The sequence below is a fragment of the Myotis daubentonii genome, chromosome 20 (assembly GCF_963259705.1).
Source record: "Myotis daubentonii chromosome 20, mMyoDau2.1, whole genome shotgun sequence".
In the NCBI taxonomy this organism is placed as follows: Eukaryota; Metazoa; Chordata; class Mammalia; order Chiroptera; family Vespertilionidae; genus Myotis; species Myotis daubentonii.
In genome coordinates this window covers 2,718,946-3,194,389 of record NC_081859.1, presented here as the reverse complement: position 1 = coordinate 3,194,389, position 475,444 = coordinate 2,718,946, and the positions used below count along the sequence as shown (strand labels likewise).

Here is a 475,444-nt window from a genome sequence, read left to right as displayed (position 1 = left end):
TGGGAGGAGGAGGCAGAGAGAGGATGCTCATGGCGACAGGCCTCAGAGAAAGCCAGCGGAGTCTGCTTTTTCGAGGTGAGGTCTCACCCTTAGGTCCTGTCATAAAATCCTGTATTTGCAATAATGGGCCTGGACACACCAATTGCTATTAGAAGCTTCCCTGTATGTAGTTTACTTAAAACACACACACACACACACACACACACACACACACACACACACACAAAACAGAGGAGGCCTGAGTGGTAAATCAGACAGGCAAAAATCAGATTGTCAGAAAGGCATCTACCAATAAAACAAGGGTGAGGCCTGGCCGACGTGGCTCATTGGTTGAGAGTTGACCTATGAACTGAGAGGTCACGGTTCGATTACCAGTCAGGACACATGCCCGGGCTGTGGGCTCGATCCCCAGTGGGGGGTGTGCAGGAGGCAGCCAGTCAACGATTCTCTCTCATCATGGATGTTTTTCTCTCTCTCCCTCTCCCTTCCTCTCTAAAATCAGTAAAAAAAAAATATTTTTTTAAATCAATCATCCAACTTCAGAAACAAGTGAATTGGAATGCCTTAGTCTCCTTTAAGTGGAGTGTTGGGTCCCATTTAATGAACTAAATTGAATTCTTTATTATGAAGTCAAATGAACTCCCTTGTAAATCCAACAGTAAACCAACTGTATGCAGTTTCATTCAAGTTTTCTTTTTTTTTTATTGGTAGTTAAGTCTCTTGAATGGCAGATAAGTCAATTCAGAGAGAAAGTGAGATGCTGTGAAACGAAAGGATTTAAATTAAAGGCCGAGACGCGTGACAAGTGGATGTGAAAATATACAAAACTCAGGACAAGTAATGGCTCGGGGAAGACACAAGTTCTGGCTCGTGTGTGCCCGGGCTGCTGACGGGAAGGCGGGGTTGACAGCAGACTTCTATTTGCAGCAGCTTCTCCAGGCTTCCTGGTTCAGTCTTTCTTATTCAGAGAACACAGAACAGCTTAAGAATTCTCTCTTCATACCCGGTTTGGCTCAGTGGATAGAGCATTGGCCTGCGGACTGAAGGGTCCCAGGTTTGATTCCGGTCAAGGGCACATGCCCAGGTTGTGGGCTCGATCCCCTGTAGGCAGCATGCAGGAGGCAGCCGATCCATGATTCCCTCTCATCATTGATGTTTCTCTCTCCCCCCCCCTCTTCTTTCCTCTCTGAAATCAATAAAAATATATTTAAAAGAAAGAAAGAAAGAAAGAAAGAAAGAAAGAAAGAAAGAAAGAAAGAAAGAAAGAAAGAAAGAAAGAAAGGAGGAAGGGAGGGAGGGAGGGAGGGAGGGAGGGAGGGAGGAAGGAAGGAAGGAAGGAAGGAAGGAAGGGTTCTCTCTCCAGCTTGGTAACTCCCCAAGACCAGGGCTGAGAGCCACCCCCAGCACTTCCGCTCTTGGATGCCTGGTTCTGATTCTCTTTGAAGATGCCGGGCCCCAAGGGCGGGCGATCATGTGACCTGGGCTAGGGGTTCGACTCACCATGGCCGGACAGAAGCCCTCCTAACGCTCAGCGCCCCTAGGCTGCCCACGGAGCCCAGCTCAGACTTTCTCTTTCATGGCGCGTCACACCGAGAGCCCATAGAATCCTAGAGTCTCTTTATTTGTTCTATAATTTAATAGTACACCTATAAAATAATTACATTATACTTATAGCTTTTCTTCATTTATAAACAAAAACACACACAATTAAATACGATTTGAGCCATTAGAAGGTAAACTTTGTACATACAAGACCCCCCTTTGCAGCATATCGTATTGCTTCCATTGCTCTGCCCACAGTCGGGCTCGCCGAGTGAGCTAGTGTTTGCACTCTGCGAGCTCATGGCTTCATCCTTCCCCTATCGCCCCGGTTCTGTGCTCATACGATGACAGGGGTTGGCTTTGCAGTGTGGCCAGAGGCTGCCCTGCCCTCCCCTCCAATCCCCTCCTCTCCCCCTCCTCTCCATCCGCCTCCGTTCCTTCCCTCCCAGCGTTTCTGCTGCGTGTTCTGCCTGAGTCTGACTTGAGGTTTCCCACTACATGCAAATGCCCATTTCTGAACCCAAGAGCTTCTTTACAAACTGCACATTCTGCTCAGGTCCAAGGGCGTTTCAGAAGTAACGGAAATGAAACTGACCGGGCAGGGGGGGTGGAAATGGATTCCCGGACATGTCACGCCCACCAAATCCTTGCTCTCCAGGGGGATGTGTAGACCCTCCATCACCTTCTGATGTCAGGAAGCCTCAGTTTCCCTTTCTCCTGTATCCAGGTAACTCACAGGCCTTCCTGAGTTCCCCGGCAGAGCGCATAGGACCCCGTGCTTGGGCATTGCCAGGGAGAACCTTTCTGCGCATGCTCACTCCCACCCATCAGATTGGCATCTCATTCACATTTATCAGATTCTATAGACATCACTCACAGGGAACCTTTCGGTGGGGCAGTTGAGCAAAGGGAAAATAATTTTTCTTTCAGGAAATTAAATTATGTCCACTGCCTTACATCAAGAGACCACAACATGAGAACCTCAAGAATTCATTAGAAAAATGCAAGCTGGCCTCAGGCTGCCCATCTTTTATTGGTGAGTCCGTTCTTTGAAAAGGAAGCTGGTTGCTTCCTGCCAGGAGAGAGTTTCTGGATTTCCATTTGACATGTTGTAGCCTTGACTTCCTCCTAAACCACAACACGACCCGACTCCTTCTCTTCTTACTAGTTCTCTCTTTTCAAATAGTGTTGCTTAGTGCCATGGCAGTGAAGTAGGATACCTTCTCACCCCACCTACGCCTGGTACATATTCTCGGGGCTTCTGGGTCTCCCATGAACAATTTCCCAATGTAGCCGCCTCCCCACCCCGCCACCCCAACCTGGTGCCTACATTGTGGTGCAATGACTGCCTTCCATTCAAGGGGAAACAACCCCTCCTCCCTCACCCCCCTTCCCAATCTAGAACAGGCACCTGCCAGGCGTTGTTTCTGGGTCACCCTCCTGCTCTGGTCCCGACTCGACTCAGAACCTGCTGCAAAGCCGGGGTCCAAACCCGTGAGACAATACCAGGCGGGGTCTGGAATACGTGTGAACAGCTCTTTACAATACGGGCCAGGGAGGCCGCCATGCGGGGCGCCGCTGTGCAGGCTGTGCGTGTGAGAACAGGCGAATGGCAGCGAGAACAGCATGCGCTCCAGAGTTCATCTTGAGTCCGTTGTTGGCGGTGGGGGGAGTGAGGATGGTGGCGGCGGCTGGGGGCGTGGGGAGAGCGTGGCCTGCTGTGAGCAAGGCCCCCAGGGAGGCCCATGTGGCCACCCAAGTCGGCTTCTTGGCATCAGGGGACTAGGAACTCCCCGCCCACAGGCAGCTGCTCCGAATCCGCAGCTCAGCAGCGAGAGGGCAGCCCCAGCCACGGGGACCAGGGGGCCCGGGGGCACCAGGGGGCCAGGAGGACGGGGACCAGCAGCAGGGGGTTGAGGGGCTGCTCTGAAGAGGGGCACATCCTTCACTTCGGGAGGCAGAGGGCGAGCTGGAGCGCAGGCGAGGCCAGGGAAACGCTCCCCTTTCCACACGGTGGAAACATCCACGCCTCTCCCACCGCTGGGGGCCGGTCCAGCATCTTCCTCCGGGTTCGGGAGGCCCAGGGTGGGCCACCCACCCACCAGCCAAGCTCCCCTCGTGGCCACGATCCGCCCCCAGGGCACGTGCTGGCTGCGTGAGCGGGTTCGAGGATGGGGACCGGGACCAGTGCGCGCGGAGCGGGGCGGGGCGGCGTGCGCCCAGGGCGCGCGCTCACTGCTTGTCCGAGTCGCTTAGGTTCACGGACATGCACCGGCACTGCTTGACCTTCTGGATCTTTTTGAGTCGGAAGGGCGGGTCCAGGCCGGGACAGTCGAGCTCCACGAGGACCGAGGCGACGCGCTGCGGCTTGCAGAAGGCGCAGGACTGGAAGGACGCCTCCTCCTTGCGCACGTGGCGCGGGATGTAGAAGGAGTTGCACTGGCCGTAGCAGAAGCGGTTGAGCACCGTGCGGCTGCGGCAGCCCTCCTCGCCCACCGTCTGCCGCAGCGGCTGCGTCTTGCACCAGTCGCTCTTCAGGTACTTGCGCTCCGTGACCACCAGCGCCTCCTGGCTGGACGCCAGCACCTCCTTGACCTGGTGCTGCCAGCGCTCCGAGTTGTTGTTGCTGCCACCGCCGCCACCACCGCCGTCCTTGTAGGGCGAGGGGATGGCGCCCGCCGGCCGGTTCTTCCTACCATGGGCCGCCCTCGCCAGCGCGGCCGCCAGGATCAAGGAGAGCCAAAGCTTCCAGAACATCCCTGCAGCGAGAGAAGCATGAGAGAGAGAGAGAGAGAGAGAGAGAGAGAGAGAGAGAGAGAGAGAGAGAGAGAGATGATGAGAGAGAATCATGGATCACCCGCCTCCTGCACGCCCCACCCTGGGGATGGAGCCCAGGACCTGGGCCTGGGCCCTGACCGGGAATGGAACCCTGACCTCCTGGTTCACAGGTCCATTCGCAACTACTGAGCCAGCCGGCTGGGGTCATGGTTATATTGTCATTGATACCTGAAGGGTCAGCAATACCCCTCAATAGAGACGATTTTTTTCTCCTTTTACACCTTCACCCTTGTCATCGTCATCACCATCATGTTTACATGTAGTCATTCCCTCTCTGTGTATGTTACCACTCAGTGAACTGCATGGGATTCTTTTTTTTTTTTTTTTTTTTTACAGAGAGGAAGGGAGAGGGATAGAGAGTTAGAAACATCGATGAGAGACGCATCGATCAGCTGACTCCTGCACGCCCTCTATTGGGGATGTGCCCGCAACCAACGTACATGCCCTTGACCGTATTGTCTGTGTCACCGTGGACACAGACAATAGGGGGGTGAAGGCCTGGGGTGACGGGTGGCGGTGGGCTGGAATTCAATGGTGAAAAGGGGGACATATGTAATACTTGCAATAATAAAGATTAAAAAAATAATTATCTTAAAATATCTAAGCTAGAGCGATCGCTTGATAGATGGTCAACAGCTAGGAACTTCCGGTTGTAAGATAACTAAGTCCCGGGGATGTAACGTGCAGCATAAAGACATCTAAGCTCGGTGTCACTATTAGTCTAAGACACAAGAGGCTTCTGCATGTCACCAGCCGGGGATGCCTTCACCGAGAATTTGTTGAGTGTTTAATCTAGAGCAAGCGCTGTGATAAGCCGCGTAAATTCCAGTAACGCCCTGAGTCAAAGTGTTTCCAGGGGCAGATGAGCCCTTACAGAAGCTGCCCTCCCATCCTGATCTCACGGGGCCTCACCGACTCCTCTTTGCTCACCCTGCCTTTCTTTCATTCTTTCCTTTTTTAAAAAAAAATATTTTTATTGATTTCAGAGAGGAAGGGAGAGGGAGAGAGAGAGAGAAACATCAATGATGTGAGAGAATCAATGATTGGCTGCCTCCCGCTAGGAATTGAGCCCACAACCCGGGCATGTGCCCTTGGCCGGAATCGAACCTGGGACCCTTTAGTCTGCAGGCCGACGCTCTATCCACTGAACCAAACCAGTAAGGGCTCACCCTACCTTTCTGTTCTGGAGTGAACTCAGCATTCTGCTCTAGAGCCTTCCGCTGCCTCCCCCTCCCAGGGTTGTATGGCCCCAGGGGACAGTGGGGGGACAGAGAGAGAGCATCAGTTCTTCCTGGAGGGGGAGCAGGAGATGTCTACAAAGCAACTCTTAAAAGTCCGATTAGGATTCCTCCAGGTGTTGGCATGGCCGGAAGTGCAAGAGTTAGGACCTAGAGTTAACTGTTAGGGAAATGGAGGTGACATGGGAAGGGAAGTCAAACCGTGGAGGGCAGAAGGGGGAAAAAGAGCAGCTTTTCTCTTCTTGTCCAACGCAATGATTGCAATTCTAAGGCCCAGTTTTTCCAGGGCCGTTCTCCTGCCTGCTTAGTTCCACACATGAAGGGTCACGTGACCATGGCCATGCTCCCAGCAGGCTCATGGCAAGCATCGGGGATTGGACCCGCCCGGCCTACATAGCTTATTATGTTTGCAGAATGATGTGTGATCTCAACAGTCTCTTAAAAAGAAAGTAGGTTGGTTCCATTTGAGCAATTTCCGACATTATTAACGTGCTGCGTCCACACAACCCCAAGTGGGCAAGTGCCCGCCAGGAAAGACTGACAGGGTCGGCCTGCTGCTCAGCCCCTGGTTCCAGCCACAGCTTCACAGGAGGCTGCGATGGGCTCAGAGATGCCTGCTTTCGCTCGGCAGGTCCGAGGTGTTGTCGGGGAGAACGGGGCTAACTCGTGTTCAGATCAAAAAGTCTTAGAATCAAGAGGATTCGATGTGGGATTGACAGCAAGCATTCTCTGGAGGCTTCACCTCAGTTTCCAAACATCTGGCGATCACCTTAGCAGTCGCGTCCCACAAGAGTCTAAGAGGAAAAGCACACTGCCATCTTCAGGACCTGGAAGGGGGCGATGGAAGCTAGATGAGGGGGGTCAAAGGAGGCTCTTCTCTCTTTCCTACCCCACATCTTTATTAAAAAATATTTTCATTGGTTTCAGAGAGGAAGGGAGAGATGTAATAGACCCTATGGACCCACCACCCAGATGAAAATAATATTAGTATTTCCTGTCTTCCTTTTGCAATCTCCTTCTATTTTTTAAGACTATATCTGCATTGATTTCAGAGAGGAAGGGCAAGGGAGGGTGAGATAGAAACATCAACGATGAGAGAGAATCATGGATCGGCTGCCTCCTGCACGCCCCCTACTGGGGATCGAGCCCGCAACCCGGGCGTGTGCCCTGACCGGGAATCGAATCGTGACCTCCTGGTTCATAGGAGGCCAAGCCTCATAGGTCGAGGTTCAACCATGGAGCCACACCGGCCAGGCAATTTCTTCATAGTGTCCTCTACAAACCACGGAGTAGGAAGTTGATTGGCCCAAGACAATGGTTATTCTACTCTCCTTGCAAATGGCTGATTGAGACACGGGCAAGGATGCCCTGGGCCCATAAGATGTGAGGAACAGACTTCTGGGAAAGAGACGTGCCAGGAGAAATGATTGTTCTGGTTTTGGGTTGAGGTTTTGCAATGATCTGATGACTAATGAGAGGGACGTCCCATCTTTGCAGTAGAGAGCACACAATGGAAAGCAATGGAAAGCTCGGTTGTGTTGGTAAGACATTGAATTAACCATATACTAAAAAAATGCCTTCACAGAAACAGAATGTAATAAAAATGTGGCTTTTAATAGCAACAAATGTCTCCATTAAAAAAAAAATTTCCAGACTTACTAGTGTAAACAATCACATAGTGATCATCATACAAAGTTATTTTGGGTGACATATCAGTCGACAGTTTCATGAGAGCCTCCGTCCGTTTTGATTTAAAGCAAATTATTGGAAACAATCTAACTTGAAAAGGGACTTATTTATGAGTCATTTACTTTCCAGTGAGAACACCAATATTTAGAATTGTCCTTTGGCGTGGTGCTCGGGAGCCTTTACTATGCCCCAGGCAATACACACAAGTAAGAGTAGGATGGATGGGAGGATCCTTTCTCCTGTCAAGAGGAAGAAGGGAGCCCTAGCCAGTTTGGCTCAGTGGATAGAGCATTGGCCTGCGGACTGAAGGGTCCCTGGTTCGATTCCGGCCAAGGGCACATACCTGGGTTGTGGGCTCGATCCCCAGTAGGGGACGTGCAGGAGGCAGCCAATCCATGATTCTCTCTCATCATTGATGTTTCTATCTCTCCCTCCCTCTTCCTTCCTCTCTGAAGTCAATAAAGAAATATAAATTAAAAAAAAAAAGAGGAAGAAGGGAATACTGAAAGTGTCAGGAAATGAGACCTGCCTGTCCCCTTGTGGACACCTTCTCAGGCAGATCTCTTAGAAGAAAAGGAACAACCCAGCTGGTGTGCTCAGTGGTTGAGTGTCAACCTATGAATCAGGAGGTCACAGTTCAATTCCTAGTCAGGGATTGCAGGAGGAAGCCAGTCAATGATACTATTTCATCATTGATGTTTCTCTTGCTCTCCTTCTCCCTTCCTCTCTAAAATCAATAAAAAAAAAAATTTTTTTTTTTTTTTGAAAAATTAAAGAAAGAAGAACAGGGACAAGTGTAAGCTGAGGATTTGATTATTGATGCCTCTGAACCTGGCTAGGGCAACCTTGAATTCTTTTATGCCTGAAATTTTATGACCATGAGTAAACCTTATGAAGAACCACCCCAGGCTTTCTTTCTCTCCTACCCATGCCCTCGTGTCTCTTGAATTCCACAGCCTTCCTCTCCGGACAGTTTTTGAGAGCACTCTGCTGGCTAAGGGGCCCTCGGAGATCCGGGAAGCCCCGCGTTAAGTAATGTCATTGAGACAAGAAGTCTGGTTCCACTGGTGTTAAGTCCTATGTCAGGTTCGCTCCTATCAACAACTGAGGCTGAATTCAGACAAATCAGAGGGCAAACTCAAGGCTCTTGACCAAACCAAACAAACATAACCAGAGACAACAAGGGACTTAGAACATGCCAATGGACATGGAGTCATGGCAAAAGCTTTTTGAACAGTGTTGAAAACCATTATTAAAAATGAACACCAACACACACAACAGTCTCCATTCCTGAGCCCATGAGAGGCAGCACTTTTACTAATAATGAACGTGAGCATTAACCGATGGATTCATTCATGCTGCATGTTCCACGCACTTTCCTGGGGGTTGGGGTGCACAGGTGAGTCAGACATTGCTTGGTGCCAGGAATGAGATAAATAAACAAAAAGCGACCTTAGTCCTGGAGGTAGACTAGTCAATCGGTTATTTGAACGATCCATGAAATAAAGGACATGGGCCTGAACGAAGGGGCAGTAGAATAGAAGGAAAGATTTTGGGTATTTGGACTTTAACACATCAAGGTGACTGAATGGATATGAGGAGGAGGAGGAAGAGGGGGAAATCGTGTATCTTCTGGGGATGGGGCAATACTGGCATTGACTCTGATAGAGAACATTTGAGGAAGAGCTGACCCGGAGCGGGGGGTTTCTATGGCATGAGAACAGATACACTGTCGGGTAGAAGATGAGTCTTAGAGGGTGGATCTGAAGTGATTTCCCATATGTGGGAGTTAATAAGATGAAGCCGATAGGAACCAGATCATGTGTGGCCTTATGAACTATGATGAAGTGTTTGGACTTGACTGTAAGTTCAGGGAGAAGTCAGCACATGGTTTAAAGTAGCGAAATGATATGAACTAATTTTATGTCTTAAAAACTTAGAATTCTTACTCTTCTGTGAACAAGCGGGGGGGAGATGTTGGTGAGAAAGCAACTGGAAGATTATACAGGAGGCTATGGGTATAATCTAGATGAGAAATGATGGCCATCTGAGCTAGTGTGGTAGTGGTGGAGAAGAGAAGGAGATGGCTTTCAGACGTGTTTGGGGGATTAAAACAATGACATATATCCCATTAGATGTGGGAGTGAAGCAAAGTTTTTGAAATAAGAATGACTGGAGCAAGTTTGGGGCAGAAATCAAGGATTTGATTTGGGCCATGATAGGTGAGATGCCTATTAGATATCCAATTTGGAAAATTGATGGAAAAGAGAAGTTGTTAATATGAGTCTAATGGTGAGAGTGAAATGTAGACATGGGAGAGATGATGATTAAAGCCAGGGACACAGACTTAGACAGACACCAGAGAAGAGTCAAACCTGAGGGGAGGGTGGAGGGAAGGGGGAGAGATCAACCCAAGGACTTGCATGCATGCATATAAGCATAGCCAATGGACACAGACACCAGGGGGGTGAAGGCATGAGTGGGGGGGGGGTAGGGGGGCAATGGGGGGATAAGGACACATACGTAATACCTTAATCAATAAAGAAAAAAAAGTTTAAACAGAACTAGAAAAACAGCTCTGGGGCCCTGCAATGTTAAAATGCGATGCAGAGAAGGTTGAGAAGAGACAGCCAGAGGTGAGTAAGGTAACTGGGGAAGGACTGGTGGGTGTCACACAAGTCAAGAGATGCAGGTGTTTCAAAGAAGGAGTGATCAACACTTTGGGATGCGATTGACATCAAGCAGGTGATGAGCAAAACAGGGGAGGGCCCATGGATTTGGGACTAGGGAAGTCATTGCCAACTCAACCAGCGCTGTTTCAATGGAGATGTGTACCAAGGAAGCCACATTCAACAGCGATGAAGGGAGAATGAGAGGTGAGGAAGTCGAACATTCTTGGAGACTGTGGTGCGTGAGTGTATAGGAAGCAGATGGGAGCTAGAAGGGGGGGGGGGCATGCAGATTGTGGGTCTACGGGGTTGTGGGTAATTTTAATGTAATTGGTGTGCAATTGTGCTTGTTCTTCAATGAAACAACACATGATTCTAGTGAATCCTATAACTACTGGACACATATACTCTCATGAGTCCAATCGTTTGAATTTTAACTTTTTCTCCACTCAGGTCCGATGATTTATTAAATGCTTTTTTTTTATGAAAGGGACCTATCAGTCCAACTTCTTTTTGCCTCACTTTCCCCCTCCATAACTTCCAATATTAATCTCTGTTACTTTCCCCCACTGATGAGGTCAAAATACATTAGAACAGAGGTTCTCAACCTGTGGGTCGCGACCCCTTTGGGGGTCGAACGACCCTTTCACAGGGGTCGCCTAAGACCATCTGAAAAACACATATATAATTACATAGTTTTTGTGATTAATCACTATGCTTTAATTATGTTCAATTTGTAACAATGACATTGGGGGTGACCACAACATGAGGAACTGTATTAAAGGGTCGAGGTATTAGGAAGGCTGAGAACCACTGCATTAGAATTTGATAAGATCTCAGAAGCGCTTTAAGTTTCTTGGAGGTATTCTATATCAGCAAGGATTCTATTATTTTTCCTCATTTACTCATTTCCTTTCTCTCTCTGGGAGGGCACTTCTGAGATTATAGGAGGTCGGAATTTAGGAGCTAAACAACACAAATACTTAACAGCACTAGTACAAGCACTTAAAGAGAAAAGGATAGGGGTCATTGCAAAATGTTGTAAATGTTGGGAAGAACCGTTTTGTTCTGTGGGTTTTCTTCCCGAGGCTGTGTTCCAGGGAGGGCCATAAAGGGGAACACTCATTAGGGCATCATTATCTTTTGTCTCAAGGAAACAATGTGTGGTTTCCAGGCGGCCCACTTGGTGTTTGCATTGGTTCTGGATGCGTTTCAAACCGACGATATTGTTTGAACAATTCCTTCCCCTCCAACATGAAAAGAACCACCACCAAACCACAAAGTTGATGCTAAATTACTAGGTGATGACTCTGCTGGCTCCCAAAGATTTCTAGATCTCAGGCACTGGAATCATGGACCTTTCTTTTAAGAAGAAAGATCTGAGCCTTTCTGGTAGACCTCCCATGCAGCCTGCCCCTCTCCTGCCCCCAGGATGCTCCATGGACTTCTGAGAAGTTCGGTTTGGGGTCAAGGCCATTGGGTTCTCTCCAGCCCTGAATCTTCATAGCGATCCTTTAGAAGGGAAAAAGTATTCCCAGGTCAAATCTGCGATTATCAGCAACTGCATCATCAATGAATATGTGTGATGATGAAAATCCAGTCTGTTGGCTCGATCCCCAGTAGGGGGCGGGCAGGAGGCAGCTGATTGATGATGTTTCTCTCTCTCTCTCTCTCTCTATCCCACACATTTCCTCTCTCTCTCTCTAAAAACCAATAAAGGTAAAAAATATAAAAATAAAAGAGAAAGTACAGCACACATAGACTCTTGAACGCCTCTGCAGGGAAAGCCAGGAATAAGACTGGCCAGAGCCTTGCCTTGATCACAATGAACTTGGCTTCATCCCATGCTCTGTTGAGTGCTTTACCTTGGTGAAGTCTCTTTGGAACTGTGGTAATCAAGAAGGTAGGTAGAGGTTTAGTGGTCGATACCGTCATATTACCTTTCTGTCAACATCTAGTGGCGACATGGAACAGGAGTCGCGAATGGCGAAAAGTTACGGTAGACTTAAGAAATGATTCCAGAGAAATCTCTAGAGGTCCTTCGACTTCTAAAGTCACCGCTGTCAGAAGTCCTAATCAAAAGGCACCTCTGTGCTATCAGTCACCTTTCACGGCCGTGTTTGTCCTTGCACCTGAGAAAACACTGGCTCCCATTCTTTGTAACTCCTAGTAATGTAGGGGGCAGTTTTCGCTGGTGTTGGCTAAGACCAAAGCCTGTTTAGTCACATACGGTACACATTGCGACTTCATTCTTCTCTTTTACTCCATTGTTTGGCATTCCTTTCCCGGAGGGAACACTCCACGTACACTAAAACAGTCAATATCTATGTCCTTGAGCTTTTCAAAGGGTCCAGGGGCCACCAGGAAAGAAACGGAAGGAACAGGTAAACATCCAAGATGTCTCCTCGAACTCCCGAAAGACATGTTTTGAAGATGAAGCAATGACTCTTCTTTAAAGAAAGTGCTATTTATTTTTTAGTTACTTACTAGAGGCCTGATGCACGAAATTCGTGCAAGAGTAGGCCTTCGCAGCCCCGGCTGCCCCGGCTGCCCTCACAGCCCTGGCTTCATCCAGAAGGTCATCCGGGCAGTAGTTCTGCTATTTGGTCATTTGGTTGATTTGCATATTATGATTTTATTATTATAGATTGTTTAAAATATATGTTTATTGATTTCAGAGAGGAAGGAAGAGGGAGAGGGAGAGAAACATCAATGATGAGAGAGAATCATTGATCAGCTGCCTCCTGCATGCCTCACACTGGGGATCGAGCCCACAACCTGGGCATGTGCCCTGACTGGGAATTGAACTGTGACCTTTTAGTCCATAGGTTGACAGTCAACCACTGAGCTGGCCAGGTGCAATTACTTTTTTTTATCCAGTTCATTGTCTTTTGATTTGTTTCTGGGACAATATAGGAGGTTTGGAAAGAAGACTCAGGTGCATATAGGATAGTTAGGGAGAATTATGGTGGCATTTTGAATAAGTGAGGAATAATGGGCTAACAATAAATGGTGCTAAAACAACTGAAAATCCATCTGGATCCAAGATTTAACTAAAAGGGTAAAGTATCAGGAAAAGTCACAGAGGAATTCTTTTTTAATAATCTAGGTTTGGAGAAGGCCTTCCCAAGTATGACACAAAACAAAAAAACCATGCTAGGTTGAACTATGTTTACTTTTTGATGACCTTTCTTTGCACTCTTTTTTTCCTACCGTGATTTTCTGAACTAGTTCCAAGATCAAAATAGACATATCAGCAGGGCCACAGCCCCTCGAGCACAAGCCCAAAGTGACCTTATGATAATGGTGTTGAAGCAGTGGGGGTGAACACTATGTCAGGAGCAGCTCAGAGGTGTGGAGAGCCCATGGGTTGGGGGTCAGGCAGGCCTGGGTCTCCCCTGGTGTTCCAGCTCCTGAGAGAGATAGTGTGACCTTGGGAATTCCCATGGCTTCTGAGAGTCTTCTCTTTCTCCATTTCTCAGGAATCTCAGTTACATTAGATGTGAAGAAGCTAGCTGGCGGGGGCTCTAACTGGTCCTCCTTTTCCTACTCACCCTTCTCCCTGTAATGTTGGATTCTGTACAAGCCACATAATTTCCCACATCAGCATCAAGTCCATGCCAGAAATGTCACGACTTCCTACCTTCAGATTGCTTAGCTGACCCTCCTGCTGAGGTGGGTGTGGTGTTGCTGGTAGAACTATGGCTCCTTGCCTTCTCTCTGGAGCCCTTCTTGGAGAGAGGAGCAGCAAGTCCCCAGTGTGGTTCTTAAGGCTCTCAGCCTGGGACCAGGAGGGACTTTTCTAGAACGAAGGGCTAGGCTGAGGGTTCTGGCTGAAGCCTGGAATCCTCCTGTACTCATTTTCCATTGCTGTTATAGCAAATCACCACCAATGTCGTGGCTTCCATCAACACAGATGCGTTATCTTACAGACTCATTATCTTACAGTTCTCTAAAGTCTCACATGGGCCTCCCTGGGCTGAAACCGAGGTGTCCCCAGGAATGTGCTCTCAGGAGAGTCCATTTCCTTGCTCTTTCTGGCTTCTACAGGCTACTCATGGTCATGGGCGAGGGGCCCCTTTTCTCCACCTTGCCATCTTAAAAGCCAGCAATGTTGCACCTCTCTGACATTTTTGTCCTCACCTCTCCCTCTGACCCCAGCTAGGAAAGGTTCTCCTTTAAGAACTCCTGTATCTGCCTAGCCAGCATGGCTCAATGGTTGAGTGTCAACCTATAAACCAGGAGGTCATGGTTTGATTCCCAGTCAGGGCACATGCCCAGGTTTCGGGCTCGGTCCCCAGTAGGGGGCATGCAGGAGGCAGCTGATCGATGATTGTCTCTCATCAATCATTGATGTTTCTCTCTCCCTTTCCTTTCCTCTCTGAAATCAATAAAACTATATATATATATATATATACATATATATATATATATATATATATGTATATATATATATATATATATATAGAGAGAGAGAGAGAGAGAGAGAGAGAGAGAGAGAGAGAGATAGAGAGAGAGAGAGAGAGAGAGAGAGAGAGAGAGATACATAGATATATAGATTTTTTTTAAAGGACTCTTGTATTTATATTGGGCCCACTGAATTATCCAGGGTAATCTCAGATCCTTAATCACCATTAGGTAAGCATACATGTGAGGTCCGAGGATGAGGGTGAGACACCCCCGGGAGGACTTGATTGTGGCCACCGCTCCTTCTAACAACGACTCCAGGGCCCAGGTGCAGGGCAGATCATCTCGAGGCAGCCGGAGTCGTGGTTTTCAATAGCGTCATCACAGTGACTACGTAGGATAGGTGGTTTGGGGTGACTCTCTTTAACGCCCTCCTTACCACCAGTGCATGAGTGTAACCTGCTGGTTTCTGCAGAAATCAAAGCCACTCAATCTGCCCTCTGCCCTCATCACTAATCCAGGTGGCATTTAAGCCCGTGTCCTCCCTGGCCCGCTGGGCCCCCCGGGCAGGCCACGCTCAGGGCCCTGGCGCAGCTGCTCCAGCTCCCATCAATGCCAGGGCCTGGCTCAGGTTACCCGGGCCTTCTTCCCCAACTTGGCTCCCTCCCAAGAAGTGCTCTGATTGAAATATTCTATTACAGATCCACCAGGCACTCTCTGACCCCTATCTGTCTTTGAGGCCATTCCAAATCGCTGTGCCTACACGGAAGCACTGTTCTCCCAATGCTTCCCCAAAAAATCTGAGCACCAGGGAAAATCTCTCCATACGGACACGCGGTGAAAAGGGGGGTGTGGGCGCTGCCAGGTTAAAAATTGCGCTTCTGCACTGCTCCTCTGGGCATCCGAAGAGGTGGCCTAAGCACGCGGGCTGGAGAGAAACCTGAGCCCCCACGATGGGTCAGTTATCTTGTTACCTTTTAACCCTCTTCGCCAATGTTCCACTAGCTAAGCAGTACTCACGAATAGCAATCCCCAAAGCCCGGGCTAGCGGGATGGGGGCGCGGTTGGGAAGTCAAGGAAGGGAAACAGAAAAGGGGAATTAAGTCCACTTTGCGGGGAGAGGACATCTTCCAAGTTACGCATCTGTGTCCAAGTCATGTTGATTCATCTTGTTCTAAGTCTGTCAGCATTTTCTTTAATATATATATATTGATTTCAGAGAAGGGAGAGGGAGTGAGAGATAGGAACATCCATGATGAGAATCATTGATAGGCTGCCTCCTGCACGCCCCACACTGGGGATGGAGCCCACAACCCGGGCATGTGCCCTTGACCAGAATTGAACCCAGGACCCTTCAGTCCGCAGGCCAACGCTCTATCCCAGCCGTGGGCAAACTACGGCCCGCGGGCCGGATCCGGCCCGTTCGAAATGAATAAAACTATTGAAAAAAAAGACCATACCCTTTTATGTAATGATGTTTACTTTGAATTTATATTAGTTCACACAAACACTCCATCCATGCTTTTGTTCCGGCCTCCGGTCCAGTTTAAGAACCCATTGTGGCCCTCGAGTCACAAAGTTTGCCCACCCCTGCTCTATCCACTGAGCAACACCAGCTAGGGCTGTCGGCATTTTCTTCTGCTCCTCTCAGTAGCCCAGATAGGAACTGCCATTAATTTTTATTAAAGAATGGGAAATTTCATCTCTGTTGGTTCACCAAGATGCACAGTTGCTTATCTCCATATATCACTGTATTTGTAACTCGAAGCCATGTATAAGGCTCACTGAGAGCCTTTAAAATAATGCCGCATACAGACAATTAGGGCAATTTTATATCATTAAAGGAGATTAGTCCTGATTTACTGTCTCTGCTTTTGGACCAACTTCTTAGGGTCTACTCAGATTTTACAGAAAATATCCTTGTTTAGGACAACCACAGAGAGCAAGGGGGGAGGGGCGGGGGGGGGGAATAAAAATGTTTTGCACTGCCATTTCCCCTGTTCATAGTACACAGTGTTTTGCATGTGTGTGTTGGTGGGTTTATGAGGTTATGAGGTCTGGTTAGAAGGAGAGAGGAAAGGGAGGGAGGTAGACAGTGAGGACGAGAGGGAGAAATGGAGGTGGACAAATGGTCGTTTATTTAAATGCCCGTTGCATAGCTTGAGTCTCTCATCCTGACCACACTCATGTCATACTGTTCTCCCTGCCCCACAGGTGGGCAAACTCAGCTTTCATCACTTGTCCAAGGTTACACAGCCACTAAGAGGAGGAGACAAAAAAGTCAAGTCCAAAGGTGTCTGAATTCTCAGTCTTCGCTTATTCCACCAGGCCACGTGTAAGATTACCAAAATCACCCACTGATGCTTTCTGGTTTCTTAGCACCAGAAGAATATGAAACTACAGGCAGAAAAAAAATTAATGTAGAAAGATCCCCAAAATAGTTTGCAGACACACAGAAAATTTAGATACTAATATAGCACTAATAATAGCAAATTTTCAATGTTATGTGCCTGGGACAGTGCTAACATCTTTTTTGTTGTTGTTGTTTTAATCCTCATCTGAGAATATTTTCCCATGGATTTTTAGAGAGAGGGAAAGACGGAGAGAAACATCGATGTGAGAGAGAGAGACACATCCAGGTTGACAAGAACAATTTAAAAGCAAACACAGAGTCACCCCTTACATTCACTACTCAAGGACTTTGACGCAGTATTCTTGGGGCCCAGGGAACCCTAAAGACTGGTTCATGTTTCAATGCCAAGGTTCTAGGTTTAGATACTAATTGACCATTTGGCGTCCTCATTGGGCCCCACGTTTCTCAAAAAAGGGAGCAGCTCAATGTTTTCTAAAACAGAAATATCTGGCCCGGCCGGCATGGCTCAGTGGTTGAGCATCGACCTATGAACCAGGAGGTTATGGTGCAATTCCTGGTCAGGTCACATACCTGGGTTGCGGGATTGATTCCCAGTCGGGGGCGTGCAGGAGGCAGCCGATCAATGATGCACTCTCATTGATGTTTCTCTCTCTCTCTCTCTCTCTCTCTCTCTCTCTCTCCTCTCCCTTTCACTCTGAAATCAACTAAAAATAAAATAAAACATAAATATCTGAACACAATTCCACGGAATAACCGAGTTCTATGACCAAATGAATTGCAGTGAGCAGGGTTAACATGCTATACAGCCTTTTTCACTGAAGGGCTTCTATGTGACTGATGTGATGTGTGTGGCTCTAAAAGAGAGTTATAGGGTGCAGGATGTCCTGACTTCTGGGTGATGGAAACTTTGGAGAAGTATCTGGCTGGACTGGTATACAACCAAGAGGCCTGCATTGGGACCGTTCCGACAAGATGATTTCTAAGACTCTTTCTTGCCCCGAATTCTCTGGTAATATTTGGTTCAGACAGAAGAGCAAGCTATTCTCCAGATACTTCCTGTACACCTAGCGGTCGACATTCCTTTGTAAGATATACAGCTCCTTTCTGAGTGTGAGGATCAGAAGGATCACATGTGGCTTCCGGGGGAGTGGGGGGAGGAATGTATCTTCAAACTGTAGTGCATAAAAGGAACATACAATTCTAGGGGGTGTTACACACAGTTTTAAATAAGGACTATCATCGCTAATAGCCCTGGCGGGGAACACTACCAGATGAAATCACAGAAGACATTGCCATGGGCGCTCTACGGGAAGACGCTACCACCAAAAAGCCTAGAGATTCCTTCTCCCGTGGTCATGTAGAAAGGACCCCAAGCCCAGCCGGTGTGGCTCAGTGGTTGAGCTTCAACCTATGAACCAGGAGGTCACGGTTCGATTCCCGATCAGGGCACAGGCCCGGGTTGCAGGCTCCATCCCCAGTGTGGGGCATGCAGGAGGCAGCCGGTCCATGATTTTCTCTCTCTCTCATCATTGATGTTTCTCTCTCTCTCTCCCTCTCCCTTCCTCTCCGAAATCCATAAAAATATATTTAAAAAATGAAAGACTCCAAGTCGAATGCTGTTCTTTCTGTCCTGTGTTTCCTTGAACGGAACCAACAAAAATGGGGCCTCACAGTTTGGGAGAATCGTTCACTCTGTCTAGCAATCAAACACTGTGAACAGCAATGAACAAATGAACGGAAAGAGTCAACGCAATGCTTTCTAGGGCTAACTTCTGCTCTTTTACAGAAATGCCAGGGCAAACCCAGACAGTCCTTTGAAACAATGACAGACATCTAGGAGCCTGTGTGACTAAGGCCTTTATTTCATTCTATTAAGTCTTCATTGGGATTTGGCGACAAATAATTGGGATAATTGAACTTATTACCAAGAAATTCATGCAATAAGGAAACTCCCTTAACCAAGGAAGGCTCATTTAGAAGCTCCCTGTTGGATTCCAGTAAGAAGAAGAAATCTTCTCAGCCCTACAGCATTTTTTCCCCTTTCCTGATACAAACAGACATTTTTCTTTCGCGTTCTCTCAGCTATGTCCATGTCTATCTATAGAGAGTTTCTTTCTTTGCCTTACCCTACTGGAGTGCCTCAAACTAATTAGGAATATAATTAAAAATTTGATGCCTGGCCAGCGTGGCCCAGTGGTTGAGCGTCGACCTAGGAACCAGGAGGTCAGGGTTCGATTCCCGGTCAGGGCACAGGCCCGGGTTGCGGGCTCGATCCCCAGTGTGGGGCGTGCAGGAGGCAGCCGATCCGTGATTCTTCTCTCGTCATTGGTGTTTCTATCTCTCTCTCCCTCTACCTTCTTCTCTAAAATCAATTAAAAAAATAATTTTTTTCAAAGAAGGGAAAGCAAAAATAATCACACCTTGAGTAGGGAAGTTAAAAGGAAGGCAGCCCTCATGGGAGTAACATTACTTATCCATTCATTTATCTGAAGGGGATATATGTGCATGCATATTTTTTAAGCCGAGTGGTGAAGCTAGTAGAAGGCATGAGGCTGAAATCATGTAAGTAAGAGAACAGAATGAATCCTGGGGCAAGGTCTGTATTACAGTGGGAAGGAGGGGGCAGAGAGCCAAGTGCACGCAGGTGGGTGTGCTGACCGGGACTGGTCCATGGTGAATTTGACTTTGACCTAGAGAAAGTGGTTAAGGGTGGGAAAATAAGTTGGTACATTGGTATGAAGAGGGGGCAGAAGTTGATGCTCGTGCCTGAGCAACTCAATATTCTCAATCTACTCAGGACGATGGTAATTTTCCCAGGATAAGGGAGAGGACATGCTGAAAGCGCGGGTTTGGAGCTGAAGAGGAAGTTCCGGCGGGGCTAGATCTGGAAGCCATCTGTAGCTCCGTGCGTGCGTGAGGACAAGATCCCCCGGGGGGTCATGCGGGGTTCAAAAGAGGCAAGCCTGGAACCCTCGAGAAAACTGACATTTGGGTGAGCAGCAAATAAAATTTCCTCAAAGGATACAGGGACGTTGGAGAGGAGGGTCACCCAGGATCCAAGAGAAGCAGAAGGGCCAAGGATCTGAGTGCCAAACGGAGTACACAGCCAGGCGTTAGAGCAGCGGTTCTCAACCTTTGGGTCGCGACCCCTTTGGCGGTCGAACGACCCTTCCACAGAGGTCGCCTAAGACCATCCTGCATATCAGATATTTACATGACGATCATAACAGTAGCAATATGACAGTGATGAAGTAGCAACGGAAATAATGTTATGGTTGGGCCACAACATGAGGAACTGTATTGAAAGGGCCAGAAGGTTGAGAACCAGTGCGTTAGAGAGATGGGATTGAAATGACCAATCAGTTCCTAACGAATTAGATACCTTAGTTGAAGCAGCTTTGGTTATGCTGTGGGAGAAGAAACAAATGCAGATTTCCCCTCCAACCCCAGGAAGCTAGCCCAGGTCTTAGAAATTACAGCCAGCCTCCTTATCGCCTCCTGCCTTCCTTTACCTCTTTTAAGTGGTACATTTAAAATGGAAGCTATGTGGCCCTGGCATGTGTGGCTCAGTTGGTTGGGTGTCGTCCTGTGCACCCAAAGGTTGCTGGTTCGATTCCTGGCCAGGGCACATGCAAGGGTTGTGGGCTCGATCCCCAGTCAGGGGCGTGCAGGAGGCAGCAGCCGATCCATGGTTCACTTTCACATCAATGTTTCTCTCTCTCTCCCCCTCTTCCTTCATCTCTCTCTAAAAATAAATTTTAAATGTTTTTAAAGATTTGAATAGATTTTAAATTGAGAGCAAAAGAGGCTGAGAAAATAGAGGAAAGAAAGAAAATGTTGGACAAAGTACTGAACAAGATGTCTTATTTCTGAGCTGGGAACTAAGGAGAAAAGAAGTGTTAGTTGTGGGAGGAGATGAATTTTAAGGATGAGGGAACTCATGCTTTGTCGCTTCTCTGTTCTCGGAAGCTGCCTGAGGGAACACGGGTATGGATGAGAGTTTAAGAAGAATGGTGGTGAGGAACCAGTATGGTAGGGAAGGAGAATAACAGAGTTCAGTAACCTCTTCAAAAAGTGAGAGTGTATACTCGGTTATCAAAATGGAAAGACATCAATTCTGCCCGTTCTGTAGAATCCCATGATTTATGCAATAACTTCCATAATGTTTCTCTACAGAACTTGGCTTTAGGCATTGAGACCTGAGATGATTGACAGATGCAGCACCCCCAAAAAAAGACTGAGCTCTGCTCCATTTATTTTTTAAATATATTTTTTATTGATTTCAGAGAGGAAGGGAGAGGGAGTGGGAGAGAGAAACATCAGTGATGAGAGAGAACCATTGATCGGCTGCCTCTTCCATGCCAGCCACTGGGGATGGAGCCCGCATCCCGGGCACGTGCCCTGACCGGGAATCAAACCATGACCTCCTGGTTCCTAGGTTGACGCTCAACCCATCGAGCCACACCAGCCAGGGTGAGCTCTACTCTATTAAACTAAAGGAACAGGAAACCTCAACAGATTTCATGTGTTTGAGACAATGGAATTCAAAATTCAATAAGTAGAGACAGGAACAAGTTGCCGCAGAATTGTCTAGAAAATAACATTTCCTGGCCACACTGACCTGAAATGTAGTGACTCTTATTACTAACCTAAAGCGTTCAGGAGTTCAGATGGAGCCTGCCTCCAGTGGCTAAGGACTGTCTGACTCTCAGTTTTATTCTCCCAAGAATGCTTCTTCTTAGTCGTTCCTTGATGGATTATTCCCTAACAGTGTCAACCTGTATAAGTAAAACTCAGAATAGGCGCCTTCTTTAGGCTTATTGACCCGGAAAACGTTTAAAATACCATGGAATCACCCTTCCCCACCCCACACTTGTATTAAGGGCATGTAAAGGCCTTTTAGGTTGAAGTTTGGTGGACAGCATGTACTCAATAGTACCTTTTAGACAACACTACATCGAGTAAAATACTATGCGTATGCGTCCCTCCAAAAATGAATCTGAAACTTGGCACGTGGACTAAAAATGCTTTGAAACATCTCTCGAATGAACAGTTTTTAGATATTGCATTTGAGAAATGAAATAACAGTATCAGATCGTTGGCAGCAAAGCCATTTTCCCAAGTGCCGATGCCAAGCGCATGGCAGACGTCCATTCGGGGTTGATGGAGATCAAAAGGGGCTGAGACACCATCTCATGCTTATAGAATTTCAGAACTAGAGACACTTGGACGGGAAAGTCAGCATCACTGGCCATGTGAACGCCAAGCCATGTGCACGGAGCTGCCTCTCCGCGCTGGCCAGACCCCAGTCATTCCATCCTCACTCACCCCTCCCTCTGGATTTCTTTAAAATATATAGAGATTTCAGAGAGGAAGGGAGAAGAAGAGAGAGATAGAAACATCAGTGATGAGAGAGAATCATTGATCGGCTGCCCCCTGCACACCCCACACTGGGGATGAAGCCTGCAACCCGGGCATGGGCCCTGACCAGGAATCAAACCATGACCTCCTGGTTCATAGGTCAATGCTCAACCACTGAGTCATGCCGGTCAGGCCCACTCCCTCTGGATTTCTTAGAATGCCCTGCTTCCTGCCAAATTGATCAAAACTAACTGCCTCAGTCCAGTTACCAAGGCTGGCGTGGGGTCTTCCTGTTGGTGACACATCTCCTGTGTCTGTGCCTGACCAACCAGGATCTTTTCCTCTTCTCCAGATCCATCCTCTGAACTGGCCTGGGTGAACCATCCAAAATTGCCTAGGCCCTGGCTGGTGTTTCTCAGTGGTTGGAGCATTGGCCCATGCACTGAAGGGTCCTGGGTTCGATTCTGGCCAAGGGCACGTGCCTCATTTGCGAGCTCAATTCTCAGCTCTGGTTGGGGCGTGTGCAGGAGGCAAACAATTGATGTGTCTCTCACATTGATTTTTTTTCTCTCTCTCTCTCCTTTCCACTCTCTCAAAAATCAATGAAAAAATATCCTTGGGTGAGGACTAACATACATACATAAATAAATAAATCCTATCTAATAAAAGGCTAATATGCAAATTGACCAAACGGCAGAATGACCAGCTGCTATGGCATGCACTGACCACCAGGGGGCAGACGCTCAATGCAGGAGCTGCCCCCTGGTGGTCAGTGCGCTCCCATAGGGGGAGTGCTGTTCAGCCAGAAGTCGGGCTCACAGCTGGCAAGTGCAGCGGTGGTAGTGGGAGCCTCTCCCGCCTCCATGGCAGTGCTAAGCCATCTGTTGGTCATCCTCCCCAAGGACTCCCAGACTGCAAGAGGGTGCAGGCCAGGCTGAGGGACCCCCCCACCCTCCCGAGTGCATGAATTTCGTGCACCAGGCCTCTGGTGAATTAATAAATAACTTAGGGGAAAAGATAAATAGATCCACCTACTGCTTTGGAGGAGAGACTTGCCAAATACCCCTTTCCTTTTCTGGACCCCCACCCCCCCGACCCTCGTAAGGCCCACCCTGTTTTCTGTTGTTAGATTTTACCTCAATCTCTGATCATCCAGAACGCAGGCTCTGAAGCCAAGTGGATTATGAATTGATATTTGGTTTTAAAATATGCGTGAGCACTTCTAGGACTTTGGAAGACCTTCCCAAAATAAGATAGCCAGACTCTCCGGAGCACAAAACTCGTTTCCACGCGGCGAAGAAATGGCTGGGAGCTCAGAGCAGGCTCTGAGGGCGGATGGAGGAAGAGGGCAAGTGACTGGTCCCGTTGAACGCCGTGTAACGTGAATGAAGCGGGGGCTTTCCTGGGGTGGTGTTATTGTCAATTTCCCAGGAATCCAGATCTCCGAATTGCAATACTGGAAGCGCACTGTGTCTTCCGGCTTCGCACTGACACAGAAGCTCTGCTGGCCCACATCTGAGGTCCTGTGGCTTTTGATTCCTTCTGCTGTTGATTCCTCCTCTTTTGTTTTCTCAGAATGTAAATATTTGCTCTGTCTGCATTCTAATTGCTGGTCTTGGGTGTCTCAGGGAGGACGGAGGCTGCGGTGAGTCGGCTCCTCAGGGTCCCCCCGGCTGTGCGCTGGGATTTCGTGTCTTGTGACATGAGCTTGGCAGAGCTGCCAGCTCGCCTGCTCTATGCCCCTGACTACACTGCAGCGAGGTCTCTCATGGAAGCCCAGTGTTCTTCTAGTCCTCTCTGCTCTGTGCACACACCAAACCACAGGAGTCGGGTGAGGGTCTGTGATGACAGAGCCTCCTACACAGCGCGTTTGCAAGCTTTCGACTAATGACGTTAATTGTCTTTGTCTAGACTGACTTATGGCATCGAAGCGCCCCTTTGCGGGAAGCGGGGAGGGGTGGAGGGCATGGCATGGCGAGGCCTTCCGTTCATGCCAAGTGCAGAGGAGAGAAAAACAAGAGGAGAATCAAGAAAACACACACACACACACACACACACAGCCAGGAGATGTGCCCTGGCCTGGGCTGTTTCCCAGAAAGCGGGTCCGGAAGTCGGTGTGTTAGTGGGACTGCAGATCGCTGCCATGGGCAGCAGAGAACACGCCGAACAGCACCGGAACCTAACGAAGGAAGAAACGTCTTAGGACAGCGGTTCTCAACCTGTGGGTCGCGACCCCTTTGGCGGTGGAACGACCCTTTCACAGGGGTTGCCTCAGACCATCCTGCATATCAGATATTTCCATGACGATTCATCACAGTAGCCACATGACAGTGATGAAGTAGGAACGAAAATAATTGTATGGTTGTTGGGTCACAACATGAGGAGCTGTATTGAAAGGGCCAGAAGGTTGAGAACCGCTGTCTTAGGAGAAGACAGGCGCTAAGGAGGACAACGGCCAGTTCATTTCCCACGTGAACAGCAAGAAGGAGAATGCTCCTGTTTGGTGCCTCTGTTTTCAGAGCATCTTCCCAGCTTGTCTTTTCAGATGGAGAGAAACTGGACTATGCCGTGTGGAATATCCCGGCTTCCCCGTGGCTCATGCTGGTCATTGATTTTTTTTTTTTTTTTTTACAGAGAGGAAGGGAGAGAGATAGAGAGTTAGAAACATCGATGAGAGAGAAACATCGATCAGCTGCCTCCTGCACATCTCCTACTGGGGATGTGCCTGCAACCCAGGTACATGCCCTTGACCGGAATCGAACCTGGGACCCTTCAGTCCGCAGGCCGACGCTCTATCCACTGAGCCAACCCGGTTTCGGCTCATGCTGGTCATTGAAGAACCCCGAGAGAAACAGAATATCCAGGCCACACCCGCTCCTGAACGCTGTCCTCGGATAAGAGGGTGGCATCAGCTCGAACCTCAGCAGGCTGCCTTTTCACCCTCTTAAAAGCCTGAGATGGGCGTGAATGTGGGGATTTCCCGAGGGTATGGCCTGAAGGCCAAGGACAGGAACCCCAAAGGGGTTGCCGCAGTGGGTTCAAAGGCCAAGGGCAAGGCTGGCACCTCCTGGGCTGGCACGGCGCCTGCGGTGGCCAACAAGCAAGGCCTGGGAACCTCGGTCCTGGCCAGGAGTCCTGGCGGCTCTTCTCCTGCAGCATTTCTCCCCAGCCGAGTCCTAAGTCCCTGCTGATAGCTCACTCCCCGCTTCCCTGTCTAGTCCCCTTGCATTTCTCTCCCACTCGCCAGGTTCAAAGACTGACTGGCTTCCTAGGATATGCGGCTGGAATTTACTGTCCTGCTGCCTTTTGTCTCCATCCTGTTGCCCTTGATGGATCTAACTGGGAGTTCGGTCCAGTGAAGGTCAGTGGGCCCTGGCTGGGTTTAGGGACCAGGTGCATCTTTCATAAAAAATATCTGACATAGCCCTAGCCAGTGTGGCTCAGTGGATAGAGCATCGGCCTGCGGACCAAAGGGTCTTGGGTTCGATTCCAGTCAAGGGCACATGCCCGGGTTGCCAGCTCGATTCCCAGTAGGGGGCGTGCAGGAGGCAGCCGATTCATGATTCTCTCATCATTGATGTTTCTCTCTCTCCCTCTCCCTTCCTCTCTGAGATCAATAAAATATATATATATATATATATATATATTTAAAGATCTCAAGCAGATAACACATGCCATTGGTATTGCCCCCACTCCTCAGGAGTTAAGTAATAGGATTTTTCTTTGATGTCCTCATGAGGGCCCACTACATATCTGCCAACCCATCACGTGTATAAAAATCTCCCAAAGTCAACATGAAAAATAGATGTTGACACAATCCGACAGGCCCCCGGATTTAATTAGGCACAACTTCCCATTTAGCAATCTGACGCGTGCTCACACACTCTCGCCCATTAGTACTTCATGTTTAATGCAGTGTGAGGGCTCAGGCTTGCCACTGTTTATTTATACAACGAACATTCCCCAGACCTTCTGAATGCTGACATCACTCATATTTTGGATGCCGATGCTATATATTCAGAGGCAATCTATCAATGGGTCAAGAAGTAAGTGTACAACGGCCCTGCGATGATTTGAGAGTTTTAAAAACTTGTACTGGGAAGATATTTGAAGTATTTCATTCATTAGCTACTCACTCCTGCTATCTTTGGAGAAGAACGTGATTTAAAACAGATGCAAAAACTGCAGTTAATTCATAATTCCCACAGAGTAGATTTTAATTGCCAGGAGACACTTTCAATTTAATAGCTCTTGGTTCCTCTTTCCCTATCAGATTTGTTTTTCGAAGGTATGATAAAAATGTGTGATACCTCCTTGCAATTTCTGACTTTCTATTAGAACATATCCCAACTAGAGGCCCAGTGCACGATATTTGTGCACTGGGGCACAGGGGGGAGGGTCCCTCAGCCTGGCCTGTGCCCTCTCACAGTCTTGGACCCCTCAGGGGATGTCTGACTACCAGCTTAGGCTCACTTCCCATTGTTCGGAGGAGGGAGAGGCTCTGGTCACCACCGCTGTGCTTCCCAGCTGTGAGCCCAGCTTCTGGCTGAGCAGTGCTTCCCCCTGTGGGAGCACACTGACCACCAGGGGGCAGCTTCTGCATTGAGCGTCTTCCCCCTGGTGGTCAGTGCACGTCATAGCAACCAGTTGTTCCCCCATTTGGTTGATTTGGGTATTAGCCTCTTATTATATAGGATAGTGTAAAGTCAATAAAATCTTATCACAAATACTGAGAGATGGACTTTAGCCACGATTTCTTAATGAACTCCATTTTTCTCTGCAGTTAGATTCCAATATTCATATGTGGCTTTTATATAATACATTCCTTGAAGTTATGTCTGATGCTTGAAAATTAAACATCCAGCTAAAATCCAAACATTTCCATCATGTATTTCCTGGTGACCTGACCCTAGTGATATATACCATCCCTGGCCAACTATTTACAAAGGGTTTGGTCACATGAACTTAACATTCTATAGGTCGGTGATCATCAATTGCTTGCTCATTGATTCATGTGTTGTAATTTGATTTCCCTAAATAAGAAGTTCTTGGAGTATGGAAATCATCTCTTTCAAGGTAAGACCAAAGAAGAAGGAGACACGCTCCATGTGTGGCTTGTGAACCAATAATTACGATATAATTTGTCATCGTTGATTTTCCTTACAGACCATACTGTTTACTATGGTACAGGCTCACTGTGGGTCTTCAGTAAACACTGTGGATTAATCGAATGCAGAAAGCAAGGACTGTTATTTGGGAGAAAGGTCAACCACAAGGGAGTTGAAAGATTTGAAAGATTGTATGTGGCGAAACTGAACACAGCAGAGCCAAGTACAATTTGCACAATTCCAATTTTCCAATTGATTTTCATTACGTTTGTCACCATCGCTGGCCCAGGCAGGAATGGAAATGGGGAATGCAGCTACAAAAAGAATAAGGCCTTTGGTTCCATAAATAACCATTTCACATGAAGTAGCTCTTTGAATAATAATAGAACAAAAATTTCTCCAACTCAGTCGTTTTTGAAGCCCTGATAAAAAGTTTTCCCTAAAAGATTTCTTTGAGACGCTTGCTGAATACGGAGAGGATTTTCTCGTCACTCACACAAAATAATTCTGCACTGAAAGAGAATGGCTACCGGCCCAGCTGGTGTGGCTCAGTGGTTGAGCATCGACTATGAACCAGGAGGTCACGGTTCAATTCCCGGTCAGGGCACAGGCCCGGGTGATGGGCTCGATACCCAGTGTGGGGCGTGCAGGAGGCAGCCGATCCATGATTCTCTCTCATCATGGATGTTTCTATCTCTCCCTCCCTCTCCCTTCCTCTCTGAAATCAATTAAAATATATTTTTTTTAAAAAAATGCAGAACGATGCTGAGTAAGCATAAACGGATGGTCCCCAAGGCCCCATTTGTGTGTGTGAACTACAGGGTCCCAGCTCAACACACTCACCCTGTGGCATCAGATGCCCTTTTACTACTGCCCTTTACCTTGTCCACCTAATGAAATGGCTGGAATTGAAAAATGATGGGCCCTTGGCCAGTGTGCGCCCGGGATCAGGGTTCCTACTCCGACAGGTGGTGTCAGAAAGCAAGCCCTGATCCCCCAGGGCCGCCCTGGTGTTGCGTTTCGCCTTTCACTGTAGGTGTAATCCCGCCATTAGTTTCCGATTTCTCTGTGGGAAAGACGCCAAGGGACAAGACACCGGAGAATGTCCTGGGATTTCCAACATCTCCAGAGGAAGTTATTTATATCGGATGGAGGGCTTTCCCGTTAGCGTTTACTATGTAGACATTTGGGGGACTCTAGGGTCGTCGTGTGTGTGTGTGTGTGTGTGTGTGTGTGTGTGAGAGAGAGAGAGAGAGAGAGAGAGAGAGAGAGAGAGAGAGAGAAACATTGATATGAAAGAGACACATCTATTGGTTGCTTCTCACTCACACCCCAACCAGGGCTTAAGCCAACAAATGAGATCAAATGAATTAATAAAAAATTTTCAGCCAAACCGGTTTGGCTCAGTGGATAGAGCATCGGCCTGCGGACTGAAGGGTCCCAGGTTCGATTCCGGTCAAGGGCATGTATCTTGGTTGCAGGCACATCCCCACTGGGGGGCATGCAGGAGGCAGCTGATCAATCTCTCTCATTGATGTTTCTGACTCTCTATCCCTCTCCCTTCTTCACTGTAAAAAATCAATAAAATATATTTTAAAAAAATTTTTTCAATCCCAAGGAAGGCAGGAAATGGAGGAAAGGGGAACGCAGAAGAGACGGTAAATACAAAACAAATTGTGGGATGATGGACTTAACCTAACCATCAATACATCAATAACTGAATTTTATGTAAATGATTTAAACAATGCATTCAAAGAAATATATTGCCAGACTGGATGAAAACCCAGCTATGTGCCGTCCACAATAAGGAAACTTTAAATATCCTATATAATAAAAGCCTAATATGCAAATTGACCGAAAGGCAGAACTACAGAACAACTGGTCGACCAGTCGCTATGACGCGCACTGACCACCAGGGGCAGACGCTCAATGCAGGAGCTGCCCCCTGGTGGTCAGGGCGCTCCCACAGGGGGAGCACCGCTCAGCCAGAAGCCAGGTTCATGGCTGGTGAGTGCAGCAGCAGTGGTGGGAACCTCTCCCGCCTCGGCTGCAATGCTAAGAAGCAGTGAGCCAAGTGGGTAAGGAGCGAGGAGTCCCAGACTGTGAGAAGGTGCAGGCCGGGCTGAGGGACCTCCCCTCCCCCCCCCCCCAGTGCATGAATTTCGTGCACTGGGCCTCTCGTAAAGACATAAATAGGTTAAAAGTAAACAGATGAAAAATGATATGCCATGTTAAGACTAATTAAAAGAAAGCTAGAGAGACATCCAGATTGAAAGAAAGAAGTACCTGTGATTCAGGCAGGAGAGAATTGTCATCTCCAGGTTAAACACCGACATATTACCAATATGAACCATATCCTATGTCAACTTTTGGAACCTTTTAGAATTAATAAGGGTGATTTTGATATAGAACCAGCATGTTGAAGACAGAAATATTCAGACTCCTTTTACCTAAAATTTATGCAAATATGTCTTCTACTTTGTGTGAAAAAAATTCCGCGATATTCTTACCCTATTCAGCTTAGTAAAGAGCATTCCCAAGCCGTAGGCAGAAGTAAGTAGTAGGAAGAACACTGGAGAAAGTGGTGTGAGTGTCTGGGTTCTGTTTTAAAAGACTGGTTGGGCGAACTCGAGCAAGTTTCATTATCTGTAAAACGAGCGCTGTTTGAATCAGCCGATTTCTAAGAGTCCTCCCAAGGCTACAATGTCAGATTCAAACTAACCTATAGAGAAAGAATCAGGTCAACTTCTTATCCGGCAAGTCCACAGTCCTTCCTGCCCTGAGATAATCTTTTTTTGGGGGGGGGAGGGGGGGGGAGCCTCAAACGGCACTGCCAATCACTTCTCAGAATTCAAATGGAAGAATTTCAACGATCGATTTGGTTTGAGCACCGAGGAAATACTGAAGCCAAGTGCCAGTGATGAGTTCGCCATCAATTCTCTGGTTCCCCAGACATTCTGACTGCCAGGACCAGGCACCTACGTCAGCATCGCCACTCAGAGCTGGCTCTTCCAGGAGGGAGTCTGGTTACGTTCTCAGGGCCCCCTGAGGATTTTGGCACCTTCAGATCCAAGTTGTAATTGACCCTGAACTAATGAGAAATGAGCTTATTCCTCCCTTTCTCTTGTTGTCTTCCCGAGATTTAATTATAGCTGGAATATTTCAATAGATTTATTAGGAGGCAAGAAAACCCGGCAGCAATTTTTAACATTGAAAAGGAGACCTGTCTGTGTGCTGGTGTATGCAGACAAATCCTTTGCACTGCACGTCCTTTGTAGCAGAATGTCGAGCAGGAGCTAATGAGGGAATCGAGTTTATGTGCGTGCCGTGCTCCCCTCATTTTAGCTGTCTGTAAAGGGAGACAGCCCTGGAATGGTAATGAAAGCTCCCCGCTCTCATTCTTGTTCGTACTACTTGACAGAGAAGAGGTGGAGAGACTTTCCTAAGTCTCCTTTGCCTGCTACGGAATGAGACACACACACTGGCAACTCGAATTACCTTGCAGGGCACCACGGCTTCCCCAGGAGTTGGCAACGTGTCTCCATGTCAACAAAGGAGAAACATGGCCAGGATCTCGTCCATTTGCTGTCCTGCTGGACTCGATGGCTGAACGAATGATCAGACGGGGTTAAAAATAAAATGATTTTCTCCCAGAGGTGAAGGAGTCATCCCTCCTGATTCTTGCTCCTCACAGAGGAGGCCCTGGCTTTCTTCGCAGATGGATTGGATGGGAAACCATCAGTTCAAGAATGTTGACGGAGCCCTAGCTGGTTTGGCTCAGTGGATAGAGCGTCGGCCTGCGGACTCAAGGGTCCCAGGTTCGATTCCGGTCAAGGGCATGTACCTTGGTTGCGAGCACATCCCCAGTGGGGGGTGTGCAGGAGGCAGTTGATCAACGTTTCTAACTCTCTATCCCCTCTCTTCCTCTCTGTACAAAATCAATAAAAAAACATTTAAAAAAATAAAAAAGAAAGATGAATCAAATCACTAAGGGTGCAATGGAAGTGACCTTTTATAACATTTCTTTCAACGTCTCCCTATGGCAAACCACCACACACCTTTTAGAAAGGAATTATCTGGAAAATGCAGGCAATGAAGAAAACCCATGAGCTCTCTGATGTCCAGCAGCAAATTCATGGAATTTCTGCTTAACCAGAAATTCGAATTCCTAGGGTGAAGGAGTTTGATTTCCTGGGGACAATGACAGAATGGGCTAGGTTCTCTTTGCATCTTAGTTTGTCCTTGTACTTCCTTCCTCCCACGTGTAGGCTCTTCCTACTCTTGTAAATGCCTTCCCTTTCTTGACTGTACTTCCTGGTTTCATTTGGCGGACTCAGTGCTGCCTCTGTGACAGCTGGTCACGTTACCGGCCTCGCCAGTCCAGTCCACATTTCCTGTTCAGATTTCAGGCAGGCCACAGACCCTGGAGGATCATCGTTTTGATTTGGTTTGGTCACAAAAGTTTTTTTAAAGAAACCATGACCGCACAGTGAGTCCATAGCCCCAAAGGCTGCCACGCATCCCCTGTTGACCTAGTTAGTATTGTAGTAGAAACAGGAGAGGGGAGAAGTCAAAGAATACCACCCTAATTAAAATACTCAGAAGACTTTAACGTTTTTTAAATTTAACTCTTCGTTTAGAGTAAAAACAACTAAATATTTGGACCCAAGAGCGAATATACCAAAAATTATAACAATTTCTTCTTTCAATTTCAGTTACCTCTATCGGAACTAAATTAGATGCAATAAGTTTACATCCCAAATTTAAACTTCATGAATTGAGGTTATGAAGCTCTGCCTGTTACGTTTACATTAGTTCAAAATATATGTTTTTTATTTTTAAAACATCTATATATATAAAAGGCTAAGCAACCAGCTGACTGGCCAGTAGGTATGATGCTCACTGACCACCAGGGGGCAGACGCTTAACGCAGGAGCTGCCGAGCTGTGGTGACTTGGCAGTGGCAGTTCTCAGGTGACACACCCTGGAACCAGAGAGGAGGGAGCCCGATTCCTCGCAGGGCCGTGCGATTCCACCTTTGGCCGTGGGTTATGTTGTTGCTGGGGCACTGTCCGCCCTGAATCTGGTTTACTGCCAAGCTGTGGTGACCACAGATGCCCTTCGAGCCGTGGCGCTGCCCCAGGTGCGGCAGGCCAGGGACAGACCTCAGCAGGTTGGCTGCGGGGCATGTCTGGCTGGTCTGGCCCAGTCCCGCCCCACCGGCCACCTTCTAATTAATTTCCTTTCAATGTGCACAAATCCGTGCACCAGGCCACTAGTATTATATAATATTGCATAATATAATAAGCATGTACATGGAAAGACTTTTTTATGATTGTTTCTAATGTATATTTCTTTTTTAAAAACATTTTTATTGATTTCAGAGAGGAAGAGAGAGGGAGAGAGAGAGAGAAACAGCAATGATGAGAGAGAATCATGGATCGGCTGCCTCCTGCATGCCCCACACTGGGGATTGAGCCTGCAACTCGGGCATGTGCCCTGACCGGGAATCGAACCTTAACCTCCTGGTTCATAGGTAGATGCTCAACCACTGAGCCACACCAGCCGAGCTGATGTATATTTCTTAGTGAAATGCTGCATGGTTTCCTTTGCTCAGTTTCAGTACTTAACTAATAAGTAGACCAACGAGATTCATATTTGAAACGTTTACACAAATTTTCCAAATAAATTATTCTTTTTTCCGCATTTGAAGTAGGCCCCAAACTAAGCCTTTGGTTTAGAGTGGATCTTTCTTATTTTCCTTTCCAAAGTATGCAAAGCCGGGATCTCGTCCCTAATGGCACTTTGAAGACATTCCTGGCAGCGTCCACATCAAAACAAATACAAGTTCCATTCCTGAAAACGAACATGGAATCGAGTCGGCTCTGAAAGTGATGTTGTCGCCGCTCACTTCAACAAAGAGAAGTTCTGGAATTAAAAACACGTTTCATGTGTCATGTAGGGAAACAACGGAAAAAAGGAAATCTTAGTGTGTTCCTAATTTAGATTCCTCTTCTTGACTGTAAACATAACTTTCTCCAGCGATGACACACACAAGTATGTCGTGCTTTCCTTGAGTATTGAAGCCTTATTTTTTTTTTTTTCCAATTTCAGATCGCGCCATTTGGACAGTGTGTTTAAAAATGAAGTTTAGGGTAGGGGAGGCTGGGGGAAGGTCAATGGGGGGAAAAAAGGAGATATATGTACTACTCTGTGTAATACTTTAAACAATAAAATAAAAATTTTAAAAAATGAAGTTTATATGCTTATATACAAGAGATGATGGGAGTGGGCCTACTATTTCACAAATGTTTCTCAAAGAGGCTTTTGGTCCTAATTTGAAAACCAAAGCATCGTGAAACATATTTCTTTGAGAAATTACAGTTTGGAATATTAGTCTTCCTTTTTAAATACATTTTTATTGATTTCAGAGAGGAAGGGAGAGGGAGAGAGAGATAGAAACACCAATGACGAGAGAGAATCATTGATCGGCTGCCTCCTGCACACCCCCTACTGGGAACGGCGGCTGCAACCTGGGCATGTGCCCTTGACCGGAATCAAACCCCAGACCCCTCAGTCTGCAGGACGACACTCTATCCACTGAACAACACCAGCCATGGTGGAATATTAGTCTTAATGTCAAGTCTGATCAATTCACAAACTATTAAACTGCCTACTTAACAATATTAGCACTTTAACATCATAAACTTATGGTTACCTCTGTGTCTTTTCGGTATAACGTTTTGTAACTTTGGCAGATTTCTGAAAATTCACAATGAAAAGGAGTCAGGCACCGATGAAATACATGTGAACAAATTTACATTTTTAGAATAACCCAACCAAGTGAATAAATTACTCTCTAAAGAAAAAGTGCTCAAGAACTCAAGGTCAATATTTCTTGAGAGCAGTTCATGAATCTTTTTAGTTGCGTGGCATTCATGCAGAGTAGGAAGCTAGGGGTGTTGTCTGAGGACTTGGGGGGTGCGGGGGTGGAGGAAATGGGGTTATTCTTTTCTTTAAGGCCTCCTCACTCCATGCCTTTGGCAAGGAAATTCTCTTTCCTTAGTTTGCTCATCTAAAACGTGGGTATAGAAGCCTTGCTACTCCACTTCTATGTTCCGCCTCCTAAAGGCCTTCTGAACACGGCTTCTGATTAATATATCATTTCCCACTCAATTATGTTGTTTTGACTTGTTCCCAACCTGCCTCCATCCAAACCTCAATTTCACTGATGATGAAATAAATGAAACTGGAATTCTTAACAGATGCTACACCATAAAATCTCATGGGCTCCAGCCAAACGCATGGCAGACTTTAAGGCTGTTCATGAGCGTTAATGAGATAATCATCTATGCGAGGATCTTGAGGGGGAAACAGCATCACACACACAGTCCACATGCCAGGCTCCCAGGGGCTCACTCTCCCTCTTTTTTGTTCAAATTGTGATCTAGTCGTCGTTTTTATGAGCATCACCTGTGAACTTATTTAAGATGCCGATTTCAAGACTCTTCTACAGACCTTAGAACCAGAATCTAGATTACAGTCCCCAGTTGAAATACCCAAGTAAAAGGATTTTAATGGGATGACAGGCAATGGATGATTAGGGTGATGTTGGCCAGACCATAAAAAATTACATACGTAGTCCCATGAGAGGGGATGGGATTGGAAGAGGACATTTTTTCCAGTCAGGTAGGAATTTATCTGCTATTTGGCACTTTCAAGACTAGAAGATTCTTCTCCTTTCCCTTCGGACACTTACTGTCGGATGGATGTTGCTCTTAAACTTTCAGGGGCGGGGAGAGGAGTCGCCCAGGCCACAGCCGTGAGATTCCCCAGGACAGTGGCAAGCCCATACGCATCCTCCCTGTCACCACCGCTGTCTGTGGGGGAAGCTCGGAGATGTGTAGAGAAGTCTAGAAAGTTGTGGAGAAGCAATGGTAGGCTGAAATGCCAACTTGGCAGTAGGGTCTCTGATGGCCTTGGGAATGGGTTAATTCGTTTTTCAATGTGTCTGTTAATGCGACAAAAATGTCGAAGACAGCTGTCCATTGGGAGGAGTAGAGATTTGGAGTCAGAAGACCCAGAGTGACCTTAAGCAAAAACACTTCCTCAGTCTCGCTCTCGAGTTCTTCGTGGATGGCAAGGGAATCAGAACTACACCCACTTCGCAGGGCAGCCGTGAGAATGCCATGAGATGTGCAGGGAAAGCATGTTGTCATCTGAGACGGTTGAACAGATTTTCTTCTTTTCATGTACAAGACCCTGGGACAGCACTTCTGAGAACGCAAAAATAGCAAAGACAGGGTTTCTTCCCGCAAAGAAACCAAAGTGTCAGAAAATGCGGCTGACATCCACGTGAGTAACTATAATATGAATATCATGTGAGTGAAGGACATGCTAAGGGAGTTTCAAATCATTTCGTGTGGGTCAGCAGGCAAGGCTTGTCGCAGAGCGCGATGGCATATCATTTGGGCTTTAAAATGTGCTTAGGGCGGGCCGGTGTGGCTCAGTGGTTGAGCATCGACCTAAGAACCAGGAGGTTACGGTTCGATTCCCGGTCAGGGCACATGCCCGGTTTGGGGGGCTCGATCCCCAGTGTGGGGCGTGCAGAAGGCACCAGACAATGATTCTCCCTCCACATTGATGTTTCTATCTCTCTCTCCCTCTCCCATCCACTCAGAAATTAACAAAAATATATTTTTTTAAAAGAAAATTTAAAAAAACGTTCCTGTTAAAATATTTCACAGTGATATCTATACAAGAATGGATCATGAATAGATAAGTTACGATTTTGTTATGTTTCTGTTCTGAGCCCCTTGAGAATAAAAGTGGTTTGAATCTTCACAAACTTTTCTCAGGACTGGGGCGAAGCAGGTGTGTTGCCCGGGTGCCAGGTTCAAGGAGGTTCTCGCCCTCGGCGTCATGCCATGCAGCTTTTTGCCCTTAAACGTCGCTGTCATCTGCAACTCAGCTGTGAGCAAAGGGTTGAAAGCTTAGGGAAATGTACTTCACGGAGACTGAAGTTTGGGGGTTAAAGAAAAAGACGTGAAATGTCCCAGCTGGCGGAGGACCCCTCAAACATGTGCCATGGAGACATGGCTAAGGCCCACCAATAAGGCCAGTCCTTGGTTTGAAGAACAATGACCTGGGAGTATGAGGGGGGAGGACGCTTGTAATTTTACAAAGAAATGCATAGGCTGGATATAAAACTGAAAGCAACAAATGAACACACAAGAAAAACAAACAGAAACTCCCAGCCACAGACAGCAGCACGGTGGTCAGCAGCGGGAAGGCGGGCAGAAGGGTAGCAAAAGGCCAAAGGGGTCAAGTGCATAGTGACGTGGGGCGGTCAACGCACAATGCACTCTACAGATGCTGGATCGCACAATTGTAGGCTTGAAACCTACGTTTATGAACCGATGTTATTAACCAATGTCCCCTCCGTAAATTTAATTTCAAAAGCATTTGCAGCTAATGAGCTCTTTCTCAGAACAATTTTCCCACTTGGGCCCTAAAAATAAGTTTTTAAAGAGTTGTACGATGTTTAATTCAGAACGCACAGTAAAGACAAAGAAACAAACAAAACAGAACAGAAACCGCACAGAATTAGCGGAGGAATGCCTACGCTGTGACTTACCCCGGACACGGTTACACTGCATGAGCAGAATTTAGGGGGATTTCTGCCCCCTCAGCATGGCATCCAGGCAAAGGTTACCCCCCCGTGACAAAGCTAACCCCTCTCAGGACCAGAGTGCCTTGCTCACTACTGATTACCATCTGCCAGGAACTAGGATGCTATTAATACTCGGAGAGCTCTCTGGACTAGAAATCCCTTGCTAGCAGGAGTCCAAGTCCATTTTTGTTTTAGGCAGTTAATCTAATTTGACTTTCTCCTGAGCCCTGCTTAACAGAAATGGCCCTGCCTGGTTTGGCTCAGTGGATAGAGCATCGGCCTGTGGACTGAAGGGTCCCGGGTTCAATTCCAGTCAAGGGCACATGCCCGGGTTGTGAGCTCGATCCCCAGTAGGGGGTGTGCAGGAGGCAGCCGATCCACAATTACCTCTCATCATTGATGCTTCTATCTCTCTCTCTCCCTCTCCTTGCTTTTTATAGTGGTAAGCGCTCTAAGGGAGGCGGGAAGTCCTGTGGAGGGCAGAGGAAGGAAAGATGAGTTCTGGCAGAGGGTGGAGGGAAGGTCTGATGGGACAGGTGGCCTGGAAGCTGGGTCTGGAAGGATGGGTAGGATTTCAACAGGCGGATGTCGGGGTGGGAGTCCGAGGAGGAGGAGGAAGGAGCAGAAGAGCAAAGGAAAATGCAATCCGTGTTCAGGGACTGTCGCGTGGCGAGGGGTGACTGGCTCCCGGAACACATGGGGGGAGACAGAACGGATGTGTTTAACGTTACACGATGGGAGCACCCTCCCTCGGCGCCTGGCAGTGTCCATGCTGTTTCCGACCTAGTGGACCTGTGAGCAGGCCTGTGCCATAATTACGTCAGGGTTTTAAGAACACTCATCTGAAGCTACTTTCCTTTGTTATTAGATACTCTTCATTGTGGTGTCCTCTGCCACTCTTTTTTTTAAATATATTTTATTGATTTTTTACAGAGAGGAAGGGAGAGAGAGATAGAGAGTTAGAAACATCGATGAGAGAGAAACATCGATTAGCTGCCTCTTGCACATCTCCTACTGGGGATGTGCCCGCAACCCAGGTACATGCCCTTGACCGGAATCGAACCTGGGACCTTTCAGTCTGCAGGCCGACGCTCTATCCACTGAGCCAAACCGGTTTTGGCCTCTGCCACTCTTTTAATAGAGAATAAAATTCACAGCCCGGCCGGCATGGCTCAGTGGTTGAGCCAGGAGGTCAAGGTTCGATTCCAGGTCAGTCGGGGCATGTGGTTGCGGGCTCGATCCCTAGTGTGGGGAGGCAGGAGGCAGCTGACCCATGATTCTCTCTCATCGTTGATGTCTCTCTCTCTCTCTCTCTCTGAACTCAATAAAAAAATATATATTTTTAAAAAAATTCACACAGAGTAGCATCAGAGCTGTTCACTACAGCTCCGGCAATATATAGTATCTAGCCCTTCTGCCCCTTAAACTGTGCCCCTGTCATGTGCATACTAAACTCTGAGCACAACTGCGTCTAGAAGTTCCTGGAAATGACTGGTCTTGGGAGTTTGTCTTTCTCCCAGCCTCCATACACCCAGCTGCTTCTTAACTCGCCCCTGGCAGCCAATCTAAAGCAACACTCATGCTATTTCCTACCTAGAAACCACACTTATTTATTATTTATCTGGTTCGTTTTCACTCTCCGCCAGTCAATGCGGGCACAGCTCAGAGAGTTGTGGAACCTCAGGGCACCCCCGGAGCTTGGCCGAGTGACTGACACATGTGAGAAGCACAAAAATACTTATTGAATAAGTTCACTGAAGTCCGATTAATGTTACTAGAAAACTGGAACGATAAATACACCGGTTAGAGAGACACCTAAGTAAGTCACTTATGCCTGGCTGGTGTGGCTCAGTGGTTGAGCATCGAGCTAGGAACCAGGAGGTCACGGTTCGATTCCCGGTCAAGGGCCCATGCCCAGGTTGTGGGCTCGATCCCCAGTGTGGGGCGTGAAGGAGGCAGCCGATCCCTGACTCTCTCTCATCATGGATGTTTCTCTCTCTCCCTCTCTCTTCCTCTCTGAAATCAATAACAATCTATTAAAATAATAAAAAAAAGTCATTCAGCATCTGATTGTGGAGGTTTTATACCGAGGACTTGGGAACCACGGGTTCAAGGTTGCAGAGCGTCTGCCGGCTTTGGCGTTCCTGCCGGACTCGCGTTGGGAGGTGCATTGCTTCTCGGGGGAATGTCCTCTCGGGACTTTTGCTCCTGCGCCCCCACCTCCCCCGCCTCCAGCATTTTCCGGCCACGACTTCAGCTACGTGTGAGGCTTGGTGATTTTCCTAATGATCTGGACATGGACCGCTCCCTCCCAGATGGCCGTGGAGGGAGCTGCCCACGACCTGGTCATAAGGCCTGACTTGCTGAAAAGAGGGGGGTGGGGAGGGGTGGGAGTGGAGGGGTCCCTGGGGCGTCACCCAGCGGCTTTGGGAGAGGCCCCAGCTGCCGGGCTCGCAGGCCAGCACCTTGCCTGGCCGTTCTGGCTTCCTGACTTACTCCGAGATACGGAGCTGTTTACGATGCTTTCGGTAGAAAATAAATGGCCCTTCATTCGACCGTCCGGGAAGGTTCATATGGAACATGTTTGAAAAGCCTTTTCAGACGGTGGTTGTCCCATTGGCTATAAAATGTTACAGTCTTGTTCTCAGGATAGAAAGGTCTGTGATTGGAGCCTCTGCTTGAGGCTAAAGGTGGAATTCTTTTTTTTTTTTTAATATATTTTATTTATTTTTTACAGAGAGGAAGGGAGAGAGATAGAGAGTTAGAAACATCGATGAGAGAGAAACATCGATCAGCTGCCTCCTGCACATCTCCTACTGGGGATGTGCCCGCAACCCAGGTACATGCCCTTGACCGGAATCGAACCAGGGACCCTTCAGTCTGCAGGCCGACGCTCTATCCACTGAGCCAAACCGGTTTCGGCTAAAGGTGGAATTCTTATAAAGCCCGAGGCTACAGCGAAGAGCTACTCCTTTCTGGCTTTGGAACCAAAAATACATCGAACCACACACTCTGTGTATAAGACAGGTAGGTTTGATTTGAGACTGCTTCTAAAACTACGTTTCACCTGGAAGGTGAGTAAAATTATACTTATTAACACATCTCAGGGTTTTGAGAGTAAAACATAATTAGGACTATAACATACAGTTCATTCTTTTTTTAAAAAATATATATTTTTATTGATTTCAGAGAGGAAGGGAGAGGGGGAGAGAGAGATAGAAACATCCACGATGAGAGAGAATCATGGATGGGCTGCCTCCTGCATGCTCCCCACTGGGGATGGAGCCCACAACCCGGGCATGTGGCCTGACCGGGAATCGAACCATGACCTCCTGGTTCACAGGTCGACGCTCAACCACTGTGCCACGCTGGCCGGGCCCACATCTAGTTTTAATGTCCTCTCCGCTGTGGAGAGCAGTTTGCACTCCAGGTTACCCTCTGTTAGGAAACAGGTATTCCAGTCTAGCTGCCTGTGGTCACCTAGATGTCCCCAGACTTATGCTTGGATAGAAAAACCAGTATTTGGTGTTCTCCTTGTGCGTTCCTAGGGGAGCAGAAAGAAAAAGAAAGGAAAAATAGCTGTCCTTTTGCTACTCCCTGCTCCACCCTGCCTGCTGGCCAGCGCACAGGGAAATAAAAGACTGGGAACTCCGAACAGTCAACCCGCGGCAGATATGAAACCAGAAGCAAAGAGCGTTACTGCTCCCGCGAGGCCCTTCGCCTTCCAAAGAGCTACACCTGGATGCGCCTGCGGGATTCCGGGAATCCCTTTTTACGGTTACGATCCTTTCGGAAGAGGCCAGGAATGAGACCCCTCTCTGGTGAGCAGCAAAACCAGAAGCCAGAGCCCGCGAGGGCGGCGAGCCAGCAGAGACGCCTGAGCCTCGGGCTGGATGCTTTCCTTATTTTCTAAAATATATTTTTATTGATTTCAGAGAGGAAGGGGGAGGGAGAGAGAAACATCCACGATGAGAGCGAATCAGGGATCGGCTGCCTCCTGCACGCCCCACACCGGGGATGGAGCCCGCAACCCGGGCATGTGCCCTGACCGGGACTCGAACTCAGGACCCCCCCCAAGCAGAAACAGCGATCCGAGTCGCCAGGGCCCCCCTGTTCCCACCCGGTCCTGCGCAGGGGTACCCCTCACTGGGGCATGCTGGTTCCTTGTTCAGTGCCTGCTTCTCCTCGTGGGCTGGGAGCCACTGCGGGAAGACAGGGCCAAAGCCTAGACTTTTTTTCATGTCTCCAACGGCTGGCACGTTGGAAACACTTCGCAAGTGTCTGTTGATTATAGAGAAGTCACATTTCTGACAAAATAAAGCGCAAGTTCTGAGCTGATGGCCCATGTGTCAGCATTATCTGTGACGCTGTCATCTTTAAACAATTACAGCCAGGCCGGCTTGGCTCCTCAACCTGTGAGTATCACCCTATGGACCAGGAGGTCATAGTTTGATTCCTGGTCAGGGCACATGCCCTGGTTTTGGGCTCGATACCTAGTGTGAGCATGCAATGATTCTCTCTCATCATTGATGTTCTTTTCTCTCTCTCTCTCTCTCTCTCTCTCTCTCTCTCTCTCTCTCTCTCTCTCTCTCTCTCTCTGTCTCTCTCTCTCCTCTTTCTCTCCCTTCCTCTCTGAAATCAATAAAAATACTTTAATGAAAAACAATTACAGATCCTTCCTTTCAAATCCCCATGCTCTACATGATTCTGTTTTTACACCCTGCCAAAACAGTTTAAATGCACCTGCCCTGTGCCAGCTACTGAGGGTTTACGCAGATGGAAAAAAATAAAATCTCCTCCTTCAGGGAGGTTATTGAGTCCTTGTAATGAACCCCAGTCTATATATTCGGAAGCCGCCCTAATAAATATTTTTGGGTTTATTGGGTAGTTCTGGCTGTCATTTGAAACAGAAAATCGGTTAAACACCATCGCAGTTCATATTGACTCAACAGCTCCAGACCTCAGCTGGCCAATGTGTGAATCATATGGAGACAATCTGAATCTGACTGCCATCGGGAAACGGCGGGGACAGCGACGCACGCGTGAGGAATGCGTGTCCGTGTTCACAGTGCAGCTTGGCAGTGAGGAAAGGACCCTTTCTCGTTGCCATGAGAGGGGCTTTCGGGTAGCCCGACTATTGCTCTCGTGCGTGGGGAGTCTGAGGACCCCGCGGGCCTCTCTGCCTTTGACCTTGGCGAGCCTGAGGTGGTGGGATTTTGCCTGCTGCACTGATCATCCCGGAAAGTGCACTGTCGCTCTACAAGGAAAAGTTTCTATTAGTTCAAGAACAGTGGTGGGTTTTTTAAAAATATATTTTATTGATTTTTTACAGAGAGGAAGGAAGAGAGATAGAGAGTTATAAACATCGATGAGAGAGAAACATCGATCAGCTGCCTCCTGCACACCTCCCACTGGGGATGTGCCCGCAACCCAGATACATGCCCTTGACCGGAATCGAACCTGGGACCTTTCAGTCCGCAGGCCGACGCTCCATCCACTGAGCCAAACCGAAGAACAGTGGTTTATGGCAAAACCACCTGACGGGAGCACATCACCCTTCCGAAGACCAGAGGTATTTTTACAACAGAGAATTCTTTTCCTCCCTTTGTACGGACCCTGCTGAGGCCTCTTCAGACATCGGGCGTCGGCCACGCTGTCTCATTCCACCCCGACGACAGAGTTCACGACGTTTGCTCCAAGTTTGGGTGGAAAGAACTTTTTATGAGGAGTTAGTTGTTTTATCTTCCACAGTTCAGTTACCCCAGGTCGATGGCATGTACACTCCACGGGAGCAGGATGGCGAGCATAAATGAAAGAGGCGGGGGCCCTGGCCGGTTTGGCTCAATGGATAGAGCGTCGGCCTGCGGACTGAAGGGTCCCGGGTTCGATTCCGGCCAAGGGCATGTACCTGGGTTGCGGGCACATCCCCAGTCGGGGGTATGCAAGAGGCAGCTGATCGATGTTTCTAACTCTCTATCCCTCACCCTTCCTCACTGTAAAAAATCAATAACATATATTTAAAAAAAAAATGAAAGAGGCGGGGATATGGCTCTTCTGCTTGGTCATGCCCTGTGGGGTCTCTGTGCTGCCCCCTGCTGCTCTCGCTCCTGGAGTCAACCGTCTGCTCGACACTGCAAGGGACAGTACCTCCCCCACGACAACAGTCCAACTGTTGCGGGCCCTTATTGTTGTATGGAAGCATTGTGGGTAGGAACTGCTGCGCCTCATTCATTCATTCATTCATTCATTCATTCATTCATTCATTCCTCCATTCATTCATTCAATAGAGAGTAAATGAGGGAGGTGCCTACTATTTACTTTGGAGTCTGTCTCAGGTGGGTGCCTGGTTGTTTGCATGCCTGGTTCCAGAAATAAAAGGAGAGTGTGGGCAGAGGAGCCCCGGGCAACAGGAACTGGCTAAAGAATAGCAGGCGGGCCCAGCTGGTGTGGCTCAGTGGTTGAGTGTCAACCAATGAACCAGGAGGTCAGGGTTCAATTGCCAGTCAGGGCACACGCCTGGGTTGTGGACTTGATCCCCAGTGTGGGGCGTGCAGGAGGCAGCCGATGCATGATTCTCTCTCATCATGGATGTTTCTGTCTCTCTCTCTCCCTCTCCTTTCCTGTCTGAAATCAATAAAAAATATATGTTAAAAAAATAAAGAGTGAAGCTGATGAAAAGAAAGGGAAACCGAGTTATCTGTTAAATACGCTGCAGTCCGTCTTTGCCAGGCGCGTCCACGTCTGGCGTAAAAATAAGAACAAGCCTTTCTGAGCGGTGCATCCGTGACCAAGACCCCGGCCCCTTCTTCCGGAGGGAGTGGGGTGCGTACAGTCAGGGGCGCATTTTCTCAGCCATGTGGAGGGTGCAGGCTCCCCCTGGTCAAGGGGAGGCCTGGCTTTTCCCCGTTTGCATATTGCCCTCTCCTGGACTGTAAGGACAGGAGAGTTAAGAGCTCATCAGATGCCTGTGTTTCCACCCACCTCTGCATGGGAGACCTGTGTGTGCATGAGAAATCGTTTAAAATATTCAGAAAATCGCCCTGGCCGGTTTGGCTCAGTGGATAGAGCGTCAGCCTGTGGACTTAAGGGTCCCGGGTTTGATTCCGGTCAAGGGCACATGCCCAGGTTGCGGCTGGATCCCCAATAGGGGGCGTGCAGGAGGCGGCCGATTGAGGTTTTGCTCTTACATACATGTTTCTCTCTCTCTGCCTCTCCTTCCTCTCTCTCTAAAAATAAATAAAAGAAAAAAATCTTTAAAAATAAAGAACACTGTGGTAGTAAGAGAAATAGCGAAGCAAACAGAAGTAGATGGCATCAGAGGCCTACCTTATAAGTGTACACTCTCCTCTTCAAAACAGGATGTCTCATTTATTGCTTCTTTTTTTTTAATATATTTTTTTATTGATTTTTTACAGAGAGGAAGGGAGAGGGATAGAGAGCTAGAAACATTGATGAGAGAGAAACATCGATCAGCTGCCTCCTGCACACCCCCCACTGGGGATGTGCCCGCAACCAAGGCACATGCCCTTGACCGGAATCGAACGTGGGACCCTTCAGTCCACAGGCTGACGCTCTATCCACCGAGCCAAACCGGTTTTAGCACATTTATTGCTTCTTATTGTGACTCGTTTCAAGCCCCATACTCCACACATTTATCCATTTGGAACCTTTTTTTTTTTTTTTTCCCCCACTTTTCTCCTAAATCAGTGGTTCTCAACCTTGGCTGCACATTAGAATCCCCTGGGAATCTTTCTAAAATCCTGATTTCTGGGCCTCACCTTCTGGAAATTCTGTTTCTTTGTGATGGGGTGGGGCCACCACATGAGTAACAGAGAAACAGAATTTCCGGAGGAGGAGGCCCAGACATCAGGATTTTAAAAAGATTCCCAGGGGATTCTAATGTGCAGCCAAGGTTGAGACCCGCTGTCCTAAATCCTTAAAGGTCCCCGACACTGAGCAAAGGCCTGCGACCTGGCCTGCCGGCTGCAGCCACACCTGAGTGCCAACGGGGCTGGTCCGATCCGTGCGCTCCAGCCCCTGCGGGCTCTCGGTGCTTGTCCTTGACCCAGGCTGGCCGGCCCTCTCCATATCAATGAGAACCTGGCACCCGGACGCAGAGTCTAATTCCATTCCTGTGCTTTCGCAGAAGAGGGCTGAGGGAGAGGCGTCTGCTTTAAAGAGACTGAAGGCATGTACCTCGTTCAGACTGCACCTAACGTTTCAACTGGAGGGTGTCTCAAGCTCCGGCTGGCTGGACAGAGGAGATCCCCAGAGAAGGGCAGTTTGATCTCCTCTCTCAGGGAAAAATTACAGGACTACACAAGGAGTAGCCAGACACTGTTTATATTTATCTTTAAAATCCCACCAGCGTCTCTCAGGCCATACACAGCCTATATATTCAGTCTCTCATTCACTCAGTTTACCACCAACAGGCCCAATATTTTTAAGACTTTGAATGGTAAGCCATGGGTGGTTTGGCGCAGTGGACAGAGCACTGGCCTGCTGACTGAAGGGTCCCGGGTTCGATTCCCGGTCAGGGCACATGCCCGGGTTGTGGGCTTGATTCCCAGTAGGGGGCGCAGCCGATCCATGATTCTCATTATTGATGTTTCTATCTCTCTCCTTTCCTCTCTGAAATCAATAAAAATACTTTTAAAAAGAGTTTGAAAGTAAGAGGGAAATGAGTCTCCATTTATTTCAGATATGATATGGATAGGAAATTGACAAATACTTCCAGCACTACAAAGCCACCCCATTTTAACCACAAATTCAATTGAGTTGGGTCAATTAATTTGTATTTATTCAAAGAGGTAAATTCTCTTACCATCAAGTTCCTTGTGATGTAAAAAGAGAAAAATATTCATCTGTAAAATCAAAACGCTCACTCCTAAATATAATATTGACTCGCCACATCCATCCTTTGACGTGCTTTCAAACGCACCTGGTTAACTCATTCAAATCTGGGGACGGGCAAAAATACAGGCAGTTTTCATGACTCGAAGGCAGTGGTTCTCAACCTCCTGGCCCTTTAAATACAGTTCCTCATGTTGTGACCCAACCATACAATTATTTTCGTGGCTACGTCATCACGGTCATGTTGCTACTGTGATGAATCGTCATGTAAACATCTGAGATGCAGGATGGTCTGAGGCGACCCCTGTGAAAGGGTCGTTCGACCGCCAAAGGGGTCGCGACCCACAGGTTGAGAACCGCTTCTCTGAGGTATAGCTACGTGTGGAGAGCGGCTACGGTGTTTGGCCAGGTTCAAGCCTCGGACTGAGGAGAGGGCACTGTCCTCTCATGGCCACGTGCAAGTCCCCGCCTGGAGGGCAGGCCCTCCCAGGGCAATTACAGCCAACAGCTCTGGTTGTGGGCTTGAACCTATGGTCCGACCACATGGCCCCACATGCCTGAGTGATAGAGTTCAGGTGCATATAGTTGAGTGGGACTGAAACCCACGAGAATGCTGTAAACAACGTGATCACGCCCCTGCTTTGCCTCGTGGCACCTGCTCTAAAATAAAGACACGGCGTGTGGGCGCGGGCGCGGTCCATCAGAGGGGCAGCGTCCCCCCGAGACTCAGCTTTCATTCTCTCGTCTGTCTTTTTTTCTTTTTTTTCTTTTAAAATATATGTTTATTGATTTCAGAGAGGGAGGGAGAGGGAGAGAGAGACAGAAGTATCAATGATGAGAGGTAATTGTGGATCAGCTGCCTCCCGCACGCCCCCCACTGGGGACCGAGCCCGCAACCCAGGCATGTGCCTTTGACCGGAATCGAACCTGGGACCCTTCAGTCCACAGCCTGACGCTCCATCCACTGGGCCAAACCAACCAGGGCTTGTCTGTCTTTTCTTAATCCTTTCATCGCCCCCCACTCGGGGTCACTGAACCAGGCTGAGCTGGCATGAGCATGCCATGGGCGCGCCGGCTCCCCACAGCTACGCGTGAATTTCCCTTCGTGACAAGAGAACACGTTCATCGGATGAAACACGGGGCCATGTGAACTCTCCACGGTGATACGCAAAACCAATGCCTGTCTCGTAACTCCCTTATCTTTCTTGGGGCGGCACGTGTCTCGGGCTGAGCCACCCTGTAAACCAGGCGGGACTGGATGTGGGGCTGGATGTGGGGCTGACTGTGCGCGATCAGGGGGTGGCTGGGGGATGATCTGTGAAGAATCCACGCACAGGAGGGCCATTTAGACCTAACACCACATGGCCCGCCGCTCCTGCACCTGCTGCAGGGTCCTGTTCTTACTGAACTACAGCCCCAACCGGAGTAAGCTCCTCACTGCAGGAGCGCTCTTCACGGACATTCAGAGCAGGGACCTCCACACCAGTCTCTGAGGGTGCCCCCCCGCCCCCCCCAGCACAATGCATCCCATAGCTGAGCCTCCATTCAGTCCTCTCTGGTTTCTCCAAGGGAAGCCCTGACCTCCTGAAGCAGGGCTAATGAACCACAAGTCAGCCACAGGAAGCCACGTTCTATAACCATCGTCAGCATTCAAACTCGAGCGTGGCAAAATTTCAGGAAAAATTGGATTTTTTTTTTTCCCACATAAAACCCGTCTCTCAAAATAAAGAGAGAAAGGAAACGAAGGACATGGCCAGAAGTCTACCCATGCAAGGATCTATATATAAAAAAAAAACATTTGAACCCCAAAAGGACATTTCCTCGCAGGTGTATTTAGGGCAGCGCTCCCGTCCAGGACTTTTCGATGTAAGAACAGGTTGAGGGCCTGGTACTGAGCCTGCCTGCGGGTGCAGAATCACAACCACAATTTCAACTCAGAAGGCAAAACTGTACACAGAAACCAGGTAACACCGCAGGGGTCCCCGACACTTCACATTTCTAAAGAATCTCTCTGCCTTCTCCCTTGCCTCCTTCCACCCTGGCACCGTGATCCTGTGACATTTCACTGCTGAGCCCAGTCCGGCTCGGCCAGATGCCTCAGCCATGCCAACCCTGCCCAGGTCCCCAGTGGCTCCCGGTCTCGGGGGGCCCTCCATTCACCTGGCAGGTAGGTGGAGGGGGTGCAAAGCCGCCTCCTCACAGCACACGGTGTGTGACCTGCTCTGGGTCACAGCTATCAAGGAGGTCAGCCTCCAGGAGGTATGCATGGCTAGCCTGACAGCATGCAGGTACTGAGCTTATGAGAGAGAGAGAGAGAGAGAGAGAGAGAGAGAGAGAGAGAGAGAGAGCGCACGGTCAAGTTTGAAGGTCCCTTGCTTCCCACCCACGGATCATTCAATCGGTGAGCAAACCCCGTGGCCCCCCAAAACGCGCGCCAACCGCTCGGAAGCGCAGGGGTGACCCGGGCCCCACGGGCACTCCGATCGCGCCCGGCGATCGATGGAACCGCGTCCACGACTTGTCAGCGTCTCGGGGCGACGGGAGAAACGCAGAACCCGCCGCCAGCTCCTACCTGCAGCGACGCGGTGCGAGCCTCCTCCTCCTCCTCCTTCTCCTCCTCCGGGCCCTCCTCTGGCTCTCCCTGCCCCTCGCTTTCTCGGGGAGCTCCTGTCCGCCGCGGGGGACCCCGGCCGGAGCGCAGCAGCGCCGCGTGCCCGAGGAGGGAGCAGCCCCAGGCGGTCGGTCGGCGGCGGCGCCCGCAGCGGGATCCGAGGCTCCGAGCTGCCGGCTCAGCTCTGACTCCTCCGTCGGCGGCGCTGCCTGGGATATTAGCGCAGCCCGGGGTTTCTATTGGCTCCGAACACCAAACAGATCGCACCAGCCTCCCCCCTCCCCCTCCCCCTCCCCCTCCCCCCTCCCTCCACCCCCCACCCCCGCGTCCACCCCCCTCCCCGCCGCTTCACTCTCCGCATGGAACCCACAGACATCGCAGCCACACACACACTTTCTCCTCGCCTCCGTCCAGCCTGTGGCTTCACAACCTTGTGGGCGAGCGGTAACATTTTTATTTTTTATTTTTAAAAAAAGCAGACTTGCCATCCAGAGCTGCTTGTTTATGTAGAGACATTCTCATCCCCCCCCCCTGAATCCGCAGAAACCACTCGTTCGCCTCAGATCTTCTCCCTTCTTTTGTTGATGGGTTTGCAATGTGGAGAATGTCCGAAGTCTGTGTATACGCCCGCCTCCTCTCTCTCTCTCTCTCTCTCTCTCTCTCTCTCTCTCTCTCTCTCTCTCTCTCTCTCTCTCTCTCTCTCTCTCCCTCCCTCTCCTATTGTTTTGAATAACTGAGGCCAGTGCAATTAGAAGCACGCTGAGCCTTATAACCTGAGTGAGAGCTCAAGGAATGAACTCTTGAATGAATGCCGTGGGGGGAAAAACACTCCTGGTCAGAGTTTGTTTTCTGCTCCAAAGAGCGCTTTGGTGGCCACCATCATCATCATCATCATCCTATTTTCTGTGTATGGAATGCAGAGGTCCCTAATGCAAATCAGACTCTGCCGCATCCCGGAGCGTGGAGCAAGGACGCCCTGAGCTCCGTGGGCTCCGTGGGCTCCGTGGGCCTCGTGGGCTCCATCAGGAGGCTCCAGCGATGCCTACCAGCTCCCACTCTTCATGACTTTGTGGTCTCCTCCGCACAGAATCGTCTCAAGAGGGCGACTCTTAGTGTGGCTCACTAGCCAGAGAAGACTGATAAAGTTTCCTGGATTAAAAAATTTAATCAGTGGCCCTAGCTGGTGTGGCCCAGTGGATAGAGCGTGGGCCTGCGGACTGAAGGGTTTTGGATTCGATTCTGGTCAAGGGCACAGGCCCGGGTTGCAGCCCAGTTCCCAGTAGCGGGGCGTGCAGGAGGCAGCCAATCCATGATTCTCTCTCATCATGGATGTTTCTCTCTCTCTCTCTCCCTCTCCCTTCCTCTCTGAAATCAATATCTATATCTATAGATCTGTATCTATCCATCTATATATATACTAGTATATATACATATATATGTAAACTCAATATATATGGTAAATCCATTAAAAAATTTAATCAGCATGATCTCACTCATTCATGGACAATAGAGACCATTATAAACTTTTGAACAATAATAGATACAGAGGCAGAGCTGCCTCAAACAGATTGTCAAACTGCAGCGGGAAGGCCGGGGAGGGTGGGGGTGCAGGAGGTAGGGGGGTAAGAGATCAACCAAAGGACTTGTATGCATGCATATAAGCATAACCAATGGACATAAGACACCGGGGGATAGGGGAGGCTAGGGGACTGTCTAGGGCGGGGGGGAAAAATGGACACATATGCAAGCAATACCCTTTGTAATACTTTAAGCAATAAAAAAAAAATTTAATCAGTATACAAAGCTATGGCCCCCCCAGCAGAGAAAAAAGCCAAGAAAAAATCTTCGATCATGCAAACGTGACTGGGAAAATTAGGACTAAAATAACATTTCACCGTGTTTGATTGAACGGATCCTTCTTTAGTCTTGGCCCCAGATCATTCTCACTGGTGCCTCTGGGAATTCAAATGACAGTTATTCTTGACAAGAAGCCATTGCCTCTGAAACCATTCTATTTTGATTTGACTTGAAAACAAAGTCTTCCCCAGTATTATCCCTTTTGTATGTTATTTGGTATTTGATATTCTGGTTCCATCCTAAGTCATCGCCCATTTTGTTGCAAAAATCACAGGGGGGGAAAAACACACATTTCGTTTTTTGGAAATGTCTTATGATCACCAGACTGACTACCTGCCTGCTTCTCTCTTCCTTGGGCGCATTCCAGGAATTCTGCCATGAAACTACTTTCAAAATGGGCCAACCTGCAATTGACAAAAAGAAATACAAAACAAAACCACGTCTGGCCGGGGTGTCTGCCCATCCCAATCCCACCTCACGGGGCATGTCCTTCTGATTTGAACAAACTCCAATCCATTCCCTGGCTTTAGGTCGGCAGTTAAAGACACCACCCGGCCATAAATCCCGGAGTGTGTAGAGCGCCTGTCCTCTGAGGTCCCCAACAGCCTTGGAAAGAAAGGAGACTTTCCAGGTAGAGAGACTGAGTTGGAGAATGATAAAGGGGCTTGCCTCAGGTGATGAAGGCAGATAGCAGACACAGCCTTTTCCTCCTTATCTCCTGGAGATTATCTTTCTGCACAAGCTACTCAACTGCCAAAAACGCGGTGCTAATAGAGCAGGTTCTGATTTCTGCCTGTGCATAGTCAGCTGACAGTTCATGAAGTCATCTGAGCGACTCGGTGAACATTCATGTTCCACGTGATTCCAGGACAGATTCCGGCAGGTTCTGTTCAGTTGCCAATAATTGGCACTTTCTTGGAATTATCTTTCTAGAAAAAAAAGGGGGGGGGGACTGATGAAAACAAGCAAGGGGTTATATTTTCTGCTTGTTATTTTTTTTGGGGGGGGGGGGGAGGCGGGGGCTCATTCTAGCTCTTGATTTCACTGGAGAGGCCGTGTAAATAAAACCCTGAGTAACGTCAAGCCACCGATAAATTTGAAACTTGCCTAGAAGGCAAGAATTCAAGCCCTCTTTCCTTCAATTAATGAAAAGCAAAACTGGATGAGTAAGGAGTTAACCCTGACGCCCAGTCATCAGGTGATGAGGGAATATGCTAGTGGAGGAGAAGTCACCCTGGGGGGGTGCGGGGAGGGGGGAGGTCTCACCCTACAATTACAGACTGTGGGCCAGGTACACAAGGTCATCAGGGTGGAAAGCCCTGGGTGCCTAGCGAGGGGCAATCGTCTGTGGTGGGACCTCATTCCCAGGGTGAGTCTTCCTCCCTGGCATATGGCTGGTCGTGCCGGGTGGACCCCCTGACTTTTCCTCCCGAGAGATAACATCTGGGCCTCAGTTGTGTTTCAGCTCCAGGCCCAGAGACGCAAGGAAACCGGCCACAGCGGACATCAGGGCCAGAGGCATTGGATGATGACCCGCTGCCCTGGTGCCGCCAGTCCATCCGTGGAGCCCACAGCCCTAGATGGATGGACACCCTGGGAAGCTGCTGACTGTTCTATTGAGATCTTCCCCTGGGGCCTCCCCAAAAGTCTCCGCCCTTAGAACCCTTAGGAGAGAGGACCCAGTGCCTCTCCCTCCAGGGAGCAAGTTCTTGCCTTCCCTTCTCCCTCTCAGCCCCAGGCACATTACCATCCGCTTCCTCACTCCCAAGCTCCCAGAGCCCTTTCCTGTACCTGCATGACTCATTTCCTAAGCCCTTCTTCTAGGAATTACTCTTTCTCCCTCTGTGAGTTACCCAGTAAATGTTCTCTTACAGTTTAGGTCTTGGCTGTGAATTCTTTCCTAGCCGGAACCCAAGGGCCGAGGTTGCTGAACCCAGGTTTGGTCTGGCCCCGAGGGTCAGACACCGGTGCCGTTCCTGCTGCCTACAGCGCGTCCACCAACATCTCCAAGTGATGTTTCCATGATCCACGGATACATAGGAATCTATCATCTTACCACCCGCAAATGCCTAGTCTTTCCATGTATGAAATAGCATGCACCTCTCTTGTTTTACAATGTTCCTGCCTAACAATGCATAACAGTGATTTGTAAACGTTTTGTAGCAAAAGAATATGGCCCTTCCTGTGCGGCAGAATAAATTCTCTGGGCAGGCGAGTGCCATCTGTCATGTCGGTGCCATCCCAGCGGAGCAGAGAGCACAGCCCACGGAGGAGCTGGGGAAATTAATCGGAAAGGGAATTCCCACAGATTCTGCTCAAGCCCTATATTCTCCCCGAAGACCTCAGGATCAGGTGGCGTGGGCTTTTTGATTCATTAGTTCTTGCTTGTTAGCTCTGAGTTCTGAGATAGGAATGGGAAGAGGTGATGAGGGCAGCACCAGCGGCAAGGGAAGACAGAACCACCTTTGACCCAAAAAACGTGCTTATGATCTGGGATAGGCAGCGAATACAAGAAATGGCTAAGGTAAGATTCAATAATGCCAGACACAGCTGAGGTGATGGCCAGGGACGTCCATTATGGTGTCTGCCCCTCCCTCAGCTCTCTCCCCACCCAACCGGCTAAAGGCGCAATCTAGATTGTTCCATAGGTGGGTACCGATGCATCAGACTCATCTACCCCCATGGCAGCAGATGTCAGATTACACTGGGCTCAGAGGCACCCCATCTTCCACCAATGCAGAGATAATGATGGTGGGTTGTCAATTGGATTTCTTCCTTTTTTTTAAAAAAAAATACATTTTTATTGATTTCAGAGAGGAAGGGAGAGGGAGAAATAGAAACATCAATGATGAGAGTCATTGATTGGCTTCCTCCAGCACGCCCACTCCTGGAGATCCAGCCCGAAATCTGGCATGTGCCCTGACTGGGACTCGAACTCCTGGATCTTAGATCAACGCTCAACCACTGATCCACACTGGCCCGGCCACAAATAGTTCTTAATCTTATGGGCAGCCATGGACCACTTTGAGAATTGATGGAAATGTGTAGACCTGTGCTCTCCAATATGGCAGCCACTGGCCATAGGTGTTTATAGAGCATTTGAATTGTGCCTACTCCAAATTGAGATGTGCTGTCAGTGTAAGATATGGACCTGATTTCAAAGACTTCATCTGAAAAAAAGATGTAAATAATATCATTATTTTTTATATTGATTATGTGTTGAAATGATAATGCCTTGGATATATTGGGTTAAATACATTCTTAAATTTTTATTAACATGTATTTCACCTGTTTTCTTTTTTTATATATGGCTACTAGAAAATTAAAATGACACGTGTAGCTCACATTACATTTTCCCGGGCAATGTTCGTATAGACACTTTCTTTAGAAAAAGGCGTTTAGTCACAGATGCAATTTAAATTTCTATTTAACTGTTGGCATCCAGGCCCCTGGTTAGAATTGGTGGAGTCCAGGTAGAGAAACACAGGTCCAGTCTACTCTTTGGAATACTTCTCTGATGGAATTTTCACAAAGAACAAGTAGAGAAATGTCATGGCTGTGGCTTAACATATCGCATGAATCTCTTCTTGCCTGCAACACGCACTATGAATTTCTGTCATGTTATACGTCAAGGTTCTTCTCAGTATGACCCTAGTTGACTTTCCCAGCTTCCTTTCCTGACCCCTGCTGACCACACATGTGTATTCTGTCCTCCACGCCTCCAAACAATCTCACGTCCTCACAATAGGCATGCACGTGGCTTCTGCCTTCTCACCCTCCTCTTCCCTTCGCCTAGCTGTGCCTTCCTTCAATGCCCCCCGTCTAAATCCTCCTCACTCAGCGAGGCCCGTGCAAGCATCATTTCCGCCGTTCATCCCTTTCTGTCCTCAAAGTCTGAGTTGGTGACAGCTCTGTCGTCCGTCTCCCTGTGGCAGACTCACATCACCGTGACGTCAACCGACGTCATGTTGCAGCTCAACATACCGCGCATTTTAAAAAGATCGCAAGTCCTCGAGGCTGATGAACTTGGATTCAAATCCCGGATCTCCAATGAACTGTCTCTGATTCCCAGCCAACGGGGGAACTTCTCACAGGTGTACGTCAGCCTGATTCTCCCTGGGAGCAGTGAGAGTATTTTCTCTCTGGTCCTGAAGGTGCTTTGCTAAGGGGCGCCTGGTGCTCCGGTCACCATGACAACACCCCATGATGCTGTAAGAAGGAAAGAATGCATAGCGAGGCTAGCGCGATGCCTGGCCTGCGTTACGTGTTTAGGAGCTGCTACCCACTGTCTTTCCTGATATGTTTATAACTCGGTTGGTTGGCAATGAACTGCTCACATAGGTCCCTGTCCCTTCAGGCGGTGATGAAGTTCGGCCAGCGGTCCTGCCTCATTCCTCTTCATTTCCCTGCGCATCTGTCAATAGGGGCTCGGTGACTGTGTGCCCAACGAACAGATCGATGAGTCAGCAATGGCTTTGACGTGTTCCTGTTGGAAACTGTGTTTGGCTGCTTTAAAAAAAAAAAAAAGAAAAGAAATGGAAAGTATGCAACGGGTTTGGGGTCAGGCCAGAGGTTTGTCCTTAACCAGCGTCTTCGTGAACTTGGAGAGAGAACTGGATGGTATATCGTCCAGACATATCACATTCAGTGACAAAAGGCCAGCGACCCAGCAGCCTTATCCCCGGAGGCTTTTTAAATTTTTAATTGACCAGCTGTGGCAGCTGCTCTCTCCAATAATGCTCGCCTTCCCTCTGCCCACAGTCTGTTTCCTTAATTTGGCCCCCGCCATCAAAGCAAGAAAACTCCCAAACGCGGGGCCGTGCGGACACAGGAGGTGTGAGAACCGCGTGGATGCACTTGGATATCGCGAACGCCAGCCGACTCCCGCCGGGTTCCAGAAATGGCTCTGGGGAGCACATTTTTTAAATCCCCAAATGGCTGTGCCTGGTGTGAACAAAGCCCGCAAGCGTGGCTGTCCGTCTTCAGAGTCACAGTCTCTCCCTCAACCGCATGCTTGTGGGTCTGCTGTTTCCAAGTGTCTGGAAGGTTCCTGACACTGTCTGATCGCCAGCACGGACATCTCTATATTTAATCGCAGTTTTCTACTAGAAATATGCCACACTTCCCCTTCGAAATACCGCAGTTTTCCTAAACTCATTCTCCTCAAAAAGGAGTTATATTTGGGTCCCTGTGTGTGTAGGCCCACGTGCATGTATGTAAGGTGGGAAGGTAGTCCCATGGTTGAATTTTCAAAATTTTTCCCTGACTTCTTTTTTTTTCAATTCTAAGAAGTGGGCCATCTTTCACATGTAGGTTCATGTTGGCAAAATTCATCTGGCTGGAGGAAAACCAACCACTGATGACTGCAGGGTACTTTTTTAAAAAATACATTTTATTGATTTTTTACAGAGAGGAAGGGAGAGGGACAGAGAGTTAGAAACATGATGAGAGAGAAACATCGATCGGCTGCCTCCTGCACACCTCCCACTGGGGATGTGCCCACAACCAAGGTACATGCCCTTGACCGGAATTGAACCTGGGACCTTTCAGTCTGCAGGCCGACGCTCTATCCACTGAGCCAAACCAGTTAGGGCCTGCAGCGTATTTTTTTATTCAACAAGTGCTGGGGTGGGGAGGAAGGGAGGGGGGAATTGAGCTCAGTAGTCACCCTGTGGTCATCTGAATAAAGATGCAGGTTGGCATTCTGGGAGGGGACTAAACTTCCCTGGCCTCCTTTTTATCTGGGAACGCCTCATGCATGTGGGGTCTCTGACTCTCTCATGTATGCGGGGTTGGCAGAATGGAAAGATTTATCTTCATTTTTTAAATATCTTTTTATTGATTTCAGAGAGGAAGGCAGAGAGAGAGAGAGAAACATCCATGATGAGAGACAATCATGGATCGGCCGCCTCCTGCACGCCCCACACTGGGGATGGAGCCTGCAACCCGGGCATGGGCCCTGACCGGGAATCGAACCATGACCCCCTGGTTCATAGGTCGACGCTCAATCACCAAGCCAAGGGGAGGTGGGGAGGGATGTGGAGCAAAATGTAAAGATTTTTACTCAGTTAGGACACCCTCCAGACCTCTGTTTGAAAATTCCAGTGGAAGCAAACGCGGAGAGAATCTTTCTCTCGTCTACATTTTGATGGCAGGAGAAAGCATTTGTGAGTGAGTGTCTTGGGCTGGCGACTCAGTTACTTGATATGAGCACTCGTGGATTTTTTTTTCCTGTCTCTGCCTGGGTTCTTTCCTTGCATCTTGTTCTGTGGCCTGAGAGTGTGGCCTGTGAGCAGGGAGAATATTTTCTCTCGGGGCCTGAAGGTGGGTGCATTTGCTAAGGTGCCCCTAGTTCTCTACCTGCCATGACAAGTTCTCTGCGTCCACCCTGACCTTCCTAGCGATGGTCTGTGATCCCCACCAGCCCGCGGAGGCCCATGTACCTGGTGGACCACCACAGGGGCTGTGGGTCCACGCCTAGGCAATAGGACGTCTCCTCCCTCTGTTCCAGGGAGAAACGCCCATGATTCCCTGGGTTTGGGGACAGCTGTGTTTTTCCCTTAAATTTTCATTTATTTTTTAATTTTTTTCAATGACAGTTTATAGTCTATATTATTTTATATCGGTTGCAAGTGTGCAGTATCATGGTTAGATGACCATGGACTTTACAAAGTGTCCCCCCCCCCCCATATTTCCAGCGCCCCAATGGCCCTGCTCACAGCTACTATGGGGGAGGCAGTAAGACAGACAGGAGCCGGGCCTGGGCTGGGTGCAGGCCATCCGGGCGGACACCCCCAGGGGCCTAGCAATGGACAATCCATTGTAGGGAGGGACTCGCCCCAGGTGACTGCTCCTCCATTAGCATATCGCTGCTCAGGAAGTTTGGACCCCCCCCCCCCCACCTTTCGTCCTGAGAGATAACATCTGGGCCTCAGTTGTACTTCAGCTCCAGGCCCAGAGAAGCAGCCGAACCGGCCACAGCTGACGTCAGGACCAGCTGCACGGAAGGATGGCCCCTGCCCTGGTGCCACCATCCGTCCCTGGAGCCCACAGCCCTGAATGGACGCCCTGGGAAGCTGCTGGGCGTCCTCCTGAGATGTTCTCCGAGGATAACCCTTCCCCCTTCAAACCCTTAGGATGGAGGGCCCGGTAGCTCTCCCTCCTGGGAGCACGCCCAGCCCTGCCTTTTCCTTCCCCCATCCCGTCCCCCATCCCCCTCCCTCTCCAGGCCTCAGGCACTTGACCATTCGCTTCCTCACTCCCAAGCTCCAAGGGCCTCCCTTTACCTCTGTAACTGGTTTCCTAAGCCCATTTCTCTGCAGCGGTTCTCAACCTGTGGGTCGCGATCCCCTTTGGGGGTCGAGCGACCCTTTCACAGGGGTCTCTCTCCTAAGACCATCGGAAAACACACCTATAATGACATATTGTTTTTGTGATTCATCACTCTGCTTTCATTATGTTCAATTTGTAACCATGAAATTGGGGGTCCCCACAACATGAGGAACTGTAGTAAAGGGTCGCAGCATGAGGAAGGTTGAGAACCACTGCTCTAAAGAGTTACTTTTTCTACCTCCGTGATTTACCAAGGAAATGTTGGGGTCTTGGCTCTGAATTCTTCCCCAGCCAACACCCAATGATGGAGGTTGCTGAAGGAAGCCAGGTTTGGGCTGACCCCAGCGGTCAGATATGAAAAAGACAGCTGTGCCCTAGCTGGTTTGGCTCAGTGGATAGAGCGTCAGCCTGTGGACTGAAGGGTCCCGGGTTCGATCCCGGTCAAGGGCACCTGCCCGGGTTGCAGGCACGATCCCCAGTGGAGAACGTGCAGGAGGCAGCCGATCCATGACTCTGTCTCATCGATGTTTCTCTCTCCCTTCCTCTCTGAAGTCAATTTAAAAAAAAGATCACATACTTTGTGCAGAGGTTTTTTGTTTTTTTTATAAATATATTTTATTGATTTATTACAGAGAGGAAGGGAGAGGGATAGAGAGTTAGAAACATCCATGAGAGAGAAACATCGATCAGCTGCCTCCTACACACTCCCTACTGGGGATGTGCCCGCAACCAAGGTACACGCCCTTGACCGGAATCGAACGTGGGACCCTTCAGTCCGCAGACCGACGCTCTATCCACTGGGCCACACCGGCTAGGGCTCCAGTTGATTTTTAAAAATAGGTCTCCGTGATGCAATCAATGATGGCGAAGGCCCCGAAAATGTCAGCCGTGTGGCCCCAGCGCCCGTCCGATGCCGTGAGGAATGTTCCGTCACTGGTCCGGTGGCTGAGCCAGGGAGATAGTAAATATTTATGGGCTGATCCGAGGGCGCTGGCGAAAGAGCGCCGGGCCGGCTCCTCAGAGCAAATAAACAAGAACCCCCGCGGTACTTGAACTTGCTCCCTGTTTCTCAGCCAGCTCCTCTCTGCCCTCTTCGCAGCCGTCATCTCCCACTCACTCCCGACCGCAGCTCCGTGGTCCTGCCGCCGCCTCAGCACGAGGATTCTACAGGAGATGGAATTGTTTTTCTTATTCCTTGACCGCATATTTAGATTATCGGAGCGCTCGTGTTTATCCAAGTTTTTTTTCATCCCTAGTGTGCTTACCCTGTCTCAAAAGGCGACAACGATGTTTGCTTTTGCTCAGGAAACTGTTTGAGCATCACACAGGGTATTACAACAGCGAAGTATTTAAACAGTGGGACGTAGAAACGCATCAAATCATGTCGTCTGCAATCAGAGGCCTGGCTTCCCGGAGCCCTGAGATTGGGAGGTTGAGAAACAAGTGATTTTGGGAGACTGGGAGACGTCACAGACTTTCATGGCTTGTTTAAATATTTAATGGACTATTATCAGATTTGTTGCAAGGATTTTTTTTGACCAATTGGCTTGTTTATTGAAATATATATGTATATTTTTAATATATTTTATTGATTTTTTACAGAGAGGAAGGGAGAGGGATAGAGAGCCAGAAACATCGATGAGAGAGAAACATCGATCAGCTGCCTCCTGCACACCTCCCACTGGGGATGTGCCCGCAACCAAGGCACACGCCCTTGACCGGGATCGAACCTGGAACCCTTCAGTCTGTAGGCTGACGCTCTATCCACTGAGCCACACTTGGCTGGGCAAGTTAAATTAGTTTTGAAGGGAAAAAAACCACAATCAAAGGACTCATACCAATGAACATGAAGAATTATTTTAAAGCTATAGTAATTTAAATAGTGTGGTATTGGTAGAAATATTGATAAGGAGACCAAAAACAGGTCTACAGTGGGGCCCTGACTTACCAGTTTAATTCGTTCCGAGACAGAGCTCGTTAAGCAGCTCGTTAAGAAGCTCGTTAACTCAAATCACTCTGTCAACTCAATGCAAAAAATCCCGGAGAGACAGCTGGTATCTCAAAAAACTCGTTAGTCGGGACACTGGTAAGTCAAGGCCTCACTGTATTCCTATACAATTAGCTAATTTGCATAAAGTGCTATAATGTTATAGGGAAAAATAGTCTTTTAAATATTTGCTGCTGAATAAATCATATATATATGTCTTTTAAATTCTGATTTCCCATAATGTAAAGCTATTCTTATAAGGAGCCACCAGCCACATTTTCTCTCTTATTCTACTTCAAATGGTGTGATTTTTTATTGCCTCACATGACAGTATTGCTAATTAAGAGCCAGTGCCTTAATTAAAAACACAATTCCATCTTTAATCATTACATAACATGATGAATACCATGCCTTTAGAGGGACAAATATTCTCGAGAAATATTTCTTAAGGATAGCCTGGGCGTCACAATTTGATCTTTATTCCTAGAGACAACGGAAATTAGCAAGGCCCGTGAGTGTCATTTGCTCCCCACGTAAACGATCCCGCCTGCAGATCGGCCCAGGTGTCGGCAATGACTGTGGTGTGGACACGAGTCCTCGCGATGGTGCCAGGAACAAGTCTTGCCTGGACGGTACCCAGAAAACAAGCTGTTCACCCTGGAGGCTTCACTAGAGAAAGAATGACAGGAAGTGTCTTTTATCATGAAACACATCACTCCCCTTGGCAATCAAGGCCACCATTGGTTGATAATATAAAAAAGCAACGCAGGTCATAGTTTCATTGTCGTTTTTAAATTTGTATATATATTTCAGAGCGGAAGGGAGAGGGAGAGAGAGAGATAGAAACATCCATGATGAGAGAGAATCATGGATCGGCTGCCTCCCGCACACCCCGCACTGGGGATCGAGTCCACAACCCGGGCCTGTGCCCTGACCGGGAATCGAACCGTGACCTCCTGGCTCATAGGTCGACGCTCAACCCCTGAGCTATGCTGGCTGGGCTATTCTGGCTTTAAGGAAACCGCATGCTCCAGCAGAAACACAGAAAAGCGATGGCAAGTAGCAGGGTTCCCGTCCGTGATGAGCATCCCTCCCTGTTTCTCAGAATGAGAGCCGTCAGTCCTGGTGCTCTTTGCCCTCAGATCATAATCTCACAGTGACCGGAACTCACTGGCTTCAAGTGGGCTCCACCCCCCACCCCCCATCACCCCCTCCTGCCCCTGGAATGTGCTCAGACTCCTAGACCACTCCCACCGCAAAGGATGATTAAGAAAATAATGTTTTAGCCAAAACCGGTTTGGCTCAGTGGGTAGAGCGTCGGCCTGCGGACTGAGGGGTCCCAGGTTCGATTCCGGTCAAGGGCATGTACCTGGGTTGCGGGCACATCCCCAGTGGGGGATGTGCAGGAGGCGGCTAATCGATGTTTCTCTCCCATCGATGTTTCTAACTCTCTATCTCTCTCCCTTCCTCTCTGTAAAAAATCAATAAAATATATTTTTTTTAAAAAAGAGAATAATGTTTTAAAAATATTTGTATAGATTTCAGAGAGGAAGGGAGAGGGAGAGAGAGAAAGAAGCATCCATGATGAGAGAGAATCATGGATCGACTGCCTCGTGCACGCCCTACACTGGGGATGGAGCCTGCAACCTGGGCCTGTGCCCTGACCGGGAATCGAACCGTGACCTCCTGGTTCCTAGGTCGACGCTCAACCACTGAGCCACACCGGCCGGTCCATGCAGGAGTCATGAAGCTGCATGGGCAGGAGGGTTATACTGTGGGTGAAATGTCATGAAGCCAATGCAGCCGGCACCGATGCACACGTGTGGATGCCTGTGAGCATGCGAGCTGTCTTCAGATTCTCAAAGCGGCCCCCTGCTCCCACCAGACCCAGGGCCTCTGCAACGGGCACTGCGTCCTTCTCCACACACACCGGCCTCTGGGTTTCCCATCAAGTGTTGACGCTTTAGGCCCCTCCTGCTGCCGGCACCGCCATCATCTCCTTTTAGCATCTAAAGTTTAGACTCTAAACCAGGGGTCCTCAAACTTTTTAAACAAGGCCAGTTCACTGTCCCTCAGACCGTTGGAGGGCTGGACTATAGTTTAAAAAAAAACTATGAACAAATTCCTATGCACACTGCACATATCTTATTTTGAAATAAAAAAACGGGAACAAATACAATATTTGTATTTGCATGTGGCCCGCGGGCCGTAGTTTGAGGACCCCTGATCTAAACTATTCAGAGGAAGCGGACCCTGTTGTTTTACGTGTCATGTTTTCCCTTTTATTCTTGTCTCTGTCTGGGTGCCTTCCCAAGGGCAGAAATCCGAGTTTGGCCTCGCATCTTACTCTTCTGCCCACCCTCGTCGTTCCAGGATTTGGCGGTGGTTGTTATTGTTAATCTTATCTGTTTCTGGGAAGCTTTTGAAATAGTCAGATTCTTTTGCCTTTTTTTTCCCCCTGAAACATTCTTCACAGGAATTCATGTAAATTGTATGTTCTCTGGGGATTTTATGCCGACGGATTCTAGAACGTTCTCCTCTGCTGTTATCCTCCCGTTCTCATCTACAATGCTAGTTTCAGGCTTACCTCAAGGGGTATTTTGCTCCCATAATTCACTTCAACGAGACTTCCAAATCTAGAGAGAATTTGCTCGCCAGCTCCTGAGAGGTCTTAACACAGTGGTTCTCAACCTTGGCTGCACATTAGAATCCCCTGGGAATCTTTTTAAAATCCTGATGTCTGGGCCTCCTCCTCCGGAAATTCTGTTTCTTTGTTACTCATGTTGTGGCCTCACCCCATCACAAAGAAACAGAATTTCCGCAGGATGAGGCCCAGAAATCAGGATTTTAAAAAGATTCCCAGGGGATTCTAATGTGCAGCCAAGGTTGAGAACCACTGTCTTAAGAGGTCAGAGAGTACAATTGCTATATTCCATTCAGTAAAGAAAGATTTCATGTCGTGGCTTCATTCACAGGCCACCATGCCTACCACCTGGCAACATTCATGAAGTTCATGCTTTTTCTAAAATATTAAATATATTTTCATTGATTTCAGAGAGGAAGGGAGATGGAGAGGGAGAGAGAGAGAGACACATCCATGATGAGAGAGAATCATTGATCTGCTGCCTCCTGCACGCCCCACACTGGGGATCAAGCCCGCAACCCAGGCATGTGTCCTGACCGGGAATTGAACCCTGACCTTCTGGTTCATAGGTTGTTGCTCAATCACTGAGCCACGCCTGGCCAGACAGCTCATGCTTGATTCAGACAAAGATACCAGCCTAGGGCCACCCATAGATTTCCCTCCAGATCCCTGGGGGGGAGATGATGTGTCAATAGCTGGGGGAGAGGACAGTGGACTGGGATAAAACCCAAAGTCTGAAAATCAGATTTTTCGGAGTGCTTTGATAACATTTTGAAAGACTAATGGGGAATATCTCTTGTCAACTTGGACATTTTGTTTTTCTTCTTGGTTAATAGGTTCACATTTTGAAGTGGCAAAAATAGCTAGGAATATTATTTCATAATTCGTATATCATGGTAGATGAAAGTTGATCATTTAGCTAAGACTCCTCACCTTGCTAATCAGTCAACCTTTCCTCGGAGGACACTCAGACACTTCGCCACATGCCCAGCTAAGGAGGCTGGGCAGAAGTGGCTTCCGGTGTGGCCCTGTGGTTGAGCTTTGGACCTATGAACAAGGAGGTCAGGGTTCGATTCCCGGTCAGGGTGGGTCGCAGGCTCGATCCCCAGTAGGGGGCCTGCAGGAGGCAGCTGATCAATGATTCTCTCTCATCATTGATGTTTCTGTCTCCCCTCTCTCCTCTCTGAAATCAACAACAACAAAAAATAGTTTTTAAAAACCCAATTTCTCTCTCTTCATTCTCTGAACCCAATATTCAGAAATTCATTGACTGAGTTTTTGACAAAATGGTTGCCCTGTTTCTGAGAGTAGATGGCCAAGGAGAGTTAGAGCTAATTTCACATGAAAGTCTGAACTCCAAGTGAATGGCCCGGCTAGAAGCATGTCGGGGTTACCAATCCTGCTCAGCAATGAAGTTATGACAATGATCTTGAACCCAAGACATTCGAGAGTCGGATCCATAACCCCACTTTCTTACAGAGCTGACTGCGGAAGAATTCTAACCGTGGGCAACTGTAATCTTAACTGTAATATCCCGATCACAAAACGGAATGATCAGGGCAAGTACATACTGGCTGGCTATAAAAATAAACGGGGCTATCATTCTGTGAAAGGATGAACAACACAAAAGAACAAATCCACTTCTGCACTTTAGCAAGAAGAAGGGTACAAATCACCTACTAAATCCCCAGAGATAAAGAGCAACTGCCTCATCTCGCGCCCCTCAGCCAGTCCCCAAATCCCAACCTCCCTGCTAGTGCGTGTGGCTTACTGACTCCAGCCCAGATAAATGGCTCCATTAATGTCAGGGCAGTTCTGCCGGCCCGTCTGAAGCATATCCATGGCTATTTCAAGCGGCGTTATCCAGTTTATCCAGGGGAATAAGGCTTGTTTACCTTCACAAATTCCAGGCTTCTGAGCCGCACCCAACAGGCCAAGTTGAAAGGCAGGCGTTTCGGGCAGGTCCTCGCCTTGAGACGGCCCTGCTGCGGTCGGCCAAGGCCGCGCTGGGGAGACCCAAGTTCATCTCTTGGCTCCTGGGCTGAGAGAGGCCTGGGCGCTCAGGTCCTTTCTGCCACCTGAGCCCCCCCTTGAACGCATTGCCAAGCTGGTGGTTGCCAAGGTGACGAAATGATGCTTCCGAGTGTTGTTGGGCGTGGGGTGAGCATCCACAGATGTGGGCCCAAGGAGTTGCTCAACAGCCCATCCGAGCCAAGGGAGATCTCCACCAGGACACCAGGGCCGCGCCTGGCGAGGCCAGCTCAGACTCGGGTGCAGTTCATGCTCTTGCTTCCAGTCTGTGTGCTGCTTCTGCCAAGTGAGGGGTTTCCTCGTCACTTCAGAGAGGGCCAGAAAGGTGGAGGCAGAAGGTGAGACGGGTCTGTAAGAAATCAGGGCCTCCCTTCAGCCCGGCGTGGAAATGAGCTGCGGGCCAAGGTTTGGGACGTGCAGCAGCGACTTGCTGCCATCTGCTGTACTCACTGTTGCTAGCAAGCCCCCGGCCAGGCTCACAGCGAAGGAGAAGGAATGGGAGAAAGGATGGAGTCGGGGCAAAGGACAGAGAGGGTCCTCCATGCCCGGGAAACGCCCACAATCATGTAGCCACGAATCCATGTCACAAAAGCAGCCACCTTTTCCACTGCAAATTTTCAGGCCTTAGAATATGCCTTTCTTAACACTAAAACGTGATTATTTCTTCCATATTATCATGCTGGAGGGAGAAAGAAAGGGCATATGCAAATATAGGTTAGGTCCAATAAAATGTAAGGTGTCTTATAGATTTAAAAACACAGTCCATCAATCATTATTAAAAGTCTTCCCATTTGGCTCTAGCTCAGTGGTTCTCAACCGTGGCTGCACATTAGAATCCCCTGGGAATCTTTTTAAAAAATCCTGATTTCTGGGCCTCCTCCTCCGGAAATTCTGTTTCTCTGTTACTAATGTTGTGGCCCCACCCCATCACAAAGAAACAGAATTTCCGGAGGAGGAGGCCCAGAAATCAGGATTTTTAAAAGATTCTTATGTGCAGCCAAGGTTGAGAACCACTGCTCTAGCTGTTTCGGCTCCGTGGATAGAGCCTCGGGCTCTGCACGGAGGGGTCCCAGGTTCGATTTTGGTCAAGGGCACGTACCTCGGCTGCAGGCTCCATCTCTGGCCCTGGTCGGGGCATGTGTGGGAGGCAACCAATCGAAGTGTCTTTCTCACATCGAGGTTTCTCTCTCTGTCTCTCCCCCTCCCTTCCGCTCTCTCCAAAAATCAATGGGAAAATATCCTTGGGTGAGGATTAATTACTACAAAAGTCTTCCGATTGGAACTCCTCAGTAGACATTGAATTGAAATACAGGGTAAAGGATCACTGGTGAGTGAAAGTCTAGGGAGTAACTCTAAGAGACACACACCTAGAGATGATCAACACTTTTGGTTCTGAAAAGTAATTGTATGACATCATTCTCCCTCCTTTCCAACAGCCCCCTTGCTTAACTGTCTTTGTAAATCAGACTCCTTCAGTGGTTCTCATGTTGTGGCCCAGCCATACAATCATTTTCGTTGCTACTTCATCACTGTCATGTTGCCACTGTGATGAATCGTCATGTCAATATCTGATATGCAGGATGGTCTTAGGCGACCCCTGTGAAAGGGTCTTTCAACCGCCAAAGGGGTCGCGACCCACAGGTTGAGAACCGCTGCCTTAAATGATCCCATTCATTTCTGTCGGGTGAACTAGCTTCCAGCTGCCCGCTCTCATGTGCCTTCGGGACAACTCCCAAGTGGAAGAGATAACATTTGATCGGAATCCTCCGAAGGTCTGCTTTGTACTCGATGTGGAACACGCCCTCCTTCGCTGGCTCCGAATCCAGTTTCCTAGACACAGTCTGAGCTGGTCTCCGGAACACGGACCTCTCCCTGTGTCCTGTGATGGCCTTTCCACTAATATTGGAGGACTCCACGCTGTTTCCTCTCACCGTAGGCAACAGGCATGTAGCTGAGCTTGGACGTGAAGAGGTTGGTTTTCCAACTCTTTTTTTAATCCTCACCAGAGGATATTTTTCCATTCATTTTTAAAGAATATATGTTTTTATTGATTTCAGAGAGGAAGGGAGAGGGGAGAGAGAGATAGAAACATCAATGATGAGAGAGAATCATTGGATGGCTGCCTCCTGCAGGCCCCTCACTGGGGATCGAGCCCGCAAACCAGGCATGTGCCCTTGACTGGAATCAAACCCAGGACTCTTTGGTCTGCAGGCTGATGCTCTATCCACTGAGCCAAACCAGCAGGGGCTCCATTGATTTTTAGAGCCAGTGAAAGAGAGAGGGAAAGACACAGAGAAACATTGATGTGAGAGAAACATAAAATCAGTAATTTTTTTTTTAACCTCTAGAATATTTATTATAACTATTTTACTAAGTGAGCATAGTTAGAATTGTGGAGCTGAAATATACAGGGTGGGAGGAAAGTAGGTTTACAGTTGTTCATACAGAAAAGACTACAACAATTAATAAATAATAACCCTGACTGGTTTGGCTCAGTGGATAGAGTGTTGGCCTACAGACTGAAGGGTCCTGGGTTCGATTCCAGTCAAGGGGACATGCCCAGGTTTCAGGCTCCATCCCCAGTAGGGGGTGTGCAGGAGGCAGCCAATCAGTGATCCTCTCTCATCATTGATGTTTCTCTCTCTCTCTCTCCCTCTCCCTTCCTCTCTGAAATAAATAAAAATATATTTTAAAATAAATAAATAACACAAGAAGAAACTCTGTGTTTCGAGTATTTACAACTGTGCGCCTCCTTGGCCCCACCCTGTATTGTAACATTGGAGAGTTGAGCCATCACAGCAGAAGACACATCTGTGCCTTATTTGTCCGACTGGGGAATAAAGCTAATTGACTACATATTCTCTCTTCTATGAAAATTACCTCCAAAAAGTATTCTTGTATGAACTGAAAATATCACTTTTCAAATGGCATGTTTTGACACTTATGCAAGTCAAATACTGGACGGACTGATGTTCTGACAAAGCTTTCTCTGCCAAGTTCGAATCCAAAGAATCTTTCTCTTCAATTGTCCTGTGATGACCCTTGGAAATGAGCGCTGTTAATGAAAGCCCAAGTGACCACTCTGTTGAGACACATGGTTGACCAGGGCGCTCTCCACATTTCAGTCGGTTAAGCAAAAAAACGCAGGTTTGTGGCTTCCTGATACTCTCTCTAGGAGTCAAATACCCATGTGCATTTTTCTCTTTTAATCCTCACCCCAGGATATTTTTCCATTGACTTTTATAGAGAGAGGGAAAGACAGAGAGAAACATCGATGGGCTGCCTCCACGTGTGTCCTGACCAGGGCCCGGGCCAGGGAGGAGCCTGCAACCGAGGTACGTGCCCTTGACCGGAATCGAACCTGGAACCCTTCGGTCCGCAGGCCGACGCTCTATCCACTGAGCCAAACAGGCGAGGGCCAGCCTAGCCCTTCCAAGCACTCTGCACTCTGATCGCACAAGGTCCATGTGATATGCCCTTTTCCATTCTGGGTTTTTGCAAGAGCTCATCATTCTTCCTAGAAGTTTCTCCTTGCAGCCCTCTGTTGTCAATAGTGTGATCAGGCTGCAGTACAGACTATAACAGACTGGGTGGCGCAACCAAATAGAAATCTACTTTCTTCCAGTTCTGGAGACTGGAAGTCTCAGCTGCGGGTGCCTTTAAGCTCAGTTCCGGGTGCTACCTCTCTTCTCATCTTGTAGAAGGCGCCTTCTCTCTGGGTCTTCACAGAGCTCTCTCTGAGCACGTGCAGGGAGAGAGCGACCTCCGGCTGCCCGCCCTCCTCTTCTGGGAACGCTGTTCCTATAGTTAGCTCTCTACCATCTGACCTTCTTTAACCTTAATTACCTCCTTGAAGACACTCACAGTGGTCGGCAAACTCATTAGTCAACGGAGCCAAATATCAACAGTACTTCTTCAAAATAGACTCGTCCAGGCCGAAAACCGACTTCTGCGCACGGGCCACGAAGTCTCAATCGCACTGTATGTGCGCCCGCACGTGGTTGGCGAGCAGCAGTTTGTTAACCACGACTCTAGCAAAACAGAGTCACCCTGAGGGTTAGTTCTTCAAAATTTGAATTTTGGGAAGAACACAGTTTAGTTCATAACAACTGTTCTCCAGACAAACTCTTACTCCTCCTGGAAGACAGACCCTGAATATTTAGGTACCAAAGAAATGGCCAGTCTAGGATTATAGGAAAGGGGACATGTTAAGCTGGCTTATAAAGCCATGAGTGTGAAGGAAAGGGGGTAGCAGTTGAGTGAATGGTCAACGAAAGGCACGCTTTGTCTTAATGGCCAGCCGTCTTGACTGACCGAATGAGAAAGACTAAACCACCAGGGAATAACACGCCCTAGATATAGATCTTCCCTCGCCTTTTGAACATTGGTTGGTAACATCTTTTTTTTTTAATACATTTTATTGATTTTTTTATAGAGAGGAAGGGAGAGGGATAGAGAGTTAGAAACATCAATGAGAGAGAAACATCCATCAGCTGCCTCCTGCACACCCCCTACTGGGGATGTGCCCACAACCAAGGTACATGCCCTTGATCAGAATCGAACCCGGGACCCCTGAGTCCGCAGGCTGATGCTCTATCCACTGAGCCAAACCGGTTAGGGCTGGTTGGTAACATCTTGAGAAACCCAGGACAGCAACAGAGCCGCCGGGGATTTGTTGAAAAAAAATTCCTGACTTCATGCCCTGGAAAGTCACTGCAACTTTCTAGGGTGGAGATAATGACTAAGGACACTGAACCGCCACGCACGCCCTCATTGGTGGATTTACATCTAAGGATGCTCGATCACCCCTTAGAAACCCATAGCAACAGGTTCTGAGATCAGATGTGTGAACAGGTGCGATGCCCTCACACCCTCATGCCCTCTCCCTGGCCAGTTACACAGAAATCCTGTCTCCTGCCCTTCGTGGATTTGGGTGGCCCAGTCAAGGGTCAAGTCTCTGGGCTGAAAGCCTGATGAGAGCAGCTGACACTGGCACGGACCGCTCACTGTCATTTACGAAAGCAGCAGAGGCCTCATGTCCAAGGCTAACGGTGATGTGCCCAGCAGTCGGAAGCCCCCTGAGGGCACCAGAGAAGCCGTTTCCAGAAGGAAGAAGATGTCTGGGCGAAGGTGTTTCTCCTTTCCTTTGGAAGGTTTTCTAACCTTAGAACACACGTCCCAGAAAAGCTTCCCTTGCAGGCGTCCTGAATAAAGTGAACTAAGAGCAGAGGTGACTTTCAAAGGACAGAATTTCCATCCCGTTTCCTTCCAGGCAGGCTTTTTACGAACACCGTGGATCATGAGGGCAGCGGCCCGAGTCTTCTAAACGGGCAGCGTTTGAAATAAACAGCGACCAGGGTCTCGTCTCTCGCTCTCCCCTTCCTACTGTGGAAGCTGAAATAGCTCATTCCTTCCCACGAAAGCAGAAGCAACAGGATCCAGAGATTTTCCTGACCGTTTTGAGATGAATGACTGGAGAGGGAAAAAGAGCAAAAACAGTCCCCCAGCTTAGCCAACCAATGGGTTCCTTTCCATGTATACAATACAGGCACCGCCAAACCCCAGACTTACAAGAAATAGTATTTAGATGCGATTGGAAGGTCCGTTTTGTAAAGTCAAGCAGTGGGCTCGCCGTTGTCCTCTGAGGTTTTTTTCTCCAGCGAGGGCCGCCGATCCGTGCAAGGTCTGGCTCTCATCGTTTCATGCCTAGCTCATTGCCTTTGCATTCCATTCTGGTGTCTTGGTCTCAACCTTCCTTCACTTCCATTCTTTCTTATTTTTTATTCATTTTGGAGAGGAAGGAAGAAAGAGAGAGAGAGAGAGAGAGAGAGAGAGAGAGAGAGAGAGAGAGAGAGAAACATCAATGATGAGAGAGAATCATGGATCGGCTGCCTCCTGCACGCCCCACACTGGGGATCAAGCCCACAACCTGGGCAAGTGTCCTGACCGGGAATCGAACCGGGACCTCCTGGCTCATAGGTCAAGGCTCAACCACTGAGCCACACTGGCCCCACTATACTCTTTACTCCATGAGCAGGAGACTGGAGGGAGATGAACAGGCAATAGGCCTCATCTCACAGGGGCTGGCACCCGCAGAGCCCTTTGCCTTGTGGATCAAAGTTAACAGAGAAAGCCCTAGCTGGTGTGGCTCAGTGGATAGAGCATCGGCCTGCGGACTGAAGGGTCCTGGGTTTCATTCTGGTCAAGGGCACATGCCTGGGTTTCGGGCTCAATCCCCAGTGTGGGGCATGCAGGAGGCAGCCGATCCATGATTCTCACTCATCATTGATGTTTCTATCTCCCTCTCCCTCTATCCTTCCTCTCTGTAATCAATAAATAAATGTATATATTTTAAAGTTAACAGAGAGAGAGCTTCCCCCTGAGCCTTCCTAAACAGTTATTGATTTTTTTTTTTTTTAACCTTTCAGCACGTCTGCCTTCCCCTGCCTCTGCCCCCTCCTCCACGGCCCTACTCACTTCCTTCTCGAACGTTGCCCATAAAAGACTGCAACTCGGTTCTGGGTTGGAGTCACATCAATTGCAATCGTGGCAGGCGGGCTCCAGGCTTGTCCATTTCCAAGGGAGGCTGTCAGAGCAAGGCTGCCTGTGCGGAGGAGAGCAGTGTGGGGAGGGGGGAGCCACGCGTTTCAGACGCGGAGTGGGGAGAGTCTGGCTCCACTGTGACACGTGACGAGATTCCAAAGCCTCTAAGCAACTCGAGCTGCTGAACCGGCACCCTGCTGCCGGGAGAGGCTCTCTGCGCTTTTAAAAAATATATTTGTATTGATGTCAGAGAGGAAAGGGAGAGGGAGAGAGAGAGACATCCATGAGGAGAGAGACTCATGCATCGGCTGCCTCCTGCACACCCCACACGGGATGGAGCCCACAACCCAGGCATGTGCCCTTGACCAGGAATCGAACTGTGACCTCCTGGCTCATAGGTCGATGCTCAACCACTGAGCCCCGCCGGCTAGAAGTGGGATTCTTTAAATGGATGTTATGTTCCCTGAAATCCTCCCCTCCAGCCAGGGAGAGAGGAGGCCCTGGGAAAATCGTTGGAAAGGCTCAATTCCTGACTCTACTGAGGGTTTCATTCTGTCTTCCTGGGGTGAAAAGAAGGCGAGAGCCTTCCCTAAGCGCGCACCTGCTGGGGGACCAGGAATGTACTCTTCTTCTTTGCCGTCTCTGCATATTATTAAAAAGACTAGAGGCTCAGTGCACGAAATTCGTGCAAGAGTAGGCCTTCCTTCCCCGGCTGCCGACACCGGCTTCCCTCACAACCCTGGCTTCATCTGGAAGGACGTCCGGTCCAATTAGCATATTGTGCTTTTATTATTCTAGATGCCAAATTCAACTTGGCATTTCAGAGAGTTTCAGAAACGGGAGGCGACTTTGGGAGGTCGGACTTTCACTCAAGTACAAAACAGAGGTGCGTTTCAAAGCTGTGAGAGCTGCCGTTTCCCGGTGAGAAAGGAGCTTATGTTTAGGTGCTCAGTTCAGTATCCACTAACGATTTATATCCACTAACGATTTAGTGGCGATGAGGCAGGTTCTTTAACCCCGCCTCCCCTTCTGGGGAACAGAAGAAAGCAAGGTACTGGGTCTAAAATAGTCTTCTTGTGATGCTGAGGAGCCCAGAAAGTGACCTTGCACCGAATGGCCCGCAGGCAGAAGTAAGGAGGGGACGTGGAAGGTGAGGCCCCTCAGATCTGTGGGACTGCCTGTTCCCATGGCAACCACAGAGCGTCTTCTTTGCTTTTTCTTCCCCATCAGCTCTATGGAATAGCCTTTTGATATATGTCACCCAACGAAACCCCAGAAATGCTACATGGCTTGATTTGAAATGGATGTGACATCATGCACTACTTATAAAAATAAAAGAGCGTGATATATTTTTTAAGAAAAATAAAATTAAATAAAATACTCATGATGACTTCCTTTCTCCCCATTCAAGCCCTCCATCCCAAGCAGCTACCATCTGGCTCTCCTGGCCAAGTAAGCATCTGAAATAGAACTTCTCATCCAAACCTGCGAGGTTGTGGCATTATCTTCATTTTACAAGTGAAAAAAAAAATGTACGGTGCCCCATCGTTCACCAACAGGTGGTGTTGCCGGCTGTCCCCATCCCAAACCCACTCTCTGCCCCCCCCCCCCCCCCCCCCGCCCCACGCCACCCGGGCAGTCCCGCTGGGGTCCTCGTGATGCGTACGCCAAATTATTGTTCCCAATGGCCTCTGTGCCTTTTGAGTCTTGCTGTTTTCTCTATCCCTACACTGGTCCAGGAGCTGTCAATCCAACAACCTTGTTCTCCAAGCACTGCTTGATGAATCGGGGACAGAAAACGCGTCATCCTGCTTCCAGAACACACCTAGCAGGAGATGTACCCGCACAGGAATGACTGTGTTATAAAGATGTTTTTTATTCTTTCTCCTTTACCTGTTCCTCTTCCCTGAGACAGGAAGGGGCGCTCTGGGACAGGAGGGATTCACGTTCTTTCCCCCCCAACACTCTGCTCCCGCCCTCCCTCCCCCAGGGCTCCCCAACCTTCCCGGGTGACCCTCATGAATGGCTCTGACCTCCCAGCAGCCTCACTTGTCCCCTAGAGGGTCCCCGTCGATCTGCACATCCCTCTGATGACTCCCACATCTGGGACTCGTCACACGTTTGCCTTAACCATGAGCATGTGCCGAGTCACCCAGCAGGACTTGAGGACACACTCGGTCAGAAAACTCATGCCCGCGGACAACAACATCTGGAAGCAATTAAGAGGGGATAGTTCCCATCGCGAAGCCTCGGGCAAGATATTTATGATGTAGAGACAGGCAGACACGCGCACACAGGCGGGCACTTCTCTCTCTCTCTCTCTCTCTCTCTCTCTCTCTCTCTCTCTCTCTCTCTCTCTCTCTCTCTCTCTCTCTCTCTCTCCTGAGGGCTGAGGAAGAGGACTATGTCTTCAGAAGATTCCCGAATTAATGATGCACCATCAATGCAAATGCGTGGTACGCTCACCAATAAACGAGGGATTTTCTCCCAAAGTCCAGTTTAGAATCAGGCGTTGTCGCCAATAGAAATGTCTCGTGGGTTTTTTGGTGCCACGTGTGTGAACAAATAAAGGTTTTTATAAAAGGGGGAAGGGCCTGGGCCACGTTTTCCGGAGTGGGATCATCGAACATCTCCGACTCTTTTCCCCACGCTTTGGGATTGGCAAAAGCCAAAATTGCCTTGGCCAAGCATTTTCCCCTTAATTTTAAAATCCATGTGCATTAAAGGAAATTTAATTCGTATGTTTTTGATTCATTTACAGTTAACGCATCAAAACATTGTTTCGTAAGAGTCGTTGGGCCCTCAACAGGACTTAGGAGCCCTCTTAGCAGCACACAAACATGCACTCACACATGTGGGCGCACAAGAGTACCCGGACATGTGTCCTTGGTTGCTTAGAATTAAGAGTCACTGTGGCCTGCACAGCATAGCTCAGTGGTTGAGTGTCGACCTATGAACCAGGAGGTCATGGTTCGATTCCTGGTCAACGGGCTTGATCCCCAGTGTGGGGCATGCAGGAGGCAGCTGATCAATGATTCTCTCTCATCATTGATGTTTTTCTCTCCCCCTCTCCCTTCCACTCTGAAATCAATAAAATATATATCCTATATAATAAAAGGGTAATATGCAAATTGACCAAACAGCAGAATGACTGGTCGCTATGATGCACACTGACCACCAGGGGGCAGATGCTGAATGCAGGAGCTGCTCCCTGGTGGTCAGTGTGCTCCCACAGGGGGAGCAGGCCTAAGCCATCAGTCGGACATCCCCCAAGGGCTCCTGGACTGCTAAAGGGTGCAGGCTGGGCTGAGGGGGACCCCCCCCACACCCCCTGAGTGCACAGATGTCGTGCACTGTGCCTCCTTGAATGAATGGCTTTGTTTTGGTAAATCACGAGCATGTAGTTGTATCTCAGGGGGGAGAAAGACCTACTCGTCACCCTTCTGAGTGTATGTGGAATGAATTATTCCGGGTGCCGCTGCCTCAGGTGCTCATCCTGGCTCCGCATGAGTGGCTACTTAAAGGAGCTAATGCTCAGCAGCTTGGACTTTCCTATGTTCCTTAAGTGCAAATCGTAATTGAAAATTGCATTCATTTGTAAAAAGTGGCTGACAATGAGGAGATCGGTGATGATGATGATGATGATGAAGATTTGGGGAGAGGTAGACTATGGGCACCTGCATGGAGATGGGGTTGAGGACAGCCAAAGTGAAGACTTTGGGAGGCTGTGTGAAGGTCTTGTTTCTATTGTCTCAGAGCCTCAGCATGAGGAGATGATGTGCTTGCAGCCCCAGTTTCCGATAGACATTTTAGAAGTGGCGTTGACGTTAAGAGTTGGAAACTATTAGTATGTATTCCTTTTGAAAACATATAGTTTTATTGATTACAGAGAGGAAGGGAGAGGGAGAGAGACAGAAAGATCCGTAACTGTATTTTTCTAGTTTGATGGCCTGTGGTCTTTCTTCCTAGAGCTGCCATCTTACTGGGAACAATTTTGTAAGATTTAAACAAGATTTTACTTTTTTTGAATATTCGTACATTTTTCTAAGTATTTCCAAATGAAATTATGCTTGTTTAATTCTGTGTGGGATTAAATACTATTTATAATCCCCTTCCAAAGCTATGACACATAATGGGTTTTACGAAAGAAATACATTTAATAGCCAATTAGATTAACTATCAAATCTGTTTCAGGAAAAAAAAAAAATGAAGAATCTGGTAATGGTTTGATTTTTACCAAACTATGTTGTATATTTTTATTTTTGAAAAAAATATATCCTATTTCCTGAAGCTGAAGCTCTTCAAGTGTGTTTCCCTCATTTAATTGAAACCACTATTTCCAAGCAAAATGGAATCAAAGAAAGATGACATTTTCTCACTCAATAGAAACTTGTGTCATATGAACAACACTCTCCACTGACATAATTTCATCTTTATTTTTGTGTGAATTAAAAACAAAACAACAAAAAAACTATAGCAGTCCAGAAACCCTACTTTTTTCTTAAAGCAAAGACAAGAAAAAAATCCCAAATTCTATTTTCTGATCTCCCACTCGCACTCTCAAACCTGGGCCGCTATCATCCCTATGTCTGCCTAGGTGACATCTGAAGGCCGTATGGCTAGGAGCCCTGAGCCACAGTGCCTTCCCCTCCTTTTCCACCAGCAAGTCTCTGCTTAGCCCATGAAGACTGGCTCCAAGGTCACATGAGGTGCTCTTTATATATCTACTGACTAGAGGCCTGGTGCACGACATTGGTGCACTCAGGGGTGGGGTCCCTCAGCCTAGCCTGTGCCCTTTCGCAGTCCGGGAGCCCTCGGGGGATGTCTGACTGCTGGCTTAGGCCTGCTCCTGCACTGAGTGTCGGCCACTGTGGAACAGTGCACGTCATAGCAACCAGTCATTCTGCCATTCGGTCAATTTGCATATTACCCTTTTATTAGATAGGATTTCAGAAAGGAAGGGAGAGGGACAGAGAGAGAGAAACATCAATGCTGAGAGAGAATCACAGATCAGCTGCCTCCTGCACGCCCCCTATTGGGGATGGAGCCTGCAACCCAGGCATGTGCCCTGACCTGGAATCAAACCGTGGCCTCCTGGTTCATAGGTTGATGCTCAACCACTGAGCCACACCGGCCGGGCTGCACTCAGAGCTTTTAGCCGCAGGCCTCTCTGAGCCTCAAGGCTTCACGGTCAAGTCTGAGAGGCACCCTCCCAGGAGGCAGGCGGCTGGCCCGGGCTCACTCAGCCGCTCGTGTGAAGCCACATCCTGGCCCGAGACAAAAGGGAAAGTCCCTCCCTGCCCTGTCCCAGGCGGCTCATTTCCTGCCCTGGCCTGGCCCGCGTCTCCAGGGCCAGGCCCGTCATGAAACACCCAGGGCTAATGTAAGCAGGGCCAGGGCCGGGGTGCGGTGGCTTAATGAGTTTCTGGCCCCCACCCCGGGCCCCTCCCGCACATCACCACCCACTCCTCCTTGTCCTCACACTTAGGGACACGCTCTGGGCCATCTCATCGGAGTCTTCTTGGATCACGTTGCCCCTGGAAGCCGCCCTCGAGCCAATTGACCAGGGATTTCTGACTCAGGGAGGGATCTGCGAGGCCCCTCGGGGACATTCTTAGATATCCCGGGATTAGGTTTTTCCAGAAATGATGAGCTACAGAAGGAACAGTGTCATAGGTCTTTTCCGGTGACTCAGACTCAGCCCGCAAAGCATTTACGGTCCAGCCGTGCCTAAGGTCTGGCCCCCAGGACACCCCCGCCCCCCAGCTCTCTGCTTGTTTTTTTCTTTTTGGATGTATTGGGGTGACATTGGTTAGTGAAGTTATGTAGGTTTCAGGTGTACAATTCCATAGCACGTCTTCTGTGTATCTATATATTTTTAAAATATACTTTATTGATTTTTTTACAGAGAGGAAGGGAAAGGGAGAGAGTTAGAAACATTGATGATGAGAGAGAAACATCGATCAGCTGCCTCCTGCACACCCCCTACTGGGGATGTGCCTGCAACCAAGGTATATGCCCTTGACTGGAATGGAACCTGGGACCCTTTAGTCCGCAGGCCGACGCTCTAACCACTGAGCCAAACCGGTTAGGGCTGTATATTTCATTGGGTTCACCACCCCAAGTGTCCTTCTATCACTATTTAGCCCCTTCACCCTCTTCTACCTGCCCACCCCCGCCTTCCCTCTGGGTTGTGGGCTCAATCCCAATAGGGGGGCGTGCAGGAGGCAGCTGATCAATGATTCTCTCTCACCAGACTGTTGTCTGTGTCTATGATTTTTTTCTTTGTTTGTTTTTGCTTCATTCTTTCACCGTTTTCACCCAGCCCCCTCCCCTCTGACGGCTGCCAGGCTGGTCTCTGTACCTGAGTCTGTCTCTGTTTTGTTTAGTCATTTAACATCTCAGAGGGCTGGGCTTGGGGGAGAAGAATGCCTAGAGCGCCCTCCTACTGGGCAACCTTGGGACATGAAAGGGGCCACCAAAGGCCACTGAGACAGCAACGGACAAGTGATCTGTGTCCTGAAATTCGCACTCCGGTCAGAAAAATGGGGGTAGGGAGGGAGGGAGGGAGGGTTTCTTTGATTGTCTTTCTATTCTCATACAGGCTCTAGGTCAGTGATGGCGAACCTTTTGAGCTCGGCGTGTCAGCATTTTGAAAAACCCTGACTTCACTCTGGTGCCGTGTCACATATAGAAATTTTTTGATCTTTGCAACCATAGTAAAACAAAGATGTATATTTTTGATATTTATTTTATATATTTAAATGCCATTTAACAAAGAAAAATCAACCAAAAAAATGAGTTCGTGTCACCTCTGACACGCGTGTCATAGGTTCGCCATCACTGCTCTAGGTGGACATTATAATGTCCTAAAGGAAAAACGACAGGTGGGATCAGAGAGAGATTCTCAGATCATTCATAATGGATGTTAATGCGACTTGTTGTAGTAATCGTTTCGCAATCTATCAAAAACATCATGCTGCACACCTAAAACGAATCCAGTGGCCTATGTCAATTATGTCTCAGTAAAACTGGGGGATAAATGTTCAAATTAAAAATTAAAAACAACAACTCATACACATCCATGTCAATTGAATAGCAAATAAAATCAAGAACTCTGTATTAAGGCAGAGATTTTTATAATTGTCTTCTTCCACTCATGGATAATAATTTATGATTTATTTGTATAATATTAACGAATAATATTAATATCTAATAATGCAATTATTGCTTATTGTTGCCCCAGCATAATGCCATACGCAGAGAGGAAAGATTTTTCATACCCTCTCCCTCTGCCTGCTACAATGTGCTGGGTGACTCACAAGAAAGCACAGGATTTAGGAGAGAAATTTGAACCTATTAACTTTTGTTATAAGAACTTGGGCAACTCAGCAAGTCATTTACCTATTTTGTCAGCGTTCAATAGCCTTATTTTTCAAGGTGGCCGAGAGGACACTGATGGTGGAAGCCTTTAGTATAGTACCTGACACCCGGTATCCTGTAGAATCCTTATTATTGAGGTTATTGCTAAGAAACATGCACATTCCCCTTTGCTCTGTCTCCCTCTTCCTTGTGAAGTGACCGCCTGGAACTCATGTCTTTGAGTCCATGTTGCTTAAGGTGGAACAAACATCCAAATGACTTTCCTGATTTCCCCCAGTCGCACTGACTCCACCAGTCAGGGCTCTGCTCCCATCACAGCCAAGGTGACCAGATGTACTTTTAGGCGCCTGAGAAATACCAACTGACCGCTAGGTGTCAGACTTGCTAAATAGTTAGAAATAACCTCCATTTCCCCATCCCTAGGACTCAGAAACCACATGGATTTTTTTCTCCTTTTGAAGGAGTTTTCAGTGACTTTGACACCTCTCTCATGGGGGTCACATTTCTACTGGTGTAGAGTGTTTCTACATGTAGGTGAATATGGTGTGAGTTTGTGCCAGCATCAGTGGTTTTATTCAAAGATAAAAAGTCAAGGGTAGATTCTACCGTCCTTGTACCTTCTGTGATACACGCTCACCCATCGACCCAAGTTCATGGAAGGATAAAGAAAACGAAGGAAATCAAATGGTGACGCAAGACCGGCTCAGAGAGTGGCCTGGTGACTGTGATGAGCAGAAGCTGCCTCTAGCAAACGTCGCCCTTCCTGGTGTGGCTCAGTGGATAGAGCACTGGCTCCGGGTGTGGAGAGCGGCTACGGTGTTTGGACAGGTTCAAGCCGCAGACTAATTAATGAGAGGGCACAGTCCTCTCATGGCCACGTGCAAGTCCCAGCTTGGAGGGCAGGGCCCTCCCAGCATAGTTATAGCCAACAGCTGTCGTTGTAAGCTTGAACCTGTGGTCCGAACACGTGGCCTCACGTGTCTGAGTGATGTGGGCTTGGTGGAGTTCAGGTGCATGTAGTTGAGTAGGATCGAAACCCATGGGAATGTTGTAAACATCTTGACCACGCCCTTACTTTGCCTCGTGGCATCTGCTATAAAATAAAGACACAGCTTGTGGGCGTGGGCGCTGTCCATCAGAGGGGCAGCGTCCCCCCTGAGACCCAGCCTTCATTCTCTCGTCTGTTGTTTCTCAATCCTTCACCACCCCCACTCAGGTTCACCCTTGGCCATGCTGGCGTGGCACACCCGGGGACTGAAAGGTCCTGGGTTCGATTCGGGTCAAGGGCATGTACTTTGGTTGCAGGCTCGAGGTTCCCGGAACAGTAGGGACATGTGTGGAAGGCAACCAATCGATGAGTCTCTCTCACATCGATGCTTCTCTCTGTCCCTCCCTCTCCCTTCCACTATCTCTAAAAATCAATGGAAAAAGATCCTTGGGTGAGGATTAACAATAAAATAAATAAATAAATAAAAGCAAACATCAATATGATTCAAAAAACACAAAGTAATCAATCTCACTATCGCCTGTCTCGGCTGTCACTCTCTGCGTGGGCAGCCCTGGGTTGCAACTGCCTGTGCAGGAATGGACCACGGCAGCCTTACTTGTGTTTACTAACAGACCATCTGAGGAAGGAATGAGAGACTCAATCGTCTGAAAAACTTCCCAGCGACACCTTCTGGTCAGATCCACAAAAACAGACACATAGACCAACCGGACAGAATCAAGAGTCCAGATACCAACCCACACATATGCAATCAACTCATGTTTGACCAGGGGGCCAGGGATACTCAATGGAGAAAAATCTCTTTAATAGATGGTCCTGGAAACATTGGATATTCACATGTGAAAGAATAAAAGTAGACCCCTCTCTGACACCACTCACAAACTCGATATGCATGAAAGGCTTAAATGGGCCCGGCTGGCATCGACCTGTGAACCAGGAGGTGGTCATGGTTCAATTCCAGGTCAGGGCACATGCCTGGGTTGTGGACTCGATCCCCAGTGAGGGGCCTGCATGATTCTCTCTCATCATCGATGTTTCTCTCTCTCTCTCTCCCTTTCCCTTCCTCTCTGAAATCAATAAAAATATACTTAAAAAATTAATAAATGAAATCAGCCCTGGAGTTGGGAAGTCACACTCAAACCTAATTCTAATAAAATTTTCATCAGCGAAACATAGAGATGCATATTCATAATGAGGCAGGAAGACCTATAAATAGCTCTGAAAATGTCGAAGTTCCATTGTTGTTGATTTTTCATGGGAGAAAAAGGATCGAACACGTTCAATCTGTCCCGGTTACTGTACCACCCAAGCTTGTCTTGAAACCCTGAAATGAAACTTCCAGGGCGATCGTTTATTTTTAATTTTTAAAAATTATTTATTTATTTCTTTAATCCTCACCTGAGGATATTTTCCCATTGATTTTTTTTTTAGAGAGAGTGGAATGGAGGGGGAGAGACAAAGAAACATCGATGTGACACATCGATTGGTTGCCTCCCCCATGGGCCCTGACCAGGGCTCAGATTCAAACCCGGGACCCTTCAGTCCCCAGGCCGATGCTCAATCCACTGAGCCAAACCGGCTAGGGCCAGGGCGCCTGTTTAAATTGCTCCTCTACTTTTGTGGGTGCTCTCTGAGCATTCTCTGTTTCTCAGCTGTCACGAAAGTCAAACGTTACAGAAGCCACAAGATTCTGCATCTTTTAATGAAAGATAAAACGACGATATAAACATACACAAATTTACAGGGCAGGAATCCGCCTGAATCCATTGGGAGTTAAGAGGTGTTTCGTATTTAAATACGGTATAAAAATAAATGCAGAAACGGGAACCGAGAACGTACAGACGGCGGACAGAAATGGGAGCTTGTTTCTGCGACTACCTCGGTGAAATGAGCCTTCCCGGGCTAAATGGTAAGGAATGGGAAGCCGTAGGCATACTGATCGATAGATGCGGCTCTTCTTGGACAGTTCTTCCGGTTTGTGACGGATTCCATTGCCAGTGAACTGTGTGTCTAGCTGAAGCTTTACGGGAAAGAAAAAGAAAGGTGGTGGTGGTGGGGGGGGGAGGGGGCAGGGCGTAAAAGGTGTACGTCACTTGAACTTGATTCAAAAGGAAAAGACACAGATCCAGCTTGGTACGTGGAGGAAGTAGGCTGACAACGTTTGGACATGGAGGCATGGAGATGGCGGAGTCCCGTGGAGATGGCACACGAAGGAAGGACGACGCGGGTCCTTTGCTCATGCAACATCTCGGCTCCAGGTCACAACAGAGAGCGACAACGTATAGGCAACCACTCGGTCTGCTTCCATGCTACAGGGTGGTCCTATCAGTTAGACTGCACGAGGCTCGTTAGCCTCTTTGACGTGAGCGATTTCCCCTGAGGAAAAGAACAGAAAGCAACACGGCATGATCACTGAAAACCTGCTCACAGGTTAACACCTACTCCTCACAGCTTATTTGTGTGCAAGGGTGAACACGGGACCCTTTGGGTACATCGTAGTTCAAACGCCAGGGCCGGCTTCCCTCCCAGCAACACATGGGACAAGATGACCCTCCCTCCTCCCGCCCCTCCCGCCCGCCTCCGCCCCATTGCAAACAGACTGATGGGTTCACAGCACAGAGCAGCAACTCAGAAAACATGTCCATCCACGACCCATCCAGGCTTAGCGATGACGCAACACCTAGGTTAGCCGCTGGGGGTAAACACGGTACAAGGAAACGCAGTAAGCTGCCCCGGAAGATAGCCACGTGCATGCATTCTCGCTCAGCTGCTGGGGTTGGTGCCGCACTGATAAATATCGAGAGATGCCCAGAGGGTGATTTCATTAAGTGAAATGTATTTCTGATGGTGTGACTGGTGGAACCCTCCAGATCGAGTCTGTCCCTCATCCTACAGAGTGACGGAGAGAAAGGTGCCAATTATACATCCGAGGAAAAGGCCTCTTTGCTCCTTACTTCAAACCTAAGGCATCGCCCTGTCTTTTCCTAGCTGATTTCCTCCAACCCCAAGCCCAGAGAAATCCCATATATTCTGATTCCACATAGTGTGTGAAGGCCTAGAATACATCTTCATGTTGGGGGGGCGATCTTGCAAGCTAAAGTGGCCCTGTTAGTCACAAGTACTCTGGAGTGGCAAACATTTCAGATTGGAATTATTTTAGCAAAACTGTATAGAGTGTGAGTTCCTAGAACGTTAAAGATAAACTGAAATTGTTGAGACCTGGTGTATTTAATGTTGAACACTGAAAAAATCCGGTCATGACGGACTAAAAAGAGATGGTTTAGGAGCCCATTTACCTTTAACTACTGATTACTAGCTTCTGTGTGGACTGAGAAAGAACAAGACAAATACTTTAAGTCCCTTAGCTAAAACTATTTTCCTGAAATAAAAGTTGAGTGGGTCCATTAGAGAAAAATGAGAAAAGCACAGAAAAACATTACAAGAAATAAACATTATATGAAATACAGTTTTTTACATACTAATATAGCACCTACTTTTTATACAAAGATATGGTTTGTTAAAACTGGAATTACACTGTGCATAATATTATGCCTTATTATGAGTAACATGTATATTAAAATAATTATATTTTGATCAATTATCCATGCTACACATATTTCTTCTAATATAATGTTTTGTTCACATTCATTGCGTTAGTGGGTAGGAAAATCAATTTAGAAAGATGCAGATAACATTTAAGAAAATAATTGAATATTATAGAATAGGTCGGAATACCTCAGACTGTGTTGCACATAATAAGGATAATTTTAGTTCTAAACACAGATAGTTTATATATTAGAGTTTAGTTCTATACAGTACCATTTATGTAGTAACACACACAAACACGTATGCATTACTATGTCAAATGTGGGTGGCAAAACATAAAGATGAAAAACCACTACTCTAAAATCTAATTTTTAATCACTGCGTAATATTCTACCAGGTAGATATACCCTGATGCATTTAAGAAATTCACAACTGTGCATTCAGACTGTGTCTTCTGTTTGGCATTTATAAGATGCAACAGATACTCTTGCTTGGGTGTGAACCCCTGGGTTTCTTAAAATAATTTATTAAAAGTTGAATGACTGATTGAAAGTGAGAGATTTTTTTTGAAGGTTTGACACATTCTGTAAAGTTTCGTTTGGGAAAAGTGAGTAGCAATTACACTCCTATGAACTGTGTAGGAAATCACTTTCATGAGAAGAATGACCCGACGTAGGTGCCGCTGGTAGTGCCAGCCCCAGATGAGTTATTCCTGTTGACATCGACCCTCTTATACACCTCGAGCTTCCTAAAGGAGTGGCCATGTCTCTCGATGTGTGTGTCCTCTGATAGGAGGCAAAGTGCCTGTTGTCATTTTGTTGGATGGAAATGCAGTGGGGCCTTGACTTACGAGTGTCCCAACTAACGAGTTTTTCAAGATACGAGCCATCTCTCGGCCGATTTTTTGCTTTGAGTTGCAAGCTAAAATCCAGGTTATGAGCCAGCTTCAGATACCCCACTGCTAGCTGGCGCAGCAAACGTCACAGTGAACGCCACAACATCAGTCTAGCATCACGTGTCTCACTCGTTCACTTCTTGATTTGACATACGAGTAATTTGAGTTACGAGCTCCGTCACGGAATGAATTAAACTCGTAAGTCAAGGCCCCACAGTATGGGGTAGTGCTTGGGTACATGGGAGCGACTAGGTTACACGCTCATTACACAGAGGCCCCTGGGATGTCTCCATCGACACAGGTAGCTGGGGCCTCAGAGCCACGGCCATCAACCCAAGGTCAAGTAGATCAGAACAGGACTTGGGGAAATGCTATTGAAACTTGCGTTTCCGGGAGAAGTTTCTCACTGGGGGCTGTCTATTCAGCAGCCTCAAAACATTCCTTAGGAACCCCTGGGATGCTCTCTGACCAAAAACCACTGTGCCATTCACAGCTTATGGAACGTGAGTGGCAATTTCAGAACGGATGATGCTACTAGGGGGAAATGAAGATCTATTGTCCAAACCAAACAGGCTACAGAGTCGGGTACATTTCATAGCAATCGATGTTCCTAAAATTGCTTTCTCAGGCAAGTGATCACCACAAGCCGCTTGAGTTTCAATAAAACAAGGTGGGTAACCATAGATGCCAACAAAAATATGATAAATGAAGTGAGTTTCAGGTCCCCGAGAGGAGAAAGAGGAGAAAAGAGTTCATCCCTCTCCAGACTCACTTTATGTGTTTGTTGGTGATATCTCTGGTAGGGAGCCCAGTGACAAGTTTATACATTATATTTACTCAAGGTGCTCTAGGAATTTTCTCAGTTTCATCAGTATCTCAAGTAATAAAATCTACAGCACTAAACCCGAAAAAAAATATATACCCAAAGTTCTAAAGTTGCACGGATACAAGTCAAAACCTTCCTTCACTCAGTTCCTGATCTGCTTGTGTATCATTTTTTAAAAATATATTTTTACTGATTTCAGAGAGGAAGGGAGAGGGAGGGAGAGAGAAACATCAGTGATGAGAATTATTGATCGGCTGCCTCCTGCACACCCCCTACTGGGGATCGAGCCCGCAAGCTGGGCATGTGCCCTTGACTGGAATTGAACCTGGGACCCTTCAGTCTACAGGCTGATGCTCTATCCACTGAACCAAACCAGCTAGGGCTTGTGATGCTATTTCTAGAACCAGGTTATTACAATATGCAGGACCAGGACACTAAACTTCTACAAATAAACACGAATTGAAAATGGGCTCACCCTCCAGAGAAGGGTGTCAGCCGGTGGCAGCATTTATCAAGGAGTAAGGTGATCAGTGGGAGGGAAAGAATTTGGGAACTAAATAAATTTTGGGTCAGTGCCAGCTGGGCAAATTATGTCCCTCCCGGGCAACTAGGTGTGATTCTGGGCCAATTATGTCCCTCCTCTGACCCTTCAGTTTTCTCACTTGTGAAATAATGACTATGATCATACCTAATGTGCAGGGTCAGATTAAACAAAAATAGATAACAGTAGGATGGTGAAGGCCTAGGGCAGGGATGGGGGGGGGGCGGGCTAGAAGAGGTTAATGGGGGGACAAAAGGGGTACATATAATACTTTCAACAATAAAAGTTAACAAAAAAACAAAAGAAAAATAGAATGAAGTATAGTTGACATACAATAGTACAGTATACTTGTTTTTAAAAAATATATATTTTATTGATTTTTTACAGAGAGGAGGGAGATGGATAGAGAGTTAGAAACATCGATGAGAGAGAAACATCTATCAGCTGCCTCCTCCACACCCCCCACTGGGGCTGTGCCCACAACCAAGGTACATGCCCTTGACCGGAATCGAACCTGGGACCCTTCAGTCCACAGGCAGACACCCTATCCACTAAGCCAAACCAGTCAGGGCTACAGTATATTGTTTTAATTGTTCAATGGAGTCACTCTGCCTTTATATCCCTTACAATGCGATCATCACAATAAACCGAGTAATCATCTGTCACCATACGACGTTGTTGTGACGTTACTGACCGTATCCCCCGTGCTGTACATTCTATCCCAGGGACTGATTGATTTCATAACAGGAAGTGTGCCCTTCTCCTCCCCCTTCACCTTTTCCACCCATCCCCTGAAAATGAAAACACTAATTGGAAAACATATCTGCAGCCCTATGTGTACTGCAGCATGATTTACGAGGGCCAAGATACGGAAGCAACCTTGGTGTCCCGTGATAGCTAAATGAATAAAGAAGAGATGGGAGATACCTATTTATATATATAAGCCGACCGGCCAGTAGCTATGGCATGCAATGACCCCCAGGGGGCAGATGCTCAATGCAGGAGCTGCCAAGCGACAGCAACTTTGCGGAGTGCACTCTCACACTCTGGGACCGCTTGGGGGATGTCGGACTGCTGGTTTCGGCCAGATTCCCGCAGGCCAGGTCATGGGATCCCACTGATGCACGAATCCATGCACCAGACCTCTAGTATCTCTATCTATCTATCTATCTATCTATCTATCTATCTATCTATCTATCTATATCTAATACATGTAATATATATAATAAAATAATATTCATCAAAAAATAATAAGATCTTGTCATTTATGACAACATGGGTGGACCTAGACGGTATTGCGCTAAGCGAAGTAAGTCAGACAGAGAAACACAAAGACCATATGCTTTTACTTATATGTGGAATCTGAAAACATCAAAACAACAAGTAAATGTGGTGCTGTTTTAAGAGCTGGGGAACTTGGTCAGAATCAGGGATGGGGTTGGAGGAAAGACATCCATTTGGCTTCCCCTTCCCATCTTCCTTAAGTTGCAGTATTATTTTTAATTCTATCACAGAAACGTCCACTCTAGCCTCACGAACAATATTCTGTCGGCATTACATTCGGAAAGGACGAATCGGAAACGATTCTTACACAATATACCGAGCACGGTGCAACTTTCTCCGCCAAAACCTTGAGGCGTTTCTTTTCCCTTCCCTTCCCGTGGCGACATCTTATATTAAAGGTCAGAGACGGCAACAGATCCCGCCAAAATGGTGGGACGTTTCTAATGTGATCCATTCCCGGGGCCCGGCGTGTCCCAGCCCTTTACTTTGTACCACCCCGTGGAATGTTCGAAGTGGACACTGCTCTTTACCGTCTTTCAAAATCCCTGCACACGGTCGCCACGTGCCATTTGTAAACACAGCCGACGGACATTCCCCACCGCAAAGATCTTTGGAAGGAAACTAAAAGCAAACACCACCTCTTCGTTGAATCCAATTTGCTGACGTTTCAACACACACAACTCCACTGAACGAGCCATCACAGCAGAAGCCACAACACAGCACACCACACACACACACACACACACACACACACACACACACACACACAGCAGCATGGAGCTATAACCAGACAACTCCACAGACAATGCGGACGAACTGGAGTAGAAACCAAGAGTGGTCTACCTCTTTTCATAACAGGTTAGTGCTGGCTCTCAGTGTTGGAGTACAGTTTTTATGGCATGGGAAAATGGGGAGGTTCCTGCCCTATAAAAATAAATGCGGTCAAGGCTTTAGTTGGAGCTCGCACGAGGCCGGAAAGTCCCCAAGGCACTGGCACAATACAAAGAAAAAAAGAAGAGGAGGAACAACCCCACACACAAATATATCACCCAAACACATGGCTAGAGGCTAAGAAAACGAATGAGGTATGCAACAACTTTCAACAGCTTTCCTGAACAGGAAAGGAGAAGGGCGGCCTGGTGGCGGGCCAGTGAGGGGCATAGCTTGTCACCGGCCACCATTCGGACCAAATAGGTCATTTTCTCCCCACAGACGTAGAAAGCACAGGCCCCCTCATTGTTCTTCATCTTTTAAGCGTTACAGAAAGCCAAGGGGGAGATCATAGGAACCCATGCACTCTCTTTAATAAAGGGATATAGTGAATAAAAAGAAAAACGGAAGAAAATAATGATTTCTTCATTTTACGTATTATAATATGGGGGTCTCTGCAAACCTTAGTTTGATTGGGACTTGTAGTTTTTCATAGGAGACTTCTTTTTCTACCCTGGAAAGGGCTGAGACCCAAGGGTAGATAGAAACCAAGTTCTGGATTTGAATCGAGGCAGCACCTTGGCTGTTGCACCCGAGTGGGAGACGGGGTGAGAAACTGGGGACATTGCTTGATTGGACTTAAGGATGCGTCATTCCTCCCCAAAGAAGACTTACCACATTCTGTGCAAATTTCTCAAAAGATGTTCTGCGATCCATGGAGGGTTCCGACTTAACACGTGCGGGGTGGGGCAAGGCAAAGGGAAACAGGGAACATAAAAAAAAGAAAAGAAAAGAAAAGAAAGCAAGAAAACAGAGCAGAAAGACACAGGAGAGGAAATGATAAAACACCAAATCATGTCCTAACCCACGGGGACCGGGAGGGGGCCGAGCTGCCAAGGACGGCCTCCTTTTATTAAAGACTTTATTTTATTTTCTTGTTATTTTTTAAAAATCTTTTTATTGATTTCAGAGAAGAAGGGAGAGGGAGAGAGAAACATCAGTGATGAGAGAGAATCATGGATCGGCTGCCTCCTGCACGCCCCCTACTGGGGATCGAGCCCGCAACCCGGGCATGTGCCCTGACAGGGAATCGAACCGTGACCTCCTGGTTCATAGGTTGATGCTCAACCACTGAGCCACAACGCCGGGCTATTGCAATTTTTTATTTCCTTGAACTAGGCATATCGAAGACTAACATGAAACATGAAAAACTGCTTAAAAAAATTTGTAAAGCAAGAACATCTACAGAAACAAACAAAAAAGAAAATAAGCGATCAACAAAGAGAAGCAAAGAGAACTTAAATGGCTCTTATAAAATGCACAGGTGTGGGGAGGGTCTCAGGGTGTGTTCACTTACCCTTTGTCCACTTCCCCGGGGCCCCAGGGAGGTCACCACTCCAAAGAATTTAAAAAGAACCCGATTTAAAAAGGTCACAAGGAACCGGTACCTTTTTCTTTGCCTGTAGAAGCTCCTGGTAGGCACTGGATCGTATAAAACGTGGGTATGAATCACTTTTCATCAGTTTGTAAATGTGCTCCTGGAAAGAAATAATGGTTAGGGCGCGGCTCCGTCATCTCTCAGGGGCAACCAACCACCGCGATCAGAAGACAACAGACAGCTGGAAAACCAATCTGGAAGCAGCTAGCAATAAAGGCTGATTCTGCTGCCGCCGAGAACACCTTATGTTGACAGATGTTATTCATAAATCAATTTAAAACTGGCTGAGGAGCGACACAGAACGCCAATGGAATTTCGTTAACAGAATGTCATAAAGGGATTCTACGTCAAGCTGTCGATTGCTATGGATTATTTGGGAAGATAAATCAATCTGCTAGCGCTTCAAACTACTCCAGGTCACTGTCGAGTTTCGAACCCTCTGAGCGTGTCTGGATGTCCCAGTCTCTTCGTATTTGGAGAAAATATATAATTTTAGAAATGACTCCGTTTTCCTTGTCTCAAACACACCAGCAATAACGTGGAGTTGCTCTGAATGCACTTCCATACGTCAGGATGGAGCCTCGCTCTAGCCCAGCGGGTCTCAACCTGTGGGTCGCGACCCCTTTGGGGGTCGAACGACCCTTTCACAGGGGTCGCCTAAGACCATCGGAAAACACATAGATAATTACATATTGTTTTTGCGATTCATCACGATGCTTTAATGATGTTCAATTTGTAACAAAGAAATTGGGGGTCACCACGACATGAGGAACCCTATGAAAGGGTCGCGGCATGAGGAAGGTTGAGAACCACTGCTCTAGCCCAAGGTTCCTCTCCAAGCGTCCGGGACACTGAAAACCGTATCGGTTTGTAGCTGTTAAGAGTGAAATCATGTCTTTGTTCTGGAGTCGGGCATTCTGGGAATCAGACACTCTCTTGCTAAAGATCTCAGTCACACAGTACAAATTTGGGCCAATTTACCCATCTCCCTCCGCTTTCATTTCTAATGCAGAATATAGAGTTCTCGTGAGAATGAAAGGGATGGTAAGTGCTGAGCAGGGCATGGAGCTGTGCGCAACAAGCACTCAGATCTACTCGAGTCTATGCCAGGTTCGCGTCTGAGTGCCCGCCTGTATTGGTTAATGTCGTCCTCGCAGGACCTCAGCAAGACTGGTAACCATTTCACATCCATTTTATAAAACGGATGGAGGACAAGCTTCGAGAGAGGAAGGGGTAGAGACGGAGCGTGGGAGAGAGGGAGAGAGAAAAACATCGCCGTGAGGAAGACATATTGATTGGTTGCCTCCCGCATGTGCTCTGACAGGGGCCAGGATCGAACCAGCAACCCAGGTACACGCCCTCGACCGCGAATCCAACCAGAGACCCTTCAGTGTGCAGGCCAGCGCTCTAACCATTGAGCAACACAGGCCAGGGCTAAATAATTCCTTTTACCACGTCAGGAAGGTTCTGCCAAACAGTTTACGCCTTGTGGGCGCCAGAGAAAAAAATGTTGGGAATTTTATCTTGAACTGAAATACAAAATAAATAAGCAGAGAAGCAAGCAAGGCCAGGGTTTTTATCCTGGTCCCTGTCGCGTGTCTCCGTAGGACAGAATCATTTCCACATGGAAGAGCTTAGCACAGAGGGAGGATGGAAGTTCGGTTAGCTGGGTTCGTTTCCTACTCGGTAGTTTGTTTCCTTAAACCAAAACCAAGGGGGAAATATTTTCAACTGGGAGTAAAATCAAGGAAGGGCATTTGTGTAGCCCGCTGTTCATGTTCTAGACTGTATTTTATTTAGTAACACTGTTAGGTAACATACGACATGCGTTCTAGAGTTAATATCCTTCTCTAAAGGTGGCGTAAGAAATCAGGAAGGATACGTGCTCTGATTTAAAGGCCAGCGGCAACACATCGTTAGGAAATAATATCCTCTCGTTACAAGTAGTTTATTTTTCTTCTTGAGAATAATGTTTTCTTAGAGAAAGTGGAAATTCAAATTGTTCTGAAGGGGGAGATTCTGTCCAATTTGAGGGGGGGAAAAAAAACTGGAATTTTGACTTAGGAAGTTAATATCTTCATATAAATTTCCTTTCGTTTCTTTTCGCAGACTGAAAAAATTAACTTGGAAAATTAACAAGTGCCTGGATCTAGCATTCCACTTTCTCATCAAACGAAACGGGTTTGAGTCTGGCATATCTTACGCTACTTTAATTTAGTTCCGACGATACGTAATAGTAAATCATTTAGAAATATCGGTGTCTTAGAATCTCTATATTGAAAGACACCTGAAGGGGGTCCAATGTGTTGCTGAGGTTGGGACACTTTGTTGTTTTTCATTTCCAAAATAATTATTTTTATATATTTTTTCAACCTCTTGTTGATTTTACATATGTCCCTCTATTGTCTGTGTCCATGGGTTACGCATAGCTACATACAAGGTCTTTGGCTCATCTCTTCCTCCTCCCTCCCTCCCCTCCTCCACGGCCACTTTGGATAAATACTTGCTCACCTACTGGGTGACCGAGTAGAAAATGAAAGTAAAAGGTTTTCAAATATTTCAAATGTTCACATCAAACCAAATGTTCACAGAAAACCATATACATTTACAAACATTCCCAGGCTTTTCAAAACAGGTCACTCTAGAGCAGCGGTTCTCAACCTTCCTCACGCCGCGACCCTTTCATACGGCTCCTCATGTGGTGGGGACCCCCAGCCATAGAATCATTTCCGTGGCGACTTCATCGCCGTCATGTTGCTGCTGTTACGAACCGTCATGGAAATATCTGATAGGCAGGATGCATTTTCAGGGGTCCTGACCTGTACTCGCCCAGATCGATCGGAGTTTATGTGACCTGAACTGGAATATTAGACACGGCTGCCCATGACCAGAAAAGCAAAGTACAAGTCTCTCCGCCCACCAGCTCCGTGGGAGCACGTGCGTGACCCAACGCGAGGCCCACGTGTACCCACCTGAGCGTCTTCGAACGTGTACCGTCCTGGCTCCTTCACGTTCTGCGTGGTTTTGTCGTAGCTCTTGGAGTCCAAGTTGATGGCACTGGGGGCTCCCGGAGCCAGGAATTCTTGCCATATTTCCTGCACCCGAGAGGGGACTTCCCTGATGGGCCTTTTCTTCAAGTCCTCCACCGCCAGCCAGAACCTGCGTGGGGCGACACCGAGCATTCACTCCAGTGGATGGGGCGGAGACAGGCTGTTGGGGACCAGCGAGGACGGTAAGGACAGGCACCATGCTCTGTTGGCCGCGATGGTGGTGTTCTGATTGGAGGAGGCACAGCCTAACCTGGCTGGGAGCAGCCTGTGGGCCTGGGCGCTCACCCGGACACGCGGCCCCTCCTCCCCACCCGGGCGCTGCCTGTGATCATGACACTATTAACGATTTGGCAGCAGAAACTGCCCATTAGCCCTTTTACCTACTTTCCCAACTGATCTTTGTCCTTCTCCCCAATATAGGCAGCTGGCTGATGGGGGGGGGCAGGGCAGATGTTTGTGGGTGCCCTGCCGCTCTCCACGCTGCCGGCAGGACTGGGATCAACGCTCATCTAGGACTCACCCCTGTCTCTGCTGAATTGGCTCACGTCGTGACCGGCAGCTTGGACCCATGGATTGTCTGGTTACACAATGTCTCATAATCTGTAAATCTTTATAAAATCGATCCACAGCGAGGCCTAAGGATGAATTCACTTTCTCTGAGGGCTTCCTACATTGAGCCTTTACCGATTGTTTTTTTTTATTAGTTGTATTCAAAGGTGTGAAATGTTTCATAAGGAAATACTGAAAATAATTTAAGTGTTTGCTGTTAAAAGTGGATCGGCCATGCCCGGCCGGCGTGGCTCAGTGGTTGAGCGTCGGCCTATGAACCAGGAGGTCAGGGTTCGATTCCCGGTCAGGGCACAGGCCCGGGTTGTGGGCTCCATCCCCAGTATGGGGTGTGCAGGAGGCAGCCGATCCATGATTCTCTCTCATCATTGATGTTTCCTTCTCTCCCTCTCCCTTCCTCTTTGAAATCAATAAAAGTATAATTTTTAAGAAAGTGGATCGACCAGAGCCCCCATTCTGTGCAACCTCCATTTTATTGAAGCTGGGAAGACCCATTTATTAGAGAGGAACTAGGGTTTGGAGGGCCCCAGGGTGAGTGACATACAGCATATGGTGGGGGGATAGAGCCGTGCACTGTCCTGTAGTCTCTGGGCCTTGTGTCCATTTGAGCGCTGAGGGTCAGCACAGAGAGGATTTTGTGCTCTGCCTGGCAAGGGGATTACACCCAACCTTTCCTGGAGTTAAAAGGGCTCTGGGCTCAGCTCAGAACGGCCCTCGCTGGAGAAATCAGGGCAAGTAGCTAATTTGGGGCCATTTAATGCAGAGAGTGATGGGATGGCAGAAGCAGGAAGCTCTCCCAGGCAACAACCCAAAAGGCTTACATTTGCAGGGGCATCGAAACCCTTCACATATATGTGATAGATGGAATGTTTCATACGCAACTCCTTAGCAGGGAAACCAGTGGGCATTGAATTACTGAGATAAGAAATGGTTAGCCCTGGCCGGTTTGGCTCTGTGGATAGAGTTTTGGTCTGCGGACTGAAGGGTCCTGGGTTCCATTCTGGTCAAGGGCACAGGCCTGGGTTGCGGGCTCGATCCCCAGTGTGGGGCGTGCAGCAGGCAGCCGATCAATGAGTCTCTCTCATCACTGATGTTTCTATCTCTCTCTCCCTCTTCCTTCCTCTCTGAAATCAATAAAAATATATTTTTGTGGGTAAAGACAGGGTAAAAATAAACCCCCTGGTGGTCAGTGCACGTCATTGAGAGCAGTTGAGCGGCCTTGGCGTAGCATATTACGCTTTGATTGGTTGAACGGCCAACCGGTCGACCGGACTCTTAGCATAGTAGGCTTTTATTATATAGGATTGTATAAAAAAAAATACATGATGATGCAACCTGAACAGAGAAAATGTTCCTCGGTAGGCTCAAGGAAATCCTTAGCAACTGTAGCTCTCATAACCTTGAGAAGCTTCCCGTGACCTTGAAGGAGGAGAGGAAGCTGCAACCCAACAACCCATGGCGGGCACACGTCTTACCTCAAGTTTTCTGAGCTGAATTCGGACTCTAGGAATTTAAGGAACTGCTCTCTCCCAACGGGGTCTTTCAACGCTTCATCCATTCCAAACCCCCACCGTTTGACCCGCTGCTGGCTTGGTTCTTTGCTTGAGGAGACAAAAGCAAACCAGACACATTCCGTTCAGTGCAAGCCCTGTTTGCTGCCATTACAGTTCCTCTCAGAACCATGTATGTCTTGACATTCCCGTCTTTAACTGAACTCTCGGGGGGGAAAAAAAAATCTCAGATTGATGACTCTGAATGCAATGGTAGCGAGGGGTAAGCCAGGCATTGATAATGAAGTCTACGGGTCTACGGTCAGTTGAGCATCGGTTGGATCTATTAGTTTTTTTCACCATATGGATCCTCTTAGTGTCTTTCAACAACTTTATGAGATAGGTACTATTTTAATTCTCCTCTTGTAGACGATGAAATCGCAGCACAGAGAGGGTTACCACTTGCCAACGACAGGCAGGAGATCAGGGGCAAAAAGCAGACACTCTGACCCCACAGCCCAAGTTCGTGGCCACACCCCCATGCAGTCACATGGTAGCATGTTGTCCTGGGAGGAAATGCATAGGGAACCGAAAGGCCTACGTCCTCGTTGATGATTCCGCTGTCAATTAAACGTGTGACCTATCCCTGGGGGAACATCGGCCCTTGGGAATTCTAGTTCCCCATCTGTGAAATCCAGAACCTACGCATCAAGAGCTCTGTGCTCCTCAAGCCATTTCAGAAGCCCTGCGTGGAGGCAAAAGAAAGAGAAGGTCCCCACATCCAAGCTGGAAAAGTGCTACAGGATACAGTAGGCTCCCTCTATGAAGTGACATGCAGTGGTCTTTTCATCACGCGGTCAAGACTGGTAATAGGATTCTTTCCTGGCTCGTGCAAGAAACCAGGGAGTCCTTAATGGTGCTTTTGGTTTTCTTAAGAAGCCAGTCTTGCCGGAACCGGTTTGGCTCAGTGGATAGAGCGTCGGCCTGCGGGCTGAAAGGTCCCAGGTTCGATTCCGGTCAAGGGCATGTACCTGGGTTGCGGGCACATCCCCAGTAGGAGATGTGCAGGAGGCAGCTGATCGATGTTTCTCGCTCTCTATCTCTCTCCCTTCCTCTCTGTAAAAAATCAATAAAATATATTAAAAAAAAAAAAAGAAGCCAGTCTCTTGCCAATTTCTCTTAGAGTAAGTTCCTTTTGTTTTAAAATTGAATGTATAAAGGCATATAGTTTACTTAGGTATGGAGTTAGGATTCAGTTTTACTCAAACATATGGGCCCTTGTGCCTACGTGGGTTTTTAAGGAAGCTAAGACAATAAGCTAAATTTAAAGAACCGAAGATCCCAACTCTGACTGGTCTACCTTAACCTTTACACCTCTTTTCTGCACTTGTCTTTTTGGAAATGCAAATTCAAATATCCAAGGTTCAAATTCATTGCCTTTATAGTAAGAACGTTATATCACGGGCTAACGTAGACACCGAGTAAAATGACGGGGACCACGACTCAGCTATAGAATCCTTCCTGTTGAACCCAAACCCTGAAATCAGGGAAATATTTCGAGGGACGGGAACACGGCACTCACCTCGCTTCCAGTTCCCAGAAAGTAGTGTCATCAGACAGCCATGGGTTGGAAGGGTCAGGCAGCACAAAAAATGGGTCGTAGTCTAAATACTGTTCCGTGTAGCTTAGCAGACTGGAGAGAAGAAACATGCTCATGTCCCTCAGCTGTCTGGCTGAGGTTACAACCAGCCCAAAGTAAGGGACACTGAAAATGTCTGGCCAAGGAATCCGTGCTGGTTTCCAGCATGAAATCCAATGCCGTCTTCACATTTCAATAATTTACATGCATTCACTTATTGTGCTTCTCAGAAGACGAATGTGGCCAAGGATTCCATCCTCACCACTCCCCCACCCCCCGCCATGCCTACGCCGTGTGAGCCAATATCCCTCCATTTACAATAAACAGAACAGAAGAGGTCAGTGTGTGAGGGGCAGGGCTAAGGGCCAGCTCCGATCCTTGGTCGACCAGTCGCCCGCAGCTGAAGCGATTTGAGCCAACTTGGAAAAGAGCTTAAAAAGTCATTTTTTTCTAAAGTATTTATAGAAATTAGGTAAAAGGGGAGTGACTCGCTGAGCAAAAAAATTTTTAAATCATATTTAAAAGTAAAAATAAGAGGAGGAGAGGAACAAAGTTGAAGAGGTAGGATCTGACAATGCCTCAAAGTGCAGAACACAAGTGATATTTAGAACAGATTTAAATAAAGAAATGGGAAAAATATAAAATCTGAGTTTAATTCCAATTTTGAGGTTCTGCAATAACTCAGTGTGAATTTAAAGAAAGGCCAACTTCAGGAGTTGAAAGGGCCATTTCTGCCAGCAGGAGGGAGAAGATTCAGGGCCCTGGAATTATCTCCTGTATCAGATTCTGGCTGCACAAGGATTGGACCTCTAGGGATGTAAGACAATAAGGATCATTCTGTAATTAATTTAAACTGCAACAGGACAGCCCAGCTGGTGTGGCTCAGTGACTGAGCGTCGACCTATGAACCAGGAGGTCACGGTTTGATTCCCAGTCAGGGCACATGCCCAGGTTGCAGGCTCTGCCCTAAGTAGGGGGCGTGCAGGGGGCAATCAATGATTCTCTCACATCATTGATGTTTCTCTCTCCCTCTCCCTTCCTCTCTGAAGTGCATAAAAATATTTAAAAAGAAATGAGGACAAACAAAATAACATTTATTACAGGGTTCCACTTATCTCAGCCCCCTTCCAACAGTTCTTTTACCATTTTTATCAGATTTCATTATCAGATAGAAAGTGTAAGTGCATATGGGCATCTCCAAATACTTACCTATCAGCAACTTTTGACATTTTTAACCGATGTCTATCTAACTGTATTTGCCAATAGTTTATCTGAAAACAGAGTTAAAGAAATAGTTACATAAGTAGTGAGAGTCTCACAATTTTCAGCTCTAATTTCTGATAAACTGGGAAATTCCAAACAAGAACATGTTCTACATCAGTAAAATTCCAAAGTCTGTTAAAAAAAATCAAATGAGAGAGATCTGAAAGAGCTAAAGAATTAAAATCTTCTTCAATGTAAATATAACCAATAGCTTTAGAACAGCAATGAATTTAAATATTCTGCCTGCTTTAACAAAATGTAACTTTCTTTTAAAGTGTTATAAAGATTTTATGTTTTTTAAATATTTTTTTTATTGAAGAAAGGAGAGGGAGAGAAACATCCGTGATGAGAGAGAATCATTGATCAGCTGCCTCCAGCACGCCCCACACTGGGGATCTAACCCACAACCTGGGCATGTGCCCTGACCAGGAATCAAACCGTGACCTCCTCGTTCAGAGGTCAACGCTCAACCACTGAGCCACACCGGTCAGGCGAAAGTGTTATAAAGATTTTAAACATGTATTCATGGTGAATAACCACATCAGAATCACATTTACTTCCTAACTATTGAATTCAGAGTATAAATGCATTTGTTATGTTATTATAATTTCAAAATATAACCTACTTCCTAATACCATCCCATGAAAGCATCAGTAATGTGTTTTGAGAATAATTTTACCAACAGTTCAAACACCCACAGGGACATAATCACACTTGGGAAACTTTCATTTAAAATTCTCTGAATTTCCCGGCCTCTGTAGCTCAGTGGTTGAGCGTCAATTTATGAACCAGGAGGCCATGGTTCGATTCCTGGTCAGGGCACATGCCCGGGTAGCGGGCTCAGTTCCCAGTACGGGGGTGTACAGGAGGCAGCCGATCAAAGATTCTCTCTCATCCCCTATGTTTCTCTCTCTCCCTCTGCCTTCCTCTCTCTGAAATCAATAAAAACCTATAAAAATTTTATCTGAATTACTTTTCCTTCTTGAGGCCTGTAAGTATACAAGAAAAATGTATTATATTATTGATAAATCATATTACAATCAGATATAAGAAAAAAAAGAATAAAAAAGGTGAAAAGTCCCATGACTGACTCAACCGAGAGGTTAATTATTATTTGACTAGAAGCCTGATGCACAAAATTCGTGCAAGGGGCTCGGCCCTCATAGCAGCAGGGGCTTGCCTCGGCCCTCCCATCCCCAGCTTCGTCCGGAAGGTCGTCCGGCAGGATGACCAGAAGGTCGTCCGGCTGTCTGGTCTAATGAGCATATTACACTTTTATTATTATAGATAGGAGACACTGGTGATTGCACTGCACTATTACTCGGAGACAAAATGATTGATCAATTGGTAAAACAAGATGTGATGTATACCATGACCTTACACCAGCGCCGGTAAGGGAAAACTTCAAGAGGCGTATAGAGTTAAAGACCAGACTGTAGAAACAAGAATCATCACTCATTTGTGAAAATCATGTCACCTGATTGGACATGGAGAAGCCATGGCGATGCAGACAACATGCTGTCTTCTCATCCTATAAGATCCCGTGTCGGGGTACAAAATAAACTAGTGCGTGTGACTTTTAAAAATGGGGTAGAGATAAAGGACTTGGGGAGTTACATACTGAGGAGTTTTGACTACCTACCTTACAATGAGCCAATTTCATTACTTTTTAACTGAAAATTCTTCCCTATGAAACGGTCAACCCTACGAGTAAGCTTTTAAAACACCTGCTACTACACATTCGCCGCCTGGTTTTCATAGCTGCGACTCTGCAAACCGTTCACAGGCCATGGTACAGGTCGACCCACCTGCTCCTGTAACTCATCTTCTGTGGGAGGTTTCGTTTCTGGCGTGGGTGTGTGGGTGGGACTGTGACTTCGAATGTCGTTTTGTAAACCATAGACAGACTATATGAAATGGAAAAAAAAAAAAAAAAGAAACAGGTTAGGACAAAACAGCATGGGCAGTCGCGGAGTTGCGGGCAGGTAATTTTGTGTGATATATTCAGAAGGGTAACCTCGAGGCAGATCTGTTTAAGCTTCTGATCAAAATTCAAAAGGCATAGCCGTAACCGGTTTGGCTCAGTGGCTAGAGCGTCGGCCTGCGGACTGAAGGGTCCCAGGTTCGATTCCGGTCAAGGGCATGTGCCTTGGTTGTGGGCACATCCCCAGTAGGGGGTGTGCAGGAGGCAGCTGATGGATGTTTCTCTCTCATCGATGTTTCTGACTCCCTATCCCTCTCCCTTCCTCTCTGTAAAAAATCAATAAAATATTTTTTTTTTTTAAAAAGGCACCGCTATCCTAAATGTCTTAGGGGTGTAAAATAGAAGCACAGCTCTGAAACAAAGACGTGGTTAGGTTATGAACTTGGTGCTTCTCTCTCTCTCTCTCCCCTCCCCTCCCTTCCTCTCTAACATCAATAAAAACATATTAAAAAAACTAAAATGCCTTTCTCTCATGAGCACCATTTTTCTCAGCTAGTCCTTGTCTCCATTTCCTGTCGCCTGGTCTCTGAAAGAGAGGCCTCCCATTGCTGATGGTCACTCTCCCCGGTGGAGGGTTGGGGGGGCCCTCGGCAGCCTTGCCCCCTCCCTGGCACAGACACCTGCTGCCCCAGGATGGGGCTGGGTCCCCAGGAGAGGGGACCGGAGGACACGGGGGCTTGAGGGCCAAGCTTTTCCTCTGGCCAAGCGACAGGGACGAGCAGGGGAGACACTCGAAGGCTCTGGATGAAGGGGGGGCAGAGGTGTTCATGCGAAGGTCATTCCTGAGGTCAGCACGATGCCCGGGGGGGCGGGGGGGTGGTCTTACCTTCCGGGTTTTGTGCGGGTTTCTCATTCGGGACGACTTCTTGATGTCCACTTCCGTGGTGTTCACGCACCCGGGCTGCAGGTGGGAGCAGAGAGAAAGAGGAACCTTTGACCGTCAAGTTTTTGATCCTGAGTGGATGACTTGCCCGCCTGAACCCGAGCAAAGGCCCAGATGACAGGCCCTGATGGCCACTCCTTCTAAAAGGCCACAGCCACGTCCATCAGCTGTGGTCGGTGACAAAATCAGTTACATTCTTTTTGAAAAATACATATATTTTTATTGATTTCAGAGAGGAAGGAAGAGGGAGAGAGAGAGAGAAACATCCATGATGAGCGAGAATCACTGATCGGCTGCCTCCTGCACGCCCCCCACTGGGAATCGAGCCCACAACCCGGGCCTGTGCCCTGATCGGGAATCTAACCGTGACCTCCTGGTTCATAGGCGGATGCTCAACCACTGAGCCACGCCGGCCGGCTTGATTTGTTTCCTACCTAAATTATATACGAAATACATATGCTCCACACACTGCACTACACATGAACTAACTCGGGAAGCGGCTGGCATGCCTACTGAGGAACGGGAAACGCTGGCCGGGCACAGAGGGGCGCTGGGCAGTGCAGGCGGAAGGCAGGGCACCACGGAGGGGGACGCACTGATTAAGCGACACTGAGCCATTTACTTAACACCCCCCCCCCCAGCCCCCCAGCCTTGGGCTGATCGATGGCCGACGCTCTGATTTCATTTGTCTGTGGCGGCCTGGCATCCGTACTTTGTACAAGACCTTCAGCAGTTTTTAATAACCAGCCGGGATGCACGCCCATGGAGCTAGATGTAACAGGGATAATGCCCTGGACATATGACAGCAACATGCTTTCATTTCCTACTCAGTAGCACTTCCTTGCAGCCTTCCGCCCCTGGGTCCGAGTCCCTCAGGTAAGGGCAGGGACGGCACTGAGATCCTTCAGGCTTCTGTCCACACACCCCGAGCCAAGCAAGGCAAGATGGGTCACAGAGATCTCCTCCCAGAGGCCACGGGGTGGGAACAGTGGGGGTGCAACACACAGGAAAGGGAAGGCCTGTCCTCCCAGAACCTGGAGAAAAGGAGGAATAAAGGTGAGAGGCGGAGATCAACAGGCCTCCCGTTCTTCTCCTGGGAGGCAGAAACCCAGGCGGGTGGAGGGAGGGAGAGAAGTGCCCAGACAAGGAAGAGGGAGCCTGTGAATGTGGGGGTGGGAGAGCTGGTTCCCTTCACCTCGAGTCGGGGTGGGGAACCTGTTTTTCTGCCTAGGGCCCTGTGGCTATTTAGAACATGCTCAGACCCCCGTGGGGGGCGTGCAGGAGGCAGCCGGTCCATGACTCTCTCTCATCATTGGTGTTTCCATCTCTCCCTCGCCCTTCCTCTCTGAAATCAATACAAATATCTTTAAAAAAACACCCAAGCCTTCTCTCACCAAATTTCTATCCCTAGGGAATCTTGCAAAGTGGGACTAAATCTGAGGGTCTGATCGTTTACCTAAAAGTGGCTCAGTTACCTAACCCGTGGTTTACATGACTGCAACATGCTAAGCGCACACATTGAAACCTACCCTTTACATGGGTCTGAGGAAAATAGAGCAATGACAGAAAATGCAGAAAATGAATTTTCTTTATACATCTGAGGAGTACGAACTACTTTTTGTTTTTAAGCACTTTTCAAAAAAATACATTTTTTTTTTTTTATTTCAGAGAGGAAGGGAGAGGGAGAGGGAGAGGGGGAGAGAGAGAGAGAGAGAGAGAGAACCATCAATGATGAGACAGAATCATGGATCAGCTGCCTCCTGCATTCATGCCCCCTATTGGGGATGGAGCCCACAACCTGGGCACGTGCCCTTGATCGGAATCAAACCCAGAACCCTTCAGTCTGCAGGCCGACGCTCTATCAACTGAGCCAAACCGGCTAGGGTTGTTTTTAAGCACTTTGATTTTAATAAAATCATGTTGTTATTTTAAAAAGGCAGTTACTATATTTTTTTAAAAATACATTTTTATTGATTTCAGAGAGGCAGGGAGAGGGAGAGAGAGAGAGAGAAACATCAGTGATGAGAGAGAATCACTGATCGGTCGCCTCCTGCACGCCCCACATGGGGATTGAGTCTGCAACCCTTGGCATGTGCCCTGACCGGGAATCAAACCGGTGACCTCCTGGTTCATAGGTCGATGCTCAGCTGCTGAGCCACACCGGCCGGGCACAGAAAGGCAGGTATCTTTTTGAAGCATATATATGATGTACCAGGAGCTGGCACCAACTCATGTGAAACGTTATACATACGCTGGTGACCTACACTGCTAAACATATCTTCCCAGTAAGATAGAGATAACATTTCCATGACCCAGTAGGCACTTAATAAAAATGTTCAACTATGTATACTATTTGCCAGATATAATATTTAAGTACATAATATTGGATGTAAGGAATAATATGTGGTGTTTACATTGGCCTAGAAAAGAATCGTAAGTTATTCCCAGCGATTTAAAGCCGCATTTATTTTCAACAGAATGAAGCTGTGCCGTCACGCTACTTTCATACTATTTATTAAAAGGCAGAATTGAACGCCTCGGAATCCATTCCCGAAGGAGCAAAAAGGTGCCTGTTACTGAGAAATATGACTGCCACCGTGTTCGTGGAAATGCCTTCATGGGCTGTGAAACAGACGCTGGAATTTTTTGGTTTTATTGTTGATATTTTATTTAAAGGAATGTCAATGCCATTTAATTCCTTTCTGGGCATAATGCGTTTTTGTTCATCGCAGCGGGAGGCACATGCGTTTGAGTAACTTGGGATAACAGGACTCTTCAGAAGGGCAGAGCTCTGAGTCGGCAATGGAGAACACGTCTCTCAAATCAATCATCATATTGATGTTTCTCTCCCTCTCTCCCTCGCCCTTCCTCCCTCCCCTCCACTCTCTGAGAAATCAATGGGAAACATATCCTTGGGTGAGGATTAAAAAAATCATAATAAAATAAAATCAATCACTGTAGCTGATGTGTGACTGAGCACAGTGATGCCCCACACGAGAAAGGAAGGGAGATTGCAGAATGAGGTGGCAAACAGAGTTGACAGTAAGATATACGCGTATTCCTGGAAATCCTTCAGAAAGACGGGATTCTGGAAACTTCAGGTTTGTAACAGACCTACTTATGGGTTCACATACAATTAAATGATGGGAAAAGATTTTTCCTTTTGTGACACAGTACATGTTTTTTTTTAAAAAAAAATACTTTTTTTATTGAGTTCAGAGAGGAAGGGAGTGGCTGAGCATCGACCTATGAACCAGGAGATCATGGTTCCATTCCCAGTTAGGGCACATGCCGGGTTGTGGGTTCGATCCCCAGTAGGGGGCGTGCAAGAGGCAGCCGATCGATGATTCTCTCTCATCACTGATGTTTCTATCTCTCCCTCTCCCTTCCTCTGTGAAATAAATAAAAAATATATATTAAGAACAATGAAAAGAATTTTATCTAAGCTTTTTTTTAAAAAAAATACTAGTTCTGAGCAGTTTGAGGCTTACAGAAAAATTGAGCAATAAAAGTGCCGGGGAGCGGGCATGGGGAGTCCTCCGGGCTCCCAGGAGCATCCGAGTCCAGGGGCCTAAAGTGGACACACACGGAGACAGAGCGATGACCTGCCTCTAGAGATGGCTTCAAATGAACCAACAAATAAGCAAAACCCTACTTCACAGCCTTGCAGTACTTATGCCTGGGAACTCATAATCCTTTTCCACTGTTTGCACTAAAACTCAGGCTGAATTTTGAGTAGGAAAGGCAGTTAAGTCCCAGTTCCAATCTTCTGTGAATTCGAAAGAGAAAAAAAAAAAACTCAACAGGGAATTTAACAACGGCACTGCTATCTGAAATTGACATTGATGCGTCTGAAACAAATTTTTGGAAGGCAGACCTATTCTGGTCCGAACCAGAAGATAATCGAGAGGACAATTTCAAGGGATCCTCATCAATCTTGATTCCTGTGATGCCGGGAACCTGTTATTTATTCTACTAACTAGAGGCCCAGTGCACGAAAATCATGCACTGGGGAGGGGGGGGGATTGTCCCTCAGCCCAGCCTGCGCCCTCTCGCAGTCCAGGAGCCCTCGGGGGATGTCCGACTGACGGCGTAGGCCTGCTCCCTGTGTGTGTTTCCTTCCTTCCAGTGTTTGAAAGGATCAAGCAACTCCAATGCCGACAGTAAGTAAGCAAGTGATATCACGGTGGAAAAAATGCAGTTTTATAAATTAAACTAGAGGCCCTCACACCGGTGCACGATCAGGGCCGGGGAGGGTTCTTGGGAGGGCTCCAGAGCATGTCCAGCCCATCTCGCTCAGTCCCGTCTGGCCGGAACCCAGCAGCAAGCTAACCTACCGGTTGGAGCATCTGCCCCCTGGTGGTCAGTGCGTGTCATAGCTACCAGGCGACCGGTCGAACGGTTGCTTAGGCTTTTATGTATATAGATTCTGCATCACTAAACCCTGGTCATCTTACACAAAAGTGGCAATCTTTAAGTAACTTTCCAAGACTTTGGGGAAACTATGGGGTTACAATCGTCTTCTCTCGCTTTCCCGGGGCAACCCTCACTTTCCGAAGGCGGGGGTGATGCATGGAGGCCGTGGGGGCACGATGGCTTACCACAGGGCGGTGCACGTCCCAGAAGGCCCTCTCCTGGCTGTCGAGGATCTTCCTTTCAATCTTGTCCCTCTTCTTGTCCACTCTGCCAACAGCGGAACAAAGAGCCGTCAGTGGCGCTAACCGCGGTGCCTCCCTGAACAAAGGGCCGTGCCCAGCCCGTCTCGCTCAGGCCCAACAGGCTAAAATTCCCTGGCAACCGGAACGAAGCTTCCAGGAGACTCACAAGGACTCACTTTGCCTGTGCCTCTGCTTGCATGAAGATGAACTCCCATTTGCGGGCGAATGCTCTCTGCAGCCGGGCCAGGCTCTCCTGAAAAGTACAGCACCGGTGAAGACGTTCCGCTGTTCATCTTCCCTCTCCCCTTCTGGTTTACCCGCCATATGTATTCATCAAGAAGAGAAATATAGCCCGGCCGGTGTGGCTCAGTGGTTCAGCATCGACCCATGACCCAGGAGGTCACGGTTCGATTCCCGGTCAGGGCACATGCCCGGGTTGCGGGCTTGATCCCCAGTAGGGGGCATGCAGGGGGCAGCCAATCCATGATTCTCTCTCATCATTGATGTTTCCATATCTCCCTCTCCCTCCCTCTCTCTTTAAAAATCAATAAAAACGTATCTTTTAAAAAAATAAAGAAAACAAATAGAGACTTTCTAAAGTAGAAAATGCACTCTGGTGTGAATGATAAGTCACGTTTCCTGAATACAGCCAAGCCTGTCATTACCAGCCATAGAGAAACACAGGGAGACCTGTCACAAATATTAATTTTTATGAGTAACTGCCTTCAGAGAACACAGCTAAAAGTCCAAAAGGCTAAAATTCCCTTGCATAAAAAAAAGTGCTCCATCAGCATCTAGAATAGATAGAGCATGTACCCAATTTCATGAGACTTAAGAATCATATAGTAGAATCTGTGCCCACTTTGCAGATTCTACTGCTGATTCCATCAGTCACCCAGGTCTCGACAACAGTGAAAATGCTTGCCAGCCTGCTACCCTTTCCAGACAGTGTTTCAAGCCCAGTAAATCGCAACACAGCAGTTACCTGAACAGATGACCTCAGAGTAATTGAATCTGCTGATGGTGACCAACCGGAAAGTTTTGTATAATCTATTTTCCTGGTGTAAATGCTCTTTAATTCTCTAAATTTGGATAGCTTCACTATCATAAATAAGTATCTAAAGTGTTTACACTTAAGCCCATTTAAAAATATATATATATTTATTGATTTCAGAGAGGGGCGTGAGAGGGAGAGAGAGAAACATCAATGATGAGAGAGAATCATGGATTGGCTGCCTCCTGCATACCTCACACTGAGGATGGAGCCTACAACCCGGGCCTGTGCCCTGACCTGGAATCGAACTGTAACCTCCTGGTTCATAGGTTGACACCCACCACTGAGTCACGCCGGCCAGGCTGAAGCCCATTTTTGCAAATAAGTTATGCTCCCCCTTCTACTCTTGAGTTTGTGCACTTAGAATGTCATTGTCTTCATGCCAAAACCAGTCTGGCTCAGTGGATAGAGCATCGGCCTGCGGACTGAAGGGTCCCAGGTTCGGTTCCGGTCAAGGGCATGTACCTGGGTTGCGGGCACATCCCCAGTGGGAGATGTGCAGGAGGCAGCTGATCGATGTTTCTAACTCTCTATCTCTCTCCCTTCCTCTCTGTAAAAAATCAATAAGATATATTAAAAAAGAAAAAGAAAAAGAATGTCATTGTCTTCCATGAGAATGAGAGAAAGCAAGCAAGTCAGAGATTTATTAAGTCTTACGCTACCTGATCCCTTGAAAATCTGACCCTTACAACCCACGAATGGAGGAAGCTGATGGAGGCCTGAAATGACTGTGAGCCTTATTCCTGTTCATTCTGTGACTTTCTTGGGTAGCATGTCCTTAGTACTCACAGCTTCATAGTCGGCGAGCTCCAGCCGGGCCTTGTTCTGCATCGTTCTCTTGCAGAGGTAAACCGCTGGAAGGAAACGAATCAAAAATCAGTCACCTCCTGCCTGCCTATTCACTCCGAGGCACCGACGACAAAAACACAGCCTTACGCGGCAAGACGTATTGGTCTTCGCCACTTTTTAAAAAGTTGGTTGTAATTTCCTTATTTTTAAATTTTAAAAAAATATTTTTTTATTGATTTCAGAGAGGAAGGAAGTGGGAGAGAGAGAGAGAAACATCAATGATGAGAGAGAATCATGGATCGGCTGCCTCCTGCACGCCCCCTACTGGGGATCAAGCCCACAACCCGGGCATGTGCCCCGACTGGGAATGGAACCATTGGGACTGGTTCATAGGTTGACGCTCAAGCACTGAGCCACGCCAGCTGGACTCCTCGTCTTTTTTGGATAAAGGATTTGTACCATTATCACTGAAAGTCAAATGGTGGTGTTTATAAGAAATTAAACATGTTTAGAAACTTGGTAACCATGTCTTTATTTTTATTCATTTAGTTGCCACGATTTTAGCTTCCTCCAAAAATAAGGGGAAAAGATAAAGCTTTTAAATAAGACATCAAAAGAACTTAAACATCTAGATGTACAATCAGCACCATTTTGTAGAAGGCATCACTATTGCACATTCAATCGTTTCTGTATTCCACTCTCAACTGGAAAAAATCTACTCATCTAAACGGAAGGCTCCTTGCATCTTCTTTACATCATTTCTTAATCGTCCACCATCAACCAATTGCTTTGTCACCAGAGAAGAGAGTCTGACATCGTACCTCGCGACAATGCAACTACCTGTTCATTCCATTTCCCGGGGGGGAAGGCGTCTCCTTACTTGCCAGAGACAGTCCATCTGGGATGACAGATGGAGAAAGGACGGTGACACCGGCCTGGCCATCGAGCATTTATTCCAGGACTACCAGCGACTCTCCATAATATCAGGCCATTCCGAGCCCTCTGGGACAGTCCCGGTGACCAGATACGTTTCTCATTCTTCCATAATCTATGCTACTCGAGTCTCATGAAATTCGACCTATGCCTGTCTATTCTAGATGCTGATTAAGCCACTGGAGGAGGACTATCCCCCTTTTTTTTTTAAATATATTTTATTGATTTTTTACAGAGAGGAAGGGAGAGAGATAGAGAGTTAGAAACATCGATGAGAGAGAAACATCGATCAGCTGCCTCCTGCACATCTCCCACTGGGGATGTGCCCGCAACCCAGGTACATGCCCTTGACCGGAATCGAACCTGGGACCCTTCAGTCTGCAGGCCGACGCTCTATCCACTGAGTCAAACCGGTTTCGGTGACTATCCACTTTTTGTAAGGCTAGCTCTGGGGTGCCTTAGGAACCCTGTCTTTGTACCGAGCTGCACCCCCCGCTGGCTTTGATAATGAGGTCTCGCTGGCATCACCGAGGAAACAGCTGGGAAACACAGAAAATCTGAGGCCATTGCAAACATGGGTGCTCTCTCTTCATTGTCTGCCTCCGAAGGTTTCCTGTATGAAGGTCAAGGCGAAGGACAGCCAACCAGGGAATGACGCTAACGTGACTGCAAACGCTGGGAACCGAAGCGAGGATTTTAGCACACATCTTTCTACAGCAGCGATGGCGAACCTTTTGAGCTCGGCGTGTCAGCATTTTGAAAAACCCTAACTTAACTCTGGTGCCGTGTCACCTATAGAAATTTTTTTTAAAATATATTTTATTGATTTTTTACAGAGAGGAAGGGAGAGAGATAGAGAGTCAGAAACATCGATGAGAGAGAAACATCGATCAGCCGCCTCCTGCACATCTTCTACTGGGGATGTGCCCGCAACCCAGGCACATGCCCTTGACCGGAATCGAACCTGGGACCCTTGAGTCCGCAGGCCGACGCTCTATCCACTGAGCCAAACCGGTTTCGGCACATATAGAAATTTTTTGATCTTTGCAACCATAGTAAAACAAAGACTTCTATTTTTGATATGTATTTTATAGATTTAAATGCCACTTAACAAAGAAAAATCAACCAAAAAAATGAGTTCGCGTGTCAGAGGTTCGCCATCACTGTTCCAGGCTGTGATTTCAGTGAGGGAAGTACAGCTGTAAACAAAACAGATGCGAGCTCTGTCCGCCATGAGAAAGCCAAAGCAAGGATGGCCTGGAGAAGGCAGGGAACACTGCTTCCAATTTCCCCTGCACGGGGGTGGGGGGTGGGGGTGATGGCTTGGAGTGGGGAGGTGGGGCACTGTAATCCCACCCTCTACCTCAAGGGGGCGCCATCGTATCAGTTCCTCTTTCAGTCTGTCCTGGTAAAACGAAAGGATGGTAGCTTTACCATCTTTTAAGAATAAAAGTGTTCATCATCTTAAGGGGATGCGAGGGCCTATGTCAAGTAACTGCTCGAAGCTTCAAAGTATCCGAATTCCCGTAAAAGGGCCGAGTATCTGCTTTCAAGGGGAGAAAATAGAAGAAGAAACAGCGAGAGGGGTGTGTGTGGATGGAGAGGGCTGCATTCGTTTGTTCAGTGAATGGCCCCTGAGTGCCCACCCGGTGCCAAGCTTGCCCTAAGCCCCAGGGACACCGCGATGAGCCCAGGGGGCCATGGCTGCTCTCAGCTGGCATCGTATCGGTCTATAGACTCTCGCGCGTGACAGACAACGGGCAGCGCTAAACATAGTGTAGCAACGACGTCGATATTTACCGAACGCTCTGCGTGTGCCAAGAACTACTTAAGTGTTCCCTATACGTTGCACGGTTTAAACTGCGCGGTGCTATTACGAGCAGGCGCTATTAATTTCGCCATCTTGCAGATGAGGCCGGGTGGGTTGGATGAGATTAAGTGATTCTTGGTGGAGGCAAGAGTTGAAGTCGGGCCTTGGACAATAAAACCCACACCACTGAAGCACGAGGCTGAGAGAGAGAGACGGGGGGCAGGGATAGACAGAGATGGGGGTGGAGGGACCAAGTTAACTCCACGGGGTAGGATCCTAAAAGGCCTCTCTGTAGAGGTAGCATCTGAGTGGAGACCTCAACGGGGAGAACCAACCAGCCCGAGAAAGAGCTGAGGGCAGAGCGTTCCCATCAGAGCACAGCAAGGACTGCCCTGTGCAGGGGACCAGCCGGGCTGCCAGAACCGGGAGAGCAGGGTGGGTCCTGGGGGGGTTGGAGGCTCAGGCAATGGGCTGGGGTGTGGTCTTCGTGTCATGGGCACCTCTGAGGGGTGTGAGCAGTGTGATAGGATGTGACTGACATTTAAAAAAATGACTCAAGTTGAGTCCTAACCGGTGTGGCTCAGTGGATAGATTGTCGGCCCCTCGGACCGAAGGGTCTCAGGTTGGATTCTGGTCAAGGGCATGTACCTTGATTGATCAATGTTTCTATCGCTCTCACCCAGCGGTTCTCAACCTGTGGGTCGCGACCCCTTTGGCGGTCGGACGACCCTTTCACAGGGGTCGCCTAAGACCATCCTGCATATCAGATATTTACATGACGATTCGTAACAGTAGCAACATGACAGTGATGAAGTAGCCACGACAATAATTGTATGGTTGGGTCACCACATGAGGAACTGTATTTAAAGGGCCAGAAGGTTGAGAACCACTGAGTCTAACCCTCTCCCTTCCTCTCTCTAAAATCAATACACATATATTTTTAAAAAATCACTCAAGCTTACATGAGGCAAATGGATTGTAAAAGAAAGGGGTGAGCAGCATAATTTTAAAAAAATAATAATACCATAGAAAAGAGCACAACACAGTCGCTCTCTTGCTGATGGTTGAAATGCATTCTGTTTTGCTCCAAATTAACGCACCTGTTCCTGTTATGATCTAAACGGAATGCAAGCTGATATGACTCACGTGGTGATTTTGAAAGTTGAGCACAGAACCTCCCAGGCGACGGCAAATCTGAAAACAGCTCTGGGTCTGCCGGTGGTGACCCCAATACCTAATCTACACCGGAGGTGACAGCGGCGCCCAGGGAAGCAGGCGGTAGAGTGGGGAAAAAAACCCTGATTTCACTTACTTATATTTTTAATATATATTTTTATTGATGTCAGAGAGGAAGGGAGAGGGAGAGATAGAAACAGCAATGATGAGAGAGAATCACCGACCAGCTGCCTCCTGCACGCCCCACACTGGGGATCGAGCCCGCAACCGGGAATCAAACCCCAACCTCCCGGTTCGTAGGTTGATGCTCAACCACTGAGCCACGCCGGCCGGGTGGAAAGGCTGATTTTAAATAAAAGACGTGGCTAACGTGTGGGTATGTCCCTCTTCTCCAAGTTTCCATCGCTCGTGTCTTCACCCCTCCTGTTTCCCACAAGAAAAGCTGGTTTGCAGAATCTTGGTGCCCTGCCCTCCCCGCCTCCACCCTGCACTCCTGTCCTGAGCTCTGCCATCAAGCGGACTTAATCAAATAAAAGCCTGTCTCCTGGCTGACGGAGGGCCTCCGAGGGCTCTTCTTTTTGGAAGATAATGACACTATGAATAATAGCTTGAAAATAAGAATAAGTTAATGATTATCTAGCACTTGCTGGAGGTCAGGCACTGTTGATACATTAGCCAGTTAACCCTCCACAGAGGCTACTGTCTGTCTTACAGATGGGGGAACGGAGGCACTGAGTGTTTATACAACTTTTAAAAAATATATTTTTATTGATTTCAGAGAGGAAGGAAGAGGGAGAGAGAGAAACATCAGTGAGGAGGGAGAATCATGGATCGGCTGCCTCCAGCACGCCCCCCTACTGGGGATTGAGCCGGCAACCCAGGCATGTGCCCTTGACCGGGAATGGAACCGTGACCTCCTGGTTCCTAGGTCGACCCTCTGGCTAACGTGTGTAATTCCCTCCCCTCAAAGTCTGGGCTGGGCTGAGGATACACGTTGTCAAGGACACAGCTAGTCAGCAGCGGAGTTGAAATCTGAACCCAGTTAGAGAAATATTCAGACTGAATCCAGGGTGGGTCCTAAAAGGAAGGCAACCTTGGGAGCAGTTTCCTACATCTTCCTGCTGAAATAAGGCGCCTAGGGACACTCCGGACGTACAAGGAGAGAGGATTAAAATAGCCTAATTGATGCAGAAAGAAAAAGGGCTGGGGTGAGCCAGAACTTTGCCAACACAGTGAAGGACCTGTTTCGCTGACCTCTAAAAAGCTGACCTTTAATGTTTAAGCCTTAAACTTGACCTGATTATTGTATCCCTTCCTTCCCTTTGGATCTTCTCCAGAGGTTCCCAGCCTGGTTTCCGGATTCCTTAAAGGATGAGAGGGGAAGTGATGGGTGACCGAGCAGCACTTGAGGGCTGTGAATGGGCTTAGAACTCACCTCCTTAAGATTATCCTATCCTATATCATAAAAGCCTAATATGCAAACTGACCGAACGGCGGAATGACGGGTGGAACGACCGGCCACTATGATGCGCACTGACCACCAGCGGGCAGACGCTCAAGGCAGGAGCTCCCCCCAGGCCAGCCAAGGCATGTACCAGCTGGGGGGTGGGGGGGAGGGCCAACTGCCCCGCTGGTCACCCCACAGGTTGGCCCTGATTGCCAGCCAGGCCTAGGGACCCTCTAAAATCAATACAAGGAATAAGTGGGCCAAATTTTCCCACCAACCCAAGAAAAACATGCAACGGGTAAAAGCCAGAGTTCCCGCAGACGAACAGTAGAGGAATCATTCTCAAATCAGTAAGCGGATGCCTGGTCCTAGTTACGTGAGTTAAAATGAGAATTTTAACGTCCTTTTTTTTTTTTTTTTCAGATTTCATGGCTGTGAACAGTGAAGGAAACCCTCAACTTAAAGCCTGTTGGAAACATAACGCATCATGCAAATGGAGGTGCAGGGGGCCGATGATCAGCTCCTTTGTCAGGACTGATTATAAAACGGTCACTTCAGAACCCAAAGGACATGTGACTGCAGGGAGGGACCTGGACAGCGTCATGCTGAGCGCAATAAGCCAGTCAGAGGAAGTCAGAGGAAGATAAGTGTCGCATGATCTCACTCAGGTGGAAGCTAATGAACAAAATGAACCGATGAACGAAATAGAACCAGAGACACAGGCGCACGGAACAGACTGACTTATTTCAGGGGGAAGGAGGGGGGTGGGGGGCAGACCATAGGGTGGGGAAGGCCTGGGAGGGGCGGGTGCAGGGTGGAGGGGGTCACTGGGGGAAAACATACACATCAACCAAGGAGACATCTGTAATATGTTCAACAATTAGGGGGAAAAAATGAATCAATAAATAGAAAGTGAAGAATTAGAAAAACCAAAAAACACAAATAAAAGAACATGTGATTTTAAGACATTGGTATTTGGCTTGATAACCTTAGCAATAACTTCACTTCTTTTTTTTTTTTAATATATTTTTTTGATTTTTTACAGAGAGGAAGGGAGAGGGATAGAGAGTTAGAAACATCGACGAGAGAGAAACATCGATCCGCTGCCTCCTGCACACCCCCTACTGGGGATGTGCCCGCAACCGAGGTACATGCCCTTGGCGGGAATCGAACCTGGGACCCTTCAGTCCGCAGGCCGACGCTCTATCCACTGAGCCAAACCGGTCAGGGCAATAACTTCACTTCTTATGTTCTGAATGGCAGTTTCCATTCAGAGCCTCTCGGTAATGCACACCTTCCTCTAAGCGTTGGTTAGCCACAATACACTAAGAAGTTAAAGTGGATGCAGTTTTTCAACTGTAGGATGTGACTTCAATTAAATGTGCTTATTTGTTCATGAATTTAGTCAAGGCTAAAACAGTGTCCTGGTGATTCCAATTCCCACAAGTCACTCTTGGCATATGCTAGCGACCAGGTATTGCATCCGGTGGTTTGAACTGAGAATTGAGAGAGTCGGTTGGGCCGAGAAATCCTACATTCTCCTGCAACCTAAGCAGAGGCACTGTTGTCCAGCTGGTAAAATACATTTAAAACAGAAATACGGCCCGGCCGGCGTGGCTCAGTGGTTGAGCGTCGACGTGGGAACCAGGAGGTCAGGGTTCCATTCCCGCTCAGGGCACAGGCCCGGGTTGCGGGCTCCATCCCCAGTGTGGGGCGTGCAGGAGGCAGCCGATCCGTGATTCTCTCTCATCATGGATGTTTCCAGTTCTCTCTCCCTCTCCCTCCCTCCCTGAAATCAGTAAGAATGTCTATTTTAAAACCGAAGTATGTTTGGGAAGGCTTTGCCAGCTCCAGGCATCAGCTGGAGGTACAATACTGGAACTTGACAAATAGCACAGCGACCTGTGAGTACCATGTGTGATCACGGTCACTTTTATTATAACAGCTGGGAGCGGGCCAAAGCTTTCCCGAGAAACCAGAGAGCAACAGCAGGGGACTCCGCAGGCTCAGAAAAGCATCTGTTGGCCTGACCAGAAGCTTCTGTAACGAGAACCCAACACCTCACACTTTAACACAAAAGCACAGCCCAGGCCGTCACAGAATGTACAGGCTGCCAGAATGTGTCCCGTGACAATGACGGAAATACAGTGGCATAGCACATTCGGGATCCTTAACAGCTGGAGAAACAGTGCCATCAGCCTGGCTGGTGTGGCTCAGTGGTGATGAGCATCAACCTATGAACCAGGAGGTCATGGTTCGATTCCCGGTCAGGGCACAGGCCCGGGTGGCGGGCTCCATCCCCAGTGTGGGGCGTGCAGGAGGCGGCCGATCCATGATTCTCTTGCATCATGGATGTTTCTCTCTCTCTCTCTCCCTCTCCCTTCCTCTCTGAAATCAATAAAAATGTATGTATTTTTTAAAAATAGTGAGAAAAATTAAGCCTCAGAGAGTCAATGGGCTTACCACAATTCTCACAGCCTGGAGGGAGAGGGGAGCTAGAACTCTGGCCCTCTGAGCGAGCCCCTTTGTAATAACTCTTTCTAGCAGACCAACGTGCGATGGAAAAATACTAAGAGCCTTTCTTTAAAGCTTGCGTATCGGCCTTTAACCTCTTCAGAAGAAAATCTATTTTCCTTCCACAGCCTTAGCGGACACTAGTCCATGGGAAGAGCTGCCACGGGGTTTGGTATAACTTTCCAAAAACCGCAGCCATTCGTAAATTCCGTGTTAGAAACATGAGCCCCATCCTGAGAAGGGTCGGTTCTTTCCTCCATCACAGGAGCAGTAACATGCGAGCACATGTTCACGCAGCCACGCGGCTGCCCCACATAAAAGGAGACATTGCACTGACCGTAGTCCGTGTTTTCCGGCTCCCAGCAATTGGACGGCCAGAAGTAGGGCGTCTGAGGGATGAAAAGAAGTGGGACCCGGGTTAGACACGGAAGTAATGACCAGAGTTACTGGTTTATGAGCGGCGTTTATCGTTAGCAGTCCTCTAGATTCTAGAATAGTCCAGTGAAGATCTGTTTATAAACCAGAGAGGCGATGGGAGGTTTTTCTCCTACATTTCCTTTGCTGAGCAATGATTCAGCCCCCAAAATATCCCACATTTGCTGCCTTCTTATGTCAACCGACATAAAACGTTTGCATCCACAAAGACTGACAGCAGAGGATGACTTGGGATAAAATGCGTTTAAATAACATAAATGGTTTTCTATGACTCATGTACCTCAACATGGCCACTAGCAGATCCCAAGCTCCACCCTGAGTCACACTCTCTCCCTGCAGTCTGGCCGTCATTGGCCTGGGTTTTATTAATTATATGCTACAGCTCTTAACTTTACCCAACCGGATGAAAAAAACCCTCCCACCTCCCTAAAAAACATTTCTTAATACAGACATGTATTGCTCTAAACTGCACCCACCAGAGATCATGTTTTTAACGTATAATATCTTAGTTGATTGATATGATTGACAACAGACAAAAGTCTGATTCTGTGAAATTCTAGAAACAAACTGAAACAAACTACAAAAACAATGTCTGATCAGAAGGACCCTTTGTCATGGTCAACACTATATTTTCTAAAAGGGCTTTTCTAGCTCTGCTAGCTGGACATGCTTGGCTCCAGACCATGAGGAAAATCAATGACCACCTGTCTATCAAATTCTGTTTTCTCAGATGATGGTGATACCAGGACCCAACAGAACAGTGACTGCGGACATCAGCCTGTGGTCTTATTTATTGGTCAACTAGAGGCCTGGGGCAAAGATTTGTGCACCGGTGGGGTCCCCTGGCCTGGCCTGCAGGGATCAGGCCAAAACCAGCTCTCCGACAGCCTCCAAGGGGGTCCCAGATTGCAAGAGGGCACAAGCCAGGCCGAGGGACCCCACGGGTGCACGGCCAGGGCCGGGGAGGGACCGTGGGAGGGCTCCAGGGCATGTCTGGCTCATCTCGCCCAGTCTTAATTGGCCGGACCCCAGCAGCAAGCTAACCTACCAGTAGGAGCGTCTGCCACCTGGTGGTCAGTGTGCGTCACAGCGACTGGTCGGAGGGTAGAACACTTAGCATATTAGGCTTTTATGATAGAGGATTACATTAACTACCCATGTGTAACCAGCACATGTGTGCCATCTCTGATTGCCTCTCTGATAATTCCGCCTTTCATAGAATTATCATAACATGTAGAGGCGTCTCCAGGAGGTGAGTGTTGGGGAGAACTGTTTGTTTTGGGGGAGAGCATCCCAAACTGTTCAGGAATCCCCGGGGTTTTCTGATTTCCTCTCCGCTCCTTGGCAATTGCTGCGGTATTATGGAGAACGCTACTGATAAAGAGTTTTTTGTACACGTGAGAACAAAGGGGCCGCGGAAATTTCGGGGGAACAGGTTGAACCATGAGACACAGAGGACAGGAAGGCTTTCCACGGGCCCCGCCTCATCGAAATCCCACTTGACTCAGCGGGGGATGCATTTTGAGGATTTAATTTCTTAGAAATGCAACTGGGTAAAGACTCTGGGGACACCGTTGGGGAACAAAGTGATGAAAATCTTGCTTTCATGTGGGTTTTGAGTCACTTCTCTTAGAGTTCATTATTCCCTTCGGATTGTTTCTTTATTTTGGGAGGGGTGTGTGTGTGCGTGCGTGCGTGTGTGTGTGTGTGTGTACGCACACAATATCTATTCAACTTTTAAAGTACCTATTTTAGCTAGATTGGCCAGATTATATTCTTTTATTTTTTGCAAACCACAAGGTCTTCTTGCTGCATTCTTCCAATTTTTCTTTATTCTTTTATCATTAAAAACTTCCTGAATATAAAAATGAAAGAATGAAACTATTCTATTCTCTAATATTATGTGGAAATGTCATAAAAGCAGCCTTCTTCACTAATATTGTAAGATTTTTTTCCTAGGAAATTTTTTTTTATTTATAGTAAAAGGCAATTGAATAACTAGCAAACCCTTGTAGTTTGCTAGAATTTAAAAAATATGCTTTTACAGTCTGCACAGACGTTAGGACATTTTTATGTGTGAGTGTTGGCTTCTTTAGCTATGATAAAAGCGATGCAAAACTGTCCAGCCATTTCTCAATAATCTTTGGCACATTTTTAATGAGGCCGGGAAAATCATGTCAGACCTCAATTCCAATTAGCGACGAGATGAAAATTAGACAACTGCAAGTTTACATTAATACAAAATGACATGATTAAAAATGTACTAAAAATTGAGACAGATTTACATATTGTTGCATGCCAATAAAATGAAGGGTTCTGTTTGCCTCAAACTCATGCCCTGAAGCTTTTTTTCGGATTTGTAATGATGGCTAGAATCTCAATCATTCCGTGGAACAATAGTAAACATGATATTACAAGTTTTCCATTTTAATTCATGATTTTTAAAATCCTTCCACGGAGCTGAGTTTCAGTTCAATGTAATACAGAGCCTTCTGCTTCCTGGAGCCGTCCCCTGACATGGAAGTGAACACCTGGACCGCAATGTCTTGGTAGATACCATAGTAGGGATTCAGTTTTTCCTGGTTTTTCTGTCGTTTTTGTCTTTTAAAATCTGGGTTTTAAGATTCGATGATTATTAGATTTACAAATACTTAGATCCTATTTCAAATGTGGATGGACATTAAATTTGTTACCATTTAATATTCAATACTAAAGGCCCGGTGCACGAATTCATGCATGGGTGGCGTCTGGCCGGCCCTGCCCCCAATCCGGGTGGGGGTGGGGTCGATTGGGGGAGGGGTCGCAGGTGGTTGGCGGGCCGGACCCACAACCTGGTCAAACTCCTGGTGGAGGGCACCCATATGTAGAGGGTTTGAATAATTAGCTAGGTTATACTCTGGAACTACACCCATTCCATGAAAGTTTGCTTGGACTGGAGATGATTCTGGGTCACAGGTGGGGGCCAGAGTATCCTAAATTTGGAAGCTAAAGTGTAACTCACGGATAAAGAGCTCTCCTATCTTCCTGAATCCCATCATGTTCCTCTCTGGGTATCTCTCAAGCCTTTGATATAAAATATAACTTTCGTCACCACAGAATTCAGCTTTCACAAATCATCTAAACTAAGCACAAGCCATCTCTCTTTAATACTCTTACGTCTTAAATTTAACAGGCTGTTACCAACTAGCCTAAGTTAAATAAGTTATACTTTTCAAATTTCCTGTCAGAACAATTAACAAACAAAATAAGATGTCTGCTTTATTGTGAAAGAATATCTTCCTTAAACTTACTTGAAACCGGTAAAAGGTGCCATCATCCTTGAGGGTGAGGACGTGATCTGAGATTGGGAAGAAGTAGCCGTGGGCAGCCATCAACGTTCCCAAATGGAGGGCCTCCACTGTTGCACGGAAACAAACAAAACGGCGTGAAAACCTTTTAAAATGACTGATGTACAGAAGTAGGGCTCTGTCATGTTTCCTTTTGTTGTTGTTGTTAATCCTCACCCGCGGTCATTTTTCCACTGATTTTCAGAGAGAGTGGAAGGGTGTGGGGGCGGGGGAGGGGAGACAGAGAGAGAAACATCGATGTGAGAGAGACACTTCGTCATGTTTCCTTTTGAGCACATTCTCGCACCCAGAAAACCTCGCTCTGTACCTTTTCGTCTTCGTTCAGCTCTTTCCCAGGAGGAGCGAAGACAGCTCTGGTTGCTGGCAGTGACCGTGCAGGGGCAAACCCCACCCCGTGATGACAAGAACACAACACAAAGGTATGGAATACTGAAACGCAGAGAGATTTCCGAAATCTCAGAATCTGACTCCTTCGTTTTATAGATGGGGCGTGTTTTGCTCTATGTTCATGTTGATCCACACACCCACAAACAATTCTATTTGCATGCATATAGCACTTTACACTTTTCTTTCTTTTTTTCTTTGTTTTTTTAAATATATTTTTACTGATTTCAGAGAGGAAGAGGGAGAGAGAGAAACATCAATGATGAGAGAGAACCATTGATCAGCTGCCTCCTGCACGCCCCCTACTGGGGATTAAGCCCGCAACTGGGGCATGTGCCCTGATCAGGAATCGAACTGTGACCTTCTGGTTCCTAGGTTGATGCTCAACCACTGAGCCACACCAGCTGGGCAGCACTTTAAGCTTTTAAAAGTGTTCCCACTTGCATCCCCGCCTGGCTTATATCATAAATATCAAATACTATCAGTGATCGTTCTAATGCAGGGGTGGGCAAACTTTTTGACTCGAGGGCCACAGTGGGTTCTTAAACTGGACCGGAGGGCCGGAACAAAAGCATGGATGGAGTGTTTGTGTGAACTAATATAAATTCAAAGTAAACATCATGACATAAAAGGGTACGGTCTTTTTTTTTTTTTTAAGTTTTATTCATTTCAAAAGGGCCAGATCCGGCCTGCAGGCCATAGTTTGCCCACGACTGTTCTACTGGATCGCTAACAGTGATTTTAGCAGGGAATGTTAAACTGCTTATGCTGCACTAAGTGAGCCTACAGTCCTGTGAGTGTTCAAACTGCTCTCGCCTTTACTATATACGGTATTTTATTTACACAGTATTCTAGACATGGACGAGGACGAGGCTTATCTGACAATGAAAACACTGCATTTTCCCAACAGGCTGGAAAACAGAACATAATACTGTAACTGTCATACTCAGTCTACAGCAGCCAACAACTGCTTCCAACAGAGGATTAATCCAATTTGGTTAGGAGAGCTGTCGCTGTATTTGTGCAGGGATCACATAAGTTTGCCAACTTGACGTCTGGGCAATATGAAACTGTGCAGAATAAATTGTTTATTCTAACAAGTGCATATGTATACAGAAAACACAAAAGAGTGAGATTCCTTTATGCTTGTGTATATTTATATGCAATTCATTTATGGATTTATTTATGTTTCTTCGACAAGTAGCTAATATGGTTCTTTAGCTCAAGGATTCTCACAGTAGTTCCAGAAATGTGAAATCAAGAAAAATATTTAAAAAAAAAAAAAAAAAGCAAGTGAGGTTAACGGATTAAAAAGTCTTTCATGTTTTCAGTGGTTTATTCCTGTTTATGGTACTGACTCAGTGACCAAAAATTTATTGGGCTGCCACTGCACATCTGCTGGCAAATTAGGCATATGTATCAAATTTGGGGGCGCCATGGAGAGCTGGGAAGCAATGAATAGTACTGAGGGTGCACGTTTATAAAAACGCAAGGCCAGGTGAGTGTACCTACTGTGGAAGGACGAGACATTCTCCTTCCGTCGCACGCCTGGCTGAGTCGAAATAGCTCAGAAGAGGTGTGACCCAAACCTCCACCATCTTTGTCTTCTCCAGCGGTTCTCAACCTTCTGGCCCTTTCAATACAGCTCCTCATGTGGTGACCCAACCATAAAATTATTTTTGTTGCGACTTCATCACTGTCATGTTGCTCCTGTGATGAATCGTCATGGAAATACCTGATCTGCAGGATGGTCTGAGGCGACCCCTGTGAAAGGGTCGTTCGACCGCCAAAGGGGTCGCGACCCACAGGATGAGAACCACTGGTCTTATCTCCTACTATTCGCCATCAGACACCTGTGATTCCCAAAAAGCTGGCCTACTCAGTTTGCCTGAACTTCCAGAAAATAAGTGTCTGCACCTGCTACTTTTCTAAGCTGGAAGCCAGCGCTCTGCCCTTGAAGCCTGTTCAATAAGAGAGGGTATCAGCAGGGTGTCCGGATGCCTGTTAATGGCTTGAAAATGTTTGGAACTCTCCCAGAAAGAAAAGAGCATCACCGACAGGTGTTATTTCACTTAATATGCTATTATTTTAGGCCTCGAGATAACATTTCCAGCCGATGAATTTATCTTTCTGTGAGACTCGGGCTATGTCCTGGCTGTGCTTGGCTGCGTTTCCAGGGTGAGCTTATTTCAACCGATGTATCACAGTTTGTCTCTAACAGGAGCTTCTATTTGCTTATAAACTCTTTTTTCCCCCCAGAATAAAAGCAACCTTCTTAGGCTGTTGCAGAACGCCGAGAGCATTTCCCTGCAGCTGATTAGCATCCACCGTGGCCTTTACTTAGAGAAAAACGAATGACCTGGAACCTATGGGTGGGTAACCCTGGGAAGTTTCATCTTCTCTTCGACAGCGAAGCCCCTTCTGTGCCAGGAGGGTCCTGGGAAACTAGGAAGGATTTTTCCCAGAGCAAAGCCCACAATAAAGTCCCTCTATTTTCTTTAAAAAAAAATATTTTTATTGATTTCAGAGAGGAAGGGAGAGGGAGAGAGAAAGAGACAGAAACATCAGTGATGAGAGAAAATCATGGATCGGCTGCCTCCTGCGCGCCCCACGCTGGGGATCGAGCCTGCAACGCGGCCACGTGCTGTGACGGGGAATCAAACCGTGACCTTCTGGTTCCTAGGTCGATGCTCAACCACTGAGCCACGCTGGCCCGGCTCCTCTCTTATTTTTAAATATTTTCAGAGAATTGACAGGGTTCAAATTAGACCCGGCCTTCAAATAATGGTTTAATCTCTCTTTAGGAACAGTTCCAAATGGTATGGTTGGTTTCACCCCTGCCACCGTGAGAGGAACTTTCAGAATGTCACCTGTGTTCTTGGCCCCATTTCATGAGAACCATGCTGCCAGACGGATTCATTTTCTATGCGCAAAGTCTCTTCTATCTTCAGAACAATCATCAGTGCGTCTTGCTTTTCTCAAAAATCTAGCCTAGAACTCTTCACTCAGGAGAGGGTAAATTAGCTCATTAAAAAGTAAAACAACCAGACAAAGAAAAATTAATTTTGCAGCCTGTCATACGTATGACTAAAGGATAGTGTGCCCCCCAGACATGACGGATTGTCTTTTTATGTATCTTCAAATGGAGCTCTAACGCATCCGTAAACCGCCAAACAAGCAAATAAAATCAGTTTTATACTCATTATAGCTATAATGATATCTCATGGATAAATTATAAGCAATAATTGTCTCTTACTCGCTTATTGTATCTGTATATTTTCCCTGCTTCTCATACTGTCACTGAAGTACACTTTCAATCTTAACTTACAAAAAAAAATATGCTTTTGAATCATCTTCATTCTTTGAGCAATAATATTCCTTGAAAATCAGTCGCCTGGTTATCAGTGATTGTGCCTGTTTAGTTTGGTTTCAGTTGTGTGTGTGTGTGTGTGTGTATGAATGTGTGTGTGCTGGGGTCTTCCGTCTGGTGCTATATTTTATTTTTATTTTTAAAAATATATTTTTATTAATTTCAGAGGGGAAAGGAGAGGGAGAAATAGAAACATCAACGATGACAGAGAATCACTGATTGGCTGCCTCCTGCATGCCCCCTACTGGGGATTGAGCCCACACCTCAGGCATGTGCCCCTGGCTGGAATCAAACCTGGAACCCTTCAGTCAGCAGGCCACCGCTCTACCCACTGAGCCAAACCGGCTACGGCTGGTGCCACAGCTTATAATAAAGTCAGGCATGCTACTAAACTGAGGCCACAGTGTGATCTTGGTACGGCTGTGGCTTCCTTTCCCAATCATTATCACCTCTTTTCACCTCGTAATAATATGATGCTGGCAAGGGCCGCTTCATCTTGACTTAATTGTTTTAATTCCACTTAACCTGCTAGGATAAGTACAGTATTTTCAAAGCTCATGCACCAAAGGAACAGGGGATGCATATAGGCGTTTAGAATGAGAGCTACACTTTATGATAACATGGCTTTTATAAAGTCAGCTCAAAACGAAGAAAAATGAAATGTCTGCATCTCCATGTGCTGTTATTTCCAGAGCGTTCTAAGGTGGAATAAGAGGTAGGAGCAAAGCCAAGCAGAATTCTGTTCTAATCAAGGGGAAGATGTGTTGAGTAGTTAGTGTATTTCCATCTTTCTCTGCCACGACAATCTCAGTCACGATAATCCCAATTTTTTGTTGTTTTTGTTTGTTTGTTATCTCAGCAGCTTTTGTAAACAAATACATCTTATTTTCATTTCAGCGATGTGAGAGCTGTTGGCCACCTGTGAAGGCTCTTACAAGATACTATTTAAAAGGCATTAAGGATTCCTCACATACGTAGGAATTTGTCCCAGGCGATGCAGAGCTGTTCCCATGCCCTGGAAATCAGATTAGAACTGCAGAATAGACTGTCCACCACAGGGAAGGGATCCGCGATTTAAATAAGAGCATTAAAAAGAATCACATGGGCATGATGGAAACTAACAACATTCTCAGACCTCATGCGAAAATGGAGCTAAGGCCATTATAAATTAATTTACTTTTATGTGTTTTACGAAGAGAAATCTCATTACCTCCTGATCATTGGCTATAAATTCCATGTTCAATAGTACACGACTGTGGTCGGCAAACTGCGGCTCTTTGGCCCCTTGAGTGTGGCTCTTCCTAAGCCTTAGGAGGACCCTAATTAAGTTAATAACAATGTGCCTACCTATATAGTTTCAGTTTAAAAAAATTTGGCTCTCAGAAGAAATTTCAGTCGTCGTACTGTTGATATTCGGCTCTGTTGACTAGTGAGTTTGCCGACCACTGGTACATGAACAGGTACACAATCCCTCCATTCCAGCAATCGCCACGCCACCCAAGTCAAGTTTTATAAAATGGAATATCAAATACGTAAAAAATGGTCAACACAGACTAAATACATTTTAGACGGATATATGTTGACTACCATTAAATCTGCATAAATGCTACCATCATAGTAATTATAACTTTTTCAGGTTTGTTTGCTTGTCAGAGTAGAAACATATTTCTTAAAAAAACCACAAAAATAATCAACGGGAAAATGATTTATTTACCTGGATCTTCTATCGTTAAGTTCTTTATTAACCACTGAACAATGTCTGACCCTAGAAGAAAAAAGAAAAACACAAATATATGTAAACATTTGTCTATATATATTCATTTCAAGAATTCTTCACTTTTGGCACTCATACGAGTATACAGGAGAGATGACGAAGAATCTGCAGAAAATGTTAGGTTGGAGGTAAATTTTTAAATATGAACAAGGCAGATATTTAGTTGCTGAAGGGGCATGTGTCAGTTCAAACGCGGAGAGCAGTCCATCAAAACCACCCGCTGCACGCTTTCTGTACACTGCGCGCTGGGAGTAACAGGAACATGGAGCTGGTAAGTGTCCATACTGCAGGCCTTGAATTCTAGGCTAAAGAATTTGGGTTATTTTTCTATAAATCAGTCAGAGAAAGAGACACATTGTTTCTGAGCAGAAGGTGACCTTGTCAAAGCAAGTTCAAGGAACTTGACTGGCCGTGCATGGGGAGAGCCTCAGACCAGAGAGAAAGAAAGCAGGGTGTCAACATTCCTACGGGCTGCAGTCCAGGGTGGAAAGAATAAGGCTCCGGACCAGTTCAGTGTGCAAGTGAATTAACACTAAGTCGGAGACCTGCTTCAGGCCTTTGGTGAGTTGGAGAATTAACTAAATGAGGACTCGAGGTTTCCCAGGCCAGTGGCATAGTGAATCGAATGAATGGTGAAAATATGAGCAGAGCCCGGCCGGCGTGGCTCAGCAGTTGAGCATCGACCTAGGAACCAGGAGGTCACGGTCCGATTCCTGGTCAGGACACATGCCCGGGTTGCGGGCTCGATCCCCAGTGTGGGGCGTGCAGGAGGCAGCCGATCCATGATTCTCTTCTCATCACTGACGTTCCTGCCTCTCTCTCCCTCTCCCTTCCTCTCTGAAATCAATAAAAATATATTTTTAGAAAAAGAAAACATGCGCAGAAATGGGAATTAAAGTAAGAGGAGTGATGTACCTGGGATTTTCATTCCTATTAAATTTGGTTTTCTCATTGCCACACAAAAATGCCAAAAATATGAATGGAAATAGTTGCGCATCCATGATGGGCTGCATCAGGGCGGCGTGAATGAAATTTCGTGGGAACCGAAATCCCATGTCAGCCTCTCCTAGAGCCTGCCCACCTGAAATCTGACAAGTGAGTCACATACATTAACCAGGGCTGCGTAATTCTAGCTGCAAAGGAGCTCAAAACGAATTTCAAAACTAACTGGCTGATCCAACGTGGCGATAATGTCCTAAAAGTTTCGAGTGCACTCATACCCACCATCAAAGTCGACAGGCATGCATTTTAAAAATAACTGCAAGTGTTGAGAGTTCTTCTTTTTCCATTGTTCCTTTCACAGCTGCCCTTGATTTAAATGCATTTTGATATTTTTAGTGATTTCAGACAGGGAGGGAGAGGAAAGGAGAGATAGAAACATCAATGACGAGAGAGGATCATGGATCGGCTGCCTCCTGCACGCCCCACACTGAGGATCAAGACCGCAACCCCGGCCTGTGCCCTGATCTGGAATCAAACCTGGGACCCGTCAGTCCACAGGCCGGTACTCTATCCACTGAGCCAAACTGGCGAGGGCTGAGTGGGATATTTTTAAAAAATATATATATATTTTTATTGATTTCAGAGAGGAAGGGAGAGGGAGAGAGAGAAACATCAATGATGAGAGACAATCGCTGATCGGCTGCCTCCTGCAGGCCCCCTACTGGGGATGGAGCCCACAACCCGGGCATGTGCCCTTGACCGGAATTGAACCGGGCCAGGGCTAAATGCATTTTGAGAAGATGGATTTACTTAGCTCCTCAGGAAGCTCTGAGGAAAGGAAGGAAAACCACAGGGATTGCCAAGTGTTGTGTGCAACCTCATAGCCTAAGGTGTTCCGCTGAAGAAAGAGAAGGGGAACTAGGTTTTCACATATGTATGAGGTGACCCTGACGAAGGTAGACTTCTCGGTACCCCAACCTTATGCACGATCCAGGCACCCCGCTCCATGTCCTCATTTGCACATCTATTTGGGGAGCCCATGTGAGCAGCCCCCGGAAGGTGTCCACGCTTCTGAAGAAAGCCGACCGTTCCAAACAGGACTACTTTTTTTGTCATGGTGTGAAAAGGGATTTAAAAATGCTTTTAGGGAAAGTTTTTTTTTAAGTTTTCTCTTCTTTTTTCTTTTCTTTTCTTTTTTTTTTTCTTTTTTGCTGAGAAACAAGTCTGTCCGTCTGGGCTCTCACGGATCAAGATGCCGAGGCCATAGACATTTCTGTGCAGATTTTGGGGGTCGGATCTTTATGACGCTGGGATAATGCCAGCAGGTGCAATCGCTGTGATAGAATTGCTTTTGCACAAAAAGAAATGACCAAACTATTTCCTACAGTGGCGACGCCATTTTACATTCCCACCAGCAAATACATGAGACTCAGGTTCCCGGCGGTGAATGATACTGAACATGTTTGCATATGCTAATCTGATGTACGTCTATGCTCTTTGGTGAATAACTTTTGATCGTTTTCTAATTGGACTTTATTTCTTAAATGAATTTATTGGGGTGACATTGGTTTATAAAATAACAGAGGCTTCCGCCCTAGTCGGTGTGGCTCAGTGGATAGATGCTGGCCTGCGAACTGAAGGGTCCCAGGTTTGATTCCGGTCAAGGGCATGTACCTGGGTTGCAGGCTCCTCCCCAGCCCGGGCCCTGGTCTGGGCGCAAGCGGGAGGCAACCCATCGATGTGTTTCTCTCACATCGATGTTTCTCTCTGTCTCTCCCTCTCTCTCCCTCCACTCTCTCTAAAATCAATGGGAAAATATCCTTGGGTGAGAATTAAAAAAAAAAAAAATTACATGGGTCTCAGGTATACAATCCTATAATACATCAACCGTCTACTGTATTGCGTGTTCACCAGCTCAAGTCTCCCTCCGTCACGATGCTGAGTGGCGATGGTTAATGTTAAAAAGCTGCAGGGGAACCTGAAAGGAACCTTCCTCTGCATTTCACAGCTCGGATGGACGGCGGCCTCCTCCCTGCTCATGGGAAAATGCAGCTCAAAAGACAAGCCGCTTCCCACTGGGGCTGAGCCAAAGGAAATGACCTTGTCCATGGGTCTCAGAAGCTGTCCCCTTAGAATGGAAGCATCGAGACGTCACTTACAGTATGACAGTTCCTCAGCGTCGCGACATAACGGACCTGTCTCTGCCGTATCGTATTAGTAAAAGGCATGCTGGCAGGAGGGCACAATGCAAGGGAATGTCACTTGGGACAGCTGGCATATTCGCGGGACTTTTCGGCCTGATAACGGAAGTCCTACTCTCGGGAAAATTCCAAGGAGGGGACAGAAAGAGAACCTCCTTGCAGGCCACCTCCCTGGTGTCGGGACATGAACCTGGGAAATGGCGGCGATGGCCGGCTCTAGATAAAAGACAGTCAAACGCTGTTTCTACAAAAGTCTTCGCTGCCAGATGCCAGATTCACACCAAGCCTGCGTTTTCTTCTTCTCTGCTTTGCGAAATAATTGCTCTTTTCTTCCACACGCTTACATTTCCAATGGTTATTGAGTTGTAGGTCTTAAAATGCAAAGTCTAGACCACACGATAGCACCAAATATAGAAAGCCAAAATTATCTCCGTCAGCGCATGCGCTCTCTGTCTACATCCACCCCTCAATCGATGAAACTCGAGACTGTCCAACCATCAGATAGCGTTGTCTAGATAGAATCCGAATGTACTTACGATGTTAGCCTTGAATGCAATGCTATCTAAATATCAAATTTTAAACATCAACGGGCCACAGCACTCTATCGATTTTAAATTCATCAGGCTCTCTTAATAAATACACTCTCTATTATTTGCCTATAGGTTTCTACAGAATTAAGGTTTGGTAGGCTGTCTCCAGTCCTTTTGGCTGTGGCCCAAATGTTGTCACAGGAATAGGCAAGCGAAAATTCCTCGTCCAACCATGTGACTATGCAGTCACTTCCTAAATAGGGAAACTAGTCAATTGATTTGTTTATTCATTAAATCCTTTGAATATTTATGATGTTCCCAGAAGCACTGTGATATTAAGAGGCCACAATCGAGTGAAGGCAGAAAGACATTTCCATAAGTAACTAGAGTAGGAAAGTGTTACGAATGTGGATGTGGGTGGGAGACAGGACGATGCAAATCTTGGGAAGAAAGAAATCGTTCCTGCCTCTGGCAACTGGGAAAGGCACTTCAACTGGCCTTGAAGGGGGAGTAGGTTCTCACTGGAATGAAAGCTGAGGCTCCCACGTGGAGGAAAGCAGGCTCCATAGCTCACACAAGGCAAGCTCTGCAATGAAAATGACATGCAATCCAGTCCCATACGCGTGTTGCACTGAGCCCACCTATCTGTTTGGACCAAGGATTCATCTTTTTCTTTTTAATATGTTTTTTATTGATTTTAAAGAGAGAGGAAGTGAGCGGGAGAGAGAGAGAGAAACATCGATGTGAGAGAAAAACATCTATCGGTTGCCTCTTGCATGCACCCCGACCAGGGACCAAACCCACAGCCTAAGCGTGTGCCATGACCGGGAGGCAAACCGGCGAGCTTTCAGCTCACCTCCTGAGCCACACCAGCCAAGGCCAAAGGATGAACTTTTTAAAATATATTTTTATTGATTTCAGAGAGGAAGGGAGAGAGAGATTGAAACATCAATGACGAGAGAATCATGGATGGGATGCCTCCTGCGCGCCCCCTACTGGGGATCAAGCCCGCAACTCGGTCATGTGCCCTTGACCGGAATCAAACCCGGGACCCTTCAGTCCGCAGGCCGACGCTCTATCCACTGAGTCACACCAGCCAGGGCAAGATAGGACACATTCTTAACAAGAGCTATCATAAAATGGGCATTACAGTCAAGTGCCATCCAACCATGACCCAGAATGCACTGGGACAGCCACAGAGAGCTTCAAAGGGTACAGGACTTGATCTGTCTTGTGAAGAAACTGGGGATTAGATCCACGGAGAGAGGGAGAAAGTAGGAATTAGACCCGCAGAGAGAGGGAAGGACTGTCCCAGGCAAGGGGGCTAACCAACGTGGGCAGGTGGGAGAAATCTGTTGCTCTGCTGGAGGACGAGGTGGAAGAGGTAGCCCTGGCTGGTATGGTTCAGTGGCTAGAGTGTCAGCCTGCGGACTGAAGGGTCCCGGGTTTGATTCCGGTCAAGGACACGTGCCAGGGTTGCTGGCTTGATCCCCAGCAGGGGGCGTGGAGGAGGCAGCCGATCCATGATTCTCTCTCATCATGGATGTTTCTCTCTCTCTCCCTCTCCCTTCCTCTCTGAAATCAATAAAAGTATATAGTTTTAAGAAGACAGAGAGAGGGGTAGAGGGAGGTCGAAGGGCTAAGATTTCTGGAGGTGGCTCAGTCGGGCTGAGGGGACATAAAAGCAGAAACCAGAGCAGGATGGACTACGAGGCGGCTCCAATCCACGTTTGCTCGCCGACACCAAGTCCCCAGGCAGCAAAGAACAGCCACCCAGCCAAACAGCTCGCGCCCAGTCCTTCCCCCTCCGGGCACAGGTGCTGGTGCCGGTGCCCGTGTTCAGTGCAACGTTTCAAAAACCCACGTCATTATTCCCATTCCCTTCACACAGAGCCCCTTAAGCTGCCTTATTCATTCCTTTAAAAAACAAAACCAAAAAGGGCTACGCTGGGGTTTGGAATTGTGCTTGAGGGCCATTTCGGTGGCAAGTCTAACAGGTTGGCAAGGCGTTTGCACAGCCTGCCAGAGCCTGGGGGGCCCCCGGAGCAGGCCAGGCCGGAGCAGCGGTGGGTACGAAGCAAGAAACGTCCTACTTAAGCCTCCGAGACGAAGGCTGCCGCGTCTGCAGGAGAATCAGCCCCGTGACTATTCAATTACCTCGCATCCCAGGCTCTTGCTCACCGCCAGGTTCCCCAGCGCGCGGATCTATTTGCCGCGACACTGGGTAATTCCACCCAAAGGGGATGACGTGCTCCTGTGACAGGGTGTCCCCACCCTCCCCGATGTGACAGCGTCGAGGGGCAGAGAGACCTCCAGCGCCAGCTGCGCACGGGCATCGGGTCGGATGGAAACAGCAGCTGCCAGCAAACACTGCCTTGGCCTCATCTCCTTTCATTTCTCCTGGGGTGGGGGGTGGGGTGGGGTGGGGTTCAGCTTGGAAAGGTGATGGCTGTGGCCCGAGGAGAAAGCGAGAGGCACAATGCCCCAGCCTTCTGTTGGGCCGGGTCTGTGACTTTGTCCCGAAGGCTTCCTCAGGCGCCATGTGACACCAGACTCAGCTGCCTCGTTTGCCCAAGAGCATCTGATCCAACCGGGACGCTGAGAGGAAAGATCATGCTTCTTGGGTTGTCCCTGCCTCCCTGATGTGTGGCGATTTTTTTAAGAGAATGAGCTGGCCCGGCCGGTGTGGCTCAGTGGATTGAGCGTCCACCTATGAACCAGGAGGTCACGGTTCGATTCCCGGTCAGGGCCCATGCCCGGGTTGTGGGCTTGATCCCCAGTGTGGGGCGTGCAGGAGGCAGCCGATCCATGATTCTCTCCCGTCATTGATGTTTCTCTCTCTCTCCCTCTCCCTTCCTCTCTGGCACCAATAAGTGTATATTTAAAAAAAGAGAGAGTGAGCCAGTTGTGGTGTTTCACCGGCTCCTCTCTCAGGACAATGGTGAGACTGGACTGCCCGTGAGGCTTCGAGGGGTTTCTTTTCTCTTTGACATCAGCCATGGTCGGCTGAGTCAGCAGGTGCGTGAGATGCTATCGGTAGGTGACTGTTGCTCCTCTCCCCGTGAGCATTGGAAGACATTTATTTTAAGTTGGCCTAGTTTTCCAAAAGCTATAGATAATGTATTAAAAATGGACACACGCATGGACACACACACGCACACGCACGCGCGCACACACACACACAGCTCAGCAGACTCCACACCTTCCATCCTGTTGTGAAAATGCAAATGTAGGGTCTCCCCGATCGCCCTCTTTCCCTCCGTCCCCATCATCACGCCCTATTGGCTCTGTCAGCAGAATCTCAAAACCTGACTCATTCTCGTCGCTTCTGCACGAACCTCATCTCAGCATCTCTCCCCTGGAACGAACCCTGAGCCTCTTCCTCGGCCTCCTTGCGCCCACTCTTTCTCCTAAAGCCGCGGTCCGCACAGCAGCCACTGCCTGCCTGCCTTCCTTCCTTCCTTCCTTCCTTCCTTCCTCCCTTCCTTTCTTTTATTAGTCATCTTCTGTTTACTTAAAAAAATATTTTTCTTGATTTCAGAGAGGATGGGAGAGGGAGAGAGGGATAGAAACGTCAACGATGAGAGAGAATCATAGATCGGCTGCCTCCTGCACGCTCCCTACTGGGGATCGAGCCCACAACAGGGCCTGGGCCCTGACAGGGAATCGAACCGTGACCTCCTGGTTCCTAGGTTGATGCTCAACCCCTGAGCCACGCTGGCCGGGCAGCCACAGTGTCTTTCAAAACTGCTCCTCTTTAAAAAAAAAAAAAAAATCCTCTCCACACAGAACTAAAGGTGGAAGCTGACATCCGAAGGCTGTGATCAGGGGATGGTGGGCTCAGCTGGGTCAGCCCTAGCCACACCCCCACCCCTTCGACCAGGGAGCACAGGGAGCCCCCACAGCACCCCAAACAAACCACATTGGATGAATTCTCCTTCTAGAAAAGTGGGGGTTCTGATACCTAACAGAAGAGGAAAGAATGTTCCACAGGCAACATCAGTGCCTAGCATCATATGTTCCTGACAAAATCCTCATCAGTTCAAAATGGAGCAAGAAAAAGAAAAAAGATACGTTGACATTTTTTTATGAAGCTAAATACATCTACTTTTTCCAAAGTTTATTTTGCATTGCCTCTTCTAAATTTTTTTCGGTAATAAAATGTCCTTCCTTTTAATGAATTAGAGCAATATCAGATTACAGTATTTTCTATGTCTTTATTTGGCAAAATAAAGTTAGCGACTCTATGACAGTCCCCTAATATACTATTTAATTTTACTTGCTCATTAAATCCAAACCTCTGGGAATTCTTAATCTAGAGCACGCATCTCCATAGCGCATTCTAAGCTGCTGCAATTGAGGTGGCCTGCAAAAAAATTAAAATTAAAAAAAAAAAAGGATGGGGAGCTTATAGTCAGATATGCTCACAAGTGTTGGGTTAAGAAATATTAAAAAAAAGTTATTCCTGCGCTGGCCAGGAGGCTCAGTTAGTTGGAGTGTTGCAGGTTCAATCCCAGTCATGGCACACACAGGAACCAACCAATGACTGCATAAATGAGTGGAATAGCAAATCGATGTTTCTCTCTCTCTCCCTCAAAAAAAAAACCCACAAAACTATTCAGAACTTCTCAGAACCTTAAGAATACTAATGCATTTTTTGTGTGAACTCCAAAAAAGAAGATACAGCATACATTATATCCCACAATTATTCAACCAAAGAATTCTCTCATGAAGAATCATAATAACAGATCTGTCCTGGGAACCGTTCATCTAGAGCAGTGGTTCTCAACCTTCTGGCCCTTTAAATACAGTTCATGTTGTGACCCCCAACCATACAATTATTTTTGTTGCTACGTCATCACTGTCATGTTGCTACTGTGATGAATCGTCATGGAAATATTTGACATGCAGGATGGTCTTAGGTGACCCCTGTGAAAGGGCCGTTCGACCGCCAAAGGGGGCGCGACCCACAGGTTGAGAACCGCTGGCCTAGAGACTCATCAAGCTTGCCCCTTTACCTGATGTTTGCTGGTAAGGATAAACACACCATCACACTTTTCACGGATCGAGAAAACCAAAGACCGCAAATGAAAGAGAGATGTAAACTCGAATACTGTCAGGTCGCCCTCGGTTACCATTTCGGCATCTTCAACATATTCTTTTCTTCGCTTAGCTGGCACACGTGTGGAAAAATGATCCCGACTCACACGCTTGTATTTCCCCCAAAGGACTTCAAAATGTCAACCCATTGTGTGAGTTTGAAAAGCATCTTGAGATCTGTATTGGAGCCATGTGACTGTTGCCAGAGGAACTATCCAGTATCACGGGCAGGGATGGGCAGAAAAAAAAAATCTCTCTTCAGGTACCAAGCGCTGAAGAAAGCAGAAGGCGGGGAGACGTGCGAAGGGACAGGCTGTGACCAAGCTATTGTCCCTGTGCCTGTAAATTACAGCTCACAAGGTCCCTTGGACGACAGTCAGGAGACAGTCATGTAGCTCCCCTCAGTACACAACATCAACAACAACACACAATAAACAGCTTTAAAAATACCAACACTATACTCCCTGCTGTCAAAGTGTGCCAGTTACGTAACAGAACACAAGTCGTTTTGTAATTAGCACTTGTTTGTAACATCATGTCCCGAGTGGCAAAATGAGTTCTGTCTTTTTTTATTATTATTATTCAGGTAGAATCTATTGAGGCCATACGGAGAAGCGAGGAAGCCAGGAGAGTAATGTTAAATAGACCGAACAAGGGGCAATATAATTACAACCAGCACAATGAGGGATCAATTCACAAGCATCTATGTTATTGATCGAAAATGATTCAGAGAGCATGGAGCAGTGCTCATTTAAGAGGTGAGGGGCACCCATCCCATTCCCTTCTTTTAACCTCCAGTTTTTCTTGAGCTTAATATTAACAGACTAGAGGCCCGGTGCACGAATTCGTGGCCTGCAGGATCGGGCCGAAACCGGGTCTCCGACATCCCCAAGGGGTCCCGGATTGCAAGAGGGCGCAGGCCAGGCCAAGGGACCCCACTGGTGCACAATCAGGGCCAGGGAGGGACCTGGGAGGTTGGCCAGCCAGGTAGGGACCGCGGGAGGGCTCCAGGGCGTGTCTGGCCCATCTTGCTCAGTCCCGATCTGCCAGACCCCAGCAGCAAGCTAACCTGCCGGTCAGACCGTCTGCCCCCTGGTGGTCAGTGCATGTCATCGCGAGCGGTTGAGCGGCCTTAGCATATCATTAGCATATTACGCTTTGATTGGTTGAATGGACGACCGGACACTTAGCATATTAGGCTTTTGTTATATAGGATAATCCCTTTAGGATGAAACAGATACTGGTGGGGGAAGGTCATGGCTCTGGACTCAGTGGCTTTCTCCAGAAGCAAAGGCCCTCAGGTCTCCGCCAGGAAGTGTGCAGGTGACTGTCAGGGCCCTGGAATTAGGCTGGGAAAGGTGGACAAGGTCCCCAAGTTCAATAATATAGCCTTGCACTTAGTGGCCTTTTCTGCCTGGAATTCTCCAACCAGGAGCTTCCCAGGGTTTCCAGAGAATAAACTCAGTGACTCCACTAGGAGTTGCATGGATTGGCGAGGGACCTGGGGACTCGCCTGCTCTAGAGCCGTTGTTTCAATGACTCCAGCCCTCTTGCTAGCAGGCCACCGGATCAGAAAGGTTCAGAGAAATATCCTATCACCGCTGGAAACCGGGTAGAATACTTATTTTTAGCTTCCTGGTGTTTGATCAGAAATGCTTTCAGCCAGGAATGACTTCAATAAGATTTGTGCTTCCGGATGCTGCCAAACACAGAAGCGGAGAAAAGTCAAATATTAAAGGAAACCTCCTTGCTCTCATCCAAAGAAGGATGGTTCTTTAAGTTTTTAAAGAAAATCTTAGTTCTATTTTTACTTCCCTTTTGGATTCTCGAGGGCTTAGGCGAAGAGGAACATAAGGTCTGGTATCAAAAAGCTTTAAAAACCAAAAAATGTCGTACCTATAACTCATTAATCATTTATTTTAAAAATATATATTTTTATTGATTTCAGAGAGGAAGGGAGATAGAAACATCCATGATGAGAGAGAATCATGGATCGGCTGCCTCCTGCACACCCCGAACTGGGGATGGAGCCAGCAATCAGGGCCTGTGCCCTTGACCTGAAATCCAACCGTGACCTCCTGGTTCATAGGTTGATGCTCAACCACTGAGCCACACAAGCCGGGCTGGGCCGAGCATCTTAAATCAACTCTCTTCCTTTCTCTGTAGAGTACTATTTACAGGAGGGAAATGGGGCAGGCTCAGAAAAAAAAAACCAAAAACCAATTTTGTGCATGATTCCCATAAGAAAATGTCTCAAAGAAGAAATTGAAAAACAACAACTAAATTATTTTCTTTGTGCCAAAATGTGACAAAGGGGAGTTAGGACAAAATCTTATATTTACACAGAAAGCTCAACTGTTTCCATGGAAACCGGCCAAGCAGTTATGCAGATGATCCGAGTTCATAGAAATCCGAACCAAAGAATAAATGAAAAGGGGGGTGGGGGGGATGGCTAATTGGGATACAGATCTGCCCTGTGGTGATCAGAAATGGAGGGGTGTCCAGCACACTCGGTGCGGCAGACCCCCCTCTACTGCGCTCCACTCCACGATGCCTCGCAGATGTTGCTTTTTCCACAAAGTGAAGGTCAGACCCTCTTCCAGCAAACACATCACAACGCGCTGCCTGGCGGAGCTGCACCCGAGATCGCCCCAGTTCTGCCTGCACAGTTCTTTCTCTGAGCCTTTCAGCCATTGTTCTGTCCACGTTCATCCGGATTGTTCTGTTCCCTTCCAGTGCACCGGTGCCCTTCAGGGCAGCTCAGCCTGCTGTTCTCTTCTCCTCCTCGTCTGCAAGTATCGCCTCAATAAACGCGGCCTTTCCCACTGGATATGCACCGGTGTGCTCTGGTGAATGAACCCCGAGGCTTATAAAGTAACCAAGTCCCACCCTAGTTGGTGTGGCTCAGCGGATAGAGTGTTGGCCTGCGGACCCAAGGGTCCCAGGTTCGATTCCGGTCAAGGGCACTGACCTCGGCTGCAGGCTCCTCCTTGGCCAGGACCCGGGTTGGGGTGCGTGCAGGAGGCAACCAAATGATGGGTTTCTCCCACATCGATGTTTCTCCCTGTCTCTCCCTCTCTCTTCCACTCTCTCTAAAAAAAAAATCAATGGAAAATATCCTCGGGTGAAAATTAAAATAATAATAATAAAAATAAAAAAGTAACCAAGTCCCTAAAACAAAAATAGACACTTGGTTCCTACCCATGTCACCTTGAGAAGATTCTTACTAGACTGATTTCTCTGTAAAGAAAGGGGCATTGTTCATGCCAAATGCAGAATGAAACAAGGAAGGATGATTTTATGGGATCATAGTATGATAGTTATATCATACAATAGGCATCTATGTGATATATAATATATTCATAAGTGTATTTCAGTGACCTGTGCTGCTTTGTGATTTTATAAAATCAGATTGAATTAGATTACGGAATCTAGATTTACCTAGATTCAAATGTCGCCTCTACTGCTTACTAACAGTATCACCTGGCTCTTTAGCTTTTCTGAATTGTACTTATCTTTGTAGGAACACTAACATGTAAAATAATATATCTGAAGAACTAGTATTTGTTGAATGCCAAGCACATTGTAAGCGTTCAATAAATGTCAGTAGTTGTTAGACCCAAACACATTCATGTTCATTTATACTCCAGAGCCCGAGCTGTTATTTAACCTTAGAGGTCCAGTGCACGAATTCGTGCATGGGTGGGGGGGTCCCTCCGCCTGGCCAGCGATCGGGGCCAATCAGGGCCAACCGGCCAGGGAAGGACTGGGGGAGGTTCCAGGGCGTGTCCAGCCCATCTCTCCCAGTCCCGATTGGCCGGACCCCAGCAGCAAGCTAACCTACCGGTCAGAGTGTCTGCGCCCTGGAGGTCAGTGCACATCATAGAGCCTGGTCGACCAGTCAACCAAACGGTTGACCTATCGGTCAGACACTTAGCGTATTAGGCTTTTATATAGATAGATTTCCTGTTTTCCTTTGCATCATGAGAAGTAAAACTGAAATCCAGGTTTCTTTCCAACCTGTATATACCCTCTTCACTATTTCAGATAGACTTTGAAAAATATTTACATTCATTTTGGGGATGTCCAGTGTTCTAAAAAAAATCAACTTTTTAAAATTCAATTCAAATCATCTTCCATCACCCATATATTTGGCCCCCTTTACCTCTTACTACCCTCCCCCATCCCCTCTTCCCTCTGGTAACCACCACACTACTGCCTGTGTCTATGAGTTTCAGTTTTATATCCCACATATAAGTGAGGTCATATGGCTCTTAGCTTGTTCTGTCTGACTCTTTTCGCTTAGCATGATATTCTCAAGATCCATCCAGGTTTTTGCAGATGGCAGCATTGCATCTTCTCTTGCGAGTGAGGAGCAGTTCCTAGTGCATATGTACCCCCGCTTCTTTGTCCAGTCCTCTATCGAAGGGCACTTTGGTTGTTGCCACGGCCCCCACAAACAGTGCTGCAGGGCACACAAGGGGTGAGTCTATCTTTGCGAGCCGACGCGTAAACCAGATAACAAAACTTAAACGGAGAGTGTGTTTGGACTCTGGAGAAATTGGAAAATTGCGTTCAATTTCCTGGTGCTCCACTCCGCGGCCCATCGAAGCTAGTAATCGCCAACGGAGCAGAGCTGCCATCTTTTCAGTGCTCCCCGCAGAGATAAAAGCATCGTGCAGCGCCGGGTGCCGACAGAGCAAATAATGAGATGTGTGCTCTTTCCACTGCCGAGATGCTGAGAAGTGAGATGTGCCGTGGGTGTAATCGAATGTCCGCGCCATCAGCTGTCCTAAGAGAAGTCGTTAACACTGGCTGAGTGTCTGTATGTGCCGGACACTGCACGCACCACAGGGGCTACACACTGAAACGCGCCATTTCTTTTCTCCTCCAGATGTGCACGGCCTTTGGTAAGAATCGTGTCACGTGTCCACTGAGGGCAAACGGCCAGGTGAAATAAATCCCATGAAGAACACAGAGCTGGGAAGCACAAAGACAGGAATGGCCCGGCCGGTGTGGCTCAGGGGTTGAGCATCGATTGACCCATGAACCAGGAGGTCATTCATTTGATTCCCTGTCAGGACACATTCCCAGGTTGCAGGCTCGATCTCCCACCCCCAGTAGGGGCGGTGCAGGAGGCAGCCAATCAATGATTCTCTTTCACCACTGATGTTTCTATCTCTCTCTCCTTCCCCCTTCCTCTCTGAAATAAAAAAAAATAAAAATAAAAAATAGCCCTAACCAGTTTGGCTCAGTGGATAGAGCGTCGGCCTGCAGACTGAAGGGTCCCAGGTTCGATTCTTGTCAAGAGCATGTAACTTGGTTGCAGGCGCATCCCCAGTAGGGGGTGTGCAGGAGGCAGCTGATCGATGTTTCTCTCTCATCGATGTTTCGAACTCTCTATCCCTCTCTGTAAAAAAATCAATAAAATATATTTTTTAAAAATAAATAAGAAATAAATAAAGTAGCAAATTTAGATGCTAAGAAAGCATTGCACCGAGCAGACCAGCATCTACAGTTCCCATGAAAGAGAAAAGAGTTTCTGGGCCCAGTCCACATGGCGGTAAAGAAAGCTAACGCTAAAAATAAAATCCCTGAAATCTTGCCGTTTCGCCTAGCATTCTGGTGGCCGCAAAATGAGTAAGAGCTTGGTCAGATCAAACGGATTCGGCCGCGTTTGAAAGTGAATCATTTCTCGACAAATGCAGCGAGAGCCCACGAAACAGCTAAGCGTCTCATCTCTCAGCAGCATTTAGCCATTAGTAAGGTCATGACCTAGGACCGGTGCCTGGGAGTTCCTTGCTGCTTCTAATCATGCGTGTTGCTATTTTACAAAAAAAAGAAAGGATGACAACGGAGAGGGGTGGAGACTGTCACAGCAGAGACAAATTAAATGATCTATTTGATTACGTGGCGGCTCAGCCTCTCGTGTTCCCAGCTGGGTGGACTGTGCCGTTACTCGACGCCAGTCGCCCTGTCATTTTACCAGAGAGGTGGAACAGATGACCAAAACTATAATAAGACTTTTTTTTCTTTCTTTGTGGCAAATGTTCACGTCTCTTGCCGATCTAGTTAACATTTCTTGTTTTGCCCCTGAATTTATTTGTTTCAGAACTGGACTTGAAGAACTGCCAGTATAGTCAAGGCACTTTTTTCTCCTAGGAGCTGTTCATACATTTTTCCCTTCTGCATTCTTGAGTTTTCTTTGGGATGGCACACAAACAACATATTCTAAGCACCATTTCTGCCCAGAGATTTGAGAATTGTTTTTAAAAAGCAATCTGTCTCTCTCTGAATTTCTGTCAGATCCAGGATAGCCATCCTAAGGGTAGACAGCAAATATTTCCCAGTAAAAAGGAGTGTCTTAGATTCTTAAAGCATCTCAGAAGTACCTAGTCTTAGAGTCTCCCAAGGAAATCTATTCCACCTTCCTTATTCTTACTGTCTCAACACTGACTCCAAAAATAATCAGTTTTAAGTCATATAGGGCATCTTGAAAGCGTTCTCAAAAACATTTAGATGCAAACTACGTAGCTATTAAAACTTGCGTTGGCCCAGCTCACGTCACCAAGCTTGCTCTGTTCCCTCCTTACCTGAGCCGTGACCCACAAGATAAGGTTAAATCTACATAGATCATCTCACCATGACATTGAGAAATATCTATACGACCCTTAGAGAAATAAAGGACACGCTTAAATTATTACATTTAAAGGCAACTTGATTTTTTTGTTTTGTTTTGGTAATCCTGGAGAGAGTGGAAGGGAGGGGAAGAGATAGAGAGAGAAACATCGATGTGAGAAAGACACATTGATTGGTTGCCTCCCTCACGTGCCCCGACCAGGGCAGGGATGGAGCCTGCAGCTGAGGCACATGCTCTTGACCCAGAATCGAACCCAAGACCCTTTAGTCTGAGGCCCAATGCTCTAACCACTGAGAAAACCGGCCAGGACTCAAGGCAATTTGATTTTTTTAAAAATATATTTTATTGATTTTTTACAGAGAGGAAGGGAAAGGGATAGGGAGTTAGAAACATCGATGAGAGAGAAACATCGATCAGCTGCCTCCTGCACACTCCCCACTGCGGATGTGCCCACAACCAAGGTACATGCCCTTGACAAGAATCGAACCTGGGACCTTTGAGTCTGCAGGCTGATGCTCTATCCACTGAGCCAAACCGGTTAGGGCAAGGCAACTTGATTTTTTAAGTTCATATATACCCCTCAGGTTTCATGGCTGAGAACAACCCTGCATCACAGAGACCACAAATTCTGCTCCTCCTAATTGAGGACCAAGTCAGTGAGGAATCGTTTGAAGTTGCAAAAGAAAAGGAGCAAAGAGATTCAACTCCATAATCACCTACATTCTTGGAACGGAGCACCGTTTCAAACTAATCATAAAAAACCAGAAAAGAGCTCTGTGTGAACTAGAGGAACGGCCGGCCAGACTCCCTCCTCATTTCTGACCATTTCCCCATTGACGGTGCTGAGCGATTTGGAGCGCGCACCAGCCTCTCTGGCTCCGGAGAATTCATGCCCTAAAAGTTCAATCTTCAGAAACGCTAATCAGCCCGTTTTCTTTGATAGCTGCCACCGGCAGTCCTGTCTGATCTCCGTGGCATATTCAATTTTAATGAAAACCTACACCATTCACAGGGAACCGAAGAGAGAATTCCGGCTTACTGCCTGCTGTGGCTACATGGGGAACACAGCCAGCTCCCGGTCAATCCACTGAAAGACATGAAATGCATCCAACAGGGGAAGGCTTGCTTCACCAGGATCTAGAATCATCCCAATCTTGACTGTCCGGGATAGGAGACACCCACACGTCCTGAACAGTCATGGGGCGGCATGCCAATACACGTGTCTCGTTTTCGGTGAATCTGCAGGGCGTGAGGTGGTGGCGGTGGGTATTTCTGGAGGTACTACCTGAGGCTGGATGAGTGTATTTAAGGAAGGAAACTGGGGGAGCCCTGAGATGAGTAGGTCTAAGTTGAGCAAAGGGAATGGAGGAACCCCGCCCCCAGCCAAGGGGAGGAGGCATCCCAGCTCTGTGGTGGCAGGTGGCCATGGCAACGGAGAGCGGAGTGAAGTATCAGAAATGAACAGTGGCCTCTGTGGCGAGGACCGAGAAAGCAAGAGGGAACATACCATGAGGCTAGTGTGACCGTCGGGTAGGGCGTCTTGTTAAAGATGTTGTTTTTGTTTTAAATATATTTTCATTGATTTCAGAGATGAAGGGAGAAAGAGAAATAGAGATAGAAACATCAATGATGAGAAAGCATCATTGCTCAGCTGCCTCCTGCACATCCCCTACTGGGGATGGAGCCCATAACCCCGGGCATGTGCCCTGACTGGGAATCGAACCGGGACCTCCTGGTTCATAAGTTGATGCTCAACCCCTGAGCCACACCGGCCGGGCTCATTTTTGAAACTCAGCTCATCCCTGATCTTCACAAACATTCTACTGACTCCCCCGCAATTGATGTTTTTTCACTCTCCTAACTCCTATATACAGTTGACATCACGTATGCCCCGACATCTTTATTTTGAGATTGTTTTCCGTCCTTGCGCCTTTGTTCACCATGTCTTTGCAACTAAGCATAGGGTATGATTTTTGCTTCTTTGTTTTGTTTTATCATCATCTCAAGTGTCCAACATGATGTGAAATACGGCGTTAGCATTTTGTCAGGAGCGATACGTCATGAGTTTGAGAGTTTCCAGAGTGAAAAGCTAGACGAGATTGTAAGTAGTTCTGGGGAAGACCCGGACGACACAGAGCCATGCGGAGGCAAACTTACCAGAGAAGACGCTAGGGATCTTGGAAAGGAAGCTTTTGACAGTGCGAATGGGAATTCCGTTTTTTTCATCTTGCATGCGTGCTATGACGTCCTCCATCTAAATGACAATGACAAAACAATTAAAACCTTTCAGAAGTTGAATTTTTCATAAAAACCAGTTTTTTCTTAACAATGTTGTACATCCGTCGTGCTCAACTAAGAATACTGGGATACCCCTACCTTGCCAGACTCTGAAACATTAATATTTTAAGTTTGGTTAAAAACGATGGAGAAAACAGCAGGGAGAGTGGCCGTTTCAGGCTCCATTAACCTACTAAGAGGCGTTGTGGATAATGCCACTCTCCTAGCTGTACACGCTCTGCTTGGAAAGGCGGAGATAAAAGTGCTTATTTCTGTAACTGTCAGAGACCACTGTCATAGCAAAATGCACACTTCATTAATGTTATTATCTCTCCTGAACTCATTGAGAAGGAAAACAGAAGTCCTGAAAGCCACCGTTAGGGTGTCCTCTGGAGGCAAAGACAGACGGAAAAAATCTAGTTCCTAAAAGCTAAAATCAGCCCCAAGGGCTACGTGTAAAAATGCATCTCCTGCATTTACTGACATTCCCTTACGACGTTCCTCTCAAGCGTGGTTTTTACTCACGGGGTTACCTGCTTTCTCACTATTAGCAATAGCCACTTGGATGAGGAGAATGTTCAAAGCAGACCAGCTCACAGAGCAAGCTGGGCAGCAACGGGGATGCGGGGCTATAAAAAGTAACTCTAATCAATGATCAAATTCTTTGGGACAATTTATTTATTTTTTTAAATAAGCATTTTTTAAATGTATTTCTTTATTCATTTCAGAGAGGAAGAGAGAAGGAGAGAGATAGAAACATCGATGAGAGAGAATCGTTGATCGGCTACCTCCTGCACACCCCCCACTGGGGATCGAGCCCGCAACCCGGGCATGTGCCCTTGGCCGGAATCGAACCTGGGACCCTTCAGTCCGCAGGCTGACGCTCTATCCACTGAGCCAAGCTGGCTAGGGCTCTTTGGGACAATTTAAGTCCAAAAGATTCCAGTATCTCAAAAGAGGATGTATATTACCCATTACCTAGATACGAGCAATAGATCTATCTATCTATCTATCATCTACCTATCATTTATCTATCTATCTACCATCTACCTACCTATCTATCATCTATCTATCTATCTATCTATCTATCTATCTATATCATCTATCAATCTATCTATCTATATCATCTATCATCTATCTCTCTATCATCTATCTATCTATCTATCTACCTATCATCTATCTACCTATCTATCATCTATCTATCTATCTATCTATCTATCTATCTATCTATCTATCTATCATCTATCTATCTATTTACCTACCTACCTACCTACCTACCTATCTCCCAACCAGAGACAGAGAGATGAGTGGATAAAACTGAACAGGGCCTTTTACTAATCTATCTGTTTGCAACTGTCAGCGCGCTGTAACATCAGTGCAAACAGAATGAAATGGGTCAGTTACGCTATTGCTCTAAGACTCCGTTTCTTCCATCTGTAACAGAGGGTTAATAATAATACTGTGCATCTTATTACAGGTGATAATTAATGGAACAATGCTCATTAAATATTTGCCATAATGCTGTCATCATCATCACTGCCGTCATATCATCATCATCATCGTCAGAGTCTTCCCTCATCACTATACTAGAATGCCACAGACGCTTTCCTTTATAATCCAGTTGGCAAAGACAGCTGGGGTCAAATGCCAGGCATTTATTGGAGGAATACATTGCCCATCGCAGAGCAAAGATGGCCACGGAAGAGCTTGGATTTCCTGCAGAAGACGGAGTGTGTGCTGGCCTCTGAAAGAGAGGGGGTTCGACTAGAAGACACGCCAGGAAGAATAATTTCTGCATCTAAGCAAGGACTATGAAAACAATGAAAAAAATAATAATATTTAGAAGAAAGGGGAAATGAGATTGCATCCGTTTTTGACAAAATGAAAATGTGTCTGCTCTCATATTTGCTTGATGAATTTGCCTCTTGAAGTTCATTAGTGGATCCCAATATTGAATTGAATTGAGATGAAATCCTCTTTGCCAAAGCAATCCTTTATCTAGGCAAGCTAATGAGCTATTCTCTGAAAAGGGTATGTAAAAACAACGGTTTCTTGCAAAGTAATTTGGAGAATGTCTGCAGCTCAATTTGTTTAAAATGTTTTATACCTCTATTATGGAACTCTTCACATTGCCGTTATTGTCACTATCTGTCTTCCCTTGGACTTGAACTTCTGGAGGAGAGAAGCCTCACCTTGCCCATTTTTGTCTTGCTAATACAGAAAGTGCTGGCCCACAGGGAGGCTCAAGAATAAAGGAAGAGACATGACATTTTAATTGATGGCACACGTTTTATTTTTCTGAGTGATCCAGAGCAAAAATCCAAGTTAAGTTGATTTAAGATTTTTGTCTTCAGATGTTGGAAATACTTTAAAAAAAAAAAAATCTAACATTTGGTGAAAAAATAGGCCGAGTCAAAAACGGTGGCACAGGAGAGCTTCCTGTGCTATAAGCTAAAACATTCTGATGATTTTCTTCACTTAATAGAGAGACTCCTCTGCTTGCTTCTCAGAGGAACTGTTTCTTTCAAACCCTGAGCGTCAAGCAGTGGCTGCTTATGAGCCCGTCTTCCCACTGGTAGATGTGACGCTCAAGCTCACGGTCATGTGTCAGCTCCCAAGATGAAAGACAGGCTACCGAACTCCAACACACGGCTCTTTTCCCAGGAATTCATCATTAGCCTTTTCGCTCAAACAGCTTAGCTGTCACTTGGGCGCTTGTGATGTATTTCCAACGCGGCTCAGGGGAAAGGGTCTCCCCCCCCCCCCCGCCCCCCCCCCGCGCACTCAGAGAAATGAAAGAGACGCATCCTGCACAGCTACACCTCTGAGGAGAGGAACTAATGATTCGAGAGGGAACCCCGGACAGGGAACGCCCAACTACTGATGAAATAAAAATCCACCGCCTTGAAACCTAGCTAAGTCCCTAATGTTCTTAAGAATAATGAACGACATAAACTGATGAACAAAAATGAAACCAGAGCCATAGAAGCATCGAACAGACTGTCCAACCTATGAGGGAAGGTGGAGGGTGAGGGGTAAGAGATCAACCAAAGGACTTGTATGCACGCATATGAGCATGACCAATGGACACAGACAGGGTGTGGGGGGGTGGGCGGGGAGAGGTCAATGGTGGGGGAAAGGAGACTTTATGTAATACTTTAAGCAACAAAGAATTTAAAATTTTTTTTTTTAAAAAAAGGATGATGAGAAGCTAATTACATTTACTTGTAGCCATACTTGCCAGAACTGTGTCATACTAGGAAGCCAATAACTTTACGGACACCCTGACCGTAAGCGAAACATTTGTATGAAATAAAGTTAATGGTTTTGTGCTCTGTGGGTCTGAAAGAGAAATGAATCAACCAAAAGTTCAAAGGAAGTTTTTCCAACTTCGTATGGTAATCTGCCCTTAAGCACAGGCATTGAGAAACAGAAATGAGAGACTGTATGCGTGGTGCATGCTTTCAGGTTATTGTGTGTAATCATCATGTTAAGGGTGAGCTAAAAAGAAAAAAAAAAGTGGGAGAAATGAAAAAAATAAATTAAACATGAGAGAAAGGGGTCACTGAAGTGCCTCTTGAATACCTCAGACAATTCGGTGGCGGCATTTATCACGTAACTTAAAACCTGCCTGTAATTCTTTTTTCTTCAAGAAGCCATTCTAAAGATGTGATTGGCGCTTCTGAGCTCGGCGGTGAAAACAGGCAAAGTAGAATAGTTTTCTAAAAAAGGTTAAATAAGAATAGCAATGAGCTTAAAATTTGCAACCACAACTGTTTTCTGCTTGCCATGATTTAATTAAAGCTGCTTTAATTGGTGTAATTTCCCCCCATGTTATAGTTGGCAATAGTATCGTAACCCAGAATTACTCTTTTCATGTGAAAAACCTCGTGTTTACATGACTAATTATGAGTACAAAACATACACTTGTAGAACCTAGTTGCATTCCAATCTGACCTTGTTCATCTTGAATGAACTAGAAGATGTACCTTCTCAAAAGCAGTAACTAATTTGGCGACACTGAGATTTTATGCTCTGGCAATTTTAGAGAAGGTAGAAGACGCATTTTTTTTTCTGATTGATGGATGTTGGTTTTATTTGTTTTTAAATACAGCATCTCCCATCCATCTCAAGCAATATAACCTCTACTTTAGTATTTTTTTAAATATATTTTTATTGATTTCAGAGAGGAAGGGAGAGGGAGAAAGAGAAACATCAGTGATGAAAGGGAATCATTGATGGGCTGCCTCCTGCCTGGCTCCTATTGGGGATCGAGCCCACAACCCAGGCATCTGCCCTGACCAGGAATCGAACTGTGATCTCCTGGTTCATAGGTCAACACTCAACCACTGAGCACCACCGGCTAGGCACACACATGTTTTTAATTATGTGATACCCAGATGTATGACTTAACTAATCTACTGTAGGATAGCTTCCTTTGTAAATGGAGGCTCAGACTCATCCCTGAGATGATGTTAGTATTGTTTTATCAGGACTGGTCCCAAGGCCGACCTTCAGTCACCACCTCGATTAGTGCTAATCCTCCGTGCATCCAGCCTGCTTAGTGTAAGAATTAATACCATGCCCGACCCTCATTTAAAATGTGGATAGAAAGGATTACAACATGAAGGTAAGGCCAAAGCACTTTAAAAGGACAAACGCATCCTCACACCGATGATGAAGGCTTATCTGTTTCGGATACACACACTCAGAGTCAGTACACGTGTGATGAGGTGGCTATTTGCCTTGTGTTTCATGCTTTTCCCAAGTTTTAAATTGGTTTCCGCTGCTGCGGAGCCTGACCTTTCTTCCTCGGCGTGACGTTCTCTGGTTTCCGTATTTCAAAGATTGACTTTTAAATTTCAATTTCCTAGGATTTTTTCCGAGACCGATGAGTAAATTTTAGAAAGGCGAAAGGAAAAGAATTTCCCCTGTTACTGTGCCTTTGCTGGGGCTGCCCGTCCGAGGCCCCTACAATGTGAAAATGGATTTTACTTTCAGGAGCCTTTGAACAGCTCTATTGATCTTTCCAACCCACTGAACAGCTAACTGTAAAGAAAGGGAAATGCAACGTGACTTTTCTGATTCGCCCTTCACGTACGGGAGACTAGAGTCGGGGATGTGCAAAACCGCCTGCCACCTTCCTGCTGATCATCTCTGAAAGCAAGCTCTCCGCAGAGGGCTTTGTGCAACCAGCCACTCCTTCTGCTCAGCTCCCGGGAGAAAAAGTTAGAACTCACGGTGGGCTAGTTCACAGAAAATCCCTACGCAGAGGAGGCCCAAGCCCAGACATGCAAATGTGTAACTTCCAGCCCAGTAACAGTTTCTTTTTTATATCTCCCACTAGAGGCCCAGTGCACGAAATTCGTGCACGGGGGGAGGGAGGGGGTCCCTCAGCCTGGCCTGCAACGATGCCAGTGTCCCTTGCCCCAGCCTCCGGTCCGAGGCCCCTCCCCTCTGGATGCTGAGCTCACGTTGCCGGGGCGATGCCGCCAGCGTCCCGCCCCAGCCACTATGGGCGCCTCCATCTTTGTCTCGGAATGACGGTTAATTTACATATTACTCTTTTGTTAGATAGGATGATTTTGTTTTTCTTAGGAAAACAAGATTCCCCTGCCAAGGGAATCAGAACTGGCTGCTGTCCTCCTGACAATACTTTTCAGCAATCTCATGAGAAAATGAGCAGGATGTGCCTTCCTTACTGCTAGAGAGCTTGTGTCTACTCTCTTACAACCGAAACATGGATGCCAGGTCTGGCCAGCGTGGCTCAGTGGTTGAGCGTCGACCTATGAACCAGGAGGTCACAGTTTGCTTCCCGGACAGAGCACATCTGAAGAAGCTTTCATTGGGTTTCTACTCCAAAACATTAGATGTGATGACTCCCTATTTAGCAGAAGACAATTGCTGAAGATGGGGTGCAAGGCATATAATGGAAGGAGAATAAGGCATTTAGAACAGAAGGTCTGGGATCAAGCTATGAGCTAAGGGGGGTGGGGAGTAATTCATCTACAAAATAGAGCAAATAATAATTGCCAGCTTATCTATCTAATGCATTTTGCAAATACCCAACAGGATAATGCACATGGAAGGACGCTGTGAGCTCGCAAAGGCGAAGGGATGAGAAGTGGTACTATGATCCTACTCACGCCCTTTGTGCATCTTATTAGTTAGAAGTCCTGCAGTGACTTATTCTGAGAATCCACCAACTTGGTGTGATATTATGGCTGCTGTTTTTTGAAGAGGAATATTATCCCTTAACATAAGCCTACAGAGAACATCGTCCAGCTTGCCTCTCACAATGAAAGCTGTGGCATAAGCCTTATTATTATTTTTTTTAAGAAAATATTTTATTGATTTTTTACAGAGAGAAAGGGAGAGGGAGAGAGAGTTAGAAACATTGATGAGAGAGAAACATCGATCAGCTGCCTCCTGCACACCCCCTACTGGGGATGTGCCCGCAACCAAGGTACATGCCCTTGACTGGAATCGAACCTGGGACCCTTGAGTCTGCAGGCTGACGCTCTATCCACTGAGCCAAACCGGTCAGGACAGCATTATTATTATTATTATTATTATTATTATTATTATTATTATTTTGTAAATGAATAAAAACATACAATGAAGTAAAACCCACAGAGCTGGAGAGAGAATGTGGTTCCGACTGAGATTTATGTCACACTACAACTACATTAATGACACTGCGCACCCACCTGAAGCCACAGAAAATATGACATTTCCACGTGAAAGCTGAAGGCCTTGGCCCCCCTTCTTTCTCGGACGGGGCAGGTGACTGGGGGTTTGGTGAGAGCGGTCACGCGCTCCTCCTGGGTGGAGATGGGCTCTATGAATGATAGATGAAGGGCCACGGTTCCCCCCTTCCCAAGGAGAGAGCTGCATCTGCTCACATGCTGGAACAAGTGCTCAGATAAAGCCCTTTGAGATTTTCGAAGCCCTAATTTATCTATTTATCTCCTCATTAGCTCTCCTCTCTCTCTCTCTCTCTCCCTCTCTCTCTCTCTCTCTCTCACACACACACACACACACTATTTCTGTCTCATGGTTTGGTTCATCAAATTCCTATCGGACAAACGGCGAGATCCTTAATGGGAATTATAACGAAGGGCAGTCCAACAAAAGCAGCACACGTACAGTAGACGCAGAAGCAGCCCTGAGGTTGTTGAGAGCCCCAGAGACTAAGAATTCTCAACTCGTCACTCGCAGGGCCATCGGCAAGGAACGCAGCCCCGGTGAGAGAACGCGACCGCCTCCGCACCGTGGATCTGTCCTGTGTGGCTTAGTCTGGCTTCTTTGCTTCTCGCCAGACCCAGTCCCTTGTTCTGGGTTGGGTTCCTTTGGGAGGATAAACGCCCTTTACCCGCCTTCTAAAGGGCCAGCCTGCGACGTTCTAGTTGGTGTTAGGCGCTGACTAACATGGAAGACAATGAATGAACTTGGCCTGTCTAGGAAATGGGTGAGCAAGTGGCATCATATGAAACCAGATGTTACGTGATCTGTTTTAAAACTCGTCTAAAACGGGCATGACACAGGGAATTCTCTAAATGTTTACTGTAGAGAAATTGAAACAGACACACAGCTCAACGGAATCCACTGGGCCCCATGAGCTCATCAGCGGGCTGTGGAGATCATGAAGTGGTTATGCCAACTCATCTTTCCAAAGGAACGAAGACACGCTTCCTCTACAGAAGACACTACTTGGAAAAACAGATACTGAGTTTTAAACTAACGTGAATTCCCCACCTAAGAAGCTACTGGGCGCATTTCGCAGGCGCCGGCTGCTGTCCTCCTAGTGTGTGGATACTCTGGGCACCAGATCCGACCTTCTTTAATGAGCAAAAAAGAATGGCTCATAGGCCGCTAACAAAAATTTACATTCTACTTTTACATGCATTCTTTTTTTTTTAAATATATTTTATTGATTTTTTTACAGAGAGGAAGAGAGAGGGATAGAGAGTCAGAAACATCGATGAGAGATAAACATCGATCAGCTGCCTCCTGCACACCTCCCTACTGGGGATGTGCCCGCAACCAAGGTACATGCCCTCGACCGGAATCGAACCCGGGACCTTTCAGTGCGAAGGCCGGCACTCTATCCACTGAGCCAAACCGGTTAGGGCTACATGCATTCTTTAGTTTGCTCTTATCCGCCATGTGACAGAGATGATGGAATTCATAGCCACTCCCTTTTAGAGATGACAGAACTAAGGACCGGAAAACTGAAGTGACGGACTCAAGCTGACACAGATGTTAAGAAGCAAACCCTCTATTTGGGTTTGCATGGCAATGGAAAATGATATTTGAAAGAAACATCCTGCTAAGGGAAAGCAACGTCCATTTCCCCTATAAATAAAATGTAAATGCCCCAGGAATATAGTGTTCTCTCAGGGGATGAGAATTAGGCCATGCTGAAAATTTTCCATTTGACGGCATGCAATGAGAACAATCTTTTGCATTTCAACCACGACTTTATTTATTTTTTTAAAGTATATTTTTATTGATTTCAGAGAGGGAGAAAGAGGGAGAGAGAGATAGAAACATCAATGATGAGAGAGGATCATGGATCAGCTGCCGCCTGCACGCCCCACACTGGGAATGGAGCCTGCAATCAGGGCCTGTCTGTGCCCTGACCGGGAATGGAACCGTGACCTCCTGGTTCATAGGTTGACGCTCAACCACGAATTTAAATGCCCTCACATCTGTTTCGGCTGTCCTCACGCATTTGCTGGGAATTGCTACTAGAATTTCTAGAATTTTTGAAACTGTACAGGACCCACGTCTTTCTATCCATATGGCAGCTGTTGAAACAAATGTTAAGTGATTCTCTCTCACTGCCTCATTAATGTAGTTGATATTTCTTGTGACTCCACATGTCAGCACGCTAAATGCCTACTGCGGTCTGTGGTTTGTGACAGGAACGAAGGTGAGGGATGACTTAACCCGGGAAGGGATCCTCCGAGTTGCGCTTCCAACACCGATTACAAACCAGAGAAGCTGAGAGGAGGGATGCAAGCAGAAGCAGAGCCGTGGGAAAGCTTCGGTTAGCTGGACCAGAACAGGTGGAATGTGGAGTGGTAATCTGTGGGGTCAAGTTCGAGAGTGTTATATGCAGGCTGCAGTGGAAATAGGGCAGGGGTCACGGAGGTGAAGCCGCCACAGGGAGAGGAAAAGCTGCGATATAATTCCAATCAGGTTGATCTAAGGTCGCTACGGAGAGACTGACAAAGGTGAAAAGGACCTTGGGTAAGAACTCCGGGAGTGTCCAGGGAGTAATAGCCAGTGCTGGGAAGAATCAAGAGAGCGTGAGGTCCGATCCAGGCAGAGGATGGGCTAGTACAACCTTTTACCGCTTGGGAGAGTAACAGAAGATTCTCTCCTGAAAGGGTTTGCCAATGTTTTTACCGCAATCCACAGTAAGGTAAACATTTTTCATTACGCCCCGGGACAAATCAGCGTATTCCTACATGTGAAGATTTAATTGAAGCAAATGTTTTATGAAACAACACTCATCCATACGATGGGTAATGAAGTCTGGCATTTTCCATTCCTATTCCATTATCTCTCTATATAAAAGCTTAATATGCAAAGTGTCCCCGCGGGAGTTCGACCGACCAGGAGTTCAATCGCTTGCTATGACGTGCGATGACCACCAGGGGGTGGCGCGGAATGAAGGAAGGTCCCAGCAGGCAGCCAGCAGCCGCTACCTGTGCACTGGGCCTATAAAAATAAAAGTACTAGCTACAAACTTCTCAATGGCTTACACAAGCTACTACTGGAATGCAACTTAACTGGCAACTTGTAAAATACTATTCTATTGGATGCATTCCATGAGGAAATAAATATAATCAAGTAGTTTTTATCCTTAAGATCTACCCAATCAAATAATTAAACAAACAAAAAAAACTCCCTGTCTTCCTCTACCCACCATCTTATTTCATTGCATTTTAGACCAAATATCTTGTCTTCTAGAAAGAGTTGCCTAATCCAGCAGTCTTTAAATTTTTTGATCTCACACTTTTCAAAATTATTGAGAACACAAAAGTTTTTGATCCAATGGGTTGTATCTATTAGTATTTACCATTTTTGAAATTAACACTGAGCCATCTACAATATATATGTGCGTACATACGTTTATTTCATTAAAATTATAATAATGAATCTGTTACATGTTAACAGAAATGTTGCACCTAAAAATAACTACATTTCTCCAAATGTTTTCAGTGAAAGGAGTGGCTTAGTTTACAGTTTTGAAAATCTCTTCAATGCTTGACTTAAAAGAAAACAGCTAGATTCTCCTATCGATTCTGCATTCAATCTGTTGTAACATGTCTTGTGGCTGAAGACCATCTGGCCTCACACAGAAAATCCTTTGAAGAGGAAGACGTAGTTGAATAGCTTTTCAGACAATTGAGGGTACTCTTCTTTGATTCTACAGGTGGTCGTTTCTAATGGTTACCTGAGCTGAGGAATCTAAAACCTTACCAATCAACCTTTCATCCCCTATGACATTCACACCCATTGGTCTATCTTGAACTTCGAATTTAATATAGCAGACTGGTCATTTGGAAAACATTGCTTCACGGAGTGACACAGATCTCTCAAATGCTGACCCGTTTCATTATCCACTGTCAAACATGACATCCGCTAACATCACCATCAACCCAACGCGAAAAGTCTTTCACTATTGGGAGGTCACCATGTCCACAACCATACGTTTTACAAAATTCTAACTTTCACTCAAAAGCCTGAGCTGTGTTACTGGCATGAATACGGCCAGTTGCTTTCCTTGAATCAACAGGCTCGTTGTGCTCATTTGGGGAACAGGGACACGGAGGGTTTAGCATGGAGGTGCAGAAGTGAGGCACACGTTAAACAGAGTAAATAATCGTGGGAAAACGACTGGAGGCAGGGATTCTACCTACATGCTTCGGTCCCAGAAGAAGGCTTGGATCCCAGGAGAATGCATGCTCATGAACGCTGCTGTCTCGATCGTCATCCCATGACACGGCGTTTCTTATTTCATTAAATATCCTCGCCTAGGCTCTAAAGGATGCCCGGGGAGCAGAACAGTAGTCATTTGGACAGTTCACAGATGGTGTCAGGAAAAGGGATCCAGTGGCCATATCTATCTATATAAAAGGCTAAGTGTCCATCCATCCGACCGGTCGCTATGGCACGCGCTGACCACCAGGGTGCAGACGCTCAACGCAGGAGCTGCCATGATTCGCACCGGCCATTTAAAAGTAAACGGCACCACGGACCTGGCGCCGACAAACCAATACTCGGCTTCCCCCAGGTGGGACACAGGCCCGGCCACCACCCCAGAGCGATACCCCACCAAATCGCAGCCAAAGCTGCCAAGACCCCATGGCGCAAAATGCGGCCCACAGCCCAGACCAGCCTGGAAACGGTCGCTGTGGGCACCGGGTAATGACGTTATGTAGCAACGCCTCTCTTCCTCTCCCTATTGATTAGTCTCCTTGGAGTTTCTTCAGCCCAGGGACCCAACTTGCTTTATAGCCAGGTGCAAACATTTTACAGTTCAACCAAATGTTTGTGAAGCGTTTTCCCGTGCCTCATCTCATTTGATCCTCACAGAAGTCCTGGAGTAGGTAGAGAGGAGACTCGGTAGAATCCTATTTTCTTTTCATTAGCAAGACACGAACAGCGGTATTAAAATATTTCTTCTAATTAATTTCCTTTCAATGTGCACGAATCCGTGCACCAGGACACCAGTTGTGAAATATCAGGTGAAAAGGAATTTTGAACAGTTGTCTCCAAAGGAAGGCTTCTGGTGTCTTACTTTTCTAACTTGCACCAAAGATCTCCAAGAAAGGGCACTGGTATGTGGAGCTCTAGCCCCTTCTTTTGTAGGAGGATTTCAAGGGCGAGTGCTCAATAGAAGACACTAGGAGGGACCCTGAGGTATGTATGGGTCGCAGTTAGGGTAAGAAAAGAAGAAAGGGGAACTAAAAAAAAGTCCCTCAGAAGGAACAATAATAACACTATCATTTGAAAATCTATCTCTGAAAATAAACCCTGTCATTGGTCCGGCCATCCATAGAGTGTGACAAACTATGGTTTGACTTTCCAGCATAAAAATCTGGGGTGAACAACTTTTTTTGGAAGCTTCTAGAAGACTATGCTACTATACCTTTCTAGTCATGGTCAACTTGCAACGTTGAGGTGTAGCGAAGAAAGATTAGGTGCCAGTTCCCCCGTGCTGTAACTGCTAATTATTTTTCCAAGGGTAATTATAGAGTTCTGTTCCAGGACTTTTTATTACTTTTTAAAAACCACTCATGGCATCGCGTTTGGCAAATTCCGCGGTAGGCAAACACAGCTGCCGCCTTCAAGGAAGCTGTTCCGTGGATTCACACGAAAGTAATTCAACCACTTGGCACTCCATTCATCTTGTTGGCAAGTTGAATGAATAAAGAGTGAAAAAATGAAATGAATAGCCCGGCCGGCGGGGCTCCGTGGTTGAATGTCAATCTATGAACCAGGAGGTCATGGTTCGATTCCCGGTCAGGACCCATGCCCGGGTTGCAGACTCGATCCCCAGTGTGGGGCTCATTGTTGATGTTTCTGTCTCTCTCTCCCTCTCTGAAGTCAATAAAAACATATCATTTTTAAAAATGGAATGAATATATGATCTTTAGTTGGTACTTGTATCTCTTATTTAGCATGTAGGTTGCTCTCTGCCATCCAAATGCCTAGTGTCTAGCTTGATAAATGATTGTTGAATGAATGAATAAAAAAATAATCCTTACTTTTGAGTCATCAGAGGTGTCTTGGCACCCAGGACGGCTACTCCCATGAGTACCCGGGAACCCTTGAAGACATAAAAAAAGGTGGCCTCCATCCGGGAAAAGAGGCTCTAGAACAAGGCTTCGTGGGTAAAAATCGCAGCTCTGCTAGTCTAGCTTCTGAACTTGGGAGAGCTAGCCAACGCTGGAGTGCCCCCATCTCAGCATCTGGAACCTCAAGACGATAAATAATAGTATCCGCCTCACAGGGCTATTTGAGGATTAAATGAGTTTACACCTTCCTACCCCAGCCGCCCCGTACACCCACTACAGAGCTTGGGCCAGTGCCTGGAACAGAGAAACACCGCCTAAGTGTGAGCTATAATTATTTCTTCTTTTCGCATTGTACCTTCCTTATTTAGCAACCGCGGGCTGATTTTTGTCGGGGTGACAGCATTGTCTAACTACAGAAACAAACACTGCAGGTTCCGAAGCGTATGATTAAGTGCAATATTACCGTTCTATTATTCCCTCCCTCCCTCCTTCCCTCCTTTCCTTCCTTCCTTCCTTCTTTCTGTCCTTTCTTCCTTCCTTCCTTCCTTCCATCCTTCCTTCGTCCCTCCCTTCCTTCCCCTTTTCTGAATGCCTTCTAGATGACATGATTCAGTATGAGATCAGGTAGAGCAGTAAAGAAAAATTACAAGATAATTTTGACCTTAGGATCTTACAATCTCAGAGGGATATGCCCATAAATGCATACATTTCAATCCAAAGTAATATTATATACAGGGGGACCCAAAACGCCCAGCTCTTGGAGGAGGAAGTAGGGAATTTTGTAGAAAGGGGTGGTAACACTTGTATGATTTTTCTGCTTTCACGGTGCCAGAAAGAAGGCCGATTAAACAACAGGTGAGCCAACCAATAATTATACCTACGTTCCTCCCCAGAAATGTTCACAGAAGAGCAGCTACTGTGTCGAAGCCAGTTAGCACTGTGGGGAGGGGGTAGACCTAACTTTTAAAGAACTTCTCAAACAATTTTTTTCCCAAACAGGAGTGGTTTCACCCTCCATCCCTCCTCTTAAACAACGCCCGAATGGACCGTGAGTTGTACTTGCCAAGTGCTCCTACGTGACTCTGTGGGTTCAAGTCCAGCTTAGGAGCTCCTCACCGTCAGACACAAACCAGCAGATCAACCCAAAGCGGAACGCGGGAAGCTTTAGGCCAGCGGTCCTCAACCTTCCTCACGCCGCGACCCTTCCATGCAGTTCCTCATGTTGTGGGGACCCCCGATGTCATGGTGACAAATGGAACATCATGAAAGCATAGCGACGAATCACAAAAACAACATGTCATTATAGATGCGTTTTCCGATGGTCTGAGGGGACCCCTGCGAAAGGGTCGTTCGGCCCCCAAAGCAGCCGCGACCCACAGGTTGAGAACCGCTGCTTTAGGCAGGGGTAGGGTTTCTGTTGGTGGTAAAAAGCCCCTAGAATGAGAAGTCTCCTTGAAACAGATCTCTATGCTACGCCATCAGGGTGTGGCCTGCACAGTCCCCAGGTGGCTTCAGCAGTTCCAGGCACGACATGTACACTGTTTTCTTCAAAGACCAAAATAAATAAATAAATAAATAGCCCTAACCGGTGTGGCTCAGTGGATAGAGCGTCGGCCTGCGGACTCAAGGGTCCCGGGTTCGATTCTGGTCAAGGGCATGGACCTGGGTTGCGGACACATCCCGAGTAGAGGGTGTGCAGGAGGCAGCCGATCGATGTTTCTCTCTCATCGATGTTTCTAACTCCCTATCCCTCTCCCTTCCTCTCTGTAAAAATATCAATAAAATATATTTTTAAAAATATAAATAAATAAATAAAAGTGGGGGGAGGGGGTCCATGTGTCACCTTTGCTTCTTTAAATAGAAAAAAGAAACACAAAAAAAACACAGGGTTCCTAGCAGCTGCACGGAAGAACTCCCTTTAGGTCAAATCAGCAAGCACTGAGCTCCTCCTGCTGGGTGCTGCAGAGGCCAATCAGTGGCAGAGAGACCGGAGCAGAGACAATCAACCCCCAACGCAGCAGTGTTCTCAGACTTGAGTGCCCACCAGAGAGGCCGAGAGCTTATGAAACACCGATTTCTGGGCTCCACCCAGACGCCAGTGGGTCTGGGGTGGGTGGGGCTGGTGTGGCCCCGGTGAGGCTGGTCCTTTCTAAGCACGCCTGGCACTGCCCCAGAGCACGGGGAAGTGGGAATGCTACATCCCATCAGGGGGGAGGGGAGGTGTCAGCAAAGGGGCAGAGAGAAGAACGCTACCAACGTTTCCCTAGAGCTTTCCACCTTTTTTATAGACCTACTGGAGGGCTGGTGCATGAAATTCGTGCACTCAGGGGTTCCCTCGGGCCGGCCTGCGCCCTCTCGCAGTCCGGGAGCCCTGGGGGATGTCTGAGTGCCATGGAGGCGGGAGAGGTTCCTGCCACCACTGCTGCGCTCGCCAGCCATGGGGCCAGGGAGGGACTCGGGAGGTTGGCCAGCCGGGGAGGGACCGCGGGAGGGCTTCAGGGCATGCCCAGCCCGTCTCCTCGGTCCCGATTGGCCGGATCCCAGCAGCAAGCTAACCTAACCTACCTGTCGGAGCGTCTGCCCCCTGGTGGTCAGTGCACGTCATAGCGAGCGGTTGAGCGGCCTTAGCATATCATTGGCATATTACGCTTTGATTGGTTGAATGGCCGACTGGATGACCGGACACTTAGAAACATCCATGAGGAGAGAGAATCATGGATCGGGTGCCTCCTGCATGTCCCCCACTGGGGATCGAGCCCACAACCCAGGCCTGTGACCTGACTGGGAGTGGAACTGTGACCTCCTGGATCATAGGTCAGCACTCAACCACGGAGCCACGCCAGCCGGGCTCTCTGAATATTAAGACTGCCTCTCAGGAATGATCAGCATTGCAAATTAATGATGGAACCCTGTAGTTTATGACATTTTAGAATTTTGATTTGTATCCTCACGGATCCACATCTGTGGATCTAGGACAGGAATAGAGTCAGAAAGTTGCTACCACTGCTCAGCCACCGTGGCCTTCCAGACTGCCAGTATCACTGTGGACGGAGCTATTAAACTCCTACTTAGAAATGAATATGGTTTGGCTGACTTCAAAAAGAAAAAAATTTAAGGACGTTAAAATTTTTCCAGCCCAGCAAGTACCCACTTGCTAATCATTTTTATATAAAAAGTCCAAAATAATGCACTTCACCAGATGTTCCTTTCCGTTTCCAGGGATTAATCTGAGAGTTAATTATCCATGTTAAGTCATTAACAACAAGGACGACAACAACCACCAAAAAAAAGCTCTGAGTTCGGTACTGATGCTTTTAATTGTACGACGGACCATTGTTCGTTTCCATTTTTAAGAACGACAATCACTCTGACATGCAAAAATAAAAAAAAAAACACAAAAAACAGTCCCAGAATGAATCTTCTATTCTGCTTGGCAACATCTGAGCAGTAATTACTTCTGCAGATCATGCGGGAAGCTTGCAATCGTTCAGGTCTGTTCATAAGAAGGGGGAAGAGGAGAAAAATACAAAGCTGCAATTCAGTAATGATTTATGCCCCCAAAGGTCAATCTCTTAGCAACTCTAAAACCTTTTCTCTAAGTAGGTGAAAGCAACGCTAGCAGCAAAGGGTGGAGAACGGACTCCGCTGAACCACTGCAGAGCGGAAGGTGGTCAGCCATTCACTTCCTTGAGCACTCTTTGGTTCCAATGGGGCGTTTTTGATTTGAATTGTCCCTTCCAGATATAATCAATCTTAAGGTGACAACTACAGTGTCTGTCCCATCCATCTTTGGAGATAGGTGGGAACAGCAGTTAAATGCAAAATAATGGGAGGGGGGAAAAAAAAACAGATTTAATGACAGGGTGGAAGAAAACAGGAGGCCAGGATAATTCTACTCTGGAAGGGGTCCATGTGTCTTAACAGTAGATCCATTGGCTGGACTTGACAATGACGGGGCGATTCAGGAAACAGCATTCAATGGAAGACGATTTATTGAAGAATAAGCCAGGTTGAAGAATGACGTCTTTATGCCAATGACATAATTCACTTTTTTTTTGAAAACTGAGCAACGTGGGATTTCTCTCCTTTAGACCTGACACTCTGTACCTTAAATATAAGAGCACCTTGCCCTGACCAGTGTGGCTCAGTGGATAGAGATATCGGCCTGCAGACTGAAGGGTCACAGGTTTGATTCCGGTCAAGGGCATGTACCTTGGTTGCAGGCACATCTCCAGTGGGAGGTGTGCAGGAGGCAGCTGATTGATGTTTCTCTCTCTCATCGAAGTTTCTAACTCTCTATCCCTCTCCCTTCCTCTCTGTAAAAAATCAATAAAATATATTTTTAAAAAAATAAGAGCACCTTTCCAGGGCCATGCGTGAGTCAGACCGATTCTCAAAGTGCTAGTAAACATGGCACCCAGGGAAAGAGGCCGCGTGGCTATTTGGAAATGTAAAGGCATTTGAATCTCTGCTCGTACACTTGAATCTAATCAACAAAATGAGAATGTGATTTCATTCTTTCGAGAGCAGTAACCCTCCAGCGTAAGGCTGTATCACAGTCCCCCGGAGAACCCGGTCAGCCAGCCGGTGCCACCCCCAGACTTTCCAAGTCAGTACATCTGAAAATTTGCACTTTTAAGAATTTCCCAGGTGGCCCTAGCTGGTGTGGCTCAGTGGAGAGAGCATCGGCCTGCAGGCTGAAGGGTCCCTGGTTCGATTCCGGTCAGGGCACATGCCTGGGTTGTGGGCTCAATCCCCAGTGGGGGGCATGCAGGAGGCAGCCGATCCATGATTCTCTCTCATTGTTGATGTTTCTATCTCTCTCTCCCTCTCCCTCTCCCTTCCTCCCTGAAACCAATAAGAAGAATATATGTTTTAAAAACATTTTTTTTTAATTTAAAATCCCTACCAAGGGTTAGCAGGCTATCGGTCACTAAGCTGTTAGGACTGGGGCTCCCATCAGGGAAAGTTACAGCCCTATGTCCCTGGCAGCTCTTGTAAAAATCAAAAAGGAAAAGACAGCCGACATGGAACCTGCCAACAAGTGGCTCCCTGCTCCCGCGGTGTGGCCCCGTCTGTGGCCCCTGCCGGCCTCCAGGAGCCCCGGCCGGCACCAGCTCCTGAGGGATCGGCTGCTCTGATGTGAGTCAGAGCACAAGGAAGAGGAGTTGAGGCGGGGAGACGCTGAAAGGAGGTGCGGGGACTTTCCACACCGCCTTCCCTCCGTGACTCACAATCTGGCCCTCGGTGCGCTCCATCTGGCCACCACCTGCTGTGAGAAGTGGTGCGGAGCTGGTGTGAGGATCCTCCTCCTCAACGCTCAGGTACAAGCTGGCTTCCGCGGGCTTCACAAGGGATGTTTCTCATCCCTGTGTCTTGGCAGTAGATCCACTGGGCCGATCCAGAGGTCATTCTAGAAGCAGAGACCACCGTCTTTGCGTGGGGTCAGCAAGGCATTGTCCCTGGGCCACATCCTACTTGCCATCTGCTTGCGTATGGCCCCGGCCAGCACTCCGGTCCAGGGGTGAAAATATTTACTTTGCATGTTAGATAAGCCGATGGTACTCTTCACAGGCTGACATTCCTATGTTTTTCCCCCCCTGTTAATCCTATCTCATCCCCGCCCACCCAGAACTAAAGATCAGAAGCAATAGTATCATCTTTTTTTTTTTTTTCGGAGCGTGAGAAGTGACGGTGATAGAAATAACCTGATTAGACTAGCAAAGCACTCGAGAGCCACTTCATGTAGGCGCATCGGTCCCACAGACTCTAATAATCAAGAGAAAATCGCTGCTTTGCAGCTCATTTTGTCATAAGGGCCGTGAGTCATCAAAGCAAGGTTAAATTAGGACCATCACTTTCTATTCAAGGAGGAAACATGCACCGTATTTTAGAAGCATTTCTGTCAAATTAGTTCTTTCTAGTGCCACCTAAATAGGTAAATGCCTTGAGATTTCATTCATCAGACATGGCATAACGTTGGAAAAATCAAATGTTACCAGGCCAATAACGCAACATCCCATTAGAATAGACTTGGTAGAGTTTTTCCCTCATTTCTCACCATTATCCCGGGGGGCAGCCATTATTCTCCTAGTGCCAATGACTCAACTGAGACGCAGCCACTGGTCTTAGTCATGTCAACAACTCAATTCTTGGAACTCTTCTAAGTGTTCTTTCATTTATTCATCCATTTGTTCATTGGACACATCTTTTTTTTAAAATATATTTTATTTATTTTTTACAGAGAGGAAGGGAGAAAGATAGAGAGTTAGAAACATCGATGAGAGAGAAACATCGATCAGCTGCCTCTTGCACACCTCCTACTGGGGATGTGCCTGCAACCCATGTACATGCCCTTGACCGGAATCGAACCTGGGACCTTTCAGTCCGCAGGCCGACACTCTATCCACTGAGCCAAACCAGTCCGGGCAATTGGACACATCTTTACTGAGCATTAATATGACCCACAATTCCATTACATAAACTGTCAGAAGGTTTAAATATGGGTTTCAAGCTATAATCATAGTTATAAGATGATTCAGAAATCCTCTAGCATTCAGTTTTATAGTAATAAGTAAGTTCTAGATGATTCTAAATCACTTTGTGACACCTGCCATTGAGTGACAAGTGGGAATGCCTTGGGTATTTTGAGAAATGGGCTATTTCTATGCCTAATCCCGGAGTGACAGACAAACATGAGCTCACGTTTTCCATCAAAACATAGTAGAGTTTTCCAACATTTTCAATAATCCTAAGACATTAAGATAGGACCCATTCTTTAGATAAAATGGTGAACTCGGGGCATGGCTTGAGGTGCCATGTTAAGAAAACGGAAAACCTAACATTCCACTCCCTTTCACTGCAGGCCACAAACAACAGTTTCTACGTGTCACAATCAGAGTCGGAAAGCAAGAGGTCATTTCGGAATTGACCATCTTTACTCCGCCGAACATGCAAACGTCTCCGAAGCTGATTCTCCTGTAGCCAACACCAGGTAAGAAATGGATTCGTTCCGATCCACAGAGCTAGAACGAGCCTTTCATACTGAGGAGAACTCCATGTTTTGTATGGCCCCCCCAAGGGACACTTTTAATTTTAAGATCTCGGCTAACCACCCTCTTCACGGGGTTCTGGGCCAAGAGCCTCGTATGAAGTATTTCAATGAATCCCTAAAACTCCATTGTGTGGGGCTGGGACTAAACCCCATTTTACACATCGGAAAACATCTAGCTCGTGGTGGATCCAAAGCCAGAACACGTCGCAATCATGAGCAATCTTCAAAAGGTAAGCAAGAGAGTTGTTGGGAGAGAAGGTTATGGAAGGGAGTCATGGTTGAAATCAGGGGCCTTTGAGCATTGTCCTAAGATAGACCATTTAAGCGATAGGAAGCCTTGAAGGCTTGTTTTTTTTGGGGGGGGGGGGACGGACGACGATTGTATCAGCACTGAGCTGTGGAAACACTAAATCTGCCAGGACTCTGTTATAAAACCTGAGTTATTACTTTGTTTACTTCTTTCCACGCTGACTTCAAGGATGGAGGGAAAAGTGCTTGGTTATTCTGAGTTCAGTTCTGTCCCTCCGGTCCAGTCCTCTGTAGATCATCATTGCATCGTCCAAGGGGGCAGTTTTATTTCTTCCTTCTTGGCCGGCGTGCCTTTCATGTCCTTTTCTTGACTTTCTGCATTTGTGAGAACTTCCAACTCTAGGTGGGGAGGCGGTGAGGGCAGGCGTCCTCGCCTCGCTTCTAGTTGCAAGGAAAAGCATTCAGTCTTTAACCATGAAGTACAGTGTTAGCTGTAGGGTTGTTGGCTGGTCGTTGCCTTATTATGGCCGTTTTCCCTTCAGTTCCTTCCATTTTGCCATCCCACTGTATCACCATCCCGAGGGCGTGTCATCAACTTGCTAACGAAGTCACTCCCAGAACACTCTTCTATCAACTTTTCGCGTTACCCCTTCTAAAAATTTACTATTATCATCTAATTTTTAGGGAGAAAACCAGGTGGTTTATTTTTCTTTGAGTCGGTACAATAATCCTTTTTAGTTGTCACAAATATTTTCCAATATTTTAGTGGCAACAAATATTTTCCAATATTTTAGTGGCGGCGGGAAGTGGGAAGTGTGGTGGCTGTTATGTCTGCTTAGCATGACTGAGTTCTTTTCCTCGACAGCATGTGGTTTTTGTGTGTGTAGCATCTCCGCCTTTATTCTCTATCCACACGACTAGACGCGTCTGCCCCAGACCTCACTCAGGCCACACAGCCCCGGTCTGAGTCACTGACCTCCAGATCAATGTCAATTGATTTAGGGATGACCTTGTGGCCCATGTAAACCGAACGAGACACAACCCCTGGGCATCCGCACAAAGCAACTGGGGAGGCGAAGCTTGCTTTGGCCGAGATCGATGGTGGGATCTGAGCTCGGCTATGGTGGCCTTTCTGCTGCCTCGTGGAGACGGGCTGCCTGAGAATGAGAATCAACGCTGAGAACCAGTAAGGACAGCGCCCTGACAGCTTCATTTAAACCCACAGCCAGGAACCCTGACAGATACATCGAGACGCGCAGGTGTTTCAACCTCTTCAATTGCCCTTCAGACGTTTTCCGTTGAGTTGGTGTTATAGACTGAACGTCTGTGTTCCCCTAAATGAAAATGAGGAAGCCCTCACCCCCAGTGTGGCTGTATTTGGAAATGGTGCCTCTAGAGAAGGAATTAAAGTAAAATGAGGTCAGAAAGGTGTAATCCTGATCCATCAGGATCAGTGTTCTTAAAAGAAGAGACATCAACCTGGCTGGTGTGGCTCAGTGGTTGAGCATCAACCTATGAACCGGGAGGTCACAGTTCGATTCCCGATCAGGGCACATGCCTGGGTTGCGGGCTCCATCCCCAGTGTGGGGCGTGCAGGAGGCAGCTGATCAATGATTCTCTCTCATCATTGATGTTTCTCTCTCTCTCTCTCCCTCTCCCTTCCTCTCTGAAATCTATAAAAATATATTAACAAAAGAGAGCAACATCAGAAAACACTCTCTCCCTGGCCATCATCTTTGTCTTCCCACCCCTCCCCACCCTGTGAGCACACACCCAGGCAAGACCGTGTGTGGGCACCGTGAGCAGAAGGCTGTCTGCAAACCAGGCGGTCGCCATTGAAAACTGAATTTGCTGGGACCTTAACCATGGACTTCTAGCCTCAAACTGTGAGAAAATAAATGTTTCATCTTCCCCATGGCAAGCTTTCCCAAACAGGCCTGAGATCATTTTGGGTCCCCCACTGTGCATAGCAGAGTGACTGAAGCATAATATGTTTTCAATAAAAATTTTCGGTTGGGAGTTGACCTAGACCAAAAAATAAAAAGTGGTTTATGGTCCTGCCCTGAGCATAGTGGAGAATTGAGAAAAATGTGCAATTTGGGAAAAATACTTTGTAGACAGGTCTCTATCATTCAGGGGAAAGTAAAAGAATTGGGCTTAAGTTACCCAAATAATTCAGGCAATTCTCCAAAAACGACACAGAGAGAAAATATACCAGCCCAACCCTACATGGCTCAGAGATTGAGCGTCAGCCTATGAACCAGGAGGTCGCGGTTCCATTCCCGGTTGGGGCACATGCCCAGGTTGCAGGTTCCATCCCCAGTAGGGGGTGTGCAGGAGGCAGCCGATCCATGATTCTCTCTCATCACTGATGTTTCTCTCTTTCCTCTCCCTTCCTCTCTGAAATCAATAACAAATATATATTTTTAAAAAAAGAAAATATACCGACTATCTCAAGGCATAGCGGGCCTGACTTCATTGCTGACATCGTCAGACAAACAGATCTTCGAATCCCAGGCTCAGCCTCCTCTCTCATAAGTCAGGCGGGTTCCCCGAGGGCAGGGCGGGTCCCTGGCATTCACTGCTGCCCCCCAGCACCGGGCACTCCGTGTCTGCTCCGCACACACTGGCTGAGTGAGTGAATGAGTGAGTGAGCAGGCGTGGATGGGAGATGTTGGACGCGCCTCTGAGAGAGGTACCACAGGCCCTCGAGGGGCTCTGACATTTCCTCCAAGCTTCTCTCTGAGCGCCTGACTTACTCAGCATCTTAAAGTTCACGCTGGCGGAGGGGGCGGTGAACGTACAGATCCTTTCTTGAGCTCAGCTATTCCTGACGTGTTGGGTGCAGACATCAACAGTGACAACAGTTCAGCCCGAGCGAGAGGCAAACAAGAGCCGGGTGCCAGCTTCCCCGTCGCAGCTTCCCTGCGGAGTCGGGTCTGTTTTGCTGCCGCTGAGAAAAGGGTGCCATTTCCCGGTGGCGAGAGGAAGGAGAGGTTGATGCATTGGGCTAAGTATTCGAAACATCGTCAAGGGGGCTGACATTTGCAACAACGCTTGCAACCTGGTCAGGAGGGCACTGATTGCCCGGCCAGCGTGGCTCAGTGGTTGAGCGTCAACCTATGAACCAGGAGGTCACGGTTCGATTCCCGGTCAGGGCACAGGCCCGGGTTGTGGGCTCCATCTTCAGTATGGGGCGTGCAGGAGGCGGCCGATCAATGATTCTCTCATCATTGATGTTTCTCTCTCTCTCTCCTTCTCCCTTCCTCTCTGAAATCAATAAAAATATATTTTTTTAAAAAAAGTACCCTGCTCTATTTGGTCAAACATTTAATTAACTCAGCCCGAATGCCTTCGCAGGGTCAGACCAAATGACTTCTCAGGCCTTACATGGCCCTCAGACTGGACGTTCCCCACCCCCGACGGGCTGAGAACACGTCCGTTCTTTATTCATACAGTGAAAGTGTCCAGAGCCCTAGTAGTGGCAGGCAGCCCACTGGGCATGAGGAATAGGATGCATTAGCCAACCAACCCCGAGTTATTCCATTACAATTGTGACAAATCCTATATAATAAAGAGCTAATATGCTAATTAGAGCGAACAGCAGAACGACCGTCTGGACGGCTTTCCGGACGAAGCCGGGGCTGTGAGGGCCAGCTGCCAGGGGCTGCGAGGACCGGCCGAGGTAGCCAGGGCTGCAAGGGCTGAGCCCCTTGCATGAATTTCATGCACCGGGCCTCTAGTTCCTTATCAAGGAGAAGAAAAAGACAGCCCACTGTGCCCTGAGTCACAGAAACTGTGTGTGTAATTAAAGTGTAAAGAGAAATAGAAGCCACCAGGCTTAGCGGGGCTGCTGACGAACGCTTTGTTTTGTTTCTATGAGGGTTCTCACTGGCAACAGGCCCCTGGAACAGATGAGACGCCCAAGGTGCAGGGAGGCTGAGCCAATTAGATCATAAATGGAATCATACAATCAGAGCAATCAAATGATCACCCATAGTTCTTTGGGGTGCCCTGAAAGCCACAGAAAAAGGACTTGAATGAAGGTGGGTAGTTACAGGCAGATGCAGGAAAAGAGTTTCGATTTCCTGGAGATTCCCAGAGGCCAGAGCTCATTCCAAAGAGTAGATCGCCCTGGCTGGTTTGGCTCAGTGGATGGAGCATCGGCCTGCGACCAAAGGGTCCCGGGTTCAATTCCGGTCAAGGGCACCTACCTGGGTTGCAGGCCCCTCCCCAGCCCGGGCCCTGGTTGGAGCTCGTGCAAGAGGCAACCCATCGATGTGTTTCTCTCACCTCGATGTTTCTCTTTGTCTTTCCCTCTCTCTTCCACTCTCTCTAAAAACCAATGGAAAAATATCCTCAGGTGAGGAGTAACCAAACAAACAAACAAATAAACAAATAGTAGATCAAGCTTACTGTAGGCAAAAGACCACATGCCGTGGAATCAGACCTGGGCTGACTATATCCTTAGGTAATTTTTTTTTAAATATATTTTCTTGATTTTTTACAGAGAGGAAGGGAGAGGGATAGAGAGTCAGAAACATCGATGAGAGAGAAACATCGATCAGCCGCCTCCTGCACACCCCCCACTGGGGATGTGCCCGCAACCAAGGTACATGCCCTTGACCGGAATCGAACCTGGGACCCTTCAGTCTGCAGGCCGACGCTCTCTCCACTGAGCCACGCCGGTCAGGGCTCCTTAGGTAAATTTACTTCATGCCTCCATGTCCTTATATTTAAAATAGAAAAAATACAGAGAAGGGGCAATAGTGGGAAAAAGCCACTATGATTTGAATGACGCCAAATGGAATTCTACGAATGTTAATTTCCTGGTTTTCATTATTAAGCTATGATTATATATAAGATACTGATATTAAAGGAAACTGTGTCAGGGGTACATGGGAATGTTCTGCACTGCTTTTGCAATTTTCCGTAAGTCTAAAATGGGATCTGAATAACATGTTTAAAAAGATAAGAGGAAAACCAATCCCCACTTAGTGTGGATTTTTTTAAAAAATATATTTTATTGATTTTAGAGAGGAAGGGAGAGGGAGAGAGAGAAACATCAATGATGAGAGAGAATCATTGATTGGCTGCCTCTTGCAAGCCCCCTACTGGGGATCAAGCCCACAACCCAGGCAGGTGCCCTTGGCTGGAAATGAACCCGGGACCTTTCAGTCCGCAGGCCGACGCTCTCTCCATTGAGCCAAAGCAGCCAGGGCAAGTATGGATTTTTAATACACCGCTCGGAACATGCCACGCTTGGTCATTAGGTAGCACCCCAGTACCATGGCCCTTTGCTACCCCCACTTCCACGCGCTGATAAAGCCAGACAGGTGGTCTGCAGACTCCCCGTCCAGGCCTTGCCCTCACAGGCTGTAGCTACAGTCAGGCACATTGCAGCCAGCGCGTGCGGGAGGAAATTAACGTAGGAAGCAGAGGATGGAGAACCTCCCGCAGTAGTGACATTTCCAACCCTCTTCTCTGACCTTGGGATTCCTGGCAGCCACCAGCTGTGTTCTAATCAAGAGGCCTCACGGAGAGGTCAGACGCCCTCTGCATGACGGGCATTCCACGCCATCTGTCCGTGGCCACGCACGAGCTGAAAGCCCTCGGACACGGCCTCCCAGAGATAATTGATCTGCTCTAAATATTTGAAGAGACAGAAATGGGATTCCGCCAGAGATGGTTTCATAAAATATTTAAAGAGCTTTCTTCTCCCGGGGTGGCAGGCCACTTCTCGCCTCCTCCACGGGGAAACAGGCATCGTGTCGGTGTGTTACCAGAATTGAACCTGGCTGGTCTCGGAACCCTGCCATCATCGTGGCAGGGAGAGCGCGGGAGAAAGTTCTGGAAAATCATCCCAACCACTGCCAAGCCAATCCTGCCAAGGCACACCCTCCAATCCTGGGGATAGTCATGAAACGTATCGATGAAGATAAAGGCGATGAACAGAGAGAATAGCAATGGTGTGGCCTCCTCTCTTGAGATGCTAGGAACTCATTGTTTTAGAACAGTGGTCGGCAAACTGCGGCTCGGCAAACCACGGCTCGCGAGCCACATGCGGCTCTTTGGCCCCTTGAGTGTGGCTCTTCCACAAAATACCGGCTCTTCCACAAAATACCGACTTCTGCGCATGGGCCACGAAGTTTCAATCGCACTGTACGTGCGCGCCTGCACGTGGTATTTTGTGGAAGAGCCACACTCAAAGGGCAAAAGAGCCGCATGTGGCTCGCGAGCCGCGGTTTGCCGACCACAGTTCTAGAATATATTGCTGTGGACCAGTTACAGGAAACAGATGACCTCTACAAGTCAGTGGTGGGAAGGGCTGCTGCTCAAGACGTAGAATTTTAGCTCCAAGACAATCAGTCTTCATCACTTGACAAAGCCAATGACTTCCAGCCAGCCACGGTCAAGGTTCTTCTCACTGGACCTACATGTCTCTCTAATATTAGGCTGGCGCTCCACCTGAAGGCCTTGCCTCGTCATTCTTGGAAATTCCCACCAGATGTGAGTCCAGCTAGTGGGAAAACACACCTAATTTGGGGGGCACAAAACCTCACTTTTCTAGAAACAAATTTCTGGGCCTGTCATAGAGCCATCAAACTATGGGCCCACCGTTGACTCGCGGCCTGTCCTCTGAGTGGGCACTTTCTGAATTGTTAGGTCTAATTAAATTATGTTTAATTTAATTAAACACACATGTTATTTGTGTGTTTTTTTTCTGATTCCTTCAAAGTTAGCTGTCCTTGGGTCTGGAAGGAAATCGCTCCATCAGATTCGCACATAATTTGAATTCACTGTTCTCCAACCTCCCTCTATATAAAGTAACTTATTATGCAAACATTATCAATTCTTGCTAATTTTCACTTCTTTATATTCTGGGAGAAACTATTTCTCTCACCGGGCTGGCACGGCTCAGTGATTTAGCATCCACCTATGAACCAGGAGGTCACGGTTTGATTCCCTGTCAGGTTTTGGGCTCGATCCCCAGTGTGGGGCGTGCAGGAGGCAGCTGGTCCATGATTCTCATCATTGCTGTTTCTCTCTCTCTCTCTCTCTCTCTCTCTCTCTCTACCTACCTTCCTCTCTGAAATCAGTAAAAATATATTTTAAACGAAGGAATTATTTCTCCTTTCCATGTTTTTTTCTTCCATCACTTTATTATTTATGAAATTAGATCACATTTGATGATTCCCCTAAGATGTCCACCCCTGGAAGCAGTCCGTCTTGGTCTGCACCACAGTCACCTGATCCAGGTGCTTTGTTTTTTTGTCCCCAACTAGCTCCAAGGTTAGTAGGAAACAAAAGTGTGATTCTTTCGCTGGAATTCTACAAAATCGTTAACAGAAAGACACTTCATATCTATGAAGATATTATGGTAATGAATGAATTTTTTATTAGAACTGAAGGGGGTACTATTAATTTTCACCAAATTGCCTATTATTTTTTATGTCCTCAAATGGGATAAATAAATAGATGCTTTTTATGCTTTACGAAACGCAAACATATTGGCAGAGTCTTCCCTGTCCGGCCTCAAGGGCCAGAAGAATTAATAAACTATTAGAATAATGAATTGCTAGAATAATTAATAAAATAGAAGCCATCTCAGATTGAGTCCCATCAAAGACAACTTGAGAAAGTTTGACCTTTTAGAGGAAAACATAAAAAAATTAAGATGCCATGAAGGGTCCCGGGTTGGACTCCGGTCAAGGGCATGTACCTCAGTTGCAACCTCAACCCTGACCCCGGTCCAGGCGCGTGCAGGAGGCAACCAACGGAGGTGTCTCTCTCACATCAATGTTTCTCTTTCTGTGTCTCTCCTCCCCTCTCTCCCTTCCATTCTCTCTAAAACTCAATGGAAAAATATCCTCCAGTGAGGATTAGAAAAAAGAAAACTTTAAGGAGTAGTGGCTTCTAGACTAGTCACCAAGGGAATCCGGAGAGGATACTAAGAACAAATAAAAGTATGAATGAGCAGAGGGAAAATTTGAAAAGATAGGAAATAAGAATTTATGCTCGCCCATGGTCACGACGGTGCCCCTCTAGGCCCACAAATCTGTTTTCTCCTTCCCAGACCACAGTGCGGTCAACAGACCCAGTGGGGTGAGCCAGAGTACCCGTCTCCGTCACCAGACCCACCTCCTCCCCACCTCCAAGCGCACCTGCCACCCTGGCTACTCTGAATCATTCTGCTGATGGGCACATATTTTTGTGTGGATACATATTTGCAATTCACTTGGGTAAATAGCTCAGTGTAAAGTTGTTTAGTTGGTCCTGGCTGATTTGGCTCAGTGGACAGTGCATTGGTCTGCGGACTGAAGGGTCCCAGGTTCGATTCCGGTCAAGGGCACATACCCGGGTTGCGAGCTCGAGCCCTAGTAGGGGGCGTGCAGAAGGCAGCCAATCAATGATTCTCTCTCATCATTGATGCTTCTCTCTTTCCTTCTCCCTTCCTCTCTGAAATCAATAAAAATATATTTAAAAAACAAACAAAAAAAAACCTCAAAAAATAAAATTGTTTAGCTGCATTGTAGTTCATGGTTAACTTTTCAAGAAAATGCCAAACTTTTCCAAAGTGGTGGAATTATTGGACGTTCCCAGGTTTTCTTTTTCTCATCACTGTCACTAGCACTGGTTCTGTCTCTCTTTTTAAAAATGGCCATCCTGGTGGGTGAGGAATGGTATCCCATTGATGTTTTAATGTTCAATTCCTAATGATCAATGATGTTGAGCATCTTTCCACGGCCTCAGTGGCTATTCATATCATGCCTGGTCTTTCGTAACATTTCTATTCAGCTCTTTTCTCATTTTTTAAATGAAGTGCCTCATTATTTATTTGTACAATTTCTCTATATATTCTGAATCCATGTCTTTATTAGGGAAATGATTTGCACATCTTTTCTCTCAGCCGTGGCTTGTCTTTTCAGTTTTTTAATGATGTCTTTTGATGAAGAAGAGTTGGTTTTGGTTGTTTTTCTTACAAAATCCAATTTATCAATTTTTCTTTCAGGGGTTGTGCTTTTGGTGTCATGTCCAAGAACTCAGTTAAACTTGCCAAACTCAAGATCACAAAGATTTTCAGTTGTATTTTTTAAAGGTTTATAATTTTAGCTCTTATATTTAACTAGAGACCTGGTGCACGAATTCGTGCATGGGTGGGGTCTGGCCGGGCCACCCAGATTGGGGCCAATCGGGTTGGGCCAGCTGCGGGGAGGGGACATGGGAGGTTGGCCAGCTGGCCCCGCCCCTAATCAGGGAGAGGGGCCAATCAGGGGCAGGGCCAGCCAGGGAAGGGGCCATGGGCAGTTGGCTGTCCGGCCCCAACCCCTGGTCGAACTCCTGGTCGAGGGGACAATTTGCATGTTAGCCTTTTATTATATAGGATTATACGATCCATTTTATGTTAATTTTTATATGATGGAAGGCAAAGATCTAATCCTAGGCTGCACCATAGAGTTACCAAGTCCATTCCCAGGGGCACCAAAACCCTAATATTTGAGGTGTTCCATTTGGCCTTCAGAAGCCTCTCAGCTTTTCAGATCTAATTTCTATTCTAATGTATTCATCATGATGCTAATAAGCTGTTTGTTTTTTTTCCCTGTAGCAGAAATAAGCAAATTTATTCAATGATTTCATGGATATTCAAGAGACAGAAGGCCCGTAATTGAATATAATAATAGATCTCAGAAAATCAGAACTGTTGGTGACAATAGCAGGCAAGCTGTCAAACAAGCTGATGCCACAGATGAAAAGCTGGGGTCCGGCGAGGCAGCGGGACCGACTCCGGGTCACACCAACCCCGAGCGGCCGAGCTGGTGGCAGCACCCAGACGCTCCGACCGCAAACTCGGTGTTTTTCTCAATCAGCCGGGGTTCCTTGGGTTGTGAAGTGCAAACTGGCTAACTTAGGCGAAAAAGGGAAAGGACTTTTAAGGCTGGGAATGTGCAAGATCCCAAACTGGGGACAGAGACAGGAAGCAGGCGGCTCCAGAAGGTTCCCATGGCGATAGCAGCTCCGGGCCCCATGGTGGTGTGGCTCATGGAATGAATGAAAACACTCCAGCCATGCTCCCTGCTCTGTAGCCATGCTCGGTGTGGAAGATGGTGTGGATATGCTTTGCCCATCCCTCCCTTCCTTGTGAGGGAAGCTGCTTCCCAGGATTATGGCTGAGAATACCATTGAAACATCAATGATTAGAGAGAGTCATTGATCAGCTGCCTCCTGCACGCCCCACACTGGGGATCCAGCTCTCAACCCAGGCATGTGCCCTGACCGGGAATCGAACTGTGACCTCCTGGTTCCTAGGTCAACGCTCAACCACGGAGCCACGCCAGCGGGGCAGCCTCCAGCTTCTTTAGAATGAAACCAGGAACCTTGATCTGCCTCCGCGTTGAGCTGCTGTGGGAAAGGGGAGAAGGAGACAGAACCCCAAGACAGCGACTGTCCCTGGCTTTTATATTTTATAATGGCTGGCATTTTAGAAACATAACTGGACGCATCCCTGCCACAAAGCGCGCTGGCCGGAGCGGGAACGTAACACATTGAAACCCTCAGAGGGAAGCAGTCACCTTGTCTCTTCCTGTGGAAACTAACAAAGAGTGAAATGTATTCAGAAATATTACATAAGATGCAATTTCACAACTCAAGGCTTTTATTTTCCCTCGGTGTGTAGTTAGCTGTGAAGCAAATTTATGGATTTCGAATGACTCAGTTAAACTTCTCAGCGATGCTGATTTCTCCTGTGAATACCTTGTCATTTGACCGTACGTAAGAACACCCATCACATGCATAGTATATTTCTTTTTTAATATATTTTTATTGATTTCAGAGAGGAAGGGAGAGGTAGAAAGAGACAGATACATCAATGATGACAGAGAACCATGGATCGGCTGCCTCCTGCACGCCCCCCACTGGAGATCGAGCCCACAACCCAGGCACGTGCCCTGACCTGGAATAGAACTATGACCTTCTGGTTCATAGGTTGACTCTCAATCACTGCACCACACAGGCCAGGCTGATGTTTATTTTTATTTTATTTTATATTTCTAGTTTATAAACACATTGGTCATAGACAAGAAAGACCTCCTATCCTATTAAACTGTGAAAGAGAAGGGTGTGATGGAGTCGAGAGCAAGTTCTTTAAACATGGTCACACACAGTACACATATGAAGGGGTGTGTGTGTGTGTGTGTGTGTGTGTGTGAACATTACTTGTGAGGAAACTATGGAAGTTTATTTCTCACAGTTCTAGAGGCTGGAACTGCAAGGCAACAGCAGATTCAGTGTCGGGGTGAGAACCAGGCAGTTCCTCACCTGGCAGAAAAGGCGAGGGAACTCCGTGGGGTCTCCTTTATAAGGGCACTAATACCATCCGTGGGGACTCCACCCTCATGACCTAGTCACCTCCCCTAGGCTCCAACTCCCAACACCATCCCATTGGGGATTAGGATTACGACGTATACATGTGGGGGACACGGGCATTCAGTTCATCACAAACACAGTTCTTTTTCTCTTAAAACTGTGCAGTTAATCCTTGATTTTACGCTTTCTACTTTTGACCTACAAACTGCGAAACACTGTCCTAAATAATTCCTAACTAGTCGCCAAGAGTAAATATTCTAATAATTTTGTACCCCACCTCCTGCAAAGTAACCAAAGCACTGTATTTTTTTAAACGTGTTTTTATTGCTATTTAATTTTGTTAATCCTCCTGTGAGGATATTTTTCCATTGTTTTGTGTGTTGTTGTTGTTGTTTTTTTGAGAGAGAGAAGGGAGGGGGAGAGACAGAGAGAAACATCAATGTGAGAGGGACATATTGACTGGCTGCCTCCTGCATGCGCCCCGACCTGGCCAGGGATCGAGCCTGCAACCAAGGTACGTGCCCTTGATCGGAATCAAACCTGGGACCCTTCACTCCTCTGGCCAACGCTCTACCCACTGAGCCACACCAGTTAGGGCTAAAGCACTTTAAAATGCAAAAAAAGCTGCTGTTTGGGAAAATCTAGGAGGGAAGAGGAAGGAGGCCGGGCCTTCCTCCCCAGCCTCGCCCGCTGGCCCCAGCCTCTCTCCGGCAGGAGCCGCCTCTCCCTGGGAGAGGGCACGGGCCTTGATAGAAACAGTCGTTTTGACAAATGGCTCCTCGTGAGTGTTTGTCCACCTGTCAGATGGTGCCTGTCATGTGTCAGGGAGTAAAAACTCTATTACTCGAGAGGAATGTTCACCCCGAGACATGCTGGCGGCAGGAGGAAGTTCAGCGAGTGAGGAGGCCGAGCCCCCCGGCTACCTCGAAGGCCCTTGGAGGAATGAGCGATTCTGCTGTTTTTGTCACTTTTGTGTGTGTCCCCTCCGCTCATGTCAAAGGCAGGGACTAGCCTAACTCATCTTTGCATCCCTAACACTTACTCCTGGCTCTCAGTGTGTTCCTGATTGAGACTCTCATATCTACGTACCCATCTTTCTTTAAAACAATCATGCTAAAGAAATAAATGACACAAAAGCCGTCTTTTTTTTTTTTTAATTGATTTCAGAGAGGAAGGGAGGGGGAGAGAGAGACAGAAACATCAATGATGAGAGAGGATCATGGATCGGCTGCCTCCTGCACGCCCCACACTGGGGATGGAGCCTGCAACCCGGGCATGTGCCCTGGCTGGGAATCGAACAGTGACCTCCTGGTTCATAGGTCGACGCTCAACCACTGAGCCACACTGGCCAGCCAGACCTTCCTTCTTAATGACTCTGAAAGCAACTGGAACAGATGCTGGCAGCTCATGACGAGCGGGAGAGCCCCGAGTTCCCAATAACTCAGCGTGCCCCTGAGCCAGCACTCTCCTGCCCCATGCACTGAGTTTTCTTTCTCAGAGAACCGTCACTTCGTGTATTTCAGTAACTGGGCATCAGGTCCCACATAGTCCGTTCTTAGTTCGTATAGAAGCTCTTACACAGAAACCTGTAAAGAAATTCAGTGGCCCAGGTGGCGTGGCTCCGGCAGGGGCTACAGGACAGACATGTGTCCGTGGCTAAGGTTCCCGCTGTTCTCATTCTTAAACCATTTAGGATCCCTTTCCAGCTGCTGGAGACCCAGGCATCCCATGGCTGCTGGATGAATAGCTCCAAGAATCATACCGTCACTCAAATAAGTTAATATTGTAGCCTCATAAAAACATGCCCAACACAGTAACCCCTTTCGATGCCAAAGCGGCCCGAAGTCCATGGGCATTGGAAGTAACCTCAGTAGTCCTCAAGAGAGAAGTTTTTATAACCTGTCCCCAATGCACAGCCCCGTGGGAATAGAAAACCCTGGGTAATCTTTGCAGCAAAATATCACGAAACAAAACCACACATGAGCTTAACCTCCGCACCGGCAGCTCAGAACCGCGGCGGGATTGTACACTGTCGCTGTGGTTGTCACAACATAATTACAAGATCCTGGAGTTTAGAATTTGTAGGTCACTTATTCCCACCTGGTACCTCCCTGGATTTTATGGCTCAGTTTCTAAACAGAGATACTACACTTCTTCAAGAGAATCATGACCACAGGCAGCCTCTGCTTTCATTCCCATTTCACGGAGAAAACCAATACATCACAACGTTTATCTCATTCATTCAAAGTGTCGACATCTGCCTGACCGGCGTGGCTCAGTGGTTGAGCGTCGACCTAGGAACCAGGAGGTCACAGTTTTGATTCCTGGTCAGGGCACGTGTCCGGGTTGTGGGCTGGAACCCCAGTGTGGGGCGTGCAGGAGGCAGCCGATCAATAGGTCTCTCTCATCATTGATGTTTCTCTCTCTATCCCTCTCCCTTCCTCTCTGAAATCAATAAAAATATCTATTAAAAAAAATAAAAGAAAATATCAACATCTGATATGGGGTACATGTCCTGCAACTCCTCCAACTGCTTCAGGCCAGCAGCCCTGTGCCTGGGAAGCGGCCACACAGGGAGTTATCGCTCGCCCTGGAATGGCTCCAGAAAACACGGGCAGAGCCGAGCGGGCGAAACCCGCAGCTGGTCCCTGGCACTTCTCTGTCCCTTTTGCGAGAACACACGGTAGAGCATCGCTGGCCATCTGTCGGTGTCTTTCAAGGGCACAGTGGACAGAGGAGACCACATGGATCTGAACTAGTGGTGTGTGCAGGAGGCAGCCAATCAAGGGTTCTCTCTCATCACTGATGCTTCTCTCTCTCTCTCTCCCCCTTCCTCTCTGAAATCAATAAAAGTAATATTTTAACAAAGCTATGGCATTGCCCCGGCTTGTGTAGCTCAGCTGGTTGATGCTGTCCTGGGCACTAAAACGTTACAGGTTTGATTGCTGGTCAGGGTACATGCCCGGGTTGGGGGCTGGATCACTGGTCAGGACATGCAAGAGGCAGCCAATCGATGTTTCCCTCTCACATCGAGGTTCCTCTCTTTCTCTCTCTCTCTCTTTCTCTCTCTCTTCCTCTCTCTCTAAAAATCAATAAACAAATATTTAAAAATAGTATGACATTCATTCTATTTATTGATGGATAAATGTTGAGGCTTGCCAGTCATCCTTTGAGAATACGGCTCCTGGTCATAGCTAACATATATGACCATGATCACAGCAGGCCAAGCTCAGTCCCTCGGCGATGAAAAGAAGTGATTCCAGTAGCCAATCCTGATGTTCCCATCAAGCTATATTACTTCCCAACCCTAAGTAGCTCGATGTGAGTTGCCTTTCTCCCATGATGCCACCAGAGATGGAAAGCTAAATGCCGCGGTTGGGACAGGAAAGGATAGAGGTGATGTAAGCACACAAATGGAAGAAGCACCCTAAAATTAAGGCCTGAAATTAAGGCCCAATATTATGCGTGTCTTGACATTTGGGAAATACAAGGGTCCGGAATGTCCTAATTAAAGGGTGTCCCAAAATTCACTCAAGATTTGAATTTTGCGTGAGCATCAACAACAACAACAAAAAAATAAGAGCCTAATTTTACTTGGTTTATTGAATCAGATTCTAATATCTGTTGCCCTTTGATTTCAATCCCTTCCATTTGATCAGCATGACCAAGTACCAATGATGGCCCAGGAGCAGGGATAATGAAGATCAATGAAGACCACGGCTTTGCGTCTGTGCCAGGAAAGCCATGGAGGCCACTGACCCGATGTGCTATTCTATCCATAACCCTATACTGTATACTTTATGAATCAATAAAAAATTTACAATTTTTAATTATAAACCTGTGTTTTCTATCAAAATTACTTCTTGCGTGAATTTTGGGACACCCTTTACAAGCTCCCCTCCCCATGGCGCTCCCACCAATGAGGTCCCCTAGCTAAAGGGCCCTCCTCACCAAGCAGCTCCTGCTGACCCCCGAGCAGTGGGCTCGGTTCCCTGCGGGCCCGTGAATTATCCCGGCAAGGCGCTCAGCCCCTCCCACAAGAACCAGGGCTCACCCTAAGCTCTTGCTATGACGAGGGCTGCCTCCCACGTGCCCTACTCATTCATGCTGTTCCCACCTGCCGCCTCTGGTGGCTCTGCCTGGCCCGGTGTCTCCCCTGGGCTGGGAGTGAACCTGCTTACTAAACGGCTTTGGGTCTCATCCAGCCAGTGCCAGATGCTGTGTGTTCTGCCACATCCACAATCCTAAGATGGGGGACTCTACCCCTCACCCCTGAGACAAAAAGAAGGCAATCAAAACCGGCCTGTGATGGGCAAAGTGAAAGCACTCGGTGGATTCTGAGCAGCCAGAAGGCAGTGTGGTAGCGGGCGTCCAGGAGAGGGGAAGGCAGCGGAGGTCAAGACGATGCAGGCAGGGTTTCAGTGGGCGGATGGAGAACGGCCATGGGACATGGGCACGGCCATAGGAGGTGGAGCCAGAGGCGGGCCTACGAGATCAGCATCTGGTCTCAGAGGGACACAGTGCGAGAGGGCTGGGGTTGGCAACGAGTTTGCATGAGTTGGACAAGCAAAAGAAAGAATGGACTTGGACCAGCCACAAGGCGAGGACTGGGGCACAGGGAGGCAAGAATAGACCAGTCAGTGGTACCCTCGGGATGGACCCTGAGTCTCAGGGAAACGACAGAACTTCCATTACTTGGATGGAATCATGAGATCAAATAGGAGCATCCAGGCCCTGGTCAGCTTGGCTCAGTGGATAGAGCGTCGGCCTGCGGACTGAAGGGTCCCAGGTTCGATTCCGGTCAAGGACATGTACCTTGGTTGTGGGCACATCCCCAGTAGGGGGTGTGCAGAAGGCGGCTGGTCGATGTTTCTCTCTCATCAATGTTTCTGGCTCTCTATCCCTCTCCCTTCCTCCCTGTAAAAAAAATCAATAAAATATATTAAAAAATATATATATATGCATCCAGGTCATCCTGATCAGAGGCACTGAACTGGAGCAATATATATATTTAGCTCCCTCTTTTTCCGCCCTGCCCGTCAGTGTACGAGAGAGGCTGGTTTCACACACACACACACACACACACAGTTCCCAGAGGCTGACATAGAGCCGATGTGGAGGGGGCTTTGCAGAGAGCTCGCAGGGAATTGTGAGTCAGGACAAACTTCAGAATTCGCGACTTGGGATCTGAGAGGCCCAGGCCATTTGCCATCCTGGTGCCCTTGTCTCGTTTTAATCCTGGTGCTGCTCTGAGGATAACGACCAAACCTGGAAGACTGTTACCCACCTTTTGTAAAAATTATTTTGCAGCGTCAGAGCGCCGGTATCCCGCCAGCTCTCCGTGACTTTCAAAATAATCGGAAGCGCCTTGTTACACCTGCGCGCTAACCCCCGAGGACCGGGGGAGTGGGTGTTGTCGGGACCACACACGGACTCCATGATCTGATTTTTGGAAGCGGCTTTTATCGGCATCACCTTGGCTCGTAATTGGATGTATCTTTCCATCCCTTTTCCTTTCATGTAAACGTTCCATGTAGTACTTCGTCGCTGCTGCCCACTCATTCGTTTCCGGAGCTTTCTCCTATAGAGTCATGGCTGTTTCACCTGCAAGGGATCTTCCCTCAGTACAGAGCATGTGGGCGGTCTTCTGTGCTGTTCCACACGGTGTGCGACTAAGGTTCATGTCTGAAACGCTCATTCATTCATTCGTTCATTCAACTCCTATTTACTTGTGGCGCGCCTAACATTTTCTAAGCACTCGGTAGAAACTTCAGAAACGGGGTGAATACAGTTTTATTTTAAAGCATGTACATATGCCATTTGTGCTTATATATATTCTAGAGACCTGGTGCATGGGATTCGTGCACTGGTGGGGGGGCGTGGCCTGTGGGGATTGGCCCACTGTGGGAGCAGCTGCTCATCCTGGTCAGCCGAGTGGCGCTCCCACTGTGGAAGCACACTGACCATCAGGGGGCAGCTGCTGCAATGAGTGTCTGCCTCCTGGTGGTCAGTGGATGACATAGCGACTGGTTGACCGGTCATCCTGGTCATTTCGTTGTTCGGTCACTGGGTTTTTATTATATAGGACATGGGTGTGTGTACCAATAATTCAAATGGAGACAGTCATTTGAAACTTTTACTGAATCTAGTAAGTACTGCGTGGGTTAAATTATGATGCAAATGCCCCATACTAACTAATGGCCAGGAATCAGTGATGAGGTGGTATATGAGAGACTGAGGGGATCCAATTATACATATGGCCTTCCCCCATTTAGAGCTTTTGTGATGTCCTAACTTCCTGTTGGTAGAAGGAACCCAGAGGTCACAGTGAGACTTGTCCTAAAGAACTCGGAAATGATTAAAGTGCCTTTAAGATCAGCTCAGAAGGGATCAGAGCACAGAAGACTCTGGGGACCTCAAACAGAATCTATAAAAAGCGTTAGCCTAAACACAATTGACTTAGGGTAATACTTGCCAGGGGTACGCACATTTAGCTCTTGATGAAGCCTGCAAGGTTAATATGATTCTATTCGCAGGTACAGATATATCTTTCTGGCCAAAATGACAACTATGGTTCTTACCACAGAGTTAAGAAATGGCCGGGAAGTGCTAATTTTATTTCCAATTCTCAATTCCCTGTTTCATTTGGCTAAATGGGTTTCAGAAGCAATTCTGGCAATTAGGTGAGATTTGCATACTCAAGCAACACTATGAATCATGCCCAGCCTTCTCTTTTGTTGCTTCATGTCTGCTTCGTGAATGTGCGGACAATCAGTGTTTATTGAGCATCTCCTCCGATAAAAAGTGTTTTGAAGAAAAAACAGAGGCATTATAATGGTCCCTTTCTCCCAAGAGACTCACAATTTCCTACCTGGCCTGTGAATATTTGCATCTTTAAAATGGAAGGCACTGAATGAAAATGAATCTCATGGTGAATTTTCAGGCTCCAGCAGGAAAGCCATTTGAATAAACAAGTCTATTTCTCTCTCTCTCTTTTTTTTATTCCTGTTCCTTATGTGTCCTCAGGCAGCCCACACAGCCCCAGAAGGCCCTGTTATGAATCTGACCTCCTCCTCTTCCTCCTCCTCTTCCTCTTCCTGCTGGTCCTTCCACCTGGCCCCTCTGGCCTCCTTGTGGTCCCCTGACCCTGCCAGGCATCTTTTCTCTCCAGAAATTTCCCTCTCGTTGCTCCTTCTGTCTGGACACTTACCCCCTGACAGCACCTTTCTCGCTCCCTTTACATCTGTATTCACAGGTTAGCTTCTCAGTCAGGTCTTCCCCTGGCCACCTGATTTAAAATCTCAACTAGAGGCCCGGTGCATGAATTCATGCATGGGTGGGGTCACTCGACCTGGCCAGCGATTGGGGCTGACTGGAGCCGGCTGGAGGGGGATGGGAGGAGGGGGAACTGTGGGAGGTTGGCTGTGGGAGCACACTGACCACCAGGGGGCAGCTCCTGCATTCAGCGTCTGCCCCCTGGTGGTCAGTGCGCATCATAGCTACCGGTCAACCAGTCATTCGATCTCTTAGGCTTTTATATATATAGATTGGCTGCCCAACACCGCATTTTTTGCTTTTATTTTCTCCTATGGCATTCATCACCAATGAAAATGCTGTCTATTTTACTTATTTCTCTTAGTCACTGTCTCACCCAATTAGAATGTGAATTCCAATAAGAAAGTGATCATTGCATCTTTGATTGGCTGCTGTGTCCTCAGAACCTACTAGTCAGTCAGTGTCTGGCCCATAGAACGCGCTCAGTGGATGCTTATGGGATAAATTTGTAGAAGGAGCGATGGGAAGGACATCTAAACTGTGAGAAATAATCGCAGGAGGAGAGCAGCACCACTGTAGAACTAAGCTAAAATGAGTCCAGTGAAGGGATTAAATTCAGAGATGCTACAAGAATGCCCTACCAAATGGAGTGAGAAGATGTGCATTATTGTAATGAGGTCAAGACATATATAACCAATCAGCTTTCTTTAAGTCTAGCTTTGATTATTCAGCGCTAACTGGGAGAAAAAAAAAACACATCAGTAACAAACTCTGCCATCCTCAAGACCTCTTTTTAGAAATTTAAGAATTCATTAGCCAACAACAGGGACCCTGTCACCAGGGGTATTCCCTCCAGGTGAAATGCCACCAGGGTAACTGGCCAGTCCTGGGAAGAACTACCTCATAAAGCTTGAGCTATTGTGGGTCTATCAACGTTAGGGCTAAATTCTTGACATGGGAACAATTACGGTAGTAAATGATCAATAGCTTGATTTCATAAATCTTCAAGTCCCTCCGTAATCTGGATTTAGGGAGCTGGAGCATTTGAAATGTGTCCCACTCCTACGAGAGAGGGTGACGGCGGTCCTTTTTAATGAACGGTGTCGAAGAAAGTAACATCCAAGTGGCAGAAGTGGCGCCCACCACAGTCTGAAGGTGCCCAAGGAGATGGGGGAGGAAGAACTCTAACGCGTTGCAAAGTTTAATTACCGCTAGACCTGAAGCAAGCACTGAAACACGGGTGTGCTACCACTGTAAATGGCAAAGCAATCTATTAATAGTTTTGGGGAAAGGTCAACCAGAAAAACCACCAAAATCCTGTATTAAAGGGAATGGGAACAGCACCGAAAATTCTTCAAGTCTCTCATTCATTTCCCACTGGGCCTGCCACCAGCCCATTAATTGAAATAAATTCGCTCCCCTCCAAGGAGAAGTTGGTTGGACCACATCCAATGGGACATAGGAGAGTGCTCGCAAAATAATTCAAAGTCATTCAAGTCCAGATGACAAAAAAAAAAAAAAAATGTCACCTCCTGATTGAGGATCGCTAGGGAAGGCCGATATTAAATGTCTAATCACAAAAAGAATTAATTACAAACTCGGAGAGGGTCAGGAGTCCTTGATGAGGGAGTTTACATTATGTCTGAAAAGTTGAAATAAAATCAGTGAGTCCCAGTAGGGTTGGCCTCATCGACACCTATCAGTTCTTTCAGCCGCAGCTTAAACAGCTCACCTCAGACACCTTCCCTAGCTCACTCCTCCCAACGAAATCAGGGTTTTCCATACATTCCCTGACGGAGTCTTCTCTCCCCTTCTCTCTCTCTCTATAGCCAGTAAACACATCCCCAGGTGAGGATAGAAAGAGAGAGAGAGAGAGAGAGAGAGAGAGAGAGAGAGAGAGAGAGAGAGAGAGAAAGAAAGAAATACAAGCCCAGTCGTGTGGCTCAGCAGTTGAGCACTGACCCAGGAACCAAGTGGTCACAGGTTTGATTCCGGTCAAGGGCACATGCCCGGGTTGCGGGCTCGATTTCCAGTAGGGGGCGGGGTGTGCAGGAGGCAGCAGATCAATGATTCGCATCATTGATGTTTCTCTCTCTCTCCCCCGCCCTTCCTCTCTAAAATCAATTTTATATATATATATATATATATATATATATATATATATATATATATATATATCAAAAAATAAAGAAAGAAGGGATAACCCACTGGAGCAAATACAGTTCCAGAGTGTTCCTTTCTAACCTCTGACCCTCCTAGGCCTGTTAACAGTTTCCCTGTTTTCCAGGCAAGTTAAGTGTTTTGAGTTATTCTGCCCAGTTGCCACAATGACCATGCCATGTGTGTTACTTAAATGATGGGTCCATATTTTTAGCTCAGAAAATACCACTATCCCAGCTGCTAGAATAAATGCAGAGGACTTACCAGAAAAAAAAAACAAACAAAAAAAACACGTGAAGGTAAGCGATGAGAAAGCCAACTGTCCAAAGACTTCTTGGCCAACCTCGCTCCTGAGAGCTTTGTATCTAAATTCCATCAGCGGCTCTGGCTGCTATGGCAACAGGAATATTTCGGAAAACGATTTGAAGGGAGTATCACTACAGACCCAGCATCTTTTTGCAGGAAACAGAGAGGATTATGAGACTTAATCCACTCTCAATTTCAAAATACAGCGTCAGTTTCCATCCCTGACATCTACTGATGCTCACATTTGCAAATAACCAATCGATAGCGACCCGAGACGAGGACGTATTAGCGCGACGGAGGAGCCGCTCATTTTTTCCCCCTAACTTTGTGAGGGAGAGAGGCTGTGAAAATAAAATCGCAGCCCTTGGCAGGCAAATCAGGATCTGTTCCCCTGTTGAGTGTGGAGTTTGGCCTGAACGGGTCTTTACTGAAAGAGTCTATTGTGTTTCTCGTGATTTAGATATTGTATTTTTCAGCTTTGTTCCGAGCGTGGCCAGCGAAAGCGTTCTTGTTCCTCTCCGATCTCTATCTGCAATTTCCTGAACGTGTCATTTCGAGAGGGTCGTGAAAAACCTCCCAAACCCCAGGAGTGGGCCGTCACAGTGCACTCGCCCTCCTCTGCCCTAATGAATTGAGAAGTGGGTCAAGGAAAACTTATTCAATTCACTGACCTATTAGTAACGCCACCCGGAGGAAGATTCTAATCTAATGGGAATTCGGTGCAACCAACTGCCAAGGGAGATGAAAACACATACGCACACACGCACACATACACACACACACATGCACACACATGCACACACACACACGGTACAAAAAGAAGCATCCGGTGGTCCGGAGAGCATCAGTTATCCTGGTCCTTCCTACGAGCCACAGCAGACAAGAGGCTTTCAATAGATTCCTATTAACTCACCCAAAGGTCGCCGCGGGTGCTAAGAGAGCTTTCGTTATTCATGCAAACTAACCAACAGACACGGGTGTCCTTTAGGAAATGAAAATCTAAGAACGGAGAAGAGAGGACAGGCCAGCCATCGCCCGTTGTACGGCAAGCCTTCTGCGGGGCCCCGTCCATGACCGCCATCAAGGCGCGAAACGTCTCTGCACTGGAATAGAAATTCCATCGACGTGGGATCCTCGCTTGTGTTGTGTCTCCCAGGACCCGCACTGTCTGCCTCCCTTCAATGGCCAGTCAATATTTCTGAATGAATTACTGATGAATGGGATGCCTTCCAGGATCCAAAGCTCCCCCAGGTGTCCTTGGTGAAAGTCATGTGTTCCCTGGGCCTCAGGGTACAGACAGAGGCAGCAACGGGGAAATGTGTTCCGCTCTCCCCCTCCTTCCAACAACTGAGTTCACGGTGAGGGTGCTAGGCTCCAAGGGTGCGTGTGCGTGGGCACATCCTGACCTGGGGGACCTGAGGAGCAAGTGAGAGCACAGTGAACTGGATTCTCTTTCAAGGGCCCCTTCAGACAGCGATGCCACCAGACACAGTGCTGCTGCGGTTGCCAGGGAGATGAGAGGAAGGGGTGAGGAGGCACCGAGTGCTCTCTGCAGCCTGCAGCCCAGGGCGGAATGACCGGAAGGGAGAAACAAGGCCAGCCCGGCCGCCCGGTCAAACCCCGTCTAGTCCATGGAGGAGAAAAGTAGCTGTGATCCCATTTTGGTATTTAAAATAGAAACCACCCCCCCCCCCCAAAAAATATATATCAGCTTCCAACTCAGCTATATTCTAATGCTTCCGTTTTGTTTAACTTGTCCATTGCTAAGGAATGTGGGGGGAAACAAGCCACCTGGTGTTTTCGCACTAAGGTGTGTAGGGCGCCTGGATGAAGTAGACATCCGCCCTGGGACAGAGCGAGTTGTCTTGCATCAGCTGGTCTATTTCCTGAGAGACCCCGGAAGGACTGTGCTCACCTAGTAAGTACATCCGAGGGCGTGGGCTACGTAGCTAAGTAATCTTTAAGATTCCTGCCACTTTCCTAGCTGATCTGGCTCAGTGGACAGAGCGTCGGCCTGCGGCCCCGGGTTTGATTCCGGTCAAGGCCACAGGCCCGGGTAGCGGGCTTGATCCCCACTGTGGGGCATGCGGGAGGCAGCCGATCCATGATTCTCTCTCATGGTTGATGTTTCTATCTCTCTCTCTCTCCCTCTCCCTTCCTCTCTGAAATCAATAAAAATATATTTTTTAAAAAAAGAAAAGATTCATTTTCTTGGGCCAAACCCTGAATCCAACCCTGGACCCTGAGAACCCACCACACTATGAACCACACTCCCAGCCACCCAGGACTCCGGTGATGGGTTTGGGGTGGGGGAGAAGACCATCAGGGGCTCTCCACAGAACGAAGTATGCACCCTCTATTAAATATCATGGAGCAAACACCTCGGTTGTAGACATCATGGGTGTCCCTTCTTGGATTATCAAGGTTTCAGACTTCTTGCTGCAGTTGTCGGTTATATTTTTAGGACCTGAATGTAACTCACAAGGACAATAAGATCATCATATCCTTTGCCAGATAGTACTTGGCAGGAAACACTGATTCAAAGGCCATCGAGGCCGTGGCTCTCCTACGTGAACTAAATCCCTTTCTGTGAATTCCACGTAGAAAACCACCTTCTGCCTTCTCAATGTCTAACCCATTTCTCCTTCTCAACCGAGAGTTTGAGTGTGATGTTGATTCCTTGTATAACACACGGGTCTGTGTATTACAAGCATATCCCCTACCACCAAGACTTTATAAGCAAAGAGCAATAATTCTGATTGCAAAGGGCCAAAACAATACAAATATGGACAATAGGTTAAAATTACTAAGTCAGTCTTGGAATCCAAACAGCAAACACAAATGGAAGATCTCCGTTTTGACAATCAAATTAAGATAAATTTATACACATCTATAACATTTCGCTTCGTTTAAATCCTCACCTGTGGATATGTCTCCATTGATTTTTAGAGAGAGTGGGAGAGAGAGGAAAAGAAAGAAATAGCAATGTGAGAGAAGCACATCGATGGGTTGCCTCCTGCACCTGCCCCAACCAGGCTAGGGCCACTTTTCTTAAAATATTTTTTTTATTGATTTCGGAGAGGAAGGGAGCGGGAGAGAAAGAGAGAGAAATCTCAACAAATGAGAAAGAATCATGGATCGGCTGCCTCCTGCACGCCCCCTAATGGGGATCGAGCCTGCAACCCGGGCCTGTGCCCTGACCGGGAATCGAACTGTGACCTCCTGGTTCATAGGTCAATGCTCAGCCACTGAGCCACAGCAGCCGGGCTCACTTTTAAGTATAAAATAAGACTTGGATGGAATATATCGGGTGGATGGCCTCCAAACGCTCTCCACCTTAAAGAGTCAGATCTGATAGCATTTTAAAGTATTCTTAGATGCATGAGGCACTTGCCAAGATTTAAGTGCTTCCATATGAACACCTGCAGGATTGGACTGCTGTTTTAAAAACAGAAATAGCCAAAATCTGTGTTATTTTTAAATCGTGATAAAGCAGTAAGTGTTTGGCTGTTCAATGAGCTGCCTAAAAGGCTGCATGGGCTCAACCCTTTAAAAATACATGGCATTTGACTTTCTAACACGGAAGTGAAAAGAGATGATCAGACGAAGGGCAATGAGGCGTACATGACTCCAGTAAGACATCGGGCTCATTAGCGATTCTTTTTTTCTCCAAGTGATTCATCGGATTGTTAAAATGATGAAGTGAAACGCCAAAGCTGCCACAGGAAATCCATGCAGACGGGACAGCACCCACAGGCACCTCCTATCTCCTAGAGATTGGAGTCTGAGTCCCCCTCAGCACCCACAGGCACCTCCTATCTCCTAGAGATTGGAGTCTGAGTCCCCCTGACAACTTGAACGTCATTGGCCGAGAATATTTAATATGAGAAACCTAGTAGGTTTTCCATAAATGTTAAATTCCTCCTCCATTTCTAGAAGAAGAGCCATTTAATGATGATTTATTGTCATATTCTTTCATTTTCTTCATGTTCTGCATTCATCGAATGTAGACATGAAATACATTAAAAAATACAAGAACACATGAAAATATCATTGGTATCAGTTAAATGTTGACATTTTTTTAGATCTATCAGAAAATACACCAAAATAGGAATGTCACTGGTGTATCTAAATGCAGGGATTATAAATAGTGTTTTATTTTATTTTTTCTATGTTGTCCAAGTTTCCATTAAGGTCACGTATTACTGTTGGGATGGAGAAAGACAAGTGCTATTTTTAATTAGGATAAATGAAAAGAAAGAGATCCCAGCTAGCATGGGTCAGTGGTTGAGCATCGACCTATAAACCAGGAGGTCATAGTTCGATTCCCCGTCAGGGCACATGCCCGGGTTGTAGGCTCGGTCCCCGCTGGGGAATGTGCAGGAGGCAGCCGATCCATGATTCTCTCTCATCACTGATGTTTCTATCTCTCTCTCTCCCTCTCCCTTCCTTTCTAAAATCAATAAAAATATATTTGAAAAATTTATCCAGAAGACTCAAGGATTATTTCATTTCTCCACATATCACACCTATCCACTATCATTATTTGATAGTTTTAGATGTTGTAAGATATTGGTTGACTCTGTTCACCCTATAACTGATATCAGAAGTTGTCTGAGTGAATACAGATAGCACTTTATCTGTCACTTGTTTACTTCCCATATAAAAAAGATAATGAAAAAAATTCCAATGCTTGAATATCTTACTCGAATAAATTCAAGTTAAACAGTTTACTATTATCTGCCACTCTGAATTTAATTCTCAGCTGCATGCATTGCCCTTAATGGGTGAATTGAGCCATGATGCTAAGCAACTCCTCGGACATTCTTTAAGATCCGACCACAGAAAATGTTAAGGTCCTTATGGCATTAAATGGTAATGCCGACATGATTACTATTAAAGATGCTAGGCCACTACATGATAGAGTAGCTAACTATCAGTGCCATATGCTCATATTGTCAATAGTTTTCCTTTCCTCGAGCAAAAATATTCTATAAAATGTGAGATAAAGGTATTATAACTCATGAATTCCCACCAGAGGAACAAATACAAATAGAATCACAATTCGTGCGCAGACCTTCAATTGTTATGCTACGGGTCTCAGAATACTCTGAAAAATAGAAATCAATTTGGCAGGGCTGAGAGAGAAAATAATTACTGAATTCATCTGACAGCAAGAACAAGATGTAAATCTTATCGAAGTAGCAAACGAAAGCCACGGCATTTTTTGTTAATGTAGTCATTTAAATACCGGATTTATTCTCATGCAGTGCAACCCTCAAACTACTCTGATATTTTATTTGGAAATAAAAAGAAGTTTAAGAACCGAAGCATCTGATTATGTGATAAAATGTCTTGATAATATGTTTCTGTGGTTATATTAAGTGCCAGTGAATACACCAGGTTTGGGCTAATGCACCATATCCTATATAATAAAAGGGTAATATGCAAATTGTCCACTCGACTGAAAGTTTGACTGGAGTTTGACCAGGGGGCGGGGCTGGCCCATCAGCCGCCCATGGCCCTGGTCTCCCCCTGGTCGGCCACAGCCCTGCCCCCCAATACCCCCCCCCATGGGGTGTCCATGCATTCATGCACCAGGCCTCTAGTTTTAGATACCAACAGATGTTATGATAATTTCTTTCTCTCCACCAGCCATGCATTTGCAAAATACACCTCCCTCCTGTGAACCAGAGAGGTACCTGTCAGACCCTGTGTCCCCCACCCCCTTGCTGAACAGGCCAGCCTGGGGGATCAGGTCTAAAACCACGACCTTCTCCTTCCCCTTCAGTCCCGTTATAAGAATAAAAACTGGGCCCTCACTCAGGGCAGCCAAGGCGCTCAGTAGGCAGTGACAAGCCTCTGCCCAAGCACTGAAAGATAAACCAGGTCATCAGATTCCAATCTCAAACATTTGGAATTAGACCATCAGGGGAGAGGCAGTGTCCTTTAATGTTCTGAGGAGGTACAAAAGGTGAAGTACAAGGTGAAGACAAATTTTTTTTAAAAAAGCAAATGAAAATGCCAAAGACAAGTAGTAGTAGATGCTACTTTACGGAGCTGGCCTGGGAGCTGGCCGAGGTCCTGAAGCCCTGAGCTCAGGATTGCTTACAACTATCCTGAAACAGAACCCAAACGCCAGTACAGCCGTCATAATCTGCCCAGATCCTGTGGGCAGACCCCAGAAGTTCATAATAACGTCACTTAAACTGCTCTCGACAGACCCCTGCAGCAAGGAGGCAGAGGCAAACAAGAGCGCGCTGGCAAGAGGCTCTCTCTCCTTTGCGGTCACTGCCAACCTTCCTACAGAGACCACGGGGCAGGCTCCACAGCATCCCGCACAGATCTTGGGTTTGCTACTCGTGCGTGCGCGTGTCCCTTGTGTTGTAGGACGACATCCCGCTCACAGGCGCCGATCCCTTTACCTCCCTTGAATTAGCAAAAGCATTGAGAGAGGGGAAAGATAGAGAATATATATGTTAGTCATACAGAAAAATGTACTAGTAAATTTTCTCCTCTCTCCATGCAAAATAGGATGATTTGAAAAAGCCATTACTATTTTTTATGGATCTGAGAGACGGTGGAAGAGAAGAGAAAGATATAAATGTAGATAAATGATAGATAGATAGGTAGATAGATAAATGAATAGATAGATAGATAGATAGATAGATAGATAGATAGATAGGAACATCAATCTATTGTTCCACTTATTTATGCATTCACTGTTTGACTCTGGCATGTGCCCTGATAAAACAAAGAAATCCCTTTGCCGCCTCACCCAGCCAAGGGTGGCTTCCCCAAGAGCAATTAGCTACCTCGGAAAAGCCATGACACTGTTCAAAGCCCTGGCAACCTCAGTTTCCCATTAAGATCTGCACCCAGACAGAGGTGCCCCCAGGAGCCTCAGCTCCGGTCTCGCTGCTGCTTGGAAAAGGCTGCGGGGGAGAAGGAATCCCTCGGTGGTGTGAGTACATCAACCGAGTGAGAAGCAAAGCACCTCTTTTCGTTTGCCTTCCTCTTGGGGGCCCCCGGGAAGGCTTGGATAAGGCCGAGCCTGTCTCGGGGCGCATCTGGCTTCTGCCCCATTTGAACATCCGTTGATTAAATGTACGGAACCCTCCAGCTAGTCTCATCCTCTCTCCATGTCACTGTTACAGCCTTGCTCCACGTCTGCCCACAGCGGCTCTACCAAATTCTACGTATATTTATGGTTTATATTTCACCGTGTTATTTAAAATACGCATTTGGAGTTTATTGAAACTATTCATGGCATGGGTTTTTTTTAAAATATATTTTTATTGATTTTAGAGAGGAAGGGTGAGGGAGAGAGAGAGGTAGAAACATCCATGATGAGAGAGAATCATGGATCGGCTGCCTCCTGCACGCCCCACACTGGGGATGGAGCCCGCAACCCGGGCATGTGCCCTGACCGGGAATCGAACCGTGACCTCCTGGTTCATAAGTCGACGCTCAACCACTGCGCCACACCAGCTGGGCTCATGTTTTATTTATTTCTTAAATATACGGCCCGTTACAGAGATGTATTACATTTTAATAATTAGGAATTCCCAGGGAAGCAAAAAAATAACAGTAGAAAAAGTGGCATCAAGCCATAGGTACAGGTAGGTCCTTGTAATCCGTGCCAGGCCACCCTTTACCATCTAAGGCCGACCACAGATATGACCCCTGGACGCCCCAGGCTCAGAGGGGAAATACAACAGCCTGTAGGACATACGAGTCATGAATAAACTTTGTGAGGATCAATCTTCTCGGATGGGGACATTCGTATTATAAGGATGAAGGAGGTGAACAAAACAGGCTGAAACATTTTGCCCTGACCGGTTTGGCTCAGTGGATAGAGCGTCGGCCTGCGGACTGAAGGGTCCCAGGTTTGATTCCGGTCGGGGGCATGTGCCTTGGTTGTGGGCACATCCCCAGTGGGAGGTGTGCAGGAGGCAGCTGATTGATGTTTCTCTCTCATCGATGTTTCTAACTCTCTATCCCTCTCCCTTCCTCTCTGTAAAAAATCAATAAAATATATTTTAAAAAAATAAATAAATAAACAAACATTTTGCTGTTGAATTCCGCCTTCAATAATGCGTAACGGGCCAGAGGAAAACGCTGCAGCATCCCTGTTCACCATGAAACCACGTGGATGGACGCCAACTGTGACATGGGTCCCATCACGGTCACGACGGGACTCGCAGGCTCACAAACCAGATCCCCACAAAACGCTTGTCTGAGAAGCTGCGTCCTTCGGGGGTAAAATGTGACAAGAACAGGAAAGTGACAGTGCCACGGTGGGGAGCATAAAAGGCCACGGACTCCTGAGCAAAAGTCAGGCGTCGTCCCAAATAAATGTGCTCCGATGTGTTTAGGTTCCAAGCCTACACGCTGACAGGTGTTTTGATAGCTGCTATGACTGAAATCGCTACAGGGAAAATAACTCTGAATCCGGGATCTGAGTGTCTTTCAGATCCTCTTCCCACAAGTAATTACTTCCATCATTTCAGGTTTTTTGACGGAAGAGGCTCCTTAAGGTGTAATTATCACATTACAGCACCGACGGGAAAGCTAAAGTGACCGCGTTTTTCAAAGCAGAAATAAGGACATGTGGCTGGAAAAATTCTGTCTGCATTTGGAGACGTGTTTGTGTCATAGACTGCAAGGCGTATGTGTGTTAAATTCCATACTGCACTTAATGGCTCCTTTGATGAAAATGTTTATGAAGTCAGGGCTGCCGCACTCCAAAAATCTAAAGTTCGGTTTGGCTGAAGGTGGGTTCACTTACAGGCTGTTAAAAATAAGTAAAGGAGCCCCCTACTTTTCCACAGCAACGTATTCATGTTAACATCTGATAGGCCGTGGGTTTCTGTGCTCCGAGTCGTGACTCTGCAACTTGCTAGCAACCCTGGTTTAATCACTCAGCATCTAGACCAGGGGTGGGCAAACTTTGTGACTCAAGGGCCACAATGGGTTCTTAAACTGGACCGGAGGGCCGGAACAAAAACATGGGTGGAGTGTTTGTGTGAACGAATATAAATTCAAAGTAAACATCATGACATAAAAGGGTACGGTCTTTTTTTTTTTTTTTAGTTTTATTCATTTCAAACAGGCCGGATCCGGCCCGCGGGCCGTAGTTTGCCCACGGCTGATCTAGAACGTTTTACCTCTTCATATGCAAAAGGAAAGTACTGAACTACGGCCCTCGCTGGTTTGGCTCAGTGGACAGAGTGTCAGCCTGTGGACTGAAGGGTCCTGGGTTCCGTTCCGGTCAAGGGCACATACATATCTTGGTTGGAGGTTCCCCGGCCCTGGTTGGGGTGCGTGCAGAAGGCAACCAATCAATGTGTCTCTCGCACATCGATGTTTCTCTCTGTCTCTCCCTCTCCCTTCCACTCTCTCTAAAAATCAACGGAAACATAATCCCCGAGGGAGGATTAACAACAACAAAATTATTACTCCTCTCCTAATTCTTACGATGACTTATCCACTTTTACATACACGAAGACTGAGTTTTAGATCTGGCAATCCTTTTTGCTGTTTTATTCCTGCATTTACTTATTACTTTTGATTAATCCATCGTCTTTCTAACACAGCGGTTCTCAACCTGTGGGTCGAGACCCCTTTGGGAGTCGAACAGCCCTTTCACAGGGGTCGCCTAAGACCATCGGAAAACACATCTATAATGACATATTGCTTTTGTGATTCATCACTATGCTTTCATGATGTTCAATTTGTAACCATGACATTGGGGGTCGCCACAACATGAGGAACTGTATTACAGGGTCGCGGCATGAGGAAGGTTGAGAACCGCTGTTCTAACAGGAGAAATATAAATAAACAGCCACTCATGGGGGGGGGGCGGGCTCAGGGCGATTTTAGAAGCCAGGCAGAAGTTGGGCCAGTGAGCAATGCTTCACAGAGAAACAGAATGAGCCGTACAGCTTGGAGTCAGGGAGTCAGGGAGTCGTGAAGTGCCTCTCCATTCATTCACACGGCACAGAGATGGATGGGAATGCCCAGAGGAAAAATGATGAGCATCGCGGAGAAGCATCAATAACATGCAGGGAGTGTGGCGGGAAGAGGAGGGATTTTCTGGGCCTGGGAAGGTTAACACGGTCATGGACGGAGAGTACAATCTAGTGTCGCAAACTGTTCTTGGGCGACTTTCTCGCTGATCTTCTCTCCCTCCCACTGCACCCTCAGCCTCCACTCCAGTCCCTACATTTCTGTGGGACTGACTTTTCAACATCTGTAAGAGTATCATGCAGTTTTATTCGTTTTTTAAAATATATTTTTATTGATTTCCGAGAGGAAGTGGGAGAGAGAGAGAGAGAGAAATAGAAACATCCATGATGAGAGAGAACCATGGATCGGCTGCCTCCTGCATGCCCTCAGTGGGGATCGAGCCCCCCAATCCGGGCATGTGTCCTGACCGGGAATCAAACCCGGGACCCTTAAGCTCACAGGCCGAAGCTCTATCCACTGAGCCACACCAGCTAGGGCCCATGCAGTTTTAAAAAGTAATAATATGATGGGTAGTAAAGGAAATTGCAAGCACAGGGCTGGAGTTAAGTGAAGCATCACCCTGTCAGCGTTTCCAGAGAGGGCTGACAGGTAGGAAAATGAGTCTGTCATGTGAGACAGAGTGAAATGAAACAGACGCATTAATCCCGGGAAGAGAAGGCCGGGAAAGCGAGGATTGAGGTGTTCGCCTCGGTGAAGTGTTCGTCCCTGAAAGCAGTGGTTCTCAACCTTCCGGCCCTTTCAATACCGTTCCTCATGCTGTGACCCAACCATACCATTATTTTCGTTGCGACTTCATCACTGTCATGTGGCTACTGTGATGAATCGTCATGGAAATATCTGATATGCAGGATGGTCTGAGGCGACCCCTGTGAAAGGGCCGTTCGACAGCCAAAGGGGTCGCGACCCACAGGTTGAGAACCGCTGCCTAAAAGTCTTTAGACATAGGCCGTGGAAACCCAGGAATATGAATCCGCACCGTGGGAAAGGGCCCCAGAAAACTAGATTTTACATCGATGTAAGAACGAACTTATTGTGCTCTGAGCTGTCTGACCATGACCTCCTCTGAGGATGGGAACTCCTGAGGGAGGTCAGACAGAGGGGAGACCGTTCAGGCTCTAGCTGGGGAGGGAGACGCGAACTGGCCGTTTTCGCAGCCCCTTCCCTCTTCACACTCAGTTTAGGAAGGATCTGAAACAATAGCGCATCTCATGGGTCCTCATCCATAATCTTGACAATGTCTGAGACTGAGGTTTCTCATCTGCCCCCCACAACAAGGATCATCACCCCCACAGGATAACGGTGAGGATTGAAATGAAGAATATTCGTAAAGGCACTTTGTACATTTGCAAACACTGCTTAAATGTTAGACTATGGCAAACCTTTCACTATGCCTAAAAGTCATGAACCTCGATAATTTAACAACTGTATCGAGTCCTTAATTCTCGATAATTTAACAATTATTTAAAGGTATGCACTGTATTTTTTAACATATATTTTTATTGATTTCAGAAAGGAAGGGAGAGGGAGAGAGAGATAGAAACATCGAGGATGAGAATCATTGACTGGCTGCCTCCTGCACGCCCCACACTGGGGATGGAGCCCGCAACCCGGGCATGTGCCCTGACCGGGAATCAAACCGTGACCTCCTGGTTCATAGGTCGACGCTCACCCACTGAGCCACACCGGCCTGGTTCCATACTGTAGTTTTTTAAAAAGCAGTATAAGAAAGCCATGAATTTTCGGTTTCCTTTGAATGCAATGGCCATTCTATATCTTTTATAAAAGCGGAAATGACAATATAAAGGGAGATGTCTTGGCAAAAGGCCCTACCAGTAGTTCTAAAGACATTTCAAGAATCATTGTTCCTCAACGCTTCTGTAATATACACAAACACCAAAGAAAGCAAACACTTATTTCCACAAGCATTATTAAATTACGACGTATTAGGAGTCATTAACAATCAGCAGGCAGGGTGCTGGGTTCTGCCAGCCTGGTGATCCAAACAATCAAAAAGAATATCCATGGGGCAATTAATTTTCAGCGCATTGATTATTCCAATCTCCAAACTAATAAGTAGGGCTAAACCAAGTGAAATTAAAGAGCACAGCAAGCAACTAACGACACTTTTAAAGGACAGTCTCCAAAGTTGAGAGATGAATAACATCTCTCAGGTTACTGGGCAAGAGGGAAAAGTTATTCCCGCACCCAGATCCTATTTGTTTAACATATTTTTATTGATTTCAGAGAGGAAGGGAGAGGGAGAGAGAGAGAAAAACATCAATGATGAGAGAGAATCATTGATCAGATGCCTCTTGCACGCCCCACACTGGGGACCGAGCCTGCAACCGGGCATCGAACCGTGACCTTCTGGTTCACAGGTTGATGCTCAACTACTGAGCCACACCAGCCGGGCCCAGGTCATATCTTAAAAACCTAGCTCTGCTTCGAAGTCAGCTTTCCGTCAACTGTACTGCCTCCTACAGGCATAAACACAGGCACGTTTCACGTTGAGACATTAAGGCTGAGACCGAGTATCCAAGCCAACCGGCTAGTCCTGATGAGCAAAGTCAGAACCGGAGACTCTGGATTAGTCCAAAGGGTACTTTCAGCTCGGGGGGTTGGGGGTGGGGGGGCAGGCACGGCTGTTTAATGCTCCTGGACTTGGAGCAAATATGATTGGTAACAACTCAACAAGTTACACGGCAAAGTGCAAACCTGCCATTTTTGTATTGATTTGCAGAACTACTTAATAATAAAACATTAGTCAACAAAAGTATTGTCTGTTGTTCCCTCTTGCCGAGCCGGTGTGGCTCAGTGGTCGAGTGTCGACCTATGAACCAGGAGGTTCGGTTCAATTCCCGGTCAGGACACATGCCCGGGTTGCAGGCTCCATCCCCAGTGTGGGGCGTGCAGGAGGCAGCCGATCGATGATTCTTTCTCATCATTGATGTGTCTATCTCTCTCTCCCACCCCCTTCCTCTCTGAAATCCATTTAAACACACACACACACACACACACACACACACACTTAAAATATGTATATTTATAGGTTCCTCCTTGATAAAAGTATATCACTCTGCTGAATAATGCTGACAATGGAGGAGCCCATGGGAGAGTAGGGTGTATCTGAGAAATCTCTGTACCTTCCTCTCAATTTCGTTGTAAACCTAAAACTGCTCTAAAAAGTGAAATCTTGAAAAAAGAGTAAGAAAGAAGTTGATTTTCTCTAACACAAAACTCGATGCAGCGAGACCGGGTTGGAAGGCTGACCCGCAATCATCGGGGACCCAGGCCCAGTCCCTGTTGTGGCTCCGCAATCCAGCTTCCCCCTTCTCGCCCCGATGACCGCGTCCCCGGAAGCAAGAGTGTTCCCATCTCTTTATCCAGAATGTACCCCATGGGCGGGCCTGGGAGCCTGGGAGAGTCCATGTTCATTCCAGCGGCCGTGTGTCAGGGTGAAAATGCAGAATGAGATGATCACAGAAGAGGAGGGAAGGGAAGATGGAGGAGGGGGAAGTTTACCGCGGCTTACCAAGTGACAACGAGCGCTGAGTCACACAAATCCAGATGGGCACAAGTAAGTGAGGTCGTTCCTAATACACTTCCAGAGTAAGAGCAGCACACGAGTTTCCAGGCGGTAACACAATGCTGGCTAATGAGGAGAGCTGGGACCCATTCCCAACAGATAAACCGCTTCTGATTGAAGCCATTAAAACTCCCATCCCAAAGGACCCACGCAAATCACTGCGCAAAACCAAGATTTCAGAGGAAAGGGGGGATTCGTTGGAAATTTATCTTTCTACCCTGATCTAAGTGAATAGACACGTTTCTGGTTATATTCAAATAAATCTCTCTTTTTTTTTTAAACCCTTCAGCATACAGCGAACACTCTTATCTTCACGAATATTGTCCAAACTTCAGCGCACTGGGAACAAAAGGGTGAGGGAATGAAATAAAGGTCAAAGACGGACAACGAATGTTCTCATCTTGAGAGTCTGGGGTATTTTTTGAAGCATTTACAAGATTCTTTACAAGATGTGGGGCTGCCTGCCCCACCCCAATACCTCCAAAAGCAGTTATTTCATAAAAATAAAACTGCATGTATTTCTCCATGTGCTATTATTTTATGAATAATAGCTTCGTCGCTGCCCTATATACATACTAAAGAATTTATATCCTAAGTGATATACATATTTTCTGATATTTGCTTCAAAAGAATTACTGGGGAGAGCAGAAGTGGTGCAGTACAAGTGAAACAATATTTAGCCACAGTTCGTAAGTGTTGACATTATGTGATGGGTACATGAGGTCCTTTGTATTATTTTCCTGACTCTGGTATTTGTTTGAACTGCGCCATAATTACACATGTTTAAGGACTACTTATTGTACATTACCACGTGAAACAGTTTTAAACAAAATCACGGAGAACCAACAGATTCTAACGTTTCTGTAAGAAAGAGAAAATGTTTACAGGAAGTGCTCCTCAGATGTTGTCACTTCCCTTTATGGAGAAATCCAGTTCTTTTTCCAGATTTTTATTAATAACTCGAGGCCCGGTGCACGGATTCGTGCACCGGTGGGGTCACTCAGCCTGGCCTGCGCCCTCTCGCAATCCGGGACCCCTCGGGGGTTGCCGGACTGCCGGTTCATTCACTCACTTGTACGTTTATGCAGTCACTACTCAGGGACACCTACTATGTGCCATTTTTCTAGGTTCTGGGAACACAGCAGTGAAAGACAGGTGCCTTCTCCCCTTCATGGAGTCCACCAACTCTGCCACCTCTTAAACAAGCTTGGGCATGAGTCCGCTGGCATGAGTCACGGATTTCAGCTTTCTCATTATAAAACTAGGATACTAATGACCAACATGCAACATTATTTTAAGGAAGACACGCCCCAGACGCCCAGGACCTGACACAAGGTTAGCGCTCAACAAACGGCAACGATTCCAACGAACAATAATCCAAACGTCAAAACACAAAATACTACGTATACAAGTTAGAGCAAGCGACAAGAGGCATTCATTTCCAGAGGAAATGCCTGCAGGAAACGTCAGCAAGAGAAAATATTAGGAATAATGTGTTCTGCGTTCCTCTTCATCTTTCCAATCCCTGGAACCAAAGGCTTAATGTCGTTTACATAATATCCAAGAAGAAACTGTGACAGACTTGAAAGATATAGAAGATAACATCTCAACAGGCTTATTAAAAAGCAGCAGCCAGCTCTACAGGACTAAATAATACCAGACAGAACATTGTTAAGTGTCATAAAAACATGTTACCAACGCCTCCTGCGGAATCTGCTTTCTCCACTACCAGGAAGGCTCCCTTAATGGCGGCGAAGCTGTTCACCTTTTTCTCTTTATTCAATTATCTCCAACATATGGGTCCCCCAGGCACACACAAGGTGTTTAACAATAACAGGGAAATAATGATCATGATTAGACCATGTGTCAATATTAATAGTTATTAGTCGTAGGCATTCATTGAGGCTCTAATATGCATTAGGTTCTACACAGGAAACTTTGCCGAGGCTATCTCATTTTGCCATCAGACAGCTGTACGAAGGAAACATTTTTATGTCCCACCGCTTTTAAAAATATATTCTTACTGATGTCAGAGAGAAAAGAGAGGGAGAGAGAGAGAGAGAAATATCAATGATGAGAGAGAATCACGGATCGGCTGGCTCCTACACACCCCCTACTGGGGATCGGGTCTGAAACCTGGGCACGTGCCCTGACCGGGAATCGAACCATGACCTCCCGGTTCATACGCGTCGATACTCCACCACTGAGCCACGCCGGCTGGGCTATTTTCCATCATGTTATAGGCAGGGAGTCTGAAGTGAAAGAAGTGAGGTGCTAACCCACAGCCACACAGCCAAATAGCAGCAGAAGCAAGGTTTGAAACCAAGATGCCCACGGCAATGCCCACGGCAATGCCCACACTCTCCCCTTGCAGCATACGGAGTCCTAAAAAAAACTTGTACTTGATAATCACCAGAAAAGACCTAAACTAAGAAGACTCCGATTCATATAGATAGATAGATAGATAGATAGATAGATAGATAGATAGATATAGATAGATAGATATACAGATATACACACACACACATACATACATATACATACAGACTAGAGGCCTGGTGCATGAATTTGTGCACAGGTAGGGTCCAGCCGGCCCGCCCCGATGGGGGCCGATGGGGGCCGATGGGGCCGGGCCAGCAGGGTGGGAGGAGGGGACGTGGGAGGTTGGCCAGCCGACCCCGCCCCCAATTGGGGTGAGGGCCAATCGGGGGCCAGGCTGGCTGTGGGGAGGGGTCGAGGGAGTTTGATCCGGCTGGTTGGCCACCGCAGTGCGCGTCATAGTGACCGGTCATTCTGGTCATTCCATCGTTCTGGTCGCTTGGCTTTTATACACATAGATTTTTTTATTTATTTCAGAGAGGGAGGGAGAGAGATAGAAATAGAAACATCAATGATGAGAGAGAATCATTGATCAGTTGCCTCCTGCACATCCCCTTCTGGGGGGGAATTGAGCCCACAACCTGGGCTTGTGCCCTTGGCCAGAATCAAACCTGGGACCCTTTCGTCCACAGGCCGACACGCTATCCACTGAGCCAAACCGGCGAGGGCCTCCACCGACTCTTAAGAACCCAGCCAACACTGCAAAGCTGCCATTGCCCCAGACATTTTTGCAGAAAACAAGGATAACAGCACATCTTTCATATTATTGAAAGAAAGGAATCACCAGCCAAGAATAATATACCCAGAAAAGTTACCCTTTAGCGATGGAGAAACAGAAGCTTGTAGATGGGTCCCGTGGCCACACCTGTCCAGCCCGGGCCAGCTGGCAATTTTAATGGAGCAAGATTCAAGTTCATGGTTGTCTGTTAGAATTCCAATGCCCTGAGCCCCTTGTTAATTGAGTAGGAAACAAGGGGAATTTGAAGGAGATTAAGCTAAATATTTATACTGCTTTGGCTGAATAGCAGAGAAAAGCAGGATTTTTTCCCCCTAAGGATCTGGCTACCCACGTTATCACTTACAATTATCTTATAATTAGATTGATATTTTGCAACACAGAAATCTGTAACCCTGACATTTAAACGCCTGCTCTTCGCTGATGGGAAAGAGGGAGCAGAGACCAATTATTTGTGTCGCTTGTTTGGCAAAATCCTGTTTTCAAGGAGACTTAACATTTATTAAGCCACTAAACTGTCCAAATCTAAAATATTCCCGTCTTCTCGGCAGCGGTCACATCCCATCACCCACGCCGCCTAAAAATACCGTTTCCCATAAGGCAGTGCAACCACAGGGGCGATTAGGAGGCAATGAAGTCCCCGGTAGCCTCTGCTTTGCACGCCCGCACGTCCTTCCCGTCAATCAGATTCGGGAAGGTTGGAGGTGAAAACGAAGGCGATAAAATCCAGGCCGCCCCATCCTCATCTTTCCCACAAATGGCACTCACTGACAGCAGCAACTTGGGGAGGAAGCAGCTCAACCGTGGGAGACTCAAGTTCATGATCACCCCAAGTTCATCACGAACGTATTACTCATGACAGGCCTCTGTGTGCGCTTCTCGGTGGAAATATCTTAGCTGATGCTCCTATTCTACCTCAAAACGCATGTCAGTATGTGTGTCACCGGGGGACAAACAGGTCTGCACTTGACTCAGACTCAGGTTTACAGTATTTACAGTAGACGACACCCCTCAGTCCAGAAAGGTGCTTGTTTTTGTTTGTTTGTTTTTGTTTGCAGTTTCCTTTTGATTTTATTTTTATTTTCTTCCGCGCTGGTTTCTGGTGTACAGCCTAGTGGCTAGACAATCATATACATTGTGCACCGTGTTCCCCCTCGATATTTTCGGCACCCCAGCCGGCACAGAGGGGCGCTTTTAAATAATCTGGTTCAGAGAAGGCATTCCAGTTTAACATCCGTTCAAAAATGGTAAGACATTTCTCCTTCTGCCGGTGCCTGCCTCCCCTCCCAGGCCCTGAATTTAGAAACCTGAAGGCCAATAGCTCAGGCCGTGGAGATGATCTGTTTGCAAACATCCCTTCCTTGTCTCGTGGGACTTCCTCTTGCTATCACCTGTAACTATTGTTCACGTCAACACCCTGAACCCAGACAGATCAACATAACTAAGGTTCAACGTGCCAAAGGTGGCCCTGGCTGGTGTGGCTCAGTGGATAGAGCGTCGGCCTGTGGACTGAAGGGTCCCAGGTTCAATTCCGGTCAAGGGCACAGGCCCAGGTTGCAGGCTCGATCCCCAGTAGGGGGCGTGCAGGAGGCAGCCGGCCCATGATTCTCTCTCATCATTGATGTTTCTATCTTTCTAGCCCTCTCTCTTCCTCTCTGAAATCAATAAAAACATATTTTAAAAACAAAACAAAACAAAAAAAAACACAAAATGCCCAAGGTTACTTTTTATGACGGTGTTTAACGGGGGCGCTACGGACACCCTCACGGTTGACCAGATGGGATAATTCTGACGGAACGAATGCACCGAATTCGTGTAGGAAATGTCAGAGAACGCGTCCCTAAGAGGCCAGTCCTGTCTGCCCCTCAATCTCTTCCAAAGAAACGAGTTACGCCCCTTTCGTACAGGTGTGTCTGTTTTCACAGAACAGGCTTGACCTTGACAATGTCTAGGTCAAGGCAATCCACCCAGATGGTCCTCCTACGAAGGTGAGACCCCCCCGCTGGGCATCCAGGTAAGAAAGGCCGCGGGTCCCATCTTGCTCTTTAAGAACAAAGCAGTGTTAACCCTTAAAGACTAACCTCTGCCAGGAGCTCATATGTACCAACATCCTGGACCCCTTGGCACAGCGGATACCAAGTTTAAAGGCACCTGTCTCAGTGAGTGTCCATCCCAGGTCCTCCAACGAGGTCTCTTCTCCCAAAGGCACCGCGCTCTCTCTTTTCCAGCTAATCTGAGCAGCATCTTAGGCTGGGCCGAGCCAGCACGGCCATGGGTGAACCTGAGAGGGGGCGGTGAAGGATTTAGAAAAGACAGACGAGAGAGTAAAGCTGGGGCTAGGTGGGACACTGCCCTCTCTGATGGAGAGACAGCACCAGGCCTGCAAGCGAGTCTTTATTTTGTAGCCAGATTCCACGAGGCAAAGCAAGGGTGTGGTTACAAAGATCTCGGGGGTTTCGAGCCTACTCAATGACGTGCACCTCCCGCAGCCCATATCACTCAGCCACGTGGGCCCACAGGTTCGGACCACGAGGTCAAGCTCACAACCACAGCCTGTGGCTACCACTGTGCTGGGACTCGCACGTGGCTTTGCCACGAGAGGTTCGTGCCCTCTCCTCAGGCCCAGGCTTGAACCTGTTCACACGCGGTTGCCGCGCTCCCCACAGTATAAATCAACAAATTTGGGAAGGCAGGTATTTGGTCCATATGGATTTTTTAAAAATACCTTTGACGTCCAATATGCTTCACGCTCAGTGAAAAAGCTACGGGCAAACATCTGAGACGGAGCAGGCACCACCCTGACTGGGAGGTGGCATCACCATGCCTGTATCCTTCACTCTGGCGGCTCTCGCTCCCCCTGGACGAACACACAGCTCCACCCGCTGTCTTCCCTAACATCACTACGGAATTCTTCATAAAACAGACAAAAAAAAAAAAAAATCCCTGGAATTCTCCGGCTATTGGGAGGAATTCCTATAATCCATATGATGATGATCCAAACAGAGAGAGACAACCGATGAACAAAATAAACCCACACATCTGAGCTCTTTGCTGTGTATTCCACTTGGGGAACCACTCACTGTTTCCTATCCCTCACAAGGATGTTTTTTAATAGATTTTTATTGATTTCAGAGAGAAAGGGAGAGGGAGAGAGAGAGAGAGAAACATCAATGATGAGAGAGAATCATGGATAGGCTGCCTCCTGCACGCCCCTACTGGGGATGGAGCCTGCAAGCCCGGCATGTGCCCTTGACTGGAACTGAACCGGGGACCCTGCAGTCCGCAGGCCGACACTCTATCCGCTGAGCCACACCAGCCAGGGTGCAAGGATGTTCTTAGGGATCACTCGCAGGCCACCAGGATAAAATGGACACAGTTTACGAAGATCTTCAGTGCGTGGAAGTCATCAGGCACAGTAAACAAGAGGTGGCCTGGCAGGGCAGGGGGAGGCGTAGTTCAGAGCCCACTTGCAAGGACACTGTGAATAGCGGCGCAGAGGTGGGAAACTGGCGAGAATCGATAGAACAGCAAGTTCTCCATGCGTCCTCTCAGCAGTTATTGAGCAATGTTCTGGGGGACCGAAGGTCTTTTCTAAACCTTTGATGGACTTCCTGATTCATAAGCATTTGTAACACAGGGCTTACTCTTTGATTCCGGGGAGCAGATGTACTCTCCTAATACATCTATTTGGCCTACGCCCCTCTCCAGATGAATATTGACAACTGCCTAACCTGAATACCCTTTAAAGTTAAAAATAAAATTTGATGATTCATTAAAAAAAAAAAGAAGAAGAAGAAAACGCGGCCTCTACTGAGAGGATATTCCATGCAAAGACCACAAGTGATACAAAAGTCAGAGGCAACATGGTCACAGGAAATCCATGATGCCATGTGGTATGTGCACACAGACACGGACCATCGGACTTGGTAACTAGCAAATGATAACCAAGGACAATGCGTTTCTTAATATAAATTATCTGGTGGTTATTTGTACCGAACTGGGTTGTTTTTTCCCAATGATGGTTTATCAGGGAAATCTTTTCTAAAAATAAATCATACATGTCATGAAACCTAAGCAAAGAGCTAATAAGAGGAGGTCAACATGAGAAGCACAAGCAGTTCTAAACTTAACCAGCAAAAATAAATAACACTTAAAAGAATGAGGCATTGGATTTCTCGGTGAAGTCATTATAGCCTATTCATTTACAAGTAGCACTGAACACAATTTGGTGCTAGACAATTTATGCAGTAAATTCAAAATTAGCAACCGGAAGCGCAGGTACACGAAATAATCCAGTAACTGTTCCTAAAACACCTAGCCTCCTTTGTTTTCACGATAATTGACTAAATAAGACACATGGATTGATGTCCTGTACGATTTCTTTCTAATCAGGATAACTCAGTCGTCTGATCAATTCAGCCCCAATCTGTTCTGTGAAACACAGAAAAAATGTAGTTTGACCTATCTAGCCACTGTAATTTCACACCCAAAAGTTCAACTCTCCAACCAAAGGACTTGTATGCATGCATATAAGCATAACCAATGGACATAAGACACTGGGGGATAGGGGAGGCTAGGGGACTGTCAAGGGCGGGGGGGAAAAAAAGGACACATATGTAATACCCTTTGTAATACTTTAAGCAATAAAAAAAAAAAAAGTTCAACTCTCCACAAGACACGCACCTATAAGATAGAAGCATTCATGCTCATATCTTGCATAACACAGAATTCAGAATCACACCAAACAATAAAAGTCTTATAAATTATTTTAAAACACACAACTGCCCCCCCAAATAGTTCTTCTCAGAACCAACTCCGCATAGAATGAGCAAATATCCAGTTATCTCAATCAATGTAGGAATACAATAGCAATCATCTAGGCTCAAGTGGATTCTTTTCTTGCTTTATCCATTTGGGATGCTTTAGGGCTAAACCAGGCAATTAATCTCTTCTTGTTTTCTATCATAATACTCCGTCACAGACACATAGAACTGTCTTCCCAGGTACACAGCATAGCGCTGTCCTTGAGGCCAGAGAAAAATCCCAGCTCATCAGGTCGACGTGCCCATGCACTTCCACAGCAAAGCCGTAACAATATTCCCTCCACACATTCATCATCACCTCTGCCTGATCCTGGGCCCCACAGAAGGGAAGTTTGGATTTGTCCTGACCCTCGAACTCAGGGGTGGGGAACGTCGTGCCCGAGGGCCCTGCAAGGCCCACGAAATCATCTGGCCTGGTCCTGCCAAGGCATTAGGGGCGAGTGAATGAAATGTCTGCCCGGATACAGCAAGCTAGTGTTTCAGTTGACCGTTCTCTCTATGGTGATCTTAGGGGACTGTCTAGGGCGGGGGGATAAAATGGATACATATGTAATACCCTTTGTAATACTTTAAGCAATAAAAAAAAAAAATCATAATAACTAAAAAAAAAAAAAAAAAAAAAAAAAAAAGAAATATCCAAATGGCCCTGGGCAGAAAAAAAAAAAGGTCCCCCATCCCCTGCTCTAACTGAACCATCCATGGAAACTCGCCCTGCCTGTTCAAGGAACTCATGCTAATCAAAGTCCTTTAAAACGTTCCTGGTTTCAAAGTATGGTTTCCTTTTAACCATTGCTAAGGTTAACTAAAGAAATCTTGCCCAATAGGCACTACAGATCATACGCTAAAGAAAAAAAAAAATAATAATCCCAGCATAAAAGGCAATAGAAACAAGTAGTACAAACGTTGCATAAAGAACACAGCTTCCTTAACTTTAGTAATAATACTGATTGGCACCAGAGTGAAGTTACCTACGCAATCACTCTGAAGCGTGCACAATATTCAAATATATCTTTGTTGGAGTGGCTCGGTATCTAGAAATGTGTTGCTGATAGCACCGTTGTCAAATGCAGAATGCTTTCAGATTGGTTTGTGGCAAAAACAAAACAAAACAAAAAAAACTCTCTATTATATAAAGATCTATTTATTGGGCATATGGCACGATAACATAAATACCCACAAGCAAAATTATAAAAATAACACCAAATAAAAAAATAATTTAGGCTATGACAAACACCAGCAGAATTGTGTGGTTAGGAGGAAAACCATTAAGCCGTCCATACACTCACAGCCACACTCTTGCCACAGGACAGCACAGCAGGCTTATTTTCATTTCTCACGGTGAGCTTTTATATTATTATAACCCAAATGCCTATAAGGACAGTAGAGAAAACGCTGCTAAACGTTAAGAAGGATGCTGCAAAATCATGTGCGTGACGCCCAAGACTACGGGGGACGCTCGCATGTTCTGCTATGGCTGAATACAGATCCCAGGCTGTGGAATCGCCCAGAAGTGTGAGGACACAGCTGGCTGCATCTGCATCTCTGATGAGGACACCAGCTTGTCCTCCAGCGCAGGCGCTGGGGTTCAGGAAACCCACCCGGGGCCAGAAAGTTGGTCATTACTTTCATCGCCGGGAAAATTCCCAGGAAGCCAGCTCCCCCCCTTTTTCCAAAACAGCCTTACCTTTCTGTACACCAGCATGTTGGGGGACTCGTCCGCCACCCCGTTGCTGGTCTGCCCGTAGTAGTTGTTCCCTTGGGCCATGTCACCCCCACACTGGGTCGGCTCTGGGGTGCAGGAGTCCGCCTGCAAGGGAAGGGTCAGGGGGACTTCAGTGCGCCCCGAAGGGCAGCGCTCCAGGCGGCGATGCTCGATGCGCCCTCAGCACCCACCGCACCCCCCCATCCACCTGGACGGCGCTCACCTGCCGGGGCTCCAGGAGGGGGTGGCCCAGGCCCAGGGACAGTTTGTTGTTTCCTAATTGGATTTCTATCCACAGCACAACCCCCCCCCCCGACCGCCCCCTCCCCCAGGCCCAGGGGACTGACTGTAAGGCGCGACCACCTTTGGGTGAAAGCAGTCCTTGCGCTATAGCTTCACATGCAGTTGGTTTTCTGGAAACTCGTTTTTAAAAGAGTTTGCTGCTCAGCTGAAAAGAATCCCAGGGCTCCCATGGCCACGCCAGGGAGTTTTCTCTCCCAAACCTGCCTGCCCTCTTCCTCCCCCAAAGGGCGAGAGGCGCCACCCGTGCGCACACTCCGTCCCGGGTGTCGGTCTCGTGCCCCCCAGTCCCCCCCACGCGCGGGCGTCGGCGATGCCCTTCCCAGGGCAGGTGTGTACCCCCCCCCCCCGGTCCCCGCGCCTCCCCCACCCGGGGCTCCTGCGCCTTCACCTGCCCGCGCCGCCGGCCACCGCTGCGCCCCGGGGAGCAGGGCGGTCCCGCCCGGCCCCAGAGAAGATCCGAAGACACCCCGGCCCCGGGCACCGGGGGAGCCCAGCCCGCCCGCCCTCGCCTCGCTCGCCGCGGGGAGCCACCCGCCCCGGCGCCCCGAGCCCACAGGAGGGAGCAGCCCCGCGCCGCGGCCGCAGGGACCGGGCACCGCAGGGCGCGGGTGGGTGCGGGGCGGGGGCCGCGGGCTGGGTGGCGCCGCCTCCTCGCTCCGCGCGCCCCCCGTTACCTCTCCGCCAAGGTCACGGCCCCGCGGCGTCTCGCTCCTGGGCGGGCGGCGTCAGCGGGCGGCGAGGCCGGGCCGCTGCATCACACGCGCCCCCGCCGCTCCGGCGACCGCCACCCTCGCCGCCGCCGCGCGCAGGCGGCTCCCAGCCCGGCCGCTGCCTCCTCCGCTCCGGCTGCCGCGCGGGGACCGCCGAGCGCGCGCCCAGCCCAGACGCCCGCCCGTGCGCGCGCCTGCGAGGAGGCGGTCACGTGGCGCCCGGCGGCCGGAGGTGGCGGCCGGTTGGGCTCCGCGCGGCAGGACCACGCCGCCTGGCCGCCCCGCCGCCCCACCTTCCCGCCCCGGGGGAGACCTGCCCGCGTTCTCGCACACCCCGCCCGCCCGGGTGTGCGCGCCGCTCAAGGCCTGGAGATCCAGTGTAAGGCGGAAGGGAGGAAGGGAGGAAGGGCCATGGATGGGAGTGTGGATGGATGGGAGGGTGGGTGGATGGGTGGGTGGATAGATAGGTGGAAGGATGGGTGGGTGGGTGGGTGGATGGATGGATGGATGGATGGATGGATGGATGGATGGATGGATGGATGGATGGATGGATGGATGGATGGATGGATGGATAGGTAGATGGATGGGTGGGTGGGTGGATGGATGGGTGGGTGGGTGGATGGATGGATGGATGGGTGGGTGGGTGGGTGGGTGGATGGATGGATAGGTGGATGGATGGGTGGATGGGTGGGTGGATGGATGGGTGGGTGGATGGGTGGATGGATGGGTGGATGGATGGATGGATGGATGGATGGATGGATAGGTGGATGGATGGATAGGTGGATGGATGGATGGATGGATGGATGGATGGATGGATGGATAGGTGGATGGATGGATGGGTGGATGGATGGGAGGATAAATGGGTAGTCCCTACCTTCTGTTCTAAATACTACTATCTAAATCGACATTACATACACCCTAGTCTGACCCATCTCCCACTCTTCCCCAACTCCCAAAATATTTCCAGTGTGCTCTCCGGTAAGGCCTCTTCGCTCTGCCACCCCAGGGCATTTGCACTGGCTGCTGCTCTGCCTGAGGCCCCTCCCTCAGATTTCACTCCCTTTCCTTCTTCATTTTTTTTACTCCAATGGCACCCTCTCCATGCAGCCCCCTCTGAATACCATTCCTCTTTAACTCCTGTGATGTGTTTGCTCTCAGAGCATTGATCACCTTCTAACATAGTGAACAACTTACTTATTAGCTACGTTTAGTGTCTGTCTCCCCTGGAAGAAATTAAGTTTTATGCGCTCAGGGATTTTTTTTTTTTTTTCTCCTCTGCTCTGCTGTATCCCCAGGGTCTAGAACAGGATCTGACATAGAGTTGGCACCCGCTCGGTATCTGCTGATTTCTTGAGTAAATCAATCCATGAACATGGTTCTGGTGGAAAGACTGGGTGGACTAGAATCACACAGACAACAACGTTGGACAGAACTGAATTAGCATCAGAAAAGGGAACCCTCGTGCACTGCTGGTGGGAATGCAGGCTGGTGCAGCCACTGTGGAGAACAGTTTGGAGTTTCCTTTAAAAATTAAAAATCGAACTGCCATTAGACCCAGTGATCCCACTTCTAGGAATATACCCCAAGAAGTCAGAAACACCAATCAGAAAGGACATATGCACCCCTATGTTCATAGCAGCACAATTTACCATAGCTAAGATCTGGAAACAGCCTAAGGGCCCATCAGCAGAGGAGTGGATAAAAAAGCTGTGGTACATTTACACCATGGAATACTACGCTGCTGTAAAAAAACGAAAGAACTCTTACCCTTTGCAACGGCATGGGTGAACCTGGAGAGCATTATGCTAAGTGAAATAAGCCCGTCAGAGAAAGACAAGTATCACATGATCTCACTCATACGCGGAATCTAATGAACCAAATAAACTGATGATCAGGAATCAGCCCAGAGACAGAGTAGCATGAACAGACTGTTGAACCTCAGAGGGAAGGAATGGGAGGGTGGGCGGGAAGAGATCCGTCCATGAACTTGTGTGCAGATATGCATCAGCCATGGACACAGACAATGGAGTGGTGAGGGCCTGGGGTGGGGGGACAGGAGTGGGCTGGAAGAAGTTAAGGGTGGGGAAAAGGGGACCTATAAAATGCTTTCAACAATAAAGATTGAAAAATAAAAATTTTCAAAATAACACTGAATTAGCATCAAGTTTCACCGGGATGGAACGGATCTGCCCTTCACAGCTGCTTCCTGTCTCTTAAAGGGGAAGAGTGACTTTTTTTCCCCCACCACACGCCCACTTCACAGAGGAATGCTTTGAGAATTAATTAAACAGTAATGTGGAGAGCGCATTTTGAATTTCAAAGAGAAAGCATTTCATTAATTTGAGGCTTTTATTGTGTGAAAGAATTGTGAACCATACAGGGGCAAGTAAAAAGACGAGAACAATGTTAGAGGAATTATACTGTTCACAGTACTACGTTGGCATTTCCTGAGATAATTGATTTGAAATATAAGCAGAGGGAAAAGAAAAAGAAAAAAAGTGGTTTGAGAAATCTTACCCCAAATGACAGATTTTTTTAAAAAAATACCTCCTGCCCTAACCGGTGTTGCTCAGTGGATAGAGCGTCGGCCTGCGGACTCAAGGGTCCCAGGTTCGATTCCGGTCAAGGGCATGTACCTTGGCTGCGGGCACATCCCCAGTAGGGAGTGTGCAGGAGGCAGCTGATTGATGTTTCTCTCTCATCGATGTTTCTAACTCTCTATCCCTCTCCCTTCCTCTCTGTAAAAAACCAATAAAATATATAAAAAAAAATACCTCCTTCTTTGGCGTCAATTCTCAATTAGTGATAGCATAAGGCCCTCCTTGATGAATTATTCTCCACTTCCCCATCCTTTTATCCATTTTATGGCCATTTCCCAGCTCATTGGAACTCCCACATCAATGTCAGAGGGCGGACAAAGAAAAAAAAAGAGAGAAACAAAAATTCTCCTCATTGGGAGCTTATTTCTCTCTCCTTCCTGTTGAAATGTTTAAATTCTGATTTAGATTATTTCCCAATGGACACACTTCTCAAATGTTATGCATTTGCCCGCCTGGCATGGCTCAGTGTTGAGCATTGATTGACCTGTGAACCAGGAGGTCACGGTTCGATTCCCGGTCAGGGCACAGGACCGGGTTGCGGGCTCCATCCCCAGGGTGGGGCGTGCAGGAGGCAGCCGGTCCATGATTCTTACTGCCAGGCACTTAGCTATTCATTGAAGGACCAACTAAATGAATCTGGAGGGAAACGGCCAGGAAGAGGAAGCCGCTCAAGCTACCGTGATGCCTGCGAGAGAGATTTTGACCATGAAAGAGAAAGCTTGGGTGATTTGTGATAATTATCTTAAAATGTTAAATGACTCTCATGTGGGGAAAAAAACCTCACTGATCTTCAAGCTCCAGACAAATTTAAATTTAATAGGTAGAAGTTTCAGGCAGATAGATTTCAGCTCAGCACAAGGATTTGCTTTCCAGCAATTAGGGCTTCTCAGAACAGCTGTCATGAGACGGCGAGTTGCATGTCCCTGGACCCTGGTCTGAAAGGTTGTTAAGGAGATTGTCGTTACACTGAGGAAGGGGGGCAGAGAGAGAGAGAGAGAGAGAAAGAGAGAGAGAGAGAGACATCAACGAGAGAGAATCATGGATCAGCTGCCTCCTGCACACCCCACACTGGGGATGGAGCCCACAATCCGGGCAAGTGCCCTGACCAGGAATTGAATCGTGACCTCCTGGTTCATAGGTGAATGCTCCACCGCTGAGCCACGCTGGTCCGATATCTTCTTAAAGACAAACCAGACCAACACTTCCCACTTCAAGCAATTATCACAAAATCCATTTTAAATGAGGCACATAGAGTTCGAGTCAAGCACAAGGTGACTCAAAGGTCTGTTGCCAGGTAGAACAGAGTAGCTTGCAGCACACCAATAAGTAAGTCCCTAGGAAAATGACTAAAATAATTCAATAATTTTTTTAAAAAAATATCTGTTTAACTGCATGATACAGTTGCCAAAGGAGAAAGGATAAAAGGAGCCAAAATTCTGGAGGGAATTAAAAGCTGCAGAAAGGCCCTGGCTGGCTTGGCTCAGTGGATAGAGCGTCAGCCTGCGGACTGAGGGGTCCCGGGTTCGATTCTGATCAAGGGCACATGCCCGGGTTGTGGGCTCGATCCCCAGTAGGGGATGTGCAGGAGGCAGCCGATTGATAATTCTCTCTCATCATTGATGTTTCTCTCTCTCTCTCTCTCCCTCTCCCTTCCTCTCTGAAATCAATAAAAAAAAAAATTTTAAAAATAAATAAAAGCTGCCGAAAGGTAAGCTGATGTTTGGAACCGACTTTATAACTGAGGGCGTATGTCAATTCCGGTTGCAAACTAAGGGGCTGATCATTTGGGATTTCCCCAGGCAGAGGGCCACAGCTAGAGGACAGAAATCAGAAAAAAAGATAAAAGATGTAAGTCTCACAGGAGTTGAGAGACAACACTGGAAACCTGAAGAGGCAAGTAGCTGCTCTGATATAGCAACTCCTCTCCTTCCACCTGCGCCTTGTCCCAATTAAATGCGTGTGGGAGCTTTAGAATTTACGTTTCTCCAGCCAGAGGGTTTTGCCATCACACTTACCCCAGGTGGGAAAGGACTGTCAAAACCCCATGCTGAGCGTCCGCTTTCCAGACCTGGTTTTGGTAGCCATGGTCACAGCCACGCTCTGCAGGGAAGGGGGGCCTTATTCTGGCGGGAGGCACAACCCGGGGAATCAAAACCCAGGGGGACAGAGACAGAGGGAGAACCAGCACAGAGCGGCACACGGTCAGGTTGCCGCCGGCTCCGAGAAAGCTCTGGTCCGCTGCTTGTTCGCAGGAGGTGTCTGCAGGGAGGATGCTGGGGCCGTTGCCCGTGGAGCAGTCCGTTGAGGGAAAGAGGAAAGAATAAGGTATCTGGGCCCCTTGGCCGGCGGGGCTCAGTGGCTGAGCGTCCATCTAGGAACCAGGAGGTCAGGGTTCGATTCCCGGTCAGGGCTCATGCCCGGGGTTGCAGGCTCCATCCCCAGTGGGGGGCGTGCAGGAGGCAGCTGGTCCATGATTCTCTCTCATCACTGATGTTTCTCTCTCTCTCCCCCTCCTCTTGGAAATCAATAAAAAAGATATATATATTTTTAAAAAGAATAAGGGATCTGCTGGCTCTCCTTATCTTTTCTTGGTGAGATGTCCCACGCGGACGCTGACTCAGGGTCCGTCAGGCGATGGGAAGCTGACGGGAAACCAACCTCCCAGCGAAGCACGTCATCTGCCTCCTGAGTGGGGGGAGGAGCCAGCCTCTCGGGGTCCAGCTGGGCCAGATGTGGAGGCCGGAGCTGCCCTGGGGACAGGGAGGCTGTGGGAGGCGGGTTGCCCCCAGGGGCGCCTATACTGTCAGCAGGACCGGTGGTCACCGTGGCGGCAGCATGAGAGTCCCATGTGCTTGGGCTCAGCCCCGCATGCGACGGGTGGCGAGGGCTCCAGGGACATTAGCTGTCATGAGTCAAAGCCCCTACGGGTGCTGGGGGAGGTGTCCCCTCACCTCCAAAGGGACTCACAGGTCCCTGCACGTGTGTGCCAAGCGCCATCTGGCCGCCCGCTTGTCATTCCCAGCAAGGCCTTTCATCTCCTGACCCCATGGTGGAGCAAGGCCTGACCTCCGATTGCAAATACTTTCAACGGGTGGTTTGTTGACTCCCACCTGATGGTCGCCGGGGCCAGTGCCTGGCTATGGGCGATCCGTGCTGCCGTCTAAATGGCGCCAGATCCCTATCTGGAGGTTCAGCTCCGATCCCTGGAGAAAAGCACAGGGGAGCAGAGCTGTGCCGGGCCCCACGAGGTGGGCCGCTCCTGCACCCGCAGAAGCCACCGCTCTGAGGAACCTCTCCCACGTCATCTCCCAATGAATGGCTGGGTCTCGCCGGGAGGACACGCCTCCTGTCACCTCAGGGAATGACCACCAGGAAAGGCAGCTGGAAGGGGGGCCAGGAAGACAGAGGAACCCGAGGGGGGACCCCAGGGGTGGCAGCTGCCCGGCGTCTTAAGGAAAAGCGTGGGGGGCCTCTGGGAAGAGGAGGTAAGGGGAGAAGCGTTTCCTGAACCAGGGGATTGTGGCTGAACCTAGTCCAGTGGACACGGGGAGACGCCGCCCGGACCCCCCTTCACAGCCGACGCGCTCATTCCAGCCCTTGAGAAGATCAGTTCTCAGAGCATCCGCTTAAGGCAGCGGTTCTCAACCTGTGGGTCGCGATCCCTTTGGGGGTCGAACGACCCTTTCACAGGGGTCGCCTAAGACCATCGGAAAACACATCTATAATGACATATTGTTTTTGTGATTCATCGCTATGCTTTCATGATGTTCAATTTGTAACAATGACATTGGGGGTCACCACAGCATGAGGAACTGTATGAAAGGGTCGCGGCATGAGGAAGGTTGAGAACCACTGGCTTAAGCTAAACAGAGCCACCCAGCCCGGTTCATATACCCTCCCTGGGAACAGCCCAGGTCCGACGGCTGGTCCTTGAGGAGGAGGTTCAAAGGCCAGGCCCTTGGCCTCAAGCAGGACCATCCTGGAGGGTCACCCGGTTCCAGGGTTCCTTCAGGGTCAGCTGAGGTTTCTGTGGCAACTACACAGCAGGGTAGCCCTATTTGGCTTCCTCCACCACCACCATCCCTCCTCCCCCCTCTCCCCCCAGCCCCCCCCAACCCCCAGCGGTTCTTCTGAGAACAGCCCAATAAAACTCTCGCGTGCAAATGAACATTGATCATGTTTGTCAAGGAACCAACTCCAGACACGTACCTTCACAAAAACCCAGAAAAGCAGATCTTTTTAGTCCCATTTTACAGATGAGAACATTAAGCCTGAGAGGCCAAGCAACTTCCCCAAAGTGGCAAAGTCCTGGCAGGCAGCCCAAGGGTGTTCAGCCCCGGAGCCTGTGGTCCTTTCTCTCCGGTCTCTGCCTTCAGCGAGTCACAGTGACAGAGGAGAATGGAAGTTCTCAGGAAGGGCGAATGGGGGCTCCCCATGCTGTTTTAGGGGGAAGAGGCTCTCCCTGGCTTGCCCGGAGTCCTAGGATTACGGCTGCGGTCCCTTTCCTTATCTCATTCAACACCGGTCAGTAAATGTTTGTTCTCCTTTTATTAGCCCCTGAACGCTGGGGAACGAACCGGCTTGAGCTTCCTCGCTGTGTTTGCCGAGCTTCTTATAAGCTCCAGCCATCTGTTCCTCTCGGGGTAAATGGCATGTTTTCCCAGAGATCCCCTACTTTTCATAAGGACAGCCAGACGAGGGGGTTCATGGTCCTCATCCCCATCTCCCTCTTCCTCCTCCTCCTCCTCCTCCTCCTCCTCCTCCTCCTCATCATCATCATCATCATCCATATGAAAACACTGAAGCGTCTCCAGAAACGCCAGGGTGGCCACCGTCAGACACTTTTCGTCGTGTCACATGCTACCTGCCAGCAGCATATGTATCCGCTTTGGATTTAGAACTACAAAGCGAAGCAGTGATCGCAATGAATCAAACATGATTTTCGAACCCAAAAGAGCGGGGATCGCTTTTCCGGTTCAGCATATGTTAGCAGTGTCGTCTTGATTAGCTTGCAACACTGTTGTGTGTAATCTTCTCATCTGTAAAATAGAGCTAATAATGGTAGAGAGAGTGTGTGTGTGTGTGTTTGCTGATATACATACAAAGGGCTTAGCACACTGCTGTAAACATAGCCAATGCACGCTTAGAGTTACCTGTTGATGATTGGAATTTAGAAGTGGTCCTAATGGGTTTGGCTCAGTGGATAGAGCACCAGCCTATGGACTGAAGGGTCCTGAGTTTGATTCCAGTCAAGGGCTGTGCCCAGAGCCAGTAAGCCTCCATCTCGCAGATGGAACTGCCTGGTGTTCCCAGGGAGGGAGGCGGCACAGAGCCCAGTGCCCCTGGCCATGCAGGGGGCCGAGCCCAACAGGCTGCGTCTGGGCCTGTGAGGGGAGAATCGCACGGTTTTCTGCAAAAGAAACACAATCCCGTGGAAGCTCTTAAAAGATGTATGTCCTAAGTTCCCAGAGCCCTTGAAATCGCTGCAGGTGATCTGACCCAGACAATGGCTGCTCCCTCCCATCACGTCATCTAAAATGCAGGCACTTGGCTGCCTTCTACTTCGCTCATTTCTCTACTGCAGCGATTTTCAGCCATGGGACACAGACTTCTTAAAAGCTTGCAATCCCTGACTGTTTAGTCGGGGGCACTGACCTCTTTTCCCTTAGATTGCCAAATTAAAACAATGAGCCCGGCCGGCGTGGCTCAGTGGTTGAGCATCGACCTAGGAACCAGGAGGTCACGGTTCGATTCCTGGTCAGGGCACATGTCTGGGTTGTGGGCTCCATCCCCAGTATGGGGCTTGCAGGAGGCAGCCGATCCATGATTCCCATCATCAATGTTTCTATCTCACCCCCTCCCTTCTGATATCTGAAATCAATAAGAATAGATCTAAAAAATAAATAAATGAGTTACCAAGACACAATGGGCTTTTGTTTCCTCATCCGCACAGTCCCTATAGGGGCTCAGCAAAATTAAGTTTATGAGGTGTACAGGGTCGTCTGCTAGGGCGTGAGGGGAAACTGTAGAACTTCTATTTGGCCCTAGCTGGTTTGGCTCAGTGGATAGAGCGCCGGCCTGCGAACTGAAGGGTCCCAGGTTCGATTCCGGTCAAAGGCACATGATCAGTTGCAGGCTCCTCCCTGGCCCAGGCCCTGGTCAGGGCTCGTGCAGGAGGCAACCAATCCATGTGTTTCATTCACACCAATGTCTCTCTCTGTTCTCTTCCACTCTCTCTAAAAATCAATGGAAAAATATCCTCGGGTGAGGATAAATAAATAAATGAACTTAAAAAAAAAACAAGAAACAAAAAAGAACTTCTATTTGCATTTATTTTTATCATATTCTCTTTCTGAATTTCTTTTTTGCATGTGTTTTCGTGCACATGGGCGTACAACAGTACACAGATAAGTTTAAAAACTGTGTGGCCAACATGACAGGCAGGCCACAGGTTTACAGCGGCATGACTCCGAAGAACACAAAGTCCAAGCCGGGAGTTCAAATCTCCACTCTTCCATTTACTAGTCGCCTGATCCCAGGCAAATTCCTTAATTTTTCCGAGCCTAACGTCCAATCCATGTATTCCCGGTTTAAGAACAGCCCACACGCCATAAGATGGCCGTGAGGATGAAGCGCGCGCTTGGCCTGAGGCCTGGTACGAAATGAGTGTGAAAGAGATAATAGCTCTTATTACTCAACAACAAAATAGACATATCAGTTCTCTCTTGCCAAATTGTTGTGAAATTCAATGAGAGGGTATTTTTAAAAGCACTTTGTAAAGTAGAAATTCCAGGCAAGTGTAAGGCACTCTTTTTTTAACTGCGGTGTTGAAAAAGTAATTCAAGTGCGGAAGGATGAGTCCATTTCAGCTTAACCCTCTGTGGGACCACCTGACTTTCCTCCGTGACGTGGGGCCCTCATGGGGAGGCCGGGAGAAGATGCTCACAGAGCTGGTACCCTGAGATTTTTCTCTATAAACAGAGAATTTGGACATTGCCTGGGGGGCTGGGGGGGGCCTCTCTAAGGCTGTGACCACCCACGTCCATGCTTCAAATATTATTTTCTAATCAAGACCAATATATTCTTAGAACTCCCCGAAGTTCTTTTTTCCTTTAAAAAGTACACCAAGAACTTGAGGTGGCTGGTTCCTATAAAGCAGTGCTTTTAGAAAACACAAGATTTATGTATTTAATAAAGGTACAGCATCACTGGGGTCAGTGCCAAACTAGGTTTAAGCCACAGGGCCGGCTCCCTGAGCAAGCTGTTGGAACGGAAGAAAGCATAACCAAATGAATTCCAACTTTCTTTGGGGGTAGAAAATGATTTATAACTGAAATCTTTGCTGCTTTAGCTCTGGTAGTGTTATTACTAAAATGAGATCAGATATATATTCTGACTTCCCCCATCGATTCACCTTTAATCTCTCTCAATGGCTCAGTGGTTGAGTATTGACCCATGAACCAAAGATCCCGGCTGGATTCCCAGTCAGGGCACAGGCCCGGGTTGCGGGGATCGATCCCCAGTGTGGGGCGTGCAGGAGGCAGCTGATCGATGATTCTCTCGCATCATTGATGGTTCCCTCTCCCTCTCCCTCTCCCTCCCTCTAAAAAAAGTCAATTAAAAAAAAATGCCTTTCCTCATGCCACTATCTTGCTTAAAGGTGTAATACTTTAAACAATATAATAAAATTTAAAAATAATAATCCCATGATGAACAGCACGCGCATACAAGCAAGGAGAAAAGAGGAGCCGTCTCTCTGAGTTTGTTCATTTGCTCACACACAACACGACTACAGGAAACAAAATCGAGGGTTTCATAATGGACTCTGAAGGGGGCCTACTGGCTTGTGATATTTAGCTAAGATGCTTGGAGTATTGTCTGCCTGCTTGCTGGTGTGTGTGTGTGTGTGTGTGTGTGTGTGTGTGTGTGTGTGAAGGGATGGAGTTGAACTTCCCATGTGGCTTGAGGTGGGGAAGGCAGTTTGCAGAGTGTAGACGTGTGTGCAGAAACTGGAGGCCTGGGGAGATGCGTGGAGGAGGGGCCATGGGAACAATGCTCGGTGGCCTGGTGGTAGGAGGAAGGAGGGGTTGGGAAGTGGGGGGGGGGAGTGGAGGTGGGGGAGTGGGGGTCGGGGGTGAGAAGGCAGATGGAGAGTTGGAGGCTGCCTTAAAGACTGAGCTAGCTCCCCCTTATTTCTAAGTATAATTCCGAGGCAAATCAAAGCTGAAACACTTCTTTTCAAAAACTCAGAAGTCTTTCATTTCTATTCACATGAAAGCCCAAGGTGGAGCCGAATCTGTAACACGTGTCATCGCAAACCCCACGGCCTGCGCTTCTGCGCTATCAGGCGGAGCTTGGCCGGGACGCTGCGGGCTTGTCATTACTCAGCAGCCTTTTCTATTTGGGAACAGCCTGGATGCTGCTCAGCCAGAGGAGAGAGAGAAGAGAGAGCGAACGAGAAGAGAGAGCAACGTTATTGTGTGTGGATTACCCTGGCAGCTCCTGGCCCTGCTCCACCGAGTGGCCTAGATTCAAATGTCGAGCTAGCAGGAGCCATTCTACAGGGGATGGAAGCAGGGGTCAGAGATATTCACGGCATGGCCTGGCTGCTTCGGCTCAGTGGTTGAGCGTTGACCTATGAACCAGGAGGTCACGGTTCAATTCTCCATCAGGGCACATGCCCGGGTTGTGGGGCTCGATCCCCAGTAGGGGGTGTGCAGGACGCAGCCGATCGATGATTCTCTCTCATCCTTGATGTTTCTCTCTTTCCCTCTCCCATGCTGTCTCTGAAATCAATAAAAACATATTTCTTTTAAAAAGAAATGTTAATGGCCTGGCTAAGATCAACACCTTTTAATGACAGAGACAAGACCAGAACTCTGGTCTCCTAACCTTGGAATCGTTCTCTGTAAGTTGGGCAAGAAAGTCCTCTTTGTGGATTTTTTGAAAAATATATTGTTATTGATTTCAGAGAGGAAGGGAGAGCACTTCCTGTGGTTTCAGTTACCTGTAGCCAGCTGAGGTCCAAATGACTAAATGGAAAATTTCAGAAGGAAACATTCGTAAGTTTTAAATAATGCAGCATCCTAAGATATTTCTGATATTTTTCAAGCTGTGTTTGTCTCCCACGATGCCCTGAGAAATTCTTATGTTTTAGTTTACGACTGTTTTATCTTACCCTTAGGCTTAATGAAGAGCTAAAGATAGAGTACGTGTTAAATACATCGCTGCAAGGATGTTCGTTAAATAGCATAGCTATTCCTCACTAGCTCCCTTGGGTTTGGATTTGTTTATTCATAAAGGAGACAGGTGGATGGCACTCCGCATTCAGGTCATCTTCCTCGCTCATTATCAAACCCTTAGCCACCCCAGCTCTAAGATGTTGTGCAAAACAAAGTCAGTTCTACTTGAAGTGACCCATTTGTAATTCATTTGCCATTGAGAAACAGAAGTCACAATATTGTGTTATATTTTGATGTGTTATAACATAACTAGGGAAGCTGTATCTTTCATTTTTAATTTGTTAATGTTTTTTTAAAATATGGGTTTTTTAAATTTATTTCAGAGAGGAAGGGAGAGGGAGAGATAGAATCATCAATGATGAGAGAGAATCATTTATCGATTGCCTCCTGCACACCCCACACTAGGGATCGAGCCCGAAACCTGGCTTGTGTCCTGACTGGGAATCGAACTGTGACCTCCTGGTTGATGCTCAATCACTGAGCCATGCCGGCTGAGTGGGAAACTCTGTCTTTTAATTCTCAGAGAACTATTGGAGCTATTTATCTTGTTTGAAAACTAGATCTTCTGTTTAGACTTTTCAACGGTTTGCAATGCTCAACTAATGCAAATGACTGACTAGTCAACCACCGTTTAGTGTCTATCTCCTTCCCAGGAAAGCTTAGTTCCTGTGAGTTTCCTATTTCAATAAGGGACGGCTCCAGGTAAGCTTTCGATGTTTTCCAGCCCTGTGGGTCTGTTGTATAAATGCCTATCAAGGCTTACATTCAATGAGTGGACTTAGCCGTCCTGTAGGATAATCTGCCCGATCCCCATTCATCATGCCGCTGAAAAGAAAATTGAATTGTAAAGCCATACCGTCTAAATGGCAGGCCCCTGACAGCTGAGGTATTTTTATGCATCTGGGGATAGCACGATAACAGGGCAGCTAAGCTTTGCTAGATTTGGAAATCTACTTTAAAATAAATTTGCGTTTAAACTGTGGGTAATAATTCAACGTGAAGATTAAGCCAGCTTCTTCCTAGTGTGTCGATATCTTCCCATTCCCTGCTCCCCGCCCGCCGCCACAGTAAGGTTTTGTGACTAAGACTGGTGCCACCAGAATGTTTTGGGGACAGAATGATAGTCCAATGACTCATCAGGCACCAGAAAAGGAAAATATTCAAGAATTTTGACATCACTGGCATTTGAAGTATTGCCATGCTGTGAATCTCTTCCTAAAAATAAGGACGATAAAATAACTTTGTTCACTCATAAAAGCCACAAATCCAAACAAGTGTGCCATAATACAGAGCAAATGATAATTACCTAAAGGATGATCGGGGTTACTCAGAAAAACCCCAACATTCACCAACCGCGATTTTCTTGTTAAAAGACACAGTTTCTTCTGGGGTCCATACCCTCGATTAACCCAATTATTGTCCACGAATGCCCTTCTTGGTGGCTGGTACACACAACAGTGTTCGGATGAAAGACTTCTCTTAAAAAACATACGAGTGATAAACACACAAAATCAGATCCAACTACAATACACGTCAGTTCACATAAAAGAGTCTATTTTCTTTCATATTTTATACAATTGTTTTATTCGCTTTTTAATTCATTTTGGACTTTGCATGTCCTGGGTTTTATAAACGGTCCAAACTGCTCCGCTGGGGTCAAGTTCAATAGCAGCTTCCGTCCACACTTGCCCAGTTTTGTTTAAAAACATAAGGAGGCTGTTTTGTGTGTACGCGGCAGATTTTATTATAAATTCACTCCGGTCACTTGGGGCCCAGCATGTCCTTGGGCTTCACCCACTCATCGAACTGCTCGGCTGTGAGGTAGCCAAGTTCAATGGCGGTGGCCTTCAGGGTGGACCCATTTTTGTGTGCGGTCTTGGCAATCTTTGCTGCCTTGTCATACCCTGAAGAAAAGCAGAAAGGCGACAGAGAAGGAAGTGAGGGTGGCTTTCTAAAGCAAAAGGCCATCATCACTTACTAGACATTGGTGCTACCGTGCTCTTGAGTAATATTTTTTCATCTTAAGAATATTTAACAGTGATTATCCTAATAGTTGTCATTTCTTATATAGAATAAAATCTTTACTTTTCCTATGTAATGCAGACGTAAGCATACTCACTTTCTACAATATTTTTGTTCCTAACTTGAAATTGCCCACTCCCTCAGATGTTTTACGAAGGGGAAAAACAAAAATGCAATATAGCAGTAAGACATAAAAGTGTACATCTGAGGAGTAGAATGTGGTTTCAAACATGCTTAACCAGAAAAAGTATCTGTAACAGCATCAGCGGGCTCAGTGCTGCAGCACCGCACGGCCAGGCGCTGCAGGGCCCACCAGGCGCTGTGGGCGACCAGCCAGGGCACTGGGGGGGACCAGCTAGGCGCTGGGGGGACCGCACTGTGGTCTCAACAGTGCACCGAAGAGTGGCCATCCGATTGGGCCCAGAGCCACCTGGGCAGGCAGATGGGCTCTAACTCTCTAAGGCTGAAATGAAAGCTGGATGCGACACCAAGATGTCAAACCAGCCCTGGGTGGTCAGGGTTCTAGAAGGGTGTCGGCGAGCAGTGGGCGTACATGCCCGACGGCTGCATCCGAACCTGCTCTGACAGAAACTCAGCGCAGCAGGGGAGGGTGGGACGGGGGCTGACGCGTCATCATGTAATCAGACCCCCAGAGCCCATGGGGCCAGCAGGGGGTTGGATGGGGATCCCTGTGCTCAGCCTGCAACCCAGGTCTACAGCCTGAATCTACATAATGAAGTATTCACAATTCTAGAAAAGGCTTGCAACACCAAAGCCATGGTTCTAGACAAAATAAAGCAACGAATAACCCTGTTCCTTCTACTGGTAACTTCCTCTTTTTTAACCGAACAAAGCCAACGCGCAGGCCAGCAGGTGGAGAAGGTAGAAAAGGGATTCGCTCCCTTTGCTGGTCGCCAGCGCCACCTGGTGGAGAGGCTCCTGCCAGCGCCTAGAACGCAGTGCGCCTGGTTCCACTGAGACGGAACTCCGTTTAACTAACTGCTCCTTCTGAACTGACCACATTTTCAAATAAAAGGAATAATCATCAATCAATTTTTTGAAAGACTGATACCACAGGTCATATCGAGTGTCTTACAACACACACTCAAATATTCTAGAAGATTCGACCTAAACAATGTCCGAAAGGAACCTGCTGTCTCTGAGCATTTTCAATCGTTTTAGCTCTAATTCGGAACTCAAAATGGCCTCTGCCTCCGTCGCCTTACCTATGTGAGGGTTAAGAGCAGTCACCAGCATCAGGGACTCGCTCATCAGCTTGGCGATCCTGTCTTTGTTGGCCTGGATTCCCACCACACAGTTTTCTGTGAAAGACACGGCCGCGTCCCCCAGCAGCCTGGCCGAGTGCAGCACGTTTTTAATCTACGAGAGGGAGAGAGACTTTGTGAGCCTCGCTATGCTCGTCCGACAACATAGCATTATCTACCGGTTCATAAGAGAACACGGAATTCAGTACACAGACGTGAGCACCCCTCCAACCTTTAAGGCACCATCCCCAGGACAATCAATAGGAAAGAAGTAAACATTTGAGGGCACAGAAATCTAGAAGAGGAATAAGTAACAAATGCAAATAACTACAATACAAGCTAGCCTGTGGTATTATGAAGCATGGGTATAGAATGGTAGGGCTCAGAGAAGGGGAATGAATTCCAGTTGCAGGACTGAAGTCTCATTGGGGGAGACCGCACAGAGCCGAGGGGGGGGCGGGGAGGGGGCTCCTCCCTGCAGAGGGAGCAGAGAAGCAGAGGTCAGAGTTCAGCACGTGTTCGAGGAAATCAGGGAAGTCAGGGCATCCAGCTCTTAACGATCACACGTGTTTTTATGGTTAGCGAAACAAATATTCCAGAGTCACTTTCAAATAACCTTTCATACAACATATAAAAACAGTATAAAATCAATTTGTTTGTTTCAGCATTTTCTTTCTTTCTGGTAACATCCCAACATGTATTAGGATATGTATCCAGGTCCTAATTTCTTTTGGTCCTAATTTCCTTTGGTCTAAAACCCCAGGGTCTGAAAATTATGCTCTCAACAATGGACTCCAGTAGAAGTCACAGAACTTCAGGATTCATTCACTTGGCGATAATGAGTATGATAGAGCAAGTGTTGATTTTCTTGACTTATTTTCTACTAGAGACAAAAGGGGTCTTGTTTAAAAGAAAAACAGAGATGAGCATTCATCACTGCCCGGCTGTATCCGCCAGGCCCGGGGGCCTACTGTTTGCAAAGTGACCTGAAAACAAACTATGGGCCGTCTCCTTCCGATTCCCCTGGAACAGCGGTTCTCAACCTGTGGGTCGCAACCCCTTTGGGGGTCGAACGACCCTTTCACAGGGGTCGCCTAAGACCATCGGAAAACACATATATAATTACGTATTGTTTTTGTGATTAATCACTATGCTATCATTATGTTCAACTTGTAACAATAAAATTGGGGTCACCACAACATGAGGAACTGTATGAAAGGGTCGCGGCATGAGGAAGGTTGAGAACCACTGACTTAAGCTAAACAGGCAGGACACAGTAAGTACGTGATGAGCACACGGCATGGGCAAAAGTAATGTTGTCATTTGTGCATTCTTATCAAATTAAAAGCAGACTTTGCACAAGACTGTAGACACAGCATTTTACACAAATAAAGGCCTCAGAGGATGCATTATCTGCAGCCGGGGAATGGAGAGATGATGCCATCCTGTTCCAGCTTCATAAAGAGGAAGAAGTGTTAGGGGACAGGATGATGTTTGCAAAGCATGCGGAAGAGGTGAGGCCAGTGAGAGGGAGACTGAGAGGGGAAGGAAAGGGAGAGGAAATGCTGCAGAGACCAGGGCGAAGGTGGTGCAGGAGGAAGAGTCAGGGAGGTGTGGGCGAAGAGCCGTGGAGGTACAGTGACTGCGAGAACAATCAAGCGCCAGGAGGGAGTGTGGCGGGAGGGGCCTCGAGGGTCCTCGCTCCTTTAAAGACAGAAAGGGAAGAAGGAAGCAGCAGTGCGAGGAGCCAGGACTGAGCAGGGCTGTTTAAACTGAGGAGGCTTCTGATTTCTGGCCGCTAGTCCCTCCCTGGTGAGGGACAAGGAAGAAAACTGTGCCCTACCTTCTAGAGCTTTTCTATTAAAAAGCAAACCATCGAATGCCTTAAGCTAAAAGTCTCCTCACTGAACATCCAGGATCAACCCTCCAATGGGCATACATACTTGACTTCCAACTGCTGATCAGATCATCAGCTACCTGCTGTGAGATCTAGAAAACCTCATGAAAGAAAAACCAAGACAGTTAGCCCTCAGTCCACACCCTAATGCACAGCTCACTTACCATCATTGGCTTGAAAACGTTCAATTCAAAGTGTCCATTGCTGCCCCCAACGGTCACAGCGACGTGATTGCCCATGACCTGGGCGGCCACCATGGTCATGGCTTCGCACTGCGTCGGGTTCACCTTGCCTTCAAGAAAACCGCCGGGGGCTCCGGTCAGACACACGCACGGCTTCGAGCCCGTGAAGGTTAGGGTTAGTCAAATAATCCAAACCGGAAGGGAGTCTAACTTCATTAAATGCAGGACATGTAACACAGCAAGGCCCCACCATCAGTGCCGATTTAAGGAAACCAACCAACCAGAGAAAGGAAGGTGGGTAGCCACACTGAACCATTCAATGGCTAATGAGTAATGAGTTAAACACAGTTGAATACATTTCTCTCCATCTGCATGGCTCCCATTCATTCTAGAACGTTTGCAGATCCAGGCACTGAATACACAATGGTGAGTAAGAAAGGTGCTACGCACCATCACAGAACTGGAGGCTAGGGAGAGCGCGCTGGCTGGTAATGACAAGAGAGACGGAGCAGCGCAGGCTGCCATGGGAACACGTATACAAGCGGGACTTCACCACACGCAGGGGCTGCTCAGAGGATGGTGACACTCACCTGGAATTTTCCTATTCATCACATGACTCTCCAGAACCCTCCTCCTCTGACAAGCTCACGTGTGAACACGGATCCCAGACCCCTCTAATGGATATAAAGCAACGCACTGGGAAGACTTCGCTGTAACTCTGCATTTCTCTTTTTGAGGCAATTGCCTTGAATTGGCAATCAGCTGAACTCATGTCATTTTTCAGCATGAAATACTCTGAAGTCAGATCTCTTCTCACCCTGTGCTTGCAGAGTTAAAAAGAATCTGCAGTTGGGTCTTTCTTGTTCACCATCAAAAGTCACTTTGTCGCCGAAACCGGTTTTGCTCAGTGGATAGAGCATCGGCCTGCAGACTGAAGGGTCCCAGGTTCGATTCCGGTCAAGGGCATGTACCTGGGTTGTGGGCACATCCCCAGTGGGAGATGTGCAGGAGGCAGCTGATCGATGTTTCTCTCTCATTGATGTTTCTAACTCTCTATCTCTCTCCCTTCCTCTCTGTAAAAAATCAATAAAATATATTAAAAAAAAAAAAAAGTCACTTTGTCGGCTTTAGTCCAACCTACAGAGGCCTTTCCGGATCTGATCCTGTCACCTGACGTGGTGCTACCTCAACTCCGTTACCTGCTCCTGGGGTCAGCACACACGCTCTACCTTCACCTCCATTCAGCAGTCAGCTTGCCACCAGCTATTCCTCCAGCCCCAGGTCCGCTCACGAGTCACTCGTAAATGTCCCTGTGCTCCAGCTACGGCCACCTGACGGTCCTGCCGCGCCTCTCCGCTGGTTTCCATGAACAGCGTGTGCTTCTGTCAAATGACTTCCCCAAAGCAAGAAACGGAAGGAGGCGTCTGGCACATCCCTTTTCTCCAACCCATGCGGATCCCTCTCCTGCCTGTGCTAACCCTCCTGGCTCTGGACTGCGGAAGGCAGAACTATGACGCATCCTCCAGTGTGGGAACCAGTATGCATGCTCCTCCCTAAAATGCTTTTCTCCTACACGATGGACTGAGGCCCCTGGAGTCCTGATCACAGGTGGCCCCAACGACCATCTGAAACAAGGGTGCCACCCACACCCCCGTCCATCTGTGAGATCCTGGGATCCCTCACCAGAGGGGACAGGCTCTGAGGACGGGGATGGCCGGTTCTGCGAGGACCAGCGCTGGCGCTCCGGGCGGGGCAGGTACCTGGCATGATGCTGCTGCCCGGCTCGTTCTCCGGCAGGATCAGCTCCCCGAGGCCGGAGCGGGGCCCGGAGCCCAGGAACCGGATGTCGTTGGCGATCTTCATCAGGCTGCACGCGGTCGTGTTCATGGCGCCGCTGAGCTCCACCAGCGCGTCGTGGGCCGCCAGGGCCTCGAACTTGTTCGGGGCTGTGACAAAAGGCAGGCCTGGAGGGAGAGGGGGTGACAGCCCCCGTGAGTCAGCAGGCGAAAGGGCGTGATTTCCTAAGGTCAGCAAGTTGAACAGAACATCCAGCACATGAAAACCAGAAACAACAGAAAAACTTCACTTCGGAAAAATAAACAAGTGTATCTTAAGACTAGAGTTTTGTCTACATATCTTCAAAAGGTCCTGAAGGAGTGGAATCAATGATTCCAGCACATTTAAATGAGGAGAAAACAAGTACGAGAAGCATCATGAAGAGAAAACTCCACCCGCTGCAAACGTGTGATGCCTGACTACTCGAGGGAAGGTGAGAAGGAGGCAAAAGTCACTCTGCTCAGTCCACGCTCCTTTCCTAGGACAGTCTTCCTCCACCTCAGGCTGTTCTGTTCTCTTCTCCCACCAGGGCCCACCGATCCCCGGAGAAACAAGAGAGCCAAAATGAATGGGACCATCTCAGTCGGTCTGTCCTGTGTTCAAAATTTTGAAGATCTATGTATTATAATGCAGTTCTTCTTGGTTAAAAAACAAACGTCTGCTACTAAGCCATCATAAGCATTGTCCAATGATCTCTACCCTACTCCTCTGCTAACACCTGCATCTTAATAAGAATTTTCTGGACATGATAACCTGGCTCCAATACTAGTTACCATTATGGAGAGTATAGTGCTCTACTAAGAGAAGACAGAATTCGAAAGGGCCTTAGTTCAGAGGATTATCACAGCATATGCCACAGGAAAAATCAAGTCTGTCCATCTGTACAACATATTTATCATGCAAATGAATCTCTCCACCAACAGTTGATTCTGCCTGTTTTCAAAATAAGTATTTGAAACACCTCTTAAGAGTAACGAAGCTGGCACTGGTGGATTTTCACTGCGTGCTGGAGTGATGTCACCAAGAGGGACAGGCTGTCCGTGACTCTGCTCACCCTCAGCAGAACAGAGCAGCTAACTGTTCAAGCACAAGACACCCTGGTGGATGCTGGGACGAGGGTGAGGCTGACACACCCCTGCACCAGAGGACAGGCTGCATTAGGGTGAGAGGAGTGGCCACACGGTGATCTCCCATGAGCCTCTGGTTCCTCCAGCAGGAGGACAACTACCCCCCACCCCCCAGCACTGCAGGTTGCTCTGCTGGAGCCTCCACTCTGACCTCCCACCATGGGACTGCAGGGGACTCTGCAGGGCTCAGCCACCAGAAATCTGACTGTGACGGAGGGGGAAGGAGCTGGCGACACCAGCACAGATTTTGGCCGACTGGGTTCATACCTACAGCGCCTGGTAACCGCACCCAGTGGCTGTGCTCATCTGTGGAACCAAAGAAGGGGCGCACTCTGACAGGGAACTAGGGGAGCGCAGATGTTCCCGAACGCACAATGCTGCCAGCCCCAGTCTGGTCTGCCCATGCCCAGGCAAGGAGCGACGTCAGTCACAGCCCCCACCATACAGCACCCCTCCCTGCCTGGGTAGAGTATCTTCCAGGCCATCAGACCAGAAGGCCGGTGACAACTCCTGGAGGCAGTGCGGCCCAGGGCACTGAAGCCGAGAGGTGGCCAAGAGGTGGCCGAGATGGCCGGGCTGAGCTGAGCGCCCGGAGCAGAGCCAGAGGCCGTTTGGTCAGGGGACCTGGCGTGTGGCTGGCTTGAATGAAGACAACAGAGAGAGACCTCACTGGCCTTAGAACACCCGGGACATACACCGACCAGCAGAAGGAAAGGACTAGAAGTCACATCTCCCAACCTGTGAGCGCGGCCACCTTCGCAGCCACCTTCTCGGCAAAGCCAATTCTCGTGTTCAGCCCGGTCCCCACGGCAGTGCCCCCGGCCGCGAGCTCGTAGATCCGGGGCATGGCAGCCTTTATCCTCGTCATGGCGTATTTCAGCTGCTGAACGTAACCACTGAACTCCTGAAAAGAGAAGGACGCTACGGTGAGAATATATAATTTCCTAATGACGTAAACGTTCCTCTAACTGCACGAAATAGAAGTGGGGGAAAAAGGGGCCACGTAATACTTCCAACAATAAAGGTCTTTTTAAAAAAAGAAAACTAAGAACCACTGCTGACCGGTGAATGCAGAACAGCCTGTCTCTGAACCGTTACACACCTGGCCCCTGAGACCAGTGTCACTTGGGGAGGAGTCGCTGGCCATGGGCCCCGCCCCCTAACGTGAATCAAACCTAAGCGCACCCCTCTACCTGCCCAAGCGTGAGCGGGACGGCGTCCTGGGTGTGGGTCCGCCCGATTTTGATGATCTGGGCGAAGTCTTTGGACTTGGCCTCGAGCGCGTCGTGCAGCTTCTGCAGCCCCGGCAGCAGCACCTCGTGGACCTCCACGGCGGCGGCGATGTGCATGGCGGTGGGGAAGGTGTCGTTGGAGCTCTGTGGGCGGTTTTCCAAAGACAGGCCGACGGTTAGAGCAGAGGCAACAGCACCGAACTGGAGTAAAAACCTCCCTAAATGGCTGCTCGAAACTCGGAAAGGGTTAGTGCCCAAGGCCAAGTCTAAGGTCGCTGAGGGTCAAAGGAGCAGCAGCCTGCTTCCCTGCATGGACTGTGCCAATCCCACCTGCAATGGGGACCTCATCCATCAGCACACCTGCCTGTCGATAAAGGTCAGCACGGGATAGAGGCGTCCCGTTCTCAGTGACGTGAGGATGGCGATGATACCTGACGGCCACACGGTGCGTACAGCCTCTCATAAACATTTCGGCATCAGTGAAACCTCAGGAGACTTCTGAGGTAGGGCACCACTTAAAAAACAGGAAAGCCATCGCCCTCGCCAGGCTGGCTCAGTGGATAAAGCATCGGCCAGGGAACGGAAGGGTCCTGGGTTCGATTCCACTCAAGGGCACGTACCTCAGTTGCAGGCTCAATTCCCGGTCCCAGTTGGGGTGCACGCGGGAGGCAACCAATAGATGTGTTTCTCTCACATTGATGTTTCTCTCTGTCTCTCCCTCTCTCTTCCACTCTCTCTAAAAATCAATGGAAAAATATCCTCGGGTGAGGATTAACCAAATAACAAAATAGGAAAGCCAAGCTGTCTAAGAAATCATGTGACTTGACAAAATATTTAGGACTGCAGTTCCCTGGGAGAATGGGTGCTTGCGGGGCTGGGGCAGGGACAATACATGACGAACCAGGAGCATTTCTTAGTGCGAGAAAGTAAATCAGCGGGTGTTTTAAAGGACAAAGTGCCTGCCCACTAACTACTGTGAAAAGTGACAGAAGACATGTGGCTATTAAGTGGAGGAGACTAAGGGGATATGATGAATCCTGCAGACACAAAGGACATCGGCCGAAAACTAGAGCAATCCTAATGCAGTGTGTAGAGAGCAATGTTTATCTTTGAGAGTGGTAAGTGTAGCAGGTTTACACAAAATGCTTAAAAGTAAGGGAAGCTGGGAGAGGGTATACAGAAACTCTTTGAAGGACCTTTGCAATTTTTATAAGTTTAAATTATTTCAAAATAAAGAGTGTAAAATATAAACCAAAATAATAAAAACATACATATATACTAAATTCAGCTGTCCTAAATAATTATTCCCCTAACAGTGATTTTATGAAGTTTAAGACATTTGACCCGAGATTCCTGAAAGCCATAAGAACATCTCAGAAGTCCTTTCCATTAGAGAATGTAAGCAGATGAACCTCCTTGTCCAAAAGCCAGCACCTGCTTGACAGGACGAATCTCAGGTGCCCTTTTCCGTTTCCAACACAGAAAAGACGCGAGGAAATACTGACCTGGCTCTTATTGACGTGGTCATTGGGGTGCACGGGTTTCTTGCTGCCGAGCTCGCCTCCCAGCATCTCGATGGCTCTGTTGCTAATGACCTCATTTACATTCATGTTCGTCTGGGTCCCGGACCCAGTCTGCCACACCACGAGGGGGAAGTGGTCATTCAACTTCCCTTCGGCTACCTGCAGAGCAGAAGGTCACAGAAGGGACTGCTTACAGTGAGAACGGCGATACTCACTGAGCCACTGTGCTCAGCTAGGAGTAAGGTGGCAGCGTGTGCAGTGCTAGAGTAAAGATGCTCACTTGATCCTATGCGAGGTGACTTGCCAATGGGACCACACAGCTCGTGGCTGTCCAACCACGGTTACTTTAAAAAGTGAAAGATGAGCCCTGGCCGGTTTGGCTCAGTGGACAGAACGTCGGCCTGTGGACTGAAGGGTACCAGGTTCCATTCCGGTCAAGGGTGCATGCCCGGGTTTCGGGCTTGATCCCCAGTAGGGGGTGTGCAGGAGGCAGCCAATCTATGATTCTCTCTCATCACTGATGCTTCTATCTCTCTCTCTTCCTCTCCCTTTCTCTCTGAAATCAATAAAAATATATTTTAAAAAATAAAAATAAATAAGTAAATAAAGTGAAAGATGAACTATTGTGAACCAACTAAACTGAAGCAAAGGCTTCTTTCTTCTATGTCTCTAGCTGCCTCCCCAACTAACAGGCAGATGGGCCACCTGCTCAGGCTGCGAAGGGTTCAGTGTTCAGATGCGTTCAGTGCAGGTGCAAGCGGGACGTCCCACAGACGGACGGTGGGGTCAGCACAACGACCTGGTGACTTGGAGTGAGTACACTAATAGCTACGTGAGCGCACAGACGTCCAATGAGTAGCAACTGCCAAGCACAGAGACACAGTCCAGATCTGTCCCTATTTTCGTCATAGTTTTATACCTTCAGTTAATGTGCCAGTTTGGGGCCTGCATGCTTTCTAAGACAGTGGGTGCTTAACCTCATCTTCGGGAATGGTTTTAGCTTGGGGAGGGGGGGGCAGGAGCGAGGTGGGGGAGTCGAAGGGGGAGAAAGGGGACATCTGTAATACTTTCAACAACAAAGATAAATTTTAAAAAAGTCAACATGCACTTTAGAAATCTATTTGACCTTAAACAATTGGTTCACTTTAAAACTTTTTTTCCGAGTTTTTATAAAAATAATAGGAGACCAGGATAGAAAATATTGAGAACTAAGAAACGTATGTTAGCCATCACAGTTCTGGCCCTCAGAAATAATGTTTATTAGCATTGGCATCTCCTTCCAGGTTCCACTCCAAGCCATGGGAGTATGTATGTATGTATATTAAAAAAACACATGTTTTCTGTTCATTTTTTCTAAACAAAATTAGGATCATAAAACACATATACTTTGTTACCTTTCCCCCCACTGCTTCTTATATGGTAGGGTTGTTCTATGATATTCTTTAAAATTTTTTCTACAGCATCACCATATAACTTATTTAATCAGCTGTTATGGTCGGATACTTTCCAATTTGTTATTGTAAGTGGTACTGCAATGAACAACATTATGTATAGTTTTCAAACTGTTATCTTTGCTTCCTTCAGATTATATTATTAGAGGGTTAGTGAAATTACTTTCTCCATACAGATTATCAAATGACAACAAGTTTTAAAATGAACTGTGTATATATAAAATAAGAAATAAAATATATAAATTTAAACAGTGTCTCTTCAAAGTTTCCTTTAAACTATATAAATTAAAGGAAACGTCAAGAGAATCAAAAATGAAGGGATACGATCACGCACAAATTTTGCCACCACAGATTAAGCACCGAATTAATATCCTCCCCAAACGATATGCTGCCACCTGCCCTGAGATGCATTCACTCAGACATTCACAGTGCCCCGTCCTCCCGCCAGAGCTCATCGTCCAGTGGGTGACACGGTTCGGGGCCGCTAGGAAAACACACATCACCTCCTACCTCGTCTGCGGCCTTCATGATTGCACTTGCAATCTTTGGATCGAGACCATAATCCTGGTTTACTTCAGCAGCGGCTCGCTTCAAGATGCCAAAAGCTTTAATAACTGGGATCTAAAATTAATCAGAAAAATATCTCAGATTTGTGACTTTAGTGTGAAAATTTAAGATTATTATTTTATGCAGGTGCAAGCGTTGTACATAAAAACACACATATTCACACACATACACTGTACCATTCATCCTAATCTTTATAATACATTATAACATATAAGTGCTTTATTTCATACTAGAGGCCCGGTGCACGAATACGTGCACTGGTGGGTCCCTTGGCCTGGCCTGCGGGGATCAGGCTGAAACCAGCTCTCCAACATCCCCCGAGGGGTCCAGGATTGCGAGAGGGCACAGGCCAGGCTGAGGGACCCCACTGGTGCACGATCAGGGCCAGGGAGGGACTGCGGGAGGGCTCTAGGGCATGTCTGGCCCCTCTCGCCAGTCCCGATCAGCTGGACCCCAGCAGCAAGCTAACCTACAGGTCGGAGTGTCTGCCCCCAGGTGGTCAGTGCACGTCATAGCAACTGGTCAGACGGTCGGACACTTAGCATATCAGGCTTTAATTATATAGGATATGAAAAAAACAAATGGCGCGCAATCATATCACCAGCAATCACCATGATTTTCCCTTGCTGGATCCCAATCTACCTTATCATTTTTCCTTTCCTCCTCTTAAAAGAAAAAAAAGGGCAAATAAAATAAAGGTAGCAAAATGGTCCTGGGAAAACTGGACAGCCACATGCAAAAGATTACACCATACACAAAAATGAACTCAACGTGGATTCAGATTTGAGTGTAAAGCCTGAAACCATAAAAGTTCTCAATGAAAACACCTCCAAAAGCAAAGGCAACAAGAAGCAAAATAAACAAGTGGAAATACATCAAACTAAAAAGCTTCCTCCCAGGAAAAGTAAATCATCGACAAAATAAAAAGACAAACCACCGAATGGAAAGGAATACGTGCAAATCACCTATCTAGTAAGGGGTTAATACCTAAAATATACAAAAAAGTCCTACAACTCACAATCCTCAGGGGAATGAGTGGAAAAACAACAAAAAACTAAGGAATAAGGCACATTAAACCGAGGCCAAGGAGAATAGACAAGGGGCAAACAGAAAAGGAAACAGAAACAGAATATACTTATTTTGAATCTTAAGAAAATAAAGTAAAACATTAGAAGTGTTTCAGCCAATTGGAAGGGAGACAATGGCACACAGGATTAGAAACTTAAAAGCTGAAAAGATGAAAACAAAGGGGAGTTTAAATTTCTACAGGCGTTTGGTGGGTTAAACCATTGCCCAAGTCGGAAGGGAATGCCAATGGACTCTGGCCATCTGACTGGGGTGATGACCCTGTGTTTGTGGACTCACACAGGGAGGAAGGGTCAGCACAGCGTGCTGCTGCTATTAAAATAAAACGGTGAAATGTGTCACTGCAGAGAGAGGAGAGAAGGCTCTCATTATCCTTAATGTACTCCCATTAGAAGTTCATCATCATTTTAAATTGTTTTCCTTCGGACCTCAGGTACCAAGGGTCAGGTTTAATCATACTGCTCAGCTCAAGTGCACACAGTCTGCTTCATAGTTAATAAGGTTCAGGAAGTTAATCCAGATGAAGGTAAATGTGAAAAAATGGATACCCCAGCGCCCATCGTTCTCAGCCGCGTAATCCGAACAGCTGGCCTGTTCCTGCAGCAGCAGCAGCAGCAGCTGACACCAAGTCCTGCACCTCCAACCCCCAGGCCTCGCTGGCTAGAGCCAGCAAATCAAAACATGAGCCCTGCTTACTCCTGTCAGCACGGGTTAGGACCGACCTCCTTAATCCCAGGAGTTGAACTCTAAGACTGACCTCTTTCATCCCAAGAGCTGACTATCTGAGAATGTTTTAGGATCCGTGCCTGCCCCGTGTCACCCACACACGTCATCTGAGCCTGTGTCTGTCTCCCTCACCACGCTGGCTGCAGGTGGCAATAGCAAAGATTTTCTTCCAGAAGATTTAGATGCCTATTGTCAAGTTGTAGGAACCTGTCAAGATCCAGTCTTGAAGGCTTAGGAATGAGCTAACCTATGGAAGCTAAAAGTGCTGTGAAATAAAAGTATATTTAGAAGATAACTGTTGCCGAAACCGGTTTGGCTCAGTGGATAGAGCGTCGGCCTGCGGACTGAAGGGTCCCAGGTTCGATTCCGGTCAAGAGCATGTACCTGGGTTGCGGGCACATCCCCAGTGGGAGATGTGCTGGAGGCAGCTGATCGATGCTTCTCTCTCATCGATGTTTCTAACTCTCTATCCCTCTCCCTTCCTCTCTGTAAAAAATCAATAAAATATATTTAAAAAAAAAAAAAGAAGATAACTGTTAAACATTATCTCATCGGGTGAGCCCTGGTTACTTCTAAGCTACTAAACCAGTGATGGCGAACCTATGAACTCATTTTTTTGGTTGATTTTTCTTTGTTAAATGGCATTTAAATATATAAAATAAATATCAAAAATATAAGTTTTGTTTTACTATGGTTGCAAATATCAAAAAATTTCTATATGTGACACGGCACCAGAGTTAAGTTAGGGTTTTCCAAAATGCTGGCACGCCGAGCTCAAAAGGTTCGCCATCACTGTTAAACCATCCTGCACTCTGAAGTGACGATTGCTCATACTCCGGTTGGTCTCAGTCGGATATGTGATATATGTAATCAATTCTTTCCACTTTAACATTTCTGAAATCGAGGTGCACCTCACAATCGATGACACGTCCCAACTTTAACTGACAGCCCTTTTCTTAGTGGTACATGTCGGCGCATCTTCTAACTGATGTCACCTTAGCTTTAATGAAACACGACAGAAAGTGTTCTAATCATTAAATCATTCATGTGGCACTGAACAAATACATATATATTATCCATCAGATGTCAGACATGGTAAAAAATAGTTTTAGGTATTTGTGTGGACCAGCAGTTCTCAACTTGTGGCAAAATTACAGTTATGAAGTAGCAACGAAAATAATTTTATGGTTGGGAGTCACCACAACCTGAGGAACTGTATTAAAGGGTTGCGGCATTAGGAAGCTTGAGAACCACTGGTGTAGACTTTTCTGGGAACTGACATCAAGAGACATAGAAAGTATAATATAGAAAACTCAGTCCCTTTTAAATCAGTTTTTTTTAAAACTCAGTGTTAATTAGTAAAATAAATAAATAAAACTTAAGTATTGAAATTAAAAATGCTTAAAAACTATAAAATCCTAGTAAAAATCCAAATAATCTCAGTGGAAATGAAAAGACAAATCACTTAGTTCTATCAAATAAAAATCCAATAATAGTATTTAAAAAGTTCTTTGACAGTTTAATGAAAGAAATACTGTATTGCTCACAAAGGTCTCCAATAATAGCATTTTAACTCTGTAAAATTTTATTCGTGGCATAACGTGACTCGTTTGCACAAAGCCTAGTTCACCCAAAATAATCCAACATCTCCAAGAGTGTACTTACTGGCATGCGCTCCGTCACACCTCCGATCTTAAAGTTCATTGTCGACCTCACAGTCTGGGCGCCATAATACTTATCATTGGGGACCTTGAGTTCACCAAAAGTATCATATTCTACCCGGAAGGAATTCTGGCTCGCCTAAAGTTGGGAGATAAGACACTGTTACAGCTTGAACATAAATCAGGTATCCAAAGCAATAACATCATATCAGCTGTAAGGGGAAAGAAGCCTTCATCAGTACCATAGAGACAAAACATTCCATCGTGACTCTCATTCTACTCCTCTTCAGCTCTTTCCTCGAGAAACTGTTCTCACCCAAATTTATTATTATAGACTAGAGGCCCGATGCACCGAATTCGTGCAGGGGGCTCAGCCCTCGCATCCCAAGCTGCCTTCCAGGCTGTGCCCACTGGTCATTCCAGAAGGTCGTCCTGAAAGGCTGTTCCGGAAGGTCGTTCCGCCATGCAGTGTAATTAGCATATTAGCACTTTATGATATAGGATGTTACAGACATTACAGAATTCACACCCTACACAGATGATAAATACCAAGAAAGCTTTTGAGGGAAAAACAATCTCTTCCAATTCAGCAGCATGCCTATTAGTGGTCAAGCTTTGGCCAATCCAATGTTCTTAGGGTCCTGCTTACTTTACTAGGAACTTTACAAAATGGTCTAAAAGTTACTCAGTTTGTAGCCTTTTAGAATGAAGAAACCCTTTGGGAATATAGAGCTAGGGCAGGCAGCCAGCCTGGGTGCACAGCGTGGCCCCTCCCACGCACAGGCAGGCACTGGAACTATTCATTAGCCCAGGAGTTCCAGGGGGTACACAAAGCACCCTGACTTTGTCCTTTATGGGCCAGAAGATGTCTTGGCCTCGGAAACCCCCCACAAGGAAGCATTTACAGTATTTAACGAGCTCTCGCTCCCGGCCAAACATGGTCCCAGGTCCCAGGTGCACTCGTGCGGAGCAGCTGCAAGGATTACCCTTTCCCCTGCGGACAGGGAGGCACCCTGACACCGGGGCCCAAGTGCGCCCCAACCTGGCGTGGCAGCGCGTGGTTTGCACTCACAGCTCTGGCTGCACACGGGCGGCCCCGTGGACCGTGCAGAACGGCCGCTCCTCCTAGACGGCCCTTGACCACCCAGACGTCTCCTAACGCGTACACGTGTCCAGGGGTGTTTCACGCACGGACGGAAGGGGACCCTCCAAGGAGCAGAGGGGCCTGTGCAAGCCAGCGTCCCACCCCTGGACCCTGGGGCCATTCCGCTCCTGAGTGATCGCTCTGGACAAAAAGGACGGATTGGGCTACAAGTGGGGCGTCGGGGTCCCACAAAAACTCGGTGGGGGAACCACCCGCAGCCTCGCGCACCAAACAGGCCATTTCAGATCAGTGCCCAGCCAGCCAGGCCCCCTAGACGGGCAGGGCCGGGGGCTGCCGGGTCCCCACACCCCGTCCACCCGGCTCAGTCCCGAAGGCGGCATCCCAGGCTGGGGGTGGGGGCATCCGCACCCGCAGGAAGCGGCCGACGCGGGACACCCCAAAACGCAGAGGCCCGGCCCGCCGTGGGGCGTCCAGAGGGGCCAGGAGCTGCCCCCCGGCTCCGGCGCTCACCGGGGTGCAGGCTCCCTCCTCGCCCTGGAGGAGGCGCCCGGAGCAGAGGAGACCGTCCCCCCGATACCCCCGCGCGCGGGCACGCAGCCCAGGGCCGGCCTCCGCGGGGATCCCCCCGGGGAATCCTCCCCACCCGCCCGCGGGCGCCCGGGCCGCCGGCCGAGGGCTGAAGGTCACGGCGGGGAGGCCGGGGCGAGGGAGCCCGCGCTCACCATTCTGGCGGCGACCGGGGGCCGGAACGGGAGGGAGGCCGCGCCGCCGAGGCCGGGAGCCGAGGTGGAGGCCGAGGGGGGGACTCGAGCGAGGCGACGCGAGCGCGCGAGGAGCCGGAGTGCGCGGTACATGGTGTCTGGTCGCCCGGGTAGAGCTTCTGAGCGGCCGTGGCCACGCCCCCCGAGCCGGCTGTCACTCCACGCCCAGCCCCCCGGACTCCGCTCTGAGCCAATCGGAAGCCGGAAACCGATCGCGTGGGGGCGTGGCTAATCCTGAATGGCCATAAAAGAGAAAGAGGGCGGGCTGAACTGCCTCGACGAGCAGATGTTTGAAGCCCTCGGCTTCATGGGAAACCAGCTCGAAGGGGATCATGGGAAATGGAGTTCGGTTTAGTCCTTGAAGCAGGTTGCTTGCTGTGTGTGGCTGCTGCAAGCGAGAGAATTAGCTAATGAGTCATCAGTTAGTGCTTGGTTGGCGGAATATCCTGGAAATAAATGTTTATTGATTCTTTTTTTTTTATCATGTAATCGCTCACTGCATGTTCTTTGTATTGGAGGGTTTTTTTTTTAATTTTTCATTACTTCCAGATTACATCTTACATGTAGAAATTTTGGAAAGCTTTCTGCCTGCCCTAGCTGGTTCGGCTCAGTGGATAGAGTGTGGACTCCCAGACTGAAGGGTCCCGGGTTCGATTTGGGTCAAGGGCGTGCACTTCTGTTGCAGGCTCTATCCCAGGCTCTAGCTCTGGTTCAGGGCCCTGCGGGAGGCAAGCAATCCATGTGTCTCTCTCACATCCATGTTTCTCTCTCTGTCTCTCCCCCTCCATTCCACTCTCTCTAAAAATCAATCGAAAAATATCCTCGGGTGAGGATTTCAATAAAAGCTTTCTGCCTTCGTCCCCCATTTGGTCGTTCTCCAAAAGAAGCTTCTGTGTTCTGTGACGTGTTAGTTAAACGGTTCGTCTGCATTGCCTAGATTGCCTTCATTAATCATGTTTAATAATCATCACTTGGTACTGAAAAGGGAATGGGAATGCTTTTCAATCAGTGGTTGCCACTGGACGTCTTCTTTTGCAGATGCAACCTTGTACCTCTGCGAAATAACATTTGTATTTTGCTTAGAGGCGTGTGGGGGCCTTTCTACCTTGAACTTTGTCTGATGACAGTTATTGACGTTGCTTTTCTCATGTTGATTTTTGGGTGGTTTGTCCATGTGTCCCTTTTACTTTGCTTTCTGTTCAAGTTGTGGGACTTGATGTCCTGCCATGAGGGCCAAAGGAAAAAGGCAATGGTTTTCTCTTCCCTCTCTCTCTTCTAAATTTCATTTCAGAGAGGAAGGGAGAGGGAGAGAGAGATAGAAACATCAATGATGAGAGAGAATCATGGATCGGCTGCCTCCTGCACGCCCCTTACTGGGGATCGAGCCCACAACCTGGGCATGAGCCTTTGACTGGAATCAAACCTGGGACCTTTCTGTCCACAGGCCGATGCTCTATCCACTGAGCCAAACCAGCCAGGGCCATTCATAGTTTTCAATACTATTTCTATGTTGATGTGCTAATGACTTCAAACTTATTTTCCCAGCCCTGACTTCTCCTCTATGTTCCAAATTCATATATCCAACTGTATGTTGAATATTTGTATTTTAATTACCTAATTCAATATTTGTATCTCAAACTTAATATATCCCGGAGGATAAATCTCAATTACCACCTCCATACCATTATTTCACATGCAGTATGTGGTACCACCAGTTACTTAAGCTAGAAACCCGGGCGGGGCGGGGGGGTGTCTTTGATTCCTGAATTCTGCCCCCATTCCCCAATACCTGCATACACTATCCCCAATTCTAAAACAAAGCCTAGCTACTCTACTTCTGGAATCCATCTACTTTTCTCCCCTTCACGTCCACTAATATTTATTTGCTCTTCAAATAAGTAAGTAAATCAGGTTTCATAACAATAGTAAATTTCATATAATGGTGAACGCAATAAAAAGAAATAAACAGGAACCTATTTAGAGAATGAGGGGATAGCATCTTTTTTTGATAGACTTTTATCAGAGTGTTTTTTTAAAATATTTTTTTTATTGATTTCAGAGAGGAAAGGATGGGGAGAGAGAGAGATAGAAACATCGACGATGAAAGAAAACCACTGATTGGCTGCCTCCTGCACGCCCCCTACTGAGGATGGAGCCCGCAACCCCAGCATGTGACCTGACCAGGAATTGAACCATGACCTCCTGGTTCATAGGTTGATTCTCAACCACTGAGCCATGCCAGCTGGGCAGATAGCACTTTTTTGGTAGAGTGATGAGACTAAGGATGTTGTATTTGACTGAGACCTAAACACTGAGAGCAGAGAGAGGAGGCTCTCCAGGCAGAGAGCTGCCAGCGGGAAAGGCCTGATGAAATGAACAAACATTGATTGAGCAAGTGAGTTCATCGAGCGCAGTGAGGCCATATTCTGTCAATGTCAGCAGTAGGAGAATGACGAAAACTACCGAGCAAATACGGTACTCATTAACCTCGGTACTCATTAACCTCGGCCACTAACGCTGACTTGTTAAATTTATAAATACAAGTGGAGAGAAGTGGAAGTATGCAGTGTCTCCTGGAAAGCAAAGTGTACCGTGAAGTATGCTCTTGTTGGACTTTTAAAATACCCACCTGAATGCTGTTTAAAAGGCCACTTTTAAAATAGGTGACATCAAATGGTTGAAAATGATATAATATCTAAATGCTAGCTTAATACAGAAAGGTAATATTGATAGCAGACAATTAAACTTCAAGGCAAAAGTCATTCCTGGAGGCCTCGCCGGTGTGGTTCAGTGGTTGAGCATTGACCCATGAACCAGGAGGTCACAGTTTAATTCCCCATCAGGGCACACACCTGGGGGGTGTGTTTGAGCCCCAGTAGGGGGCGTGCAGGAGGCAGCCGATCCATGATTCTCTCTCATCATTGATGTTTCTCTCTCTGTATCTCCCTCTCCCTTCCTCTCTGAAATCATTAAAAATATATTTTGGCAGGCAGAATTGCTCAAACAATCAAGGGTCATTGTATAGCCAAAGTAATTTGGCTGTGGAATTGGCACTGGTATAGGCAAGTGTAGAATAGACGAAATAAAACAGAAACCTAGAATCAGACCCATAAATATATAAACACTGGACCTATGACAAAGGCAGTCGTGGGAAAAGGAAATTCTTTTTATTCAGAAGTTTGGGGGAAATTGGGTATTCATTTGGAAAATAAAATAAATGTGGGCTATGTCACAGCATGCATAAAAATTAACTCCATGTTGACGATAGACCTAAAAATAAAAATCTTTTAGAAGACAACATAGAAGAACATCTTTATGATCTCACGATTACAAAAACTGATAAAATGATTAAAAAACACTAGTCACAAAGGAAAAACTGGGTAATTCAAATATGTTAAAATTAAGAATATCTTTTCATGTAAAGACACCACTAAGAAAGCAAAAAGGCAACACATATATGAATAAAACGATATCCTTATCAGAATGTAATATATCTGCAACACATATAAAGAATAAAACTCACATTCAATGGCATTTTTAAAAAGTGAGACTATTCAAAGAAATATAAGCACTCGTATACAAAAGAAGAAAAGCAAGTTGCGAATAAACAGGTGAAAGGTGCTCAACTTTGTTAACAAAGAATGCAAATTAAAATGACAATGAGATGTAGGACAAACCTGCAAAAACCAGAAATTCCCTGTGTCCGAGGGAGAGAGAGATGCTTGTAGAAGACTAGGGTAACCAACCCCCAAATAGTGGTTTGCTATGGGCAGGAAAAACAGGTGGCCCAAGAACAGGGTTATAAAAATGACTCTTCACTGTGTGCCCTTTTGTGTCTTTTGAATTTTATACTTTGTGAATGAATGAATGAAATGCCCAACATCAAATCTTCTAACAACTCTATACTCATCCACAAGGGGTCAGTATTGAGTGATACTCAACTCTAGCTCTTAACCAGGGGGAAAGCCATTCTGGATTCTCCCTGCTCTTCCTGGGAAGTGAAGAAGCGTCATCTTTTATGTTCTTTATTTAACACCACCTCATGTTAAATATATATATATGTATATATATATATATTTAAAATAAGATGAGAGAGGGCGAAGAAGTGGCGAGTGATATGACATAAAGCCAGGAATGCGTTTACAAGGAGCATATTATTAATCATCGCCCATAGCGATGATGCACACATTAGATTCTAAAGTTTCCAGCGTCTGATGCAAAAAATAAAAATAAAAGGAAGTATGGTCGCATACGCCGTTGGAAACCTTGCTGGGAGAATATTAAGAGTAGGCAAAACATTTGCCCAGGTAGAGTCTGTTAAAGACAGTCTGCGAGGCGCCTTCAGGTGAAATTCCGACACATATGTAATACCCTTTGTAATACTTTAAGCAATTAAAAAAAATATATCAAAAAAAAATAATTCATGATTAGGTGATGGCATCATACCATCTCACTCTCTAAGAGAGGCTTAAGATGCTTGGGGACCTCAGACGAGGGGAGTTTCATTCCTGGTTAACGATGAACGGAAAACGGAAGTAAGAAAGTAAGAAAATGCATGTGGTAGAAAAAGAAGAAGAGAAGCCCTGAGTTTGTGGTTCAAACTTGTCTGTATCTGCCCTTCAGACAGGGCGTGTCTCCGCTTGGCTGGATTTTCAGTCTTGGTTCACAGTCATGAAGTTTCTTTTTTTTTTTTTTCCCCTTGAAGCAGAGTTGACTGTGATTTGGGCTACGAAGGGGTTAAATGCTACCTCCCAGGCCTGCTCAAACACTGTGGCTGGCTGGGGCAGTATATAAGGACGGGAGGAATCTGTGTGGGGGAGACGGGTGTCCTCTGGCACAGGAGCCACGGTGGGTGATCGGTGATCCTGGAGAGCACTTCAGCAGCCATGGATTCCTCAGACGCTCAGAGGAAAAAAGTAGCTGTCATTGGTGGAGGTCTGGTAAGCATCGATTTCTCTGTTATTCCTGGTGGGGGTGTCACCTGAACGATCTTGATTCGCAATGACTCTTACTCACTTGTACGAATGGTTCGTTTTCTCCTGGAGACTTTTCTGATGTCTACATACCTGTATCTTGAAGGGGGTGTTAGTGTGAAATTGCTTTCTTCTAGGGGGAGGTATTTTATTTCCATTAAGTGCAAATGTCTGTTTTTCCTTGTCATTTTGATTTAGCGCTAAACACACACACACACACACACACACACACACACACATAAAATAAAGATAATTGAATTATGACCAGGTTCACTCATTTAAAAAAATTATATATATATATATATATATATATTACTGTAAATATATATTTTTTTCTCTTTGTAAATATATATATATATAAATATATTTTAAAGTATTACAAAGGGTATTACACATGTCTCCTTCCCCCCCTTGACAATCCCCTGACCTCCCCTACCCCCCAGTGTCTCATGTCCATTGGTTATGCTTATATGCATGCATATGAGTCCTTCAGCTGTGTAAATATATTTTAATGAAAACATTTGCCTCACTTTGGTTAATGTAGTGTTGAAGAAGAACAAGTGTCAAGAAATACGGAGCTAGTGAAAAATGATCACGCTGGGCGTCCGCTCGTTAGTTGAGCCATTGGGAATGATACCTACTCGGTTCCCTGACTTACCCGGCTGATCTAACGGAGCACCTCGGCACTGGAGTGCTCACCCCCTCGCTGAGCAGGTGGGATGGCCTGGAGGGGACATGCGCACATGTAGCCAGATATAGGAGGGGTCTCTGGAGTCAGTTCTGTTTAACATGGGACTGCCTCAAGCAAACTCTCTCTCCCCCCCGCCTCCCCCGCCCCCATTCAACAGAATATCCCCATTAGTTAAAATTTAACGATTTTCTTTTCACCTTTGGGCTAACCATTTGTAGGCAGTCAGCTCACAGATATTCATTCATTTATCTGTTTGCTCAGTGAAAATCTGTCGAGGGCCCAGTCTGTCCCAGACACTGTGCGAGGCAGTGTATGTGATACTACACGTGTGTTTCTACAGTATATGCTAATTTTAGTTCCTAGTTCTGCTCCCCGTATTGTCTTTCCCCCGAAATACTATGACAGTTCCCCTAACATGGCTGGCTCTACATTTCCAAACGCTAAGGAACACGATGACATGCCGTGTGGGTCAATGCATGTGACCGATGTTGTCATTTCTTCATGCTGGGCTTTGGTTCAATTCTTTCCTATCAAAGTTTTGCATATAAAATGAGAATGCACGTGTTAAACAAAATCTTATTGAGTGCCTGCTATGTGCCGGCGCTGTTTTAGACGCTGGGGATTCAGTAGTGAAATAAATTATTTCAGTGTGAGCACTACAAAAGACATGGAAACAGTCTGGCCAGTGTGGCTCAGCGGTTGAGCATCGACCCAGGAACCAAGAGGTCACGGTTCGACTCTTGGGCAGGGCACGTGCCTGGGTTGGGGGCTCCATCCCTAGTGGGGTGCATGCAGGAGGCAGCTGATCCATGATTCTCTCATGATTGATGTTTCTCTCTCTCCCTCTCGCTTCCTCTCTGAAATCAACAAAAGTATTTGTTTAAAAAGATGCTGAAACAATACTTCAAGAATGTTAATCGGAACATTTGGTAAAATCACTGTATTGATTTTTCCTCCTTGTGTGAAATGCAGCTCCCCGACCCCTTCCCCTGCAACGGTATTACCTCCGGGAAGCAGGAGGACCGCCCTGAAAGCGCTCTTCCCTTCTGTAAATGCCCGCAGCGCTGTGCTTGCCTCTATCACAGGTGCCTTCTATGAAAATTACTGATTTGCATAATATGCAAACAGTGGTCAGCAAACTGCAGCTTGGCAAACTGCGGCTCGCGAGCCACATGCGGCTCTTTGGCATCTTGAGTGTGGCTCTTCCACAAAATACCGACTTCTGCGCATGGGCCACGAAGGGCCACGAAGTTTCAATCGCACTGTACGGGCACGCCCGCATGTGGTATTTTGTGGAAGAGCCACACTCAAGGGGCCAAAGAGCCGCATCTGGCTCGCGAGCCGCGGTTTGCCGACCACTGGCATAGTTCATTCCCCATAGAAGGTTTTTAACTTCATGGGGCTCATGACTGTCTTATCTTGGGGACCTGCTCACTTCTCTTTTATTTTTTTTTATTTTTTATTTTAAATATATTTTATTGATTTTTTACAGAGAAGAAGGGAGAGAGAGAGAGAGTTAGAAACATCCATGAGAGAGAAACATCGATCAGCTGCCTCCTGCACATCTACTGGGGATGTGCCCGCAACCCAGGTACATGCCCTTGACCGGAATCAAACCTGGGACCTTTCAGTCCGCAGGCCGACGCTCTATCCACTGAGCTAAACCGGTTTCGGATCACTTCTCTTTTATAAAGGTTACCCCACTGTCCAACTTATGAGGTGGGGGCGGGGCGGTGAGGGGGTAAGAGATCAACCAAAGGACTTGTATGCTTGCATGTGAGCATCACCAATGGACACGGGGGTGGGGGTGGTTGGGGGCAGTCGGGGAGAGGTCAATGGGGAGAAAAGGAGACATGTCATACATTAAACAATAAAGAATTTAAATTAAAAAAAAAAAGAAAAAGGTTACTCCAGTGCCCTTATCCAACCAAACACACCAACATATTCTGCGCGCATGAGTTTGCTTCCAGAACCAGGTCGGGAATCATCTCCTGAGAAGTTATGTGGATCAGAAGCAAGACATGTTTCTCATCTGAACGGTGTCACGTGGGATGTAGTCCTTGGAAGGACCAACTTGAAAAAGGGATTTGAAAAACCACCTCTATTTTTCCGGCTGTGAGGAGTCGGGGTAGCTTTCCGGTTCTAGCACGTCAGCCTCAGCCCCTAGTTGCGCCCTCACTACATGGCTATGTCCAAAGATCCCATTCTTGCGACCAAGCTGTAATTCTATGAGTAGGAGGTAGAAGCAGGCTTTTCAAAAGTCATGTGGTGACCAGCTCAGACGGATTCTAAGGAAGAGTTTTATATGCTTCCTTAAGTCAAGAGTAGTTGACAAGTTGACACCTGTTTTTAGCCTTTATTTTTTTTCCCTTTATTTTAGTTTTGACACCTGTTTGACATGACATTATCAGGTTGATTTCAAACACATTACAATAAAGAGGTATGAAGTGCATAAAACGGTAATGACCTTGATCCCCCTTCCCTTTAGGGTCAGCACTTATAAACTTAAAGTTACGGTTTCCTCATGATCATTGCCCACCTGGCCGGAGAGGTTCCGTGGGAATCAGCAGAAATTTAGCGAATCCTCTTATATCAAACCACACCAGCTGAGCACCTTGAGAGCATACCTCATCATTTCATTAAAAAAAAAAAAAGTTTTCAAACTTTTTTTTTTTTAAAATATATGGTATTATTGATTTTTTTACAGAGAGGAAGGGAGAGGAATAGAGAGTTAGAAGCATCAACGAGCTGCCTCCTGGACACTCCCTACGGGGGATGTGCCCACAACCAAGGTACATGCCCTTGACCGGAATCAAACCTGGGACCCTTCAGTCCATAGGCGGACGCTCTACCCACTGAGCCAAACCAGTTAGGTCTCAAGTGGTTTTCGTTGGTAACTTAGGCCTCAATATCATGCATGGGCAGGGGGGGCGGGGGGCAAAGCACGTGACCTGTAAAGAAGGAAGTAGGGGGAGACAGAAAAAGAAAGTGGGAGAAATGGACTAACAGAAAACTGGGTAAATCCATAATTAAGTAACCAAGGAATCTCCTTAGAGCTCTGCATACGCACCAATAGGCAATGGTCAATAAAACTCTGATTTTTACAAATTATTTTATGATCAAAACAGTTGAGTGCTCTGGACTTTTGGTGCTTTAAAACAAATATAGAGACTTTTCAGCGTTGCCCATGTCCTTCGTAGAACTGTCCTCTCTCTATCAAGGCTTAACCCCAAGAACTTCCTGAAAGCTTTTACTGCTCCCAGGAGTTTAACCCCTCCCCCCAAAGTCTTCACTTCTCTCAACACCTTCTTCCCTCTTTATTCTCAGGAACCAGCTGTGCTTTCAACCAGAGCTTGTGGTGGGTTCAGAGTGGTGTACACACATTTCCCTCTCCATTTATATCTTCACATCTTAGTAGTTTCAGTCATGTTTTTTGGGGTTTTTTTTTTGCTAGTGTAACAACTGAAAATGTAGACAGTTGTTCCCGATTAAGCACATTTTACAGAAAGTGAGCAGAGGAAATGAAGTTAGAGTAAAATGCTCTTTATCAGCCCTATTACCAATCATTCTAGTCGAATGTCAGTAACATCTACCAAATTTTTTTTTTCCTTTTCGTTTTATTTGAACCTCAGTTACACAAAACCGGAGTTATCCTAATCTTTATTTCAGGACACATTATTATGACTCATCTTGGAGAAGACATTTTTATTTACTTTTTTGCTTGTTTGTTGATTAACAATAATAAACAGAAGCTGTAACCTTTGAACTCAACATGAGAATTACAACATTGACAGACTTACATCCACCTCTGTGCTCCTCTCTCACCTGTTATAAGCATTGCCCTGAATCCTGTGTTTATCATTCCCTTGAATATATAAGTATTTAAAAGTGTTATGTGTAGCATATATACACAGGTTATTAATATATATATATATACTTTTAAAATTATGTATATGCATATATTGTGGATTAGTTTTAGTTGTCTTTATGAGAGAATCATGCAGTATGAAATTATTAAGAATACACTTTTAAACATATATGAAGGCCCTGGCCCTGGTAGCTCAGTTGGTTGGAGTATTGTCCTGTATGTACACCAGAGGGCTGCGGGTTCGATTCCTGGTCAGGGTACATACCTCGATTTCGAGTTCAATCCCCAATGAGGATACATAAGGGAGGCAAATGATCAATGTTTCTCTCTCACATTGATGTTTCTCTTTCTCTCTTTCTCCCTTCCTCTCTCTCTAAAAGTCAATAAAAAACAAACATATCCTTGGATAGGAACAATACATATGAAAATTATTAAGGAAATGCGAGGCTTATGGTGATGTCATTTGTCTGTAAAAGGGAGTATTTCAGGACACAGTTTTCCTAGGAGATGGCTCTGTTTACCAGCAAGCCCAGATGAATGTAATCCAGTCAGGACTAGAGAGGACTTTCCTAGATAGGCTTTAGTCCCTTTGATCATTGATTTCTTTCGAGTTTACCCTTCTCCTGAGATGTATCTATTTAGAGTTCCTGACCCAAAGCCTGGAGGTTTAATAAATCCTCCTAATCAGGAAGTCAGGTGGGTGTTCTGAAGCCCAAATGTTGTCCCTATAGCTTCATGAGTCCAATAAAATTCTGCTGAAATTCTCAGGCTGCTCTGCAAACAGTAGACACCCCTAGGCATGGCTCCCAATGCCGGGTTCATCTCTCTGTGTTTTCTTTTCCTGTTGGCAGAAGAGTTAGTTCAAATGATCGATTTCACCATTGCTCCAAATGGCTGTTTGCGGAGAACCAACTGGCAAAGGGCCGGGTGAATGCTGATAGAATAGACAGAGAACTTGGCATCAGTCAAGCCTAATAGTTGTGTTAATAGAAGCAGAATGGTGAACGTGGAAAGAGATGGGTGGATGGAGAAAGATTACGGGGCAGGATTGGCAGAACTTGGGATGGATTCAACATGGAGAATGAGGGGGAGAGAGGTGCCAGGGATGCCTCTTAAGTTTCTGGCATGAGCAACGAGATGGACGAGATACCACTCACTGACATAAGGAATATCGCAGAGAACTGACAAGATGGGGCCAAGGATCACATGTTTCAGTTTGAATCTGTTGATTTCTGAGGTGCGTTGAGACATGCAAGAAGCTACGTTAATTAGACATTTGTATGTGTGAGCTCAAAAAAAAAAAAAAAAAAAGAGTTTAAGAAGAGAGGCTGGTGAGCAGCAGGATGGAATGCTGCTGAAAATGCAGGTGAGATCATTGACTATGGATGATCTTGCCAAACTTCAGTTGCCAGTGATGCGCCAGTAGGTAAATCCCTGCAACCTGCACAAAGCTAGTAGGAGGGCCATACTATAAGGGTTGGTGAAGGCAATAGGCAAAAAACTCTTCATAATCTCAGAGTAGGGAAAGACTTCTTTGAAAGATACCAAATGCATTAACAATAATGTAAGATATTGATAAATCTGATTACACTGAACTAAAGAACTGCCATCCTTATAAGTTACTCTAGAGTTTAAAAAGAAAGCCAGCCTGACCGGTTTGGCTCAGTGGATAGAGCGTCGGCCTGCGGACTGAAAGGTCCCAGGTTCGTTCTGGTCAAGGGCATGTACCTTGGTTGCGGGCACATCCCCAGTGGGAGGTGTGCAGGGGGCAGCTGATCAATGGTTCTTTCTCATCAATATTTCTAACTCTCTATCTCTCTCCCTTCCTCTCTGTAAAAAATCAATAAAATATATTAAAAAAGAAAGAAAGAAAGAAAGAAAGAAAGAAAGAAAGAAAGAAAGAAAGAAAGAAAGAAAGAAAGAAAGAAAGCCACAGCCCAGATGGTCTGGCACAGTGGATAGAGCATCAGCCTGCAGACTGGAGGGTCCCAGGTTTGATTCAAGTCAAGGGCACATGCTCGATCTCCAGTGGAGGACATGCAGGAGGTAGCTGATCAATGATTCCCTCTTATCATTGATGTTTCTATCTGTCTCTCCCTCTCCCTTCCTCTCTCTGAAATCAATAAAAATATATTAAAAATAAATAAATCAAAAGCAAGCCACAGAAGAAGATATTGGCAGCATTTAAAAATGACAAAGAGCCCTAGCTGGTTTGACTCAGTGGATAGAGCGTCAGCCTTCGGACTGAAGGGTCCGAGGTTCGATTCCGGTGAAGGGCACATGCCTGGGTTGCAGGCTCGATCCCCAGTGTGGGGCGTGCAGGAGGCAGCCGATCCATGATTCTCTCCCATCATTGACCTTTCTCTCTCCCTCTCCCTTTCCCTCTGAAATCAATAAAAATATATTTTAAAAATAAATAATAAAAATGACAAAGACTCTCTACTCAAATCTACAAACAACTCAAAGGATCAATAGAAGGAAAATAAAAAGACCTACAACCCAATAGAAAATAGGCAAGAGACTTTGCAGGTGCTTGACGAACGAGGAGCTGCAAGTAGTCAATCAATGTGGGAGAAAGCGTTCCCCCTCTAGTTAATCAGTTATGCACAGACTAAAACACCCTCCTCCCCTCTGACCCTCCAATGGGAATGTCTGAAAGTTTGAGAACATCAAGCGCCAGCAAAAACGAACTCTCAGAAGCTGCTGGTTGGAAAACAGATTAGTACAAAATGGGAAACCACGTGGCATAATAAAGGTGAAGATGAATAAACCTTCTTACAGAGACTGCACTTCTGAGTATAATACTGTAGAGGAAAAGAATGCACATACGGACTAGGAGAATATTCTTCGCAGCATCTATATATATAAAGAGGTAATATGCAAATTTGTCCACGACACCTTTACAGTCACGACCGGCTCCAAGCGGACACACACAGGGGTGGGAACCTGCTCCCAGTGGCTGCAGCGCGGCTTGGAGCACACCCCCAGTGGGTGGCGGTGGTGGCCAGAGCGCAGCAGCCCGGGTCCCGGGTGCCAAAGGGGAGCTGGTGCCGGCAGCCAGGGGTAGGAAGACCTACTCTTGCACGAATCTTTATGCATCGGGCCTCTAGTTGTTAATAATAGTCCCCAACCAGGAAATGCTCGAATGCCCTTTAACAGTAGAACAGCTAAGTCATCTGTGAGATGTCATGCAATGATGACTCACACAGTAATAACAAAAAAAAAGATGCCCGTGCAATGGATGAATCTCATAAGCATATTGTTGTGTAGAAGCCAAGATGCAAAAAAAAAAAAATACACGTGATTCTAATTATGTGATTCAAAAGCAAGCAAAATCAACCCAAATTGCCTAGAGCCATGGTCGCCAAACTGTGGCTCGAGAGCCATATGCAGCTCTTTGGCCCCTTGAGTGTGGCTCTTCCACAAAATACCGACTTCTGCGCATGGGCCATGAAGTTTCAATCGCACTGTACGTGCGAGCCCACACGTGGTATTTTGTGGAAGAGCCACACTCAAGGGGCCAAAGAGCTGCATGTGGCTCGCGAGCCGCAGTTTGCCGACCACTGGCCTAGAGATACATACCTGAGCGGTAAAACTCTAAAGAAGCAAGGATGGGTTATCACAAAAATCAGCATGATGTTTACCTGTTGGTGAAAGGCTGGGGATCATAACTGAGGGGGAGGTGGGGGCAGCTTTAGGAGAGCAGCAATGTTCTACTTTTTAAAAAATATATATATTTTTACTTCAGAGAGGAAGGGAGAAGGAGAGAGAGATACATCACTGATGAGAATCATTGAGCGGCTGCCTCCTGCACGCCCCACACTGGGGATCGAGCCCGCAACCCGGGCCTGTGCCCTGAGCAGGAATGAAAGGTCAACACTCAACCACTGAGCCACGCCAGCCAGGTGGCAATGTTCTACTTTTTTTTTTTTTTTTTTTTTTTTACCAGAATGATGGTTATGTGTGTGTTTGTTTTTGAATTATTCTGTAAACTGTATACATGATCTTTGTATAAAAGTTATACCTCACTCTAAAAAGAATAAAGAAACCTATCTCTAAAATTATAGCATTTAATCTTGAATTATGCCATTATTGTTGCAAATGGTGCGTTCTAGTAGTAACTAAGTAAACTGGTGTGATAACCAAGCCATGCACGACAGTAAAAATTCTTTATACTGGTGGAATCAGATAAAAATGTGAAAAGAAACTTGCTTTGATTCCTAGGTTGGATCGTTAAATGCATGCTTCCTTGCAAAGAGGAATTTCCAAGTTGATGTGTATGAAGCTAGGGAAGGTAAGACAATTCCGAAAACTGAGATGTGGTTCTCATTCTGTGATCTCTTTCAATTTTAAAATATATATATACATACTTTAAATATATTTTTATTGATTTTAGAAAGGGAGAGGGAGAGGGAAACATCAATGATGAGAGAGAATCATTGATCGGCTGCCTCCTGCACACCCCCCACTGGGGATCGAGCCCACAACCCGGGCCTGTGCCCTGACCAGGAATCGAACTGTGTCCTCCAGATTCATGGGTCAATGCTCAACCACTGAGCCACACAAGCTGGGCAGATTTTAAAAGATTTTTTTTTAAAGGGGAACTGTTAGAATTTTTTAAATGTCAACTATCTAAATTCAATTCATACAAATTTACTATTATTAGCATTTTCTCTATAAGAGTTAACAAGGTCTTTTAATTTGGTACTGGTCACGCCAGTCGCACAGGTGTTACATGGCCATCTTGTCCAAGGATATAAGGAGTAGTGTGTGCCCTAGCCGGTGTGGTTCAGTGGATAGAGCGTTTGTTTATATTATCAATAAATAATAAGTATTTAAAAGAACAAAAAAAGGAGACATGTGTAACGTGGACTCTACTTGCGATGTCTTAGATATCCGAGTGGCTCAACTGGCACGTGGAAGAAGCATTAACTTGGCCCTTTCTCACCGAGGACGACAAGCCTTGAAAGCCATTGGCCTAGAAGACCAGGTACCTCGTTCATGCATTTTCCTTAGAGAAGATAACACCTGCTCTTTTGCAGCAATTGCATGGCTTTAGTTCATCCTGGTTCAGGGCGCTATTGAATGCCAAGAACCTCTGCGCGCAGACGCAATCTACAAAGGCTTTCAAGCTTCTGAGTTTGGCAAGAGGGTGAACATGTGACGCCTGAGGCACCTGGGATCCAGGGCAGGACCCACGACCTGGGGCAGGGGTGCAACCCCATCTGGGCTCTCAATATGATGGGAGAGTTCTGCCCCCAGAAAGTGGGATCTGATGTGGCATTAGGATGAGAGGAGCAGGCCAACTCCATTCTTTTCTTTAAAAATATATTTGGTTTTTTTAAAGATATATTTTTATTGATTTCAGAGAGGAAGGGAGAGGGAGAGAGAAATAGAAATATCCATGATGAGAGAGAACCATGGATTGCCTGCCTCCTGCGTGCCCCCGACTGGGGATGGAGCCCACAACCCGGGCCTGGGCCCTGACCGGGAATCGAACCGTGACCTCCTGGTTCATAAGTCAACGCTCAACCACTGAGCCACGTGGGCCAGGCCCATTCTTTTGACTATATAGGTCCATGATCTCTTACCCACAATTCTCTACTCCAGAAAACTCTGAAAATAGAAAGCTTTTCATCACCCACTCAGCAGAAAATGTGACCTGATGGGAGGCTTTTTATGGTCTTATTTTTCTCTCGCTTAATGTGACTCTTTTACTACAGAGATATTTTGTTTGATTATGGGTGGTGCCCCAGATGCTGCTGGGAGCTATGGGATAGCCACATAGGCACTCAACTATTCTCAGAAATTCGAACGTTTCTGAATTCTGAAACCGATGGGCCTTGTGGTTTTGGATAAGGATCGAGGGCCTGTGGTAGATTCTCTTTCCACGGCCTCAGTGTCGCTGAACTCCTCCCTGTCTGCTGTGCAGCTTGAAAATGTGGACAGAAATGATACATTTTTCTTGACAGGACTTCTGTTGACAATGGGTTTCAAAATGATAACATGAGTCAATATAAATTCCAGCTCCATTTCTACCCTTTTCTGAGGTCTGAGTGTAGGAAAAACTGCATTTCAGGAGGCCTGGGTTTTTGAGGCCCCAGGGATGGCTCTCTGTTGAGACCGTGAGAAAAATCATTTCCCCTCTCTGACAGTGAAACACTCCCCTCAAGTGTAATATTTGATTTGGACCCAATGCACTTTAAGTCAATTCCAAAATCTAACGGTTCAAAAAAAAAAAAAAAAAAAGCAAAAACTAAAATTTGCAGGAACACCGTTTTCATTGTTTCCCCCATACTGTGCTTCCATGGTCCTTGACATTATTTTTTAAATGTTTTTGAAAATTCTTACAAATCACACTGTAACACTGATATTGATCTTACTTGCATAATGCCATGTTACAGAGATTGAGATGGGTATTTCTGGTTTTATTTCAGATTGTATCTCAAGGAATTCCCATGAGAGCAAGAATGATTCACTCTTTTTCAGGAAAAAAGTCTGCAATTCCCTATGGGACAAAGTCACAGGTAGGTTGACGCTAGAGATACTTGTTGATTATAGCGGAGTCTAACGTTGATGACCTATGAACCAGGAGATCACGGTTCGATTCCCAGTCGGGGCACATGCCGAGGTTGTGGGCTCCATCCCCAGTGTGGGGTGTGCCAATCAAGGATTCTCTCTCCTCATTGATATTCCTATCTCTCTCTCTCCCTCTCCCTTTCTCTCTGAAATCAATAAAAAATATATTTAAAATAATAAATAAAATGAAGACATTTCATGTACCCCTAAAAGTATGGTGGGCCGACGCATACTGTGCCTGCCATACGTCACAGAACAGTCGGTCCCACTGAATTGTCCTACAAAGTCACAAATAACCAACATGTGCCCCAGGCAGGTGATCCACTCCTACCAACTCCCTTCTGGCCACAGCCACCCCCTCATCCCTGCCCCGTCCCCCCTCCCCCCACACACACACATTTCACATCGTAATGAAGGCCTTCAGAGTAACCTCTTTGAGAAATAGTACATTTATTCTTGTGGTGTTGTCTTTGTAAGCTTTTCTAAATAGCTCAATTTGGAGACCTCAGATAAACGCATGAGATTTCCGATTTGTTGTTAAAGCTATCTTAGTGAAAATATTTTCCTACAAGAGACGGGTTTGGTTTTTATAGCATCAAACTTTGCAAAAGCCTAAATTTAAACGTTAGCGTCGTATTATATATATATTTGGTTAAAGTGCTTATTGTTTTCTTTAAAAAAGGCTACTTAGCTCCATGGTCTTAAAATGGAGCTTGCAACTTTCCGCTAAATAATCAGTTTGTCCTATTTCTGAGTGAGTAACGTAGAATTACATGTGCCCATTCTCCAGAAACAAACAGCATCTACTCTGTTTTTCTTGCAGTATATTCTTTCTATAAGCAGAACAAATCTAAACAAGGATCTGTTAACTGGTAAGTCCAAAGCTTTATCTTCCAGTTGTCATTTTGAACATAGCACATGAGACTAATCTCATCACGTGGTTTATTGGGGCTTGTTTACCATTTATTTTTGTGCGTTACTAACAGCAGGACTATGTGCAATACCAGGCCCTTCTTGAAACGTAGTAGTGAAACATCCCTCTTTCACCTTTTCAATCAACTTAAAATACAGATTATTTTTCCAACGCGTATTGAATTCCTATTGTCTTACGGGCACTGGAATGAGTGAGTGTGATCCCCGAGGAATAATGCAGTCTAGTGGAACAACAGATACGCTGGAATGATTTGCAAAGTGACACAATTCCATCTGCATTTCAGAAAAACAGAAAGCAGTAGTGTGGCCCTAGCTGGTTTGGCTCCGTGGATAGAGCGTTGGCCTGTGGACCGAAGGGTCGCAGGTTTGATTCCGGTCAAGGGCACATGCCCAGATTGTGGGCTCCATCCCCAGTCGGGGGCGTGCAGCGGGCAGCCGATCGATGATTCTCTCTCATCATTGATGTTTCTATGTCTCTCTCCCTCTCCCTTCCTGTCTGAAATCAGTAAAAATATATATTTTTTAAAAAGCAGCAGTGTGGAGGCTAATGGAGGGGGCAAGCTTCAGAGATTTGGGGTGACGCTTGTGTGCAAAAATGAGGCCCTGGACTAAAAGCTACAGCAACAGGGCTGGAGGGCAGGGAGCAGATTGAAGGTATTTGTAGGAGACCCAGAGATAGGGGGCGTGGGAGGTTGAGAAAGAGGAAGGAGGAAAATGTAACCCCGAGGTTTCTAATCTGAGTAACTAAGAAGGCCCACACATTAAGGGGGAAAAGCCTGGGTGGGTCTCTGAATCTGCAGCTTGGCTAACCAATCCGACCACATGCCTTGACCACAGTAGTTCTCTGTCCTCCAGCATGCGTCCCCTGCAGTTCGCCTTCTGTCTGCTGAGTCCGTCCGTCCGTCCGTCCGTCCGTCCGTCTGGATGGAGACCAGCGGTCTCTGTTCTCTGGAGAGCAGCGGTTGCCTGTGATTTATCTGTGTTTCTCCCACAGTTCCCTACCCAATGCCATTTGCAACGTGCCTTTTGAATGGAATTGAATTAAACCGGGAGGAGGAGTGATGGAGAAAGTCCTTCTAGTTAATTCACCAGGGACTTAAGAAATAAGGCTTAGAAAAATGAGAAACAAACAAATAGAGCTTAGTATTTTTTTTTTTTTAATCTCAGAAAGGGAGAGAGAAAGAGAGATAGAAACATCAATGATGAGAGAGAATCATGGATCGGCTGCCTCCTGCACACCCTACCCTGGGGATCAAGCCCACAACCTGGGCATGTGCCCTGACCTGGAATCCAACTGTGACCTCCTGGTTCATAGGTCGACGCTCAACCACTGAGCCAGGGCTTATTATTCTTAATTCAGTTTCTTTGCATACATTTATAAGATTGTCTTTTGGATGGGCAGAAGGGCAGGGTGGGGCTAGGTGGCTAGATAGATTCATGTTGATCTTAAGAAGGTGTAATTTTCAACATGAGCTTTTGAAAACGTAGTATTGGCAACCTCAGACCATCTCTTTCTAGTACCCTCTGAATTTATTAAGGTGAAAATCATAGCAACCATGCATCGAGGCACCAGGCACTATAGTAAGTGCTTTATATGCTGCGATTTGTATAGCCCTCCCCACAACCGGGTGAGGTGGGAATTACCTTCATCTCAGCTGTACAGATGGGGCAGGAGGCTTCGAGGGCCCCACAGGGCAACAGGTAACACTGTTAATAAGTGGCAGAATGTGGATTTGAACTGGAGTCTGTTTATTCCAAAGTCCATGCTTTTAACTGCAACTGTCGCCGCCTCCCATGTTATATATGAAACATCTGCTAACACCAAGGCGCTAACACAGGCAGGGAAGACCCAGCCTCGGTGCCCAGGTCAGAAGCTCCCCTCACTGCATGCCGCTGACATGTGCTGCGCAGCACGCAAGCTCATAAATGCCATGAACACGTCCCAGCCGGTGTGGCTCAGTGGATAGAGCGTCGGCCTGCGGACTGAAGGGTCCCGGGTTCGATTCCGGTCAAGGGCACATGCCCGAGTTGCGGGCTCGATCCCCAGTAGGGGGCGTGCAGGAGGCAGCCGATCCATGCTTCTCTCTCATCATGGATGTTTCTCTCTCTCTCCCTCTCCCTTCCTCTCTGAAATGAATGAAAAACAAAATATAAATAAATGCATGCTATAAATCCGTTAGGAAAATGGCTCCTACACTTTGTTTGGGATGTAACGTGCTCTGTTCCTTTACACAAGTCTGTCTGAGCTGCCCATTCTCCATGGACAGTCCATGGTAAACGCTCATTTCCTCCTGACTGAGAGGCCTTCCCTGAGACATTCTAACTAACGCATTTTCCTGCATCAGCGTCTCGTGAGTGACTGTCATGATTCACTCATCCGTGGGGCGTTAGTAATGGCTAAGCCAGACCAACAGGAAAAGGACACAGGGCCAAGGGAGTTTGCCGAGTCCTGCCTCAAGCAAGTTTTAAGTCTTTCTGGTATTCTTACAGTACTTCTCAGGGCCTTTATTCTACGAGTCTACACTGCAGATCCTCTAGGGCAGCGCTGTCCCAGATGTCGCCGCAAGTGCCAGTCACACGTGTCATTGTGAATGTTGTGTTAACCCTATTAAAAACCTAAAAAGAAACAGGTGACTTGAACAATGTTCTCTCTCATCATTGATGTTTCTATCCCTCCCTTCTCTCCCTTCCTCTCTGAAGTCAATAAAACATACGAGGTGTACCGGTTAATAATGCGGATTTTGTAATCAAAGAAAACAGAACACTAGTAAAAGTTAGCCTTAGTGACTCAGGTAAATGCTGATTTCTCCAAATTTATTTGCCAAGAGATTTCTTATATGTAAATAAGTCTTTGGTTTAAAGTTGCTCAGACTTCAATATTCTAAAACGTCCAATCCCACGTTCAAGAATCTTTAAGTCTTCAAACCCCAAATCAAACTGAAAATGAAACAAAAGGGCCCGGCTGGTGTTGCTCAGTGGTTGAGCATCGACCTGTGAACCAGGAGGTCACAGTTCCATTCCAGGTCAGGGTACAGGCCCGAGTTGTGGGCTCGATCCCCAGTGTGGGGCGTGCAGGAGGCAGCTGATCCATGATTCTCTCTCATCATGGATGTTTCTCTCTCTCTCTCCCTCTCCCTTCCTCTCTGAAATCAATAAAAATACAATTTTTAAAAATATATATATTTTATTGATTTTTCACAGAGAGGAAGGGAGAGAGATAGAGAGCCAGAAACATCGATGAGAGAGAAACATCGATCAGCCGCCTCCTGCACATCTCCCACTGGGGATGTGCCCGCAACCCAGGTACATGCCCTTGACCGGAATCGAACCTGGGACCCTTCAGTCCGCAGGCGGACGCTCCATCCAATGAGCCAAACCGGTTTCGGCAAAAATGCAATTTAAAAATGGGACAAAAGAATCCAAAATTTGAGACAAAAAAGGAGGAAGTAGAGGCGGGAATACCGAGTTGAAAGTCAGAAGCTCTGGCATCGGTTCCCTGGTATTTTGCTTCCTGAGGTCGCAGGCATCTGCCAGCATCATCCTTACTCCATTTATAAGGCGAATGGTTGTGAACTAATCCCCACATCCTGATTGGTAGCTTTAAAACCAACAAATAGCCTGTCATGACAGCTTCCCTATCCTTGAGAACGCATAAGGATAAAAAACATATTTTACGACTATGACAAGAACATAATTAATAGTTCAGAAAATGAAAATGGCTAAATTCCAGAGATGACTAGCAGGAGAAAAAAACAAAACCCAGCACTAAAATAACCTGACTCTATTTACTGAGACATTTCAAATATTTTAATTCTTTTCCCCCCAAGGGTTTCAGTGTGTGATTATAAGAAGCATTAATATCAACAATCAACACTTGTTACAACTTGAATTAGAAGTCTAGAGGGCTTAGAGCAGGCATCGTATGAGAAAGAATTTGGCTGAGTATTTTCAATCACAAATAAAGCCTTCAGTTACTGGCAACTTTTAAAATATGTAATGATTATTTCCTTTCCAGGCTGCTGATAATCATAGCAATGTGAGAATTTGCATAATGGAGTTAGTTGGATCTTTTCTTTTTGAGATGAGAGTGGTTGATTTTTATTCCTGTCTTTTACTATCAAATTACCCTGGAACTTCTACGCAATAAAATGCCACTTCAATCATGTTGCCGTGGACAGGAATAAATTACTCTATCCTGCGGTGGTCAGGATGATCCCTATTTCACTTGGATGAAGTGAGTCAGAATGAGAACTTGACTCGTGTCTGCTTTCTCCCCTGTCCCCCCAGCGGTGGAGAAATACCCCAACACCAAGGTGTACTTTGGCCACCGGCTGTTAACATGCAACCCGGAGGAAGGAACCATCACCGTGCTTGGGTAATGGCCCGCCCCTGTCGGCTCCGGAGGGAGCAGCGAGGGGTCCCAGCGGCCTTTATCTGTAAACTTTGCTCTTTGGCTCTTTGGGAAGAGTTAAATGATGACTGAAAGGGTGATTCAACGAGGCTCTAGAGTCCACCACACGGTGCTTCCATTTCTCTCCTCCCGGGAAACAGATGACTCTCCAGGACCCTGCATCTCACCCCTTTCTGGATGCTGCTAGTCTGATTCTCCTCAGTTCCATTTCCTCTAAAGCTCCGTTTCCTCTAAAGCTCCATTTCCTTTAAAGTTCCATTTCCTCTAAAGGGCCAAGCCTCGTGCCCCACTCTTGCGATGTGTCATGGATTTCCAGTTCATTCGACAACCACTTGTCAACTCACACATCGCTAGCCCAGGCCTGCACCTTCATCCTCGGTCCTTCATTCAATCCTAATCAATGTTAATTTCTCATGAGACACCCTCAAAGGACACCCTAGCCAGTGTGGCTCAGTGGATAGAGCGTCGGTGTGCGGACCAAAGGGTCCTGGGTTCGATTCTGGTCAAGGGCACGTACCTCAGTTGCAGGCTCCTCCCCAGCCCGGGCCCTGGTCAAGGCGTGTGCAGGAGGCAATCAATCCATGTCTTTCTCTCACATCCATGTTTTGCTCTGTCTTTCCCTCTCTCTAAAAATCAATGGGAAAATACTCTTGGGTGAGGATTCAAAAACCAAAACCAAATCCAAAACCATCTTGCCATGACCTCTAACACATCTGAAACCTTGATCATCTGCTTTTCTCCAAGTGTGTCCCATTCCTGACATCCCTCGTACTATCACCCAGATAATTACAATTATTGTCATGTGTCCCTTTCCCTATTTTCTTTTTTAAAAATAAATATATTTTTATTGAGTTCAGAGAGGAAGGGAGAGGGAGAGGGAGATAGAAACATCAATGATGAGAGAGAATCACTGATCAGCTGCCTCCTGCACGCCCCACACTGGGGATCGAGCCCGCAACCCCAGGCATGTGCCCTGACTGGGAATTGAATGATGATCTCCTGGTTCATAGGTTGACGCTCAGCCACTGAGCCACACTGGCCAGGCCCTCTCCCCCATTTTTTTCTAACTTTTCTACTGGCCTCAGAGTCTGTCTATGCCTTCTTCTTCCTGAACACCACAGTGCTTGGCTGTGATACCTGCACAGGCAGCTGCTTCGCTCACCTGGTCCCATTCCCCTTCTCTTCTACATTCTGCCTCCACCTCAACGCGACCCCTGCGAGTGCGATTTTTCCCTTTGGCCAGGATAATGTATTGAAATCTTTTGTCTGAACATTTGAAACTAGAGGCCCAGTGCACAAAATCTGTGCACTGGTAGGGCCCCTAGTGGCTGCCAGCTGCCGGTCGAGTACTCCCTCCCTTCCCCTGGCCAGCCCTGCTCCCTGGTCAAACTCCCAGATGACCTCCCAGTCGAGGGGACAATTTGCCTACTTCGCTTTTATTATATAGGAGTCTCTCCTTGCTTTCCCCCTCCCCACACTGTATTCTTTTCTTAGGCTAATTTTTTTTCTGCTACCCTTTTGTCAAGCTGAATGCATTGCTCCCGAAAAGCCCTGCTCACACCCCTGCCGTGGCTCATACATCCCCTCCCCTTGGAATGCTGTGCCTTCTTTTCGAGATCCTCTCCCTTCATGCAGGGAACTCAACTCTCAGGCCCACTTCCACGGCCTCGAGAGCCTTTCTTCCTCGGTACGGCTGTGTGTTATCCTCGTTCTCAGAGGAAAACCTGTCCTCAGGGTACGTGTTATCGTCTTCATTGCATAGCTATCAACTCAGAGCGGGAGGTCAGGCGTGTACAAGTGAGGAGTAGGCCCACTCACTAGCTGCCTTGTTTGTTTGTTTGTTTTTCGATGGTTCATTTTATGTTTCAGATCTGACCAAGTTCCCAAAGATGTCACCTATGACCTCATTGTAGGCTGTGATGGAGCCTATTCAACGGTCAGAGGTCACCTCATGAAGAAACCCCGCTTCGATTACAGTCAGCAGTACATTCCTCACGGGTACATGGAACTGACCATCCCACCTAGGAATGGGGATGTAAGTCCTTCCCTTTCTCATCCCCCCTTATCCTCCCCCCAGCCCCACACTCCAACTCAGGTCGGCATAGAGGTTGTGCTCAGTTGCATGTCTTGGTCAGTTTTGAGGTTTGACACAAGTATTTTGTCACTAAAACTAAATTGGGGCACAGATATCTCTTTAATACTATCCCTGTCTCTCCCTTCCCTCTATTGAAAATTATCTTTTTGTTTTTAAATATATCATTTGATTGATTTCAGAGAGAAAGGGAGAGGGAGAGAGAGATAGAAACATCAATGGTGAGAGAGAATCATTGATTGGCTGCCTCCTGCGCGCCCCACACTGGGGATTATGATCACATGTGCCCCAACCAGGAATCGAACCGTGACCTCCTGGTTCATACGTTGATACTGCTGTGCCAAGTTGGCTAGGGCTCTTTGCCCATTTTTTAATTGGAGTGTTTGGTGTTAAGTTTTAAAGCTCCTTAGCAATATTGGATATTTACCCCTTGTCAGATGTATCACTGTGAATGTTCTCCAGAGTTTTCTTATTCCCATGTTGAACCGTATGTGTCCTGAGGCAAAATGTGATATGTATATTTTATATTGTCATACGCAAGTAAATGTAGGAACTTATTATGAAAACTAAAGTACTCACAAAAGGAAGAAGGATCTTGGCTTATACGTAAGGACAATAAACAGCGTAGTTAAATACTTGATTTGCATACAAAACATCCATTTTTCAAGGTACTGATTTAATCTGTCTGTCTGAAATGCAGCTATCTGCAATATAGTTATATTTGGGATAGTGGTAGCATATACCAGTTATATACCAAATACTGTCACTATCCCAATACTGTTATATACCAAAATGTATCATCAGTCAGGTCCATATTTTAAGATTTTGTCTTTCTATTTCTTCTTCCTGGTCAAAAAATGTGTTTACTAATTCTTTCTTTTTAAATATATTTTTTATTAACTTCAGAGAGGAAGGGAGAGGGAGAGAGAGAGAAACATCAATGATGAGAGAGAATCATGGATTGGCTGCCTCCTGCATGCCCCCTACTGGGGATCAAGCCTGCAACCTGGGCATGTGCCCTTGACCGGAATCGAACCTGGGACCCTTCAGTCCGCAGGCCGACAATCTAGCCACTGAGACAAACCAGCTAGGGCCAGGAATCCCTTGTTTTAACTTCTCCCGCCCCGCAAATTTCTCACCTGCCCAGCTCTTACTTCCCATACTTCTAATTTAGCTCCAAATCACCTATTGTCTCTCTCCCACTTGAACTGCTGTTAAAGGGAAGTTATTTGGCTTTCTCTATAGATATATGTTGCCTATTCAACTGCACCGTGAGATCTTTGAGATCAAAGAGTTATGCGTTGATTCATTGCTATGTCTATGTACTGGGCTTTCTTTGGGGCTCTGGGGATTAAAAAGCCAGGAAGGAATATTCTCTTCTCCTAACACAGAGTATGCGAATGTTACCTAGGAGACAGTTCTGTGCTTCTGTGTTCTTACTGTGTGCAATCTACACATGGTAAGCGCTTTCTAAACAATTGTAAAAAGCAATGGGAACTCGAAATAATTGGAAAATTGATTGGCTATGCTTGTATATATAAAATATCCCTGGGAGCAATAAGGGTTTGTATTAGTTCTTGGGTCCATTGATCTACCCAATAATCAATACTTACTATTTTGCTGTAAAGGCCAGACCTCTCTACTATTTATGTTGTAGGAAAGAAGTGGTAAAGGGCTAGTTTGTAAAATTTGGCTTTGCCCATGAAATTTAAATTAGGACCCTTCCATTCATACAAGTAAGTCCCCAAATAAGGTGAAAAATAAAATCTAAAAATATTGTATACACATATACAGGGTGCCCCCTCCAAAAATGTATATACACTTTAACAGCTGATAGTTCAATTTTGAAAGTGAAATGTATTTTAATAAACACTGCCTTTAAAATCATTCAAAGTATGAGCAAACATTTTTGGGATACCTTATATATATATGTGTGCATCCATACATATATAGCTTATATGTGTCAATATATATATTTATGTATAATGCTTATGTGTGTTTGTGTATGGAAATAAAGAGAAGAGAGAGAGAACATCTTATAGCCTGTTTTCAAATCTTCAATTATACCTAACACCACCATACTGGGTATTGATAGGGTATTGATTTTAAACTTTTTGAAGTCAAGTGATCAAGTACATTTTTAATAAAAGGCAATGGATATATATATATATATATATATATATATATATATATATATATATGACCTAACGTTGAGTTTATAAAGACAGAGCACAAAGTATTGTCTAAGACTATTTCTACTTTGTAGTAATAGATATCATCATGAATATGACACTGATTTAATTTCCTGTGGGAAAATTATAAAATACTGGTAAGCACAGTCCGTTTTATAGGTGCATTGCATTAACACTAATCAGGTATATACACATTGCTCTGCAGTTTGCCATGGAACCGAATTATCTGCACATCTGGCCTCGAAACACCTTCATGATGATTGCACTTCCTAACAAGGTAGTATGGCATCTCTCAGCTCCTGTAATTTTGCATCTACAATGTTGTTCTTTGTTCACTTTTGCACTGAGCATGTGTATACCTAATTAACCTCAGCATCGTGTAGGCTATAGTGTGTTCACATCTTTGAAACTCGGGGCTGATGGAGGGAAAACTGAAGCCATTCCGATTATTTACATTGGAAAGGAGAGTCAGCATCCATGAATGACTGATGGGGGTTCTGTGTTGTGGAGCCTGTCATCTTTCCCAAGACAGTGAAGAAAGAAGTGGCCCCCCAAAAGCCAAAAAGACTTAGGTTGTGCATTAGGAAGTACTTTCAGTTTTTAAGATTTATATAACACTAGAGGCCCGGTGCACGGATTCATGCACCAGTGGGGTCCCTCGGCCTGGCCTGCGCCCTCTCGCAATCTGGGACCCCTCAGGGGATGTTGGACTGCTGATTTCGGCCTGATCCCTGCAGGCCAGGCCAAGGGACCCCACCAGTGCATGAATCCGTGCACCGGGCCTCTAGTACGCATGTAAGATCTTTGGTTAATCTCTTCCCTCCCTCCCTCCTCCCCGCTTCCCTCTGAGATTCATCAGTCTGTTCCGTGTTTCCAGGCCTGTGCATTGAGTGTCTGCCCCCTGGTGGTCAGTGTGCATCATAGCCACCAACTGAAGGGTAAAACGATGAAACAGTCACTTAGGCTTGTATATATATAAATTGGAATATACATTATCAAAAAAAGAGTAGGGCTGTTCTTTCATTAGACTCTCCACGTTTTTATATATAAAATGTATAGTATTATTGTTATAGCATTGTTGTGGTTGCTGTTATTGTTATTATGCTATGTAGGTCGATATCGGTATCTGTTGGTCTTTTTCTGTTATCTTTTTTTCTCTTGGTATCAATGTTGGGTCCAATGCCTATTCATACTGTCATAAGACGAACGATAGAGGAAAACAGGGAGGCGATATTAAATCCAACCCACCTAGTAGTAATCCAAGGTGTGGTGTTTGCCTGGTGAAATGTCTGAAACTCACAAGGGAGAAATTCCCCTAATGACTGAGAAGCAGAGGAGTAGCTGGAGCCTCAGCAGCGTTTTCCTTTGGGTGTCGGGGAGCGCGAGGCTGCCTCTCCCGTCTGCTTGGACGCTCCTCCCAGGTGCCATCTGCCACAGCCGGAGCCCTGCGATTTGGGGGTTCACATTTATGCCCACATCATGGGCCTCCTAGTCCCTCTCACCCTGTTCCTTTCCTCACAGAACAAAACTTTCACCTGCACTCTGTTCATGCCCTTCGAAGAGTTCGAGAAACTTCCCACCAGCAGAGACGTGCTGGATTTCTTCCACAAGTACTTCCCGGACGCCGTCCCTCTCATGGGCGAGTAAGTCTTGAGATGTGCCATCGTCCCTAGCCAGTCCGGCTCAGTGGATAGAGCGTTGGCTTGCGGATTGAAGGGTCCCCGGTTTGATTCTGGTCAAGGGCACGTACCTTGGTTGCAGGCTCCCCGACCCCGACCAGGGTGCATGCAGGGGGCAACCAGTCGACGTGTCTCTCATCGATGTTTCTCTCTGCCTCTCCCTCTCCCTTCCACTCTCTCTAAAAATCAATGGAAAAATATCCTCGGGTGAGGATTAGCAACAACAAACAAACAAACAAAAAAGATATGCAATCATGACTTTTGCTCCATTGGTCTGAGTTATTCAAAAATCGAATGGAGATTATGCACCTTATCTGTTTTGCTTACACATGCCCAGTTGGGCAGTGACCTAGACAGGAAGCCTGCATTAGCAAAAGCGGACGCTGTGCTGTGAGCAGTGAGTTGAACAACCCCCGGCCACAGCCAGTTTCTCTGGGAAAGACAAGTCACCGGTGTCCCCAGGCCTGTCTATATCCGGTGCGGGCTCTCAGGCCCCTGGTGAACAAGCAGCTCTGAGCCACAGCAGATACCAGCAGCCCCAAGTTCACGCACCAGCTGTGCAAGCTTTCCTTCGTCTCAGCCCCTCAGTAAAACGGCGATAGCAATGGTGCCTGCCCCAGAGGTTTCCTGTGAGGACTGAAGGGCCCTGTGCCCATGAATCATTCATCACAGCGCCTGGCCCATAGAAAGTGATGGTATTGGCTCCTCGGGCCCATGTCAGCATCACCCCTCCCTGTGGGCCTTTGTCCCCTGGCCTCACTCAGTGCCTGTGTCCCACTGTCCCTCCCTCCTGGAGTCCAGCTCACTTTCTCCCCTGATGATGTCTTCACAGAGGCACACAAGGCTGCAGAAAGAGCACGGGTTTAAGACTTCTCTGCCCCTGACTTCCTTGAGTCTCAGGGTTTTCATCTTTAAAATGAACATCAGGCCTGGCCGATGTGGCCCAGTGGTTGAGCACTGACCTACGTATGAACCAGGAGGTCATGGTTTGATTCCTGGTCAGGGCACATGCCCAGTAGGGGGCATGAGAGAGGCAGCTGATCAATGGTTCTCTGTGATCATTGATGTTTCTCTCTCTCTCTCTCCCTCTCTGGAATCAACAAGAATATATCTTTTTAAGAAATGAAATGTGGGGATCAGAAGAAACTTCAGTTTCTCCCTCTCCTGCCATTCTTGTGTAGTTATCTGTCAATAAAGTCCTATGGTAACGAAGCCAATAGACATGAAAGGATGGGGCAGTGGTTAGTGCCTAGTTTACCATCTTTCCGTTCCGTTTCTCTTTCTCCGAAGGCAAGCCCTGACACGGGACTTCTTCCTGTTGCCCGCCCAGCCCATGATCTCTGTGAAGTGCTCCCCTTTTCACTTTAAGTCACGCTGTGTGCTGATGGGAGACGCAGCTCACGCCATTGTGCCCTTTTTTGGGCAAGGAATGAACGCAGTAAGTTCTCCGCGTCCCCCCCACACACACACACCTTCCCTAGGTAATAATATATCAAATAAAACCAAACATGCCCTAGTGGGTTTGGCTCAGGGGACAGAGCATCGGCCCTCAGACTGAAGGGTCCCGGGTTCGATTCTAGTCAAGAGCACATACCTTGGTTGCAGGCTCCAACCCTGGCCCTGGTTGGGAGGCAATCAATCCAAGTGTCTCTCTCACTTCGATGTTTCTCCCTCTCCCTTCCACGCTCTCTAAATATCAATGAAAAAATATCCTTCGGTGAGGATTAACAACAGCAGCAAAAAAAAAAAACAACCCAGAAAAAATAAAACGTAACTAACACTATCCTCACAGAGTCTCTGAGAACACAATCAATGCAACCATCATACCAGCTGTTTAACTAGATTCATCAGTAACTATAGGCAAGTCTTGAATTACTTGATCCAGCAATTTAATGTAGAAAAGGAAGCATGAAGCCTAAGATAGTTATGGGTGCACTTAGAAAATGTGTTGGTAACTTAACATTTGGAGACTTGACTTCCAGCAATACAAAACTTTGTTTTTAAAATTTTCTAGATATCATGCATAAGAATATAAATGTTAGGCGCAAAGAAAGAAAAGATCTCAAATTATCTTTTTTTCCTTTATTTCTCCCCCCCGTCTCCCCAAAGGAATGGAAATCACAATCGATGGGGTTAAATAAAACTGTGAAACAGATTAGGTGTTGAATACTATTGCTTTCAGGGAAATGTTATCATTTTGGCTAGAAAAATATTTCAGAAAAGAAATAGTGTTCAAATATCATGTGTGTGTTTGATAACTAATAGCTTTCTAATCATAGTCTTTTATTGTTTTGGTTACTGGGATACATTCCAAGTATAAATAGGTGGTGAATCCAATCAATTGTATTTTCTACAAAGCAGTGGTAAATATTTTGTTTTATGAAAACCTAAGAACACACCAATTTTAGTGGATAAGTACCCAAGGCTCTGGCATCAAAAGACGTGGGTTCAAACCCTCACTCTACAATTACACTTTGCACAGCTAACTTATCTTTATTTCCTTATCCGTAAAACTGGGATTTTATTAGTAACTACCGCATAGAGATCCTTGGGAAGCAAATGAATTAAGAGTTTAAAAGTGTTATTATCTCAGCCATAGAGGGTTTCTGTCACATTGAAATGAACAGTCTATATAACTGGCAAGTCTATTTGTTTCAGATGTAATTTCTATATTTGATGTGAAAACTTATCTTTTAACTTTTACATATTTTAGATCGCCTCTAAAACTGTAGTCTGAAGTTTTAGAAAGCGGGAAATATAGCTTTTGATTTTCTTCTTTCCCACTGTAGTTAGCATAGCACCTTCCTAATTTTGTGGAGTTCTTCATATTGGAAATTCGCTGTGCTCTTGGCTTATAGGAACTAAATTTATATGAGAGTTCTATCCTGTCATTAAATGTGAATCCTAAAGACCTGGAGAGTTCCAATATAATTCTAATACTCTTGGAAGATTCATATAATGCCGGGCGTGGCTCTTCAGTGTTGTGTGCTGGTTGAGGGTAAATATCCTATGACCTACCCATGGGAGGTCTGTTCAAAATTGCCAAGAAGCGTTGGTGATTTCCAGTTCATTTTTCCCCATTTGTTTCTTATTTTAGGGGTTTGAAGACTGCCTGGTATTTGATGAGCTAATGGAGAAGTTCAATAATGACCTCAGTAAGTACAATTTCTCAGGTGGACGCGGACCAGCCCTGCTGATTGACGGTGGGCCTATTTCTAATGCTGTATGACCACAGGCCCCCTCTGCCCAGTTCCTGTTCAGGATGATAAACGTTTCTGCTCATAGATCCTGCCACTCTCGTTGACCGTATCAGACGAGGAGCAGCCAGAGAGGGAAACCTAGTTTGCTTTAAGATAAGATAAAGTTCTGAGACCAAAATCTGGTGGCGTATGCTCCTTTCTCTCCCGTTCAACCTGGGTACCACCCTGCCTGTGCCCCGACAGCGGCCCCAGAAACACTGTCAGCAGCTCTGGTGTTTTCTCACTTTTTGCCCCATCAAAGGTTTCAATCTGATACTTCCATTTGCCTTTTGATTAAAACTGATTCCACCAATATGCCAATTTTACAAGTAAGGAAGTTTAAACATTTTATACGCAATTCTAAAATGAAATGTACATAATTTTTATCTGTAAAAGAAGTCACCAACAGTCGCCTCTCTGAAATCAATAAAAGTATATTAAAAAATAAAAGGTTAGAGAGAATAAAAGGTCAGAGAATAATTTTATCCATGCAGAGTCCAGCTCATTTTTATAGACTGTCTCAAAAACGATGTATTCTTTAATTTGGCTTCTAGGTATGTGTCTTCCTGAATTCTCAAGATTTAGAATTCCAGATGACCATGCGGTTTCAGACCTGTCCATGTACAATTACGTGGAGGTGAGTGAGAGAGTTTGGCTCTATTCTATGAGGTCATTTGCTGACACTCTAATAAACTTTTATTAAAAATTTGCGGATGAAGAAAATAGGACCAGAGGTATGGGTGCGTGGGACAGAATAACAGACCTCAGTGGGGTGTGGGGTTGGACGGGACAGGAAGAGATTAAACAAAGACATATATGTATAACCCATGGACACAGACAATAGTATGGGGAAGGCCTGGGGTGGGGCAGGGGTTGGGTGGAAGGGGGCGAAATGGGAAAATATGGGAGACATCTGTAATACTGTAAACAATTTAAAAAAAAGGTAACAAAAGAATACACACACACACACAGCTTTCCTTACACATCGGTGGTTTGTGACTATGTAGACGGTGATAATCATCCCTGCACCTCATCTCCATCTATGCTTCAGTGACATTTAGGAGGCGACGAAGACGATAAAGTACCAAACGCCAGTTCAAACTCGGATGATTCACAAACTCAAACCTTAGACGTTTGCTAGAGTCAGTAACATGCTATTTTAATGAACACAGAACGTTGATATGTGTTAATACGTTTGAAAAATCTAAGAAATCGCCTTTCCACTCTTAACCTTATAACCTCCACCCTTAGGGTAGCATTGAATATCCTTGGGGCTATTATGCCCTTCAAAAAAAAAAAAAAGCAACACCAAAACAATTCATGGTCAGAAGATGAATCATCTGAAGGAAAACGTAATTCCATTTTGAGTCAATCACTTGAAAAGCTCACAACCATTTGTTGTGGTTCTGGTTTAAAAATAATCCAATGAAAAAATTTACAAGACAAATGTAAAGAGAGCGTAGCTGTTTTTCCCTGGCTTCATAAGACAGGAAGTAGTCACGTGGCCTCCACCTTGAGCAGAGTGGTTTCATATGCAATGAAGGGAGTTCTACAAAAATACCCAAAGGCTCATGAGTATCTTCCCTGTGTCTTTCAAAACCAGGCAGCTACAACCCAGTATTTGTCCTGAATATAGAGTAGATTTAATCTTATCACTTCCTACCATCAACAATATTCCAAACCAACCAGGAAGCAACAGAAATTAGTCAAATCACCAGGCTCCCGGATTACCCAACAGATGCAGTTGAACAAACTGCACACAGTTCCCATACTGACCCCTGAGCAAACAGAGTTCTCCAACAGGCTCGACCTCTTTTTTTAAAAAATCTCTTTATTGATTAAGTTATTACATATGTGCCCTTATCCCAATGCTTGACCTCTTCAAGGTCATGTCCTCCCTACACTGTTGAGAATGACTAAAAGGGGTTGGGAAACAAGAATTGATTTGACTACTTTGTGTCTGGCTTTGTGATGAAGAGGAAGAGAGTAGTAAGTTGTAGGAAAGGAGTAAGGGTGCATGGTTCAAGGTATTCTTTAGGACTCTTGCGTTATTGCAGATGCGAGCACATGTCAACTCAAGATGGTTCATCTTCCATAAGAACGTGGAGCGATTTCTTCACGCGATCATGCCATCGACCTTCATCCCCCTCTATACCATGGTAAGGTCTGAATGTAAGACTTTGCCTCACTTTAAGCTTCTGTTCAGCCATTAAAGAATTACACAGCCCTACTTGGCGTGGCTCAGTGGAAAGAGCAACGGCCTACGGACTGAAGGGTCCCAGATTTGATTCCGGTCAAGGGCACATGCCCAGGTTGCGGGCTCCAACCCCAGTGGGGGTTGTGCAGGAGACAGCCGATCAGTGAATCGCTCTCATCGTTGATGGTTCTCTTTCACACCCCCTCTCCCTTCGTCTCTGAAATCAATAACAATCTATTTTAAAACAAAAATACACAGAATGCTCTTTAAACTTTCTTACAGGTCACATTTTCCAGAATAAGGTACCATGAGGCGATGTTGCGCTGGCGTTGGCAAAAAAAGGTCGGGACAGACTCACGTTTTTGGTTTGTTCTTAATTGGCTGTGTCCAGATGCGTAGTGTTTTGGTTCTGCATTCTTTAGGCAAGCGCAGAAATGCTGTGCTACATGAAATGTTTGCCTTCCAAATAAAGAAAAAGTGCCCTGGGTACACAGAAGGCAATGTGCCAAAGGTACAGAGAGAGCGAGAGAGCGAGAGAGCGAGCGCACACTTTGGAAGGGAAGATATTAAAAAACAAAAAGAGATTTGGTGCTAACTCTACACTTTTGACTATTTTAGCGAAGTGACTTTTGACTTTTTTTTAAGCAACTGAGTTCTGTTTCATGTAATACTCTTGGGGATTTCATTTGTAAAACTGGGCAAAAATTAATCACCTATAAAACATAGTCTAAGTCCAATGCATGGCTATGCCACACTCATTTTGGGCAATGGACCTAGAGAAGCCAATAAACAGACATTCAGATTCCACATCTTCCACTTTGGAAATCTTACAACTTCATTCACCCAACAAATGGTTTTGTTTAGTGTAGAGACTGAGCTGGGCCTGGTGGTGAACAAGAACTAGCCCCTGCCCTTCACAGAGCTCAGAGACGAGTGGGGGAAATGTTGTGGAAAGACATAAACTGCCCCTGGAGAGAATGGGGGTGGGCCCAGGCACCTGGAAGCTGAAGACCACCGCCCCCCCCCCAAGGCCCAAGTGGAAATGGCAAGGATTTCAGGGGAGCTGGAAGGTAGCAAATCCATGTGCAAGTGGCTAGAGGAGGAGCCAGAATGGTAAGCAGTCTTCAACATCTTTTTTTGAATGAGTAAGGTGTAATCCTATATAATAAAAGGGTAACATGCAAATTGACCCTAACGGCAGAAAGATCAGTCGCTATGACGTGCACTGACCACCAGGGGGAAGACGCTCAATGCAGGAGCTGCCCCCTGGTGGTCAGTGCAGTGGCGGGAGCCTGTCCCGCCTTCTCGGCAGCGCTAAGGCTGTCCAGGCTGCCAGAGGGATGTCTCACTGCCAGCTTAGGCCCAATCCCCCCGGGGAGCAGGCCTAAGCTGGCAGGTGGACATCCCCCGAGGGACTACAAGAGGGCACAGGCTGGGCTGAGGGACCCCCCTGAGTGCACTAATTTTCGTGCACCGGGCCTCTAGTTGACATATAACATTACACTGATTTCAAGTGTACAACATGATTCAATGTTTGTATATACTGCAACGTGATCACCACGCTCTTCTCATGGACACTGTGCAGGGGCTGAGCTGTGAGTCTGACTCTCTCTCATCATAGATGTTTCCCTCTCCCCTCCTGTCTGAAATCTATAAAAATATATTTTAAAAAAAGATTTGAATCTCTGGACGAATAACATGAGAATTCTTGCTGTGTTTACAGGTGATAAACAAAGGGTTCTTCATCTTCGGAACGCTGATAGCCATCGGCAGTACCTACTTCCTTATACGCTCCATGGCCCCGAGGCCCCTGGACTACTTGAGAAGACCATGGGATTGGGTCACTAACCTCCAGAATACAGGACACGTTTCCCTGAAAACTCCCTGGAGTCACTAGAACAAATCTCCACTGTCATCAGCAGGTGACAGAAAGGTCCTGAAGTAACAAATACACTTGATTTCTCTGTAACCAAATCTCAGGACCAAAGCCATGGCTCCCATCATCATATTTAAGTCACTCATGGAAGATGTTTGTCAGCTTAGAATTAAATCCAATGTGGAATTTCCGTGTGTTCACTGAGAATGTTTTTAAGGCCACCACTTCAAGTTGCCATGAGTAAGCTTCCCACAACGCTATGCTCACGTCATGTCCTTCTAAATATAAAAGTGAACTGATACCTCTTTCACTTCTCGAAGAGGAAGGCTGTGGGGTGTCTAGGAAGACACTGAACACACTCTTTCTTTAAAGGGCAGAATAGAGGATTTAGTCAACGCCTGGGACTAAAGATCACCATTTGCCTAACATGTTAAGGGCACTTTTCATCGCTTAGATGCAACTGACCTAAGCACAGGGCTCAGACGCACTTGAAACTAGAACTGTAAATGAGGAATTTAGGGGCTTGCTAGTGGATTTGTGCCTCATCACAATGAATCGATATTCTTTTCCAGTCTTCAAAGGTCCGTATTACCTTCTGAAGACCAGCAAAGTCTATGGATGCCATGCCGAGTGAAGGATGGGAAGGGTTGTGTTTATAAATTAAATATCTGCATGTACAAGAGGATAGAAAGGAAACCAAGGGAGATGGTATTCATATAAACACGAAGCCGTATTTTATTCCATTTCAGACTTTTAGAAGCAATGTACTAACTTATTTTTGAACTGCATGCTGCGGCAGAACCAGAATAAACTGACTTTAAAAAAATTGTTTTAAGTTTATGTATTTCAGAGAGGAAGGGAGAGGGAGGGAGAGATAGAAACATCGGCGATGGGAGAGAATTATTGACTAGCTGCTTCCTGCACGCCTCCCACTGGGGATCGAGCCCACAACCTGTGAGGCTAAGTTCTAACCCAGGACTTGCCTCTGGATTCAGCCCTTAATCACTAGGAGCCTCAGTCCTCTCATCTTTAATATAGTCCATTGACCTGTGTAGTATCGTAGAACCTTTAATGGTGTTTGTTTTCTAATTTACTTAAAGAAGTATAAAATGGATTATTTTACCTAGATCGTCAAATCGCTAAGACAGCCTGAGAGAATCATGATATTGGGACCATTTCTCCAAGATTCTGGAAACTCTTTTATTCAGATTATAACCCTCGGATTCTCAGAGCAGGCAGCAAACATGTGATGTGCAGAGTTCTGCACGGCTAAGCCCACAGCTGCTCTTGAATGAGAACTGATTTCCCAAAGGAACTCTTGCCGGAAACTGCTGTGACTTCCAATTCACAGCTAATGACTGTGAAGTGGGCTTTGATGAGGAATCTGTGATTGGTTTCATTAGGGGCTTGGTTGCCGGTAAGAGCACTTGGTGAAATCTCAGTGGTTCCAGTCCGTTAAAACCAGCGTATCTCACCCGGCCGGCATGGCTCAGTGGTTGAGCATCCACCTATGAACCAGGAGGTCACAGTTCAATTCCAGGGCAGGGCACATGCCTGGGCTGCAGGCTTGATGCCCAGTGTGGGGCGTGCAGGAGACAGCTGATCAGTGATTCTCTCTCATCACTGGTGTTTCTCTCTCTCTCTCTCTCTCTCTCTCTCTCTCTCTCTCTACCCCTTACTCTCTGAAATCAATAAAAATATATTTAAAAAATAAATAAATAAAATCAGCATATTTGCTCCTAGTTTGTTCCCAGTAGAGGTATTAAGGAGTAAGGGCTTACATTTTAAAGTTCTTTGACAAAGTTCCTCAGATAAAATGCTCCTTAGAAGTTCCTCCTATTATTATTATACATGTTTTATTAAGGTGAGGGAAAATATTCCTGTACATCAAAAATATGCTCTTAAATAAACTGGTTATTTCTGACTATACTAAGCTCATTATGCTACAAAAATACAAATGCTTTAAATACTGATTTTTAAAAAGGTACCTGACATACTGTTGATACTTAGTATGTAAGTTTAAACTGGAAAATGTATTGCAGTTCAACAGACTCTAAGGGTTCCTTTTATTTCTAGCATTATTATGAAAATTAAGGAAAAATTTCCAAATAAATTAGAGCATGTGCTTATAGTACTTAAAATATATTTGAACTAACATATCTAAATTACTGATACTATCTAAAGTTATATTCAAGAAACTAGATGCTTATTAAAATCATGTATTCATATGGACAGAGAATAGAAAGTAACATGAATAATTAAAACATTTGATTTTTTTTTTTTTTTTTTTTTTTTTAGAGTAGAGGGACCAGACACGTAGATACAAAAGATAATTTCTCTTCGGGTTTTTTCTTCTCCCTTGAGTTTGTGGAATCTAACAATCTTCTAATCACATAAACAATCATCACCTAAACACTTACACTTGGCACGTTTTCTCACACGTAATTTTCCCGAACATTACACAGATCATGACTCCAACAAGGATACCAACCAAGGGTCTATTGCAGCGGTTCTCAACCTGTGGGTCGCGACCCCTTTGGGGGTCGAACGACCCTTTCACAGGGGTCGCCTCAGACCCTCCTGCATATCAGATATTTACATGACGATTCATAGCAGTAGCAACATGACAGCTATGAAGTAGCAACGAAAATCATGGTATGGTTGGGTCACAACATGAGGAGCTGTATTGAAAGGGCCAGAAGGTTGAGAACCACTGGTCTATTGCCTATTGACCAGAACCTCTCACGACCCAGATAACTCCTCTTAGACTAGGATTAGGAGGTCTCCATGCTCAGATTGGATCTCTGAGGTTTGCAAATACCCTCAGCTTGCCTAAGCGCATGACAATCTCTAGCGCCCCCTAGAGACTTTGAACTTGAACCCACAGAAAACCCAAGCTACCAGACAGCCCCGCTTCCCAGAGTCACCACCTCCCCTTCCTTTGCCCTTGGTTTCTCACTCCAAACAGTTGCTGATCACCTAGTGCCGTGGTCGGCAAACTGCGGCTCGCCAGCCACATGCGGCTCTCTGGCCCCTTGAGTGTGGCTCTTCCTAAGCCTTAGGAGGACCCTAATTAAGTGAATAACAATGTACCTACCTATATAGTTTCAGTTTAAAAAATTTGGCTCTCAAAAGAAATGTCAATCGTTGTACTGCTGGTATTTGGCTCTGTTGACTAATGAGTTTGCCGACCAGTGAACTAGTACTCGCACGTGCTGTTCAGCTGTGGGTGAGAAAATAAGACTGGGTCTCTGCCCTGAGGAATTAATTCACTGTTTGGTGAGGGTGACACGCACACGGACTGCTTCCATGAGGGATTCATGCCACGGGGGAGGGGAGGAGGGAGGGCTACGGGAATCCACAGGATGGGTGATCCGTTCAGACCAGCAGATCCTGAGCTTAGCCTTCCGAGGTGAGTCGCAGGAAAGACAGGAGAATGTTCCAGGGGAAAGAAGAGCATTACGGCAAAGGACACGTGGTGGCAAGATCTAGGAACAAGAAACATTGCAGCTGGCTGAACCCTCAAGTGGCAAGAAAGTGGGCGTGTCAGGAGAGGATGCTGGCGAGGAGGACGGAGGAGGACGAGGGATGGCCGTGCGGGCCCTGGCAGTCACACCCGGGGACCTTGTTTTCAATCATGCAGGCAATGGAACGGCTCCAGGAGTTTAAGCGAGGCAGTGACACGAGAGTGTTTATATTTGAGGACAATTACTCTGGTGGCAGCGTGAAGAAAATGGACCGGAGGAAAACAAGGATCAAGGAAGGAAAACGAAGGTCCTTAGGAATTGTGTCCGTGGCAGGAGGTGAGGGGGGAAACGATACATGGAAACATCTTTGAGGTTGAAGAGAGAAAGACTGATAATTGGATGGGGGGCCGGGTGAAATAAGGATGAAGAACAGTCAGATTACTCTCCAATGGCTGGGGAGCTGGGAATGACCAATCACAGCCTCAGGCAGCACCAGAGGCCAGAGGGAAGTAGGCGGTGCCTCTAGACCAGTGGTTCTCAACCTTCCTAAAGCCGCGACCCTTTAATACAGTTCCTCACGTTGTGGTGACCCCCAATTTCATTGTTACAAATTGAACATAATTAAAACATAGTGATTAATCACAAAAACAATATGTAATTATGTATGTGTTTTCCCGATGGTCTTAGGCGACCCCTGTGAAAGGGTCGTTCGACCACCAAAGGGGTCGCGACCCACAGGTTGAGAACCGCTGCTCTAGAGCCAGGCGATTCAGACACCATAGGGGCACCCACCACCCTGGTCACCCAGGAAGCGATGCCCACGACCACAGGCCCAGAGAATAGACTGACAGTTGACAGAGGTGAGGGAGGCTGGGGGGAGGGGGTTAGGGGAGGGGGATGAAAAAGGGGAAGAATGAGAAGTATCAATTGGTAGCTGCAGACCAGTGACGGAGATGTAGATTACAGCATGGGGAAAGGAGTCAGTGATATTGTGACAACGGTGTGGGGCCAGCTGGGTACTTAAAGGACATACCTGTCTAACCACTATGCTGTCCATCTGAAACGAACACAGAATCATGTTGAGTGTGAACTGTAACTGAACATTGATTTTTGAAAATTATTTAAAGAAAACGAAAACTTGCGTTCTATCACCATCTGCTGGGAAGCAGAAGAAAAACATCTCATCAAAGGGCTGAATTATTAAAACAGAAACAGGACCTAAAGAGGAAGAGTGCTCACTATTTCAAAGGCGCCAACCGAGGAACAGCCCATCAAGCACTAGGAACAACCAAGGTAACATGGTAACACGGAAAGGAAGCGGCGATTCTCCAGAAACCGAGTTCAAAGTCATGGAAGGCTGTGATCTAAAGGACAGAGTTCAGAAGAGCAGTCAGGAAGAAAATCAATGAGACAAGAAAACACAAAAAGGCAGCGCTGTCTGCTCTGCTTCCCACATCCCTGGGTTGGGTTTGGGCCAGACGGGGGATGGGAGATGGTTCTGGAAGGTCTCAGAGGGCTAAGGGGTTCTGGCTGTGCCCTCTCGGAGCAGCACTTACAGTTACTAAACAAGAAGAGGGTGGCAGTGGAAGCTATAACCCTGGTGTCTGGGAAGGATGAATCCAAGGGGAGCAGGAATGTAATACCTTTGTTCTTACTTTTAAGTATGGGGGTGAATAGAGGAACAAATAAAAGTCTCAAGCAGAAATGGGGTGCTCAAGGCCTTTAGTTATGACCTACAAAAAAATTTGGCACAGGCCAGCCAGCGTGGCTCAATAGTTGAGCATCAACCTAAGAACCAGGTGGTCAGGGTTCAATTCCCTGGTCGGGGCACATGCCCGGGTTGTGGGCTCGATCTCCAGTGTGGGGCGTGCAGGAGGCAGCCGATCCATGATTCTCTCTCATCACTGATGTTTCTCTCTCTCTCCCTTCCCCTTTGAAACCAATAAAAATATGTTTTTTAAAACTTTTGGCATAAACCCACTGCACGAATGTCCCCAAGGATGCCTAGCTCTTTAAAACTATAAAATCAATAAAAATGTATTTTTTAAAAAAACACTGCAAAATGCTTAAAGATGCATTTCCTTCCGAGTGAACTTCAAACAGGTATTTACAACAAGAGTTGTAAAACCTGACATCAACATTTTTGGAGATTATCCTTTGAATTTAATATTTAAATATATATATTTTTTCATCTAAACGAGAATTTTAGAACTTTCCAAGGAATCAATAATTTCTCACCAAATCAGTATACCATAATCTTTTATTTTTCATTGCACACATCAGTATTTTACAGAAAATAAAGACCTCTTAATGTTAAATTCCAATTAATCATGTTTTATTCTGATTCTCAATGTACATGAATATAATCAGTAAATATAACTTATGTTCTAACACTTTTGAGTCTCATTTAAACATTTTCCCATACAATTTTACATATATAAATATTATTTAATGTCTACATAACAGTTTTTGATAGCAATAGCAATACACAAAATCTTATTTATACATTTCCCAATTATTGGGTTTTAAAAAAACTCAAATGAATGGAATTACTAGAAATATCTTTAAACAATTAATCCTTTAATTTTATTTTCCTGGATATATGCTTCTCAAAATGAGATCTATCAAAAGATATTGGTTATAGAGCTCTTATTATGTTTTTCTAAATAGTTCTTTTAAAATCTACTAATAGAATACTACTACTGGTATGTGGAACATGCAGTTGAAAACTTTTGCTACTAGCATGAACTAGTAGAAATTAGGTCAAAGTTGTTTCAATTTGCATTTTTAATACCAGGAAATCTGAATATCATCCTTAGAATTTATTTGTATTTTTTCATCTGTACCAATCCTTTCAATGAATTTGCCTGGTAGAGTAGAAAACCTTATGGATTTGCATCTCCCCTTTAAAAAATATTAAGCCCTTGATCCATATATAATGCAAGTAGCTTTTTAAAAACCCATCTTGTCTTCCTCTTCTATTTAGTACATTTTTCATTTACTTAATCTCATCTACCTGTCAATAATGATTTTCATTGCCATCAAGTTTCCTTTGTACCATTATTGGGATGAGAAATGCAGTGTTTTTATTTTTATCTTGATATTTAACATTTTAATTCATCTGATCTAATTTCTTTCCATTCTAGCATCCAGCTAGTCTTTCCACCAGTACTTACTATTTATTTCTTTCCAATTGGCTTATTAATCTTAAACTTTCTACTCAGTACATAGTATATTTAGAAAGGTTGCTTAATAGCACGTTTTAAGAATTTGAAGTATGAGACTCCCATTTTTCCCCCTAAATTAAAAAAAACATATCTTGGCTTGCTTATTTTCCTAAATAATTTATCACAATTCTGTCAAATTATAAGGCATCCACTAGGAGTGTGAAGTGGCAGTATGGTAAAGCTACATATGAAAGCCACCTATTGCCATTCCTATGGACATTTCACATATAATTTAATCCTCAGAATAATGCTGCAAAGTAGCTATTTTATAGATGATGAAATAGAAGCCAGGAGTGATTTCTCCAAGATTATACCACTGGCAAATAGTGAGGGGAGGACTGTAATTTTGGTTTTCGGACGCCCTATTCCTTCTTTTCCACTGCACTAGGGTGCAGTTCCTTCCATCTGCTTCTATATAAGCGTCGGTCTTAATTTATCCCAATATAGTTGTAGAATATTCCTTAAATGGTTCATATATATCAATATTCAAACTTTTTACATTTTAGTTCGTCACTGTTGGAATCTAGAAATGAGATTCGTTTTAAATGAATGCACATCCCGCATCTTCCTGAATTAGTCTTCTATTATCAGTATGTTTTCATAAGTTTCACTAGTTTCAAAGCCATGTTCCAGAAAATATTGTGCTGCTTTCTGTTGTCTCTCATTTTGTGAATGCTCATTACAAGCTCCTTAAATCATAGGTACATAAACACTGTGTCAAGATTGTTTGATTTCTGCTTGAGAAATATTTCCTATAAATTGCCCCAATAGGGAAGATGTTAGTTCTTGATTTTATTTATCACACTATGAGAAACCAACAAAATCATTACCAGAGATAATTAAAGCAAATATGCATGATAAATGTCCAGATTTTTAAAGTTATCTGTAGTTAATAGCTTAAATTTTTTACTAATTTGCTCTGTTATAATCCTGAGTCATAGTAACTAGTTGCAGGCATACCTCAGAGAATGTTGTGGGATTGGTGATAAAGTGTAAATGACAATGAAGTGAAGTCACATGAATTTTTTTGGTTTCCCAGTGCATATAAAAGCTATGTTTACACTATGTTCACACTATTAAGTGTGAACAGCATTATGACTACAAAAATACTTTATTGCTAAAATAATGCAAGTCATAATCTTTTCGCTGGTGGAGGGTCTTACTTTCAATTTGCAAAAAAAAATCGCAACATCCACAAAGTGCCATAAAGCGAAGTACAATAAAATGAGGTATGCCTGTATTTTATTTGTTGTGTATTATTTGACAATATTTCGCATCTGTTCAGAATGAGGCCCTTTTCAAAATGTTTGACTTCTGGTATGGAGGCCATAATTGCCTCAAAATGCAAATATCAGCATATCATCTTTCATGATACAGATATTATTTATTCTTTGAACATTTGAAAAACTACACCAATAAGTCCATTAGAGTAAGATTCCAAGTCATCCAAAAATTATACTGTTATAATATTCCCTAATTTTTTAAGGCTTTGTATTGGTCATAACTTTTCTCATTTCTGATTTATTTTGCATTCCAGTAGAAAGTAATGTATTCATTGTTAGTTTTCAAAACCATCCTTATTTTGGACTAGCTTAACACTTTTCTTCTGTTTCCATTATGTTTGGCTCTACATTTTTTGCAACTTCTCACTGTTCCTTTTCTCAAATTCTTATGAATATTCTTATTGAAATTGAAAATTTTTTTTCAATAGGTCTGGATTACCTTCACCTCCATCTTACTTATCATCTTAAATTCTTTTTCGTTTTAATGAGTAATTTTTAGATCTATTTCAGGCATTTTGGCTGGATTTAAACTTTAGGATCCATCCAATAATATCACTTTGCTATATTCAAAAACCATATAAAACCAATTTATGACTTCTCTACGTTCAGGAAGGCATAAATGACTTCATCTTTCTTGTTTCGTTTTCCGCACATAGAACAGCAACAAAAGACTACTCAGAACATCTTTTGGCTTAGTACATCTGTTTTCTCATGACATGGTGTTCAGATCAAAAGATACATGATTAGAAAGCATTCTTTTGTTAAAACTTAGCCAAATTCTGTCTCAATGAGGTCCACAGCTCTAAGCTATCTTTATTTTTACTCCTACTCTTCCAATTTGTCCAATTCGGTAATGAGTGGAGACCAATTTCTATCTCCTTTCCTTCACCAGCAACAACAGACTGACTTTTCAGGGGCATTTTCCCTCCTCCTCCGGAATCTGCATTCTTCTACGTTAACGTTCATGGAAGGATTCTGAAATCACGAAAGCCTGGATCCCAACGCTGGCTCTTTACCTACCAGACTCGGAGAAATGGATGAACGAAGTCTTGGTTTCTGCTTTGAAAATGTATTCAACACCTGCCTCTCAGGGTTGAGGAGCCGTAATGAGAGAGCACGGTAAGTGGCCAGCACATGGTCAAGGCTCATTTCCGGAACAGAAACTCTCCTGATGGCCTCTCTCCACGGGAAGCTCATTCTCACTGAGGAATGCAAAGGGGACTGGAAGGGAGAGGTTCACCCCTTCTTACAGCTCCACAGCTGGATGCATCACTGGACTAACAGCTTCACGACCCCTGGTGGGTCTGGGAAACTGTGTACTTCTATCCCCTAGATAGATACCAGCCCAGAGGCAGAGCGATGATGAAGGTGGTTCCCTATTTGTGGGGTGGGACACAACCAAAGGGATGTGGGAAGTCCTGCTTGGATTCACTCCTGTCAGCTGCAGTTCATGGTGTGAATTATAATGCTCGAGCCAACGAGGAGGAAGGCTCACCCTCACTGAGAAGGCGGGGCAAGGGAACCCCGGGTTCAAACGGACTCACTAGGTTCCTCCTTGGGGATTTGAAAACCGTCCTTCTTAAGTATCTGGTGCCTAGAGTCATTTGGTTTTTCTTTTTGCCTGAGTTACTGGTTGGAAACTCTTCTTTTCGGTGCCAGGGTTCTGCAGATATTTTCTGAAATATTGAATCAGAACGAATCTTCTCCCCTACATTTTCTCTGACGGAACCTCCCAAGAATGAGCTCTTCAACAAGTAACTGGACTTTCTGGCACTTGTTCTAATGTTAGAAGATTGTGGTGGTGATGTTGCCTTCTGGGTTACAAGGGTGGCTTAGGAGAATTAACAGTGAGACATTTGTAAACATCAGACCTTCACAAATAAAAGATCATGCAAAGCTAGTCTTTTAATTAGACAATTTTATATTGGCACTTGCATTAGTTGCTATTGCTACCATAAATGTTTATATTATATACAAAAGACCCACATAATTTACTGTGTGTGTGTTTTACTCAGAGGTGGTAGCAACTATCTTAGCTGCAAAGTAAAATACCCTTTAGACACTGTCATTGTAGACAAGAATAAAATCTGAAAGTCATTAGCAGATACAATATAATCCTCCTTTAAACACAGTTGCTAATATGGAACCCTCACCTATACACCCAATACTAAAATAAAGCTAACCCTCTTTAAGATTCTGGATCACGGAGTACATTCTGAAACAAACAAAAAACAGTCCAATAACTAATGAATCAGTTACTGACAGGTTAACAGACATCCAGTGACTGACAGCACGCATCACATAACCACTTCAACTTCCTCATATAGGAAACTGTCCTTTAAATGAGAATTTTTGGATGCTAGGATGAAGGCCCACAGTAGCATTTCCAGCCTCCTTTTCTTTTTTCCTAATTTTGAAGATGCTGTCCTGGGCTGTCTAAGTTTTGGCTTCCTTCGGAGGATTCTAGTTTGGCCACGATGAGAGTATTGGTGCCAGGAGCCTCTGGTTGCTTGTCATCCCCATCGAAGATAATGTCTTCTGGATTGGGCGGTGGCGGGCAGAAGTCTTCTCCTGGGAAGATCTGCTGGAAAAGGGTTTCGGCGAGCTTGACTGCGTGCTCGTTTCCTAGTCCACAGTCAGGCCCGGAGCAGACATACACGTTGGAAGGTAAGCCATGGTAAGAGCTTCTGCTGACCCCTGAGGAATCCCTCATGTTAAAATAAAGAGCCCACAAGAGCCCCGGCTTCGGAGGGTCTCCCTCATCTATTTCTGTCTCCGCGTAGGGGGTGAATAATTTCTGCACCACTGGCTCTAAGTCTTCTCTTGCTGTGCTGGCGGATGAGCAGGTGAGATGCACCAGGTAGGTGTCTTTCATGCACGTCATGGTTGAAGAACATAACTCAGCGACCCGAACGGCATGCGTGCCTGGTTCCGCCGGAGGGACCGTCAACATGGAGATCTGCTGGTCGGAATCTGCCTTGAGCACGGACTGGTCCGTGATGAGCACGGCCCTGGAGATCTGCTCATACTGCACGCCTGCGCAGGTGTCCTCGGAAAGGTAGCTGTCCTCCACTATGAAATACTTCGCATTGATTCTCTGACCAAAATGATCTATCACTGCTTCACACCTTCCAGATTCCTTGTCAACCACGAGGCACTGCACTCTGTGGCGAAGACAATAGATTCCACCAAAAACAGCACACATCCTGCAGAAACACTGGGGGATTTCCCCTTGGCCGTACAAGGGGAATAAGAAGGGAGTGTTGCCGTACCGTCCAAGACACTGAAGGAAGTGCTTTGTTGCTTTAAGGCCGTCTACTGCCAAGCAGGATGGCTCTGTCATTGCGATCGAGTGGAGTATAAAGTGCTGGAGGCTGGGGGTTAACTTTTGAGTCTTTAAGTACTCGGAAAAGGGGCGCTGTGTGAAATCCTGGTATTCCCCCGGGTGCTGCTCATAGTCTAAACAAAATGTCAGAAACTTCATCAGCATCCTCTTCTCTACCATGGTGAGCTCTTTGCTGTTAAAGACATCTGCTCGGGAACAAGGCACCTGCTCTACTTTCCCCTCTCGAAATGCGAGAATCCTGGTGACATTTTTAAATTCAGCGTAGCGACTGACATTGGATTTGATCAAAAGATCGATCAGCGAGCCTTGAGAATACAGCAGCTTTGAGACCAAGTCGATATTAAACCTCCTGCCTTCTTTAACTATCTGAGAGTAAGTAATCCTATTTCTCTTTGGTGGACCTGTGCTGTCTTCTACCACAGGTTTATTTTCATCCTTAGCTCCGTCTGAAACTGTGTGTATACAAGTTTTCTCTCCACAATCCTTTTCTTTCACCTCAGTTTCCTCTCTATCGGTGACTTCTGGTAAAATTTCTCCATCGTGTGGTGGAGTGTCTTTGGCAGGCATTTCGGGGCTAGTACTGTCTGAGTGTGTTTCTTCGGACAGGCATGCAGAATCCAGAGGTTTGGTGAGGGTACTAGACGCTACCAAGGAAGGATTTTTCTGCAAAGCATCAATCTCTTCGGCACTGTCACCCGTGTCCTCGCTGGCGTAACAGAACACTTCTACGTGGTGAATGGTGTCATCCTTCCCACGCAGAGCGATGGCTTCTTCTGTGTCCTGGATCAGGTTTTGCCAGGCAGCAGTGCTTTCGTCCCCAGCCTCACTGTCTTGCTCACACTCCTTCAACCAGGAGAGCAATCCCGAAAAGGTGAAACTAGCCCAGTTTCCTCCATAGTAACTTCTCGAATCAACATGTAGCACTCTCTGCCCACTTCTTGAACATGCAGCCGCAAGGATGGATTCAGGCAAACCTGTCCCTATGATAATTACATCAAACTCTGTAGGGAGACTGTCCGCCATCCTGGGAGATAAAGTGGTGACAAGTGCCAATGAAGGAAATGAGTATGAATCCAGGCGAGGGCTCAGATGAGGTGTGAATGGGCTGTGATAAAATCTCTCCTTGTGAAGTCCCAGGTCATCCCAGAAGAATCCAGGTCGCAGGTCCTAGATGTCTGTTACCCTTTTTAATTTTTTTTTCTAGGTCAGTAGCATAAAAACATGATAAAGTACATCTAATCGCATCTGAGAGTACTAACATGGATGTGTGGCTTTCATTTCTGCAGTTCATCTTAGCAGTACGTGTCAAAGTGCATCACACATGCATTTGTGACTGGAACTCTTCTGTGCAAGAAAATTCAAGAAATACAAGTGTAAACAATATTAAGAGGAAAATAATTTCATGCAACAGTAATTACAATCCAGTGGAGCCTGACTTGTTATTAGGACACAAGCCTCTACTAAAGCAAGTCATTAAATGCTTTCTCACATATTTTCTAATTTCTTGGAAATGAACAATAGATATATATTCCCCCAAATCAGAAAATTCAATAATGAAGAATGGGTATAATAATGTCCCACAAAATAAAGAATGAACAGAATACAACTCTATAACTCCTGTTTTTAAGACAACTAGTATTTGAATGAAACTATACGTGACTGTGAGCTTAGACTGTTAAGAAATGTGTGCTCCACTGTGTTTATGGAAACAGACCGGAGAAGATGAGCACATTGCCACAAGGAATATTCCCAGGCCCAATACAGTGTGTGGGTGATTCTAGGACAGCTGGTCAGGGACTTTTCCATACCCACCCTCAAAGTCTCATGGTGGAAACATGAGACTATTTCAACCGAATCAACCAGATTGTTATAAAAGCATTGATTCAGTAAAACACCTGGCATTCTAAAATATTTAAGTGCAAAAAGAATAAGTCTACTGAAGGGAAAATGTATTTATAACAAATCTTTACATGAATGTACACATGCATGTGTGTTTTTTAAGGAATAAGTTAAGAAGGAAAATTTCTGGGCGCATATGTTAAAATGTATTAACATAAATAACACTTCTAACATTGGAATAGGTGCATTTTCAAGGGCCAAGATTCAATGGTGAAAGGACAGCTTTTTCAATAAATGGCGCTGGGAAAACTGGATATCCATGTGCATATATAAATAAATTAATTCAAAGTAGATCAAACCTATGCTACAAACAGCGGATCTGTTTTTATCAAAGTAGACGAATATTTTCCTGGAGTAGTAACCTCTATAAAATTTCTAAGAAATAATTTATACATTTTTAATTGAGCTAAGCAATGTGAAGTCTCCCGCCAAAACCCCCACAAAACTCCTCATATTGTATTCTTACTAAAAGAGCTAGAGAGAGCCTGTATTTCCCCTCATCTTCGCCGGAACAATTTTCCCGGCCTGCGTTCCTACAGCTGTGCGTGAACACTGTTTCAGCCAGAGGCGTGCAGGCAGAACCGTGATGGACGTGGCCCTGGTCAGTGGTGGAAAGGGAAGGAGGAACAGGACAGTCTCGCAGCTGCCAGCGAGGGAGAACCTGCAGACCAGAGGGGTGTCCTAAGGGCACTCCCTGGACCTGGCTGTGCACAGCACCCCGGCCCCGGCCCCGCACCACTCACCTGGATCTGATTCACGGGAGCAGCTGCAGGCTTCCCCCAAGTTGAAGACGTGCTGTTGCCCATCCTACGAGGAATTGTTAAAGGGGCCGGTTCATCAGACAGTAAGGGCAATGCTGCAGGTGAGATTCACTCCGACAACCCTCCAAGCGCCCTCGAGTCACGCCCCGGGCGTGGAGCGCCCAAAGGCGAAATGCCCCAGGGATCCCTGGAGCTGGGAAAACAGCGTCAGGGGCCTCGGGGACCAGTCAGCCATCTAGTTACCGTGTGACCAGCACCTCCTAGCTCCGCACAGAAAGCTCCAGGGCTCCCAGTCTTGCAAAACCGGTAAAAGCTACCAGAGGAAGCGGGTGGGAAGGGATCCCAGGCGGATGGAGGCTGCACAGCGGCCGCACAGATGTGCCAGCGGGCGGGACGGCCAGGACCGCGGGGCGGGCCTCCACGCCAGCCGGTAGCCAGTGGTTATGGGAAGCGGCGCAGGGCAAGCACTGTCCCCGGTGCAGCCCCGATCTCCGAGCCGCGGCCACTGAGCAGGAAGCGCCCCTCCCTCCCTGCAGCGCCAGCAAACAGACAAGCAGACGCACCAGCCAGTAACTCAGCCCGAGGGCGTCCCGTGCAGCGTCTGGGACATACGTAGCGGGACAGCTATCCCCTGTCGGTCTGAAAATGTCTGAAATCCCAACGCAACCACTGGGGGAGGGAGTGTCCAAGCGGACGCGACTGCAGTGAGTTCCAGGACCCGCAGGCGCTCAGGGCCCCATCTTCTCCGCACCTTTAGGGGGCCTGGCTGGATGGGTTCGGGGCCCAGGTGGCGCCACGTCTCCGCGCCTCGCTGAGCCCGCCCTGCCGGCCGCGCCCCGTACCTCGAGGCCTCCCCGCCGAGCCGCTCTCGCTCCGGGAGAGCCGCGTCCCCGCAAGGACCGCGCGGCGCCCGAACACGGTCGGAACAGAGGGGACACAGGCAAACGCGACCCGGGAGAGCCCGCCTCCGCCTGCAGGCCCCGCTTCCGCACGCCCGGCCACGCCCCCTCGCGCACGACACCGCCCATGCACGCTCCGCGACGCCTCCGCCAGCAGGCCCCGCCCCGCACGCTGGACCACGTTCCCCGCTCAAGGCCCCGCCCCCGCACGCTCAGTCACACCTCCCGCTCAAGGCCCCGCCCCCGCCTGCAGGCCCCGCTTCCGTACGCCTCCGCCAGCTGGCCCCGCCCCACACGCTCGACCACGTTCCCCGCCCAAGGCCCCGCCCCCGCACGATCAAGGCCCCGCCTCCCGCTCAAGGCCCCGCCCCAACACCCCTCCTCCACCGGTAGATGGACCCAGAAAAACAAACTCAAACTCTAAATGCTAAGATGCTACAAACAAACCTTAATCCTTTAAAATAAGCGGGACATTACAAATGACCTAATACCACTTCATGAGGCTTCCCTCCCCCCTCATTTCCCGAGATTTTGCAAAAACTATACAATTATTTTGGAAATGTTAAGGCAGAACCCCTGAATGAATTTGAGGATCTTGACAAGTGGGAAGCATCATTCAAAAAGCACAATAAAGCCACATCGAAATGATCAAAGAAAATCAGGGTCAACCACGGAGGGATGGTACCTAAGGATACTGTACCCACAAGTACAAATTTCTCGAGAAGTGATATTCTTACAGAATGTACGCAAAAATGAAAAACTCTACTCTTGTATACCACAGGTTTGGACTGACGTAAGGCAATACCTTCTCTAGAGAATGTCATATAGCCTCAATGTGAACATGCCCAAGGAACAATTAGAAAAAAAAATAAGTTAAGCCGTGAATTAGTTGCATTTAATGTCTGGAAGCGAGGCAGAGGGTGAAATCAAGTTACATCGGAATATACCCACCAAACCTTTGAACATTAGGTTCTCTATTTAGAGACGATAGTCAACAGTTGCATGGAGAAAGGGAGATAAAAAACCACACATTTCTCCATAGGTGAAAAAAAAATGACTTAAAACATTGTAACCATTTTAAACCTTCTGAGGAACCCTTGATTTTAAAAATATTGCTTATCTGGTGTCTTTTATGATATACATTCGTTAGAACACAATAAAACCCAGGTACACTTACACCAAAGACAACTTCTGTCCTCAACAGATTTCGAGCTTCCCAATTAGAAAATTGGAAGTTTAAGTGTAAACTGATTCGTGATACAATGAGAAAACAAATGGCCTATTTTTTAAAAAAATTATTAGTGGGCCTCAGTAGACAGTTTACCTTGTAGATCTTACCATTACACATAAGAGGACTGAGGAAAAAAGTTAACACTTTTCTTAAACTGGTCATTCTTTCTAGCCTAGGGTTCTGAAAAGAAAAAAAAAGGTTCACACCCATTGTTTTCCTTACAGTCTATACTTTCATCAAGCTGGAAGGTGTTACGGACTGAATGTGTCTCCCCAACATTTACTGTTGAAACCCTCACCCCCAATGCGATGGTGTTTGAGGAGAAGGGTTTGGGAGGTAACCGGGCCTTAGCCCTGGTGAGGGGTGGCTGAGAGCTTGCGTTCTCTCTGCCGCGAAGACACAGCAAGACCTTGGCAAGAACCCAATCAGCCGGCACCTCGATCTCGGACTTCCCGGCCGCCAGAAGAGCGGGGAATAAGCATCTGTTGTCTCCCCCGTCCCGTGGACGGTAACGTCTAGCAGCCGTGCAAAGGCACGGGGAGGGAGAAGAAACGGAAGTCGCCCCTACAATGCGAGCTGGGACCTGGGCAAACCCGGGTCGGGTCCACCACCGGGCCCTGGGACAGGCCCACGCTCACCTGCAGCTCCACTTCCCTGCGGCCTCCTCGCATCCGGAAACATTCAATGGAAAAACCCCAGGAAGAACGCAGGCTCCGAGCCACCAGCGCGCTGGTCTGGGGCGTGCGATGAAAGCTCGCATGGTGAACTCTCGCGTGAGGAAGTCTCACGTGGTCAAGTCTCGTTGTGAAGTCTCGCGAGGTCCTCCCCTACGCACGCTCCTGCCCGTGCGTCAAGTCGTGGCCGCGCCGTGGGCAGGTGGACTGTGGCGGAGGCTCGGTGCTGCGGCCGGTCACCCTTGTTTCAGTCACTAGTGGCCCCATGGGCGGTAGCAGTGAAGCTGGGAATGGGGGTGCGCCCGAGAGGAGCCGGGAAGTGCCGCTCGTGCTTGTGTGTGATGAGGTGAGTGAGGGCGGTGAGGCCCCGAGCCTGAGAGCGGGCCCAGCCCCCCATGTTGTTAATACGGGGCTTTGTCATACTTGTTCCTCCCTCCCTGTGCCGATTCCTCAGCGAGCACAGTGCGCATGTGCAGGAGGAAGCCTGGTGCCTCCGGGGTGCACCAGCCAGAAGCTGCACACCCGTCCTTTAGGGTGTTTTGGGGGATTCACCCCACAGGCGTGAGTAAGTCATCCCTGAAGTCCCTCGTCCAGCCCTTCCCCCTCCCTGAAGGTGGGGATGGGGCGCAAAGGTCCAGCCCAATCCCACTTGCTTGGTTCCCCTGGCCGCCCGCCCCATCCTTCCTGGCTTTGCAGAAGTCCCCTCCTCCACACCGTGCAAATGCACAGGGACGGGCCCACGGGAGAGCATCAGAGTTTAATACCCGCGCGCGGGGACTCACGTAGGCATGACCCGCCTTCTCCCCCCCCACCCCCCCCAACAGGCACCGTTCGCTGTGTGTGTCGGACATTTGCACAGAGAAGAATGGGGCCTTAGATTTCAGAAGCGAGGATGGGGGTTTCCAGGAGTTGAGGCAGAGCTGCACACACGTGGCAGGAAAATCCCCGCTTGGCGACTGGGAAACGGTGGGACCTGGGGCATCTGGCTGACAGGCACCCGCAAAGCCCTGTTCTGCGTCCACACTTAATGCAGATTCGGCGAAGGTGGCATCCTCAGGTCTCCCTGAATCTCTTGGGCAGGAAAGGGGGGGGAGAGTCAAAAGTTCTGAGCCTTTTGTTTCCTAATAAGCAACTGAAAATCAATACCCCAAAGGCAGCTCCACGGTGGCCAGACTTTGGTTCCCCTGCGTTGCATTCCAGTGTTAGAACCGACTACGTGAGAATGAAACAGTCCCGGTTCCTGCTTCATCGGGGTCCCCCAGTGGCAATTTCATAAACCCGTGTAGGGAGCCCAAGCTGCCGCCAGCTGTCTCCCGCCGGACTGACCCAAGGTCCCCTGGTCCACGTTGACCCCAGGGCAGAAGCACCCCACTTCTCTTACAATCCGTTTTCCTCCCTCTGGGTAGCTTCTCTCGTCCCAGCATCTGGTCATTGGTCCCTAGGACTGTGGGATCGTCTGGGAACAGGCTTCCTAGGCACCAATAGTAACTCCAGGACGTTTCTGAATTGTTTCACAGGAGGCTGATGTTTCCTCCTCATTTCTGTTGAAGAGCTGCACAAAATGAAAGCCTTCGATGGGCAGAAGGGGTGAGAAAGGAAGCTTACAGCGGAGAGTTGGGGGAGCAGGGTCTCCGGGGGGACCTCCCCATGTGCTGACGGGGAGATTCCAGGCTGACCGGCTACCTTTGCATTCCTGGGAGGGGCCGAAGCTGCAGTTAGTTTAGGTCTTAGGTGTTAGGTTCCGGTTTTGTGATGTGGGCTAGCACATGCGACTCCATTGTGGGCCTGCTTTCTCTTTTTTACACTGCCCACAGCTACAGTTCTGTTCTTTGGAACCACTAAGTCCTCAAATGCATGATTTTGTTTTTCTGGAATAAGTTTCGTTCCATCCTACCAATGTCATATACTTCTCTGACTCCAGGAGTACAAAGTGGGAGGGCCTGTTGTCGGAGTACAGGACAAGGACACGTCCCTGCCACATTCACGGACGTATCAGTGAGAGCCTTACATTTTAAAGAGAAATTACACATTAGTCCTCATCACTAAACCCTGTAAAAGGTGAGGCGTTAACTCCTTCAGAACAGTATACATAATAAGGAACACCAAGTCTGTAGAATTCACATATACATTCCCAACAAAACACATCTTTTCCTTTCCTTTTGCCACAACTCCCTTCCTCCAGTTCTAAACCATCTCTTTTGCTCAAAAAACGGCAAGCAGGAAGATGAGGTTTCCACTGCGATTTATTGTTCATTTTAACAACGTTTTCATGAAGACTGGTCACACAGTAAGACATCCTCAAACACTGTCGCCAACATGCTTGCTGCTTTTTTTCAAGTAACACTGATGAACTAGTGGAAGCAGTTTCCCTTCCTGGTGGAGCCTGTGGGTGTCGGTGGCGCCGCCAATAAAAGTCCCATTGACAAATACCCTTGGCACCTGTCGGACACACAGAAGATCAGGTGTCACCGCGTGTCGGCAGCAGAACAGCACTGCGCGTAATGAGGATGGAGACGCTCACGTCTGGGCGCCGTTATGGGCCGGGCACAACACTACGGAAGCTCTTTAGTGATCAGTACATGACAGAGCTGGGATTTAAATTCAGGGCCATTGGACTCTCCAAGCCCTTCCTCCTAATCACCGGACACATAAAAGTCTCTAGTTATTACTAATGTTTAACTTTCTGACAGTTGTTGACTAAAGGGGAAGAGTACACAGGTTTCTTCCATGCACATAAGAAGGAAAGTGGCAACATTGGGTATTTTTCTGATAATGCATATTATGGAAAAATCCACAAATTTAAAGAATCTGCCCAGCTGGTATTGCTCAGTGGTTGAGCATTGACCAATGAACCAGGTCCTGGTTCGATTCCCAGTCAGGGCACATGTCCGGGTTGTGGGCTCAATCCCCAGTGTGGGGCATGCAGGAGGCAGCCTATCAATGATCCTCTCTCATCATTGATGTTTCTATCTCCCTCTTCCTGTCTCTGAAATAAAGTTAAAAAAAAAAAAAGACTCTAAGCACATGGAGCACTAAAGCACTCCTGCTGAAACAGTCTGTACTGTCCTAACACACACACACACACACACACACACGCGCGCGCGCACACACACGCGCACACACGCACGTGTGCACACGCGTGCACACACACATGCACGCACACACGCGCGCGCGCACGCACGCACGCACGCACCCATGATGAGGGATAAAAATAAAACGAATTAACTCCCCTCCTTCCTAGTTTATGAATCTGGTTCCTGGATCTGCCATTTCTTTATCAATGAAGATTTTCAGAGAATGCCGGGGTCCTCTTTCCTAACACGAGGGTGACCCCCTCGCCCCCCAGGTCAGCACCCACTTTGGGGGGGAAGCACCACAGAGCACGGACTCACGGTTCTCTCGCCAGTCATCTTGGCAAGCGCGTCCTGAAACTGGCTTCCATATTCGAGCAGGTCCAGTTCCACCGCTTTGTAGTTTATGTTCATGTCGTGGAAGAGCTTCTTTGCCATGGTACAGTAGGAACAGGATGTCTTTGAGTAAATCACCACACAGTTATCGGAAATGGTTTCCTGGAGTCAAGCAAACAAATCATCTTAATGCCAGACGTTATCTTTTGGGAAGAAATCATGATACCGCGGAAGGATTTGAATGTTGGCGTCCCAGGATTGACTCAGGGCTGGAACTAAGTCTCCATCGCCTCCCTTCTCATCGGTGCTTGAGGGTAATAGTATTCATTTCCAGGGAACACTCTTAGGAACAAAGGGTGCAACAGATGGGAACTCTTGGCATGGAGTCCTAACAGCGGCAGCCAGTTCATAGACAGCAAACACCTGTGTGCGGGACACAACGCTCAACACGTGACCTTGACCAGCTCCGTGAAGCCTCCCCTCAGTCCTGGGAGAGGTCCTGCCGTCCTCTGCACTCCACGCCGAGGAGAGTGAGGCCGGGGAAGGGAAGTAACTTACTCCTGGCCCTCAGCTACTCAGCGGCAGAGCCGGGATTTGATCCAAGGGAGTCTGGTTCCACCGTCCAGGCACTTCACCCTGTTGTTCTACTTCTCAGACATTCAGTGCATGTTCAGGAGGTAACGCCTCACCTGCCTCAACTGTCAGTGGTGAGGACTGATGCATATTTCTCTTAAACGGAAGGCTTTGGCCTGGCCAGTGTGGCTCAGTGGTTGGCCATCGACCTATGGACCAGGAGGTCACGGTTTGATTCCTAGTCAGGGCACATGTGTGATTGTGGGCTCGATTCCCAGTGTGGGGTGTGCAGCAGGCAGTTGATCAATGATTCTCATCATTGATATTTCTATCTCTACTCCCCCTCTCTGAAATCAATTAAAAAAATTTAAAAAAAAAAAACAACAACACAAACAAATGTGGATGAAGAGATTCCAGGGTGAGAAGAAACAGGACAGGGCCAAACATTGTGGAACTCTCCTCCCCTTTCCTCAAGCCCGTGCTTGCTGAACAGCTGTGACTCTGTCCTTATTTTAGGAGGCAGCTCCCTCCCAGTAGGTTCTGCCACTGCGTTCCTACAGCTGTGCGTGAACACTGTTTCAGCCAGAGGCGTGCAGGCAGAACCGTGATGGACGTGGCCCTGGTCAGTGGTGGACAGGGAAGGAGGAACAGGACTGTCTCGCAGCTGCCAGCGAGGGAGAACCTGCAGACCAGAGGGGTGTCCTAAGGGCACTCCCTGGACCTGGCTGTGCACAGCACCCCGGCCCCGGCCCCGCACCACTCACCTGGATCTGATTCACAGGAGCAGCTGCCGGCTTCCCCCAAGTCGATGAGGTGCTGTTGCCCATCCTACGAGGAATTGTTAAAGGGGCCGGTTCATCAGACAGTAAGGGCAATGCTGCAGGTGAGATTCACTCCGACAATAGCCCTCCAAGCGCCCTCGAGTCACGCCCCGGGCGTGGAGCGCCCAAAGGCGAAATGCCCCAGGGATCCCTGGAGCTGGGAAAACAGCGTCAGGGGCCTCGGGGACCAGCCAGCCACCTAGTTACCGGGTGACCAGCACCTCCTAGCTCCGCACAGAAAGCTCCAGGGCTCCCAGTCTTGCAAAACCGGTAAAAGCCACTGGAGGAAGCGGGTGGGCAGGGATCCCAGGCGGATGGAGGCTGCACAGCGGCCGCACAGATGTGCCAGCGGGCGGGACGGCCAGGACCGCGGGGCGGGCCTCCACGCCAGCCGGTAGCCAGTGGTTATGGGAAGCGGCGCAGGGCAAGCACTGTCCCCGGTGCAGCCCCGATCTCCGAGCCGCGGCCACTGAGCAGGAAGCGCCCCTCCCTCCCTGCAGCGCCAGCAAACAGACAAGCAGACGCACCAGCCAGTAACTCAGCCCGAGGGCGTCCCGTGCAGCGTCTGGGACATACGTAGACGGACAGCTATCCCCTGTCGGTCTGAAAATGTCTGAAATCCCAACGCAACCACTGGGGGAGGGAGTGTCCAAGCGGACGCGACTGCAGTGTTTTCCACCTGAGTTCCAGGACCCGCAGGCCCTCAGGGCCCCACCTCTCCGCACCCTTTGGGGGCCCGGCTGGATGGGACTGTGGCCCAGGTGGCGCCGTAGGGAAGAGGCGCCAGGTCTCCCCTCGCTGAGCCCGCCCTGTCGGCCGCGCTCCGTACCTTGAGGCCGCCCCCCCAAGCCGCCCCGCCGAGCCGCTCCCGCTCCAGGCGAGTCGCGTCCTCGCAAGGACCGCGGGGCGCCAGATCATGGTCGGAGAGCGGGGCCACAGCGCACGGAGGGGACACAGGAAAACGCGACCCGGGAGAGTCCGCCTCCGCACGCCCGGCCCCGCCCCCTCGCGCAAGACACCGCCCATGCACGCTCCGCGACGCCTGCGCTAGCTGGCCCCGCCCCCGCACGCTCGACCAAGTTCCCCGCTCAAGGCCACGCCCCCCCACGCTCCGTCACGCCTCTGCCTGCAGGCCCCGCCCCCGCACGCTCGACCACGTTCCCCGCTCAAGGCCACGCCCCCATACGGTCCGTCACGCTTCTGCCTGCAGGCCCCGCCCCCCGGTCTGACAGCCCCGCCGCAGGTGTGGTGGGCGCCCCAGCGAGGCTTCTCCCTCCCGGGTGGCCCGCGTGAGGCGGCCGGGAGCGTGGACGCCGGGCGAGCCCTCCCACCTGTACGCAGCCGCCTGGTTGCCGGCCAGCTTCTCACCTGTCGGCCTCCATGTGTGGTCCCAGCCCCGATGATCCCAGCCCCGCACCTGGTTCTGTCAGGGTGTGCGCGGCTCTTGAAGGCTCACAGGCAGGTGGGCACAGCGCGTGGGGCTGTGGCCGGCATCCCGGTGAGCAGAGAGGGAGAAGAAGGACTGTCCCACACAGTGTCTGGGTGCCTGCCTAAGGGTGGCAGCGGCGCCACCGCTTCCTGTCGGACAGGTCTCCGAGTCGGTGACATCACAGCCTGCACGCGTCATCTAAAGATAAGGCCCTTCCCGGGGAATCCACCCATCACAGTCATGGGCATGCTGGGCTTTACATTCACAATGAAAAATTGTGGAACGTTCATTCCAAAGGCTTCAAAATAAAAGTCACGAGAAGATAAACCTTAAGAGAGCCCAGCGGCGTGTTGCCATGGCTTTAAAAGTAGGCCAGCGCTCTAATGACAAGCCTGCTGCACGGTCACGGTCATAATGGCCCTGGGTGCGGCTATGTAAGCGAACACGGTGGGCCTTTATTTTAATTGACTGTGGACATGGAAACCTGCTAAATTCAAAGGTCCAATGGCCTGCCTAAATCTCTGACCAATTATTAGAGCATTCCAGGCCTTTTTTGATCCTTCATGCTCCACTAGCTAAGTTTAAGATTCAAGTTACCAAGGTAAAAAAAATTAGAACTTTTGACAGTTCTCTTTCTACTTTTGCAAGTGGGCTATGCATCATGACTTCATAAAAGGGTGGAAGTGAGCTGCAAAAACCATTATCCCCAAAGGCGTGACGTCATCTTCCTAAATCCACAATTACCTTTAAACATGAAGGCATGCTGCTGACAGTGCTGTGGGGTTTGTTTTGTTTTTATAAAAAGGTAGTTGTTTAGGCTGGGCCAGTGTGGCTCAGTGGTTGAGCGTCGATCTATGAACCAGGGGGTCACGGTTCGATTCCCCATCAGGGCACATGCCCGGCTGCGGGCTCATCCCCAGTGAGGGGCCTGCAGGAGGCAGCTGATCAATGATTCTCATCATTGATGCTTCTATCTTCTTTTCTGAAATAAAATATATATATATATTTAAAAATATATCTCTTTAGGAAATTTACTGTTTTCTTAGGTTTTGAAGTCGAATTTCACCTCATTGGCCTCAAACTGTTTTACAAGATAGAGACCATTAGGAGGCAAAACAATCATGTCCTAAGTTTACTCTAGTAGAGATGGCCTATGCAATAGGACCTCCCAGGAGTCACCCTATTAACCTGCACTCATGTGTCCCAGGAAGGGCCTTGTTATGAGCAGCAGAAGACGTCAGCCACCCAGTAAATTCCAAGGCTTTTAAGAGCGCTGTGCCAGGACCCAAACCAGGAGCAAAAACCGAGTCGGGGCGGGAGAGGGGGGCGTGGAGCCGGACAGGGGCATGAGGTACTGCTCTGCGCGTGCGCCCGACGGTGACTTCCCTGTACGCCCACCGTACGTGCGCGCCCGCGCTCCCCGTCTGTGCGTCATACGTGCGCGCCGGCGTCCCCTGCGCCGCGAATATCGCGCTGCGAGTCGGCACCTGGCGGAGCGGAAGTCTGGGAGGGGCGTGTTGCTGGACGACGGGCACGCCCCCTGGCGGCGGCGGCGGAGCGGCGTGGCGCTGGGGGCACGCAGTTAGGCGTTCTCCGCGGGCAGCCGGGGGCGGGGCCTCGCCTCCTAGCGCGGGGTCCTCGGCGGCCTGGGCGGCTCCTGCCCCTTTTACTGGCGACGGCGAGCGCGGCGGCCTCAGTGGGTGCGCGGCGGCGGCGGCGGCGGCGACGGAGGAGGCGGCGGCGGAGGGGGAGCGGCAGCCGAGCGAGGCGACGGGCGCGGCCGGAGGCGGGCGAGGCGAGGGCGGCGGCGGCGCGCGGGGCCGGCGGCGGCGGCGGCGGCGAAGGGGCGGAAGATGGCGGACGTGCTCAGCGTCCTGCGACAGTACAACATCCAGAAGAAGGAGATTGTGGTGAAGGGGGACGAAGTCATCTTCGGCGAGTTCTCCTGGCCCAAGAACGTGAAGACCAACTACGTGGTGTGGGGGTACGTGTGCGGGGGGCCGGGCCGAGTCGGGCGCCCCGGGCACCAGGTGCCGGCCCCTCCCCCCGGGCCCCTGGGGGTGGGGACCCGGGGGGCTGCGGGCGGGGGTGTGTGAAAAGTTTCTTCGGGGCCAAACTTGCACTTTTCGCGGGGGTTGCGAGGGGAAAGGGGGCGCCGTGCACCCCTGTGGGTGCTGGGGCGGCGCGTTCCTGCCCCGCTCCCCGGAGCTCCCTGCACGGAGCGCTGGCGAGGCGCGGGGGTGCTGCGGGGGCGCCTCCGGGACGCCCCTGGTCTGTTCTTGACCTCGGTTCCCTCGCTCCGCGTCGCGAGTGACTGCTGCCCTCGCGGCGCCCGGCTCGGCTCCTGCGCTTTCGGGGTTCCCTGGAGAGAGGAGGGGTCGGGACTGGGGTCGGGACCGGGCCCCTTCGGGGGGGGGCGCCCGCAGGTGGTGCGGCTGCAGGTGGTGCGGCTGCGGGTGGAGGCAGGGGCTTCCGAAGGGAGGGGCGGGGGGCTCCGGGTTGGGGGGCTGGTGGGGGCGATCCACGTGGGGCGTCCTGGTTGAAGCCGTGCGGAAAGCGCGGAGGCCCCGGCCTGGCCGTCGCCCGGGTCTTTTCGGGGGCGTCTCTCGCTCCCGTTGGAGGGTCCACTTGGCGTCCTAGGGGCCCGCGGCCGGAGCTTGCAGGCTCGTGGGGTTCGGGTGGGAGGGAGCCGCGGGCTTTGGGGGGAGTCGCGGAGCAGCGGGGGGGGGGGGGGGGCGGCGGAGGTGACGGGCGTGTGCGGCTGGTTTCTGGTTTTCGCCTTTGTGGCCCCTGGGGCTGTGTGACCTGTGATGGGAGCGGCGTTCTCCCCACCCCCCTGCGCGCGTTTTCTCTTCTCAGAAAGAGAATGAGCGATGATCACGTTTGCTTGAAGTTTTCTTTCTTTTAATCGTTAAAGAGTCCTCGGTTCAACCTGGGAGATAGGGAAGTTCTCAGGGCCCTGGTGCCTGCTGGAGGAGGGTGCCCTCCTCGGTCACCAAGAGCTTGGGGGGCCAGGGGGGGTTTCAGGAGTTCCGTTTGGCCTGTAGACACGCTGGGCTGCAGGCCTTTTCCTGAGTAAACGAACGGACACACGGATACGCTGCAAGGAGCGGGTGGGGGTGGGAGTGCTGAGGGCGAGAGGATGGGGCGGCTCTTCCAGGACCAAGGAGCTGGACGCCGAAAAGGCTGAGAGCCGAGCGGAGCGGAAATGTTTGACAGCAACTCGGGGGGCGGGGGCGGCGGGGGAGTGCCAGGGGGCGCCTCGCACAGCGACTCGCACACTCGCACAGCAGGGACTCGCCCAGTTCCTGCCCATCTCCACGTGCGCGTGTAAACATGCGCGTCTCCATGGCGTTCCCCATCTTGCTGCTGGCGGGCCTTCTGGACTTGGTTTTTCTGTGTCCTGAGCGAGCCTCTGGGGTTACCCACGCCTTAGGTTCAAGCGCAGTAAGTGAGGGTGATGTGTGGCTAGGAAACTGGGTTTGGGCTGATGGTACTGGTGTGCTCAGACCCTGGGTGTGGGTGGGAGAGGCGTAGGAGGCTGCGGTTGGTTGCTGACGTTGGGCAGTAAAGAGCTGCGCCCCCAGCCCTGGAAGGTGGTGGCGATGTTTCATCGCAGGTAGAATTCCTTGGGCTTTTACATCATTGCTTTCCTGTGAGGGCGGTCCTGAGAGCGACACCTCCAGGTTCATTGTGGTGCTTGCTGTAAGCATGTCGCTTAGGACACGTGGAGCCCGTCTCTTGTATTTGGCACCTGGTGACAGTGTGCTGCGAGTCAGTGTCACTCATTCTCCGGGGTCCTCAGTGCGGTACTGACGCGCTTCTCCATTGGCAAAGCCCAGAACCGAACTGGGCCACATCCTACAAGTGCAGGCACCTTAGGGTGCACCTGTGTGCTTCCCTCCGTCTGGCTTTTTGTCATTGCCTGCCTTTGCGTTCCTTTGGCCCAAATGACAGGGCCACTTACCAGGTGCTTCATGCTCTGTCTTCCTTGGCCGTGTGAAATCCATTGTGGGAGAGCTAACGGTCTCGGCGGGTGCACGCAGAGCGAAGCGCACGGAACCGAGTTCGAGCTGAGTAAACTCTTGCTGTCGCTGTTTCAGGACGGGAAAGGAAGGCCAGCCCCGGGAGTACTACACCTTGGATTCCATCTTGTTCCTCCTCAATAATGTGCACCTTTCTCATCCTGTGTATGTCCGACGCGCAGCCGTGAGTAGAATTCGTTTTAAAACGTTTTATTTAATTGGTGGCTACCACTGGGCATGGGTTTCAGATCCAAAGGGCGAACGGCTCCTAGCGTGTCCTCATGACAACATGGTGATTGATGTCGATTTTTTTTACATGTCAAGTGGGGGTGGTGGTTACGACAACAGAAGTTTTGAGGTTATTTGTAGGGATGTTTTTAAAAAACTTAACTTGTCTGTGGAAGAACCCTGGTATTCAGAACTCTAGTTTAATCTTTAGAAAACGTTTTTGACATCAGAAAGAATTAAAAGTAACAGACAACTTTTAAAATGAATGTTTAATCAAACTTTTCACACTTATTGATAAATTAATTTGTTTTCAGTTTTGCCTGATTTCTGCATTTCAGTGTTTGAACACTGGTTTTCTGAACAAGATATACATACCTAGTGTCAATTTCCTTTAAAAATACATTTTTATACCGAAACCGGTTTGCTCAGTGAATAGAGCGTCGGCCTGCGGACTGAAAGGTCCCAGGTTCGATTCCGGTCAGGGACATGTGGGCACATCCCCAGTGGGAGATGTGCAGGAGGCAGCTGATTGGTGTTTCTCTCTCATCGATGTTTCTAATTCTCTATCTCTCTCCCTTCCTCTCTGTAAAAAATCAATATTTTTATTAATTTCAGAGAGGAAGCAAGAGGGAGAGAGAGAGAGAAACATTAATGATGAGAGAGAATCAATGATTGGCTGCCTCCTGCATGCCCCCCACTGGGGATCGAGCCCACAACCCAGGCATGTGCCCTTGATTGGAATCGAACCCGGGATCCTTCAGTCCGCAGCTGACGCTCTATCAACTGAGCCACACCAGCTAGGGCATGACATGTATCTTTACCAAGTTTCTTATCATAGTTACTGATTTGATTTCTAACTTAAACTTTTGATTTCAGACTGAAAACATTCCTGTGGTTAGAAGACCCGACCGAAAAGATCTGCTTGGCTATCTCAATGGTGAAGCATGTGAGTCCTTTTTACATTGCGGTCACTCTTAGGCAGACAGGTGACCTACCTGCACTGAGTGCATCGGCTCCCTTTCCCTCCCGGGAGAGCGAGTGCGTGGTCCCGGCTCCCGAGGCCAGGCACCCACGGGAACGGGCTCCATCACCTTGCACATTCTCACAGGCTCTGCCTTTGAAAATCCTTTATAAAAAATTCTCCTTTTATTTATTTATTTTTCTTTGTTAATCCTCAGCCAAAGATATTTTTCCATTGATTCTTAGAGTGGAAGGGAGGAGGAGAGACAGAGAGAGACATCCATGTGAAAGAGACACATCGATTGGTTGCCTCCTGCACACGCTCCAGCCGGGGCCCGGGATTGAGCCTGCAACTGAGGTTTGTGCCCTTGACTGGAATCGAACCCGTGACCCTTCCGTCAGCGGCTGATGCTATATCCACGGAGCCAAACCGACCAGGGCTGCCTTTGAAAATTCTTGCTTTCCTCTTGTATCATCAGTTTTCTCTTCTGCATCGTTCCCTTTAGAATACAGACAGTAAGGGCTCATGTGAAAGTGAATTTGACCCCTACATTCCTACTCTCTGCTGCTCCATTGGTCTGACCCTTTTTGCTGCAGAGACCTTTGCCAGCATGGTCTGGTAGCCCTGCTGCTGCTGCTCTACCTCTGCTTTGCTCTGAGTCCACTCCAGCCTGGCTTTCCTCCCCGCCACCCCGCCAAAGCCCTCCTGTGAGGGCAGCGCTGACCGAGGGACGGCCAAGCCCCTGGTCTCTTCCCACAGCGCTCACCTCCGCACACCTGATACTGTTGCCCGCTCCCTCTCCGAGAACCCGTGTTCCTCGGCATCGGGGCTGCTGTTGTCTTTCTGCTCATCGTCCACCTCTCTGTGTTTTGCACACTTCCTTCCCGCCAGGGTCCGGGTCACTCTCAGCACCTTCCCTCGGAGATTTCTAGGCAGATGTCTGGGAAATTTTTTTATTTTTATTTTATTTCAGAGAAGAAGGCAGAGGGAGAGGGAGAGAGAGACATCAGTGATGAGATAGCATCATGGATGGGCTGCCTCCTGCATGGCCCCTACTGGGGATCGAGCCCGCCACCCGGGCATGTGCCCTTGACTGGAATCGAACCTCGGACCCTTCAGTCCGCAGACCGACGCTCTATCCACTGAGCCAAGCCAGCCAGGGCCGGCATCTGGAATTCAGTGTATCCTGAAATGCAGTGCCGATCCCTCCTCCGTCTCCTGGAAACAGAACTAATACAGCACCTTCACTCGCAGGGTCCCCCCTGGCCAGGGGTTGCCTGTTCACGTAGTTGCTCCTCCATTCCATCTTGACAGTCTGACAGCCTCTGGCTGGCCTCCTCCCATCCGGTTCCACGCTTTGTCTCCAGACCTCTGCGTGGCCCCCCCACAGGTCCCCACACTTTGTTTTTACCCCCCCCCCCCCCGCCTGCTGTTAGTGACCTGTTTCTGTCACTCCCCTGTTCAAGGCCATCCTGTGGTTTCCCTTCACACCTACCCTGCCCTCCACCATCTTGCTTCCGCCTAAATCTAACCTCATCTTGGCCCAGTGCTGCCGGCTCTGTCAGCTGTTCTAACCTGAGAGCCTTTGCACGTGCTGCCTCTGTGTTCCGTTCTGTTGCTCAGTTGTGACACTTTCTCCCTTTCTCCCATTCTGTTCCGATCTGTGGTCTGTTGGAGCACTCACCCGATTACACTGAATATAGCCCTGCTTTCCCTCATCCCCTCGTCTGTGTACGCACCTCCCTGACTTACTTACAACCCCTTAGGTTGACCTGAAATTATGCCTTTATTTGTTCACTTAGATATTGTCTGTCTCCCCCACGAGAGGGTAAACTCTAGGGGGCAGTCGTTAATACCCAGCATTTAGAACATGCTTAATAGGAAGTGCTCACCTGGAAAAGTGAGTCCGTTTTCATTTGCATCCTGCAGAGCATGAATAAAGTGATTGAGAAACGTTTGGTCTTACCTTTCCCGCGCTGTGGTTTGCTCTTGAAGTCCTTAGTCGGTGTCTTGTCACCCGTCCTGCTCCACGGCCGTGCCAGTGGGTGGCTCTGCACGGTCCCCCGTGTCGTGGAAAGACCATCATCGGGACCGTGGGCCTCCTGGGCTGTCCTCACTGAGCCCGGCGGGCTCTCACCGAGGGCGCCGTCGGATGAACAGGCTCGTTCGGGGCAGTGCTTTCGAGCGAATGGTGGTGTTTTCCAGAACAGAATTGCCCTTTTCCATCCTCGCTTCCTGCCGTTTCTGTGGGAGAGAATTTTGGTCTTCAAGTGTGTTGCTAATTTAAAAAAAAAAGGCTAGTTCTGTGGTTTAATGAAAAAGTTGACCCGATCTTAAGACATTCCATGTTCTCAGAGGACGACATAACAGCTGAAAGATACCAGTTCTTGACATATTTGCATATTTAATGTGATCCCAATAAAAATCCGGAGGGGTGGGTGGAACTAGCAAAGATGATTCTAAAATTCACTTGATAAAATGTCACAAAAATTTGAAAAAGAGCAATAAGAAAATACCTGCCGTTTCAGAGTTTAGAACTTACAATAAAGCCCTAATAAATTCAAACGTGAAAGAATAAGCTGATAGAACAACTTCTTTGTTAGATGTTAAGGTGTGTGAGTTTAATGTGATTAAAAAGACATTTCCAATTAGTGGCAAAAGGTGGGAGTATTCAGTTAGTATGTTGGTAAAAAGTAAAAGTTGTGGCATTATACAAAAATGACCAACTGGGAAAAGGTATTTCAACTCATATTAAAGTAAAAGGGGCAATCTCACTAATGCTATGAAGTGGTCTTAGAACATAACACCAGTGGATTATGTGCGCACAGTTCACAGAAAAGGAAATAAAATAATGTGAAAAATGCTTCATTTCACTCATAATAATAGAATTGCAAACTTAAACTATACAGAGAAGCATTTTTTTAATCGATTAAAATATGGAAGCTTGATAATACACTCTGAAGCTGTGAGGAAATATATTTTCAAACAGTGTTGGTTTTAGTGTGAATTGATACAATCCCCACTGAAGAAATTTTGTAGTAATCATTCGGAAACGACATTGAAATCCTGCATCTGCGGCGTTATCCTGAGCTGTATTTGGAAATGGATGGAGCAGTGTATTTATAAAGTTTTCATTGTGCCCTTGCTTGTATTGGCAAAAGAGAATTGAACTACCCATTGACAGGGAACTTGAAATTACAATTAATCCATACAGTAGAACACTGTGCAGCTATAAAAAAAGTTAAACGCTCCACATAAAACAAGCTCAGAACAATGTGTAGTATGCTATCTTTTGTGTAAAAACAGGGAAAAATAAAAGTATGATTGTGTATTTCTGTGTCTACAGAAAAACTCTAGAAAGCTGCCCAGGAGATTAGCAGTAGTCACATGAGGGGGTGGGACTAGGTGAAGGGACAGGTACACCCCTGGGTTATCCTGCCTTTATTTTGAACCATTCAAAATCAAATGGCTTAGTTTAGTTTAAAATAACTTGTTTACCAATTATGAGTAAACATTGCATTACAAAGTGAATGTTAACAAGTAACGCTTCTCTCATATGTGTATGTATGTGTATTTACTAATGACTGACTGCTGCTACGTGCACGTGCTGTGATACTGGAGTGTGTGCTTTGACCAGTTGATTTTAGTCAGATTATATCAATCATTTGTAAGTTAAATTGTTAACCATAGATGGTCCTACTAATAGGCTTTCTGATACAAATTAATTTTTTAAAAATACGTTTTCATTGATTTCGGAGAGGAGGGGAGAAGGAGAGAGAGAGAAACATCAATGATGAGAGAGAATCACCGATTGCCTGCCTCCTGCACACCCCCTACTGGGGATCGAGCCCACAACCCGGGCATGTGCCCTTGGCCGGACTTGAACCCGAGACCCTTCAGTCCGCAGGCCGATGCTCTATTCATGAACCTGGAGTGTTTTCCTGTACACCAAAAGGTGGCAGGTTTGCTTTCTAGTCGGGGTGCATGCCAGAGGCAACCGATCTATGTTTCTCTCTCTCTCTCTCTCTCTCTCTCTCTCTCTCTCTCTCTCTCTCTCTCTCTCTCTCTCTCCCTCTTCCCCTCCTTCCCTCCCTCCCTCTCTTCCTCCCTGCATCCCTCTAAGATCATAAAAATAAAATAAAATGCATTTACAAGGCTGCTTTAAAACTTATTTTTTTTATATTTTTATTGATTTTTTTACAGAGAGGAAGGGAGAGGGATAGAGAGTTAGAAACATCGATGAGAGAGAAACATCGATCAGCTGCCTCCTGCACACCCCCCACTGGGGATGTGCCCACAACCAAGGTACATGCCCTTGGCCGGAATTGAACCCGGGACCCCTGAATCCGCAGGCCAGCGCTCTATCCACAGAGCCAAACTGGTCAGGGCTAAAACTTACTTTTTACTTAGGAAATCATTGTATATAAAGTAATATAACAAAAAAAAAAACCCCAAAACTCCTTGAGCTTTTCATTTGTAATAACATCCACTATATATGTTCAGATATTGACCTCACACACATCTTTTTAAATCTTCAGCAACGTCGGCAAGTATAGACCGAAGTGCCCCTCTAGAAATCGGTCTTCAGCGATCTACTCAAGGTATGTCTTGTTGAACGTTTATCTTGAACTTTTAAGAGCCTATTCCCAAACTATACATTTATTGCTTCTTTTTCTTACAGTCAAACGAGCTGCAGATGAAGTTTTAGCAGAAGCAAAGAAACCACGAATTGAGGTAGTAGAGTTTTATTGTAAAGACGATTCGTATTGTTAAAGAAATTGGGATTTAGAATAAAGCTACATGATGGACAAATGACTTTATATTCCTTATTGATGAAAGTGTTGGAATAGATCAGGGGTTGGCAAACTTATGAAGACTCAGACAGTAACTATTTTAGCCTTTTTGGGTCATTTAGTCTCTGTTCAGCCACTCCCATAAGTTCTAATACAATTTTACAAAACAGATGGGGGCCACATTGGGCCTTCGGGTTAGGATTTGCCTAACCTGGGTAAGGTGCTATGGCAGTTGGCTTCACTCTCAGGAGCTGTGACTATAAAGCGCTCATTACAGTTATTTCTGGAAATATCGACACTTCAGGTTGGCATGTTACAGCCACTAAGTGGACGGTTAATATTGGTAAATAAGGTAGTTCTTCGCCTGCAACAGAAGCACCTAAGAAAGGTGGTTTCCTTCGGGAAGAGCAGTTGTTGACTAGCTAGTGTACTGCCTACGACTGGGAATTTTATGATACTATTTATTTAAAGTTGTCACAAGCTCCAGATCAGTCACGTGTAAATCCCACTGAAAATGGAGGATTGTACAGCAGGGCTACACTGAAGATCTGAAAAATGACCAAGCTGGTTGTATATCAATGAAAAATACAGGAATGATACCGTAGCCATCACTAGTGTTAGCATCATCAGGAACCCGATATTTTATTTCCCACTTGCCAACTGGTTGTACCTTTTGCCAGCTATATAAATAGCAGAACATCTGTAGTTAAGGATAAGAAAGGTGGCTGTTAAAGGAATAGGGTTGGGTGGTAAGTAAAAACAAAATTATGGGCAATATTTGATGGTAAAACAATGTAATTTTAATTAGCGTACTCTGAGACATGGCTCTGTATTTTAGGACCGATAACAGTGGTCATTAGCTCCTTGTTATGGCTCTGTGGGTACAGATTCATACCTGTACCTCTTCACTGGTTACAGATTTTGTGGCACGAAAACTGAAATTTCCCCAAATTTCTCTGTATGAAAGGAGGCGGTGACACTCTATGCAAAATGAGTGAATTTAAGGATACTACTTATTTAGAAAAACCTTAAAACCACAGTATAAATATCAAAAGAATTGAACAAGTCAGAAATGCTAATTTTCTAGGACTCTGGTAATTTGAAAAATCAGCAGGAAATAGCATAACAAAATTTCTTCCAGAGCATTTATAGAGTTAATATTTACACAGCTACACTGCATATGCAGTTTTCACTGAGCGGCTATAGATTGAGAGCCTGCAAGGCCCTATTCTGGGAGAGAAAAACCTTGAGGTGGGTTCTGGTCTGAGTAAAATTGGGCTGCAGTTGTTTTTAAAATCTGCAAGGAGTCTCCTGTGGAACTTGAGTGATAGTATGTTTATGCCTTTGTTACAAATGGCAAACATTTATTGCGTTTCCTAAAATACTATCCTTGCAGTCATGTCAGCAGCATGTCTGTTTAAGAGTTTCACATGAAAGATTAATATTAGAGCTGAATTGGAGCATGGCATCGTTTTAGACCTCAAATGCATTGATGGTTTTTATGCAGTTTCCTATCCCATTGGTCATAGACACTGACTCTGGTCCTCAGGTTTCTCATTTGTTGAATGAGGAGATTAAATTAGGTCGGAGCTACTCAGTTTTGTTTTTTAACACATTGCGTACCGCATAGAAATCTCTAAGACATACGCCAGGGACCGCACGTTTTTGGGCAAACTGCACGTTACTTAAATCATCATAACTACAGATCATAATGCACTTTAGGTGTTGTTTTTCAGTAATTATAACATTTTTATTTACAAAAACAATTAAACAATTAAAGTTCCTAGTACTTTTTTAACGTATGGTACTGCATAAAACATTTTCTAAAAGCGCCAGGAACTTGAAGACGAAGACTATTCGAATGACCAAAATACAATGTAACTGCAATGCTTTATGGGTTCGTGCAATTACATAGTTTTTCGTAGATTGACCTGCACGGTTTCCACCAATGAGATCGCTTCATTCGATGTGGACAAGACAGTGTGTTGACATCTAAGGTCCTTAACAGATGGCGCGCGAAACACGAGAAAACTCGTGAGCGGTACGAAAGGTGTTTAAGTAACCAAACATTTTCGGACGAAATTTTATCTGAAAATCTAATATGCAAATTAGGTAAAAGGTTGAATTCAGACAAGAAGTGGCCCGAGGGCACCTTGTAGGCAACTCCTGATGTTCGGAGGAACAGGCTACAAAGCCATTAAAGGTTCGCTTCTAGTGTTTTGATCTGTCCTGGTGGAGTCAGGACCTGTGACAACGGATGCAAACAATCTAGATCCAAACTGAGATTTTGACTGTGGTGAAAGTTTTTATGAATGTAGTTATAAACTTTCCCAAAGAATAGGAATTTACCTGTTGTATGCTATCTTTCTGAATGAAGGTAGCTATGATATCTCATGCGAAGACCTCTTAATCATAGAAAAAGGTAACTGAAGGTTTTTGATAAGTGTTTATTCAGTTCTACTCTTATGTGATCCAACATACAGTTATTATTATTGTCCTTATGCAAGTGAAAGTAATCTTGAAGTTGACAGAGGACTAGGGATGCCTGGAACTTCGTAGGCAGAAGTATCTGTGAGGGAAAGTTACGTGTAGTGTTTTTCATTCTAAATATTAAAGCTTTAAAATACTCACTGAGCTGCGACTTTCCAGGATGAAGAGTGTGTGCGCCTTGACAAGGAGAGACTGGCTGCTCGCTTGGAGGGCCACAAAGAAGGGATTGTGCAGACGGAGCAGATTAGGTAAGAATTCCTTTGGCAGAAAGAAGGCAGTTGGGTGTGTAAGTGGATGGGAAAGTCAGTTTAATGCACATTTCATTATAATTTGGCAAAGTATTTGATTTGGCTGAAGGTATGCTGATATGCCTTAGGTTTTTAGGGAAAGTTGCACAGTATTATGGAAAATGAGTCAAGTACTAGAAGCATCTTCAGCATCTTCTGTAAAGCACCTGCATCCTAATAGAAATAAACCAGTTACTGTATCAACTGTTAAGGTACCCAAACACTTTTTAACTTTCCCTCATTTTACATTGTGAAAACGACACCAGGGTTAAGATGGTTATCTTAATGAAATCTGCACTCAGTGTTGTCTTTTTTTTATGGTTCTGAAAGTCTCTACTGTTTTGCCTATTATTTGAAACTCAAGTAAAGAAAAGGAAGCATCAAAATATGGTTTCATCTTCCAGACATGAAAAGGAATGTATATTTATGTGGTACATAAAAGCCCCGTTACAATATATTATGCATGATGACATACAGGTGTGAAACCTTTGAAGTAAATTTCAGGGAAAACCTAAGTTTTGAATTCTTTACAGAATGAATTTTTCACCCCCAGTCCCTTCCAAGTGTGTGTGTGTATGTGTGTGTGTGTGTGTGTGTGTGTGTGTGTGTGTGTGTGTATACACTTTGCATAGGTAGAGGGATGTAAACAAATGAAAGTATCAGGAAAACAAATTAAAGCACCCATAGTAATGCGTTCTATTTTGGGTGGGGAAGACATGAAAAAATGTGAAGATTTCTGTTGCATTGGTCCTTCTAAGATATTAGTAATATTTCTACAGGGGCTCTGTAAAATCTTAGGTGATCATAAAATATGAAGTATGTCATTTTTATAGATAAGAACAAAACCTAATTATTGCCACTTAAAGTATTTTTGTCGTGAACTTACAAATGTAACCCAGTGTATTTTGATGTGCTCAAGAGATCCTTGCTGTGAAAATTTTAAAAATGAATTGCTTTCAGGTCTTTGTCTGAAGCTATGTCGGTGGAAAAAATTGCGGCAATCAAAGCCAAAATTATGGCCAAGAAAAGATCTACCATCAAGACTGACTTAGATGATGACATAACTGCTCTTAAACAGAGGAGTTTTGTGGACGCTGAGGTAGATGTGACCCGGGATATTGTCAGCAGAGAGAGAGTGTGGAGGACTCGGACAACTATCCTGCAGAGCACGGGGAAGGTGAGAGGTTTGACATGTTTGTGCACTGAGTGCGGATTGAACCTGTGATTGCTTATAAAAGTGGTTCAGGTTTGCTCTGGGAGGTTCACGCTTACCTCTGAAGGATCAGGATAAGGTGGGTTTCTAGGTGGCGTATTAGTCATTGTAGTCTGCCCTGGGGTGGGTTGGTGGCCACCAAAGAAGCTGATGAGAAAGTCGTCTTGATTTGCCCTCATTTGTCAATCCCAGTAGGGGTCCACTTTTCCTGTTGACCAGATTTTTGGGTAAACCCAGTGAACAGGGAATATTGATGTCAAGCTCTCTGGTTTATTAATTTTTGTCTCCACAAAGTAGAGAACTTGGGAAAATCAGTCAGTGAACATTTATTGCATGTATTTTATATATTATATTCTGGTTTGGATATACCAATATTTATTTGTTCCTTACTAATGGAGTCATTTTGTTTTTTAATCGTCACCTGAGGATATTTTTTTCTATTGCTTTTTAGAGAGAGTGGAAGGGAGAGGGAGAGACAGAGAGAAACACTGATGTGAGAGAGAGACATCGATTGGTTGCCTCCCATATGCTCCCGACCAGGGCTGGGAGTCTGCAACCCAGGTACGTGCCCTTGACTGGAATTGAACCTGGGACTCTTCAGTCCTCAGACAGATGCTCTATTCATGGAGCCAAACTGGCAAGGGCTATTTTCTTTGGCTTTTTTTTTTGTTTGTTTGCTTTGTTTTTTTTTGCTGCTGGATTGTGGGATTTTCTTTCCTCTCTTCTCCCTTCTTTTCCTCTTTCCTGTTCACGATTACAAATAAATGCATTAAAAAACACCCTTGTACATAAACCTCTGCATTCATGTGCATACAGCACAAGTTTAAACTTCAGAAGCAAATTGCTGGTTGAGGACATGCGTGCTTTAAACTTTGGAAGACGCTGGGTGTGTCCGTATCTTAAGGGGCTCCATAGTTTCAGCTGTCATTTCCTCCCCACCGCCCAGTGTTCTCCTAAAATGTTCGTTCTGCACTGATGCCCAGTTGTTAGTAATCCTGAGTGGTAATAAGGTTTGTAGAAGTGTGAGATTACTGACTTTCATAGGATTTCATTTGCAGATGTTGGGTTCTGGCCTCACTTTCCCTCCACCATTGGAGCAGGAATACAGCTGCTAGAAAAGAGAATGGGAAGGAAGGACTTGTGCTCTGACTTGTGCAGAGCACTTGAACTCAGGACTAGGACTCGTTCCCCAGACCTTGGATTATGGAGAAGCAATCCATAATCCAACGGGCGTAAACTTCTACTTGTGTGTGTACAGTAAATGGTCTGTTTAATACTCCTTCTTACTGCCTAAGGTGGGGCTCATAGTTGAATATTGTGACTTGCATTGTTCTACCAACATTTATTATAACTGCTGAAAAATCTGAATCTTACAGGAATGGAACGAAACATAGGTGACATGCCCCATCTTCCTTTTAGACCAACATTACGTTTTCAGATAACTGAGATGAACAGTTTTTATTGAGCTCTAGGTGGCAGGATTGTACCATCATTTGAAAACTTAGTGTTTTAATTTAGTGTTGGTACCACTGTTACAGTTTGAAAAATAGGTTAATTGAAGAATTGCTTGGTAGCTAGGTTTGCTTCTGTTTAACCATTTTTAAAATAAGAACTATTTTGACTGTTTTTTTCTCTGTATACTGTTTTTTTCCTGCTAAACTCAAAAACTGTCTAGGTACTCATAGCCGTACAAGATCCTAAGATTTTAGACAGACCTTTTTTTCTGGGTTTTTGGAATAAAAGATAGGTTGAAGAGTCCATAGGAAATAGTAAGTATGTACTCTTATGGTCATTTCAGGCCACATAAAGCAACCAGATTTTATAATGCCATTAAAAACACACTTTTAAACGTGTGTAAATTGGTATGTGTTCATTGCTGAAAAATTGACAAAAAGAGATTATTTCCGCCATACAAAAATAGCTGATAACATTTTGATTTTTCCAGACTCTGTGTGTCTCACACAGTACTATGTAATATTTACAGTAGTGAGAATGGATTTTCATCATTGATAATAAGTTTGGATTAAGACTTCATTTGCATTTGTCTCTGTGTTGACCTTTGCACTGTCGGTGTGAATGGGGGACCTGGTGCACTGCTGGCCTCTTGGCATGAACAGGCACTGGCGCCGCTCTGCTCGCGGCCGGCCATGTTTTCTTTGCCACTGATGATGGCTGTGATGAGATCTTTATGTGGTTTGGCGTGGTGTCAGAGAAAATCCAGTCCCTTGAAAAGCTTTTGTAATACTCCTTCTCCAGTTGTCCGTGTGAGGCCAGATTTTCTTTCATATACTTAGACCAAAACCAAACAAGATAAACCAACTATTTTTTTTTTTAATATATTTTATTGATTTTTTTACAGAGAGGAAGGGAGAGAGATAGAGAGTTAGAAACATCGATGAGAGAGAGACATCGATCAGCTGCCTCCTGCACATCTCCCACTGGGGATGTGCCGGCAACCCAGGTACATGCCCTTGACCGGAATCGAACCCGGGACCCCTGAGTCCGCAGGCCGACGCTCTATCCACTGAGCCAAACCGGTTTCGGCGATAAACCAACTATTAACTGTAGAAATACAGCTCTCTTCTATTAAGCCAGACATTGAGCCTTGCAAAAATTTTAAACAGTGCCACTCTTTCTTGTCCTTACTTTTTGTGCATTTTGGAAAATAGTTTTTCAAACAAAGGGCTGCTCCAGAAAGCATTGAGGTTTCAGCCAGGGATCCCCTGGAATGAGTGACGTCAAGCCATTTACTGCGAGTAAGGGATGGTTACACAGTCCAAGAATAGGTTTGGACTGAAAAATATAAAGATTACTGGAGCTTAAAAAAATAATTAAAATTAGGAAAGTAAAAAATAAGAATCAAAGCTATATTTAAGAAAATGGGGGAGGGGCATATGTAATGCTTTCAACAATAAAGTTTTTTTTTTAAAGTCCCGGAGAAGCTGGGCCTGCCAGTGAGGAAGCCGCTGCACGTTTCTGGCGGAGGTGGAGAGATGATTAGGGTTTTTACACCTGCGGTTTCAGGCGTCCACTGGAGTTTGGAACATGTCCCCTGAAGATGAGGGGATTGTTGTAGTAGTTGATTCAGAATGAATCCTCTCTTGACAACACATCTGTCTTGTTTTTTAGAACTTTTCCAAGAATATTTTTGCAATTCTTCAGTCTGTGAAAGCCAGAGAAGAAGGGCGCGCACCTGAGCAGCGACCGGCCCCCAGTGCAGCACCTGTGGTAAGAGGGGTTAACTGCCTACGCTGTAGTTTTATTGAAAATGACGCTTGGTTTCCAGGATTATAATTTTGAAGACATGTAATCAGAGGTTTTCAGGTAGTAGTTTCTAAACTTTATGCAGCTTCAACATATCTAAAGGATGTGAAAATCTTCCTCACCATTAGAAGTTACTTGAGCAGTAATTCTTGCCTGGAGACATACCTGTGTTGACTCTCGTAACAAAGTAATCTTCTTTCTTCCTGGTTGGGCTTTGAAATTGGTTGTTAGTTCAATGAATAATAAACAGTCATGTGCCTACCTGGAAGGAGGCCTCCATTAGAATATCACAGGGATCATCTTTATCCTGGTGAAGAGTGTTCCATAATAATATTTTATTAATTACATAAATGCTTAATGTTACAATATAATAAATATACTTATAGCAATATTTTATTTCCATAACCAGCTATTGAGAGCTATACCAGCTTTTTTGTCACTTAGTCTTCCCAAGAATCCTGTGATGCAAAAATATTATTCCCATTTGATAAGTGAGAAAACTGAGACATAGGTTGAAATTGCCCAAGTCCATAAACAGTGGTTCTCAACCTTCTGGCCCTTTAAATACAGTTCCCCATGTTGTGACCCAACCGTAAAATTATATTCATTGCTACTTCATAGCTGTCACGTTGCTACTGTTATGAATCGTAATGTAAATATCTGATATGCAGGATGGTCTTAAGCGAGCCCTGTGAAAGGGTCGTTCGACCACCAAAGGGGTCGCGACCCACAGGTTGAGAACCGCTGCTATATAATAAAAGGCTAATACGAATCGACTGAACAACAGAATGACCGGTCACTCGATTTGCATATTAGCCTTTTATTATATAGGATTATTGTTACAGTTGTCATTGTCATTATATCATTTAAAAATTAACAATTTGGAGAATAATTCAGTTAAGAGGCTCTAAAATTTCAACTCCATAAACTTCGAATTAAAAGGGTGTGTGGGTTTTTTGTTAAAGACAAAGTTCATAATTGGAGGAAGCTCACTACTTCATAAAGAGACGTAAGGAGTTGGGATGAAAGTCCTAAGCACACGCCATCGTTTCTGCGTCTCTAAGAAGCTTCGCTTTCTGCCCTGGTGCACATTTACTTGGCGTCCTTTGCCCTGACAGGGCGGCGGTTTTCTGGTCGTAAACAGTGTCTTGAAAATAAGCATCGATGATTCATTTTGTCTCCTCCCCACTTTTGTCTTGTTGGCTATGGTAAGAATAAAAGCTTAGAAAACAATATTATTGTGGTTTTTATGATGAGTATTAAGTAACAATAGACTATTAACATGTAAATCATGGTTAATTTTTCTGCAGGACCCCACATTGCGTACCAAACAGCCTATCCCAGCTGCCTACAACAGATACGACCAGGAAAGATTCAAAGGAAAAGAAGGCAAGTGACTTGGTTTTTATCTTTCTTTTCCTGGGTTGTGCTCCACGTGAGAGGCAGGTGGCCTGACGCGGGAGCCGCAGTTGGCAGGCCCCATCTGCAGCGGCCACGCTCCCCCGTTATGTGCTTCTCATGGCTCCCTGGGTGCTGTGGCAGCGGCATTGAGTTGTGACAGGGTTTGCGTGGTCTGCAAAGCCTGGAGACACCATCTGGTTTTTACAGACTGTGTTCGCCTCCCCCTGCTTCAGTGCATGGATTCTGGACCCAGATTGCTTCTGTCACAGTCACTTTGTGTGTGAATTTTGAGAAGTGACTTTAACTGCGTTGTGTCTCGGTTTCCCCCATTGTGACATTGCAGTACTAATAGCAGTGGCAGTGCAGTGCAGTGCCTGCCTCTCAGGGTTAGGGTTAGAGAGAGAGAGAGAAAGAGAGAGAAAGAGGATTGAACTAGGTAATATAAAGTCCATGGAGTCCATGACTGGTATGTAATTAACCATGCTGTATATATTATATTGGCTAGTAGGGCTAGTGCAGCTTCTCAGAAGTTGATTTTAGAGGGAGGTTCTCAATCAGTCATGTTCCCCGGATTATGAATGTGTGCAATGAGCGCTTGGGAGGCGGGGATTGGTCAGCATCTGCGGTTGGGTTTTGTGGCAGCGCACGGGGAGTACTGACTAACTCGGTAGGGTCAGTGCCACGCTAGTGAGGTGGGTAGTAAGTGGGACTAATGTCGGTGTAACTTCTCGTTTATCTTGACTTGATACATGAAAAAACGAGGTAGTAGTACCTGGAAGTTTAACATTTGTCATTTTTTTTCTGCATAATCTGAAACCTCTAAGTTTCATTAAAGGATGTGTTACCTTGATGCAGTGAATTTTGTGTGTTGACTTCCTTTACTGGACAAAGGCATGTACTAAATACAGGGTGTAGACTGGTTCATTCTTGTATTCACTGCGATGCTTTTCTTGTGGAATGAATAATGTGCACTCTAGGGGTTGGCAGATTACCGCCCACAGACCAACTCTGACCCTCGTTTATCTCGCTTCTGCCACCACACTGCAGAAGTCACTGGTGTGACAGCGACTGTTTGGCTTGCAGTGTGTAACATGTGTAGTATGTGGCGCTTTACAGAAAGGCATATTGAGACCCTGCCCTGGAACCCTTATCTGTTTACAGCATTGCTTTTCCACAGTGTACATACCTAATCATTGTCATCTTTGAACATGCCTTTTTCTATATGTTAAGGACTTCTTATGATAGTAGGTGCTTTTAGTGGTGCTGTAATTGAGTGTTAGATGTAAATAACTTGGGTGTTAAATTATGAAGTATTTTATTCAATCTAATTTTTAAAAAATATATTTTTATTGATTTGAGAGAGAGAAAGAGAGAGAAAGAGAGAAACATCAATGATGAGAGAGAATCAATGATTGGTTGCCTCCTGTACACCCCCTACTGAGGATTGAGCTGGTAAACTGGGCATGTGCCCTGACTAGGAATCAAACCATGACCTCCTGGTTCATAGGTTGATGCTCAACCACTGAGCCACGCCAGCGGGCTCAATCTAAATTTTTGATACTTTCAACCAATATGAGTTTGAACACAGTTGTAGACATAGTGTTAACCAGCTTCTGCACACAGGGTGTGTATTGAATATATTTTTGAGATTAATACCCTTATAAATTTTTATCTTCAGAAGTGTGTGATTTAACTTTATGTGTACGGTAGATTCAAGGTTTTATTATACTGTTGACCTGTTAAGATATATTATGGATTATTACTTTAGATTTGTGATTGATCATGAAATACATAAAGCCTAATAGAAAACCCTCTTTCTTTATAGAAACGGAAGGCTTCAAAATTGACACGATGGGCACCTACCACGGGATGACGCTGAAATCCGTGACGGTAAGTGTTCTGACCACAGAGCTTCCCTTGCTCCCGCCGCTCTCCATGAGCAGCCGGTGCTGAGGAAACCTTTACTCTGTGTATTTCCTGTTTCACACATTGTCTGTCATGACCAGTTGTGTGCTAGATGTGTATGCAGGGGATTTGATTCACAGGTGTCCTTGTTACCTTTTTTAACTGAGTTGAGTGTGTGTGAGCCTGTTGTGATTCACTGCAGGTAGGTGGGGTGCTACCTGGTGAGAGGATTTAAAGACAACAAAGGGATCGCAAGGTCAACTGGGAGTTTCTTGCTATGGTGTCTTAGGCTCTTTCAAGTGAAATCCCTTACGCTCAAAAGACATCAAAATTCATTATTATTGACGTTTCCTTGGGAACAGAACTTGCCTACTGGCCACTCCCCAGTCCCATTATTGTGGGACTGACTTTGTTTTCCTTTGGTCGCTGTCAGAGTGAGTCTTTTATGGTTATTGTCCTTTTTACTTTGGTCTCATCTGAAATGCCCTTAAATGGGCTTCATTACTGAGCTTCTGTGCAAATGGGGAAGTCAGTGAGTTACAACTTTGAATAGTTGGGTTGCTAATTAATTTTGACTTAGGCCATGAAATGCATTTCCTGGTAAAGGCTCCAGAGGCCAAAGGCGTGAGTGTTGTAGGTTGTTAGGGTCTTTTTTGAGTTGGGAGCCTTTCCCCAAAGTGTGTTACTTGGGTTCTATAATGTTTAAGAAATACTGGATTAAACAGATTTTGTGGTACAAGAATCTCATCGTTTTTAATAGTTGAATCAGGAGTGTGCACTGTGTCCAAGCTGATCTGTCTGCGTTTGCCTTTCCGCCCTCCTGTGAGAGCACTGGTAGACCTAGTGTGGCACTCGATCCGTTCATGTGACCATCGTAGGGGTTGTGGGTTGAGAGTAGAAACTGTTCAGTACAGGAAAACTTGAATACATTGTCATGGATTCCTTCTGTGAAAGGGGCCACATTAGACTAAGAAAATGCCACTGGGTTATGTTTTTCGATATATAGTGAGTAAGAGGAGGTGATGAAGAGCTTTCTTTGTTAGTTGGGTAGCAGCAAGGAACTTAGCAGGACTAGAGAGAGAGAGAGCGAGAGAGAGAGAGATAAGCTCAGAGTTTCAGGGGTCAAATGCAGTGAATGTTCTGCTATTGCACCACATCGGGCTGAGTCTGCAAGTTCCCCTTGTTTATCACCGACTAGCAGCACTGGCCAGGCCAGTCCTTCATTCTTCTTAACCAGGAAATCTTCAGGCTGCTGATCTCGTTATTATCCAGTGAGTAGAGATTTCCTTCCAAAAACCTCTGACCCTTCAGCACAGTGTTGACGTGATCAGGCAAAACCTGTCCTTGAAGTCCTCTTAGCACTGTCTCCTGGAAGCCTATGTGACTGTCCAGGCATCTCCCGTCTGTTCGCCGCGATGCAGAGGCTTTGGTTTATCTGACATCTCTTCATCCTTATTTTCTTTTCTATCTGACCAAGCGGCAGGGATGTGGAGGATGGGAGACAGTCATGAGACCATTCCCGCCGGGCTCACTAGCAGCATAAGGTGGCCCTGACTTTCCACGAAGAGTATCACACTTAAGAACTTCTTCATAGTTTTATTATCTTTATTTTTCTTACTGAGAGTGGCCCACTCCAAGGAAACAAAGAAACCACTTCCTTTCTTGTCTAATTCTTCTTTCTCTGTTTGAAGAAGTAGGGTAACTGTAGAATGTTCTTCAGCTCTCAGCAGTGAGATACTGTGAATTATGATAAAAGGATTCCCTACCTCTTCATTAAATAATCTCCCATCTTTCAGAAACATTATTTGCACATTCACCTGTCCCAGTGAGAGGTAATCTTCCAGTTCTGTCCGACAGGGTCACCCAGGTGGGAGGTGGGAAGTGGGTAGATAGATGCATAAAGGCTATTGCTGAGTTCTGCCAAGTCTGGGGGAGGTTGGCACACCTCTCATGGCGCTCCTGAGGCGGTGGCCAGCATCACTGTCAGATCCATAATTCCTCCAGGCCACCACTGTGGTAGACACTGTCTTGGTACCAGGAGTCACAGTGCAGGTAATTTGACATTCCAAAAGCATAATGCAGTACAGCTCCTTATTATAATTATACTTACCTTCATCAATACAACTTGAATCCCTTCAATTTTAACACAGTTATTACCAGTATTGAGCATGTTTCTGAATTGTAACTCTTTCTCAGTGTCTTTGTAGACTAACCATCCACCATGTTTTTAACACAGATATGATTTGATTGTGTGTGTGTGTGTGTATATATATATGTATATATATATATATATATATATATATATTATATTTTTATTGATTTCAGAGAGGAAGGGAGAGGGGGAGAGAGATAGAAACATCAACGATGAGAGGGAATCATTGATTGGTTCCCTCATGCATGTCCCACGCTGGGGATCAAGCCCGCAACCTGGGCATGTGCCCTGACCGGGAATTGAACTGTGTGACCTCCTGGTTCATAGGTCGACGCTCAACCTCTGAGCCAAACCTGTAGGGCTTATTTTATACTAGAGGCCTGGTGCACTGTGCCCTCTCACAATCTGGGAATCTTAGGGGGATGTCAGAGAGCTGCTTTCAGCCCGATCCCCGCAGGCCAGGCCGAGGGACCCCACTGGTGCACGAATTCATGCACTGAGCCTCTAGTATGCATATAAGATCTTTGGTTCATCTCTTTCCGCCCTCCCCTCTCCTCCTTTCCTTCTGAGATTCATCAGTCTGTTCCATGTTTCCATGCCTGTGCGTTGAGCATCTGCTGGTGGTCATTATGTGTCATAGCTACCGGCCGGTCGACTGGTGGGCTGGTCGCTGAGGCATATATATTACTTAGAGGGAAAAAGGATTCTATTTCCTTTTACTTGTTGATAAATTACTTGAATTCATTCATATGAAAACCTAGTATATTTAATAACATACTGTAACTGGGTGTTTAGACATTTCCTTGGGTACTTCTCTGCTGGCTCCTGGCAGAGTTTTAGTTTGCTGTGTCAATTCCTAGGTCTTCATAGATTGATTTAAATCTTCAGTGAATTTCCAATCTTTTATATAAATCCAACATTCAGATTTTATTTTCTTAGCTGTCTTAGTGTTTCTATCTTACTCATTGGATTGTCTAGTTAGTTCATCCCTGCCCCTTACCCCACTGTGCCAAACCTCATTTGATCTTTAATTCTAAGTTTTGGTTTTTTTCCAGGTCTTTTTCTTGATGGATGTTTCTTTTGTGTTGTTCTTCTTGTCTTTGCTGCTTCTCATGTTCCTCTGTGAGTGACTGTTCCCACTTTTATTTTGAAAATATCTGTTTTTAAACTCTTAGTGCTTCTGGTCTGGATAAAACTAAGTTCTTATTTAAGATTTTAGAATACTGTTTTACTGTCAAGTTGAAGATATATTTATTTCTAATGTTTAGGAATTAAAGCTTTAAAGATTTTTATTTTTATTGAAGACAAAGGTCATAGCAACCATAGAACTCAGATAATTGTCTATTGAGGTTGTCATAGTTTATGTTGTCATTAAAAGTCTTTACATTTAGGTTTTTGCAGTGGTATATAAGATCTAATATGTAATTATTTTGATATTAAATCAATTACACATTTTACATATTATAATTTAACTCATATTTATTCAGTTTTTTATCTACAAACTGAATGAATTTTGGACACTATCAATCTAGTTATTGAGTTCTCTAAATTTGGTATTTTTAGATAGAAGCTTCAATTTTCTTACAATGTCTTTTTGTCATGTATGTGTTGTCAGAAACATTCTGGAATTGAATTTCATGTATATTTTAATATACTAAACTTGAGAATTAAAATTAATCAGGTCTTTAGCCTTCTATTATGTAGAAGCCTTTTAATTTTCTTTATTAGAAAATCCCAAAATTCAGCTTCTAATATAATTAGAATATTATCATTTATCTTAAAATGCTGTACAAAATACTTCATAGTGTCCTTAGGAACTGTTGAGTTTTAATATAGATAGAGCTATATTATAATAACCAATCATTCTGATAGTAAATTTGTGGGTACATTATAATTTACCAAAAACTGTGGATATATATTATCAGATGTATTTCTCCCTATAAGAGTTGCTTTAATAGAAAAATATTAAAAACTTTACCATTAAATTGATTTGGGGAACATTTTTTTCTTTATCTGGATTAAACATAATAGATATAATTGATCTAATACCTTCTAATTAATAGATATCAATTTTTGGGAGGCATGTGATATACATTTGATTTATTTTTAAACTTTCAGAGTCATTAGTGATTTTAAAAAGCTTGTATACTTTTTTTCTAAAGCTCTAGACACCAGCATAAAGATCATAGGACAGTAGATGTGACATAAACATGCTCGGTGTGGCATACAGGTAGCATTACGTTTATATATTGTATTGGGACCTCCTGTAGCTCCCTGAGCACCAAAGCATAGTCGTACTGCCTGCTTCTAGGTGCCTGCGAGTCCTCAGCACCATCTGTACGGAGCAGGTCAGAGCACACGGCCCTGCTGCTGTGAGCACAGGGCAGGAGGCTGTGGCTCTTGCTCAGTGTGAGGGAGGAGCATTTGAAGGGCTAAATGCCCAGGAGAAGTGTAATTGCCAGAGCCACTGAGCTCATCCTCTGTCTAGCCCAGGGGTGGGCAAACTTTTTGACTCGAGGGCCACAGTGGGTTCTTAAACTGGACCGGAGGGCCGGAACAAAAGCATGGATGGAGTGTTTGTGTGAACTAATATAAATTCAAAGTAAACATCATTACATAAAAGGGTACGGTCTTTTTATTTTTTAGTTTTATTCATTTCAAACGGGCCGGATCCGGCCCGCGGGCCACAGTTTGCCCACGGGTGGTTTAGCACATACGTGTTCCCTGTGTAAAAAAGCTACCTGGGAAATCACGTTATAATGATATAGTTGCAAGGTGAGCCTATGTTACATTATATCCTTCAATTGTTTAATTGGAGTAAGATGGCTTGATACTTGGATCTCTTCAATACAGACAGTCCTGGTGCAAGGCCACGCAGCCTCCCCATGGTCACTGCTTGCACAGGCTTCCTTAAGACTTAGCATTTCTCCTAAGCTGCTGCTACTTCTAATGCCAGGATAGTTTGATCAAAGACTAATTTTTTAGGCCCAGACGGCTGAATAATGAGAAATAGTTTCTTTTCCCTTTGCAATGAGTGCTGTTATTTAGGGAGTGCATACTCAGCAAGATGTGAGTAACACCAGAGCAGGTTTTAATGATGCCCCTGTCTTCCCTGACATGAGGGTGGGAAAGAGGAGACTCCCTGGTGAGCCTTTTAGGTCAGGCGACCTCATCCGCCTGGAGAAGGGGCCGTCTTTCTCCCATCTGTTCCACAGCAAGCAGCCCTCCTGGAATTGACTTTTCTCTGAGGGGCTGCTTTCTGCAAAGCAACTACTGAATGCCTTTTATTCCCCCCTTTTTTTCTTAAATTGCAAAAATTTCAGACATAAACATAATGAGAGAATTATAATTAGTGTAATTTTCTGTCTGTCACACAGATTCTGTCACTTGTTTAAACCACTCTTCATCTGCCTTTTCCCCGACGTATTGTAAAGCAAAACCCAGACACTGGCGTTTTGTGCCTACACATTGGCTTTTCTAAAAATCCTGGGCTTTTTTTAACCCGCCACAGAGGTTCTTGCACAGGACAGCATAGGTCAGGGGTCCTCAAACTACGGCTTGCGGGCCAAATGCAAATACAAATATTGTATTTGTTCCCGTTTTGTTTTTTTACTTCAAAATAAGATATGTGCAGTGTGCATAGGAATTTGTTCATAGTTTTTTTTTAAACTATAGTCCGGGCCTCCAACGGTCTGAGGGACAGTGAACTGGCCCCCTGTTTAAAAAGTTTGAGGACCCCTGGCATAGATAATCACATTTTGGTATCATCTAATACTCTGCTCATTGTCCAGTGTCTTTGATTTTTCTGAAAAGTGTCTGTTGTAGTTCATTTGTTGGAAATAGGATCCAAACAGGCATCAGCAGTTGCGTTCAGTTGTTAGCATTCTTCAGTGTCCTCTGCTGTGGGTAGACGTTCATAATCTCTTCTCAGGTCATGGGTCCTTTGGGAGACTGGTCACTCCCATGGTCCTCTCGCTGAGTGTTTTTAACGCACGAAGTACAAAAGATGGCAAAGAAAACTAACTGATGAAATAATATTACCAAGGTATTTTAAAAATGCCAGTTTATGACACGGTAGTTTATACTTCTTTACTAATGCATTATATAACAACACCCAGTGTCAAATCTAATAATTGCCAGAAATTTACAGCATGAGCACGTACAGTATTTCAAGACCTGTGTAATGTGACATGGAAATAATCTGATTTCTGTTGATGACAAAGTCACCGCCATTGTTACTAGTTCTGTGATTTGTTGCCTATATTCACAAAGGATGGAAATGCTAACTTCTTGGTGAAATTAAATTTCACATCCAAACCAGGGACCCTCTGAACTCTGTCCACAGCGCCCGGCTGTAGGTGAAGGTTTAGGAGAGGCTATTGCCACCGTTCTGTCTCAGTGGCCTTTTCTGTTTCCTACCAGCTTGTCAGGTTCTTCTCAGCCTCCTGGCCTTTGTCTTCGCAGGTCTGTTTGCCTGGATCAGTTCTCTTTTAATAAGACTGGCTCCTCCTCATTCGCATCTCAGTTCAGAGGTCACTTTCTTGGCAAGGCCTCCCAGCTTTTCCTTCTAGTGATCTTTTTGTCTGTTTATTTTTGTTGACGAGTTCCTTTGACTATGAGGATCTGAAGGCAAGAACTCCATCTTTCCCCCACTGTATGCCCAGCGCTGGGGACAGAGTACTTGGCACATTGCTTGAAAAGTGTTTATCAAATGAATGGTCCTTTTTTAAAAAATGTTTTATTTTATTTTTAAAAATATGTTCTTTATTGATTTCAGAGAGGAAGGGAGAGGGAAAGGGAGAGAGAAACATCAATGATGAGAGAGAATCATTGATTGGCTGCCTCTGGCACGCCTCACACTGGGAATCGAGCCTGCAACCTGAGCATGTGCCCTTGACCGGAATCGAACTTGGGACCCTTCAGTCTGCAGGCCAACACTCTATCCACTGAGCCAAACCAGCCAGGGCAAAAAATATGTTTTTATTTATTTCAGAGGAGGAAGAGAGAGGGAGAGAAAGATGGATGTGAGGGAGAAACATCAATCTACTCCTCCTGCATGCCCCCTAGTGGGAATTGAGCCCGCAACCTGGGTATATGCCTTGACTGGGAATCAAACCTGGGACCTCCTGGTGCAGTGATGGTGAACCTTTTGAGCTCGGCGTGCCAGCATTTGAAAAACCCTAACTTAACTCTGATGTTGTGTCACATATAGAAATTTTTTGATATTTGCAACCATAGTAAAACAAAACTTATATTTTTGATATTTATTTTATATATTTAAATGCCATTTAACAAAGAAAAATCAACCAAAAATATGAGTTCGTGTGTCATAGGCTCGCCATCACTGTCCTAGTGCATGGATGTCACTCAACCAACTGAGCCACATTGACCGGGCCAAATGGATGGCTCTTAAGCCCGTATTATATGTTACATTTCCAGTTGCTTGCCATACTTTCATATGTGCAGAGAGTAGTTAAAATTGCTATTGTTACTGGTGCTGTATAATCTATAGGTTCTCAGTGCCACCGGACAGTCCTTTTCTGTGTTTCTGGTGGCTCTTTATTACGTCGCCCCTAGTGAGTCAGGTTCTTCCAGGTTTTCTCTCTTGGTGAATGGTACCACCCTCCCCTCAGTGCCCGGCCAGAGTCCTCGGCGTCATTCCTGCCACTGCTTCCCTCCCCTCCCCCGCACTGTCTGGATGTCACCCTCCCGGTGACCTTCCCACCACCTCTGGAATTCCTTCTCTCTCTGCCACTGCCCCCTTCCTGGCCCAGACTTCTCACATCTTCCCTGGTTGCGCAGCAGTCTCAGAACTCGCCTTCTCACGCCACTCATGTCTCCTCATCTGTTCTGCATGCGGCTTTGCTTCAAACCTAGGGGGATGGAAGCCATAGGCGTGAGCCAGCCTCTGCCTTTTTCTGTTTTCCGAGTCCTTCTGTTTTTTAATGGCTCCCCATTAGTCTTGGGGTTAAAAACCATCGTTCTTACCACGTGCTGCAAGTCTTCATGGGGTTTTACCTGCCCCTCTCTCTTCTTACCTTTTGGCATCAGTTAACACCAGTCTTCCCCTCTGATCTTGTGCTGTGGTTTTCCCACCTCAGGGCTATTGTACCGGTTCCTTCTTCCTGGATTGCTCCCATTTTGCCGATGAGCATCTCCTAGATGTTGGCTTGAGCATTACCCCAGGCAGGGCTTTTCTGACCCCGGGAACACGGTTGGGTGAGATCCCCTGCCCCACGCCTTCACGCAGGCATCCCCGCTGTCCTTTCTGTTCCCGCGAAGACAGGATCTGGGCGCGCTCTGTGGAAGGAGTGTTATCTCCACAGCGTGTGCTTATTCTCGCTCCTGGTTGTGTCTGCAGTTCACACCTCAGGGCTTGGGGAGCTCGGCACATGCTTACGAAGTGAGTGCCTCCGGCTGCTCCCTCAGCTCTGAGCAGGCCCGGCTCAGGGTTCCTGCAGCCTGATGCGAGGCCCTGGAGTGGAACCCGGTGAGCCTGGTCTTTTGGGAAGGGTGCCCGCAGTTTCACCTGCATTGAACTCAGCGAGGAAAGTTAGACCTCCCTGCTTCCTCTTCAGCATCCGCCTGCTTAGACTGCGCTGTGCTAGCAAGGGCCTTACAGCAGAGGTGGCTTTTGGTGAGTTTGCCATCAGCGCTGTGACCGTGGCTTCCCTGTTCATGGTGCAGTTCTCAGAGGTGGTGTGTGAGCCTATGTTCGTACAGTCCAAGATGACGGCGCGGGGTTAGAGTCTGTCCCTGATGGTGGTCATATTTCCATAATACTTCGTCGTTGCTTAGATGTTGATTTACTTACAAGGTGGATGAGCCCATATCCAAATCAGTGGAGTCTCACACCACAAAGAAACGTTACTATTTCTCAGTGTGGTGGATGTTCATGGAAGATCATGCATGTGAAGTGCTTTAACACAGTACCAGGCACATGCTGTATGCTCGGTCAGGAAACAGCTCCTGTTGCTCTGTCCCTGTTTCATATGGGTTTTTGGTAATAGATATTAGTAATATTCCAGTTGAGATTATATATGAGTGTGCTGTATAGTAAGAGGTGACAAGTTTAAATGATTTATTTGAATTAGAATTTCATTACTTACAATCTTGACCAAAATAAACTAGTGTAAATATTGAAGATTTTGGTATTTTATCTTCTAAAGTATTAACACTGAGCATAAAGATTATTTTATAAATTTTTTTTTGGCCTGATGCAGCGTTGTTATTTAAAATTATATTCTCATGTATACTAAAAATTACATAGTGCTGGGCATGAGTAAGACACAGTACTTGGTGAAATGTTTAAATATTTTAAAATATTATAATGTAGAAATTCATATTTTGCTGAGGAAACCAGCTTGCATATTGTTGACAGTGGAAGGTCAAATATAAATGAAGAGTAGGATGTTAACTTTAAAATAAGGATGTGAGCAGCACTCAGAAACCTTATCATGTAGTCCAGCGCTCTGTGCGACCTCAGAGTGTCGTCCAGTTACCATTAGTTTTCAAGATAACATTGATATAGAAATAATTTTAAATTGATGCTTGTGATAAGAATTTAGTTGTCTGTTAAGAATTTAAAGATCCTGCACTTTGACCCTAGAAGACACTAGATAGATGGTGCTGGTGTCTGTTTCTGTACACACTGCATGCGTATACCTGTGTGCATGCACACAACTGCGCGCACGCACGCACGCACATGCACATACACCTTTTTTTAACTTTAGGAGTAGAAAGGAGAGATTTACTCTCAAGGTGGATGAGCCCATATCCAAATCAGTGGAATCATATGTTCATGGAAGGATTCCTTTTGCCTTTCATCAAACTTACCTACTTTGGCATTACTGTCCTATTATGTGTGACTTTTACTTAGGGCTCTGGTAGTCTTTGTGTAACATGGAAATGAAATTAAATTAAAAACAGATTTTGCTAAGAGCCCGTGGTATTAGCTAGCTCAGCATTCAGAATTACTCTGTGTAGAATAGGAACGAGTACTGAATTGAAAATGAGCAGTAAATTGTTTATAAACAGAATTCATCTTAAATACTAAGTACTTAGCATCTTAAATACTAAGTGCAGTTTCTGTGATTCTGAAATTTACAAATGTTACAATTCTGTTTCGATATAATATCTTCAGAATTGAAGGTAAAAATGATCGTTATTAGAATAAGGATAACTAACATCCTGACAAAATTAAGATTGATAAGTTTAATTACTTGTGTGAAATAGAAACACTATTTTAGAGCTAGTAGGTTTAGTATTTCCTGATTTTAAAATGTGTAATGGAACCAACCAAAATCACTGTGAAAAAAATTTGCACCACAACACTCAGTAAAGATGTTTTAACCCTTTTTATTAAAAACCTGATAAAAGTGCATCGTATACATTGTTCATCCTAGAATCAAGTCTTCATCCAACATGGGTAGTTTTCCCCCTCTTCCCCCAGAAGGCTTTTCACAGGTAATGCACACTGTTTGTCATCTAGCGGATTAAAAACTGCAGGTCTGTAAACTTGGCGCTCGGCGAGAAGTAGGTGCCAGGGAGTGATTAAGAGTTGGCGTGTGTACACCTGCTGTCAGGAAGTAAAGTCCCAGATGTTGCCACTTGGCAGGCACGCCTCTTAGAAAAGGATGGAACGGGGCGGCTGTGCGCTCCACCTTTTATCTGCTTCCAGCAGCACATTCTCTTTGTGCCTGTAAGTAATCACCTCTGCCTCAGCGAGAGGGACATGATCTGTTTTTATAGATGTGCGTGCGCGAAGTGCAAGCACTCCTGCGGAGCGCAGTGGCCGGCTGGTGGAGTGGCTCACTCAGGTACCAGCGTGGCCCTCACACCAACCAGAGAACACATCTGTCGACTTTGAAACCTTTACTTTTTATAAAAACTTGAGCCTGAGACACATTGATTTTTCACATTTTATCACGTCATGTCAAAAGACTTTCCCCCGATATATGTGAGTCTTAGTAAAAGAAAATGAGTATCTCCATTGTTGTTGTTTTTTTAAATAAGTACTTAGATGAGAACTGCATTGATGAATCATCTGAACTTTATAAATGTGTTTCTGGAATAACTCAACTGAATCTTATTGCATGGAATACAGTTTTTAGATCCCTAGAGTAGTCAGGTCACAAAATTTGTCGTTTGCACAATTACAAAGTCTTCTTAAAATTAACAGTGATGTTTTATTTACATTTAATTATATGCTGAATCTAAAACGAAGGGTCTTTGGACTGTCTCCATTTCTTAAATTAAAATTCATGAGGAAAATATAGGCAAATACATCTTACTGGCCCCTAACATGAGACTTGAGTCATTGACATATGCATGCTTGTTATTGCATGTTAATACACAGAGTCCCCTTAAACAGTTCTTTATAGATCCCCTCGGGAGACCTTTTTTGTTATATAATGTACTTTTAAGAATTACCATCTTCATAAATTAAAAAAATATTTTTGGAATTCTTGTATGTGATGAGTTTTAACTAAAACTTGTCCTATGGAATCATCCGTTTTAACTATACATGCTTTTAGCACTATTTTACAGATTGCACGTTTGAACAGAAAAGTCTCGTGTTTTCTAGTGTAGTTTACGGTGGCGATACCTGCCTGCCTTTTCCTTGGCCGCGTTGGCACACGCGTTGTGCTTATTTTGTTGTAAATGGTTCCAGTATTTTATCAGCTCACTGGGCTGGAACTGATGAGAGGTAATTAGGTGGCTGTATTTACAGCTGGAATAAGAAACTCGCCAGTGGTTGAACACAAATTCATTGGGCGGGGGCACAGGATCAATCCTCAGCTTGGCAAGACAGATCCCGACATACACATCCTCCAAGTGCAAACGGCGGATGCTGAGAGAGACTTTAAATATCTTCTCGGCCAGGTCTCCCGAGAACACGTAGCCCGTCCCCGAGCAGAAGACGGGGTAGCGCTCGCTCGGGTAGAGGTCTGGCGGCATGTACCACTTGCTGTCTTTGTTTCGATTGGGCGCGTAGCCTCTCATTAGGTAGCCAGTGAAATAGTTATGTCTGGGCGGCAGGTCTGGCTTCAGTAGCTTGTTTATTAAGTATTCAGTGTTGACAAACATGTCACTGTCCGTTTTCATCACATACGAAGCGTGTGGGCAGTATGTGGCAACCCAGTTCATGCCCATTAGCGTTTTAATGGTCAGGTTGTAGTATGTATCTAAATAGTCCTGTTGGATTATGTCGTGATGTTGTCTGCTCTCTTCCAGTATCGCGCGTTGAAAGTAGCCATTTAAATTAGTACTTACTATGCCCAACAGAAAAATCCGTGTGATGTGGATGCCGGGGGCTAGACTCTCGTTGCCCCACGTTTGCCGAATCGCTCTCCTGGCCTCTGTTTGCTCAGGCTCCGCAGCTATTAGCAGGATCAGAAACGGGCTCTTCTCCTGGCACTTGGCAGGCTCGTTGATGAGATACTTGAAGTGGTGAGAATGTGGGTGTCCAGTGCCCTTGTCACTGTAAAGGCTCCCGTTGGCACTGAGGGTGTTCTCCAGCCCCGTCACTCCTTGCGGCGACAGGTCTGTGTCGTTGGGGTTGGTGGCAGCTTGAGGCCTCAGCGTTTGAGGGACCGTTTCTTTCCAGATGTTCCGCAGAGAGCTGTGGTTGGTCTCGCTTTTCGTAGAACGAAATCCTCGGAAAGTGTAGATCACAGGGTTCTCTTTTAATCCAGCTCTGCCTGGCAGCCAGTCGTGGTGGTGGAAGAACAAGAACATGGCAAAGAGGAAGGCCAGGGAGAGCGCCCCGACGAGGGGGGCCCGGAACAGGGAGCGCTTGGCCCAGCAGCAGTGCCGCCGCCGCCACTGGAGCATGTTGGACACCCCGGGGGGAGGCGGCTGGACGCTTCCTCTGGAGTCAGCGCTGTTCCCTGGTCACCATCTTCCGGTTCGGGCTCGGCGTCTCCTTGCAGTCATTCTGTGGAGGGAAAGCACGGGTTTACAACATGCTCACTGTCCCCGAACTGCCTGAAAGGGGCTGAGAGGCTACTGAGACCAGGGCAGCTGGGAGCTGAGGCGCTGGGGAGAGATCGCGCGGAACAGGCTTATGCCTTGTTTTCCCTCAGTAACGTCGCTAGCAGCACACCTTGGTAGCCGTGAGCACCTGAAAGGGGACGGGTCACTTCCACTCACTGTCTCGGGGGCTCTGGCCAGGTGCACTTGGGCCCAAGTGGAAGATTGAACAGTGTGGGCATGCAGGGAAGGCCGAGTCAGAGTGCTGCCAGGCCGTGTGAGCCTCGGGGCAGGTGGGAAGGTGTTGGCGTGCGTTAGCATTGGCTTGACACGCTATTGGGGCTGTGCACTGCCAGCGGCCTTTGGTGTCAAACGGCCAGGCATCATTTTGTGGGACAGACGGCGCGGTTATGGCCGAGTCTGTTAGTCACAGAGCTGCCTGGCATGTGTCCATCGCCCCCACTGTGTTGAGAAACTCAATGAGAAGATGCACCTGTCAGAATCAATTTTCAGGCTCCAGTAACTTCAGTGCAGGATTTTAAGGACTAAATGATGAGCAGTTTCAAGCACTCTTTCCTAATTTTAACCTTGCACTTCAAATATGAGGTATTAGGAGATCATTTTCCTTACTGAGACTTAAGATTGACTTAAAAAAAAGCAGCAACTAGTTGTCTTTAATTATCTGTGGCCTTGGCAGACTATCACATGTCCCAGTCAGTCTCCATGTTAGAATCAAACAACTACTTTGAACAGTCTTTTCAGATTTCTTACAAAATATAGGTACTACTTACTATCTTATCCAAATACTCAAAATTTCAAACATCACAAAATGCATTTTCGAGATCCTCAGGTTACTCTGTGTTCTAAATTTGTATGTTGAGTATTTGTTACATTTTTAGGACTCTTGCTAGCACCACATTTAGAGCCCTAGATTTTTAATACGATTATGGGTGTCACTGTGGGAGGTTCCTGACACCGCATCTTAAGAACTGGCTGTGTTATCTTCAATCAAGGTGTTTCTGTGAAAGCACAGATTAGTTCATGGTTTCAGCTTGCTCTTAGTCTTTCTGGATCAGGGCATGGGGGTGGAGGTAGATAAAGCTGCTGTAGCTTGAATTCTAGTAAAAGAAAAAACTTTCAGTAGAAGACTAATATGTCATTTTAATTTTTTTCAAGTTTTTATTTTGCAAATTACTTCTTTAAGCAAAATAAAACTAATCAATTAAAAATTTAATGTATTAAAAACAGTCTAGTAGGACCATTAGTTTTATTTGAAATGAACACATGTATCTGTATACATAGATACATGTGCGTTCATTAGCCTATGATGTTGAGAGATTCGTGATTAATACCAAGTTTGCTTAGCTCTGACATGAAATGTAATTATTTTGGGGAAAACCAAGTTCTTATATAACTGAATAAGTATAGAGCAGAAGTAGCATATATAATGTGAAGTACTTTGAAAATACTGATTGAAAGTGTTAGGCACACATATATGTGAATGAAAGTATTTCTATTCTAGTAACAACCACTAGAGGGTGCAAGTAGCTGGAAATTTGAATAAAGTGTAATGGGATCTAGTATAGGCACCAGCTTTGGATGAGTTCAGTGATCTGAAATTAGGTGGTACTTTGAGGAGTTACAGTGTTTCTCAAATGTGGAAAATAATCATTTTGTGAGATGGTGATTTTTTTAAAGTTTGGGGTGTGTAAAAACAATCTAGTGTGCTATTTGTTGGAGTTTATTGACATGAATTTGAATGTTACATGGCTACAGTGAAGACCAGGGCTCTTCGTTTTACCTGTAGAACAGTTCTGCGGTGGGCTCAGCTGGAAAGAACAGAGCTGAGTGTTCCGACTTAGAAATCATGCTTCCTTTCCTGCACCCACTGGGGACTCCTCCTAAGCTTTCTTTCCAAGTGGAGTGTTTGATAAGCAGTCACGATTCCTCCTCCATCCCACAGAGAAGCCAGTAGCTAGAAGTGGTGTGGGTTTAAATGTAGAAGAAACAAAAGTTGCCTTTAAAATTTATTTGGTAATGGATTTTAAATATTGCACAGCTAGATGAAACATGTCAGCTTCCTGTTGCCATAACAATGATGGGATTGTGATTGAAGTCCCCATCACAGAGCTCTTTACAAGTTTAGATTTGCTAGCTTAAGAAGCAATAAATACAAGGCCAGCTGTTTGAAGGAATGTTTGAATAAAGGACTGAAGGAGTGACTGAAGGTAGAGTAATAAATTGTGGTGTTTTTATGAAAATACACCTGAAGTGGTATCTCTGAAGTATTTCAACGTTACAGAAAACGCAAAGTATTACATGTTGTAACCCAGCATGAATACGTGGCTTCTGGTTCTCTATGGCTTTGTAGCAGTGGGTGATGGAGGTGCATCTGAATTTAAATTCATGGTGTCTGTATGTTTATTTAAGCTGCTCAGGCTTGAAATCAGACACCCATTTGTTAGTCTCTCATTGATAAAAGTGCATGTGTCTAGTCTTAAAAATCATTTATTAAAAGTTTCTCTGATTAAAATTTTTCCACTAAAAAAAAAAGTAAAATTACACCCTTTTATTACATAGTAAAATTATTCTTGAATTACTGCCTGTTGCATTTTATTTCTTAAAAAGTGGGAACGACACAAGAAAGTTGAAATGGTTCGGCACGTTAATAGCTGTGCGCTTCGATCCCAGCACAGAGACAGCTTTGATTCACCCCCAGTGTGATTGGGATGCTATTGCCGAGCTGTTAATGTGTGTGCGTCTTTTATGGGTTGAAGTTCTTGGAGAGAATGTTACTGTCTAATGTTCAGTTGGCGCGCGCGCACACACATATACACGTACACACACACACACACTGTTCTTATCTGTAGTCTGTTGAAATAGTTCTAGATTTAAGTGGTGCTTGAGTAAAAAATTCTACACTTTTGAGACATCTAGCTTATAAAAATGTTTAGTAGGTGCTTTTAACATTGAGAGATAAAGCCCCTAAGCGAGACTTGAGATTTTCACAACCATATATTTTTTAATACCATCTGATTTTATTCTTAAGTGGAGTAAAAATTAATGGTATGAATGAGAGTTGATGTTGGGATGTAAGAAGAATAGGTCCCAATAAATTGTTAAATCTTAATTTTAGAATGGCATGCTTCCATGTCTTCAAAATCTTTGCCTTTGATGATGATGAAATAATAGGTTATTGACTTTTGCTGTGAAAATGAGCAAAAATTAAGATCTTTGCTAGACCTCTAAAAAATTTTAGAAATATCCTTGAGTTCCTGAGTCATGAGCTGTTATGACCACTAGGATTGTTGCTAAGATCGTCTATTAGATGTATCTCGCCCTGCCCACACCTGCCTGGCAGTAGTTTGTTACCTGTGTATGGTAGCCTGGGGGCACAGTGGCTAGACTTGTATTTAATTTTTGACCTTGTAGTGCTACTTAAGGATATGTTTCTATCAAAGTGTTTTCATATTATGTTTTTGAATTTCACTTTAAAAATGACCACCAAGAGCAGCCTCACATATTTGGTCGCTGAGAACCAGTCTGTTGCCTGAAATTTAAGCTCACTAATTTAGATGGGGGATTTGCAGCCACCATTGCGATTCTTTGTTTCAGAGTTGTTTGCATGGGCACGGGAACATGCAAATCTGCTGTGTGTGCGGTGCACAAACTCGCACGCCCATGTGATCTGTGCGAATGCTCCCCGTAGTCTCCATCGCATGGCGATGCTTAACACCGCCCGTGCTCTCGGCTCATTATCTCTATCTGGGCAGATGGGTTTTGGAGGGAAGGCTGTGCTACTAAAGCTGCTACAGATGAAGGTTTTGCTCTAAAAGGACTTTGGGAAAGCTCTTGGTGTGAAGAGCATCGCCGACACTCTAGAATGTAACTTCCCTGCATTGTCTCCCGATGGCCATTTTAGGGGGAGCCTGTAGTTCCATTTGACCTAATTTGGCAGAGGATTGCCATGTTCTCTTCAGAGGGCGACAGATTTTCTTTGTAAGTTTTAATTTCTCAGAGAATCCTTCAAGCACACCCTGTTCCTGGCTGCCTTTTCTCTCCCGTAACCCGTCCTTACTCCGAGCTACAGCTTCCCGGGAAGAGAGCAGGGACAGTGCCTTCCAAACAATAACACGTAAATCCCCCATTCGGACCCTGCCCCAGCTTCAAGGGCAGTAAGCCGGCTGCACTTGTTTATCAGACAGAGCGGCCCGGGGCCGCGCAGCCCAGGAGAGACATTTAAAGCACATCACACACGAGACACGACATACCTTCCCGGGTCAGGCCATTGGTGTGCAGGGGATCATGCCCACGGAGCAGACTTTCGGCTCCAGCCCTTCAGCAGAAAGGTGCCACGGAACATGCGCACATCCCCCACGGTCTGCCTCCTGCGCCTGCTGTGCACGGGCCCCCGGTGTCCACCTGTCTCCTGCCTCCGGGCACCTCCTCCTTCATGGGGGCCCTGGGCTCCGGGGGCTCTTCCCTGCTGGCATCTCCTCTGCTCCGGAACAAAGGAGCTGTGGCCGCCGCTCTGTGTGCAGCGGGGCCGCCTCGGCCCGGCGGCTGCTGCGTGGAAGCCCTACATCTGCGCTCCCGGCCGGACAATGCAGCGCTGTCCTCCCTGCTCAGGATCCATGTTCCCGGCGCCGAGCTGCAGGGGGAGAGCCTCGCTGGGAGGAGGCCGGGCCTTCGGGAGCCTGGCAGCTGCAGGGAGGCTCCGGCAGCGTCCCGGGGGCGGGCTCGTGTGGAATGTGAGGTCCGCTCCTCCTGCCGCACAGGCAGGCAGCACTGTGAATGTGGGCTTGACAGATGTTCCCTCTGACAGAGCAGAATCGCACGTCACTGCTTGGCTCGAGCCCACGTGATCGTGTGCATTAATTTGGACTAAAAGCCGAAGGTAGGGAGAAGCTTAGCAATTGTGCTTCTGTGTGATACTCAGTCCCAGTGTGGTGACGGGTGAAGAATAAGAAAAGGGATGATTAGGAAATGAAGGGCTATAATTTCATTTTCTTTATCTTACGTCCTTTTTTCTTCTTCTTTTTTTTTTTTTGACTTTATGCTTGAGCACAGGCTTTCTAAATGTTTTCAGGGTTAGATGTTGCTTTTCCTGTGTGTGTGTGAGAGAGGCATGGTTGTATAGGGTACTACAATATAAGCTTTTATATGTAACTTGATCCGATTCCATCCCTTCAATGCACCCCTTCCTTTGAAGTTTTTCTTTTTTTTCTCAAGTTGCCTCCCTTTTACGAACACCTGGTTCAGACTCGAGGGCCCTTTTCTTTGATCTGTAACTTAGACCCCACCCCCCATTTCTGGGGCTTATGTAAGTCAGCTGCCTGGGCTTTACTGACACAGGGTGCTACAGCGCACCTGCTTTGTTCTCTGTGGTGTCTGATGTTCTCGAAGGCAGTAAAACTTTATTTTTAACCACTTTTGCATTTTTATTTATTTTGCCTTTGTTTAAAATTCCGTGTATGATAAAATTCAGCAAAATGATAGAGTACACACAGCACACGTGCAGAGGATCTTGCTGGTGGGCAGTTAGGTTTTCCTGTTCAGACTCACTTGTCCCAGTGTTTCGGGATGGGATGGTAGCTTGCTGTCAAGCGAGCTTTTTAGTAAGCACTAGATGCTTGGCTATTTCTTGGTATATTTAGTCTCCTGGGCACCTTCTTTTTTTCTGCAGAGTATTGGGGCATTGTGTTTTTTTAAAATAGCTTGAATTATCAGTTTCCCCCCCAGACTTTAGGGACACTGACTCCCAGAAATGTATAGTTTTGGGACTTAAGCTATATGTTCACGGTCCTATATCCCCAATAATGTCTGTTATATCAAATATAGCCTTTCATTTCCTGTAATAGTTTTTGATTATCACATGTCAGTTTATGGAGGAAATAGAGATGCTAGAGATTAACTCTAGTCACTTGTTTACTTTCCAGGACCATAGAAGGATCCAAAGTCCGCACACTATTTGTTTACACAATTACTTTCCCATATGTTGTTCATGAACATTAAACTCAAATACAGAGAAATGTCCAAGTGAATCTGAAAACTGTTCTTGTGAATTTCACATCAAAGGGTGGTGATTAATGGTCAGGAAGTGCGGACATGGAGGAAGGACAAAAATGGGACATGAAAAAGCCTGCTTTCGCTACATTTCATTTTCTTCTTTTTTAAAATCCTAACCCAAGGATATGTTTTTATTGATTTTTTTAGATTGGAGGGGGGGCGGGGAGAGAGAGAGACATCCATGTGAGAGAAAAACATTGATCAGTTGCCTCCTTTTCAAACCCCAATAGGGAATCGAACCCAAGACCCTTCCGTGCACAGGATGATGCTCCAACCCACTGAGCCACACCAGCCTGGGTGCAGATTTCATTTTCACAGTTTCAATCTTTCCAACTTGTAACAAGGGCTCCTTCCCCTGAACCTGGGTTAACCAATGTTACTAACATAACCGCACTGGGAAACGTGCTGCTGGGTCCCCCGCCATCCCTGCCCTTCACGCACCGCTGTCCGCATCGGCGGCCTTCGCCCAGGCCAGAGCCCATGGAGTTGGGGCCCAGGAGGCAGCCTGAGGGACAGATTTGGTTTTGTATCCCAAGCCAGCCAGCTGCTCGTGTTAACTTTTAAATTTAGTGCCAGGCCCTCTAACATTTTTTATTTTTGTCCATTAGATTTTTAGTGCATTTCAGGAGCTTATGGCTGTTATGTATCCTGACTGGCAATGAAACCAACCTTTCGGTACATAGGAGGGACGCCCGACCCACTGAGCCACACCGGCCAGGCCCAACCCGTTTTTGGGGGCATTTAGTTCTCTGTCCACCCATACACATGCTCCCTGCTCCGTTTGCTTGTTTAATTTGGAGTAATGCTTCAGCGTCTACTTAAAATCACTCGCTGACAGAAGGAGAAGTTGGATTTAGTAGGTCATATTTATCAGGAGCTCCTTGCTTTGACTGTGTAGCCAGCAGCAGTGGCCACTGCCGAGGGTTAACCCGGTCGGCGTGGATGCTGCCTGAGATGTTCCGTAAAAGGCCTTTTTGCTCATCGGTTTCATTGCAGTGCCCATCGGGAGAGGAGGAGCCATGCTTAGAGTCGTAAAATGATTGTCCCCACTGGTAGCTAAGCTGTGATGAGGGATGAAAGCAAGGTTCTCTCAGTCCTTGCTCTCTGTTCTCGGCCATGGCGTGCGTGGCGCAGCCGGGGAAATGGCGCTCTTTCTGCCCCTGGGGCAGCATACCCAGAAGTCACTCACAGAAGCATGAGTGGCTGTTTATATTTTCACTTTATTCATTTGTCCAGCAAATAGGTATGGACCAACCACTGCGCGCCAGCATCTGCAGGCGGGCGCAGCTTGTTACACGTTAGGGCCCAGAGATCCACCGTTTTTGGCCCGTTCTTTTGGTTGGACTCTCTGATGGGCCCTAGGGTTTAGTTTGGATCTGGATGATGAGGAGCGCTCCAGGAGGGAGCCTTCGGTACTGTCCGCAGCCCCGAAGTTTCCAGAGGCTTGTCCATCCCACGGCAGTGGGGCCCGCGTTTGTACAGCAGAGCCTCCTGCAGACTCCTCACGGGCCTGTGCACATCGTCGGAATTGACTTTCCGCTTTCAGGCCACACCCGCGTTCTGTCCTAAGTTCAAGTGACGCTGGTGGAGAAGACGAGCAGGCAGAGATGAAAGCTCCCCCAGTGGCTCTTTCTAGCACCTTCATGTTCCCAGCCACGGGAATCTGTAGAAATCCTGACAGGCAGGCTTGTAGACACTCTCCCTTTAGTTTCGTGTCTTTTAACGTCTGAATTCGATGCTTAAACTTTCTCAGGAAATGTGACAAGTTTTTTGTCAGACTCAGCAACTGGCAGCTGTTTTGTGAAGTTTTATAGTTCTGCATAACTGTCTGGTAATTTCTACTGAAGCATGGAGCGTAGTATCTTTCATCTTGGGTAAAAACTGCTGTTTGGATTTTAACCCTGCTGTTCTGGCTTCTGTGTGCCCGCTTGCTTACACAATAGGGCAGGGTGCCTCAGTTTCCAGATTAGAGCGGGACCTAGAAACTCCCCCCCCCCCCCCCCCCATTATGTCACCAGCCCATATCACAGAGGCTCTTCTCCTGTGTCCGAGGACCAAACCACAAAATCACTTTCCTTAACTCAGTGGCTCCGGGAACTGAAACTATAGAACCTTTAAAGATTGTTAACTTTGCTCAATTCTGCTTCTGTAAAACTGCTTTCCCAAGATAATTCCACATTCTAGTGTCTAGCACAGCGGTTCTCAACCTGTGGGTCGTGACCTCTTTGGGGGTCGAACGACCCTTTCACAGGGGTCGCCTAAGACCATTGGAAAACACATATCTAATTACATACTGTTTTTGTGATGAATCACGATGCTTTCATGATGTTCAATTTGTAACAATGAAATTGGGGGTCACCACAACATGTATTAAAGTGTCGCGGCGTTAGGAAGGTTGAGAACCACTGGTCTGGCAGGATGTGGTTTTGGCCTTTATAAGATGGCTGCTGCTCTCACTCAGGCACTACGAGATTTGGAGAGCATTTGCCCCCTCGTAGTCCCGGCTTTGAAATAAATGTGGCTCCTAATTCGACTTCTTGAGGCGTCCTTGTGTGATTTGCGGGGTACACTGCAACACTGCTCGCATGGGTCTGCGTTCACATCTGTCACACGCTGAACGGAAGAGCAGAGCTGTCCCGCTGGTTGTCGGGTTTTCCCTGGGCTTGTCTAGAATAGCCCTCCAGGAGTCAGAATCTAAAGCCGGGTTTGCCAGGCCCCTGACAACCTTCAACATGAAGCAGGAGTCATTTCACCAGCAGAAATGGGCGTCTTCGGGAATGGCAGCGGAGTGGCATTTGGGACACGGCAGCTGTGACGAACCACAGGCATGTCCAGAGGACAAGGAGAGGAGCCTTACTTTACCGAGAAAGGGGGGCGGGGGGCTGGGCGGGAGAGCATGTGGGTGGCAGTGGGAGAGGGCCCCTCCCCAGGGCTAAAGGTGAGGGCCTTTAGCGTTTCACACCTCCTAACCTTTAGTTTCTCCTGGTTCAGAAGTAATGGTTTTATTCAGCTTTTGAGTGATCATTATGTGAAGAGTCAGGTGTAACTTTATTTGTTATCTAATAGTAGAGATAAGTCATTTTATGGACTTACTAGTATACTACCTGCTTATCTATGTAGATACATTCAGCTACATGTCCTTGGTAGGAAGAGCGAGGGAGAACGGGGTGCGGGGAGAGCACCTCAGCCCTGGTGGTGGTTTGCACCTGTCGCATGTCCTCGAGTCCCGGGAGGAGGGAGTGGGGTCCGGTCCTCCCTGCGTTGGTCTCCATCCCTCTCTGTGCTTCAGTGTGAGTGGTTGGCCCCGTAAATGCACAGCATTTATTTCCGCTCCTGCTCGCCGAGGGCCAGCTGTCTGTCCCTGTGCTGGAGACACACCCTGCGGTTCTGGATCAGATGTGACTTCCCCCTAGTCTCTGACAGTGCCGTTTGACGGTTCTTTAGAGGCCAGATTCCAGTTTCATTGCTATCCATCAACAATTTTGCTTGTGGTTTATATCTCTGGACTGTTCTGACTTAAAATTAGATGAAATCTTCTTTATTAAATTAAAATATTTGGATGAATGGCATGTGTTTGGTTATTTAAATTCAGTAACTAGTGTTTCCTTTTTGAAGGAAAGTTATTGTTTGCTCAGAATTTAGTTTTCCTTTGAGGACAGCAGGTGATTAGGAGCCCGTTTTACTTTCCTTTGAGCTCCCAAAGCGGGAGTTAGCCCGGCTCGAAGGAGCGATCTCAGAACGAAGGTGCCAGTGCCGCCTGCCTGGCCTTCTCCTTCGCTTTGCCCCACCTTGTGCCGCAAATGAAGTTTCTTGACTTGAAAGCGGAACTCAAATTCAGTGTCTCTTCCAGGACTAATGAATGGCAGACACGTTTATCTGTTTTAGTTCATGGAAGCTACCCATGATCCTAAGGGGAGTTGCCAGCATTTAAAACCAGCAATGTGGCCCCTACTTTGCTAGCAAGCTTGCAGGAGTCTTTGGCTTCCCAGTAGCATGGCCATTTCAGGTGCCAGCACAGCATACCTGTCTGTGGGCACTTGCAATTGACACATCCATGTTGGTTTAAGTGCAGGTGCTGGTAGCTGTTTACCTCATTAGTCTCCTGGAATAATCAGGTCTAAGGCTCAGGTGGAAATACATATTGCTATCATAAATTAAAAAAAATCTTTATTGTTGAAAGTATTACTTATGTCCTCTTCTTCCCCCCACTGACCCTGTGTAGCACCAGGGTGAGGACCACTCCAGGTCCTCACCACCCCATTGCCTGTGTCCATGGGTCATACATATATGCATACAAGTCCTTTGGTTGGTCTCTTTCCCCCTTCCCGCAACAATTTATTTAAAGGAAAATGTTTTAATGAAAAAAAATTTAGCATGAAAATTATCGAAACCAGTGCACTAAAGATAGATAACTTTTAAAGTGTCTTAAGTATTTCAGTGTCATCTAGTTGATAAAATTCAACATTCAGCACATTTTCTTGTATATATCACAAGCTTGGTAATTAGTTGAGATTTGTTATTCAATTTTTAAGATATTTTAATCACTCTTAAATAAAAAAACTCATCTTTGTAAATGGGATTCTTTATTTTCCCTGAATATTTTAAAGGCAATTAATGTCAAGTATTTGTGGTTTTTAATGCAAAGTTATGTTGTTTACATCTTTCTAATCTGAGGTTATGTATTACTCATTTTGAGACTGTTTAAGGGGAAAAAGATTGACTTGATTTAAAAATGATGACATTTCTGAGATGTTAAAATTGTCAGCAATTACACAAATCATTGGATATTTGAGAAATACTACATGCTCATAATAACTGCTGTATGGTAAGAATTTTTAATTCATTTTCCACCTAAGATTTCTATTTCCCACATCATGACCAATAGTATAAAAAATAAGGAAAGGTGTTTTGTTTTTACAGTCTTAGGATTGATCAGAGCATGTTTGGTAGAGTGACTGATTGAAAGACAAATAGATATGAAATTTTTAAAGAAACTTTAATGTCATATATCATTTTTTATTGTTTTAAAGGAGGGTGCGTCGGCCCGTAAGACTCAGACTCCTGCGGCACAACCAGTACCAAGACCAGGTAAAAACAAGATCGTTCCCTCCAAATGATCACAAGAGTGACCATGCTTTCCAGGACCTGAAACTTTACTTCAGATACTTCTAAAGTGATTTTACAGAACATTTACTTGACAGTAGGATAGTTGAGGAGTTAAAGAAAATTTTAAGTAAATGATTTTAAATGTTTCAGAAAAATGTTTTAAAAAGCAGAGTATCTGTAGCACCCTCACCAATTCCTTGTTTGAGTTCCGTGATGGTGCATGTGGATGTGATTTCCCACCCCCCCTAATCATAGAGCAGAAAACCATAATTTTAATAGATTGGTGTATACAGCTTTGATGCTTAGGACTTCGGATGTCTGTGTTATTTAGCACATAAGGTTCTGTAATCATTTTTTAAAAATGTGTTAAGGAAAGGTAGGGACTGTACCTGGCGAGGCCCACGTGTTCCAGTGGACTAAGAGGCACAGGCCTTTGCTCAGCAGAGCTTGCACCCGGCTAGCCCTTCCCTCTTCACCAGGGGAAACTCTCGCACATACCCCTGTCCCTCGCCCTCTTTCTGGTGCACACCGCACTCCAGGCCCCCAGCTGTCCCTCCTGCCTTCACTCCCCGGGTCTCGGAGGTGGGTCGGCCGCCTCTGGCTCGTTTACCTCTCATTGCTCGTGGGAAACTGACAGCCCTCTGTGTGTGTCAGGTTCCCCACGCGGTCCAGGCATCCACTTTATCACCTACTGTGGGTCGCAGTACCTCACCCGTAGTTTTAAGTTGATGTTCTGGTGATTTTCCAGTTTGTGTCTCCGGTTCAGACATCTCTTCCGAGGTCTGGCATCCTACATCCTACATTAACTGGCTAACATTTGGGTTTGCCACAGGCGTCTTAAAACTGATGGAAAACCTTTGTTCCCTGGTATTTTCCCCCGATGGCTGACTTCACCCTTCCTGCTTCGTGCATAAAGGGCACCACCATCAACTCTGTTTCTTAAGCCAGAACCTTCTTAGGAGGTGTTCATTCCTCACATTGGCTGCTCTGCCAAGGGCCATTGGATATTTATTACCTCATTCGCTGGCCACACAGAGTGATCCACTTAAACATTAGCTGCGATATCTGGTCAGACATCTAATGAACTCACCCCTCTAAGCCTTGGCAGGGCCAGACCACATGATTCCTTGGGCCTCCCAGGGCCCCCGGCTGCCTGTCCCCCGCTGCCTCTCAGCAGTGTGCCTCCGGGGTTCGTCCGTGGCTGGGGTTTCTGGTCCCCACAGAGCATGTGCAGGCGGAGCGGGCAGTGCTGCTCAGCCTCCCCGGGCGTGGCTTCGGCATTTACTCAGAGGACCCTGGGCGGGGAATTTCAGAACCAGCCCTCATCCTGCCCGCCCCCCCGCCCCACCCCCCGACTTGAAGTAGCAGCAGTGCAGGCTGGTTAACAGCCGCGACTGAGCTAGTCATCTATAATCACAAATAATTCTCAGGCTTTACTTGCCTTTTAAGCTTGAAAATAATGTGATTTTTATAACATTCAAAAGTTTGCTTTTTATTTTTCTTTCAACAGTTTCTCAAGCAAGACCTCCTCCTAATCAGAAGAAAGGTAAGATTCTGCAAATGATTTTAAATGTATTTTACAAAGTAAATGTGAATAAGCAAGATAACAGAGCTGGGCTGCTATTCTGCCTGTGCACTTGTATCGAATGCGTGTGTTCGGTATCTATTCGGATTAGTAGGTGCATAGGTCATACTGACTGTTAATTTTTTTTATTGATTTCAGAGAGGAGGGGGGGGAGAGAGAGAGAGAGAGAGAGGGAGAGAGAATATGAAAGAATCATGGATCGGCTGCCTCCTGCACGCCCCACACTGGAGATTGAGCCCACGATCCGGGCATGTGCCCTGACCAGGAGTCTAACCATGACCTCCTGGTTCATAGGTTGACGCTCAACCACTGAGCCACGCCGGCCGGCTGATTGTTAAATATTTTGAATACTGCTGCTGACTTAAAGTGACTTTTAGGTCAAAAGAGTGAAAATTATACATTTACAAGCTTTTGATTGGGAAAGCAATTATAATTCCTTTTCATAGTAATAACATGTTTACTACCTTTAAAAATGTTGTCTTTGCAGGTTCTCGCACACCCATTATCATAATCCCTGCCGCTACCACCTCTTTAATAACCATGCTGAACGCAAAGGACCTGCTGCAGGACCTGAAGTAAGGGATTTGTTCAGCTCTCTGTTCACCGAGTGTGCAGACACTGTGAATTAGCAGTTACCATTCTGTAGTTCTTATTTGGAGAATACCAAATTTCAATTTCTGCTATACAGGTAGTCTGAAATATAATTTTCAAAATAGGATATAGTCTTTCATATCTGGATCCTTCCATTCACTGTGAGAATGACAATAATATTTTATAATTTGAATGGTGTTACATTTAAAATTTTTGTTAAATATTTTTCGTTGTAACTAGGAAAATAAATTCACTCAGTCACATATCTATGGGAGGAGTGTGAGTGAATGCTCTATCTTTCTTAGTAAAATAACGATAAATGATAGTTCTTAGAGAAGGAAAAAGAATAACCTCACCTCCAAAACAGAATTCAGACTGCTTCTAATTAAAAGCCAGAAGCAAAATGAGCTGTGATACTTGCTGATTTTAGGTTTTACCAACTGCAGAATTGACTTTTATATGCCTGCGACTTAAATTAGATGTATAACAATCCATGTAACCTGGCATATACAAGTTTATCCATTCATTAAGTATTTTTTCCTTATACCTTTGAATGAAATTTTCAATGATCTTTCCATTAACAGTATGGAATAAAGGAGTTTTTGAATTGAATTTATTGGGGCAACATTGGTTAATAAAATTACAGGTTTTAAGGGTACAGAAGGAACATTTATGTTTTGTATTTTATATTTTATTGGGCTTGTATAGTGAAGTTGGCTGTTCTGACCGTGTGTGGATTACTCTGGTAATCTGCCTTCCCTCACATTATCGACAGTTGGGTGAATAAGAAATAGAATCATTTTCGTCCACCTCTTGACATAGCTCTGATAATATGAGACGGTTAGACCCACGTGAACATGGTTTTGATTAACTACTTTAAAAAAATGTGTTTTTATTTGAGTATGCGCCTGCTTTTCACCTTCTAATCAGTGTGCGAGAATGGGTCGTGCATCGTTTATTCTCTGTGAAATAGGAAACGCCTCTATTTCTTGGTTCTGTTTGGTGCAGGCTCCGTGTCTTGCAGTCCGGCACCCAGTCTTTTCCAGCCATGTTGTGATTTCCTCAGAGAAAGGGACTCGTCTTGTTCTTCTTTGTGTCTCACTGTTTGAAACAGTTGTTGCCTAACCACGGGCGCTGAGTAAGTGTTAAGGAAGGAGGGGAGACGCACCGAGAACATGGGAGAGTGGTAGCCTCTGCATCTAACACTGTGCTCGCTGTGAATTTATTAGCGGACTCATCTCTGGGTTTAAGCTCCTTCTCAATACCTGTCAGTCACGTCTGCACCTGTGACTGGATCAGTTCCCAGCGGGTGTCGTCATAATTGGGGTTGGGCTCTTTGCACTTACTCTATCTGGCTCCTTACAGTCTTTTCTAGCTCTTTCGTTTTTATGATTTGTGAATTTGGTATTTACGGTTCTCATAATTTTTAGTAATTGACAACTGTACTTTTATAAATGTGTCTGCATGATTACAGAAAATTTACAGTAAGTTTTTGAAATGTTACAAAGGAAATTCTGCCTTTAATTTTTCATTTTCTGAGTCTTTGTGGTGCCTCTCTGCATATATTACAGATCTAATACTTACATATTATTTTATAATAGAAGGCAGCGAATAGTGCAAAGAAAACCACACAGTGAATTTTAGTATCTTTCTCCTTCGTCGTGTTGCAAAGAAGCCCACAGTCCAACAGCCACATTCCCAGGGCTGACCAGGCCTAATGGTCCTCCCAAGTTTGGAACACTCCCTTCATTGTTTAACACCTCATTGCAGCTGACATATCCCCTACAGCGTGAGTCAGCTGGAGGCTTGGCTGTGTAATTAATGCATAATTGAAACCTCCTCCACACAATTACAGGACTGGCTGTAACCCATAGCTCATGTTGGCATGGATTCTTCAATTTTTAGCCCTACAGTAAGTAAAAGAGACAAAACAAAGTAAAATTCACCATAACTTTAACACCCTAAATAACAAAATTAATGCTGTAAATGGAAGTAATTAAAAAGCACATTTTACATTGATCAACATGATTTTGAGAAATGCTTGGGTGGGACTGGAACTGTGTTCAAAATAATCTGATTGGAAGGTATTCACGATTCTGGTGGAGATGCAGCTTCTCAGGGCAGAGTTCCAGAGAGGAGCGATGGCTGGGGAGGGGCCCCAGGGGGCTCGCCTGGTTCAGCACGTGGGTTGTGGGGGAAGAAACCAGGCAGAAAGGTGGAGTGGTCCAGGCCCAGCAGCACTGCAGCGTGACTCAGCCGCTGTGGAGCCGGCCGGAGGTGCTGGTTTCTCTTTCCCTGGAAGACATCCCACTGCCTCCAGCTTCCACTGTTGATGACGGCAAGTCAGCTGTTCGTCCTCGAAGGACAGTGGCTTTATCTGGTGGTTTTAAAGATCAGTTTACAGTTGTTCATCTGCTCTCCCTCGCCATAGATTTCTTTATATCCCGCTCTGGGAGTCATTAGACTTAAATCGGAGGCTTGTCATCGGTTCTGGTTCTTCTTAGATACTGCCTTTCCCCTGTTTTGTCCTCTTCCTTCTGGGACTTAAGTGAGCTATACTTCAGACCTCTCATTTACCATGTCTCTTTTTTCAAAAATGTTTTACTCATTTTAGAGAGGAAGGAAGAGGGAGAACTAGAAACATTGATACATTTTTTTTTTTCATTTTTTAAAAATTAAGCAATGATCTTTGGTCAGTGCATCAAAGAAGTCCTTTATTGTCTTTTGACGGTTGTTTCATTCATGACACCTCATTTCCTTGTGTGTGTTTTAGGGTTTATCTAATGTTTTTCATTGTTTTCACTTGCTCATTTCCTGGGAACTGTTTCTCTGGAGATTCTCTGACTGACGAAGGAAGGTGGGCACTCGGGGAAGGTTTGCACCTGGTGTCTGCGAGGCACCACCTTACACTCAGGGTGAGGGCTTAATATCCAGACATTCGTTTATCGCATTTTTTAAATTTCAACTTTTGTTATTTAAGAAAAAGGAAAAATAACCTAGCTTACCTAGTTATATCTCATTTGCATTATATTCTTTATTTTTTTGAGTTTATTGGGGTGACATTGGCTAATGTATTGGTTTCATGCTATAATATATCATGTGTATATTGTATTGTGTGTTCACACCCCAAGTCAAGTCTCCTTCCATCTCTGTTTACCGCCTCCCCCCCTTACCCTCTACCTCCCCTCACCCTCCACCCTCCGGCAGTCCCCATACTGTTGTCTGTGTCCATGAGCCTGTCTTTCTGTTTTTTCTTTAATCCCTTCACCCTCCTCACCCAGCCCCCAACCCCAACCCTGTCCCCTCTGACAGCTGTCAGTCTGTCCACTGTGTGCGTTCAGTTGTTCATTAGCTCCCCCTGTCAGCGGGCTCATATGGCACCAGTCCTTCTCTGCCTGCCGTATCTCGCGGAGCATAATCCTCTGCAGGTGCATTTCATTCTTTGACAATATTACTTGTCGATCCGTGCAGCACGAAATGGGTGAATCCGTGGACATCAAAGTATTTCTCCAAATGATGTGTATCCATCCACCGCCTTGGTTGTGCGGCTCTGGTTGTATTCGTGAGAATGCTTTTAGTTGTAAGTGGTAAAAACCAACTCAAAGTAGCGTTACCAAAGAATAATTCATTGGCGCAACGTCACTGAAAGCGTGGCTCTGGGCACAGCTGGCTCAGCTGGAGCGATGTCATCAGGAGCTGGTCCCTCGTCTCTCAGGCAGCTCTCCCCCTCAGGGACACATAATAGCAGAAGCTTGAGGCCAGCAATCACTGTGCGAAGACAGTGCGTGTCCCAGTAATTCCCCCAAACCCCGGGGTTAGGTCTCGCAGGCGGGGCTGGGAGAACGTTTATTCTGAGCCATCACTGTGCTCGGGCTGTTACTCTTGATTCCGGTCCAAGAGGGGTCTAGTGGGCAATGGTGAGATTGCCTCTCCTGGCAATGGCCATGGTGTTGGTTACGACTGGGGGTGAGGGGCGGGGAAAAGGGCGGGCGGTGGGCTTATTGCTGGTTTACCCTAAAGTCAAACTTCCCTCCTGAGCGCCCTGGCTTTATGGGGGAGAAACTTCTGTGAGGTGCCCTGCCCGCAGAAGCTAGGCTTTGTTCCCTATTCCAGGAACCCGGTGAAGTGCAGTAGAAAGCAGAGCTTGAGTGTAACTATTTACCAGCACCTTCAGTGGAGAGAATCTGCACTGTTTTAACTTCTCTGGGCTCACTGCTTTCCCGCCGGCGCAGTAACCTCACTCCCATATTTGTCTGTACATGAATAAATGTACCCATAGGTGGGAAAATGTAGATTCCTGAAGGAATCCATAGGCCGTCAAGTGATTATCTGGGCGACAGTTTTAGATGACGCGGCATTCTTGACTTTCCCAGCAGATGTGACGTGATGTGGAACAGCCAGCTCACCAGTGCAGCTCAGCACTGTCAGTCACCACGTACCGACAGCCTTCAGGTCACAACAGTAGCATCGCTGGGTGGCGAAGCCAGTGTGTGGGGTTAACATTTTCAGAGGATTCTAGCAAGTGCAAGTTCTCATGTGTCCCCTCCCCCGTGTCTCCCTGAACTGTAGAAGCAGAAGGACCCACACTGAGTGCGCTGATGGCACCACCCCATACAGTGGCAGGGCGCACCAGAGCGAGGAAAATGTGCCAATAGACTTAGGAGATGTGTGTATATTTTTTAAAAGATGGTTGTGAAGCGCTTGGCGATCACTACCAAGCCTAGAGCTGGCAGCAGCGCTGCAGACGCTGCAGTACTTCTGAGCCTAGGGCTGATGGTACAGCAGAGAATTGACCTACACCGATTTGCTCCTTTACTCCAGTAAGTTACAGCAGTATTTACTAAAACAGGCAATGGGCATACACAGATTGAATTTTCTTACTTTAAAATTTGCAAAGCAGCCCTGAAACTGGATGGCAGTTCCCTGATTTTGCGGAGGCATACACCGTGACGGGCGTTTTGTGAAGTTCTTGGCTGGGCTGAGTCACCTGTCCGGGAGGCGGCCTCGCCAGCCACGTCACCTTCAGTTGAAGCCACCTTTCCGTTTACAATTCAGTCTCCCTAATGGCGCTTGGGAAATCAGGATCAGGGCGGTTTTCTGTGTAGCCTGGGAGATGCTGAGTGCGGGTGAACAGACATTGTGTGTGGGAGAGGCACACCCATGCTGACTTACGGCTGAAGCCAGCTTTCGCTCCACTCGACATGCAGGGGGAAGAAAGACCCTTGCTCTTCAAGCATCACCTGGACATGCAGAACAGGTGTATGTTCAAAACCAATGTTTTTGGTTTAAAGCTCAGTATTTAAAAAATCACTTCAAAATAGGACTTCTTTTTTTATTTTTTATTTTTATCACATTGAACCTTTTGGCCTTTTCTCTTCTCTTTGTTTTCAAAGATTTGTCCCATCAGACGAGAAGAAGAAACAGGGCTGCCAGCGAGAAAACGAGACGCTGATACAGAGAAGGAAAGACCAGATGCAGCCGGGGGGCACCGCGCTCAGCGTCACGGTTCCCTACAGAGTCGTAGACCAGCCCCTGAAACTCATGCCTCAGGACTGGTGAGATATCTGTATTTCCTACCTGGCCCGTCATTCCTGGGATCGTGGATTTTATCATGAGGTATAAATAGAACCTGTTTGTGAAGCCGTTGCTAATGCCTAATTTGGTCATCATTAATATAGTCCAGGGCCCGGCTGGTGTGGCTCAGTGGTTGAGTGTTGGCCAGTAAACCAGGAGTTCAGGATTGGATCCCCTGTCAGGGCACATGCCTGGGTTGTGGGCTTGATCACCAGTAAGGGGCGAACAGGAGGCAGCCCATCAATGATTCTCTTTTTTCATTGATGTTTCTATCTCTCTTTCCCTTTCCCTTCTTCTCTGAGATTAATAAAAATATATTTAAAAAATATATAGTCCAGTGATACCTAATCAAACCTATGTTTTAGGTAGCTACACTTTATTTCACTTAAAAGAAGAAACACTAACTTCTGGAAAACTTAGTAAAAATTCTTTCCACTCGTCCATTGGTTCTGGATCAGCTTTTAGAGTAGAACTTTAAGCAGGCTGATGTTGTGAGGGCCTACGTTTTAGATTTTAGATTTGGAAAATTCAGATTTCCTGAATAAGAAACGGTAAGTGAAGGCATTGCTACATTTATTACAAGGGAATAATTTAATAAAAAGAATAACGCGATCACCCTGGTTTAGCTCTTTTATTATGTTGAAGTGTTCTTTAATAAAATACTGAGCTATGTGTAATATAAAGAGACTGTAACTGAAGATACAGGAATTAATCTTAAATTACTTTGTTAATCTAAGCTGGAGTGAAAATACAAAGATCCAAGAGTGCATCTCATCTCTGTGACAGGGAGCACTTACTGCATCGGTGCAGTGGATGAACTCTCCCTTCAGAGTGTCTGCTGGTCTCAGACATAGGAGGTCAAGCTGCTGGCAGTGTCAGTGTGCTCAACAGCTACTAGAGCACAGAGGGTTCCTGTGTGACAGTTCTCCCCATGGCCAGCCAGGCACACCGAGCACACAGGAAGGGGAGGAGAAGAGGTTTCATGTGTATCAAGGCTAAGGCTTGCAGGAAGTAGGAATGTTACATGTTTGCATATATGTGTGGAGCTTTCGCAGGGAGGGAGCCCAGCAGCGTGCACAGGTGCCAGGTCTGCGTCACAGAACGCCTCCCGCGTGTGACTGTTCACTGGGTTCCTCGCCACTGGCGCCGTAGCCTGGGGGTAGCATCCCTTCCCCCTTCCACCTGCCCTTCCAGGAGTTCCCTGGGGCGAGTCTTCCTCTTGTCCTGCTGCCCAGGGGGACCTGGCAGGGTTGGGGGCTCTGGCCAGCAGACTCCCTGAGGTGGCAGGCGCCGGAGCTCCCAGCTGCTGCAGGGGCATGTCACCTGGTCAGAGCAGGGCCCGTGTGTGGTGCTCCGTTAGTGGGTGGGTGTGGCCTATGCAGCTCAGGCCCCTTGAAAGCGGGCATTTTCCATTTAAGATATAATTTCAGTCTTGGAGATTTTGAGCAGGTTAAGAATTGTTAGCTGTGGTTTTTCACAATAACGGATCCTTCTTGTAGGTTTCTTATTTGAATAGAAAGTTTGCTGTTTCCGTGGATGTATAGAGTTATCTGTGGGCCTCAGGGCATTCCCAGGACCCTCTCCAGGAGGCGTGAGGTCACGTGATGACACTGAATGCCGTTCTCATGACTTATCAGTCCTCACACGGGACAGGAGCACACTCAGTACACAAGATTAATCATCTCTCTCCCCCGCTGCTCCTCCCTCTTCCTCCCCCTCTCCCTGCTTCTGGCCTGCCCCCACACTTGTGTTTCCTCCTCCCTAAATGGGCAAGGATGGTGGCACTCGCCTCGGGGGCTGTTCTGAAGATGCAGTGTGTTAACGTAAGTCACGTGTCAGCTGCCGAGACCAGCACTGCACAGGGTAAAGGCACGAGGAAACCTCACCAATGTGAACGTTAGGACTTTGTTCCCGCCTCTTACTGGTGGGCTTAAACGGTTTATGGCAGTTGTATTTATTATAATTTCTCAATTTAATTACATTGTTTTTTATTTTTAAATATATTTTTATTGATTTTAGAGACGAGGGGTGGAGGGAGGGAGATGAAGAGAGAGAGAAAGAAGCATCAGTGATGAGAGAGACTTACTGATCGGCTGCTGGGGCTTGAGCCCACAATCCGGGGCATATTCCCTGACCGGGAATCAAACTGGGACCTCCTAGTTCATAAATCGATGCTTAACCACTGAGCCATGCCAGCTGGGCTAATTACTGTTTAAAGTAATGGAATGTGAGGGCCTAGAAGGAGATTTGTTCTTTTTTTGGGAAAAGAAACTTAAATGGTTGATAAAACAAGTTGCTTTAAGGAAAACTTACAGATGTGTGGTGAGTGAAACAGTTTTAAAACAATTGCAAAGTGTAAGAAAAGTCTAGCTGGTTTCTGTACTGAGGTTACTTTCACATAATCAGAATTTAAAAATAAGGCCTTGGAGCTTTATGAAATGGTTGGTGAATTACTATAATGTCTGGTGTTTTTAATTAAAGTGAATAATGTTTGTTTGAATGTTAAATGTTTTCCTTTTAAAACCAGCTTTTTTGATTAATAGATCAGCTACTGTTTCCTGCTGCATTGGAAAAGTGGCCCTTTCTGTCCTTACTAGAAGGGCCGAGATAAAAGGCTAAAAGATCACCTAAGGTTGTGCATGTAATTAATTATATGTAAGAGACTTGGGTGCAGGCCCCAGGCAGGGTACCAGTAGGGGCGGAAGTATTCCGGTGAAAGGCTGTGGCCGTGTGCTGTGAGCCTCAGATGCACAGCAATGACAGCTCGTGTCCGCCTGTTCTCTGACTCCCCCCCCCCCCCCCCCCCCTTCTGTTTACAGGGACCGGGTCGTGGCCGTTTTCGTGCAGGGTCCTGCGTGGCAGTTCAAAGGGTGGCCATGGCTCTTGCCTGATGGATCACCTGTTGACATATTTGCTAAAAGTAAGATTCTGCTCTGTACTGCGAATCTAGCATAGGAATGCTCTGGCTTTATGTAGGAGGAAGAGCCGTCTGTGTCTCTGCAGATGAGAATTGTCTGTCAAATGATCCTTGTCAAGTCACATACGTAATGTTAATGTTTAAGCACTGGGGAATATTTTTAAAGCCTTTTTTTGAACATCACACATGTCCTCCGACATTAATAATTACTTTCTAGACTGCTTTAAAGTCAGTCGTATTGTTGCTGGTCCATACATTTTAATGAAAACTGAGGGCCAGTTTGTATCTGTGTTGTAAGGCTCCCTGCCTAGAGTGCGCGCTCCCTGGTGGAGGGGCCTCCTCTGCTGGGTCACTGTGGGCCGCACAGGACAGAGCGCGAGGGGGAGGCATTCCGCACGTCAGTTAAATATGGGCTTCTCCCCTCAGAGACCAGTCATGGGCCCTTAAGAAGTAGATGAGTTGAGCTGGCTTTTTTTGCTGGTAGGGATATTTCAGTTATTTAAATCCGAGTACCCAGTGAAGTTAGTGGCGTACTAGAACGACTTTATCAAAAGCATTCTCACGAAACAGATGTTTATTAAAAATGACAACTTTTTCATGAGTGTAGATTGTGCTGCTGTGCAGTCAGCGTATTGTCAGCAGCCTCTGCTTTTGTTGGTGGCTCCACCATTCTTCCAGGCTAAAGTGGCACCCGGGGGAGACGTACTCACGTGATGAATTCTAGCATTTCCACCACGAAGGTCGCTTTCTCTGCTATTCCTGAAACTTGAGTCATGCGCAGAGTTGATAAGTAAAGCTGAAAGGTACAGAGAGAGGGAGAATTTTAGTGAAAGGACGTCAGTGAACAGGAACGCTGTGCTTTGCTTTACGGCTTGCGTGCTCGGGGAATAGTATGTAAAAAGTTATTAGAATGTGTCCAGATGTCAGTGCCCTCTCAATTTCATGAACCCTTTTTGGTCCAACCTCGAGGCTGACTCGACAGACCAGGTGCTAGGAGCAGGTCCAACGTCGAGCAATAAGAACATTAAAAAGTTCAACATTCAATCCCGTCAATTAATTTGGATCAGACTGTTTGAATTCCAAAAATGACATTGGACCGCAAAGGGTTAAAGAATAAGGGTTTCATTGTCATTTTGTTCAGGTTGTTAGTTTCTGAAATTTAGGTGCGAGCTTAGTAATGAGCAATTCCACGAATTGATCTCTTTCTCTTCATCCTTTACTGACTCCTTTCTGTTAGCGTTTGAAGTGAAAGCCTCTTGCCCCTTCTGTCCTAAAACCAACAGAACAAAATAAACCTTCCCTTGACCTTGCCTGTCCTTCTGGCTCCTGCCTTTCAGCTTTTACAGCCAGGCTTCTGAAGGAGTTCTCTCTACTAACTCACTGTCTTCCATCCCATTCTCAGTCTACGGTAGCCTCACTTTTCTTGCCTTCCACGAAACTGTTCCCACCAAACTCACTAGTGACCCAGAGACTGGATACTTTGGACCTCCTTATCAGAATTTGACTCCTTGAGTCAAATGTTCTCTTTTTTAAAATGTTCTTTTTCACCCTGGCTGGGTAGCTCCGTAGGCTGGAGCGCCATCCTGATATCAGGGTGCAGGTTCCATCCCTGGTCATGACACACACAAGAATCCACCAGTGAATGCATACATAAGTGGGACAGCAAATCGATGTCCCTCCTTCCCTCCCTCCCTCTGTCTCATTCTCTCTTTTTCCATCCTTTCCTCCCTCCCTCTCCCTCTCTCTTTTTCCCTTCCTTTCTCTCTCTCTTACTCTCTCAAATCAATAAATTCATTTTTTTAAAAGTCATCTTCCTGTGACCTGTTAGGCTCCCAGGCTCCCAAGCTCCTCTTCCTCTGGCTCTCAGCCCCCTATTTCTGTTCGTATCCCGTCTCCTTTACTGACACACTCTCTCAGGGAGCTGATGGCGCTCCGGAGCCACGCCTCTAGCCTGGTGGCCTGGGCCGCACAGCTCACTGGTGACCAGGTGACTCCAGGGAGGTCCCATTGGGACATCAGGCTCAACCTATTCCGAGCGGAGCCCCAAACGTTTCTTCCTCATTTAGGTTTTTAAGTAATTTGCCTAAAGCCAGAAACTTAAGGACATATTACCTCTTAGCTTTTAATTTGTCTCCTTGCTGATTTTGCTCTTGCTGCTTTTGCCCCCCCCCCCCCCCCCCACACACACACACATACACATTGAAAATGATCATACCTGTGTAGGGTAGGGGGAGGAAACGGGGTATTTGGGAGCATCTGTATGGGCCTTGGCAAAAATTATATTTTCTGTATATTGCATAATAATAAAATACTAAGTTTTGGAGGAGATATTAAATACTGGATTGTATAATAAAACCTTTTCAGAATTATGAGAAATTTGAACTTATAACTGGATATCACTTCTCTAAACTGTTATTTTCTTTATGTTTGAGTTGGCTGCATATGCATACATTTGTAATCAAGATTTTTAAATGAGGATTTCTTCAAATTTTTTCTAGTTAATTTAAAAAATTAATAAATGTTTGTATTATGTTGTCCCTTTGTCACTTGACATGCCATCATGCTACCTACTAAATATTATTCAAGGGCACCTCTTTAATTTTTTTGCTTTGTTCCCACAAAAAACTGTTGACAAGATGCATGCAGTTGCAGAAAGGAGCTGCTCTGCACTGTGTGCAGGGCTTCGCTCTGGTGGTCCTTGTGCCGCCAGGCACCTGGCTCTGTGTAGAGTCTCTTCTTCACTTTTTGCTGAGGCTTAATCCTTTCAGTCTTTTTCGGAATAAGAAAGCTGTTTGTGGTCATGTCTTGGTGTACGTTTTCTCACCACAATTGCTTTGTGCTAATAAAACATTTTGTATGATGAGAGAAACCTTATGTTTCTTCATTGCGGCTTAAACTTTTTGGACTCTGATATTTCAGTATTAATTTACTAAGTTGTCTCTTCTGTTGAAAAAATAAGTATTGTATAAACTAAATCCATTGAAATTATCAAAAGGAACTATATACTGTATGCCTTTGTGGCTTTAGGCAAATCATTTTAAAAAATATAACCTGTATCTTTAAGAATGACTTAAAGCAATCATGCTGAGAAAATTAGAAAGTGAAACATAAGGAGGTCTTGAGATGTTGATTTATTTAATTTTAAAACTTAATAAAATATTTTTTACCCATAAAAACCATTTTGCAAATGGGTTTCCTGAAGCTCCTATAATGAATTGATTCAAATTCATTAACTTGAATTCAATTCAAAATAAGTAATGTGTCCAATGAAAGGTCCTTTATATATAAAAGCAAATAATTTATAAATAGTTTGTTTTTCTGTGGGCTCAAATGATTCACTTGGGATTTCCATAAAAAATTGGGCCTTGAGCAAGCCAATATGGTACAATCCATAAAGTAGCTATCAGAAATTAACAGTTAATCAGATTCTCTCAAGACCCCTCATACTAGACAGTATTGGTGAGAGCAGCAATCACATCCTATGTTAGAAAAACGGAAAGAAAAGCTAAACACCTTCCATGTCACGTGCACCTGTGAAAGGGCAGCCGCAGTGAGGGGGCAGCATTTCATCATCTCCTTCCAGGGAACCTCGACAGGCCTTTGTGTGTGTCTCCTCCTTGCCGTCATTTCTTACAAGTCCCATTAGTTCTCCCTCCTTAATTTTCTGATTCTGTATGTCTTTCTTGCCATACATGCCTTCTCCCCAGCTGACCACGCCTGTCTCCTCTAGATGCGTGTGTGGCGCCATCGCTCTCTGCTCAGCACTTGGCAGGAGTCTGCGTGGGGGAAAGTCCAGACTCCTCCCTGCGGCCTGGGAGCCAGCATCGCTCCAGGCCCCTGTGGTCTTACCGCTTCCTCGCTCCCTCCATGAGCAACTTGGCACGTGTGGGTCCATTCGGTTCTCTTCGGCCCTAGAGTGAACCGTTGTCTCTGTGCGCATGCTCTTACTGCTAACTGGGTCACTTTGATTCTGTGTTAGCCTAATTCTTACTCCACCTTTAGGTCTTAGATTAGACACCACTGCCTATGCAAGCCTTTTCTGAATGCCATGGTTGGGTAAGGTACTCTTTTGTGTTTCTCTGCTGCCCTGCATTTACCGTATTGTATTTAATAGCCTTACTTTCCAGGGGACCATTGCATTGTGCCTCAGTCCTCTTTTCAGTCCCGGGTGGCTGGCATGTATGAACCCTTAGTAAATATTTGTCCATTGAATGTTTTTTGAGGATGCCACAGTTTTAGCATCTATTGCAAAGATCACTTTGGTTATAATAGCTTCGGTTGGTGGAAGAAAAATTGTTTTATGTTTTAGTTTAGGTTTTTTTTGTTGTTTTTTGCTGATGTCTGTGTTGGGTATTTTATTTTCTAAAGTACTTTCATTTGATTGCATTTTGAGTAAAGAATGTTATTTCCCCCAAATAGTTAAAGCCTTCCACCTCAAATACGATGAAGTTCGTCTAGACCCCAACGTGCAGAAGTGGGACGTGACGGTGCTGGAGCTCAGCTACCACAAGCGCCATTTGGACAGGCCGGTTTTCTTACGCTTCTGGGAAACACTGGACAGGTATTTCTGCTCCTCAGAGGCGCTCCTTCTGCTGTACTGTAGGGACTCCTGGCTCGTCAGTCAGAGTCTAAGTTCCTTAGAGTTGTGGGCCGTTTCTCCCCGTGTCCTCTTCTCACTCCTCGTCTGCCGCGATGCGGGTCTCCAGCCGGTAACGTGCAGCTGCCTCTGACGCTGATTCCGGCGGAGAAGGGCCTCTCACGCGCTAGAAAGCGCACCAGCCCCCGAGCCCGAAGACCTGATCTGTCTCGACCCCCTGGTCTGGCTGGGGGGCTGGGTGACCTCTGACCACGCTGTCTGTCCAACTAGGGAGCGCGGACGACCAGAGCCCTGTGTTTTCTGGCAGCGCAGAGGGCTCTGGCTGTGTTCGAGTTGTGGGCAGCCCGGGAAAGGAGCTTAGTTGCTGAATGTGTTTAATTCCGAGGGTAGAGGAGTTAAGGTCCGTTACAGCAATAGGAGTTTTACAGCTGGGAACTGTAAGAACAGCTACAGTCACAGTTAATACCCCTGAACCTGGTATTTTCTTTGAGGCGCCCTTTAGAATCTAACTTCCTTGATCTTAAGTCCCCCACTGATTATTACGGGTTTCCTCAAAGTCAGGTGATTGAAGTCACCCAATGATTATAATTTATAATATAGTGCGGAGAAACATTCAGCATCCTCTCCCTGCGGTCCTACAGACTCAGTACGAGGAACGCTGCTGCTCGCTTCCTCCAGCAGCCCCTCTCCCCAAGGTGACAGCAGCCCCTCTCCCCAAGGTGACAGCAGCCCCTCTCCCCAAGGTGACAGCAGCCCCTCTCCCCAAGGTGACAGCAGCCCCTCTCCCCAAGGTGACAGCAGCCCCTCTCCCCAAGGTGACAGCAGCCCCTCTCCCCAAGGTGACAGCAGCCCTTCTCCCCAAGGTGACAGCAGCCCCTCTCCCCAAGGTGACAGCAGCCCCTCTCCCCAAGGTGACAGCAGCCCTTCTCCCCAAGGTGACAGCAGCCCCTCTCCCCAAGGTGACAGCAGCCCCTCTCCCCAAGGTGACAGCAGCCCTTCTCCCCAAGGTGACAGCAGCCCCTCTCCCCAAGGTGACAGCAGCCCCTCTCCCCAAGGTGACAGCAGCCCCTCTCCCTAAGGTGACAGCAGCCCCTCTCCCCAAGGTGACAGCAGCCCCTCTCACCAAGGTGACAGCAGCCCCTCTCCCCAAGGTGACAGCAGTCCCTCTTCCCCAGGGTGAAGGCAGCAAGCTTCCAGGAGACAGACAGCCTCTCGCTGTTGATTTTAAGTGTCTTTACATGTAACTTCTAAAAGTTCTAACATCCTTAGTCATTATAACGTGTTGTCCTATTATTTTTCAGGTACATGGTAAAGCATAAATCCCACTTGAGGTTCTGAATTGCGTGGTCTCCCGGCTGGACATCTGGGTGAAGAAGCGTGGGTGCACCTTCATCTAAAGACTGGGTGTCTATGAATTCCTCACTCACTCACCAAGAAGGTCACAGGCGAGCGGCCGCTCTCATCCGATGCTTCTGTCTTCAAAGGGATCATATGACGCCTGTCATTCATAGAAGCAAACTTTTTGGCCTACAACTATTTTTTTAATATTAGCCTTCTAGTCTGTAATGGAAATTGTATATTTTGATAGAAGTTTTTTCTCCATTGGTTAAACTAGCATTACTTAAAACGTGTTTCTTTAGAAAACCGAGGTTGTTAATGTGTGTATATTTAGAGGTTCTGAGGCTCCAGGAGCCATCTTCTGATTTTTCATTGCTCTATAATTCCTCTCACTGGAAATGCTGTGTTATGGATGGTATTAAATATTAGTTTCTGGAACTTGCAAAACCAAGCCAAGGGATGTGACTATTTGGAATGACTCAGAATGTCAGCCTGTATGTAGACTGTATCTCTACTTAGTCTTTATTTAAAAAGGAAGAATGAAAAATCAAGAACACTTCTTGAGCTCTGGTTGAACTGCTTAGCCTTTTCGAGACTTCCTTCCTTATATCGCATACATTGAGTGAATGTACGCTCTTCTCACTGACTTTGCTGATTTACAACTTAGGAGGGTCTATTTCTGTCTGGGATACCTTCCCGCTAGGAAAATTCAAAGCCGATGAAAGCCCAGTAGGCTACAGGACTTTCTAGCTGGGAGCCAGAGTGTGACTCGGGGCAGAAGTGCATTCGCCTACTGCAGTGCCATTTCCGCTTCCTTACTGCTCTCCTGCGCCCACTCTGGTTCTCCCCTTAGAGGTGTGGGATTTCGAGTCTTCTGTCCCATTAGCCCTAAATGCCGATAAATTCTCCCGGCACCAAAGAACACAGTTGCTTAAGAAGTGTCTGAACAGAAACAAGATAAAAACACTGGTATTTTTATGTGCGCATTCGATATCGTATGAAATATAAAGCCTATATTTTAACTTAGTAAGTAAGATATTTTACTACTTCTCTACTTCAGACAGTGCTGCATCCGTGTACAATGAACGAGCATTTCCCTTGAGTCTTAACGTCACCGTTTTTGCTACTTAAAGTAACTTGGACCCTTTATTCCCCTAGAGAGTTTTTACCATTAGAATCATTGCCGATCATTTGTATCATCTCCTCACCCCGCCTCTATTCCCCTCCGCCCTCCCCCCCCCCCCCCCGTCATCTCTCTTAGGTTGACATATTTTTTTTTGTAAACATTTAACTCCCCCTCATGTTCAGATGCCATTACCGAACCTCATTTTGAAGTTGGACGCTGTCATAAAAATGAGAAAGCACTTATTTATTCTCTAAATAACCATGAAAATCCATACCTACAGGGAATGGGAACGTACTTATCCATATGGAATTCACTGGGCTTTTCAGGAGAAAAGCGTCCATGTTTAAAATGACTGGATTTTAGGGTTTCGATGAAGTTTGAACAGATTCTCCTCCCCCTTGCTTTTTCTTCTCTGCATCCTCCCTTCTTGGAAATAAAAGAAAACTTAAATTTGTTCACATTAGACTATCAGCGTAGAAGTCTGTTCCCAGACTAAATTATGTATTGCATCAACTTCCTCCATGGTTAAATAGTCAAGGTCTAGAGTCTGTAATATTTTAAGGTTACCTATTGAGACTACTACAAGTGGCCATGAACTACCTTTCTATAAAGATTTTTAGTATTTATACTTATGTGTGAAATTTGCTTGATAAGAGTGTGGTTAAAATTGGGAACATCTCCTTTAAACAGGACTTATTTTTCTATCTTGCATCTGCCTTCTATGTACTGGAAGGCTTCTGGAAATACCGTAAGGAACATTAGGAAAAGCACGAGTGTGCTCTGCCGTGTATTTTAAAATCAGACCCGCAGTATGTACTTACTTCCTTTGTCTTTTTCTTTTTTCCGCAGCTCAGTCCCTTGTTTAGGTCCATATAATTAATTTGTAGCCATTAATTCTAAAAAACAAAACAAAAAACACCACACCCACCTCATAGCCAATCATTACTCATTCTCTCATGACTTCAGTCCAGCAGCACCTGCCACAGTGCCTTGCACGCAGTAGGCATTCAGTCAGCATTCACATACACGAATCAGTGATGTATTTTCAGTGTAACTGATGTATCCAAAAAAGAACTTTGTACTTAGTCGTAGAGTTTAAAAATACAGAATTGCAGGGAAAGAAGAGGCACAGGAAAATATTGTAATGGACATGAAATAGCCCATTAATAAACCTGACTTACCCATAAGCTACCGTTAGCAGGAGCCCCCCTTGTCTTGTCCCACCGGTAAAAGCAAGCTCCGTCTCTATTCGGGGGGCACTTGTAATAGCGAGAAGCATGTAGGGTTCGGCCGGGGCGCTCAGCCCGGACCCCAGGGGGGACTCGGTTGGGGACCTCCTTAGAAACACCGCTGCCTAAGTTCTGGTTCTGATTTAATTAGTCCGGGATGAGACCTGCTCATCAGTATTTCTTAAACATTCTTCAGAAAGGATTGAGAATCACTGGTTTAATTTGTTACTGAAAACGATACCAGTATTAAATGTTTGCTTTTTTTCTTCGTTTTTTGGATTACCCTTTGCACTCTATCCCATCTTGGTGGTATTGGCCTCTGGTTCCCCATGACAAATTCAAGTTTTATTTATTTAATATAGGAGTATTTTGCTGTTTAATATTTAAACAAAACAATGTTTAATATATTTCATGATAAACTAGTATTATAGTTTCTGATTTGTTTCCCATGTGTCCCTATCTTTCACTGGCTTTTTTTTTTTTTTTTTTTTTTTTTACCAGCAGCATGACAACAACCCATGCAGAAATAACAAATTCATGACGAGGAAAGCTTGGTAATTTTTAAGGTAGAAGGAAGTAGAGTGTTAATTTCTTATCTGCCATGCAGAATTAGAGTTTGCTTATGAAAGGAAAGAGGCATACTTTTTGATTGGTCTGCACAGTAAAAAGTAAAAGTAAATTATTTAAATAAAATTCATTATCTAATAAACATTGAAGGAAATATTTTTCCTAAATAAAAACTTTTGTGACTCCTAACAAACGTAAAGCGACGCCATTGTTCTTTTTTGGAGGGCGGGGAGGCGGGGCTTGTATTTCTTACTCTGTGACAATGCCCTCTTGTGCCAGCGGTGGGCACAGCGATGGCAGGACACGCCTGTGTCTCTGGAAAGAAGTGCCACTTTGCCAGGGCCTGTGACCTGAGTCTTAGGTAAAGCTAGTCCGTCTATAAGATTCTTTGTGACCAGCGGGGTGTGTGACAGCATTACAGTGACCACAATTACAGAGGCTGGTCAGTATAAAAACGTGAAGAATAAGTTTAATCCCATTAGCCTTAATGTGATTGGACTGAATTTTTATTATTCACCCAGATTGGATACTCAACTGGTTACTCCAGTTACATTGGCTGTAGAAGTAAAAAGGGGAAATGACCCACTTAAAATCAAGATTTGGGTTACGGATTTTGAAATGCCATGTCCTGACCTGTTCCCTGGCACCTTTGGGTGTCCATGGACCCCAGCGTGGACTTTAGATCAATACACTGCAATAATAATAAGGGAAAATTGAGGCCGTACAACAGGTGTGTAAAGAGGTCTAGCTAGGCCAGCGATTCTCAACCTGTGGGTCGCCTCAGACCATCCTGCATATCAGATATTTCCATGATGATTCATCACAGTAGCAACATGACAGTGATGCAGTAGCAACGAAAATAATGTTATGGTTGGGTCACAGCATGAGGAGCTGTATTAAAGGGCCAGAAGGTTGAGAACCGCTGGGCTAGTAAGTGCCTGATAGGTCACATACTTCCAGGGTTTTCATCTGTGTGGGTTTATATGTATCATTTTAGGTAGTGTTTTTAACTGTATCTTGGGAGTTACAGATATGTGCCATTTAAATGAGTAAAGCGAATGAAAGGAATTACATTTATTACCAAAATTTAAAGTGGGGGTGATTGTCAAATTTAAATGATTTTTGCCATGGAACTCCTTTTTTATCCACTTTAAATTGACTAAAAAGCTACTCAACCTCCATGTTCGATCGAGAGCTTGCAGGGGTGGGCAAACTTTTTGACTCGAGGGCCACAACGGGTTCTTAAACTGGACCGGAGGGCCGGAACAAAAGCATGGATGGAGTGTTTGTGTGAACTCATATAAATTCAAAGTAAACATCATTCCATAAAAGGGTACGGTCTTTTTTTTTTTTTTTTAGTTTTATTCATTTCAAACGGGCCGGATCCGGCCCACGGGCTGTAGTTTGCCCACGGCTGGCTTAGCGTGTACGTGGTTTGGGCACCGTAAGTGACTACTTGGCTTCCAGTCTGTTCTCTTGAGAAATGTCGTTTTTTTCTTTTTAATGCACATGTTTTATTTCAGAGAGCAAGGAAACGGGAGAGAGAGAGAGAAACATAAATGCTGAGAGAGAATCATTGATCGGCTGCCTCCAAACTAGGGATGGAGCCCACAACCCGGGCGCGTGCCCTTGACCGGAATCGAGCCGATGCTCAACCACTGGGCCACCCGGCCGGGCAAGAGCCAAGTGGTTCCTGAGTGGAGGTGAGGTTTGGGCCGTGGGCCTGCTCTGACCCGTGAGTGGCCTTTTACGCTCGGGGCGGAGTTGTTCCTACAGCACTTTGTCCTTCATGAGCCTCGGGCTGTAAGACCCACCTTCAGCCCCAGGACGGGAGCTGTGCTGTGGGCGGGACCTGGGCGATGCGTTCCCCAGGCTCACAAGGCCTCTGCTTGGGAAGCAAGGTTGTTACTGAGCAGCTTGGGGCGGGGCTGGGATGGAGGTGGGCGGGGCGCTCCTAACGGCCCAGGCCGGCCCTCACGCATCCGCACATCCCCCGCGTGCGCTGAGCACGTGGACACCAGCGCTGAGCACGTGGACACCAGTGCTGAGCGGACACGCGCTGAGCAGGTGGGCACGCGCTGAGCACGTGGACATGCACGCTGAGCGGACGCGCGCTGAGCAGGTGGGCACGCGCTGAGCACGTGGACATGCACGCTGAGCGGACGCGCGCTGAGCACGTGGACATGCACGCTGAGCGGACGCGCGCTGAGCACGTGGACGTGCACGCTGAGCGGACGCGCGCTGAGCACGTGGACGTGCACGCTGAGCACGTGGACATGAGCGCTGAGAGGACGCGTGCTGAGCACGTGGACGCAAGTGGACACGCGCGTCCGCCGTTGGGCTGGGCGGTTGGGCGGCGCAGCGGTTCGGGCGGCCGCGGGGCCCCCGGAGCCGGGAAGGTGGGTGCGGGCGCTGCGCGGCCCCCTCCGACGCAGAGGACGTTTTTACCCCGAAACGAGCGAGCTCAGCGCCCTCAGAGCCCGCTCCCTCCGAGGGGAACAGCGGCCTCGGGCCCCCCGCGGGTGCGGCCTAGCCTCGGGTCCTGCAGGCACGTGGCTGCCCAGGTGAGCGGGGGCAGGGGGTGCGGGGGGTGGGGGCGCAGGAGGCAGCCGGTCCAGGATGAGGGGCTGATGGCTGTTTTATCTCCCTCTCCCTTCCTCTGGAAATCAGTAACAACATATATGTGTATGTGTATGCGTATGTGCATGTGTGTGCACATGTACATACATTAGGAGGTGCTAGGATATAAATCACAGCGCGCGGCCGCAGAAGCGTTTCCCTCTTACTTTTCTGGGAGGCTGGGTCTCCATGGTTCAGGGTCCGGGCTGGAGGCCCCTCTGGATTTTAGCGACACCCCCGGAGGCCGCGGAGGCTGCGGGGTGAGGCCGCCCTGGATGCCGTGAGCGCCTCGCCCTCGGCTGGCCGGACAGGACGGGTGTCCGCGTGTCCGCGCGATGGAGGCAGGGCCGCGGCCGCAGGGAACGGGCCGCCCGGGTTCCGTCCATCGCCGGGATCGCCTGCGGGCCGGGCCGCACCTGCCAGGCCGCTCCCCGGTGGGGAGCCCCCTCCCAGGGCCCCTCCCGGCGTGGACAGCTCGACGGGGCAGCTCGTCCCTCGCACCTCGGATGTCTCCCCCCCCCCCCCCCTTCCTCTCCGAAATCTGTAAAAGTATTTTTTAAAGAAAAACAAAACTTGGGTAGAAGGAGAGGGCGGTGCCTGGCGCCGTGCGGTGGTGGCTCCAGAAAAGCGAGGCCCGAGGACACGGGTCCGTGAGGAGCCCCAGGAGGACAGCGAGCGGCCGGGGTCGCCGCTGCCAAGACCAGGGGGACCGCTCCCGCTGCCAGGGGGCTCCCCGGGTCCCGCCCCCCCCGCCCCCCCCCGTCCCAGGGGCTCCTTCTGGGTTCCAGGGGCTCCCCCCCCCTGTCCCAGGGGCTCCCCCCACACCCCCTCCGGGTTCCAGGCGCCGTGCGGGGAGCTGGGCAGCAGGCACGTTGCACCCGCTCTTGCGCGTGGCCTGCGGGTCGGGGACGAGCCGGGCCGGTCGCTGGGGAGCCGGGGGGGACAGGACAGCAGGGCGGCGAGGGTGGACGGCGTTGCCCCGTGGGAGCGGGAGCGGCCCGAGGGCGGCAGCCTCAGCCAGGGGTCCGAGCCGGGCGCTGCTGCTCCAGGTCTCGGAGCCACGATCCAGCCGATCGCCGTGCCCCTTCCTCCTCCAGACGCCGCCCTCCGAGCGGTTCAGTGCCTGCGAGGTGATGTTGAAAGAAATCTTTTCTTTTAAAATGTAGACGCTCTCACCCAGTTTCACACTAACTTCATTGTTGGCATTTAATAAGTGCCTGGCAGTTTAAAATTAAGAACGTTAATACGACTCTAATACGGAATTCAACAGCCTTTTCAAAATAATTAAATTTCCTATCAAGTGAAGAATCAGTTGGAACAACCAAACGCCCGATTCATCTTGATTAATAATATTTAAGAAACCCAGGGAAGACATTCGCGTACCGTGTGCGCCCTGAAGACGCTGCATGAGATCCGCTGTGGCTTCAGGCGGACATTTGGGGGAGAGCCTTTCTGTGCCTCCACGTTCCCCTTGGAACAAAAACCAGCTCTTCAGTCAGATGAGGAACTCAGATTGTTAGAATAATGTGATAAGATTTAAATGAACTGGTTATTTTGCGTATCCACCAACTCTAATTATCATTTCCACAAGTTCTGAGCAAACATCAGATATGCAGAGATGTGTTGGGTTATTTCAGTGCGTGCGGAATTCTGGGTGTTGGAGACATGAATGAAACGGTTTTGCCATTAAGGGATCCATGTGAAATAACCGTGGATCCATTCATTCCGCAGGTCTTGGCCTGTACGTGCGGTGCTTGGCACCGTCTGTGAGCGCGCCCTGCGGCTGCAGCTAGAACCTTGCACACAGTATAATCTTGCTTTCCTAGGTGCCGTGTAGAAAAAGCTGAGTGGAAAAGGCCGTAGGAAATGCTGAGAGATGAAGCAGGAAAATAAAGGAAGGAATTTTGGTTGTTCAGGACAGTAGTTGGGGTAGAAAAACTTCATGGACGATGAGCTCAGTGAATTGCAGCCATAGGGATGGAGGCATCCACCCTCCCGGAAGTGCGAGGGGGATGCAGTCACTGGGCGAGGGCGAGGGCGAGGGCAGACAGGTGTGTGGTTGGTGAAGAGTCCAGTTCGTCTGGAATCCCTTTGACAACCTGCTGGTCAGTTTCTAACAACGATAAACGGATCCCTTCCCCACCCCCACTCAGTGTGTAAGGAAGAAACGCCTGTGTTCGCAAGAAGACGCAAGCACATTCCTGTTGGCTTATTAATCACCGTCCCAACTCGAGGAGGAGAGTCTGTATCGACAGAATCAGAGTAAAGGCGCTGCTGATACCTGGGGAGGTTTATGGGTGAGTCAGACAGGAGAGCGCACGCGGAGTGATGCCGCTCGAATGAAGTTCTAGGCGGGACGGAGCCAGCCTGTCAGGGCAGGAAGGCAGGACTCAGAATGGCCACTGCCCGAGGCCTGGGCGCCAGTTCTCGGGAACGGGGTGGGAGGACGCTGGGCGGTGGCATGGCCCATGTCTTCACCCGGGTGAGGGCTAGTCAAAGTCCATGGGGCGCTTACGCCTTTACCATCTCTGGATTATACTCTGGATTACACTGCGATAAAGTGCTGCTTGTATAAAAAAAATCAGAGTTCAGTATTGGGCCAAGGGCAGCCCAGTGATTTCAATATAATTGTAGCGAAGAGCATGAAGGCGGTTTTTATTGCTACATTCTTCTTTTATAGGAGGTAGAGTCGGAGCGAGGTCATCTTAAAGGGGCAGGGATTGAAGCTGGCAGGGAGAGCTGAATATGGAAGGGAATTAGGAGCTAAGATTATTTCTTGCCTTTTAAAATTACAGTTTACCTGCATTTTTATATTAGTTTCCGGTTTGTAGCACGGTGAGCTGGCATCTGTATACCTAGGGTGTGACGGCCACCAGCAGTCTCTCCACTGTCTGTCGCTGCACAAAGTCATTGCGGTATTGACTGCATTCCCTGCACCGTATGTTACAGCCCCGAGACTGACTTCACAGCCGCACGTCTGTACCTCCTATTCCCTTTCACCTTCTTTACCCGTCCCTCCCCTCCCCCCTCCCTTCCCCTTCCCCCTGCTGCGTAGACCCATGCGATCCACTCAGCGGGTTAGGTCACGGGGAAGATGAGCCCGTCTGCAAAGCTGGACTCAAGGGAGTCAAACGAACAGATGGGTGAGCCAGGGGCTGTCTGGCAGCGGCTCCTCGCGTGTGCTCTTAGGGTCCCACCCAGACACCAGTGAGTGTCATGCTGTGGGCACCGCTCCCTCGGGAATTACGCTGTGGCGTTGTGTCTTCTCTTTGTGGTTCATTCCGCGTCTCCTTTTTCAATGGCTTCACAGGGAAGAGCGGGGCAGAAATGACTTGACTTCTGTCTGTTTTTAACCAGAAGTCCTTTTAAATATATATATTTTTAAGTGCAGGTGCAGAAGCTGGTTGGAGAGAATTGTGGCGTCCGGTCGTGCCCGGCCCTGCTCCCGATGAGCTTTCTGTAAGAGCTGAGGACACTCCGGACGGAAGGCAGCCTTGGGCTGGATGGGCCTGCGTGACCTTCAGTAAGTTCTCTTCCTCAACTTCCTTGTCTGTGAAACGGACACGCCCGGTAGTGGTGGAGGCTGCTGTGGACAGCAGAGGCGATGCCAGGGGTACCTGCAGCATGGTGGGGGCACAGCCAATAGCGACTGTAGTTGTCAGTGGGTGAGTTTACTGACGTCTCTGACAGCTAAAAGCTTGAATATTGCGCCTACACTCGATCGTCCTTCAATTTGACTTGGCTTTCGAGGTCACCACAAAGTGTCTTTATTTTCTGAAGAGCCCTGAAGAGATGGCCTCTTTCTTAGCCAGATCTATGCTGTATTTCCTGAGCAGGGGTCAGCATTTTGTTATTTTCCTGAAAAAGGCCAGATAGTAACGAGTGTTGGCTTTGAGTATCATGCAGTGTCTGTCGAATCTACTCAACTCTGCCCTGGTGGCAGGAAGCAGGTCTCATCAGTACGCGCAGGGAGTGGCTGTGTCCCAGTGAATCAGAGGGCAGCACAGACAGACAGAAACCCAAGGGCAGCCAGGCCGGCCGCGGGCTGCAGCGCTGTCCCGGGTCCTGGCCTTCAGTGTTACCCGACACTCACCTCGTTCGTGATGACCGCCGCCTAGGGTTTCACTGTACAAGGAGGTCGCTGGTGTTTTGGGTGGCATTTCAACATGGAATTTTTTTTAACGATCCTGGAGTTTTCTCTCTTTTGTCCCCTAGATTTATTGAGGTGTAATCGACATTTAGTGAGGTGTAATCGACAAGTACATTGCAATATTTCAAGTATACAATGTGACGATCAAACGTGGAATTATATTGTTCAGAAATGTCTCCCGTTGCCTCCCTTATCAATGATAATTCACCCAAACAACTCAAATACATGCAGGAAAAACTCATTCACGACTGTTGCAGGGGTCGGCTCCTCATTTCCTAACCCAAGAAACAGCAGCGTGTGAAGCGTATCTTCAGAGAGCCGTGTGTCTGTAAAACATTGCTTCGCGGACCTAGGCCTTAGGGTTTTGTCTCTTTGAGGGAAATGACTTTTTTAGTGAACTTTAGATTTCAGTTATATTTGGGATCATCTGAGTCTGAGGAGAGACCCCGGGCCGAGCCCCTCAGCAGCCCTGCCGGCATCTCTCTCTGACAGTGAGGAATTCTGGCAGCACCGGCAGGGCAGACGCAGTCAGCATGTTGCACGTGGGAAAGGCGATCGCCAGCCAACACTGACATCGAGGTGACCGGGAAAGGTGACTGTGCACAGGTGTGACTGGCCATTGCTCCCCAGCTAGTGCCTGTTACCAGGCTACCCCCCGTGGGTGGTGACCACAGTCTGCCCCTAAGGAAAGGCCCTCGTGCGGTCCCTTTCCACGGGAGAGTGGAACTACGCCCACAGGCGCGTGTGGGTGTGTGGGTTGGTCTGTGTAGATGGTCAGCTCTATACAGCTGCCCTGTTACTCTCGTCCTGAGAACCCGTCGCCCAAGATGGTGGTGTGAACCCGGACCTAGCAGGAGGGCAGGCCTCTGGCCTGTCGGGTTTGTTGAACTCAAGTGTCGTTTCTGTGCTGCAGTATAAAATGTACCCTTTCCACAGGTTATCTTTTCTGTGTTGCTGAACTAAGTGCTAAAGTGCCAGGAGATTCCCAGTGGCATTTAACACCCCAGCCTTTAATCTATAGAATTACAAGATTAATATGTATATCCGGCTGACGCGCCAACATGCTCACCCAGTAGACTGATCCTTGTCAGGTGTTCACGTATGTCAGGTGGGACTCAGCGAGTGTACATGGAACGCGCTCATATTTTGGGGGCTTAAACGTATGTGACAACAGCCATAGCAGTGAGCACAGATTCAGCACAGCCACACACACAGCCTCAGTGCTGCTGAGCTCACAGGTGGGTTGCAGTGTGTTTCTGGTCCAATGAGATGACAGTGTCGTCCGTCACTCACAGGGCGAGCAGCGACGGGGAGAACGTGGTTCTGATGGGCGGGAGAACGCACTCGGATGTGTAATGGGGGGGCCTGGGAGCCCCTCCATTAGTGGAGGAGGCAGAGCAGACAGGCACATGTGTTTCCTGCATTGACCAAGTTTTTAAAAACATGCTTTTATTTCAGAGAGAGGAAGGGGGGGGGGAGAGAGAGATCGAAGCATCAATGATGAGAGAGGAACATCGATAGGCTGCCTCCTGCACGCCCCCCCTGGGGACCGAGCCTGCACCCTAGGCACGTGCCCTGACCGGAATCAAACCGTGACCTCCTGGTTCATGGGTCGGCGCCCAACCATTGCACCCCACCAGCCAGGCTCGACCAAGTTTTTTCAGTAAATATTTGCATCCCCTTTTGGTGCTCCGGGAGCTCTCCTAGTCCTGGGGGTCTAGTCCTAAACAGGGAGCTGCTGTCCTGTAGGTGAGACCTACAGACAGACAGACACAGACAGACAACATGATGAAGGCTCCGCCTGCGTGCGGCCTTCGCCTGGGCTCAGGTGGCAGGAGCCTGGCTGCGAGCACAGCGTCAGAGGCCGCTTCCCTCCGCGGGCGGCAGCCTGCGCTTGGCACAGCCCCAGGCTCTGCTGGTCAGACTGACCGACCGACTGCATGTCCCGAGCTGGGAGGGCCTGTGCTGTGCCGACGACTGCTCTCACATAGTTGCTTCTTTTCTCAACTTCCTTTTTTTCTCTGTGGCAATAACCACAAAACACGCAATCTGTTGGTATCGCGTTCCATCGCACTGCAGGTGTAAGTGCTCCCGACTCCCCAGTAAATCAGGGTGCTTTCGTGTGACAGGGACTGTGTGCACTCCCGCCCTCATTCTCCAAGATGGCGCAGCTGACGGCCACAGTGCCGGGCAAAGGGCCGCAGCGATGTGAGAGGGGGACATTGATGGGTTGCCTCCTGCACGTGCCCTGACCAGGACCAGGGCTCAAACCTGCAACCCAGGTATGTGCCAGCGCTCTAACCACTGAGCAGCCGGCCAGGGCAAGATCCTGGCCTTTTCAATGGAAGGAAAGGAGATACAGAAACTAATGACGTTCTCATCTACTTAGTGTCGGCTGATGGTGAACACCCTGGTTTCCAAGTTGGTGAATATCGTGACGCGGCAGATGAATGGCCCTTCAGAATGCCTGTCGCTGCTCCGTTCTCGGTTATCAATTAGGCAGATTGCTGTTCGTGTTCCTGCAGCCGCAGCTGAGGCATGAGTGTGTTCTGGAGCAGCGTGTCCGTGTTCCTCTGAGGCAGCGGTTCTCAGCCTTCCGGCCCTTTCAGTACAGCTCCTCGTGTGGTGACCCAACCATACCATTATTTCCGTGGCTACTTCATCACTGTCATGTGGCTACTGTGATGAACCGTCATGGAAATATCTGATCTGCAGGATGGTCTGAGGTGACCCCTGTGAGAGGGCCATTCAACCGCCGAAGGGGTCGCGACCCACAGGTTGAGAACCGCTGCTCTAAGGCTGGTCCGCTTCGCCCAGAAGCAAACAAAAGAAGACCATCACTTCAGTCGACGAAGCTGAAACATGAGAGCATACGGATTGTTTGCCAAAGGACAGTATTTCGTAGAAGGAAATTTTCTTATTTTCTGATTCTATCTGGGAATATTAAGAAAATGGAGAAATTTGCAAAATATCTTGAGAATGGATCCTGTTGACTTTTAAGTAAATCTAAACTTTACAGTGGACGATGGATACACATCCTCAGGTGTAAATGTTACGTTTCCAAGACACTGATCTTCGTTGGGGGGACATTAGCTTCGTTTCGTTCACTTCCCTTCCAAGCGAGTTGTGAGAACGTCTGTGATAATGACCGAGATCTGGTTCTGACTTAAAGTCCACGTCTCTGTTCCCAAGAGGGATGTGTCTCCGGCCGTTTCAAGAGGGCGAGTTAGTGTGGGATCTGGGGTAGGAGCTGTTCACTACCGTCAACTTGAACTTGTGACCAGAAAGGTCACTTTCGGCGACGGTGGTTTGCGGGTAAATGGTCGTATTTGCGTGGCCCCAGGGGTGGTGCCTGTGTTACCGGAAGGTGGTTTGCCGAGGTTCCCTCAGGTTGGAGGAGTCTCATTTCTGACTTCGTGGCGTGAGGCACGCAGCAGCCCGAGATCAAAGGGCCCTTGTACCCAACCCTGGGGGCGGCTGGGCATCACTCACCTTTTTTAAGTGGAAGTTTTTTATTAGAACAACATGATTTCACAGATGGAATGGGCGTCGCCGTCAGCTTTCTCCATGATGGCTGCGGGACAGCCTTCGGATGGGAAGCTGACAGTGTCCATGCGGCGGGGGTCCTGCTGCAGGCCTGACCTCCGCTGTCCCCGCGGGAGACGGACGGGCAGGGGATGGAATGGGAGCGTCGCTTGTGCGGCAGCCTCCGCGCTACCGGTTTCCTCTTGTTCTTCATTGATTTCGAGACCTTCTGTGGCTCTTCTCACTCACAGACCCGCTGTGTTAGCGTTGACCGTTGTCCTTCTCGCAGGGACAGAGAAAGCTCCACGCTACCCTCTGCTGCGAAGGAACTTGAACAGGAAGGAGCAGGAGGGAAACGAGAGAAGCGATAGCCCAGGGCCCTAAGGCAGGAAGGTGAGGGTGCCCTGCAGGTACCGTCACACAGTCGCTGTGGCAGCAGGAAGAATGTTGCAGGGTGTTGGCTTCTCGGTCTGGAGCCTAAGGCAGAGATGGGGACCGTGAGGCCTTCGCTGAAACGGGTGCTGCCGGCCGCGTTAGGCCGGACCTAGAGCTCCGCAGGTGCCTTTCCTCGTACTTCTACTTGTAAGCGCCCTTCTAAGTGTCTCTGCGTTCGAAGCCCCATGTTTCACCTGACAGTCCACACCAGGTGCCCGAAGAGCTCGCCGCTGCATTTGCTGTGCAGACATCAGGCCTCCCCCCCCCCCCCCGTGTATGTTATCCTTTCGGGCATTCGCACAGAAGGAGCATGCGCATGAGGCATCGTGATGTGGGCTAGCACCACGGCTTATTTTTATCATGACATTTTTCACGGTATGCTCTTGTTTGTTTTTATGTGTCCTCCCATCAAATGATAACTTTTAAAAATAATGTGTGTGTGTTTTTAACTTTTTAGAGAGAGAGAGGAAGGGAGAGAGAGATAGAAACATCAATGATGAGAGAGAATCATGGACCAGCTGCCTCCTGCACGCCCCACACTGGGGATCGAGCCCACAACCTGGGCCTGTGCCCTGACCGGGAATCGAACCCTGACCTCCTGGTTCATAGGTGGACGCTCAACTACTGAGCCACGCCGGCCGGGCAGGAGTCTCAGATTTAACATGTCTCCAACACACCTTCAGTTCCTCAAACCTAATCCGCTCTCAGTCAAACCCTTGTCTTGGGCATCTCATCTCACCTACGTGGTTACTTGATGCCCGTTTTCTTCTTTCCTTCAGTCCTTGTGTGCAGTCCGTCATTAGTCCAAAGAGCTCTACCTCTGAGGAAATCCCTCTGTCTGCCTACTTTTCTTCACCTTCCATTTTCCATTTGCTCAAACTACCCAGGGGCCCAGAAGACAAGAAAGAAGACGGATGGCGTCTTGAGCTCTGGGCGCACTGGGAGCAAGGCCGAGGTGGGGCACCTTCTCTGCGTCCGGGGACTCGAGGAGAAGGGGCGCCAGGTGCGAGGGGTTGTCGTTCCTAAGAACCAGCGAGGCTCCGCGTCCGGCCTTCCTGCCGCTGCTGTTTCTCCCAGACCCGAGACGTCAGGGTATCGGCTTGAAAAGGCCACTTTTCATAACTCTTACTTAGTGGCAACCAGTGCCTTTTCTTTAAAAGAAGTGCAAGTTTCAGTTAAGTTTGAACAAGCAAGGTGATCGCTGAGATGGAAATAATAGCTCCGCACCGCACCCCCGAAAAGCTCAGTGCATTAGCTGGGAATGTGCTGAGCCGCTGTAAGTTGACACCCAGCCTGCAGTCGCCAGAGGGGTTTGTCTTGTCTTTGCTCAGATCAGAAAGTGCAAGGGAGTCTGGGCCCCTGAATGCCGCCGGGCACTGCCCTCTCTATTTCAGGCGCGGAAAACGGGGGGCCGGTGGGGGGCTGGCTGGTTTACTCTGTGAGTAGCTTCTTGCCCAGGGGGCTCAGTTTCAGAATCCTAGAAGCCATACGTGTTGGTTTAATCAGAGTTTGGCCCCCGGGGAGGATTAAGTGCAGGGAGAGCCCCAGTGAGAGGCGTGGAAGGAGAAAGCCCGCTCCCTCCGTGTCCAGCGCTGGAGAGGCAGGAGGGTCGGGGAGGTCACGCTCAGGGCCCACCCCCGGCCATGGCCTGTATTTCCAGATCATTCCAGCGGGAGGGAGGCCGCCCGCCCGGCTTTCTCCCTCCAGGACCAGGGCCCCGCCTGCGTGGTTCTTCCTGCGACTGAGGAAGGGTTTGAATGGAGGCTGGAGCCCAGGCCTGGACACGGCGGCCAGCTGTGAGCTAGGCTAGTGAGCGACGGTCTAGAAGGGAGTTTATTACATCTGCACGGGCACCTCTGCCTCTTCAGGATCGCCCCGCGTGCGCGTTGCCTTCCCACGCCTCCCCCCCCCCCACCCCTCCCCCTCCCCACCCCCTCCCCCTCAGAAAGATGAGAAAGCTCTCCAGTTCACACACGGTTTTGGGTGCACACACTGTGCACCTCAAGATAGTTAAGTAGTCTAGGCAGGTAACTGTCCATGTCAGCAATGTAATTGTCTGCAGCATTTCAGTAGAATGATTTCAGTATGTTCAAGGGGTAGAGAGAGCATGGATGGGGAAAACCCTTGAACCTTGTGAGGTGTTAAAAGGGACGTTCAGATGCATTTGGGAGGAGGGCTGTCGACGCGCTGGCCTGGGCCGATTGATTCTATTTTGGGCCTGGTTTCCTCTGTTTATCAGGGGGCTCGGGAGCCTGCTGAGTCCAGCTCTGTTCTAGTCATTTCTTGGCCAGGCCCCGTAGAGAAAATTCTCACCCAATGCTAATACCGTCGTACCTGCGGAGTTCTGGTAGAGATCGCACTAGGAAAGTCGGTGACATAAAGGGGCTCTTTCTGAGAGAATAAGTAGAAATGGTAGGCCATTGTTTTTATGTGAGTGTGTATTTTATTTTATTTTTTTCCTTGGTTTGTCAGCTTTCATTCTTGTTTGCACTTAAGCCTTCTTTGCTCTGGAACCAGAATGTGTCCTAGAAAAAAAAAAGGCGCCAACATAGGATGAAACTCATTTTATAAATGGACTTGCACCAGGTCTTGGCTCGGCTTAGCTTGTTCACACTAAGCTCCTGTGAACTCCGACTTCTGTGAGGCCTGTTGGCCGCATCGCGGGGTTTATCGGGGGTTTGTGCAGCGAGCCAACGGCTCTCAGATTACCTTCCATCAGAACCGTGTGATAATTCAGGTTGCAGTGAGAAGGACTCAGAGGGAGTTCTTTCTGCTTTTAGTCAGTAATGACTTTGGTTTAAATCATGTTATTCAGAGGCTACGGGAGCTTTTATAAATTATTCATTTGCAAAGACCCAGCCATTTCAAGCCACATCCCCCGAAACGGAATGGGGTGGAGTCCAGTGGCTTCCTGTGGCTGAAGCATTCATGAGTGTCCCTTGGGGGCCTGCTGGCTGAAGGGGCACTTGTCTCCCCGAACTTGGTTATCTCCTCCAGTAGCTGCCCTTTCCAGAACCATCTGGGACAATTCGGGGGCCAACTTTTTTTCATTCTGTCTGTCACACTGACTGCAAAACTGACAGAAAAACTAACTGCATGCCTGGGAACGTCAGCAAGCAGCCTTTCCCTTCACATTCGTGACCGTATTTATTCGTGATCTTCCAGGAGAAGAAATGGGTGTTTTGTTCTAGTTCTATGTATATCGATTTGGTTGTAATCGGCTTTTGCCCGGAGATGCTCTTGTTTGTGTATCTCTGTCCCAGTTAAGGAGGACTCTCCCTTACGGAGGAATATCTCTTAGGAAGGTGTTTTCTGGCTGGATTTCCCTTAGTCTGAAGCAACCCTCTCCATCACAGGATGCAGATGCTCAGCTCGCAGTTAACCCTCCTTGGTTATGCTTTGGAAAAGCCTCATGCAAAGACCTTCAATGAGTAGTCATAACTACAACTAGTAAATAATTCCATGAAATGTGTGTTGTGTAATCTCTTTGAAAGATTAACTCAGTGACCGAAAGATTGCCTCCCTTCCTGAAAGTATTATTTAGTACACGTGGTGCTACTTAGTGCGATATAGTCAGGCGTTACTGGGTTTCAAGCTCGGAGCCATTTATTTATCTTTTCCTGATCCTTCCCTGTCCATGTGCTAAGTCACTTGATGGCAGATTCTACCACCCTTGATTGACTTGTGGTAAATGAGACTTGGAGACAGACGGTGGAGACAGACGGGGGTATAAAATCAGAGCACAGGACAGAATGTCCGTGAGATTGGCCTGAGGGCACCCCACCAGGAAGAGGAAGCAGGCTTAAGAGGTGATGGGAAGCCAGCGAGCAAAGCAAAGGGCGTGAGCAGGTGGTGAGGAGAAGCAGCAGATGCAGATCGCCCAGCTGTGCAAGAAACTGGGTAACGAAGTTGAGAAGACTGAAGAGTGGATTAGAGTGAGGAAAGGTTATTGAAAGCCAGTGCAGATCTGAGCAAGTTGACCGGGAAGAAGCAGCCAGTGAAAATGATGATCCCAAAGAGAAGAACAATTGTTAAAAATGCTTGCAGGCGATAGAAGGGGAGATGAAGAACCCAGGGGGCAGGGAGGCAGAGCACCTCTGGAGAGACTCAGATGAGGTCAGGAAGGACCATGACGCAGACACGCTGATGGTTAGTGTAGGCGTCACCTTGGCTGGACCATTGTCTGGTCCAGCACCGTCTAGGGCAGTGGTTCTCAACCTTCCTCACGCCGCGACCCTTTCATACAGTTCCTCATGTGGTGGGGACCCCCAACCATAACATTATTTTCGTTGTACTTCATCACTGTAACGTTGCTACTGTTATGAATCGTCATGCAAATATCTGATCTGCAGGGTGTATTCTCATTGTTGGCGACCCACAGGGTGAGAACCGCTGGTCTGGAATGTGCTGTGAAGGGGACCCTTTGGACGCGATGAACATTGGACCAGCAGACTCTGAGCAAGGCGGCTTTTCCTCCACAAAGTGGGTGGCCTCATCGAACCTGCTGCAGGCCTCAGAGCAAAGCCTGAGCTTCCCGTGAAGACGGGGTTTCCCTGTTAGACTTGAGCAGCATCAGCTCTTCCCGGGTCTCCTGCCTGCCGGCCTGCCCTGCAGAGTTTGGACTCATCAGCCCCAACATCTTAAAACAAATCCCTTGCTCTTTCTCTACATATTTTCTGGGTCCAGTTTCTCTGGAGAACCCTGACACATGCAGAGAATCCGTACGGGGTGGGAGGGTTTAGAAGATGTTGAGGCTAGTGATGTCAGTATTTTTGGTAAAATGGGACTCAGATAGATAATGGGAGTGAACAGTAGACTCAAACTTGGGAGATTTTCCAAAGACTTTGTCGGTGGGAAAAGGAGACTGTGAATGTTCCAGAACGGGCCTGTCTTACTCATTTTGCATCCTAACCTCACTGCACCATCGCCGGGGCCTAGGCTCCAAGCAGGGTGTCGTGCTAACAGCATGAACTTGGACTTAGATCTGAGTCTAAGCCCAGGCCTTTCTAGTTGCTACACGAGTGAACGTGGGCCATTCATGTAACCTCATTCGACTCCTACCTCACGAGCATGAGTGATGGTGGGATTCAGGACCAGCGTAAGGGTTAGCTGAACGTACTGGGCTCTTGCCACCTGTGAAGTTGGACTCTTAGGTAATGTTCACCAGCATTCATCGGGCACAGTGCTGTCCTTTGAGGAACATCCTACCTGAGAAGATAGGTCCGGCTTCGTTTCGGTGCTTTAGCCTGGTCACTGCGCCCTGCCCATTTGCCCCACCTCTTTCTGGGGCACTGTGACCTCTTCCAGCCTCAGCCCTTTGGGCCACTCCTCCTGGGGCTCTGCATGGCTTCCTCCCGCCCCCACCCCTCACTGCTCAGCGCAAACGTGGTCCATCCTGAGACGGTCTCCTGACCCCCTTTCTGAGCGGCGGGCCGTGTTCCCAGTTGTTCCTTCTCACACACCTTGTTTATTTCCTTCATAGCACGAGTTGGATTATATAACAACCCTATTTGCTTGCTTATTGATCCATCGATCAGTTGTCTCCTCTCATTAGAGAGTATAATCCTTAGGAGAGCCGCCTGCTGGTCTACCCGATTCTCAGATTCTGGCACTTCAGAAGGGCCCAGTCCTGAGCCCAATCACTGCTGAGTGGGCGACTGGATGAATTGGGTGGGTTTCACGTGCTTCTTACAGATAAGCATGTGGGGGCCGGGGGCGGGCGGGGAGATGGGGTGAAAGAGCCTCATGTAGGTCCCCCTCCATTCGCTTCTGACTCGGTATCTGTTGCATCTGAGCCGCGAAGTTCTCAGCCGCAGCTGGTGTTTCGTGGTGTGGCCACCCTCTCCCCAGTGACTCTGTGTCCCAGTGCCTGGACCCGTGAACATGACCGTGTCTGAGGAAGAGTCTTTGCAGATGTCTGTAAGTTCAGGGTCTCGAGAAGAGATCATCCTGGGTGAACTGGGGACCCCTAAGTCCATTAACTAATGTCCCTGGAAGTAGGGAGGGAGACACAGGGGGATGGCGAGTGAAGACAGGCAGGGAGGGGTTGGAGTCCCCGAAGCTGCAGGAGGCAAGGGGGACCGGACCCTCCCCGGGGGCCTTGGAGGGGTGAGGCCCCGTCCTCCCGAATCGTACTTCCAGCCTCTGGAGCTGGGGGAGAATACATTTCTGTTGTGTGAAGCCACCTGAGGACATTGTTAGGATAAGTACCTCCCAGGGATTGCATGGGGCATACTTATCCTAAACAATCATTTGTTGTTCATCTGAGATTCTAATTTAACGGGGCTTCCGATACATCTGGCTGTCGGAACACCAATCCCAAGAAAACTTGGAGATGAAGAATTGGCTGGGAGTGATATATAGACTCTGTCAAGTGAGAACTGCATCACATTTTTAAAAAGTGAAGTAACTAAAAGAAAATGAAGTTGGTGTCAGGGGAGTTTTATATGTGCTACACAATCCTGACATTCTGCCCAGAAAAGTTAAGCAAAATGCTTAGACACAGGAAAGGTTGCTCTTCATGGTTTAAGTCTGAGCTAAAACTACTGTGGAGGTGGCTGCCTTGTTTCTTGTGTCTGTCAACAATGCGAACTACATTTCATCTGATCCTGACTTAACTTTTAAAGAACTCTCTGTGGAGTTGGGATTGAGTTGGAGACTCCTCTTATTTCTACTACTGATGAGAGCGCCGCCTCGCCCAGGGCACTGCCCTGTCACCCGGGGCAGCCTGGCCAAGGCCACCTTTGATGCCGCCTCCAAGACCTACAGCCACCTCATTCCCCATCTGGAAAGTGGCGTGTTCACCACGTCTCCCTCCTGGGAAGTCACTGTCTTACAAAGACCCGCTCCAGCCTGGCTGGCGTGGCTCAGTGGTTGAGTGTCAACTTGGGAACTAGGAGGTCACGGTTCGATTCCAGGTGAGGGCACATGCCCGGGTTGTGGGCTCGATCCCCAGTGTGGGGTGTGCAGGAGGCAGCCGATCCATGATTCTCTCTCATCATGGATATTTCTACCTCTCTCTCCCTCTCCCTTCATCTCTGAAATCAATAAAAATATATACTTAAAAATAAAAAAAGACCCCCATCAGATTCTCCATGGATGAGACCCAGGCTGCACCCGTGGCCACCACGTGGGTGTTACCAGTTCCTAAACATCACCTGCCTCTGGGTTCTACCACAGCGGTCGGCAAACTGCGGCTCACGAGCCACATGCGGCTCTTTGGCCCCTTGAGTGTGGCTCTTCCACAAAATATCGACTTCTGCGCATGGGCCACGAAGTTTCAATCGCACTGTACATGCGCGCCCGCACGTGGTATTTTGTGGAAGAGCCACACTCAAGGGGCCAAAGAGCCGCATGTGGCTCCCGAGCCGCTGTTTGCTGTTTGCCGACCACTGTTCTACCACACTCCTCCCTCCTTGTGCAGATTCTGGGAAAAGAAAGGGCTGGCATCGGGATTGGGCCACAAACATCGTGAGGTCTGGGGGAGAGAGAAAAAACGAGGCGCGGACTCAGGAGCGTTAGGTTGAACTCTGGCCCACCCTTGGAGACTAACCTTGGAATTTTCTGAAACCTGAAATTTCCCATCGCCCTCAGCACAGAGAGCTAATAAACACAGCCCTCTGTCTGAGGCACCCGCTCACGGAGCGTGGACTCGCCTTTACTCACAGGGCTGCGTGGAAGGAGATGAAAGCAAGTCCAACAGTGATCTCACCTGGAAAAATTAAGAGAAAGGATCAAATGCCTTTTGAAGTGCAAATAGGATGTTTCTTTTTGATTCATGTTCTTTGCAAAAACATTGTTTTGCAAGGTTTTCACATCAATTGGACTAAGAACAATTCATGTCTGACTCTGTATTTGTCTTTTTTTCCTTTTGTTGTAAACCCTTGATACCAGCAACTCTCCTCACAGTTCAGTGTTCTACCTGGATCTGCAGGTTTAGGGCAGAAACGGAGGATCTTTGTCACCGAGTGCTGACGGGCAGGAGGTGCCAGAGGGGACTCGGGTAGAGCCTGCTGTGGGTGTGGGCCAGGGTTTGGCCTCATTCCACACTCTGCTTGTCGGCTCCTTCCTGCAGTGTGTGTCTTAGTCCCGGCTTCGCTCTTCATTAGTGTTTTAACTTTAGGGAATTCTCAGCTTCTTGAGTCTCAGTTTTCTTTACCTGGAATTGGCCCCCTTGCTTAGGGAATTTTTGGCACCAAAATCTTTCTGGATAAAGAGTACATCCCCCCCTCCCGCCCCAACTCCTCTCTGCCTCCTGTCTACTGTGTGTGTTTTAATTTTAATTAAAAAAATCATGAACTTCATCAGATCAGATCTAATAAAAAGCTGGCTTGTGGGAAGTCAATACTCTGATTCATTTGGTGTTATTATTCCTACGAAGATGATGATGATGGTTATTCTGGTCACTGAAGCCTGAATGTAGCAGTCCTCTCACATCATTACGATAATGGCGAGTATTGAAGGAGATGATGGGAGTGCTGTGAGCTGGTAACATTTGATGGCCAGAACATGTTTTCATCTTGTTCCCGCTGTTTTCTAAAAAAAAAAAAACAGTTTGTCTAACTATTTGTCGTTCGGTGGTGATGGAATATGAATTTATAACTCACACCTGTTGACTAAAAATACGTGTAAGACACTCTTCCCAAGCCAGGGTCGGACAGGAACCCTGATAACTACAACTATACCTGCATTTAGATCTGCATCCATCATCTATTTGGCTATTAACAAGCTAGATAGATAGTCATATACAACTACACATGTAAAGACCAATAGAATGGACAGACTAGGAACAAAATCTTATAAAACTTTCTGATTATAGTAAGAAAACGTTACTTGAGCTTGAAAGATATTTTTAAATTTTTTTCCCCCTCAGAAAGAACATGCCATTAACAATATTCTTTATTACTTGAACGGCTTACATCCTTTGTATCCAGAACTTGGTCTCCCCACAGCTTCAGACTCCTTCGTAGGGGAGCAGTTTCTAGGCGATTCTTGGGAGACGGGACGAGGCCCTGCTGCTCCGTATGTTTGGGGAGTACTGGGCTGTTCTTCACAGTTTAAAGAAAGATCTGCTCTCTCGAGAATAGCTAAGGCCAAGGAAGAGCAGGCAGCATTGTCAGATGTATCTGCACGTGCAATTCTTTGGTAGCGGAATACCCACTAGTGCCCAAGGAACGCCAGATGGCAAAACATCTCCCCAAATACCAACCCAGCCCAACCCCATCCAACCCCAGTCACCCCAGAGCACGCATCTCAGAGCAGCTCCCAACCAAAGCAAACAGCACCCGACCGCCTCGCCCAGGCAGGCTTTCACTTGTGTGTCCCAGTGGCTCTCAGAGGACAGTGTGGCGTCAGGGGAAGGTAAATCATATTCTCGATTGCTCAACAAGAACACGGTTTGGGAAAGGTAGCTGTGAAGAAATGACTTTAAAAAGCCTGTTTAAAATGTCTGTTTTCCTGGTAAACTTCTGTTCCCTGGAAAATAAATTTCTATAAAGCATCTCTTTCCCTGGTTACGGAGGGGGTGTAGCTGGGATGTGGGGGGACACACCGTGATCAGGACCGCCTATAACTTTGTTACATTGGCTGCAGCTTTTCAATTTTCTGACTCGAGCTTCTCTCAGGTATAAAATAGAGATGGCAGGGTCCGCCTCCCAGGATTATTGCGAAAATAGGAGGGGACCGAACACGCAGAGTCATCTGGCCTCGCTTAGAAAACAGAAGACGGCGGTAAAGCATCTCGACAATAGCTGGCCAGTGCTGTTCGAGCCTGAGAGTCTCTGGATCCTTTAATTTTCTGAGCCTTCATCTGTGATGACCCAGCGGGTCTGAGTTTTCGGGGGAAAAAAGAAATGTAGTTCACAGGGCCCAACCCCAAGGAGGGTGGGAAGGTGCGGGCAGGGAAGGGAAGTGGACTTAGCAGTTATTGGTGATTTTCAGGACAATTTCTCGAGGTTGAGGATGGAGGCCAGATTGTAGGGTGTGACTAGCAACAGGACTGCCTCTCAGACGTGGGCGGAGGAGAGGGAGGAGCTCGCGCAGGGGCTCGTCTTCAGCTCGGGAGAAGGTGACATCCTTATAGGAATATTTTTTAAAAATATATTTTTATTGATTTCAGAGAGGAAGGGAGAGAGAGAGAGAGAAACATCAGTGATGAGAGAGGATCATGGATCGGCTGCCTCCTCCACGCCCCTTACTGGGGATCGAGCCCACAACCCGGGCCTGTGCCCTGACCGGGACTCGAACAGTGACCTCCTGGTTCATAGGTCGACGCTCTAGCCCTGAGCCCCGCCGGCCGGGCCTTCTGTTTGTGGGCGGCAGCAAGAAGATGAGCAGGACAGTGGGAAGAGTCCAGGAGCGGGAGTCAGATCTGCTTCCAGTTCGGATCAGTGGCTGATGGACAGCACGGCTCAGCACGTGGCCAGCAGGGAGTCGCTGCGGGGAGGCGCTCACACCTGCTGTGGCTGCTCTTGGCTTGGAGCCTGGACACGCCCTGGAGTCACAGAGCTCGTCCCCAGAGAACGGGCATCGCTGCCTTTCCAGAAAGTCCCTCCGCGCCCGGATGCTTATCTTTATGGCCGGCGCTGTGAACGTCCTCTCCTGTTTACAAAGGGCAGGGCGCACCCTGGATGTGTTTACTGAACCGAATTGAATTGACAGCGGCACACCCCTCCTCCCCACTCGGAAGACGGGCCCGCGTGGCTCTCCGTCCGGCCGTGTGCCTTGCCTGGCTGCTGTTTGACGGCTCGCCCACTGCTGCGGGCTGCCCTCCTCCCCCGATTAACAGGATCCCCCAGCAGTTTTCTGAGAAAAAAATTGCAGGCTCTCTGTTCTCACGGAGGTAGAATGGCCCCCAGTGAAGGCCCGTTCACACAGGGAGGAAAAGACAAAATGACTGTAGAAAGCTGCTGTGAAATGTGGCTTTTCCAGTCGGTGCTGCGCTTGGAACTCTGGTATCAACAGTCCAAAGTCATTTTAAAAATGTTTTCTTGAGTAGAAGGACTGAGAAGTCTTGAGTCTGAGCTTTAAATACACCCCCTTCAATTCCAACTTAGTTTGTGCTTCAGCTTTTGAGTTTATTTTTTGGGCACAGTTTGCCATTAAAAAAGACATTTTGAGAGCCCTGGGAGCCCCCCAACATGAACGCGGGCACGTTTCAGCCCGAGGAAGCTGCGTGGCGGCTCTGGTTCCACTGTCGTCTGGGCCTCGTCTGTGGTTGTCTGCAAGTCCGCTGGCTCTGGTGGGAAGCTCTTCTGTTCCGGGGTGCCGTTTCCATATTCTGATGAATGCGGGGACTGAATAATTGAGCTGCGAGCTTAAGGGCACACTCTGGATGGAAGATTCTTCTTCGGCTTCTCTGTTTAGGGCGCGCTAATTAAGCACTTAGCCAGCCGGAGGGGAGCTTGGGGTTATCTTGTGGTTTGGCTTATTGGCTTTTCTCATAAAAAGGTTTAGTGGAGGAGGAAGTTGAATAAAAGACAAAACATCCGCTCATTCCAGTGACCCGTGTTAGTGTGGGTCCGTTAACAAAGAAATCGTGTTGATTGGTTTTAAATGTCAACTCTTGTTGGATCAATGCTACTGGCCCAGATGAACTAGAAAGAGAATGACTCTCCAGGGCCAGGATTGACCCTAATGAGACCTGGTTTGTGCTTTGGTAGTTGAGTGTTAGAAATGTTTTTAACCTTATTGCTGCGGACAGTTGGATAAACACGCCCATTAAAGCATGAGTCACATTTACTTCCTTTCCGGGTATTAGCTGGTCTGTTTAGCAAGAAATTGATCCCGATGATCTGGTATTTGCTCAGACTACTTGTAATCAGTCAGGTGTAGCAAGATGTTTTTTTCATCCAGACACGTGTACTTCTGACAAAGCCTGCCTTTGTTTTTTTCTTTTTCCAGAGGTTTCTCCTGGTTTTTGCTTTCAGGTGTGTTCAAGAAATCATTCTTTCCAACATTAAAACATTACCTGCTCTGAGAAATGTGACAGTGATGTAAAAGAATGCTCAATTTCCTTTATATATTTAACTTTAGACTTATCATTCTATTATGAAATCACCATATATATTTCAGACAGGAAGGGAAAGAGAGAAAGGTAGAAGCCTCAGTGATGAGAGGGAATCATGGATCGGCTGCCTCCTGCATGCCCCCGACTGGGGATCAAGCCCACAACCAGGGCATGTGCCCTGATCGGCAATTGAACCGTGACCTCCTAGTTCATAGGTCGGTGCTCAACCACTGAGCCAGGCCTGCTGGGCAAAACCCTATTTTCTTTCAAGAATAAAAAGAGAGTGTTGGCATGCTTTCTGGGTTTGGTCAATGAAAGTGCGCGTAGAAAATAAATCTCTAAGAAGTGTGCACAGGATACCGCATGTCTTTCAACTTTGGAGGGAAAGAAAAACGTGTCTGTGGCCAGGAGGACTGTCTTGAGGTGTCCCCACAGCCTGTCATAGATGGCGGCTTGGAGCAGGAAAAATGCCTTTCATAACTTTGGTGTGAAACTGGCTATAATCTTGTGGATCAGTATCCCTTTATGTATATTAATTTTTATGAAAAATGTATTTGTGATTACAGAGTAATATTTACTTATTATAGAACAGAATAGAAAATTATCTAAGAAATCTATAATTCCGCCCTCAAAGGGTTAACCTCCAATCCTTTGGTTATTTATTACATACCTGATAAATTAGCACGCACATAATTTTTAGCCATGCTGGCATTGAGTGTTACTATTTTACTCTGATTTTAACTTTTTAACGCAGCAATATTTTGCTGACACATTTCTTCTTAATATACATGTCATTATTATTATTGGTTCATTAATATTTCACCATATGGATGTACCATAATTTGTTCAACTAGTTGGCATCTATCCGTTGTCTCCCATATGCACGCTGACCCGTGCTCGAACCCACAATGTAGGTATGTGTCCTGACTTGGAATGAAACTCATAACCTTTTGATGTGCAGGACAAGCTCCAGCTGACTAAGCCACCGGCCAGGGCTCAGCAGGCAGCACCCTGGTGGTCAGACTCCCAGTTCTAGAGTCTGAAGCCAGAGTTTGATTCTTCTCATTTTCTGAGAACATGTTACGTTATAGAAAAGCATTATTAAAGTCTGTATCAGTTGTTAGATTAACCAGAGGATCATGGCTGTAAAATACGAGGTGTCAAATGGGATTTCTTTGGTCATTCGCTTAAAATCGGTCACTGCTTCATGCACTCGTGGATACCCTCACAGGAATTTTAGTTATAATCGCTTTTCTTTGCGTCTGGTTTGACTCTGTCAGAACTTCATGTTGCTAATTATGTAGATGTCTTCTTTTGTTCTTTCTGTAGAGTTTCTCACCCTTTATCACTTTATAATTTTACTAGTGGCCTGGTGCACGAAATTCCTGCATGGGTAGGGTCCCTAGGCCTGGCCGGCGATCAGGGTCGATCAGGGCCGTCCTTCATTCCATGCCGCCCCCTGGTGGTCAGCGCACATCATAGTGAGCGATTGAGCTCCCAGTCTCCCGGTCGAACTCCCAAGGGGACACTTTGCATGTTAGCCTTTTATAGATAGAGATTACTTTAAATAAAGAGGACTTTTGTTTGTTGGGTTTCATGAATGAAATCTCTCAAACGTGTTCCCTTTATTCACTTTAATTACTTTTAACTGTACCGAACTATCCTACTGTATTAGTGACATCATTCTCCAAAGCAATTCAAATGAGAGGAATAAGTTTAATTTGGTTTTGTCCAACACACATTTGAGCAGAGGTGCGATTCTCGGGGGGAAAGGGCAGGACGTTTAATCTGGTTTCCCCGAGGGCGAGGCTGTGTGGTTAATTTTTGTGATCAGCCGACGAAGGGTCAGGGAACGTCAGGCAGAGGGCAGCTGGGCCCGGCGGGGCCGTGACAGAGCCTGTCCAGCCAGGGCCGGACCCGGGAGACAGGAAGTTAGCGCGTCCCTCAGTTGGAGCTGCGCTCGGCCTCTCGCACCAGGCTGGTCAGCATGTGGCTAGTGAAGCTGAAGTGCAAACCAGCAGAGGCCCCAGCAGCCCAGCCGCGTGGCTCCGCGCTGGCGCCTTGACCCAGGAACAGCGGTCACGGGTTTGCTCCCAGGACGGCGGGCGCGTTGCAGGTGAGGCTCCCGCACGGGTGTGATGGACGTGGAGCAGCCCCAGCGGCTGCAGGAGCATGGACAATGAAGAAGCAGGCTTTTTTTTTTTTTGTAAATCACTGCAATTTTGGAGTAATCTGTTACCACAGCATAGCTTAGGCTGCCCTGACTAATCAAGGAACCGAAAAATAATTAGCCCAGTAGTTCCCCATCTTGTGAACTACAAGATGTAGCAGGGAGCATGTTACCCTGAGCAATTTAGAATTTTATTCTCATTCAGGAGGTTTTGGACAGAAAGCAGGAGACTGTGTGTTAGAAGTCTCCCCAGATGGCTCTAATGAGCTCGCTGTTTGCCAAAGCAGACTGGCAACTTGGAAAAGTTGTCTGTTCTTTAAACTCATTTGTAAAAAAAAAAAAATACCATTGTGATATAGGTCAGAGTTTGAGTTATTTATAAAATCTTGTCTCCCAGAGTGCCACAGTGCAAGCTTAATTGTACACCTGAATAAGGGCAAAATCCGGAATAGTTTATCTAAATTAATAAAGTTTAATTGTGTGTCATATATAGGCCACCTGGGTTCAAACCTAATCAGAATTACAAATGCGCCGTGTGACCAAGGCCATTAGTGGCCAGAGAGCCAGGGCGGAGGAGGGCTCTCAGAACAGAGCTGAAATCGGTTGCATAGAGACGCCCAGAACATTGCAGCTCGTCCTTGCTCTTGGAGATTATGGCTCCACGGGGAGAACTCGTTGTGGAGACCGGAGGTCAAGTGAGAGGGGTTCAAGGGCTTCTGGGGAAAGCCGAGCGCCGGCCGGTGGCCTGGTCAGCGCCCACGCTCACCGGTGGAGGTGGCGCCCTCTGTTCCGTCTGACTGTGGCTTTGTGACTGCTCTGCGGAAGGCGTTTTATAGATGTGCTGCTGTCATAATCCCCCGAGTGGGGAACGAGGTGGAGGTAAAAATATGGGGTGCGGGGGGCAAAATAGGTTAATAATCCTCCTCATAATAAATAATGTAGTAATTAATAAATAAATAACAAGCTGTGTGTTCATGTACCCACACCTGTCCGCCTGCCTGCTCTTGCCCCCCTGCCCCCTATAATGGCAGTAGAAGGCGGATGTAACCGTCATAAGACGGGAGGGAGCACCCTCTACAGTCCAGCGGTTCTCAACCTTCTGGCCCTTTAAACACAGTTCCTCATGTGGTGGCCCAACCATACCATTATTTCCGTGGCGACTTCATCACTGTCATGTTGCTACTGTTGTGAATCGTCATGTAAATATCTGATCTGCAGGATGGTCTGAGGCGACCCCTGTGAAAGGGTCGTTCGACTGCCAAAGGGGTCGCGACCCACAGGTTGAGAACCGCTGCTCCACACTAAAGGAAGGGCTCCTCCCTGACCTCCTCGGGGACGTCTGTCTCAGGGCCTCTCGGGGTTCTGCTGGGCTTTCGGGGTCAAGGACATGGTTGCACCGCCTCCCAGCTGCCTGGCCGCTCTGAGCGGGGGCGGCGGGGCGGGGGGCATATTTCCAGCGTCACCGCCTCACGACCATCCTCCCGCTCATTGCCGTCGGGCACCTGACCCCACCCTGTCTCGCAGACAGACCCCTCGAAGCTCACCAGGGAACTGGCGATCCGTCATCCCACCAGGCTCTGACACGCGTGATGAATCTGCTTTCCTTTCCTCTGGGCTCTGCAGGGCTGGGCCGTTCCTCATGTGTCCGTCCCCCGTCCGCCCCGTGATTTCAGGAAACGGTGGTGAGAGCCGTATGCATAACATTTCACTCCATGAATCCATCAGAGACGCCAATAGGATCCCACCTTCCGTATGAGGCACCTGGTGTTTTAAGTTTGGTTCTTAGCCACAGTCACGCGAGTCCGTGTCGGAGCTAAGACTCGTGCTGAGCTGGAGGAGGTGCGGTGGGTGCATTCACTGGCCACAGGAGCGGCTGGCCCAGGGTATGAAAGGGAAATGAAAGAACTGGAAAACCAGAGTTTTTTTTTTATTTATTTTTATTTCAGAGAGGGAGGGAGGGAGAGAGAGAAACATCATTGATGAGAGAGAACCATTGATTGGCTGCCTCCTGCACGCCCCACACTGGGGAATAAGCCAGCAACCCGGGCGTGTGCCCTGACCGGGAATCAAACCATGACCTCCTGGTTCATAGGTTGATGCTCAACCTCTGAGCCACGCTGGCCGGGCTAAACCAGCATTTTTGAGGAGTCGTCATGTGGCCACTGAAGCGCAGGGAACGGACAGTGGCCTGGGGGCGGGGAGGCAGGTGGGAGCTGTACTCCGGGGAGTGAGTACACGCAGGTCCTGTTAATAGGACCATGGAGAGCGGTCAGGAAGGGGGTGGCTTCACCAGATGGCACAGCTTCAAAGGAGCCGTGGGCGGGAAGGATTCTGGAGAAATACTTGGTTTAGCAGCACCAGCGAGGACCCTCCTCCTAAGAAGCTGCAGAGAACAGTTTCCCATGAGCATAGGGGCGAGGCACTTCATGGGAAAGGCGTGCAGAAGGCACAGTGTGTGTGTGTGTGTGGGGGGGGGGGGGCGGCCGGAAGGTGCAGGGTGAGAGGTCGCCCTGCGGAGACTGACTGTCGGGGGAAGGCGTGTTAGGAGGGCAACGGTGCCCCTCGGAGCTGGTGGGGGGATGGGGAGGACACACCTGGGCGGCTCGTCCATCAGACATGGAGGTGACCACAGAGGAGCCTGTGAAAAGCCATGCTGGGACACAGGACGGCACGCGTGTCTGAGGCGTTTGGACTCTCGTGTATCATAGCATGTTTGAATGGGAAGAGTTCTCGTGGGGTCTCCGCCTCTCTCGGGGGCTCAGCGTCAGGTGGGACCTGCCTGGGTTGTCTCTGCCTGACACAGTGGAGTTGGATGGGAACTTGGAGAGTGAAATGCTCAGGTTAGAAGAGGCAACACATTTCCAGTAGCTGGTTACAGGCTTTTCCCCAGATTGCGTTGCAGGAGGCCAGTGTCTCCGCAGCGAACAGCAGACCCTGCGCTTCGTATCTGGTCCTGATGTGGTGGCCGCGAGCTGCCTCAGTGCCCGCGCTCGTGACATTGGCCACGCGCACCCTGGCAGTGGGGAGAGGACAGCACAGGGTCGGAGCGCGATGGACAACAGGAGCGCCAGTGAACAGAGCCAGCGGCTGGGGCTTCGTTAATTCTCAGCGAGGGCATTTCATATTAGATTTCCACTGTGTGTGCTTTCTCCGTGGAATTGCGCTAATGCATATCAGTAACCTCTCATTCTGATTTCATAATGTTGGGCTCAGTTATTCTCCGCCACTCTTGCCTTGTCTTGCCCTTCCCCTAGTCCCAAGAGGAAGAAGGAATCCGGAGACGCTAAGCAGAGCGATCCGACGGCATTGAACTGCGGGCGCAGTGGCGGTCGGATCCTGGAACGCGGCCTGGCAGCGCAGGTAGGCCCTGCGGTCTTTAGAATGTTGTCCTAATAAGGCCGCCTCCTTCCCGTCTGGGTCGGCCCCCACCAGGCTGTGAGCAGAGAGCCATTGCCATGACAACAGGCCTGGCGGCTTGCCCTTGAGCAACGGGAGGACTCGGGACCTTCCGGAAGGTCGCACAGGTTGGCACACGGTTCCCGGGGGGGGGGGGGGGGGGGGGAGGGCACGGGAGGAGGAAAGGCGGCTCAGGGGCAGTTGGCCTCCCGGGAGCCCGCCGCGGAGCCTCAGGCGGGCACATGGGCTCAGCTTCTCTGTCCACTTTTATTTTCATTTTTAATCCTCACTCAAGGATAATTTTCCATTGGTTTTCAGAGAGAGTGGAAGGGAGAGGGATAGAGGGAGAGAAACATCCATGAAAGAGAAACATCACTTGGCTGCCTCCTGCACGCCCCCTACTGGGGACCGAGCCACAGCCCCAGCCTGTGCCCCGACCTGGAATTGAACCGGTAAGTTCTGGGTTCGTGGTCCACAGTCAACCACTGAGCCACACGGCCCGGCTCTCCATCCATTTCACAGGAAGCTGTCGGCCGGACTGCATCGCCTGTGAGGTTGCTTGCAGTTCTCACCTGTGCAGTCCCCTAGGGCTGCGTGTCACGGGCACGCGGAGCGGCCCATCTGTCCGTTCACTCCACGACCCCGTCGCCACTTCGGAGCCTCTGGGCACTCGCTCTGCCTTTACCTTCAGAGCCAACAGCGCGCCCTCTGGATTTTGATTAAAAAAGAACAACTCAGAACTCGGGGGGTAATAACCTGTGAAAAGAAGACGACGCTAAACGGTTTTTGAGCGATTGCGCTTTATTGGGCTGCAAGTCTAATGCTCACGGCGCTGGACTCCAAACGGCTCAGCTCGCTCGAGGCGCGCGCACTGGGGTTTTCTCAGCATCTCGGCTCGCGCTCCCGCGGGGGCGGCTGTGTGGACGATCGGCCGCAGCACCAGCGTGAAGGGGCTCTGCTCCGGGCCTGTCGTTGGTTCCCGCGGCGGTTGGCGTGACCGGCCCCCGTGGGGCTCCCGGTCCTGTGGGAGCTGGCGACGCCTGCCTGCCTGGACGACAGCCGTGTTTTGTGTCCGTTCCCGTGGCAGCGCCTCCTCTGTCACCTGTTGAAAACCTCGCTGTGAGAGTGCGGCTTCCCCCGTCGACGTCCCCTTTGTTCTGAACAGACACTGACCCCCATGGAGATGCTTTCCCGCTCGAGGCCTTGGCGAGAACGTCGCTGCCCCTCCGCCCCAGGTCCACCCAGGCTCCTGGGGCAGTGGAGCCATCACTTGGGGCGAAGGCACACAGACCAGCCCGAGGGGGAGACGCGCTGTGGCCTCGCTTCTGTGGGGCCTTGTCCGATGGGGCTTGCAGGCCGCCCCCCGCCCTCGCAACGTGGGCTCCTGCCCCCAGCGGCCCCCGCCCCGGGGTGTGTGACCTCGCTCATGCAGGGGCCGTGGCCTGGTGAGTGTCAGGGGGAAGACGGCACCTGCTTACCCACCACCAGTGAGGTCACTGGGAATGAGAAGAGCATCCCGGCCCCCTGACTCCGAAGCTGCACGCGCAGAGGGGGGAGGCGGGCGGAGCAGTGCTGATGGGCTGGCATCGCATGGCGCTCGGGGGCCGTCGCACCCCGTGCTCAGGAGGAGCGAGCACGTGCGAACAGTGTCTCTCATCTCCAGGCAACAGGAACGACAGAGACGGGCGGTCCAGACCCTACGCGGGCCGCTCTGCCCGCTCGTCTCCAGGTGCCCGTGCCTCTGGAGCCTCAGGCGGACGCCCTGCCCATTGGGACGTGGGGCCGGGACCACAGCCAGGTCTGGACACGCAGCGCCAACCACCCGCAAGCATGAGGCCAGCGTCAGCCCCTCCACGGTGAGCGGGAGGCCGGGCATCGTCTTCCTTCTGGAACGTTCTGTCCTTTCATTCTGGATTTTAAAAATAGGCTCTCTGCCTGCACTTCCTGCATCTTTTTTGTGTGTGTGCCTTTGTGATCCGAAGGCGATTTTATTAAGACAGTAAATCCTGGTTGACTGAGACGTCAGAAGATGCTTTTCTGGGTAAACCAGAGCCTGACGTGGCTCTTCTGAGGCTCTTAAATATTTTATCAGCCTCGTCTCCCCTCACACCCCCGCCCCCTCCCAGTCCTGGTCTCCAGCTTATGATGGGGAGTGTGGGGGGGGGGCTGTCAAAACTGGGCTCCATTAGAGCGGCCTCTGAGGATCTAGGATTCTAGGCCATCAAAACGGTGGCACGGATCCTCACCTCCCTCCTCAGAGCTCTGCCGCGTTAGGTACGGTGGCGCGGAGAGTCCGCCTGGAATGAGGCGTCACCGCCGGGGCGTCTCGGGTCCTCACAGGCGAGCCGATGGCCCGGACCATCATCGGACGTCACCTGCACCTTTCCAATGGCACAGTCCTGAAAACGGGAATCGTCAGGAGACGGAACTGGCCACGTGTCCATGGATTTAAAAGGGAAAAAGAATACCTTGCACTCACATGGGCATCACTTTGTCGCCGCCTATTGTTTCTGTAGGTGCCCGCTAACGCGAGGCACGGCATTCGTGGCTGTGGAAGCTTTGGGACCCACGTACATTCCCCAAGTAAACATCCCAGTGCACGTAGCAGGTGACGGTGGTGTCGAAGCCTGGGCGTACAGGCAGAGAACGGAGCCGGGAGCCGCCGGTACCGTCCCTCCTGTCACAAGGGAGAACGCTGCTTTGAGGTGGCGCGCACATCAGCTGGGTCACATTTCAGTTCTCTTTCCATTTCCTAAGAAAACCCCCAGCCAGCGCGATTGGGACAGGGTCTCAGCCTCCCAGAATGCCCAATAGGGCCCAGAGCTTCGGTCACTAGAGGCGGTAAAATAGAGAATGGGATCCGCAGTGTCAGGGAGGGTGGCAGAGTAACCTCCTGGCGCAGAGTCCCGGGCCCCAGCCGCTTTCTGTGGGACTGGGAGGGATTCCAGGGAGGGACAGCTTCCTGACGACTGACTGGGACGTACCGGCACCGCCCCCCTCCACCCCCCCCCCCCCCGCCCCGGAACATGAAGGAGCCAAAGCCGTGGCTACAGTCCCATTGGGTCCTGACGCCTCACCCTCTGGAGCTCAGAGTTCCTCCGAGGGCGGCCTCCAGAGCCCTGGCCTCCGCGCAGCCAGTGCTGCTGACCGTGCGAGGGACGGGCCTGAGGACCGGCCTCTACAAGACGCTCCCGGGGATTCTGAGCATAATCTTTTAAAAACATATTTGTATTGATTTCAGAGAGGAAGGGAGAGGGAGGGAGAGAGAAACATCCGTGATGAGAGAGAATCATTGACCGGCCGCCTCCTACACACCCCACACTGGGGATGGAGCCCACAACCCGGGCCTGTGCCCCGACCGGGAATCAAACCCTGACCTCCTGGTTCGTAGGTCGACGCTCACCACTGAGCAACACCAGCCGGGCGGGTGTTTCTCACGGTCATGTTACAGCTGTGCAGGTGCAGGCAGCGCGGTGGGGCTGGAGCTGACCGTGGGCTGGTGTCCTGGCAGGTGAGCGGGATGGAGGCGAGTGAAGGGGGGATGGGTGCCGGGCCTGACTCCAGTGACGAGCTGGGCCCCGGGAGCAGACAGAGGACATAGTGGCGGAGAGCGGCCTCGAGAGGACCCGGGTGGTCGGACACTTCTGAGCAGGACGAGCTGGTCGCCAGGAGCCGGGCCTGACCTGGGGGAGGGGGGGAGGGGCCTGACCTCAGGGAGGTGGAGCCCGGCGGCGGCCCAGCTGGCCCTCCTTCTGCCCAGATTGCCGGTGGGCCTCTATTTAGGGCCGAGGCGGCAGCACTTGGCTTGTTTTCAGGCTCAGACACACACTGAGGCCCTGCCTGCTGCCGCCTCTCCCTGCTGGAGGGGAGCCAGACCCACCACAGCCCCCCCCTCCCCCCCGCCTCTGGTCCAGGTCAGTGTGGAGCCCCCTCCCCCCACGAAGGAGCTGGCACCCCCCCCCCCCCCGAGGACGCCCGCTGGGCCTGGTGGGCGGCGGAGCGGGACCACTGCTTCCAGGTTGTCCTCCTGGTTCTGACTGGCGTTTGCTTTTCTCCACTTTATCTGCAGCTCCCCTTCCAACGGCCGCGCTGGGGATGCCGGGTCCAGCGTCGGACACCAGGACGCAGCCTTCACCCAGTGAGTGACCAGCTGCCCGCTCTCCCTCCCTCCCTCCCTCCCTCCCGGGTTTTCACAACCAGCTCCAGTCTCAGAGCCCACATTCTGAGTCAGCACCTCTTCCCTCTTAGGAATTAAATCATCCTGCAATAACACCCCCACTCAGGCTCCCTGTGGTTCCCACTCCTGCCGGTCTCTTAAAAACAGACTAGGATTTCGTAGCTCCCGCTTCGGGCAAATCTCTTCTTCCTCTTAAACATTTTGTATTTTCCAACCCGAGTGCCCGGGGCAGCGCTGTCGGTGGCTGGACAGTCCCCTGCTTCACCAGGCGCCTCTCTTTCCTCCTCGGCCTCCACGTCCCCTCCGGCTGAGCCCTCCCGAGCCCCGCCACAGCCCTTCCCTGGGGGTGGAAGGGGGACTGGCCCTGGTTCTGGTCCTTTCCTGCCTCCCCTACAGCCGCCTGAGCGGTCCCCCCGCTCTCCACACGCTCGTTCATGTGTTCCCAGCTGCTCTCTGCCATCTTCCCTCCAGACCAGCGGTTCTCAACCTTCTGGCCCTTTAAACACAGCTCCTCATGCTGTGACCCAACCATACAATCATTTCCGTGGCTACTTCATCACTGTCATATTGCTCCTGTGATGAATCGTCATGGAAATATCTGATATGCAGGATGGTCTTAGGCGGCCCCTGTGAAAGGGTCATTCGACCGCCAAAGGGGTCGCAACCCACAGGTTGAGAACCGCTGCTTTAGAGCACTGGGCTCCTTGCTTCTACATCTCACTCCCCGCCTCCCCGACATTGTCCTTTAACCACTGCGTTTACTTAGGGCCGTGCTCAGAGTGCGTGCAATGAGACACGGACACGGGGGAGCCTCGGGTTTTAGGCTTCAAAGCCTGATGCTCTCATTTATCCGAGTCCTCTGGGTCCGAAGACTTGCCATCCCCTGGGGCAGCTCCCTTCGCTCTGGAGAGGTTCAGTGACGGTGCCCAGAGCGGCTGGCTGCCCAGGGAAAGGTCACGGCTCCTGCAGGCCCCGCCCCTTCCAGCAGCTCTTCTAGAACCTCCGGTCTCCCTCTCCCCTGACCCCCAGCTGTGCTGTGCGTGCTGACAGCGCCTGGGCTGTGGGTCAGGCTCTCCATATGCATGTGCCCCGGGAGCACAGTGTGATGTCCTCCTGGTTCGGCCTAATTGCTTCTCTGCCTCGGCTGGAGGCTCGCGTGCGGGGGGGGACACGGCGTGTGGCTGAGCCGCTCTGATGTGGCCTCACCTGGCGTTGTGATTGATCTCAGAGTCTCCGAGCAAAACGCAAGGTGGTGTCAGCGGGGCCAGTGGGGCCGGGGCCTGAGCAGCGAAGGAGCGAAATGAATTCTTCCTGCCTCTGTCGCTTGCTGTTCTCTCCTGTTTGGTGGAAATGGGAAGAGGAGAGACGGGGAAGCAGGAGGGTGGAGGGTGGACAGCTGTCGGTTTCAGCTGCGCAGCTGCAGGCGATGAGTGGGAAGATGGCAGACGGGCGCCTGGCTTTCCCCGATGGCCCCCTCCTCCCTGCAGTTTAGTTCTTGGCCTCACTGCCGCCCTGGTCTTGTGAGGGCTTGTCGGCCCGGAACCTGCCGCTTCATGGGATAAACCTGGTTGGTCTTGTTAACGCCGAAACAGGCACACCTGCAGCGGATCTTGTGTGTTGGTTGGAGCCAAGCTGCCAGTTGCCGGAGGCAGCATCTCCGGGGATGGAGAGGATGCTCCAGACGATGGGCGTGTTTGACCTTCTTTCAGGGGTTGCAGTCCACGCAGGAGATGTCGGGGGTCACATGAAACCGGTTGGTGGTAGATGAGGGGGGCGGGAGAAAGCAAAGGGAACCTCTGGGATTGGAGGGAGAGTGAAGTGACGGACACGTGCTGCTGCTACACAGGTGGGCACAGGGCACACAGGTGTTAGCAGTCAGCCTTTAACACGCTGTCTCCCCCGGGTGCGTTGGCTGGGCCTGGGGGTCCAGGAAAGGGGAAGGGGCCCTGACATTCCACAGGTCTGTTCTCCTAGGCCAGTGATGGCGAACCTGTGACACGCGTGTCAGAGGTGACATGCAAACTCATTTTTTTGGTTGATTTTTCTTTGTTACATGGCATTTAAATCTATAAAATAAATATGAAAAACATAAGTCTTTCTCTTACTATGGTTGCAAAGATCAAAAAATTTCTCTATGTGACACGGCACCAGAGTGAAGTTAGGGTTTTTCAAAATGCTGACACGCCGAACTCAAGAGGTTCGCCATCACTGTCCTAGATGCAGAAAGACCGTGGGCGCAGTTAGGAGCACAGCTGCTCTCTGTCCGGGAAGATACCAGCCTGGGACGTGGGTCCCCACCCCACACTGCTTCCAGTTAAAGCTGCATTTCAGGCGTCTGCGTGGTCGCCTTAGTTCTGAGCTCACACGGCCGCCGCACAGGCCTCCCTGAGCTGACTGGTTAGTGTGTGGCCTCTACCCTCCAGGTGGGATCATGGCTACACTTTAGAGCTTGATTGACTGGTGACATCGATGCAAAGTCGGCTTTAAGGTGTCTGCTTGCCTGGCATGGGCTCTGTGGGTAGCAGGAAACGGCTGGGGCCGCTCCAAGGGCTCTGTACTTTCCTCGCGGCCAGCGAGACCTTGCTCCCGGGGGCCTGGCCGCGGGCTCACCGCGCAGAAGAGGGTGTGTGTGAGTGTGTCAGCTTAGAAAACTGCGGGGCCTTAGAAGGTTTGAGCTGCAGAATTTAAAGGCTCCGGCTTTGACTATCCAATAACAGGATAAGCCAGCACTTGACCGAAATAGGAAGTCTTAAACAGTGTCCAGCTTGAGTTTGGGATGGAGGTCAGCGAGCCTTTTTTGACCGGAGAATGGCCGCGTGGGCTCTGCTGGGACCCCTGACATGAAAGGCGCAGTCACAGAGTTCTTGGAACATAGTAAATTTCAGATGTTATCATTCGTTTCTGGTGTCAGCAGATAAGGTGAAGGCACAGGACTTGGTTTGAAAACGTGAAAGGTCTTCAGTGTGCTGGGAGCACACAGGATGGGCCCGGAGCCGCGGGGACGGAGCGCTTCACAGAACTTGGTGAATAAATGATTCTTTCCCTCTGGCCTGTCAGAATGCTCCTCTGCAATATGCCGATTCCTTTCGTCTCAAGGGCCGGGTCCAGAGGAGTTTGATTCTCATTTCATGTTGGAGGAGAACAATACTGAACAGCAGGGTTGATTATGGCTTTTCATGGAGTCCAGCTGCTGGCTGGGGTCATTGCTGAGGGTGATTTAAAATTCTACTTCAGTGTTTAACTCTCATTTCCGCTCAAGGTTTTGGAAATAACTTAAGGATGGGATTCACAGGTTATGACCCTTAGAATTCCAATCAAACATTTAGTTTTTAAATTATATCTTTATTGATTTCAGACAGGAACGAAGAGGGAGAGAGAGAAGGATACATCAGTGATGAGAGAGAATCATTGATTGGCTGCCTCCTGCATGCCCCACACTGGGGATCGAGCCCACAACCCAGGCATGTGCCCTTGACCGGAATCGGACTTGGGACCCTTCAGTCTGCAGGCCGACGCTCTATCCAATGAGCCAAACCAGCTAGGGCTCTAATCAATCTTATTTAAATAGCATGTTACAGCCTTTGGTTGGGGACTGGGATGTAATCAAGGGAAAGTAACACATTTTGTAATCCGACTGCATTTGTCTACTGTTCAACCTCCTGGTGCAGAACAATGCACAGGACCATGCGTGGCCTCATTTGGTAAGGGAAGGGGAAAACGGAGAAGCTCAAAGTAAAAAATACTTCCGGTCGTGTAACAAAGGTATTGCCTTAAAGACTGCACATGTCCATCTAGCTCTGTAAACTATTACTCCATGCAATATTTTACTGGAAAAAATCTGTAAAATGTGTAGTAAAGTTTAATATCACAGCCTTAGCCGACTTGGCTCAGTGGATAGAGTGTCAGCCTGCGTCTGAAGGGTCTCGGGTTTGATTCCGGTCAAGGGCGCATGCCTGGGTTGTGGGCTCCATCCCCAGTCGGGGGTGTGCAGGAGGCAGCTGGTCGGTGGTTCTCTCTCATCGTTGATGTTTCTGTCTCTGCCTCTCCTTTCCTCTCTGAAATCAATAAAGAAATATATTTTAAAATAAGTTTAATGTCTCAGTACTTTTAAAAAATCCTCACCCAAGGATATGTTTTTATTGATTTTGAAGAGAGAGAGGAAAGGAGTTTGGGGAGAGAGAGGGAGGGAGAAAAACAGATGGGTTGCCTCCCGTAGGTGCTCCAACCAGGGACTGAACTCACAGCCCAGGCATGTGCCCTCCCCGGGAATTGACCCTGTGAACTTGTGGTGCCTGGGGCGGCCCTCAACCAACTGAGCCGGTCGGGCCGGGCAGCGCTTACATTTTTAATGTGCTGCTTTAGTGATGTGACTTTTAATTTACTTTTTCCCAGGGAAAAGCCACCGCTTCATTGCGAATCTCCAAAAGCATCCAAAGGTAAGGGCACTGAGCCACCTCCACCTCCACGTGCCACGCCTGCAGCGGGAGCCGGACCGGTGAGTGCTGCCTGATGTTTCTGCTGGACACTCCCGGCCGCTGCTGTGGGTCTTGGGGTTGTTTCCGTGGATGTGAGTGAGGCCCGCAGGGTTGACCCGAGAGCAGCATTGGCTGTGGCCTCCCTCACTTTTCTTTCAGCTGCTGCTTTCTCCAGGGGTGGGGGGGCTCTCTCCCACCATTATCCGAGCCTGGCACTGCAGGGCCGTCTGTCCAGCAGTGAGGTTTCCAGCTGCTGCCGAGCAGATTCTGGGGGCATTTGAGTCCATGTTCGTCCTGCTACCAGCATAGCGGGCGCGAGTCTGTCTTCTGTGGAGACGGGTGAAAAGTCCGACTCGTATTAAGACTATAGGTCCAGAGCCTTCTGATGGCGTTGTGCTGTGGCTCTCTGATTATTGAGGACAAAGAAGTCATGTATGTTGCTGTACAGCCTCAACTCCCACAGGTGAATGAGGCGAATAAGACAGCCTCACTGATTGAAACCTGGTCTTCTGAAAAGGCCAGGTCTCTATCGATAGATTCCAGGGAGAAAACGGGGTAATGAGCTTTAGAAAAGTATAACGAAGCATCTGCTAACAGAATTTGCTGAATAACTACACTGTCTTACGGTGCGAGGCATGTGTTGTAAAAAGTTTTGACCATAAAATGGGAAGGAAAATGTTGACAGTTGTGTTGTCTTAATGGAGACCCCTTGGAGCAAATTGCTATAATTCACACGTGATTCCAACACTGAAGTGATTTATCAAAAAGTGAGAACGTATTATTTCTCTTAAAGTTCAATTTTAGTATTTGTATTGTAAGCAGCCCCACACTTTCAAGCAACAGATGTGCAAACTGAAGAGAAAGACATTTTAATTTTCTGGGGAAAACCTTAAATGATAAATAAATTCTTAGAGACGCAGGCATGCCTGCACTTACACCTTGTTCATTTCCCTGCATAGTTTTTCTTCTCCCTGGGCCTAAGGATGAGAACGGTGAAAGCTCACCAGGCCTTTTCTCTTAGCACCTAAATACCCAGGGAGACCCGCAGACACTTGTCAGACGATAATGCCAGAAAGACATCATTGCACGGGGGAAAGGAGACCGGGCAGGCAGAGTGCTTGTCCTAAAACGGGGACGGAAGTAACAACACAAGGGAAGTAACACGGCCACAGCTAGAGGCTCCGAGAAGAGGTGTGTGGGCAATTGTGCTTTAGGAGGAACTGGCCAGTGGGGTCTCCAGGCGATGGCTTATCAGCTTAATTCTCGGGGCGGGCCATGCAGATTTGCATGTCAAGGTGAGAATGTTTCTAGAAGGTAAGTTTTGCGTTTTCCTGCGGAGTCTCACGGCGGAGGTTGCATTTTCCTGAGGAGCATTTGGAGGTAAGTTTTGGGTTTTCCTGCGGAGTCTCACGGCGGAGGTTGCATTTTCCTGAGGAGCATTTGGAGGTAAGTTTTGCATTTTCCTGAGGCGTGGGGAGTCTTGCAAAGTAAGATATGCATTTTCCTGTAAAGCACGCGTCTCTCTCTTCTCCTGTGGGCTGAATGCGGCCTCTGTTCTTGGACTTGGCCCTCGGAGGAGCATGGTTTCAGCTGTTAGGACTGTTCATGTTCTGTGATGTCCCGCAATTGTAGGGATCCTAGAATTTCCCCTTTGAACAGCCCGTTAGTGACCCCTCGGCGCCTGTCACGTAGCGACTTGCTCTCGCTTGGGCTTATCCGGCTCGTCCTCCACATTGCGTGGGGCCCTGGCCGCCTGCGTGTTTGGGTGCATCTGGGGAAGAGAGCGTTGAAGGAGGCGGTGAGCAGGGACGGGCGTGGAGGACCGGCTGCTGGGGGTCAGGCTGACCCACGTGGGCACAGTTGTGAGCGGCGGGTGCCCGGCCGGCCCCTCCTCTTGGGGGCCCTGCCTGTTCTGTGCTCCCCACTTCCAACCACGTGCTGAACTAGTAGAGGCCGCACAATAGAGTGAATTGCTGCTGCAGATGCGACCGAAGACCGAGAAACCTCAGTGGAGGCCTCTTGTCCTCCCACGCAGGGAGCAGCCCGCGTCCTCTGTGCCCTGTGGTGGCTGAAGGGAGGCCCTGCTCCCCGGGGCCTGCGTGGGACCCTCTGTGGCGGGAGGACTTGGCAGATGTGAGGTGGGAGGTCCTGGGTTCCAGGGTGGACTCAAGGGCTTGACAAGAGGGACTCGGGGAGGAGTCGGGGCTCGAAGGTAGGTGATGGGAGCAGGGGGTGCAGCGGGGGGAGGGGACCATGAGCCAAGAAGCAGCCGGTCTCACGGTGGGAAAAGGCAGGACCAGGCTCCATGAACCTTCAGAAGAAGCCAGTCCTGCCCACATGTGGTTTCGATCTCCGACTTCCTCCTCATGGGAGGAAACCTGTGTGCCGAGCCCCTGGGCCGTGCGTGGTGACCGGTTGGTTACCTGGGCAGCAGGAATGAGGATCCACAGGTGTTTCTTCTGTGTGTGACCTTCCCAGGAGGGAGGAGTGACCTTCAGGAAGCCAGCTTTTCACCCACTGTGGGAGAGCCCCCCCCCAGGCTTGACTGCCCCCCTGGGGTGCGGGGGGTGGAGGAAGCTTGAGGTCCAGAGCTGGGCAGAGCCCTGGTCCTGCCAGTCCCTGTGGCCGCACTCACCTCCGGCTGTACCTCCTTCCAGCGCCCCAGTGCCCCGGCCGCCAGCTCAGCAGTCTGCTCAGAGCCCCACATCCCAGCCAGCACCTGAGCTGCTCAGCGGGCTTTTTCAGGGTGTGTGTTCTCTGCCGCCAGATAACGTGAGAGAGAATCCTCCCTGTGAGTGGGTTCCCGCCTCCTCCCTGGCCCTGCAGCCTGGCGGGGAGAGTCGGGGTCCTCCGTCCATTCTCATCTAGACGGACGGGAGGACTCGGCACTAACGCTTATTCTGGGCGGTTAGACGCGTTTGCTCAACAGCCATCATCTGCTATTCACAGTGCTTCCTGGGAGGCACTTGAGTAAATGGCTGTTGAGGCTGACCTGTGGGTACCCTTGTGCCGTCATCGCCTGGTGGGTAGTTCTCCAAGCCTCTCTAGTTCCTTCTCTTTATCTCGTAAACGCAAACGCCTGGAGTAGGGACTTGAGCTGCACCTGCTGTTGTATTTCTCTCGGAAGCTTTTATATTCATTCATTCTCTTTCTCTCTCTCTCTCTCTCTCTCTCTCTCTCTCTCTCCCTCCCTCCCTCCCTCCCTCCCTCCCTCCCTCCCTCCCTCCCTCTCAACTGTTTAGGATTTCTCTGCATCTAAGTCTGCCAGAGAAAGAGCCCTGGGAACCATTAAGGGAGCGATGAGCGGGATGGGGTGATGGCGGCCAGTAAGTCTGCTGGATGGCTGTTTCCTCCTCCCTCTTCACATCGTCTCCCTTAACACTAGAAAGACTGAAACTTAGTATATACCTATATTGCCCAAAAGCAGTCAAAATGACTGCATTGTGAAAGAATAATATCGGAGCACTCTTCACTTATGTTCCTTAGCTTTTCCCATAACTCACTTCTATTCGACATTTCTTTCATGAATTTAGGGCGCAAAAGAAATAAAATAAACAACTTATTAGAACAAGTATCACTGCATAAAGATTCGAATAACAAGTACTAGTTTAGCTTATTGAGCAACTGCAACTTATGAAGTATCAACAATTTATCATGTACTTGTATGTTATCATGTGACGGTAATCGAAAAAAAATGGAAACTGTTATTTCAATACAGAGCCGAACTGGTCATATAAGAAATTTACTCAATTCAATAATAAGAGTCATTTGATTATTTAAAATTTCCCAGGCAGTCAAAATGACTGCTTTTGGGCAATATAGGTATAACACATATATATATATACAGGAAATGAAGGAGGGGAAGGTAACTACAATTATTAATAAACACATTTATATGTTGTACAAAAAGTCACAAAATTCTAAGACATTGTGTCCTTATGTACATAATTGTTTTTCTAATTGAAATTAAAAAGCAGTCAAAATGACTTCCTTGGGCAATCTAGTGTTAAGGAGGACGTGCCTTCGCTCCTTATTCTCACACCTGAGAGCAAGCACAGTGCCGCGTCGTAAACATTTTCTTCTTTTTTGGTAATGGCTTAATGAAGAAGTCATGTGAGTCACAGATAATACGTTCTTTAAAAGTGCATTTCTGTAAGACAAGCCATTAAAATGCTCGAGAAATGGGAAGAGGATGAAACCCATGAATACTCAAGTCAGAATGTTCCCACTTTTAATTCAAGTGACAAAAGCCAAATACACACGTGTTGTTGTTAGATTGTAGAGTTTAGTGACGTAAACTGGGGGCACGAGGTGATGTAAGTGAATGGACTTGTGTTTCTGTAAATTGTAAGGGAATTTCTCTGGAAATTCAGGTACTTGGGAGATATGCTACAGTTAAAATGTGTATATGTCAATGAAACTGGGGGGAACACAATTTTGGGGTTATAGTTTGCTTCATGATCATCAGAATAGTGACTGTACTCTCAGCGTATCATGCGTTGGTGAAGCACTTTGAAGAAGTTGTCGCTGTAGCAACTATGCCTGGCTCTTTAAGAACACCATACGGGATAATGACTGGTCTTTAATCTTGTTCCACAGTGAACATAAAAGAGGATTTATGTAAAGATTTTGGTTTTCAAAGGCATCATTTTATGATTTAAGTTCAGCGAGAGAAAACCCGATTGTCTAGTGGAAGAAATTAGTTTTCTCTGTTTTTCTTAAAGCATCACTGTTTCTCTGAATCTGCCTTGTCTTTTTTATTTCTCAGCTGAGTTGCTCTGTTCTCGTATTTTGTGATGCTTTGTCATGTCTGTTGTGATTTATGAGGGAATCAGTACTGAAGCAGCTATCAGAAAAGACTTTAGATCATTTCGGTCTGATGTTTCCACCACTTTGCACCGTCCCTTCTTCGTGCGGTGCTGTTTAATCCTTGAACTTCTTTTGCACAACGAGCAAACGCCTTCGCCTGGAGCCGGCGCGGCCAATTCAGAGCCATAAATGGACTTAACATTAAAATGCCCACTGCGTGTGGTCACACGCTCTGTCCCGTGCACGTCCGATCGTGCTTAGAGCTCCCAGACGATGGTGCTGGTGGCACTCTGGATGTCAGGGGACCCGAGTCACTGGTTACCGGGAGCCCCTGACCCACACTCTGCCTGCCAGGCTTCTGGCTAAACCAGGTCTCCGTCCCTCCTCATGGCACTGCTCCATGCCCTCAGGGGCCAGGCCCGAGGCTGGTGGCGTCTGTACCTGCAGACCCACACCTCGCTGCCCTGTGCCGTTCCACACAGCACAACAGCCCCCTGTCCCAAGCGAGAGCCTGAACTTCCAGGCAAAAGGAAAGGTTACTTCACTCTTCAGAGAGAGCACACACAACACCATTTGCAAAGGGACTGCGGTCAGTCCAGCAGCGCGCTTCGCTTTTTCGTCTACAGCGCGGAGAGTGAGAAGGGAGCGAGATGCCGAGGGAGTGGCCAGGAATGGGAGACTGACCTGCCTGTGAGCTCCCTCCCACCGGGATCAATAGCAACATGTCTGGACGCGCCGGGATTTGGAACATGTTGTTGCGTTGCTGGCGAAGGACCTCTTTTGAGGATCTTTGCATCAGTGCTCCTCAGAAACACTGGCCTGTGCTTTTCTTGTGTGTGATGTCCTTGCCTGGCCTTGGTCGCAAGGTAGTTCTGGCCTCGGAGCGTGAGTGAGGAGGCGTCCCTCCTCCTCACTTTTCTTGGACTAGTTTGAGGATCATAAGTATTGAATCTTCTTTGAATGTTTGATAGAATTCTCCAGTGAAGCCGTCTGATCCTGGACTTCTATTTTGGGGAGGTTTTTATTGCTGTTTCAGTTTTTTTACTAGTGGTTGGTCTGCGCGGGTTTTCCAGCTGCTTATGATGGAGCCTAAGAGGAAACGAGTTTGTCCATTTCTTCCAGGTGGTCCGGTGTAGTGGCTGCAGCCTTCTCTAGTGTGCGTGTGTAATCCTTGTGTCTGGCACGCATTGCAACTTCTTTCATTTCTCATTTCATTTGAGTCTTCTCTCTTTTATTTTCCTTAGTGAGTCTAGCTAAAGGCTTGTCAATTTTGTTTTTTTCAAAGAACCAGCTCTTCGCTTCACTATTTTTCTCTCGCCTTTAGTCTCTATTTCGCTTATGTCTGCTCTTGTTTCTGGGGTTTCCGTCCTTCTAGTAAATTTGGACTTTGCTCTTTTTATTCCTAGTTCTTAAGATGTGCACTTTTAGATTCTTTATTTGAGATTACTCTTGTTTCTTTTTTAAAAATTCATCTTTATTGTTGAAAGGATTACAGTTGTCCCCTCTTTTCCCTCCCATTGAACCCTACTCCCTGCCCGCGCCCTCCCCAGCCTTCACCAGCCTTCACCACACTGTTTATTCTCGATTCTTGAGGGAGGCCTGGTTGCTGTAAACATCCTTCTGAACACTGCTTTTGTGGCATCCCGATGATTTTTTTATTGATTTCAAAGAGGAAGGGAGAGGGAGATAGAAACATCCATAAGAGAGGAACAGCATGGACCGGCTGCCTCCTGCACGCCCCACACGGGGGATGGAGCCCGCCACCCGGGCCTGTGCCCTGACCAGGAATCGAACCCTGACCTCCTGGTTCACAGGTCGACGCTCACCACTGAGCCACGCCGGCCGGGCCCCACTGATTCCCTACGTATCTTTTTGTTTCCTCTTCTATTTTTCATTGGCCCAATAGTTACTCAGCAGCACATTGATTAATCTCCACATATTTCTGACTTTTTCCAAGTTTCTGGGGGAGTGGGTTGTTGGAACCTCCAATCTGTGGCCAGCTGGTCAAAAACACAAGTAACCTGGACTTGCATCTGGCATCTGAAGTGCGTGTGTGTATATGTGTGCATGCATGTGTAGAAGAATTGGTACCTTTGAAATGGGCATTGGGTGAAATGGACGTCTCTCTTTTACCTGATTGTATTATGGGAATAAAAACTGTAACTGCCCGGGGACCATGTCCCCTTCCTCAGATTGTGAAACAGGAGATGTGTAAACCCGTCCTTCCCGCCGTGTAAATTGGCCACGCAAATGGGAGGCAGTGAGAGGCCCGTGTTCCCTGGTGCTGTGGAGGCCGGGGGGCTGGTGGCAGCCCCTGTGGGGCGTAGACTGGGGCGCATGGCAAGAACCTGTGACGGCCGTCCAGCGACGCTGACTGGGCCTGTGGACCAGAGAACTGGAGTGTGAGTGGGGACGGCAGTGCTCAGGAGTGTCCCCCAAATGCAGTGGTTTCTGTGGATCCTGCTGCCTGGCATGCAAGGACGAGGAGAAGAAGATGGCCTGGCCAGTGTGGCTCAGTGCATAGAGCGTCAGCCAGTGGATGGAAGGGTCCCAGTTGGATTCTGGTCAAGGTCACGTACCTCGGTTGCAGGCTCGATCCCGGCCCTGGTCCGGGCATGTGCAGGAGGCAACCGATTGGTGTGTCTCTCATGTCTGTGTTTCTCTCCCCCCCGCCCCCCCCTTCCTTTCACTCTCTCTTAAAATCAATGGAAAAATATTGGTTGAGTAGATTAACAAAAAACAACAGTAACAGAAAACCCCAAACAGGAACAAAAAAGGAGGTAGAGGGGAGGCGAGCCTCTTCCTCGAGGCCTGACTGGGATGCGGTGAGGACGGGCTCGCGTCCCCGGTCAGGGTGAGGTACGCTGTGCCCAGCTCCGGACCCGCCAGCGAAGAGCCGCTTGGTTTGTGGACAGGCCCGCGGTGAGCGGCCAGAGCTGCCGTGTCCGCACCAGCGCACGGAAGACTCTCGTGGAGACGGTGAAGCGGGTCAGCTCCTGGGGGCTGGGCCACTGGCTGCTTTTCGAGCCGCGGCAGAACTGAGCAGTGGAAAAGCCCTGCGTTCGGGTTTTATCGACTCGATGCCAGCGCCTTGGCTGTATGGTCAGACAAGAAGGCAGGCCCTGGCCTGTGGCTCAGTGGGTAGAGCATTGGCTTGCGCACCAAAGGATGGCGGGTTCGATGCCTGGTCAGAGGCATCAGCTGCGGGCTCAATCCTGCTTCTGGCCTGGGTGCATGTAGGAGGCAACCCATCAATGTGTGTCTTGCGTTCTCATCGATGTTTCTCTCTCCGTCCTTTTCCGCCCTCCCTCCACGCCACCCTCTAAAAACCATTGGGAAAAATACCCCGAGTGAGGATTAACCAAAAAAAAAAAAAAAAGAAGAAGAAGAAGAAGGATGCAATGGGAAATGGAAACCTCCTGGCCTCCGGGATGCCTGTCCAGGCCGTGGCCGTGGCCTCTGGGAGGTGCGTTTGGTAGGACGTGGCCATGCCGATGCCCAGCAGAACCCTCCCAGGCCTGCGAGGCGACTGGAGTGGCAAGCAGGTGCCCAATGTGCTCCCTGGAGGGGCCCCTGGGCCCAGGAGTTGAGTGGACGTGGGGGCACCGTGACAGCGCCCCGGTGGGCTGATGGACATGGCTCTCTCGCACCCGCTGAAGCACAGGGTGCCAACGAGAACTCCGTCTGCCGGCAAGAGACACGGAGACGCGGGTGGCCATGGGGCAGACTCCGTGCGGGAAGGGCCCTGAGCCTGGCCCTGGGTTCAGGTCAGACGGATGCTGTGACCCGGGGGCTCCACGTGGGTCTGACAGGGACGGACCCCGGCCCCAGACGTGGCTCTGCAGGTGCTTGGAGCACCACGAAAGGACCCGCACAGAAGGCACTGCCCCGAGTTCGATGTCTAGCGTCATGTCTTCAGACCAAGGACAGACCTCACGCCCCGTCCTCGGCTGTGGGCAGAGCGGCCCCCTGGGCAGCAGCTCAGTGGAGAGGGCGGGCAATCTAAACATTGGCTGTCAAAATGGGGGGAAGATAAAGGCAGGAAGGACTGGCTTACACGTCTTCATGGTGGGTGCGCACTGGGCGTGAACACGGGCGGGGCTGGAGGTAGGTTTCTGCGTTTTGGTGGGTCTGGGAACAGGGGTGGGGGAGACATCACCTATGGTTTTTTCTCACGGGGCTGGGGCGGCGAGTCCAAGGGCTAAAGAAAAGGGACGATTCCTCAGCAGGAACCTGTGACTGTGTTTTCACCCTTAGCCACAATCCCCGGGGCCGGGTAGGGGGAGGGTGCCTGCAGCCTCGGGCAGAGCTGGCTGACAGTCCCCTCTGTCCCTGCGCAGCCTGCTCTGTGGGGCGGGGCCGGGCCGGGAGGGGGCGGGGAGGCCCTGGCTGACGGGCATGGCTGCCAGCGATCGGGGCCAGCACAGCGGCCGGACCTCATGTCCTTCCCAAGGGGGGGTGTTGGGTGTAAGTGGAGAGAAGGGAAAGGGTAATGGTGGGTAAGAGGGTGGATAAAGGCGTGTGGGAGGAGAGAAACCCAACATCACATTAAGATCTCGAAAGAAAGTCACTCCTGCTCTGGAACCTGATGAGATCACGTGGAAACCCGGGTGCCTCGCTCGGGGAGACTCTGTGACATGGTGATGATGATGATGATGATGATGATGATGATGATGATGATGGGCCAGGGCAGCGATCTTCAGCCTTTCTATCGCGTGGCACACACGCTAATTGCTAAAATTCTTCAGCACACCAAATATGGTATCTTTTGCTGATCTGACAGAAAATAGGTATAATTTTGATTCATTCACACCAGACAGCTACTGTTGTGTTGGCTGCTGTCACTTTTCTAAATTTGGCATCTAAGGGGACGGAGGTCAGTGCCCTGACTGATCGTCAGGTGTCGCATGTTTTAGAAATTCTTGTGGCGCACAGTTTGTCTGCTCGCCCCGGCTGAACATCGCTGGACTGGACCACGACTTAGGTGATAGGAACGAGAACATGTGGCGATGTGGGAGCATGGCATGCTGGGAGAGCGCCCACCCCTTCCGCCTAGTGTGTCACAGGGATCTGTGTTCCCTGAGCCATCGCAGCAAAACAGTGGTACCCAAGGGAGGGGGTGACGGGAACGCACAGGTGAAAGCCTGGGCTTGTATTGGCATTCTGAGCTGGAGGGGGTGTTGGGGCTCCCCATCTGTGGCCAGGTGGCAGAAGCACAGGCAGCCTGGCCTTATGTCTGGTGTGTGTGTGTGTGGGGGGGGCAGTCTTGTAGGACTGAATCCTTAACCTGCGGAATCGGATGCATTAGTGTCAGAATCGAACTGAAATGTCAGACACTCTGCTGGTGTCGGAAAATTGTTGGTGGGGCAAACCACCCCCTCCCCCATGGTGTCACCTTAGTCAAAGGTATATATACTCTTGTCTGTTTCAAGTAGGAGAGCTCCTTTAAACATCTTTTTTAAAATTTAAATACATTTTTATTTCAGAGAGGAAGAGAGAGGGATAGAAACATTAATGACAGAGCATCATTGATCAGCTGCCTCCGGCCAGGGACTGAGCTCACAACCTGGGTATGTGCCCACAGACTGGCCTCCTGGTTCACAGATCAAGCTCAACCACTGAGCTACACGGGCCGGGCTAAACATTTCTTGTAATGCAGGTCTTGCGTAGTAAAGTCCCTCAGGTTTGCTTGTCTGGGGAAGCCTTTATTTCTTCTTCACACATAAAGAATAACTTTTGGGTATACTCTTCTTGGCTGATGGTTTCTTCCTTTCAATATTTTGAATATATCATCCCACTCTCCTGGCCTACAGGGTGTCTGCTCAGAAATCTCTGGGTAATCTGAGGGGGTTTCTTTTGTAGGTGAGTCTTTATCTCCCTGGCTACCTGAGGATTTTTTTCCCCTCTCACTTTCGACAGTTTTAATGTAACATTTCTTGGAGAACGTCTTTTTGTGTTGAGCTATTTAGGGGCTGTGTTAGCTTCTTGTACTCGGATGTTCGGCTCTTCCCAGAGTTTGGGAAGTTCTCCTCAATGATGTCTTTGAACAGCCTCTCTGTTCCCTGTGCTTCTCTTTTCCTCTGGAACACGCATTGTTTATATCGCTCTTTCTAATGGAGTCAGTTCTTGGCAGAGTTCTTTGGTGGTTTTGTTTATTTTGAAGCCTTACTTCTCTCTTTTCCCACCGGAGTTATCTCTGGAATTCTGTCTTTGAGCTCGCTTCTCTTCTCTTCCGTATAGGCTGCTCTCTCCTGATGCTTTCTGCATCCTGCATCTCACACATGTTCCTCGCTCCGGCGTGTGTGGGTTCTGTTGGTCTCTACCCTGGGAGGCCGCCTCTGAGCTGCCGCGGGTGCTGCGCGTTCAGAACGGGGAGGGAGGGGAAGGGAGAAAGAGGAGTCAACCCAGTTCTCCCCTCCCCACCAAAGGTAAATACGTTCTCAGCAAAATCTGACAGATGTTAGAAAACGGGAAGAGTACAGGCCAACCCTTCCTACACACACAGGCAGAAATCCCAAGCGAACCACCAGCACTTGAATCCAGTGCTCTTTGAATAGGAAGTATGAGGAGATCATGACCCACGTGGATACGTTCAGGAATTCCATGTGAACTTGATGTTGGAAGGCCAGCGGGGAGGCCAGCTTTGGCAGAGGCAGCCTCTCCCGCACCCCCCGTCCCCCCTTCCCGCACTCCGTGGGAAAGTGAGTGGAGGCAGGTCTGCGTGGGGAGCGCAAGGCGGCAGCCAGCAGTGGAGGTCTTGAGTGGGAAGAACTGAATTGGTACAAAGAGGAAAGAACAGGGACTGTGTCCTCCTGGTGGGAACACTGACCAGGGCCCTGGGGAGCCGCTTGGCCCTGGCGCCATGGTGGTGGCTGTGGCACATCTTCCATCTAGAGCAGCGGTTCTCAACCTCCTGGCCCTTTAAATACAGTTCCTCATGTGGTGACCCAACCATACAATTATTTTCGTTGCTACTTCATCACTGTCATGTTGCTACTGTGATGAATCGTCATGTAAATATCTGATATGCAGGGTGGTCTTAGGCGACCCCTGTGAAAGGGTCATTCGACCGCCAAAGGGGTCGCGACCCACAGGTTGAGAACCGCTGGCCTAGAAGTTCACAGGGAGACTCCTCCCTCCCCCTTGGGCTTGGCCAGTAGAGCGAGCCTCTGTCCTCACAGCGAGCCCCAGGGTCCGCTCCCGCTGGGGTAGCGGCTCCCCAAGGGCCAGCAGAGGCGGGCGGGGGGCGGGGGGGTGGTCTTGGCGGAAACTCTCCCTGCTGATGGGCAGGCAGTCAGGCCAAGTATTAGCACAGGGCGCATGTGAGCCCAGGATTGTGAGCGCATGTGTTTAATGCGTGTTGGTTTCTTATGGCATCTAAGCTGTCGTGCAAATAACTTCTTATAGGCCTACGTTTCCAGCGCCCTTCGCCTCTCACTTCCAGAACGAGAGGGAATATGAGGTTCTAGAATCTTACACCAGCTTTGCCCTCTGACTGCGAGTACCACACAGATCTTCCCTTCTGAACGCCGTCTGGTGCATTCTTAGCTTCTTATCTTGGCGACAGAATCCATCGATGGCATCTTCCTCGATAACGGATTTCAGGCCTGGGGGAGAGGGTCGAGGTGGGGAGGAGTCGGTGGGAGGCGATGTGCGCGGAGACCAGCTGATGCAGGAGACGGCGCGTGAGAGAATAGAGACGCCTCGTGTCATCAGTGTATCTGATGCCGAGTCAGCGGGCTAAACATGTTTAATTTCCTGCTTGTCAGGCTGACAAGCCAGATCCTTGAGGAATCACAGCGTAAGGACGGAGGCACGGGGACATCTCTCTTAGGGCCCAGACAGGAAGGCGGAGAGATGAAGAGGGCGTGTGGTTTGAAGAGTGGCCGTTGAGCGCAATCCTGGGAAGTGAAGTGGGGGGAGGAGGAGAGGACACGGGGCCCAGGGAGGGATGAGCTCCCCGTCTGGGAGGAAGGAGTCGGCAGCAAAGACTCAGAGGAGTAAGAGAGTGGTCGGGGAATGCGTGGTGTCATGGAAGTTAAATGCTGGAAGAAGAGGGTGGCAAAAAATAGCGTATCGAACAGATGGTAACGGGTTTGGTTTGAAGAGAGTGATGATAACGTTGGAAGGAAACTTCTGTGGAAGGTGATGGGAAGGAAGCTGGAGGTGCCGGCGGGAAAGCATGAGGGCGTGGGCGTGCTGAACGTGGAAGCCTCTAACCACGGAGAGTGAGTGGCAGGGACCAAGAGGTGACAAAGGGGAAAGGTTCCAGTGAAGGTTTTTTTTAAGACTTTCTTTTCATTTCGTCTTTAAAATATATTTTTATTGATGTCAGAGAGGAAGGGAGAGAGAGAGAGAGAGAGAAACATCCATGAGGAGAGAGAATCATGGATCGGCTGCCTCCTGCACGCCCCACACTGGGGATCGAGCCCGCCACCCGAGCATGTGCCCTGAGCAGGAATCGAACCTGGGACCTCCGGCTTCATAGGTCGACGCTCAACCACTGAGCATCACTGGCCAGGCCAGCTTTTTTTTTAGTGTGCAGTCAGTTTGAACTTGACGCCACTCTGGGTTTTGAAGAGCTCAAAGCATGCTAGCTCCCGGCAGGCACGTACCTGCAGTTTCTCCGCCCGCTCGCTGCTAATCACAGTTTTCATCGCACACGGGGTGGCTAATAGGTGAGTGAGGAGCCTGTTGGAGGAAAATGGGGCTCAGAGGCCTTCGGCTGAGGATGTCACCGGCGGCCAAGTCAGGAACTATTGCCAGTGACGGAATTTCCTAGAAATCGCTGCTGGTGCTACACCATCAGGGCGCGTGCTCCCAGGTCAGAAATGTCGACGGACGCCGCGGGGAATGGGAGCCCGTGGAAGGCTGCTCAGTTGTAAAAGAAGTCACTCTTCTCGCTCGGTGTCTTTTTTTTTAAACTCTCCTTCCATTCTCAGGTTTTCGTTCATTAATGCGTAGGCCTGTTTTTAGGAAACGAGTCGAGAAATGAACCCCAGGAGGAAGCATTTATAAGTGATGGAGGCTTTTCTGCTTTGCTCCTTTTGACATTCCAGGCATAGCTAAGTGACATCATCGGGATAAGAATCGGATGGAGGCTTTGGCCCTCCTCCGCTGCCTGGCTTTGAGTCGGGCGCTCGCGTGACTCCCCTCCACTCCCATCCCCCCCCCTCGCTCGTCCGCTTCGTTCTTTCGTGGGCGCCCCGGCCCTGATAGGATCCCGCGTCCCCGAGACACGCTTTGCGTTCCTGTCGGTGTCAGGCAGGGCGTGAAGAGGGAGGGAGGTGACAAACCAGCTGTCATGACGGCCGCCTCGTCTGCATCTCATCCGCCGGGAGGTGCTGGGCCCGGGCTCACTCTCAGCGAGTTCCGATGGAACTGGACTGTGGGGCAGGGAGTTCCGTGCTGCGGTCCACCCAGTGCTCCTGGGACGCCCTGTGCGGTGGCTCGGCTCCCAGGCTCCCTCGGGCGGGGCGGGGTGGAGGAGAGGGAGGAGGCGCGTGGTGAGCCCAGGTGCCCACGGGAGGAGTCACGGGCGGGAAATGCACGGTAGCCCGCAGCCTCCTCGCGGGGCACCTGACAGGATGCCGCCACCGGGCCGTGTGGTGCCACGTGGGCACAGTCTCCGAAAACGCTCAGAGCCGGTGTGGCGAGCGCATTGGGCCGCACCTGTAACTCGCAGGGCGCAGGCGGCCGGCGGCCGCTCGGAGGAGGTGCTGGCTCCTGGCCGGATGGGAGCTGCGGGGGCGGCCTCGGGCGAGAAGTGAGAGATGCGGGCGGCTGTGCTCCGCAGGCTGCAGGGTCCCTCGGCCTGGAGGCGGTCACTGGTGTGGCCCTGCGGTGCCGGTGCCGGTGCAGGCAAAGCCCGGAGCTGGTTCTTGTATCATTGCTTGTTAATTATTGTATTGTTTTCCCTGTGAGCAACCACAGGCCCAACCCTGTCTGAGCTCAGACCAGCAAACTCCGCTGCGCAGGCCTGAGAGGGAACCTCTGAGCCGCTGGGCGGTCAGCTCCGAGAGCGGCTCCGAGGCAGCCGGGCCCTGGCGGCCCCCCCGGCCCCCCCCTCCCGCCCAGAAGCAGGCCCTGCCCCCCAGCTCCTGGTGGAGCCCGTCAGTGCGCCGAACAGTGCCCCACACATCGGACACAAAGCCCGTGGGGACCCGCCCTGCCCCCCGGTATCTGAGGCCCCCCTGGGCTGAAGCTCTCCCCCCCCCCCCCCCCCCCCCGCCCCTTCCTGCAAGGCTTCCTGTGCGGCGCTCGGCCTCGTGGCACCGGCCGCGGCGCCTCCCTGCTGGCCTCCAGGGTGTCCTGGCGCCGCCTCCTGTCCCGCCTCAGGCCGTCTCCATGTACAGCCTCGCTGATGTTCCCCTGACACTGCACCCTGGCCTTCGGGCCCGAGGGCCGTGCTCCCGGCGGGCGTGGCTCTGCGCTGGGAGCCTGCACTTGGGGGCCGCCGTCCGCACCCCCCTGACTCCAGGGCCTTGACAGGAAGCTCCTGGGGCTCTGACTGGAGCTTCATTTTGGTTTAAAGGCTTTTAAAGTTGCCCTTTTTTCCCCAAAGGGGAAGTGGGAAGAAAAAAAGAAATGAAGGTTGTGGTTTCAAATGAAAAGGTCCTTTAGGACTATTTACGCTTTTTTTTTAAAATTAAAAAATTGAGCAGAGAATGAGGCTTTCCCATGCTGCTGTGTATCCTGGGTTTCAGGTTCTTTGTGTGTTTTAGTGGCTCAGAGACTTAAATGGAAATGTAATTGCGAAGGTGCTGGTCTGTGATTGGATGGCCCCGCTGACAGTTAGCCAGGCGCCTGTCCCTGTGCCACGGACGTGACAGGAAGGAGGTGCTCGGGGGCAGCGGGCGCGGCGCACACCAGGTGCGTGCTGGGCACACGGCGGGGGGACCGGGCCGAAGGGGGCCAGGGCCTTGCCTCCCGGTGCGGGGAGCGTGGACGGTCAGACGGTCTGCAGTGACCCGCTGGCCCTGCTCGGCTCCCGTGGGGAAATGGATGCGAGAAGGGGCCTGGGAAGCTCCGCGGGCCCCACTGCTGCTCCCGGACGCGGCCTCCCGCGGAGCGTGGCTGCTGGCATCTCCCCTGATGCCCTCTTTCCTCTTAGACGCCGGCGTGGCCAGCACAGCCCCTGGTTAGAGACGGACACTGTCGGGTGGAATAACAGTTGCCTAGAAAGTGAGCACCTGAACTTGGTCAGGTTCGTTCTCTACCCACCGAGTGCTGGGGCCCTTCAGTCGCTCAATTCCGAAACTCGTTTGCGCAAGTTTCTTGTTAAAAACACTTGCTTATCTTGTTGGATGCTGTCCCTGTGCCACCCCGTGAGCTCGCTGTCACAGGCACCTTGCCTGGGTGCGTGGGCGCTGCGTTTCACCCTCGGGGGGCAGACACGGCCCCTCGGACCAGCTCCCACCCCTCGCCATTGCTCTCCGGCGGCTCCGCCTGGCTCCCGGCCTCACCTGAGGTGGGCGAGGCTGGTGTGTGTGACTCTCCTTGGACATGGATTGCGGTGTTGGCACAGCGACGTGGGGGGCCGTGGAGGCGCGTCTCCCCTGAAAAGGGCAGCGCAGCTCCGAGGGCAGGAGGAGGAGGCAGAGCGTGGGGACCCGCACGTGAGAGGGTGGCTGGGCTGGGCCTTTGGACGGGAGCAGCGTCACGGCCGTCGTCGCTCCGGCTGGTGGAGCGGACACGGGAACGTGGGGAGGAAACGTGAGGCGTGTGTTGGATTTTGAAATGCAAAGCAGCATCGAAAGGGGAATTTCGTTTGTGACCTCCTGGCTCCTGGGCTGACACTCGACCACTGAGCCACACTGGCTGGCCGGCCGCTGCGTGACGTTCACGCTCGCCCGTCCTCTCTGTGCTGCTGTGCGATGCCCAGGGGAGGGCGGGTGGAGCTCGGTGGCCTCCTCCTCCAGCCACACTGTTTGCCCTTTGATAGACTTTGGTCCAGGCATTAAAATGAATGGATTCTCCCCTCCCCCTCCCCCCGCTCCTCTCTGGCGGGGATTCAGGAAAGCGTGGATTTCCCAGAGTCCTCGATGTTCGCACTGCTTCCCTTCTGGGCATCGTCATTGCAGCCTCAGGACCTTTTGTCATTTGGGGATTTTGTGAGTCTCTCTTGGGATTTTGTCTCTCGGGATTTTGATCCCACCAAGCTCCTGGGCCCTCTGGGTAGTGAACGCCCTTCTCAGGGAGAAATGCTTTAATTTCTGTTAATAAGGAAGCGAAACGTTTCAAAACGTTTCCTCTTGATAACCGACGTACTTTGTTATGCAGCAGCAGATCTGTGTACTCACTCTCCATTTCAACTAAAAATTCTATAAATTGGCGATGAGTCAGAGCTTTAGCTCTACCGAGGGGTTTCCTGGGGCTGTCTTCTTCCCGTCCCGCACGGAGAAGAGACTTGAACCGGTTCCCGCAATCTAGGAGGCGCTTTCGAGATTGAGAAATAATGAAAGACAGACATAAAGTCGATGTAAAGCTTGGGCTGGGTGTGGCGCCTGCCCTCCTGGAGGGGCAGAGCACAGGGAGAGCGCCAACCCGGGAAGCTGCTTGATTATACACTTGAGTTATAGGAAGTTACATCACATCGGGGAGGGCCTTTGACCTCATGAGATCCATCCCCTTAACACTGGGCCAGAGTCAAAAGGGCGGCGTCCAGTCTTTGGTCCCACCCTCAGGGCGGGGCTTTTGCCCTCACACCGAGTTCAGCTGACTAACGACCTTAACAGGTAGCTGTAATGGAGTTGATAATCTTAGTCACCAATTCCATAACTTTGCAGATTTCTTCTGGAAATGTCTGCGCACAGAGCGCTTCCTGATGAATGATGCAATGGGAAGTAAGTATCTCGTGATTAATTTTTTCTTTCAAAATAGCAGCAAACCCGTTTCTTACGCCGGTCATACTTTTCGCCCCATCTGTTGAAATTGAGACAATTTTATCGAGTGGAATAGTATGTTTTTCAATGCACTCAATTGCAGCATTTGCTACATCCTCTCCGCGTGTTTGACCTCTGAGTGGCAATAATCCCGAAAGTCCTTCTTCAGGACCTGTAGACGAAATAAATCGTACAGAAAGTGAAACTTGCGCCGTATCCTTTATGTCACAGGACTCGTCAACTGCTGTTGATAAAGATGAAACCAATTTAAGATCTTCGACTTGCTGGTTGGTTATATTCGAAGACATTTTGACTGTTCTGTCTTTCACTGTTTTAGCAGACAATGGTGACTCTTTAATTTTTTTTAGAATAACTGCTTTGTTCTTAAAATCCCGAAAAAGCTCTTCAGATGCACTTACAAAACAACTTTTTATGTATTCGCCGTCTGTATATGGTTTTCCTCTCTTAGCAATCTCTTGACTAGCCACAAAACTTGCAATATTAACATTGTTGGGAGATTGCATCCAGTAATTAAATACAGAACTTGATTTTTCTTGACTCTTCTGAAGTTCCTCACTGCTTTCTCCCTTGCATCACCGACAGGATATTTAGCACTAAATGACACGTGTTTAGTTGTGAAGTGTCTCTCCAAATTTGATTTCTTGTTATGCGCCAATGTTTCCTGACAAATAAGACAGGTCGGAAGATCATTTAAGTTTTGAACAAATGCGAAAGTCTCGGTCCCTTCAACTTTAAATTCATGGTTTTCGTCTTCCGTTTTTCTTTGTTTCTTCTTTGTAGCCATGTCAAACAGGGCACCTAAAAAAATCCATAAAGCCACCAACACAAAAGAATTACAATTCTTAAATTGATGACAAAAATACTTGTAGGATTTGCAGCTGGTTGGAAAAATACAGGTAACTTTATGCTTCGAGTAGGTACTTTTTTCACCCGCGCGTGATTTGCGGACGCGACTAGCACTAACCACTGCACATGAGACTGCGGACTGACTGGCTCACTCAACTCGGGCATGAATCGCGCCTCCCCCGCGCTGAGTATGCCGCGGCCGCCTGCGGCGTGTCTCCCGTCGCCCGACCCACCGACACCCCCCACTTCTTCTAACGCCACTTCTTCAAAATAGACTCATCCAGGCCCAAAACCGACTTCTGCGCACGGGCCACGAAGTTTCAATCGCACTGTACGTGCGCGCCCGCACGTGGTATTTTGTGGAAGAGCCACACTCAAGGGGCCAAAGAGCCGCATGTGGCTCGTGAGGGGGACAGTAAGCCAAGTGGAGCCTGTGTCAGGTGGGGGTCGGGGCAGTTGAAGGCCCAGATGTGAGTATTGCCCGTTAGTGGCACTTACAAGGCACAATTAGGACTTTCAATTGGATGTCACATATTCAACTCGTGTGTCTCTTGCAACAACCCACTGTTACATTTATAGGCTGTGGTTGTTAAAATATTTTAAAATCAATTTTCTAGAAACATGCAACTAAAAGACTAGTTTCTGATTCATTGGTATACCATACACGACGTGCATTATCTTTGTTTTGACTGGATTTATTTTTTCTCTTATATAAGCATATTATTTTAAAGATTCATTATGCTTCAGTTTATCTAACTTTCACTAAGAAATATGAAAATATGCATCTCCAAAATTTCATATGTTATCAGGAAGCCACCACGGAACTAGATATCATGCGTTTGTTCACATGTCTCTATATTGACTTGGTGTTTATATCTGCAGTATCTCTATCTCTATCTAGATTTATTAGCAAAATGAGAGGTTATGCTAAAATTTATTTCAACTGGGGGAAAACTCTCTTTGTAATTTTATTCCATAAAAATGATCTGGCTCTGTATTTATGTAAGCATCTCAGTTACAAATGCCCTATGATATTATCTCTATCTTGGCCTGATTTTAGTGGAGGCATTTGTGAGTCTACGTGTGTTAATCTTGCATCTGACTCAGCTGGTTGTGACGGGCTGTCATCCCCTCCTCACTGATGACAGGAGGGGGAGGCGGACCTGCAGGCCTGGCCTTGGGGCGGCTTCACCAGGAAGCTGCAGGTGGCTCCCCCAGGCCAGGTCCCTGCAGAACCCAGGGGAGGGCCCACGAGGGGAGGTGACGCAGCCCAGGGTGCCGGGGGCAGGTGCCCTCCTGTCAGCCTCGCGGGAACACGGGTCAAGGCCGGGATGAGCGTGGCCGCAAGCGCGGACATTGGGGAACGATAACCCTGAACAGAGGCGCTCGCTGGCGGGCTCTTGAGCCTCTTGTTGCTCCTGCTCTGGGCGGGCGCTGGGCCCCCCGCAGGCGCCCGTGTTTCCTCCCGTCGTGAGCGGCTGCTGGGCTGCGGCCAGTGGGAAGCACCAGCGAAGCCAGCCCGACGCGGTGCCCCGTGCGCACACGAGGCCCCGGCTGCACGTGGAGGACGGACACGGGATGGAGCCGTGGGAGCCGAGGCCGATCCCGCAGCGCGGGCTCCTGCAGGGCCGCCTGGTCCGCCGGTCTCAGACACCGACCCGGCAGGAGCTGGTGGTGACGCCACTCGGTGAGGCGGCTCCCGTCGCTGGGGAGGAGCCGCCCCTGGGACAGTGTCTCCAGGAATGCACCTCGGAGTGTCCTCCTGGGGGACAGCCGGTGCAGAGGGCGGGCGGGGACTGGTTCTCACTGGTGCGGGCAGGAGCCCCCTTGGGAGGGAGCGCGGTGCTGGGCATGCGTCCCTGTACCTGCGAGGGGCACGCTCTCCTCTGTTCCCCTTCCACCCAGCGCGAGCGTGATCCCCACGAGACCCAGGCAGCAGGTCAGGCAGCTGCGCGTGGGCAGCCCCACGGCCGCCTCCAGCTCAGCCAGAAACCGCGCTCCCCGCGCCGGCGCCGCACTGAGAACAGCCGGTGTGCTCTTGGGGCTCACGAACACGTGCGCTTGTTACGGACTGGACGTTCGGGGGCCCCCCAAGCCCATGTGCTGAGGCCTAACCCCGCGGAAGGCCTTTGGGAGCTGATGAGGGTTAGATGAGGTCATGAGGGTGCGGCCCTCGGGGAGGGAGCAGCGGCCTTGGGAGGGGGAGGGCAGGGACCCTCTGCCTCTGCCACTTGAAGCCACAGCAGGAAGGTGGCCGTCCCCATGCGGGCCCCCAGGCGCAGCCCCCCCCTCCAGGGTGTGGGAACCACCTCCCCCTGGTGCTTGAGCTCCCAGGCGGCGGGCTTTGTTCTGGCCCAAGTCCCGGACACGCTGAACCCAAGGGTTTCTTGGCGACACTCGGTAAGGACCTGGTTGGAATGCCCGGCGCGGTGCCTGGAGGGACAGACTGACGGGAGCACAGGTCTGACACTGTGTGGGGCTCTGATGCATCTGGCTCAGGGGGTGCCACGTGGTGGGGGCCGTGCTCCCCAGGTCCGGGGTGGCCCCGGCTGCCGGTGGGGCACCCAGCTGTGTCCCCGCGGGGCAGAGCCGTGTGCTTCAGGCCTGAGTTGAGGTCGCATGGGGAAGGTCACCTGGTTGCTCGGTCACTGTGCCCCCCCCCCCCCCCCCCCGCAGGCGGCCGAGGGCTCCATGAGCGACGGGAGCCCTCAGCGCCTCCATGTTCCTGCTGTCACTCACTCAGGGTTATTGCCTGTACGTTCTGGAAAGAGCTTGGCCAGTATCGTCCGGATCACGGCGTTTCCACACGGAGAACTGAGGGGGGAGGCCGGCGTGGGGACCGTGTCGATTTTCTTCTCTGTTTCCCTCTGTGGACCCAGGGTGTCCGGGGACGGCCTGCAGCCACGCCATGTCCCCGATGACCCCGCACAGTCTCACTGCGCAGCCCCCTAGAGCACTGACCGCGTGGCCAGACTCCCTCCGGAACCTGGCGGTTCTGAAGCTAATTAAGTCTGTTCTCAGAAAGAAATACTGGAATAGGACGTAAGTCAGGAAAAGAAAAGCCCTTTCCAGGTGAGTTATACATACGAGGCAGGCGTGTGCCCCCAGCTCCCCTCGGCCCCTCCGCCCTGGATCCTGGGAGCCCGGGCCCCCCCTCCCCCACGCACACTGTCCCCCGAGGGCCCGGGGCGGGAGGACGGGTGGGTGGCGGGCGGGCACAGGGCGCGTGGCCCGCGGGGCTGTGGCTCGGTTCCCTCCTCCTCCTCTTGCAAAGCCTCTTCGTACCCGATGGGAGCCCCAGGCTCGGGTCTCGCTGGTCTCAGCGTATGCTCTCAGGCCCGGCAGGCAGGGACAGGCAGGGACAGGCAGGCTGGGCGCACTCGCTGCCGGGCGCCCGGGGGACTCGGGGCTGGGCTGCCAGCTCTGCAGAGATGTAGTGCTTCTTTCCAGCATGCACCCCGTCACCCTGCGGACTCCCCAGGCTTCCTCGGGGTGGCACCCAGGGTGCTGTGTCACGATGCTGGTCTTGGGCACGCCCCTTCCCATGCAGGGCCCCCCGGCTGAGCCCCGTTGGAAGAGGACAGGGGAGCGGTGGTGGCGGCACCCACCTCCTTCACACCAAGGCCAAGAACCCCTCCTGCACACAGACACTCAGTGACGTGGCCTCCACGCTCCGCTGACCACCTTCCCCGTGTCCGCCGGGGCCGTGGGCTCTCTCATTTGATACTTGAGCAGCAGGAAGTCCGCCAGCGTAGACACGCTTTGTTCCAGAGCATCTCTGGGCACAGTCTTGGCCCCCCTCCTCGGAGATGCTTCCGCCGCCTCTCGGCCACTGGAGGCCTCACCCGATTTGCTTGGGTGGCAGTGGGGGAGGAGCGGAATCTCGGGGGACACCAGCATCGGGGGCCTCCTTGGAAATGCCAGGCATTGGAGGATGGGAGGGGGACAGGCCTCCCCCAGAGCCTCGAATGCCGGTGCCACCTCCAGGCCCGGGTCTCACTGTGGCCTGGGCCGTTGATCAGGTGAGCACTGTGCGTGCTTCTGCCCGGGAGGGTGGGGGCTCCTGACCCCGTGGCATTGGGGCTCTCCCCTCCTCTGACAGGGTCTGCCACTTCCTTCTTTAACAAAGCTCTGCAGTGGAGAACAAACCCTTGGAAAGGGCTGTTCCTTGATTGATGCCTTAGGCTCCTGTTGCCCTTCTAAAGGGTGTCCCAAAATTCATGCAAGAAGTAATTTTGATAGAAAACACAGGTTTATAATTAAAAATTGTAAATTTTTTATTGATTCATAAAGTATACAGTATAGGGTTATGTATGGAATAGCATATCGGGTCAATGGCCTCCACAGCTTTGCTGGCACATGTGCACTCTTTTGTTGAACTTTTCCATGATTTAAAACTGTGCAGCAAAGATCAGACGAGCTGGTGCGTTCAGGGTGGTATGGCCGTAGAACAAATGTTCTGCCACTTCATGTGGAACCAAAGGGCCCTGAGCAGCCTAAGCAATCTTGAGACAGTCGAAGGGATCACAGTGCCTGATACCAAACTAGAATACAAAGCCCCTGTGATCCAAACAGCCTGGTTCTGGCCGAGGAGCAGGCACACAGAGCCATGGAACAGAACAGGGAACCCAGAAACCCACCCACGCCATGACGCTCAGCTCATACTTGGCAAAGGAGGCAAGAGCTACAATGCAGTAAACACGGTCTCTTCAGCAGATGGTGCTGGGCCGGCGGCGAGGCTCTGGGCTGGAGCACTGTCCAGGGCATCCGGAAGGCTGAGGGTTAGGGCCCCCGTCAGGACGGTGCCTAGGTTGCGGGTTGGATCCCGGTCGGAGCAAATGCAAGAGGCAACTGATGTTTCTCTCCCTCTCCCTTTCCCATCTTTCTAAGCATTTCCTCCCGAGAGGATTAAAAAAATCATTACAAGATAAAATGAAGAAGCAGTTCTAACCCGGGGTACCCACTGATGGTGCCGCTCCCCCAGGCCCGGTTCTGCGCCGGCCTCGCTGGAACCGTTTTGCCGGAAGGGCTGGGAGGAGCCGTGCCGCTGTGAGCTCTGCAGGGCCTCTCCCATCGCCCCTCACTCTGAGAAGAAGCCCTGGGTGAGGAGCCCACGGTGTGGCTTTAATGCTCAGTGTAACGAAGACGCTGCCACCGATCGCGTGCTGACCGGGGCCCTGAGCTTTGCAAATCTCACACGATGTCCTAAACCCTGAAGGGTGCTGAGGAGTATTGTCCCAGTTTGACATGGTGTCGTCGCTCATGTCGACGTCAGAGAAGTCCAGACCTGTGAGAATTTTTGTGAGTTTATTGGAGCCAAACTGACGACAGTTGCTGGGAAGCAAAAATCTCAAGGGCTTGAGAAAATGCTCTGGAGAATGGTGGTTTTACTACTTATTTTATACGTTGCAACCCAAGCAGGAGGCGCAGGCGGGGATGGGAAATCACTGGTGGCAGATGAGGGAGGCAGGAGGGAGCGCGGGGATCCCTGGGATTGATCAGAAGGAAAAGGAGACACAGACTCCCTCTGCATTGTGGGTGCGGGACAGTCGATGACAGTCACAGCACCTGGAGCCCGGGGAACAAGTGCCAGTGAGGGTTTTGTGGTCTCTGCTCTGGAGGGAGACGGTGCCTGGAGGGGTCTGGGAAGGGGCTGCTCGGACCTCCCAAAGGTGTGTTATCGTAGAGGCACAAGCACAACAGACAGGCTCAGCCGAGGCAAAGCTGGACCTTCGCCAAGAAGATACCGGCCTAGGACATGGCTGCCTGCAGGCCTCGCTTTTAGCTAGAAAGCTGTCGTTTCGGACCGTCCGGTGTGGCTGCTGTCGGTTTCGGGGTGTGAAGCCCGCCACGCAGGCCTCCCCTGAGCCTCCAGGGTTAGCTTGTGGCTCCTCTGCGTGCACACTAGTAAGTGTGGAGCTGGGCTTGACTGCCAGGTGGGTCTCACCCCACAAGATACGTCAGGTAGTGCATGTTTCAAACATTGTGGTGTAACCACACCCAGATTTGGCTGCCTGTCACCATGAAAGCCAAGCTCATGAGCCAGGTGCCCTTGAGAAGGAAAGAGGTTTATTCAGGTGCTGATTCCATGAGAAGAGGGGGGACTCATCCCCCAAACCCATCTTAGCACCTCAGTGCAGGCAGAGGCTTCTAGAGGGAGGGAGAGGGAGGCAGGACGAAGAGATCGGGAGAAGCTGTGGCTGAGCAGGCAGGCTCCTGCTGGGTGTTCACGGTCAGCGTTCTGGAGGCAGCCTCTTGCATTTGTCAGCGGATTCCTGTGTCTGGGTGGTTGGCATTAGCCAGGGTCTAGAACAGCGATGGCGAACCTTTTGAGCTCGGCGTGTCAAAATTTTGAAAAGCCCTAACTTAACTCTGGTGCCGTGTAACATAGAAATATTCATAATTTTTTTTTTGATATTTGCAACCATAGTACAAAAGATTTATGTTTTTGATATTTATTTTATATATTTAAATGCCATTTAACAAAGGAAAATCAACCAAAAAATATGTATAAAATGAACAGAAACAGAAAAACAATGTACATTTAGGAAAAAATAATAAAAACAATGATAATCAAATGGTACGAAAACTAGAAATTAGTGACGTTTTTGGTGCTGAAGTTTGTCTGCTAATTCTTCGATTGCAGGTTCATACTTGGTGCACTTCAAGGCCAAGCAAGCACCACTAACTTCATCTGTTAGCCGGTTTCTTTTGTTTGTTTTAATATTATTTAATGTTGATGAAAAAATTGTTAGCAAAGCCATCGCTAGATTTTTTATGTCGCTAAAAGTGTCAGGTACTCTGTTCCAAGCACTCAAAATTTCTTGTTCGTAGCTGCACTCTTCTTCATTATTCAAACGATTTCATTCCAGATTTTCAAGTTTCGACCTTAAGTCGACAAACACATGCGTCCAAATGCTATCTTGAAAATCTGCAAGTTGCATCTCTAAATTGTCAATGTGCATCCATTGGAAATCCTTTAATTCCAAAGTACTGTAAACAACTACATCCGGCTACTTAATTATTTTAATGGTCTGTTCTAGGCTTCTAAATTGGTCGAATCTTTTGCTGAACTGTTCAAATAACGAGTTTAGTATATCTGGTACGTAAGTATGGACTCCATTACACTCATTGTAGTGGCCTTCTCGAAATACTTATCTGAGGAAAATACTTATGTTTTAGTTTCAATATCTCGCTTGAAAATTTTAACTTTACTTTCAAAAGATTTGATGTATCCAAACATAACGTCAATACTTTTGCCAAAACCCTGTAATTTTAAGTTCAGTTCATTCATATGAACAGGAGATCTGTAAAAAAACATCAAATTGCTGACCCACTTATGATCATTGATCTGAGGAAAGTTTGCCAGATCCTTCTTCTCAATAAAGACCGTAATTTCTTCAAAGCACTCCACAAATCGCTCAAGTACTTTACCTCGACTCAGCCATCTCACATTATTGAACATCAGTAGTTCACTGTAGGTTGAATCAACTTCCTGTCAAAGTGCAGAAAATTCCCGCTTGTGAAGGGGTCGAGAAGCTATAAAATTCATAATTTTTGTTACAACTGACATTAAATCATTCAATTCTGAGAATCCCGATTTGGCACACAACACCTCCTGGTGGATAATGCAATGAAAAGGTACAAGTGGATGTCTAATAGCTTCCATAAACAATTTCAGGAATCCCACATTTTTTCCCACCATATTTGGTGCCCCATCTGTCGTGACTGACACAAGTTTAGAGATATCAATGTTTAGGTCACTGAATGTTTTTATAACAACCTTACATATTTGATTTCCTGATGTACTTATTGGCACTGATTCTAACTTTTATCAACTCTTCTCTCATTGTGAGACCATCAGAATATCTAGCAATAATGACCAACCGAGCATTTGATGTGACACCAGTAATTTCATCAAGAGAAACTGAAAAATATTTACAACTATTTAAGTCTTTTTTAAATTGATGTTGTACGTTTTGTTAAGATCTATTATTCTGTCTTTGATAGTATTTCTACTGAGTGGTAACTCAAATTCTTTTAATATCATCTTTATTTTTCATATCGTGAAATAGAGCTGGTGCACATCTTAGAAATGTTTCCTTAATACTCCGTCACTGAGGGCTTTTCCATGCTGAGCTATGGAGTGAGCAATACAGTAACTTACTGATGTTAAATTTGTAGAGCATCTTACGAATTTAATGATGGAATTTGATTGACTTTTATAGAGGTGTAGCTGCCTAGAAATGTATTCCTTCCTTTCATCGATACTTTTTTCCAAGAGCTGACAATGATTAGTTCCAAAATGTCTCTTTACATTCCACGTTCTGCTTACTGCCGTTTCATTACACAGTATGCACAGTGATCTGTTGTTTCTGTAGACAATCCTGTACATCTCAGTCCGTATGTCTTGAAAGGGTCGGCTACTGCTACTTCCACTTCCTTTACCATTCAATCTTGCTTTTTTATTTTTTTGATTCTCCATCACAAGGCTGCAAAAATAAATGTAAATCATGGCATTTTTTATAAAAAGCTGGATAGGTTTCTTACCTATTAACTTTCTGCAGTGTTGTTGCGCTGACTTCTGGTTCAAAACAATTCAAAGACAGTATGTATAACCAACAAATATATGGTGCTGTAATCAATTATCCGACACGCAGAATGTCTCGTCGAGCCCTGTTGCACTGTGTATCTTTTTCTTCTAACCCTCCCACTCCTGTCTCCTAACGAACATGGCGATCAAGTGCGTGCGTTTGCTGAGTGCACCGAACGCACGGGAAGCTTCCCGAGGCACACGTTGACTATAACGAGGCCGTTTCCAGAATTGGGCATTTTGTCACTTGAGTAAAAATAAAATGTCATGAGTAAAGATTAATCTCTTTATAGTGCAATTCTTAACCTTTTTATATTAATGTCAATATTGGGACAATGTATCTTGGATGTTTTCACCAGGTATCTTTGCTACCAACACCGATGTACATGTTTACATCCGGTTTTAGAATTGCATCATTGATCATGAGTAACGTGAGTAATGATATTACTCGAGTGATGCCCAACTCTGGCCGTTGTGAGAGACAAATATTTGAATTATGTAATTTTTTGTCTCTGTTGATGCGTGTCACCCAAAATGAGTTCGTGTGTCACCTCTGACACGCGTGTCATAGGTTCGCCATCGCTGAACTACGATGTGATTACAAACTGAACGAGCACTTGAGGGGCGCTGGGAAACAAGGTTGGAGGGAGGGACTCAGTCAGGGAAGGTCTTGGAAAAGAGGCAGCGCGCACAGGACCTGATCTAACGGGAACGAGGAGAGTGAAGTGGCTGCGTCGGGTGGCCCGATTGCAGTATGTGGAGGAGAGTCCGTGGGGAGAGACGGGAGCTGCGAACATCGACAAGGAAGCTGCTGTGATGGAACCCAGGCATGAGGTGGGAAGGTCCAGGTTCAATCCCAGCCACTGGCATCTCTGCAGATGGCGGGAAGCAGCTGCCCCGACTGAAAACCCACTTTGCATTTTAGAGGGAGGACTCTCGGTGTTCACCACACGCACCCGGGAGAAGCAAGACACAGCGACTTCTAGGCATGGGTCGGCTCACGTTCAGTCCTGTTTAGAAATTATTTAAATTAAAACAATAGTCCAGTTATGTGACATCTTAAAACTCATTTAGTGTATACAGTGCCTGTCAGCTAAGCAGATGACTGGAACAGGAGTCTCCCTTCCCTATCCCTGTGCACGAATGGGGAGCCATTTCATTGTGTTTAAAAATTACGTGATCTCTGTATTTACCAATTTGGAACATTTATTGGCAATTTACAGAACATTTTCATATTTTTTAAAGACATTTTTCTTGATTTACTTCGTGGATGTGGCTGTGGATCTTTTTTCCCACATCAGAGGAGAAAACGGCTCACACATTTCAGGCGATACTTTCTCTGTCAGCGGGAAGTGGAATTGTGGAGAGAAAATAAATACCTGGAAAATGCTCTGTGTCACATAACAACTGAGTGGCTTGAAGGAACAGGCGCTAGCAAATCACAGACTGAAGCAACGGACAAGAAACAGGAGAGATGATGACATGCCACCGAGCAGGGGGGACCAAGACCAAACGCAGATGAGGACGAGGTCAAAGACAGAATTGTCACTTAGCACCTCAATTTCAGGAAACAAATCAGACGAGCCCTCGACGTGGTCATGGAAGGCAGCTTCCTGCCCTGCCATCAGGTTGTTTATTGTCTTTTTTGATCGTCTCGGTGTACAAGGCAACAGAAGGAAACCAGGCGAAATGAGTGGCCACGCATTTAAATACAGCACGAGTGATCGCAGCCCTCGGAATGCTGTGCACTAGAAGGTACAGGCTTGTGAGCACATCCGAGTCCCCCCTCCCGTGCCGCTGTAAACAGAGCTTAAAAAGTCACACAGAATTTCAAAAATAACCTCTAGGAAATAGGCACACCCTCTTCCCGTGTCTCTGTCTTCTGTGGGCAGATGTTACATTCTGCCCAGCTCACCCGGCCCCGCGTTAGGCTGAGCCTTTAAACCGCCGGGGGCACGTCCAGGGAGTCGCCGTTCCCAGAGGACTCGATGGTGGCCTTTCGCTTCTGGGCCCTGCGCGCTGCGGGCCCCAGACCTGTGCAGCCACGTCCTGTGTCTGGAGGGCGCTATTGGCGGCACCAAGCAACTCACCAAATTTTCCTAAACTGACGGGGACCCGCGGCGGGCCTCTGCCTGTCATTTCTGCTGGAGAGGACGTGGCCACGGAAATGACGGCGTTTCTTCCCGTTTGTTCAATTATGGCTGCTTTTCCAGAAAAGCCTTCTTCCTGTTAAGGATTTTGAGTATTCACCTGTTTCCTGGAGGAGGCCCCCTGTTGGCCCTGAAGCTGGCCGAGTGAAGGTAGTTAATGGGAAACATGGGTGGATTCTCCTCTCCTCGGTCTCCTGGAGAAAGGAGGTTCACACGCTGCCAGAGCCGCTCCAGTTCGGGCCGGGGGAGCTGGGGCGCTTGCTTGCGGTCCTGTGCTCCTCCCGTCCTGTGCTCCTCCCGTCCTGTCCTCCTCCCGTCCTGTGCTCCTCCCGTCCTGTGCTCCTCCCGTCCTGTCCTCCTCCCGTCCTGTCCTCCTCCCGTCCTGTCCTCCTCCCGTCCTGTGCTCCTCCCGTCCTGTCCTCCTCCCGTCCTGTGCTCCTCCCGTCCTGTGCTCCTCCCGTCCTGTCCTCCTCCCGTCCTGTGCTCCTCCCGTCCTGTGCTCCTCCCGTCCTGTCCTCCTCCCGTCCTGTGCTCCTCCCGTCCTGTGCTCCTCCCGTCCTGTGCTCCTCCCGTCCTGTCCTCCTCCCGTCCTGTCCTCCTCCTGTCCTGTGCTCCTCCCGTCCTGTGCTCCTCCCGTCCTGTCCTCCTCCCATCCTGCTGGAGGTGGAGGCTGATCTTGGTGCCCAAAGGAGGCCACCCCCTTACGTCCCCGTTTTCGTCCCTTTTCGCAGCGAGCCCCATTTCCCAGCAGGTAAGCCCACAGTGAGCTCGGCACCTCGGGAAGGGGAAGGAGTACTTTCAGGCCAGTAACCGCGCGATCCCTGTGATGAAGCAGCCTTCTGCCGAGGGTTATACATGTCACAGCTCCAGACGTGCACCGATGGCTCCCGGAGCGCGAGTTCTGCAGGGAGAGGGGGGACATCTTTGCTCAGAACGACGGGACCAGGCCGTGCTCGGCACTTCACGCACATTCGTGTTCAGAGCCACGCTGTGAGGCAGTGAGTTAGCCTGTTCCCGTCTGAGGAAATGAAGGTTCAGATGGGATTTGAAACTCATGGCCAATAAATCAAAAACCATAATTATAAACATGCCTGTTTGGCTACACAGCTGATTATCTTTCTTCTTAATGCACCGTGATAGATTTTCATCTTATAAAATTCTGTGTTGATCATTATAACAACCACAACTGCATTTATTGAACATTTGCTCTGCGTCAGGCATCGTGCCAAGTACTTTCCATGCAGTATTTTATTTAGTTCTCGTAACAGACGCTTCGTGCTATTACCTTGGTTTGGGGACGAGGACACAGAGCCGGCGAGGAACACGTTCTCTCTCACAGCCTCTCCACGTGGCGGCCAGAGAGGATGCAGAAACCGAGTGAAATCGGGTTGTCACCTCCTGGATGAAGAACTTGCGGTAGGCCCGGCCGGCGGGGCTCAGTGGTTGAGCGTTGACCTGTGAACCAGGGGGTCACGGTTGGCTCCCCGGTCAGGGCACAGGCCCGGGTTGTGGGCTCGATCCCCAGTGTGGGGCGTGCGGAAGGCAGCCGGTCAGTGATTTTCTCCCATCATGGATGCTTCCCTCTCCCTCCCCCTCTGAAAACAAAACAAGCCTTCCGGTAGCTTCCCCGTCTCCACGTCTCAGAGGAGCCACGTGCCGGTGGATTCCAGAGCCAGCCCATCCGCACAGGCGCTCGCCTCGGGCGCCGTCCCAGGAAGACGGCGGGACCCGCATCCTTCACGGGGGAACTGCCCGCGGAGCGGAGAAACGCTGCTCTCCTACCCTTCCCATCCACCTGGGTTATCGCTCTGAAGAAAAACTGTGTCAACCCCCAGCTTGCCAGACCAGAATGCTCTGGGACAAGCCAGCTCTGTCGGGGCCGGATTTAGCCTTTCCATGACTGCAAATTGCTGGCAAATAACAAAAATTGTCTAATGCAGTAATGTTTTCACCTCGCGTTCTGTTCCGAGCTGTAACGGGAAAAGTACGAGACTTTTCTATCCAGTTTGCCGTTTGGAATGTTGTCCATTTTGCTGTTTATCAGTGAGGTTTTTTCAAAAGTTTCTTCAAAACATAAATGACCTTTTAAAGGCCCAGTCTGGGGTTCTGATATCTTGTTAAATGCTCTTTGACCATATCTCTACTCCTTCAAGGAGGAGATGTCTTCAGAGTTTATTTGGAAAAACAGGCATGTCATTTTCCATGTCAGGTAATAATTGCTTGATTTTGCTTCATGTAATTACTCAACAGATTTTGTATAATAAGTGCATATTATTAAAAAACCTACGCCCTCCCTACCCCCCGCCCCCCTCTGGCCACCATCAGCTTGTATTCTGTGTCTGTGAGTCTGTCTCTAGTTTGTGTTATTTCTAAAGAGGGTTTTAGAAGCCAAGGTGCGTTTTTCCCTCAATTCCACGTGTAAGTGAAATCGAATAGTGCTTGTCATTGTCTGATTTTGTTGACATTGGGGACCACGTGGGTGGACCTGCGTGGGTGATGGCAGATGGCGTGATCCCTTTTGCGGCCGAGTCAGATTGCGTTGTGTATACACGCGCTGCACCGTCTCTGTGCACTCTCCTCTCCACGGACACCGAGGCGCGTTCATGGCTCAGCTGTTGTCAGTAAAGTGCGATGAACATAGGCATGCGTGTGTTTTTAAGTGCGTGTTTTCATTTTCTTATAAAAACGCAGCGGAGGAGTTGCTGGGTGCTATGGTGGTTGTAGTCTTATCTTTTGAGGAACCCCACCTTGTTTTCCGAGGAGGGCACAGGGCGCCCCATGTCCTGGGCACTCACAGCTTCAGACTCTCATGTGATGTGTGGGGAGTCACTCGGAGGAATTAGCATGAGGTCATGGCTACCTGGCTGCACTGCATGTGCTTATATTTGTAATAACATCAAGGGAACCTACATCATGTAAACTATTAAAGGAACCTCAAGATGTGAGTCACCTGTGAGTCATGATTATGTTCACAAGTTCTCTTCGCCAGGTTTCTGCATTAGCCCTGATTCAAGTGCAATAGCCGGTGACCCCATTGGCCATCAGGCCAAGTGCCCTCCCACGTTCCATTAAGAGCAGCAGTCGTCCCCCGAGGAGTGCACCGAGGCCTAAGAACAGGATCCCTGGGGAGAGCCCGGGCATCTGGATCTCGGGAAGACACAGATGCAGAAAGTCTGGTCCTCGGTCTGCATACCACTCACTGTATTTCCCCCGGAGCAGGACGCCTGCTGGTGTGTGGGTCGGGAACACGTCCTCTCTAACAACTGCTCGTGTGGTTTCACTGCCTTTTTATTAGGAGTGTGACTTGCAAAGAGAATGCAGCGCCTCTGGGGAAATGTTTGCAGTCCTCACTGTTTGCAGGGCAGGTTTGATCCATTCATTCATGTCCTCAAGGCCTCCGTCAGACAAGACGCGTGCTGCGCGGGGGCTGCCATCAGCGGAATCGGTGCCCGTGTGTGTTTGAAGGTAATTACCGGGTAAACATGGTTGACATTCTGCAGCGTGCCAGCTGCAGGATACGCAGATGCACAGGCGTGTGCGCCTTGGGGACAGCGAGCTGCCCTCCGTGCACTCAGAGGTGTGTAAAGACGAATGCTAGCAATTTGCAAATTGGAAGGAGAATTTTTAAAAAGCTTTTGCATCTTCGTGAAGGCCTTGTGAAGCCTGAATTTGTGGGCACATGTGAACTCTATCTGTCGCTCTCAAAGACTCACCTTTATATGTGGAAGGGACGGGTGAGATAAATCCCCGCGCAGGTGCACGCATGAGTGTGTATGTTCACATCTACCTCTGCGGTGAGCCAGGCTGCGCACATGGTAATTGACGCATGTCCTGCAGGAGCCAGCTCCTGAGCTACTGACCTGTGATTACGCTCTTTCTTCTAAACATCCCCTACCCGGGGCGTTTTCAGCGATGAAGCTGGGACCGCACAGCGCACTGTCCAAGGCGGGCTCCGGGGAATCCCAGGTCCCGTGTGCCCGTCCTTCCCCGGAGGCGAGGGGTGGCCGTCGCCACGCCGGTGCCACGTACTCCAGAGGATTGTTGTGAGGCATAAATGAGGTAATGGCGCCCGCGGGGTGAGGCAGAGAACGCTGCTGCCCTGACTCTCAAGTGCGGGGCGAGACGGCGTTGACCACCGCAGAGAGAAGGCACGGTCACCTGTCCTCTACACTGCTGGTACCTGTGCCAGGGTCCTGGGCACACGCAGCTCCTGTTCCTCGCCCGTGCTTTTCTCTGCGGAAATCCCACCTGATCCCTCTCCTGCCCGCAGGCCGCTCTCCCGCGTGGGCCGGCAGGCAGGGTCCTGTGTCCGCCGTTTTGCGGCTCGGGCGTCGTCCGATGACCTGGCTGTGTCGCCGGTTTCCCTTTACTCGGTCCCATGTCGGTCCACACCCCCGCCCTGTGGGGAGCGGGGCGCCCTTCGTTCTCTGAAGCGCCCGCTCTACCTCCCGCCTGGCTGGCAGTGCCCCGGCCTGCGGGTTATCCGCGCAGACGGTGGAGGGAAGGGAGGACGGCATCCGCTGTGTCTCCGTGCTCCCGCCTCTCGCTCGCATGGACGAGCCGGCGTTTTCCGGGCCCTGTGACGAGGCACCCGGGGAGGAGGGGACCCGCAGCGAGACCTGCAGATCGTGGCCCGCCTCGGGCCGAGAGCCTGGGCCAGACCTGAACCGCCACTGCAGGGCAGGACCTGCGGAGGTCAGAGGGGATGACGGGGCTGCCCGGTCACACTCACAAGGACTGAACCTGATGCAGGAGCCACAGGGTGCCCAGGGCACAGCCGTCCGACCGGACTGCGTTTCTTACTCTTCTCCTTCTCCTTCTCCTTCTTCTTCTCACAGCCAGTCCAGGCGCCACCAGCTGTCAAGCGTCACCCACTGATCTTGTCATTTGACACCAAGAATCGGGGGACGCTGGCCGCTTTCACAGTTAGAAACCGGCCACCGGGCTGCCAGTGGATGCTTTGTGTCAGCTTTGCGCTTAGAATGTTCCTCAGTTAGGCTGCTTTCGCACCTGCTCAGAGAAGGTAGCAGGAACGCGTCCTCTACGGCGGTTTCCTTTGAACCCGGTGAGAGCCTCTGGCGGGCGCCACGCAGCGCGTAGGGCCGCTCACGGGGCGATGCTCTGCCCTCAGCCGCGCTGGGAGAGGGAAGTCCCAGTTGTTCCGGGAAATTCTCTCATTTAAAACTCCTTTTGGTTCCCTGGTTTCCAAAAGGGTCAAGGGGGGCTTGACGGGAACGTGCATGTCCCGGCGTCTGAAAGCTGGTGGTGTGGTCCGGCCGTGTCACCTGCATCCTCCAGGTGGGAGGGGGGTGCCCAGGTTACTCTTCAGCTCTTACCTTTATCAGCCACATTTTAAACACGTCGGGCTGCCGGCCCGGGGCAGTGGCGGGTCCGGGGCCCTGGAGGCCAGGGTGCAGGAGGGCGCAGACCCGGGCCTGTGCGGCCAGTATCGTTACAAATGACTGCGGGCAAGCGAAGGGGACGGTGACGCGGGTGAACAGGCATCGCTGGGAGACAGCCTCCCGCCTCTTCCCCCTCCTGGTCCCAGAGGCACTGCGGCCTGGCTCTGCACCATCTTTTCACTGTTCCGTCAGCAGCGTGGACGGGGGAGACGGCGTCCCTCCTCCGATTGGATCGAGATAACGGGCTGTGGGGGGGGGGGAGCATTCTCCTCGCCCCTCCTGGGGGTCACTGAGCCCCTTTGTGTCGCTGGGTGGGAACCAGAACTCGGGGGGAACCGGGCACACGCTGGTGCAGGGCCCCTCTGTCCTTGAGGCCGCCTCTGTGCTTCCCCTGCCTTTCTCTTGCCCAGTCGCGCACGCACACACACACACACAACTGCTATCGGGCTGTGTTACATGTTGAACACTTTAGTTGTCATGTTTTCTACAGCTCTCACCTTTCCAACACAAGTCATTGGCGTTGCTTCCTCTCTCTTCCTTTTTTTGGAAGGTGGTGCCCTGGTTGAGCTTGTAAGAGGTCAGAGGGAAATGCTCAACAAAGACTAGTGATTTATGGGGTAAAACACATTTTTAAAAAAATATATATTTTTATAGATTTCAGAGAGGAAGGGAGAGGGGGGAGAGAGAGAGAAACATCCATGATGAGAGAGAATCATGCATCGGCTGCCTCTTGCACACCCCACACTGGGGATCAAGCCCGCAACCTGGGCATGTGCCCTGACCGGGAATCGAACCCTGACCGCCTGGTTCATGTGTCGAGGCTCAACCCCTGAGCCACGCGGCCGGGTGTGACCAGCCCTTTGCGGTGAACGGGGCCCTGCTCCGGGGAGGTTTGTGCAGGAGCTGAGCACCTGTGCCCGTACCGACGGGAGTCCTTCCTCCTCACCGACCTGCGGCTCAGACACACCCGCCCCATCTGGCCTGGTCCCCGCCTGACCCGAGGGTGGCTCATTAGGATAGCAGCAGCGGCCTGCTCCCGGCAAGGCTGGCTCATGCGGCTGCGCCCCTTGCCGCTATTCCTTAATGAGACAGTGACATCGCCATAACGCGGTGAGCAGCCTTCTCCCGGGCCAGGATGGATTGACGGCGCAGTTTGTGTTTCTAGACACAAACACCATTTAGCAGCCGGGCCTCTGGGCCGCGAAGGGACACGGTTAATAATGTGGGAGGTGATCAGCGCGGGACGCCCATCGTCCTGGCACAGGCGGCGGGTAGGGAACCTTCCAGAAAGTGCGGATCTCTTCCTGCGGGACATGGGGCTGCTTCTCTCTCCCGAGGTTTGGGGTCATTTTTAAATACGAATTCTCGTGCTGAGTAGGATCCGACAGAAGGAAGAGTCGCCTTTGCTGAGTGGGAAATCCGGGCCGTCTTTCCTCGCCACACTTGGCCCCGCGGTGGCAGCTCGCCGAGGGCGATGGCGTCTGAGCTGAATTCCCTTCCCTCGGAGAACGTTCTCTGCCGCCCGCCCGCCTGCGTGCCGCTGGGGAAAGGGCCGCCCCGGTCACTCGGGGTTTGTGTTCTGCTCACAGCTGCTTATCTTCCTTTTCATTTTTTCAATCCTCACTCGAGGGTATTTTCCCATCACTTGTTGAAAGGCGGGGGTGGGGGGAGAGACAGAGAGAAACATGGACGTGAGAGACATGGACTGCCTCTTGGCAGGTGCCCCGACCAGGGCCAGGGATCAAGCCTGCAACCAAGGCCCGGGCCCTTGACCAGAGTCGAACCCAGAACCCTTCAGTGTGGCCCACGCTCTCCACTGCGCCATGGGGACGGGGACGGGGACGGGGATAGGTCGCGTGCTGGTCGGTCCCAGGCAGGCGCATGGGATGCTGCGAGCTCGGTTCTGTTGGCTCCTGTGGGGCCGGTGAGGCCGTTTGCTGAGGGACTCGGTGCGCTGGTGCCGCTGCTGCGAGGGGGATTCATGGAGACGCTGAGCAGACGCTGCATCTCAGCCGTGGCCGCGCCCTGTCCGGCAGGAACCCCGCGTGTCAATCAGACGTGAACCCCTGCAGGCTCCTTCCCGGTTAAAACCGAAGCCGCGGTTTCGGGGCCTTTCAGGCGCGAAGCCTCGTCTCCCGGTGACTCCGCTAAAAGCTTCCAGCTCAGCGGGCGAGCCGCCTGGGCTCACTGACAGGCCAGGTTCTCTCCCTCCAGCAGCCTCCCCGCCGCGCACAGACCCTCTCCTCCCCGGGCCCTGGCTTCCAATCACCCGGGCTCTGCCCTGTCCGGCGGGTCCTCTCCCTGCGGAAAGCCGTCCCCTCTACTCCCCTCTCTGGGCATATATTGCAGTGGACTGAGCTGAGGATTGCTGCTTTTGGCGAAATGGCAAAAAGTGAAATAGAAAATAGCATCAGGGAGTGCAAAGACACTAAGTGCCGCTCAGCCGGCGTGGCTCAGTGGTTGCGCGTCGACCTATGAACCAAGAGGTTAGAGTTTGATTCCCGGTCAGGGCACAGGCCTGGGTTGTGGGCTCCATCCCCAGTAGGGAACATGCAGGAGGCAGCTGATCCATGATTCTCTCTCATCATTGATGTTTCTATCCCTCACTTCCTCTCCCTTCTTCTCTAAAATCAGTAAAAATATTTTAAAAAAACATTTGCAGCTCACCTGTTGCTGGTCTAGGCGGCCATATAGGGCTGCCCCAGTTCAAGGGGAAGCAGGTAGACCTCTCACTGAATGGATGAGTGTTAGGGACGATGTATGCAGAGCACGGGAGTGGGGGTTTCTGGGGCCGCTGTCTTGGAAATAGTCTTCAGAACCACGGAGGTAGTGAGTAGCAGAGTAGGGATGTGACCCAAGTTTTTTCTAACTCCAATTCCAGCACTTACCGTCACTATTCTAAGATCCATTTCCCAGTGTTAGCAAAAGTCCTGTCGCCGTGTAGAACTGTATTCATTACATGTCAGATAGCATGAAATTACCCTGAATAATATGCATTAGCAAAAAATGTTAGGTTATACAAGGAAAATTCTTCAAAAATCTATTAGAAACTTACTACTTTCCAAATAATAATGGGGAAGACTGTTTCCTTTCAAACACCACATCTCAGTAAAGTCAGTGTAGGGGCTGGCTTACATTTAGCTACTCTGCTACTTTAATTTGAAATGTCAAGTATAATTTAGGGCTTGAACCATGAAGCAAGCCTGGGTTTGGAGCTTGACAGCTGTGTGTGTTCCTATTAAGCCACCTGTTCATAAGGATCAACTATTGAGCATAGAAGGCTGTTAGGAGGCACCGTGGATGCACGTATGTCTGCATGGGCTACTGACTGATAACTAGCATTTACTGAGTGCTTGCTGGGTGCCATGTCTTTCTCTGGTTCATTGTGAGGGCCGTCAACTGCCTGGGGGAGGGGCTGTCAGTCCTGCGCTCTGACAGGTGGAGCAACCTGGACGTGTCGGGATGGATCATCTGTCCACAACCACCTGGCTGGGCAGAGAATGAGTCGTCATTACCCAACTTCACAGGCGAGGAGAGCAAGACGGGACACAGTTTGTGACTTTGATTTCAGTACAGGGAATTGTTCCTTTAAATATGTCACCTCTTGCCCCTTGGTGCCTCTCCCCATAGTGCACACATACATGCACACACATACATGTACACACACTCTGCCCCATAGTGTACACACATACATGTACACACACTGCCCCTTAGCGCCTCTCTTGATAGTGTGCACACCCTCACTCTCTACTGATGAGTGTGAGAGGTGAGAATGAGGTGGAAAGAGTGGACTCATTATTGCTGTAGGTATGCTCTTCAGAGCTGTAACGTGTGCCCCTGGAAGATCTGAAATACAATAGCTTACACTGGCTTCTAGGTTAATCAGACAGTGAATCTCCTGCATGTTATGCAGCCTCTGGCGGATCATGAAGTTAATAGAGGGATGAGCTGAAACCATTCCTTTCTTAGTTTAAAATTTAGAATAAATATCAATTCAGTTATGTAAGCCGTGGTCAATGACAGGGTAAGGAGGCGGCCTGAGGGACATGCTCCTGAAATGTCAACAAGGAGTTGAATTTTCTCTTCTCCCCTTAGTCCCACGGGGACCTCCCCACACATGGAGTTTTCATTTACAAGAAGCCCTGTCTCCTCTGTGTTGGTTCCCAGTGGTCCAACCGTAGAAGGAGCCCTCAGACCATCACCACTGAGGGATGTTAGCGAGTGGTGTTCTCAACATTCTGACTATGAACATTGGGATTCCGGTCACAGCTCACCATTTATGTGTCACTTACAGATCATACTCTGTGGTGTTTTTTTTTTTTAAAATTATTGATTTCAGAGAGGAAGGGAGAGGGAAAGAGAGAGAAATGTCAATGATGAGGATGATTGATTGGCTGCCTCCTGTACGCCCCCCACTGGGGATGGAGCCCACAACCAGGCATGTGCCCTGACCAGGAACCGAACCTCCTGGTTCATAGGTTGATGCTCATTGACTGAGCTACACACACCAGCCAGGCAGTACTCTGGTTATTACAATTCTGAGTTTTTAATTTTCTATCACCTTGTGATGTCCTCTGGGATGCTCGCTGCGGTTCCAGCTGCCATATCCCAGGAAAGACATAACAGCAATGGAGCAGGTCTAGAGCGAGTCACCGGAAAAGGAAGACAGTTCTCTACATGAGCCACCCAAGAGGACCAGGATGGGGTTGGGAATGAGTGTTGAGGCGACGGTGAGCCGGGGGGGATGGCACGTCTTTCCAGAGCAAGAACTTGAACCCACGATAGAGGCTCATCCCAGAATAGTCTATCCATCAGCAGTTAAGAGGAAGCCAGCTGCATTCGGGGCACATCTGTAACATGGTTGGTGTCGCCGTGGCTAAGGGCTGTGTCGTCACAGGTCACTGTTAGCGGCACTGTCAGCGAGAGGAACCTGGGCATGTCGCCCCCGCGTGACCTTGCTCGTGTACCTACCTGTCTGTCTGTTCCTTTGTTCTTTGTGGGAATATTTATAGACTGACTATTGTCTTATTATAGTCCATTCTGTTCTCTTAGTCCTTCTCATAAAGAGATGAATGAGATTGTAACTTAATCCAGCGCATCGAGTCTCTAGATACACCTGCTCTATATGTACCTACACCGTATCTGTCTCCCATTAGCCATGGAGACATGTGAGGCCCGGTCTTGGGCTTACGCAGTCAGTCTTGCTACTCCGTACCGAGGCCTCACGTTCAGGTCCAGGTAGCAGTAGTGTTTGCATCCTTTGTTCGGTTGCCTCCTTGGCTTACCACTTGCCTGGGTTGCATGTGTGCGTCGTGAGGCTGTGGTTCGGGGATATTTGACGTGAGAAGCTGCTGGGCGTGCCAGCCGGGAGCTAAGGACTCGGAAGATGAGTCGTGAACGTGGAGCTAGGCTTCCTGGGGACTGGGCCAGGCCCCCTTCTGCTGTTGACCTTGAGCAAGTTCAGAGTCTTCAGCAGGCAGCTCAGCTCTTACCGCTGCGCCCTCAGTGCCCACCTTGTCATGACCTCTGCGCTGCGGTAAACCGGGCAGATGCTCCCAGTGGTCTGGCATTTGGAAGGTCAAGCTGTAATGTTGAGGAATCGCAACGACAGTACAACTGTGGAGACCTCAGACTGTAATACAGAGCAACGGCGCTGAGCTCACGGGAGGTCCAATTTTACAGACAAGACAAACAATAGGTTTGGGACAAAACCGATCCTGAATGAAAAGCCAGTCCCAGCGGTTCAGCCCGAGCATCCCCGAGTGTCAGGGAAGAGTCGCATGTTGACGATCGAGGAGGACAGAAAGCGGACGCAGTGGAAATGGTGCTTGGATCTCCTGCCCGGATGTTACAGGTGCTGCCCTCCTGCCGGAGACCTAACCGAGTGCTCTTCACTGTGTCTCTCCCCCAGGCAGGTGGCCGAGCTTCTGTGGCAATTCCAGATGAGGGTGAGGCAGCTACAGACTATTTAATTTCCTCTGAGGGTCTCCATGCTCCTGGAGTCTGCCGGCCAAGGATCGACATGGGCTTGCTGAGCCCAAGTCTTTCAGCCTGAAAAACAAAAATATTTGTTTACATAAGTTCTCTGAGCTGATCTCTGGTGAAGGGTGTTAAATGCAAATAAGGATGAATCCAGTTTTACTTCGTTTGTAAAGGCTCAAAAATGTTGCCTCTCATGTTCAATTTAATGCCAGTAAACAGATGTTACTGGGTTGCAACTTCAGGTTAGACCCCCTGGGAGATGCCTTGGTGGATGAAATCCCTCTAATAGAAAAGCAAAAGCCAAAATCGTTCAACCTTCCGTTCAGACCGTAACCTTGGCCTCTCATTTGCTTTTGCAATTAAACTTACCCAAGGACGACAGTGTCCGTCGCTCATCTCTAAACAGCAAGGCGTGTGCAACATCCGAACATGACAGGCAGGGCGGGGCCCGCGCAGTGTTTGGGCGGGGGAGACGTTCACCTTGACGCGTGCGCACTGAACTCACAGCCAGTGAGGAAGCGTCAGATTTGGGCGGAAAAGGGGAAGCTAGGCCCCGCCTTGGTGGGGGAGGCAGGGTGGTGTGGGATTGTGTTTCTAGAACTGCCATATGCCGCACCTGGGAGCTACATGACTCTGGTGGGGGGTGGGTGGGTTTAAAAATGCGGATTCTATTCAGTCAAGACCAAGATGGGCCCGAGGCTTCCGTCTCTGATGAGCTCCTGGTGAGGGGCAGCCTCGGAGCAGGAGCCAGGGGGCCAGGGCCTGTGCTGGGTCCTGGCTTCATGTCCTTGCTCATTTGCTCTGGGCGACTTAACCTCTCTGAGGCCGCCTTGCTTTCCTGTGAAATGGAGTCCACTTAATAGGAAAACTATAAGCATAACAGGAAATGTAGGTAAAGCTTTTAAAAAATTTTTGACATTACCTTTATGGACCAAGTCCATAATCATAAATATCTACTGAAAAGAAAGAAAGTCTCAAGCACCATTATCATTATTTACTATTTTTGGTGAGGGTGTGACCACGTCTTCACTAGTTTGTTGAACTGGTCCAGGCACAGGAGGAAAGAGGAGCAAGTCTCAGCAGGTGGGTGGACACAGGTGGATGGACACAGGAGGGCAGCCGTCCTGGTCCCGCGCAGCAGCCCTGCCATGTGGCCCTGCGCACAGGCCGCCCGGCCCCCTGGTCCCACCCGCTCTCCAGGGGCCTGTGCCGCCCCTGACACGTAGGCATGGCTGACCCAGAGGGAGAGCGCGCCCGCTGGGAGGGTCTGGGTTATAGGTTAGTCATTGCTCCCGAGTGACCTGGTTCCATCTGAGTCCAGCTCTTCTCCTCGATAAACGGTTCTGCTCAGAAAGCGTGAGCTCTGCATTCCTAACGAAACAGCAGGATGTAAGTCACAGGGGCCGGCGGGCGGGACTGGCGGGGAGGGCACAGGGCAGAGACTCGCGGAAACAAAGAAAAACAGGAACATCTGGCGGCGCCCAGGGGTCCGGGAAGCTGATGGAGCAGAATCGGGTCCGTGACCAGCCTCCAGGCTGTTGAAGACAAACAGGCCCAGGACCTGACTCTGTGCTGCACACAGAACGGAAATGGAAACGCTTGCTCTGGAGAAGGAAGCTTTAAAGAAACCGTCACACACGGCACCAGAGTGAAGTTAGGGTTTTTCAAAATGCTGACACGCCGAGCTCAAAAGGTTCGCCATCACTGCTCTAGGCCTTAAAGCATCTATTTGTCTGATGCTTTCTGAATTAATATTTACATTCATTTGCTTTAAATGTAAATCTTTCAATTGTAAAATCTGATAGAAATAATTTTGAGAAACTTTAGGAGAAATGGTAGAACTATCATCAGAGCCAAAAGATTATTTTTTCCCTTCTTAAATTGTTCTCATTTATAAACAAAGATTTGGATGCAAAAAAAAAAAGAAAGAAAAGAAAAAAGAAAACCGACACAATTTTAACACGTTAGCGTGTAGAGGATGATGCGAATTAGTACATCCGTAAATTCTGGGGCCTCCATGCCCCCGGAGTTAGAAAATAAATAATCCTTAAAAGATTGCAGGTGAGCGCAGTGCCTGGGAGCCTCGACGGTCACCAGAAGATGCTGAAATGCAGACGCCACAGACATGGCTCACAGGTGCCTCTCTCTCCGGTTCCTGAGCTCTGTCTGTCACATCCACTCTCAACAGCGTCTGCTTCTGTCTGTCTGTCTCCACCCACAGGCCCCGGCCCCGCACAGAATCGCTCCTGAAGTAGAAAGGGCAGCAGCTCGGGGTGATGGCTTGTCTCCTGCGCTCCTAGCAGAGCGCCTTGCAGCTCAGCGGGGCCCAGAAGCCAGTGGCCGCCACCCAGAGGCAGCCCCGGAGACAGGCCACCGGCCACGCAGCTTGATGCTCTCGTGCGGTGCGTGGGGTCAGGCGAGAAAGCGGGGAGAGGAGGGAGAGTCAGATGACACCGGGTGTCTCCATGAGATGGGCCTCTTCACACCCGGCCTGTTTTGCCAGGGTTCCCTGTCCACGGAGCCACGGCTCAGGTCTGGCCTGAGTGTAGGCCCTGCAAAGAGGAGAGCCCCCCGAAGCAGCAGATGGGGTGACGGGGTGCTGGTCCCGGAGAATCGAGCCAGGACTCTGTTCCCTTCACCCTGTGTTTCCTTGGGAGGAAGGGAAGGGCGGAGGCGCAGAGGCCCCTGCCGCTACCTGCGTCTTACCCTATGGCGGGGGTGCACTCTCCAGGCCTCAGGAAGGGGGGGGGCCTTTCCTCCTTGGCCAGCGCGGACAAGAATCACCCACTTTTTAGTGGGGAGGAGATACCATGAATGAGGCTTTTTCTTCTTCTTGGGGGAGGGGTAATCTTGTTTTTCTGTAGAACAACAGTGTAAGTTAACTCACATACTTCGCGTTTCCCCTCACTCACTGCGCCATTATGTTAATTTTATACCCTGTTAGACAATGAGGTCAGAATTCCGCATGTTTAGTTCCAGCACACTGACGGTTTACTCACCCAACCGGACGAATGAACACTTCGATGAATAATCATTCAGTGTTTCTTTCAGTGGCATTGCAGTGGCAGTGGGTGAAGGGCCTGGTTTTTAAAGCAGCCGTGATGAACGTTGAGAAATGGAAAAGCACGTTATTTGGAGTGAAATGAGTGCATTTTTATTGAACGGATGTGCATTACACCGATTCCATCCATTGTTTCACAGATAAAAAAGCAAAAGGGCTAACTTCCGTTAACCATTTCCTCACAGTTTTGTGTCTAGTTAGCCACTGGCCCTAGAATATATGCTTTTTGTTACAGGACATTTAGACCATTTACAGAAGTAGAGGAGTATAATAAAGCCAGTGTTTCCATCAGCATCTTCTTAACGCAGTATTGCTCACGAATCAAAAATGCTTGATGAGTATCTGCCCCTACCCTCTACTGGCCCCAGATGATTTTCATGAAAACCCCAGCATTCATATCCTTTGTAAACAGTTCAGTATTTAGCTCTAAATAATAGGAAAATGTTCACAGAACCATTTGTCTTCATATCACATCTTAATTCCTTAATATCATTCATGTCCAATGTTCACTTTTCCTTATCTTATACGTTTTTTTTGGACTGGGATTCAAAGAATGGATGCATACTGTGATTATTTTTAAGATACTGGAAAGAGGACTAGTTTCACTGGAGAGAGAGAGACATGGATTCATAGTTCTACTTACTGTGCATCCATTGGTTGCATCCCAGGTCAGAGCACACACAGGACTCCGCCTGCGGCCGGGGGATCGGGCCGGCGCTGCAACCAGCTGAGCTCCCGGGAGGGTGACATCTCTCTTCATCTCTCCGTTCTCCCTCCCCTGTCTCTCTCTCTCTCAGTTGTTTTTTTGTTCATGAAGTTGGGCATTTGTTGTTTCCCTAAGTCTGGGTTTTTTTTTAAAAACTAAATGACCATTTTTATGTTAGAAAACAGAATTCTAGGTAAGGAATAAAATCAACACTCCGGAGTGAAAGATGCACAATGGAAACGGTGTCTTTAAAGTTTGGAAAATGGTGTCATTGTTCCTTCCCTGGGAAAACAATTAGGAAAGAGCATCTCCAGCAAGTTTGTCACCGCCCTAAGTGACCTCACTGATTCTCTCAAGTGTTTGTTTCTCTTCCTTCTCCTCGGCACTTGGATGAAAACCAACTTGCAATTAGAGCAGGAAAAACGCCAATCCCGGCGGGGCGGGGCGGGCGTGCTCCTGTGCCTCCCGCCGAGGCCGTCTCACCCGGTGGCATGTGAAGCGGGCGGCGCTGAGACAGGAAAGCCCGTCACCCAGTGGCCTCTTCCCGGGAGAGGCGCGTCGCTCCGGGACGCCTGGTTCCGTGACCTGCAGGGCGGCCGGCTCTCTGCGGGGAGACCCCGGAGGGCTGGCACGGGTGGCACGTGGCGCGGACGCATTCATTTCCCTTCATTGCGTGAAAACAAAGGGACCGACACCTGTGCGTTAGCGGAGTGCGGGGTGTCAACTGAGGCCGCACGGGACTCGGCTGTGATGATCACTGTAGCGATGCCCCACTTCACATTCCTGAGAAGCCACGTGTCCGTCCTCATGAGAGTTCCCCCCCCCCTCCTCTGAGCGAGGACAGGGAGGGAGAGGGAGGGTACCTAAGCAGCTTGCATTTATGGCTCTCCCTGTATGTTTGCTGCGATCTCCGTGCTTCCTTCTTAAGACTCGAGAGAGTGAGGATCTTCCATTTGTGGCTGCAGCTATTTGCTTCTAAACTGCGTTCCTTCCGTTAAAAAGCGGATTAATTGAAGGCCATGGCTGTTCACTGTCTTCCTTGAATATTGTGATGTCAGGCAGTCACTGTTGAGTTAGCTTCTGGATGAAGCAAATGCTGTCATGTGCTGTGCGCACGCACTTCCCCAGTTCCCTCTAACCTGGTCTGTCTCCGTGCTAAGCACGCAAAACAGCCCCCACCCCAGCCGCGTGCACAGGACGCTGTCACACGTGCAGGTTCCCGCACACGGTGGCTGCTGGCGGCCGCTCGGGCCCGTGTTGGAACTGACGTGCACATTGGTGGTCTCAGAGCTTCTAGATGAGGAAGTGGGTACACGGGAAGCCACCTGTTTGTCTTGAACCCGGGTTTGGGCCATCGTTAGTGCCAACACTGCCCCTGAGTGTTAGGTGTTCCTTAGGCGCGGGAGGGGCTGTGATGGGTGCCTGCTTGTTGCCCAGGTACCACGCTGATGCGCTGGGTGGCCTGTCCGGTGGTGCCATGTCGTTGCTGGGACCGCGGGACTGAACTTCATCCGCCAGCAGCTTCCTCGTCCCAGGCTCTCAGCAGAGCCGGGACTCACACGCCGGGTGCAGGCGGGCAGGGGGTGGGGAGCCATGCACGCGTTTCCTTACTCAGCCGTGGGCGTCACTCTCCCCTCTCCCCCAAATCGGTGCATGTGCAGCTCCTGAGAGCCTCCTGCCGACCCAAAACCAAGCAGCGGAGGCGGAGGCCGCGGCTCATCAGCCCCCCGCGTGGCAGTGCTGGGCCCCAGCTTGTCAGACGCACTCGATCCTGATGAAAAGCCGGCAATGAAGGCTGTCCACCTCGCGGTGGGGAAATCGTGCTCGGTCATCACAGGGTCTCACACCCCACGCAGCGTGGACTGTATGCGCTCCTCGTTAATGTACAGGTGGGCCAGGCACAGGGGACAGGGAAGGTGAGGGACGTATCTTAGTGGCTGTGACTGGGTGGAGAATTGTTTTAAATGACCCATGGCCAAGGGGGCCGGATCGAGTGTTGATGCCCGAAAGCAACGTAGAGTTTAAAATGACTTAACTCATTCTGCACGTACGTTAATTTAGGGAGATTATATCTTTGTGATATTACGTATGTCACCTAGAGATGGAGGTATCACATTGAGTAAAAGTCTATAATGTCAGTAATATCTCCATGCGACCCCAACCAAAGAAGACACCTGCTTGGCCCACGTGCTGACCCACAGGGTGGCGGGCAAATAGAATGGGTGACTGCAGCCTCTCCCCCTGGGCGTTTGGGACAGCCATTGAAGACTGACGCAGTGGTTCAGTAAATCACATAAATATTTCACTCTGTCTATGCTGCTCATCATCAGACAAGACAGGAAAAGGGCTCATGCATTATTGCTACGTTTAAATAATAGAGTCCACTACATTATAGAATAGGGCTTACTGAGGAGCTGGAAAAGGGCCCTTTGATGGGACCTAAAATGAGGCACTTCCCGTATTCAGAATCGCTCCACCTTAAGGATTCAGCTTCTACCCTGGTCATTTGGTTGGTGTTCTGTGGCCATACCCAAACTTAATAATTTATCTAATAAATTTTATATGTGACAAAATTATTCTAAGACCATGGAATACATTTCATATTCACCAGGTAGGATACGTATATCACTTTCCAACTTGTCTCTGGAGGTTTTCAGTCATTTCAAACAGCAAGGTCTTAAACTGATTTCTAGGTAGAATTTCTTTCTATAAAGTTGTGTAGAATCTATGGTGAGTAAAGAATCAAAGAAAATCTTGCCGATCTTTGCCTTGAAGTGCAAGTTCTGAAAAAGGCCAGCCTAGTCTCTAAGATAATTTCTTCCACGTGTTAATTTGATTTAAAATGAGGTGAAGTTTCTTTCTTGTTGAAATACACTGCCCTCACTTTTAGTATCGACTTTGATGACTTTAATGCGCTTTGACAAAGGCATACTCTGTGCGATCATTACTTCCATCGAGATCTAGAATGTGTCAGTCACCCTGAAAAGTTCACCTGTCCCTTCAGGTAATGTCCACCCCAGTCCGTGACCACCGCATCCACGGGCCTGGGTCCCCCCCAGAGGATTGTATTAGAGCCGTATGGTCTTCACGCATCATGTCTGACTTCTCTCACGTGGCGCACTAGGACTGTTCGTACTGTTTCTATTGAAAATGCCCTGGGGTTTTATAGGGATGGCACTGAGTCAGCAGATTGCTCCGGGCAGCAAGGACACTTCGACAGTATTCTCCAGTCCGTCCCCGGCCTTTTGGTCTTCGGTACGGAACCTTACGAGGAAATGCATTGGAAGAAGGGAACATACTTGTTCGCGTTGGCGGCAAAATGGGTGACAGCCACAGAGGAGCAATGACCTGGGTGAGCACAGGCAGGGACCGTGCAGTGGCCCCAAATCGCGAGGTAGATGTTTGCCAAGTCACAAAGCGGAGGGCCAGGGTCCTTGTGTCCTCAAGAGCCGGCCCAGTGCCAGGAAGTCCTGGGTGTACCGTTTTCACTATTTCTATTCGTGCAGCAGTTGCCTTTTCGAACTGAGATAGTCGCGTAGAACGATTTTTAAACCAAGGTAGCATTTTCCTTCCTCTTTTAAAAGTGCAGTTGCGGGTGAGAAAGCCATGCTGATGTGCTTCACGTGGAAGCGCCATTCCACGCGTGGGAGAAAACGTGAGAGCTGTCAGCGACAGTGGTGACGAGCCTTTGCCATCATCCTGGCTCAGATGGATGTTTCACACTCCGATTTGGAACAAGAGACAGAGCCGTGAAACATGGTGTCATCGCTTTCAACGGGACACTCTCCAGTGACTTTTGATCATGTCGGAGTCTGACGAAGTATTTCCATTCAAATACACTTTTTCTCAAATAACACTCCCATTCTCCTGTCGGGGGGCGGGGGTTCAGTTTCGGTGAGTGCTTCCGTTGGACAGAACTGAAAGCTCCGTGTTTGTAGTCAGATGGGGCACATTCCTCACTCAGAGGGAAAGAGCGGGGCTCAGTCTTTGCTCACGCGGATGGAATCAGGCTTCTCCCAGCCCCTTCACCGCGTACCCACAGGCCTGGCGAGGGATTGTGAGGAGTGTGTGGTAAATTAATGAAAGCGTACGCGTTGGCACTGCTTCTGCGGAAATTAAATGTGGGATTTAATAGAGTGAGTCTAAAGGGAACAGAGCACTGCATTAAATGTGTGTGTTCCTTCATTGAAGAAAATAAAGGGTTATTGGTGGAGCATAGAATGTGGATTATTCATGGAACTGGAGCAAATTATTAGTGTTAGACAGAAAACTTAGATTTAACAGGATGCTTCGATGGTTAATATACGCCATCATTTGTGAGCCTAAACGTATAGCAAGAAAAAAATAAAAGCAACAGCACTAAAAATTGCTATCATGCTTTTCATCAAATTCTAAAAGCCGCCAGAGGCGCCCTGGCTGGGGTGGTATCGCAGGTTTGATCCCCGCTGGGGCGCATGCCCATAGATGTCTCTCTCTCTAAAAATCAATGGAAAAAACATCCTCGGGTGAGGATTGACTGGAGGTATATTCTCTATAAAAGAGCCAAAGAAAAGCTGGTGGCTCCCTTTTCAACAGAAGTGACAGAGGTCAGGAAGCAATGGAAAACCATTTCTAAAATTCTGAAATGTAAAGGGAAATAAAGAACAATAAACACTCTTCTAAACAAAAAACGTCATTGAATATTGAGAGTGAACAGGATGTTTTCAGGAAAAAAAGTAAACTGAGTTTTGTTTTGATTCTAACCATCAGAGCCTGTGCCAGAAAAACACCAGAGAGAGTTCCAGACCCAGGAGGGGACCCGGAGAGAAGGTCAGAAACGCAGGACGGACCGGGCACGTTCGCTGCGCGTTAATGGGGCTGACAGGACAGAGGGCGCTGCGGGCACCGACCTCCACCAGGCGACCCAGAAGCCCAAGTGCGCGCCTGCGCTCACGCTGCGGACAGAGATCAGCCTCAGTTGACGACTGGCCGTGTCGTGACACTCGCATCGTTTCTACCTTCTGTTACATTAAACGTCAGGAACCGATCGTGTGTAATGAGAAACGAGGTGGGAAGCGAGTAGGTGAACCAAGTCTCCCTCCTGCCCGTTACCTCACTCACTGTGGCCGCTGACCCGAGGCAGGACCCACCTGTGTCCTTGAGGTCAGTGAGTACACGCCTGCCTGTGAGCTTCGTACGCAAAGTCAAGAACAATGACCAGCACAGTTTGAAACCATGGGAGCTCTTAGAGGTTGTGCCTTGAATCGGTAGGACAAGTGCTGACCCGCAGTCACCTGCAGAGCATGCTGGGAAATTCCACCTTGTATTCGGTACAAGTCTGGGTGGTTTCCATAAGTAACTTTACTGTAAGAAATAAATGCTTATGTTCTTAGTAACACACTTCTGTGCTGGTCGGAGCTATTCCAACCCCAGGACCGAGAGCGCGGGGCGGCCTGCCATGCTCACCGGGGGAGGTGGAGAACGGGGCGGGGCCCAGCAGCGCTGAGTCCTGGCAGCTCTTTCCCCTTTTGCTCTAGACCAGTGGTTCTCAACCTTCCTGACGCCGCGACCCTTTAATAGGGTTCCTCATGTTGTGGTGACCCCCAATGTCATTGTCACAAATTGAACATCATTAAAGCATAGTGATGAATCACAAAAACAGTATGTAGTTACTTACATATGTGTTTTCCAATGGTCTTAGGTGACCCCCAAAGGGGTCGCGACCCACAGGTTGAGAACCGCTGCTCTAGGTCCTCCTGTGGAAATAGGGCCTATGATTTGGGGCCAGAGGGAGTGCCTTGGGCTGCGTGTCGGGCTGCTCGGAGTTGCCTCCGTTAGTGGGACACTCCTCCTCCTCCAGCAGCTTCCTGGTCTTCACCCTGAGTCCCCAGCTCGGCACCCAGAGCCCCGCCCACGAGCGTGAGGTCTGAAATGCTCTCACCCGGCAGAGAGGATCGGCCGCGTCCGTGCGGGAAATGGTTCTCAATGACGGTCTCGCTGTGGGTGTGATGTGCTCGCCTCCCACGTGGGAACATGCAAACCTTCAAGACGGGAAGCCCCACGTCTTTAAAGGACGGGGCACTGACGGGGGTAATGATGGTGACAACCTTATCGACAGGCCATACACAATTACCACCTTACACACCAGCCTGCCATGTTTAGTCCAACTTCTAACTCACTCACCCCTAATGCCTGGGCAGGGCCAGACCAAGTACGGTCCCCACCCCTGACTTGGAGAGATGGATGGAGAGATGTTGGAATTTGTTCATAATGGAGATGACCCTCTTAAGTAGTTTAATGACTAGGAGCGTGGAAGGGAGAGAACAGAATGTACAGACAGGGTAAGAGTCTGAACTCTCCATCCGACTCCTCAGTGGCAAAGACGGGGAAGAAGCAAAATGGATCTTAGCAAATGAACACACAAAGGAACCAAGGAAATTAAAATCCCCCCAAACCCATTAGCAATCTCTAACCTTGATCTCGGCCGACTAGATTCTGACTCTGTGCTTTCACTTTGCTCAACTTAGGTGACTCCCTACTTTTCCTCTAGCAGTTTCCCCCGTCAATGCACCACCCTCCCCCACCCCCACTCACCATTCCCACATGTGACTGCGCATCCCCCCCATTCACCATTCCCACATGTGACTGAGGCTGAAGTTGTGTTTTGATATCGCATCACAAGCCAGACCCACCTTCAATTGTGGGCCATGCATCCCTTCCAATGTAAGTTTAGAAAGAGAAACTTACACACCCCTTTGTATAAAGAGATTTACACACTCCTTTGTAGAAAGAGAAACTTACCCCTTTATAGAAAGAGAAACTTACCACCCCTTTGTATAAATATATTTACAAAACTCAATGCATTTGCCACCTCTCAGCAGCTCTGGGAGTGAAAGCCCTAATATAACTGATATTCCCATCACCAGTTCACACATAGGAACTCAAAGGCTGACTCCCAACTAGTTTGAGGTAATACATAAATATTCAAGAGGAATTTGTATGGGTTAACTAGCGTCAACAAGGCTTACAAGACAAAGATGAAAATCATTACTTTTAATCTAGGTGTGGCCCCACAACAAGGAGAAAATGACAAAGAATATTAAAACCTACTTTTAATAATTGTGCCTATTCTGAAATTATATGTAGTTCATGGAATCAGTACCTCAGATAATGATCCAGGTGGGTGATTTAATTCTAGATTAAAATGTTTATTGCTGTTTGTTAATTGAGTGTTTCAAAGGCACCAGGTGAATAAATGAGTATGAGAACTAAAAAGCAGATGATCTATGCCTCTATTTCAAGCTTACAAAGAGTATAGCACACCACATAGCTCTCCTTATAAAAATTAAGTTGTAACATAATGTTTAATTACCCCATTGATAATATTCTATTAATTCATCCAACAAATAGTAATTGAGCCAGTTAATGACTGAAGTACCAGGAAAGCAACAATGTTGAATGCAGTTACAGACTCTCCATTCACGGAAACATTACACATCAGTGTGGAGGCAGACCAAACAAACGCCAGTAGCTTAATGTTATCGAATGAACAGCAGTGGCTAGTGGTGGTCAGCCATCCGTGCCTGCCTCTCCCAATGGGTAGCATTTAAGGGACGTTGTCAACAGTGGGAGGAAGCTGCCAAGGAGCATTCCAGATCCACAGTACGGCTCGCTCAGGCCATGGACTTGGAAAAACCTTGGGCTGTCCGAGGAGCCAAGACCAGAGCAGCTTAAGGGAAAGAGGGCCCAGAGTTGCTCAGTGAGTTGTCCAATGTCAGTGATAGCCAGGCCACGCCCCTCCAGGGGTTGCAGTAGAAAAAACAGACCTGATAACATGGATTTTTTTTTTCATCTCAAAATGTAAGAAGGGTATCCTGGAATCGTTATTTTCTGGAAGGGAGAACCGTCTAGCTTGGTTTTGGGGAGGTGATAAGTGTGCATGTATTGTAATGCCTGCAAGTTGCCAAGTACATGTTCTGACCAACGTGTAGACGTTTCAGTGCACCTGCTGGGGCCGGGGCGCTCACATTATGGTGCTGTTCAGTGAGAAGCGCGGAAAAGAGCACCTCGGCTATTCGTTAAGTCCCCGGGGCGCGGCAGCTAAGAGCGATGCTGTATTACCCGTGATGCCTTCCTCCAAAGCAAATGTGGGCTCCGCGTTAAGTGAAGGCGGACTGGCTTAAAGGGATGCTGTGGCTCTTAAAATAAATGACTTGGAAATGAGTTTGAAGGCGCTCCATGCAGGCTCGGAGCCTGTTTGCTAAATAGAGGCTTAAGTCTGCTGCCTCTGCTGCAGGCAGGCGTCCCGAGACGGGCAGCGCACGGTTAACACGCAGCTCAGGGCGCCCCCTAAGGTGCGATCTCCCCTGCCTGTGTGTGTGCAGCACAGACACCCAGATCTATATGATGTCACTTGGACTTAAATGTGCTTTTATTGGTTTGGGAGGGAGAGGGAGGGGGAGAGAGACCCCTTACTGGGAATGGAGCCTGCAACCCCGGCCTGTGCCCTGACCGGGAATTGAGCCCGTGGCCTCTTGGTTCCTAGGTCGATAGTAAACCACACTGGCCGGGCTCTTCAACTATTTTTTAATTGGATGAGCCTACACTAAGCCTTGTGTTACGCAAAACCAAAAGAATCTAAAAGTTGAGTAAGGCATGTTTTCTGACTTCACCTGACCTTAAGGAACTCATCAAGTTAGAAGAGCAGAAAAATAGATGTTTAAAAATCTCTCTGCATAGTTTCAGTAAAAGAAAATCACAACAGGCTTAGCACCAACAATCATCACAAATACCCAATCAGGGACGCCCTCAGTCCTAGGAACTCCCTGCTCACAGGGAGAATCTGAAAAAGCTCGGAGCTGATAAGCTATGAGAGGTCACAGGAGGAGAGTCTAACAGAACTTTCAGGCACCGGATTGGTGTCGCCAACTAATGAAACAGACAAAAGTAATAATATGCAGAGATTGTGAGTTCCATTTTGGCCATATTCTATCTGTGCTTTCTCGAAGAATATAGCATCAGATAGCTCTGTGAGGGCTGTGCCCACCACCACCCCCTCCACCAGGCTGGTTACTCTGCCAAATAAGCAGCACCAAGTCCCAGGCATCTTCCTGCTGACCTCTGACCCCCAAAGACTAGCCAGCTCCTAGCAGAGCGTCACCAAGGCCATAGCCAGACGCACAGCCTCCCTGACTGCTGCCCCCTGGGACCCACCTTGTCTTCAGGAGGATTCCTGGCTTCCTGACGTGGCGGACTGGAGGCCATGGAGGCGGGGAGGCCTGAGAACTCACCAGAGGGGGACTGGCGAGGAGAAGGGGAGGAAAAGCACTGGTGGGAATACAGCTCCCGCCCCTTCAAACAGAATCCCGACGCCTTCCCACCAGGAGAGCCGGAGAGGAGAGTGTAGCCCAGTGTAGCCGCGGAAGGTCCGCTCCTTTGTGCCTTCCACCTGCAGCCTTCCCCCCAATGCTCTCCGTCTGCTCCCCTTGAAACATACACTTCAAACAGCATTTTCTGTTTGAAGGAAGCCAGGCAGTTGTTGTCCTGAGGTATTGATTTCAAGTGCGGAGCTTTGATTCAATTTTCAGGAGCTCTGGATTCTTGGCTCGGTAGCGACCTTGAACTCGGGGGTTCTTAGGTTCTCTGACCAAGTTAAGTGTTTGAGAGACCAACTCGATAGTATAAAGGTGATTTGTTCAAGGCGATCTGTCTTTTCTCTCGCAATGAAATAATTTCTCTGGGCACTTACTTTAGAGGATGAGAAGCATTATGCTGTTAGATAATGATAGCATTTTATGTGCCTGCAAATTGTGAATTATACCAAATTTCACAGCACATTTTAGAATAAATTTTCATTAAGTGACACAACTCCATTTTCTCCTAAAACCAATGAGGGCTACGAGTGAATCTTGGTTATGGGATGGAATTATGACGACCAGGAGGTGACAGGGGAATATTTCTTTGTTTGCTCTATTCTGAGAACGTCAAATCATTGTGGACCCATCTGCTGCTCTACGTCCATCATTTTGAAATGCTTCCCAGCTTTAATCGTGTGCAATCCATTTCCGTAAACTTCATTCAGCATCGGTCTAAGTAGGACCCTTTTTCACATGCGCCTGTGAAAAATGACTGTTCTGTCTCCACAGTGACCTCTTACAAGTAGAAATAGAACTTAAATCCTAACCCACCACCCATTCGGCATCTCCTTCCCATCAGTGGAGACCTGATCGCAGAGGCACCTACCTGGTGACTCGCCTGCTGCGGGAACTGCATACACATCTGCATGTGCAGAGAGTGGCGTCTCTGTTAGTAGGACTTCTTTAAATTCCAAGAATGTCAAGAAAACCCAAACTCCACAGATCAAACAACGTGTTGTAGTCATTTTCAAATGTTACAGTTTCAAATGTTAGTTTTGTTACATCCAAGTCTGTATCTTACATTAAGCCATGTATGACATGATATAAGTGATCAACTATAAAGTGAGATAATGACGATGCTATATACCCTTGGACTCAGGCGCTTAAACTTGCTGACTTTCCGTGAACAGCACCAAATATATGCCATCAGCTACGTGTGTCAGAAGTGTTTACAAGGTGAGCAAGATTAATGTGTTTTTTAAAAATGTCTTTTTCTCCCTCTTCCTTCCTCTTCAATAAAAATACAAACATCAAGATGAGTGGATACATATTTAAATAAAACACATAGTTACATACACATGCAAGCTATAAATATAATTCTACCTATTTTGATAAACACAAAATAGTAATTGTTTTATTTTTTCTTGCTATATTCAGATGATAGAAATTATGTCAGTTTATTAAAAATTAACCCACAAAACTCAATAACTTCTTTATATATACGTTACAAAGCTTAGAAAGATACTTAATAAATATGCAGCTCAGTCCTCTATGAGAACACTGTTAAAATGTTTATATCAAGCATGAAAATATAAAAACTATACCTTGTCTTGGAGAGGTTCAATAACGTGGAGATGTGAATTTGACTGAAGTTCCTATATAAATTTAACGCACCTGGAAATAAAAAATACCCATAGTTATTAATTTTGTTTTTTGAATTTCATAAGTTGATCCTGAATTTCATAAGAAAACAACATTAAACATGCCAAAAGATTAGAAAATATCTCTAAAGAGGGAGAGAGAATCAGGGATTGGCTGCCTCCTGCACCCCCACCCCCACCCCACAGGGGGTCGAGCCCACAACCTGAGCATGTGCCCCGACCGGGAATCAAACTGTGGCCCTCCTGGCTCATAGGTAGATGCCCAACCACTGAGCCACACTGGCTGGCTACTTTCAGGATCTTCCATGACTTCTTCAGTGTGGTGACCCAAGGTATCAACTACAGGAGGGTCCTTATACCAACGTGTTCTCGTGAAATCTCTGAACCGGTTCACCGAATCGCCATGAGCTTGAAAGGAGGAGGAGGACTGAGGAAAGAGGTCTGGAGGGAGGCGAATGGGAGGACCCTCACGTGAGGGCCACGTTTCACAGCAACATGAACCTCGGCTTATCCTCCCAAATGGTAGATGCTGTGTCCGGCTCGTCCTCCCTTCACTGCTGAGACAGACCGACTGAGTGTGACCTTCTCCTACGTCAACACCCACAATCCAAGGGGAGGAAGAAAGAGATTCACCAGGTAGACAGGCTGTGGCTAGAAGGTGCCTACGTGAGTGGCTGACGGGAGGGAACAGAAAGTAGACACCATCTTGGACTGAGTTTTCTAAGGATTTTATAACCTCGTCTCCAGTTACCTCCCATTAGAATGTTAATGTTCATCGTCTTACAGACCATCATCCATGTATCACCACGAAAGGCACCCACCAAGGACAGGGTCTCCTGTCTCCTGTGATGCTTTTACCTGCCCGTCCCCCGCTAGGGCCCCTGCATCAGGGACTGGTTTCTTGAATGCTGGAGGGGGTCACTGGGAGCATCGGTGGAAACTGGTGACCTGAACTCCGAGCCAGCGAGTCTGCTCCGTCCACCTCTGCCCGTGAGCGAGTGCAGGAAGGTGGGCAAGGAGACGGGCTTTCTCCTGAGAACGGGTCTGGAGCAGAAGCTGGAAAATATTCCCGTCTAGTAGCAGGTTTAAGCGACTCTGTGTCATGTAATTAATTCAAAGCTGTTCTTCCTTAGGGTTCCATTAAATCCTATAAACTTTTACAGCTTGATCTGAGGAAGAACTACGAGTAATTAAAAGTCTGCTACACGCTTTGGGAAGCAAGGAGCCCTCGCCGGAAAGGACCCATCCCCCACCGGCAGCAGAAACCAGAGCCAGCCAGCGTTCAGAGACCAGGCACAGAAACAGGCAGCTTTCCCCGGGCAAAATGACGGTGACTGTCCAAAACCGCCAGGAGTCCGCGAAGCGCGGAGAACTGAGCCCCCAGCCCTATCAGCAGCCTCAAGAAGCCAAGAACACCAAGTTCACACTAGAAATGGCTGGAAGCAGGATCTTCGTGTAAAAGTTAAAAGATGAGTCAGAATGAATAGTTTTTCTAAAGGACATTTCAGAAGCAGGGTTGCTTTTTAAAAAATAAATCAATTTTGTAATATATAGAAGATGAAAGAATGAGTAACCTAACAATTATAAGAATCTTATTAAAGAATATTAACCCTAATGCAGGTAATTTGAGTACTGGCTTATCATAATTAAAAATATAAGATTATTTCTAAGGAAGGTGAAAAGAAACTATATTTTATATTTTAATGTTTTTATAATGGAAATTTTCAGGGAATCAGAGAGTAGATTATAAATGTCCATCACTCAGCTTCCAAAGTGATCAGCTTTTAAAGAACCTAACTTATATGTCCACCTACAACTTCTCATCGCAGGTATTTTGAAACAAATGCTAGATATTATATGGCCCTTATACATACAAGTCCTTTATATTAGCCATGACCACAATACCTCTTTACTACCAAATTAAAATAATTTCTTAATATCATCTAGCAACTACTTTGTAGTTATATTTTGCCAAATATCCTGAATATATTTTCATTTAAATCAGGTTCCAAAGAAAGTCATCTTAAAAGTTTTATCATAAGCCTCTTTCTTCTAGAATAACCTCCCTTTCTGTTTGTTTGTTTGTTGTTGTTGTTTTTAACGTTATGCGCTTGGTATGCTGGCAGAGCCAGTCCATTTATCCTGTGGAAGCCCATGGAGCAGTTTGGGTGGATTGAGTCTTAGCGGGCTCCGTTTTCACTCTTTCTCTTTACTCTCCTGGGAGACGGTTAAATAGCGCTTGGAGAGCGCGATCCTGTTAATGCGCTGCGGGGTTGGACGTCCTAGACGTGTGTTGAGGACTTTGCACCTGTGTCCCTGCAGGCTGCCATCTTTCATGTTCTCTGTGGTGAGCTGGCATAAGGGAGAGGAAGGGGCAGAGGATGGATGGAGACAGGCACTGAGGGACGAAACGAAGGAAGAACGAGCTAGTGTCCGTTGCTGGAATACGGAGTGGAGAATATTGGGCTAAAACACATTTTGCCTCCTACTCTAAGGATAACGGGTGGAGCTGGGGAGAGCTCGAGGGAGGGTTTTTATTTCTAAAAGATCCTAGAAGCCTTTCTAAATGCTTGCCAGCTTCCCAAAGAGCCTGGAGTACAAATGCAAAGGAAGCGTCACTCACCTGGCAACAAGGACCGGATGTGCTTTGTGCGTGGTGACAGGCCTCCCAAGTCTGCCCCCCTGAAGGACAAACGGTCCCCTCTCCCTGGGTGCCCCGAGGGAGCCCTCGCTGGGCGCCGGGAGAGGAATTATTGCCACGAACACAGAAACAGTAAAAATGACAATACACGACCCTGGGGATTCTATTGATTTTCCTATCATCAGTCAAAACGCAGAAATCTAATCGGAACATAAGAGAAAGGCCAGTGCGGCCCTGAGTTTAGTGTGTTCTCTGCGGGCCTTCTGCAGTTCTCAGTTCCCCAGAAACCCCTTCGAACAAGCCAGAACCACTGAACAATGTGCATGGACTCGGGTAAAGGGAACGACTCCCATTTTTCTCCAAATCCTTACACCTTCAAAGGGACCCCGATGTAAGGAAATTAGTGGGCTTTTCCCGAAAAGCAGGGGTTTCACTCCATCTCCAATATAAAGCGCTCATTTCTCCTTCATTTACAGCCCCCGGATCACAGTGAGTTCCTCATTCTTATTCTTGCCCTCAGGACTCGAGGGGGAAAGACCTGTTTAGGAACTAAAGTCTAATTCTCTCTTCTCCACTCTTTGTCTCTCCCAAGTCTCTGCATTGATGTGTCCTTGGTCTTTACCCTTTAAACGCACAGATCTCCTCCGAGTCAGTGAACCCTCCGCCATTAGCAGGTAGATTTTTTTTAAATTTGAATAAACGTGGTCAAATACATTCCTGCAGCACCTCTTTGGCTTCATGAATCGTGTCACTATGATAATCAGGCCCCGCAGTATTACCTCTGGGCCCTGGCTACTACAGGCCAAGTCCCACGACCACCTCCATGGTTTCTCAGGATTTGCATTGTCATTATCACCTTTGAAAAGACCCCCGTCCCCCTTGAATAGCAACATCAGGCACTATCTGAAATGGCCACCCCTGACTAGTTCTTCTCTGTCTTATCTTCATATTCATCCCTCTGCGGCATAAAACTGTGATTATCAGTTAAAAGCCCAGCTATTTTAATATGCAGTTACAAGCAGTACTTTTAAAAGAAACAAAAAACTGTGTCCAACTCCAGTTTAAGCAACCCTTTTACAAATGTGGTTATTTTATCCTCAAATGTATAGAACTGAGAGCTTCTTCCACTTAAAAAGTGCATTTATCAGGGAAAATATTCATTAATTTGTGAGCTCAAGCAAACAGTTATTTCCACAATGGATTTGGTTTACCTACTTGAAGTAGTTTATTTAGGCATAAACATTTTCTAGATTCATGTTTCTTCAATTAAAAGAATAAATCATATTTAAACAGAATAGTATCCACTGGAAAGAAAGGATATAAGAAAAGCTCCCATCTCCATAATATCTCCCCACAGGCAGTGAGAAATTCGCTAAACAAATGCAGTGTTTAATAAGATGTAGGCGCTCCAATCGGGGAAGAAAAAGAGGGGATATATTTATCCTGTATTCTTATCACCAGTGGAAGTCTTAGAAAATACCACAAAACACTCAAATATTGGTGTGTGATTCCAGTAATATTTTTAAAATAAAAGAGCCTCATCCAAAACCTTAAAGGGAGAATTTAAAATATATGAGCTGGAATTCATGAGTTGTAGGGACTAAGAAATCTATTCTTTTAAAAAACATATTTCCCGGGGCAGTGTCTAAATGTGATTTGTGTATGTGTGTGCACCATCGCATGCAGGTCTCCTTCCATCACCATGTAGCCCCCCCCCCCCCCCCCGTCACCCTCTCTGCTTCCCTCGTGCCCTCCCTCTGGGAGTTCCCCGCGCTGCTGCTTGTGTCTGAGCTGTTTTCTTTGATTAATCCCGTCAGCCCAGCCCCTCCCCGGACAGCTGTCAGTCTGTTCTCTATGAATCTGTTCTATTTTGTTGGTTCATTTCTTTTGTTCCCCTCCCACAGGGTCATGGGTACAGCCAGCTCCCTGGTAGATATTCAACAGTAGGAGAGGGTTCCGGACATGCCACACTCTTCATAGCATTCTGTGAGCAAAATAGCTTAAGACACACCATTTTTTCTGAAAAAATACATAAAGAGGAGCAAATAGGAGAAAGCTCCTGTTTTCACTAGACGAACAGGTGGCGTGAGCCTGACAGTAAGCGGCTTTGCCGGTGGTGTGAGCCTGACAGTTAGCTTCTGACTGATGTTAAGCTTTGATGGCTGAGGCCAGAATGCACATCGCCGGCTGTGTGACAGCTCCTAGCGACACACCTGGGCCAGGCGCCAGCCCCCCGCCCCCCCCCCCCCCGAAGGTTCCCCTTCAGAAAGCCCCGGGGAACTTGGGTAACGGACCCCTTAGCCCTCAGCCCCAGGGACCATGACGGCGGGGCCCCAGGTCTGGTTGCTCGCGCTCTGTCCCCCTGTAGCTGGCCTGGTAGCCGCCAGGACCTGTGACTAAGGATCTCGCCATTCCGGTCCTTGCTGAGATGTGTCTCACACAGTCAGACCACAGGGCCTCTCCCGCCCTGGCCTGGCTCAGGTGGGGAAGTGTCCGCGGGCTCCCGCCGGGGGCTGGCCCGGCAGGTGAAGGCCGCAGGCAGCCTGGCCCGTAGCACCATCTGCACAGTGTGGGGCCAGACCCGGCACCTTCCTCGCCGCCACCCTGAGCTCAGGGCCCCTAGCGCCAGATCTCCGGCAGCACCAGGCGTCACCGTCACCGGGAGGCCGAGGTCAGGATGCCGGGAGGAGCACAGAGGCGCCTTACGGACTAACGTTTCCCATCGGCACCAGCAGCCATTCCCTGCTCGCCACGCTGAGGCTGCCACCGAAATAAAACCCAATTTCACTGTTTTAAGGGGAAAAATAGAGGTTGGACCATGAACAGTGGGCTTCTGGGTTTTCCCAGAAAAGGGGGAAATTTAGTCCAAATCTGCTGAGCTGGGCAGCTGAGGGCAGCCTCGGGCACCGGGGGAGGGTGGGTTACAGTCTGAGCGCGTCCCACAGCGGAGCCAGCGTCTCACCGTGGCTGTGACCTTGACCAGTTGTCCCTGCACCTTCACAGAACCATCACGTGGAGCGACCACTGCTTACGTGGAAGATCAAGTCGCTGTTTATGCTGATATTGTAGCGACAGGAAGCAAAGGGATCCGAGACCTGCCTGAGAGCCCGAGGCCAGGCGTCAGAGTCAGCGCCTTAAGACGATCCTTGCCTGACGCCGGCGGAAGAAGAAAGAAAATAGATGGGAGATGCTGGGGACCGCGTGCCCTGTCATCGCTGCCTGAAGTGACATGGCTGCTTTTCCGAGGCAAAATACCAAGACACTGCATGGTTACCATGGTAACTACAGGGAAAATAAAGACCCAAATGTGGACTGTTTTCAAGTGATAAGTACATTGAAAATGCGCACTAAAGGATCAACTACATCTTGAAGCCGGATATTACGTGACAAGGATGGAAAAGCGTCGTTATAGTAAGGAAAATGTAAGTTCTAACTGCCACCAGTTGGATGTCTTTCACTGAAAATGAACAGAAAAGGGGTCTTCAGGGTGTGAAGGTAACCACAGATCACAATGCGTTTCACTGAGCACATTTTAGACACAATGAGAGGCTTGCAATTTCTTTGGAGAGTTCCATGAGTTGTAGAGTTACACGAGTTTTGACAAGTGTATACCCCTCCCCGCTGAAGATCCCCTCATCAGCTTGCGTCATATTGTGTTTTAATCGGCTCCCAAAGTAGCCCACACATTCCTTACGGGGAGGAAAGACACCTGGCCAGCGAGTGTCCCCTGAGCGGAGTGTCAGACCCACAGGGGGTGGTCCATGGGGGAGGCGGCGGCGGAGGGGTGACTTTTACCCTAAGGCTACAAAATGAGCTGGAACAGACTGTGTGCACACAGAACCCTTCTCTATACCACAACGAAACGCCCTCCAGTCAGGGCCCTATGTGGTTGTAATTGAACTTCCCTTGCAGTATCTTCTCTAGAAGAACCGCGGACACCCTGGAAGGCAGACACGCTGTCCTGTGGGCGATTACACATGTCCGTCTTCAGCAGCTTTGCCACGTGGCTGTTTAGTCATAAGGGTAAGAAACTGGAGTCCGTTACTGCTGCCAAATAGAATGCACATGTGAGGTAGTTTCTGAGGGGCCATGTGATATTTTGACATTTGATGGTAATGGAAGTAACAGCTAAACTTACATGGTACTGTTCAGAGCGCCTCATGTCTGATAAGTTAACCCCGTCACTCACCCTATCGATCAATACTATTACCTCCTCGATTGTAAAGATGAGGAAACCGACAAGGGTCACTTTTCCAGAATCGTGCAGCCAGCTAATGGCAGAGCTGGCCTACAAGCTCCTAACATTTGCCTCTTAATCATTCCACTGTTCAGCTTTTAATAATGGTGATAATCATGTAATAGCATCTTCCCCAAATACCCTTCCTCCGAAAAGCCCTGGATAGCAAGCAATCCTCATTTATTTATTATAACCTAATTTGCATCTCTATTATGCATTTTGTAATTCCATTAAAGCTACTCTCGCATTAAAAGACCAAAGGCCTAATAAGCACAGGTGACTTCTGTTTTGTCTTCTGCAGCATAAATTGTTATTAACGAACTTTTTAATTACCAAATCCGAGTCAGTCATAGAATGCATTCGTTAAATTGGAGTCGTCACCCTGGTAACAATATTTATAAACCCACTATTTAAAACCAGCTCAATCATAGGATGCAATTAGAGGTTTTCCACATTTGATGGAAGAACATATAGTCACTTTATGCAGAATACAGTGTAAATTTATCTCATATAAATACTTAATATTTTTATTTTTTAAAATATGTTTTTATTGATTTCAGAGAGGAAGGAAGTGGGAGATAGAGATAGGAACATCAGTGATGACAGAGAATCACTGTTCGGCTACCTCCTGCACACCCCACACTGGGGATGGAGCCTGCAACCTGGGCATGTGCCCTGACCGGGAATCGAATCATGACCTCTTGGTTCATAGGTCGACACTCAACCACTGAGCCATGCTGGCTGGCTACTACCTTTTATATAAACTAAATATTCTGAAGACAATGATTGATGCTACCTTTGAGTCACTGAAACTTAACAGCCACAAATGAATATACACAATGTATATATACAAACATACATACACAGTGTATACGTACATGCAGACAGTATTGGACTGTCAGTTGGAGTTAAAATAACCAAAACCAATGAACAGCACCAACAAATCATATTTATTTTGGAAGCTCCTTCGCCAGGCACTTCGGATGAATGAGGACACAAGAATTCACAAGGTACTCGGATGATTTCAAATCTATTCCTTCCCTGATGACTGGCTTCTGAAGATGTCATCACAGGGCTCAAACTCATAGTATTTACAAAGCAATCTTGTGAGCAGTTCAGCTGTTCATCGCCAGAAAGTCTATTAGCGAAAATGACCAGGGGCACAGAGCCCTTCGCCCGGGAAAAGCAGACAGGAGCTGGTCTTTAGAAAGCCACATGTACTCCAGTTAATAATAAAAACCCCCTTTTGTTAAACAAAAACAGAACACCTCGCCATGATGTCGCTATTCTAAGATGCTATGTAATACTGAAAGCTATTTCTGATAGTGATTTGCCATCACTACATATGTTTGTCATTGCATTATAAAAGAATCGTTTAAAACTTCAAATGAAGCTATCATGCCACTCCATCTCCATAGCGCTCACACACATCGAAATAAAACCAGTTCCTTTGCTGTGTAAGTTTCCACCTGCGGAGGATAGGTATCCATTTCCATTGTCGAAGATTATGTTCCTTTGTTTCCCCAAATTTCAAAATTAAAATTAAAAATACTGTTACCTCTATCTTAAAAATAGACAGCATTTTGATTCTCTAGAGGCATTTACATCATCCAGACCCTTTCTAATTTTTAGATACAATGCCTGGCTTTTAATAAAAATTGTCCCAAGCAAACTAAGGGAACAACACAAAGGTAACAACAAAAACTAGCAACCGAAGTTTATCTACAGGCGATCCCTATAGTGCAGGACTTCAGAAGTGCTCTAATGAATCAGTTCAAGGAAATAAAAGGTTGACGAAATAGATAAAAACTTAGAGCATTTCTCCAAAGAGTTGTAATCCATAAAAAAGTCTAGAATTGAAAAAGACAGTCACTAAAATTAAGAACGGAGTAGGTGGGTTTTTAAAATTTCATCCTAAAATGCAAATGCTACCTTTGAACAGCTCTACACTAATCCCCTGTAGTGGAAGTTTGTATGTTCGTATTCGTATCACCAAGAATAGGCATTCCCACCCTAACCAGTTTGGCTCAGTGGATAGAGCGTCGGCCTGCGGACCGAAGGGTCCCAGGTTCGATTCTGGTCAAGGGCATGTACCTTGGTTGCGGGCACATCCCCAGAAGGAGGTGTGCAGGAGGCAGCTGATCGATGTTTCTCTCTCTTCGATGTTTCTAACTCTCCATTCCTCTCCCTTCCTCTCTGTAAAAAATCAATAAAATATATTAAAAAAAGAATAGGCATTCCCTATATGTAGTCATTCACTGCACATTCATGATTCATGATACTGCATGATGTACATCCTCTTCAGTGAGTTTCTACATTTTCTCCAAAAGTTCACACAATTTTTATTTTCCTTCTGTAGTGACACATTATCTTCCCAAAGAGAATAAATGAGTTAGACTTCCTTCTGAAAGTTAATAATTTTCTCTAAGGTCTCAATCATTCTTTTCCTAAACTATACCAGATACGAAAATGCTATTACTAGGAAATTCTTCAGTTAAAAAAAAGTTTAAAGGAAATTGCTTTATGAGAACAGTCACCTAAATTAATACTATGGGGTTAGTTTATATATATTCAGAAAGGAAGAAAACAATCACATTTGTGTCCACACTATACTCTGTGTTACAGGAAAGTAATCCAGTTGCTAAGAATTCAACAGGCCTTATGACATTAAAAGGAAATGTTCATGCAATTACTGACTTTATGGTCTTATTTCTTTTCCTGAGGGAAGTCAATAAAGAAAGAAAGGAAATAGACTTTTAACTCTATTGGCTTTAATATGGGCATTTTGTTTATTTTAATTGCTAATACTGTTTAAACATTCATCTCTTTTATCCCAAGACATTGTATCCACATCCTATTCTTGATCAAATAATGGATTGATTCCATTTAATTTACTTAAACAGGCTAAGAAATGAGCAATAAATTAAGTTATTGTTCCTTGAGCATCTCCTGCCTTCTCCACTTTCTCCTGTTAATATGTTTCAATAAAAATATTCGCAGTCATCATTCTCCTTGGTCTCAAGGTAGATTTCCCGCTAGTATATTGATGATGATAAGCCTTTCCCCTACTTTACCTGCACTCACTTGTCCAAAAGCGCGAGGCTAACTACTACCTGCCCAATCTCTTCCTCTCTGGTAACCAATGAGAAGCATCTGGATGCATGCTCTCTGCATTTGCAGAAAAATCCGGGTTGGAGCTAGTGGTTTGGAATTCCTTACCTGCCCACTATGCCTCAGCCCCTGCCCTCTTTCTTTCTTTTTAAAATATCTTTATTGTTGAAAGTACTATAGATGTCCCCTTCTCCTCCCATTGACCCCTGATAGCCCGTTCCCGCCCCCTGCCCCAGGCCTCCATCACCCTAGTGTCTGTGTCCATGGGTTATGCAGGTTATGCATATATGTGTACAAGTTCTTTGGTTGATCTCTTCCCACCCACCCTCCCCTGCCTTCCCTCTGTTATCTAACAGTCTGGGCCATGCTCATATGTCTCTGGATCTATTTTGTTCATCAGTTTATTTTGTTCATTCGATTCCACGTGAGTGCGATCATATGATACTTGTCTTTCTCTGACGGGCTTATTTCGCTTAGCATAACGCTCTCCAGGCCCCTCCAGGTGTCTCACAGTCTACCCTCTTTCCTGATTCTTGCACACCTGGTGAGCTAGAAGTTTGCCCCTCAAAGGACACTGCAGAAGCTGAGAGAGAAGGCCAGGCAAGAGCGACATTTGCAGGCACTGAAGGAGCAAGAGGAGAGGCCTGCAGCCTGGAAGGGGGAGGGCATGTGCTTTGTTCCTGGGGGTCTGACATTTGGAAACGCTGGTGGGAAGGCCACGGGAGCTGAGAGAGAGCGCAGGTCCTCACTGAGCAAAGTAGAAGCACTGGGACCGTCACAGCAAGTTGAAGGAATGTTCCAGAGAGTCACAGCACTTGCCTGTGACGGCGGAGGTACTTGGTAGCATCAAGAGCCACCTACGGGCTCTGACCTGAGGGAGCGCCTTGAAGATGCCTGGGGACGAGGGGTCTGCATTGTCGGGAAGCACAGGGTAGATGTTCTCTTCAGGTTAGAGCTGATGGTAGGAGATCCTAGTACAGATTTGACCACCCAGAGTGCAAAGGTCACGATATTAAGGAGGCAGTAATGATGGTGCCTAACCATCAGAAGCAAATTGTCTGCGATGACTGGAAAGGACAGCAGTAGCTGAGTGGCAGCAGCTGAGTGAACCCTGAGAGGTCTCCGCAGACGGTTGAGAGAACATGGATTTCCTTCACCTGATGCCTCATGACTCTGAGCGCTTGACGGACTCTCATCACTACCCCTAAGGGCAAGTCATTCCTTTTCAGGGGGATGGAAGTTCATGCCTGGCTTTCCAGATACGAACACCATCGCAATGTCCCACAAGGCACTCTGGGAAAGAAAGGGTTATTTACCATTGTTGGGGACCCCCTAGTGGGACTGCTTCCATGCTGTCATTGCAGGGGGTGGAAATATCACCTAGCTATTGGCCTGGACACACAGGACAGCCTGGAATGACTTCCTTCAGGCAGTTCTTCCAAAACAGAATAGAGTCCCCAGTGAACTGGGAACCCTCTGGTCTACCAGCTGGCCGGTGAGGGGTTCACCTTGGAAACACTGTCAGTCTGTATTCCCACAAGTCCGACTCCACAAAAGTTTTTTGTTTTGGTTACTGTAATGGTTCCATTCCCATAGGAGGGTGAAGTATTTTGTTTCTAAAATAATTAGAAATGGTTCATCTTTAGAAACTGGGAGTTCTTAAATATAACTGAGGTGTTAAACATAGGCTTTGTGTCTCTGTCGCACAGAAACTGCAGTGACTACCAACAATTCACATAGGAATTAGTCTGTTTATAAAGTCATATTTTCATATTAACATAAATACTTATTTTCTACATATATTATGCAGTAATTAAAGTGACAGCTTGGGCAATATTAGGGCTCTGATTTAATTGAGGGATGTTTGCCTGATTGCAGAGTAGTCATTTTTTTAAAATGAAGTACTAATTAGCGTTGGCTTCCTGTCAAAATTGGCAATTAAGAAAGTTGTCAAAGTCAATCCTATTATTCATCTTGATAATGAAATTATTTGAACATCAAACAGGAATCTTCTATCAGCTTGAGGATGATGATTGTTGTTAACATTGCTCACAGGGATAATGTCATCAGTGACATTATCTCCCTAAATGCCTTCATGCGGAATTTGTGAAGCTTTGAAAGATTAAGTATGTGAGTGAGATTATTTTACAAATAATGTTTAATTTTCTTGAGTTGGTACATGTGACATATGTGGGAAATACATCATTGAGGTTTCTATCTGTCTCTCCCTCTCTCTTCCTATCTGAAAAAGAAATTGTGTTACTTGATATTAAAATATTTGGAATATTCAAGGTTGATTTTAAATTTGATTCCATCATATTCAGAGAAAATACTTGGCATGATATAACTCGTAAAAAATGTATTCAATGTTTTATTGTCCAGAATACGGAAAGACAATCCTGTTAAATGTTTGATGTGCCCTTAAAAATAGAGTGCGCTGTTCTTCACTTCATTGGAATGCTGTTAGGTCTCCTATATCCTTAGTGATTCTTTAGTCTAGTTGGTCCATCAAATACTGAGAGAATGGTATTAAAATATTTAACTGAATTTGTGGGTTTGTCTGTTTCTCCCTGAATGTCTGTCATTGTTCCTGTAAGTTGCAGCTGTGTTATCAAGTGCATGACAATACCAGGCTGAGGGTCTGTCTTCTTGTCATTATGATATAAACTTTTATGAATAATTATTTTCATCTTAAAATTTTTTTAAAAAATATAGTTTTATTGATTTCAGAGAGAGGAAGGGAAAGATAGAAACATTGAAGACAGAGAAACATCAATTGGCTGCCTCCTGCACACCCCCTACTGGGGATCGAGCCTGCAACCGGGGCCTGTGCCCTGACCAGGAATGGAAACAGTGACCTCCTGGTGCATGGATTGATGCTCAACCACTGAACCACACTGGCTGGGCTGTTTTCATCTTTTTAATATTAAACTATGTGTCTCTTTATATTTTAAAATGAATATCTTAAAGACAGCACATGGTTGGTTCTTGGCTTTTTACCCAATCTGATCATCCTTGCCTTTTAATTAGGACATACTGCTTACTGTTAATGATTATTTATGTCTGTGTACAAATCTTTAATCTTGCTATCTGTTTACATTTGTTCCATTTCTCTCTCTCTCTTGCCTTGTTTGGATTAATAAGTATTCTTATTCAATTTTATATCTTTTGTTGGCTTATTAGCTATAACACTTTAAAATTTTTTAGTGGTTCTTTTAAAGGTAATGGTACACATTATTAGCTACTTTCCATCTATCTCTAAATGATATTCTGCTACTTTACATACTGTAAAAGAATCCTATCAGATTTTCCTTTGTGTTTTGTGGTTTTTAGGTTTTCTTGATGGTAAGAACACTTAATATGAGGTCCACCCTCTTACATTACACGATCCATAATATTAACTACAGAAAAAATGTTGTAGGTTTGACCTTGAGAACTTCCTCTCATCTAGCAAAACGGAAATTTTGTGCTCATGGGGCAATGAGTTGTTCACTGGCTACCACGTCTTATTTGTAAGGTTGCTCAGGCAGGTCTAGGGCAGTTGAGTCTACATCAAGATTGCTCGGTGCTAAGGCAAGGCCTTGCTGTGGACTGGACCCACTGTTCCTAAGTCATGGAGGGAGCAGGCCTGGCTGTGGTTGTGCGGAGACTGTCCCCTTTGATCCTTGCGTGTGGCTCTTTCCCACCCTCCGCGGTGTCTTCCCACGCGCCTGCTCAGCAGGTTCTATCAACACTCCAGGGAGCCCCTGCAGATAACCGGAGTCTTTAGGAACCACTCCCCTTTGCACTTCTCGGCCAAGAACTTAAGGGCCTCGGCTTCCCTAACTCTCAGCTCCGTCACTTCAGCTGGCGGCCAGGCCGCCTGCACCTGCTGCCGGCACCACAGCCGGACCCTCTCCAGCAGGGCGCCGGGGTGGCTCACCCACCTTGCTCATTTCCTGTTTAAGGATCACTCTTGGGTCCTGCCTCACGTTCAACAGCTTGAAAACCATCATGTATAGACTCTGTTTCATTCTTTAGTTATTTCCATCGGATGGCTAAGTCTGGTTTCTATTTGCCTGTCTTGGCTGCGGGGAGAATTCCCCAGAATGCCTTTTATTAATGCTACTGAAAGGTTATGTTATAGCTCAAAATAAACCCTGCAGATTTCTTAGGTGGAGAGAAGAGGAAAGAAAGAAGAAATGTGTTTATGCGGCTTTCTTTAAAGACTAGCGGGCCTTCAGGAGTTGGGGCCCCTCTAATAGACAGTATGTAAGGTACATGACAATGACCTTGTAGCTTGGACTCAGTAGCATACAGGGATGTCTTTGTTCTTTTTAATGAACACCAGATAAGGGGAGATCTGGGTGTATCTGAGTATATTTTAGAAGCCCGTTTAAACTTGAACAGTAACAAGATGGCTCTGAAGAAGGAAGAGCACGTGATACAGTCATGAAACAGCATTCTCTTAGATGAGCACCCACTTTTATAAAACACATCCACTGAGACATAACATGTCCAAGGGCAGCGCATTGATAAACACACGTGGGAAAACACGTGTGAGTCCCTCCGGTCACTAGTCCAGTCACGCTTCAGTCAGACACGGGCACACCCTGACATAAGCAAAACCCTACTCATGCTAAGAACTCCGCCCTCACAACGTGATGTCACGCCGAACCTCACCTGCGGGGCATGGGGAGCAGCCGTGTCACCCAAGTTTTATTCAAAAAGCACAGAGGAACTGTAATGACAGGGGAAGGAAAGAAAGACTCCATTACGTGAGCTCTTCTCACGAGGAGGCGCAAAGCTAAGGGAAGGGGAGGGTATCGGGACTGAGCCCAAGTAGACTTTTTTTAAAATCCTCACCACCGAAGTAGACCAATACCTGCATGCTGCCCGTGAACAGCATGCCTGCCAACTGAAATAAAGGATTTCAACAGCACCTAGACTCTCCTAGCAAAACAGATAGAAAAGTCCAGGATATAATAAACAGTCACCCGTCAAACCAAAAATCAATACTATTACAACCTGAGTGAGAAAAAGAAATCAACCAACACCAACACCAATTAAATCCGCTGTGGGGTTTATCAGACCACAGTCCTAAGGCAGTTCTCCTAAAATTGCTTCAACATTCAGACGCACGTTTTCTTGAGTCAAATGAAAAAAAAATAAAAAGAATGCTCAGCAAAGAAATAGAAGTTATAAAAAAGAAACAAATGGAAAATATAGACATGAAAACATATAAAACAAAAATAAAAGTCTCGTGGGATTTTTATTAGAGTGGAGATAACACAGGGTAAAAATAATTGAACCGAGGACAGAGAAATAGAGTTCACTCCATCTGAAATACAGAGAGAAAACACTGTAAAAGCCAAACATGAGCAGGCTCTGGGTCCAGTGGGACAATAACAAAAGATACAACATTTGTGTGTTGGAGTGCCAAAAAGTGTTTAAAAAGGAAAAGAGCTAGAGGGACTAAAAGCATATTTGAAGAAGCAATAGCAGAGAATGTCCCAACTTTGGCAAAAGACACAAAGCTACAGTCCCAAGCAGATAAACTATAAACACAACCAACCCAAGAAACTCATAGCAAGACACATTATACTTTCCGTAAATTAAGACAAAGAAACAATCTAAAAAATTGCCAGAAAGACCACACTGCTCATAGAAAACTGCCAACTGAATGACAGCAGATTTTTCATCTGTAACTCTGAGGCAGAAGAAAGTGGCATAGTGTTTTTCAAGTGATGGTGGTGCATGGTGGTGGGGGGCGGGGAGGGGAAAAGAGCTGTGGCTGGTAAATTCTACTATAAAACTACACTTCCGTGATGGAGGGGAAGAAAGATTCTCAGGTGAAGGGAAGCTAAAAGAACTTGCCTCTAGCATTCGTACCCCTAAAGTCCAGCTTCAGAAAGTTCTACAAACAGAAAGGGCATGATAAAGTAGTCAACTTAGATCATCAAGAAGGAAAACAGCCCTAACCGGTTTGGCTCAGTGGATAGAGCGTCGGCCTGCGGACTCAAGGATCCCAGGATTGATTCCGGTCAAGGGCATGTACCTTGGTTGCAGGCACATACCCAGTAGGGGGTGTGCGGGAGGCAGCTGATCGATGTTTCTCTCTCATCGATGTTTCTAACTCTCTATCCCTCTCCCTTCCTCTCTGTAAAAAATCAGTAATATATATATAAGGAAAACAATGGAAAGAATGGAAAGATGAGCACATATAACAGACGACCCTTCCCTCGAGTTGTATTATCAGGTTTGATGCTTAAAACGGATACTCAACAAAATGATACTTCAAAGTGGGAAAGGGAAAGGTAGCTAAACAGAAGATCTCCACATTTCACTTGACATTGGTATATGTTGTTACCAATGGACTGTCATAAGTATAACTATTATACTACATGTATATGGATGTATATCTGTTTATATATGTAAATATATGTTTATGCATGCATATATCTGTATATACATATATAGCTATGCATATACATATCAAGTCAGTTCTGGCTTTTAGCTTCATTGAGTGGAGGCCGCCTTCTGATCATGTTTCAGCTAACTAATCAAACTGTTGGGGCACAATCCCTGTGCTATCACAATGAATCAAAAATCTCTACTTAACTGGCCCTTATCATTAATTCTGTCCTCATACAAGTTTATGTTTCTCCCACCCTGTCCCATACCCTTGAGGTCCCTACCCACCCACTGAGATGTGAACTTCATTGCACTTTGAAGTCATTTTCTCACTTAACCCAAGACAATGCAAGTCCTGTATCGTCTTGTATACAACGTCTAGAAACTGGTCCAAATTCCTAAAAAATGGCCATAATGAAACATTCTCAAAGATTTGAATAGGACTCACTTTACACTGTTTGTGCTGGTGACAAAAATGTCTGTTTCAATAATTGTGTCTAAAAATATCCAGTAAATTAAGGGTTATCTTCAGGTTGCCTAGCAACATTATTCATCTGAACATTCAGCTTCCTTATTTTGGTGCATTATGTTGTTCTTAAAGAATTAGAACTCTCCTGCTCAGCTTAATTAATTGGACAGACAAGCTACTAAGCCATGTTTCCATTGGTTTAGAAAGATCACTCTATCACTTAATATACACGAGTCTATGAAATGCCTTGTAGTTAAAGTGCTCCAGGTTATACGGTTGAATTGATGGCTGTTCAAATTTCCCCCTCCTAGTTTTACCTATTCAGATGTTTTCTGTACTGAAATCCTACTACTTTACTTCACATGGATATTCATCCTTTCGTGAAAGAAAATTGTTTGCTGACTCTAATGGCATACTGAGAATTATGAAGACTTTCCTTCAGAAACGAATACTTTTCTCATAGAAATAATACGGTATTATAGCCAAAGTACTTATTCTTGTAGGAGGTATGGAAACGCTGCATTTACCCAGAAAACACACTAGCTCACCTTGTGCGACACTGCATTACAATCATATCGGATTCGGCTTGCTATTTGTCCACGTGGAGATTGCCTGGGGAACTGAGGGCTCTGAAGTGTGAGAATGACTGGAAATATGAGTTACTGACTAGCTGTGAGAAACGTTAAGTTCAGCAGTTTCTCTAGGAGGAAAAAGAAATAACGGATATTTTCAGATTTTTGATCGAGGAACTATTTAATGACACTTCACATTATTCCTCTCAGTTTGTCATTCAGACATCTTCTAAAATCAATTTTAAATTGTCTATTTCATAGCATTTTTGTGAGGGTTTTGGGGCAGTAATTTCTTCCTCAACTGGCATTCAGTTCTCACAAATCAAGGAGAAATAAAATATACCTTCAAGTTGCATAATATATAAGTACCATTTTACATTTTGAACTTTGAATTATTTCCAAAATGATTCCTATTCACCACATTCTTATCAGGGTCTAAATCAGAAGCAGAAAAATACGTGAGAATCTTGACGTCTGAGATGGAGACTGCTTTTCCCTGGAATCACAGCGCCTTGCAGAGGTGCTCACTGTACGCAAAGACAAATGCGAGGACCATGAAGACAACTGCAATTAATGCTTCAAAAGTCTCTTTAAATTCAAGTTGCACGAAAAATCATACGCTTCCATTGGATAAATATTCGGGCTTATCATTAATTGAGGACATTTCTAATGAAAAACATCCAACTCAGCCTTCCTCTTCCAAAACACGGACCTTCTGTCTTCAAGATGAGTAAGAGTTACCGCAGATGCTTTCTTTGCTGAGTGTCCAAGGACTGAATTCCCAAGTAATTTTTATTCAGGCATTTTAAATAACTATCCCCAACTCTACCAGGACAAAAAATGCAGGCCTTTGGGGGGGAAATGGGGATGGTCCAATTTGTGGAGGAGTCCGCACCGGACAAGTAGTGGTAGCATCCGAGCGTGGGTGGCGCAGACACCGCGGCTGTGGTAAAGAGTCTGTCACACCTTGATTCTCCTCCTGTCCACCCCAGGTGATATTCAGACTCGTGTTTCACAGGCTTACATCATCATAAGAGTCAGTGGGGATGTTTGAGGCAAACAAAACAAAACACCCAGATGGCTGGAGCCTCCCAAATCTCACGAATGAGATTGTACAGGGAGAAATAATGCCCCCTGGGGTTAGGGTGCATGATGTAGATGATCTACAAGTGGCTCTTCTGCCCAAGGAAAGGTGAAACGAATGAGTGATAACAGTGGTTCTAAGTGTGTGGTCCTTGGACCAGTAGCATCCGCATCGCCTGGGAAGTTAGAATCGTCAGATCCTGGGCCCCTCCTGAACCTACTGGATCCAAATGTCCAAGCAGAGGGCCCAGAGTCTGTTTACACGTTCCCTCCACTGCACACGAACATCTGAGAACCACTGACACAGAACAAGCTTTAAAAAGGCGAACCACCCGGACGAATCCCAGGCTCCCGTGGAGTGGCCTGAGCTGGTCCTCTAGGGTCGCACTTGGACTTAGTTCACAGACTGCATGGTCCTGCGAAGGACTCTCCGCTTCCTGAACCACAGCGGGGCCTGTGCCTCACGCGAGTCAGTCAGCCTGATGCAACCAACTCGATTTCCTTGTTGAACTTTCTCACCATAAAGATAGCGTTGCCCTTCCTTTCACAGTCAAGCTCGTGTCATGTTTTATTTCAACTGTTTGTTGCGTTGATTCCAATGTTGGGAAATGGGAATATCACACACACACACACACACACACACACATATACACACGTACATACACATATATATTTCCTACATATTTTATGTGTGTATAAAATATGCACTGGAAAAATAACCATTCTATTCTATTTAGAATATTCTATTCTAAACGTAGGGCCATCAGCATACAGAGGAGCGCCGTCCCTGCAAACTCAGTATGTCCCGTGATGCAAGTGAGTTCACTGTGTCCTGATTCAGGAAAAGACAAACAGGCAAATACGCGAATGTGTTTCATATCAGAAATGGACTCTCACGTCATCCCAGGGACCAGATTACTTTATTTCAATTTTCTTCCATTTTGTTTCTTTGTTGTTGCCCTTTGACCCCAGTTCATTGAAAAACAAAATCACCATCGTCAACCGGGCTCCGGCAATCAGCGTGAAAAGGAGTCGTTTTGCTTTTCCTCGGAGATTTCCAGAACAGGCTCTTTTAAGACAGTGAGTTAGTGTTTTCTCAATGTGATACTGTCAACTGAAGTTCAGAATTCGTTACTTTTAACATACTTTAATAGCTTTTTTTCCCCTTGCAGGTTTATTTTCGAACGACATTATTTTTATGAGGTTCCATTAAAACAGCAATAATTGTCTTAAAGAGAACACAAGCTTGGAATGTTTGAAAGCCCTGAACTGGGAAGGCAAGTCAGCACTGAGCGACTTCAGAAGCTAATTACTGTCCTCGCACAGTGGCTCGGGGCTGACCGTGCGCGCGTGGAAGAAGCTAACAGGACGATGGACTCATCGCAAAATCACTCTGGGGCTTCACCAAGTGCCACTTCCCCGCACGCTTACTGTTCATTCGGCCGAGAAACCCTATTCTCCTCGCATGTTTTGTGTCACTGATTCTGTATATTTAAAATCACATGGAAAAATAATTACACATTATGTCCGTTCTTTTTGGAAAATTTTAAAGAATCTAAATTGCTATTTAATTAAAAATAAAAACCTGCTAAGGATCACATCTACAATAAATCACACTGTTTATATGAAATTTCTTAACAAAAACTGCCAACAAAATTAAATAATTCCCTTGTCTTTGATAAATACGAGATTGTCTATTCACACCCAAGTTTTTGCCCAATCTTTCTTTTTCTAACACAATTTCCTAGCTGTCGCACGAGCATGCTTCTTTGTTTTCATTCATAAACATGCTCAGTGTCATGAGATTAAGATTTGAAAACTCATGGTTGAGGCTGATTAAAACAATTATTTTCGTGCACTGGGACTCAAACAGAATCAACTTGTGACATCTGAGACTCCAAATGTGGTTGTCATTTTGTGCGGGTGCATCTGGGCTGAGCTTTCGTCTGATTTATTGAACATCAGGTCCAATAGACAACCTACCGAAATCACTTGTCTCGATCTATCAGACGGAACACTGCTCTGCCCAGAATCTGCACAGAAGAATACTTTATTAGGGTGACTAACTGAAATGCCTCCTTTCATAGCATCAGGAGCGATACCTGGCCTGCATGGGTGCCATCAATTACAGTACTTTGCAGAAATGTGTTTTGGTAGTTTGGAGGAGAAGAAATTTTAAATGACACGCAAGAAAAATATTTCACCAATTTTCTAATTATTTAAATTGCAATCTTTGAAGCTAGATTTCAAACAGCATAATCAGGAGATGTTTTATGCATGGCCATTGAGTGTTATGCGATACACTAGAACAGCTAATCCTCAAAGTTCAAGATAGGGGTGGGACACCATTTTCCTGCCAAAGGTATTTGTATATTTGTAACATCATTCGTGGGCCATACAAAATCATCAACTTAAACATCAGGCTGCTACATTTGGTCAAACATTTAATTAACTCACCCCTCATGCCTTGGCAGGATCAGACCAAATGATTTCTCGGGCCTTATATGGCCCGCGGGCTGACGTCCCCCACCCCTGGTTTATGACAAAGTCAGAGCACCTTAAGACATAAAAAAAGACATTAAAAAATCACAAAATATCTTCCACACACGTTGTGACAGCCCCTCAATAGATTATCACCATAGTTTATGGGGAAAAAAATGACTCCCGAACAGTCTATTGCTGACAAGTAGCGGTATCTCCATTCTGGCCGGGTACCCTTGACAAAGCCAAGAACTATCTCAAGTAAAAAACATGATACAAGGGCAAAGGAACCCCACGCCCCTGACGGTGAAGAGAGCAGCCATCACCTCGGAATGGTGGGCAGTCGTGTCCTCTGAGTCCATCAGACCCCACCTGGGGGCCAGGCTCCCTGTGCTAACACAGGTCAGCGGCTGACCAGCTGGGAGGTACCTCTGGACCCGGAATTGTGCTGTGAGCCATCTCAGGAGATACTGTTCCCATCAGAGAAAAAGAAATTCCTCCTTCCATTCCTTGTAGGAAACTCAGCTCCATTATCATCTCGGGCCTACCTCATCCATGGGGTCAGTCAGCCATTGACCGAATGTGGTTATATGGCACATGACTGTATACAGAAAATCCCAGTATATAATTCAAACAAGTCATTATGATGGCGCAAGCTTGGTATATTTGACCGGTTTAAACTGACGAATGGATTTTTAAAATTGAGAAATGTATTTTTTTTTTTGGTTAATCCTCCCCCAAGAATATTTTTCCCATTGATTTTTAGAGAGAGTGGAAGAAAGGAAGGGAGAGAGAGAGAGAGAGAGAGAGAGAGAGAGAGAGAGAGACTAATGTGAGAGAGACACATGAACTGGTTGCCTCCCACACGTGCTCCAACTGGGGCCTGGGATGGGGCTTGCAAGCGAGGTATGTGCCCTTGACTGGACTCGAACCTGAGACCCTTCAGTCTGCGGGCCGGTGCTCTAACCAGCGAGCAAAACTGGCCAGGGCAAGAGAAAATGTATATTACTTATGTTCCCCCACCCCAAGTTATTTCATAGGCTTAGAACAAAAATGTCTTATTGTTCAAGGAATTAGGAAACTATTTGAAGTTTTTCAAAATGTTCCATTGAGGAAGCAGGTCTATTCCTCCTAAGTGAGAAGGTTCTCTTCATATAACACTAATTCCACTTTGACTTCAGTTCTGTTACGTGGTAAGACGGTTCGTTTCTGACCTGAAGTCTTACACAGTGAGGTGACTGCTCCGGAGGTAAGAGCCGAGCGGGAGGAAAGGCCTCCTTGAAAGCGGCCCTCCATGGGCAGGACCCAACTAACCAAGTCCCGGATGCAGAACAAGATCACAGCTTTCACCTCCAAGAGCCCCGATCTCCACAGCAGCAAACGATCTCCCTCTCACAGTCACCACACTCAGCTCCTCGCGCTCGACACCAGGAAGGCAAATCTAAGGCTGGTCCCTGAGCGAGGAACATCAATGGTTGTGCATGACCCAGTGATGGATTCGGCCTCGGTTTACCTTGTACGTTGAAGGTGGATGGAATTCCAGCAAGGACTCTTAAATACCAGAATGCTGCCCTTGTTCAGCAACCATTGGTGCCACTGACACAAACATGCCGTAAACTTAGGTTAAAACCCTAAGGGAAATCGTCTGCATCATGCACATACACATTAGGTCGCATCTATCGAATTAACGTGTCCTGTTTGGTACACTTGGCCGTCTAGTTGTAGGTTCCCCATCACAGACTCCATAACTTCAGTCATACAGCATGGTGCCTGAGCCCAGCACCCAATTTCTTGTTGTTCACCCACCCGAAAGGTAATACTAGATTCCTAAAGTTCACGTACAATGCGATTTCCCAAATATAGATACAAGCCACCAGCAAAGCAGAGAAGCAGGGTGGGAATAAACATTCAGTATTCAGAAACTGTCAGTGTACAGTATCTGCAGTCCCTTTAAGCTGTGTCATCAGTTCCTCTAAGAAGATTCTAACCACACCGGGTCAGCTGTCCCTGCTGCGTGCGTACAGACACGCGCATCCCTGCTGTCACACCCTCTAGTCACACGGCGTTGCAGGTGTCGCACTGTCACATCATAAGAAGCACTGAGGGCTGTGCTGTGTTTTTCTCGGGCACACGAGGCCTCAACGTCAGTGGCCCTTCAATGATCAGGACTTCCCTGCCTTCCCTCATGAGGCTACTTTAGCTGGTAACCACTCTAAGAGCAGCCTCTGCATTTTTTTTAAAAGTACATATTGCAATTAAATGGTTGACATTAAACAAATCAACATTTAATTGCAATTCCGTACTTTTTTTAAAAAAGAGCATTATAGAAAACAGAGAAAAATATTTGGCTACCAACTTCACTGATAAATGTTTTCCTAGCAAGAACTTGCTGAAGTGTTTTGCTTTTTTTTTTTTTTTTTTTTACTAGCCAGCTTTTAAAAAACGGTCTTTCTTAAACTTTTCTGGTTAGCACACTTCCAACATGGATTTTGATGTCATCTTCCCCCTGAAAATATGAGGTGCTTGCCTCTCTTCCCCTTGCAGAGTAAACTCCTGGCTATTTATGTGGAAGCAATTTCAGCTGCTGTTTAATCTCAGAGAATTTCGTGTATCTCTGGGGGGAAAATGCAAGTCAGCAGATAACTTGGGTTCTCGGTCCTTGATCTGTGGCAAGAGCAAAGCTGCTGACGGATTGTAGGGGCATCTGTTCTGCACAATCACGCTGACTGTCTGCGGGGAAGACGGGTTTTTCTACAGGGAGTCTGTGCACACAGCCCTCCTATGAACCAGGTCCCATAGTGTAGCCGAACATCATAAAGTAGAAAAAGTGTGAGTTTCCTAGATTCTCATTATTTAAAAATATCAGTAGCTTAAGACTCAATCTTAAGTTTTATTATCTACTTTGCAAGTACATGGGTTGTAGCCAATTTCAGGCAATAAAATATATTTAGAAAAATACAGTGCAGGTATTTTATTATTATTATATTTTTAATCCTCCCCAGAGGATATGGTCACTGATTTCTTTAGAGATAAGAAGAGGGGGGAGGGGGAGAGAGAGAAACATCATTCCGTTGCCCCCTGCCCCAGCCAGGACTGAACACACAACCGAGGCCTGTGCCCTGACTGGGAATCAAACCAGCAACCTTTGGCACATGGGACAATGCCCGGCCAACGGAGCCGCTCCGCCGGGGCTCCCTGCAGGTCTTAGATACGCAGTAAGCACCGCCTTGCCATGTCCTGGCCCGCTGGCCCCTCTTCAGTGACCGTGACC

At 47.7% G+C, this 475,444-nt stretch overlaps 8 protein-coding genes and 1 long non-coding RNA gene across 22 annotated transcripts; 3 read left to right on the top strand and 6 right to left on the bottom strand.

Annotated features, from left to right (window-relative positions):
* Positions 1 to 1,600: 1,600 nt before the first annotated feature.
* GREM2 (gremlin 2, DAN family BMP antagonist) lies at positions 1,601 to 48,574 on the bottom strand. Of its 2 annotated transcripts, none has more exons than XM_059677300.1 (2): positions 48,325 to 48,574; positions 1,601 to 4,301 (listed from the first exon to the last, which is right to left on the bottom strand). In XM_059677300.1, the coding sequence occupies exon 2, from the start codon at positions 4,297 to 4,299 to the stop codon at positions 3,775 to 3,777; it is 525 nt and encodes a 174-aa protein (XP_059533283.1). In that variant the 5' UTR covers positions 4,300 to 4,301; positions 48,325 to 48,574; the 3' UTR covers positions 1,601 to 3,774. The 2 variants fall into 2 exon arrangements, with proteins under 2 accessions (XP_059533283.1, XP_059533284.1); XM_059677301.1 differs by lacking the exon at positions 48,325 to 48,574 and adding an exon at positions 21,407 to 21,535.
* Positions 48,575 to 80,829: 32,255 nt separating this feature from the next.
* On the bottom strand, positions 80,830 to 206,561 carry RGS7 (regulator of G protein signaling 7). Of its 4 annotated transcripts, none has more exons than XM_059677746.1 (19): positions 206,325 to 206,561; positions 205,330 to 205,452; positions 140,744 to 140,840; positions 123,114 to 123,164; positions 117,589 to 117,695; positions 114,201 to 114,252; positions 105,984 to 106,048; positions 104,317 to 104,393; positions 104,084 to 104,165; positions 99,426 to 99,500; positions 98,424 to 98,522; positions 96,562 to 96,623; positions 95,296 to 95,406; positions 93,699 to 93,824; positions 91,579 to 91,765; positions 88,617 to 88,706; positions 87,844 to 87,897; positions 87,082 to 87,162; positions 80,830 to 81,522 (listed from the first exon to the last, which is right to left on the bottom strand). In XM_059677746.1, the coding sequence occupies exons 2-18, from the start codon at positions 205,408 to 205,410 to the stop codon at positions 87,088 to 87,090; spliced, it is 1,491 nt and encodes a 496-aa protein (XP_059533729.1). In that variant the 5' UTR covers positions 205,411 to 205,452; positions 206,325 to 206,561; the 3' UTR covers positions 80,830 to 81,522; positions 87,082 to 87,087. The 4 variants fall into 4 exon arrangements, with proteins under 4 accessions (XP_059533729.1, XP_059533730.1, XP_059533731.1 ...); XM_059677747.1 differs by lacking the exon at positions 206,325 to 206,561 and adding an exon at positions 206,039 to 206,153; XM_059677748.1 differs by lacking the exon at positions 87,844 to 87,897 and having other exon boundaries at positions 206,325 to 206,560.
* Positions 206,562 to 219,905: 13,344 nt separating this feature from the next.
* On the bottom strand, positions 219,906 to 236,780 carry FH (fumarate hydratase). Its single transcript, XM_059677718.1, has 10 exons — positions 236,605 to 236,780; positions 234,782 to 234,916; positions 231,248 to 231,358; positions 229,269 to 229,445; positions 227,725 to 227,907; positions 227,270 to 227,435; positions 225,329 to 225,532; positions 223,551 to 223,678; positions 221,451 to 221,604; positions 219,906 to 220,106 (listed from the first exon to the last, which is right to left on the bottom strand). Exons 1-10 carry the CDS (start codon positions 236,734 to 236,736, stop codon positions 219,964 to 219,966), a joined length of 1,533 nt encoding a protein of 510 aa, XP_059533701.1. The 5' UTR covers positions 236,737 to 236,780; the 3' UTR covers positions 219,906 to 219,963.
* Positions 236,781 to 241,369: 4,589 nt separating this feature from the next.
* On the top strand, positions 241,370 to 271,559 carry KMO (kynurenine 3-monooxygenase). Of its 3 annotated transcripts, XM_059677849.1 has the most exons (15): positions 241,436 to 241,583; positions 250,400 to 250,469; positions 251,068 to 251,165; positions 252,613 to 252,702; positions 253,578 to 253,626; positions 257,975 to 258,062; positions 259,968 to 260,133; positions 262,588 to 262,659; positions 263,904 to 264,025; positions 265,352 to 265,499; positions 267,159 to 267,216; positions 267,855 to 267,937; positions 269,358 to 269,459; positions 269,780 to 269,839; positions 271,221 to 271,559. In XM_059677849.1, the coding sequence occupies exons 1-15, from the start codon at positions 241,530 to 241,532 to the stop codon at positions 271,392 to 271,394; spliced, it is 1,434 nt and encodes a 477-aa protein (XP_059533832.1). In that variant the 5' UTR covers positions 241,436 to 241,529; the 3' UTR covers positions 271,395 to 271,559. The 3 variants fall into 3 exon arrangements, with proteins under 3 accessions (XP_059533831.1, XP_059533832.1, XP_059533833.1); XM_059677848.1 differs by lacking the exon at positions 250,400 to 250,469 and having other exon boundaries at positions 241,370 to 241,583; XM_059677850.1 differs by lacking the exons at positions 250,400 to 250,469; positions 251,068 to 251,165 and having other exon boundaries at positions 241,466 to 241,583.
* A 5,523-nt stretch (positions 271,560 to 277,082) lies between these two features.
* On the bottom strand, positions 277,083 to 294,482 carry CHML (CHM like Rab escort protein). 6 transcript variants are annotated; one of them, XM_059677685.1, is made up of 3 exons: positions 294,330 to 294,482; positions 285,339 to 285,402; positions 277,083 to 284,040 (listed from the first exon to the last, which is right to left on the bottom strand). In XM_059677685.1, the coding sequence occupies exon 3, from the start codon at positions 283,717 to 283,719 to the stop codon at positions 281,758 to 281,760; it is 1,962 nt and encodes a 653-aa protein (XP_059533668.1). In that variant the 5' UTR covers positions 283,720 to 284,040; positions 285,339 to 285,402; positions 294,330 to 294,482; the 3' UTR covers positions 277,083 to 281,757. The 6 variants fall into 6 exon arrangements, with proteins under 6 accessions (XP_059533668.1, XP_059533672.1, XP_059533670.1 ...); XM_059677689.1 differs by lacking the exon at positions 294,330 to 294,482 and adding an exon at positions 293,791 to 293,927; XM_059677687.1 differs by lacking the exon at positions 294,330 to 294,482 and adding an exon at positions 286,199 to 286,382.
* On the bottom strand, positions 290,386 to 294,480 carry GLRX2 (glutaredoxin 2). 3 transcript variants are annotated; one of them, XM_059677697.1, is made up of 4 exons: positions 294,330 to 294,480; positions 292,905 to 292,968; positions 291,553 to 291,729; positions 290,386 to 290,599 (listed from the first exon to the last, which is right to left on the bottom strand). In XM_059677697.1, the coding sequence occupies exons 1-4, from the start codon at positions 294,341 to 294,343 to the stop codon at positions 290,459 to 290,461; spliced, it is 396 nt and encodes a 131-aa protein (XP_059533680.1). In that variant the 5' UTR covers positions 294,344 to 294,480; the 3' UTR covers positions 290,386 to 290,458. The 3 variants fall into 3 exon arrangements, with proteins under 3 accessions (XP_059533680.1, XP_059533678.1, XP_059533677.1); XM_059677695.1 differs by lacking the exon at positions 294,330 to 294,480 and adding an exon at positions 293,824 to 293,938 and having other exon boundaries at positions 292,905 to 292,980; XM_059677694.1 differs by lacking the exon at positions 294,330 to 294,480 and adding an exon at positions 293,791 to 293,923.
* A 1,566-nt stretch (positions 294,483 to 296,048) lies between the features above and the next one.
* Positions 296,049 to 357,907, top strand: CDC73 (cell division cycle 73). Its single transcript, XM_059677692.1, has 17 exons — positions 296,049 to 296,374; positions 298,494 to 298,599; positions 299,520 to 299,589; positions 304,143 to 304,205; positions 304,286 to 304,338; positions 307,047 to 307,135; positions 308,135 to 308,351; positions 311,517 to 311,615; positions 312,962 to 313,040; positions 314,878 to 314,942; positions 339,183 to 339,240; positions 340,769 to 340,804; positions 341,331 to 341,418; positions 346,828 to 346,989; positions 349,828 to 349,928; positions 354,345 to 354,486; positions 355,824 to 357,907. The coding sequence occupies exons 1-17, from the start codon at positions 296,244 to 296,246 to the stop codon at positions 355,858 to 355,860; spliced, it is 1,596 nt and encodes a 531-aa protein (XP_059533675.1). The 5' UTR covers positions 296,049 to 296,243; the 3' UTR covers positions 355,861 to 357,907.
* Positions 325,448 to 328,026, bottom strand: B3GALT2 (beta-1,3-galactosyltransferase 2). The gene has a single exon (XM_059677693.1). The coding sequence runs from the start codon at positions 327,943 to 327,945 to the stop codon at positions 326,692 to 326,694; it is 1,254 nt and encodes a 417-aa protein (XP_059533676.1). The 5' UTR covers positions 327,946 to 328,026; the 3' UTR covers positions 325,448 to 326,691.
* An 85,463-nt stretch (positions 357,908 to 443,370) lies between the features above and the next one.
* Positions 443,371 to 445,567, top strand: LOC132222461 (uncharacterized). Its single transcript, XR_009450232.1, has 2 exons — positions 443,371 to 443,951; positions 444,942 to 445,567. It is a non-coding gene; the product is annotated as an uncharacterized LOC132222461 (long non-coding RNA).
* The last annotated feature ends 29,877 nt before the right edge of the window (positions 445,568 to 475,444 follow it).

Bases quoted from the DNA above. Each gene is read 5' to 3' on its own strand.
- KMO (XM_059677848.1), top strand. From the start codon at position 241,385: ATGCTACCTCCCAGGCCTGCTCAAACACTGTGGCTGGCTGGGGCAGTA. The intron at 265,500-267,158 runs GTAAGTTCTCCG...TTCTTATTTTAG, and splicing joins TTGGGCAAGGAATGAACGCA to GGGTTTGAAGACTGCCTGGT. The intron at 267,938-269,357 runs GTGAGTGAGAGA...GCGTTATTGCAG, and splicing joins CCATGTACAATTACGTGGAG to ATGCGAGCACATGTCAACTC.
- GREM2 (XM_059677300.1), bottom strand. From the start codon at position 4,299: ATGTTCTGGAAGCTTTGGCTCTCCTTGATCCTGGCGGCCGCGCTGGCG.
- RGS7 (XM_059677746.1), bottom strand. From the start codon at position 205,410: ATGGCCCAAGGGAACAACTACTACGGGCAGACCAGCAACGGGGTGGCG. The intron at 106,049-114,200 runs GTCAGTGCAATG...GTTTCCTTCCAG, and splicing joins GCCGGAAAACACGGACTACG to CGGTTTACCTCTGCAAGAGA. The intron at 96,624-98,423 runs GTGGGTCGACCT...CTCTGTTTTCAG, and splicing joins AAGATGAGTTACAGGAGCAG to ATAAACTATTGGCAAATACA.
- GLRX2 (XM_059677694.1), bottom strand. From the start codon at position 293,879: ATGATCTGGCGCCCCGCGGTCCTTGCGAGGACGCGACTCGCCTGGAGC. The intron at 291,730-292,904 runs GTGAGTGGTGCG...GCTTGACTCCAG, and splicing joins CTCCTGTGAATCAGATCCAG to GAAACCATTTCCGATAACTG. The intron at 290,600-291,552 runs GTGAGTCCGTGC...TGTGTCCGACAG, and splicing joins AGATGACTGGCGAGAGAACC to GTGCCAAGGGTATTTGTCAA.
- CDC73 (XM_059677692.1), top strand. From the start codon at position 296,244: ATGGCGGACGTGCTCAGCGTCCTGCGACAGTACAACATCCAGAAGAAG. The intron at 304,339-307,046 runs GTAGTAGAGTTT...GCGACTTTCCAG, and splicing joins CAAAGAAACCACGAATTGAG to GATGAAGAGTGTGTGCGCCT. The intron at 339,241-340,768 runs GTAAAAACAAGA...TTCTTTCAACAG, and splicing joins ACAACCAGTACCAAGACCAG to TTTCTCAAGCAAGACCTCCT.
- CHML (XM_059677685.1), bottom strand. From the start codon at position 283,719: ATGGCGGACAGTCTCCCTACAGAGTTTGATGTAATTATCATAGGGACA.
- B3GALT2 (XM_059677693.1), bottom strand. From the start codon at position 327,945: ATGCTCCAGTGGCGGCGGCGGCACTGCTGCTGGGCCAAGCGCTCCCTG.
- FH (XM_059677718.1), bottom strand. From the start codon at position 236,736: ATGTACCGCGCACTCCGGCTCCTCGCGCGCTCGCGTCGCCTCGCTCGA. The intron at 227,436-227,724 runs GTAGAGGGGTGC...TTCTCTTTTCAG, and splicing joins TCCCGCTCACGCTTGGGCAG to GAGTTCAGTGGTTACGTTCA. The intron at 223,679-225,328 runs GTACCTGCCCCG...GTTTTCTTGAAG, and splicing joins GGGCAGCAGCATCATGCCAG to GCAAGGTGAACCCGACGCAG.